This window comes from Typopeltis vanoorti, chromosome 9 (genome assembly GCF_054136105.1).
Source record: "Typopeltis vanoorti isolate ZY-2024b chromosome 9, IOZ_Tvanoo_1.0, whole genome shotgun sequence".
NCBI lineage: Eukaryota > Metazoa > Arthropoda > Arachnida > Uropygi > Thelyphonidae > Typopeltis > Typopeltis vanoorti.
Genome location: NC_143557.1, coordinates 71,623,649 through 72,111,235, shown reverse-complemented (window position 1 = coordinate 72,111,235; position 487,587 = coordinate 71,623,649). Strand labels below are relative to the sequence as shown.

The window sequence follows — 487,587 nt, the reverse complement described above, 5'->3', positions numbered from 1 at the left end:
CCTGCCTCTCCAGCTGAATGAATCAACGTTTTCTTCAGTCTGCTACCAAGTCTCCAATGTTTGGATCTTGTTTTCAAGCATTTTTTTTTTTTTAACAATATTTGTATACTTATGTCTATATTCACCTCTAAAAGCTCTTCTACACTGACTCTTTAAAAATTCCTGACCTATTTTTCTTTTAAATATGGTATTCAATTTGATACTGCTCAAAATTAAATTGTGATCAGCTTTTATTTCATAAATCTTGTGCAGCCATTTTGTTTTACCATATTGAGAATAACAATATTGCTATCAGCAATAACATAGTCAATGAAACTGTTCATATTTCATGTCTTCTCTTTCTATGTGAATATCTGTTTATATTTATAAATTCAAGCAGACAAGAAATTATATTCTTGGTTTATATACAGATTTATATACAGATTTATTTATCAATTTATTGATAAATAAATCTGTAGATTTATTTATTAATAAACTGGTTACTGATTAGAAAAAAAAGAATTTTTTAAAAATTATTTTGTATAGGCAGCACCCCCCACTTAAAGCTTCACAGGCCACCACTGATACAGAGGCTAATGACTTCACATCAATTGCCTTAGTGCCCTGAAAGGAGGTGTGCTTTGCATTATGGGATACCAAGACAACTGATGTCAAGTCACTAGCCTTTATATACAAGTAGCCAATCGTAAAGTTGCACAAACTTTGTTTGCTTTTACTTAGATAAAGGATGAAAAGAGGAATACAATTTCTTGGGATCTTTAATTTATAGTATAACCAAGTGAAAAAATGTCAATATTTATTTTTATGTTGGAGTGTAATGTTAGTAATGACTGGTCCATATTGTGAACAAAAATTCAAAAAGTACTTATAATTTACCATTACCATCTACCATATTCCTGTAATAGCAAGAATCAAAGAAATTCTGTTATAATGGTATGACATGTATACAAAATGCCTACGACTTTCTCAAATTCTTCAAAATGGAAAAGTAAAGAAAGGATTCTGCTAAGAAGACCAAAAGTGGACAGAATTGCAATAGAAATTTACACAATTTGTCTGTGTAAATTTTCCTATATTTTCCTACTGCCTTGGCAATGAGGATGATGATAATAATAAGAGGAGTCAATTTTCCTGTTTGGAATATCAATAAATAATACATGGGTATAAATAAAAAAAAAAAACATTTTACTGTCCACTAAGATTTTACAAATGAGGAACTATTTACAATGGAAATTATTGAATTCAAAATATGTTTTATTTATTTTTTCAAGAATTTTCTTCTTCCTCAGATGCCTCTTTGCTTTGATTCTGTGGTTTCATTACTGGGAAAAGCAGTACTTCCTGAAAATAAAAACAAAGAAATATGCAGAAGTCTTTCCTAGAAATACACATGCCCAAATTAGGAAAAATAAATAAATATATAAATTTAAATCATCACTCCCCATATACACACAGTGTATCCATTAAGTAATGAGACACAGATTCAAAATCATCTCCTTCTAACTCCAAACAATGTTTATATCTATCATACAGGCATTTGAAGACATGGTGGAAATCCTGAATGGGAATCTCCTTCAGTGTCTGGGTCACACTGCATTGGATGTCCTCAATGTCACTGAAGTGCTCCCCCTTTCAAGGCACACTTCATCTCTGGGAAGAGGAAAAAATCTATGGGAACTAAATCTGGCAAATGGAGGGGGAACAGAATGGGGGATGATCACACAGATTAATTTCAAAACTAGAAATTGCTTCACAGGCAGCGCACAGTGCCTGGGCACACTGTCATGCAACAGATACCAATTGTTGTTTTGTAACAGTTTTTTTTTTCTGACACATCGCATGCAGGCATACAGACGTTGCATTATTAATAAATAATACTGACAGTTCACTGTGGTACCCTCAGGAACAAATTTTCAGTGGATAATTCCAGCAGTATCTTAAAAAAACAATGATCATCGTCTTGACCTGTGATTTTTGAAACCTGACTTCCTTCTGCCAGAGAGAAGGCATTCACACCATCCCATGTTCTGGTATTTCATTTCTGGATCAAACTGAAAACACCAACTTTCATCACCAATGACAATTCTTTGCAACAGATCACTATCTTGATCAACTGCATGGATGAAATTTTGACAACATACAGCCCAGTGCTCTCTCTCTGTTTTTGTGTCAATATGTGCAGCACAAACCTCAAACAATCGTCCTCTTGTGCAAATCTCTTTCTAAGATTAATCTGGCTGTTTCCTTACCGACACCAAGCTGTACAGTACAAGTAGCCTAGTGGTTATTCACTTGTCATGGGCCACAATTTTCCTAGCTTTCACCACATTTTCATTTGTCCATACAGAAATGGGCCATCCACAGCATGGTTCATCCTCCAGGGACCCTCCCCCCCCCTCTTTAATTGCTGAAGCCAGCAGAACACCTGCGCATAGCTCAGACAGTCATTGACATAAACTTTTTTGGGTCTTGGTACATTTCTGTAGCAGTTTTTTTTAATTTGTAAGATAGATGTAAGAGAAATTCTGCAGTACATGTCTAGATGGGGGGGGGGGAGAGAACACGTGGTCACTCAAACATTGGAGGTGGTTAGCAAAGATATGAGGAGTATATTGCTAGTTAATGAGCTTAAGAAAAGTATGGATAGGCATTTTATGACTAATTGTTAATATGTGGTCTCCCTGTGATGAATATTAGTTCCTCATGAATGGCAATATCTGGATAATAATCCTTACTAGTTCAAAAGTCTCCTTCCCCTCGACAAATATTATATGCATCCTCCTACTCACACAGTCTTACTTCACTGGTTGCCATATGAAAACTGCTTCATCACCTGACTTGAAAGTTGCACCAGTTACAACACACTCTAGCAGTCAAAACTATAAACATGTTTGTAACTTTCATTCAAAGGGTTGTCTGTAAAAAATCTATCTCATACTTAAATTATATACACACTGTATATGTATATAATTAAATTATCACCATACCCATAACTGCTTCTCTAGATATTTTTCTCTGTTTATAACTGCTTGTTTTGTATAATTACCAAGTTTGTCCTACCACTGAATACTGATCTCACATCTAAGGTAGTGGACCAAAAATCTGCTTGAAAATCTTGGATGTGTATAGAAATTTATGCTCTCTCTCACATAAACTACTCTCAATCACACAAAATGTTAATTATTGACACATGCCTTTCCTATAAATAATTTCACAGGCATCATTACCCATCCACTTTTCTCTTAATTAGAAGTAGTTCTCTAACTGTGGGAGGATGCATATAATATTTGTTGAAAGGAAGGAAGGAGACTTTTGAAGTAGTAAGGATTATTTATCCAGATATTGCCATCCATGAGGAACTAATATTCATCACAGGGAGACCACATATTTACAATCAGTCATAAAATGCCTATCCATACTTTCCTTAAGATCATTAACTAACAATATACTCCTAATATCTTTGCTAACCACCTCAACTGTTTGAGTGACCCGTGTTCTCCCCCCCCCCCCATCCAGGCATGTACTGCAAAATTTCTCTTGAATCTATCTTACAAATCCCTTTAGTAACTTATTTATTTATTTATTTATTGTATGGCTTGCACACATGGTTAAAAGACAATAAGATAAAATACACATGAATATAGATAAGATACGCATATGATAATATGAATAAAAGAAAGTAAAACATCTACATTCAGGCAAATACAAATATAAAATTTATAACAAGCATCAGACAGAAGATTAATCATATTTTAACATTTAGGTTTTTAATCCAGTTGATCGCCTCTGGGGATAGGTCAAAGATATCCTTAAAGTCACCTGGATAAGCCGTCAGCTCACATTCCTGTACTATATGGCGAATGGTTTAGGTCTCGACTCCACAGGGACAGTGAGGATTTGGTATCTTACCCCTTTAGTAACTGATATGTTTCTATCACCTCTTTCTCATCCAGCAACCAACTTTTCACTCCACAAACCAAAATGTACTTTCATTGCAACATTCCAAAGATCCATCACTATCTTGGTCACTTGCTGTGGAATTCTCTCCATTTCCTTATCCTCACAAAAATCAAGAGGCCAAACATGACCACAGCAGTTCAGATGTCCTCACATTGAGGCTTATAAAGAAAGATAACAGGTTCCATACTCATATACTTTAGTGTATTTTCAACATCTGAGTGATCCTTCTTGCTATTTTACTCACTTCTACAATACGTCTCTGAAACTGATTTCCCTGTCCACCATTCAATTCCAAATCCTTAGCCTACATAAATTTCTTGCAGTCCAAGAAATGCATAGCTTGCAATATTTTTAATTCAAAGTGCATACATAAACTTCACTTTGCTACTGAACTAGTAAACAATTATCCTTTATTATTTATTATTCAAACCATAATATCCTTTTTTACTCAAATCATATACAGGATCTCTACATTACTTCCTCAGTTCAGCATCATCAGCAAACAATTGGAAAGCCTATAAACCCAAATCACCCTCTGATATCATTACTATTCAAATTAAAATACAGCAATCTAAGCAGAGGTCCCTGTGGCACTCCCCCTAAACTCATTATCCCCCCCTCAGAACAGGCAAATCAGCCAGAAAAAAGCATCCAAAGTAATACACTGCCACCTTCACAGCCTTAGTTGCTTTGGCTATAAATCTAAAATAATTAACCAAAACCTGGTGTCCAAAACATAAGGATGAACATTAGTGATTACAACCACAAATTTAGATGAATCAGCTTGTGGCAATTTGTATAACTGATGATTGTGAGTAGAAAGCAGGTATACATTCACATTTTCAAATTGTGTGCAAAGGGCAAAAGGCTGCAATAAACAAATTGTATTTAAAAGAAACTCTTTTTTTTTTTGTGAAGGAATAAAGTTGCAAACTTGAATGTCTTGTAATATCCTAAAGACATCATCTAGATCAGTGTTTCTCAACCTGTGGTCCACGACAATGGGACAGGTGGTCTGCAGGCAGAATTAAATTAATTGAATATATATATATTTTTTAATTATCCAAACAAAACAAATTAAAATTGAATAAGTAAGTAAAAATTATTGAAATCAAATGGAGACTTAAAAAAACCAACAAATAGCATTAAAATGCTCAAAGGCAGAAGCAATAAAACTATATTGTTGTTCACTTCACCCTTTTTATTATTCATCATTCTGCCACTAAATTTGTAGCGGCAAATAAATTTACATACATATATATATATATATATATATATATATATATATATATATATATATATATATATATATATATGTAAATGCTTTATTTACATCAGAAATGCAAAGAAAAAGAATAACTGGCTTAAGGGAATCAATGATTTTCTGATGTAGATGGTCATCCATCTGCAACATTACAAATTTTTCCATTTCAGCAATAAGATTGTCACATTTATGGATGACTAAAGTATTAACTAGTGCAATACTTTTCACTTCACTATAAACTTTATTTTTGTTTTTAACAACTGTAACAACAGCAGTGCAAGGTAAGTTTATATATATATATATAAAATAAAATAAAATAAATATAAAGTAAATGGGTAAAAGATAATGGGTGTCGGTTTAATGTGAAGAAATGTTAACTTCTGTATTTTGGGATAAATAGATTAAAAGCTGTCTATCAAATTGATTGCACTTTACTCCAAGAAATACTGTAGATGAAGCTAGAGATTTAGGAGTGGTAGTAGACAGTGTCGTGACGTTGTTCTCTTGATGTTCGAATCCGCCATCTTGTTAAAAGTCACTTTTATAAAATAAAGGAAAACTAATTGTAAATTGATCACTGATCTAAGGGTAGAGAAATTTCTATTATACTGCGCCACTCTATCCTTAGATAAGTCTATATGAAATAGTAGGATCAATTCAAAATTAGTTAGCAGTCTTTTCATTCATTCAGGCCGAAGTATTTATTTTCCCTCTTTGGGATTCCCGCTAGATTCGAATTTTTGTAAACGGTGCAGTAAAAAGAATTTCAGGCAAATACAACAGTTAGGTTAACAAATAAAGCATTTAATATAGGTCATATAACACTTACATAAATTTTACTTCTAATTTTAAACAATAGAAATAAGTCAAACATTAAGTCAAGTCAATTACATTAGCACAATCTTCCAAGTCTTCACATACACCTTCTTAGCTTCTGGGTTATAAAGTTTTTACACTTAAATGAATATAATAGAACATCCAATCTAATTAGTTTTCACACATTTTTCAGTCATGCTATAAGTTCAAAATATTACAGGATCTAATAGCTGAAAATATCTTTCAAACAATTCCTATCTCCAACTCTCAACCATGAAGGGTTTCCACAGTTAAAGTTAATAAATCACTATGATAGACCTTACCGGAAATGGTTCCTAGAACATCTATTTTGTTGTGAGCAAACTTCTGGAATTTACTTATTACACTTAAAGAATAAAAACACATCTACAAAACTTATCCGCAGTTATACTTAAAGCACTGTCAATTACGCTTCAGAATTCTTGACATCAATTACGGCACTTCAACTATCCTTATTACCACTCATAAATTAATTAAAACACTGTGAGGTTCTCTTTAGGGCAAATCGGAAATAAGCTGCAATATTAGATCAGCTGGGTTCATTCAGAATTCTTCCTTGAATGTTCAGCTTTTTACTTTATCCGATTGTAGCTTTAATTTTCCTTCTATTATTACTGCTGATTTCAATTTCAGCTAACTATAAAATTCGTTACGTTCTTGCTCACTTATAAAAATTATCCACTTAACTCCTACCCTTAAGAACCTTTTATTTACTTCTACTTCTTTAGTTTATCACCTTTACTTCCTTTTACTTCCAAGTTTCCGTCCCCACTCTTTACTTTTTCCTTGTATTTTTTTTATTCTCTCTTCAGCCCACGCTCTGTTCCACTCGCGCTCGTTTATTTCACGCGTCTCCATGACAACAGACAAACATAAACATTCTCGTCAATGTTAGACAAGGCTATACTACTACATTGAGTCATTACATACGTTAAGCTTTATACACAAATAGGAATAATTAGAATATTTGCTTTTCAATAAATGCGTAGTTAATATTGCAAATATAAGTTTCTATAATATTGACATAACAATAAATAAAATAGCTTAATAATATTTAATACAGAATCTATTTACCATTAACACATTTCTTTGATTAAATAATTAAATATTTGATATAATTAAGGTAGTTATATGATATCAAATTATAATTTACATTATTTACATTAAATAATATTTACAAACGCAGCCTTTGTGATGGAAAATCATGTTGGATTCTGAATCAAATAACATTTATTCTATTTTCTACATAATTAGAATCCAACAACAGAATAAAGTTTAGAGGGCATATTGTTTCAATAGCCAATAAGATTACTTGGCTATTGAAGAACACATTAACAAGTAGAGATAAGAAAGTTGTTATTCCTCTTTATAAGGCTTTGATATGTCCATATCTGGATTACTGTGCTCAAGTTTGGTCTCTTGGGTTTCTTGGGAATGAGAAAGCAGTGAAGAAGATTCAGAGGCAAGTGACCAAGATGATGAGTGGTTTGTGGAATGTTCCCTACAAAGACAAACTGAGAATGTGTGGATTGTAGAAGTTGGTTGATAGGAGAAAAAGAGGGGACATGATAGAAACATTGAAACAGGACTGATGCAGGGTAAATGTTTCAACACTTGGCTGGAGCGGCCAAAACAAGGAGGCATCCCTGGAAGATGAATAATGGTATGGTTAGTTGTGGTGTGAGGAATAGAATTTTTGCTTGGAGAGTTGTGAATGAGTGGAATGGATCACCAGAGTCAGTAATGAGTGCTATGTCTGTTAATGGGTTCCAGGAAAGGTATGATAGATTGTGTGGATAGTTCGGGTCTCCCACAACGAGTCTTCGGACTCCATGGAGGTGCCCATACAATAATAATAATAATAACGTATTGGTGCCTGAGACTGAGAGTCATGAGATGTTACAAGAAGAACGAGTGTTTGTGTGACAGACAAAAAAAAAGATAATATGAAAGAGCAGTAAGAAAGTTACGAAAGAATGGGTGAATGATCTGTGAAAGTAGTCACGAAAGTAGCATGAATGATGTAACTGATACTTAGTAGCTAATGTGGTATAACAGCAGTGGACACAGTAGTGAATAGTAAGAAAATGAAAATGGAAAAGGCAGTGAAACTGTAGAAGAATGAAAGCAGAATGGTAGAAAAGTTGATATGAAAGATATGAACATGAGTGAGGTTATTAAAAAAGAAATGGAAAAAGTGAGGAATGAATTGAGGCATGTGAGCATGAGATAGTACATTTAGAGAAAAGATTGGTGGTTGGAGGTGTAAGAAGAAGGAGGGGGGGTGTCAATAGTAGAGGAGTCAGAGATGAATGATTTCAGTGGAATGGTGGAACGTACCATAGTACTGAGGTGAAAAATGTGAAAATGGAGCAGGAGAGGAGCAATGATGAGGCTGTAGAGAAGATGAACAAAAGAGTTCAAATGATTTGTGAAGAAATGTAAATGAGATAGAGCAGAATTTGTACTAGGGTTTGATAATAAGGAATATGTATGACAGGATGATAATAAGGTGTCATAAATGTCATGACAGCTAAAATATGCAGGAAGGGAGGAGTTGAGTATGCATGGGAAAATGTGAAGGTTGTTTGTTGCAGATGGTCAGCATCTACATGTGTGTGTGTGTGCATGCATGGTCCTGCTGTCTAATAGAACTCACAGTCCTACTAAACAGCAGAACTGGGAGTATAAACTACAGGATCAGTTATGAGGTAAATGACAAGGGAATGCAAGATAAGATGTGGAGGGATGGTAACAGTGAAAGTGCTCAAATGATGTGGTGAGGAACTGTGGAAAAGGAATGGGTCAATCCACAAATTATTGGTGTCAATGAGACATGATTAAAGTAAGATGATGTATTAATTGGAATAAAACATGATGGCTATAGCATTTTTTTGAAAAGGTAGAAAAAGATAAAATAGGAGGTGGGGTGTCATTGATGATCTCAGAAGAGTTATGTCCCATCCACATGGAACTTGAAGAAAGCAGAAGTGATAATGGCTTTGAGAACATTTGGTGAGAGAATGAAGTAAACAAAAATTTTAAATATTTAGTGGGGTGTTGCTACAGGTCAGGAAATGGAAGGAAGAGTAAATATGAAAGACTGACTTTAGTTGTAGGAGATGGCAAATGAGTCACATCTGCTGAAGATGTAGTCAAAATTGTTCTATGACTTGAGATGTAAAAGGAAAACTTTATCATAAAATATTATTACCAGAATCACATGTAAATTAAGATTAAATTCAAAGACATTTAAATTAAACATAGGTGATTCCAGTAATAATATTTTATGATGTAGTCAAAATGTGCAATGTGTATTTTGTTAGTGATGACAATAGGAAGAGGACATAAGACTGACAATTCACGAAAAGGAAGTCTAACAGATTCATTTTTGAAATTACGGATTCTACAACTGTGTTAAAATAACTCTTTTTATTATCCCGACATTTCGATCTTCATATCAAGATCATCATCTGGAGCATACATAAATATGCAAGACAAGCTGTGTTACATTTCAAACCGTAAGCTAGAGAAACAATGATTTGATCACATGCTACTCACTAGCATGACCTCTAGTGAAAAAAAATAATAAAAAATTACATCAAGCTAGATTTAATTTGATTACATGAATAAACATTCTTGCTTACAGATGGTTTTTCTTCCAGTAACAGTGATGTCCTATTTCTATTATTACAATTATTATTTTTGATTTTAAAAAAAAATTATAAATTACAACATGAATAAACATTCTTTCTTATAGATTTTTCTTTAACAGTGATGTTCTATTTTTTTTTAGTATTAAAGCTGTTATTTTAGATTTAGGATCCTGGATTTTCTACAGTCTTCATAGTTGTTCTTAGAGAGGAAGGATTCGTGGGACGAATATATGCCTTCCATATGTATGGGATTTTTAGACCATCATTATTGTTTAGATTGGGGAGGTTGATAACGATCTCACAAGCTTCCTTAAATTTGCCTTCATACCATGTTTTGGTGCGATGTAGACAACTAGTGCTTTTCCAGTCAATTCTATGTAAGGTGTTCAGGGCATGATCAGAAAGGCCAGCTTCACCATAATTATTATATTTGATGTGTCATTTATGTTCTTTTTGTCTGATTGGAATTGTGCATCCTGTTTCTCCTATGTATGGTATGTTGCAGGTGCAGTAAATACAGTATACTCCAGGGTGGGCTAGCAGAGGGAGTGGGTCTTTGAATGAGTTGAGTAAGCTTTTTAATTTTGCAGGAGATTTAAAGGGGGCTTTGAGGTTGTATTTTTGTAGTACTCTGCTTATTTTGTCTGATGTCCCTTTAATGTAGGGAATGGTTATAGTTTTAGTGTAGTCTGATTTGTCTTTGTTTTTTATTGAGGTCTTGTAGAGAATTTTGTTAATAGTGTTTTGGCTGTATCCATTTCTTTGAAAAGTATTGCTGATCACTTTAAATTCGTTTTTCAGTGCCTGTTCATTGGAGCAGATCTTCAGATCCCTATTTTTTAGGGTATTGATGACACCTAGTTTTTGTGTTGGGTGGTGGTAGGAGTTTATGTGTATATATTGGCCAGTATGTGTCGGTTTCCGGTAAACAGTGAAGGAAAGTCACACGTCTTCCCTCGGGCGATCTTTCCTTCACTGTTTACTGTTTATTGATGACACCTAGTTTTTGTGTTGGGTGGTCGTAGGAGTTTATGTGTATATATTGGCCAGTATGTGCCGGTTTCCGGTAAACAGTGAAGGAAAGTCACACGTCTTCCCTCCACCAATCTTTCTTTCACTGTTTACTGGAAACCGACACATACTGGCCAATATATACACATAAACTCCTACCACCACCACCCAACACAAAAACTAGGTGTCATCGATACCCTAAAAGATAGGGCTCTGAAGATCTGCTCCAACAGATGAACAGGCACTGAAAAACGAATTTAAAGTGATCAGCAATACTTTTCAAAAAAATGGATACAGCCAAAACACTATTAACAAAATTCTCTACAAGACCTCAATAAAAAACAAAGACAAATCAGACTACACTAAAACTATAACCATTCCCTACATTAAAGCGATATCAGACAAAATAAACAGAGTACTACAAAAATATAACTTCAAAGCCACCTTTAAACCTCCTGCAAAATTAAAAAGCTTACTCAACTCATCCAAAGACCCACTCCCTTTACTAGCCCACCTGGAATATACCGTATTTACTGCACCTGCAACATACCATACATAGGAGAAACAGGATGCACAATTCCAATCAGACAAAAAGAACATAAACGACACTTCAAATATAACAATTATGGTGAAGCTGGCCTTTCTGATCATGCCCTGAACACCTCACATAGAATTGGCTGTAAAAGCACTAGTTGTCTACATCACACCAAAACATGGTATGAAACCAAATTTAAGGAAGCTTGTGAGATCGTTATCAACCTCCCCAATCTAAACAATAATGATGGTCTAAAAATCCCATACATATGGAAGGCATATATTCGTCCCACGAATCCTTCCTCTCTAAGAACAACTATAAACCGGACTGTAGAAAATCCAGGATCCTAAATCTAAAATAACAGCTTTGTAGTACTAAAAAAAGGACATCACTGTTAAAGAAAAAATCTATAAGAAAGAATTTCTATTCATGTTGTAATTTATAATTTTTTTTTAAATCAAAAATAAGAATTGTAATAATAGAAATAGGACATCACTGTTACTGGAAGGAAAACCATCTGTAAGCAAGAATGTTTATTCATGTAATCAAATTAAATCTAGCTTGATGTATTTTTTTTTTTTTCACTAGAGGTCATGCCAGTGTTATATCGTCGTTTATTTTTATTTAGGTTTTTCTTCCTTACTTTCTTCACTGATATATTCTATTTAATATACTTCCTTAAGAGTGCCTTACTCAACTCTACCTAGGAATGCTTTCTTTTCGTACACTGGCAAATTTATTTTTTATTGCTGCGCCAGCCAAAGTCCTATAATATGAGCTTATTCAAATTCAGGGAATATTCCTAGGTTAATTGGCATTCATTCTAATATACACTAAATAGATACTGGTACTAATTGCAATCGTGGCCAATAATCTATTACTTAAACACTTTCATTAAGTTCCCTCCAGCTGTGGTTCTAAATTTTTGCAAGTGATAATTTGAATTCTCGAAATCAGGCATGAGTCAGGCATATACAACAAAACATCTTTATTGGAACAAATTACTTTACAACTATAACTGGAATAGGATACTAAGCTTTTCAAAATCTCTTACAAAGTTAGTTATTCAATGCTAATTCAACAAAACGCTCACAGATCAAATTGCTAATTACACATACACTATAAAACATTATAATTAGCTAACTATGTTATTCTAAATCAAACTCTTATTGCACTACATTTTAAGACATTTCACAACCCGTTACTATTCTGGGCATAGATCATTTACAAAATTACAAATTCACATATAATCTCAGTCACATGCAGCTAAAATTTCACTCCTGACATTCCTGTGTTCAGCAGAATTATTCTATCTCAAAATACAAATCCTTATTATAGTCCACTATGAATTGTCCACTTAATATAATTTAACATTAAATTCTGTCTCATTCAAACATATAGTAAAGGTCTTTACGTTACCCACCCACTCTTTTTCCGAAGGTCTGTTAACAGCCACGTGTTATTCGGGTCCTCCTTCGATCGGTTGCTTCTGCAATAGGCTTATGACTACGCTGTCCGTTTTACATTCTTCCAGACTCGAACTTCTCACTGCCTCGATATAGTGTTGTCTCTGCTCCTAGTTGAGTGGGACATCTGCGACTCGCACAATTTCTGCGTGGGCCGAAGATTCGCGTGCTGCTCATCATGGAATCTTGTTGAGCTTACTCAGAATGCCTGTCTGCTATCTGGCATTATGGGACCCTCTCGCTCGTCCCTACTCCATCTGCTAGTAAGGAATCCTCAAGGTGAAGTCACGAACAACCAGGAAAAAGCCTTGCATTATCGCACGCATTGCCTTATATTTCGTCCCTTCTTTTCCACACGACCCTTAGTTTTCATCATTTAAGATGATCCTCAAAGTCCTAGCTGCCGTTAGGTGCTGTATTCTAGGAAATCCCGCTTGCATCATTTTCCTCGTACGTTGTAGCTTGCAGCATTACGGCCAATACGTGCGTATGTGACTTGACCTTTGCACTCGTACTCTTAACTTCTTTGGTAACTTATTAAGTTTAGGACAGCTTAATGGGACAAGATTATACTACTATTTCCTTATTACAAATTCATTAATCCGATAATGCTTCAGTTTAGTTTTCAACTACAAGATTTTTCTAGTGCGATTTACATGTTATTATTACACAACTTCCTATACAACATAAATTAAGAACTGTGTGCTGTTAACCAGGTATTATCTGAGTTAGCCAAATTCTTTTCTTAATGAATAATTTCTTAAAATTCGTCCATTCAGGATCTAACACCAGTGAGTAGCATGTAATCAAATCATTGTTTCTCTAGCTTATGGTTTGAAATGTAATGCAGCTTGTCTTGTATATTTATGTATGCTCCAGATGATGATCTTATTATGAAGATCATAACGTCGGGATAATAAAAAGAGTTATTTTAACATGGTTGTAGAATCCATAATTTCAAAAATGAATGCTGATCACCGTGTAACACTAAAAGAAAAGTCTAACAGATGAGCTTAGATGTTGATGGTAATTCATGATTTGTTTTTAATGGTATTAACAACATGAAATGGACTATTTTATAAAAAAAGACGTTTTATTAACTTGCTTATATTTCGCTGAATTTCAAATCGCAATAGTGAGTAAGTGGAACAATACAATTTTAACAGACAAAAGATCTTAAGTCCTATTTTGGCACCCTCTACTGTTGTAAAAAAAAAAATTTACATTTATGTGGGAGTTGCTCTTAAAATAACAGTCTCCCAAATATTTAGCAAATTAATGAAGCCATATTTGTTCAGATAAGAATTCTTCATAGCCATAACTGACTCAAAAAAATAATCTTTTGGATCTGTACATTAGTTTTCTTCCAAGAAGAAAACTATGTGCTATTTAGAAGTCATTACAGATATCCAAAAGATTATAATTTTTTTTACAACATTAAAGGGCACCAAAATCAGACTTTAGATCTTTTGTCCATTATAACTGTATTGTTTCACTTACTGTCAGAGGCATAGTGAGGCTATGGCCAACATAGGCGCTAAGTTTACACAGGCACAAAAATTGAGATTTTTAAAGTTTTTTTTTTTAGAACAGCACAATTTTCTTTCCTGGCCATAGGCACCAAAATTCCTCATGACGTTTACTGTTGCGTATACATTCTGTGTTGTGCTCTGATGATGCTGATTTGAAATTCAGCGAAATATAAGCAAGTTAATAAAAGATCGTTCATGAGCTATCATATACAAGAGAAATAAACCAAGGGGTCCGACAGGGATGTCCCCTCTCAGCAACTCTTTTTAATATCTACTTAAATGAAATAATAATAAAATGGAGTAAAAATTTACATCAAGGAATTAAACTTTCACCTACAGTTAACTTAAACACTCTCCTCTTTGCAGACGACCAAATAATAATTACAAATTCTGAAGATAACTTACAGAAAGCTATTTTAAATCTAAATGAGATATCCAAAGATTATGGTATGATAATATCAACGAAAAAATCAAAAACTATGACCTTTAAAGGACAAGATCCAGCAAGAACTAAAATAGTATTAGATAACAAGATCTTAGAACAGGTGAATTCATTTAACTACCTAGGATGCATGATCACTTATGAAAATGAAAAAGATATAAACATAAAAATTGCAAAATATTTAAAAATAACAGGAGTAATTAACTCTATATTTAAACCAAACCTAGTTCAAAAACAAACCAGGCTAAAAGTATACAATACATTAGCCCTACCAGTCTTAATGTATGGAAGCGAAATATGGACAATAAAACAAAAAGACAAACAAAGATTAATAACAGCAGAAATGAAGTTTATGAGAATAACTGCAAAGTATACCCTATTTGATCACAAAAGAAATGAAGAAATTATGAAAGAATTAAACCAAGAACCAGTAATTGAAAAAATTAAAAAATATAAACATAGATGGATGGAACACGTTCAAAGAATGAAAACAGAAAGATTACCAAAACAAGCCTTAAAGTACAAGCCATTAGGAAAAAGAAAACCAGGACGTCCTCTTAAACGATTCAATGATGACTTCTAAGGCCAGAACAGGCCTAAATCCTTGATACGTATGATGATGATGATGATGAATAAAAGATCTTTTTATAAAATAGTCTGTTTGGTGTTGTTAATACTGTTAAAAAATAAGGCATGAACGAATAGGAAGTGTTAAAAATGTAAGTAATCTTAATGTTAATAAGGCTGTGGGGACCAGATGATGTAATCACCATATCTATTGCAAAATAAACACATTTCCTTTCTCACCTAACAACCAAATTCATCAAACCACAATGTACTTTCATGGCAACAGTCAACAGGTTCTGGCAGTTCCCTTGACCTGGTTGTTCAACAAGTGTCTGGGAAACAGAAATAGTACCAGAAGCATGAAAAGAAGGAAAACAGAATTCAATGGAGAATTCAACAGTCAACAGCAATCAACTATAACAAAGTCTGTATATCAAGTTTGGTGGTGTTAGAGTGGCTGGTTAGAGATAGAATACAAACAATATATTAGTGTTCGTATTCTATATATTAAATTGATTATAGTGTCAGAGGGCATTTCAGTTAAAGATGCAACTATTCTGCCTCCAGTTGGTGACAGGGATCATGAGGTACTCACTTGGGAAGTGACTAATTTTATGAATGTTCCATTCAGAAAAGGTTACATGCTGAACTACAAAGCAGGAAATTATGACCAACTGAGGAGTATACTGAGTTCAGTGGAATGTTATTGATTGTGAATGGGAAGAATATCAACAGTGCATGGGAAATGTTTAAAAAATGCTTAAATGAAGCAATATCAAATATGTCCTTAGAGTTTAAAGAATAAATAGAGTAGGAGTGAAATGGATATGTAATCTCATCAAACAAGAGATTCACAAGAAAAGGATGATGTGGAAGGAATACCATGCACATAAGGATGATGCTCATTATGAAAATTATAAGCATCAGGCCAGAAGAGTCACAACTGTTGTATGGAAAACCAAGTCTGAGTATGAAAAGAAACCGGCTCTGCAAGCTACAGACTACCCACAAGAATTCTATCGATATGTTGCAAGTAAAAGAAATAATGAATATGAAATAATAACTCTTTTGAATGTAGATGGTGTGAGGGTGACAGATGCAGAAGAGATTATTCAACTAATGAGTGCCCATTTTGCTAAAAGTTATCAACTTGGTGCATGCAACATTGCAATCACTGCTACCTCTTCACTGAATAAAGAAACTCGGGGGTATGAGAAGGAAGAAGTATTAGAGCTGTTGCACAAAGTGAATAATAATTCAGCAATAGGGACTAATGAGATAAGTACCTATTGCTAAAAGCTTTGAGCTAAACTAGCTATTCCTTTGACCAGGCTATATAATTTCAGTTCTCAGAATAGGGATGATTCCACAGGAATGGAAATAATATATGGCAACACCATTGTATACAAGGGTGGTGCAAAGGCCGATGTATCCCACTATTGACAATCAGTATCTCAGTGAAGATTTTGAAAAAATTGGTTAGGGCTCAAATTCAGAAATGGGGTGAGAGTGAATCTCTATTTTGCAATGAACAGCATGCATTTACTAAGGGAAGGTCATGTTTTATCAACTTGCTCACATTCTAGTGAGTACCAATGAACTAGATAAGGGAAATGGATACACCATGACACTTTTAGATTTTGCTAAAGCTTTTGACAGAATACAGCATGGAAAATTCTTGCATAAACTGGAGAATATGGGTTTGATCATAAAATATTAGTGTGGATAAGAAGATGGCTTACTGACAGATATCAAAAAGTGGTATACGAGGGATGTGAATCTGCAAGATTTAAGGTAACCAGTGGTTATGATTATCTTTAGGTGGAAGATGAATTTCATTGCCTGGTGTGAGACCACTGCCCTACATTCAGTTTCATGTTTGGTCTCTAAAACAAGATAGGGTTTCTAGATAGTGTAATAAATAAATAAATAATGCAAAAAAAATAATAAATATATATATATGTGTGTGTGTGTTGTTATTATTATTATTATTATTATTATTATCTGAGACCTACATGCAGTCAAGGACTCATTGAGAGAGAGGCTATAAATCACTCAAACCAACTATCATAGCTTCCCTTAAATTCATTCACACTAGATGCACTCACTATTCCTAAAGGCAAACTATTTCACTCACTCACTGCTCTCTGGGAGAAAAACCTAGCTCTTACCCCTTTCTTTACTGCAAATAAATTTAACTTCCATGGATGCCCCCATGTTCTCTCCTCACCTTCTGTATAACAAAAAATTTCATCAGATGATATCCTATAACACGATTCAAAAGTTTATAGACCCTCTATCATATCACCCCTCTTTTTCCTGTTAACTAGAGTCTGCAGTCCACATACTTGCAATCTGTCCTCATAATCTAAATCCCATAATCTGGATATAATCTTTGTATCTCTTCTTTTCACCCTTTCCACTTCTTTATACCTTGGAACCTGAGAGACCAAATCTGCACACAATAATCCAGATGTGTTCTTATAAAAGCCTTATAAAGAGGCAAAATGACTTCCTTATCCTTACATGTCTTGCAACTTTCGCTATGTGACCTTTGAACGTCCTATCCACCAAAACGACAAGATCCCTTGCTTCCTCAGTTTCTTGTAGCATAACCTCGCTAGTATAATATGCCGTTGGAATTCTAATCATGCCAAAGTGCATAACTTGACACTTAATAAAATTAAACTGACAGTCCTTTTCGTTTGCCCAAATTTCCAGCCTATTCAAATCATTTTGTAAGTGCTGAATATCAGTAGTATCCCTGATTGCCCTCCTATCTTCGCATCATATGCAAACAAATTGCACATCTGATGTTCAACTCAGTCTGATGTCATTAATGCACAGATTGAACAATAACGGCCCACGGACTAAACCCTGAGGTACACCAGTGGTCACCTTAAATCTGGCAGATTCAAGTGGTGTACACCCACTGTACACCACTTTTTGATATCTATCTATCAAACATCCACTGATTCAAGTCAAGAGTTTATATTCCAACCCCATTTTCCAGTTTATTCAACAGCCTTTTGTGTGAGATTATATCAAATGTCTTAGAAAAATCCAACATTATCACAGTGTATCCATTCCTTTATCCAACTGGGGTATAACATTGTTATAAAATATGAGCAAATTGCAAAAATATGACTTTCCTTTAGTAAACCCATATTGCAGGCGCAAAAGTGACATTTAGTCTGTTTGCTTACTTGGAAAAAATGGAGTAAAACCAGGTTTAAAATTACTTGATATCTTTAACATAACTATACCCAAGTTAAAAATACTTTCTAAACCCATGCTACTATTTGAAGAGTATAGCTTGTTTGTCTACCCATTTCTGTATGCGAGTTCTTACCAACTTCTCTAAAATCTTCACTACCACCCCAGAGATACTGATGGGTCGGTAGTTAGACACATCTGTTTTTGCACCACCCTTGTACAATGGAATTATCATACATTCCATCCATTCCTGTGGTATCATTCCTGAGTAGAGACTCCAGTATACAAGAATGTGAAAGGTCTAGCTAATTCAGGGGAATATTCCTTTAGCAAATGGGCTGATATTCCATCTGTCCATAAAGACAAATTCTTATCTAGGTTATGAAACAGTTCTTCGACCTCATTTTCATTAACCTCTAACTCTTCATTCAATGTAGCAGTAGCACTGGGTACCATGTTACATACACCAGGTTGATATATCTTAGCAAAGTGAGCATTCATTAACTGAACAATCTCATTAGCTCCGACACTCTAGTACCATCTGCATTCAATACAGTTATTCTTTCACATTCATTATTTCTTTTGCTTGTGGCATAATGATAAAATTCTTTTGGATTGCCTTTAGCTTGCATGACCAATTTCTTTTCATAGTCCGATTTAGCTTTCTGCATAATACTTAGTACTTTTCTGGCCTGAGATTTATATATTTCATAACTTCTCTCACTGTTATTCTCATGATATTCTTTCCATATCATCTTCTTGTGGATCGCTTGCTTAATAAGGTTGCATATCCATTTCACTCCCAACCTATTTATTGTTTGAACACTAGGAATTCATTCAGACACTGTCTAATTTAAGCGCTTTTTTCAAAGATTCCCATGCATTGCTGATATTTGATCATAATTTCCAGCTTTCTAGTTCAGCACGTAACCGGTTTTAATCGGAGCATTAATACAATTAAATATTTCCCAAGAAAGCACATTATCACTGTCATCAATTGGTGGTAAAATAGCCATATTCTTAACAGAGACCCCCCCCCCCCCTTTCTGATGCTATGAGCAAATCCAACACTCTTTGACCTCGAGTTCCTTCTTTCGCATGCTGCTTGAAAAAGTTGTCTTATAACAATTCAATAAATTTCTCTTCTTTCTTATTATGAGATTTCTCTTCTAACCAATCAATGTTTGGAAAATTAAAGTAATCTATAATGATTTTAATTAACCATGTTTGAAGACATCCCCTGCAACTGAGCCAGGTCTGTAGCAACACTTCACCATATATTTCATTCTGTTAACCTCCACTTCACACCGGATAGACTCAAACTCACTGTTACATGGACAGTTACCATCATTGTTTTCTTGTGTTTCTATCCTAACTGGACTTAAGTCATCTGATATCATTAGTAGTACTTCTCCTCCTCTCCTATCTCTTCTGTCACTCCTAAAAATAGTATACCTATTACACTCGATCCCACTTACCATATCTGATTCTGATAGCCAGGTGTCACTAATGCCAACAATCTTAGGCCACATGGTATTCAATAAAGCAATGAACTCGACCCCTAATGCGCCTGGCATTTGTGTATAGACATAATAAATTACCACCTAATCTATTCTTATAATTAGATATCCAATCTCTTTGGTCTGTTCTAGAATTTTCTTTTTTCCCTACCCAGATACTTAAAGGTCAGAATGCAAAGCATATTTTATCTTCCCACCCCTTTGCCACATACATAACCATGTTTGTAGACATTCATAACTTTATCACATTTGCATACAATAGCTGAACTTACCATACTTGATCCCTTTTTCCCCTTCCTCCCTTGATGATCTAGTTTCCCTGACTCTCTACATTAGGTCTCATACCAAGAAGTAATTTCTCCAGGCTCCTGATGCCAAATGAATTCAAGTTCAGGCCATCCTTCTTATACAAGTATTTTCTGCAATCAAACATATTCCACACATCAAAAAGTCACATCTTCTACACAGAATGTGCATGAAATCATTTGCTATCATCACCCTCTTCTTAACTCAGTACCGTCATATCTCAGTAGTAATCCTACAATTTTTACTCTCTCACATTTCTTTCTCACTTCTTCCAACAGACCTTTCATATCTTCTCTCATACTCTATTTGTCACTACTTAAATTAGTAGCCACTAGAGTCACCATCTATTTTACCTTTCTTTTTTCCTTTTCGATTACATTTGCCATATTTTTAATTTTCGTCCCCGACGAAAATTAAAAATGGTGCCTCTCTTTGCAAGTGCAAATTTTAAGATTGAATCATCATATGTATCACCTCTTTTTTCTTAGATTTTAACTGACTTACCTTGTTGTTATTAATATTATGATTACCAACTTCAGTACTTTCCTGCCTGTTCTTGTTCTGATCGTTTTTCTTATGGTGTCTAAGTTTATTCAAACATTTTTCCACGTTTTCTAATTCTCTGGTTGATTATCCTCAGATAAATTATCATCATCACTGCAGCAGTACTTTTGTTCATCAGGACAAATGCTCTCCTCAGTAGTAAGAACTTGAGCTTTAGATACATATATATATATATATAAAATTAATAAAACCAGAAAAAAAAATCTTACTCCACTACAGTACCAATGTGCTGTAGATTATAATCTTCAGTGGGAGTTGCAATAAAAGTAAGCCAGTAATTAAATATATATTTAACCAAAAAATAACTATTATACAGCTAGTATTTTATGGACTAAAAACACTAGTAGTGTTTTTAGTCCATTTCAAAAGTAAAATATTAAACATAAATATTTAAAGAAACTCAATCTTAATTTAATTATTACAGAGCTTATACATACTCTTATGTTATATGAATCTGTTAATAACATAACGAGTCTGTCAATGCCTAATCCAAGACCTGCTGTAGGTGGAAGACCATATTCCAATGCTGTACAAAAATCTTCATTAATCAGATGTGCTTCATCATCACCAGATGATCTGATCTATGATAAAATTAAGCCAACAACAGATTATTTCTAGCAAAATTTAACATCATAAATATGTTTTGCAAAAATTACAGTGAACTCTCACTAAGTAAACAACACCATTAAAGTGAACTCATATACCAAAATGCTATAAAAGTCCTAGTCAAAGCCACAGAGAACAAATGAATGACACTTTTCATCAATAATACATACAATCTATTCCTTTGATTGTATACATTTGATCCTAAAAAAATATACCATACCTTAATTTTTAAAATTTTTCATTCCATGATATAGAATGAAGAATTGGAAGGAAAGGAGATCAATGCTGCTTGGGAACTATTCAGGAACTGTCTGACAGAAACAGTGTCTGAATTAAAATGGATAAATGAAGGGGTGAAGCATGGAATCAGGAAGAAGATGGCATTATGGAGGCAGCATAAGATGAGTGACAGTAATAGTCGGTTGATGAGGAGTACAAAGAGCAAAGAATAATACTGCAAAAGTGCAGTATTAGCAGCAGATAGCTAATGAGACCAAAAGAAATCCTGGAGAGTTTTTTTTTTTCGATATTTGGCCAATAGAAGAAAGAATGACTATGGAAGGATGACATTTCACTGGTAGAGAGAATGGTAAAATGAGAACCACTGAGGAGAACATAGTAGAGATGTTGAATGAGTAGTTCATAACGGTATTTCATCCTTGTGAAGGTAACATCATCAGAACTTGAGAGCAGTAGGAAGGGAGGAAGAATCACTGAAGTTGAGTGAACTGGAGGTATGTGAGGAAATGATTAAATTTGATATCAACAAAGCCATAAGACTTGATGGTATATCACTGTGTGTCTTGATGGAATGTTCATGGAGTCAACAACAGTTTTAACTTACCTCTTTAACTTGAGTCTAAGATTTTTCCAAGTTCCAAAGGAGTGGAAAGAGGACAAAATTGTTCTGCTTCTTAAAAGGGATGTGATAACATTAAGGCTTTGAATTATAGACCGATCTGTTTGTCTGGAGTTGTGATGAAGGTGTCAGAGATGCTAGTGAGAACCAGGATTAAGAATTGGGTTGATGACAACAACATTCTCTTTGATGGACAGCATGGATTTGCTAAAGGAAGGTTAGGTTTTAGCAATCTATTTATTTACTTGCTATGACAAGGTTACAGATACAATGGATAAAGGAGAGGCATATACAGTGGTATATTTAGATTATCACATGACAAGCTGGTAATTAAACTGGAACACGTGGGGTTAAATAATAGATAAGTGTGGTGAATTGGAGATTGGCTGTCTGATAAGCATCAGCAAGTTGTGTATGGGGATCGATATACACATACACATACACAACTTGCTGTGTGTATGTGTATGGGGATCGATATCCCAGAGGAGGATGGTCACCAGTGGTGTGTGCCTCAGGGATCTGATTTGGGTCCATTTCTGGTTAATTTGTATGTAAATGATATTGGGAAGGACTTGAATGGTGATACACAGTTTGTTTGCATGATGCAAAGTTTGGAAGAACTATTAGGAATATAATGGATGTTGTAGCCTTGCAAAGGGACTTGAATATACTTTCTGAATTGGCAAATGAATGCAGTACCAGTTCAACACTGCAAAGTGTAGGGTTTTAAAATTTGGAAAGCACAGATGGGATGCAGAGTAATGGTGGGAATATATTATTATTATTATTATTACAGGCTACTCCATGGAGTCCTTAGATTCATCGAGGGAGGCCCTAAACATCATGCCAAGCACTATCCAACATTAGCGCAGTATCTATGATACTTTGCTTTGAACTCATTAACAGTCATGGCACCACCACAACAGACTCTGGCAACTTATTCCACTCATTCACCACTCTCAAAGCAAAAATTCTTCCCATAATGCATAGCATTATACATGTCTGTAAGGATATGTGCCTTGTATTATGGGATACTGAAGCAATTAATGTGAAGTCATTAGCCTTTATATACAAGTAGCCCAGCCATGATGTTATTTCATGCAAACTTTATTTGCTTATACTTGAATACAGTATGAAACCAAGAATATAATTTTTTGGCATCTTTAACTTATTGCCAAATGAATGCTATCAACAACAGCAGTATTTCATCTTAGAGGAAAACCAACTGCCATTTTTCATGACTTATTTTTAACAGTATTAACAACACCAAAACAATTTTAACACTTTAACTGCTATGGTCAAGTTAACTCGAGCGTGAAAAAAAAATGACGACCTTGCTACGATCGAGCTAACTCAATTGAAGTTTATTTGACATGGGTTTCTGTATGACATCTAAAGAGAAAAATTTGAACTGGTGCAACTAATCATATTAAGCACCTCCGTAGCGCAATTGGAAGAACGACGGTACATTGCGCCCTTCGATTGGAAAAGGCCTAAGTTCAATTCTAGTTGTAACAGGAGGAATCTTTATATATGGACTTTTTCAATCGAAGGTAAGTTAGCCGATCTTTATACGGAGGTAGGGTTTTTTCTCCTGGAAACTTGGGTTTTTCAGCCTGCAAATCGGCATATTACAGACAGACAAAAAATATTAGTTGTGGTGGAGGACGGTAGATGGCTTGAATTGTGTACTTCAGATGAAGAAGATCCTAGTGATTCTACATAACCCCTTGATTATGCAAATTTTATAAAACACTATTATTGCCATTTTTGTGAGTGAACAAGTGTATATTAGGAATGAATGCTGCTGTCCAGACTTCTTATTTCAGTAAGAATTTTAATTGATTTTATTTATAAATTTTTAGCAAAATTAATTCAGCACATGGGACAATGTCAGTAGAATATAAAATCAGCAGTTAAAGGGTTAACAAAAGATTTTTTATTAACTGCTTATATTTCACTGAATTTCAAATCAGCATCATCATCAGAGCACAACACAACTTGTATACATGACAATGAGTAAGTGAAACAATACAGTTGTAATGGACAAAAGATCTAAAGTCCTATTTTGCTCTGTAATGTTGTAAAAAAATATTTACAGCTACAGGGTGTTCGGGATAAATTTGACAGTTTCGTAAGGAAAAAGAAAATCTTCTTTGTATCTATTAAATTTAATGAATTGACAAAAAAACATTACAGGCAGAGTTAATTACAATACTATCAACAAGATTTACTCAAAATAACCACCATTAGCATCGATCACAGCTTCAATTCTGCTTCGGAACCTCGAACAAGCTGATGCTACAGTCTCCCTGGGAAGGGCCGCAAAAACTGTTTTAATTTTATCCATTAACTGGGCTTTTGTATTACTGGAAGTGCGATTGGTGTCTTTTTCAACTGCGCCCCATACAAAATAATCCATGGGGTTAAGGTCTGTGGAGTTTGGAGGCCAAACATTTGGACTGGTGAAGTCGTAGAAATTTTCAGACAACCATTTTTGACTTTTCCCAGAGGTGTGGCAAGGGGCCGAATCCTGCTGCCATACATATGGCCTACCATTGGCTACCCTTGTTATCCAGGGCTTGACTACAGTTAGCAACTCCACGAACAAAGCCCGAATTCCAATGCCAGGGTTCTTCAACACCTGTTCCTGCAGATTTGCGAGGAATTCTGCTGTACGAACGCAATCAGATCGTCTGCTAGGGATCTTTCTTCTTGCTACATCCTCGTAGTCACCATTGCAAGTCTCTAGTTCATGCCTGATTGTTTTTACTGTATTCAGGGAGCATTGGGCAGCAGTCGTAATATCCTTATTTTGATGGCGGGCACGAATCATCATGATACAAGTTATTCTCTTCCATGATTCAGGTGGGTTCCAGCTATCCATCCTTTCTGACATCTTGTATATGAATGAAGAAGGGTCCAAACTTTTAAATGACGAGAAGTGTGTGTTAATACATGTAACTTACGGAAAAATATAATTAATTATAAATATGTCAAATTTATCCCGAACACCCTGTATGTGGGAGTTACCCTTAAGATCATAGTCTCCCAAGTTTTTGGCAAATTAATGCAATGATATTTGTTCAGATTAGGAGCATTCTTCAAAGCCATGGCTGACTTAAAAAATAATCTTTCAGTCTGTAATGACTTCTAAATAGCACATTCATTTTCTTCCATCTAATCCTGTGTGAAGGGATGTCCAAAGCATGTCTGCCAGTCCTGACTTGCCATCCGGGGCGAATATTCCGGGTGTGCTAGGTGTGCGGTGCTCATCCATGAAATATCAGTATCACCCATATTATATTTTTGCATTTATTCCCATTAAAGACTCCCCCAATTGTTTGCAGACTTCACACGATTCCTAAAATTGAATACAATATACTGTACTAATGCTTCATTGTCCTCTTCAGGAGGGTAATAAAGCATTAGTGCTTCATGAAGAAGGCACTTTTCACCATGTAAACATTGCATCACATTCACGTTAATAGTCCGGGTGTGCTTACGAATTGTATACCTTTGAGCCCTTCGAAAAATATAAAGAGGCCGCAGTGGGTCAAATTCTTAGCTTTCTAATATTTTTAAACTGCTGAGAAGGTGGGGCTCGGTGAGCTAAAATTTTGAGCTCACTCAGCACCTAGCGTATGTGATTGGTTATTGTGTCAACCAACCCAATTGAACGTTGTCACTTGTCATGAGTTCAGCGCTTTTTGTTTCCGATGTATATTACAAACAGTTGTTACGCATGTTTTCTGGAACTGAAAATTTGAAAGTGGATGTCAGGAGAAAAATGCTAATTTTTTTTTTCTTTTGCTTGTGCAGCATAGTGTCTGTTGAGGTTGCAAAGTTTTTTAACGGTATACAGAGATATTTTCATTCTAGTCTTCAGAAACAACAGACAGTAAAAAATATCTATTCCTGAATAAAAATGAATATTCTGTGTATTATAAGACATTGTTGATCTACCACAAAATACCACCATATGAGATTGATAAGACAGAAGAGCCGCTGATACTAAAAAAAAAAAAACTAATGAATTTAGGATTCCAGAAAATGTGGATAATTCCGATAATGATTGGATGTTAATAAAATTCTTGGAAAACGGAGCAAAATATACACAAACCAGAGAAATATGCATAACATGTGCAACAAATTTTAAGAGATGATTTGCTGCTCCATCAAACCATATTTATTCCTGCAATACTCTCTCTCTCTCTTCATAAGTTTTTTTTTTTTAATTATGCCATCATAAATTCACTTATTCATGTTTAGAATTTATAGGATCGTGCTATTTGCACTACCAAGCAACTTATAGGACACACATATCACAAATGATAATATTAATTATTTGCTTACCATTAATGAAAGTGTTTCTACTCACACTTATTCTTTCCTATTCTCACGTGTTATAAATGATGGTTCACATATTTTCATCTTTGAGTAGTTCAAATATACCAACCCAAATATAGCATTCTCCTTCATTGTTGTTTTCTAATAAATCCTAAAACAGATTGTTCCCCCCACTCTTAGCAGAAGTATTTAAAGTTATCCTGCAATTAATTGCATTGGACCAATTAAGATGATCGCTGATGCGCTATGCCCTCTCAAAACTTTCGTACATCGATAAAATGCAATCACACAGTCATGGGTGTCTACGGGGGGGGGGGGCGAACTTCCCCCAGGATCGATTAAAAAATTTCACAAATTATCGTAAAATTGATTGAGATGTGTAATCTTACATCCTCAACCCTGGGAATGCTTTGTCTGTCTTAAAATGTTATTATGGGTTGGCCTGTTTCGGCTCATGGCAGGGTAGCCATAGAGCATGTGTTTTATTGCAGCAATAAAACACTTGTTCCTGTTTTTGGTTCCTCTTTTTCTGATTTGTGAGCAGTGGCCGGTTAGTTTGTCCTCTGTGTCTAGTGAGTTACTGAGTGAAGTTTGAATTGTAAATTTATAGTGCAACAAATTTAAACAGAAAAATACATTTTTAAAAAGTAAGTGTATGTAATTTAATATATTTTACTCGTTAGTTTTATGATTTTTTTGCTTTTAAACTGAAATAATTTAATTTAGGATTAATTAATTAGTTGATTTTTAATAAAATATGCAGTCAATTTTTTTATATATGAAACTGTGCTAAAAACTATTAATTCTGAATATCTTTTTTTCCCCAAGAATTAAAGATCGTTAAAATTGATGCAAAATGAAAATAATGTATTTATAGTTTACATCGACAAATAATTACATAAAAAAAAGCTAAAAGATGTTTATTGTATTGATGTAATTATTTAATTAAATCAATAATTATAAAAATTTATTGGTTATTTGTCTCCTAGCTTTGCCCCCCCCATGGAAAATTTTTTGTGGATGCACACGGTCTCAAATTGACGTGAAATTTGTAGCGCGAGTTGCATAACCCACACAACAGCACACCCAACCAAAATGAGCACGGGACATCACTGCTTGCCATAATAATACTAGCAAATATACTTTTTGTTCTTCCAGGCAGATGTTAACCAATCTTCCTGTTTGCCCATAATAGGCCAAATCACAGTCACAGAAAACTTTATACATTCCAGGGTGTGCTAGAGGGTGAAATTTATCCTTAGGCGAGCAGATCAGAGTTGCAAGTTTAACATGAGGTTTGAATGTGGTGCAAAAGGCCATGTTTCATCAGTACTTTAGCTACCTTTTCTGATGTACCTCTGACATAGGGAATAGAAATGGTAATGTTGTGTTCCTGTGTATTAGGGGGAGGGACGGGTCATGGGACTATGTAGAATTTTATCTATTTTGTAGGAATTGTATCCATTGGCCAAGAATGTATGATGCAGATATTTGAGTTCTGTGGACAGAGCTGTATCATTAGAACAAATGGCTCTGGCTCTGTGTGTAAGTGTTTTTAAAATGCCATACTGTTGGACTGGATGATGATCTGATTGTTTATGTAGGTATCTTCCTGTGTGTGTGTGTGTGTGTGTGTGTGTGTGTGTGTGTGTGTGTGTGTGTGTGTGTGTGTGTGTGTGTGTGTGTGTGTGTGTGTGTGTGTGTATTGGTTTTCTGTAAAATGGAAAAGCATAGTGATCCATCTGAAAGGCAGGTGACTAATGTGTCAAGAAATGGTAGACAGTTATTAGATTCTTTTCCTACTGTGAAGTGGATTTTGGGATGTTGGCTGTTTAGGTAAGTGACAAATGCATCCGAAGTGTCTTGTATGTAGCTGTGGTAAGTACTTTGTTTTCAAAGTGTTCCATGTAAAAGTTTGCTGGGGGGGGACCCATGGCAGTACCATTAATCTGTATGTAGATTTTTCCTCCCCATATAAAGTAACCTACCTACATAGTACATTTTAATAATTCAAAAATTCAGGGGGAAATTTAGACTTCATCAAATCAAGTGTGTCTATAAGTGGTACATGATTAAATAAAGAGGTGACATCAAAACTAACCATTATGTCTGGATTTTTAAGGATATGATTTTTAACTAGTGATTTGAAATGGACTGAATTTTTTACAAAAGTAGAGGAGTTACCAGTAAGGGAGGCAAGCGACTTGGCTAACTGTTGGGCAAGTTCATATGTGGGACTATCTATGCTATCGACCATGGGGCATATTAGATTTCTAGATTTTTGGTAATCCATACATTTTTGGTAATCCTGTTTGCCCATAGTAGGCCAAATCAAAGTCACAGGGAACTTCATACACTCCAGGGTTACTAGAGGGTGAAGTTCCTTGTGACTGTGATTTGGCCTACTATGGGCAAACAGGAAGATTGGTTAACATCTGCCTGGAAGAACACAAAAAATACATTCGCTCTATTATTATGGTAAGTCAGGACTAACAAAACCACGCTTTGGACACCCTTTCACACAGGATTAGATGAAAGAAAACGAATGTGCTATTTGGAAGTCATTACAGACTGAAAGATTATTTTTAAGTCAGCCATGGCTTTGAAGAATTCTCCTAACCTGAACAAATATGGTTGCATTAATTTGCCAAAAATTTGAGAGACTGTGATCTTAAGAGCAACGCCCACATAGCTGTAAGTATTTTTGTTTTGTTTTTTTACAACATTAGAGGGTGCCAAAATAGGACTTTAGATCTTTTGTCCATTACAACTGTAGTTTCACTTACTCGTTGTCACATATACAAGCTGTGTTGTGCTCTGATGATGCTGACTTGAAATTCAGTGAAATATTAGCAGTTAATAAAACATCTTTTGTTAAAATTGTTCTGGTGTTGTTAATATCATTAAAAATAAGTCATGAATAACTGTCAACACCTAAACTTATCTGTTACATCAACTGCCATTCTACTTTTTTTTTTTTGCTTCGTTTTGTCCAAGAGCAGAGTCAGTGAATGGAAACATTTGGATTCAGGTCTTGTCTAAGACATGAAGAACCTTTATAAAGTTTTTTGAACTAAAGTTGAGTTAGCCGGTCTCTTAGCGGTAGCAGTGATTTATTATTATTATCACAGGCATCTCAGAACTACACAGCACGCTGCTAGTCACCTATCTTCTGGATTCTACTCATCCATCAACCATAATCTTATCCATATTGGCAGCTTCAAATCCATCCTCAACTGCTACAATTTGTGTTAACAAAGTTCTATGCAGTATCACTGTGTAGCTATTCCCTTCATCAAACTCAATGTCACTTTACACAAAGATAAGTAAATTTATTAAGGCATGATGTACTCTTTGCAAAGCCATACTACCCCACAGAGTATAATATTCCTATCCACTTTTTAGTGAATTCTGACTTTGAACAACTTCTCCAATACAATATGCACCACTCCTAAGATGCTGATAGGTCTATAAATTGCTACCTCTGTCATGGGCCTCCTTTATGTAATGAAACTATTTCATCCTTCTTTTACTCTCTTGGAACCTTACCAGACCGGAGACATAAACTAGACAGCCTAGTCCATTGAAGTATTGTCTCTTGCATATTCCCAAAATATGCAAGCCAGTATTTATCCTATATAATTCCAGTGGCATATTCATACACCCTCTGTCCAAAAACAAACCAAATTTTTGATAGAAAATAAAACAGAGGCCAATTATAATTATTCAAATCATTTATTTCAATCAAAATACTCTCCCTTAGCTTCGATACAGCATTTGGCACGGTCAATTAATTTGTTATATGAGTTTTTTATATCGGTTTTTGGGATACTATTGAGGGTCATGGTTACTACCACTTGAACATTTTCAATGGTGTTGTATCGCTTTCCTTTCGTCGGCAAATGAAGTCGGGGGAAGAGAAAGAAGTCACAGGGTGCTAAATCAGGTGAATACGGTGAGTGATACAACACACAAACTTGGTTTTTGCTCAAAAACTGTCTCGCAATGTTCGAACAATGAGATGATGCATTATCAAGCAAAAGTGACCAGATGCCTGTATCACGGTATTCATGCCGCATGCGACGAATTCTCGCTATCAATCGATTCAAAACTTCGAGATAAAACTCACCATTGATCGTTTGGACAGGCGGAACAAATTCTTTGTGGATAATGCCCTTGGAATCGTAGAAACAAATCGACATTGTCTTTACTTTTGTTGGAAGTTTATTTTGCACTTGGTTGGACTATAATAAATTTAGTTTAATCCTTTATCCAAGTGTAAGCAAACAAAGTTTGCACCTGAAAATATCTTCAGGACTGAGGTAAGGTGGTACATCTCTTGGCAACTCGTAGCAAAGGTGGACCAACCTCTCATCACTCCTGGTCTCAGTATCTCCCATAATGCAAAGCACATCTCCTTGGGGACATGTATACTGCTATGCATTAAGGAAAGAGTCACTACCCAGACCGGTTTCGACTTTTATTGAGGTCTCATCAGTGGGAGGCAGACCCAGAGTGGTGATACTAAGGCAGAAGCAACGGAGAGGTCATATTTACCTATATGAGTTGCCAACCGGTATACCACCTTATTATTAAATTACTCTGGATTTAGAGAAAGATGTTGGAAGTTTATTTTGCACTTGGTTAGACTATAATAAATTTAGTTTAATCCTTTATCCAAGTGTAAGCAAACAAAGTTTGCACCTGCACTGGTTGGCAACTCGTATAGATAAATATGATCTCTCCATTGCTTCTGCCTTAGTATCACCACTCTGGGTCTGCCTCCCACTGACGAGACCTCAATAAAGGTCGAAACCAGTCTGGGTAGCGACCCTTTCCTTAATGCATAGCAGTATACATATCCGCAAGGAGATGTGCTTTGCATTATGGGAGATACTGAGACCAGGAGTGATGACAGCTTGGTCCACCTTTTCTACGAGTTGCCAAGGGATGTACCACCTTACCTCAGTCCTGAAGATATTTTCAGGTGCAAACTTTGTATGCTTACACTTGGATAAAAGATTAAACTAAATTTATTAATGTCTTTACTTTTGACCTCTCCAAGCGACTTTTTTTCGGATGTCCCTTTTCTGGTGGTCTCCACTCAGCACTTTGTTTCGGGCTCATACTCAAAACACCACATTTCATCACCAGTAACAATCGTTTCAAGGAAGTTTGAGTCCTTATGGGCAGTTTTAATGAGGTCCTTGCAGTCAATTTGACACATTTTTTGGTGATCGGTCAACTTGTGGGGAAACAAATCGCGAATTCAATTTATGAAGGCCCAAACTCTCAGTCAAAATGTTGTGCACAGTTGATTTTGGAATCACCAATTCATCTTCAATCAATCTCACAGACGATTTCAGGTTCTCTTTGATGAAATCATGCACTTTTTGGATGTTAACTTCGCTCAGTCCAGTTTTTGGATGGCCCGTCTTATCGTCATCCTCAAGCATCTCACGACCACTTTGAAATTGCTTAAACCACTCATAAACTTGAGTATGGGATAAGCATTCATGACCCGTATGCTTTTTAAAGCATTTAATGCATTTCGGTAAAACTTTTATACCAAGTTTAACACAAAAGTCCATCGCAGCTCTCTGTTTGAAACTCATTTTCCGAACATTCGTCAACACACACTGTCACTCTTGGCACTATAACTCAGCTTCTAATGAAACAAATGACATAAACAGTTGACACAACATTAATGAAGGTTGCTGCTTTCGACGACAAAAAGATACAAGGGGCGCCACTAGTTTTTTCTATTTTCGAAAAGTTTGGTTTCTTTTTGGACAGAGGGTGTATATCCAAAGCACTTCCGATTTTTTTTTCCCCATCAGCTCCTGTCACTCCCTATCACTGCAGTATTTCACCTGGATGGCTGCAAAATATGATCATAATTATCAGTTACTAAACTACTTGGTCTGCTTCTGTCACCCTATCATTATCATTTATTCAAATTATCTTTCCACAATCCTCTTTCCTTTTATTTGCTGCATTAAAAACATTTTTGGATTTCCTTCGCCTGATTGGATAATTTCCTCTCATAAACTGATTTTGCAATTCCTACAATATCAGTCCCCATTATTGGGTGTAATTTTTACTGCTTGTGAGCAATATACCTTTCTCCTTATAAACCTTCCCCAACATTTTCTATTTTTGCATCCTGCTAGATGCTACTCATCAATTTAATTCCTCCTGATTTAGCTAGCCTTCTTACCCTGGATATACAATCTGATACTGCTTCCTTCAAACTTGTTCACCTCATACATTGCTAACATCTTTTCCTGATTCTTATTACCATGGCACTGCTTCAGCCTACTCCAAATCTTTTCATAATCACCTGCCCTGTAATTCCATATACTTCTTCTTAATTCACAATTTCATGTTTAATACCTTCTCAAGTCAAGACTGCATAATTGCTCTTCCCCATATTTGGAGGCAATGTGGCTGGCTAACTTGGTTATGGACGAATTGTCTAATAGTACCCAGGTTTAGAACTCTCTCAAACACTAAGTCCCCAACATTAGATGCTTTTTAGAGTAATTATCTCTTAGTAGCTATATACATTGCATTTCTTTCTTCTACGAGGATGTGCAGAAAAGTTGTTATAATTACCATGAAGGAATTGAGGTAAAACCACGTAACTTACACATTATTCTACATATTTCCCACAAAGTATTATACACTTGTTACAACACTGCTGCATCATTTGCAATCCTCAGATGAAAAAAAAAAAAAAAACGGTCCTTAGCTGCAGATATGACTTCATCATCTATGATAAATTTTGTTCCTTTCAAGTGTTTCTTTAAATTTGGAAATAGTCAGATGGGGCCAGGTCTGGCAAATAGGATGGGTGAGGCAGACACTGAATCTGTTGGGTTTCTTGAGCTGGTGCATTGTCCTGAAAAATCAACATGCCTCAGTTTCCTGCAGTGTTTTCCTTCAGAGCTGTTAAATAAACTGCTGCTGTAACAGTTTCACCTTTTTTGAGTAACTTGGTAAGGATTACACCATCCATTTCCCAAAAGACAATGGCAAGAACCTTCCCTGCTGACATTTGGGTTCAGAAATTCTTTGGCCATGGAGAACCTTTTGTCTCCACTCCATTGACTGTTGTTTGGTCTCTGGTCCTAGTGATGAAGCCATGTTTCATCACTAGGAGCCAAAAATTTGCACCTGATTTCTCAAAATGACCCCAAATTCCTTGAGATGAAAGTCCATGTTCCCTGATTTTGGTCAGCATTCAAACATTTGGGGACCCACTTCTCCAGATATTGATGGATAATGACCCCAACTCATTCACTGGATATCCCAGGGTCTTTGCAATGTTTCTAGCTGGTATTTGTCTATTCAAGGATCATGGCATACACTGCATCAGTGTTTTCAGATGTGATTGTTGTGGAAGGTCTTCCTGACCTGGGGGACATCTGTTGTCTCAGGATGCCCAGTTTTAAACTTGGTCACCCATCTGGCAACTGTTGGATATACTGGGGCACAGTCCACTAAAATCTCACACAAAGTTTGGTGAATCTCAGTTGCAGGCTTTTCTTGCAGCACAAAAAAACTTGATGACAGCCTGTACCTCTGTATCTTCGAATTTCTTCAAAACCTCTGACTTGTTCTTATATAACCTAAAAGAACAAATTATTACAATTTGATGAAACATGGGAGTTAAAGGGTTTAAGATATGTTCTTTCTTGTGGTTATATCAGCTGCTTTAATATCATTTTTGTTCTAGGTGTTTATCAGAACTTTTCAGTCCCCCCCCCATAATCTATGTTCCTGTAGAGTTGAAGTCCCCCTATAATGATTATTCAGCCTGCACTCATTGTGCTTATTTGTCAATGCATGTAATCTACATCTTCCCTTGCAGTCCTCCCTCTGGTTATAGCACAACCAACAATATATTTTGTCCTGTTTACAATAGTTACAAATGCACTGCCTTTTACAGTTCTATCCTCCTGACCTCTTACTTTTTTCAGCTGCAATACATCTGATATCATTATTGGTATTCCTCTGTCCATCTTATTCTCTCTATAAGCTGTTTCATCCTGCAAAGACAAACTGAGAGGCATGCAACTAACAGTCACAGCAGATAAGATTAACCACCTAATTAGAGCATTAATAATATTTCTATGAAACTAATTATTTAGCTATGAAAGGTCAGTCACTAAGCTTGACAAATTAAGGCAAACGTATAACTGGAAGAATTACTTAATTAATCTAATTAATTTATCTCATCATCATCTGTCAGTTATATATATATGAAAGTAGGAAATGGGAAGTATGGAGGGAACTGAGTTTCTGAGAAGAAAGATCTTCCACTTGAAAAGTCTTATAAATTTTTTCATGTTCATTTACGCCTAGTTCTCTACACAAAAGATATATCATCTAGCCAGACTATGAATTATATTTTAATTCATTTAAATAAAAATACACCTTGTGACAGTTCAACAAAAAAGTCAATACACAAAGTATAAAGTCTGAAGATAAGAGATACTGTTCAGTGTTCAGTTTTTTTTATGTACTTATTTAAATAACAAAGAAACTATTTTTTTAAAATGAATAAAATGGCAGTTATTAGCCACGATTATGGAACTGATTCCTAGTGCAAATTTTTTTTTTAAAAATTCAATTTTACATAAAAACTGTTGACATTGCTTACATTCACTTGTTCTTGAAATCTTTGTCTCTGAATCACAGGATCATTTTCTTCTGTGTATGCATTGGCTATTTCAGTTTTAAAACCGAACAGCTCAAACCTTTCGGTCAAGCCTCTTACTGAACGATGTCTATAATTAATAAAAAAAAAAAATAATAAAATATTAAGATAGATGAAGCAGGAGATAAACTCTTCTAGGCATTACAGAAAAAACCTTTTTAACAATGAGATATATTCAATATCCTCCTTCTTCTTCTTAGTCTACTAATTAGAAAATGTAGATTTCACCTATTTCTTGGTCAACTCCTGCTAGAGATTTCTGTTTAATTCCACAGTGGCAGTTGATCACTGTGGTTTTTCTTGAAGTCCTTCTGCATATATGCATTGCAAAAGGTTTCAAATGAATGCAAAAGAATATGGTTTTACTCATAACCATATTCTTTTGCATTTCAAGAAATCAAGTTGTTCTACACAATAAACCTTTTAGTCATTTGAAAACTTTTGTCAGGGTTACCAATGCTATCTTAATTTTAAAAAATTTCATCTAGAAATTAATTTCATATTAATTTCAGCTAAATTTTATATTGTAAAAGAAACTCATGGCATTTTTTTTTTTTGTTATGGATTTAAAAATACACAACAAATGATAGTACGACACAATCATATAATTCCAGAAGGGCCTTTATACAAGTGCACTGTTGTTTCATCAGAGAATTAAGACAAATAACTTCAAAGAGAATTGAAAATAAGGACAATCAATTCAAGAAACAGGAATGAAATTTGAAATTAAAAGAAATGGAGTAATGTCATGTCAACATAAATGGTATGATGGCCCTTCTAAATCATATGATGATCTCCTACGGCAGGTACTCAGGATCAGGGTAGGAAAGGGACAGCCATGTATAGTATTCAACAGCAAACATGAAGCAGACTGTTGGGTAATTTCAAATAGGCAATGAGGGCCAATTTCAAAATGGGAAACTGAATAGACTTATTTGTGTTCATTGTCCCATAAAGAGATTCCACCCAAGAAGAGGTAGAGGAATTTTGAGAAGGCAGCTGACCTGAAGTAAAGGGAAAAGCACATTCTTGTTGGGCAAAATCCCAGACATACAGAAATGTCTGGGAAAATTAGGAGAGCACAGGCATGAGTCTTTGACTCCATGGATATACTTGAGTGGATTATTATTATTATTTCGCAGGTATCTTCATGGGATCAAAAACTCATCATGGAAGAGCCATCCCAACCATTGTTCAAACAATAAATATCATACTCCTCCTTGCACTCATTCATTGATGAAGCATTCAAAAGACCTCTGGCTACCCATTCCACCAACATTTCCTAACACCCTTGCTAAACCATACTCTTATGGTTTCAAGGGATATCCCTTGAAACCATATTCAAGGGATAACCCCTGGATTTCTCTCTTCCTGTCATGTACTGAAAAAAGTCAGAGTCAATAACATAAAACACTTTTAATAACCCATATGCTTCTATCATGTCTCCTCTTATATACCTATCAACTAGTTTTGAAGTCAAGAGACTTCAGTCTTTTCTCATAAGGAGAATTCCATAAACTTGCCACAATCATGGTCACTCACCTCTGGATCCTCTCCACCACTTCATTCCTGCAGGTGACCAAATCTGCACGCAGTAGTCCAGATGCAACCTTATCAAAGCCTTATAAAGAGGAATAATAACTTCTTTATCTCTGCTTGTCAGTGCGTGTTCTTCACCACCAAGTAATATGATATACTGTTAGCCACCTTTGAAATATGTCTTCTAAACTTCAACTACCTGTTTAAAAATAACTCCCAAATATCTGGCCTTATCGACTTCATGCAGTTCAATTACATCAATACACCTCACACTTAGCCACATTAAACTGGCAGCCATGTTCCTTTGCCTATTGCCAGTCTATTTAAATCATCCTGCAGAATCTTTACATTATCTTCATTGACTATTGCTCTTCCAAGCTTTGCATAATTAGCAAACCACTGAGTATTTCAACTAAAATCATTTCATATATCACTGATGTATCACATACTGATATCTGTCTATCAACCACTCTCTTATCCAAATCACCAGCTTCATATCTATCCTCATATGCTCCAATTTGTGCAATCTCCTGGAAACTGGGGTTTTTCATCCCGCATACAGACAAATCGGTCCTTCAGAACACACGCAATTTACAGTCAAAAATACTAGCTGTGGTGGTTGATGGGCAGTAGATGGCGCTGATGTAGATGATTAGATGAGGTTCGGTGTAGAGGTGGAGATGGAGAGTTGTACAATAGGTGTCCTCCCGCGATGAGTCTTCGGACTCCTTGGAGGTGTCACGAAAATAATAATAAAAATAAAAAAATAATAATTATTATTATTATTATTACGGGCGACTCCAGGGAGTCCTTAGACTCATCGAGGGAGGTCCTAAACATCATGTCCACACAAGTATACGACATTCTCACAGTATCTATCATACCTTGCCTTGAACTCGCTCACCGTCATAGCACCCACAACAGACTCTGGCAGCTTATTCCACTCATTTACCACTCTAAAAGTAAAGAACCCAGCTATAACACCCTTGCTAACCACACTCTTGCCCAGCTTCCATAGGTGTCCCCTAGTTCTCCCACCACCAGTCCTGATCTCAAAAATATCCTCTAAATTAATCCTATAGAAACCCTTTAGCAATTTGAATGTCTCAATCATATCTCCCCTTTTCTGCCTATCAACTAATTTCTGCAACCCACAAATCTTCAACCTGTTCTGGGTTGCAGAAATTAGTTGATAGGCAGAAAAGGGGAGATATGATTGAGACATTCAAATTGCTAAAGGGTTTCTATAGGATTAATTTAGAGGATATTTTTGAGATCAGGACTGGTGGTGGGAGAACTAGGGGGGTTTCATTCCACAGACCTGCTATTATCTTGGTCACTCGCCTCTGGATCCTCTCCACCTCCTTCCCATCAGGGTTATATGTGGAATTCTGTCAAATGCCATTATCCCCAAATTCCTAGTTCATTAATCTGTTCAAAGTGCATAATATAACCTCACACTATGCCACATGAACTAGCAACCATTATCTTTTTCCTATACCAGAATTTATACATTACCTTTATCATGAGAATAAAGATAAGAGTTAGGAAACATGTGGATGCAAGTTTGACAGAAGGAAGGATTTAAATAAGGTGGATGGGGTGCATTTGAAATGAATTTCGTGTCAGGTGTCTCGAGAAAGTGTTGATCAGTGAGAGTTGAGAAACTGGAATGAGTCAGAGTCAGGGAAACTAGAATGTTTGGGAGAGGGCAGGTCAGTATGCATCCAAGCAACCTAGAGGTTAGTAGGTGGGAGAGTTGTCATATGATGCGAAATGTAGCCTCACAAGTTCTTAACGTTAGTGGGCTAAACAACACAAGGTATAAGAGAAACTGTGGGATGAAGTGGGTATTGCAGTTTATTTATACTAATCCCAGAAGTATCTGAAATAAGGGCAAAGAGTTTTTGGTATTGGATAACACAACTTGGCCAAAAGTTAAAAGTATTGGTGAAACTTGGTTGGCCAAGAATAATATGGTCATAGGAATAAAATGCAAGGGATATGGTGTTTTCAGAGAGGACAGACGGAATAGGATGGAGAGGGGATACTAATGATAGGAGGAATTAAAGCCAAAAAATCAAATGTACTGACCTTAAGATCCCTACATCAGAGGGGTAGGGATCTCAAGGTCAGTACATTTGATACTATCTAGTGTGAGATAGAGGCCAACAGGACTAAATATGTAATTAGTTGCTGATATAATCCATGGGGTATAAAGAGAGACCATAGATGACATGCATTTGCAAATTAGCACGATCAGTATAGGTTGAGTAATTATTATGAGGATTTCAACTACAGGGTCAGAGATAGGAGAAGGAATGGACACAGGACACATTTTTCCATTATCTTTTGATAATGGAAAAATTATCAAAAGATAATTTTTTCATTAATAAAATAATTAAAACAGCTGCTGAGAGATAATTACCTGAGGCAGCATGCAATGGAGAGGATACGAGGTTCGAGAGTGCTGGATCTGATCACAGTATCAGAGGACTTAACACTAACCAATCTAGCTATGCTGATTCCACTTGGAGAAAGTGATCATGTAGTTTTGACCTAAGAGACTGCCAGACATTCAGAATTTTCTGTTAAGAAGGGATATGTGTGGAATTACAAAGCAGGTTATTATGACAAGATGAGCCAACTTTCAGCAGTGGGAAGCTACAAGAATTTGGATGAGAGAGAGAGAGAGATGTTGGTGGTGCATAGGAGGTGGTCAAGGGGTGTTTGAAGAAAGCAGTATCTGAATGTTTACCCAGAGTCAGAAGGATAAATCAGGCAGGAGTTAGATGGATGAAAGCTTCATTATGCAGGAGTTGCGCACAAAGAAAAGAAGAGAAGGTTGTGAAGGATTATAAAGAAAAAGGTGATCAGCATGCCCACGAGCAGTATTAGGCAGAAGTAAGAAGAGTTATCTGTATGGTAAGGAAGGCCAAAACTAATTATGAGAGAAAACCTGCTGATAAGGCCAAAAGAAATCCTAAAGAGTTCTTTTGCTAATTGACAAGTAAAAGAAGGAATGATGACTATAGAAGAATAACGCTGATGGTGGTAAGGTAACAAAACCAAACCAAATAATGATTACTGAGTAACCATTTTGAAGGGGTATACCATCTAGGTGGTGCTCCCCATCTAGGTGATGTTGCAATGCCAGATGACACTGATTGATAGGAGAATAGAGGTTGAAGAAATGGAGATGTCTAAAATATTACAGAATCTCAATACAAACAAAGCCATGGGATTAGATGGCATATCGGCCTGTGTACTACAAGAATGTGCAAGGGAATAATCAGTTCCTCTGACCAAGCTGTTTAATTTAAGCCTCAGTACTGGAAAAGTGCCAATGGAGTAGAAAGAGGACAAAATAGTCTCACTGCATAAAGGAGGCTCCAAGACAGAAGTAGTAGCAAATTATAGGCTAATCAGCATCTCAGGAATGATGGTTAAGGTAATGGAGAAATTGGGGAAAGATAGAATTCGGGACTGAGCGGATAGGAATATGATATTCTATAAGGGACAACATGGTTTTATGAAGGGTGGGTCCTGCCTTAGAAATCTGCTTACTTTTTATAATGAAGTGAACAATGGAGTCAGATAAGGGAAATGACACCAAAGGTAAGTTTCTGTGGTTTAGCAGATCTGTGGGTAGTTTTCAGTATTGAGACCACACTATGACATAAATGAAGAGTTTAATAAAAATAAGCAATTAAAACCCAACAAGTTTTCTTACTTGTTCAAGAAATCTGCTTACTTTTTATAATGAAGTGAACAATGGAGTCGGATAAGGGAAATGACACCAAAGGTAAGTTTCTGTGGTTTAGCAGGTCTATGGGTAGTTTTCAGTATTGAGACCACATTATGACATAAATGAAGAGTTTAATAAAAATAAGCAATTAAAACCCAACAAGTTTCATAAGCAGTAAGACTTACATCATCAGGGGTATTGGTAAAGAAAAGTTTTACAAAACAAAAGCCTATTAACAATTAATGACACATATTAGATGTTTTGAAAACATCACAACTGTTATATATAATTGATAAACAAGAATACGAATAGTAAATTTGTTACTGTATGCATGTTGGAACATTGCTATCGCGTTCTGTGATATCACACGCGTTATATCCTAAGTCGATGGCAGTTAAATTTTTGATGAAAGCAGACCATATTTGATGTAAAATTAATCCTTGATTTTTATTGCATTGTATAGGGATCCTAATCATTTGCAAGGCTTCTTTAAATTTTCTTGTGAAATTTAAAGTATATGAAAAAATATGAATGTATATCAGTTATGATCAATATGTGACATTTTTGTTTGTTGCCAAAGTACTGTGAAGAATGCCAGGCCTGATTTATGTTCTCTTCTTTTTTGACATCTTTTATGTGTTCAACTTTCCTGTCTGGCCTACATAATAAATTATTATTATTATTACGTGACACCTCCAGGGAGTCCAAAGACTCATCGAGGGAGGGCACTTATTCTATAACTCTCTACAGCGAACCGCAACTACCATAATCTACATGAACGCCATCTACCGCCCACCACCATCACTAGCATTTTCACAGACAATTACAAACATCCATGCTCACAGTGGGATTCGAACCCGCAGCCTTTCAGCTGGAGAGTAGATATGCTAACCACTCAGCCAATCAGACCAGCATGCCACAATAGCATAAATAAATAAACTTTGCAAAGGCTTTTGACAAGATTCCATGTAGAACTATGTTGCAAGAATTGGAGCACATGAGGATGAATATGAATCTGGTGATTTGGATTAGAGTGTGACTGATGGACAGATATCACAGAGCAGTTTATGGAGGAGATGATTCGAGAGAAGGCAGGTGACTAGTGGTGCACCACAGAGCTCAATACCTGTCCTCTGTTGCTTAATTTGTGCATCAATGATATAGGAAATGATTTGATGAGAAATATTTAGTAGTTTGTTGATGATGCAAAACTGGGAAGAGTAAGAATAGTAAGTGAAGGTGATATAGAAATTCTGCAGGATGACTTAAATAGACTAGCAGTATGAATAAAGGTAAATAGCTGACAGTTTAATATAACAGAGTTTAAGATAATGTGCTTTGGGAAGAGATCACAAGCTGTACTATACTGTGTATACTATATTGATGGAAGATGGAAATTAACTGCAGGAAACTGATGAGGAGGCCAGGGACTTGGGGAACAGAAAATTGAAGTTTAGAAATTTTAGCGGGCAGGCATATTATGAAGGTAACCAAAACAGTACATCAGATTATGTGGTTGTTGAAGAATACACTAACAAGCAGAGAGCGAGAGGTTACTGTTCCCTTATATAAGTTTTAATAAGACCACATCTGGACTATTGTCCACAGATCTGAACTCCTGAATTCCACAGGGATGAAGAAATGATGGAGAGGATCCAGATGAGTGACAAAGATTGCAGCAGGTCTATGGAATGCTCCCTACAAGAACAGAGTGATGATTTGTGGGCTTCAAAAACCAGCTGATAAAGAGGAGATATATTAAAAGCATTTAAGTTATTAAAGGGACTTTTTTCCAGTACATGGCAAGAAGGGAAAGAGAGGTGTAGTGAGAAATGGTGTTAGGACTAGATTTTTTTTGCTTGGAAGGTGGTGAATGAGTGGAATGTTGTCAGAGGTAGTTGTGAGTGCTTTATCAGTGAATGAGTTTAAGAAGTATGATAGGTATTGTGTGAATAAAGGCTAGTATGTGAATAATGGATCTTCCATGGATCTTCTAACTCCATGGAGATACCTGTATAATAATAATAATAATAATAATAATAATAATAATAATAATAATAATAATATAAAGTGTAGACCAGAAATATTATGAGCATTTTACGGAGAGGCAAGTTGGAGTATGAAAAGAAAGTGTGGTATAGGTTAAAGACAATCCAGAATTTTATCACTAATGTTTCAAGTAAAAGAAAGAATGAATGTGGAAGAATAACTTTGCTGAATGTAGATTGTCCCTTGTGTCAGAAGAAGATGTGTTTATTCAAATAATAAGACCTCCCTTCAGTTAAACCTATGCAAAGAACAGCATTGGTTTAACTGAAGGGAGGTCATATCTGAGAAATATGCTCATATTTTATAATAATGCTACAACAAAAGGAAAAGATAGAGTATGATAATGTTGAAATTCGCAAAGGTATCTGATAGGATACCACATGAAAGGCTATTACATAAACTGGAGGATATGAAGTTGGAGTACAAACCATTTACTTGGTGGACAAGCTGACAGATACGTACCAAATATGTATATGGGGGGGGGGGGGGAACCACTGGTCACCTTAAATCTCGAGAAGATTTAAGGTGACCAGTGGTGTACCCAAGAAAACAGTTCCTTGGACTGTGGTTGTTCAAATCTATACATTAATGATATTGGGAAGCTCCTGACATGAGATATTTAACTGTTTGCTGATGATGCAAAGATAGACAGGACAATCAGGGATGCTATTAATATATAGCACTCACAAAATGATCTGAACAGGCTGGAACTGTGGTTAAGTGATTATGACTATCAATGCAATGTTAGTATGTGTAAGTAATGCACTTTGGCATGATGAGATTTCCAGAGTGCATATTATATTGGTAAGATTATGCTTGGTAAAACTGGTGAGGCTATAGATCTCGGAGTTATGGTGTACAGGAAGTTAAATTCAACTGTCACATAGAAAAAAAAATTGCAAATACAATTCAGAGGATAAGTGCAATGCTCAAATGAACACTGCCATGTAAGGAGAAGGAAGTCAAGCCTTTTGGTCTCTTTACAAAGCCTTGATACAATTGCATTTAGACTACTGTGTGTGTGTGTGTGTGTGTGTGTGTGTGTGTGTGTGTGTGTGTGTGTGTGTGTGTGTGTGTGTGTGTGTGTGTGTGTGTGTGCACGCGCACGCGCGCATATCCAATCTCTTGAGTTCTGATACCAAAGCTGTGGAAAAGATGCAAATATGATATCCACATTACGAACGTGGATTGTGACGACAGATTGAGATGTGGACTGCAGACATTGGTAAACAGGAGAAAAAGAGTGATATGGTAGAGGTCTACAAACTTCTGAAAGGATGTTATAGGATAGCAGTCGATGAGTTTTTTTTTTTTTTTTTAATGGAAATTGGGGAGAGGAAAAGGAACATCTCTGGAAGTTAGTTTGTGTGTGGTTAAGGAGGGTGTGAGAGCTAGATTTTTCTCTCAGAGAGAAGCAAGTGAGTGGAACAGTAATAAGTGCATCTAGCGTGAATAAGTTTAAGAGAAGGTATGACAGCTGGTATGGGGAATGTATTATTATTATTATTATTATTATTCAGGCCTCCATGGAGTCAAAAGACTCATCATGGGAGGTCCTTCCAAAGAAACACAAAGTCTATCAAGACTCATCGAGGGGAGGTCCCCCCCCCTAAGAAACACAAAGTCTATCATACCACTCCTTGAACTCATTGACCGTTCTCGCTCTCACCACTCCATCAGGCAAGGCATTCCATGGTTCAACCTCCCTCCATGCAAAGAAACTACTCCTCACCCTCTTGTTCACAGTTTCCTTTCGTAACTTCCAGGGATGGCCTCTTGTCATAACTCCTTCCCGCTGTTCAACCAAGCAAAAGAACTCCCCAGTGTCAACCCTGTAACCACCTCTCAACAGTTTAAAAGTCTCAATCATATCACCTCTCCTTCTTCTATCCATCAAACTCTGCAGTCCACATTCCCTCAGCCGATCCTCATAACTATCATTGTACAGTCCTGAAACCATCTTTGTTATCCGCCTTTGTACCCTTTCCACGGTTAATTTATCCCCTTCAAATCCTGGGGACCAAATACAAGAACAATAGTCCAAGTGTGGTCTGATCAGGATCTTATACAACGAAATGATAACCATTTTATCTCTGCAGGTCAGTGTCCTTCTCATTATTGCAGCAATCCTTTGCGTTACCTTCACTACCTTTGCAATATGTCCCCTAAATTTCAGGTTTCTATCAATCATCAAACCCAGATCTCTTGTCTCTCCTACTTCCTCCAGTTTAACTTCTCCCATAGAGTATGCAGCGTCCCATCGATGAGTCCCAAACCTCAAGACATTACATTTTGCTGCATTAAACTGACATCCCCATTCATTTGCCCATCAATCTAGCTTATTCAAATCCTCTTGCAAGGCTGCTGCATCTGCACTATTACTAATGATCCTTCCCAGCTTTGCATCATCTGCAAACAACCGAACATCCCCTTGCAATCCACTGACAATGTCATTGATATAAAGGTTAAACAATATAGGTCCCAGCACTGAACCCTGTAGGACCCCACTTGTAACCCTCTGCTTCCTTGAAACTGCCCCACCATACACAACTCTCTGATACCTATCGGACAGCCAATCCTGAATCCAGTTGACCAATCTGCATCCAGACCCATGTGCTGCAACTTGAATATCAGCTCGTCATGTGGCACCCTGTCAAATGCCTTTGCTAAGTCTAGGAAAATGGCAGTATATGCCTTTCCCTCATCTAATGCTCTTGTAACTTTATCATAAAAGGCTAGCATATTGCTAAAACAAGAGCACCCCTTCACAAATCCATGCTGACTCTCACTGATAACATTACCCTCATCTGCCCAATGCTGTATATGGTCTCTCACTACTTTCTCCAAGATCTTACTAACTACTGATGACACACAAACTGGTCTATAATTAGACACTTCCAGTCTGCTACTGCCCTTATGCAATGGCACTATCTTACCTTCCTTCCATTCCATGGGCACCTTTCCAGTAGCCAGACTTTCATTGAAAAGCCAGGTCAAAGGCACTGTCAGTTCCTTAGCACATTCTCTCAAACCTCGTGGTGAAATACCATCCAGTCCCACAGCTTTACTAACATCCAGAGTACTCAGTATGTGGAACACACTCTCCTCCTGTACCTCTAAACCTTGAACCTGTCCTATCCCTCTAGCATTAAAACTGACTCCTCCAGGATGAAATACTCCAATAAAGTGGTCATTGAACAATTCTACTATGTCCTCTGCATCAATCACTCATTTTTATCCCACAATATCATTCTTCCATAGTCATTTCTCCTCCTACTGGCCACATATCTAAAAAATTCCCTAGGATTTTCTTTGGATCTTAGGGCTAATCTCCTCTCATATTCCAGTTTCGTCTTCCTTACCATACTAGTCACTCTTTTGGCCTGTGTCTTATACTCTTCATGCATCTTCTCTTCTCCTGTCTCCTTATATCTCTTCCACAGCTTCTTTTTCGCATGCAATTCCTGTTTAATATTATTTGTCATCCACTTTACTCCAAACTGTGTCCTCTTGTTCACTCGCGGTATACAACTTATCATTGCTGCTAACAAATATTCTTTCATAATTTCCCACGCAATAATGATATCCTGGCCTTCCAATTCCTCCCACCATGAAACTTCCCCAAGTTGACGTCTTAGACTATTATAATCACCTGCCTTATAATTCCACATACATTCCCGTCTCTTTGATACTCCTGCATGTCTATTCATTTTCCAAGTCAAAAACCATATAGCCACTGTCTCCAACTGGTGGGAGAGATGTCATCTCAGTTATTATCAACTCTTCTGATGCTATAACCAAATCCAAAACTCTTGAACCTCTTGTTCCTTCTATTACATGTTGCCTAAGACATCTGCCCCTCAAGAATTCTAGAAATCCCATTCCCTTATTGCTACATGCATCTTCCTCTCCCCAGTTTATACTACTGTAGTTAAAATCTCCCATAACAATCATTCTTTTTGCACTTTCCAAACTCAACTGACTAAACATTTCCTGGTCCCCACCCTCTGTACTCCTGGGTCTGTAGCAATACCCCACTAAATATCCTGTCTTGCCCACCTCTACCTCACATCATATGCTTTCAAAATCATTAGTGTCACTGCCTTCCAAAGTCTCCACTCTTAGAGGACATAGGTCGTCACTTATCATAAGCAGTACTCCACCACCACGCTTTCCCTTACTATCCTGCCGAAAAATGCTGTACCCAGCGACTTCTATTCCTGTTATTATATCCTCTTCTGCCAACCACGTCTCAGTAATCCCAATAATGTTTGGCCAGGCTGATGCTATCTGCACCACCAATTCCTCTCCCTTATTCTGGATACTCCTGGCATTAGTATATAGCATATAAATGCCGTTGTTTCTATACCCAGCATTATCCCCTCTAGACTCCACTGAGCTCAGTGTAACCTGATGTCGTCCCCCCTTCTCCCAAGTACCCATTCCCACAAGAGGCCACCCCTGCTACCATCCTCCCTGAGACACACTGACTTTTTCAGAACAGCAATCTCTCCAGATGCCCACGTCTTTCCTCATTCAAATGTATGTGGTCTCTTGCATACAATTCCTCTCTGTCCTCAAACGCTCTCCAAGCATCCACATATTCCGGTCCTCTCTTATCACACATTCTAGCTATTATGTCATTCATGATTGATGAGTCCTTAACTTCCTGAAGGTCTCTGATAATGATAATGATCTTAATTTAGAAATTATAAACCCAATAATGTATAAATTAAATTGCTAAATTCAATCTCCTCTGGGCAATAACAAGCTGCTTTAACTACTTTTTCAAATCAGCATTATTCTTTTCAGTTGATATATAAATAAACTATACTTAATCAACTTTCACAAGTTGATAACCAGAGAGAATACTTCCTAACTCCAAATGAAGAAGAAATGGGTATACATAAAATACTTCTTTTTTTTTTTCTTACAAAAATTCAGCTTGTTCATGTACACATGTACACAAATTCATGTATAAAACATTTTGCTAATAGAACACTAACAATACATATTAGCATGATTTAGAATGTTCCAGGTTTTCCTTAATTTTTGTTATACCATCATTCTTCATGTATTCAACTAATGACTTGGTATGATGTCTTTTTCATACCAAGAAAGTGAGCCTGACATCTTTTTTGAAACAACTTTAGGCTCCATATTGCCAATGGTCTCTCTCTTTCTATATATACACTATTTAAGCTTCGACAGTGAACAGTCATCTCTCAAATGAATATCTGTAGATAATACATATAGGAAGAAAGTATTTTCTTTATTCTTAATCTCTGAAAATATCATATTAGCAAATTCTTATGAAAAGTTCATCCTCAAATATATATATATATATATATATATATATATATTAGGGTTACCAAGTAATTTTATAAACTTGGTTATTTTACTCCTAATCCCAAGTAAGCAAACACTTAAGTTTGTGACTGAACGTAGTTCAAGTCTAAAGGTGGTGCAACACCAGGGCCACTCATTGTAAAGGTGGGTAAAGCTCTGATCACTATCCTTAGTATTTTCCATAATGTAAAGCACATTTCACTAAGAGATGTATACTGCAATACATTATGGGTGGGGGTCACTACCCAGACCGGTTTCAACCTTTTTTGAGGTCTCCTCAGTGACTTGTAGGTAAAGTTGATAAGGCTCTGTATTACTAAAACCTTGGTATTTAGGATCTAGCTACTCACTGAGGCGACCTCAAAAAAAAAAAAAAAAAAAGATTGAAACCCGTCTGGGTAGTGACCCCACCCATTAATGTATTGCAGTATACATCTCTTAGTGAGATGTGCTTTATATTATGGAAAATACTAAGAATAGTGATCGGAGCTTTACCCACCTTTAGACTTGAACTACATTCAGGCGCAAACTTAACTGTTTGCTTACTTGGGATTAGGAGTAAAATAACCAAGTTTATAAAATTACTTGGTAACCCTAATATACATTACCCAAGTTGAAAAAACTTATTTACACACATATATATATATATATATAAATTTTGCTCCTTGCTTTCTCTAAGTTTTCACTCTCTTCTCTACACACTGACTGTTACAAGGTGTACAGAAGTGATACACTTCAAGCATGATGTCACAATTGGCAGACATGTAAGCAACAGTCCTAATACCAAATTGCTTATAAATTCAAAATTATAATAACGGAAAAACTCATGTAAAAATTTTGCCTGTACATCGCAGGCATCTTCAGTACATTTATAAAGCTAATTGAACAATAACTGACAATTCCAAAGGGCACCACCTAAGTAGCTAATCTAAGATAACTAAAAAGGTCAATAAATTTCCTAACTAAAATAAAAAAATAAAAAATAAATAAATAAATATATATATATATATATTTATATATACAATAAAAAGTTAGGAAAGATTAGCTGATTTATAAAGTACTATCTCCCATAAAGGGGATAGACGTAAACCATCAGATCTGTTTAAGTTAGGAGAGTGAAGTAAAGTTTTGCATGTTTCTTTATAAAGTCGTTCCATGAGAAACTGACTTTTGTGAAGGACTCTTGTCTTGTTCCAAAATGAACTCTATGTCTAGTGATGATGGCATGTTCTGCAAGTCCAGACTGTTCAGGTTCAAGGTATTGAATATAAGATTGGTGTTCTTCTAGCCGAATACTGGCAGATTCTCCTGTTTGTCCGAAATAAGATAATCCACAAGAACAAGGAATCTGGTAGACACCTGGATAACTAAGATGTGGAAGCTTGTCCTTTGGAGAAGTGAGAAAGGTGGAGATTTTTCTGAAAGGTCGAAAGGCAACAAAAATATTCAGTGGTTTTAAAACTTTTGCTATACATTCACTAATGCCTTGTACATAAGGGATAGGAATGGACGTTATTTCTTCTGTATTTGAAGAGGAAGATATATTAAAACTACTCAAAGCTCTTTTGATGAGGGAATTCTTATATCCATTAGATAAAAATGAGGAAATAATATATTGCAGTTCTTTTTGTAACAAGTCATCTGAAGAACAAAAGGAGTGGGCCTGATGAACCAGTGTTTTAATAGTAATTGCCTTTTGACTGGGATGGTGATGAGATTCAGCATGGATATAATAGCCTGTATGAGTCTTCTTTCTATAGACTGAGAAATGTAGGTTACCATCTGGTTGGCAAAGAATTAAAAGATCTAAAAAGGCTAACTGCTTATTTGATTCTATTTCTAAGGTGAACTGGATCCTTGGGTGAAGTGCATTTAACTTAAAGAGAAACTGTTGAAGTTCATCAGAAGAATCATTCCAGATAGCAAAAATGTCATCGACATATCTGAACCAATGAGTAGGTCTGGGAGAAATATTGTCAAAAATACGTTGTTCAAAATATTTTATAAAGAAACTGGAGATAGCAGGAGAAAGAGGAATGCCCATTGCTGTTCCTTCAATTTGTTGATACAACTTGTTTTTAAAGGAAAAATAACCAGAATGTATTACAAAATCAAATATTTTTACAATGTCTGAAGGAAATTCTTGTTGTAGTAATTCAATGCTTTCAGATAAAGGAACATTTGTAAATAAAGAAATAATGTCTAAACTGATCATAATATCTGAAACGTCCAAATGAAGATCTGAAATTTTATTTTTGAAATCCAAAGTATTTTTTATAAAAGTATCAGTTCTTCTAGTTGAAGAAGTGAGTAAATTTGATAAAAATTTAAAAATTTTATAAGTGGGACAGCCTACACAATCTACAACTGGCCTCAACGGAATACCTGGTTTATGAACTTTTGGAAGACCATACAATCTAGGTGGACGACCGAAGAAGGTTTTTAAGTTTTTTCTTTTGATCTTCATCCCATGTAGATACATTATCTATAAGAGAATTAAGTCTCTTCAACTGACTCCTGGTAGGATCCGATGCAAGGGGCCTATAACTTGAATAGTTGAGGAGTAATAGAGACATTTTTCTCTCATATTCCTTCCTATCTTGAATAACTACAGCCTTCCCTTTGTCAGCTTTCGTAATAATTAAATTATTATTATTATTCAGAGATTTCAGTGCTTTAAATTCAGAGTAAGATAGATTATGGCGAGGAGGCTTGGCATTAAAAAGAATTTTCGCACATTCAAAACATAACCTGTTGACTGTTTTTTGGGATAAGGATCGAATACCTCTGTCTATGTTATGAAAAAAATCCATCAGGGGTACCTTATTCGGCGCAACGGCAAAATCGTGTCTTTTTGATAAAACAAAATGTTCGCTGTCTGTTAGTGGATGGCCAGAAACATTGATAACTACTTTATCTGTATTGCTAACATTAGTGCTGGATCTAGGGAGGCTCACCAGTGATTCAAACTTGCGCTTTAACTTATCACGAGAATCATTAAAAACCTTTAGGTAAGAATTCGAAGAAATGCGCAAAATAGTGTTAAAAGTTTTAGGCGTTAAAACAGATTCTAGAGTGTTCTTAATGTCCACAATTACTCGGTTTAAGAGGGCTAAAGATTTTTTAGCTTCGTTCAGCTGATAATTTAAAAGAGTCCTACTAGCTTTTAAATAGATCTGATGAACTCTTAAGGACCTAAAAACTTCTTTTATTTTACAGGTAGGAATAACCTGAGCCATCTTACAACGCTTTAGGAATATTATTCTCTTAATGCATTTAGCCTTCTTTACCATATCTAGCACATTATGTTGGAGGCTTAATGGATTGTATATAGTACTCAGAAAGGATTAAAACAGAATTTAATACTTCCTATATTTCATTTCAGTCACTAAGACATCTTCAGGGATTACAAAAAAACTAATGTAACATAAACACAAATACCACACAATACTAAGCCCAACCACGTAGGTGACACTAAAGTCCTATCTAGGTGGAGCGCCCTGTAAGGGTGGTTGTAGGTAACCTGGAATATAAGGTGGGATCTCTGATGATAAGTTTCCCAAATCATAGGAAGCTTAATGCAACTGTAGTTATTAATATTTGATTGATTTCTGAAAGCTGCTGCTGATTCCAAAAAGAGTCTCTCTTTTTTGAATTTGCTGTGGTGGAGCATGGTGGTTTTTTCCCCATGAGATCCTGTGGGTTGTATCCAAGACATGGTCAGCCAGGCCTGACTGACCATAGTCGTGGTTGCAGATGTATGACTTGTGTTCCTCCAGGCAGATGGTTGCTGATCTGCCTGTCTGTCCAAAGTATGCCAGCTTACAGGAACAGGGTACTTTATAAACTCCAGGCACTGAGAGAAGAAGGAGCTGAATTTTTGTCGAACGGATAAGGATAGCAAGTTTGCGGTGGGGCTGAAATGTTGTGTGTGTAGGTTATACTTTTTTTAAAATCTTGGCTATTTTTTCGGATATGCCACGGATGTAGGGTATGGTGATAGCATTTTTAAACTCTTTCTGAAGAGAAATGACTGGGGAATGGGGGAGGAACTGATTATTTTTTTGATACTGTATCACTGTAGTCATTGGAGAGGAAAATGTTGTATATGTGGTCAAGCTTAATCATAAGGCCGGTTCCACTGGAACAAAAATTATGGGCTCTCTTGGTTAGAGTTTTAATAATGCCATATTGTTGAACGGGCTGGTGGTGGGAGAGTTTGTGAAAGTATCTGCATGTGTGTGTGTGGGTTTTCTATATACAGCGAAGGCAAGTGTACCGTTAAGAAGGCGTGTAACTAAGGTGTCTAGGAAGGGTAAACAATTGTTCTTTTCCTTTTCCGTAAACTGGATTCTTGGATGTAGGCTATTGAGGTGACTGAGAAAGGAGTCTAATGTATCTGGGCCATGAGGTCAAATGGAGAACACATCGTCTACATATCTTAGCCAGATAGAAGGTCTGGCGAAGATAGTCACTGAGACATCCCTGAAGATGTCTCAGTGACTGAGATGAAATATAGGAAGTATTAAATTCTGTTTTAATCCTTTCTGAGTGCTGTATACAAGCCATTAAGTCTCCAACATGATGTCTTCACAGCACTTACGCCTCTACATATGGAATTCAGCACATTGTTTGGAAGTAGACTCTCCGTAAAGTATCGAAATATGTTTTAATAAGGAAATACCGTGAGAAGACATATGAATTCAAAATTATAATAACAGAAAAACTCACGTAAAATATTATTTAATAGTAAAATTTTCGCCTATGTATCGCAGGCATCTTCAGTACATTTATAGAGCTAATTGAACAATAACTGACAATTCCAAAGGGTGCCACCTAAATAGCTAATGTAAGATAACTAAAAATGTAAGATAACTGCAATATATTATTTCCTCATTTTTATCTAATGGATATAAGAATTTCTTCATCAAAAGAGCTTTGAGTAGTTTTAATGTCTTCCTCTTCAAATACAGAAGAAATAACGTGCATTCCTACAAGGCATTAGTGAACGTATAGCAAAAGTTTTAAAACCACTGAATATTTTTGTTGCCTTTCGACCTTTCAGAAAAATCTCCACCTTTCTCACTTCTCCAAAGGACAAGCTTCCAGATCTTAGTTATCCAAGTGTCTACCAGATTCCTTGCTCTTGTGGATTATCTTATTTCGGACAAACAGGAAGATCTGCCTGTATTCGGCTAGAAGAACACCAATCTTATATTCAATACCTTGAACCTGAAGTCTGGACTTGCAGAACATGCCATCATCACTAGACATAGTTCATTGGAAACAAGACAAGAGTCCTTCACAAAAGTCAGTTCCTCATGGAACAGCTTTATAAAGAAACATGTGAAACTTTACTTCTCTCTCCTAACTTAAACAGATCCAATGGTTTACGTCTATCCTCTTTATGGGAGATAGTACTTTATAAATCAGCTAATTTTTCCTAACTTTTTATTGTGTATATATATATATATATTTTTTTTTTTTTTAGTTAGGAAATTTATTGACCTTTTTAGTTATCTTACATTAGCTACTTAGGTGGTGACCTTTGGAATTGTTATTGTTCAATTAGCTTTATAAATTTACTAAAGATGCCTGTGATACACAGGAAAAAGTTCATCATCATCATCAAATTCCTGCAATGTAATATGATAGTACTACATGAAAAAAATTACATCATTACTAACTTCCTATCTACAATTTTCCTCCAAATCAGTCTGTTACTTGTCAAGACTCCAACATTATCAGATCTTATATTTCTATCGTCTAAGGCACTTTGTACCGTATCAATCCACCTATATCTTGGTCTTCCTCTGGGTCATTTTGCTGCCAACCTGGCAGAGAACACTTGCTTTGCTAATCTTTCCTTGACCATTCTGTTTAAGTGACCATACCACCTGAGATTAGCTCTGCTAACGCATTCCTGGATGCTCACAATGTCAAGTTCTTTCCTAATATCCTCGTTTTTGATATGATATTGCCATTGATGCCATCTGTTCATGCCTCTAATCTTTCTCAGGACTCTCATATCTGCAGTCTCTAGTCTTTGGTCAAGTGTTTTACTTCTGACCCAGCTCTCAGATCCATAAGTTAAAACTGGTCTGAACACTGTCTTGAATACAGCTAATTTAGTGTTCCGACTAATTTCTCTCTTATTCCATATGAATTTATTCAATTGACTTCCCACCATACCAGCTTTGCTGATTCTGTTGTCTATTTCTATATTTAATTTACCATATTCAGTAAAAATCGTGCCTAAGTAGCTGAAATGTTTTACTTGTTCCACAGGTTCTCCATTCACAACACAGTTGACATTTTCAATGATTCTGCTTATTTTCATTGTCTTTGTCTTTTTATTGCTGACCTTCATACCATATCTATTACAACAACTATTCAATTTAGTCAGAGAATCTTGCAGACTTGTAGCGGATTTATTTAGAAGTATAACATCATCTGTATAAAGCAAAGAGCTTACATTAACATCTCCAATTTTGATATCATGTTTAATACCACTTTCCTTCATAATGTGATCCATATAGATAATGAATAACAGAGGGGATAATGAACATCCTTGTCTCACACCAAATTTAACATTAAACCATCTTCCTGTACTTCCTTCAATTCTAACTGCTGATTTACAACTCAAATAAAGACTAAGTATTGCTTGATACAATGCCCCATTGACACCATATAACTGCAGCATATTGAATAGCTTCTCTCTTGGCACCTTATCATATGCCTTTTCCAAATCGACAAAACTTAAATACAGATCTTTGTTATATTCCCATGCTTTCTCGACTATTTGTCGTAAAGTGAAGATCTGATCCTGACAGCCTCTATTTTGCCTGAATCCAGCTTATTCTTCACCAAGCTTTTCATCCACAATTCTTCTCAACCATTTCTCAAGTATACTTGCATATATCTTGCCAGGAACACTCAGTAGGGAAATACCTCTGTAATTCTCACATTCAGTTTTATTTCCCTTTTTATATATAGGTACTATGAGAGCTCTACTCCAATCATCGGAAATTCATCCCTCTGTCCAGGCTTTCTGAACTATGCAGTGCAGCCACTGTAACACTCTTATACCACCATACTTCAGCATTTCTGGTCGAATATCATCTATATCTGCTGCCTTTCATGGCTTTTTCTACTTCCAGTATGGATATGTATTCCTGACTGCATGCCTGGTCAGTATTTTTTAAAACTGTGCTGTCATCACAGCTTGTTTCATTCAGCAGTTTTTCAAAGTAATTACTCCATACTTCAAGGATATCTTTTTCTCCCGTTTTCATGTCACCTTTATCATCTCTAACTCCTTTTACAGCACTCTTTCCTCCATTCCTAAGCTTCTTCAACAACCTCCAGAATATTTTGCCACCTTCTTGATATTTATTTTCTATATTCTTGCCAAAGTCCTCCCATGACTTTTGTTTAGCTAGTTTTACACAGTGTTTAGCATTCTTGCATTCGTCTCTATATTCTCTAAGAGCACAAGCTGACTTATTTGACAGGAACTTTTGATATGCTTTCTTCTTTTCCTTCACTGCCTCTTTAACTTCCTGTGTCCACCAGGGAGTTCTGATTTTTTTATCCTTGCACACAACCTCACCACATGCCTCTCTGACAGAATCAATCAATGTTTTCTTCAGAGTTTGCCACTGAATCTCCAAGGTTTGATTCCTATTCTCAAACTCTTTCATTTTTCTTCAATAATCTTTGTGTATTTTAGTCTACAGTTCACATCTGAGAGCTGCTCAACTTTTATTCGCTTTAAAACTTTCTTACATGTTATTCTTTTGAATATGAAATTCAATTTTATCCTGCTCAAGACTAAATAGTGATCACTTCCAATTTCAAATCCTCTGTACACTCTGGTGTCCTGCACCAGGGGAAAAACATCACTATCAACAATAACATAGTCAATGAGACCTTTCTTATTCCTAGCCTCTTCTCTCCATGTGAATTTGTGCATATTTTTATGTTGGAACCAGTCCAACATAAAAATGTTGTAATAACCAGTCCATGTCCTGAACAGAAATCCAACAGATATTTGCCATTATTATTAGCTTTGCTCTTTTCTCCAAATTTTCCCAAAATATTTTTGCATGTCTCACAATCATTTCCTACTCTGCTATTTAGATACCCAACAAGGACCAACTTTTCCTTTTTCATTGTGTCAGTTGCTTTTTCTAAAGCCTCAAAAAATTCCTCCACTTCTACCTTAGTAGAACCTTCTGTGGGACCATAGGCACAAATAAGTCTCATTGTCCAGTTCCCCATTATCATATTTGCCCACATTACTCTACTTGAGACTGACTGCCATTCAAGAAGATTAGCCTCGTATTTTGTGTTGAATACTATGGTTACTCCTTCTTTTCCTTGATTGTCATTGCCTGAATATAACATTTTGTATTTATTGCTCAGAAAGATCTCACCAGTTTTGGTCTTTTTTGTTTCAGTCACCCCTATTATGTCGATCTGGTACTTATCTAATTCCTCAGCTAGCTCCATTTCTTTGCCATTCAGGCTTATTATGTTGATAGTACCGATCTTTAACTCTGGTGATGTTGAGTTGGGGTTTGTTTTCAGATTTGTTCCAGTAGCTGACTTTTCGCTGTTCGCCCTGGTTCCCTGGCGAAAACAATGGGGGCCTTGTTTAACTGGGCAACGCCCCAGCCGGCATGAAATTTTGTCATGTTGTACCATCATTTTTTATTTTGGTTTAACCAATAAGAATACAATTTGGTCGGCTAAATCCCAAATTGCCAGTCCATTCTCGTTCGTTCAGTATCCAAGTAGATACCAAACAGGGTGCACCACGAGAAGGTGAGGATTGGACATTAGGTCAGAAGCCCTGGTCGGTTCTCCGCATTCCTTTAAAGGCTATGTGGAGGTCTCCTCTCAGTTATACAGCTTTGAGCAAAAGTTTTACTATTAAATAATATTTTACGTGAGTTTTTCCATTATTATAATTTTTAATTCATATGTCTGCTCACGGTATTTCCTTATTAAAACAAACCAAATTGCTTATAAGCATTGGAATCTATTATATGACATAAAAAATCTTCATTGACAGATAAATACATCAGCCATTTCATTAATGCAATAATAATATATTATTTCTTGTTGTTCAGCACATTCTCACATTTTTTGATGTCAAAGGTTATCTTCTCCATTTATTAATTACAAGTGGCATATCAATATGCCATATTTATTAATACAAGTGGCATGTTGATATGCCACTTGTGAGATGTTTCTTTATATCATGACATTTGATTTGAAAACTTTACATTACAAATGAGTAGAAGAAGACAAATTAAAATAAGTGAAATTTGTTTTAAAATTTTGCTAACATTAATTGATTTAAATGACTGCTTTAATTGATAATATACAATATAAAGTAATCTTCTAAATATATCTGAATGAATCAGATAATTTCTCAAAGTATAACCCAAAACATTATGAAATTACTCAAGTTCTCTGTTCATACTGGTTATTTTAATATAAAAAGGAAAATATACCACCTGTAATATAGCAATGAAAAGTTCTCCTCCCTCTTCATCCAATTTCTGAATGAAACATATAGAGAAAAAACTCAAGACAGTTGTATTCAAACCTCTACTCTGGCTGCACCATGTAAATGATGTGTTCAATTCTCCCTATAGCTCTGACAGATATATACAAATGGTCAACATTATAAAATACATTTCTCTTTAGAAAAAAGAATCAAATAATTGTTCTTCCTTTCCTTGAGGCATTAATAATACATCTTTCAAATGGTTGTTATCTTTTTTTTCTGTTTTTAAAAAATTAACAGCTAACACACTCATGCACCTATCACATTGTCACCTGTATGACAATGCACTAACACAAACAATCAGGGTTTTATTTCCCCCTCCCCTCAATGACAGCATTCCTTGCATAGAACTCAATTACCCATGCTGCACATTTTAAGCTTATGATTACAGCCCCTAAAAATTGCATAAAATGCTGTGTGTCATCCCCTACTTCCCCATTCCCTCTCTTGACATGCAAAATTACAGCAAAACCATTTCTATTCTCTTCATATATCTGAAAAAATATCCAAAAGTGATAAACTGTTAAAGTGTAAAACTAGTTGGCTGAGTAGATAGTATAACTTCATCACTTAGTGATGAAGTTATACTATCCATTAAGCAAGGCAACTACTGCCTTGCTTAATGGAGGCATAAAGTGGCTTGAAAAAAATTCCATGTGTGGTCTCTAGAACAAAGTTTCTTTATTATTTAAAAAATAAAATAAAATACATATAAAAAATTATTTTTACTAAACCTTATCTCACGATGCTAATGTACCATAGCTATACACCTTTACATGTATGGGATTTGCATTAAAAAAAATGTAATCATCATGATATCACGTAAAGGTATATTAGCTATACATCACACTTCCAATTATCCATTCTCCTGAGAACAAACTTCATCCTTCAGTAAGTCAAGGAATATAAGCCTGCATCTATACTTAGCATTCTATGAACAGAGAAAAAGATCTCTTAACATTTATCTTGAAGAGTATTAGAAATATATTCTACATAATAATAAACAGAAATTCTCCACAATCTATCATGGCAAGTTAGGATTGGAAAACTAGTCATACAAGATTAAATGAAAGAAAACTGTAGTAATACATAAAAGCTATTAGAAATATGTTTTTTGGAATTGGTATCAAAATGAAACTCTGAATAGTATATGGCTGCAGTGATTTACCACTGCAGCCATATACTATTCAGAGGAGGCACCCTTATGCAAAGCAGCTATAAACTGCTTTGCATCCAAGCTCTGCAGGCACCTTGATACAATGTTAATTATTTTGTTCATTATATTTTTGAATTATTTCCACAATACTTTATTGTGTATTGTGGCAAATATTTTTTGTGCTCTGAAGATGCTGATTCAAAATTAAATAAATATCCAGCTTAATAAATTACCTATTTATTTTGGTTTTATGGTGTTGTTGTGAGTTAATATTATTAAATAATTTAAATGATCATCATGAAAGTAGAAAAAAGCTTTGGAGTAGCTTTATGAAAGCTTAGAAGTAGAGAAAAATAGTACAAATTAAGGAATCAAAGATCACAAAGGTAACATAAACATTTAAAATAAGGATCTCAATGTCTCGAGTAATTACTTAGAAAATTAATTACTTAGGAGTTAATTACTTAGAAAAGCTATTAAAAGTAGTAAACAGCCAAGGAGAAATACCATCCGAAGCACATCAAGATTTAAGGTTAAAAAATCCAACAGGTTATTTGATACGTGATCAACAGGAGTAGATGATATTCAACTGGAAACACCAAACATGGCAGAATAAAATTTTATGGAGATTACTATAATAAATATAATATAATTTATATAAATATTATATATTTATTTATAAAATTTATTTATGTTTATAATATAACATAATATAATTATAATATAATTTATAATTATACAATAAATATAATAATAATAATAATAATTACGATGCATATTTCGGAAGGTTTGGTTAGAAGGATGAAACGGGTGACTGAAGGGATCTACTCCAATTAGATGACTAGAACAGAGTTCTCATTGTACTAATTCTTATAAAAAAAAAAAGAACCAAACAGAATGTGAGAATCCTAGAGGAATTTTCTTATTCAGTATTTCAAGAAAAATTACGCAAGCATACATGAGAAATGACTGCAAAAATAGTTGAACAAAAACTTCTGGAACACTAGCTTAATTTGGTTTTGGTAATCCAAAATGGGATTGCCAAGACCAGCATTTTATCTTTAAATAAAGAGTTGTTAAAAAAAGATCATGAAAATATAAAGAGGATCTCTGTTTAAGTTTTGTTTATGTTTAATCTTAAAAAGGCATATGTAGGATAGGAGAAAGAAAGAACGGCTTAAAATACTAAACCTGTATGGACTAATGAATCCTTATACATAGTTATTAATTAATTGAAAATCTTGATGTAGGAAGATGGTGGGAACACTCAGGGCCGTGCCATGGGTAGGAGGCACCCTTGTGCAAAACTTTTTTCAGCACCCCCATAAAATAAGTTTCCATGAAAAATTTTTGCGAAAAATTTTACTTTGTTAAAAGTACAAAACAGTTTATACGCATACATAAAAATAAATTTTATTTAACAGTAGTAGAACATTGTAATCACTGAAATTCATTAATAACGAATTTTTAATAATAAAAATTTTTAAAAATGTTTATTCTTTAATATATAAAGAAATATTACATAACAAAGATAATTTGGAGATATGCTTTTAACTATATAACAATTAGTATAAATGTAGATTTATTTTACATATTTATCTCTTGCTTTAGCCGCCACAAAATTTTTAATAATATCTTTAATGTCTAATGAATCCATAATATTATTTTCAATTGATATAATTGATAAATCCTTTAGACGCTCTCCAGACATTGTTGACCACAAATAATTTTTTATTAGTTTCAGTTTTGAAAAACTTCTTTCCCCTGATGCTACAGATATTGGTAATGTTAAATAAATATGCACCACAATCACAGTATTCGGAAACGTGTCGTTTAATTTATTTTCATATATATAAAAAAGAGTCGGCTCCTCAGGATGTTTTAAATTATATATAATTTAAAACATCCTGAGGAGCTGACTCTTTTTTAATAAAACATTGCAAAGTTTTTAATTCCTCAAATAAAGTCATACCATCAATATCGCGATTGCTGGAATCTTGATTGTCGCTCAGTTTTAAATGCAAATCTGTACAATGTTTCATTAAATCTTCATCGCTCCAAGCTTTTAATTTGCTAATGTCTCTTATAACTTTAAAGTCCTTGCTATGTTGTTTTAAGAGTACGAATCTTTCTGTGACTGAAGTTATTGTCGTGTCTAAAATCGCGAAGAAAAAACTTATTTTAAAATTTTGTTTAGGATCATGCGTTGTCTCATCTGATGCTTCGTAACCAAACATTTTTGTTTTTGTTCTTCTGCGAATATCTGAAAAAATAGGATCAATATTAAGATCGTTTGCTACTTCTTTTGCAGTTCTAATAATATTTTCAAAATACTGATCTGTTCGGCGACTATTTAATTCTTGTATAACATAATCAAAATTTTCTGTAATTTTTCCTATATCAAATGTTGGATTCTGCATTATTTTGCATGCAACATTTACGAGACTTAAGATTTCGTACCAAACATGAACAGAGCAAATAAATTTAAACGAATAAATCTTTGAAATTAAGTTGTCTGCCTGAACTCTAGAATCGATATCTTTAGTTTCATCTTCCGTAGTATCAAAAAGAGCCTGGTAAATTTCCTTGATATTATTTTTAAGTGACTTTATTGCTTCTACTTTACTTTCCCACCTAGTAGCAGAAAGTGGATTCAAATTTAAAACATGAATATGTTTTTTTTAATATAGCCCAACGCTTCACAGATATTGAAAAATAATTATATAATTCCTGTATTACCCCCGAAAAATTTACAATTTCACAGGATATCTTAGCTGCATCATTAACTACCAAATTTAATGAATGAGCAGCACACGAAATAAAAAAGCCCTTGAATTTATTTCAAAGATTTTTTTCTGCAGTCCATTATGTTTGCCTCGCATATTAGAACCGTTATCATAAGCTTGGCCGCATAAATCCAAAATGTTAATATTCAATAATTTTAAATAATTTTTTATAAATTGAAATAGTCCTTGCCCAGTGGTATCTTCTACAGATTGAAACCCAAAAAATGTTCATGAATTTCTGCTATATTTGTATCTTTATTTTGATTAACAAATCTAATAATAATAGATAATTGTTCTGTGTGGCTTATATCTGGAGTAGTGTCAAGAATTAATGAATAATATTTCGCCTCTTTAACCATTTCTAAAATTTTTTGTTTTATAGTTTCAGAAATTATACGGATGATTTCATTTTGTATTTTATCACCTAAATAATAAGCAATATTCCTTTTCTGTGATGTTTGGATGAGATGCAAGTGTTCTGCCATTATCGAATCAAATTTTGCGACAGTTTCTACTAACTTTAAAAAATTGCCGTTATCATTTTCAAAAAGTTTTTGTGAAGAACCTCTAAAAGCTGTACACTGTCCTGATAAATATTGTGTTATGTAGAATAACCTTTCTATAACATATTGCCAATATTTTTTATCAGTTTCATATAATTTTTGTTGTGTGCAATCAATGCATTTCTTAATCAATGACATTTTAAGTTTGCTGTATTTTTAACAGTTTTTAATGTGCACAGAACTTGTCTCGTGTGTTTTTAGTATATGACTCAAATGTTGCCAATCGTTACAACTGTATTCATTAGTAAGGTGGGAATTCTGACTACCAAATATTTTACAATAATAACAGAAAACCGAATTTCGCGATTCTGAATAAACTAAATAACTTCGTAAAAGTTTTTCTCCATTTGCTAAAGTTCGATAATAGTATGAGGAAAACTTATGGCCAGATTCATCTTTAGGAAATTCTTTATTAACTACTTGACGCAGGCAATGCTCAACTAAACAATCTGTAACTTTGGTAGTTATATGATTCAGCCAAGTACCTGGATCATTAACATTAAAATTTAAAGTTAAATTTGTAGTTTCGTGTTTCGCTGAATCGGAATCCAATATTTCTTCTTCTGCAACTTCTGTAGACAGTCTCCAGTCAGGCCAGTTTCATTTTCGCATGTAACATTTGTTTCTTCATAGTTATCTTGTGTCCCCTCTTTTTCTGTAGTAGAGCTACATGGAGTACTTGCTTCATCAGAACTTTCTGTTCTTCGTTTTTTATGTGGTCCTGAAGTTAAAAATTTATTCAGCAATCCAGCCAATTTATGTTCCAGTTGTACTCGTTGCAATTGTCTTTTCCTGTTTTGTGCACCAGATAACTTCTTTGGCTTTTTTTCCGACATCTAGGGGTTAACACACTTGGTTAGATTTTAAAATAAGAAGAGCGTTAAAAGTTGTCCACCAAAATAAATAATAATTTCTGAAATTTTCCATTAAACTTATTTTTTAACCTCTTAACTGACTATTATTTTTAAGGTGAATGGCCCAAGACTGACTATTTTTTTTTATTACAGAATTTGATTTTTCAGATGTTTTGAATAATAAATATGCTTACATTTTAGGTATTTTTTGAAAATTAACATGTAGAGATATTAGCCACGGATTGATTTCTCAGTGATATTTATTTAATATTTTTTACATTCTGGTAACTGTTTAATAATTAAGAAATTTCTAGAATATTAAAATTATTTATTAAAGAAATTAGCAAAAGGACCCCAACCCCAATGTCTTCCAACCAGAACAAAAAACATATATATAAATAAATCTCTTATTGAAAATTATTTGTTTTCTAAACGTCTACCCAACATAACATAAAAATCTTTTGTTTTCAAAATAAGATAACTAAAATGAAACAATTTAACTGATTTTCAAACTTAGCAAAAATATAATAGATGTACTTACTTTACGTGAATAATAATCCAAATTCACAAAAAATTTACTAAAGAACAATAAATATATTTTACAAAACAAAAAAGCAACTGCACAGTAACACTGTTACTGTAACGCACAAAATGAAATGATGCAAAAATATGCCAAAAAAGTATCAAGAAAGGGCGAATTGCAGTATGTGTAAACAAAGATCATCTAAAGAGTTTTATAGCTCATAAATAACCTATATTTATTAATTTAATTTGAGCCACGTCAGCCTGACGCGCCTATAGTCTATCCCACATATATACGGGATTTTTAGTTATGGTCCCTCAGCTGATTAATATGTTTATAATTTATAAACTATTATCTTTAAAATTTTATTTGTCTATCAAAAATAAGTACACAATTAAAATCAGAGTCAAATTGTCCAAAGTCACTTAAACACAGAATACACAATACACTCAATATGTTTCACATTCAAATTCTATCCAAATTCAAAGCGGAATTTAAGGAAACGAACATCGAAATATACACCTCTGTTTCAGACTAAATATTTTTGGATAGATCAGTGTTTCTGAAACTTCAGATATCAGTGTACCTCTTCTTTAATTTTCATTATTACCGAGTACCTTTTCAAAATACCCTTATCAAAATAATAATAATAATGAATAAAAATATATTTCATTGTAAATGTCTGCTTTATTTGAATTTAGATATACATTTAAACAAAAAAAAAAAAAAAGATTTATTTTTAATAGAACAAAATTTATAAAGATATACATTTTTACTTAATATAAATAATTTATCATCAATGAGAGGAGTCAAATTGCTTATTTCTATATCTGCTATATTGCTCTCTTTTGTGCGTTTTATAAATCCAGTATTTAATGAATGATCCATACTTAAGAATTTGAAAGCTAAAAAAAATTACCGTATTTACTCAAATATAACTCGCACTTTTTCCCCAAAATTAAAGCTAAAAAATCGTGGTGCGAGATATATGCGGGGATTTTCGGAAGTTAAAGTTTTCAGGAAAAAAAAACTGAAAATGGGTATGACTTACCAAGAAGCTTCTATTCTCCATCACTTCTTCTGTCCTCAAGAGCGGTTTCCTTGTGTGCAATCAAAGTTATCTATCCAAATGGAGTCATCTTCTTTCCCATTATATCAAGCAAAAATTACCAGTAATTTAAGACTTGAGATGCGTAATTAATAATCCTTGACAAATTACTAATAAGAAGTGAAAGATGTGCGTGATTGTAGGCCAGTAGAGAAAGAGCAACTATTAAAGAAGTGCATATGATCGGTGCGGTATTAACAAAAGATCGCGTGATCCAAACAAAACAAGCTGACAATTGAACTGAAATGCTAATTCGTTTAAAATGATTTCCATAATATCTGAAATGCATTCACTATATATTTCTTAGTTTTAACACATTCATGACAGGGTAGTATCAAGCAAAACCATATGTTGCACCTGCCGTATATAGCAGTTTCTGTTGGAGGGAAGATGTGATTCATTAGTGTTTAAATTCCAGTTGTCTGTAATTGCACTATTTGTTGAGAAATATATTACACAGTCTGCAAATAATGTCTGTGAACCTTATCTAGTGACATGATAAAACTAATTGGTTTTGATGTTTCTGCAGTATAATGGCTGTTGGGGGATGGCGTATTGTTTACTACAGGGAGCAAGTTATTGCTCAAATGTGAAATTCAGGGCGATAGAGACTCGCAATTTGAGTAGGAGAATTCATGCATTATATATATATATATATATACATATATAGACTATAAAAGTTTATGAAATTGACATCATATGATACTTTATGGGTTGTTTCCTTAAGTATCTAATAAGTGGGTTCTAAAATGTTTACTTTTAGTATGTATGACTATCATTTTTTTATTAATAAAATATAATAAGCACATATTTAACTGTCAATGGGAAATGGCACCTTTTTTATCGCTGTATTTTTATAAAATATCTTGTTACCGTAATACGGCTGAATGAGTGTCCGCCGTGAGGCAGGCTGCCTCTATGCTGTCGACGGTACTGGGCAAAGCACAGCGTAAGAATGAATTCACGGTCTGTCTTAAACTAACAATTTCAACTAAAAATATAATAAACAATCGAGAATATTTATAAAATTTTCGCTGAGTTGATGCTTACTCTGTGAAATAAAATCTGTGGTAATATTCATAACGTTTCACTTCAAACGATATAATTCAAGAATAAGAAAATTTATATTTTTTTAATTATTTCCCCGTGGTGAAATGGTGCCCCTATCTTCAAGCGCCCTTGTGCAGCGCACAATCTGCACAACTCAGCCCTGGAAACACTGCCTCTACTATTATTTATAAATCTAATATGGACCACATTATTAAGGAAAGTGGTATTACACTGTTATTCAAACAGGAGATTAAATTTACTTCTTTACTGAATGTAAATGATATTATTATTATTAACATCAGATCTCCAAGGAGTCAAAAGACTCATTGTGGGGGTCTTTTGATCATCAAAGGAAAAGATCATCAAACCATCATCTTAAACCCATTCACAGTTCTCGTACACACCACACTCACAGGCAAGGCATAGGTATTCCACTCATTAACCATTCTCCATGAAAAGAACCTGTTCCTTACTCTTCCTCCTCATACAACCAGGGATAGCCTTTTGTTCTATCCTTGTCTTCCTCTACTTAAAAAATCTCCCCCACAATAATCTGGTAAAAACTCCTCACCAACTTATGTGTCTCAATCATACCTCTCTTTCTTCTGTTCAAAAGTCTCTGGAAATTGCATTCCCTCAATCTGTCTTCATATCCAATATCCCACAGACCAGACACCGACTAGTGAATCTTCAAGATTCACTAGTCTGTGTCTAGATCCTCATCCCCTTGAAATGCAAGTATCCTATATGCAGGCTAATCAAGACCTTATAGAAGGGAATCATATCTCTTTGCTTCTACATGTCAAGTTCCTCCTCATCCTTGCCATAATCTGTTGTGATGTTCTCACAATTCCAGTAATGTGATTTCTAAACTTCAAGTTAGTATGGTAGGGAGTCACTGAATAAGTTTGTATAGAATAAGAGAGAAATAAATCAAAACACTAAACTAGCTATATACAATACATTGTCAAACCAATTTTAACTTCTAAGATCTAGGTTAGAACTTATACATGTGATCAAAGACCACATGTATTGGTGACCACAGATATGAGAGTTCTGAGAAAAATTAGGGGAGTGCACAGATGGCATCTTTGGCAGAGCATATTAAAAATGAAGATATTAGAAAGGAACTTGACATTGGGTGGCATTCAGAAATGCATGAGCATAGCTAATCTTCGATGGTATGGTCACTTAAACAAAATGGGAAAGGAAAAGTTAACAAATCAGATGTTTAATGCTAGGATGGGAGAGAATCTAAATTTCTAAATCAACCCATAGGAAGACTGAGATCCAGGTGGATTATTGCAGTTTGATGACTGAAATATAAAATCTGATAAAATTGAAGTCCTAATGGATAAAGGACTAATTCACAGAAAAACTGTCAATTGTATATCTTTACTAAAGATTGTGTTTAAGTAGTTGAAATGTGTAAAATGGCCTGTAGTCTACCTTCTCTATAAGTTCGCCATCAAAAATGCATTACTGATTTTATTGTTTTCCTTTGCTCTGTCATTGTTTTAGTTTTTTTAATGCTGATTTTCATACTAAATTTATCACAGCAATTAATTAATTTGGCTAAATACTTAAAAGTCATATAGCAGATAAATGGCTACATCGAGTAAAGAATTTAAATATCAAATTCTTTAATAAGGTGATTTATACAGATTATAAATAACAGAGAGGATAGCATACCTGATTTAGCATCAAATCATTTTTACTTATATATCCTTCAATTCTTACTCCTGATTTGTACTAAATATAGAGCTTGAAGTATAACATATGTATTGTTATGAATATTTGCCAGCACAGCAGATAGTGTAATCCCTCTCCAACCAACAACAGGCATGGGTTTAAATTCTAATGAGGCAGGGATACTGGTGAATGTGCTTAGATAGTATATGAATTTCATCACCTGATGTAAGACTACCATATCATCCTGTTTACTGAGACATAAAGCAGATTGAAAAGTACAACTACATTCTACATTTGATCTCTATGGTTTTCTTACTAGAGTTACTAAGGTTTTTCGGATTATCTTATACTACCATGACTTTATGTCTGGCCTTAAAGTAAAAATTTGATCTTATATCCAGTTATTTCAGATTTCTGACCACTTTTTCTAATTCAAGCAATAAAATATATATTCATGATTCCATTCCTACAGAATACTTTTTATCATTATCATTATTCAGGCCTCCAAGGAGTCAAAAGACTCATCGAGGGAGGTCCTTCCTAAGACATAAAGTCTGTCAAGACTCACTGAGGGGAGGTCCCCCCCTGAGAAACACAAAGTCTATCATACCACTCTTTAAACTCACTGACCGTTCTCGCTCCCACCACTCCATCAATACTTATCGAATTAACTTCTTCCTGGCCTAAATCACTCAATTTTTCCAAATGATTCAGAGACAATCCAGAATATTCAGAAGACAGATTTTCTTTCTCATTTACAATCCTTGAATCCTTTGTGGTATTCTTTCTTCCTCTAAGCTTTCTTGATATACTTTCATTATAATTTATCTTCTATATTCTTTCTACAATCTTCCTACAACTTTCTGTTTGCTACTTACTATATACACAACTTAGGGTGTTTATTTTTTATTATATGATTTATACACTGGTGTCCAAAACCTAAAGACGAACACTATTTCTGAAGATTACAACTGCAAATTCAGATGAATCAGCTTGTGGCAATTTGCATAACTGACAATTTCGAGTAAAAAGCAGATACATACTCAAAATTTCAAATAACATGCAAAGGTGTCATGTGGTAGTACTCAACAGGATTAAAGGCAAAAGACTGCACTAAACAAACTGTGTTTGAAGGAAGCTCTTTTCATGAAGGAATAAAGATGAAAACTTAAATATCTTGTAATGTTTCTCAAAGATCTCATCATCTAGATCATAGGTGGCCAACAGCGGCCTGTAATGTGATTTTGTGCAGCCCCTGGCAGGATAAAAACTATATTAAATTATATGTATCATCATTTAGCTATTAGTTTTGACTGCAGATTTTCTGATTGATATACCAGTTATATTCATTATTTCTGGTGACGGAAACAATTTATATTCTCAACATGGAATCAAAATTGCTTTAAAAAGATTACTCAATTTATAAAATCTACTGCTTCTCTGTGCGAGTTGTAGTAGTGGGAGTGGTAGATTTCTGTAATGTAATGCATCATTGACAGTCACTTGCTATGCTCTGGTTACAGTGATCAGTTTCAGAGACTCAGTTTCAAGTATTTTATATTGTTTTCCCAGTAGTAAAATGATTTAACAAATATAGTAATTCAATACATATAACTATTGCCTTGAAAAAATGCAAAGTTTATTTTTATTTAAGTTCTGTCTAAAAGTATGCAGCCCGTGACGCTACAACTCATCATATATTGGTCCTCGTATAGAATGAAGTTGGCCATGCCTGATCTAGATGATTTCATGTGGAGAAAAATTATGGAAAAGCTTGAATAAGGCTGCAGAATTACTGATATTGCCAAAGTTTGGAATCTCGCATAGCATTGTATCCAGGTTCTTGGCAGCATTTCAAACCAATATAATGTGTTCCAGACGTTTGCTAAGAAGTCACCCATGCTCTACCATGAAGCATGAAAACAGATTTTTGGTGATAACAGCAAAATGTAATTTTGCTGTTATCACCAAACTATGGTGATTTGGTTATCACCAAACACTATGGCAGTTCAGCTTGCAAGTGGGCTTCCATTCAAGCATAGGTATACAGACATTTGGACCAACTGTGGTACGTCTGCGACATGTATGCCTATATGCACAAAGGCCTTTATCGACAGTCTGCATCCCTTTATCCACAGCTCATCATACAGCATGTTTTCATGAAAAACTGGACAAGACACCAATGAGTTAATGTGCTCTTTACAGATGAGAGTCATTTTAGTCATTCCTCTAATTCTAGACGACACTTGATCTGGAATGAAAATGGTACTGCTTACCATTGCGAGAATGTTCCTGAAAGGGGTAGACATGGCAGTGCTCGGGTCATGGTGTGGGGAGGCATTATACTTAATGGACGCACTGAGCTACAAGTGCTGGAGAAAGGGACTATGATTGGTGAATGATACTGCAACTAAGTTCTTCAACATCATGTTCAACTGTTCCATGGTGCTGTAGGCAAAGAATTTATTTTTATGGATGACAATACCACACCACATCGTACATGAACAGAGAAGATACTTCTGGAGACTGAGAATATTAATCGAATCGAGTGGTCAGCACGCTCCCCAGATTTCAAACCCATAGAACACATTTGGGATGCAACAGGAAGATGCATTGCTGCTTGAAATTCCCCTACAGAAAACAAACAAGGCCTTATCCTTCTGAAGGAGGAGTAGGCCAGTTTGGCTCAAGAATTCCTGAATCACTTGGCAATAAGCATGGCATGATGTTGTGAGAGTTGAGTTTAGGGTAGGCATATTCCATGCTGAAATGTCTCTCTGCATAGTTTTCTGTAAGCACTGTACATTAATTCCTTAACTACATCTTTAAGAAATTTGTAACTTTTTTTAATTTGTATGAAATCGATACCCATTTTTTGTGTAATATAATTTATTAGTATACTGGAAATAAATTTATGTCTGCATTTGGCTGTAGTCATGAAAATATTTTATATAAAAGTCAAAATGTAATTTTTTTTAGCTTTTGGACACCAGTGTGTTAATATAATTAAGAATGGAGATTTACTATAAGCATGGCTTTCCTTATAACCCAAAGAATTTTACTATTATAGATATGCATACTACTTACTCTTTTGCAAGTGGACTCATAATCTGGGGATGATTACACAGAAATGTCGGACTGATAAAGGTTTTTTCTAAGAGGTGTGCTACAAGCTAAAAAATAAATAAATAAAAAATAAGGTGCCAGTCACAAAAAATCCCTTTTCCAATATACAGTAAATCCTAGTTAATTCAAATTTATATAACTTATAATGAAATTTATTCCCTACTAAGTATATGATTTGGTACTATTCAATGAACTTAATGTGAAATAAATAACTTTTAATTCTAATGCAAAATATGCTCCCAAAAATGCTTTTCTAAAATCAATCTGAAGATTACAAGATTATACCTAATTATAAAAAAATAACTTTATAACCTTAATTATTTTCTCTTAGCCAATAAAATACTGGACACTCCAAACAGATTCATTCATCCTTCTTTCACTGGTTTTCCTGACTCTTATGCCTTCCAATCTCTCTTTCTTTTCTCTCCCTCCTCCCTCTCACCTCTCTATCCCATGCTCCCACACTCTCACAACTTTCTGCAATTTCCTCTCTTCCATTGTCTCTCCCATTCTCTCACCTTCCTATCTCCCTTGTTCTCTGATGCCATTCTCTTACAACTATTCTCGAGTGTTCCTCTCATACTAGTTCTAATTTAACAAATGATGTGAAGTCCATTAGCCTCTATATACAAATAGCCCAGTCGTGAAGTTACTTCACGCACAAATTTTGTTTGCTTACCTTTAATTTATAGTATAACCAAGTGAAAAAACTTTCAACAATGTGGGATTTGATTGAGGAATCAATTTCAGTTCCCTGTTTGAACTGGTCATGTTTTAAGTGTAACAAAGAATTCAATTAAATATGCCAAGAAATTATATTCTTGTTTAATCCATTATTCAAGTGTAAGCAAACAAAGTTGGCACATGAAGTATCTCCATGACTAGGTTACTTGTATAATAGAGACTAGTGACTTTACACTAATCGCCTTAATAATGCAAAGAACACAACCCTTTGGGTGTGTACAATGCTATACATTATGGGAAGGGCCACTACCCAGAACAGTTTCAATAGTTTCAACTTCTGTTACTTCTACCTTGGTATCGCTTATGGGATACCAAGGTAGAAGTAACAGAAGTCATATATTTCCAATATACAAGTAGCACAAAGATTTCACATCTTATTACTAAAATACTTTAGATTACAGTTAGTTTTTTGAATTTTAATATGAAGTCACTAGCCTCTATATACAAGTAGTGAAGATAGTTGTGAAGAAGTGCCTAGTCATGAAGATAGTTCATGTGCAAAGTTTACACATAAAGATAAAGGATTAAATAAGAATATAACTTCTTGGCATCTTTAATTTAATGTATAACCAAGTGAAAACATGAACAGTTCCAAAGAATACTCACCAACTTGGTGGTTTACTATCATGCATATTAATACCAGAATTATCAGCAATGGAGGCAAGGGATTCTTATTATTGGCAGATGTAGTGGGACCAAATATTATTCGCATTAGCAAGACCTGGTTGAGAGATGAGATTATCAGCATAGGAACAGAATGTGATGGATTTAGTGTATTTAGGAAGAGCCCTCCCCTCCCATTGAGTCCTTTGGATGATATAATAATAATAAATAGACTGATCTGAATTTTAAAAAAAATTTAATAGGAAACTAGTATTGAAATCTTAATTATGTTGGACTATTTGTAATCTATACAATTCCTGAGAATATATGCTGAAAATTATGATGACTAGCTATTTCATATTCTACTTAGTGATCATTCTTCGGGTGCTCTTGATCATTATAATCTCCAATTGGTTGATAATTGTCTTTCATCGATTTGGTTGTTATCCATTTTAGTTTGTTCCAACCAAGGATAATAATGTGTGACTAGTATAATACAATTAGCAATAAAAATCAAACTTATTTAAACACCTCTCTACAGGCCATGCAAAAATATCATTCAATAATTCTTCCTCAGTTTTTGTCAAACTTTTCACTTGCCTTGAAGAAATTAAATTCTTTCTTATCTTTTCTTCTCATCCTTGTAGTTTCAAAATACATATTTCAGAACAAAATAATAAGAACTTTCAGAGTAATCAAAAGGTGTTAAGAACCACTGATACTATATGTGAGCAAGTTTTAACATGTATGAGTTTATCAGTCTGCAGGTGTTTTTCAGATGCCCATGTGCTGTTATTCATTGGATGTCACATCCGGTTCAAAGTCTGAAACAACCTGATAGCTATAAACATCAAAATAAAAAAAAAAAGTGGAAATCAGAGGGGAAGGGGATAATAATATTTGCACACTTCATTTTCCAAAATTAATCTTTAGTACTTCTTAGAATAAAATAAACTACTAGAAGTGTAAATTAATTTTTGTAAACAAGTGTCAGAATAACCATATTTAACATTACAATTATTAGCTCCCCACAGCAACAAAAATTTGTAATCTGTAATTAAATATTCATATATTTCAATTGCTTCTGATAACTCTGTGCATAAAACAACTATCTAAAATTTCAAATATATAGCTGTACTTAAAGATACAATAAAGAAATAATAAAGAGCCTTTTGGCTCTTTATTTTAGTAATATAGTTGCACTTTTTTAAATGCCAGACTGCAATAAAAAACATGAAAAATTAACAAAGCTGCAAAGACATTTTGGATTGAAAAACAAATCAATATTATTTTGTTTCTTTGTTTTGCGATATTTCTTAAGTATTAAAGGTAAAGTAATTGTTCTACCAGCTGTGTTTTATCTGCATAATTTCTACATGATGAATGATAATAACCATGTAACCATGAAATATTGATGATATTGATGGAAAAAAAAAAAAAAAAAAGCAATTGCTTAGCATATCCAAAAACATTTTAAAGTTAACATTTACTACTGCAAATGTTACTGCAACAAACTCACTCACTATAACAAATCACTAAAAAAAAAAAGTCTTGATGAAAGCTTCATATTATATGCCAAAAGAAATAAATCACTACAGTAAACTATTACACTATAACAAATGCTGGCCAAGTGGTTCCAACTAGACCAGCATTTATATGATTGCTCTCCAACCAAGAGGTCGCAGGTTCAAATCCCACCATGGGCATGGATGTTTTTTAGATGGGAGATGAATATGAAATGAAAGTGACTTATTGGAGACCTGAAGTAAGTTGGTTGAAGTCCTGTGTTTGGTCTCCAGAGCAGGGTTTTCAGATCTGATAAAAAAACAATAAGAAAAATACCAAAAACATATACAATCAATAAAAACAGAATAAAAAAATCCATAACCCGCCCACAGTTCGAATGTACTCTAGGTTCGCAAATAAACCTTTCATGGTTGGGAGATATAAACAAAAAGTTAAAATTAAAACAATTCCTGCAGTCTCAATGAGATTACTATGGTGAGAGTTCGCTGCTGTGAGACAAATATTCATTTCAGAATACCCAAAGCAATATTAGAGAATCTGAAGTCTTCCACTATTATTACTGAACAGGCACCTCCATGGAGTCCGAAGACTCATTGTGGGAGACCCAAACTCTCCACACAATCTATCATACCTCTCTTTGAACTCATTAACAGACAAAGCACTCCAGTGGTGGCCTGTGAAAATTTTAAGTGGGAAAGGGGTGGGGACTGCATATACAAAAGAAGAAAAAATAATTCATTTTTTCCTAATCAGAAACGAATTTATTAACTGGTTACTGATTTCACCCTCACAACGAACACATACCAATAATAATTAAATTTACATATTACAAACATTGCTTTAAAAATATTTCACCCTCACTATGAACACACACCAATAATAAAAGTTTCATACACAGAAATAACGTGTGCAAGCATACAACATATCTGTAGCGACACTGCTCAATGAACAGTGTCAGTTTTGACATTTTGACACTGCGTTAGATCGCAGTGCATTTGTTTCATGTAATGATAATTGAGAAAATATAATTCTTTTCATATTTTCAACAGCGACACTCGTCATAATTCAGCCTTGTATTTATAATAAATAAATAATTATATGTTATTTTAACAGAATAAAATAAGATGTACCAAAAATATTTCATCCTCACCACAACACATACCAATAATAAAAAAATTTCGTATTTCACAGAAATAATGGATGCAAGCATACAATTTATCTGTAGCGACACTGCTCAATGGGCAGTGTCAGATTCACTTGTTACATGCAAACAAATATCGGCAAGTCTAGCCGGAACTGACAGAACATGATAATTCTGACATTGCATTAGATCACAGTGCATTTGTTTTGTAATCTAAAGTGTTAATCGAACAATTCCAATTATTAACTATTCAATCAATGTCAAAACATAAGCTGTAACCTTTAACATATTGTATTGCATTTATATAATGTTGTAAGCATTGTTATTAATTATAAACACAAACAAAATTTAATTTTTTCATTTTTTTCCTTGGGGGCGCTGCAGTGTCGCAGTGCTTATGTATAAGCCGCCACTGAAGCACTCGTACTGACTCTGGCAACCCATTCTACTCATTCACAATTCTCCAAGCAAAAAATGTAGTCCTCACTCCTACTAACCACATCTTTATTCAAATTAATGGGATGACCCCTTATTCTGGCCTCTCTAGTCAAGTGTTTAAACATTTCCCCTGCATCAATCCTATAAAACTCTTTAAGCAACTTAAATGTTTCTATCATATCTCCTCTTTTTCTCTTATCAACCAATTTCTGCAATTCACACACCTTCAATCTATCCTCATAAGGAACATTCCACAGACTACTCACCATCTTGGTCACTTGCCTCTGATTCTTCTCCACTGTATCCTCATCCCTAAGAAACCAGGAGACCAGACCTGAGCACAGTAATCCAGGTGTGGATGTATCGAGGCCTTATAAAGTGGAATAACAACTTCCTTATCTCTACTTGTTAATGTATTCTTCAAGTAATATTCAAGTAATCTTATGGGCTACCTTAGCAACATTAGCAATTATGTTTTCTAAACTTCAACTCTCTGTCTTCTACCACCACCCCTAAATCTCTAGCTTCATGTATTTTCTGGTATACAGTGCCATCAGTGTGATAGACAGCTTGTAATCTATTTATCCCAAAATGCATAACTTTACATTTCTTCACATTAAACTGATATCCATTACCTTTTACCCATACTGACAGCATATTCAAATCTTTCTGCAAGCTGCTGACATTGCCTTGATTAACTATTACTCTACTTAATTTCTCATCATCAGCATACAACTGAATATTTCCTTTCAGGTTATTTCCTATATCATTTATGTACAAATTAAACAGTAGTGGTCCCAGCAGAGAACCTTGTGGCACACCACTAGTCACCTGTTTTCACCTTGATTCTGCCCCTTCACTTTCTGATATCTGTCCAGCAGCCATCCTCTTATCCACATGACCAGTGTCATATCCATCCCCATTTGTTCTAATTCGTGTAATAGAGTTCCATGCGATATTTTATCAAATGCCTTTGCAAAATCCAGCAGAAACATCATGCAGCCATTTCCTTTATCCAACTCAGCTGTCACTCTTAAAGACTTCCATCTGTCTGTCAACACTGAAACCATAGTCTCTCTCTCTCTCTCTCTCACTCACTCTCACACACACACACACACACAAAACAGTTAAATGATCTACATTCAGAAATTTCATTAATGCAAGAACAGTGACAATACATACTAAACTAACATATATAAAAAAAAAAAATATATATATATATATATATATATATATATATATAAATCATGAAAAACATGAACAAAAAAACTTTAAACTGCATATCCAGAGGGTGCTACTATCACACAAAAACTGGATGCAATGTATAGCCTGTGTTGAATGTGTCTAAGAAAAAAATAAGTATTAGTAGTAAGGAAAGATATTATTGTGTTTATTTTGTGACAATACTGGTTAAATTTGTGCTTTTCAAATTGAAGATTTCTTTGTATAATTGTTAGTATTTTGTTATGATTTTACTGTCTCAGTATCGTCTCCTCATATATTGATTACAGTCAACATGGCAGCCACCAGTTTTACTATTACTAGAGTATATTAGAGTACTAGAGTGTTATTAGAATATATAATGTGAGATAGATACTTATAAGACAAGATATTTGGTGGGATGTTGCTAGAGATCAGGAAATATATAGATGGTGATGAGCAGAAAATATTTAGGCAAATTAGTTTGGCAAGTGCAAAGCAAGCCATCATTGAGGGGAATTTCAACTATAGTGATATAAACTGAGCAGAAGAGACATCACGCAGTAATAAGGGAATTGTATTTCTGGACTTCTTCCAGGTAACTGTCTTAGGCAGCATGGGTGGTGGGAACATGAGGATCAAGAGTTTTCGATTTGGTCAAAGTATCAGAGGATCTGATTGTGACTGAGATGACATACTTGCCCCTAAATATGTAGAAAAGCTTATGTGTTCATTTTACATGTTGATTAATTTTGACGGTATATATATATATATATATATTAGAACACAGACTAATAAGAAAATAATTATTTATTGACTTATCACTGATATTTTGCTGATATTCTAACCAGCATCTTCAGAGCACAAAAACAGTTTGTCACAGTGCGCAAGACAACAACAACAACAACAACAATCTGGTGCAACTATGGGAACTAGTTGAAATTATTTAATAAGCAGGATCAGCTGGAATAAAACAAAACAAAAGTGCTGCACAGAAGCTTTTACAAGCCAGAGAGATTTTTCTTAAAATCAACAAAAGCCTTGAAACATACTCCAAACCTGAACAAGTATGGCTGTATAAATTTGCATAAGATTTGGGAAACGGCCATCTTAAGACATAATTAGTACCTGATTTCTCTCTCCGTGTTTTTTTTTTTTTCTACATCAAGGGCACCTGATTAGGACTTTAGTCTTTGTGTTGTAGCTACAATTGTTCAACTAGTCCCATAGTTATACCAGATTGTTTTTGTTGTCTTGCGCACTGTGACAAACTGTTTTTGTGCTCTGGAAATGCTGGTTAGAATACCAGCAAAATATCAGATAAGTCAATTAAAAATTATTTACTTATTAGTCTGTGTTCTAATATCTACCATCAAAATTAATCAACACGTATTTGCCCCCAGTTAGTGAGAGTTACCGTGTAGTCATGACTTGAAGGATGAACAGGCATGTAGAAGTATAAAAGCAGAAGGAAGTTATGTGGAATTATAAGGCAGGCAACTATCATAGACTTGGAAAGCAGCTTGCAGCAGTACAATGGATGAAAGAATTGGAAGGAAGAGGGGTCATTAGTGCATGGGAGATACTTATGAAAAAATTGTTGACAGCAATGACAGATTGTATATTTTGAGTGAAGAAGATAAAGCAATTTTTCAAATGGATCACAAAAAGGAATAAAATGGAAATTGCAGAAGAAAAAAAAGAGATTATGGAAGGCATATATATATATATATAGAGAGAGAGAGAGATGGAGAACAGTTGCATGAGGAATATAAGACTCAGGCAAGGAAATTGACTAGTATTGTAAGGAGAGAAAAATTAGAATATGAGAGGAGACATGCACTGCAACTCAAGGGGAATCCAAAACAGTTTTTTCGCTATGTGGCAAATAGAAGGAAAAATGAGTCTATGGATTATCTTGTTGGGTGGAGATGGAAATTGGGTGACCAAAGTAGATGACATAGTTGAGCTATTTAATGATCAGTTTATTAGAGTGCTCCATTCTGGTACTACAGGCTTTATTCCTAGAAGGATAATGAGTGATGAAGTGTTAGAAGTGAATGAAGAGGATGTATTCTTATTGAATACATCCCTGCCTTATTGACAACTACTAATTGTCAGTAAGGCAGGGTGGACTATATGGAATTTCACCATGTATTTTAAGGGAATGTGCTTTGGAACAGACTGTGCCATTAACTTGGCTGTTTAATGAAAGTCTTGCAATGGGGAAAGTTCCTGGAGAGTGGAAGGAGGGCAAGATAATACCATTGCATAAGGGTGGTAGTAGAATGGAGGTATCAAAATATAGATCTGTTGGTATTTCTTCTGTAGTTGTTAAGATTTTGGAAAAATTAGTAAGAGTTCATATAACAGAATTGGGCAGATGAGGGTAATATTATTTATGCAGGCCAACATAGATGTTAAAAGATGCTCTTATTTTAATAATGTGGTTACCTTTTACAATAGAGTAACAAGAGCAGTGGATGAGGATGAGGCATATACTATCATTTTTGTGCATTTTTCCAAGGCATTTGACAGGATGCCACATGACAAGCTGATTTTTTAATTACATACAATCTAACTTCAGATTAAAAAGAATAAAGGTATTAAATTTGTGTTCAGCGTTTTAATAATTAACACAATTCAACTCAAAAAATTATAACAAATAAATAATTCTAAATAACGAGTATTACCTTATCCAACAATTTTGCACTTGAACAAGGAAGCGAATGTTGAATACCATGCTTCAAACAAAAATTTGACAGAATTTTGTTAGATTCTAGAAAGAAAATTATAATAAATTTGAAATAATTGGAAAGACTGTATAGTAACATATTATGAATAAAGTATATCACTCAACCACTAAGGCTGATTGATAATTCTGAATCCAACACATGGATGGGTTACATGATTAAAATGAATGTTTATGTTTTAGGCCAGGAGTCAGCAACGCAGCGCCCACGAGCATCATGGCACCCCGCAGTGAATTTTTGTGCGCCCTCAGAGAAATTATTGTAAACTGTTTTATTTGTGCCTATTAAGACAAGAGACCACTGATTATAAGTAGTTTGAGTTGTTGACGTCATCTAGTTATCAATGCGATCGCTCTCACTACCCTTCACACCACTTCTAAATGTTGTTAGAACCCTTTGTTTTTCAGTATGTGTGTTTGTTGAATCACTCCAAATATAAAATACTTTGTTTACAAAGATATTTTTAACCCTTTATGATGGATAAAAGCAAAAGGAAAAGAACCTACTATTTTAATGACGATTGGGAGGAAGAGTATTGCTTTATCAATCTTAATGGCAAATGTATTTGTTTATTATGCAATAATAGTGTGGATATGTCTAAAAAAAGTAATATAGAAAGACATTTCAAAACCATTCATGCCAATTTTAATTTTCACTATCCAGTGAAATCCAAAATTAAAAAAAAAAATTTTATCTTTAAAATCATCCATTACTAAACAGCAAAGTTTTTTTACTAAACTGTTGCAACAGTCAAAAGCAGCGGCAGTCGCATCTTTTAAAATTTCACATTTGCTAACTAAGAAGAAAAAAACGTTTACAGATGGAGATTTAATTAAAGAAGCTATGTTAGAAGTTGCAGATTCACTTTTTGAAGATTTCGAAAATAAAACCGAACTAGTTTCGGCTATAAATACATTGCAGTTATCAACAAGAACTGTAACTAGAAGTGAATCAATTGCAGTTTATTTAGAAACTGACGGTGCATGAGCAATGACCGGTAAGGAAAATGGATTTATTGGCTTGTGCAGACAGGACCCTTTATTTCCTAAATTTATTGCATATCATTGTCTTATTCATCAGGAAATGTTATACACTAAAACTGTCAATTTTAAACATGCAATGTCAATTGTAACAAAAATTATTAATTCGATAAAATCAAAAGAACTTAACACAGGTTATTTAAATTACTTTTGAAAGATGAAAATACTGAAAATTATGACCTACTATTACATACTGAAGTGAGGTGGTTGAGCAGAGGTAAAATACTTGAGTGATTTATTATTCTTTTGCCACAAATAAAAGAATTTATTACATCAAGAGGCGATTTTTACAAAGAATTAGAAAATAAAAATTGGTCAATAGATCTTGGATTTCTAACAGATATAATGACAAAGTTTAATGATTTAAATCTACAATTACAAGGGAAAAATTCCCATATTGCTGATATGATTAGTGCAGTCAATGCTTTCAAGTGTAAATTGGAACTATTGAAATTCCATCTGATAAAAAATTCATTGTCACATTTTCCAAATGTAAAACATATCAATGAAAGTTTGAATAATGAAACACTTAGCACTACATTGTATATAAAAATCATAGACACACTATTAGAAGAGTTTTCTTCCCGCTTTCAAGATTTTGCGACTTTAGAACCTGTTGTTAGATTTTTCTTAAATCTGTTTAACGTTACTGAAGATTATATACCTGCTAAAATTTCCAATTACTTTGAGCTAAGTAATACAGAAGACTTGGAAATGGAAATAATTAATTTACAAAACAACATAATTTTAAGAGCACATCATGATGACAAAATGTTCTGGAAGTTAGTAAAGTAAATAGAAATACTTTTCCTATTCTGAGAAAATGCTCAGTAAAAATTTATTCATATTGTGCAACTACATACAACTGCAAGACCCTGTTTTGAAATCAAAACTGTGAGACCCTGTTTTGAAATCAAAATATTGATCTCAACTTACAGACTCACATTTGGATAATGGTTTAAGAGCAGGTACTTCCAACTATATGCTTGATTATAAAAAATTAGCAGATGATGTACAAGGCCAGGTTTCTAATTAAATTCTATTGAATTTATCTTTTTTGTATTCATTTATTATTTTATTTTTTATGGTATTTTATATTCATTCATATAAGACAAAAATATGTTGTAAAAGTGAGTTAAATAAAATGTTAAAATTTGAAATCTCATTTTTTCTTAAAAACAACTAATCATAGAATCTCTAAGCCTGAAATGAGAGAAAAAATGCCTGTGTCATGAGCCCTCTGTAATTGTCAAATTTTATATTGTGCTCTTCAAATTAAAAAGGTTGCCGACCTCTGTTTTAGGTTAATTCCACCTAGGAAAAGTTGTAAACTTATACTTCAGTATCATGGATGGATGGAGACAATTAGATAATCTGGGAACTCTACTCCAGAGACCATAGTAATTCTTCATGTCACTTCAAGTATCTCCAGTATTAACATGCATCATTCCTAAAGTGGATGAGGAAAGTAATGCCACCACAGCATAGTTGAAAGGATGAGAAGACATATGCTCTTCAACTGAAAAAAGACCTGGGTCTTTTTTTTCTCAGAATGATGCAATAATCTTTATATGAGCTTTTCAACTAAAGATAAGTAAGAAGTCTCATATGGTACAGTAAGTGGAATTGTCAGTTCAATGTTGCAAAGTGGAAGTTTTGAAATATGGTAAGCAACCATGGGATGAAAAATAGACAATTGTTGGGGAAACTGAAGGAGTAGAGGAGATGAGAGTTCTGAGTGGTGGATAGGGACCTGAAATTCAGGTGCCACAAGGTGCACAAGTTATGAAGTCATCACACTGGATAATAGCAATGATGTAGAGGATCTTGACATACAGAAATAAAGAGGTCATGATTCAACTGAGGCCTTGATCAGGCCTCACATGGATTACCGTGCACAGATTTGGTCACCTAGTTTTCATAGTGAAAAAGATATGTTAGAAAGGGTCTAGAGAAGATCCCCAAAGGTGGCAACAGATCTTTGGAATGTGGAGTATGAAGGCATTGAAAGAACATAATCTGCGAAGCCTCATGAATAGGAGGAGGAGGAGAAGGAGGGGGGGTATGATTAAGGCATATAAATTGGTCAGGGGTTGTTACAAGGTTAATATGGAAGAAATTTTTCATTCCACTACATTCGACAACACCTTTTCAAGTCTCGTGCACCAAATCCATTCAAACGTAAACCATCCATCTTATATAAATCCTTTCGCCCATCGAACTCACTCCACACCACTCGTCCTGTATAGTTCATGCATAAAGTCATTTGCAATTATGGCCCTCCTTCTATACTCTTCATTGTCATACCGCGGCAACAGACTCACCATCCTAACTCTCTCACTCTTCTCTTTTGCTACCTCAAGTAATTCCTTCACATCCTCACTCATAGCCATTTTGTCTCCTTTCAAATCATTTGTACCTGCTACCACTATCAATTCTTTCACCCGCTGCTTTTACATTCTAATTGACTCGCTTACATCCTTAACGTTCGCACCAGGTTGGTACGATTTTATTAAACTCTCAACTAACACACCTCTTACTAAGGAATCTCCATACAATACTTGCTCTTTCATTTTGTTTACACTCACTATCTTACTCTTATTTTTTCTATCATACTTTTGCCGTTTATCAGTCAGTACGCTTGGTAAACATTTTTGACAACACTCCAGCTGCCGATTTTCCTATGTATCGCTCCACGTAACCGAGCAATCTCACTCATTGCATCAGTCTCATCATTTTTATTCTTCGATAATTCATTCATTCGTTCTGTATGTTTGCCTTCATTCTTACTTTCAACAACACTCTCACAGCTATCTGGTACTACCTTGCAAATATCGTTATTCATACCTCCCATATCACTATTTTCTATATTCTCACTTTCAACAACAATATCACTCTCACGACCTGAAACACTCTTTAAATCCTCACATTCTTTACACTTTCTGCACACATTCACTCCACTATCATTGTTTAACCAGACTCCAACCGCTCTCCTCAATGCATACATTTCGCAACTGGTACACTGAATCAAATCCTTTAAATTAAAATTTTTAGACAAAGATGGCGACCTGAATGCCATCTTTGTTGTATTCCTCTTTATGGGGGCCATGTGCACAGATAATCGTATCTATCAATTTACTATTTAAAATACTCAGAAAACACCCAAAAATCACCCAGACATGTAAAAAAAAAGAAAGTAAACAATAATATATAAATACTATGTAAATTCACCAATTATTACTCAAAATGACACTTATCTCTTCAGGTGCTCTCCATAAACACTACACACCATGTAGCCCTCTAGTGGCTAAAAGCGAATTAAGATACTTATCTCTCAGAAATTCCACAAATTCACTCTCCTTGTTCTCATACACCAGCTCCTTCTTCCATTCTATTGTAAAAATAATCATAATTTAAAATTCTGAATATTTTTACAAATTCTTTATGTTAGTATGTTTATTAGTTTTGGTTTCATAACACGCACTGTCGGCACTTGCGATGTGCCCGTTATTGATGTTATTTTGTCAAAATGAAAGGTAAAGCATTTAAAAATTTATATACTTACTGGATTTGGATAGTTGTGTTACTTTCAGAAATTTTATTGTAGTTTAAAATATTAAGTGTTGTGTTTTATGAAGACATTCTCTTGTCGCTAACAGAGACAACGTGTCAGCCATTATACTTAGCTTCTCGCTTGCCACTCTCATGGAGTGTGCATGTTCGCCAAGGAGTTTGATGGGTGATTGACAGCTGACAGAGAGCGTTCAGTATCGAGGTAATGGGAAACAACAAGAGAGCGTTTGGGAAGAAAAGAGAAAGCAGGCCGGCAGATATTTGGGATCTGAGGAAATTAAGTTTTTTTTATGTGACAGTCGGAGAAAAATTAATAGTCTGAAAAAGGAGTCGTAGAACTGGGAGTTTTTAAAGTGGAAGATTGTCAATAAGTATTGGTAAATAAAAGAAGATATTGCAATTGACGTTCTAAAGGAATGCTCGAGGAAACGCTGATTGGAAAATTTCATCTGTCTTATGGATGCTGGATCTAACTGTTATTTCTACTGGAAAAAGGAGATGAAATTTAGCAACTTAGATGAAGCAGTAGAAGAAACCTTTTTTTGCTGGTACAAAAATTAGCAAAATTGAATTGTATGAAATGAGAGTATTTATACTTTAGTGAACTCAGAATGTCTACACTTCAGAGTCAGGAAGAATAATGTGTACTAAATGAGGGTGATGAGAAAGGAGCCTATGAAAAGAAGAAATCTTATATCTTTGGAAAAGGGCCTTAACAGAGAAACTGGCTATGAACATTTTGTTATAGTGTAAACAAAGTGTTTAGTCTAGTGGTTATGATGAAGTATATGCTAAACAGATCAGTAATAGAACGAGTTAGAAAATGAGTGATCTCTTAAGTGTAAGATTATTTTAAAAGGACTTGGATCCAATTAATTTTGTAATTAGTTATGTAATTTTGTTTGAAGTGCATATATATTGTTTTTGTTTTATTAAATGTCTAATTTTTGTATTTGGTCTTGAGTCAGCGATTTTTTTTGGATTCTGAAAGAAACAGTAAAAAAGTCATTGCACCAATCGGAGTGAACCCTTATGCATATATAAATACACTCGGAAATAGAAATAATTGTTATAGAGAACATCTCATAAAACTGAGGATAGATTTAAAAAATAATAATAATATTATTATCCTATCTAAACACTATATTCCTGTAACTAAAGTCTCCCATTAGGATCACTTTCTTTTTACATGCCCAACTAATTTGCCTAAACATTTCACTATCGGTATTCTCTGCAGTCCCTGGCCTATAACAGCATCCTATCAAATATACTAACCTGTTTATTTCAACTTCACACTGCACAGATTCAAAATCTGTACATGCACTATCAACTTCCACACTTTGCAGACACAATTCCTTTGCAATCATTAACAGCACTCTCTCCTCCTCTTTTCACATTTCTATTCTTCCAGAAAATTATATATCCTTCTATTTCTATTCCCAACATCACATCACATCCTCCTCAGACAACCAAGTTTTACTTATTCCAATTATCTTTGGGCATACTGACTCAATCAATTCAACAAATTCAGCTCTCTTGTTTCCAATACTCTTTACATTTGTGTACAAACATAACAATCCCTGTGTGTTTGAGGCCATTCTACTAGCACCAATATTCTCTCTTCTGGCTGATATACCACACCTCTCTCTCTCTCTCTCTCTCTCTCTCTCTCTCTTCAGTCTGACCACTCCCGTTCCCTGATCCTGACTCTAATTTCCATTCCTACCTGTCTCATCCTCACCTTTATGCATTCCATCATCTTGTGCTGCTGCAACCACATATTCAATCTCACATCCATCTTCCTCCTGTCGTACAATCCATTTATTTGTGCTATCCTACTTTACAAGTAGATTCCGATCAGTTACTACATTAACTTCTTGACTCTGTGTCTTCTCAGAAAACAATAAATTTTCTAAATGCCCAACACCAAACCCATTCAAATGTAATCCATCAGCTTTAAACAATTCCAACTTCCCTTCAAATTCACTCCACAAGTTTACAAATCAAATTCCCTTTGCCTCACACAACTTGGCCATTTTACTATTCATTATCTCTTCTCTCCTTCTCAATTCACTGTTGTCATTTCTGAAGTAACATGCCTAAGACTTTCCCAACAACACCATTCTTTTTTGCCTGCTGTAACAACTTCCTCAAGTCTCTATCAACATTCTTTTTCTCCCCAACTAAGTCATTTGTGCCCACGACTACCACTAATTTTGATGCCCAGTCTTTTCTTTTCTGCAACGCATTAATTAGTTGCTTCATTATTCCACCATGAAAGCATGTTTTGAGCACTTTATTTGTAATCACAAATGATCGAGTCCCCATACAATGATATACGACTATCCTTTGACTCTTTCTTCAAAATACTAACTTCCTCCTTCTCATTATCATCAGCCAATCTCTTCTATAGATGTTTAATATCCTCTTCCAGATGTTTCATTTCACTTTTCATTTTCACTAACTTCTGTCTAAGCTCTTCTGATATGGTCCCAACGCTTGCTCCCATTTCTAATTGCTCTAATCTATCAAGACCCTTTTCACATAGGTTAATGCTTTCCTTCTTGTTTACCCAAACAGTCCACATTTCTTTCATACATTTTTTTCTGGTGCATACATATAACAATTTTTGCAATACATCGACTGTGAAAAATCCAAAACATCTGTGCTGCTGATGATGTATGTTTCTTTATGGACACTATTTTCAGAAGCAATATGAACAAACAAGAAGCAAAACACAATATAAACAATAAAAAATTTCAACAACAACCCTAAAGGACACTTGTATCCAAACTGAAAAAATACAGCACAGTTTGTGATAAAAAGCCACACTATACACTAATTAAAAACACTTTTCTTCAGCACAGCTCAAATCTACCTCAAAATGGCAAAAAAGATAACTGCTGCAGAGGATATAGTTGAGATATTAAATGAGCAGTTCATAAAAGTATTTCATTCTTGTGAATGAAACATCATGCAGAAGGTGAGAGCAATGGAAGGGAAAGAGGAGAGACTGATCTTGAACGAACAAGAGGAATATGAGGAACTGAGCAAACCTTATATTAATTAATACTGTGAGAATTTATGATATATCACCATGTGTTTTGAGGGAATGTGAAAGGTAACTGACATCTACCTTGCCATATATAATATAACAAAATTATTAATAGTGTTGAACCATAGTTAGAGAAGTTTTTTTTTAATTAATAAAAATATTCTGTTTTGTCTAGTCTAGTCTGCAACTACTCACCAACTAGCAAAATCCACTCATATAATCATGCCCTGGATAATATTACACAGAACTGACTAGAAAGACCCTGTTCTTTACATTACTCTAAAACCTGTAAATTAAAGATGCCAAGAAATTATATTCTTGATTTCATCCTTTAAACAAGTGCAAGCAAACAAAGTTTGCCTGTGAAGTCACATCATGACTCGGCTACTTGTATATAGAGGCTAATGGCCTCACATCAATTGCCTTAGTATCCCATAATGCAATACACATCCTTATGGCAATGTATAATGCTATGTGTTATGGGAAGGGATACTACCCAGACTGGTTTTGACCTCTATTGGGGTCTCATCAGTAGGAGCCAGACACAGAAGTGATACCAAGGTTGAAGTAATGCAGAAGACATATTTCCATATGTAAATAGTCAAACGTGTCGCACCATATTACTAAAATACTCTGGATTAGAGATAGATGTTGAAAGTTTTTGCACTTGGTTACACTATAAATTAAAGATGACAAGATGCTTGGATAGTAGCCCTTCCCATAATTCATAGCATTATATATGTCTGAAAGGATAAACTGAAGAATAAATAAGGCAAAAGAAGCATTTTGGAATAATAAATTATTAATGACCTCTGGAATAAATAAACAGACTAAAATAAGAATAATAAAATGCTATGCATGGTCCACATTGAATTATGGATGTGAGATGTGGAAATATACAAAAGCCATAATCAAGGAATTGCAGGCCTTTGAAATGTGGTGCTATAGAAGAACATTGAAGATTTCCTGGAACGAGAAAAAAAACTAATGACAAAGTATTGAAGTTAATGGGAACCAAGAGAGCACTCATGGAAGACCTTGTAAGAGAAAGTGCAAGATGCAGGTCACATATTAAGAAAATCAGCAGGGAAAACATCTCTGCAAATACTGAAGGGAAAATTAGAGGGAAGATCTCCTGGTAGATCAAGAACTTCTTGGGTTGATGATGTAAAGAAATGGATGGGTAATGAGAGCAATTACAAGATCAAAGGAATGGCAGAGGATTAGGCCACTATGGCATACCATGTTTGCTAACCACCAAATTGGAGAAATTATTTAAGAAGAAGTGAAATTTTCTGTGAAATTCTTTTCCCAGGTCATCTCTGTGCAACATCCAGCAATAGTCTGCCATCATATTGACATTCCACCTGCCCAGATACCTTCTTTCCCTCTTCTTCATGTCTTGGCGGAATTGCTCTCTTTGCTGACAGTTCCCAGATTCTCAGGAAAGTGGTATAAATGGGAGTTGAGAAAGTGCTCTTTTAAGCTCATGGAGCTTAAAAGTACTTTCCTTGAATCCTTGAATTTCTGTAGCATGTCTTCCACAATCATTTTATAGTTGGGATCCTTGTGATTTTCTGAAAATTTGGTCACCATCTCTTTAAAGCTTTCCATGCTTCTTTTTCAATAGCTGCCATTTTTTCTTCAAACAATTTATCCTTCATAAATTTCCTGATGTCCTGACCGATAAAAATACCTTTTTTCAATTTTGCTGTAGATAATCCCAGAAATTTTGCAGAGATGTATTCAAAACACTCTCCTTCTTTCAACAAAGCCTTAACAAATTGCTTCATCAATCCCAGTTTTATGTGAAGTAGGGGGTAAAAGGATTTTTTCCCGAGCAACCAAACTTTTGTGTACTACATTTTTTACTTCTGGGTTCTAATGTGACTCTTCCTGGCCATTCCTTCTTGATCCAATGTTGCTCTCGATCTCGGCTGTCCCACTCGCACAAAAAGCACGGGCATTTGGTGTATCCTCTTTGTTAGGTGAATTTTTGCAACCTGTTGAAGCCATTACAAACACCACTTAAAACACAGTTAAACAAATTTTAACAAATGACATCAACACTATTAGATGACACTACGTAAAAACATTAAAAAAAACATAAACACAGTCACACTAACTTAGAAATTATGCCACCTTTCAGAAATATGATAATCTTAGTAGTCAACGACTAAAGTTCAACTAAAGAATCACACAAGAAAATGTAGGTGTCTGTGACAACAGGAAAGTCATTGTTACCTCGGCGAATCAGATTCAAAGTAGCCAGCTGCACTTTATCTGCATTCCTCCCTCCCTTTCCTATCTTAAGAATAAGAAGTTTCATGGAAATTTCTTTATTTACCATAAAAAGGCACTTCAAAAAAAAAAAGCACTTATACAATGAATTAGCTGTAAATAAAGGAGAATGAAAATATCCTTTCTTTTAGTGTTACGTGGTGATCAGCATTCATTTTAGAAATTACGGACTTTACAACTGTGTTATAAATAACTATTTTAATTTCCCGATGTTTTGACCTTCATATGAAGGTCATCATCTGGAGTATATACAAATATACAAGGACAAGCTGAGTTATATTTCACACAGTATGTTAAAGAAACAATGATTTGATCAACAGTTATTCTACTGGCATGACCTCTAGTGAAAATATAAAAAATAAAAATAAAAATACAGATAAAATTAAAAATTAATTAATTATTTAGAAACTACATCAAAGCTAAATTCTATTTAAGATAACATAAGAGAAACATTCTTTCATATAGACAATTTTCTTACAGTAACAATGACGTCCTATTTTTAACATCTGACAACCTTTTCCATCGCAGGCCTGTGTTATTAGTTCCTACCAGAACTACCATCTCTTTTACTTCTGTTTTCTGTTTTTCAATTATGTTTGTGATATCTTTAATATCATTGACATAGAGGTTAAAAAGTGAGGTCCCAGTATCGAACCCTATGGAATACCCATTTGTGACTTTCCTCTTCCTTGATATAGCTCTCCTATATACAACCCTCTGATATCTATCAGACAGTCAATTTACACTTCCTGCAGTTACACACAGAGGAAAAATTATCAGATATATTGAGCAATGAAGTTGTAAAGGGAGCATCTGAAGAACCATAAAAGCCCTGGGAATGATGATATTACCAGGTGTATGTAGAGGCATTGTGGTGAGATGAGGTGATGAATGATGAACTACCCCAGTTGTGTAATACTGCATGGGGGGGGAGCAAAAAGAAGTGCTAAAAGAATGGACAAGATCAATTCTAATACAGATTCACAAAAAACTAATCTGATATCCAACTCCATATGTTGCAACTTAACATCTTCTCACATGGCACCCTATTAAATGTATTTGCAAAACATTTAAAAAATGGCAGTATATGCCTTTTCCTTGTCAACCACTCTTGTCACTTTATTTTGTAAAAGGTTTGAAATAACAGTGCCCATTAACAAATCCATTTATTCCAAATCCCTCTAACATATCCATTTACAAGAAGTAAATAGATGAATTTATCCAGATACATATAATTATCATCTTTAAGCCGACCTAATTGGATGAGTGATTAGTGTACTTATTCTCCAACCAACAGGCTGAGGGTTCGAATTCTACCATGTACATGGATGCTTGTGATTGTCTTTAGGCAGAAAATGAATGTTATCGCCTGGTGTGAAATCACTACCCTATTTATTGGAGGCCTGAAGTGGCTTCCATGTTTGGTCCCTAGAGCAGGGTTTCCAGACTATGTAAAACATAAATAAAAAATACAAAAAATATATAAAATTGATAAGGTAAAAATAGAAAAAAAAATATCCTTATCCCATCCATGGTACAAAATTTACTATAGGTTTGCAAATAAGCTTTTGTGGGTGGGAGCATTCTCAAAAAGTCTTGTAAATAAATAAATTAAGCACAGTACACTAACATTAACTAAGGCTGTAGTAGCTGCAACAGGTGTCCTCATCACAATATGTAATGCAAAAGTTATTAAAATCATCAGTTTTTTTGAAGAATCCTTTTTTTTTTTTTTTTTTTTAAAGTTTCTTAACAATCTAGTTAAAACTAACCAAGATTTCCTAAGTTTTGAGGATCTGGCAACTTTTCATCCAGAGCACATTCTAAAGCCTGAATTAAATCAATTCTTTTAAAAGGGGGAGAAAAATCTATTTCTATTTCTTCTGCTTCTTCTTCTGGGTGCAAAATAATTTTGTAAGAGCCTGTAATGTTCTTCACTAAACCTATATTAAAAATAAAAATATAAAATAAGCAAGAACATCAAATAAATGCAGGTTAATAATTTATCAATTATATTAATGACAAAAATTGCAAGAGTAATATTTAACAAGAATACTTTTAGAAAAATCCTAAATTATAGTGTTAGAATTTGTAATTGGATTATGTGGCATTTGTTCAGAACAATTTCTGAACAAATGCCACATAAAGATAGATAAAGAAAGTCTGCCATGTCCACTTCATGCAGTCTTTTTGCTAAAATTTTCTGCTGCAAATTACCATGTCATGTCACGCCAGCCTGGTTGGCTGAGTGGACAGTGCATCCACTCTCCAACCAAAAGGCTGCGGGTTTGAATTCTGCCATGGGCATGCATGTTTGTGATTGTCCATGGAAATACCAGTGGTGGTCGGCAGTAGATGGCATTAGTGTAGTTGCAGTTAGTTGGTGATTGAATGGTGGAGATGGAGTTGTAGAGCAGGTGCCCTCCCTCGATGAGTCCTTGGACTCCCTGGAGGTGTCAAATAATAATAATAATGTCATGCTTCAAGACTTTCTCCACATCCATATTTGCCCATTATTCTTTCTCATCCATCGCTGTCCATTCCAATCTATCTTGGCATTCCAATCTCCTCCAATAATTAGCATATTGTTCTTTGGTACTGATTTCAAGATTATTTCCAAGTTGCTATAGAATAACTCTATTTCTTCTTCAGTATTTTCTGAAGTATTTGAACAAATCTAAACCATCGTGATGTTAAATGGTCTTGCAGCCAATCTTGCTATTATTATTCTTTCCTTTATTAGTTCTATCCTAATAATGCTTCTCTTCGTCTTTTATTAAAAGGAAATCCAACTCCTGCCTCATGTTTTATACTAGTGCCAGACCAGATAATTCTTCCACCTTTCATTTCTCCCACTCTGTCCAGTGCTTCTCTGCTAATCCAAGAATGCTTCATCAGTATCATTCCATCTTCTTGTAAGCAAGTCTAGCTTTCCAGGAACACCTAAAGTGTGGACATTCCACGTTCCTACTGACAGCATGTCTTGCTAGCTTAAATCTCATTGCACTTCTTTCAGAAGCTAACTTGTTAATCCAACCCTGACTACTCAGCTGGATTTGGCTGAGTACATGGACCTTATTTATCCAGGCAATATTCAGCATGTTGTACTTTTCCTTCGTATTTCCATATTGTACCAGATTTCAGTCATCATCCATCAGTCCAGTATTCTGATTATGAAAAGATCCAAATTTTTTCTCTCTGCTATTCTATAATATGATAGATAACATATCATATTCTCATGTGATATGTTTTCTATTATTTGCCTTTGTTGTTAAGTATGTTTCAGAACTGTAGGTAATAACAGTTACAGATAGCTTAAACAGAGTTTTCTATTTTCTTGATAATATTCTAGATTTTAACAGTTGTAAAATTGAAAAATATCCATTTAGCCTTGTTGATGTCAAAGTTTCTGGAACTGAAAACTACATAAACACTGGAATATAAATAAATAATTTGCTAGAATTAATTATTTACAGCCAACGTTTCACCAGCTTAAGCTAGCATTATCAGAGGCAATTTAACACCACACATTCATTGTAGAAACAAACTAAAATAACCTGGATAACAGTTTTCCTGCAGGTCCTGTAGTTCTTTAAATTTCTGCAGGTCCTATAGTTCTCAGTATTTTCTGACGATGGGCTCTATGGTATTAGTAATTTTTTTTTTCTTTAATAGTCTCTTTACATACATTATTGAACCATTTGTTTTATTTTCTGTTGTTTGTGAACTGAAGGATTACTTCTGTACAAGGAGTAATAATATTTCTGGTTTGAGTCCTTTAGTTTTTTTTTTTGTTTCTCTCAGTTATAGGAGAGATTGAATAATGTAGTTCCTGCATTATCATTTCTACATATTCTATTTTACATCCTCACACCTTATATATCCTCTACAACTTTTTTCTTTTTTTTTACAACTCCTACTGAATAATGCTGCTCATTCATCTCCCATGTACTGTTAACATAATTTTTCCCTTCCCAAATTTTAGGCTATGGCCAGGGCCGGATTAAGACCCATAGAGGCCCTAAGCACTTAAAAGATTTTGGTGCCCCATATATATGTAATTCGAAATATAAACAACAATAAACCATAAAATAATTTTTAATTTTTCAAAATGAAACAAAACTTATTGTAAGGTGAAAAATAATGTTTATTTTTGTATACTTCAACTTTATTTACATTTGAAAAGTTTTCTCCTACTTTTTTTAATTGCAAAGTCTTTGATCAGATCCTCAAAATTAATCTTAATTAACACATCTGTTTCTATACTTAGTTGAGATAAGGTATTCAACCTGCCTTGTTGCATAGTTGTTCTGATGGGATTTTTAATATACTTCAACTGAGAAAATGAACGCTCAGCTGGGCAATTTGTGACCATTAATGTTAAAAATATACGAAAGGCAATGTCTACATTTGGAAAGGCACACTCAATATTGTCTTCTACAATTATTTTATAAAGTTCAGCATGACTGAATCTTGTTTTTACATTTTTTGTTGCACTGAACTTATGGTGCACATATGAGTGAAACTGCTGAAGCTCAGCTGAGAAATTAGTGTTCAAGTCTTCTGGGTAAGCATCAATCAGCTTTTGACAACACTGAGAAGTCACTGAAGTAGCATTATGTGGCATATCACTTAGAAAAGAAAATCTCTCCGATATTTCTTTGTATTTCTCTCCTCTTCTTCTCATCTCAGTTTCAAGTTTGTCAACAATTGTGTAAAAGGTGGTGATACGAAATTTATCTCTGCCATTCAGATATACTCCTGGAGTATCTCCGTCATTGGGTACCTTCTTTCTGGTAGCACTTCCTTTGTAGCTGCTTCATATCTTTCAAATTCATTTCGTGAAGTGCACAATTGGTCAGCTAATGATTCATACAGATCTGCACATGTTTTTATGTTGACATCCTCATTCTGTAGAACTTGGCTTACTCTATGAAAATTTTGCAAAATCTCATCCGAAAAATTCAACATAAAAAAGAATTCTAGCTCTTGCATCTTATTTGCAATATTATCTGCTTCTCTTCTAGTGTCTCCCTTTTGTGACTGGTCTTCGGCTATAGTCTAATGCTTCTAAAATTTGAAGGAAAGATTTCAAAATTGCTGCTGTTGCCATACCATGTGCCTCCCATCTGGTATCAGAGAGGGATTTTATGACATTTTCATTTCCAATACAACCTTTAAGAGTTGTCCACCGGCTGGTTGAGGCTGAAAAAAAGGTATAGAGCAACTGCACTGTAGAGAAGAAATTAATCGCCTCTTGACAGCAGTCAACAGCACTTCGGCCTACCGAATTTAGTGAATGAGCTGCACAGGGCACATATATAGCAAACTTGTTTGTTTCTAAAATTTCTTGCTGCATCCCCTTATAATTCCCAGACATGTTAGCAGCATTGTCATAAGACTGACCCCTACATTTGGAAAAGTTTAGGTGACAAATTTACATAACTACTGCAACACCTGATTTGCCATTTCCTCACCGGTATGGCTTTTCATTTCCAGAAAGGTTAAAAAGCGTTCAATAGGCTGTCCATCTTTTAAGTACCTAAGTACAACACTTAACTGGTCGATATGTGACAGATCTGGTGATGAATCAACTGACAAACTAAAATAACAGAAGATTTTACTTCATCAACAATAAACACGTGGACCTTTTGAGCCATCAGTTGAATGAGTTCCTCACAGGTGACTTTGGGGAGATAAGAAGGATTTCCTTTGCCACAATTTCCATATTTTGCAATGCGACCTGCTGAAAATGGATCAAACTGACTTATGAGCTCAAGCAGCCCTAAAAAGTTCCCATTTTGCAATGATCCAAATCTTTCTTCTGTTCCTCAAAAAGCCAAGCCACGTTCAGCTAACGTACGAATAACAGCTATGACACGCCTCAGGACATGTTCCCAGTAATCACACTCTTCCTGAATTTGTTTTTCCAACTGAACTGTTGTCCCAACCCTACACCTTGTCTGCGAGTTAAGTATGTTAGCATAGAGGCTAAGTGAGTAGTGCTTTTTTTCATGTTGATCAATTACAATAGTATTTCGCCAGTCACTGATCCCTTCTCTTGTAACAAAATGTGAGAAATTTTTAGGAGCAAACAGTTTACAAACAAAACAATAAACTGATCCTGTTGATGGTGAATACAATAACCACTCTCTCTTGTATTCCTCACCATTGGCTTCTGTCCCAACAAAAAAAAAAGAAATTTCTGCGAACAGTATCTTACTTGTTTGCCACTACTGAAATGTCAGTAAGACTTGTCAAATTGCCCATTGTGGTGTTGACAGTCACTGGGTCCACAAGCAGTCCAATAAGCCACATCATCAGTAGAGAAATCAAGCCACAACCCTAGATCTTTTGCTATATTTACTTCATCTTTTGCAGACTGAATCATTTCACCACCATCACCATGGTCCAATATTTCAACCTCAGAATGTTTTGTAAAGCAACTTACATCAACATTTGCAGTAGAGATATCAAGAGAATTTACAGACAAAGTGAGGTCAGCAGTGAGACATGTGCTAGATGAACCTGCTTGTGACACCTTGATGATTCCAACATCATCATATTTTGATTTTGAAGTGATCAAAGTGGTATTTGTGTCCACTTCTGACGGAGATTGGCTCTGATCAGGAATTGGTATATAATGTTGTGCAACTAGTGTGAAGAAATCAGTCAGCTTTGCAGTCTTGGAATCTAATTCCAAAGTCTCCTCTTGTTTCTTTTTTGATAGTTTTCGCTTTTGTGCACCACTTAACTGAACACGTTTCATCTTGGTTCTTGGGATCTGTTAAATACAGAAATAAAAAGGTTATTTTGTTGAATATTAGGTGGCAATCAACACAGTTACACATATCACAGGCAAAATCATATGAGCAATTTAATTTTCGGCTTCCTTACAGCTGAATCTTGTGCTTTCGTGCTTTAATTAACTCTTATTTTACCAGAGTCACACTTCTGCGACAGCTAGGCCTTTTACCGGAGGTGCATTTCTGAGACAACCATGTGATTTGTTTTATATTTGCTTCTGGAGCCTTTTATAAGACATAATTTATTAAAACAAAACCTTAAACAGACAGGAAAATAAAAAATAAAATGGTTACTTTAATTATAAAAAATTACCTCATTTGACGCAATGGTAGTGCCAGAAAGCATCATGAGCGATACGGTGCAAACGAACCGTCGTGCACGTGGTTAGAGTTTTATTAGGCCTTCTACATGTCATTATTTATTGAAACAAAGTAGGTAACAGTAAGAAAAGATAAAAACAATGAAAAACTAATTAAAAGTTAATTTAAATTAAATTCGTCATCTAACTAAAACAGAAATTCTGTGGTGCCCCCCCCTTTCCATGATGCCCTAAGCACGTGCTGCTTATTTTGCTTAATGGTTAATCCAGCCCTGGCTATGGCACTGCTCTATGCTACCTCCTAAGTTTGTCATAACCTTTGTGGTTCCACATATGAAAGTTGTTTGAAAAGTTTGGTAAAAAAAATAAGTTTTGTAGTTCCATATATGAGGGTTGTTTGAAAAGTTTAGTAAAAATATAAGTTAAACACATTTTTTTGGAAAAAATCACCTTTATTCTCCATCGAGGTCTACACATTTGGTCAAGCAAGTTTCCAATTTTTTCATCCAATCTAAAAAGTAGGATTTGTGAAATTGTGCAAAATAGTCATTGACAGCCTTGATGACATCCTCAGTCAAAGAAAATTTTTTCCCACCGAGCCAAATTTTTAAGTTTGGGAAGAAGAAGAAGTCACACGGGGCCAAGTCCAGAGAATACAGTGGATGTGGAACCAATTTGAACATAAATTCCCATTGAGAGGGCTGGTGTGTGGGATGTGCATTGTCTTGATGAAAGAGCACTTTTTTGTGCACCAATCTTGGCTGTTTTTTCTTCAGTTCTTCTTTTAAACGGTCCAACAATGACGCATCATAGACTTCTGTTATTCTTACCCTTTTCTAAATAGTCTATCATGATAATTCCTAAGGAATCCCAAAAACAGTGGCCATCACCTTTGCAGCTGACAAAACGGTCTTCGCTTTTTTTTGGTGCTCTTTCACTGACATTGTTCACTGTTTTGACTTCAGCTTGGACTCAGGTGTGTAGTGGTGGATCCAAGTTTTGTCTACAGTCATGAATTGATGCAAAAAATCCTGCAAATTATGATTAAACATCAGCAAACGCTGCACTCAAATGTCTTTTTGCATGATTTGATTGACAGTCAACAATCGCAGCACACAGCTTTTTCATGCGCAATTTTTCATGAAGGATATTATATACCCATTAAGTTGACGTGCTTACAATCTCAACAATCTCACGCACTTTCACTCAGTGGTCTTCCATAAAGATACCATGGATTTTGTCAATCATTTCCTTTGTGGTGACCTCAGTCAGGCATCTGGAGTGCACTTCATCTTCGATGGACTTATGACCACATTTAAATTCATTTATCCAAAAATAAATAGTCTTTAATGCTGGTGCAGAGTCCCTGTGAATTGCATCCACTAGAGGAGTGAAGAATCATTCAGGTTAAAATTTCAAAAATTTCATTACCAAGTATTCTGGAAACCTATCAATCTCAATCAGTTCACATTGGTAAAAGTAACAAACAATACTTATTAATAAAATAAAAACTTCCCAGTGTAAACATGTATTTTATTAATAGTTATACAATGTTTGTATTTCCTTTATATTTCTATTTTTAGATTACAAAGCCCATAAAAGAAGTATTAAAATCTTAAAGAATTTAAGGATTTGTAAAAAAATTGTGATATGATATGGAGTTTTAAACATTTTTTGCTTCAACTGTCGATTATTCATTATCAAAACTGTCAGATATGGATGACCTACAACAGAAGAGGAAGCTGATATTCACAAACGAAGGAAAGTTCTCTCAGATTTAAGCAAAACAAAATAACAACATTAACAAAAAAAAAAGTGGTTACCATGAAATCTTAGTAATTTAATCCCATTTCATAATGTAGTATAAATGGATGAATTTTTTTATGTCAATTCCATCCATGAGAGGTTAGAAACTGATGCTTTAGGTAGATAAGATAATCCAGGAACTCTCTGCTTTGCTCTACAGACCAAATAGTACTTTTTCAAGTCAATTTAGGCAATGTAAATCATCACTACCTAGACACTCAAAATATCCATATCACAGTGTATATATATATATATATATGTATATGTATATATATATATATATATTTATAAAAAGATTGAATGACTAGAACCGAGAGAAATGAAAACAAAGTTTACTAGTACTAGTTTCAGCTTGTATCAGCCTTCATCAGGTGCACATTAAAAAAGAAGAAATAACCAGTAAAACACATGGAGGAAATAACTGTGAACAACAGGGAAAATTAGTGTACATATATTCAATGTTGAAACGTGAAGTCTGCACATTCAAACTGTTCCCTCGTTGGCTTCATTGTTGGGTGTATGCATGTGTATAGCATCTCGTGAATGCAGTATTTGACCACAGCACAATGACAGTCTGAAAGGTTGTAACTCAGGTTGTTGTTGAGATGTAGGGGGTTGAGAACGATTTCCTTTGATTCTATTATCTTCTTTTCTACTTTATCATGGCAACAGAAAATATTATTAGACTTGTCCCATAGGACTGTATGGCTAGGGTTTTCTTCATTAGAATTAGCCGAGAATAGAACATGACTAGACAAAGTACTGGCATGCGTTCTCTTGTAAGTGACATCTCTCTTGTGCTCCTCAATGCATAACTCAATTGACTTCTCTGTTCGGACAAAGTAAGGTATGTCACAGTTGCACCAGATCTGGTAAACACCATGATATTTAAGATTATGATGTCTAGGTTTTGGATGGCTCACTAGGGAGCGGATTTTAAGAAAAAGAGTAAATAAAGTTCTTATGTTGTATTTTCTAAGAACCTTCGCTAATTTGAAAAGTATCCTCAGTAAAGGCATAAATTTTGTTTTATCTCCTAGATCTATTCCAAAAGAATTATTACTTACTAAGATAGAAAAAGCTACCTCCTTTCTTCCTATCCAAGAGGCAAACCTACTCCGCATTAAATCCATTTTCATCATCAATAACGCCAAACCCCCTACAGACAATATCTCTTCATCGGAATGACAGGCTCTTAAGTTACAAAACAACAAAAAATATAATTATTCTTCCCGCGGATAAAGGCAATGCCACAGTTGTTCTTAACATTGATGAATATCAAATTAAGATGATGGAATTGTTATGGAGTGACACTTACTCAATCCGCGAGAGAAATCCCACTAGTGAACTCCACAACTGGACCAATAATTTACTGAGAACTATCTCTGAACTACCTAGAAACATTCGGCTTTCTCTCCATCTGCTTATTCCACGATTATATAGACTACCTAAAATTCACAAGGTAAATACCCCACTTCGACCTATCATAGAAGGAATTGACTCTCCAACATACAACCTTTCCAAATATCTGGCAAAATCTCTCAAATGTTTTTCGGGTAAGTCATCGTCCTTTATTAAAAACTCCGTGGATTTTTATCATGTATAAAAGATATTATTATTAAGGAAGATGAAATCATGGCAAGCTTTGACATAGTCTCCTTATTCACCAATGTTCCTACAGACGAAGTTCTTGTTCTACTCAAGGATAAATTATCTAAAAAGATCATGGCCTTACTTACTCATTGCATCAACTCAGGATACTTCAAATTTCAGGATACCATCTATAAACAGAATCATGGTCTTGCAATGGATAATCCGTTGTTCCTTGTACTTGCTAACATCCATCTAGAAGATCTGGAAGTTAAAGAAATCTCTTCCTATCCTTTAAAACCAAGAATTTGGTTTTAAAGGATAGGAGAAGAAATTTGGAGAAGATATATTGACGACATTTTCCTGATTTGGAGCCATGGCCGTGAATCTCTCCTGAACTTCCTTGAACATCTAAATAATCAACACCAAAACATAAAATTCGTGGCTGAGTTTGAAGCTAATGGTTCTCTTCCTTTTTTTTTTGGACATCAAACTGACCCGTTCCTCAGAAAAACTTAAAATCTTGATTTACAGAAAACCTACCCACACTAACAGATATCTACATAGTCATTCTCATCATTATCCTCCTCAAAAGTTTGGAATCATTTCTACTCTAGGACATCGTGCTCACTCTCTTCTTGATGGTGGGATAGAACTTAATAAAGAACCGAATTTTCTCAAGTCTACTTTTCAACTAAATGGTTATTCTCAAAAAACTACTGATAAATTCCTATTTAATCCTCCCAGTCGCCATAATGAAGAGACCAATAGTGTACAAGGTAATATTTCTATTCCATACATAAGCTCTGTCTCACCCAAATTAGCCAAGGTTCTTAGAAAATACAACATAAGAACTTTATTTACTCCTCTTCCTAAAATCCACTCCCTAGTGAGCCATCCAAAACCTAGATATCATAATCTTAAATATCCTGATGTTTACCAGATCTGGTGCAACTCTGACATACCTTACTTTGTCCAAACAGAGAAGTCAATTGAGTTACGCATTGAGGAGCACAAGAGAGCATCACTTACAAGAGAACGCGAGCCAGTGCTTTGTCTAGTTATGTTCTATCCTCGGCCAATCCTAATGAAGAAAACTTTAGTCATACAGTCTCCTATGGGACAAGTCTAATAACATTTTCCATTGCCATGATGAAGTAGAAAGGAAGATAATAGAATCAAAGGAAATCGTTCTCAACCCACCCCACCTTATATCTCAACAACAACCTGAGTTACAACCTTTCAGACTGTCATTGTGTTGTGGTCAAATACTGGCGTTCATGAGATGCTATACGCATGCATACACCCAACGAGGGAACAGTTTTGAATGCGCAGACTTTAACATTTCAACATTGAAATATATATACACTAATTTCCGTGTTTACAGTTATTTGCTCCATGTGTTTTACTAGTTATTTCTTCTTTTTTAATGTGAACCAGATGAAGGCTGATACAAGCTGAAACTAGTTGTCAATATGTCAGATATACATTAAACGGAATTGACCTTAAATGCTGAAACAATTTTGATGATATTTCTAATAGCATAGACAACTCAACTTGGAATACCATGATACACAATAGCTACAACAAAGCCTTTCAGTCTAGCAAAGTATCTCAAATCAAAAAATCTGATGAACTCTATAGAAAAAAATACAACTCTAGATCAAGTCTCCCAGATGATAAAGTTATTTTTAACCTTTCAGACTACAGCTTTTCAAAACAAGAATCAGAAATTGTAAAAAAAGGTTTTAACTTTTCTATTGCTCCTAACCAGATCCCAAAAATAGACTTTATATGTAATATTGAGAAAGGTCTTTCTCCACTCTCAGAGACAATAGCAAATGAAATACTATTCAAAAGTACAATCATCCTCTCTACAGCTAAACCACCTAAACAGAATATCACATACCCTCAGAAAAGAAACCAATTTTTAACTTAAAACGAAACAAAGACATTATAGTAACTAAGGCAGACAAAAGTAACTCCACAGTCATCATGAATACCAAAGACTATATTACGAAGATCAGTACTTTACTAGCTGACCAGTCTACATATCAAATATTAGAGAAAGATCCAACCATGAAATACCACAACGAGACCAATCTTCTGATTAGCAATATGAATGGATGGCCTCAGGACTTATAAAGAAAACTAAAATCTTTACATCCAATAACTCCATGCCTTTATGGTGTACCTAAAGTACATAAAGATGAGGTTCCACTCTGCCCGATCGCAGATGGCAGATACTCTCTCGCATACCTACTAGCCAAACACCTTCGCTAACCTGCTAAAAGGGAAGATAAGGAAATCATCATCATACATAAGGAATTCTCAACACTTCGTTGAAAAACTTAAAAACATTAATATATCCAACACAGACATATTGGGAAGTTTGGATGTGGTCTCTTTGTTCACAAACATACCAGTTGAAGAAGTCATTAAGATTATAAAAGATTTCTTTCCATATGATATTGCCCAACTATTCTGACACTGTCTCAAGCCCAACTACTTTAAAGTAAACAACTTAGTATACCAACAACTAGAAGGCTTAGCCATGGGCAGTCCCCTGTCACCACCATGTGCGGACCTGTTCATGAAAAAATTAGAAAATGACATCCTAGCAAAAATAAATCCAAAACCATCAGTCTGGTGGAGATATGTTGACGATGTGTTTATTATCTGGAAAGACAAAGTAGATACCTTACTTGAGTTCCTCCAAAAAATTAACTCCTTCCATTATAAAATTAAATTCACATTAGAACTGGAAAACAATCCCAATTACCCTTTCTAGATGTACTAGTTAAAAAACAAGATAATGGAAATATCAAACTTACAATATATCGTAAACCTACAGATACTGAATGTTATCTCCATTATATATCCAATCATCACTATGCACAGAAACTGAGCATTATACATATGCTTAAAAACAGAGCCAAAAATATCACAGAGGAAAAAGACGTTCTTGCTGAGTTTTCCCTTATATCAAAAACTCTATCACAAAATGGTTATCCTCAAAACATTATCAACAAAATTCTCTATAGAAACAACCTCCAGCAACAACCTCTAACGACTCAGTACGTATCATCCATCGTCATACCCTATGCTGGCTCAATTCTCCACCAAAATAGCAAGAATCATGAAGCCTTTTAACATCCGAGTTGTTTTTAAACCCACCACAACTATAAGACAGTTATTAAGATCACCTAAGTATAGCATCACATTCTACAAATATGCAGGCATTTATAGCAGACCATGTATGTGTGAACTTACCTATATAGGCCAAACTTCAAGAAGCCTAGAAATTCAAAAGAAGGAACATGTCAGGGATGTCAATCATAATATAACAGATACCTCAGGTTAGCTCAAATTTAACCAAGCAATAGATTGGGATAACAGTTTCATGCCATATATCAAAGAGGGTTATAGATGTAGAATCTTCAAAGAAGCTGCAGTAGTCCTACGAACAGGAAATAACCTCAATAGAAACCAGGGAATAATATTAAAAGAGATGTGGAAAAATCTGTTAAAATCATTAAGTTTAGCAGAACTAAATTACGCGAAAAATTATAAAATGCAACTTAATAACAATAACTAAGTCTTCATGCTTTATGCATGTGATGTCACACGTTCTCTCCAATTTGTCTTACTGTTTTAAACCGTTACTACATTCTCTTGTTTTTGCATTTAATACCAACATAACCTTTCTCATCTTGACAAAGCTAGACAGTTACAGCTAGCGAAACTAGTAGACGATTATGTATAAATGTTTTATTAAATCCATGGTCTTAAAAATCCAATAGTATGTTTCAATCTTAAACTTTGTTTTCATTTCTCTCGGATCTAGTCATTCAATCTTTTTATAAAAATGTATAACAACCAAGTAAATCAATCTTCATACATACATACATATACATACATACATACATACATATATATATATATATATATATATATATATACAGGGTGTTCGGGATAAATTTGACACATTTATAATTAATTATATTTTTCCGTAAGTTACATGTATTAACACACACTTCTCTTCATTTAAAAGGTTGGACCCTTCTTCATTCATATACAAGATGTCAGAAAGAATGGATAGCTGGAACCCACCTGAATCATGGAAGAGAATAACTTGTATCATGATGATTCGTGCCGGCCATCAAAATAAGGATATTTCGACTGCTGCCCAATGCTCCCTGAATACAGTAAAAACAATCAGGCATGAACTAGAGACTTGCAATGGTGACTACGAGGATGTAGCAAGAAGAAAGATCCCTAGCAGACGATCTGATTGCGTTCGTACAGCAGAATTCCTCGCAAATCTGCAGGAACAGGTGTTGAAGAACCCTGGCATTGGAATTCGGGCTTTGTCACGTGTAATGAATGTTGCAGCCTCTACTATGAAGCTTGCACTCAATGAAGACCTCCGCTACTACTCATACAAGCGCCGCAAAGGTCAGCTGCTTACAGAAAAGGCCCGTGAAAAACGTTTGATAAACGCGAAGAAACTTCTAAGCAAAGTGAAACATCCTGCGGAACCACAAACAATCTGGTTCTTTTCCGATGAGAAAAACTTTTGCCAGGATCAAAAACACAACATGCAGAATAACAGATGGCTTGCATACAGTACAAAGGACATTCCTCGTGTAATGCAGACTAAATTTCCCCAAACTGTGATGGTTTTCGGATGTGTATCGTCTGAAGGCAATGTGATGCCTCTGCATTTTTTCCAAGAGGGCCTCAGGTTGACTTCAGATGGCTACGTGGAGTTGCTAAACACTGTAGTCAAGCCCTGGATAACAAGGGTAGCCAATGGTAGGCCGTATGTATGGCAGCAGGATTCGGCCCCTTGCCACACCTCTGGGAAAAGTCAAAAATGGTTGTCTGAAAATTTCTACGACTTCACCAGTCCAAATGTTTGGCCTCCAAACTCCCCAGACCTTAACCCCATGGATTATTTTGTATGGGGCGCAGTTGAAAAAGACACCAATCGCACTTCCAGTAATACAAAAGCCCAGTTAATGGATAAAATTAAAACAGTTTTTGCGGCCCTTCCCAGGGAGACTGTAGCATCAGCTTGTTCGAGGTTCCGAAGCAGGATTGAAGCTGTGATCGATGCTAATGGTGGTTATTTTGAGTAAATCTTGTTGATAGTATTGTAATTAACTCTGCCTGTAATGTTTTTTGTCAATTCATTAAATTTAATAGATACAAAGAAGATTTTCTTTTTCCTTACGAAACTGTCAAATTTATCCCGAACACCCTGTATATATATAAACAGTAAAACTTGTCCAAGGCAGAAACTGGCTCAAGTTGAACAAATTATATAGTCCCAGCCAGAAGAATAGGCATTACAGTGTTATTTATTTTGTATAATGCAGAATCTGCCCAATGCGGAAGTGGAAAGCAATGTTTGAAGAATTTATAAAAAATTACTTGTATAAAGCGAAAAATGTTTTAAAAATACACCTATATTTATTAGATTTTGGCACTTGTGTTGCTTTTACTGTTTCGTATGAGAATTAATGTTGGTCAACTTCCGGTAAGTCCAAACATTTCAGTAACCCGAATTTCAACAAAACGGTTTCATTTTTTGCATCATGGCTAAATCATACATGGAGTTGTCAATAAACGAAAAAGTCCAAGTCATTGAAGCTAAAGAAAAGGATAAATGCTTGGTACGGAAAATAACGATGTGGTTTAAGCGTGGCAAAACGCAAGTATACAACACGCTTAAACAAAAGGATAAAATAATGAATGAGTGGCTGCAAGGAAATGGTCGAATGAAGAGGCAGGCAAAGATAACCGGCAACAGGAAATGAATGAGGTAGTGTGGGAGTGGGTCACGAATGCAAGATCAAAAAACCTTCACATATCCAGTCCAATGGTCCAAAGTGAAGCTCTCGCAGTAGCCAAATCTCTCGGGAATGATCAGTTTAAGGCATCTACAGGATGGTTGGATAATTTTAAGAAGAGGCACAATATTGTGTGGAACAAAGTCTGTGGGGAATCTAAAGATGTGGATGAAAGTGTAGTGAGTGAGTGGAAACCAAAACTGCTAGAATTGATTTCACCACATGAACCTAAAAACATTTACAATGTGGACGAAACAGGATTGTTTTTTCGGGCATTAACAACAAAATCACTCGCAGTTCAGGGAGAAAAGTGTACTGGGGAAAAATGTTCAAAGAAAGACTTACAGTGTTATTGTGTGGGAATATGGTGGGAGAAATGGAAAAGCCTCTCATGATTGGAAAAGCAGCAAAACCAAGATATTTCAAGAACCTGAAAATTAATAATTTACCAGTGATTTGGAGAAACAATAAAAAAAGCTTGGATGACTGCAATGACTGCAACTACAATGGAAGAGTGGTTAAACATGTTTGATGCAAAAATGAAGAAGGAAAATAGAAATGTCATCCTTTTTCTTGACAATGCTACCTGCCACCCAAAGGTAACACTCTCAAATGCAAAAATCGCCTGGTTCCCAGAAAATGCAACAAGTGTATTACAGCCCATGAGTATGGGTGTTATTTACACATTCAAATCACACTACAGATGATTTCTGATGCAATCTTTGATTTCGAATGTAGAAGAAGCCAATAGCTCTTACGCATTAGCAAGATCTGTATCAGTTCTGGATGCTGTGAATTGGATTGTGTTGGAAGTGAAGAAAATTAAAGCAGAAACAGTAAAAAAAGTGTTTTGCTAAAGCTGGGTTTGGGGAAAGTGATGTGGCAGATAATATGGAGAAGGTGAGAAAACATTGCTGCAATATCCAATCTCTGCTGAGGAAAAGAACTTTCCTGTGATACAGAGAACTTTGTTCGGAATGATGACCATCTAGCCACACATTACAGCTATGAATCTGCTACAGCTCTACTAGCAGTAAGAAATACACAAAACAAAGATGTGGAGGATGAGGAGAAGGAAGAGGAAGGAGGAGGAGGAGAAGCAGCAGCCGGAGAACAGGTTAAACGAAAATTCGTACACATGAACAGGCCGTTCGTTGCATCAGTGAAGTAATGCAGTTTGCAACTGATTCAAACTCTTCCAGCCTTCTTCAACTATTGTATACATTAAGGACTGCATTCAAAAAGACATGATCACAAAAAAGTGGAAACAGGTTTCTTGGTTGGATCTTTGGAAGAAATCTCAATGAGTTGTACATTGGAAATGTGTAACGTGCAGTGTAAATAGAGCATTAATACAGTGATTTTATTATTATTACTATTATTATTACTATTATTATTATACTTGTAGACCTATGTTTTAATAACATAGGTCTACAAGTATCACCTACTTACAAGAGCCAGAGCTCTTGTAATTTTCACTCATAAACAGGTACGTACCATGTAATATGATTTTAATGGATTTTAAATTTTTTTGCAATTTTGTATAATGCGGAAACTTGGCCAATGTGGAAAATATATTCGGTCCCTTGCGATTCCGCTTTGAACAAGTTTCACTGTGTGTGTGTGTGTGTGTATATATATATATATATATAACCTACTCACGAGATGCCATACACATGCACTCACCCAACAATGTGACCAACGAAGGAACTACTTTGAATACGTTAACTACAACGTTTTCACGTTAAATATGTATAGTGACTTTCCTGATCTATTCACAGTTTTTTATCTTGAATGTTTAAGGTTTTTCTTTTATAAAAACACCTGAAGAAGGCTGCAAAAAGCCGAAACTAGTCGTGCGATACTATTAAACCTTTTTCCTCGGTTTTTGTCATTCAATTCTTTTTAAAAATATGTTTAACAACTGAGTAGATGAACCTCCATGCATTTATAGCCCTCATGATGAGGCCTCCCTTAATAGTAACAAAAGAAACTTCAACAAAACGCTGAAGAAGATAGGACTGAACATCAACAGGTTAGTCTTTTTGAAACGCTGTAAATTCCATGCAATTTCCTAACTTCATATCTTTTAAAGAGAATATCACAACGGAACATGCCAGAAGAATATATCACAAAGCAAAGTTAGACCTTCTTGCTGAAAGAATATTTGACACAAAACATACTCTCGCTTTTTTGTTTGCCAAAAGAAGTACATTATCTCAAATACTTGAAGAATCTCTAGACAATGAAAGTTGGCATCTCTTTAGCATGCATAGTGAATCTCAAGCAGCCCAAATCCAAGATAACAATAAATTAAAACTTATTAGAAAATTTGAAACCTTAAAAAGTACAAAATAATCTGAACTTCTTAAAACCCCACATCAACCTGATAAAGTTGTAATTAATAAATCATCTCACATCCTTTCAGATGCAGAAAAAAGTATCCTCAGCAAAGGTTTAAATTTTATTCCTTCTCCGAAATCTATCCCAAAAGAATCACTCCTCACCAAAATAGAAAAGGCTGCTTCTTTCCTCCTTCCGCAAGATGCAAAACTTTTCCATATTGAATCCATCTTTATCATCAACAATGCAAAACCACCCACAGATAACAATCTCTTCATTGGAACAACAGGCTCTTAAGAGTTTAAAAAATAACAGAAATATAATTATCCTTCCTGCAGATAAAGGCAATGCCACAGTTATGCTTATTCCGAGTTATGCCTTCTCCGAAATCTATCCCAAAAGAATCACTCCTCACCAAAATAGAAAAGGCTGCTTCTTTCCTCCTTCCGCAAGATGCAAAACTTTTCCATATTGAATCCATCTTTATCATCAACAATGCAAAACCACCCACAGATAACAATCTCTTCATTGGAACAACAGGCTCTTAAGAGTTTAAAAAATAACAGAAATATAATTATCCTTCCTGCAGATAAAGGCAATGCCACAGTTATGCTTAACTTTGAAGATTATAAAAATAAGATGCTTGAATTACTACAGAGTGACACTTACTCAATTCTTGAGAGAGATCCCACAGATAACATCTCTTCGTCGGAACAACAGGCTCTTAAGAGTTTAAAAAATAACAGAAATATAATTAGCCTTCCTGCAGATAAAGGCAATGCCACAGTTATGCTTAACTTTGAAGATTATAAAAATAAGATGCTTGAATTACTACAGAGTGACACTTACTCAATTCTTGAGAGAGATCCCACTCGTGAACTTAAAAATCGTACTAACAATTTATTAAAAACAACTTCTGAAATGTCTAGAAACATTCGCCTTTCTCTTCGCTCTCTGCATTCACTTATTCCACGCATATATGGTTCCCAAGATCCACAAGGAAAATACCCCACTTTGTCCCATCGTGGAAGGCATTGATTCACCAACATACAACCTTTCAAACCATCTCGCAAAATACCTCAAATGTTTTTCGGGCAAGTCTTCGTCTTTTATTAATAACTCTACGGATTTTGTATCATACATTATGGATATTACTGTTAAAGAAAATGAAATCATGTCTAGCTTTGACATAGTATCTTTGTTCACAAATGTTCCTACAGATGAAGTCCTGACACTTCTCAAAGACAAGTTATCCAAAAAAATGTTAACCTTATTTACTCATTGTATCAAGTCTGGATACTTTAGATTTCAAGACACCATCTACAAGTAAAATCATAGTCTAGCAATGGGTAATCCTATATCTCCTGTACCTGCCAACATTTATCTGGAAGATTTTGAAGTCAAAGCTATCTCTTCCTATTCCTTAGCACCTAGAATTTGGAAACGATATGTGGACGATATTTTCCTCATTTGGAGAGCCATGGACGTGATTCTCTCCTCGATTTCCTTTAACATCTCAATAGTCAACACCCGAATATCCAATTCACGGCTGAGTTTGAAACTAATGGCTCCCTGCCTTTCTTGGACATGAAACTAACCCGCTTTTCTGAAAAACTTAAAATTTCGATGTACAGAAAAACCTACACACACCAATACATATCTCCATAGTCAGTTCCATCATTTCTCCTCCTCAGAAACTTGGAATTATTTCTACTTTGGCACATAGAGTTCGCTCTCTTCTTGATGACCCCTGATGAACTTCATAAAGAAATCAATTTTCTTACATCTACCTTCAGACTGAATGGTTATTCTCAAAAAATTACTAAAAAATTCCTTGTTAATCCTCCTAGTCGCCATACTTAAGAAATGAATAATGTTAAAGGCAATATATCTATTCCATACATAAACACAGGTTCTCAAAAATTAGCCAAGGTTCTCAAAAAATATAACATTAGAACTTTATTTACTCCGCTTCCTAAGATCTGCTCTCTAGTGAGCCGTCCAAAGCCTAGCCATCAGAATCTAAAATATCCCAGTGTGTATAAGATATGGTGTGACTGCGACATCCCTTACTATGGCCAGACGGATAAGTCTATTGAATTGCGTATGGAGGAGCACAGGAGAGACATCGCTTACAAGAGAACACATGCTAGTGCTTTATCCAGCCATGTCCTTTTTTCAGCCGATTCTGATGATGAAAACCATGGTCACACAATCCATTGGGATAGACCTAACAACATTTTCCATTGCCATGACGAATTGGAGAGAAAAATTGTAGAATCTAGAGAAATCATCTTCAACCCTGTACATTTAAATAATAATTTAAGCTATAACCTCCCAGACTGTCATTCTGTTGAGATCAAATACTGGCGCTCACGAGATGCCATACGCATGCACTCACCCAACAATGTGACCAACGAAGGAACTACTTTGAATACGTTAACTACAATGTTTTCACGTTAAATATGTATAGTGACTTACCTGAGCTATTCACAGTTTTTATCTTCAATGTTTAAGGTTTTTTTCTTTTATAAAAATACCTGAAGAAGGCTGTAAAAAGCCAAAACTAGTCGTGCGATACTATTAAACATTTTTCTTTTTTTCTCGGTTTTTGTCAATCAAATATTTTTAAAAATATGTTTAACAACCGAGTAGATGAACCTCCATGCATATATATATATATATATACACTACTTTTAGTCTGTTAAAACTCACACTGGTTTTAAGTGGTATGAATAAGTTCATAACACTTAAACAAGGATAGGAAATGGACAGACGAGAAGAATCAATTAATCTGTGACTATATACCAGATGTAATATTCATATAATAAATAAAATAAATGGTTACTACATACCACAAATTAACTTTTCTGTTATGTCCATTAAGTCATTATAGTCAGCATAGGCCATGTAGAATTCACATGCAGTAAACTCGGGATTATGAGTAGGATCTCTGCCTTCATTTCTAAACTGCCTACCAATTTCATAAACTCTATCCATCCCTCCTATTACCAACATCTAGAAATAAATACATTGTAAATTTAGTTGTTGTTGTTTTTTTAATCTCCAGCTTTTATATCTAACAAAGAATTTTTTTTTTGAAAGAAGAAAAAAATTCTAGTTCTTAGATGACTTTAATAATGTAAACTTTACATTTAGTACTATCATAATATTCTATACACCTATTAAGAGTACTTATGAGGAATATGATAACGATGAGCTGACCTTGTACATTATGATTATGAACAATTATTCATTATAAAATATTAATTTCTTGTTTTGTATGATATAGTGATCTCTCAATTATTCGACCTTTAAATGAAACAAATAACCAACCCTTTGAATGGTACAGTGTGTGTCAACTAACTTCTAGTACAGCACCATGTAAGTGAACCTTCAGTTATTCAACTCTTCAATTATCTAAATGGCAAATTTCCTTTCCACTGTGGTTGTATAACTGTTGGATCACTGTATATCAGTGTTTCTCAACCTGTGGTCCGCAGGCAGACTTAAATTAAATAAATAAATATATATAATTAAAGTATTCATATTTGGTCATGAATATAAGACTTATTATTGTTTATGTGACCATAGGTTTTTTAATCACTATATATGTTCATATAATAATGCCTATCAGTTTCGCTAGCAACTGTCTAGCTTTCTCAAGGCTTGAACAGTAAACACAAAAAAATTATAAATGCACAAAGTATAAAGAATACAAAACCGTTAGTAACTATAAGGTAGCTAAGTTGAAACATTCGCGTGACAATGTCAGCATGTATTGAGAATCTTTAGTCCGTGTCCTGAACACGCGTTGCATGAGCACGCATTATATGATTGTTGGCATACTGTAGTTCTGTCAAACTGAGTGAACTGATTAAATTGTTCCAAGTTTCATTCAATATGGCACCTTGATTTCTGTTTAGGTTGCTGCCTGTTCGTAGGACTACTGTTGCTTCTTTGAATAATCGGTGTCTGAAATCATTGTCTATGTAGGGCATAGAACTATTTTCCCAGTCTACAGAATGGTAAGAAGTTGAAAAGTGATGCACTAAATGAGAGGTGATTGTCCTGTTATGATTGACATCTCCAACATGTTCTTTCTATCTGATTTTGAGGCTTCTTGAAGTTTGTCCAATGTAGGAGAGGCCACACGTACATGGAATATTATACACACCTGGATATTTGTAAAATGGAACACTATCCTTAGGAGATCTTAACAACTGTCTAATGCTAGTAGTTGGTTTAAATACAACTCTGATGTTATGAGCTTTTAACAATCTCACTATATTGGTGGAAACTGAATCCATAGAGGGGATGACGACCATTGAAACCAACTGGGAGACTGTTTCTTGTTGTCGGTGGTTATCTTTATACAGGAATTTGTTGATAATGTTTAGAGAATATCCATTTTGAGATAGTGTTGTAACAATTTGAGACAGTTCTGTCTGAAACTCATCTTCATCTGAGACAAATTTGCAGACTCTATTTCCCAACATGTGGATGATGCTATGTTTATGTGACCTATGATGGTTTGAAGAATAATGTAGATATCGTCCAGTATCTGTAGGCTTTTTGTAAATGGACAGTTTGAAATTGTTATCTTGTCTCTTTACAGGTATGTCTAAATAACAAACAACTGCACTTCTTAGACATACTGGTAAAGAGACAAGATAACAATTTCAAACTGTCCATTGATGCGCAGTTAATATGCTACATATGATATGCGCATTATAGACAGTTGCTAGCGAAAATGATAGGCATTATTATATGAACATATATAGTAATTAAAAAAAACCTATGATCACATAAACAATAATAAGTCTTATAAATATCATCATCATCATCAAATTCTTGCCACGTTTCCTCAAGGGGTGTACAGGATATGATAGTACTACATGAAAAAAATTACATCGTTACTAACTTCCTATCTACAATTTTCCTCCAAATCAGTCTGTTACTTGTCAAGACTCCAACATTATCAGATCTTATATTTCTATCGTCTAAGGCACTTTGCACAATATCAATCCACCTATATCTTGTTCTTCCTCTGGGTCGTTTTGCTGCCAACCTGGCAGAGAACACTTGTTTTGCTAATCTTTCTTCACCCATTCTGTTCAAGTGACCATACCACCTGAGATTAGCTCTGCTAACGCATTCCTGGATGCTGACAATGTCAAGTTCTTTCCTAATATCCTTGTTTTTAATACGATATTGCCATGGATGCCATCTGTTCACGCCTATAATCTTTCTCAGGACTCTCATATCTGCGGTCTCTAGTCTTTGGTCAAGTGTTTTACTTCTGACCCAGCTCTCAGATCCATAAGTTAAAACTGGTTTGAACACTGTCTTGTATATAGCTAATTTAGTGTTTTCCAACTAATTTCTCTCTTATTCCATATGAATTTATTCAACTGACTTCCTACAATACCAGCTTTGCTGATTCTGTTGTCTATTTCTATATTTAATTTACCATCTTCACTAAAAATCGTGCCTAAGTAGCTGAAATGTTTTACTTGTTCCACAGGTTCCCCGTTCACAACACAGTTAACATTTTCAGTGCTTCTGCCTATTTTCATTGTCTTTGTCTTTTTATTGCTGACCTTCATACCATATCTATTACAACAGTTATTCAATTTAATCAGAGAATCTTGCATACTTGTAGCGGATTTATTTAGAAGAATAACATCATCTGCATAAAGCAAAGAGCTGACATCATTATTATTATTATTATCGTGACACCTCCAAGGAGTCCAAAGACTCATCGCGGGAGGACACCTATAACTGTCTCAACCACTACACCGAACCTCTACTATGAATCATCTCCATCAACGCCATCTACTGCCCACCTCCACCACTACCACAACTAGTATTTTTTGTCTGTAAATTGCGTGTGTTCTGAAGGGCCGATTTGTCTGTATGAGGGATGAAAAACCCAAGTTTATTATTCCGGGAGAAAAACCCTGCTACATCCGTAGGAGATCGGCTAACTCACCTTCGATTGAAATCATCCAGATAAAGATTCCTCCCATCGCAATGAGAATCAAACTTAGGCCTATTCCAATAGAAGGGCGCAATGTACCGTTGTTCTTCCAATTGCGTAACGGAGGTATATTAACATCTCCAATTTTGATATCATGTTTAATACCACTTTCCTTCATAATGTGATCCATATAGATAATGAATAACAGAGGGGATAATGTACATCCTTGTCTCACACCAGATTTAACATTAAACCATCTTCCTGTACTTCCTTCAATTCTAACTGCTGACTTACAACTCAAATAAAGACTAAGTATTGTTTGATAAATGCCCCATTGACACCATATAACTGTAGCGTATTGAAGAGCTTCTCTCTTGGCACCTTGTCATATGCATTTTCCAAATCGACAAAACTTAAATACAGATCTTTGTTATATTCCCATGCTTTCTCGACTATTTGTCGTAAAGTGAAGATCTGATCCTGACAGCCTCTATTTGGCCTGAGTCCAGCTTGTTCTTCACCCAGCTTTTCTTCCACAATTCTTCTCAACCGTTTCTCGAGTATACTTGCATAGATCTTGCCAGGAACACTCAGTAGGGAAATACCTCTGTAATTCTCACATTCAGTTTTATTTCCCTTTTTATATATGGGTACTATGAGAGCTCTACTCCGAGCATCGGGAATTCGTCCCTCTGTCCAGGCTTTCTGAACTATGTAGTGCAGCCACTGTAAGACTTTATACCACTATAATATATATATTTTAATTATCTAAACAAAACAAATTAAAATTGAATAAGCAAGTAATTGTTTATTTCAATAAGCAATTATTGAAATAAAATGGATACTTAAAAAAACCAACAAATAGTGGCAGAATGTTCATTCCATGAATATTCTGCTGCTATCTGTTGGTTTGATGAGTAATAAAAGAGGTGTGAAGTGAACAACAATATGGTTTTATTCCTTCCACCTTTCCTTGCTGTTTTGTCAGATTTGAAGTAAACGTGTTATCCACATTTCAACCAATTGCTTGTTGTTTATTGAGTTTTATTACTGAAGGTTTCCCTCCTTCAATCAAAGCTCAGTATATCTCCAGAAGTGCTAAGTGATACTTGGACAAAGTGTGTAGTGAATTAATCCTGGTATTTATATATTTTTCAGAAACGTTTTTAAATAATGGAAAAGTGGCTTATAACTAGGAACTTTGAAAAGAAAAGCAAATGAAACAGGTGATGCTAACCCTAATTGTGATACACATGTTGTAATGGTGAGTAAATCTGATACTATTAAAGTAGAAGAAACAAGCAGTTCAAAGAAAAAATACAGTAGGAAATATAACAGTTCATATTTGGAATTTGGGTTAACTTGGTGTGGAGATGAAAATAAACAGAAATCTCAATGTGTTTTGTGTTATGAAGTGTTGTCGAACGAGTGCATGAAACCTGCGAAACTCCAACAACATTTAGAAACTAAACACTGTGATGTGAAAAATAAGCCAAATGAATTTTTTCAGCGAAGCTTAGAGACATTAAATAATGGGAATGATATAGTTTTGACCATGGGTTCGATTTATAGCAAGGTACTGGAAGCATCCTATCTCTTAAGTTTGCACACAGCAAAAACAGGGAAACCTCATTCGGATGAGAAAATTGAATACTTCCAGCTATAAAAGATGTAGTTAAAACTATGTTTGGCAACAAGTTACTAAAAGATGTTGTTTTGATTCCTCTTTCAAATGACACTATCAGTCGCAGAATTAATGACAGTGGCAGGTGACATAGAATCTCAGTTAATCGAAAGAGTTAAGAAGAGCCCTTATTATGCGTTATAAATAGACGACTACAAATGTCACAAATTATGAGCAGTTAATATGCTACATAAGATATGCGCATTATAACAACAATCATGACGATTATTAAATCACTTAAGGAATTGAACAATGTAGATACGAATATAAATTAAATTACACTTTAATAAATATTAAAGTTGCCATCTTCAAAGGGAACTTACAAAAAAAGGCACGTGCACGTAGACACTACAACACAGTAACTGAGAATGAAGAGATGAAGCTATTGTTCTCCTAAAAGTCCTGATGGTGCCCTCTAGGCCATACAGCAAATTGGCATCTCTTATCCGCTCCACTAAAGACCAACCACTTCCCCTAGACCTACCTGGTGTATACCAGGTCCCTTGCAGCTATAAACTGTCTTACTTTGGCCAAACAGGCAGGACAGCAAATATCAGAATTTCTGAACATAAGGACTACATCCGTTCTAGTCTTGCAGACCATGCTCTGGATACATGACACAGAATACAGTGGAAGAAAGCTACAGTAATACACCGTAACAAATACAAATTCGAAAGACTATTCATGGAATCAGCCTCAGCCCTAAGAAATCTCCCAATTGGTTGTATGCGACTGTCCCAAATTTGGGAGGCTTACATCAGCAGACATTCAGCCCAACGGCCAAGAACACCTACTTAGCCCGCTAGAGGGCACCATCAAGACTTTTAGGAGAACAATAGCTTCTTCTCTTCATTCTCAGTTACTGTGTTGTAGGGCCTACGTGCACATGCCTTTTTTTGTAAGTTCCTTTTGAAGATGGCAACGTAACGTTGCCGAAATATCGGAAATATTTATTAAAGTGTAATTTAATTTATATTCGTATCTATGTTGTTCAATTCCTTAAGTGATTTAATAATGCATAATCAACGTATAAGCCTGTCTACGAGACTTAAAATCATGACGATATTCTGTTTTGTAGAACTTTGTTATCCCAAACAACTAGAGAAGAAATATTTCACACTCTCAATAATTACATAATACACAAAGTTATCCAGTGGGAAAAATGTATGGGCTTCTGTTTGGATGGAGCTCGAGCCCTTACAGGCAGGTATAGCGGGGTTGTTTCTAAGGTCAAGGAAGTAGTTCTGGATATGAATTGGGTACATTGTTTCATACAGAGGGAAGTGTTATCCTCCAAAAGAATGCCACCAGAATTTAAAACTGTGCTATACAACACTGTAAAGCTAGTTAATATTATTAAGGCTCGACCATTAAATAATAGGTTATTTTCAGTACGCTGCGATAAAATGGGCAGTGAATATATACAACTTTTGCTTCATTCTGAAATTCGCTGGCTTTCCAGGAGCAAAGTACTAACAAGGTTATTTCAATTAAGGCACAAAATTTCATTGTTTGTAAATGAATGTAATTCTGATTTTGCATCACTCCTTGTTGACGAAGCATGGTTATCAACATTATCCTATCTTTCAGACAATTTTTTGAAATTAAATGAGCTAAATCTCTCCCTTCAGGGAAATTCTTAAACTATTCTTGATGCCTATGACAAAATAAAGGCATTTGAGAAAAAACTGGTGTTATGGATTAGTTATGTAAAAGACAGACAATTTGCACCTTTTCTAACATTGGAATCCTTTTTAGTGGAAAATGATATTTTTGTTGATTCTGAGTTTCAGGAAAGAGTTTGTGACCATCTCAAAACTCTGAAACAGAATTTTGAAACATATTTTCCGAATAACTTTTATAAGCAATTTCTGTGGTTTAGCAATCCATTTCAGACTTAGTCACAAGAACGACCTTTCGTTATCGAAAAAAGAACAGTTAATTGAGCTTTCAAGTGACACTGGGCTTAAAATGCAATTCCATGATCTTGGATTCGATTCTGGATCTCACCTTCAGTGAGAAGTGAATTTCCCGAATTATCTGAAGAAGCATTGAAAATCGTCATGCAGTTTCCTACAACCTATCTTTGTGAGAAAGGATTTTCATCGCTCCTTCAAATAAAAACAAAATATAGAAATTATCTTAGTGTGTGTGTGTGTGTGCTGATTTTCGACTGAAGCTGACCACTATTGAGCTAGATATCCAGCAACTCTGCAAGGGCCAAGAAGCTCAACCATCTCATTAAAAGTAAGTAGTAACCTCAAAAAAGGATATTGGATGGATAATGAGACCGGAACAGACCAATATGGTCTATACCCATAATTAATGTTATGATGATGAGTAATATAATTATATCATATTATTTATTTGTTTAATAAAAATTAAAACTTTGTTCCATGGTGATACACTTTTAATCGTTTACTTCCAATTTAATTAATTATGTATTCCATATGTATTCAAAATATGCTTTTAGATTTATTATGTTATAAATGGCACAGTTTTTTCCATATGTTGGCAATCCCCGACATAAGTTTTTAAAAAATTTACATAACTTAGTGATCCATAGAATGGTTTTAGGCATTTTACTGGTCCTTGGGCTTAGAAAGGTTGAGAAACGCTATGTATATAAATACTTTAATAAAAATAATATAGAGACACTATAGAAGATATACTCTTCTGACACAGTCATTCACCCTACAAATATTGCTTTTTATTTTTTAATCCCACACAAAAAATGTGTGCATATATATATATATGATTAGTACTATTAACTCGGGGTTGGGATATGTTCATTTTTCTAAATTAACTGACTTAAAACCCGAGAATTATAACACAATGACATTTATTTGAAAAAACGCAACATGTTTCGTCAAGAACGACTTCATCAGGCGATAAGAACATAGAAAGATATTAAAAGACACGAAATTAACATTGACACACTCTAAAGCTATACAATTATAAAGCCATAATATTCGACTGTAAATTACAGTTATTATGAGCTTGAACTACAGTCCGAGTTAAAGTTCTATTGTTGTACACCTGTGCGTGTGTGGAATCACGCGATCTCCAGTATCTAATAGTAGAGTTGAAAGAGTCAGGCAAATTACAGCTAAGATTGTTATTCATATGAAAAGGGTCCAAGGTGATTTCTTTTGACTCGACAATGCGACGCTCTACTTCATCATGGCAGATGTGTAGGTTTGAAGTTGATGTACAGTTTATTTCATGTTGGTGGCTTTCATTGTTCGTGTTTATTGAAAACAGGAAATGGCTTGACAGAGCAGTTGCTCTGGTTCTTTTATAAGCAATGTCTCGCTGGTGCTCTTTGAGACGTAATAAGATAATATATATAATTTATATATATTATATATATAATTATATAATATAATAACATTAGCAGGATGGAAGTAGCAGAGATGAGAATGCTTAGGTGGATGTGTGGTGTGACCAGAAAGGATCATCTGAGAAATGACTATGTCAGGGGAACAGTGAAAGTTACGAACTTAGGAGCGAAAATACAGGAGGCAAGGTTGAGATGGTTTGGTCATGTGATGAGGAGGGAGGACGAATATGTGGGAAGAAGGGTCATGCAGATGGATGTGCAAGGAAGGCGGAAGCGTGGGCGGCCAAAGAAGAGATGGAGGGAGCTGGTAGAAGAGGACTTGAAGATGAAGAACTTGGATGTGGTGACAGCCCAAGACAGGAAGGTGTGGAGGAGACTCATAACAAACAGTGACCCCACTTAAGTGGGAGAAGCTGCAGAAGAAGAAGAAGAAGATTATATATATAATATATAATATATATATTATATATATATATATATATATATATATATATATATTTATTTATTTATTTATTTATTTATATTATTATAATTCATTTTACTCGGTGGGAAATGTTATTAAAAACTTTTAATGACTGATACTGAGAGATAAAGAGATGACATGGTATATTTGAAAAGATATTATTAGTTTACTAGTTTCGTTGAACTGATCAACATCTTCAGGTATCACAATCAAAGAAATATAAAAAATTACAGAGACTTAAAATTGCATTAACAGAACAAGTACAAAAGACAGTAGTGTGTTTGAAAACAAAATGCGAGCTTGAGTTCTAAATAAATGTAGACTATGCGCTGTCACGAGTGTGCCAATACTGAACAGAGGCAACGTGTGCATCAGGAGATTGAAACTTAGGCTGTTGTTGATATGTGAAGAATCTAGAGAAATTTCTCTAGATTCAACAATCTTTCTCTCGAGCTCATTATAGCACACATGAACTGGACTCAAACTTCTAACATCCATTTATGCTATGATGAGCTTGAGAGAAAGATTGTCGAATCTAGAGAAATTTCTCTAGATTCTTCACATATCAACAACAGCCTAAGTTTCAATCTCTCTCTCTGACGCACACGTTGCCTCTGTTCAGTATTGGCACACTCGTGACAGCGCATAGTCTACGTTTATTTAGAACTCAAGCTCGCATTTTGTTTTCAAACACACTACTGTCTTTTGTACTTGTTCTGTTAATGCAATTTTAAGTCTCCGTAATTTTTTATATATTTCTTTGATTGTGATACCTGAAGATGTTGATCAATTCAACAAAACTAGTAAACTAGTAGTATCTTTTCAAATATACCATATCATCTCTTTATCTCTCGGTATCAGTCATTAAAACTTTTTAATAATATATATATATATATATGTAAATAATTTTTTAACTTGGAGATACTGTATATTAGGGTTACCAAGTAATTTTATAAGCTTGGTTATAAAATATATATCTTCAATATATATATATATATATTGGTTGGATAACTGCGTATGTATGTACATATATATATATAATATATATATATATTATACTGAACATATACATGATTATTGTGAGTGTGAGTCAATTCAGCACTAGATAATTTGTAAATCCTACTCTAGAAACATGAACATGGAACTTTTCCACATTTCAGACCTCCAGCAAGCAAGGTGGTGATGGTCTCACACTTGTCAATGAAATTAATCAAAACGCGTTGAATGTCTTTTGAGGGGTTGATTCCATGCCTGTAGTAGAATTCAAACCATGACCTAGATTTACTGGGCAGAGAATGGACACCACTATTGATTCGATCAAACAAGCTAGAAAAATCTCATATATCCAATTTAAGGTCATTGAGTTTCATTTAGTAATGACATATTTCTTGATATCAGGGCTTTTAAAATAGGAAAGAAGATCACCATCTAGTTCTAAACAACATAAATATTAAAAGCACAAGCAAGTAAAAGTCGGAGGAGGGGGGGGGATTTTCATTTGAACAACAAACAAAATACTTCAAAGACAAAACCCAAACCTTAAAAACCAAAAGAAAGAAAAGATTTACGTAAGTTGCATTAAGGGGGAAGGGATTGCAAAAATGGAACTATTGGGTTCAAAATATTAACAAAGCAGGTTCAGAAAGTTAAAAATAATACGATGTACACCATAACTTCAATAAAATTTTCATGACTATGTTACTAACTCTATGAGATTAGGATTTCCAAAACCACATAATTTTGGAACATTTTGTTACGAAAAGAAAAAAAAATATACACACATAATATATGTGTGTGCATGTGTGTGTGTGTGTATACACATCAGAGGCGTTACATGCCCATTTTGGTTGGGTGTGGTGTCATGGCTTATGCAACCCACGCTACAAAATTCACATCAGTTTGACCCCAGGATCATTTTTATTGATGTATGAAAGTTTTAAGAGTGTATAGCCCATCAGTGCTCATCTTAATTAGTCCAATGCAATTATTATTATGGGCGACTCCAGGGAGTCATTAGACTCATCGAGGGAGGCCTTAAACATCATGTTCACACAACTATACTACATTCTCACAGTATCTATTATATCTCGCCTTGAACTCACTCACTGTCATAGCACCCACAACAGACTCTGGCAGCTTATTCCACTCATTCGCCACTCTAAAAGTAAAGAACCAGCTCTAACACCCTTGCAAACCACACTCTTGCCCAGCTTCCATAGGTGTCCCCTAGTTCTCCCACCATTCATCCTGATCTCAAAAATATCCTCTGAATTAATCCTATAGAAACCCTTTAACAATTTGAATGTCTCAATCATATCTCCCGTTTTCTGCCTCTCAACTAATTTCTGCAATCCACAAATCTTCAACCTGTTCTCATAAGGTTCATTCCATAGACCTGCTATCATCTTGGTCACTCGCCTCTGGATCTTCTCCACCTCTTCCCCATCAAGAAAAAACCTAGGTGACCAAATCTGGGCACAGTAGTCGAGATGAGGTCTCATCAAGGCTCAGTACAGAGGTACAATAACTTGCTTGTCTCTGCTCGTCAAAGTATTTTTCAACAACCAAGTGAGTTGATGAGCTGATTTAGTCACTTTTGCAATGTGTCCCCTAAACTTCATCTCCCTATTCACCAACACTCCCTGGCCTCATCAATCTCCTGGAGTAAAGTTCCACCAAGGTGGTATACTGCTGCTAATCTTTTCATCCCAAAATGCATTCCCTTACATTTTGTCACATTAAATTGACATCCATTCTCCTTAGTCCAGAACTCCAATCTATCCAAGCCGTCCTGCAAGATTTTGACATCTTCTGCACTCACTATTGCTGTATACCCAACCTTGCATCATCAGCGAACAAATGAACTGCTCCTCTTAGATCCTTCCCTAGATCGTTAATGAACAAATTAAACAGCAGTGGTCCAAGAACAGAATCCTGCAGCACACCACTAGTCACAGGCCATGTTTTGGACTCTACTCCTGAATAAACTACTCTCTGATATCTCTCCATCAACCACCCACCTATCCATCTCATCAACCCTATATCCATTCCCATATGTTGCAGTTTACGGATTAGAATTCCATGTGGTATCCTGTCAAATGCCTTAGCCAGGTCCAGCAGTATTACTGTAAACCCATTACCCTTATCCAGTTCAGCCGTCACTGTGTTATAAAACTTGAGCAAGTTACTGAGGCATGATCTACCCTTCACAAAACCATACTGTTCCCTGTACAATATCTCATTTTCATCAATCCATCAAAGTTATCCTACAATTAATTGTAGGATAACTTTGAATATTTTATCAATTAATTGTAACCAAATCTATGCAGAATGGAGGGAACAATGTGCTAAGATACTATATATTAGAAAACAAGAATGAAGGAGAATGCTATATTTGGTTGGTATATTGAGCCAGCAAAGGTTGTTCGATTGGTAGAGTCTCTGCTACTAATGACTCATTCAAAATGTTAAGCAAGTTTGAGTGTGGTTAGTAGTTAGAAGGAGATTAATCGTTCAATGCTGTTGGCACACTCTCCCTTGATGAGTCTTTCGACTCCCTGGAGGTGTCACATAATAATAATAATAATAATAATATGAAGGTCAGCAATAAAAAGACAAAGACAAAGAAAATAGGTAGAATCGTTGAAAATGTCAACTGTGTTTTGAATGGAGAACCTGTGGAACAAGTAAAACATTTCAGCTACTTAGGCACAATTTTTAGTGAAGATGGTAAATTAAATATGGAAATAGACAACAGAATCAACAAAGCTGGTATGGTAGGAAGTCAATTGAATAAATTCATATGGAATAAGGGAGAAATTAGTTGGAACACTAAATTAGCTGTATACAAGACAGTGTTCAAACCAGTTTTTAACTTATGGATCTGAGAGCTGGGTCAGAAGTAAAACACTTGACCAAAGACTAGAGACCGCAGATATGAGAGTCCTGAGAAAGATTCGAGGCATGAACAGATGACAATGGGAATATCATATTAAAAACGAGGATATTAGGAAAGAACTTGATATTGTCAGCATCCAGGAATGCGTTAGCAGAGCTAATCTCAAGTGGTATGGTCACTTGAACAGAATGGGTGAGGAAAGATTAGCAAAACAAGTGTTCTCTGCCAGGTTGGCAGGAAAATGATCCAGAGGAAGACCAAGATATAGGTGGATTGATACGGTACAAAGTGCCTTAGATGATAGAAATATAAGATCTGATAATGTTGGAGTCTTGACAAGTAACAGACTGATTTGGAGGAAAATTGTAGATAGGAAGTTAGTAATGATGTAAATTTTTCATGTAGTACTATCATAGCCTGTGAGGGTACATGTCAGGAATTTGATGATGATGATGATGATAATATTTAATAATACAATTTAATAATACAGGATACCACATGGAACTCTAATCGGTAAACTGGAGCAGATGGGGATGGATATAGGGTTGGTGAGATGGATAGGAGGGTGGTTGATGGAGAGATACCAGAGAGTGGTTTATTCAGGAGTGGAGTCCAAAAGACAGCTTGTGACTAGTGGTGTGCTGCAGGGTTCTGTTCTTGGACCACTAATTTTCAATTTGTTCATTAATGATATAGGAAAGGATCTGAGAGAAAGTGTTCACTTGTTTGGTGATGATGCAAAGTTGGGTAGAGCAATTGTGTGTGCATAGGATGCCAAAATTTTGCAGATGATTTGGATAGCTTGGAGAACTGGGCTAGGGAAAATGGATGTCAATTTAATGTGGCAAAGTGTAAGGTTATGCATTTTGGAGTGAAAAGATTAGCAGCAGTATATCACATTGGTGGAACCGTACTCCAGGAGATTGATGAGGCCAGGGATTTGGGAGTGTTGGTGGATAGAGAGTTGAAGTTTAGGGGGCACATTGCAAAAGTGGCCAAATCAGCTCATCAAATCACTTGGTTGCTGAAAAATACTTTAACAAGCAGAGACAAACAAGTTATTGTTCCTCTATATCGAGCCTTGATAAGACCTCCATCTAGACTACTGTGCCCAGATATGGATGCCAGGGTTTTTCTTGATGGGGAGTAGGTGGAGAGGATCCAGAGACGAGTGACCAAGATGATAGCAGGTCTGTGGAATGAACCTTATGAGAACAGGTTGAAGATTTTGTGGGTTGCAAAAACTGGTTGATAGACGGAAAAGGGGTGATATGATTGAGACATTCAAATTACTGAAGGGTTTCTATAGGATTAATCCAGAAGATATTTTTGGGAATAGGACTGCTGGTGGGAGAACTAGGGCCATACATGGAAACTGAACAAGAATTTGTTAGCAAGAGTGTTAGAGCTAGGTTTTTTACTTGGAGAGTGGTGAATGAGTGGAATAAGCTGCCAGAGTCTGTTGTGGGTGCTATGACCATGAATGAGTTCAAGGCGAGGTATGATAGATGCTATGTGAATGTCGAATAGTTGTTCTTGACGTAATGTTAGGGCCTCTCTCGATAAGTCTGTCGACTCCTTGGAGTTGCCCAAGATAATAATAATAATAATAATAATAATAATAATATTTAAATTACTCAAAGGTGTAAAACTTGGAAGAGGAGGACAAGGTTTACCTCCTTCAACTACAATACCGATTTCCATTGTAAACATGAGCAAAAAAGTTGCTATTAGGCCACTAAGGATTTAAACAAAGTGCTCATAGGTGTATGTATTTTGAACCCGGGCTATTAACGCGAATGTGATGTAATGTTTACATGTCGAAAAGTGAACCATTAGTATATTGTGTTTACTTTTAGGAATCACAATTAGGAAACAAATAGGGAGTCCGGAAACAATTAGGGGCGTCTTTAACGGGGATAAATGCAAAAATGTATCAGTGATATTGCTATTCGGTCGATGAGCACTACACACCTAGTACACCTGTGTTACGTCCTCACTTTCCTTATAATTCTTCTTACTTTCTCTTATATTATTTACTTTGAATCTATATTGTTATTAATTCCTTAATTCAATACTTTCTGTTAGAACCTTAATTATACTTCATTAACTCTTTAATTTATGCATTCTCAACATTTACTTTGGGCCGTTAACAACTTTAAGGATATTGCACGTGGGTAGAAGACAAAGAGATTCCCAATGGACAATGGGAATTCCTTTGTTTCTTTGCTGGTGCTGGTTCTATCTTCAGATTCAGGGAAAATTTCTATTATACTGTGCCACCCTGAATCCTAGATTTCTGAACAATGAATAATCAAAGAACCAGAACTAAGCATAGCACACTATCTTTAATTTTTTAAACAATATGAAGGAGTTCAAACTTCATTTATCTCTAACTTAGTTTGCAGTCATAGCCACCCCTATAAATTACCTCCCACCATGGTTCGATTATTTGTGAGTGGCAATAGAAAGTGAAATCAGGCAAGTCAACTACTGAATCTAAAGAAAACATTTAATCACACTCTAGTCAGATTACGTAGCATGAATAAACTTTGGCACATGCATGCTTCAATATCAATCCCAATGAAAAACATAATTATCTAACCCTTCTTACTCTCTCTTAACGTGTATAAGTATCAGTTCAGTTAAAACATTCTATCAAAGGTAATGAGCTTAAACTCCACAATACTAAAGGGTATTGATTCATTGACATTAAAATGAACCCTAATTTCTTCATTCATGTCTCAGAGTTACACTGCCCTCTTAACTTTATCTCTAAAGTCCTTGCATAAAATTCACAACCTTCTAAACTTAATGTCCAACTAATAATTACAGTCTTTCTTCTTTTACACATTCACTAAACAGACTAAAGTTTCTACTTTACCAATTGCTGGGGAACTATTAGAACATCATACATAACATGATATAACATCTCTTCCAAGTCCATCTTCCGTTCTGTTTGGTCTGCATTATCCCACTGAATGGTCCGGACTGGATATATCTCCGGCGACGAAAGCAGGTGCTCGCCGTTCACTGGTCATCTGGCTCGGCAAAGCTTAGCTGTCTCTGTGGTAATCAGGAAGTCTGCTTCACTGGGCAATTCCTTAACTGGCGATCTCCCAAGGACTCCTTGGCATGCTCCCACGCTCTCTGCTTCGACAATCCTTCCAAGGCAGGGGGACAAACATCGGCAGGCAAAAAGGACGACAAAAAGGCCCTGAGCTGGTGTTGTTTCGCTTTTTAAATCCCGTGCCCAACACTTCCTTACTACGTCATTAAATTTCTCTCTCTTTGCTCACGTCACCTTACATCTCCCAGCACCTAGCACTATAATCTCCCCTGGCATGCTCTTTGGTGGTGGTGGTGGTGGGTGCTCTCCTTCCACTGTGCACGTGTACTTGGCGTACGTGTTTTGCTCCTGGCTATCAGTACTTAATCCGATTAGCCTTCTCCCAGCAATGTACAAGTATTTATACAAAATTTAGCAAAGTTTAAATTAATGTTTCTGGTAATCTACAAGTAACTTTATCCATCTGATATATCAGTATATGCCAAAATGTAAGATGCATGTTAAGTTCTGAAGAAATTATAAATTAATACAGTTTCAGTTTCATTCAGAACTTAACACCTGGAACATTCGCCCCTGACACACACACACACACACACACACACACACACACACACACACACACACACACACACGTGTCCAAAACTTAAGGATGAACACTATTTCTGAAGATTACAACTGCAAATTCAGATGAATCAGCTTGTGGCAATTTGCATGACTGACAATTTTGAGTAGAAAGCATGTACACATTCAAATTTTCAAATAACACACAAAGGTGTCATGGTAGCACTCAACAGAATAAAAGGCAGAAGGCTGCACTAAGCAAATTGTGTTTGAAGGAAGCTCTTTTCGTGAAGGAACAAAGTTGCAAACTAGGATGTCCTGTTGCAGAGACATCATCTAAATGATTTCATGTGGGGAAGAATTATTGGAAAGCTTGATAGCCACAGAATACTGATATTGCCAGAGAGTTTGGAATCTCACATAGCATTGTATCCAGGCTCTGGACAGCATTTCAAACCGATGGAATGTGTTCCAGACATTTCCTAAAAGTCACCCTTGCTCTACGACGAAGCATGAAAACAGATTTTTGGTTATAACAGCAAAATGTAATAGATGCACCATGGCAGGTCAGCTTGCAAGTGGGCTTCCATTCAAGCATAGGTATGCAGATATCTTGACCAACTGTGGCAACACATCTGCGATAAGGAATGCCTATATGCCCAAAGGCCTGTAGTCTGCATCCCTTTATCCACAACTCATTGTAGAGCATGTTTTCAGTGGTGTTCTTTCATAAAACTTGGACAAGATACCAATGAGTTAATGTGCTCTTTACAGATAAGTCATTTTAGTCTTTCCTCTAATTCTAGATGACACTTGATATGGCATGAAAGTGGTACTGCTTGCCATCTGGAAATGTTCTTGAAAGGGATTAGATATGGTGGTGCTGTGGGCATGGTGTGGGAAGGCATTATACTTAATGAATGCAATGAGCTACAACTATGTGGATACTTGTAGATCGAAATACCAAGGATGAATTCTATGATATTCTGGAAGGAATAATTGATAAAATATCAAATAATGATATAATTATGCTTTCTGTACAAGATGGAGCTTGACCTGAGGCTTAGAATAAAGGATTATGATTTGGAGCGCGGAATGTCAGAAGCTTATATAGAGCAAGTGCATTGCAAAAGCTAAGTGATGAACTTAAAAAATGGGAACTTAACTATAAAATGGATGTAATGGCAATTCAGGAAACTAGATGGATTGATAGTGGTGAACATAAACTAGGAGATTATTTGTTATTATATGGTGGAAATATCATGAGACATGAACTAGGAACAGGATTCATGATACAAAGAAGGCTATGGGATTCACTCATAAGTTTTGAAGCCATCAATGAAAGACTCAGTAAAATATGACTGTTAACAAAAAAAGTTCCAAATAACCTTAATGCGCATGCATCCACAGAGGAAACTATCGAGATACCAAGGATGAATTCTATGATACTCTGGAAAGAATAATTGATGAAATATCAAATAATGACATAATTATACTTTCAGGAGACCTCAATGCTTGGAAGAGAAGAAATCTATAGACAAACAATCGGAAATAATAGCCTACATGAAACTTCAAATGATAATAGTATGAGGTTAATAAACTCAGCAATATTCAAGAACCCTGATAATAAGTAGTACAACATTTATGAGAAAAGACATCCATAAGCAAACATGGACATCACCTGATGGAATAACTCACAACCAAATCAATCATATTTTAATAAAAAGAAGATTTAGAAGCAGCATTCAAATTGGTAGAAGTTATAGAGGTACTGACTGTGATTCAAACATCCTAAACTTAATATTGATAATCTGAAAAACAATAACATAAGATTAAATTACTCTAATGAAATAAAAGCAGAGCTTAATAACATTGAAGAAACTCAAAATATTGATACTCTATGGAATGGAATTAAGTGTTGTATAAACAAAGCATATGAAAAAGTTTTAGGATTCCAAAATATTTCATACAATAATAAATGGTTTAATAATAGATGCAAAGAACCCCTGTGGAGATGTTGAATGGCTCTGACAATATATTGCTAACAAGGACTCTACACTGAATTTCCTGTACACACACATTTTAACCAGTCTGTTTCATATGAAATCTGCCATATGAATCTAAAATAAGGATTTATAGAATGCTAATCAGACTGGTTTGTATTATATGGTGCAGAGACATGAAATATGACAAAAGCTGATGAAGATCAATTACAAAGCATCAAAAACAAAATCTTAAGAAAAATATTTGGTTTGATTAAAGATCATATGACAGATGAATGGAGAAGGCAAACAAATAAAGAATTCTATGAACTTTATAAAAAGCCACTAATAATAAACAAAATCAGAGCTACTCGCATCAGATGGTTAGGACATCTGGAAAGAATGGAGGATAACAGGCTAGTGAGGAGAATCTTTTTACATCACCCAAAAAGATGTCCTAGAGGAAGATGGAAGGATAACATTTAAATGGACATGAAAGAGCTGAATCTATGAAACTTGAAGGAGTTGGCTAAGGATAGGAAAAAAGGAGAACTGTGGTGCTTGCAGCTAAGAACCCTAAGGGTTCGTGAAGAAGGAAAAGAGCTACAAGTGCTGGAAAAAGGGACTATGACTGGTGAACAATATTGCAACAAATTTCTTCAATATCATGTTTGATTGTTCTGTGGTGCTGTAAGTGAAGAATTCATTTTTATGGATGACAATGGCACACCACATCATACACAAGCAGTAAAGATACTTCTGGAGACCAAGGATATTAATCAAATTGGGTGGCCAGCACACTCCCCAGATCTCAACCTCATAGAACACGTTTTGGATGCAATAGGGAGACACACTGCTGCTTGAAATTCCCCCTCTAGAAAACAAAAAAAGTAGTAGAGCAAGAGTGTCCTCTTAGCAAACGTCTGCAACACATTCCATTGGTTTGAAACACTGCCCAGAACCTGGATACAAGGCCTTTTCCTTGCTGTGAAGGCAGAGTAGGCCAGTTTGCCTCAAGAACTGAATCACTTGATGCTAAGCATGGTACAACGTTGTGAAAGCCACACTGCAGTTCAGAGACATATTCCATACTGAAATGTCTCTCCACATAGTTTTCTGTAAGCACTATACATTAATTCCCTTACTACGTCCTTAAGAAATTTGCAACTTCCAAAAACATATTGCAATTTATTTTATATAAAATTTAGAACACATTTTTTGTGTAATATAATTTATTAGTATGCTAGCAATAAATTTATGTTCCCATTTGGCTGTAGTCATGAAGATTTTTTTCATATACAGATAAAAATGTAGTTTGTCATTAGCTTTTGGACACCAGTGTATATGTATGCTCACTTCAACATCTGTAGTGATACACTATCTGAATTAGTTCTCAAGTGAGAAGAGTTACCAAGATGACTAAAGATAAAAAAAAAATACTCGTGTAAAACAAGCAGAAAATATTTTATTGACCTTTTATTAAATGCCATTTTCTGACATTGTTTTTTTAAAAAAACGAACTGTCATTATTTAGAAGATTTTGAAAAAATTTTTCATTTTAAAAAAAAGGTTCTATTTGAATATTTTTTATTCCAAAAATAATAGCAAAATAGCAGACTACTGGTTTTTGTCAATTAGAAATCTTATCTGACGCTCTAATAGATAAGCATTAATTTATTAATGCTTATTTATTTTTTTATTTTATCTTTATTTATTTTATCCTTAGCATATACTAGCTAAGTATATGCTAATAGAAAAATCCTTTGATTGGAAAGACACAGGTTCTAATCCTATTTATGTCATAAGGAAACTTTACCTTTATCAATTCAATCAAATGGTGAGTTAGCTGGTCTCATACAGAGGTGCAGAATTTTTTCTCTTGGAAAATCAAGTTTTTTGTCCCTCAGAACAAGCAAACTGGCTCCATGAATGCGCAAATCTACAAACATAAATGCTTGCTCCTGGGGTGGGGGGGGATGCCACAGAGGAGTGGTGCGCTGACTACATTAATTCATCATGACCACTAATCAGGGGACTATTCATCATAAGGGATGGATGCTAAGGAAAAATTAAAAACTAAAAATATATATATATATATATATATAATATATTTCATATCAGTCTTCATGCTATTGAATTTACTCCAATTATGGTTGACCTGGAGCACTTCTAACACACCATGCAAAATTAAAAGGGAATTTTAGAGATTTTGTGGATGCAGCTACAGGCCAGGAAATGCAGAAGCAGATTCTGAAATGTTCAGACAGATGAGACTAGTGAGTGGCAAGAGAGTGATAATAATGGGTGACCAACCACAGAAGCATTGACTGAACAAGGAAATTGAATTCCTTGAACTACTTAGGGACATTTATGTTACCTGAACTAAAAGCTATCTTATGCAGTATGTAGTTCAGGTAACACAAATGGGGCACAAGTGTTAGATTTAATAACATTATCTCACACAGTGATAACAGAAGATGCCACCACAATCCAACCAATCAGAGAGAATGACCATGTGGTTTTGGTGGTGAGTGGCTGAAACAGGTATATGTTTCATGGAACAACAGAGAGAGAGAGAGAAAAGTACGGAATTATAGAGTAAGGGACTATGAAAAATTAAGGAAACAGCTTGGTGATGTGCAATGGCTCGACTAGTTGAAGGAGAGAGAGAAATCAGCAGTGCCTGAGACTTGGTCTGGAATCAGCTACTCATGGCAATGTCAGATTATATTCCTAAGGTTAGGAGGATAAATAAACTAGCATTGAAATGAAAAAAAAAATCATAGAATTATGCAAGAACTTCTCAGAAAGAGGATGTTATGGAGGAGACATAAAGCACCAGGCCAGGAAGGTATGTGTGTAGTGAGGAAAGAAAAACTGGTATGAAAAGAAATTAGCTGAAATAATGGTCAAGAAAGCCCTAGAGAATTCTACAGTTGCTAGTAAAAAAAAATAAAAAATAAAAAAAAAGGGTGAATATAGAAGACTGACTAGTAGCTGGAAATGGAACACAAGTTATCTGCTGAAGATTATAATGGAAACGTTTGCCTAGTATTTCATTGGTGTATTTCACATAGGTGGGTTTAGGTGGGGTGATGAATAATCACAGGAAGGAGGACAAAAGACTGACAGTTCAAGAATGGGAAGGGTGTTTAGAATCATAAGCAAACATGATGTTAATAATGTTGTGAGAATAGATGGGATATCATCATGTATATTACTGGAATGTATGAAAGAGCTGGCAATGCACTTGACTTGGTTGCTCAACAAAAGCCTGGCAACAGAAACAATCCAAGAAGAATGGAAAGAAGGAAAAACAGTGCATATGCATAAGGAAGAATCCCAATCAGTAGTATCAAACTATACAATAGTGCATGCATCAACTGTACTGGAGAACATGTACTGGACATCAAATGTACTGGAGACAGAACTCAAACCTGGATTGATGAGGATGGAAATCTTTCGAAGCAGCAGCATGTGTTTGTTAACTTAGCTACATTTTATAATAGGGTGACTAGTGTAATGGATAAAGGAGATACTTATACAGTGATTTATCTGAATTTTGCTATATCATTTGAGTGAGTATGAATGATAAACGACTGTTGAAATTGAGCAGAGTGGGAGATGAATAGTCATTTGGTAGCTTGGTTACAGGGACAATTGACTGACAGGAGCCAGCAAGTTGTGTATGGAGGTGCAATGTCTGATGATGCTAAATTAGGAAGAGCAATGTTCAGAAGTTCTGATGTGGTGTTGTTACAAGAGGATGAGAATAGGAATGTCAGTTCTATGTTGCTAACTGCAGTTATGAACTTTGGTCAGACAAGATGGCCGGCCTGGCTGACTGAGTGGTTAGTCTATCCGCTCTCCAACCAAAAGGCTGCAGGTTCGAATCCTGCTGTGGGCATGAATGTTTGTAATTGTCTTCGGGAAAAAAAAAACTAGTGCTGGTGGTCGGCAGTAGATGGCATTGGTGTAGTTGTGGTCAGTTGGTGGATTGAGTGGTGGAGATAGAGTTGTAGAGCAGGTGCCCTCCCTAGATGAGTCTTTGGACTCCCTGGAGGTGTCAAATAATTATAATAATAATAAGATGAATGAGGTTTATCATATTGGAGGAGCTTTGCTTTAGGATGGAGAGGCAAGGGATCTGGGGAGGACAATGAACTGAAGTTCAAGGAACACACTGCAAAAATTGTAAGGGTTACCCAGAAACAAAGAACTCAGACGTACAGATAAAGAGAAGATAGTTCTGCTATATAAGTCACTAATTAGACCTCAACTGGATTTCTGTGCACAGATCTGGTCATCTGGCTATACTGATGATAAGGAAACATTGCAGAGAGAAAGATGACAGAGGCAAATAACCAAGACTGTCTCCAGACACTGAAATATTGAGTATAAGGACAGGTTCAGGGAATGTAGTCCTCAGAACTTGGCTGAAGACACGGAGACATATAAGATGGTGAGAGGAGCCTAAACAGATACAGGGGAATTATTTTTTTGCAGATGGTGAATGAGTGGAATGCATTGCTGGAGTGGATGGTGAGTGCTCCAACACTGAATATGCAAGATAAAGTGTGATAGTTATTACAGTGTGCGAGTGTTCAAACCTTTCACGATGAGCCTTTGGGCTCCATGGAGGGTTTGCAAGCAATACTAAAAAATGGAGTTGCAATTATCATTTTTTTTTTCAACAGCTATGTGGACAGAACATATGAAATAAACAAATATACACAAAAGTATAAAAAAACTTGAAATAATACTGTAATCTCTTACAAACTTGTGTATTTCTAATCATATCTCTTCTCCTTCCATTTCTCAACTTTGAAGATCACTTTCTTCTAATGCGTTCTCTTCACATTGCAGTTATCTGATGTAATAACCCTAACTACCTTACACTGCCCTAAACTTTAACTCACTGTCCACCATTACTCCAGCTTGAATGACCATGCAGCAAATTCCTATTAGTACAATACTTTGCCTGCAATGTCTAGTCCAAAATGCAAAGTCTAATCCAAGTTTAGTGTTTTTAATTCATTATAATTTGTTCAATGAACCAAATCTGTTTGAATCAACCTGCAAATATTCTGTAAAGCTATATTATTTATGATCCTTGCAATCTGACATTATCAGTCAGTCAGACTTGAAAAAGTTATCAAGGAAAACCAGTAACCCTTTCAGAAACATTCTCAAAGAGTAACTGGTTTTCTTTGCATTCTCTCTGTTATAGAGAATAAAATGTTATATTAAACTTGCAGTTGTTTCTCACTACAGAAAACATTACTCTAACAATGTTAGTTTATTTTAATGGTCTTAATTGCAACACAGAATGATAAAAAAATAATTAAGATTTAAAATACATTTGGCACTATCCTTACGGTAAGTTGGATCTAGCAGATTATGCCTTGGATACCCCTTCACACAGGATGATCAAATGGAAGAAAACAAAAGTGCTACACAAAACTCATTCTAAGATTGTTTTTGGAATAACAGCAGCTTTAAAACACACTCCAAACCTCAACAGGTATGGCTATAAAACTTTACCAAAAATCTTGGAGACAGTCATTTTAAGATCTAATTAATACTTGTTTTCTCTCTTTTTTCCAATATAGATGGCACCAATTAGAACTTTAGTTCCTTGTGTTGTCCATTACATATATTATACTATCTAAATACGTTTATGTGGAAACAAGCACAAGGGAGTTTAAATGGAACAAGAAGGCAGTCACCCACAAAAAACAATATATATAACAGTATTCAAACCAATATTAATAAACAGTCAATGCTCTAACTTGTAAGGAATAACAAAAACGGTTCATTACAGTGAAAAGAGAGAGAGAGAGAGAGACAGTGAATTTTCTTCAGAATAGCATTGTGTCTATGGGCTTTAGTCAAGACTTATGATGAGCAAGTTGATTATAATGGGTTGCTATAATAAGAATTGGCTGTATCAATATCGACAACTTAGAAATAAAAAAAATATGAACAATTAGATTCCATTAATGAGAGATATGAGAAAAACAATGGATCTGAATAAATGGCATTACTGGCATCAAATTAAAAATAAGCTATCAGAAGATACTCAGCATTATTAATTACTTGTACTGAATATTTGGGTACTGATCACTTAAGAGTCAAAGCTAGATAAATAGGAAGAGACCTAAAAATAGTCTTTAAGGAATATGGAGAACTGACTGGGCCTTCTGACCTAATGTTCTTAACTTTCATGTGGTGCAATCTATTAATATGTATCTACTGGATACTGTATGAAGAAGAAGAAGAATGAACAAGAATGAAGGTGGCAAATATTCTCTGACAGAAACTGCAGGAATCTTATTTGATCAGGCAATGCCCCCACCTGACATATATTATACCATCGTATGTCAGGTGGAGGGCATTGCCTGATCAAATAAGATTCCTGCAGTTTTTGTCAAAGAATTAGGATGAACACAATGTGATCGGAATTAAAGATAAGCATCATCAACATAACAAGTATAAACTGAAAAGAAGTTGAACTGGTAGACAAACTAGAGAGGCACCAGAAAGACATAACTGGTGTTATTGAGATGAAGAATGACTAAAACAAGTGATATCCTACTAAATGGTAAACATAGGATGTTATATTTGGGCAAGAGCAATCATGGAAAGGAAGAAGTAGCTACAGTATTTAACACTAAACACAAAGATAACCTTTCTGATTATCAAGCAATATCAGAGTTATGTGAGAAAATTTCAAAATGGGGAAATAAACAATGAATTTCTTTTTTTTGTTTTTTACTAATAGTCTCACGGAAGATTTCACTAAGGAAGAAGTAGAGAATTTTTTTTCAAGTGATTAGAGAAGGCAGCTGACACAAAGAAAACAGAAATTCTGGTCCTTGTAGGAGATCTAACATACACAGAAATGTTTTAGAAAAATTGGGAGAAAAAGGTAAAGCTAATAATAATAGTAAATATATTGATAAATCCTGCTGGATTTCTGTTCAGGACTAACACTAGTTATCACTAACACATTTCAACATAAAGATGTGTGCAAATTCACATACAGAGAAGACACAAGGAAAAAAAAAATTCTTATTAAGAGAAGAGTATAAATGGGATTTGAAGCAGGAAGTGACCATCATGTAGTTTTAAGTAGGGATAAAATGAATATTGTATTGAAAATAAAAATGTGTAAGAAAGTTTTGAAAATAAAGTCAAGCAAGTTTTAAAGATAAACTGTAGACTCAACTATACAAATGTTGTTCAAGTTAAAAATGAAAGAGTTTGAAAACAAGAGCTAAACCTTAGAGTCTCAGTGGCAAACTGAAGAAAACACTGACTGATTCAGTTAGGAAGGCAGGTGAGGAAATTGTTTGCAAAGACAGAAAAATAAGAACTTCATGGTGAGCACAAGGAGTTAAAGCAACAGTCCTGGGTTGGGGGAGGGGGGAGGAAGAAAGAAAGAAAACATATCTAAAGTTCTTGACAAGGATGTCAGCACCAGCAGACATCCTTGAGAGAAAATACAGTCATGGGATGAATGGTCAGGACATAGAAGATAATATCATATCAATAAAGGTGGAAAAATGTTCTAGCAACAATGGAGGAAACATTATTGTAAAAGGAATCAGAGATAATAAAGGTGATATAAAAACTTAAGATATTCAAGATGTCTGGAGTAATTACTTTGAAAGATTATTAAATTATGTGAAAAAGCAGCTTTCAGGAATATGTACCCAGAGAAAATCTAAGATGGTTCACTTAAACAGAATGGGACAGGAAAACATGTGGAAGTTCTAAAATTAAAACTATATAGACACAGGAATAATGCCAGCCTGGATGGCCAAGTGGATAGCTTTCCAACAGGTTGTGGGTTTGAATCCCACCTGGGGCATGGATTGGTGTAAAAGCCAGCTCTAGATGAGTTTGTAAGTCTTGTCTTTTTTCTTTTAAATAAAATAAAATAAAATAATAGATAAACTAAATATTTATGCCTTTACATTTCAACAGCACAAGTTAGCATTAAAGGCAACTTTGAAGATACACACTCAGAAAAGACTAAAATTCAAATGACTGCTCTCTGTACTGTGGTTCTGTGATTATTGCTAACAAGAATTCAGGGAAACTAGAGTTATTAAAGGAGGGATATGCAGACTTCAGGGAGGCAGTTGAGTGTATGAATGTGTATAATATGCCTGAGCTAGTATGAAGGACAACAAATCAGAATGGGATAGTTAGTATAAGACATCAGGATAGGGGTGGGACTAACGGGCTTCTGCATTTCATGAATACTAATGCCAGGAGTATTAGGAACATGAAGGAAGAATTTTTGGCCTTGGTTGGCTCTTCCTGGCCACAGGTTACTGGCATTAGTGAAACATGGCTGACAGAAGATGATATAGCTAGTGGGATAGAGTGTGAGGGGTATAGTGTGTTCAGGAGAGACAGAGAGAATAAAATGGGGAGAGTAGTGTTATTGATGATAGCTGATGAACTGCAACCATGGAGAATAGAAGTTGAACTGCAGGATAGAGAAAAGAGCACATTTGAGGCTATTTGGTGTGAGATTGAGACTAGCAGAACAAAATATAGAGTTGGGTGCTGCTATAGACCAGGTGATGGAATAGATGGTGGAGATAGTATGCATATGCAAATAGAAGCAATGAGTGGAAGGAAGGTAATTATTATGGGGGATTTCAACTATGGAAACATTGATTGGAAGGAGGAGGAGAGAACACATGGGAGGAAGGAATTGGATTTTATGCAGTTATTAAGGGATAACTATCTGCAACAGCATGTAATAGAAAAAACTAGTGGTTTGAGAGTGCTTGACCTAGTAATTGCATCTGAGAATTTGAATGTAATGAATATGACCACGTTGCCACCAATTGGTTGAGTGATCATAGGGTCTTGACCTGGGAGGTGGCTAAATGTGCGGATTTTTCAATTAAGACAGGTTATATGTGGAATTACCAGGCTGGTAAGTATGACAAGCTTAGGAGATTGCTTGGTTTAGTGCCAGGGCATGTACAACTGCAAGGGCTGGATGTTGATAGTGCATGGGAGGTGGTTAAGGAATGTTTGCAGGAGGTAATGGCTGACTGTATACCTAGAGTCCGAATAGTAAATCAAGTAGGGGTTAAATGGATGAATAACACCATAAAGCTTCAGCAGCAAAAAAAGAAACAACTGTGGAGAGAATTTAAGGAGAAAGGTGACCTGCAGGCACACGAACGGTATAAAGTGCAGGCCAGAGGGGTAACGAGTGTGGTAAGAAAGGCAAAAGCAGATTATGAAAGAAAATTAGCCATGCAAGCTAAAGAGAATACCAAATAGTTTTTTCGATATGTTGCAAGTAAAAGAAAAAATGTATACGGCAGAATGATTTTAAAGAATGCCGAGTCTAGGGAGGTAACAGAATCAGCTGATATAGTGGAATTACTGAGCGAGCACTTTGCAAAATACATCATCCAGGTGGTGATATTGCAGGATTGAGGGAACCAACAGCTTATAAGGGAATTTTGATGAATCAAGTGAAGGGGAATAGTCTATTACAAAACCTTAATATGAATACATCTGTGCGATTGGATGGTATACCAGCTCGTGTTGTACGTGAAGCGGCTAAAGAATTGTCAGTGCCCTTGACCATTTTGTTTAATTTGAGTCTCAGGTCTGGGTTAGTCCCTAGGGGGTGGAAAGAGGGGAAAATAGTTCCACTGCATAAAGGAGGTTCCAAGCTGTTGCAAATTACTGACCGATCAGCATATCAGGAGTCATTGTCAAGGTCTTGGAGAATTTAGTCAAGAGGAAAATACAGGAATGGACAGATGAAAATGGGATACTTTATGGGGGACAGCATGGTCTTGTGAAGGGTAGATATTGCCTCAGCAACTTGCTCACATTTTATAACACAGTGACGGCTGAACTGGATAAGGGTCATGGGTTTACAGCGATACTGCTGGACCTTGCTAAGGCCTTTGACAGGATACCACATGGAATTCTAATCTGTAAACTGCAGCATATGGGGATGGATAGGTGGATGGTTGATGGAGAGATATCAGAGAGTAGTTTATTCAGGAGTAGAGTCCAAAAGACGGCCTGTGACTAGTGGTGTGCCGCAGGGTTCTGTTCTTGGCCCACTGCTGTTTAATTTGTTCATTAACGATATAGGGAAGGATCTAAGAGGAACAGTTCATTTGTTCACTGATGATGCAAAGTTAGGTAGGGCAATAGTAAATGCAGAAGATGTCAAAATATTGCAGGAAGACTTGGATAGATTGGGGTTCTGGGCTAAGGAGAATGGATGTCAATTTAATGTGACAAAATGTAAGGTTATGCATTTTGAGGTGAAAATATTAGCAGCAGTATACCACATTGGTGGAACTGTACTCCAGGAGATTGACGAGGCCACGGATTTGGGAGTGTTGGTGGATAGAGAGTTGAAGTTTAGGGGGGCAGATTGCAAAAGTGGCTAAATCAACTCATCAAATCACTTGGTTACTGAAGAATACTTTGATAAGCAGAGACAAGCAAGTTATTGTTCCTCTGTATCGAGCCTTGATAAGACCCCATCTTGACTACTGTGCCCAGATTTGGGCGCCAGGGTATTTTCTTGATGGGGAGTAGGTGGAGAGGATCCAGAGACGAGTGACCAAGATGATAGCAGGTCTATGGAATGAACTTCATGAGAACAGGTTGAAGATTTGTGGGTTGCAGATATTGGCTGATAGGTGGAAAAGGGGTAATATGATTGAGACTTTCAAATTACTGAAGGGGTCTCTATAAGATTAATTCAGAGGATATTTTTGAGAACAGGACTGGTGGTGGGAGGACTAGGGGGCCATAGTTTGGTTAGCAAGGGTGTTAGAGCTAGGTTTTTTTACTTGGAGAGTGGTGAATGAGTGGAATAAGCTGCCAGAGTCTGTTGTGGGTGCCCATGACTGTGAATGAGTTCAAGGTGAAGTATGATAGATACTGTGTGAATGTTGAATAGTTGTTCTTGACATGATGTTAAGGCCTTCCTCGATGAGTCTAAGGACTCCTTGGAGTTGCCCGTAATAATAATTATAATAATAAAGAAGATAGGGTAGTGCACCAAAATTTCTGTAGGATTAGGCTATCATTTCTATCACATTCACTTGATTCTGTAGCATATTAGCCCCTTCCATGAACAGTCTTTGTGATTTAAAATGGGATCTGTGTAAAACATCAAAACATCAGGTTGTAAACATTTAGTTTATCTAGTAAATTATCTATTTCGTTCCTGTTTTAATTCCAGAAACTTCAACATGAATCACTACAACTATGGCTATTTGAATATGGAATAGGAGAGTTTAGCAAAATAGGTGTTTGATTCCAGGGGAGGGGCCTAGATCCTAGATGGCGAACTTATGGCACGCATGCCAGAGGTGGCACGTCCGAGAATTTTGCTGGCACGTCAACGAATTTCAGGTGATATCCTTTTAAATGCTTATAAATTATTCAACTTTTTTTTTTTAATTGTTACAATACGTACAAGTTAAATTTTGTTTTACATGAGAGAACAGCTATGAAGATGCGCATATGATTGGTGCAGTTTTAACAAAAGATTGCCCACCCAAAGACAAAGGCAACTGAGAATTGTTGGGTTGAAATGCTAATTCTCTTCAACCGAATTCTATAACATCTGAAAAACTGTCACAACAACAACATTCAATATAAATTTCTTAGTTTTAACACATTCATGATGGGGGTGTCGTTTATTGTTCTGACGGAACTTCTCATTACCAGAGGGCTCAATTCGCACAAAATTTCAACCCTTGGTTGAATTTTATGGCTGTTTGTTTGGGTTAGAGCTAGCAGGTGAACTCACACATGCATTATATGGCATGTTTTAATTCATGGTAGAATTTTATTTTAAGTTAGCCTTTATGATCTGTCATAATGACATTGAGAATTTCAAATGCAATAAAACATACGCTTATTTCATATAACTGAAAGATTGGACAGTAGTTTTTAGTTAGATACTGTGTTTCCGGTGCAATATATAGTTTGGCTTGAGTCTATACAGCATAGTGTCTGTGAGAGAGGACATGTGATTCATTAGTTAGCGCTGTTTTTATTCCAGCTGTCTGCAATTGCACTATTTGTTGAGAAATATATTACACAGACTGCAAAAGGCTCTGTATCTTATTCAGGAATACAATAAAACTACTTGTTTTTCTTGCATCTGCAGTAATGACTGTTGGGGAGGGTGTTAACCTTGGGGATCGAGTTATACGCGAGAGCAAGTTATATTCGAGTAAATATGATAAGCGTTTCGTCAACAAGTTGACATCCTTGTGCTGCTTCCCCTGTTCAGCTAACTTGTATGGTGAGTTACAATGCATAAATATTTTCTCACTATGGTTTTTTTTTTTTTTCAAACCAGCATCATTAAAATCAATTTAATAATATAATAATCAATTTTACACTGAATAATATTACAAATTTATATATAACTATTATAAATAAAATAAAATATTATAAATAAATATATATATATATTATAAATTTATAAATAAATTAATTAACTAAGTTAGATTAATTTTCTATTAAATTTTCCCCTATTAAAAACTGTCTGGCATGTCAGCAACTCAATTTGTAAATTTTTGGCACGTGCACATAAAAAGGTTCACCACCACTAACCTAGATCTATGTCTTTTGATGCAGTCAGAAGTGCCCTAAAAGAGAGAAATATAAGATCTGACAACACTGGTGGTGCTTGACTATTATTATGATCAGGAAAAATTCCAGGAAATGTCATGTTTCTAAACAAAATTCTATGCTATGTTGAAAGTTTTTTAACTTGGGTATACTATGTTAAAGATACCAAGCAGTTTTATAAGCTAGGTTTTAATCCTTTTTTACCAAGTGAAGCAAACAGACAAATAAGTCAAGTTTGTGCCTGAACGTAGTTCAAGTCTGCGGCAACTCGTAGCAACTCAGGTGCAAACTTGACTTATTTGTCTCTTTGCTTCACTTGGGAAAAAAGGATTAAAACCTAGCTCATAAAATTGCTTGGTATCTTTAACATAGTATACCCAAGTTAAGAAACTTTCTACATCTTACTCTCATCCGGAGATTTTTATTTAATAAGGTCAAAGCACCTTGTGGCAACTTGTTTAGGTAAAATCTATAAGCTCTGCATCACTTCAACCTTGGCATTTATGGATCTGGCTCCCACTGATGAGATCTCAATAAAGGTCAAAACCGGTCTGGGTAGTGGCCCTTGCCTTTAATGCATAGCATCATACATCTCCGCAAGGGGATGTGCTTTGCATTAGGGCGAAATACTAAGGAAAGTGATCGGATTTTACTCCACCTTTACTACAAGTTGCCTCAGACTCAAACTACATTCAGGAGTAAACTTGACTTATTTGTCTGTTTGCTTCACTTGGGAAAAAAGGATTAAAACCTAGCTTATAAAATTGCTTGGTATCTTTAACATAGTATACCCAAGTTAAAAAACTTGGTAAATTGAAGATTTTTTCAGGCACAAACTTTGTTTGCTTACACTTGGATAAAGGATTAAACTAAATTTATTAAAGTTAAAAAACTTTCTACATCTTACTCTCATCCGGAGATTTTTATTTAATAAGGTCAAAGCACCTTATGGCAACTTGTTTAGGTATAGTTGTATAGTCCTCACCTTGTGTGCCGGGACTGTCCTGTGGGAAGTCCACTGCCTACTGTGAAACAAGGTGTTGTTCAGGGCCATACCACAGATTCCAGCACAGTGTCTTGATACACTTTGCCAAAATCTATAAGCTCTGCATCACTTCAACCTTGGCATTTATGGGTCTGGCTCCCACTGATGAGACCTCAATAAAGGTCAAAACCGGTCTGGTAGTGGCCCTTGCCTTTAATGCGTAGCATCATACAGCGCCGCAAGGGGATGTGCTTTGCATTAGGGGGAAATATTAAGGAATGTGATCGGAGCTTACTCCACCTTTACTACGAGTTGCCTCAGGCTTGAGCTACGTTCAGGCGCAAACTTGACTTATTTGTCTGTTTGCTCACTTGGGAAAAAAGGATTAAAAACCTAGCTTATAAAATTGCTTGGTATCGTTAACAAAATTCTATGTTCATTAAATGTGAAACATTTCTTCCTGACAGGACCACTTTAGTTACTCATAAAAAAAAGTTCTTTCAAATAGTGCCAGCAAAATGGAACTAAACTAAAAAGTATAACTGCAGAAAAAGTTTAATTAAACAAGAATAAGGTCAGTAATTTGTTTCTGGCTTGGATTTTGATTATACATTGTCAAATATAAATTTTCTCTCTTAAAAAACATCACCTTAAGATAAAGTTCTGGTGCAATCCTCAAATACAGATTCATATCCAATTCTTTATGATAGGTAACAAAAGGTTTTGCTATGGCACCTCCAGGAAGAATATTCATCATTGGAGTTTCAACCTAAAAAAAGAAAATATGACTGTTATATATTATCAGTAATGTATCTTGATGATTAAAAATTTTAGTTGATGATTTCTGTTATTATTAGTTGTTGATACCTACCTACCTATCAAGATCCATATAGTTAAGTAATTTTTCTTAGCTTTTGATCAACTTTGTTTTGTTGATCCCTTTGCCTGCCTACCTAGTCTAGCTATAAATACTGTCACAACTTGAACAGCGTATAAACCTTTAATCTATCGGTAAATCATTTAAACATTTCAGTATATAAACCACATGCATAATGTGTATATAGCAGCACTTGGTGTTCAAAATGTCCCCCTTTTGCCTTCATGCACACCTTGAGGTTTGTGACATACACAGCATCCAATAGAAATGCTACCACTGTTGGCTCAAAATCCACCTTCCTGCTAATGATGCTGGGATATCATTATATCATTCATTGTATGCAACTCTCTCAAGCTCTGACTACAATTTGAAGTCCAACAGATTCACATTGGTACTTCCAGATGGCCAATCAGATGGTGATATGTGGTTGGGCACATTTGCCTCCAACCACTGTTGTATAGTCCTCACCTTGTGTGCCGGGACTGTCCTGTGGGAAGTCCACTGCCTACTGTGAAACAAGGTGTTGTTCAGGGCCATACCACAGATTCCAGCACAGTGTCTTGATACACTTTGGCAAAGGTTTTGGCCCCTTTCTCACAGAAATGCAACTTGGATAACCCCTGATACATCATTCCCCCCCACACACACACACACACCAAACTATCACTAATGTAGGGTAATGACTTCTCTGAATCCTGGGTGCTATGGCATGTGCTGTGCAACCACCTGGCACATATACTTGATCATTTAAGCTATCATTCTCTAGCAACATCACTTTCTGCTTTATCACAGGATTACAGTGATGGCATGAATTCATCAAGCTATTTAATCCTAACACAGCATGGTCTACCTGTTTTTTTGCAGTCAGATATATCTTCTGTATTGTTATAACAATCCAATACACAAACATCCTACTGATCCCAAGTGTTTTTAGCATGCTACATTCCAACCTTGTGAAGTGCTATTACAGCTATGCAGTTCTCATGATTTCATACATAGTAACCTGTACAGCTAAACAATTCTCTCTCTCTCTCTCTCTACTGATAAACACGTGAATGTTAGCACAGCACCACTAATGTAACCCGGGCTTGCATAAATCTGTGGGCAGCGGTGGTGTACAAAAGTTGTAACAATATTTATGGCAAGATTGTGTATATCATATAGCAGCATTTATGCAATTTAGTATCTGCAATCTTAATCTTAACTAAACTTTCCTAAGTCACTTTAGTTTGGTTTAAACTGGACAATTTTTAGTATCTAAATTATGCAAATTAACGAAAAAATGATATATGTGTGTGTGTGTGTGTGTGTGTGTGTGTGTGTGTGTGCGCGCGCATGCGTGCGTGATTAAATAAATTTAATGACTAGAAGCCGAGACATACCAAAATAGAAAAAATACTATTTATTATATGCACACACAACTAGTTTCATTTTCTTAGAAAACTTCATCAGGTGCATAACACATAAAGAGAAATACAAAAATATACATTACAAGAGGCAGCTATAAATTAACTAGCAAACATATTGCTGACATTTGAAGGCATTCTGGATGCCATACTATTGTTGGGCACATCCACATGGGCATGATCTCATGTACACCAAAGTTGGATAGCCGAAAAGTGACAATCAAATGGATTATAGTTAAGGTTGGTATTAAGATGGACCGGATTGAGGACAATTTCTGTTGATTCCACAGTTCTCTTCAGTTCGCAGTAGCATCTAAAAATGTTTTCTGATTTGTTCAAGATCACTGGATGAACGACAGACAGATATACAGGTATCCCTCGATTAATGCAGTTAATTAATCCCTCGATGTTACCGCGTATATCAAAATCGCATTAATCAAATCTAATAATCAATGGTAAAAATTACAATTCATTCATGATCGATTACTGTATTAATAATTCGTAGGAGGCTGCGTAGGAAGAATGACATCATCATTTTCACACCACGAGGCTTGCATGTTTTTGCATGTAAATGTAACCCTGAGGAGCTTGCAGTAAAAATTGCAACGTAGGTCGCGGTATATCTGAGAGATACATTCATTACCGATATGTGCTAAAATGCAATAAAACATAAAGAATAAACACTGCAAATATAATACATGATAGTACAAATTAAGTGGATATTGAATCCAACATTATTTCATAGCCGAATATAGAAACTACAAGAGTTTCGTGCCGAATATATAGAAAGTAAAAGTTTCAGCAGATGCAAGCATAAGCAATCTTATGGGCAACTCATAGTAAAGGTGTATATAATAAGCCTTTGGCTCTCCATTTCAGTAATATGTGATGGTTTATTTATTTTCAGTTACAATCTAGAAATTATTGAACAAAGAATAAAAAAAACAACTAAACCATACTATACTGACATCGGAGGTCAGGGTATCTCTCATATACAATTGATTGTCAAATATCACAAACCTTTACATAATGTGTTAAACCAAACTGACAGCAAAAAACATGCGGAAATCACTCGTAACATATGAGTGCACAGCTACTCATGACCTCCAAGCTATACACTGGATATGTGTAAGAATATTTATATAAACATTTTGCATGTATCTGTCAGATCAGCTGCGAGCTCCGCAGGGTTAAAGGCGCGTTAATCAAAACTCTTGCTGCGTATATCAAGGGATTGCCGCAATTAATTTCACCGCATTAATCAAATTCCGCGTTAAGCAAGGGATACCTGTATGTGTGTGTGTGTGTGTGTGTGTGTGTGTGTGTAATATTATATTATACACATACCGGCCACTGAATTAAAAACCTTTATACAGATGCATGTAAACATCGCGTACACAGCATAACCGATGTTTGCATGTTTAAGAATACTGCTGGTCTGTCAGGAACGAGACTGCTGTCATCTGAGAAGGCTTGTACAGACAAACAGAAATTCCTATGTGCAGCAATTGACCAAAGTATTTAATGAAGGCTGTTCCCAACTCATTTCTCACCGAACTATGTGCAGAGAATTAAAGAGAATCAGTATCGGCAGTCACATGGCTATATGGAAACCAATGATTTTTGCAAAGAACTGGAAAGTTTGTCTACAGTGGTGTCAGGCTGTAACTGGATGACCTGAAAAAGGTCATGTAGTCTGACAAGTCACAGTACATCTTGTTCCGTATCAACAGTAGGCAGAGAGTTTGGCAGGAGCTCCATGAAGCAATGAACCCAGTTTTCTTTGTAAACACCACTCAAGGTTCTGAAGGTGGTGTCATAGTGTGGGGTATGTTCTGTTGGTATGCAGCAGGTCTCCTGATATTGCTGGAAGGTCAGATGTCCTCCAAGAAACATCGGAACATAGCTGCCAATCAAGTCCATCCTACAATGATGACTTTTTAATCCAGCAGGTAATGGTTGTTTTATGGACAACAATGCTACTGTCCATCATGCAAGAATTGTTCAGCAGTGATTCAGTAAGCATAATAACTTCTACCATCTTTCCTGTTCACCACAAAGTTCAGATCTGAATCTCATTGAAAATGTACAGGACATGTTAGAAAAATAGATTTGAGAGCAAAACCCTCTTCCATCAAATATGAGCCAGTTAAAGGACTGTCTGGTGAATGCCTGGTATGTTGTAGATGCAATACAACACCTTGTGGAATCTATGCCAAACTACATGTGCTTTGATTCAGGCTAAAGATGGCCTAACATGGTATTAAATAAAAGTTTCAAATTCAGTGGCCAGTATGTGTATTATATTATATTATATTATTATTTTATTAATTATTATTGAATAATTATAGATAATTTTTAAATTATGTTGTAAATTAAAGCATTACTTAATAAATGAAAAATAATTTTCCTACATATAAAGCAAGGTTTGGAGTTGATATTTGTAACAAATTTCAGATGATTTCAGTTATTATAAATTAATTGTTTTTAATGAAAATACTGATTCATACTGAATTCATAATGAATGGCATTACTACAGGAAGGCTACCATAATATCCCCCCCCCCGACACAATGATCAAGTTAATTCAAAGAGTTGCAATGATATAAGCAGTCTATCTGTGGCTGTTTAAATTGGTATGCACTTAAGTAGCTATTTACTCTGTGCTTCAGATGTTATTATGAATTTATAATGTTATAATAATGGATGACACCACTGCAAGAATGCTACTGCACTGATCTCTCCTGAAAAGAATGAGCAACTTAATTCCAAGTGTTGTGAAGAAATTGTAAAAATATAAGAGTGATCAATATGGGTGATTTCAATTATGGTAATATAAACTGAAATAAAGAGAATGAATTGTTTTGAGTTTTTGAGGGACAACTATCTTATCAATCAAGATTCGAGATGCAATACAATAATCAGTTGCAAGAGGAGTACAAAGGGCAATCAAGGAAGGTGACTCATTTAGTAAGGGTGGCAAAAGTGCAGTATGAGCAGAGATTAGCAAATGAGGCTAAAAGAAATCCTACACAGCAGAAGGAAGAATGATTATAGGAGGATGGTGTTGGTCAGTAATAATGGTAGAATGATAACCACAGAGAAGAATATAGTAGAGGTGTTAAATGAGCAATTCATTAGAGTATTCCATCCTTGTGAATGCAACATAATGCAGAACTTGAGTGCAGCAGGAAGGAAGGAAGAACCACTGATGTTGAGTGAGCTGAAGGTATATGAGGAACTGAGTAAACTTAATGTCAATAAAGCCATAGGACTTGAAGGTATGTCAGTGTGTGTGTCTTCAGGAAATGTTCCAGGGAAGCTAATAAAAGCTTTAACTTACTGTCTTTAATGTGAATCTTAAATTTGCCCTTGATACAAAGGAGTGGAAAAAGGGCAAAACTGTTCTGATTCCTAAAGGAATCAGAACAATTTTGTTACTAAATTTACCTAAATCATTAGGTAAATGTATAAGACTAAGGCTTCTAATTACAGACCAATCTGTTTGTCTGGAGTTGTGGTAAATGTGTTAGAGATGCTAGTGAGATCCAGGATTCAGAATTGGGTTGATAAAAACAACATTATCTTTGATGGGTAGCATGGATTTGCTAAAGGAAGGGCATGTTTTAACATGACCTTCCTTTAGCAAATCTTTACTTACTATAACAAGGTGACAAGTGCACTGGATAAAGGGGAGGAATATACAGTGGTATATTTAACTTTTATGAAAGCCGTTGATAGAGTGCCACCTGATAAGTTGGTAATTAAACTGGAACAAATGGGGTTGGATATTAGATTAATGCATTGGATTGGAGGTTGCTGTCTGATAGGTATCAGTGAGTTATGTATGACAGAGCAATATCCCACAGGAGGAAGGTTACCAGTGCTGTGTCCCAGGGATCTGTTTTGGATCCATTACTGTTTAATTTGTATGTAAATGATACTGAGAAGGGCTCGAATGCTGATATACTGTTATTTGGAGATATGCGAAGTTGGGAAGAACTATGAGAAGTACACTGGATATTGTAGCCTTGCAGAGGGACAAATGAATGGGCTACCAGTTCAATGTAGCAAAGTGTAAGGTTTTAAAGTTTGGAAAGCAAAGATGGGATGCAATATATAAGATTAGTGGGATGGTTTAGAAGAGATGAAGGAGACTAAAGATCTGGGGGTGATAGTGAATATATACCAGAAATGCGATGATATTTTGCTAAAATTATGAGGACAATATAGCAGATTATGGCAATGATGCAGAGAATAAAGAACACTGACATATAGGAGTACAATGTTATGATTCCACTGTACAAGGCTTTGATCAGACCATATATGGATTACTCTTCACAGATCTGGTCGCATGGTTTTCAAAAGGATGATGGGGGTGTTGGAGCAGGCTTTAGAGATGATTGACTAAGTCGATTTTGGGTCTTTGGAATATAGAGTATGAAGACAGACTGAGAAAATGCAAAATGCAGAGCCTAATGGATAGAAGGAGGAGGGGAACATGACTGAGATATGTAAGTTGGTAAGGAGTAATTACTAGATTAATGTGCATTCACTCATTGTACTAATTTCCTGATGCATGTCTTCGAGATCATCCCTGGAACCCCATGGGAGCAACCAACTGTATATTTTGTCTCACTGGAGTTGATCTCATGAACAGCAACCACTTCTCTCCTATTCTTTTTTAATTAAATTCCTCTGCTATCATCAGCAGTATCCCCTACTCCCTATTCTGTCTTTTCTATCCTCCCTGAAAATATTAAACCCTTCACATTCTATCCCTGTAACTACACCATTTGCTGTTAACTGTCTCATTAATGCCTACTACTTTTGGTGAGGTTGCACTAACTAATGGAAAAAACTTCTCCTTCTTGTTCCTGATACTTCTGGCATTAGTATATAGAAACTGTAGCATCCCTTTAGGTCCCTGACCACCTTAACGTCCTGAATTGACTATCCTATTCAATATTGTTGCTTGAGAGACTAGATTCCACATTTGCTAGTCATTCTCACACTCACTTCACACACATTCCCCTGCATCCATGTCTTTGTCATCCTAACTGTTTAAGCCATCCCGACTTTGTTGCTTCAGCATCTTGTAGAACAAAGTTCTCTCTAACACTAAAACCATTTAGATACAAAGCTCTTTCTCTAACGCCAAAACCATAGGTGCAGTTTGTTAGCATTATACAAATCCTTCTTTCTGTCAATGTCAAACCCCAACACACCTGACATCAATATTCCTTCTACACAACCTGTACTTATTTGTTTGCTATCAACATCCTCCTCCTCCTCGGTTCGCCTCTATCATAGCATGGCAAGAGACATAATCTTCTCCTTCTCACTCTTCTTTTCACTTTGTTCAACTCCTTCACATTCTCCCTCATGGAATATCTCTTAAGTGAACTCTCTATGAGGAGCACAAAGAGTTCACTTGTTCAATTATGTAAGGCTCCCAAGACTTCCAATTATTCCAAATATCTCTTGCATTCTTCCTTGTGATACAGAAGCTGATTGCAAAAATAATACTCGAAAACAAGACTTGATCTTTCCATTGTTTCAACTATTAATAGCTCATTTACTGTATCTCAATTTGCATTTCTTTTGTATAATTTTTCTATAAACACCCTACAACTTCTGTATGAAACCAGCTAACTCACCTTCAGATATTAAATTAGCTGTAAATGTCTTGACCATGAATTAATATAAGCAATTAGCCTAGTATTAACATAGCATATTAATGAAATAAACTTTTAATTTAGTGGCTTATATGACTCCTAAAAATCATCCTTTAGTCTTTAAATAACTCCAATTTTATAACACTAATTCAAACCAATATAAATTTTCCTTAACAGATAGTTATTTAGATCAAATACTGTACCTACAGGCAAACATATTTGATATGACTGGTGATTTAGTTTATATAAAATATTTCTGACCTCTCTTAACATAGAATAGCTGATTTTAAAGCCAACACTTTAATCTTTGATGGCTTTAAAGGTACATAGAACAATTGGTTTATCAATTAAAAATGGTGGCTGTGTGCTAGAAATTAATATATTAATAAATAATATTAAAATTATTTTTGATGTTTACATAGAATGAGGAAACCGTTAGGATAAGGAAAACTACAACATCCTCTAAAAAGTTTCAATGATGACTTCAAAGGCAAGAACGGACCACTCTATGCTTAAATCCTTGAAAAGCATGATGATGATGATGATGATGATAACAAAGAATGAGAATCTCCCAAACTTTTGGGGGAGAGAGAGAGAGACTTGTTCTGATTCAGGTTTGGCTGATGTAAAAGGACTATGCAACTTTCTTTGAAAAGGTGTCCACATTTAAAATTGCTTCTACGGAGAAGACGAGCTTCATCCCACCAGATACTGTGTTTAGTGTCAACACTATATTGTGCCAGACCGAACTTTTAGGTTTCATGTATTCAATATAATGTTGATGTTCATTAATTATTTTTTTTCACAGAATGGCCTGTCTGTCCAAAGTATGTCAAATTACATTCACAAAGTATCTGGTAAACACCAGCTAATGATAGAAGTGACACTTTGTCTTTTGTAGATGGTAACTGATGAGAAATTTTGTTGATAGGAAAATATGTGGGAATAAGGTGATACTTTTTCAAAAGTCTACCAATAGATTCAGAGACACCAGAAATATAAGGGATTGGTACTCTGCAGTCTGTTGAAGAATCCTTAGGTGTTGGAACATAGGAGTCAATTATATGCTGGATTTGATGAAGGTTGTAACCATTAAATTCTATTCAAGTTTTGATAGTGAGAAGTTCTTGTTGTAAGTTTGAGGAAGAGGAGCATACAATACATACTCTATTAATTAAAGGCTTGATAACACCGATTTTTTGAGAGGTGTGATGAGCAGACTTTTGATGAATGTATCTGCCAGTAAAGGTAGGTTTTCGATAAACACTGCTGACAAATTACAGGAGGCTGTGTGAGTAAGAAGGATGTCCAAGAATGGTAAGTTACCAACATTTTCTTTTTCCATGGTGAACTGAATGTGCAGATGAAGGCTACTGATCCATTATAGGAAAGTGGTAAGTCCATTTTCAGAATGAGGCCAAATAGCAAAACCATCATTGACATAACAAAACCAATGAAAGGGTTGGGATGAATAGTTGAGAACAAGGTATCTTCCAGATGGTTCAAAAAAACTTTCCTCTCCCATTTTGTTTAAGTTCCCATATTACCTGAAATTAGTTCTGCTCACCAATTCATGAATGCTAACAAAGTCAAATTCCCTCCTAATGTCTTCATTTTTAATATAATTCAGCCAAAAATGCCATTTGTGTAATCTCCGAATTTTTCTAAAAACTTCCATATCTGTGGTTCTCTTCTCCAGTTTAAAGACTAGAGAAGAGAACCACAGTATTTTTAATTTATTAGTTTAGTATTTTGACTAATTTCTCTCTTATTCCATATAAACTTCTTCAGTAGATTCCCTACCAGACCAAAGGTGCTTATGCTATTGTCTATTTCCATATTTAATTTGCCATTTTCATTAAAAATGTGCCTAAATAGCTACAATATTTTAGTTGATCTATTGGTTTTCCATTCATGATGTAGCTAATGTTTTCAATATCGCTGCCTATTTCATTGCCATTGTAATTTTATTGCTGGCTTTGTATCATATTTGTTAAGCTAGTTATTTAATTTTGTAAGGAATCCTGCAATCTTTTACTGTATATATTTAAGAGTACAATATCATCTGCATAAAGTAAATGGCTGATATTAACATTTTCAATTTTTATGTCAGACTTGATGTCTTTTTCATTATAATCTAGTTATAAATGATGAAGAGATTGAAGAGAAATGATGAGATTCCATCGTCAGGCTAGTCCCCTGACATGGAGAACATAATCCTACTTGTAAGCTGACAGAAAAAGATAATCAGATTGAATCTATGGGAAACGACCCTGGAATGGAAAAGGGAAAACGAAAATGGAAACGACAAAATATAATACACATAGCAAACTGGAATGTAAGAGGAATAGCATATAAAGAAATAGAATTAGGCCAGTTATTAAATGAAAGAAATTTTAAAATAGCAGTAATCACTGAAACAAAAAAGAAATTAAAAGGAACTATGAGAACTGAAAATTTTAATGTGATATACAGTGGAGTCGACAGAGACCAAAGAGCACAAGCAGGAGTCATGATTTGGATTCATAACTCCCTTTCAAAACAGTTAAAACATTATAAATTATGGAATGAAAGAATAATAGAAGCTAGAATAAAAATAGATAGAGGCTATTTAACAACAATTGGTTTATATGCCCCAGAAGAAGGAAGAGAACAGGATAATATTGATTTTTATAATCAGCTACAAAACATATATAATAAAATAAATAAAAATGATTATGTAATTTTAGCAGGAGACTTAAATGCAAGAATTGGAAACACGAAAATTAATAATAATATAGGAATACATGGAGAACACACTCTAAACAGAAATGGTAAAAAACTGATTGACTTTGTAGTTTATAATAACCTAAAAATAATGAATTCCTTCTATAAACATAAGGACATACATAAATATACTTGGGCAGCAAGAGGATGGAAATCAATATTAGATTATTTTATCTTAAATGAAAAGACATCAAAATTTTCACTAGATGTTAGAGTTCACAGAGGATATGAAATAAGCAGTGACCACTTCCTTGTTAAAATAAAATTAAGATTACCACCTAAATGGCTACAAGTAACAAGAACAGAAAGAAAAATTGAAACATTTGTTTATAAAACTAGACTATTGAATGACACAAATGTACAATGGCTATATGAACAAAGAATTAACCAATATCTAGATAAAATAAAACAAAATGAAGTAATAGAAATAGAATGGCTTCATATAAAAGCGATACTAAATGCAGCAGCAAATGAAAGCTTAGGAAAGACCAAAAAATTCAATAAAAGAAAAAAACTGAAGATCTGGGATGATACAATCAAAGAAATAATTAAAAAGAAAACAGAAGCCTATCACAAAGGGTTAAGCAGTAAAAGATTAGAAGATGAAATAGAATATAAAAGAATAAGAGCCATAGCTAAATGAGAAGTCAGAAAAAGACATAGAGAATCATGGAATAAATTTGTTTCTAATTTAGAACATGATTTATATAAAATAAGACCCAATGTATATAAGATTCTGAAACACCTAAATGCAGATACCAAAGAAAACATAAAATTAAACACTGAATTAAAATTAGAAGAATTTCTAAATTACTACAGAGAACTGTGAACAGACAAATATTTTAAAAGACAACTGGCAAACAATTAATGAAAATGAAAAGGAAATAACTGAAGAAGAATTAGAAATCAGCCTGAAAGAAACAAGAAACGGAAAATCACCTGGAGAAGATAAGCTAGGTTCAGAACTATATAAACACGCAGGAACAAGATTCAAAAAAAGACTCTTGTTATTTTTAAATAAAATTTACTCAACTGGTATCCCCCCAATAGAATGGAAAAAAGCAATTGTGATTCCTATCTTTAAGAAAGGTAATAGAGATGACCCTAAAAACTATAGAGGTATCAGTATACTAAATTCCTGTTACAAAATATATAGCAGAATCTTAAATAACAAACTAATGAAATATTCTGAAAACTTTATTCTAGAGGTACAAAATGGATTTAGAAAAGGACGATCATGTATAGACCCAGCCTTTTGCCTAAAATTAATAGTAGAGAAAAGAAGAGAATATAATTTGGAAACACATAATGCATTTATTGACTTTGAAAAAGCATTTGACAAAATTAAAAGAAACATATTATTTAACATACTAAAAGAAAGACAAATACCAATAATATCCTAAAAGCTATCACAAATATATATGAAAATAATCAAATACAAATAAGATTAAATCATGAGCTATCATATACAAGAGAGATAAATAAACCAAGGGGTCCGACAGGGATGTCCCCTCTCAGCAACTCTTTTTAATATCTACTTAAATGAAATAATAATAAAATGGAGTAAAAATTTACACTAAGGAATTAAACTTTCACCTACAGTTAACTTAAACACTCTCCTCTTTGCAGACGACCAAATAATAATTACAAATTCTGAAGATAACTTACAGAAAGCTATTTTAAATCTAAATGAGATATCCAAAGATTATGGTATGATAATATCAACAGAAAAATCAAAAACTATGGCCTTTAAAGGACAAGATCCAGCAAGAACTAAAATAGTAATAGATAACAAGATCTTAGAACAGGTGAATTCATTTAACTACCTAGGATGTATGATCACATATGAAAATGAAAAATATATAAACGTAAAAATTGCAAAATATTTAAAAATAACAGGTGTAATTAACTCTATATTTAAACCAAACCTAGTTCAAAAACAAACCATGCTAAAAGTATACAATACATTAGCCCTACCGGTCTTAATGTATGGAAGAGAAATCTGGACAATAAAACAAAAAGACAAACAAAGATTAACAGCAGAAATGAAGTTTATGAGAAAAACTGCAAAGTATACCCTATTTGATCACAAAAGAAACGAAGATATTATGAAAGAATTAAACCAAGAACCAGTAATAGAAAAAATTAAAAAATATAAACATAAATGGATGGAACACATTCAAAGAATGAAAACAGAAAGATTACCAAAACAAGCCTTAAAGTACAAGCCATTAGGAAAAAGAAAACCAGGTCGTCCTCTTAAACGATTCAACGATGACTTCTAAGGCCGGAACAGGCCATGCTAGGCCTAAATCCTTGATACGTATGATGATGATGATGATGAAATGATGAAGAGGAGAGATAGTGGCCATCCTTGTTTCACATTTGATTTTATATCAAATGATCTTCCTGTACTTCCTTCTATTCTAACTGGTAACTTACAACTCAAATATAGACTAAGTAATAAACAATATAATGTCTGGTTTATATTGTATAATTGTACTATTTTTTAAAAGCTCTTCTTGTGGCATCTTGTCATATTCCTTTTCCAAATTTACAAAACTTAAATGCAAATCCTTGTTATATTCTCATGAATTTTCAACTGTTTTCTTAAAGTAAAAATCTGATCCTGACATCCTCTGTTTAGCTGAAATCCAATTCCTCTACAATTACCCTTCTACAATTTTTCTTAGTCTCTTCTCAAATATGCTTACATAAATCTTACCTGGAGCACTCAGTAGGGACACTCCTCTGTTATTTTCATTCATTTCTATTCTTTTTATCTCTTTTTATTGATAAATGCTATGAGAGCTCTACTCCATTCATATGAAATTTGACTTTGAGTTATGCAGTGCAGCCACTGTAATATTATTACACCTCCATATTTTCCTCATGGCTGTCACTCCCTGATTTTTTTATTTTAGAGCAGGTCTCTTCATCTGGTATGCCAAGGAGATCCTCCGATATTGCACTTCTTGAAAAGTTAAAAGTTTTGAAGAGGGTAATTGTAATTGGTATTCTCCCAACAGATGTTGCACAAAGTAACTTTTCTGACTTTGTCTTAGTTGATGTTTCAATAAGTATATCTCTTGAATATAGCTTAATGAAGCTTCTTTAGAGACCTTGGTAATCCTGCCAACCCTTCCTAACTTTTCCGAATGAAGAAGGTTGACATTTTTTCAAGAGGACATTCCCCTATTGAATGTATTATCAAGAAAAGTGTTGCAATGATTGCAGTTTCTGATGTTATCTGCTTCTTATTGCAATTTTCTGTAATGTTTCTATGGTTGGGACTTGTTGAAGGTCCCTGATAAACAAGAGGCTGAAGAAGTGTTCATTCTCAGGAGAAATTTGATTCAGTATCAAAACTCCCCATCCAACACAGAACTACACATGAATGCCAACTCTCTGGTAAGCAGTGATTGTGCTCAGGAGTGCAATGCTAGGGCTACCCCAGACACTAGACAGACAGCAAGCCTTGGTTTCTGTCCCTGGATTATAGGGAAGGAGACCCACTGCAACACCCATCTAGCACCTGTGCAGAGATGCCCACTAGCTGAAAGATCCTGGCCAGGCCATCCAGGGCCCATCTTGCTGAAGCAGAGGCCAAAGTGGTGCAAGACTACTAGGATCCCTAGGATCCTGAAAAGCTGCAACCATCACTGGGAGACCCTGTGTCACAAACAGGTGCCTCACATGGAGGGGGGTCATTTTTCTGCGCAAAAAAAAGTACTGTTTTATATGTTAGAAAATTATAATCTTCCACAACTGATATCATTTGCTAGCTAGATGGGATATATAGTACATTTTGGAAACATTACGCAACAAGCTTTAGATATCCATTCCTGAATAAATGCTGGGATAGAGAAGGAAAAATTTCCTACCACTTTTACACTCTTAGTTTTTTTTTTTTCCTATGGTGTTATGCAAAATTTAAAGTATATACACTGAACATTACTTCAGTATATAAGTTAAAAGACAAATTAGAGATGATGCAAATATACCAAACTTAGGTGTTTGTTATCATTAAAGATTTTTTTTTTTTTAGTTTCAAGTTAATGCTGTTTTTCAACAGCATTAACTTAAAACACTATATCAGGGACAAAATAAAATTATGAATTCATTAAGAATGTTTAATTAATAATCATAAGAATATTTAAGATTACTCATTCATAATTTGTATCTTTGTTTACAACTGTATACCTGTAGTACCTCAAGTTTATGGCAAATGCTTTGAATCCAGCAAATTATCAGCACATTTTTTTCCCCTCTTAATACAGGTTGTGCAAATCTTCTTCTTTCACTACGTGTTATTCCTGCTTCCTATACAGGGTCTGCGTGTTACTTAGATGCGACTACTTGTTAGTACCACTCCCAACCAACCTGTCGCCTAGTCTGCTGCCGGGGGGGGTATATTTTTGCCTGTAAAAGCGTATGTTCATGGGGCCGGATTGCCTGCTTGCAGGATGAAAAATGCCAGATAAACTGGCAGAAAAAGCCCTACTGCCCACACCCAAGACCGGCTAACTTGGCTATGCCTGAGGAAGATCCTCAAGTTCCTCACGTCTTCGACGGGAATCGAACCTGGGACACTCCTTCCCCAGGCATATGGTTGCGAAGCACAAAGCCACTAGGCTAACCGCACAGACTAATACAGGTTGTGCAAATATTGTTACAAAAACTAAAAGAAATGCAAAAACACTGTAGCACTACAGTTATTTTGGAAAGGCTGGCAAGAGTGGAGTTCTCTAGAAGACAATGAATACTGTAAATAAATGAAAACATAATTTTCAAGTTTGTTTAAAACATGACTATACATGACAGTAGTTAAATATCTGTGAGATGTAAATAGTACCTCGAAGGAAATAAACTGATGCAACTAATGTAACAAATACATAAATAATAAAAGAATGGTATAATTATTTCTAGACATGTTTTAATTTATTTTCTTTCAAACAAGAGCCAAAATTTACCTCAGTAAAATCAAGCTCATTTAAAAAGTTTCGGATATAATTAATGATCTTTGCCCTGGTAATAAATTTCTGGCGTACTGTGTTGTTTACCATCAAATCAAGGTATCTTTGCCGATATCTTGTCTCCTGTAAATAAAGAAAATTTCTCTAGCAGCATTTTATCAAAAAGATCTAAGCAGTCAAACAAAAAAATAATTAGCATGTTAATATCAGTTCTTTCTTTTCACAGGATTATTATTTTACTTATTATTATAATTATAATAATAATACAATAATAACAATAATAATTATAATTATTATTATTATTATTTAATTCTTATTTCTGTTCCTGTTTAATTTGAAAGTTATACTGAAGTTTCAAGATACTGAAGATATAGAGAGTCCCGGGACAACTTCGTCTCTGAACTTGAAACAGATATTACAGTCCAAATACCCACATAACCACAGTCCAAACTTTTAAAATATTAAATAATTTAAATAGAGATCTAAGAGATAAAGCACATCTTTCACCCATCGATCAGAATAGAATACCTGGCTAAAGGTTATTATAAAAACCTTTGGACTCATAATAAAGATTTTGAAACAATAAACTTCAATAATGAGACACTCTTGGATTCTAGCTCAATAGACAAATTAGAAAATATTCTAAAAAAATCATAAAAACCATAAAACACCATGTGAAGATGAGTTAAATACTGAATTAATCAAATATGCAGGCCCAAACCTCAAAATTTGTTTCCTTAAGCTAATAAATAAAATATGGAATGGTGAACCACCACCAAAAGACAATAGTTATTCCTATACACAAGAAGGGCGATATTAATAACTGTAAAAATTATAGAGGAATTAGTCTCCTAAACTCGATATAAAATCTATAGTAAAATTCTGAAATAGGAACATTCACATATACTTCATAGACTTTCAGAAGACCTTTTACTGGGTAAAACATAAACAATGTTCAATTTTCATAAACAATATGAAAAATGAACATACAACAGAATACAAATATTTAGGCACCTACTTTACTGCAGATGGAATGCAAGATAAAGAAATAAAGATAAGAACAGCCATAGTTAAAGATGCATTCTGGAAAAATAAAGATCTGCTCAGAAGTTCTGTGGGTATCGAGACAAAGAAAAGAATGATAAGAACATTAGTGTGGCCAATTTTCACATATGCAAGTGAGACCTGGATATTCAAGAAGAGAGAGAGTAAGACAACAGATAATGGCCTTTGAAATGTGGTGCTATAGGAGAGCACTGAAAATCTCATGGACAGAACACGTGACAAATACAGATATCCTACAGAGAATGAGAACACAGAGATCTTTATTACAGGAAATGATCCAAAGAAAGATGAGATTGGCAGGACATGTACTGAAAAGTTCAGCAGGACAGAGGATACTAATAGTTCTAGAAGGAAAAATTATGGGAAAAGGATTGAGAGGCAAAAAACGAAGGATATGGCTTGAAGATATAAGATCGTGGACAGGATCACATGGCTACGCAGAAACAAAACGGAAAGCCACCAACAGAGAGAACTGGAAGGACATGGTGCTGCATCCTCTCAATGAGGAAGCTATGTGAAGAAGAAGAAAATTCTGAAAAATAGACTGTCCCAATTCTATGAAGATGACAGGAGAAAAGCAGAATGAATTCAGCAGAGGCTGCTCTTATGAAGATGGATACTTTACCTTAAAATTTTTATTGGAAAAACATAAAGAACAATGTGGAAATCCATATTGCTTTTATTGATTATTCTAAGGCATTTGACAGAGTTAACCACAATAAACTTTTTGAGATATTATAAATGATAGAGTTCCTCATCACCTAATTAAAGCAATCCATGACACATATACAGACAACATGATTGCAGTAAAAGTTAATGGAAGAATCTCTGACTGGGACCTAGAAACAGGGGAGTAAGGCAAGGCTGTAGCCTATCACCCATTCTTTTCACAATCTATATGAATTCTATAGTAAGACAATGAAGACTCGCAGTACCTGGTTATACCCTAATTAACAAACACACTAATATAGACACAATATGTTTGCAGATGATCAGGATATACTTGCAACTTCTGAAACTGATCTACAATACTCTATCCTTCATCTTAATTTAATAGTAAAAAAATTTAAGATGGAAATATCAAAAGAGAAGAAAGAGGCAGAAATGAAAACTACAAATTTCAACAGAGCTTTAAATATTACAAATCAAGTTTTAAACCCTCGAAGGTACAAAAACATACTTGGATTAGAGCTTATAAAACATTAGTGAGACCAGTGCTGACTTATGGGAATGAGGCATGGACGACCAGAAAAGGAGATGCGAGAAGAATAATTGAAGCAATATGAGGAGAACCACAGGATACACCATGTTAGATAATAAAAGAAATAAATAAATCATGGAAGAAATGAATGAACAACCAATAATAGAATGTATCCACAACTGTAGATGGAAATGGAAACAGCACATTGGAAGAATGGACAATAGTAGAATCATGAAACAAATCCTTGAATACAAACCCATGAGGAAGAGATCAGTTGGAAGACAATACAAAAGATGGAAAGAGACCACAACAGGCCCCAAGGTCTAATACAAGATAGGAAGATGACGATGATGACTGAAGATGAAAGGAATTTTCAGTATAACTTTCAGCATAAATAAGCACTAATAAAATTATATACATTTATATATATGTATATAATTATATACATTATATAAATTATATTTAACATAAGTTAAATCAATTTTCTGTTATTTATTAATTATTATTAATACCGCTTCATGAATTTCAGGTTAACCATATTTTATATAAGAAAAGATTTTATTTTTTATATCATCAAATAAGGAAATTACAACATGTCTGAAAGCAAAAGTTAAAAAAGCAAATGTAATCTATGTTTAAAGTAACTGTGGTTTAGATACTTAAGGTCATCAATTTAACAAATGGTTCTCAAAGAATATTACATGTTATTGTAAAATAGAAAAGTGGCAACTAGAAATAACAATCAGCTTCATTCATTCATAATAAACTTACATGCATTTATATTTCTAAACAAACATACCCATCTTTTCGCTTTCATTTGCAAGTAGTTTCGCAAGAAAAGTTGATTTTCTTGTATAATGAAAATTAACTTTTACACACACACACACACATATGTATATTTGAAACAGATTAACACCCCAACTGGCCATGACATCTATAGATGTCCAGCTAAATCTGGATACAATTCCATAACATCTGTTGAATAACATGGATAAGAAGTGCAATTTGGTCTCACAATTTCATCCGTTTGGTTGGTAGAGAGGTTAAATGACTAGAAGCCAAGAGATAAAAATAGAAACACTGTTTCATTTGAAGTAAACCACAAAACTAGTTTTGTCTTCTTAGAAGACATCATTGGGTGCATAACGTGAGAGAAATACCAACAAACATTGCGAGAGAAAATCCATACATTAAAACGCATTAACATTTGAAGGCATTCTGTATATCTCTTCATTGTTTGGCATTCACAAGATCTTGAATGCGTGCACACGCATTCAAGATCTTGTGAATGCCAAAGTTGGATAGCAGAGCAATAACAGCCCGAGATTATAACTGAGGTTGGTGTTGAGATGTACTGGATTGAGGACGATTTCTTTAGATTCTACAATTTTTCTTTCCAGTTCATCATAGCATCGAAAGATATTTTCCGATTTGTCCACATGACTAGGTGAGCGATAGAGTTTTTGTTGTTAGTGTCAGGACATGGTTGGACAGAGAGCTGGCTCTAGTTTTTCCATATGAGATGTTTCTCTCATGTTCTTCTAGACATAACTTGATAGATTTTTCAGTCTGGTCAAAATAAGACATTTTGCAGTTGTAAAAGGTCTTATTTTGAAAAAATGTAGTTGCTGGGATATTTTAAGTTATGTTTTTGTTTGGCCATACTGAGTAAGGAACGGACCTTGAATAGAGGTGTAAAAGTCCAAATGTTAATTTTTTTTGAGAACTTTAGCTAACTTAGGTGAAATGATATATGGTAGGGATATGCAGCCTTTTTCATTATTTTTATATTCAATATGGCGAGGAGGTGGATTGAATAGTTGCTTTCTAACCATTTCACTGAAAGGTTGTAAGAAGAAACTGAAGTTCTTTGTTGATATCCTTTTATTCACAGAGGAGTTAGCAAGCATATTTGCCCAGCATAGAGATAATGCCACGTTTTTGGGCAGATAGTGATGGGAGTGCACATGGAGATACCTATTGGTGTGAGTGGATTTTCTATAAATGGAGATCTTCAATTTTTCAGATATATGAATGAGTTTAATATCTAGGAACAGGAGAGAGAGCCATCAATCTCTAATACTGCAGTAAATTTGATTTTGGGGTGTTGACTATTGAGATGGTCTGGGAAATTCTTTAAGGAATTGGGAATGACTCCAGATTAGAAAAATGTCATCTATATATCTCTTCTACAAAACTAGGTTTCAATGGGAATGAAGAGATAGCTTTTTCCTCAAAAGATTCTAAATATAAATTTGCCAGTGTGGGAATAAAGGACTGCATGGCTAAGCCAAAGTTCTGTTTGTAAAGTGATTTTAAACTGGAAATAACCAAAAGTAATGCAATGGGTTAATCAAGACATTACTTTTTTCAATAATTTATCCTTTAAGAGAGTTAGAACTTCTTCTGTAGGCACATTTATGAAGAAGGAAATGACATAAAAACTAGCAATAATTTCCTCTTTTTGAATGTTTAAGCTTTGACACTTGAAACAAACCTCTAAAATGCTTATTTGGTTCAACCTCCTCTTTCCTCAAAAATTCTGTAGATTTTGTTGCAACTGCAACGTGCCTTATTTTGAACAGAAAAATCCATTGAGTTATGTCTAGAAAAACATGCGAGAGACATCTCATAAGGTAAAAACTAGAGCCAGCTCTCTGTCCAACCATGTCCTCAATTCTGCTGATGCTAACGACAAAAACTCTATCACTCACAAAGTCATGTGGAACAAATCGGAAAAAATCTTTCGATGCTATGTAGAATCTAAAGAAATCATCCTCAATCCAGTACATCTCAACACCAACCTCAATTATAAACTCGGCGAAGTCTTCTAAGAAGATGAAACTGGTTGTGCTGATCTGATCTGCACAACCAGTTTCGTCTTCTTAGAAGACTGATCTGATCTGATCAGATCGATCGCTTGCTCGCTCACTCGCTCACTCACACACACAGTGTATATGTGTGTGTAGTTAAGAAAAGTTGATGTACAAGGTTAAAAGGGAAAAAAAATTCCTTTCCATAAAATTCTAATATGTATTATTGTCAATCCTGCAAATGCATAAAATTTAAAACAAAAATTAAAATCACCTGCCTGGTTTTTTAATCCATAGTATAGATGAGGTATACTATGAAGACAAGGTGACAGAAGTTCTATGGATGTAGGAATAATGCTTAGTTCTCCCTTTTTTGTTCTGCCTGCAGATCAAAATAAAGAATAAAACAACTACTGTACAACACAGGTAAAAGCATGTGCTTTTTTTACATTTTATTATCAATTTGAGAGAGAGAGAGAAAATTCAGTATAAAAGAAAATTAAAACTATAAGTATACAAAAGTATGAGTATAAGTATACCTTATTTTGTATGGAGCATTTTTTTTCATTTATATATTCAAATATTCTGTAGAGAAAAAAAGGTTAACAAATTCAATAAATGAATCATGTATGCACAAAACTATCAGCAGATTGACTACTCTGGTACTTAAATTTCTTCAAAGCACACGCTTCTTAGTTCAATTCCGGGGCAAATCTGAAATTGTGAAAGTTTCTGAAGAGAAATAGAAAACATAGCAGGAAATGTTCTTGCATGAATGGCATCACACAGGAATAAAAAAAAATCTAGCTCTTACACAATCGCTAAGCACTCTTACATAACTTACAGAGGTGACACCCTGTTCTCTCCAATCTAATCAAGTAATGATTTTTTTTTTTTTAACATTTACGGTATAAAACCCCACATGGTATAAGAAACATGAGAGGAAAATATATAATTATTGAATTACTAATATTTCTTTGGATTTCTATATTTCTGGTTAGAAATATTTCTGATCTGGTTAGAAATCCAATCCATATTTCATATGAATATCTAACCAGCATCTTCAGAGCACAAATTACAACTGTAGTAAACACATAGAACTCAATAATACTGCTGTAGAAACAATCATATTATAAATGAAAAAATAAAATGTTTTTACTAACCACACTCTTACAACTTCAACTAACTTCAGCATCTACTCTATAAAACCCCTTTAGTAACTTACATGTTTCAATCATAGTTTCTCTTCTCTGCATAAATGTTTTAATCCATAAACTTTCAGTCTATCCTCATAGGAAGCATTCTACTGATATCACATCCTTTTGGTCACTCACATCTGAATCCTCTTTACCACTTTCACATCCTCCAAGAAATTCAGATAACCAATCAACTCTCTGCACAATAGTCCTATTGTGGTTGTACTGAATCTCACACAAGATGGTGTAAGTTAAATATCGGTTCGTCGTGTGGGCTGCAGCAAGATAATTAAATTTTATATTTAAATATGTGTCAATGATGTCTAAAGTGTAGATTAATTATTACTGTGAGATATTTGGGTGTGGAACACAGTGTTTGGATAAATTTCATATGCATCACCGTATCATATGAGATGATACGGTGATGCAAAATTTGCTTGATTTTTAAAAATGTATTGATTTTGTTAGCACATTGATACAACATGACAGTGAAAGGCAAAGTACTATATAGGCCTGTATGGAAGACAAATAAAGTAAATGGCATAGATTTCTCAAAAACAGTATGGTGCAGTGAATGTAATATGTATGTGTGGGAAAATGTCACGGACATTTACATAGAGAGGCTGAATAAGAGAAAAGAACAAATGTGGATATGTAGGAAATGTGATATTCTAATGGACCATAAGACTTGCCATGGAATTGACAGGTTCTATACTCAGTTTAAATATGAGTATGGAACCTGTCATCATAACTGACAAAGCAGATGAAAATTGTGCGAATGTTCAGAGTGTGTGTGTGTGTGTGTGGAACTAATGGCGAGGAAAAAAGTTCAATTGACGATAAAGTGGGCAATAATGACTGAAAAACAGAGTGCAATTAACGGTAAGGTGGTGAGCGAGGTTGACAACAAACAAGTGTGTGTGTGTGTGACGCAGTAAAATAGTGAGAGTGAATGATAGTGAAAAAACAAAGGATGCAGGATTTGAAAGCTGAGTTCGTGAAGATGAGGCAAGAGATGAGATGGATTCAGAGTGAAATGAAGAGAATTGTAGATATGTATACTCGTAGAAGAGTGAAGAGATGAAAACAAATGATGTTGGTATGAAAAAGGTAACGAAAGACCAATAAGTGGCGTTGTGCGACAAGTCAATTATTAGAGGTGTGGTAAATGAGAAGATGCACAAGGTTTGTTCTCTGAGAGGTAAAATGAATAGAGTGATTGAGATGTTGAATATGAGGAGTAAGCAAGCAAAGGAGTTCATAGTGATAGTAGAGACAAATGACTTGACTGGAAATAAGGAGAATGCAAGACTGGATATCAGGAGGTTGTTGAGAAGGATAAAAGATAATAGTGTAACAGGAAAGGCAGTTGGTGTGTTGCCCAGATATGACAGTGATGAAATGGAGAACAAGAATTATGAATGATATGTTAGCAGAAATGTGTGAAGAGAAAGGAGTGCAAATTTTTTTAATGTGTGGAATGAGTGTGAAGGAAAAATTGAACTGTACAAGAGTGATGGACTGCATCTGAATGATTCACACCAAAAGCCATTCAGATGCAGTCCATCTGAATGGCTTTTGGTGTGAGTCATTTGGAGAGACTGCAGTTGGAAGGGAGAGTAAACGAGTGCAGACAATAAATCTGAGCAAGTAAGAAACAATGTGAAAGAGCAGTAGAGTAAGGAAAGAGAGATTGAAGTGGTGCTTATGAATGAAGAAGTGGGTAGCATGAGTGTATAGAATGAGAAAACAAGTGTGCAAGACAAAAAGGAAATGGAGAGACTCAATGTGAACAGGAGTTAGTGTATCTGGCTGGAGAGCAGATACATTAACCACTCAGCCAATCAGGCTGACTGAGTGAGATAGCGGTGAACAGAATGAAACACTTCATTGGATGTTGCTATAGACCTGGTAATGTGGATGGTAGTGACCAGGAAATGTATAAGCAAATTAGTCAAGCAAATGGGAAAAGGATGATCATTATGAGTGATTTTAATTATAGCAATATAGATTAGGATGATGAGACAGTAACCAGAAGTAAAGAAAATGAGTGTCCTGAGTTTTTGAGGGACAACTTCCTCAGTCGGTATGTAACAGAGGGCATATGAGAATTGAGAATCTTGGATTTGATCATCTCATCAGAGGATGTTATTATAAATTAGGTGTCAAATCTCCCTCCAGTTAGACAGAGTGACCATGAAGTGAATACCTCAGTGGTTGTCAACCACTGAGGACTTCCGACTACCTCCTGAGAAGCTCAGGAGACAGCTTGCAGCTGTAGCATGGAATGAGGATTTGGGTAGAAAAGAGATGAATGCTACTTCGGTGATATTCAAGAACTACCTGGTAGAAGCAATGCTTAATTGCTTCTACCAGATAGTTCCAAATGTATTCCAAAGGTCAGAAGGTTTAATAAAGATGGGTATGAAATGGATGAAGAGATTAAGCATGCAATACAGAGAAAAAAAGGCATTACGGAGGCAACAAAAGAGGAATGGTAATAATCAATTCCACGAGGAATACAAAAAACAGGTAAGAAGGGTAACAGTTTGTAAATGTAGTAAAAGTTCAGTATGATCAGCAGTAGTTAATGAAGCAAAAAAAAAAAAAAAATCCTAAGGAGTTCTTTTGATACATAACCAGCAAAAATAAGAATGATTATGGTAAGATGCACTGATTGAAGAAAATGGTATAAGGAAAACTGCTATGAAGGATATAGTTGAGATATTTGATGATCAGTTCATAAAGGTCTTTCATTCTTGTGAATGTGACATCATTGGAGAGTTTGAGAGCAATGGATGAGGAGGAAAGACTTGAATTATGAAGAGTAAGTCCCACAGCTAATAATAAGCTGTGGGACTTGGTGATATATCTCTGCATATTTTGAAGGAATGTTTCATAAAGGAGGTGATAGAATTCAAGCATCAAATTAAAGGCCAATCTGCGTGTGTCAGGTGTTGCGGTTAAAATGTTGGAAAGACTGGTGAGAATCAGGATCCAGAATTGGTTGACAAGAATGGTATTATCTTTGATGGACAGAAAGGATTTGCTAAAGGGAAGTCATGTGTTAGTAATCTACTTACTTATTAAAATAAGGTAACAGCAGCTTTGGACGTGGGAGATGGATACAATAGTATACTTGGACTTTCCAAAGGCTATTCATAGATTACCGCATGAAAAGTTGATAGTAAACTAGAACGGATGGGGTTGTATATTAGACTAGTGCATTGGATTGGCTGTCTGATAGTTATCAACAAGTTGTGTATGGGTGAGGAGTATCCCAGAAGAAGAACGTCATTAGTGGTGTGCCTCAGGGATCTGTTTTAAGGCCATTGCTGTTTAACCTATATGTTAATGATGTTGGGGAAGATTTGAATGTGGATATACAGTCATTTATAGATGATGCAAAGTTGGAATGAATTATGAAGAGTAAAGGAGATGTTGTGCCCTTACAAAAAGACTTGAATAAACTAAGTGAATGGACAAGAGTGAGAATTACAGTTCAGTGTTGCAAATTTAAGGTTTGAAAATTTGGCAAACAAAGATGGGTTGCAGAATTTACACTTGGTGAGAATATATTGTTGGAGGGAAATAAGAGATCTTGGGATGATGGTGGATAAGGATCTAAAATTTAGAGGACATATTGCCAAAATTATGAGGACAACACAACAAATTCTAGGAATAATGCAGAGGATACTTACTTGTAGAAGTAAGGAGATTCTGGCTCCATTGTGTAAGGCTCTGATTAGGCCACATATGGACTACTGTTCTTTGGTCATCTGGTTTTCAAAAGAATGTAGAGATGTTGGAGAGGGTCCAGAGGCAATTGATCAAAATAGTTTTTGATCTCTGGAATGTTGAATATGAAGAAAAGTTGAGAAGATGCAATTTGTAGAGTCTACTGGATAGGAGAAAGAGGTACGATATGATAGAGATGTACAAATTGATAAGGGGTTATTATAGGATTAATGTTGAAGAGGTTTTTTCATAAAATGGCGGGAGGCTGAGAAAGAACTAGAGGTCATTTCTGGAAGCTATATAAGGAGGATGTGAACAAGGGAGTGAGAAGCAGGATTTCTGCATGGACAGCTGTGAATGATTGGAATACATTGTCTGAGAGTGTGGTGTCTGCAGAGAATCTGAATGTGTTTAAGCCATGGTATGATGAGCTGTACGTATGTATGTATGACGAAAAGGGACCTCCTAGATGAGTCTGTGACTCCATGGGGTCTTAGGATTATAACAATAACTATTACAGAAAAAAAAATTGACAAAATTTCCACAAGACTACACATAAAAATAAAATTCATTATATTAAAACCATAGAGATTCAATGCATTAACCACGCAACTGGCCAAGACGTCTAGGTTATCATGGATACGGAGTGCATATTAAAATTGTAATACCATTGAAATATATGATGGATACAAAGCATATGAGGGTGTATATTTTATCCATATGGCCAGTTAGGTGGTTAAAGGGATTTCCAAAAAAATAAATACTACTACACAAATACAACTTAATACCCTCTTTAATTCCCTTCCCTACAAAATTAAGAAACTTATTCAACTCTTCCAAGGATCACTTTATCTCACCCTTGAGTTAGCAAATTCATGTACACATGTAACTTGCTGTATAAGAAACAGGACTCATGATACCAATCTGCTAAAAAGAACAAAAATTACATCAAAATTTAATAGTTATGGATTTAATAGTTAGAGATTCTAATCAACAACCCTTTCAACAGTGATAATGGCATAAAAATGACAAAGGAGTGTGGATGGCTCACATTTGATTTACATAACATCAGTTTTGAGAGGATAGTGATATTTCTTAATAAAGAATGGGCCATTAGGCCCAATTACATTAGGATTTTGAGTATTTCAGAACTCAAGGCACTAAAGAGTAAATAACTTCAACCTGTATTTCGGCTTGAAATACCTTAACAATAACATTTCTTAGGCTACCATTTTGCGTGTCTACCATACCACTCCTTAAATGCATTGACCGTTCTCGCTCTCACCACTCCATCAGGCAATGCATTCCATAGTACAACCACTCTCCATGCAAAGAAACCACTCCTCAACCTCTTTCTCACAGTTTCCTTACATAACTTCCAGGGATGGCCCATTGTCATGACTCCTTCCCCCTTGCTCAACTAAGCGAAAGAACTCCCCAGTGTTGTCAACCCTGTAACCACCTCTCAACAGTTTAAAAGTCTCAATCATATCACCCCCTCCTTCTTCTATCCACCAAACTCTGCAGTGGACACTCCCTCAGCTGATCCTCATAACTAACATCGTACAGTCCCGACACCATCTTTGTTATCTGCCTTTGTACCCTTTCCACGGTTAATTTATCCCCTTCAAATCCTGGGGACCAAATATGAGAACAATAGTCCAAGTGTGGTCTGATCACGATCTTATACAACGGAATGATAACCATTTTATCTCTGCAGGTCAGTGTCCTTCTCATTATTGCAGCAATCCTTTGCGTTACCTTCAGTACCTTTGCAATATGTCCCCTAAATTTCAGGTTTCTATCAATCATCAAACCCAGATCTCTTGTCTCTCCTACTTCCTCCAGTTTAACTCCTCCCATAGAGTATGCAGCATCCCATCGATGAGTCCCAAACCTCAAGACATTACATTTTGCTGCATTAAACTGACATCCCCATTAATTTGCCCATCTATCTAGCTTATTCAAATCCTCTTGCAGGGTTACCACATCAGCACTATTACTAATAACCCTTCTCAGCTTCGCATCATCCGCAAACAACTGAATATCCCCTTGCAATCCACAGACAATGTCATTGATATAAAGGTTAAACAATATAGGTCCCAGTACTGAGCCCTGTGGAACTCCACTTGTAACCTTCTGCCTCTTTGATATTGCTCCACCATACACACCTCTCTGATACCTATCAGATAGCCAATCCTGAATCCAGTTGACCAATCTGACATCCAGACCCATGTGCTGCAACTTGAATATCAGCTTGTCATGTGGCACCCTGTCAAATGCCTTTGCTAAGTCTAGGAAAATGGCAGTATATGCCTTTCCCTCATCTAATGCTCTTGTAACTTTATCATAAAAGGTTAGCATATTGCTAAAACAAGAGCGCCCCTTCACAAATCCATGCTGACTCTCACTGATAACATTACCCTCATCTGCCCAATGCTGTATATGGTCTCTCACTACTTTCTCCAAGATCTTACTAACTACTGATGACACACAAACTGGCCTATAATTAGACACTTCCAGTCTGCTACCACCCTTATGCAATGGCACTATCTTACCTTCCTTCCATTCCATGGGCACCTTTCCCGCAGCCAGACTTTCATTGAAAAGCCAGGTCAAAGGCACTGTCAGTTCCTTAGCACATTCTCTCAAACCTCGTGGTGAAATACCATCCAGTCCCACAGCTTTACTAACATCCAGAGTACTCAGTATGTGGAACACACTCTCCTCCTGCACCTCTAAACTTCGAACCTGCTCTATTCCTCTAGTATTCAAATTGACTCCTCCAGGATGAAATACTCCAATAAAGTGTTCATTGAACAATTCCACTATGTCCTCTGCATCAGTCATCACTCTATTCCCATTTTTATCCCACAATGTCATTCTTCCACAGTCATTTCTCCTCCTACTGGCCACATAGCTAAAAAATTCCCTCGGATTTTCCTTGGATCGAAGGGCCAATCTTTTCTCATATTCCAGTTTCACCTTCCTTACCATACTAGTCACTCTTCTAGCCTGTGTCTTATATTCTTCATGCATCTTCTCTTCACCTGTCTCCTTATATCTCTTCCATAGCATCTTTTTTGCATGTAGCTCCTGTTTAATATTGTTTGTCATCCACTTTACTCCAAATTGTGTCCTATTCTTCACTCGTGGAATACAGCTTACCATTGCTGCTAACAAATATTCCTTCACAATTTCCCAAGCACTAATGATATCCCGGCCTTCCAATTCCTCCCTCCAAGAAACTTCCCCAAGTTGACATCTAAGACTATTATAATCACCTGCTTTATAATTCCACATACGTTCCAGTCTCTTTGATACTCCTGCATGTCTATTCATTTTCCAAGTCAAAACAATATGGTCACTCTCTCCAACTGGTGAGAGAGATGTCTTCTCAGTTATTATTAGCTCTTCTGATGCTATAATTTGAACGAATTAACTTTAAATCTTCAAGGAAAGAACAAACATATTAATGAAATGTTCGATAAAATAAAAGCCTCCAAAAATAATCTAAAAATTTGGAATTGGCAACTGGAATCTAATAATATGACTCATTTTCCAATTCTCAGAAAAGAAAATCCACCTGAAACGAAAAAATATGCAGAGGAAATACTGAGACCACAAGAAGAATTCAGTTCGCAGTTCAAAAACTTACACGAAAATGGAACTAATTTTGATATTTTCTCATCACCCTTGAATATAGACATTAAAAGGGTTCCCAAAGAATTTCAAATAGAAATAATTGATTTGCAAAGCAACACTGAACTAAGAAATAAGTTTCAAAATGTTAGTCTTATTGACTTTTATAAGAGTTACTTTCCAAATGATAAATTTCCATTGCTGGCTACCCATTGGCAAATAATGAGTTTATTTGGTAGTACTTGTCTATGTGAACAACACTTTTCGAAAATGAAAATAGTAAAAAATGAGAGTCGAACTCACCTTGATGAACAACTAAAAATTGTATTAGAGTCATAATTTCAAACATATCTTCCAATATTGAAAAGCTTGTTGATGGGAAACAGAGCCAAATATCTCATTAATTAAATTTCAGAGTTATTTCTTTTGATTAAAAAAAATTATGTATGTATACCTGTGTATATATTAAAAGTATAATTAATAAAGAGTAAATCAATTTAAAAAAAAACTTTTCATTGTAAATCTATGTCCAAAATAACAAATTCCATCTCATAAATTATTATTTTTTTATTAATATATTAAAGTATTTAATATTGTGTTCATTGTGTTCACTGAAGAACAAAGGTTGCTCATCACTGATATAGAAGAACTATCACCTCTTTATCTGTACATGTCAGCATTATTCACATTATTATTACTATATTATTATCTGACACCTCCAGAGAGTCAGAGACTCATCAAGGGAAGCTGTAAATCACCCAAACCCAAATGTCATACCTTCTCATAAATTCATTTACACTGGATGCACCAACTGCTTTAACAGGCAAATAGTTCCACTCACTCACTGCTCCATGAAAAAAAAATCTAGCACTTGCAGCTTTATTAACCACACATAAAATGAACTTCCATGGATGTCCTTGTCCTCTCCCTATGTCATCAACCTATAACAACTTTTCAAAAGATTATAGACTTCTATCATATCACCCCTCTTTCTCCTATTTACCAGTGTCTGCAGTCCACATATTCTCAATCTGTCCTCATAACTCATATTCCATAATCCCGATATCATCTTTGTTATTCTTCTCTGCATTCTTTCCACAGATACTTTATCCCCTCTGAACACAGGAGATCAAATCTGCACACAGTCATTACAGTGCAGGAGTAGTATCAAGTCACTGTAAAGAGGGAAAATTCCTTCCTTATCCTTACATGTCAATGTTCATTGCAACATTACAATTATCCTCTAAGTTGTATTTGTAATTTTTGCACTTTTGCACAAATTTTTGCATTTTTTGCACAAATGATCTTTGAACTTCAATTTCCTATTCAACATAACCTCAATATTCCTAGCCTCATCAATTGCTTGTAACAAAATTCCACCAATATAACATTCCACTGGAAATATCATCATGCCAAAGTGCATAACCAGGGCTGCCACTGATATGTAAGCTACCTTTGTGCAAAGTTTTTTCCCACCCACTTAATCATTTTTTGTTGGAAAACAGGAAAGTGGTTAAGATTAGATGGGATGTCTAGAATAAGTGCGACTATTTTTATTTACTTACTTAGTGTCCTCTTCCTTCAGAGATGGGTTGAGTCTTCCATGTTTCCACAACAACCTTCAGGAGTTTCTTGCATGGCTGGTGAGCTGTCTATATGTTTGTAATCTGGAGGTGACCTTTATTGATGTTATCCATTTAGTTCTTGGTCTTTTTTCTTTTAATCTTGCATACAGACCAAGGTTGGGTAGCCTTTTTTGATGGCATTCTCTCTCTCTCTCTCTCTCTCTCTCTCTCGACATGTCCGTACCACTGAAGTTGTCTTCTTTTGATCTTTTTTTTTATTAATGAATCTGTATATTTTAGGTCTTGTCTTACAGTTTCGTTTGTTTTCTGTCCATTTTGTTTTAATTATTTATTTTCTGAGACATTTCATCTCAAAAGCCTCCAGTTTTTGTATCTCTGTTTTCTTGAGTGTCCAAGTTTCTGAAGCATATAGCACAGTGGGTATTATAATTGCATTATATAATTTTATTTTTAGTGGTTTGGAGATTTTATTATTTTTCAAGATTTTTCCTAGCTTATTAAATGATGACCATGCAGTCAATATTCCATGATTGGATACCATGACCACTATGTTTAATAGTGGTCATGGTATCTAAGTGCTCTGTTATTACAGTTCCTAAATAGTTCAATTGTTGATTCATTCAAGGAGAAGTTTACTTTTTCTTCATTTTTTCTTATTATCAAGATTTTTGCTTTGTCTGTATTTACGATCATGCTGTATTCTTTAGCTGTATTGTTTAGTTTGGTTATTAGGTTCACCATTTTTTCTTTTGTGTCCGCTATCAATTACAATGTCATCTGCATATTTTATGTTATTAAGGTTATAACTATTTAGGTTGACACCATTTTTTCCTTCAAGGCTTGGTTAACCATATCCTCTAGGTATATGTTAAAAAGGTATGGGGGAATGGGACATCCTTAGGCTACTCCTTTACTGATGTTTATTTTATCTGTTGTTATACTATTTTATTTATTTATTCGTATGGAGTTTCCTCCCTATTTCTCCCCCATCCATCCCAACTGGGGCAAGTTGAGCCCCCTCATGGGGAAGGGTTAAGTATTTATGATTGTAGATCCGTGTGTGTGTGTGTTCACGGGGCTGGTTTGCCTGCTTGCAGGATGAAAAACCCCAGATAAACTGGTGGAAAAAACCCTGCTGTCCATGCCCAAGACTGGCTAACTTGGCTATGGCTGAGAAAGATCCTTAAGCTCCTCGTGTCATCGACAGGAATTGAACCTAGGACACTCCTTCCCCCGGCATATGGTTGTGAAGTGCATAGCCACTAGGCTAACCGCGCAGATGTTATACTACTGAATTTAATTATTGCTTCTGTGAGACTATAATATTTTTCTAAGTCTAGAATATCTTCATCGATTTGTTTCTGTTTTAATATTTTTAATAAAGTTACTTTGTTTATTGAACCAAATGTCTGTTTAAAATCTATAAAACAGTAATAGATATTTTTGTTATGTTCCCAGTATAATTCTGCTAGTCTTTTATTATGAAGATCTGATCCAATGTGGAGCGATTCTTTCTGAAGCCTGCCTGTTCTTCACTAAGAATGATCTCATATGTGCTCTTTATTCTGTTCTGTAATACTCCTGTAAATATTTTGTAAGCATGGCTGAGTAATGTGAATGGTCTGTAATTTTTACAATTTTTCTTATCACCTTTCTTGTAAATTGGTATGATAATTCCAATTCTCCAACTTCTGGTATTTCTGCTGATTTAATGATTTTGTTGAAAAGTGTGGTAAGGAATTTTAAAGTTGTTTGCTTTCCTTCTTTCCAGAGTTCTGACAGAATTTGGTCTATCCCTGGTGCTTTGTCAAATTTCATTTACTTTAGAGCATTCTCCACTTCTGATGGAAGGCTCATTAAGGCGTCATGTCTTAAGTTAGTGTGGAGCTTTGTCATTAGGTAGTTATTGCTTTCATTCTTAAAGGTTTCTTGGTGGTATTCCATCCATATTGCTTTCATCGCATTTGGATTTCCTGTTTCCTCACCCCTGACGGTTGATCACTGTTAGAGGTAGTGGTGAAAAGTTTTTTGTAATTTCTTTAATTGTGTTATGTAATGTTTTTGAGTTATGGTGTTTATATACCTCATTGCATTATTCTGCTTTCTTGTTTAGCCAGTTTTCTTTAGCCTGTCTGCAGTTTATCAATTTCGTTTTTGAGTTGTCTGTATTTCTTCTTGTTTTCTTCTGAGGTATGTCTGTTTATTTTTAGTTTTCTTTTTTCTTCACATTTTTATAAATTTCAGATGTTATCCATTTATTATTGGGTCTCTTATAAATTCCTAAAGTTTTCCTTGCCGAGTTAATATTTCTTTACCTGTTTTCCAAAGGTTTTCAATTTCATCTGTTTGAGTCCTATTTATTTCTTCAATTTTCCTAATGAGTCTAATCTTAGTTGGTTATTTTTTAACATGTCCATGTGGAGTATCAATTCTATTTCTTTTATAGTTGACTTTGAATTTTATTCATATTGTTACAGAGAGGAGTTCATTGTCTGTATCCAGCTTTAGGCTTTTGAGTGTTCTTACGTTTTTGATTGAGGTTTTCCATTTATTTCTAATTAGGATATAATCTATACAATTTCGTATTTTTCTATCTGGTGAGGTCTAGGTGTATTTAAAACTAGGTCTATGGTAAAACATTGTGTTTGAGATGACAAGGTTGTTTTCTTTGCAGAAATTGAGCATAGTTTCTCCCCTTTCATTTTCAATTCCAAATTTCCCCATCACATCTTTTAGCTCTTCTCTGAAAGTTCCGATCTTAGCGTTGAAATCTCCAATTAAGAATAAGATGTCTTTGGAGTTAGTATTATCTATTTCTTTTTGGAGATCATTGTAGAATAGTTCAATATCTTCTTCATTATGACTTGTGTCTGGTGCGTAAATCTGAATAACCTTTATGTATAGTGCTTTTTCTTTGGCTTTTAATCTAATTCCTATTATTCTAGATGAGATAGGCTTAATATCTGTTATACCTGCAGTAAGATTTTGTTTTATTACAATTGCAACTCCTCTATGTAAATTTTTTATTATGTACTATGTACTATTTTTATTACATAGTTTTAATAGCCAGCAATTAAAATAACAACAAATACAGTCATATAAACAAGAATATATTTTACAAAATAGCATAAACAATGGCAATATTTTTTTAAAATAATAAACAATAGTAAATATACCATATACACCTAGATAATTACAAATTTTAGAGAACTGTATTTGGCAAGTAACTCATTAAGCATGATATTGTTTTTTAATTATACAAAATCTAGTATTCAATTGAAATAATTCATTACTGTACATGAGTTATCGTAATAACTGAAACAAATATGTAACTTTAAGGTGAAAACTACTAATTTACAATGAAAATAAAGCTAGTGAATAAGTAGTAGCAAATTAAATATTTTAATGACTTTGACTGCTTATGAAATCTTAACTTTCCTAGCTTTAAGTTAGTAAATTTTTTAATATCGCTTGTGTCAATATAATCCAAAATTTTATGTTTTTCACCCTTTTAAGAAGCTTCTCTCTGCTGAGCCAAATGCAATAGGCAATGATGAATATATCTTTAAAGAGGCTGAAATATTTGGAAATGAATCACATAAATTATTTTGATAAATAAAAATTAAACATCAAGAGGAGTAATGTCATAATGTAAAAACATTTTAAGGATTTTATCTCTTCAAATAGTAACACTCCATCTATATCACTGCAGTGACCATTTTTGAATTATCAGTGAGCTTTAAATGTAAATCATTACAATGTCTCAATATTTCATTTTCATCCCAATCTTTTGGTGCACTTATTTTAGAAATAACACTAAATGTGTCATTATGTTGTTCTAAGAGTTTAAATTGCTTGTTCAAAGACATCTAATATCTAATATTGTAAAAATGAAGTCTGCTTTAAAATTTAATGATGAATCATACTTTTGTCTACAGATTCATAATCAAAGTGCTTTTTATTTTCTTCTCTGACATACAAGGTCCGACACATAAAAAAAAAAGACTGTGTCTGTATCTCTTTTTATTTAATAAATTGAGAAAATCAACTACGATCGTCTTCAAAATAGTTCCCATCTGAGTTGAGACACAGCTGCATATGATGCTGCCAACATTCAAAGCAATTCTGCAGATAATTTTCTGAAAGGCTGTTGAGGATCTCTGTCATTTTTACTTTCACATCTTCTACCTACAAAAAATGAGTTCCTTTATGATCAATCTTCTACCTACAAAAAATGAGCACCGATTTGATCTTTGGGAAGAGGAAGAAGTTGCAAGGGGAAGCCAGGTCTGGTGAATAGGGTGGGTGCTCAAGCACAGTGATGTTGTGATTAGCTAAAAACTGTTTCACCAACAAAGCATTGTGGGCTGGTGCATTCTCTTGGTGCAAAATCCAGCACCGTTTCTCCACAATTCTGGTCGTTTCCTTCTCACACGTTCGTGCAATTTTTGTCAAGACTTCAAGGCAATGCTGCTAATTTACTGTCTGGCCGCTGAGAACCCACTCTGCCATTACAATACCCTGGATATCAAAGAAAATGAAGATTGCCTTGAACTTCGAATGACTCATGCATGTTTTTTTGGTCTTAGAGATGTTGCACTTCTGTTGCATTGATTGTTGCTTGGTTTCCAGATCATATGTAAATATCCAAGTTTCATCACAAGTAATTACCAAATTCAACAAATCTGGTTCATCCTTAATGCATTGCAAAAGGTCCAAACACAGTTCCTTGTTTGTGCAAAAATTGGAACCATTTTTGCACAAACCTTTTTCATGTTCAATTCTTGTGTTAAAATGTGGTGAACACTTTCTCTGTCCAAATGAACTTTCCCAGCGAAAGCTTGAACACCCAACCTTCTGTCCTTTCAAATCACAGCACACACTTTTTTAATGTTGTCACTGGTAACTGCTGTGCATGGGTGGCCTGGGTGATCATCATCTCTCATGCTTTCTCTGCCTTCAAAAAATCGTTTTTGCCATTCAAGAACATGTGAATGAGACATGCACTTTTCACAATAAGCCTTAGTCAATAAGAAAAGTTTCTGGCATGGATTTCTTCAGTTTCAAAAGAAACTTGATGTTCACACTTGCACTCGAACATTTTCTGACCGAGGGTAAGAAAACATTAAGTAACATTTTCTTACCCTCCAAAGGCCTAACTCCAAAGCAATAGAGTTGGGCCTTATCTCATGGTGACAGGTTAAAACATGCTCTATAACCATCTCTTTGTCCCCCCTCCCTCTCACTCTGAGTTCCCAAGCTATAGGGTTAGTCTCATTTCTTTGTGTTGGACCTCGTATATTACCAAGAAAACGAAGACCAAGAAAGTAAAGTTGTTAGTCTGCTGCCTCAATATGATAGGATAGAACTGAGAAGAAGGGCCATGATTGCCAATGAGTCAATGAGAAGATTGTGCAGGAGGAAGGTGTGCAGTTTATTGATATATGGAGTAAATTTGATGAATGAAAGATCTTATATATGCCTGACATACTATGATTATTATTATTATTATTTGACACCTCCAGGGAGTCCTAAGACTCATCGAGAGAGGCCACTTACTCGACAGCTCTCCGTCTCCACCACTCAACCTCATCCACAAACCGCCAATCTACACCAACGCCATCTACTGTCCACCATCACCACTATTATTTTCATAGACAATCGCAAACATCCATGCCCACGGCGTGATTCGAACCCTCAGCCTTTTGGTTGGAGAGCAGATACGCTAACCACTCGGCCATTTGGAGTTAAATGTTTGGAGGAAGTGTTGTTTAGTAAGAGTGTGGTAGTGCGAAACCAGGAAAACTAGAGGTATTAGGGAGGATGAAATCAAGCCTGTGGCTGGCCACCCCTGTGATAAATGAGCATGGGTACAATAATGATTATGCAATGCCAAGCGGGATTTCACAGGTCTCCAATTTTTAAATAACCTGGTAATGACATTACACAAGGGGTAACTATGGGTATGAAGGGACGTTGAAACATGTATACAAATGCAAGAGGTATCAGGAATAAGGCTGAGTTGTTTTTGACATTGGTAAGCTCAACTTGGCCAAAAATTATTAGCATCAGTGAGACTTGGTTAACTGAAAATGATATAGTTACAGGGATAGAATGTAAAGGGCATTGTATTTTCAGGAAGGATAGAAGGACAGGACAGGAGGTGGGGTATTGATGATGATAGCTGCAGAATTACAACCGAAAAATTAGAAATTAAAGAGGATTTTAGATCTGAGGAAGATGGTTCATTTGAGAATCTGGTGTGAGATAGAGGCAAATAAGAAAATACATTGTCGGGTGCTCCTATAGACCAGGAAGTCCACAGGAAGATGTAGATGCTATGGATCGGCAAATCAGAACAATGAGTGTAGGGCAAACAATTATTATAAGAGACTTTAACTATGAGAATTGATTGAAGGGAAGAAAGAGGGCATGGCAAGATGGAAGTGGGATTTATACAGTTGCTAAGGGAATAGTTACATGAAAGCAATATGTTATAGAGGGAACAAGGGGGGGGGGGGGGGTTGAGGGTGTTGGATCTGATAGTAGCATCAGAAGATGCATCAATAACCAAAGTGGACACTCTGCCTCTAATTGGAGAGAGTGACCATACAGTCTTGTTCTGGGAAGTTGCCAAACACGTGGCATTCTCTGTCATAAAGGGGTTTATGCTCATGTACAAGGCTGATGATTATGAGAGATGCATGAGTCGTCTTGGAACAGTGTCATGGCTTGAGAAGATACAAAGAAAGAATGTCAGTAGTGCATAACAAGTGGTCAGAGATTATTATTATTATTATTTCACACCTCCAGGGAGTCCAAGACTCAGTGAGGGAGGGCACGTGCTCTACAACTCTGTCTCCACTGCTCAATTCACCCACTGACCTCAACTACACCAACACCATCTACCACCAACCACCACTACCACCACTAGTATTTCCACAAACAATTATAAATATAAACATCCATGCCCATGGTGGGATCGAAACTCATAGCCTTTTGGCTGGAGAGCAGATAAGCTAAACACTCAGCCAACCAGGCCGGCATTGCATGAGCGTAGCAGCATCAGAATGCATACCCAAGGTCAGGATGATAAACCAAGTTGGGATTAAGTGGATGAGTAGGGATATAAAGCAAGAGCTACAAAAAAAAAGAAAGAAAGAAAATATTGTGGAGGAAATATAAAGAAAAAAGTGATCAGCATACTCATGAGCAGTACAAAGTGCAAACAAGAAGGGTGACTAGTATAGCAAGGCCAAATCAGACTATGAGAGAGAATTAGCCAAATGGGACAAAGTAAACCCAAAAAAGTTTTTTCTTTACGTAGCAAATAAGAGAAAAAATGATTACAGTAGAATGATATTGAAAGTGCTCATGGTGGGAAGGTGGCTAAACCAAATGACATAGTTCAATTGCTGAGTGATCATTTTGCAAAGGTGTATCATCCAGGTGGTGATTTTACAGTTGCTGATGTTACAGAGATGCATTATCAACATTGAGGTAGATAAACAGGAGGTGCTCAGCATATTAAAAAATATGAATGTAAACACAGCAGTGGGACTGGACGGCATATCAGCCCATGTACTACGTGAATGTGCAAGAGAACTGGCATTACCTCTGACGAAATTGTTCGATCCAAGTCTCAGCTCTGGCAGAGTTCCAAGGGAGAGTAAAGAGTGGTAAGATATTACCATTTCATAAAGGTGGCTTCAAGACAGAGGTAGCGAACCACAGACCAATTAATATATCGGAAGTGACTTGTTAAAGTATTGGAAAAGTTAGTGAAAGGTAAAATACAACAGTGCGTAGATAGGGATGCGATACTCTATAGTAGGCAGCATGGCATTGCAAAGGGGAGGTCCTGTCTTAGTAACTTATTCGCATTTTATAATAAAGTGAGAGCAGAATTGGATAAAGGTAATGGCTACACCATGATATTGCTTGACTTTGCCAAGGCATTTGACAGAATACCAAATGGGAAAACTATTTCAAAAACTGAAGGAGATGGGAATGGATATGAGACTAGTAGTATGGATAGGGGGATGGCTGACAGATAGACACCAGATAGTAGTATATGGTGGAGTGGAGTCCATGAGAATGATGGTGACTAGTGGAGTACCTCAGGGTTCAATACTAGGACTTTTTAATTTGTATATCAATGACATAGGCAAAGATTTAAGAGGGGGGGGGGATATTCAGTTGTCTGCTGATGATGCAAAGCTGGGAAGAGCAATAGTTGATAAAGGTGATGTAGATATCCTGCAGGATGATTTAAATAAATTGGCATTGTGGGCAAAGGATAATAATAGTCAATTTAATGTCACAATATGTAAGGTTATGTATTTTGGGTTGAAAAGGTTGCATATGGTGTATCATATTGGGTACTGTATCAATTATGTATCAATTGTAGGAAATTGATGAGGCTAGGAGCTTGGAAATAATGGTGGACAAAGAGTTAAAGTTCAGAGGGCATATTGCAAAAGTTGGTAAAATAGCTCAACGAATTACTTGGATGTTGAAAAACCCACTAACAAGTCAAGACAAGTTATTATCCCTCTTTTTAAGATTATGATTCATCCACATCCACTTGACTACCATACACAGATTTGGTCGCCTGGGTTTCATGGGGACCAGGAGGTGGTCAAAAGATTCAAAGACGAGTGACCAAAATGGTGACAGGCCTGTGGAATACTCTATGAGGATAGTTGAAGGTTTGTGGGTTACAAAGTTTAGTTGATAGGTGGAAAAGAGAGGACATGATAGAAACTTTTAAGATATTAAAGGGATTTTATAAAATTGATGCAAGTGAAATTTTTCAATATATGACAAATAGTCAGAGAACTAGGGGCCATCCATGGAAGTTGTGTAGGAGTGTGATTAGTAGGGATGTGCAGCCAGATTTTTTGTGTGGAGAGTGATGGGTGAGTGGGATGGATTTCCAGAATTGGTTGTGAGTTCCCTGACAGTGAATAGATTCAAGGAGAGGTATGATGGGATTTGTGTGTATGATGGTTGATTTCGATCTCTCACGATGAGTCTCCAGACTCCATGGAGATGCTGTAAATAATAATAATAATAATAAAAGAAAGTTGGTTTGACATCAAAAAGTTCTTCAATTTGAATCACAGTTTTTTGTTTTTCCTGAATCTTCCAAAAATGTATTTAGAAATCCTGACAATTGCGTTTCCAGCTCCTTCCATAATGCATTTCTTTTTTCGTTCTATACACCTGACAGTTTTTTTTTAATTTTCTCTTTGATATCTGGATAAAAATACACAAAAAAGTTTTTAAACAAATGCAAATGTTAAAATGGATTTATCAAAACAAACAAACTTGTCTTTTTTTTTTACTTACCATCAGAGCTCACAACAGCAGAGAGCTCTGATTACAATCAATGCATGTACAGTAATGAAATCTTTCACATTACCGTGAATGTTCCAGTATTTCAATAATTGAATATCATGTTCAGATGACTACAAAGCTTTAACTTAGAGAATCAAGAGAAAGAAAGGGTGTTTTGATTTGTATCTGCATGGAAAAAGACATGGCTCGGCTTGCACTTATTAGATTGAGCTTCCATGAAATACAACAATATGCTCGTCGGAGGATGTCAGAGGCACTGAAAGTTTCAGATTGCAAAATACATACAGTTTCTTTGAATTGATATACTGCACTTGTTTCAGAGGAAATGAAATCTCACATAAGTGAATATATGTGGATGGTGCTGGGAATGGAGAATTGTTTTATAAAACTTAATTTTGCACCTCCCCCCCCTTTTATGACACCTTTGTGCACTGCACAACTTGAACACCTGCTTGCAGCAGGCTTGTGCATAACTTTATGTTTATCAACAGCAAAGTCATAGCAATTATCATTTGCCCACCGTTCCAGGTTACTCAAATTATTCTGTAAACACTGTATATCAGCAGCACCTGATTGCCCTGACTATCTTTGCATCATCAGCAAACAATTGAGCATCTTATATCAAGTCCTTTCCAATCATTAACATATCCCATCTGGCCCTTTGTTGAATTGATATCCAGGTTATGCAACAGCTGATGAACCTCATTTTTATGCACCTCTATCATTTCATCCAGTGTAGTGGTAGCACTGTGCGCCACCTGGTTGACAGATCTTAGCAATATGAGCACTCATTAATTGAATAATCTCATCTACTCCTATCATAAAATTACTGTCCACCTGAACAGTAATTCTGGTGAGGAAGGAATGCATCACCAAATAAAAATAATAGGCATGAAAAGAGTAAACATAATGGGAGACTTTAATTATTCAAATATTAATTAGGTAGCAGTAAAATCTCATGAAAACAATGGAACGAAATTTATTGAGCTGTTGTGAGACAACTTCTCAAGCAGCATGTGACAGAACTCAAGATCAAAGAGTGCTAGATCTGATTATAGTGTCAGAGGGTGTTTCAGTTAAAGATGCAACTATTCTGACTCCAGTTGGTGAGAGATCACAGTACTCACTTGGGAAGTGACTAAGTTTATGAATGTTCCATTCAGAAAAGGTTATATGCTAAACTACAAAGCAGGAAATTATGACCAACTGAAGAGTATACTGAGTTCAGTGTAATGGAATCGGTTGCTGGATGGGAAGAATTTCAACAGTGCATGGGAAGCATTTAAACAATACTTAAATAATGCGATATCAGAATGTGTCCTGAGAGTTCAAAGAATAAATAGGGTAGGAGTCAAATGGATGTGTAATCTTATTAAGCAAGAGATTCATAAGAAAAGAATGATGTGCAAGGAATACCATGTGCATAAGGATGATATCCATTATGAAAATTATAAGCAGAATGTTAGAAATAGTCATAACTGTTGTACACAAAGCAAAGTGTGAGTATGAAAAGAAACTGGCTCTGTGTGCTAAAGACAACTCACAAGAATTCTATCGATATGCTGCAAGTAAAAGAAAGATTGAATATGAAAGAATAACCTCTTCTAAATGCAGATGGCATGAGTGCCCATTTTGTTAAAAGCTATCAAACTGATGTACGTAACACTGAGCTCACTACTACCTCTTCACTGGATGAAGAAACTCAAGTGTATGAGGAGGAGGTATTAGAGCTGTTGCACAAACTGAATAAGAATTCAGCAATAAGGACTGATGAGATATCAGCACATGTGCTAAAAGAGTGTTCAGCTGAACTGGCTATTCCTTTGACCAGGCTGTTTAATATGAGTCTCAGAACACGGAAGATTCTGCAGGAATGGAAAGAATGTATGGTAATTCCATTGCACAGGGATGTTGCAAAGACTGTTGTATCCAACTATCAACCACTCCTAGTTGATAGTTGGATACAACATCTCAGGAGTGATGGTGAAGATTTTGGAAAAATTGGTTAGGGCTCGCATTCAGAAATGGGTTGACTGAATCTCTACTTTGCAATGAGCATCATGGGTTTACTAAGGGAAGGTCATGTTTCAGCAACTTGCTCACATTCTATAACAATGTTACCATTAAACTAGACAAGGGGAATGGATATACCATGATACTTTTGGATTTTGCTAAGGCTTTTGACAGAATACAGCATGGTAGACTGCAGCATTAATTGGAGAAATATAGGTTTGGATTATAGAATATTAGTGTGGGTAAGAGGATGGCTGACTGACAGATATCAAAAAGTGGTATACTGGGAGATATGAGTCTGCAAAATTTAAGGTAACTAGTAGTGTACCACAAGGATCAGTGCTTGGTCCAATGTTATTCAATCTGTAAATTAATGATATTGGGAAGGATTTGTCAAGTGACATACAGCTATTTGCTGATGATGCAAAAATAAGTAGTCTGCACAGTTAGCCGAGTAGCTATGCACTTTGCAACCATATGCTTGGGAAAGGAGTGTCCTGGGTTCAATTCCCGCCATTGACATGAGGAGCTTAAGGATCTTTCTCAGACATAGCCAAGTTAGCCGGTCTTGGGCATGGACTGCAGGGTTTTTCTACCCAGTTTATCTGGGTTTTTCCTCCCGCAAGCAGGCAAACCGGCCCCGTGAACACACAAAACTACAGACATAGGACGCACCGGGAGGCATAGGGCTAGCCACCTTATCCTCAGGACAGGAATGGCTTAGAAGGGCTAAAAATAGCTCTGTAACAGGCCACTAGGCCTAACTGAAGGGAAGAAGAAGAAGCAAAGATAAGTAGGGTAATCAGCAATGCTGCTAATATGCAGTACTTGCAGAATGATCAGAATTGTGGGCATGGGAAAATGGATGTCAGTAAATGTAGTCATTCACTGTGGCATGATTAGATATCCAATGTCATATATATATCGGTAGGATTATGCCAGAAGAAATGATGAGGCTAGGGATCTTGGAGTGTTAGTAGACAGGAAGTTGAAGTTCAGAGGCCATATTGCAAATACAAATAAAAGATAATTGCAATGCTTTAACCAGTGGCACACTCAGGATTTAATCTTATTGAATGGATAAAAATATTTTTAATGCAAATTCAATAAAATTCATTAGGTGATTATAAAAATTTATTTAAAGAATAAAATCCAGTTTTCTCTTCTTTTTACAAAGCCCTTGAATTACTTCAGTCATGTTTACAATAATTTCTCTGTGTGTAGCAAAGCCAGTCCGTTCAATTGTGATTCTGTCATGGTAGATCTTAAATATGGTTTTAAAAGGCATAAGGTAGAAAATGACCTTTCACTGATGCATGTTGTTACAGGAAGCATTGCAAATATTTTTAATAAGTTATAGATGTTAGGATATATCATTTTGTCAGAAGCTTTACGTGCGAATGTTTGTTACAGCCAGTGGCATACACAGAGGGGGGGGGTGGCAGGGGGCCCTGGCACCCCCACAGTGGCTGTGATTCCTGAGAGCTATAGGGTATTCCCACCTTATGTAACTGCTAATTCATAAGTAGTATAGAAATAGAAGACATGACATAACATAAATTTAAAAAAATTAATTTTAATTAGGAAAAGATTTTTGGAAAATTTTCTAGTAATTTTTTTTTCCCTTTGGGGGTGCCAGGGCCCCATGCCACCCCCCCCTCTGGGTATGCCACTGGCTGTAACAAACATTCGCACGTAAAGCTAAGGATGTCATTTTTCCTCTTTACAAAGACTTGATAAGACCTCATTTGGACAACTGTGCACAGGTCTGGTCTCCTGGTTTCTGTTGTTTTTCTGATTTATGGAGAAAGTGCGAAGGAGAGTGTTAAAAATGATATCAAGATTGTGAAATACTGATGATGAAGACATATTGAGAATTTCTAGACTGCAGACACTAGCAAACAGGAGAAAGAGGAATAATATGATTGAGACTTCAAACTTCTGAAAGGGTCATACAGGATTTCAGTTGATGGAATTTTTAAATTTATGGAGGGTGGGAAAAGGACAAGAGGGCATCCTTGAAAGCTGAGAATGAATGCTGTGGAGAAGAGGGTGAGGACTAGATTTTTGTCTCATAGGGTTGTGCGTGATTGGAATGGACTGCCTTTGGATGTTGTGAGTGCAAACAGTGTGAATGAATTCAAGAATAAATGTGATAATTGGTGCGTGTAGTATGTGGTCTCCTTCGAGTACCTGACTCCCTGGAAATCTCGCTTAATAAGAATAATAATAATATTTGATATACGCAATGGCTTATAATTTGACACTATTGACTTGGATTCTGCCATATGCAGTGGAACTATTTTTCCTTCTTTCTGCTCTTCTGGGACTGTTTCTGTTGCACAACCAAGTCAAGGGCACTGGCAGCTCTTTTGCACATTCCCATAATATAAGTAGTGATATGGCATCCATTCTCAAAGCCCTATTAACATCACAGTCACTTAATATTCTAAACACTTCCGATTCTTGAATTTAGTCTCATGTAGAGTGAAGGTCCCCCCCCCCTCACTCTGCATGGAATACACTAACGAAATACCCAGTGATTATTTCCACTATATCTTCAGCAGATGTGACTTGTGTTCCATCTCCAGGATTTTCTCTGGGGTTTTGCTTTACTGCTTCAGCCAATCTCCTTTTATTTGTCAATTTCTCTTTCCTCACTACACTCATCATTTTCATAGCTTGCACATTACACTTCTCATGCTACTGATGGGTACGTAGTGCTTTATGTCTCTTTCATAATGTCCTCTTTCTTAGAAACTCCTGCATAATGATATGATTTTTCCATTTCATCTAACTTTATTTATCTTCCTAACCTTAGAAATATGATCTGACACTGCCACTGATTTTGGACAAAATCCTAGGCACTGCTGATTTTTCTCTCTTCTTCAACCAATCAAGCCACTGCTTCCTTAATTTATCATAGTCCCCTGCTCTGCAATTCCACATGTCTCTTGTTATACCTGCCTGCTTAGCCACTCCCCATATCAAAAGCACATAATCACCCTAGCCAACTGATGGCATCATGATGACATATTATCACTGTATGAGAAGATATTATTAAATCAACTTCGCGTCTCATCTGTCTGAACATTTCAGAATCATCTTCTTCTACATTTCCTGACTTGTAGCAACACCCCACTAAATATCTAAAAGTTGTGCTTAACTCAAACTCGCACCAAATGGTCACAAAGACATTATCATTACTGCTTTCTTCAAGTTCCACACTGAAAAGACACAAGTTATAACTAAATAAGCCCAACTGTGGTGTAGTTAAGAAAAGACTACAAAAAAACCGTGCAAGGAAATGGAGAAGAAGAACAAGATGGATTTGTGCCAAACAGAGGCTGCCAGATCTTGTAGATCTTGAGATAATGCAAAATCTTGTACTATGCTGTGTAAAATGTAGTGCTTAAATAGTGGCAGGCTGGACAATAATATATTGGCAAACTGAATTGCAGCAGCTGCCATTATTCAAACACTGCACAAATAACACTGACAAAATATACTAAAATGTTATGTTCAAAACCAACCTGGGTGACCTTTACATCCAATTACATCTCCCTTCCTAATCTTCCCATTTTCAGTGAAAAATTTCTCTTCTGAAGAATAATATCTAAATTTTAAAAACAGTTCAACAGAATTTCTTATCAGCACTTTATTAATTATATACTATATAAAACAAAGTCAAATCATAATAGGCAACAAGGTGTGTTGTGTGTGTGTGTGTGTGTCTGCATTTATCATAAATATAGACCCAGTCCACCTTCCCTTTCATGTTAGGCTCAATGGCCTGTTATGCAGAAGTAACTGCTGCTTCTTAGAAATCTGCTTATGATAGGGCAGTTAATCTTATCAGTATGCCTGTTTTACAGGATAAGAAACTTGAGTTTCCAGGAGGGGAAACCTTCACCTCTATATGAGATTGACTAACTTCTGAAACGGTCATACAGGATTTCAGTTGATGGAATTTTTTAATTTGTGGAGGGTGGGGAAAGGACAAGAGGGCATCCTTGAAAGCTGAGAATGAATGCTGCTGAGAAGAGGGTGAGGATGTGAAAATGAGTTCTTCACATCCTGGAGAGGATTCAAACCCAGGTCCTTCCAACAGAGGAGCACATTCAATACTAATCGAGGCTCTCATAAATATAAACAATACTGAAAATATAACTTAATTAATCCCAGAAGATTTTGGGGGAATATACTTAAAAATAAGTCAATATTTAAAATCTTTCATGAAATAATCTTATTTAAGGAAATTAACAATATAACCTACATAATAACTAAAAATATTTAATTATTACTACCTATATTTTGCCAAAGTTAAATTGGCTTATATGCCCCTTAAAATCCATCTTCTTTGTTCAGTTAAACATTCCTGATCACTGTCCTTTCATAAAGCATCCATCCAGAGGTATGTCAAAAATCATCCTAAATATATGATATCATAAAGGCAGCAAGACATACTTCTGAAGTGGAGAGAAAATGTCTGTAATAGGGATAGACAACATAATCTGGGCACTAACCACTGCAAGAAGGGAATCCCAAGACCTCCACAGTTTATAGTGGCATAGAAAAATGCCAATTGCACATTGTAAGGAAGACATAACCAAGAATGGACTGCTGAGCATACAGCTACATCCATCCAGGACAGTACACAGAGAGACTTTATCTAGGACTAACTCATGGTAGAGTCTAGAAAAAAGAAAGTAATTCAGAATGAAGAACCTTTGTTCTGGTTTAAGTGGAGACTTTTCAAAAAGAAGAGAGAACAGATCCTATAGTGGATGAGCAACCTGTCAGAGAAAAGAGAACATCAAATGAGAGAGAGAGAGAATGAAAGAACAAGCCATATAAGGAAATCTCAAAGTTCTCACCTTTCACTTTCTTGTCCTTACTTGAAGGTATAAGAGAAAGCATCGTTGAGTCACAATGATGTTTAGGCTTCAAACTTGAAAGAAATCAACTGCTTGGTTCAGGAGTTCCTGCAAGCAGTTTCTAGTATAGGCTATGAGCATTAGATCATCAGCAAATGCTACAGCATTAACAATGGTTGTGTCAAGAGAGAGTATCCAATATAGCTTAAAAGAGAGCAAAGAAAGTCAATGATGATACAATTGAAAAAAACAGGAGATAGATGGTCTCCTTGGCATACATCCCTAAGTGCTGGAATGGGAATTTGTAGAGCAAATCTTTGATACATAGGTGAGGAAAGCAAATGGACATTGTTCAATAGACAGTGCTAGAAATATAGATTGAAAGGAGACACTGTCAAAGGCCTTCTGGAGATCTATAGATGTCATCATGTCATTATCATGCCATAAAGTGAGGTTAAAAGTGGCATCTTTCAGCAGGAGAAAGAAAGAAAGAAAGAGTGAATGATAAAAGCATAAAAGTATGAGAAACTGAGAGAAAAGTATTGAATGGTGATTCAATGATACAAGAAAGTGATGAAATCATATTTCCCGGTTCAAAGATAAAGGATGTTAGTGAAGTTTTAATTTTGAAGAAGAAAGAAGCGAACAAGTTCATTGTTTTGGCAGTCAGAAATGGGCAACAAGAGGAGATATGAAAGAGTTGTTTTGTATTGAGGATGAGCCATGATTGCTAATGAATAAATGAGAAGATTGTGCAGGAGGAATAGTGTGCAGTTTATAAATGCATGGAGTGAATTTGATGGAAGGACCTGTATATGCCTGATGGACTGCACTTGCATGGTTTGGGAGTTAGATGATTTGGAGAAAATGTTGATCAGTCAGAGTTTGAAACTGCAAAATCTGAAAAACTAGAAATATGGGGGGGGGGGCAAGAGAGAGTGTCTACCCCCCATGGGGACAAATGAGTATGAGTGCAGGAATGATTATGAAGAGTTGAGGTGCAGTTTCCCAGGTTTCAAATCTGAATGGGCAGGTAATGACATTATGTAACTGTAACTTTGGGCCCAAGATGATGTTGAAATAAATGTATACAAATACTCCAAGTATCAGAAATAAAGCAGAAACGATTTTGGCATTAGTCAGATCTAACTAGCAAAAATTACTGGCATGAGCGAGACCTTTGTTGATAGAGAATGATGCAATGTTACAGGGATAGAATGTAAAGGATATTGTATTTTCAGAGAAAAGCAGAAGAAATAGGATAGGAGGAGGGGTATTATTAATAATAGCTGAAAAACTTCAAACAAAGAAAATAGAAGTTAAGGATGATCGTAGATCTGATGCAAATTTTCATGTGAAGCTGTTTTATGTGAGATAGAAGCCAATGGGACAAAATATATTGCTGGTTGCAGCTAGAGATCTGTTGGGAGGGGGGAGGGGGGCTCAGAAGAAAATGTGGACAACATGCATCAGCAGATTAGCACAATGAGTGTAGGCCAAACAATTATCATGGGAGACTTCAACTATAGTGATGTTAATAATTGGTGGATTTTTATATTGAGGAGATTCATAGATATTATCTTATATTTAATCCTACCATAGAGAATGATCTCTGTTTCTAATAATTATTTTTTTTTTTATTCTGAGTGTACCTATATGTTATTATATGCCCAAGGGTTCACTCCAATTGGTGCAATGACCTTAACTCTTTCAGAATCCAAATAATCATTGACTCAAGACCAAATACAAAATAAACACATTTAATAAAACTAAAACAATATATATACACTTCAAACAATATTACATAACCATAACTACAAATTAATTGGATCCAAGGCCTTTTTAAAATAAACTTACACTTAAGACTAGACTAAACACTTTGTTTGCACAATCACAAAATGTTCATAGCCAGTTTCTTTCTCTGTCAAGGCCCTTTTTTTGAAGATATATAACTCTATTCTTCATTTTTACAGGATCCTTTCTCATCACTGATGTAACACACATTAATTCTTCCTGACTTAATTCTTTTTCTTTTCTTCAGTAGAAATAATAGTCAGATCCGGCGACCTTAATACAGATGAAACGTCCTAATTAGTTTTCTCGAACATTCCTTTAGAACGTAAATAGTAAATTCTTCTTTTATTCACTAAATGCTTATTGACAGTCTTACTCTTCCAATTAAAAAAAAAACTTACAGTTCTACGATTCCCTTTTCGGAATCTACTATAAATCTTTCAATCAGTGTTTCCTCCAATATTCCTTTTAAAACGATTTATAGCAATATTTCCCTTTTATTTATCCACATACTTATTCCACATAAAAACTTAATAGTTCCACGATTCCTTTTTCGGAATATACTATTAATTTTCCTCCGACTGTCACATAAAAAAACTTAAGTTCCTTCCGAACCTAAATGTCTGCCGGGCTGTGTTCTAAATTCCTTCCGAACGCTCTCTTGTTTACAGGCATTACTCAGATACCGAATGCTTTCCTTGTCAGCTGTCAATCACACATCAAACTTCTCGGCGAGCATGCGCACTCCGTGGCAAGCTAAGTACTGTATAATAGCTGACACTTTGTCTCCGTTAGCGTTAAGAGAATGTCCTCATAAAACACAACTTTTGATAATTTTAATTTACAATAAAATTTGTTTAAAGTAACACAATTATTCAAATCCGGTAAGTACATACATTTTTAACTGCTTTACATATCACTTTTAACAAAACAATTTCCATAACGGGCATTGCAAGTGCCGACAATACGTGTTACGAAAACAAAACTAATAAACATACTAACATAAACAATACGTAAAAATATTCAGAATTTTTATTATGATTATTTTTACATCAGTTTCATCTTTCTCTGAAATTTTTTTTAAAAAAAAATTTTAAATGTTTAACCTATATTTAACAAAACTTTTAATGCTTATTCCTAGATCTTAAAAAATAACGAGATTCCTGCTGATCATTATTTACACTTTCGGAATCACTAGTTTCAGAATCATCTGATGCTAGAGATAATTCTGAATTTTCTTCTTCCAATTTACTATACCTTTCAAATTCCATTTCTATACCTTTCAAATATTTCATTTAAACTACTTGAATCATGCTCTAAATCTACAGAATCATCACTATCAGAATCAAATTCTACATGTGTCTCAGATTGTTTATCCTTACTAACTAAATTAGAGGTATTTTCACATTCCTCTGGCTTACTTAACTCTATATTAACTAACCTATGATATTCTGCTACTATTTCATCCATGTTAGAGTCAGTTTGATTATCATCACTCTTACATTTTACATTATCTGAATTATGTACCCTGATGTTTCTAAAATTTCCTGCATTAGGGTTTATTTTACCAAAATTTAATTTTCTCCTTTGCTGCATATTTGAATTATGAGCTTTAAAACTATTTCCTTTCCTATTATTTGATTGTGAATGAGATGCACAATTAGTACTAGGAAAACAATGCTCATCTTTCAATATTTTATTCATATTGTCTCCTAATGTAACTAAATTTCTACTCCCTAAAAAGTACCTTTTTAACCTATGAGAGTGTACACTTAAAATTTTACTAGGATTTTTGACATTTTGAACCCTAAAATTCACAGGAGAAAATTTGTCTAAAATTCTATATGGACCTAAAGCTTTCCCTCCTAATTTCCCAACTCTTTTTATACTAGATTTATCATCTAACAGTACTAAATCTCCTGGTACAAATGACTTATACTTTCTAAAACGATGTATATACTGCCTAGTTTTCTGAGAACTTAATTCTTTATTCACCTTATGAATAACATGAATTTTAGATTTTTTCTCATCTTGATTAAAATGGTTATTCCTATACGATTCATCAGATTCTAGAGATCAAGATAAGTAATCAGCAACTATATTTCTTTTTCCTGGAATATAAGCCACATCAATATTATATTCCTGCAGTTCCAGTGCCCACCTAATTATACGTTGATTTTTATCCTTCATAGTACTTAGGAATGACAGCGGCTGGTGATCAGATCTTATTTGAATAGGTTGTCCTAACAATAAGTATCTAAATTTTCTCAATGGAAAAATTATTGCTAGTGCTTCCTTCTCTATGGTTGAATAATTCAATTCTGGACCTGATAATTTTCTACTTATAAAAGCTACTGGCTTAAAATCTTCTCCTTCTTTTTGTTCTAGTACAGCAGCAATGCAATCATTTGAAGCATCAGCAGAAAGATAAAATACTTCACCAAACTTAGGATAAATGAGAACTGGAGCTTTAGTCAATGCCAGTTTTAGTTTGTCAAATGCTTCTTGTTGAGCTTCACCCAACTGAATTTAAAACCTTCCCTTGTCAAGCACACTATGGGTCTCAATAGCTGTGAACAATTTGGAATAAATTTCCTATAGAAATTTAACATGCCAATAAATCAGCGAACTTGTCTAATTGTTTTAGGAGGTTTAACTGATAATATGCCTTCTACATTTGACTGAGTTGGCATAATTCCTTTGCTACTGATTTTATGACCTAAATACTCAACTTCTTTTAAGAAAAATTGGCATTTAGAGCACTTTAAAGATAGATTTGCCTCATCTAATCTCTTTAAGACATGCCATAGGATTTTACAATGGCTATCTATATCCCTTGAATAAATTAGAAGATCATCCTAAAAACAGATGACTCCACTTCCCAACATATCTGATAAGACAGAATTCATTAAAGACTATAATGACATAGCAGAATTTCTTGCACCTTGTGGTAATCGACATAGTTGATATTTCTGCCATCTAGTAGTAAATGCGAAGTATTTTCTGTGATCCTTCTTCAAAGGAATCTGAAAGTAGCCAGAATTTAAATCCAGTTTTGTAAAATATTGTGCTCCTTCCAAACATATCAATAATTCCTCAATTTTACACAGAGGGAAATCAATAGGCTTTGTAACCTTATTGATGGCTCTCAAGTCTAAGACAAAATTCAGGCTTCCATTTGGTTTTTCAATTAAGATGAATGGACTGTTCCACTGAGAATTTGACTTCTCAATTATTCCTGCCCTTTCATATTCCTGTAGTAGTTTCTGGCAACGCTCCATATATTTCAGTGGAGTCTGATATTGCCTAATATAAATAGGAGATTGAGTACAAATCTGCACTGAGTGTTCTATTGCATTAGTGCAAGACATTGAAACAATATCCTCTGTGAAAACATCAGAGAAAAATTCAAAGGCAGATTTAAAGAATTTCAGAATTCTATCCCTTTTTTCACTAGTAATTGCTGATTTCATTGAATTCTGCACCAAATTCTCTTTTAATTCCTGAATATTTTCCTTCTCATCTTTCTTTAGAGTCTCAATATTAAACACTTGATCATTATCATCAGTGTCTTGAAAAACTTCAGGAGACTGCTCTAATTTTCCTTTGTCACCTGATTTCCTGCTGTCCAAACGGCATTCTAGTCCACACAAGGACACTGTATTATCAACAAAGTTACATGCAAAACCATGACGTTTCAGAAAATCAATTCCAAATATTACTTGTACATTTGGATTTGAGGATTCTGGAAGAACACCTAATGGATGACAAACTTTCAATGGAAAACAAGGAATTGAAATAAAAACATTTATTTGCTTATCAGCTGAAATTTCTGATTCAAATATTCCCTTTAATTTAATTGGATAGCTTAAAACTGAAATATCATTTGGAATTAGAGATTTAATTTTGTTAAACAAGCTATAAGAAATGAGTGAGATATGTGCACCTGTGTCAAATAAGATTTCACAAGGCACATCTTCAATAAATCCTTGTAGAACTGTCAAAGGATTGCCTCTATTAGCATAAGGAGCCTAATGCTACATCAAACTCGCTTTTAGGGTTGGAGCTGTCTTTAGCTTTACCCATATCCAGTGAGTAGTTTGACATTTCTGTCCTTGCCAGTATGATATTGGAATAATAATTATTCCCAGATTTTTCTTTATTCTCTGATTTCTTATTTTGAAAACAAGATTTATCTCTAACATAAGTCTTTAGCAAAATGACCCGGTTTATTACATCTAAAGCATTTTGGAATATATCTCCTATGAGATGCTTTATTCCTGTCAATGCCATCAGATTTACAAGATAAACATTGATTATCTGTAAGATTCTTGGATATTGTCAAATCAGATATCATTTTAAACAGAAGTTCCTGTCCTTGTACTATTGGTCTCTGTTGTCTTTCTATTTCTTCACTCAGAAATGTTTTCAGTTCCTCTAATTTTCCCAAATCATGTAATTGTACTTTGGAATCAGATTCTGGAACATTTTTTGTTAGATTTACAGAAATTTCCTTAGACTGTTTCTTTTTATTTGCACCTTTTAATTTATGAAACTTTCCTTCTCTCACTTTATCTACAGCCACAGTGCTAGGAGAATGAGTTTCATTATATTGAAAAGAGTTCACCTGTTTATTGTTTGAGGAATGAAATATATCTCTAAGTCTCTCTTCCTTTTCTTTAACAAGTTCAAAACATTGTTCAAGATTTTTAACCTTTTTCTTGTATGCTGTTTCTTTCAAATTATCTTTAAGGCCAAGCCTAAATTGATTAAACAGCAACCACTCTAAAGAGGATTTCTCTTCAGATGAAACATTAAATTCATGAGCAATGCTCCAAAGTTTCTGATAGTATTCTGAAACACACTCCCTACTACCTTGGATGCACTGTTCAATTTTCCAGATGTTAGGCCCTAATTCTCTTACACTTGAAAATTCTGATATTAGCAAACTTTTAAAGGTTGCATAATTGTCAGTGTCTCTCAATAAAGGAGATGTGTTTAAGAATGTTTTGGCTTTGCCCAACAATTTATTCTGAAGTATAATCACAAATGAAAATCTGACCATTTTCCTAAATCTCTAATTTTTTCTGCAAATCTGAAAAATGTTTCTATGCTTTCACTACTATCACCTGAGAAAGAAGGTATTACTAAAGTTGGATTAATTAACCTAAAAAATTCCTCATCTTTAACTCAAGAAACTTCACTACTAAAATTGCTATCTTCTGTAGCCATTTTACTTGAGCCAAGATTTACTTTCTGGATTCTAAAAATAAAGTTAAATCATAACCAATCCTGTCGACTGCGGCATTGTTAATAATTGGTGGATTTTTATATTGAGGAGATTCATAGATATTATCTTATATTTAATCCTACCATAGAGAATGATCTCTGTTTCTAACAATTATTTTTTTTTTATTCCGAGTGTACCTATATGTTATTATATGCACAAGTTCTCACTCCAATTGGTGCAATGACCTTAACTTTTCAGAATCCAAATAATCACTGACTCAAGACCAAATACAAAATAAACACATTTAATAAAACTAAAACAATATATATACACTTCAAACAATATTACATAACTATAACTACAAATTAATTGGATCCAAGGCCTTTTTAAAATAAACTTACACTTAAGACTAGACTAAACACTTTGTTTGCACAATCACAAAATGTTCATAGCCAGTTTCTTTCTCTGTCAAGGCCCTTTTTTTGAAGATATATAACTCTATTCTTCATTTTTACAGGATCCTTTCTCATCACTGATGTAACACACATTAATTCTTCCTGACTTAATTCTTTTTCTTTTCTTCAGTAGAAATAATAGTCAGATCCGGCGACCTTAATACAGATGAAACTTCCTAATCAGTTTTCTCGAACATTCCTTTAGAACGTAAATAGTAAATTCTTCTTTTATTCACTAAATGCTTATTGACAGTCTTACTCTTCCAATTAAAAAAAAAACTTACAGTTCTACGATTCCCTTTTCGGAATCTACTATAAATCTTTCAATCAGTGTTTCCTCCAATATTCCTTTTAAAACGATTTATAGCAATATTTCCCTTTTATTTATCCACATACTTATTCCACATAAAAACTTAATAGTTCCACGATTCCTTTTTCGGAATATACTATTAATTTTCCTCCGACTGTCACATAAAAAAACTTAAGTTCCTTCCGAACCTAAATGTCTGCCGGGCTGTGTTCTAAATTCCTTCCGAACGCTCTCTTGTTTACAGGCATTACTCAGATACCGAATGCTTTCCTTGTCAGCTGTCAATCACACATCAAACTTCTCGGCGAGCATGCGCACTCCGTGGCAAGCTAAGTACTGTATAATAGCTGACACTTTGTCTCCGTTAGCGATAAGAGAATGTCCTCATAAAACACAACTTTTGATAATTTTAATTTACAATAAAATTTGTTTAAAGTAACACAATTATTCAAATCCGGTAAGTACATACATTTTTAACTGCTTTACATATCACTTTTAACAAAACAATTTCCATAACGGGCACATCGCAAGTGCCGACAATGTGTGTTATGAAAACAAAACTAATAAACATACTAACATAAACAATACGTAAAAATATTCTGAATTTTTATTATGATTATTTTTACAGTGATATAGATTGGAAGGAGGAAAAGGTACATGGCAAAATGGAAATAGAATTTATAGTTATTAAGGGATAATTATCTGAAACAAAATGTGATGATGATGATGGGGACCAGTGTTTTGAGAGCACTGGATATGTTGGAGCTTATACTGCTCATCAGCAATATAAGCTCACAATGCAACAGAGAATTATCTGAGAATTGAGGTAGATGAACTGGAGGTACTCAATATATTGAAAAACATCAATGTCAATACAGCAGTTGGCCTGAATGGTATATCAGCTCATGTGCTACGAGAATGTAAAAGAGAACTAGCAATACTTCTGATTAAGTTGTTTAATCTAAGTCTCAGCTCTGGCAAGGTTCCAAAGGAGTGGAAAGAGGGTAAGACAGTTCCATTACATAAAGGTTGCTCCAAGACAAAAGTAGCAAATTACAGACCAATTAATACCTCTGGAGTGGTGGTTAAAATATTGGAAAAGTTGGTTAAAAGTAAAATTCAGGAATGGCTGGATAGGAATATGGTACTGTATAGGGGGCAGCATGGTTCCTCTATAGCAGTGGTCTCAAACTAGTGGCCTGTGGGCTGCATCTGGCCCCCAAAGCAATTTTACACGGCCTGCGAATACATTTCAATTATATTTGTTGTAAATACAGTGCTTATAGTTTTAGAGACATAGAGATATGGACTGAGCTTATGTGTGCATAATCTCAGTCCATTTACAATCAGTAAATTTAGTTCCCCAGCCGACAGTTGGTGGCACTTCAGTATTCTGGTGTTTCCGATGCACAGCTGCGCAGTGCGCAATATAGATGGAGACAAACTAATGTACAGCTTATAAAACCTGTTTATTTGTGCTTGTTGTTAGATCTACATTATATCAATACCTATCGTTTAGAATGGTGAATAACTTTTGAGTGTTGCTTTCATACGAAAATTCATCTCGTTGAATTGAAGTTGTAAATAAAATTATAATAGTGATTTTAAGAGATGCAAGCCATGTCTTTAACAAAGAGTAAAAGAAAAGTGGACAAAGAAGGACGTGTTTTTCAAGATAAATGGGAAATTATGTACTTTTGTGTGTTTTGCACAATAAAATTGTATGTTTTATTTGTGATAAGGGAATATCAGTTCCAAAAGAATACAATTTACGTCGCCATTACGAAACAAATCATGAAGAAAAATTTGAAATATTGGAAGGCAAATTGAGGGAAGAAAAGTTACAGTTTCTGAAATCTGGCTTACAACGACAACAAAATTTTTTTTAATGAAGCAAATAAATCTAGTGAAGCAACAGTTCACGCAAGTTTTGCTCTCGCGCACATCATTGCAAAATGATCAAAACTATTTACTGATGGCGAATTCCTTAAAGATTGTTTGATTAAGTCTGCTGAACTTCTTTGTCCTGACAAACAACAATTATTTAAAAATATTAGTTTGTCAGCCAACATGGTAGCGGAACGTATTAACGAAATCGCTAGTGATTTACGATGTCAGTTAAAAGAAAAAAGTATAGATTTTGCAGCATTCTCAATAGCAGTTGATGAGAGTAATGACATCACAGATATAGCACAACTTGCAGTTTTCGTACAAGGTGTTATTGATGAATTTGAAGTAATTGAGGAATTATTGGAAATAATTCCTATGAAAGGAAAAACTGGTGCACAGGATATTTTTTCTGAAATAAAAACTGTAATAGGTAAATATAAATTAAGTTGGGATAAAATGGTTGGATTTGCAAGTGATGGTGCAGCTGCTATGGCTAGCAAAAAAAATGGAGTAGCAGTAAAATTAAGAAATATAGCGAAAGAAGAAAAATTTCGGAATAAATTTTGCCCTATACATTGCATTATTCATCAAGAAGCACTTTGTGCCAAAAGTTTGCAGATGGATAATGTTATGGAAACAGTAAACTTTATCCATGGATGAGCTCCGAATCATCGAGAATTTGTTGCATTGCATGAAGAAATTGAGTACGGAGAAATGATTTATTGTAACGAGGTGAGGTGGTTAAGTCGAGGAGCTGTATTAAAACGTTTTTTGATTTAATAAATGAAATCAAAAATTTCATGACACAAAAAAATAAAACCATCGACGAGCTACGTAATTATACATGGATAACAGATTTAGCATTTCTTGTTGACTTAGCTGGCCATTTAAATATTCTCACTAAAGAGCTGCAAGGAAAGAATAAACTTATCACTGCCATGTATGCTTGTATTAAAGCTTTTAAAGTTAAATTGCAATTATGGGAAACACAACTGGAATCAAAAAATTTCATACATTTTATACATCTTAAACCCTATTATTTCAAATGAAAAATCTCAAGAATATGCAAGAAAAATAGCATTATTACGACAAGAATTTGAAGAAAGATTTAAAGATTTTAATGATTTGGAGTCCGATTTTACATTATTTTCATTACCATTAAAAACTAACATGAATAACGCACCAGAAAATCTACAAATGGAGCTAATTAATTTACAGTGTGATATAAATCTTATTCAAAGATTTGATGATACAAATTTGATTAACTTTTATTCGTACTTGTCAAAAGATAAATACCCTCAGTTATGAATTTTTGCAATAAGAATAATCGCTCTTTGTTTGGGAGTACATTTATATGTGAACAGTTTTTTTCGCAGTTGAAAATTAATAAGTCTAAGAAAAGAACCCGATTGGCCGATGAGCATCTACAATCTGTGATGAAGATAAGTTCTAGTAATTTTACTCCAAGGCTACAAACTTTATCAGAATCGAAACGCCATCAAGTGTCAAGTTGCAGTAAGAAATAAAGAAGTTTATAATTATTTACATACAAACATATGTATTTTTTCTGTATGTGTTGAAGAAAAATTTAATAAATAAGAGAAAGAGAATAGGTTGTCATTATTTATTCTCAAGTTATAAAGGTTATAAAAAGGGTTTCATAATTATAAAGGGGTGGTATCCATACATTAGTGGTAAGTACGATTCAATATATATATATATATATATATATATATTCACTCTCATTTTGTTAAAAAAAAAAAAAATTCCGGCCAATCAGCTGCTTTCACATCGTGCAATTCGGCCCACATGCAATTTGAGTTTGAGACCACTGGGCTATAGAGTATCACATTCCTACTGAGGGCCTTCTGCTTCAATAATTTATTCACATTTTATAATAAGGTGACAAATTTATAATAAGAACTGAATAAATGAAATACTACCCCATGATACTGTTAGACTTGGCAAAGGCATCTGACAGAATACTGCATGGAAAACTATTACATAAGTTGGAGCAAATGGAAATGGATATGAAGCTGGTGACATGGATAGGTAGGAGGTGGGTGATAGAATCAGAAGGTGGTATATGAGAAAATTAAATCAAGGTGAATGAGGGTGACTAGTAGAGCTCCAGGGTTCTGAAAAACTAGGACAATTAATATGTATGTTAATGATATTTGCAGAAATTTTTTTTTTGGGGGGGGGGGGGGATATTCAGTTGTTTGCTTTATCAACTATTGCCCTTCCCAGTTTTGGGAAGGGCAATAGTTGATAAAAGTGATAGAGATATCCTACATTGATGTGGATGGTGGTTGTGGTATTATAAAATCTGTAATAACATCCTGTAATAGCAAAATCCGTATGTGCCAATTGCTGCTAGATGTTCATCCCTTACACCTAATTTACTATTGAAATCACTCATCAAGATTGAAAAGAATGTATATTGCAATTTACCAGTTGGTCTAGTGTTTCATAGAATGCATTTATTTCGTATTCTGTGTGGTCTGAGGTTGGTGCATAAACTTGTATAATTCTTAATTTATAACGTCCATTTATTTTAAGGTAGAGTTCTACAATTCTGTTTGTGATATATTTTATTCTTGTATTTTATCTTTTATGGAGCAATTAATTAGGAAGCCAATTCATCCCTGGATCTTAGGCTGTTACCATAACATAGAGTAGGTGTCCATTCTTTAGATTGGTACTATTTTCATCAAATCTCTGAATTTCACTCAATCCAATGTCCCATTTTATCTTTTCTGATTCCAATAGTAATTCTTCTAATCTTGTTTGTCCTAATAATGCCCTACAGTTGTAGGGTAAATGCATATAATTTTTGTTGTTCTTAGTCTGCATATAGTATTTCTCAAGTTTCTCATCAAGAGCAGACCTCCCCAAAGAATTTAAGTCTGGTCTGTTATATGGTTGAGAGAGAGAGAGAGAGTCGCATCTGTGCTCTTTATGTGCCCACTGTGGCCTTGGGATCTACAGCCTCTTTTATACTTATTATCCATCATTTCAGAGGTTTTGGTCAAATCCTCTCTTGCTGAACAGGCTTTGTGGAAGGGCAGCCTACTTAGGTAAGGCACCTGGGAGAGAAGGCAGACTTCAACTGCTATGAAGAAAGTTCAGCTAAACAGGAAAGATACATCCCTAGACCTCGAATACTCTAAGAGCATTGAGAGAAAGAGCAAGAAAAAAGAAAACGAGAGAGCAAGAAGGGGAGGGACCAGTCTGCAGATAATATAAGACATGTATATTATGTGATGTAAGGCTTGGTCCAGCATCAGGTACCTCAGGTTCGCCGCTCCCATGCTCACCAGAAATGATCACCTCAGTTATAACTAAGATATGGAGGCTATTCAATGCACTTGAATATTTTAGCTGATGTCATTTAAATAGAATTGGAAATGAAAGAATATCTAAACAGATTATTACAGAAACAATGGAATGGAAAGGACATTGAAAAAGACTTAAATATTATTTTTGGATGCTACAATGAAGTTTAAGGACTCCTGACAGAAAGCCCACTCCAGCTTGTGCAATAGAGGCAGCATAAGATGAGTGGTAATAATCAGTTCCATGATGAGTACAAACAACAGGCAAGGAGGATGACTTGGTTGGTAAGGGTAGCAAAAGTGCAGTATGAGCAGCAGTTGACTAATGAAAAAAATAAAAGAAAATTAGGGAGTTCTTTCGATATGGTAGGACAAACTCTCACCTCTGATGTTACCTGGCGTTTATGAGATCCCATGCTCCTACAAATTGTCCTACTTTGGTCAGACAGGTAGATCTGTTCAGAAACGCATCTCAAAACATCAAGACCACATTCGTCTTTTCAAATCGCAGAAATCTGGTCTCTCCCAACACGGAGTTGAAAATCCAAATCATAGGATCCATTGGGAGAAGTCGAAACTTTTACACAGATCTTTATATAAATATGAACATTTATATAAAGAAAGTGCTGAAGCCCTACTACACAGAGCAAATTTAAACCGCAACGACATTCCTACTATTCCTAAAGTATGGGAAATTGTCATACAAAATTGTGTAAAATAATCTTTATATATATATACATATATATATATATATTTTTTTTTTTTTTTTTTTTTCAGTTATATTTATTATTATTATTATTGTTGTTGTTGTTGTTCCGGGCAACTCCAAGGAGTCGACAGACTCATCGAGGAAGGCCCTAACATCATGTCAAGAACAACTATTCGACATTCACACAGTATCTATCATACCTTGCCTTGAACTCATTCACGGTCGTAGCACCCACAACAGACTCTGGAAGCTTATTCCACTCATTCACCACTCTCCAAGTAAAAACCTAGCTCTAACACCCTTGTCAACCACGCTCTTGCCCAGCTTCCATGCATGGCCCCTAGTCCTCCCACTGCCAGTCATATTTTCAAAAATATCTTCTGGATCAATCTTGTAGAAACCCTTCAGTAATTTGAATGTCTCAATCATATCACCCTCCCTTCGCCTATCGTCCAATCTCTGCAACCCACAAATCTTCAACCTATTCTCATAAGGTTCATTCCACAGACCTTCTATCATCTTGGTCACTCGTCTCTGGATCCTCTCCACTTCCTCCCCATCACGAAGAAACCCTGGTGCCCATAACTGGGCACAGTAGTCCAGATGGGGTCTTATCAAGGCTCGATACAGAGGAACAACAATTTGTTTGTCTCTGCATGTTAAAGTATTTTTCAGAAGCCAAGTGATTTGATGAGCTGATTTAGTCACTTTTGCAATGTGCCCCCTAAACTTCAATTCCCTATCCACCAACACTCCCAAATCCCTGGCCTCATCAATCTCCTGGAGTATGGTTCCACCAATGTGATATACTGCTGCTATTCTTTTCACCCCAAAGTGCATAACCTTACACTTTGCGACATTAAATTGACATCCATTTTTCCTAGTCCAGTCCTCCATTTAATTTACTTCTATAACACGTTACTGCACGCATATTGAGATTCCATTCTAATCATATACCCTAACTGTATGTTATTCCTAGTATTGTTTGAACTACTGTACTGATGATGTCCCAAGATACTTGGGATGAAATATTTACGAATTAAATAGTCATTACTGTGGTTAGTACGTGTGTTTTTAGTCATGAATTCACCACAGGTTTCATTATATAAAAACGTCTTATTCCTTCACAGGGAACTGACAGCACAGAAGACCGACTTACTAGGCAAGCTTCAACTAAAACAGGGTAAGCTACGTGCTAGAATCTCTTTTTTAAAAAAGTGCAGACACGATAATCTCATTCCAACTTTTGCAAAACTGAAAGAAGTCATCAAATCTCCAGGTGCCCATAAAATATATCAGAACGCAAGCTATTCCTTACTACTCAATCAGTTACGAGTTTCTAAGCATGAATTGGCAATAGATAATTTAAAAATTACGGAACTAGAAACAGACTTATCAAATACATTAAATCAAGATCTGCTACAATTGATTATTATTGTCTCAAAGAATTCGGGGAAAAAAGCTTTTGATAAAAGCAATAATAATCTTCATAATAAATACCTTAATCTGTTAAATCGATCAAAAAAGATCACTAACATATTACCAACGGAAAAATGGGTAGTCAATTTATCTAACTGTCCACTAACAACAGACGAATTAAATGTTCTAGCAAGCGGTCATAAATTTGTGATTTCACCTAAATGTTTCCCATATTTAGATTTCATACATAACATAGAGAGAAACATCTGCCATCTTTCCAGTACTGAAGCCAGCAGACTTCGTTTCGAGGTAGCAAAAGTAATCTACGATGCCAAACCTTCGGACTTAAATATCCCACCATCAGAATTGAAAGTTATTATATCCTTAAAACGTAATAAAAACATAATCATTACCAGAGCTGACAAAGGAAATACCACTGTGGTTCTTGATACCAATTCATACGACCGAAAAATAAATTTATTACTCCGAGATCGTAATACTTATGCCAAACTGGATTATGATCCTACAAAACGTCAACTCAGGAAATTAAACAAGTTACTTGATGAAACCTCCTCAGATGAAGAAACAATTAATAAACTCAAGACATACCATGCTAAGCCTCCCAGAATTTATGGCTTACCTAAGCTTCACAAAATTAATGTTCCTCTCAGACCCGTCGTAGATTCTATTAGCAGTCCAACTTACAAGTTATCAGGATTCTTATCTAACCTTCTCCGTCCTCACATAGGCCACTCAGCCTCTTCAATCAAAAATTCCACAGAATTTCATGCAAAAATAAAAGACATTCAACTGTTAAAAAATGACTTGTTAATTAGCTTCGACATTGTCTCCCTCTTCACGAACATTCCCCACAAAGAAACAGTAGAATTATTAACTCAAAAATTTCCTTCTGATATGGCTGAATTATTCAAATTTGTTATTACATCCGGTTACGTCACCTGAAAAGGTCAAATTTACAAGCAAGAAGAAGGAACAGCAATGAGATCTCCTTTATCACCAAACTTAGCAAACCTGTTTCTAGAACACCTTGAAGAAAAAATATTCACTTTTGATACCCAAACCAAAAATTTGGTTACGATATGTCGACGACGTATTTGCAGTCTGGGATCATCCCGAACAGGAATTACAACTGTTTCTAGATAAAATAAACCTTCTTCACCCTCGCATCAACTTTACGCTAGAAAAAGAATCTCCACAGGGTATCATCATTAAATCACTTGTTTCCAGAGCACACAAATTCTGCTCCTCTGAAGATTGTCTAAACTAAGAACTAGAAATAATCAAAAATACAGCCATACTAAATGGATATAATCTTAAAACAACTCAAAAAATCATCAGAATCATCAGAGGACCAGAAGAAGTCCATAGGATTCCCATACCTTACGTCAAAGACATCTCCGAATGTCTTTCAAAAATTATGAGTACAATTTTGCCACTACTTGCAAACCTATCAACCAAATCTATAACTTGTTATCTTCTCCTAAGGATAAACTCTCACCTCTGGTGTTACCTGGTGTTCATGAGATCCCATGCTCCTGCAAATTGTCTTACTTTGGTCAGACAGGTAGCTCTGTTCAGAAACGCATCTCGGAACATCGACCACATTCGTCTTTTCAAACTGCAGAAATCTGGTCTCTCCCAACACGGAGTTGAAAATCCAAACCATAGGATCCAATGGGAGAAGTCGAAACGTTTACACAGTTCTTTATATAAATATGAATGTTTATATAAAGGAAGTGCTGAAGCCCTACTACACAGACCAAATTTAAACCGCAACGACGTTCTTACTATTCCTAAAATATGGGAAATTGTCATACAAAATTGTGTAAAATAATCTTTATATATATATATATATATACAGTGGTATCTCGCAAATCCAAACATCTTTAGTCCAAACCCTCCAATCATCCGAACTGCGGTTTGAAAGAAAAATTTTTTATTTATTCTTATTATTATTTTGTGTACTATTACTTCGCCTCCAAACTGTACTCCATTGTTGCAACCAATGGAGCAGAACATAATACAATCCATTCAATTAAAAATCGTAAAAACCTGCTTTTAAATGTAATTTCCCAAAATTATGACATTAACACATCAATAAAAAATATAAATTTGAAGGATGTAACATTCTCAGTTGCTGCTGCATGGGAAGCCTCGAACCTGAAGCAATTCGAGCATCATGGAAAAAACTGTGGCCTTCTAGAATTTACCAAGATAACAACGGTGATATACAAAAAAGAAAAATTTTTTGAAAGAAAAAAAAGGTTTGAAAGAAAAATTTTTTATTTATTCTTATTATTATTTTGTGTACTATTACTTCGCCTCCAAACTGTACTCCATTGTTGCAACCAATGGAGCAGAACATAATACAATCCATTCAATTAAAAATCGTAAAAACCTGCTTTTAAATGTAATTTCCCAAAATTATGACATTAACACATCAATAAAAAATATAAATTTGAAGGATGTAACATTCTCAGTTGCTGCTGCATGGGAAGCCTCGAACCTGAAGCAATTCGAGCATCATGGAAAAAACTGTGGCCTTCTAGAATTTACCAAGATAACAACGGTGATATACAAAAAAGAGGAAATTCAAAACATGCATAATTTAGTTAAAAATATAAATCCAAATGTTGATATTTCACAAAGAGATGTTAAGGAATGGATTACAGGTAGAACTGAAAAGTGAATTCGAAATCAAATCAGATGCTGAAATTATAAATATGATGCTACAGAATCAATTAGAAGAAGATAATTATGATAAAGAACTTGAAAAAAAGAAGTAAAACATGAAGAGGCAGTTGACAGTTTTAATGTGTATAGCATGGGCTAAGCAGAATGATACTCCATTCCACAAAATTTTATTGCTAATGCAGCTCCGAGAAGAAGCATTCGAAAAACGTTTAGCTTCCGAGAAGCAAAAGAAAATCAGTGACTTTTTTACAGAGAAATAAAAAAAAATTTTTGTGTGTGTTATTTTGTGAAACTTTTTTTTGTGTTGTGTACAAGGAAGTGATATTTTTTATGCAAATTAAGTTATGTACTGAACAATGCAATTTTATTAAATCAGAATCCTCAACAATACAGGTACATACAAACTAAATTTTTTTATTAAAATAAACTTGTATAATTTTTTTAAGTTTCACATTACAGTACACTAGCTTTTTTCTATCAGTTACTTCATTTATTTACAGAATTAAATTGATGTATCATTAGAATCTGATTATTTTTGTCTTAAACGCTAGTTATTGTTGTCTCTTGGGGGGAAATTCGCTAATCCGAACGAGCGCGGTTTTTATTAGTTCGGATTAATGAGATATTACTGTATACAGTAAAACCCCTTTTTTACACTTTTCAGGGGACTGATGGAAAAAAGTGTAAATAGCAGGAAATGTAAAAAATAATTTAAAAAAAGGCTAAAAGATGACTTACTGCTATTATGTGACTCTACATACTACATTACAAAATGTAATAACTGAAAATAAATGAATTTACAATTACTTACATTTATCTATTTTTAAAAGAAATCTTTATTTTTTTTATTTTTTATTTTATTTGACATAGCGACAGAGATTGCTTTGCATTGAGTTCAATGCTTGACCTGTTTTTTACTATTGTGTTCAAAGTGGACACGGAGAGTTCCAAGATCTTTTGTTAAATGCACACGTGTTCCGGCATAGCAATCTACACGTCGCAGAATTGCCATCTTTTCTTCTACCGAAATACATTTTCTGTCTTTTTTTCTCCATGTTACTAACATGGATAATCCACCACAGCAACTTGAAAGCAACTTTCACATGCTAAATTATGTAGCAGAAATTCTGCAATATCAATTCATACTGTGATTGAAAAATCACGGTGTCACTCATCACTACATTATTGCTGCAAGCGTGCAAATCACCACGATGGGGGAAACGAAACTACAGCTGAAAGCAACGCCATCTGGGAACAGAAATGCACAGATTTCCGCAGAAATTGATTCGAAAATCAGTATTGCCACCCGAGAAAAAAACGCAAATCACGGAAATAACGTCCACATCAAGTTGTTAATGGCGGGAAAACAATATATCATAAGAATAGGCCTTAAGAAGGGACCAATGGAAAATGGCGTAAATGGCAGGAAAACACATATTGTGGGAACGTAACAATGGGGTTTTACTGTATATATATATATATATATATATTTTTTTTTTTTTTTTTCAGTTATATTTAATTTACTTCTATAACATGTTACTGCACACATATTGAGATTCCATTATAATCATGCGCCCTAACTGTATGTTATTCCTAGTATTGTTTGAACTACTGTACTGATGATGACCCAAGATACTTGGGATGAAATATTTACGAATTAAATAGTCATTACTGTGGTTAGTACATGTGTTTTTAGTGATGAATTCACCAGATTTCATTATATAAAAATGAAGGATGTTATTTGGTATGGTGACTCTATTATTAATTTTAGAAATTATGGACTTTACGACCATGTTATAAATAACTATTTTAATATCCCAACATTTCGACCTTCATATTAAGGTCATCATCTGGAGTATATACAAATATACAAGGATAAGCTGAGTTACATTTTCCACAGTAAGCTAAAGAAACAATGATTTGATCACTGGTTATTCTACTAGTATGACCATTAGTGAAAAAAAAAAAAAAAAATACAGATAAAATTACAAATTAATTAATTATTTAAAAACTACATCAAAGCTAAATTCTATTTAAGATAACATGAGAGAAACATTTCTTCTTATAGATAGTTTTCTTACAGTAACAATGATGTCCTAATTTAACATTACAATTGTTATATTATAATAGATTTAGGATTCTGGATTATCTACAGTCCTGTTCATAGTTAACTCTTAGAGAGAAAGGTTCTGTGGGTAGAATATGTGCCTCCCATATGCTTGGATTTTCAGACCATCATTATTGTTCAGATTGGGGTGGTTGATAAGAATCTCACAAGCTTCCATAAATTTGCGTTCAAACCATGTTTTGGTGTGATGTAAAAAACTGGTGCTTTCCCAGTCAATTCTATGTAAAGTGTTCAGGGCATGATCAGAAAGGCTAGCTACACCATAGTTATTATATTTAATGTGTTGTTTATGTTCCTTTTGTCTGATAGGAATTGTGCATCCTGTTTCCCCTACATATGGTAGATTACAGGTGCAATAAAAACGTATACTCCAGGGTGGGCCAGCAGAGGGAGTGGGTCTTTGGATGAGCTGAGTAAGCTTTTTAATTTTGCAGGCGGTTTAAAGGTGGCTTTGAGGTTGCATTTCTGTAGCATTCTGTTTATTTTATCTGATGTCCCTTTAATGTAAGGAATGGTTATAGTTTTATTGTAGTCTGGTTTATCTTTGTTTTTTATTGAGGTCTTGTAGAGAATTTTGTTAATAGTGTTTTGGCTGTAACCATTTAAGTATTGCTGATAACTTTATATTCGTCTTTCAGTTTACATTTTGTTCATTTTACATTTTGTACCTGGTTTTGGGTAACAGCCAAGTAACTCAAAACCAGGTAAAAAATGTAAAATCTGAACTTTCAAGTTACTTGAACACAGATATTTCGATTATCCTAGAAAAGATTATGGACAATACGACAAACCGTATCCTTCAAACTAAGAAAGAAAATCTCATATCCAAATTTCATAGACTAAAAGATCGACAAAACCAACGGACATATTCGAATTTCTTCACAGTGAATGTTAACAACCAACCAGAAGCAAGAAACAACAGGAGCCACCAATCACCTGCAGGTAACAATAACATAGTTAACCTATCCAATGACGCCTTAAAGAAAGATGAATTCTCACTACTCAGCAAAGGTCTAAATTTTGCCAAAGCACCCAGATCGATGAACAAACTGGATTTTATTTGTAATATTGAAAGAGGCTTAAGATTCATCCCAAATAACATAGCAGATTAAATATGTTTAGAAACCGCCAATATTTTAAATATAAATCATAAGAAAACAATAACAAGCAACTTAACAAAACACGAATTAAGAGCGGTGAAATCATTAAAATCAAATCCGAACATCGTAATAACTAGAGCCGATAAAGGAAGTGCCACCATTATTCTAAACTCAATCACTTATTTAAAAAAAATGAATCTGCTAGTCTCGGACAATGGCACATACCAACTTGTTAACTACGACCCAACCATAGAATAAAAAAAAAACAGAGAAACTACTTAAATCAATTACAACATAGTCTGAAGATACAGTCAAAAAATTACTTCTGCACTAAGCTTGTTCCCCGAGAATTTATGGTCTACCAAAGATACGCAAACAAAACATACCACTGGCCGATAGTCGAAGGTATAGACAGCCTGAATTATCACCTAGCCAAGAAATTAGTGGCAACACTCAAGGAGTTGATAGGTCATTCACCCCCCCCTCCTATATCAGAAACACACAATCATAAACATAATCAAAGACATTTCATTAGAAAAAAGATGATTTATTAGTCAGTTTTGACGTTTCTGCCCTCTTTACGAATGTCCCAATCAATGACACAATCCTTCTTTTACAGAACAAATTCCCTCCAGATATCACAGCACTCTTTGTGCATGTATTATGTTCTGGTTATTTTGTGTGGCAAAATGCTTTCTACCTACAAAAAAAAAAAAAAAAAAAAAAAAAAAAAAAAAAAAAAAAGGGGGGGGGGGAGGGAATAATGATTCTTTAAGAATCATTATCCCCCCCCCCCATTGCTAACTTTTATATGGAACATTTTGAGCAACATGTAATACAATCCTCTCCTTTAAAACCCAAAGTCTGGCTTAGATACATTGACGATGTTTTCGCGATCTGGTCCCATGGCTGCCAGACACTAGACACTTTCCTTAGCCACCTAAACAAACAACACAAACAAAGACAGTTCACAATTGAGATTGAAAATCAGAACACACTTCCATTTCTAGATACACTTGTCACACATCTTCCTTCTGGCAGTCTTTCCTCACTGTTTACCAGAAGCCGACACATACTGGCCATATACACATAAACTCCTACCACCACCCAACACAAAAACTAGGTGTCATTAATATTTTAAAAAACAGGGTTTTGAAGATCTGCTCCAATGAACAAGGGCTGAAAGACGAATTTAAAGTTATCAGCAATACTTTTTTAAAAAATGGTTACAATGGTTAATATGATGGTTGAAATGTTGGGAAATTAAAATAGTTATTTATAACATGGTTGTAAAGTCCATAATTTCTAAAACGAATGCTGATCACCGTACAACACTAAAAGAAAGTGACTCTATCATAAAACATGCCATTGATGAGTGGATTATAATGCCAAGTTTTTCCAGTGCAAAAACTAAAAATATAACTCAAGCAATTCAAAAACAGAAAAGAATAGTACATGAGATCATAATTGGAGTAGCCACTAATGACTTAACTAGAGATAAGTTCAGTATGAGAGAGGACATGAAAGGGTTGTTGGAAGAGGCAAGAGTGAAGAGTGAGAAAGTGAAAATAGCAAGAATATTACCTCAATATAATAAAAATTAATTAAAACGAAGGGCTGCTGTGATTGCAAATGATTTGATGTGTAGGCTGAGTTGAAGGAATGGATGCGATTTTTGGGGGGGGGGGGGGATGTGTGGAGTAAGTTTGAGGGAAGACTGAATTTGTATAAGAGGGCAGCCTACACTTGAATGCATTTGGCATCAGGAGTCTTGAAAAATTCTTAACTGATATAAGACCTAACACAGAGAGTTAGGGAAACTGAATTCTGATGGGAGGAATTGTGAAAATCTGTGTGTAAGAGCCACAATATTAGGTAACTGAATTAATGATGGGTTGTTATTATTGAGGAAATGATTATGAAGAGCAAATGATTCTATGTTCATCCAGTTCGGACCTATCAAGCATGTGTAAAGATGTTTGCATAAGTAAGGAACTAAATAAGAAGAGAGATCTGCAAGTTGTTGAACTGTGTCATGCAGACCACAAACAAGTGTATGCAAATGAGCATGCAGGTAATTTATTATGTCTCTACACAAATGCTAGGAGTATCAGAAACAAAGGAGTAGAGTTTGTTGCCTTGGGACCTCATGGTGTAGGCATTAGTGAGACTTGGCTATCAGAAGAAGATGTACTAACTGGTATCGAGTGCAGAGTACTGTATTTTTAGGAAGGATAGACAGATAAGAGAGGAGAGGATGTGCTGCTAATGATATCAAATGTCTTGAATTCAGTTAGAGTTGAGACCTATGACTGCAATACTAGTAGCATTTTTTCATGTGGCAGTGAGTTTGAAGCCATCTGGTGTGAAGTGTAGTCTAATAATATTAAAAATACACAGTGGGGTGTTGTTACAGACCTGGTGGATCGGTTGCTGGTGACAAAGAAATGCATCAACAAATAAACATGATGGGTGTGAAAAGCTATGAAATCGCACGAGAAGAATGAAACTGAATTTAATGAGCAGTTGCGAGATAACTTCCTCAAGCAGCATGTAACAGAAGGAACTCAAGGCCAAAGAGTGTTACATCTGATTATAGTGTCAGAGGGGATTTTAGTTAAAGATGTAACTAATCTGCCTCTGGTTGGTGACAGTTATCATGAGCTAATCACAATAACATTCAGAAAAGGTTACATGCTGAACTACAAAGCAGGAAATTATGACCACCTGAAAGACCAAAAGAATTCTATTGTTATGCTGCAAGTAAAAGAAAGAATGAATTTGAAAGAATAATATACTGAATTCAGATGGTATGTGGGTGATTGATGCAGAAGTGATTCTTCAACTAATAAGCAGCCTTTCTGCTGAAAGCTATCAACCTAGTATATGCAACATTGAACTCACCTCTTCACCATATGAGGAAACTCGTGTGGATGAGAAGGAAGTATTACAATTGTTGCACAAACTGAATAAGAATTCTGAAATAGGAACTGACGGGATATCCACATGGATGCTAAAAGAAGGTTCAACTGAATTGGCTATTCCCTTGACCAGGCTATATAATTTGAGTCACAGAACAGGAAAGATTTCACAGGAGTATAAAGAATGCATGGTGATCCCATTGCACAAGGGTGGTGCAAAGACCGATCCAACTATCGACCAATCAGTATCTTAAAAGTGATGGTGAAGATTTTGAAAAAGTTGATTAGCGATTGCATTCAGAAATGGGTCGACAGAGAATCTTTACTTTGCAATGAACAGCATGGATTTACTAAGGGAAGGAAGGTCATGTTTTAGCAACTTGCACACATTCAATAATAATGATGTTACCACTGAGTTAGACAAGGGGACTGGATATACCATGATACTTTTGGATTTTGTTAAGGCTTTTGACAGAATAAAACATGGAATACTGTTGCATAAATTAGAGAATATGGGATCGGATTATAAACTATTGGCATGGACTATCAAGGATGGCTGAATAATAGATATCAAAAAGTGGTATATGGGGGAAGGGGTGAATCTGCAAGATTCAAGGTAACTACTGTGCCTCAAGGATCAGTCCTTGGTCCATTGTTATTCAATCTTAAATTAATGACTTGGAAAGGATTTGATATGTGACATACAGCTATCTGTTGCTAATGCAAAGATAGGTAGGATAATCAGTAGTGCTGCTGATATGCTATACTTGCAGAATGATTTAAATAGGCTGGAATTATGGGCATGTGAAAATGGCTGTCATTTCAATGTTAATAAATGATATGTGCATATCATGCCAAAGTCATGCATTTTGGTGTAATTAGATATTCAATGTCATATTATATTGTTGAGATTATGCTTGAAAAAACTGATGAAGATAGGGATCTTGGGGTTTTTACTAGACAGGAAGTTGAAAGTTCAAGGGTCATACAGCAAAAACTGTAAATACCACTCAGAAAATAATGGTAATGCTGAAACAAATCTTGGTGCGTAAAGATAAGAAAGTTATTTGCCTCTTTACAAGACCTTGATAAGACCTCGAACTACTGCATGCTAGTCTGGTCTCCTAGTTTCTGTGGTGATTCTGATACAGCAGAGATTGTGAAGGAGAGTGTCAAAAATGATATCAGGATTGTGGAATGCAGATTATGAAGACAGATTGAGAATTTGTAAGCTGCAGACACTAGAAAAAAGGAGAAAGAGGGGGTGATATGATTGTGACTTACAAGCTTCTGAAAGGGTTATACAGAATTTCAGTGGATGGATGGTGAGGAAAGGATAGGAGGGCATCCACTGAACAATCTCGGGTCTGGGTTAGTCCCGAGCGGGTGGAAAGAGGGGAAAATAGTTCCACTGCATAAAGGTGGTTCCAAGACTGCTGTAGTAAATTACCGACTGATTAGCATATCAGGAATCATTGTCAAGGTCTTAGAGAAAATAGTCAAGAGGAAAATACAAGATTGGATAGAAGAAAATGGGATACTGTATCGGGGACAGCATGGTTTTGTGAAGGGTAGGTCATGCCTCAGTAACTTGCTCATGTATTATAACACAGTGACGGCTGAACTGGATAAGGGTAATGGGTTTACGGTGATTCTACTGGACCTTGCCAAGGCCTTTGACAGGATTCCACATGGAATTCTAATCAGTAAATTGCAGTATATGGGAATGGACATAGGGTTGGTGAGATGGATAGGAGGGTGGTTGACGGAGAGATATCAGAGAGTGGTTTACTCGGGAGTAGAGTCCACAAGACGGCCTGTGACTAGTGGTGTGCCACAAGGATCTGTTCTTGGACCACTGCTGTTTAATTTGTTCATAAATGATATAGGAAATGATCTGAGAGGAACAGTTCATTTGTTTGCGGATGATGCGAAGTTGGGTAGGGCAATAGTGAATGCAGATGACGTCAAAATTTTGCAGGATGATTTGGATAGATTGGAGGTCTGGGCTAAGGAGAATGGATGTCAGTTTAATGTGGCAAAATGTAAGGTTATGCATTTTGGGGTGAAAAGATTGGCGGCAGTTTACTGCATTGGTGGAACCGTGCTCCAGGAAATTGATGAGGCACGAGATTTAGGAGTGTTGGTAGATAAGGAATTGAAATTTAGGGGACACATTGCAAAAGTGACCAAAACAGCTCATCAAATCACTTGGTTGCTGAAGAATACGATGACAAGCAGAGACAAGCAGGTTATTGTTCCTCTGTATCGAGCCTTGATAAGACCCCATCTAGACTACTGTGCTCAGATTTGGTCACCTAGGTTTCTTCTTGATGGGGAGGAGGTGGAGAGGATCCAGAGGCGAGTGACCAAGATGATAGCAGGTCTGTGGAATGAACCGTATGAGAACAGGTTGAGGATTTGTGGGTTGCAAAAATTGGTTGATAGGCGGAGGAGGGGAGATATGATTGAGACATTCAAATTACTGAAGGGTTTCTATAAAATTAATTCAGAAGATATTTTTGAGAACAGGGCTGGTTGTGGGAGGACTAGGGGACATCCATGGAAACTGGGCAAAAGTGTGGTTAGTAAAGGTGTTAGAGCTGGGTTCTTTACTTTTAGAGTAGTGAATGAGTGGAATGCGCTCCCTGAGTCTGTGGTGGATGCTGTGACAGTGAATGAGTTTAAGGCGAGGTATGATAGATACTGTATGAATGTCAAATAGTTGTGATGAATATGATTTGGGGCCTCCCTCGATGAGTCCAATGACTCCCTGGAGTTGCCCATAATAATAATAATAATAATAATAATAATCTAGCCCTCACCTCTGTCTTGACAGAGGTGAGGGCTAGATTGTTCTCTCATAGAATAGTGCTTGATCGGAAGGGAAGCCATACTATTTGCATACTTATCAAGGGAAGCCATACTATTTGTGCCAGCTGTCATACCTGTTCTTGAATTCAAGCTACTTGCACACACAACATCCAACAGCAGTCCATGTATGACAGCTGGTGCAAACAGTATGGCTTCCTTTGATAAGTTCCTGGCTCCCTGGAGGGCTCGCTTAATAATAATAATAAGCTGAGAGATAGACAATCTACTAATCAATTATTATGTCTATTGCTGTTATGTTTGCATGTGTATTTATGACAAAATCCAATCTTTTAACATAGTGTTCAGTCTCATATATTTATAAAAATTACTGAATTTTAATTCTGACAGAAACCACTGATCTGGACTGCATCATGAGTAACGTTCTGAATCAAGTAAAAAAAGAAATCAGTGAAATCAAGTAAAAAAAGAAATCAGTGAAATCAAGGCAACAAAACCATTTGAAAATTTGACTTAAACTTAGAACCTCTTAGGAAATTTGCAGTTACATTTATTTTTACTTACTTATGTCTCTATTTTTTAATATTTAGTTTGCATAATGCAGTCTACTCTACAGCAAATAAACTGTTAATAGTATAACAGTTATAAATGTCTAATAAACTGTTATAATAAATTTGTTAACCATAACAAATAAAAAGTCCTCATAGGGAGAAAGCTATAGCATACTCACTGCAGGTCTCACAATCTTGTATAGTTGGATATGAATGTCAAGAAAGGCAATTCCACTTCATGTGGAATTTCCTTTCTGGAAATCCTTAGTGACCATAGCACACATGTGAATGCTTAATTATAGCAGATTATACACATGAGTAAATTCCTGTGGTACTTATTTATGAATGCTAAAGTGAGAGTTCAGAGTATAAGTTAATAATAAAATTTGTATTCAAGTTTATTCTAGATGAATAAATTTAAAACATGGTCACTTTTATAAAAAAAATATTTAAAAAAACTTTAAGAAAGATAAAATAGGTACTCTTAACAAATGTGATACAAAAAAAAAAAAAAAAAGGTCAGCGTTATTACAAATTTCTGAACTATTTGTAGGCATCCCATTTTCTAAAATTAAAAATCATTATTCAAATATACTGTGATTACCTTGCATCAGCCATAACTTGAATTTTTGTTCCTTCTCCTAAAATATCATAAAATATAAGTTTACGTCCTGACTCTCTTTTTGTGAATATTCGACCAGCAACAGTAATCATCTCATTCTCCAGAATTTTTCCTCTTTCAATATGATGAAATTTTTGAAAAAAATTTTTTAGAGATACAGATACATCATATTTGTAAGGATATGGATTTGCTCTTTTAATCTTAAGTTGGGCAATTTCTTGAGATCTAATTTGAAAATAGTGCTGAAACAACAACAAAAAAATACAGATCATGATTTAAATAGGAATAATGTTTTATTGGAATAATCTTTTAATAGTAGCAATATGAAATGAAATAAAAGTACAGTGCATGTTAACAGGGGCGTGCCAGCCATATGTGCAATGTGTGCGACATACACAAGCACCAGGATAGTAAAGGTGCCAAAGATTTGGTATGATATTTTAAATAAAGTGAATTTTGCTAGCAAAATACTGCAGTCTATGAATCTCCAACTTACTTTAGATGCATTGAATGATCTAAATCAATTTTTAAATGATTATAGGTCTGATGAAACTTTCAAAGAAATTGTAGAAAGCTAAAATTAATTGCAGCAAAATTTGACGCAGAATCTCTATTTTGTAGTAGCAGACCACTAAGCAACGTAAAAAGACACAATTTGATTACGAACATGAAAATGAAAATATAGTAGAACCTGAAATTTCATTTGAAGTAAATTTTTTTTTTTGCATAATAGATCAAACATTAGAATCTTTGCAGGAAAGATTTACCTTATTAAAAGAACATATGAATTCATTTCAGTTTTTGTATTTGTTAAGTACTTCACAAAATAAAGAATATTTATTATCTTGTAAAAAGTTACGACAAAAATTAACACATGAGAATCATTCAGACATTCACATAGACGATTGATGTGAAGAAATTTTACACTGTCAACCATTTATTTCTAATTTTAAAAACGATATATATCAGATAATTCAGTATATTTATTCAAACAACATAATCACAGTTTATCCAAAGTTTACAACTGCTCTTCGGAATCTTTTGTCATTATCGGTATCTGTAGCATCTGCGGAATGGTCCTTTTCTAAACTTAAAATTATTAAAAACTACTTGCGATCCACAATGGTACAAGACAGACTTTCAAATCTTGCCATTATATCAATAGAGTCAGATATTTTGGATCAACTTGATATACATGATATTATTCAAGAATTTCCATTATTGAAAACTAGAAAAGTTCAATCCACTAAGTGATTGTTCTTTCTGTTTAAATAATTATTTACCTATTTCTTACTCAATAATGTTTAATATGTTCCTATTTTATATACTTGTAAGTTTATCTGTTTTTTATTTATACCTTTACAAAGCACAAATGAAAAAGTGATTTTCTTGCCAATAAAATGTAGTTCATTTAATTTTGTACCAAAAAATATTTAATATTTTTGTTTTTATAAAACTAAGTTTATCTGTTAATTTACGTTAAACTATATAAGGTGCAATTCGCAAATGATTTCCTTGCCAAATAACATAAATTACTTTATTTTTTTCTAAATTATTTTTGTTGTTTTTTTATGGGAGGGTATAGGGGTACTAACTAAAGTTTTGCACACAGGCACTGGACACTACTGTCACGCCCCCTGCATGTTAATAATATCAGGGATCAGGAATCCAGCAGCTAAAACAAGGATCTCATTTTATAGACTGAAAAAAAAAAAAAATATATATATATATTCTGCACCCCCCCCACAACATATATATATATATGTTGTAGGGGGGGGGGGTGCAGAGTAAGCAGACATGGACATTTATTCATTCCACCATGATATGGAATGAATTGTCTTCCTTCTTAAATGGTTCAATGGTTCAGTTGCCATTTAGTAATGCCCAAATGTAGTAGGCAAGCTTACTACATTTGGGCATTACAAAGTCTGCTTTAGATTTCTTGGTGATTTTTGGCAGTTGTTAGAGGAATATCACTGAGTGACAGGCTGGAATTTTTAACTTGGAAAATTAAGTGTGTCCTGCATTTTTTTTTTTTTTTTAACCTTGGGCTGCTTTGTCACATTTGTTGGAAAACCAAGGCTTGAATAAAGGTAGAGAATCATGGAAGAAATGAGAATAAAGGTTCATATTCCAGCAATTATAACTTCATTTATTTCAATCAGGAATTTTTTAATAAAGCTTTATTAACTTTTAACAATATTACATGTTGAAATTTATTTATTTATAATATTTATTTATTAATAAGGTCAAAGCATCTTGTGGCAATTTGTTTAGGTAAAATTTATAAGCTTTGCATTACTTCACCTTGGCATCTCTGGGTCTGGCTCCCACTGACGAGACCTCAATAAAGGTCGAAACTGGTCTGGGTAGTGGCCCTTTCCTTTAATGCATAGCATCATACATCTCTGCAAGGTGATGCGCTTTGCATTAAGGGAGATACTAAGGGAAAGTGATCAGAGCTTACTCCACCCTTACCATGAGTTGCCTCAGACCTGAACTATGTTTAGGCGCAAACTTGACTTACTTGGGAAAAAGAATTAAAACCAAGTTTATAAAATTACTTGGTATCTTTAAAATATTACAAGTTCTTCCACATTAAAAGTATAAAATAATAAAGAACAGTAACAGAAGGTAGTGAAGTTAAAATCTCACTGAGCTCAACATAATATCATATGTTATATATTTAGTTTAATCCTTTATCCAAGTGTAAGCAAACAAAGTTTGCACCTGAAGTATCTTCAGGACTAGGGCAACTCATGGCAAAGGTAGACTGATTTCTCATCACTTGCTTTAGTATCCCATAATGCAAAGCACATCTCCTTGTCTTCAGGACTGGAGCAACTCGTGGTAAATGTGGACTGACTTCTCATCACTTGCCTTAATATCCCATAATACAAAGCACATCTCCTTGCAGACATGTATAATGCTATGCATTATGGGAAGGTTACTACCCAGACCGGTTTTGACCTTTATTGAGGTCTCTTCAGTGGGAGCCAGACCCAGAGGTGATACCAAGGTTTACACAATGCAGAAGTCATATTTTCATATACCAGTTGCCAAAAGGAGTCACATCTTATTATTAAATCACTCTGGATTCGAGAAAGATGTTGGAAGTTTTTTTTCCCACTTGGTTAGACTATAAATTATATATTTAGTTTAATCCTTTATCCAAGTGTAAGCAAACAAAGTTTGCACCTTAAGTATCTTCAGGACTGGGGCAAAGGTGGACAAAGCTTCACATCACTTGCCTTAGTATCCCATGATGCAAAGCACATCTCTTTGCAGACATGTATAATGCTATGCATTATGGGAAGGGTCACTACCCAGACCATTTTCAACCTTTATTGAGGTGGGAGCCAGAGGCGATACCAAGTTTGAAGCAATGCAGATGTCATATTTCCATATAGCAGATGCCAAAAGGTGTCACACAGTCCACCTTTGCCACGAGTTGCCCCAGTCCTGAAGATACTTCAGGACTGGTGCAAACTTTGTTTGCTTACACTTCCAACATCTTTCTCTAATCCAGAGTAATTTAATAATAAGGTGTGGCAACTGGTATATGGAAATATGACTTCTGCATTGCTTCAACCTTGGTATCACCTCGTCCGGCTCCTACTGAAGAGACCTCAATAAAGGTCAAAACTGGTCTGGGTAGTGACCCTTCCCATAATGCATAGCATTATACATGTCTGTAAGGATATGTGCTTTGCATTATGGGATACTAAGGCAAGTGATGAGAAGCCAGTCCACCTTTGCCACAAGTTGCCCCAGTCCTGAAGATACTTCAGGCGCAAACTTTGTTTGCTTACACTTGGATAAAGGATTAAACTAAATATATAATTTATAGTCTATCCAAGTGAAAAAAGTTCCAATAATACTATATGACCACGGTGGCCAAACTGCGGCTCGTGAGCCGCATGTGGCTCTTCGTAAGTTTTATTGCAGCTCAACTAACAAATAAAAAATATTTATAATTTTTCTTAATTTTCTATTGTTTTTAATTTAATTTTTTGATTAACCATATTGTTGTTCGTCAATGTAGTTATATTTATATTACCTTGTCAGAAAATTTAAAAAGATACATTAAAAGATACAAAAGAATCAACTGACATTACAGACCAACCACAATTAGCAATTTTTATTCGTTTCGTTCTTGAGGATGGAGTGACATAAGAATGATTAGATTTAATAGCATTAAAAGATAGTACTCGTGGCATTGATATTAAGGAAGCTTTTGATGTTCCTCTTAAAAATGTTCCGAAAAAGTAAATTTGTGGCTCTTAACAATTAACAAAAAGTAAATTTGTGGCTCTTAACAATTTCTGGTAGGTAACTATAGCTCTTGCTGAAAAAACTCTTGCCACCCCTGCTATATGATATGCACATGTACAGACTCACCACAACTGTACAGATGTACTTGCTGTACATCTGTACAGCAAGTTACACAGGTTAGGATGTTTGAACATGTACTAACCTCTCTTGAGACAACAAATATGGTAACATAAATTCAGTCAGAACTCTCCCATGAACTCAAGCATCTTTGTATCCTTCATTTCTTTAATCTGTTATTATGACATATCAAAATAGTAGAGGCATTAAAACGTGTGAACTGTTTTTTTTTAACTCCACACATGAAAGGTCACAAGACTTATAATCATAATAGTGCCATACATGGGCAAGTGATTGAGGAGAAAGAAGTTATGTATTAACAAGTTTTTTTGAAAAGTTGAAGTTGGGAGGGGGGGGGGACTACTTATTGGGTAAAACAGTAGGGAGAAGCATGTTCCAAAGAACAGAGATAGGCAAAATGAAAGAAGATGATGAAACATTTTAACATTGGTTTGATGAGTTTGGAGTTAGACTATGTGTGGATGTTGACTGGTGGCGGCTGTATCATGTATTAGGTATACCTGTTGGAGAGAGTGATCATGAGGTATTGGTTTGGAAGGTGTCAAACAACAAAAAGTTGTTATCAAGTTGTTGCAAATTACCACGTCATGCCACCATGTCCAGCCTGGTTGGCCGAGTTGTCAGCATATCCGTTCTCCAGCCAAAAGGCTTCGGGTTCGAATCCCGCTGTGGCATGGATGTTCGTGATTGTCTGTGTAAATACCAGTGGTGGTGATGGACGGTGATGGCATTGGCGTAGATGATGATGGTAGTTGCGGCACATTGTAGCTGGTGAATTGAGTGGTGGAGACAGAATTGTAGAGTAGGTGCCCTCCCTCGATGAGTCCCTTGGACTCCCTGGAGGTGTCATGTAATAATAATAATAATAATAATATTTAGGCACACTTTTTAATGAAAAGAAATTAAATATGGAAAATGATAACAGAAGAAATTTAGCCAATATGGTCAGGAGCCAATTGTGAATAAATTTATATATACCGTATTTACTCGAATATAACTTGTACTTTTTTCCCAAAAATTAAAGTTAAAAAATCGTGGTGCAAGATATATGCAGGGATTTTTAGAAACTAAAGTTTTTCGGGGGGGGATCGACATTTATAATTAAATCCTCAGTATTCATTATAATTTATAATTACTCGCATTATTTATAAAATGAATGCATTTAAATTTTATTTATCAATATTATTTACCCGATCAGCCGCTCACCTTCATCACACCATATATTTGAATCTTTAGCAACAATGCTTCTGTAATTAAATTAAAACAAACAGTGTCAAAAATTCCCATCCAGGGCATTAAAGATGCCAGTTTTTAAAAATAACTCTTGGCAATTATTTCTGGTGAAATCATGTCCCAAGCTCTCAAAATCCAGTTGCACAACAGATCTCTGCCGGAGTCAGGATGTAGCCTCCGGCTGCCATCCACTCCATCTAGAACCTAAACCTCACCTCATTCAGTGCTCCATCCCTACACAATCCAAGATCAAGTAGAAGTGAATGCTCTCACTCCCACATTTCCTCTACGGTTGCTTCCATCTCTATGCATATGATTGGTGTGGTATTAACAAAAGATCACGCAACTCAATGACAAAAACAAGCCGACGACTGTTGAATTGAAATGGTGATTTTCTTCAACAGAATTTCAAAATATATGAAACTGCAATAACAACATCATTATCTATTTCTTAAAGTTTTAAACTTTTTTTGTGTGCGAAGTATATGCGAAATTTTTAACTTCTTTTTTCATAAAGTAAAATCAGGGATACAGATATACGTGAGGGCAAGTTACATATGAGTAAATACGGTAATAAGAGGAGAGGATTTTTTTTTTTTTTTTAGTGTGAATCCCAACTGCATAAAGTTGTAAATGTATAGTTTACTAGCACTGGATCAGGCAACTATAGATAATCCAGAAACTTCAGGCTTCCAGTAATCAGGACAGTGGTCTCACATTGAGTAATGAATTTCATCTACCACCTAAAGATATTCACAAACATCTATACCCATGATAGGATTTGAACCTACAGCCTGTTAGTTGGTGAATGGGTATGCTATCCACACAAGATTACTATTCATAGTAGTTTTAACATATGGATTGGAAAGTTGGGTTAGAAATAAAAGTTAGTCAGACTGCCCATAGATGTGGTTCTGTGGAAAATTATGGGAGTGAACAAATAGCACCAATGGCGGGATCATATGAGAAATGAAAATATCAGAAAGAAACTCAACCTCATTGGCATTCAAAAATGTCTGATCAAACTAATTTAAGATGGTATGTTTGCTTTAACATACTATCTTAAGTTAGCTCACTCACAGAATGGGACAGGAAAGGCTAGCAAAACTGCATGCTAGGTTAGTATGGAAAAGACCCAGAGGAAGACCATGATCTAGATGGACTGATGTAGTTAGTAGTGTCTCATCATCAACCCATGGGGCCGATGTCCTATGGTGTCTGATGCATTTCTGACTTTTTATTCAGTGAAATTAAATGAACAGCCCTCATTATATTTAACGTCCGCATGGTTAACCTTGGTTATGCGCTTCGCAACCATATGCCTAGGGAAGGAGTATCCTAGGTTCAATTCCCGTCGATGACGTGAGGAGGTTAAGGATCTTCCTCAGCCATAGCCAAGTTAGCCAGTCTTGGGCATGGACAGCAGGGTTTTTTTCCCCAGTTTATCTTGGTTTTTCATCCCGCAAGCAGGCAAACTGGCCCCGTGAACACACACGGATACAGTCAGGAATACTTAAGACAATTCCTCCAGTCATAGGTCTGAATTGTCAGCTATGCCGGTCCCAAGCCCGGATAAAAATGGGGGGGGGGGGATTGAGGTGGTGCCATACCTCCCTGTAAAAGGGGCTCATGGCCGTTGAATCACTATACAAAATGAAATGAATGAATTATATTTTTAAAAAAAATAGAATAAATAAATTAATTAATTAAAATTTTTACAAAAATTAATAAGAATAATAGCTACATCAGACAACCAGAATTTCCTTATTTATGACAGCTGGTTATTGCACCCTTAAGTCTGACACTTTATATCACTGTAATCATTTACTGGTATGACCTATGATATTTAGCCTAGAGTTCAACATATATATATATTTTTTTTAAAACATAGATTTAATGACTTAAAAAACCGAGCTAACTTATAAAGATTTTAATGAGAATAATACAACTAATTTCGGCTTATAACAGGCATTTCTCAGGTATTCATAAAGGAAAAGAATAGTAATAAACATTGAAGTATCTAAAACAACTGGAAATTAAGGTAAAAATTGCCGCACATAATTGATACACGTTGTATTTTTTCAAGTCGTTCTAACAGGCGTGCCATTGTTTATTGCAAGTGTGCATGCAGGTTCACGTGAACGCCAATATTGAATAACTGCAGCATGGCTATCTGGGATGTTATAACTCAAATTGTTGTTTAAGTGGACAGGGTTCAACAGGATTTTTTTCCAATATATATATATATATATATTGAAAAAAAAAAAAACTAGGATCTGTTGTTAATTTTCTTCTTTGTGGAAATCATTATCAGCTGTAGTAAGGTACTCTAGGCAATCTGAAGATGTGTGTTATCAGTTCTATGGAAGGTCTCCAATGCATGGTCAGAAGGCTGGGTTTTCCATGATCAATTAAGCAGATATGGTTTTGTATTTAATTTTTTTTTTCTGATATCAACTGTGCACCTTGTTTTGTCAGTGTATGGCAACTTACACATATATTTACCATATTATTGGTAAATTACCATTATGGATTATTAACCATATCCACTTAATCCATTATGGATTAAGCAGATATGGTTTTTTATTATTTCTTTTTTTTTTCTGATATCAACTGTGCACCCCATTTTACCAGTGTATGGCAACTAACACGTATATTTAATCTAGTATATTCTTGGATGTGAGTTGGGGTGTTTAGATGTGCTGAATAAATTTTTAAGTTTTGTCAAGGCCTTATACAATGGCATCATAACCTCTTTATTTCTGCATGTCAAGGTCCTCTGCGTCATTGCCATTATCCGGCATGACATCTTCACAACTTGTGCAATGTGGCCCCTGAATTTCAGGTCCTTGTCCACCATCATGCCTAGATCTCTCATCTTCTCTACTTTCTTCAAAGTTTTCCCACCTAGTGTATACATTGCATTGTTACTCACCAAATCTCAAAATTATTTATCATTACACTCTGAAATGATAAATAAAAATAACAGTAAGATATTATTATTATTATTATTAAACAAGACCTCATGGAGTCAAAGACTCATCTAGGAGGTCCTTTTATTTTACACACACATCTCATCATACCGTGTCTTAAACACATTCAAACCACTTGCAGACACCACGCTCTCAGGCAAGGCATTCCAATCACTCACAACTCTGCACAAAAAAAACCTGCCTCTCACTCCCCTACTCACACCCTCCTTATACAGTTTCCAGGGATGACCTCTGGTTCTCCCCTGTTCTCCCACTATTCTCTGTAGAACTTCTCCACCATTGATCCTATAACAACCCCTTACCAACTTGTAGGTCTCTATCATATCTCCCCTCTTCCTTCTCTCCACGAGACTCTGCAAATTACATCTTTTCAATCTTTCCTCATACTCAACATTCCAGAGGTCAGAAACTACCTTAGTCAGTCGCCTTTGGACCCTTTCCAACATCTCTTCATCCTTCTGAAAACCCGGTGACCAAATCTGGGCACAATAGTCCAAGTGTGGCCTAATCAAAGCCTTATACATTGGAACAAGTATCTCCCTACTTCTACATGTCAGTGTCCTCCGCATCATTCCCAGAAGTCTTTGTGTTGTCTTCACAATTTTGGCGATGTGTCCCCTAAATTTTAGATCCTTATCCACTATCACCCCCAGATCTCTTATTTCCTCTACTTCCAACAATATATTCTCACCAAGCATAAATTCTGCATCCCATCTTTGTTTTCCAAATTTTAAAACTTTACATTTTGCAACATTGAACTCACATCCCCATTTGCTTGCCCAATCACTCAATTTATTCAAGTCTTCTTGCAAGGCCACAACATCTTCACTACTCTTTATGGTTTGTCCCAACTTTGCATCATCTGCAAACAACTGAATATCTCCATCCAAATCTTCACCAATATCATTAATATATAAGTTAAATAGTAATGTCCCTAAAACAGACCCCTGAGGCACTCCACTAGTGACTTTCCTTTTCCTGGATATTGCACCCCCATACACAACTTGTTGATACCTATCAGATAGCCAGTCTCCAATCCAATGCACTAATCTAATATCCAACCCCATCTGCTCTAGTTTGACTGTCAACTTATCATGAGGTACTCTATCAAAAGCCTTTGCGAAATCCAAGTATATTACTGTGTATCCTTCTCCTCTGTCCAAAATATAAAATATAAATACAAGATATAAAATCAGGCACTAAATATTGCACAATTGCACACTGTCTTCACTTTTATTCATCAGCTATATGGATCACATTATGAAAGAAACTGGCATTAAACCTGATATCAAAATCAGGTATATCAAATTTGCTGCACACTGTATGCAGATGATATGATAATTCTAAACAAATAATGTGCAAGTCTTCAAAATTCTTTAACTAAACAGAATAACTATTATAACAAACTTGGCATGAAAATCAACAATAAAAAACCAAGGCTATGAAAATATGCAGGACTATGAAAAACATTAACTGCATTCTCACACGAGTAATAACTTAAAACAAGTGAAATATTTCTGCTATTTAAGTACATTTTTAGTGAAGATGGCAAATTAATTATAGAAATAGACAATAGAATAAGCCAAGCTGGTGCTGGTAGTGTAGGGAGCAAATTGAATAAATTTATATGAAGTAAGAGAAAAATTAGTCAATACTTGAAACTAGCAGTGCAGTATATACAGGATGTTCAAACTAATTTTAACTTGTGGATTTGAGAGCTGGGTGGGGGAGGGGGGAATAAAAATAAAAATAAAAAATAAAATAAAATGCACATTTGATTAAAGGCTAGAGATTACAAATGCAAAAGTTCTGAGAAAAATTAGGGAAATGAACAGATGACATCAATGATAGAATCATATTAAAAATTAAGATATCAAGAAAGAAATTAACACTGTTAGCATTTTGGAATGTATAAGCTAATCTGAGTAGTATGACCACTTAAACAGTGGGGGGGGAAAAAGATTAGCAAGACAGGTACAAGTACAGTGATACCCCAAGTTACGCGGTAGATGGGACCAACGAAAAGCGCATAAGTCGAATTCGCGTAACTCCGGGTATAATTTTGCATGTAATTTATATATACAAACATACAATTGGGACCAAAGGTTTACAAACCTATATTTTTTAAGAAATATAATCATAATTATAGTTTTCCGTACATAAAAAAAATAAGGTTATTTCGATGTCGATGGTTTCATAAAATCTAATAGATTCATCTGACGGCATAATGTCTTTTTCTTGTCACACAAAATTTCTTCATAGCAAGCCAGTGATCTTTTTATTCCTTGCCTTGTGGCTACAATTCGTTCCTCGTTAGAATCTATGTCCTCCAAAATCTATAAACCTTTCTTAATTAAGCTGAGACCTTCTGTTAATTTTGCAATTGTCATGTGCTTTTCTGATAAAACTGGATCTGAGGTTTCGGTCTCTTCAGTAGCGAAGAGTCTCCGATATCGGAGACTCTTCGCTACTGTAAGGATTATCGGAGATACCCAAGTATCTCTGATAATCCTTACAGCATCTAAAACATTAAACTGTTTCCAAAACTCTTTAACAGACAGTTGCTCAGAATGATAAACACATGTAAACACAAGAAAGATATTTAATTAACCAAATATTTCGGTCTGGAAATCGCAGACCATCTTCAGTGGTATTACAAGAACAGTTTTAAAAAATACAAGCTAGAATACAACAATAGATCGTTAAAAACAGAACACGCCGCGTGATGTTATATCACTAAGTATAAAACGGAACATTTTGAAGTAGCCACATGATTGAAAAAAAAAAATTAATGAGTAATCTTGATTACACTTATGTCACAAGTATCCTTAAAACAGCAGACAGTTGCTCATTTTGTCTCATAGCTTCATTCAGACTTGCAAACGAACTCCATGTGTAGTATGCTTTGAATATTTTTCTTTTCTTGATAGCTGTAAAAGAATCGGACGTGCTTCTTTTGGGTGACATTATTATTTTTTATGTGATAAAATTTTTATCAAGAACATAACATTAAACAATCGCAAGGTTTGTAGACTATAAAAATCATGTATGAATGGAGACCGCGCGAAACATGTCAGTGCTTGTTCACAGCATGTGCGACACTGGTGAATGCGGCCAGCACCAGAAAGATACGACTAGTGGCGAGGCGTGACGGGAATACGTACATATAAGAAACCACATAACTCTGGATTCACGTAAGTCGGGGTAGCATAAGTCAGGGTATGACTGTGTATGATGACAGGAAAAAGACCAAAAGGAAGATCAAGAACCAGGTGGTTTGATGCAATCAGAAGTGTCTTAGGAGACTGAAATATAAGATCTCACAATGCTGGAGATAAACTGATAGATAAACTAATTTGAAGGAAACTATGAATAAGAAGTTAGTAATAATGAGGGTTTTTTTTATTAATATTTTCTTTAGTGGTAAATAAAAAACATTTATTTCGGTGAAAGTTTTTATAGAAAAATTTAAAAAATAATACAAAACTCATAAATAGAAGCAAGTATACATGATGTAAATAAAAAAAGTATTTTAAACTTATTCGTCTTCTTGAATGTCGAAATCAATATGTCCATCAAACCCATCTATATTCTCTTCAATATTAGGATCACCTACTAAATTCTTATAAAATTGTTTAGCATCCATTGGAATTAAATTCAATAAAAATTTCAAGTCTTCCAATTTCTTTTCTGGTATAAGCTTACCATCTGGGGGGGGGGTTTGCTTAAGGGTCAAAGCTGTATAACTGAGAGAAGACCTCCACATAGCCTTTAAAGGAATGCGGAGAACCGACCAGAGCTTCTGACCTAATGTCCAATCCTCACCTTCTCGTGGTGCACCCTATTGGGTATCTACCTGGATACTAAACGAACGAGGATGGGCTGGCAATTTGGGATTTAGCCAACCAAACTGTATTCTTATTGGTTAAACCAAAATACAAAATGATGCTATAACATGACAAAATTTCATGCCGGCTGAGGCGTCGCACGGTTAAACAAGGGCCCCCCCCATTGTTTTCACCAGGGAACCAGGGCGAACAGCGAAAAGTCAGCTACTGGGACAAATCTGAAAGCACACCCCAACTCAACATCACCAGAGTTAAAGATTGGTACTATCAACATAAGAAGCCTGAATGGCAAAGAAATGGAGCTAGCTGTGGAATTAGATAAGTACCAGATTGACATAATAAGGGTGACTGAAACAAAAAAAAACAAAAACTGGTGAGATCTTTCTGAGCAATAAATACATAATGTTATATTCAGGCCATGAGAATCAAGGAAAAGAAGGAGTAGTCATAGTATTCAACAAAAAATATGAGGCTAATCTTCTTGAATGGCAGGCAGTCTCATGTAGAGTGATGTGGGCAAATATCAGAATGGGGAACTGGACAATGAGACTTATTTGTGCCTATAGTCCCACAGAAGGTTCTACTAAGGTAGAAGTGGAGGAATTTTTTGAGGCTTTAGAAAAAGCAACTGACACAATGAAAAAGGAAAAGTTGGTCCCTGTTGGGGATCTAAATAGCAGAGTAGGAAATGATTGTCAGACATACAAAAATATTTTGGGAATATTTGGAGAAAAGAGCAAAGCCAATAATAATGGCAAATATCTGTTGGATTTCTGCTCAGAACATGGACTGGTTATTACTAACACCATGTTCCAACATAAAAATGTGCACAAATTCACATGGAGATAAGAGGCAAGGAATAAGAAAAGTCTCATTGACTGTTGTTCTTGATAGTGATGTTTTCTCTCTGGTGCAGGACACCAGAGTGTACAGAGGATTTGAAATTGGAAGTGATCACTATTTAGTCTTGACAGGATAAAATTGAATTTCATATTGAAAAGAATAACATCAAAGAAAGTTTTAAAGCGAATAAAATTTGAGCATCTCTCAGATGTGAACTGTAGACTAAAATACACAAAGATTATTGAAGGTTCATTATTGGAGATTCAGTGGCAAGCCTTGAAGAAAACCCTACTTGATTCAGCGAGAGAGGCATGTGGTGAAGTTGTCTGCAAGGATAGAAAAATTAGAACTCCATGGTGGACACAGGAACGTAAAGAGGCAGTGAAGGAAAAGAAGAAAGCATATCAAAAGTTCCTGGCAAATAAGTCAGTTTGTGCTCTTAGAGAATACAGAGACAAATGTAAGAAAGCTAAACACTATGTAAAACTAGCTAAACAAAAGTCATGAGAGGACTTTGGCAAGAACATAGAAAATAAATATCAAGAAGGTAGCAAAATATTCTGGAGGTAGTTGAAGAAGCTTAGGAATGGAGGAAAGAGTGCTGTAAAAGGAGTTAGAGATGAAAAAGGTGACATGAAAACAGGAGAAAAATATATCCTAGAAGTATGAAGTAATTACTTTGAAAAACTGCTAAATGAAACAGGCAGTGAGGACAGCACAGTGATAAAAAACACTGACCAGGCATGCAGTCAGAAATACATATCCATACTTGAAGTAGAAAAAGCCATCAAAGGCTTTAAATGTGGAAAGGCAGCAGGAGTCGATGATATTCGACCAGAAATGCTGAAGTATGGTTGAATAAAAGTCTTACAGTGGCTGCACTGCATAGTTCAGAATGCCTGGACAGAGGGACGAATTCCCAATCATTGGAGTAGAGCTCTCACAGTACCCATATATAAAAAGGGAAATAAAACTGAATGTGAGAATTACAGAGGTATTTCTCTACTAAGTGTTCCTGGAAAGACATATGCAAGTATACTTGAGAAACAGTTGAGAAGAATTGTGGAAGAAAAGCTTGGTGAAGAACAAGCTGGATTTAGGCTAAACAGAAGTTGTCAGAATCAAATCTTCACTTTACGACAAATAGTCGAGAAGGCATGGGAATATAACAAAGATCTGTATTTAAGTTTTGTCGATTTGGAAAAGGCATATGACAAGGTGCCAAGAGAGAAGCTATTCAATACGCTACAGTCATATGGTGTTAATTGGGCATTATATCAAGCAATACTTAGTCTTTATTTGAGTTGCAAGTCAGCAATTAGAATTGAAGGAAGTACAGGAAAATGGTTTAATGTTAAATCTGGTGTTGGACAAGGATGTACATTATCCCCTCTGTTATTCATTATCTATATGGATCACATTATGAAGGAAAGTGGTATTAAACATGAAATCAAAATTGGAGATGTTAATGTCAGCTCTTTGCTTTACACAGACGATGTTATACTTCTAAATAAATTCGCTACAAGTCTGCAAGATTCTCTGACTAAATTGAATAACTGTTGTCATAGTTATGGTATGAAGGTCAGCATTAAAAAGACAAAAACAATGAAAATAGGCAGAATCATTGAAAATGTCAACTGTGTTGTGAATGGAAAACCTGTGGAATAAGTAAAACATTTCAGCTACTTAGGCACGATTTTTAGTGAAGATGGTAAATTAAACATAGAAATAGACAACAGAATCAACAAAGCTGGTATGATAGGAAGTCAATTGAATAAATTCATATGGAATAAGAGAGAAATTAGTCAAAACACGAAATTAGCTGTATACAAGACAGTGTTCAAACCAATTTTAACTTATGGATCTGAGAGCTGGATCAGAAGTAAAACACTTGACCAAAGATTAGAGACAGCAGATATGAGAGTCCTGAGAAAGATTAGGGGCATGAACAGATGGTATCAATGGCAATATCATATTAAAAACAAGAATATTGGGAAAGAACTTGACATCGTCAGCATCCAGAAATGCATTAGCAGAGCTAATCTCAGGTGGTACGGTCACTTACACAGAATGGGCAAAGAAAGATTAACAAAACAAGTGTTCTCTGCCAGGTTGGCAGGAAAACGACCCATAGGAAGACCAAGATATGGGTGAATTGATATGGTACAAAGTGCCTTAGACAATAGAAATATAAGATCTGATAATGTTTGAGTCTTGACAAGTAACAGACTGATTTGGAGGAAAATTGTAGATAGGAAGTTAGTAATGATGTAAATTTTTCATGTAGTACTATCATATCCTGTACACCCCTGGAGGGTACATGGCAGGAATATGATGATGATGCTTACCATCTGGCCATAGATTATGAAGTAACTTACTAAAATTCTTTTTTGTTTCTGATGGTCTCCCACATTTCTTCTCCAGATTTATTTCTTAAGCTTCATCTCCAAAACTACTTTTGACAAAAATTCTATAAGGTCTTTCTTTTTGAATTTCAGTTTCTTTTGAAACCAATTTATTTTGTTGTTAAATATATCTGTCTTTCTGTTGACAATAGACTGTTCTAAACTAGCTATACTTAAAAAATTTTCTTTTCCATCCTATGAACAATAAGAGGGTTCTTTCTTCTGCAGGATTTCATTACATTGATATAGTCTTCTGGGGTATACAATCTTTGTTGTAATTTTAGGGCACAATCAATGGTACCAAAAATCAGTGTCATTTGGAAGAAAGCTGTGTCCAGATGTCAAAAAACATAACGTAATCTTTTCAAGTGAAGGATGAACACCAAGAACTGCTCTCAATATCAGAACAATTTTAATGTACCTATTCTGCCCTCCACAGCTATCTGACCATAATATCAAGTGCTTACAATAGTTTATGTCTTCAGTAATATGTTTAAATAAACATGAACCAACTTCTTGAGCTCCTCGGCTGGCCTCACCTTCTAACCATACATAACAATGACTCTTCTCTTATTCTTTTTTGCTATGTGTATTTTCAAATTATATAGCCAAAGCTGGTGCTTGTAGAACATTACATTAGTTGGTATGAGCTAGAGAGGAAGGGTTTTCTCTAAATCAAAACATAAAACTTCAAGATTTTCATCTTCTGCTGCTCTTTTTCTATCTGTTTTTAATAAATTTCTTGCTTCTTCAGCTGAATGCAAATGACACTCTTTTTGCATTTTATATTATTTTGTTCCTCATTGGTTTCAAAACCTCAAGTTTATCGCATGTATCCTTTTTCAACGGCTTTCTTTTTAGATTAAAATGAGTAAAAAATCTGTTTTTATAATTTGAAAATGACACTGGAGATTTCATCTCTTGCTTGTATAAATCACACATAATGGACAATGTGGCATCTGACCATAAATTATATGGCATTTGTTTGTTCTCGTGCATAATGTGATTTGTATTTTGGAAATACGTTGAGCATTGTGAGAATTTACACTGTAAAATTTTTCATACTCCTCTTTTGCTTTCTCTACACCAACTTTATGGAGACATCCACATTTGCATAAAAACTGCCAAAACACTTTTTTTCAATTTAACTTTCCCTCTTTGAGTGAAGTAAGTTTTATTTTGAACATTTTTCAATCTTCTAATATTTCGATTTTGTGAAGGAAACTTTCTTTCCCTACCTTTTTTTGGACGACTTTGAGACCCAACTGGTTCCTCCTATTCTATTTCAACATTATCGTAATTAAAATCATTTTCTAAGTATTCTACCTCAGTTGAAATAATTTCTTCATTCCTTGCTTTAACTTCTTCATTGGATTCAGTGCTCTTATCAAACATTTTTGGATGTTCTTTAATTTTTAACAAATTTGATCTGATCTTTATCTGATCCAAATTTGTGAAATTTTCAGAAAGTTCATACATATCAGTTTTCATCAGCATTAGATTTGTAAATGTTGGGGCTGCCTCAACTTTCGGACATTCTTTCTATAAAAGAAAGAAAATAATAAAACATGCTTGTAGTTCAGGTAACAAACCTCTAAAACTTGTTGAGTACCTATTAGAGTGCTTGTACACACTGCATTGTACTTAAGGGTCAAAGCTATATAACTGAGAGGAGACCTCCACATAGCCTTTAAAGGAATACGGAGAACCGACCAGGAATTCTGATTTAATGTCCAATCCTCACCTTCTCGTGGTGCACCCTATTGGGTATCTACTGGATATACTAAACGAACGAGGATGGGCTGGCAATTTGGAATTTAGCCAACCAAATTGTATTCTTATTGGTTAAACCAAAATACAAAATGATGCTATAACATGACAAAATTTCATGCTGGCTGAGGCGTCGCCCGGTTAAACAAGGTCCCCATTGTTTTCGCCAGGGAACCAGGGTGAACAGCGAAAAGTCAGCTACTGGAACAAATCTGAAAGCACACCCCAACTCAACATCACCAGAGTTAAAGATTGGTACTATCAACATAAGAAGCCTGAATGGCAAAGAAATGGAGCTAGCAGAGGAATTAGATAAGTACCAGATCAACATAATAGGGGTGACTGAAACAAAAAAAAACAAAACTGGTGAGATCTTTCTGAGCAATAAATACAAAATGTTATATTCAGGCCATGAAAATCAAGGAAAAGAAGAAGTAGTCATAATATTCAACACAAAATACGAGGCTAATCTTCTTGAATGGCAGGCAGTCGCATAGGCAAATATGAGAATGGGGAACTGGACAATGAGACTTATTTGTGCCTATGGTCCCACAGAAAAAATTCCTCCACTTCTACTAATGTAGAAGTGGAGGAATTTTTTGAGGCTTTAGAGAAGGCAACTGACACAATGAAAAAGGAAAAGTTGGTCCTTGATGGGGATCTAAATAGTAGAGTAAGAAATTGATTGTAAGACATACAAAAATATTTTCAGAAAATTTGGAGAAAAGAGCAAAACTAATCATAATGGCAAATACCTGTTGGATTTCTGCTCAGAACATGGACTGGTTATTACTAACACCATGTTCCAACATAAAAACGTGCACAAATTCATGGAGAGAAGAGGCAAGGAATAAGAAAAGTTTCATTGAGTATATTATTGTTGATAGTGATGTTTTCTCTCTGGTGCAGGACACTAGACTGTACAGAGGATTTGAAATTGGAAGTGATCATCATTTAGTCTTGAGCAGGATAAAATTGAATTTCATATTGAAAAGAATAACATGTAAGCAAGTTTTAAAGTAAATAGAAGTTGAGCAGCTCCCAGATGTGAACTATAGACTAAAATACGCAAACATTATTCAAGAAAAAATGAGAGTTTCGGAAAAGGAAACAAACCTTGGAGATTCAGTGGCAAGCCCTGAAAAAACACTGATTGATTCAGCCAGAGAGGAATGTGGTGAGGTTGTCTGCAAGGACAGAAAAATCAGAACTCCCTGGTGGACACAGGAAGTTAAAGAGACAGTGAAGGAAAAGAAGAAAGCATATCAAAAGTTCCTGGCAAATAAGTCAGCTTGTGCTCTTAGAGAATACAGAGACAAATGTAAGAAAACTAAACACTGTGTAAAACTGGCTAAACAAAAGTCATGGGAGGACTTTAAGAGCATAGAAAATAAATAAGAAGGTGGCAAGATATTCTGGAGGTTGTTGAAGCTCAGAAATGGAGGAAAGAGTGCTGTAAAAGGAATTAGAGATGATAAAGGTGGCATGAAAACAGGAGAAAAAGATATCCTTGAAGTATGGAGTAATTACTTCAAAAAATTGCTAAATGAAACAAGCAGTGATGACAGCACAGTGGTAAAAAAACTGACCAGGCTAGCAATTAGGAATACGTATCCATACTTGTTGAAGTAAGAAAAAGCCATCAGATGACTGAAATGTGGAAATGCTGCAGGAGTAGATGATATTCGACCAGAAATGCTCAAGTGTGGAGGTATAGAAGTCTTACAGTGGTTGCACTGCATAGTTCAGAAGGCCTACACAGAGGGATGATTTCCAGATGATTAGAGTAAAGCTCTCATAGTACCCATATATAAAAAGAGAAATAAAACTAAAGGAGAATTACAGAGACATTTCCCTACTGAGTGTTCTTGTTAAGATATATGCAAGTATACTTGAGAAATGGTTGAGAAGGATTGTGGAAGAAAAGCTTGGTGAAAAACAAGCTGGATTCAGGCCAGATAAAGGCAGTTAGGACCAGATTTTCACTTTAAGATCTGTATTTAAGTTTTGTAGATCTGGAAAAGGCATATGACAAGGTGCCAAGAGAGAAGCTATTCAATACGCTACAATTATATGGTGTTAATGGGGCATTATATCAAAAAATACTTAGTCTTTATTTGAGTTGTAAGTCAGCAGTTAGAATTGAGGGACGTACAGATAGGTGGTTTAATGTTAAATTTGGTGTCAGACAAAGATGTACATTATCCCCCTCTGTTATTCATTATCTATATGGATCACATTACGAAGGAAAGTGGTATTAAACATAATATCAAAATTGGAGATGTTAATGTCAGCTCTTTGCTTTATGCGGATGATGTTATACCTCTAAATATATCCGCTACAAGTCTGCAAGATTCCCTGACTTAACTGAATAACTGTTGTAATAGATATGGTATGAAGGTCAGCAATAACAAGACAAAGACAATGAAAATAGACAGAAGCATTGAAAATATCAACTGCATTGTGGATAGAGAACCTATAGAACAAGTAAAACATTTCAGTTACTTAGGCACAATTTTTAGTGTGATGGTAAATTAAATATGGAAATAGACAACAGAATCAACAAAGCTGGTATGGTAGTAAGTCAACTGAATAAATTTATATGAAATAAGAGAGAAATTAGCCAAAACACTAAATTAGTTGTATATATATACAAGACAATGTTCAAACCAATTTTAAGTTATGGATCTGAGAGCTGGGTCAGAAGTATAACACCTGAACAAAGACTAGAGACTGCAGATATGAGAGTCCTGAAAAAGATTAGGGGCATGAACAGATGGCATCAATGGCAATATCATATTAAAAACGAGGATATTAGGAAATAACTTCACATTGTTAGCATCCAGGAATGCATTAGCAGAGCTAATCTCAGCTGGTATGGTCACTTAAACAGAATGGGAGGGGAAAGATTAACAAACAAGTGTTCTCTGCCAGGTTGGCAGGAAAAAGACCCAGAGGAAGACCAAGATATAGGTGGATTGATATGGTAAAAAGAGCCTTAGAAGACAGAAATAGAAAACCTGATAATGTTGGAGTCTTGACAGGTAACACACTGATTTGGAGAAAAATTGTAGATAGAAATTAGTAATGATGTAAGTGCTTCATATAGTATTATCATAATATCCTGTACACCCTTGAGGGTCATGTCAGGAATATGATGATGATGATGATGATGAAAAAAAGTAAAATATAATATAGCATAAAAAGGTTCAGAACGTACTTGAAAAACTATCTCTTTGGCACACTTTAATATTAAAGCAGTTCTTTGTATCATTTTAAAACTATTAAAAGTCCAATTTTGTAAAAGAAATAACAATAATATAACACCACAGGCACTAATAACAGCTTCTTACTATAACCATAACCTCAAACACGACTATCAAGTAAAACACATGCAGTACTTATTTACATCAGGAAGGACGATATTTCATGACAGTTGGTCATATTATGCGAAATTCATATACCACAATTCCATCAACTTTTATATTGATGTCACTTGGTCATGTTTTGTAAAATTTTCTTAAGAACTTATTCCGTTTGGCGTTTAGTTCTTTGAAACAAAACTGTGAAAATATAGACTCCCGCTCGGTCTCGATTATTTTATAGGTAGGTTGCATCATTATATGTCAGATAGCAAACTGATCTCCAAAACATCAATTTGGCACTTGGTCAAGTTATGCATAACAGGACAATTAATGGAGTGAGAAGATGGCATTAATGGCAGAATCATATGAAAAATGAAGATATTAAAAGATAAAAATGATAAGTTGATATTTTAAGTTGTTGGTTTGGATGTCAAGCTAGTGAATTGGATTGGGGATTGGCTGTCTGATAGGCATCAGAGAGTTGTGTATGAGGAAGTGGTATCAAAGAAGCAGAAAGTTACAAATGGAGTTCCACAAGGATCAGTACTGGAACCTGTATTGCTTAACCTTTATATCAATGACACTGTCAATGGATTGCAGGAGGATATTCAGCTATTTGCAGATGATGTGAAGCTGGGAAAAGTTATTAGTAATAGTGCAGATGTGGTAGCTCTCCAAGAGGATCTGAATAAACTGGACAGATGGGCAAATGAATGGGGGAAAAGATCAGTTTAATCTAACTAAATAAAAAGTCATGAAATTTGGGATACATTGTAGGAGGCTTAACTCTGACACTGCTGGTCCCAAGCCTGGATGAGAAAGGAGGAGGATTGTACTTGTGGCTAGCAACCATAATATGAAAAAAACATATTGCTACAGAAACCTCAACCATTGTTGGAAAACTGACACAAAACCAAGAGGGAGAAGTACTGGGGAAAATGAAGCAAGCCAGTGAAAGCCCCATTGGGGAAGCTGACAGGCAGAAAACTCCAAGAAAAAACCTCTTTAGTCCAAAACGTTTAGCTAAAATTGGATGCTGGAATATTAGAACTTTGTATGAAAGTGGAAAAGCTAACTTACTAACCAGAGAAATGAACAGATACAAAATAGAAATACTAGGTCTAAACGAGACAACATGGAATGGTAGCAGAGAAATCCAACTAACAACAAACAAATACATTTTATATTCTGGAAACCAGAATGAAGATGACACACACATAGCAAAGGTGTAGCTTTCATGCTAACAACAGATGCTTGAAGAGCACTAATTGAATGGAAACCAGTTTCTGAAAGAATCATCAAAGCTATATTTAAAACTAAATACAGAAATATGACTATAACAAACAAATATGGACCAACAAACAATGCAAAAATAGAAGAGAAAGAAGACTTCTATGACATGCTGCAAAAAGAAGTGGATGAAGTAAACAGTAAAGATATGCTTTTAATTATAGGTGACATGAATACAAAAGTGGGAGATAGTAACATGGGATATGAACGAATAATGGGAAAAGAAGGTTTAGGAAAATGTAACGAAAATAGGGAAATCCTAAAAGACTTTTGCACTTTCAATGATATGATGATCATAGGAGGAACCTTATTTAAACATAAAGACTTATTTATCCATAAACAGACTTGGGTATCACCTGATAAGAAATCAAAAAAACAAATAGACCATATTTAATAAACAGATCTTGGAGAACCTCTTTGATCGATGTAAGAGTTTGGAAAGGTGCAGATGCCTTTACAGACCACTTATTATTGATTGCAAAAATAAAAATGAAATAAAAATATTTAAAGGCAAGAACCAAAGAATTAAATACAATATATCCAAACTGGTAGAACAACATAAGGAAATAGACATTGAAGAGATCTGGGAAAAATTAAAGAAGATATTTAATAGTACTGCCAAAGAAGTTCTGGGAAGAGTAGGAATCACAAACAATGGATCTCTGAAGAAACCATCAAATTATGTGAAGAAAGGAAAGCTTTATGGAATACAATGATGCAAAGTACAGAAGAAAACAAAAAAAATAGGATAAATGAAAGATACAGGCTTAAAAATGGACAGGTAAAAAAAAGATAGAAGGAAAGATAGAAGATATTTCCTAGAGGAAATGTGTAAAGAGGCTGAAGAAGCAGCAAGTAAATTTGACCCAAAGAGGTTGTTTGAGATAACAAGAAAGTTAGTTGGGAAGAGTTTTAAAAGAGAAGGGCCTGTAAGAAATAAACAAGGAAAGTTACAAATAAAGCAGACATAGAAAGAAAAAAAAGATGGGTAGAACATTTCCAAAAAATTTTAAATGGAGAAAAGAAAACCTAGAACAAGAAATACCAGAAACACCAGAAGAAGAAATACTTAAATACAGGAACTATAACTAAACTAGAAATAACTCAGGCAGTAAAGAAAAGAAAAAACAATAAAGCAGCTGGAAGTGACAATATACAGGCTGAACTACTTAAAGCAGATATAAACACTACTGTTGAAATGATACACCTGCTACTTAATCAAATATGGGAAAAGGAGGAATGGCCAGAAGACTGGAATACAGGACTCCTGGTGAAACTGCCAAAAAAAGGGAGATATAACACTTTGTAAAAATTGGAGAGGGATTTCACTAGAAAATGTCAGCAAAGTATTTACTAGAATTGTGCTAGAAAGACTGAAACAAGAAATTGAAACTAAACTGAGGAAAGAACAGGCTGGGTTCAGGCCAAACAGATCTTGTATTAATCAGATAATAACATTAAGAATAACTGTTGAACAGTCAATAGAGTAGCAAAGTAGCCTATATTTGGGATTCATTGATTTTGTATGCATTTGATAACATACATAGAAAGACTATATGGAAGTTAATGAAGCACTACTGGATTCCTCAGAAAATCATAAATATAACAAAGACAACTCATGAAAAATACAAAATACAAATAATAAATAATGGCAAACTATCAGAACCATTTGCAACAAACACAGGAGTAAGACAAGGATGCATACTCTCCCCGACCATCTTTCTGATTGTTATTGATTGGGTGATGAGGAAAACATCTGAAAAAAAAATTGGCATTCAATGGGGAGGTCAAATAAAATCAGTGACCTGGATTTTGCAGACGATATATGCCTTTTGGCACAAAAACATCCACACCTCCAAAAGAAAATAGATAATTTAAACCAGGAAGCAAATAAATGTGGATTGAAAATAAATCGTAACAAGACTAAAGTAATGAAGATAAACCCCAAACAAGAATTAGTCCTTGAAATACTAGGGAAAACACCGGAACAGGCAGATAACTTTATCTACCTGGGATCAGTGATCAGCACACAAGGAGGAACCAAACAGGATATACAAAATAGAATCCAGAAAGCACAGATTGCATTCAGTATGATGAAGAAAATTTGGGGGATCCAAAGAAATAAAATTAAAAACCAAAATTAGGCTCTTCAACACTAATGTTAAACCCATTTTGCTATACGGAGCTGAGACATGGTCACTAACAAGGAAAACATAAATACAATACAGGTCTACATAAACAAATGCTTGAGGAAGATACTAGGAATATACTGACCAAATAAAATAACAAACATGGAACTTTGGGAGAGAACAGGTCAAACCAGCATCAGGAAATCACTAAAAGAAAATGGAACTGGATAGGTCACACAATCAGGAACCCAGATAAAGAAATAGCAAAAATTGCACTAGAATGGCATTCCCAAGGCAAGAGGAAAAGAGGTAGACCAGGGATAGCATGGAGAAGAGAACTAGAAACAGAGGCAAGATGGCTGGGACGTTCCTGGAAAGAGATAAAAAAGAAGCATCGAATAGAGTCAGATGGAAGTCAATGGTTGAGGCCCTATGCTCCGCAGGGAACGAAGAGGATAAGTAAGGTAAGGTAGGAGGCTGCATATTTCTGTTAGAGGAACTGTATTATAAGAAGTGGGGTGGGGGAGGTAAGGGATCTTAGTGTGATGACTGATAGAAACCTGAAATTAGGGAACATATTGCAAAAGTGGGGAAGGTAACTCAGAGGATTGCTGCAATATTGAGGAGGATGCTGACTAGCAGAGATAAAAGAGTTGTCATTCCATTGTATAAAGCCCTGATCAGACCACACCTGGACTATTGTGCTCATAATAATAATATAAATATTATTATTTATAATAATAATAAAAAAACTAATCTTGGAAAGAGTGCAGAGACAGATAACAAAGATGATATCAGGACTGTGCAATGTTACCGATGAGGATAGACTGAAAGAATGTGGATTGCAAAGTTTGATAGACAGAAGAAAAAGAGGTGATATGATTGAGACATTTAAGCTGTTGAGAGATAGTTACAGGGTTGACACCATGAAGTTCTTTCATTTGGTGTAACAGGGTGAAGGAGCAAGGACAAAATGCCATCCCTGGAAGTTGCAAAAATAGTGATAATAATAATAATATTAGGAAGAAACTTGATACTGTTAACATTAAAGAATGTGATAAGGTGGTAATATGGTTACTTAAACTGAATTGTTTAGTATACAAAATAAAAAAAAAAAAAAACTGAATATGAGAATTAGAAGGAATTTCCTCTAATTATCATATTCAGTTTTTCTTTCTTTTTTTATAGATTGGTGCTATAAGAATTCTTCCAATCATCTGTAATTTGACATGATTATTGTATTATTTCAAGTCTCTTACTGAATTTGTTCAAAACATATTAGAAACATCTGGAAGTAATGAAACAGAATCTCATTTAAATAATGTATCAGCCTTGCCGGGTACTTCTAGCACTACCAATTTATGTTTTATGTGAATCCCCACAAATGTCTCCCAGCTTATAGTACATTTTGCATTAGTACTGAGGGATTATCATATTCAGTTTTTCTTTCTTTTTTTATAGATTGGTGCTATAAGAATTCTTCCAATCATCTGTAATTTGACATGATTATTGTATTATTTCAAGTCTCTTACTGAATTTGTTCAAAACATATTAGAAACATCTGGAGGTAATGAAACAGAATCTCATTTAAATAATGTATCAGCCTTGCCAGGTACTTCTAGCACTACCAATTTATGTTTTATGTGAATCCCCACAAATGTCTCCCAGCTTATAGTACATTTTGCATTAGTACTGAGGGAGACTAAAATTTAATCTGGAAACCCTGCCTTAAAGATCAAATAGGGAACTTTTTTAAGCCTCCAATAAGCATATTTTTTTTGGTCTCACACCAAGTAATGAAATTTATCTTTCACAGCCTGTTGATTAGAAAACTAACCAGGCCAGCAATATGAACACACACACAAATTTCAAACTATAAAAAAAAAAAAAAAAAACAGACTAAAAGTTCATTATTTGATTAGCTTTGTTGCCACTTAATTTTACATTTTTTTAACAATGTGTAATTAAATAAAAAAGTTGTCTTTTTATTCACAAAACAAAACTATTGTTAGTTGATCAGATGACTGTTACTAATATTAATGATTCTGGACCATCACCATTTTGCAATTATGAATTAAAGATATTTTTCTGTGGATTCCAATATACCTTCTATAAACAGGCTAAATTTCAAGTTTCTGAAAGAATTCTAGAATCAATATCACAACTATTAACAATATCACAAAGTGCTGTAGAAATTTCAGAGCCAGACACATTAGGAAGATTAGATGCAGGATATAAGGCATTTATTATTAGGTGGATTTTTTTTTTTGACATAGATTTTATTTTTAAAAAAAATAAGTAAAATAAAAAAAACCTAGAAAAGGGAAGTTAAATATAGGGAACAAAATCTAATTGAAATGAAATACAAAATATAAAATTAGATTACTTATACTTAAAGAAATACAAATCTGAGCATAAAATGAAAGCACAGAAAACAATCCTTTGAGATTTAAAATAATCAAGAAATTATAAAAATCAAGTAGATATTAAATCCAGCATTATTTCATTTTAGTAATCAAGAAATACTTACATTGGCATCTACAATTTCTTCTTGATTATCTTCTTTTAAGATGCGGCATTTCTGGCTATTTCCTTTTTGATCAGACTTAAACTGAGATTCCTGATTTCTGGTTTATATAAGAAAAATATGTTCTAAAATAAATAAAAGAAATTTTCCACTGTTATCAATAATAATAATAATAATAAAAATAATACCTACACAACAATTCTCTTAATAGAAGTGGTATCAAAACCATGTATAGTCAAATTAGTATATTATTATTACGGGCAACTCCAAGGAGTCCTTAGACTCATCAAGGGAGGCCCTAAACATCATGTCCAGAACAACTGTTCAGCATGAACACTGTACCTATCATACTTTGCTTTGAAATCACTCACAGCCATGGCACCCACAACAGACATTGGCAGCTTATTCCACTCATTCACCACTAGCCAAGCAAAATATCTAGTTCTAACACCCGTGCTAACCACACTCTTGCCCAGTTTCCATGGATGGTCCCTAGTTCTCTCACCATCAGACCTATTCTGAAAAATTTGCTGCCAGTGTAAGCTGAATAAATCTTGTAAAAACCCTTCAGTAATTTAAATGTCTCAATCATATCACCCCTTTTCCACCTATCAACCAATTTCTGCAACCCACAGATCTTCAACCTGTTCTCATAAGGTTCATTCCATAGACCAGCTATCTCGCCTCTGGATCCTCTCTACCTCCTCCCCATCAAAAAGAAACCCTGGGGCCCAGATCTGGGCACAGTAGTCAAGATGGGGGGTCTTATCAAGGCTCGATAAAGAGGAACAATAACTTGCTTGTCTCTGCTCCTCAAAGTATTCTTCAGTAACCAAGTGATCTGATGAGTTGATTTAGTCACTTTTGCAATGTGCCCCCTAAACTTCAACTCCCTATCCACCAAAACTCCCAAATCCCTGGCCTCATCAATCTCCTGGAGTACAGTTCCACCAATGTGGTATACTGCTGCTATTCTTTTCACCCCAAAATGCATAACCTTACACTTTGCCACATTAAACTGACATCTATTCTCCTTAGCCCAGTCTTCCAATCTATCCAAATCATCCTGCAAAATTTTGACATCATAAGGATTCACTATTGCTCTACCCAACTTTGCATCATCGGCAAACAAATGAACAGTTCCTCTCAGATCCTTCCCTATATCGTTAATGAACAAATTAAACAGTAGTGGTTGAAGAACAGAACACTGCGGCACAACACTAGTCACAGGCCTTCTTTTGGACTCTACTGCTGAATAAACTACTCTCTGATATCTCTCCATCAACCATCCTCTTATCCATCTCACCAATCCTATATCCATCCCCACATGCCACAGTTTACTGATTAGAATTCCATGTGGTATCTTGTCAAAGGCCTTAGCCAGGTCCAGCAGTATCACTGTAAACCCATTACCCTTATCCAGTTCAGCTGTCACTGTGTTATAAAATGTGAGCAAGTTACTGAGGCATGATCTACCCTTCACAAAACCATGCTGTCCCCATACAATATCCCATTATCATCTATCCATTCCTGACTATTTCCTCCAAAACCTTGACAATGACTCCTTATATGCTGATCGGTCAGTAATTTGCAACATCAATCTTGGAGCCTCCTTTACGCAATAGAATTATTTTCCCCTCTTTGCACACTCTCGGGACTAACCCAGACCTCAGACTCAAATTAAACAAAATGGTCAAAGGCACTGACAATTCTTTTGCCGCTTCACCTAAGTCCAAAGCCGGTATACCATCCAATTACACAGATGTATTCACATTAAGGTTTTGTAATATACTATTCACCTCAATTCCTATATAAGCTATTGGTTCTTTCATTCCTGCAATATCACCACCTGGATGATATACTCTTGCAAAGTGCTCGCTCAGAAATTCCACTATTTCAACTGATTCAGTTACCTCCCTACCATCGGCATTCCTTAAAATCATTCTGCAGTATACATTTTTTCTTTTACTTGCAGCATATTGAAAAAACTGTTTGGTATTCTCTTTAGCTTGCGTTGCTAATTCCCTTTCATAATCTGCTTTTGCTTTCCTTACCACACTAGTTACCCTTCTGGCCTGTGCTTTATACTTTTCGTGTGCCTGCAGGTCACCTTTCTCCTTAAATTCCCTACACAATTGTTTCTTTCTTTGCAGGTCAAGCTTAATGGTGTTATTCATCCATTTAACCCCTACTTGATTTACTATCCAGACTCTAGGTATGCAGTCAGTCATTACCTCCTGCAAACGCTCCTTAACCACTTCCCATGCACTATCAACATCCAGCCTTTGAAGTTTTGCATGCTATGGCACCGAACCAAACTTACCAGCCTGGTAATTGCACATATACCCTTTCTTAATTGAAAATTCCACACATTTAGCCACCTCCCTGGTCAAGACCCTATGATCACTCTCACCAATTGGTGGCGACGTGGTCGTATTCATTACAGTCAAATTCTCAGATGCAATTACTAGGTCAAGCACTCTCGAAACCCTAGTGTTTTCCATTACATGCTGTAGCAGATAGTTATCCCTTAATAACTGCATAAAATCCAATTCCTTCCTCCCATGTGTTCTCTCCTCGTTCCAATCAATGTTTCCATAGTTGAAATCTCCCATAATAATTACCCATCCTCCACTCATTGAGTCTATTTGCCTATGCATACTATCTCCATCATTCATTCCATCACCTGATCTAGCAGCACCCAACTGTATATTTTGTTCTGCTAGCCTTGATTTCACACCAAATAGCCTCAAATGTGCTCTTTTCACTATCCTGCGGTTCAATTTCTATTCTCCTTGGCTGCAGTTCATCAGCTGTCATCAATAACACTCCTCCCCCCCATTCTTTTCTCTCTGTCCCTCCTGAACACACTATACATTTCACATTCTATCCCATAAGCTATATCATTCTCTGTCAGCCATGTCTCACTAATGCCAATAACCCTACGGCCAGGAAGAGCCAACCAAGGCAAAAAATTCCTCCTTCTTGTTCCTAATACTCCTGCCATTAGTATACATAAAGTGCAGAAGTCCATTAGTCCCACCCTTATCTTGATGTCTTCTACTAACTATCCCATTCTGGTTTGTTGTCCTATGTACTAGCTCAGGCATATTATACACATTCTTACACTCAACTGCCTCACTGATGTCTGCATATCCACTTCCCACCTTCCCTAATAGCTCTAGTTTCCCTGATTCCGCACATCCACTTTCACTTCATTCAGCAACACTTTTTCCAGTCTCCGCACACCAAATCCATTCAGATGCAAAACTTGTATAAGTCTTTTCGCCCATCAAATTCACTCCACACCACTCCTCCTGAATAGCCTGCACATAGAGTCATTCGCAATTAATGTTCTCATAAGATCTCAAAAGTACTATATTAAAAAATATGGCTATATTTATAATATTGATTTATAAACTATAGACCTAATCCATTAGGTCTAGCTACTCACTGATGAAGCCTCAAAAAAGGCTGAAACCGGTCTGGGTAGTGACCTCCCTCCATAATGTAATAACAGCATACATTTCCTAGGAAATGTGTTTTTACATTATGGAAAATACCTAAGAATAGCGATCTGAACTTTCCCCACCTTTGCAACGAGTCGCCCGGTATTGTACTACGTACTAGGATCACTTGCATTGGCTAACGCTAGTGTCGCCGATACTTTATAGTTTACTATATTCGGCAAGAAACTCTCTGATTCCAATCTTTGAGTTTCTTATTCGGTTTTAAAACCATGTGGGATTTAATATCCCCTTAATTTAAGTATTAAACTAGTGTTTTGAATGTAACTTTATGCATCTAATTGCTTAAACTTAAAAAAAAAATTACATTAATCAAGCAATTTAAACTACTTTGTTTAAATACCAACCTTTTAACTGTTGTTTCTTTGTAAGGGACATCAACTATCACATCCTGAATGTGTCGACACTGTATAGATGCAACTGAATACCACTTGAAAGAGTACCTAAAGGATACTATGAATGTCCTACCAAATAAGCTGTTTAAAGTAGCCATCAAACTGAAATATTGAGTACTGAATCTAGTGACTCATTTGTCTGAAATAAAAATAAATTTAAAAATATTACTATTGGTAAATAATTGGCACACACCAACTTTAAAAGTAGCAAGATACAGTAAAATGAAAACAAAATAGCTATTTGAAATATGTGTTTATAATGCAAAAAAAAAAAAAAATAAGCACTATTATAAAATGAGATCTCTGTCACTGGTTTTCCCAGATCTCATCTCACAGCAAAGAAAAATCAGACTAAAAATAGTTTTGAGCCCAAAAACTGAATACACCCTCCTGTCATGCTCTCTTCAGTGTTTAATTTTTTTTAACTTTTTTTCATACTGATATATATATATATCTTTTTTTCAACAGTTGGAGATTGTAATCCTTGGGGAACACTTCATGAGAAAGCCTGTTCCAGAGAATACCAGATAGATGGAATGAAAGAGGAATACAAAAGAGCACAATTAGCAGATTATTAACAGGAGTGTAAATGGATATTGTGCAGCTACTACCCATGTTATTATAGGCCAGCAGAAAAGGGAGGAATGAGAAATGACAGTTCAGTGGATAAGTTTATACATAATTCCTATCCTATCCTAATTTACACTCATGCATAGACCTACACTTTTTACCGTGTAGGCATTCGGAATCGAAATCCTACGGAAGAGGTTGGTTACTCCTTATTCCTGGAGGTATCCTATGACTGTAGCCTGTGTGTTCACGGGGCTGGTGTGCCTGCTTGTGTGATGAAAAACCCCAGATAAACTGGGGGGTGGAGGACACCCTGCTGCCCAAGACCGGCTAACTTGGCTATGGCTGAGGAAGATCCTTGAGCTCCTCACGTCATTGATCTAGGACACTCCTTCCCCAGGCACATGGTTGCGAAGCGCATAGCCACTAGGCTAAGTGTGCAGACTTATACATAATTACCTACAGAAAAAACAAAAAGAAACAAACCACTTGTTAGATAAACACACATTATACTCAAGAAGCTTAAATTAAAATCAATCTTTGGAGAAAGAGAGGGTGTTCAAGTGGAAAAAGAGGTTGCAGACTGTTGTCCAATCTTTTTAATATTTATACAGAATATATTATGAGAATGGCCAACTTGGACAAAGACCCAGCAGGAATTAAGATTAGTGGAAGAAAAATAAATAATTTAAGATATGCAGATGATGCAATCCTTATAGCAGAAACTAAAGATCTGGAAAAGTTGATTGTGTTGGTTAAGGAAAGGGCAGAAAAGCTAGGCTTGACTTAAACATTAGCAAAACAAAAGTGATGGCTTCTGGTAATTTGGATGAATTTAAATACAAAAATCAGGGAGATAACATAGAGGTGGTTGAAAGTTATGATTTACTGGGGCACAGAATAGGAAATGATGGTCAATTTGATGATGAAATTAAAAGAAAGTCATGGGCAGGGGGGGGGGGAGTTATGAACAATAGAGATGTTAGTAAGGTCACAAAAGTTAGAAATGTCAAAGCAATGATATTTCCAGCAGTGATGTATGGATGTGAAAGCTGGATTATTAAAAAGAAAGACAGAAAGCAAACTGATTCATTTGAATTATGGGCATGGAGAAGACAATTAAGAATTCCATGGGCTGCAAGAATGGCTAATAAAAATGTTTTAGAGAGTATAAAGACAGAATGCTCCTTGGAAGCAATGATTGCTAAACAGAAGTTAATGTACTTTGACATAGTATGCAAGAAGATGAATCATTGGAAAAGACAGTTATGTTTGGGAAGATTGAGAGCATGAGAAGGAGAGGAAGACTGTAAAAGAGTTGGATGGATAACATAAAGGAACTTACCAACTTGAAGTTATAATTGTTGAAAGAAAATATAACAAGCTGAGTGAGATAGAGAGCCTTTATTCACAAGATCAGCAAGAGTCTGAAACGATGGCATGGCACATAACAACAACAACTCATGATGCCAAAGCACTGTGAGAGTGAGAACATTTTGTGGGTGAGCTCATAAAAATATATATATGTAAGCTTAAAAGTAATATGATCCCTCTATGTTAATCTTCAAATTGTTTTCCAATCTCCAAAGCACTTCAATGCAAAGGAATAAGATATTTAGTTTTCTGGCTAGACAGTGTGTATATATGAAAATAGTGCACCTTAAAGAAAGTACATCATAAACTTCAAAATTAACATAGGTTAAATAAGGCAATAATATTAAATAAATAATAAAAAAAAGAGTGAGCAATATGCATTAATCCTGGAATGTGCAGTTAAATTGTGTCTGTATAAAATAGTTAGGATATGAATGTATTCTCTCAAAGACGGTACAAGAACAGAACTATAGATTAACAACATATATCAAGTAAATCCTAATGATGGCTAGCCTGGCTGGCCAAGTGGTTTAGTGATTTGAATCCCACCACACATAGATGTTTTGTAGATGATTTCAGGTAATAGATGAACTGCACTGCCCAGTGTGGGACCATCATCCTGCTTACTGAAGGCTTGAAGTGGACTGAAAAAATACCATGTTTGGTCTCTAAGCAGGATCATCATGATCATCCTGTCTAGGAGTAAGCTTTCAACTTCAATAAAGGTCGAAACTAGTCTAGGTAGTGGCCCTTCCCTTAATGCATAACATTATACATATCCGGAAGGAGATGTGTTTTGCATTATGGGAGATACTGAGATAGGAGTGTTGGTATCTTGCTCCACCTTTGCAAGGAGTTGCCCGGTGTTGTACCACTTTACCCCAGTCCTGAAGATACTTTCAGGCGCAAACTTTGTTTGCACACACTTGGATAAAGGATTAAACTAAATTTATTATAACCAAGTTAGTTCAAGTAGTTAACCTGTTCAACAATTCTATTTTTAATACATATTTTCTTTGAAAAAAAAGCTCTAGAGTAGGGTTTCCAGGTTATCTCATTCTCAGCCCAACCAAAGTACAAATATGAGTACTAATGTACTACTAATACTAATGTGCAATTAATATAAAAAAAAATCCGAAATAAGATTTCTATATTATCAGATAGTAGCATATCAGTTTATGACAAATTTCTTACAAATATGGTATATTTAACATTAGAGTATTATCCTCTTTTTTTTTTTTTTAAAAAAAAGGCATTATAATGCATTATAAATCTTGACATAAATTTACAATCTAACTCATATCACTGCGTTTTTTCTTTTCTGTGTTAAACTCTTTTTACTTTACTTAATCCTCCCTCTTCTAACTTTTTACGGTGTTGAGGTTATTCTTAGACTTTGCAACCATATTGAGGATAAGCTGGTCGGCCCTATGCCTTCTAATGTGTCCTATGTCTGTAGATGCATGTTTCATGGGGCCAGTTTGCCTGTTCTGGGGGATGAAACATCTGAGTTTCTTGGTAAAAAATCCCCATATCTCTGTATGATACCAGCTAACTAACTCACTTTTTGTCGAAAGAGACCAGATAAAGAGGGGTTCCTCGCATTGCTGACGGGAATTAAACCCAGGTCTTTCCGACCAAAGGGCTTTGTCTATACCGAGTGAGCTACAGAGGCTTCTATTAGACTCAATGGCCTAATATCACATAAATTTAATCAATATTGTGATGGGCCAGTTAATCCTAAATCCTAACTACAGTCTGTGTGATGGTCCTGCAGGAGTGTAAAAAAAAAAAAAAAAAAAAAAGGAATTTTTTCCCCTGTGCTCTCATGCAAAGACAGCAAAAAAACACTGCATATCTATGTATGCATGCAGAATATGAGGACAAATTAAGTTGATAAGGGATTGTTACTGGGTTAACATGGAATAAATTTTTCATAGAATGGAAGAGGGGGGGGAATAAAACAAGGTGGGGGTCATCCCTGGAAACTTGGTTGGAATTAAAACTGAAAGGAGGGAATTGGCTGAAAAAACCAAGGCAACTAAAGCCTGTTGTTTGTATATTCTCCAGCTAGTCTGTTAGAGAAAGTCCTTTCCATAGATGACCAGCTAATTACTTACGCATAGCTAACTTGCCTTAAACTGAAATGCATTTATAAATAATTCTCAACAAGACTGAAATCCAAGCCCTTCCAAATGAAGGATGCTGTGTTTTTCACCCAACTGCAATATGCAGGTGTGGTTACATAAAATAACAGTGGTAGTTCTTTAACCTTATGAACATGAAGCATTTATAATCTATATATGAACCCCATACTATAGGCTTTATAACCCTATAGGTTATTAAGCATATAGTTGATTCATTACATTTGAAGCTGTAAAATAAAGGAAAGTTAACCAGCTTAATGAAAAGTGGAGGAAGAATATTAACTAGTTAAGCAGAATGACATTCTGCTTAACTATAAATTAAAGATGCCAAGAAATTATATTCTTGGTTTAATCCTTTATCCAAGTATAAGAAAACAAAGTTTCCACTAGAAGTAATTTCAGGACCGAGCAACTCGTATATAGAAGCCAATGACTTCACATCACTTGCCTTAGTATCCAGTAATGCAAAGCACATATCCTTACAGACATGTATAAAGCTAGCATTATATAATATATAATGCATAGCATTATACATTAACCACACACTACAATATGCAGGTGTGGTTACATAAAATAACAGTGGTAGTTCTTCAACCTTATGAACATGAAACATTTATAATCTATATATGAACCCTATACTATAGGTTTTATAGCATTATATAATGCATAGCATTATACATGTATGTATAATTATTATACATAATGTATAATGTAGCATTATGCATTATGTATAATGCATAGCATTATACACGTATGTATAATGTATAATGCGTAGCATTATACATGTCTGTAAGGTTGTACGAGTTGCTTCTATGTACATTAGCTTCTATATATGAGTTGCTTTATATACATAAGCTTCTATATATGAGTTGCTTTATATACATTAGCTTCTATATACGACTTCACATCACTTGCCCATAATGCAAAGCACATATCCTTACAGACATATATAATGCATAGCATTATACATGTCTGTAAGGATATGTGCTTTGCATTATGGGATATTAAGGCAAGTGATGTGAAGTCATTAGCTTCTATATACAAGTTGCCCAGTTCTGAAATTACTCCATAAATTTAGTTTATTCCTTTATCCAAGTGTAAGCAAACAAAGTTTGCACCTGAAGTATCTTCAGGACTTAGGCAACTCATGGTAAAAGTGTACTACGTTCTCATCACTTTTAGTCCACCTTTACCACGAGTTGCCTCAGTCCTGAAGATACTTCAGGTGCAAACTTTGTTTGCTTACACCTAGATAAAGGATTAAACTAAATTTATTATAGTCTAACTAAGTGGAAAAAAACTTCCTGAAATTACATCAGATGCAAACTTGTTTGCTTACACTTGGATAAAGGATTAAATCAAGAATATAATTTCTTGCCATCTTTAATTCATAGTATAACCAAGTGGAAAAACTTCCAAACATTCAGCTTAACTAACTAACAAAAGCTGCTTTATTTGCTTTTGTTACAGCATTTTTTAAGGTCTCACTATCTGTTAGTATTGTTAATTTATAAATTTCTTTAAAATAAGAGATACTAGCAATATCATGTTGAAATTTATGATAAAATATACAACATTAATAAAAAGGAAATTAATTAATATTTGTTTTGTGCATATGTACTCCTGTAAATACTGCAAACGGTTGCAGAATATTATTAGCTGAATGGAAAAAAAAAATTAACATGGTAAGATAAACAATGCAGATACATTCTTTTCATTCAAGATCCTTGATATTACACTGATGGTATTGGAATGCAGGAAAGTGATGAGGCTAGGGAAATGGGAGTGATGGTGGACAGAGAGCTGAAGTTCTGGGGGCCATATGGCAAAAGTCAGTAAAACAGCTGAAAAGATCACTTGGAGGAGAACACACTGACAAGTGGGATTAAAGAAATAATTATCAGTCTTTATAAGGTTATGAATATCACTACATCTCGACTACTTGCACAGATTTGATCCCCCAGGTTTCTTGAGGATGAAGAGGTGGTGGGGAGGATCCAGAGACAAGCAACCAAGCTCACAACAGGTCTATGGAATGCTCCCTATGAGGATAAACTGAAGTTGTGTGTGGGAGGGCATGATAGAAATAAAGGGATTTTATGACTGACACAAATTTTTCAGTACACAAGAAGGGAGAAAGAGAAGTAGGGGGGTCACTTCTGGAAGTCTGTGTGCTCCCTATGAGGATAGACTGAAGTTGTGTGTGGGAGGGCATAATAGAAATAAAGGGATTTTATGACTGACACAAATTTTTCAGTACACAAGAAGGGAGAAAGAGAAGTGGGGGGGGGGTCACTTCTGGAAGTTTGTGTAAGAGATAGTTAGTATAAAGGTGCACACACTCTGGTTACTACCTGGCGAATGGTGAATGACTTGAATGAGAGGCAGTCGTGTGCAATAAATCTTCTGACCCCATGGAGTTACTCATATATAAATAAAAATAGGAAATGAGCCTTGCTCACTCTCAGGGCATTATTGTTGAGCATGTTATTTCAAAATCAAGAAAAATAAGCAGCTAAAATACAAGCAAGCCAAATCAACACCAAACATGCATGCAATACGTTTAGTGTTGATTTCAGAAACATGTTTTGACGGCTGTTTTATTTATTTATTATTATTTGACACCTCCAGGGAGTCCAAAGCCTCATCGAGTGAGAGTGGGCCAACAGCATCAAACGATTAGTCCCCTTCCAACTACTAACGGTGCTCAAACTTACTTAACTGAGCCATTAGTAGCAGAGGCTCTACCAATCGACCAACCTTTACCGGCTTTAATGGTTTATACGACTTATAATGATTATTTAGTTAAAATATTAAATTAATTTTGTTAAAAACTATGATAATTTAATAATTGAAAAGTTTATTTAATAACTACAAAAACTATTACACACTGTTCTGTTCCTTAACTCAGCTATTATTATTTAACAGTTTTGACGGTTTAATATAAATTTTTCTCACTTTATTTTTCAAAAAAATGAGTTCAAACTTGGCCTACAATCTCCTCGCGATTAAAGGGGAAACCATTGATATTTCGGGATTGTAGGTCCAACGATACAAAATTTTATATAATGAAGAATTGAACAGACTTTCAGTCAAAAAAAATAATCGACAACAGAATTTTACTAACACACATAACGCAAGATTCAGCATAATACATGAATCCACCGACAGATAGTGGATATGACGCAACCTATTATGAAAAGAAAAAATAATAAATAAATAAAACAAAATAACATAAAAGGTTTGTTGCGGTTTGCGTTATAAAAAATAATAATAATAAAGAAATCCTCTGATGCCTTTTATTCTTAAATAGGGCAGGCAGAGCTCAGCTCTAACTTTCTGAAAGCCAGTAAGCAGCCGATATCCATCCTTCGTTTACTGATAGTGAGTCCAAACTAGTCGACGGGGTTAGCCGTAGTGGCTATACGCTTCGCAACCATATGCCTGGGAAAGGAGTGTCTTGACTCGATTCCCGTCGCTGACATGGGAAGCTTAGGATCTTTCTCAGACATAGCAAAGTTAGCCGGTATTGGGCGTGAACCACAGGGTTTTTCTCCCCAATTTATCTGGAGGTTTTTCCTCCCGCATTGAGAACATAACATCACCCAGCCTGGCTGGCCGAGTGGTTAGCATGTCCGCTCTCCAGTCTAAGAGGCTGCGGGTTCGAATACCGCCGTGGGCATGGATGTTTGCGACTGTCTGTAGAAATACTAGTGGTGGGTGTCCGCGGTTGATGGCGTTGGTGTAGTTGGTGGATTGAGTGGAGACAGAGTTGTAGAGCAGGTGCCCCTCCTCGATGAGGCTTTGGACTCCCTGGAGGTGACAAATAATAATAATAATAAAAACGCTTCTACAGACAGGATACACCGCGAAACATAGGGCCAACGACCTTATCTTTGTATAACGATTGCAGTTAAAAGGAATAGGAATCCTCGACACTGTACAGGTAAAACAGGGAAAGATTAAGAAAAAAAGAAAGAGTCCAAACTATTAATAAATCAGAGCTTTTCAGGAGAGAAGGTTCTTCAGCTAATGCCTTTTATTCCCTTAGAGAGAATAGGCAAAACATTTTAACCCTATCTAGCTCTTGAAGATTGAGTGGGCAGGTCAATCCCCATTGGGTAGCCAATCAGAGATAGCAGGTCCATGACTATTACTAATTATAATCGGTTGCTTTTGTTAGCTAGTTAAGCAACCAATGAAGAGACGGGCAAACAAGTGTTGCTATCTCCTGGAACCTAACCCTAAAAAGATGTTACTGTCTGAAATAATGTGGATCCTACTGTCGATTTTCTATCAAAAAAAAAAAAAATCAGCTATCGATTTTCTAGAGTTTACAAAAAGAAAAAGTCGAGTTTCCAGTAAAAAAAAAAAAATCATACCAAAGATCGGCTAGCTCGGAAACCATAGAAGAAATTCTAAGAAAAGGTTCCTCCAGTCGGTAACTAGACTTAAATTTAAGTCTATCTTCGGGAGACCTAGCGCAGAGGATGCAGGCACCACTTCCACTGACCTACACAGGCCCTCGGAATTCTTCAATATTTGTTAAGTAAATTGACTGAACAGTTTTCTATTCAATCAATTTACATGACAAACAACTTGTCTTATTAAACGGAAAACAGGTGATTATGCAATGATAATAATAATTTAAATTATAGTAAAAATTAGCTCTGGAAGGAAAGAGTGGATCAGGTATTCTGGATTTGGGTCGGAGCTTCAGAGGATTTGACTGTGATTGACATGTGTTTCTTGCCTCTTGTTGAAACATGTTGAATTATGTTGAAACATGATCAATTAGTATAGATTTGTGGGTCTGTAGAGAGAGATATACGAAAATCTTAACGAAAATGGAATTATCTCGAATTAAAAGATATGGACTTATAATAGTTTTAGAAACTGGATTGAAGCAGTCCCATGAGTGGAAGAATTTGAAGGTAAACAAGTCAGTAATATACAGGGTGTCCCAAAATTCACGCAAGATTTAAATTTAGCGCCATTTGTGCGGTAACGTGTTGCCAACGAGAAAAAAAAGACCTCGTGACAGCTGACAGTTCAGGGTTATTAAAAATGGAGCGCTACACGAAAGAACAACGCATTTTCATTGTTGAGCAATATTTTAAAAATAATGAAGGTTTGGCAGCTACAGTTCGCAATTTTCATACAAAATATGGTCGGAATAGTGATTTAACTTCATCAACTGTGAAAAGATTAATTAAAAAATTCAAGGAAACTGGATCGATTAGTGATCTTATACACTCTGGCCATCCTTCAACAAGTCGTTCAACAGAAAACATCGAAGCAGTTCGTGAGAGTGTTGCTGAGAGTCCAGGAACATCAATTTGGCACTGTGGTCTTGAATTGGGCATTTCGAGAAGCTCTCTACAGCGTATTCTCACGAAAGATTTGCATCTTTATGCTGACAAAGTTCAATTGACTCAAGAACTGAAGCCTACTGACCACACGCAGCGAAGAGAGTTTGATGAATGGATTATGAAACAACAACAAATGGATGCTTATTTTTCGGCTTCATTAATCGACAAAATTGTCGCATTTGGGGAGTTCATAAAATCCACGAGTGATTGTTGAGAAACAAATGCATCCAAAACGTGTCACTGTTTGGTGCAGATTTTAGGCTGGAGGCATCATCGGTCCATTCTTCATCTTCGAAAATGCGGCTAGTAAGGCAATAACAGTTAATGGTGTCCGCTATCGCGACATGATAAGCCAGTTTTTTGTGCCTAAATTGCAAGATATGGATGTGGATGACATGTGGTTTCAACAAGACGGTGCCACATGCCATCCAGCCCGAGAAACAATTCAATTACTGCATGAGTCATTTCCTGGTCGTGTAATTTCCCGTTTAGGTGATCAGAATTGGCCGGTAGATCATGTGACTTAACGCCGTTGGACTTTGGGGGGGGGGGTTGAAGTCTAAGGTTTATGCCAACAAGCCCACGACCACCCACGCCTTGAAGGAGGAAATTGAGCGCTGTATCAACTAAATTCAGCCATATTTATGCAAAACGGTCATGGAAAATTTCGACAAAAGAGTGCGTATGTGCCAGCAAAGCCGTGGAGGCCATTTACCCGATATGCTGTTCCATACATAACCCTATACTGTATACTTTATGAATCAATTAGAAATTACAATTTTTAATTAAAAACCTGTGTTTTCTATCAAAATTACTTCTTGCGTGAATTTTGGGACACCCAGTATATAGAATCTGGTTATAGATTATTTGTTAACATCAAATAGATTTGCCAGCTTGGTTGGCTGAGTGGTTGAGGTACAAGCTCTCCAAACAATAGGCTGCAGGTTCGAATCCCACCCTAAGCATAGTGGGATTCGAATGTTTTGTAATTGGATGTTTGTGATCACATTTAGACCACTGAGTCCAGATGTGGCTTGAAAAAGTTTCATGTTTGGTCTCTAGGGAAGGGTATCTGGACTACGAAATACGAAAAAATATAAAATTTATTTTAAAAAATAGAAAAAATCCTTAGCCCACCCTTTGGTACAAAATGTACTATATGGTTGCACATTGTCCGTCATGGGTGGAAGCAACATAAAAAATATACTAAACGTGAGAAAAGAAAACAAAGAAATTTGCGGTAAAAATCAGGAACAATCTTACCAAATTGACAATATCACACCTGTGCTATGTGATGTATTGAGAGATTTAAAATTTTACAAAATTCTGAAAGATTTTGCTGAATAAAAAGAAAGATTTCTTTATAATTACTTTATTTTTTGCAAATGTGTAATCACTCAATATATATTTTTTAAATGTTTAATATTATTTAGCAGAATATATTCCCAATATCTATTTATCTTAAATTTGAGCCTCACCAAAACGATCCCAATTGGTCCTACATCGTTTATGGAGTGATTAAGTAATTGGAAGACTAAGAAAATCAAATAGCAATTGCAGATGAAAACAAAGTTATCAGAAGTATTAAAGTGAGAAGGAAATCAGTTGCATAAGGAACTTCAAACAATGAGGGTGGGGCAATATAGATAAGGAAGGATAAAATATTATATATGAGAGAGTCGACCAGCACTACAGTCCAAGAATAATCACAAGACATTCTTTCATTATGTGGCTGGCACAAAGAGGTATGATTGTGAATGAATGATATTTCAAGATCAGTGGCGGCCCGTACATAAGCAACCCTGCAGCACCCCAAGGAAAAAATGAAAAAATTAATTAAATTTTGTTTGTGTTTATAAATAATAACAATGCATACAACATATAAATGCAGTACAACATGTTAAAGGTTATAGCTTATGTTTTGACATTGATTGAATAGTTAATAATTGGAATTGTTCAATTAACCCTTTAGATTACGAAACAGATGCACTGCGATCTAACGCCGATATTCGTTTGGCTTGTCATTGCACGTTACGTCATTCAGACACTGCCCATACGGCAGTGTATTTTTAGTATCCTTACGGGCGTTATTTCTGTGAGATACGAAACGTTTATTATTGGTGCGTGTGCACGGTGAACTATTTTTTGTAAATCTTATTTTATTTTGTTAAAATAACATATAATTATCTATTTATTATAGATACAAGGCTGAATTATGACGAGTGTCACTGTTGAAAATATAAAAAGAATTATATTTTTTCAATTATCGTTACACGAAATAAATGCACTGTGATCTAATGCCGATATTCGTTGCTGTTGATGCGAAACTTTTATTATTGGTGTTTGTTCGTGATGATGATGAAATATTTTAAGATGAAAACAAAGTTATCAAAAGTATTAAAGTGAGAAGTGGAAATTAGTTGCATAAGGAACTTCAAACAACGAGGGTGGGGAAATATAGATAAGGAAGGATAAATTATATATGAGAGAGTCGACCAGCACTATAGTCCAAGAATAATCACAAGACATTCTTTCATTATGTGGCTGGCACAAAGAGGTAAATTATTTATTAATAAATTCGTTACTGATTAGGAAAAAAATGTTTTTTGTTTTTTGTTTTTGTATGTGCAGCACCCCACTTGAAATTTTCACCGGCCACCACTTCAAGATAGAACAAGTGGTAGAATGATCAATGGAGATGACGCTGTGGAGGTGATAAATAAATAAATACTATCTTTGGATATTTCATTCTGAGCAAGTTTTGTATCTAGGGAGAAAGAGAAACATGAAAGATTAGAAGTGAAATAGGTGTATTTATAATACTAAATATTATCTATGTAAGCAAGTTGGTGAGAATAAATGAGAATTTGTGACATGTTTTAAAGTGCATGCTAAGAAAATAACAGTATGATTAATTGTATGATTGTATACTGAAAGATTTGTAACTTGGGGGGGGGGGTTCCATAAGGTGTGGGAAGATAGTAGGATAGTGCATTGCATAAGATAAGATAATAAATGGTCAGATATACTATACTACTGCATTACATAAAAAGTTTTCTCAACTCATGTTGAATTTTTATTAAAGCTTGCTTACCATCTTTTTATAGCATAAAAAATTTTATAGCATAAAAATTTTATAATAATGAAGAATTAAGTATATCATATGTAAAAAAATTTCTAATGCCTTTTATTTCTCAAAAGGGAATAGCGGATGGTTATTAAGTGCTAACTTTTTTTGAAGAACAGTAGCCAGTCAACTTTATCCCTTAACCATCATTGATAGCTCTCCCAAGAATGAATGATCCAAATGCATCTAGGAAGAAGTGTATATACAGCAGAAAAGTGTTGCCATCGCGTGGTCATTAACTCTAACATTGTATGTTATTGTCTGAAATAATGTTCATCATATTGTCGACTTTTCTGAGATATAGGACTAAAATTTCGAGTTAGTCGATTTCTGGCATGGGCGAACGGGTTTTTTCTCCCAGAAAATGGGTTTTTCGTCTCGTGAACACTAGAAAATCGACCGTAGAACCCATATTATTTCAGACCATAACACATCCTGTTAGGATTAGGTTCCAGGAGTTGGCAGCACATCCCGCCTGTTGACTCTTCTTATAACTAGTGATAAGCTAGACAGAGTTAAAAGGCCTAGTCTACTCCCCCCAATAAAGGAATAAAAGGTATTAGCTTTTTATTATTTTATTTTTATCATGTTAATATTTAATTTTAGTTAATTAATAAATTAATTTACTTATCTTAATTAATTTAATAATGAATTAAAATTAATTAAAAATTTTTAAATTAGTTTAATAAATTTATTTAATATTTAATTTTAATATTTTTATTTATTATTATTATTTTCCTTCTAACTGTATATATAATAGCCAGTATTTTTTATTATATATCTGCTGAGATTATTTCGAAATTTTCACTTGATTTTGATTGAGAATAGCTTTATGAGGATATCTTCAGAATCTGTAATTACAAACTGTTCATTGGTAAATAGGAGTGTATTGAATTCACATTGAAGGATAGTTTAAAACTTGATTGTTTTTTTCTTTTGTCTAATTCCTTGGTTTATTTCTCTCCAATATGATAATACGAGTACAGTTGAGTCCTGATTTATTTGATTGTCTTCATATATGTGTATAGTAGTTCTTAGAATGCTATTTAGTATTTGTCGTTTTTGTAATATATTAAATAAAAGGCTTCGTTTTGCTTTATCAAATGCTTCTTTGAAAATCAATTAACGTGATCTGTGTTTCAAGATTGTACTCTCTTCTTTTTTTCTATTATTAATTTTAGACAAAAAGCTGAATATATATTACTATTACTATTATTACAGGCAACTCCAGGGAGTCATTAGACTCATCGACGGAGGCCCCAAATCATATTCATCACAACTATTCGACATTCATACAGTATCTATCATACCTCGCCTTAAACTCATTCACTGTCACAGCATCCACCACAGACTCAGGGAGCGCATTCCACTCGTTCACTACTCTAAAAGTAAAGAACCCAGCACTAACACCTTTACTAACCACACTTTTGCCCAGTTTCCATGGATGTCCCCTAGTCCTCCCACAACCAGCCCTGTTCTCAAAAATATCTTCTGAATTAATTTTATAGAAACCCTTCAGTAATTTGAATGTCTCAATCATATCTCCCCTCCTCCGCCTATCAACCAATTTTTGTAATCCACAAATCCTCAACCTGTTCTCATACGGTTCATTCCACAGACCTGCTATCATCTTGGTCACTCGCCTCTGGATCCTCTCCACCTCCTCTCCATCAAGAAGAAACCTAGGTGACCAAATCTGAGCACAGTAGTCGAGATGGGATCTTATCAAGGCTCGATACAGAGGAACAATAACCTGCTTGTCTCTGCTTGTCAACGTATTCTTCAGCAACCAAGTGATTTGATGAGCTGTTTTGGTCACTTTTGCAATGTGTCCCCTAAATTTCAATTCCTTATCTACCAACACTCCTAAATCTCGTGCCTCATCAATTTCCTGGAGCACGGTTCCACCAATGCAGTAAACTGCCGCCAATCTTTTCACCCCAAAATGCATAACCTTACATTTTGCCACATTAAATTGACATCTATTCTCCTTAGCCCAGACCTCCAATCTATGCAAACCATCCTGCAAAATTTTGACGTCATCTGCATTCACTATTGCCCAACCCAACTTCGCATCATCCGCAAACAAATGAACTGTTCCTCTCAGATCCTTTCCTATATCATTTATGAACAAATTAAACAGCAGTGGTCCAAGAACATATCCTTGTGGCACACCACTAGTCACAGGCCGTCTTGTGGACTCTACTCCTGAGTAAACCACTCTCTGATATCTCTTCGTCAACCACCCTCCTATCCATCTCACCAACCCTATGTCCATTCCCATATGCTGCAATTTACTGATTAGAATTCCATGTGGTATCCTGTCAAAGGCCTTAGCAAGGTCCAGTAGAATCACTGTAAATCCATTACCCTTATCCACTTCAGCCGTCACTGTGTTTTAATAATCAGCAAGTTACTGAGGCATGACCTACCCTTCACAAAACCATGCTGCCCCCGATACAGTATCCCATTTTCTTCTATCCAATCTTGTATTTTCCTCTTGATTATTTTCTCTAAAGACGTTGATAATGATTCCTGTTATGCTGATTGGCCGGTAATTTTCAACAGCAGCCTTGGAACCACCTTTGTGCAGTGGAACTATTTTCCCATCTTTCCACCCCCTTGGGACTGACCCAGTCCTGAGGCTCAAATTAAACCAAATGGTCAAGGGCACTGACAATTCTTTGGCCGCTTCACGTACGACACGAGCTGGTATACCATCCAATCCCACAGATGTATTGACATTGAGGTTCTGTAATAGACTAGTTACCTCTACTTCATTCATCACAATTCCAGTATAAGCTGTTGGTTCTTCCATTCCTTCAATGTCACCACCTGGATGATATACTCTTGCAAAGTGCTCGCTCAGTAATTCCACAATATCGACTGATTCGGTTACCTCCCTACCCTCAGCATTTTTTAAGATCATTCTACCATGAGCATTTTTCCTTTTACTTGCAACATATTGAAAAAAACTGTTTGGAATTCTCTTTAGCCTGCGTGGCCAATTTCCTTTCGTAATCTGCTTCTGCTTTTCTTACCACCCTTGTTAACATCCTGGCCTGAACTTTATATTGTTCCTGCACCTGATGGTCACCCTTCTCCTTAAATTCCCTCCACAAATTGTTTCTTTTTTTGCAGCTCAAGCTTAATAGTGTTATTCATACATTTAACCCCTACTTGATTTATTATTCGGACTCTTGGTATACAGTCAACCATTGCCTCCTGCAAACAGTTCTTAACCACCTCCCATGCACTATCAACATCCAGCCCTTGCAGTTTTACATGCCATGGCATTGAGCCAAGCACGCACCTAAGCTTGTCATATTTACCAGCCCGGTAATTCCACATGTACCCTGTCTTAATTGTAAATTTGACTCCTTTAGCCACCTCCCAAGTCATGACCTTATGGTATGTATTTTCCAATACATGTTGCCGTAGGTAGTTGTCCCTTAATAACCGCATAAAATCCAATTCCTTCCTCCCATGTGCCCTCTCCTCTTTCCAGTCAATGTTACCATAATTGAAATCACCCATAATAATTACCCTCCTTCCACTTATTTCTTCTATTTGCTTATGCATACCATCCACTCCATCACCCGGTCTATAGCAGCACCCAATTGTATATTTTGTTCTGCTAGATTCTATCTCACACCAAACAGCCTCAAATGTGCTTTTTTCCCCACCCTGCAGTTCAACTTCTATACTCCTTGGCTGAAGCTCATCAGCTATCATCAATAACACTCCTCCCCTTTTTATTCACCCTGTCACTTCTGAACACGCTACCCGTCGCATTCAATCCCACTAGCTTTATCATCTTCTGTCAGCCATGTTTCACTAATACCAACAACCTGTGGCCTGGAAGTGCCAACCATTGCCAAAAACTCTTCCTTCTTGTTCCTAATACTCCTGGCATTAGTGTACATGAATCGCAGAAGCCCATTTGTCCCATCCCTACTTTGATGCCTTATACTAACTGTCCCATTCTGATTTGTTGTCCGTAGTACTCGCTCGGGCATAATATACTCATTCATACACTTAACTGCCCCCCTAAAGTCTGCATATCTACTCCCCCCTCTTAATAAATGTAGTTTCCCTGAGTCTGTACATCCACTTCCACATCATTCATCAACACTCTTTCAAGCCTCCGTACACCAACTCCATTCAAATGTAACCCATCCATCTTATATAAGTCCTTTCGCCCATCGAACTCATTCCACACATCCACAAATTCCACACCACTCTCCATGCATAACCCACGCATAAAGTCATTGGCAATTATGGCCCTCCTTCTAAACACTTCGCTGTCATACAGCGGTAAGATACTCGCCATCCTAACTCTCTCACTCTTCTCTTTTGCTACCTCAAACAACTCCCTCACATCCTCTATCATTTTCATTTTGTCCTCTTTCAAATCACTCGTTCCTGCCACGATTATCATCTCTTTCACCCTCTGTTTTTGCAGTCGAATAGATTCGCTGACGTCCTTTATGTTCGCACCCGGCTGGTAAGACTTCGTTAAACTCTCAATTATTACGCCTCTTAATAGCGAATCCCCATACAGTACTCGCTCCTTCATTTTATTGACGTTTACGAACATTCTATTATTTGCCGTCACAGACTTCCACCGGTTTATGGTATATACATGATATATACATGAATATCCGGTATATACATGAATATCCTTTTCAAAACCATTATTTTAGATACGTATTATGTATACCTCTATTCTACAGGTATGTATTCTACATTCGCTTCGTTAGAGCGACAATACACTCAATACATCGAAGTAGCCATGCATATAAAGGATTCAATTAGGAAACCAAAGCAAACTCAGGTAGAAACTTTCAGTGATGCTACTGCAGAAAGAACTGTAATGGAATATGAATAGAACTAGGGAAAGTAAATAAATACGCTGACGCATTTTATTCCTGAAAGGAAGGAAGCGAGACCGTTCGTTTAGTCCTACTTAAGTTTTGAAGACTAGAAAACAGCCAAACCACCAGACTTTTTTTCAGCCGAACGGTCCGGAACACGTTCCGTTAAACTTTTAGGACTTTAATGGTCCCTAAACACATATTTTATAAGTATTTCAAAACTAGGACTGCCTTCATTTTAAATTCTCAGTTATGGTCGTTGAAAACGTAAAATAAAGGGTTATCTTTGGTTCATCCAATCTAGTGCTACCATCATGTGTTGTTGCCACTGAACCTTGAAGTTTTCGATTAGAATCGATAGTCAGCCGGAAGTTACGGTAGTTACTGGAAGCAAAACTTCGATGTGAACAAGCATACAAGTAGACTTGCACTTTTACAACGTGGGTGAGTGAGGTTAACGTGTTTCATGGAAGTTTCACCAGTTTTAAGCGATGAATTGTAAAATAACACAATTTTTCTCTTCCGCACCCGCAACTAAAAACTTAAAGCTGGAGAACAGTACGTGTAGTGATAGTGATGGGGAAAAACACACCCGATGGACAGTGATCAAAATCTGGAGGGATAAAACGCATGGCTGCTGGAGTTGCTACAACGACGACCACGACGTGTAAAGACGTACAAGAAGATCTGCCGGACTGTTGGATTCTAGACCGAAAAGCTGATTTTGCAACAAAAATGAATGGCTGTTGGTGGAGAATAAACACATTGGCTGTAAAACATGTAAGGAAGTCGCAAGTTTGGGAATAGAAAGGAATAAGCAAGGTATGAATATTTCAAAGCCATAGGCAAATATTCAAATTTCTCATTACGGTAGGAATAAAAAAGAGCAAATGACTTCACCACGCAAAAAAATTCAGGATCATAAGAACAGTTCAGCTCACATTGCTGCCTCTAAAATTATAGAATCTGCAAAAGAACGAAAACTGGAGGTAGCTTATTCAAAAGCATTTGAACATGAGAAAGAAGTAACTTGTAGAATCTTCAGAACAGCATATAAAGTTGCAAAGAAAACCCAGGCTTTCACTGACTTTGAATCAGAAATTGACCTCCAAGAATTGAATGGCAGTGACATGGGTCAAACTCTGCATTCTACAAATGCTTGTATCAATATAACAGATAATAATGAATAAATAAATAAATCAGCTAACACCTTTTATTCCCTTATAGGGAGTAGACGAGGCCTTTATACCTAATCTAGCTTTTGGAGACTGAGTGGGCAATTCAATTTCCACTGGTAGCCAATCAGAGATAGCTGGCCCATGTCTATCACTATTCATCGCTATTCTCAAAAAAGGTTTCAACTATGCCATAACTCCTCAACAGATACCTAAAGTAGAATTTATCTGCAGTTTAGACAAAGCAATCTCATTATTATCACTACACATAGCAGATGATCTCACACTAAAAAGTTGCATAATACTCTCCTCTCCTAGAGCCACAAAACAAAACTTCACCTCTCCAGATAGAAGAACTATTCATAATCTAAAAAAGGAATAAAGACATCATAATACTTAAGGAAGATAAAGGCAACAGTACTGTAATACTGAACACCAAGGACTACGAGGATAAAGTAAACAATCTATCGGACTGGTCTGTTTACCGTATTTTAACGAAATATCCTACATTAAAAAACTACCATGATACAAACGAATTACTACGCAATATGTCCAACTGGCCAACAGATCTGATTAAAAAACTAAAATCCATGCACCCTTTAACTCCAAGACTCTATGATGTCCCAAAAGTGCACAAAGATGGTATTCCTTTATGCCCTATTGTTGGATAGAATCAACTCACCTACCTACTTATTGTCCAAACATCTCTCCAAACTCTAACAACAACATATCCTTAACTCAGAGAGTTACATCAGAAACTCACAACATTTTGTGGAAAAATTAAAATATTACCATATCAAAAAATGATCTTCTAGCTAGTCTAGATGTCACCTATCTTTTTACAAACGTTCCCGTGGTGGAGGTCATCAGCATCCTAGGTACCTTGTTCCCACAAGATATAACGTCACTGTATGATCATTGCCTAAATTCAAACTATTTTTCTTGGAAGAATACAACCTTCTTGTGCTGACCTATGTATGGAAGACCTCGAAAATAAAATCCTATCTCAAATAATTCCTAAACCAACAATTTGGTGGAGATATGTGGATGACATCGTTATAGTATGGAACCACAATAAGGATGACCTACTCGACTTCCTCAATAAGATCAACTCCTTTCATCATTCTGTTAAATTTACTCTGGAATTTGAAAGAGGCAAACAACTGCCTTTCTTAGACATCTTAATTAAAAAGCAAATTAATGGCCATATAAACCTATCAGTTTACAGGAAACCTACGAATACAGGTCGCTATCTACATATCAGCTCCTCTCACCATATTTCTCACAAACTCAGAGTAGTACACATGTTAAAGAAAAGAGCTATCCACATCACAACAGATAACAAGGATCTTCAAGACGAGTTAATATTGATATCTAATAATCTGTACTTGAACGACTACCCACGAAGACTCGTCAACAAAATCATTTTCTCTGAACCACCACAAAGAGAGCTAGAGGCTACTCAATATATATCAAAACTATCGCAATTCCGTATGTGAGTGGCATCTCCAAAAAACTTGCTAGTCTCCTCGAACCACACAAAATAAGAATGACATTCAAACCCAGAGAAACAATTCGTAAACTACAAAGATCTCCAAAAGAATAACCATCCTTTCTATAAATATGCTGGAGTTTACAATATTCCATGTTCATTTGGTTCAAATTACATCGGGCAGACATCAAGAAGCCTCGAAATTAGACAGAAGGAGCACATTGGTTATGTCAAAAACAACAGACAAGACATATCAGGCCTGTCATCTCATTTTTCTATAACTAACCATGTCATTGAGTGGGATAAAAGCTGTTCCCCTTACATAGAAGACTACCACTCCCGAATGCTTAAAGAAGCAGCTACAGTCGCTCGCTCTGTTGATAACCTTAACAGGAACCATGGTTTAATACTCCCAGAGATATGGAAAACCCTAATTAGATCTCTTAACACACAGGAAATGAACTTCAATGCAAACTACAGAGCGTCCCTTAGCAACAACTAGTTAATCATGTACACGCGATACGTGTATCACTCACGTTCAATGCTATTTTAGTTTGTAACTATAATCGTTACAATTTTACAGTTATTCATATTTGTGTAATGTTTTTTAACTTAAGTGCTTGTACCCTGAAGATGCCAACAACTAAAGTTTGGTGAAACTAGTAGGTTTAATAAACATTTGTTAGTTAACACTTGATCTATTGTCCAAATAATTACTCTAGTTAGATGATCAAGAAAATAAACATTCATTAAGGATATGTTACTGTCTGATAATAATGTGGGTACCACGGTCAATTTCCTTGAGTTTACGGGACGAAAAACCCGAGTTCCCAGGAGGAAAACCCGCTTGCCCGTGCCGGAGATAACAAATCATATTGGAACTACAATGAAAAAAATCCTTTTTTAAAAAAATATAGTCAAACTATGAGATTTCCCTCTTGATTGACGAAAGCACGACTATTAGCCAGTTGTCATCATTAATAGTATATGTACACACAATGCTACCTGTGAGGATATATTTTCTAACTCTACAATGTCAATACAAATATTGTGTGGTTAGAAAATATATCCGCACAAAATAGTTTCCATAGCTTGATGAATACCCTTAATGAATTGGAATTTCATGATGATTATTTGAAGAAAAATCTTGTTGCCATGGGTATGAAAAAAGGAGTAGTGGCTTTGATTAAGGAACATTATCCTCACGTTTTAGTTTGGCATTGTGCCAACCATAGACTCGAGCTCTCTGTGATATTGTAAAAAAAAAAAGACTTCCCAGAACAAATCAGCCACTTGAAGTCATTTCTTGACATTTACTGTCTCTATCACCAGTAACCTAAAAATGTCAGAGAACTAGGCAAAGTAGCTGAAGATCTTGACAAGGAAATCTTCAAAATTGGAACAATTTTAAGTACAAGTTGGGTGGCTACTAGTTTCAGAAATGTTTCCACGGTGTGGAAAGATTATGAAACACTTGTGGCTCATTTTAAAAGCAGCAAAACAAGACGAAAATAGAGACAAGTCTGAAAGAGTAATGTATGAAGGCCTTTTGAAGAAAATAACAAATGTTGATTTTTGTTCTTTTTTTGTTGTAAGAGCTTAATGTTGAACTGCAAGCAAGGAATATTACACTCTACAAAGCTCATAGCAGTATATCAAGGCAGATTCGGCTGTTTGAAGACAGGAAAGTCAATGGCAGGCCTTTTTATCGTCAAGCTATACAAGCAGTTGAAAATCTGAACTATAAATAAGTGAGTTTGGAGATAAGTGTAACCAGTCGATCAACAAATGAATCGTTCTCTTGATCCTGCAAAATTTTATGACTGCTTGAAACAACGAATGGAAAATTGCTTCTATCTGCAGAAGAGATGCAAATTCCAGAATGGACAAAAGTATTGTATCCAGAATGTTGGCCAGACGGTGCTGAAAGGAATGTTACTTTCGGTGAGACTGAAGTGGAGAGTTTGTGTAAGAAGCTAAGAATTCCAGAATGACAGGTTGTTGAGGTGTTTGTGAATTTCTAACAGAGAAGAAAATGCCTGCTGCACTATTGCAGTTAATAAACACTATCAACAGCATCCCCATTTCTACTGCTGAATGTGAGTGTGGCTTCTTCCCCATAGGAACCTGATTATGACACCAACAAGTGCTTCTCTACAAATGAAGACAGTGAGTACACTGACGTTCATCAAGCTGGTTAGACCTCTTCTGCGTGTTTTTTCAATCCTTACCATACGTCAATTCCTGGTTCCTGAAAGGCAAGCATCTAGCAAGACACGAAGAGTAAGGAACGAACTCGTGAAGATGGCAACGCCAGTGTGATGAGCCCTATTGTGAAAATTAAGGTATTTTTTACTTTTTTTTCGCCGCTGCTTTAATGTAGCTCAGTAGAAGTGGCGTTTTCACTTGACCGCACGAAGAAAGGATTTGGTGATTCAAATCTAGTCGCGACTAGAGGAAATTTTTCTAAGCCTTTTTTCGACCGGTTCCCGAGTTAGTCGATCTCTGGCACGGGCTAGCGGGTTTTTTCTCCTGCAAACTCAAGAAAATCGACAGTTGAAACCACACTCTTTTCAGACATTAAAAATATTGTGTTAGGGACCACGAGATGTCGGCACTAGTTTGCCGCCAACTCGTGGCGTACTGATGAATCAGTGATAGCCTTGGGCCAGCTATCTCTCTGATTGGCTACCAGTGGAGATTGAACTGCCCACTCAGTCTCCAAAAGGCAGATAGGGTAAACGACCCTGCTTACTCCCTATACCGGAACAAATAGGCATTAGCTGCTTTTTTTTTCTTTAATGTTTTATTTCCATTTGATATATATATATATAATATCCAGTTGTCAAAACTAAAAGAATGAGAGCTTCAAAGGCCTGGTATGTTTCGATTTTCTTGTGTTATGAGATGGTAGAGTTCCGGTAAACTTATATTTAGAAAAAAAGTCCTGCAAACCACCATCTGTTATCACCTACAGTTGTGCCAAAGTATCATTGATTTTCATAGGTATGTGGAGACTATGGAAGACGACTGTCACAATATTGTAGTCGTTAATGCTATATATATATATATATATATATATACATACTAGGGGACTCCACCCCCTGACGCCTACACTTTATATTACTACGGCTTATTCAGCTTATTTTATAGTATAGAGTAGATATATAGTCTCTTCATTCTCTTTAAAATGATGAGTGCTTTCTGCTTGCTTTGCTCCTTGTGATTATCTGAGTAATTAACCACAGACTTAATTATCTGAGGTTCTTTAAATAATGTAATTTTGTGACAGCTTAAAAAAAGCACTTTATTCAATTTTATATCTATAAACTTGCTTAATTCCCTATACGGAAATAAAATTTGGTAGTTGTTTATTATTGTTGTTGTTGCACAAGCACCTCCATGGAGTCCTAAGACTCATTGTGGGAGACCCAAACTATCAACACATCTGGTGTGCCTCTGGATTTTCTCCACTTTCACTTCATTTTCAAGAAACCCAAAATTTCACAAACCAATCACAATCTTAGTTACTTGCCACTGGATCTTCTCCACTTTCACTTCCTCATTCCCAAGAAACCAAGTGACCAGAGCTGAGCAAGTCCTTATAAAAAGGAATCTTATTTCTCTCTGCATGCTTATGCTTTTCAATAACCAAGTAATGTAGTGAGCGAACCAGGCTAATTTAGTAATATGTCCTCTAAGGGTCAACTCTCTATCTGCTACCACCTCCAGATCTCTGGCTTCAATTTTCCTGGAGTACAGGTCCCTCAATGTGCTACACAACTTGTAACCATTTTATTCCAAAATGCATAACTTCACACTTTTTCATATAAAATGGACATTTTGTTTTTCCCATTCTGTCAGCTTATGTAAATCGTATTGCAAGCACTCTACATTACCTTAACTATTACCGTACTCAACTTTTCATCATCAGCAAACAACTGGATGTCTCTTCGATTTATTTCCTATATCATTTATGTACAAATTAAACGGCGGTGATCCAAGTGCAAAGCTCTGCAGTACAATACTCGTTACATGTAATTTCTGCCTTCTCCTTGATTCTGCTTCTCCATATACCACCTTTTGTTATCTGTCCATCATCCAGCCAGTGCGTTTTTAGTTTTTTTCAACACCAGTACTCACTATATCGGAATACATTTTCCATGTGCAGCTATAATTGCTTATTATTCGGAATAAACTCTTGAATAAGAATATTCTACTATTATTACATGTTGATAATAATTTAAAACTAGGTCTAAAATGACTATTTGCTTGAAGAAATGGGATAAAGGAAAATTAAAAATTATAAGTCTTAAAATAGTTTGGAGTATTTCACTAAATTAATTATATTTCTATTACCAGTGCATGTTTTGTCAAACAATAGATACTGGTACACATTCTTTTCTAGTAGAAAGTTGTCAACTGAAATGACACAACCATAAAGTCATATCTCTGTTAACAAAGACATGCCATACAGTTGATAACCGTCCCAAAAAAAGCAGTTACATGACACCTCCAAGGAGTGTGAGGACTCGTGACAGCACTCCATTCCACCTCACCATTTTCCCTACTTAATCCTCCTACCACACATGGATTCTGCCATTGAAGTTCCACAGCCGACCTTGTAGCTTGCATCACCTGCCACTGGACATGTACTATAGAAAGGTTTGGAGAAACTTTTCAGGTTCACTTGTCAGCTGCCTCTCTTGAGTGTTGTCATGTATAATTAGTGATGGTATTAGGCCTGCTATCACTGATTGGCTACTGGTGGAGATTGAACTGCCCTTCAGTCTCCAAAACTTAGGGCTAAAACAACCTCGCCTACTCCCTATAGGGAAATAAAAGGCATTGGCTGAATTTTTTTAAAAAAAGTTTTCTTGTCAGGAAAATATAGCATGAATTATAAGAACTAATTTGTCCTACTCAGAAACAAATATAAATGTAGCGATTAATAATTCTTCTAAACGTCTTACCACGACAGCTCTGTGTGCCCATAAAATGAAACATCACAAGAGCAAGGAATCTGCCAGGGGTGAATGCTGGTCTTGAAATTCATGCTTGCTCTTGTTATGATTGAAGTCTGATTAGCGGAATAATGAATTACTGCCCATTTAAAACTATATATTTAGAAATTTATGTACATTTAATCATACAAATACATTTATTTTACAAATGATATTCTATCTTTTTCAATTTAGCTACTTGAATACAAATTCTACCCTATGGTTCTTCTTTATGAACTGGTCAATAACGTCGTCATAAAAAGTTAGTTGTAACTTAATTTATCCAAGCAACATGCACACTTGTAAAGGCTGGCTGAAGCTCACTGGCTAGAGCTACTTTGACTGCGTATGGCCTGTGTTTATGACCACGTGAAGGGAGCGGAAATGACTATGCGCGTGCATAAAATCATGGCGCTGCAGCGAGGATCTGAAAGTTCCTACAACCGAGCAAGCCACGGTAGCTTTGACTAGACAAGCAAACATCGGCCTTTGATACACAACGCAAAGCTCAATTATTGCTGTGCAAGCTTAAGACGTCTTCTGTCTACAAAAATAATAGCCTAAATGGAATGTTTATAAATGCATGCATTTATTAACAAATAAATATTACTTCTTTCTCAATTAATGAACTTGCACAGCAAGCATAGCAAGCTTGGAGAATTTGCTTCTGGAATCTGTTATACGGAGATAGCAAAAAGGTTGACTATTGGATTACATAAGAACACCACTGACTGGCAAACCCATACTGCAGGAAATGAGACATTTACAGCAGTCTCAAAGAGTACTTCTGAAAAACTGTGCATATTAGTAATTAGAATATTAGTATATTAGTAATTAGAATTTCTATTAGAGAATAGAAATTCTAATTACTCTAATCTTGAGAACAGGTTAGAAAATTCTATTATTTTCTATTCCTTACGACAAAGGTTTATCATAGAAATTATCCAAATTGCAAACATGTATGTCTTCTTCCATCAGGTTCACAAGTTATCAATTTTACACTACAGGATATTTTTTCCTTTCCTATCCAGTATATCAGTTTCCTTGTTATTATACTTGTTAGTATTATGAAGACTGGTAGTGCAGCAGCATGTTAGGAAGAGCATGGTGACTACATTTTCGCTTCCTTCAGTTGAACAAACCAGGTCTTGACTTCTACCCACACAAAATCCTATACAAAAGTCGTGTTTTAAGAGAAAAATTGTATCAAGTAAGCAGTGAACTTCTGATTCATAAGACTAATTTAAATAAGTGATCTTGCTAAGTACAACTTGCCACTGTGATTAAGTGTATGAGAGAGAGAGAGAGAGAGAGACCGGATTCTCCTTACAATTTCCGCATTTATGACATGAGCTATTTCGTTTTTGAATTATTTTTTTAAATCAGTCACATGCGATGACAACTTTTACAAAACGTTACTAAGAATTCTGTACTTATAATAAAAATTTACGATTTTTTAAATCTTATCTGCTATTTACATCTCATTTTGCGTTTAGAAAACTTGTTAAGACAAACGAATGCCAGTTGAATATTTTGGATTTCTGGAATGCTCTGAACTCATTGACCCATGTAAAATTACAAGCCATGAAAAAATAGTTATTTACCACATGAGTCTCAAAGAAGCTATTACTGAATAGCTTTATCACAAATCCAATATGCCATGGTCTATGAAACTATGTTGTTGCAAAAATAATAGAGATGAGCATGCCTATGTACTCTCAATAGTAACAACCATGTTGGTAGATCAGCAGAAACTCTAAAGCTATGCCAAGGCATAGGAATGTGTTAGCATTAGAGTGGCTGCTAAGGGCGCTTGGTGTCAGAAACTCCTCTGGTAGAATATTTCTATCAATTATTGAAATTTGTCATTCTAGAAAAAAAGGCACATGGCTACGAATATGTCAAGAGCACTAAAAGCCTAGCTATGCAGCTGGTTTTATGTTTGGTTATGTAAGCGGTGCATGTTACATAATTGATTTCTGGCTAGGAGAAACGTCTTTTTTTTTTATGTAATTTTTAAATTCGACCTTAGGTCCAAGTAAGTAAGGTTTTTATAGAATATTCTCGCTAGCCATGAATCAACAAATAGCTTTCAGAAATGAACTCGTTTTCTAATGAAGCCAAAGAATGAAGATCAGCCTACTCCTTTTATGGAATGAAAGAGACTAGATATTTCAACAAAAACAAATGTATAACTAGTATTATCTAATTATTGCAAACAGGAATACATATCGATACTTTAAGTAGAAAAAGCCAAAAAAAACTTGAAATGTGGAAATGCAGCTGAAGTAGATGATATTCAACCAGAATTACTTAAATATGGAGTTATAAGAGTTTTGCAGTTGCTACATTCAGAGGGCCTGGTCAGAAAGTCAAATTCCCGATAACTGAAGAAGAGTTCTCATAGTTCCCATCTATAAAAAAAGGAAATAAATCTGAATGCAAGAATTACAGAGGAAATTCTCTAAGTGTTCTAGGTAAGATTTATGGAAGCATACTGGAAAATAGGTTGAGAAAAACTGTGGAAGAGAAACTACGAGAACAACAATCTGGATCGAGTCTAAATAGAGGTCAAGATCAGATTTTTACTTTACAACAAATAGTTGGGAAATAATGGGAATATGACAGGGATCTGTACTTAAATTTGATAGATCTAGAAAAGCACATGACAAGGTGTGTAGAGAAAAGCTTTCTGAAAACTACCATATTCCATTTATCCCATTATATGGGATAAATGCAACATTATATAGATCAATACATAATCTAAAAATTAAAGATGCCAAGAAATTATATCACTGGTTTAGTCCTTTGTCCAAGCATGAGCAGATGAAGTTTGTGTGTGAAGTATCTTCATGACTGGGCTATTTATATATGGGCTAACAACTTCACATTAATTGTCTCAGTATCTCATAATACAAAGTACACATTCTTCAGGGTGTGTATAATACTATGCATTATGGGAAAGGCCACTGCCCACTGGTTTTGATCTTTATTGAGGTCTCATCAGTGGGAGCCAGCCCAGAAGGAATATGAAGGTTGAAGTAATGCAGAAGTCAAATTTAATACACAGTCTATATTTAAGTTGTAAATCAGCAGTTAGAATTGAAAATACAGGAAGATGGATTGGTGTAAAATTAGGGGTAAGACAAGGATGCACAGTCTCCATTCTTATCTATATGGATCGCATTATGAAAGAAAGTTGCATTAAACCTGATATTAGAATCAAAGATATCAAACTTAGCTCTTTGCTTTATGCAGATGATGTACTCCTAAATACATCCTGTGCAAGTCTCTACGATTCCCTAACTAAATTGCATAACAATTGTAACAAACTCAGCAATAAAAAGACTAAAACTATGAAAATAGGCAGTAACATGGAAAAATTCACATGCATTCTCATGGAGAACTTATAAAACATAAAATATTTCAGCTATTTAGACAGTTTCCTTTGGTCTTTTCTTTTCAGTAGTCTTTTCTCCCACAATGACAAATCGGCTTGGGAGAGGATTGGCAGTAGCCCATCTAACTAGAGCTGTGGAATGCCATCATTGATATTATCACTCTTGCTGTCCAAAATGACAGGTGACCTGCCTCTGTTACAGACTACACTGCTCTGCCCCCAGAATATGTCTGAGTGACCAAGTAAGCTCTATAATCTGCTGTTTCTTTTTCAGATGTTGTTGGGAAGCTGCTCCTTTGTAGTACCATCACACCCAGTCAGAATCCCTTTTAGTCTGGTTCCTCAGTATTGACCTGTCCAGTTTGGGAGGCCCTGCTGGTAGAATAACTACTACCAGCACAGCTCAATACATTCTCAAAACACGCAAGCCCCTTCACCACATCAAAGTGAGGATCCAAGTGAAGTAAATATATTTTAAATTTTCTTATGCTAGCAACTCAGTAGCAACTGAGTGTTTACTTTGAAATTATAGAAACAGTAGCAACTTAGAAATCAATTATGAACCTAAATTTTAAGAAAGAAGTTCAATTTAACTGAGATTATCTTAAAGAATTAAAAGCATACCATGAAAGGGGGAAAATCCCAGAAAACGTTAAAACTTTAGAAAAAGCTACAGACCTTTAACAGAATGTATATAAATTACCATTTTCCTGAAAAATACTCAATTTGACAATTCTAATTTTTCAGATATGCATCACCCATAATTACTTGGATGTGAAGTGTCCATTGAAGTCAATATAACCTTTGGATATTATATAACCAATATGGATATGAAGCATATATTTTATTCATGTAGTTGGTTGAGTGGTTAAGGAAGAAGTAAACTAAAATTTCTTCACAAATGTTTATTTCTGTATTATTTCTCCTATTTTAATTTGTTATGCATCTATTGTCAAATGCTATGGATTCATTTTATATAATTACACAATTATTAACTTATCTGTTATAAAACAAAACATTTATTTCAAAGATATACGAACGATATTTTATTGTTCAGTTTTTTAGATATTATGAATTACTAAATTTTTTTATATAACAAATAATTATTATAAAGTCAGGAAAAAATTAGCACATATAGCATTTTTCCTAATCATTTTTATATAAAAACATGAAAAGTTTTTCAAAAACATTCGAATGTCAAATAAAGTGATTCCATTACTCAATCTTACATATAAAACTACTAAAAGACTATCCAGTTAAAACTGTCTGTGATGTTTTTTTTTTATAATGAATGTTACCATACCAAAATAATGAATCACAAATATCATGATTATTTTTGCTATCAAAATATTTTAGTTGAATATTTATTTCAAATAATACACTAATAAATAAAGTAATGTCAAGGAACTTTAGTTTACTCTTTTTACAATATTTGAATGTTTTGACATGTAGTTTCTGCTGTTAGCTCTTCTCTTCTGTTTAACAAATACATTCAGGCCATCTTTTTAAGAGCTTTTTTTTTTCTTTCATAGAATAAAATCTCTGTTATAAATAGCTTAAGAAATAGCCAAGTATGAGCAAGAAAAATTCTGGGAGACAATTTTCTTAAAGGCCTCAATTTTCAAGAATTCTGAACGATTTTCTCATCTTCCTGCTCTTGTGGTTTATTGGGATCCTCAGGTTTCATGTGTGGAAAGAAAAGCACCTCCTTAAAGATAAAATATTTGTTATTTGAGACATTTCTTGATGACTAAATCCATAAAGTATAATAATTATAGTACACTTAATTAAAATTATAGTAAATTAATAAATGAAAAATTACTCAAATATCTTAAATTAAAAAACTCAAACTCCCCTTACACTTCTGGTGGCAAAGATAGAGCCTCTAGATCTACCTTTGCCTCCCTGTACTCTATGAAAAATCTCCTTCACATTAATCTGGTAACAACCCCCTGACCATCTTATATGTTTCGATCATATCCACTCTTGCTATTCACAAAGCTCTGTAAGTTGCATTCCATTAATCTCTCCTCATATCTGACATTCCATAGACCTGACAATGACTTAGCAAACCTGTGGAACCTTTCCAATACATCCTCATCCCTTTGAAAAGTAGATGACCAAATCTGTGCATAGCAGTGTAGGATATCTGTATTAAAATTCAGATATCACACAAGTTAAAAATATAAAAATTAATTAAAATTGAGAGATTTGTAATATGATATTTGTAAAGTTAAACATTTGTATATTTTTGTATGTCACGAGCAAGATGCTCTGCAATGTTATTCTATCCATGGCTTATCCAAACTGCCTTGCTTAGTTATAAATGTATTTAAATTAGATATTAAAGCACGATTATGGTTTTATATGAGATGTCTAAAAGTCTTGTGATGTTGGTGCCATTTGTATGTGAACAAACACTGTTTATGAAATGTTGTCAATAACAAGATAAGCAAAAGTTACTGATGTAATTCACATTGCATGAAAGTAATTAAGTGAATTCACCTCATTGCATAAAAGACTGATAAATGAAGAACTGTTTATATAAATTCTGATTGTTTTGTTTTTAAGTTATAATTAAGTAAACTTTTCTGCACTGTGAAGAAAGAACTTCATTGTTTCAAGTCCAATAATGGTGGCTCACAATGGTGGATTTCAATGGAAGTTTCCCAGTTGTATTTCTGAGCATGTATGGAAATGAAAAGAATGTTATCGAATGTTGCTAGTTATGTATGGAGCCAAAAAGTGAACACAGCAGAAGTAAAGCTGTGGAGTTTCTGTGTCTTCAATATATGAAGACTGGACAGAAATTAGAAGAAAAGTTAGACCGAGAGAAAGGATATTCTTGTATAAAGAAATAAGAAGTTGTTAGGAGTCATAATAATCCACATAGGAATTTATTTCAGTTAAGGCTGAAAAGAACTTTACTGATTTCCAGTTCACACAGAATGGGCCCAGTAAAGTTTGTTTTACTTAGGATTCTCAGTCTGATAGGTGATTTCTAACTGTTGCCATGTTTTAGTTATTTCTTCAGATGCTTTGGTATAGACGGCAAAAGTGTTCTGAAGTTTAAAACTGTTAAGGTTTTAAGAAGAATGTTGTGACTTTCACAGAGAAAGTTAATTCATTCTAAAGTGATGATATGGTTTTTAGTAGTTTTAATGGAGCTTGATGTTATTTCATATAGAAAATAAAGTTACAGAAGTCTTGGATAAAGACAAGATATGTTTTCTTCGGTGTTCTATGATTGAAGATGCAAGAATTTTCTTGTCCGATGTTCCTATCGCAACAGAGAGCACTTTTGTTTTTTGTGTTAGTCTTTCTCCTGTGGGAATTCATGGAAGAATAAAAATTCTGTAGGAAGCAAGAGAGTAAAGTTCCAGGAGTTTTGTCCATATAGGAAAATAATTGGCTTATGTAATTGAAGGAAGGCTGTGTAGTATGAGTGTTTTCCACATTGTTGAAGTTGTAGTTTGAAGAATAGATTGGCACTTGCATAGATAAGTTGAGTTGATTTGATGTTGTACATATTTATGTTATTTGTAAATTAATTTTTATTTTGGTTAAAAAGTCTAACGATTTAAGAAGTTGTTTTACATATGAGATATCCTCAGATATGAACCTGTATGCAAATAATGCCTTAAAAACAATACATTACACTCACCAATCACTCTCCATGCAAAAAACCTGCTTCTCACTCCTCCTCCCCTCTTTATGAATGCCTTATGCATTCATAGAGAGGGGAAGGGAGAGCTATGAAAGCATTCAAGGATTGAATTACTTGAGCTACTTAGAGATAGCTAAGAACTCCAATCTATCCAAGTCTTCCTGCAATATTTTGACATCTTCTGCATTCACTATTGCCCTACCTAACTTTGCATCATCAGCGAATAAATGAACTGTTCCTCTTACATCCTTCCCTAGATCATTCCTAGAACAAATTAAACAGCAGTGGTCCTAGAACTGCTGGACCTTAGCCAGGTCCAGCAGTATCACTGTAAACCCATTACCCTTATTCAGTTCAGCCATCACTGTGTTATAAAACTGGGGGGGTGGGGGGGGGGGGGGGTGGGGGGGGGGGGGGGTGGGGGGGGGGGGGGGTGGGGGGGGGGGGGGGTGGGGGGGGGGGGGGGTGGGGGGGGGGGGGGGTGGGGGGGGGGGGGGGTGGGGGGGGGGGGGGGTGGGGGGGGGGGGGGGTGGGGGGGGGGGGGGGTGGGGGGGGGGGGGGGTGGGGGGGGGGGGGGGTGGGGGGGGGGGGGGGTGGGGGGGGGGGGGGGTGGGGGGGGGGGGGGGTGGGGGGGGGGGGGGGTGGGGGGGGGGGGGGGTGGGGGGGGGGGGGGGTGGGGGGGGGGGGGGGTGGGGGGGGGGGGGGGTGGGGGGGGGGGGGGGTGGGGGGGGGGGGGGGTGGGGGGGGGGGGGGGTGGGGGGGGGGGGGGGTGGGGGGGGGGGGGGGTGGGGGGGGGGGGGGGTGGGGGGGGGGGGGGGTGGGGGGGGGGGGGGGTGGGGGGGGGGGGGGGTGGGGGGGGGGGGGGGTGGGGGGGGGGGGTCAAACTATAATGAACAAAAGATCTAAAGTCATAATTTGGCACCCTTTGGAAAAGGCCATGTTTTATTAGTACTTTGACTATCTTTTTTTTTTGATGTACCTCTGACATAGAGAATAGGAATAGTGATGGTTTGTTCTTGTGTATATATATTTGTGCATATATATATATATATATATATATATACACACACACATTTATATATGTATATATGGTGGGATGGTCCAAATATACTGAATAAGGACTCGTGGACCAACAGGGCCATAATGGGCAATCATCTTGATTGTAAGGGAAGTGGCACTCCCATGGTCCGCTAGCTGGATCTATCCATTTCTTCTTCTACTTTGAGGAAGATCCACTCACTTTAATCTTTCCTATAAGGCCTTATCAGCCAACTTTTCTTATTTTATGATCCTTATGCTATTAGAGTACTCGAGGGCCATGGGTTCCATTTCTGGCCTTATAACCATGTCCCCTCTATAAACCTTTACTATAATTCTACTCTATTCTACTATAATCTACTCTTTCACCTTCAATATACCCTATTCCTCCTATGGGTTTAAATTTGGAAGAAGGCTAGTTCAGAAGCCTTAAAGTAGCAGACCTACCACTGAACTATCCATCGTCAGGCTAGTCACCTGACATGGAGAACATAATTCTACTTTTCAGCTGACAGAAAAAGGTAATCAGAATGAATCTATGGAAAACGACCCTAGAATGGAAAAGATTAAATGAAAATGGAAACGACAAAATATAATACATATAGCAAACTGGAATGTAAGAGGAATAGCATATAAAGATATAGAATTAGACCAAATATTAAATTAAAGAAATTTTAAAATATCAGTAATCACTGGGGAAAAAAAAAAAGAAATTAAAAGGAACCATGAGAACCGAAAATTTTAATGTGATATACAGTGGAGTTGACAGAGACCAGAGAGCACAAGCAGGAGTCATGATTTGGATTCATAACTCCCTTTCAAAACAGTTAAAACATTATAAATTATGGAATGAAAGAATAATAGAAGCTAGAATAAAAAAAGATAGAGGTTATTTAACAATAATTGGTTTATATGCCCCAGAAGAAGGAAGAGAACAGGATAATAATGAATTTTATAATCAGCTACAAAATATATATTAGCCGATCTGGTTGGCCAAGTGGTTAACGTATCTGCTCTCCAGCCAAAAAGCTGCGGGTTCGAAACCCGCTGTGGGCATGGATGTGATTGTCTGTGAAAGTGTCAGTGGTAGATGGCGTTGGTGTTAGATGATGAAGGTTGGTGGAGTAGTGAGATAAAAAGTTGTAGAGTGGATACCCTCCCTCGATGAGTCTTTGGACTCCCTGGAGGTGTGATGTAATAATAATAATAATAATATAATAAAATAAATAAAAATGATTATGTAATTTAGCAGGAGACATAAATGCAAGAATTAGAAACAAGAAAATTAACACTAATATAAGGAATATATGGAGAACATACTCTAAACAGGAATGGTAAAACATTGATTGACTTTGTAGCTTATAATAACCTAAAAATAATGAACTCTTTCTATAAACATAAAGACATATAAATATACTTGGGCAGCAAGAGGATGGAAATCAATATTAGATTATTTTATCTTAAATGAAAAGACATCAAAGTTTTCGTTAGATGTTAGTGTTCACAGAAGATATGAAATAAGTAGTGACCACTTCCTCGTTAAAATAAAATTAAGATTACCACCTAAATGGTTACAAGTAACAAGAACAGAAAGAAAATTTAAAACTTTTGTTTATAAAACTAGACTATTAAATGACACAAATATACAATGGCTATATGAACAAAGAATTAACCAGTATCTAGATAAAAAAAAATGAAGAAATAGAAATAAAACGGTTTAATATAAAAACGATACTAAATGCAGCAGCAAATGAAAACTTAGGAAAGACAAAAAAATTCAATAAAAGGAAAAAACTGAATATATGGGATGATACAATCAAAGAAATAATCAAAATGAAAAAAAAAAAAAAGAAGCCTATCATAAATGGTTAAGCAGTAAAAGATTAGAAGATGAAATAGAATATCAAAGAATAAGAGCCACAGCTAAAAGAGAAGTCAGAAAAAGACAGAGAATCGTGGAACAAATTTGTTTTTAATTTAGAACATGATTTATATAAAATAAGACCCAGTGTATATAAGATTCTGAAACATTTAAATGCAGATCCTAAAGAAAACATAAAATTAAACGCCAAATTAAAATTAGAAGAATTTCTGAATTTCTACACACACAACTGTGGAAAGATAAATATTTTAAAACAGACAACTGGCAAACATTTAATGAAAATGAAAAGGAAATAACTAAAGAAGAATTAGAAATCAGCCTGAAAGAAACAAGAAATGGAAAATCAGCTAGAGAAGATAAACTAGGTTCAGAACTATATAAATATGCAGGAACAAGATTCAAAGAAACACTCCTATTATTTTTAAATAGAATTTATTCAACTGGTAACCCCCCCCCCCAATAGAATGGAAAAAAGTAATTGTGATTCATATCTTTAAAAAAGTAGTAGAGATGACCCTAAAAACTATAGAGGAATAAGTATACTAAATTCCTGTTACAAAATATAGCAGAATTTTGAATAGCAAACTAATGAAATACTCCGAAAACTTTATGTTAGAAGTACAGAATGGATTTAGAAAAGGACAATCATGTATAAATCTGGCCTTTTGCATAAAATTAATAATAGAGAAAAGAAGAGAATACAATTTAGAAACACATATTGTATTTATTGACTTTGAAATAGCATTTGACAAAGTTAAAAGAAGCATTTTATTTAAAATATTAAAAGAAAGACAAATTCCAAATAATATCCTAAAAGCTATCATAAGTACAGGGTGTTCGGGATAAATTTGACATATTTATAATTAATTATATTTTTCCGTAAGTTACATGTATTAACACACACTTCTCTTCATTTAAAAGTTTGGACCCTTCTTCATTCATATACAAGATGTCAGAAAGGATGGATAGCTGGAACCCACCTGAATCATGGAAGAGAATAACTTGTATCATGATGATTCGTGCCCGCCATCAAAATAAGGATATTACGACTGCTGCCCAATGCTCCCTGAATACAGTAAAAACAATCAGGCATGAACTAGAGACTTGCAATGGTGACTACGAGGATGTAGCAAGAAGAAAGATCCCTAGCAGATGATCTGATTGCGTTCGTACAGCAGAATTCCTCGCAAATCTGCAGGAACAGGTGTTGAAGAACCCTGGCATTGGAATTCGGGCTTTGTTCGTGGAGTTGCTAACTGTAGTCAAGCCCTGGATAACAAGGGTAGCCAATGGTAGGCCGTATGTATGGCAGCAGGATTCGGCCCCTTGCCACACCTCTGGGAAAAGTCAAAAATGGTTGTCTGAAAATTTCTACGACTTCACCAGTCCAAATGTTTGGCCTCCAAACTCCCCAGACCTTAACCCCATGGATTATTTTGTATGGGGTGCAGTTGAAAAAGACACCAATCGCACTTCCAGTAATACAAAAGCCCAGTTAATGGATAAAATTAAAACAGTTTTTGCGGCCCTTCCCAGGGAGACTGTAGCATCAGCTTGTTCGAGGTTCCGAAGCAGAATTGAAGCTGTGATCGATGCTAATGGTGGTTATTTTGAGTAAATCTTGTTGATAGTATTGTAATTAACTCTGCCTGTAATGTTTTTTTGTCAATTCATTAAATTTAATAGATACAAAGAAGATTTTCTTTTTCCTTACGAAACTGTCAAATTTATCCCGAACACCCTGTATATATGAAAATAATCAAATACAAATAAGATTAAATCATGAGATATCATATATAAGAGAGATAAACCAAGGGGTCCGACAGGGATATCCCCTCTCAGCAACACTTTTTAATATTTACCTAAATGAAATAATAATAAAAATTTCCATCAGGGTATTAAACTTTCTCCTACTGTGAACTTAAACATTCTCCTTTTTGCTGACGACCAAATAATAATTACAAATTCTGAAGATAACTTACAGAAAGCTATTTTAGATCTAAATGAGATAGCCAAAGATTATGGTATGATAACAACAGAAAAATCAGAAAGTATGGCCTTTAAAGGACAAGATCCAGTAAGAACTAAAATAGTAATAGATAACAAGATCTTAGAACAGGTGAATTCATTTAACTACCTAGGATGTATGATCACATATGAAAATGAAAAAGATATAAACCTAAAAATTGCAAAATATTTAAAAATAACAGGTGTAATTAACTCTATATTTAAACCAAACCTAGTTCAAAAACAAACCAGAATAAAAATATACAATACATTAGCATTACCAATCTTATTGTATGGAAGTGAAATCTGGACAATAAAACAAAAAGACAAACAAAGATTAATAACAGCAGAAATGAAGTTTATGAGAAAAACTGCAAATTATACTCTATTTGATCACAAAAGAAACGAAGAAATTATGAAAGAATTAAACCAAGAACCAGTAATAGAAAAAATTAAAAAATATAAACATAAATGAATGGAACACATCCAAAGAATGAAAATAGAAAGATTACCAAAACAAGCCTTAAAGTAAAGCCATTAGGAAAAAGAAAACCAGGACATCCTCTTAAAAGAATCGCTGATGACTTCTAAGGCCAGAACAGGCCAGGCTAGGCCTAAATCCTTGAATACGTATGATTATGAGTGTTCTTGTGTGTTAGAGGAGGGAAAAGTAATGGAGTATATAGCATTTTATCTATTTTTGCAAGAATTATAGCCATTGGCCAATAATGATTCTCCATGGAGATAATATGGTGCAAAGCACAAATAGTTCAGTAAGTTGAAAATGAAATTGGCCATGAACATGTTAGCATTCCTCAAATGATGCTGTGACAGCAACATTATTCCTACCTTTCTCAGATGTAAAGAAAAATTAAATTTGGCAAAGGGACATCTTATTTACTGATGAACAAGTTTTAGAAAAACACATTGCTACTACTCGCATAGCGCCTAATAAGTTAAACATCTCTATAACTGCTCTACATGAAGAACTATTTAATGTTTTAAACTTTTAACTGTGGCCTGTCTTACATCACATCTCCAAAGTTTTGGAGAAGAAAAGGAAGTTAAAAACAGGCACTTGAAGAAATTTGAAATTCATCATCATCAAATTCCTGCCATGTACCCTCAAGGGATGTACAGGATATGATAGTACTACGTGAAAAACTTACATCATTACTAACTTCCTATCTACAATTTTCCTCCAAATCAGTCTGTTACTTGTCAAGACTCCAACATTATCAGATCTTATATTTCTATTGTCTAAGGCACTTTGTACCATATCAATTCACCCATATCTTGGTCTTCCTATGGGTCGTTTTCCTGCCAACCTGGCAGAGAACACTTGTTTTGCTAATCTTTCTTTGCCCATTCTGTGTAAGTGACCATACCACCTGAGATTAGCTCTGCTAACACATTCTTGGATGCTGACGATGTCAAGTTCTTTCCCAATATTCTTGTTTTTAATATGATATTGCCATTGATGCCATCTGTTCATGCCCCTAATCTTTCTCAAGACTCTCATATCTGCTGTCTCTAATCTTTGGTCAAGTGTTTTACTTCTGATCCAGCTCTCAGATCCATAAGTTAAAATTGGTTTGAACACTGTCTTGTATACAGCTAATTTAGTGTTTTGACTAATTTCTCTCTTATTCCATAAAAATTTATCCAATTGACTTCTTTTATTCAACTGACAAATAACTGCTGGTTTCAAATCCATTGAAATATAAGACAGTTAATAAAAATCTTTTTTTATAAAAATAGTTTGTTTGATGTTATACCATTAAAATAAGTACTGAATTTTGATGGTGCTGATGAATGACCAAACTGGCTAGCGTGCTTCTTTAAACCACGCTATTCAGAATAGCTTTGTTGCTTCTAAAAAGTATTCTAAATTTATAAATGCTTTAAATAAATAAATAACTGCTTCATTTATGTAATTTATGCACATATATGATTGTTTAAAAATGTTATTAAACTATAACATGCATCTACAATTGAGGGGGGGGGGGGGGCAAAAAGGCACTATATGACAATGGCCCGGAATCTAAAATGTTGTATGACTGGGGTAGCATGCTTGCATCTAGCAATATATATAGTCTAATTTGAATTGTAAATCACCAGTTAGAATTGAAAGAGGTAAGAATATGGTCTGATGTTAAATCAGGGGTGAGACAAACGTACACTTGATCTCTACCGTTATTCATTATCTATATGGATCATGTTATGAATGAAAGTGGCATTAAACCTAATATCAAAACTGGAGATTTTAAACTCAGGTCTTTACTTAATGCAGTTATGGTTATTAGTATTATCACACCCTCCTAGACTCATCATGGGTAGTTCATTCAAATAACAATATATTTATAATATTAAACCTTAAAATTCTTAACACTTCCTGCATTAGCAACATATTCTGGTAATGTGTTCCAATCACCTACAATTCTCCACATAAAAAATCTACTCCTCACACCCTCGAATGATAGTCTCTGGTTCTTTATAATCCCTTCTGTATTAATGTAATAAAATCCTCCATCTCTATCATATTACCTCTTTTCCCCTGTAATTTACATTCCTTTACCCCCTCCCTCTCTCTTTCTTCATAGCCACACAGCATTCTCTGGATCTCCTCCAATGTTTCAACATCGCAATGAAAACTAGGTGACCAAATCGAAGCAGAGCTTTATACAGTGGCATAACCACCTCCTAATTCCTAATTGTCAATGTTCTTTTTTAGCATAAAGATAATACAATGTACAGTCTTTGCAACACTTACAATATGATACTCCTAAATTATAAATTGAATAACTGCTGTCATAAATTTGGCATGATAATCAGCAATAAAAAAGGCAAAAACCACAAAGATTGGCAGAAAAACTGAAAATGTCAACTGCTGCCTAAATGTGAACCTACAGAACAAAATATTTCAGCCATTTAGGCAGAATGTTTAGTGAAGATGACAAATTAAATATGGAAACATATTAAAAAACTAAAATGTTTTAATTTTTTTGATAACACACAATTATACTTCAAACTAAATTAAATTAACATAGCTATTTATCTTAAAAATTACAACTTGTGAATTTCTAACTTAGTGTATTAATTACAAGTGTTGTCAGTGTTTTAAATGCTACTTGAAATAAATAGATGGAATATCAAGTTCATGTGGGAGTTGTGCTCAACAATCGTCGTCATCATCCATCCTCTAGCAAGAGGGTTGCAGCAGATGAGCAGCTCTTCTCCAAGTTGCAGCTCAACAATAAACAATAATATTGATCATTTCTTTGTGCTCCCTCTCCCTCCAGAAAGGGTTACTTGCCCATACAGGGAACACTCCCCACTCCTCCTCCTGTTAAAAAAAAACTACTGATTTACAGTAACTTTCAAATCTATCAATGAAACCTGCTTTTCCTACACGACACATCAAGCACACCCAGTGCATGTGCGTGCGTGTGTGTGTGTGTGTGTCACATTGTGACAACATTGTTACACAATATTGTCACATTGTGTAACAATGTGGGTTACAACTCACAATGTTGTAACTCACAATGTTGTGAGTTGCAGTTGTAATTTTTGATCAAACAATATTCTATTAGAATAGATCCACTGTAGGCTTTTGCATGAAACACATGCATAAGTCTGCAGTGAAAAGAAATTAAATCCCAAACTCCTCCTCCTTCAAAGACTATGTAAACATTTGGTTTTCAGAGATAGTGAATTTTATTTCTAAATAATCAGCATTCATATATAACTGACCCCTCAGTACTTCAATTACAGAATATCACTCACTTTTTAAGTTATTCCAACATAAATTGCAATATATATATATATATATATATATATACACACACTAACTAAACTCATTAACTTTTTCTGAAAAGAAATACTATTTTTTGGGAAACTTACCTTAATGTTGTTAGAATCTGTCAGCAGCATAACAAACCTATCAATTCCCATTCCAAAACCTCCAGTAGGTGGCAATCCATATTCTAGAGCTGTGCAAAAATTTTCATCTATCTGCTGAGCTTCCTCATCTCCAGCTGCTTTATCCTGAAATATTCCATGTGAATCCAAATCCATATACAGATATGTTGATAACAAGACATTTTTATTTATTTTATTTTGCATTTGATTTTTTTTTTTTAAATTTTACATTTACTTTACACTTATTTACATTTTTATTTAGTGTATCCAGAAAGGAAAGTGGTTTTAAAATTAATTGCTTGATATTTTGTCAAAACATTATATATCTTTAAAATTTCACATTCGTAAGTTTGGATTTTTTTTCTTTTTGCAGCAATTAGAAAAGTTTCATTTCACTTTCTGTTCAGAAAGTGGATCGCATCCAATGAATTTATTTGCCAGAAGCTTACACACTTCCATTTGATATCTAGAATTTGCATTTTAAATATCAATATTTAGTGGATTTTTGAATAATCTCATGCTTTGTTGGAGTGCACTGACTTCATAAAAACTTCTTTTTTTTTTTTCCAGTAAATAAGTGCATAATTTTGGAACAAATTCAAATTTATATTTTCATCAAGCCACCATTCCATCAAAAGGATTCAAAAGGAGGACTCCCTGAAGGATTCAAAATGAATTAAGTTGTTATTTTGTAACTCTTATTTTAACAACAGCACTTAACTTTAAAATCCAGTCATGACTAAAGAATACTAATAGACTTCTTAATTCCACTTCAAAAAGTCAAAAAACTTTGACTTTTTGTGTTAATATACAATACAGTGCACATTTAACAACATTTTATCAGAATTCTGCTAGTCCAATTTCTGGCTACTCAGATTTCAGGTGCAGTTGGTTATAGGAGTGCATTTGTTGAAACTAAAAATTTCATTATTGTATATTTTTAATTCTCTGTGCATTTTATTATACTATGCAATGGTGCTAATTTTAAAAATTCTTCAGAATGATTACAATTTTCATTAAGTGTCCTAAAAAACATTAGATGGTATCAGCTAAACTGGTGCATTCATCAACTACAACACTTCATAATGGTTTCTAATTTGTTGCTGACTAAATTACTTACCTGTTTTAGCAAGTTTGTTATCGTCTGATGCCAGAGCAAAAACTATTTGAAATTTATTAGGTATTTGTTCCATTCCAAAAGCTGAAGCACACTCAATCAATGGCACAACACTGTTTTATTCTCCTTCAAAAAATGCAGGCTTGCTTTTGCTATCTAGAAGGCATGATCAAAGATAGAGCTGCTCTTGTAATTTTGATAAAAGTACTAACAAAATGGATTGTTTACTCAGCTGATTTTTAAGCTTCTTTACTATACCTCCAAAACCAGAATGGCTTTAGAGCCATTCTGGTTTTGGAGGTATACAAAGAAAACTTTATTTTTTTATGTAATGAAAGATGGGGAGCTATAAACCAAAAAAAAAAAAAAAAAAATCTGTAAGCACTCCAAACAATGGTTTCCCCCTTTCTATAAAATAAACATAATTGCAATTTCTCATCATTCTTGAAATTAGTGCTTTTTTACTTTCAATTTTTCTTTTTTCTTTATTAATTTATATTTAACCCAGTGTTAGTAAGGTGGGGTGTCACAGACCCCAAAGATTTTAAATTGACTAACTTTTTAACAACGCGTGGCAGTGAGTCATGCCTCAGTATAGCTTCCCTTCCTGTGATCTGCTACTCGATGCCATAGACAACAGGCTATTGCACACAAACAAGTTTAGTGTGCAGAAGTATAAAGTGCGCTGGGGTCCACCAGACTCCACCTTACCAAAAGTGTGACTATATTTACTTCCGAAACGTAAGTTGTTTTCATGTATATTCTACTAAAATATTATCGTTATTGCTGTGTCTTCTATATTTTTACATACCAACTATACGCAAATATGTTTTCGTAAATATTTAGAGAGTATTTTGAGAATAACATCTTTTTTTTTTTTTTTATCAGATAAGTTACGAGCAGGAAGAACAGAGGTTATGTCAACTTATAGATGACGATTGATTATCAAGGAGCCATGAGTCTGATACAGAACAAGACTGTGAGGAAGAATCCACTAATATTGATTAAAAAGATATGAATTTCTATAATACACTACATTATTTGGGTGGGTCTGTGAGACCCCACCTTACCACTTTTTTTTACAGTTTCCCACCTCACCAGCACTGGGTTAAGGGTTAAATGTTATGAAAAAAAAAATTTAACTCGTGATCATACACACCACAAATTGTACTATATTAATTAACAGTATATATTTAATTGGTAGTTATCTAACATCCAGGCTGAATAAAAATGCCATTGTGATCTCTCGTCAGTGCTTCATTTTGTGAAATATCAAGGTAAGACTTTGATTCAGATGCAATTTAATTTCTATTGCTTCGTTTAGCCTACACTTGGTATTGTTGGCAGTCCTTTGCGGCTGCAGGATATCCTACAAAATTTCTGCTGGCAGGTCTTTAGACCTATGGGATTTCTATTAGAGCTCATACGCAGTTAAAACGATATGAGCGTACCTGACCTAGACGTATTCACTGATTTGCTCGATAAAGAGCCAGCTCTTGTACTTATTGATAAACTTCAAAAGAAGTTGAAGCTGACATGGCTTGCTAGCATGATCGACCCCGACATCATTATAGAGTCACTCGATAAAGGGCTAGCACTCACTTTTATTAAAAAGCTTCTCAAAAAGTTTGAACAGGATTGGCCCCGGCTACTTAAACTTATATTCTTTACCTGAAGTCGACATTGAGGAAAATGAAGACTCTCCTCAAATGGAGGAAAAACTCAATCTAGTTGTCTCTACCTCTAATCCTTCTGATCAAGGAGAGATCCACGCTTGTAAGAAGAGAAAAACTCTCATTGCTGAGCCAACAAATGACGTTGGTATGAACGAGGATGTTCCCATTTCAGATCCTTCTGCCTCCCCCAATGAAAAGGTGCCACCGATTTATCCTAAGGGAAAAGCAGAGATGGACAACACTAAGAACCATCATGGCTAACTTACAAATAAGTTATAGATCTGCTAAAAATGTAGACGAGGGCATAAAAATTCAGCCCGCCACGGTGGCTGATTATAGAAATCTTACAAAGGAGCTGGATGCAAGAGGAACAATATCACACATTTTCACTTGACTCCGAAAAAAAATCTGAAAGTGGTCCTACGAGGAATCTCTGAGGATATTGACACAGATGAAATAGTTATTGACCTCAACTTACAGGATCTACCTCCCATAAAGGTCACTAGAATGTTTAGATCAAATAAGACACCTATGCCTTTAGTCTTAGTAGAAATTCATAATATTTACAAAGACATATACAATCTAAAATCAATCTGTGGACTCAAAATCACCCCAGAACCATTTAGAAAGAAAGCATCTCCTGGACAGTGCCACAGATGCCAAAAATTTGGCCATGCCCAGAAGCTATGCAAAGCTCAGTTCAGATGCGGTGAGAATCACCCCACAAACACCTGTGCCAAGCCAAAATCCACCCTGGCTAAGTGTGCTAATTGTGGGGGTCCTCACCCTGCTAATTATAGAGGGTGTATACATCACCCCCAAAACAGATGGAATGATCCAAATAATCAATCTACCTTGTCATCTAGTGCGAGAGTTCCTGAAGCCCAGGCTCCTCAGTCCTCCAAGAGTGAGAACATGACAACAGGCGCTTGCCATCATTAACTGAGCCCCTTAAGTAATCTTCAACATCAAGCAAGAACATATGCTGATGTGGCCTGCTCCAAACAGATAGTACATACCCAGAACCTCACTAATCCACATTCAAATCTATCAGCTATTATCACCTCTTCTCTTGCAAACATTCTGCAGGATTTCAGCAACTCGAATCCATCACTAAGTGTTACAAAAAGATTCTTACAGCAAACCCAATCCATATTATCTGCACTCTCTGATGCATAGGAAAAAAATCGCCCCAGATTCGCTTAGGATTATCACTTGGAATGCCAACGGTATCAAAAATAAACTGTTAGAAATCCAGGAATTCAATAATAGATACAACCCAGATATATTTCTAATCAATGAAACTCACCTGAGGCCAGAGGGTATCAGATTTGCAGAAACAACAGACTTGGGTATAGAGGTGGAAGTACAGCCATCCTTATCAAAAACTATATCAACCATCATTCAATAACCAACCCTACAACCACCAACCTCGAAATCACAGGAATTAATGTCCTCACAAACTCAATTGGAAACCTTAAAATTTTTTCTGCTTACAACCCTCCATTAAAGACATTATTGACCTCAGATCTGGATGCCATCCTTGGAATAAAAGGACCGGTCATCATCGCTGGAGACTTCAATGAAAAATATCCTGCTTGGAACAGTAAATCTACCAATAAAAATGGTCGCATCCTTTCCAGCTACACAGGATCAAACTATGTTGTTGTGGCTGGACCTACCGAACCAACTCATCTCAGTACGTCTGGCACTGCTGACATCCTGATATAGCTATCCCGCAAGACATTAAACTACAGTACAGTACAGACTTAAATCACTAAAAGAGCTGTCGTTGGATCACAACCCAATCCTACTGCAATTGGGAGAACAAGAATGCCTGTCTCCTCCCTCTCATTCAGGCATATCATGGGAGAGATTGTCTAAAGCACTTAGAGATCAAATTGGACCTGTCCCTCACATATGCATACCAGAAGATGTGGAATCTGCAGTGACTAGCCTCACCCAACAGATTAAGTCTGCTACAACGGTTGAAACCTTCCACAAATCTGTTCCCAAGCCTGGTCGTTTGCCTGAGGATATTATGGACCTGATCAGAGAGAAGAACAGAGCTAGGAAGAGATTTCATAACACTTGCGCTCCTCTGGACAAAACAGTGCTCAATAGATTGAATGGAGCAGTAAGAGATGCACTGAAAACTCATACAAACCAAGTTTGGGATAAAAAGCTAGCCTCTATCTCACCTATTGATCATCTGGGGGTTACTGAGAAACATCAAAAATAAAAACCTCCCCCCCCCTCCCAATAATCTCAAACCAGGGCCTAGTCTACACAGATGCAGATAAGGCAGAAGCCATACTAAAGAATCTAGATGAGTAGTGCAAACCTTCATATAACAACTTAGATTTCAATCACTTGTACAAAATCCACAGACAGGTCAGGCATGCATTAAATCTCCCAGATACCAGTTCTGACCATATTGCACCCACATCACCTGTTGAATTATATGATATTATTAAAAAACTTAAGAACAATAAAGCTCCTGGACCAGATGGCATCTCAAACAGGGTGATCAAGCTGCTGCCTCAAAAAGCTGTAGTGCACCTGACCAGTATAATAAATGCAATTTTAAGATTTCACTATTTTCTTTCCACCTGGAAACTGGCTGATGTAATTCCTATACATAAGCCAGGCAAAGACCCACACCTACCGCAAAATTATCGTCCAATCAGTCTCATCTCCAATCTGGGTAAGGTTGCAGAGAAGGTCATCCTCTCACGACTCCAAACCTCAGTAAATGACCTAAACATCCTCCCTAAAGAACAGTTTGGTTTTCGGCAACACCATAGTATTACCCAGCAAATCCACAGAGTTGTCGAATACATCACCACCAGCTACAACTGGCGCCGGTGTACAGGAGCTGTTTTCCTAGACCTATCCAAAGCATTTGACAAAATCTGGCATTTTGGACTCCTGCACAAACTTATCTAAGCCGGTACCTCACTAAAAATGGTTCATCTAATCCATTCATATCTTCAGAATAGATCAATGCAAGTTAAAATCAACGGTTCTACATCGTCCCAGTGCCATATCTTTGCTGGAGTGCCGCAGGGATGTCTACTGGCTCCATTGCTGATGTCTTCCATTTTGGCCCTGTATGCAGACAATACAGCAATACTAACCAGATCTCTCAGACCCCATTTCATTGCCAGAAAGCTTCAAGAAAACCTTCTAAAGCTGGAGAGTTGGTTCTCCAAATGTAGATTGGAAGTCAACCCCCAGAAAAGCTCAGCCGTTCTTTTCTCAAAAAGGCCAATGTCTCCTGCAGGAGATGTGTTACTATTCAATACTAAAATTCCCTGGCAGACAGAAACAAATTACCTGGGTGTAATTCTCGACAAAAAGTTATCTTTCAACTAACACATCAAGTCTATGTGAGCAAAGGCATCTAAAGCCACAGCTCAAATTGAAAAAGGCACAGAATCAAATTGCAGCTATACCAGATGACAATTCGTCTCATAATCACCTATGCCTCTCCAGCCTGGAGCCACACCTCCAATACTAATATTATCAAGATACGAGTGCAGAACAAGTGCTTGAGAATGATTCTGAATGCCCCGTGGTATGTTAGAAACAATCAACTTCATAGAGATATAAATATTCCCTATACTTTCTCTTTTCTACAATCCTTAGCATCCAAGTTTTTCCTAAAGACATCCACACACACCCCAACGATTTGGTTCAGCAAGCTGCAGCATACGAGGCAATGGACATATTCAAATATAGAAGACCAAAAGCTATATTAGCCTCCTATAGCAATGCATAATCTCCATGCCCATTCAGAGCGAGCAAACTGCTCATAAATTTTACCCTCACTGTAACCACAACAGATAGTGGGGAATATGAAAAGCATCTTGCTTCACCCCTAAAGACATAAATGTCAATTGTCTAACATCCAAATGGCTACTTTCCTACACAGATGCATACCTACACAAAAACAAACATTACCAAGTGTTTTCAATATTTTTGAAATATTAATCTGAAATAAAAATATAATATGTACTTCATTTAATAGTACAACAGAGGTGAATTATAATACCACTATAACAAAATACAGAAAAGTCCTAGTCTAAGTAGAACCAATGCTATAGCAAATTGAATTTCCTAGCAAATGACATCATAATCAGGAAACAAAAGAAAATCATTTGATGGAAATAACAGAGAACTAAATTGAAAGAAGTGTTTTATTTCTTAACTAAAAGCTAAGAAATAAAATCATAGAAAATAAAACAAAGGAAATAGCAGGAAACTGTAAACTGAGGACAGATAGAAATACAGTAACCGGCTCACTAGACAGGTTTTAATGAAATTTGGTATTTGGGATATTTACCCTCAATTCATCATACCATCTGAATTTTGATTTCATTTGGACCATTTTTAATACCAAAATTATTCAAATTCATAAAACTAATAACTCATTTACTCTCCACCACACACATACACGCTCAGAGAGGAAAAAGAAAAATGGAAACAAACAAACAAAAAAAAAAGGACTGTTACCCTATATACAAGGTGTATTCTAAAAATCATCATCATGCATATCAAGGATTTAGGCCTAGTGTGGCCTGTTCCAGCCTAGAAGTCATCATCGATTCTTTTAAGAGGATGTCCTATTTCCCCCCCCCCCTAATGGCTTGTACTTTAAGGCTTGTTTTGGTAATCTTTCTATTTTCATTCTTTGAACGTGTTCCATCCATTTATGTTTATATTTTTTAATTTTTTCTATTACTGGTTCTTGGTTTAATTCTTTCATAATTTCTTCATTTCTTTTGTGATCAAATACAATATACTTTGCAGTTTTTCTCATAAACTTAATTTCTGCTGTTATTAATCTTTGTTTGTCTTTTTGTTTTATTGTCCAGATTTCACTTCCATACAATAAGACTGGTAGGGCTAATTTATTGTATATTTTTAGTCTGGTTGTTTTTGAACTAGGTTTGGTTTAAATATAGAGTTAATTACACCTGGGGTGCTTAAGGGTCAAAGCTGTATAACTGAGAGGAGACCTCCACATAGCCTTTAAAGGAATGCGGAGAACCGACCAGGGCTTCTGACCTAATGTCCAATCCTCACCTTCTCGTGGTGCACCCTGTTGGGTATCTACTTTGATACTGAACGAACGAGGATGGGCTGGCAATTTGGGATTTAGCCGACCAAATTGTATTCTTATTGGTTAAACCAAAATAAAAAATGATGGTACAACATGACAAAATTTCATGCCGGCTGGGGCGTCGCCCGGTTAAACAAGGCCCCCGTTGTTTTCGCCAGGGAACCAGGGCAAACAGCGAAAAGTCAGCTACTGGAACAAATCTGAAAACAAACCCCAACTCAACATCACCAGAGTTAAAGATCGGTACTATCAACGTAAGAAGCCTGAATGGCAAAGAAATGGAGCTAGCTGAGGAATTAGATAAGTACCAGATCGACATAATAGGGGTGACTGAAACAAAAAAGACCAAAACTGGTGAGCTCTTTCTGAGCAATAAATACAAAATGTTATATTCAGGCAATGACAATCAAGGAAAAGAAGGAGTAGCCATAGTATTCAACACAAAATACGAGGCTAATCTTCTTGAATGGCAGTCAGTCTCAAGTAGAGTAATGTGGGCAAATATGAGAATGGGGAACTGGACAATGAGACTTATTTGTGCCTATGGTCCCACAGAAGGTTCTACTAAGGTAGAAGTGGAGGAATTTTTTGAGGCTTTAGAAAAAGCAACTGACACAATGAAAAAGGAAAAGTTGGTCCTTGTTGGGGATCTAAATAGTAGAGTAGGAAACGATTGTGAGACATACAAAAATATTTTGGGAAAATTTGGAGAAAAGAGCAAAGCTAATAATAATGGCAAATATCTGTTGGATTTCTGCTCAGGACATGGACTGGTTATTACTAACACCATGTTCCAACATAAAAATGTGCACAAATTCACATGGAGAGAAGAGGCTAGGAATAAGAAAAGTCTCATTGACTATGTTATTGTTGATAGTGATGTTTTCTCCCTGGTGCAGGACACCAGAGTGTACAGAGGATTTGAAATTGGAAGTGATCACTATTTAGTCTTGAGCAGGATAAAATTGAATTTCATATTGAAAAGAATAACATGTAAGAAAGTTTTAAAGCGAATAAAAGTTGAGCAGCTCTCAGATGTGAACTGTAGACTAAAATACAGAAATATTATTGAAAAGAAAATGAAAGAGTTTGAGAACAGGAATCAAACCTTGGAGATTCAGTGGCAAACTCTGAAGGAAGCATTGATTGATTCTGCCAGAGAGGCATGTGGTGAGGTTGTGTGCAAGGATAAAAAAATCAGAACTCCCTGGTGGACACAGGAAGTTAAAGAGGCAGTGAAGGAAAAGAAGAAAGCATATCAAAAGTTCCTGGCAAATAAGTCAGCTTTTACTCTTACAGAATACAGAGACAAATGTAAGAAAGCTAAACAGTGTGTAAAACTAGCTAAACAAAAGTCATGGGAGGACTTTGGCAAGAATATAGAAAATAAATATCAAGAAGGTGGCAAAATATTCTGGAGGTTGTTGAAGAAGCTTAGGAATGGAGGAAAGAGTGCTGTAAAAGGAATTAGAGATGATAAAGGTGAAATGAAAACAGGAGAAAAAGATATCCTTGAAGTATGGAGTAATTACTTTGAAAAACTGCTAAATGAAACAAGCAGTGATGACAGCACAGTGATAAAAAACACTGACCAGGCATGCAGTCAGGAATACATATCCATACTTGAAGTAGAAAAAGCCGTCAAAGGCTTGAAATGTGGAAAGGCAGCAGGAGTAGATGATATTCGACCAGAAATGCTGAAGTATGGTGGTATAAGAGTCTTACAGTGGCTGCACTGCATAGTTCAGAAAGCCTGGACAGAGGGACGAATTCCCGATGATTGGAGTAGAGCTCTCATAGTACCCATATATAAAAAGGGAAATAAAACTGAATGTGAGAATTACAGAGGTATTTCCCTGCTGAGTGTTCCTGGCAAGATCTATGCAAGTATACCTGAGAAACGGTTGAGAAGAATTGTGGAAGAAAAGCTTGGTGAAGAACAAGCTGGATTCAGGCCAAATAGAGGCTGTCAGGATCAGATCTTCACTTTACGACAAATAGTCGAGAAAGCATGGGAATATAACAAAGATCTGTATTTAAGTTTTGTCGATTTGGAAAAGGCATATGACAAGCTGCCAAGAGAGAAGCTATTCAATACGCTGCAGTTATATGGTGTCAATGGGGCATTATATCAAGCAATACGTAGTCTTTATTTGAGTTGTGAGTCAGCAGTTAGAATTGAAGGAAGTACAGGAAGATGGTTTAATGTTAAATCTGGTGTGAGACAAGGATGTACATTATCCCCTCTGTTATTCATTATCTATATGGATCACATTATGAAGGAATGTGGTATTAAACCTGATATCAAAATTGGAGATGTTAATGTCAGCTCTTTGCTTTATGCGGATGATGTTATACTTCTAAATAAATCTGCTACAAATCTGCAAGATTCTCTGACTAAATTGAATAGCTGTTGTAATAGATATGGTATGAAGGTCAGCAATAAAAAGACAAAGACAATGAAAATAGGCAGAATCATTGAAAATGTCAACTGTGTTGTGAATGGAGAACCTGTGGAACAAGTAAAACATTTCAGCTACTTAGGCACAATTTTTACTGAAGATGGTAAACTAAATATAGAAATAGACAACAGAATCAGCAAAGCTGGTATCGTGGGAAGTCAATTGAATAAATTCATATGGAATAAGAAAGAAATTAGTCGGAACACTAAATTAGCTGTATACAAGACTGTGTTCAAACCAGTTTTAACTTATGGATCTGAGAGCTGGGTCAGAAGTAAAACACTTGACCAAAGACTAGAGACCACAGATATGAGAGTCCTGAGAAAGATTAGAGGCGTGAATAGATGGCATCAATGGCAATATCATATTAAAAACGAGGATATTAGGAAAGAACTTGACATTGTCAGCATCCAGGAATGCGTTAGCAGAGCTAATCTCAGATGGTATGGTCACTTAAATAGAATGGGAGAGGAAAGATTAGCAAAACAAGTGTTCTCTGCCAAGTTGGCAGGAAAACGACCCAGAGGAAGGCCAAGATATAGGTGGATTGATACAGTACAAAGTGCCTTAGACGATAGAAATATAAGATCTGATAATGTTGGAGTCTTGACAAGTAACAGACTGATTTGCAGGAAAATTGTAGATAGGAAGTTAGTAATGATGTAGTTTTTTCATGTAGTACTGTCATATCCTGTACACCCCTTGAGGGTACATGGCAGGAATTTGATGATGATGATGATGATGATTAATTACACCTGTTATTTTTAAATATTTTGCAATTTTTAGGTTTATATCTTTTTCATATGTGATCCTAGGTAGTTAAATGAATTCACTTGTTCTAAGATCTTGTTATCTATTACTATTTTAGTTCTTACTGGATCTTGTCCTTTAAACGCCACAGTTTTTGATTTTTCTGTTGATGTTATCATACCATAATCTTTGGCTATCTCATTTAGATCTAAAATAGCTTTCTGTAAGTTATCTTCAGAATTTGTAATTATTATTTGGTCATTGGCAAAAAGGAGAATGTTTAAGTTCACAGTGGGAGAAAGTTTAATACCTTGATGGAAATTTTTATTCCATTTTATTATTATTTCATTTAGGTAAATATTAAAAAGAGTTGCTGAGAGGAGACATCCCTGTCGGAACCCTTGGTTTATCTCTCTTATATATGATATCTCATGATTTAATCTTATTTGTATTTGATTATTTTCATATATACTTATGATAGCTTTTAGGATATTATTTGGTATTTGTCTTTCTTTTAATATGTTAAATAAAATGCTGCTTTTAACTTTGTGAAATGCTTTTTCAAAGTCAATAAATGCAATATGTGTTTCTAAATTGTATTCTCTTCTTTTCTCTATTATTAATTTTAGGCAAAAGGTTGGGTCTATATATGATCATCCTTTTCTAAATCTATTCTGTACTTCTAACATAAAGTTTTTGGAGTATTTCATTAGTCTGCTATTCAAAATTCTGCTATGTATTTTGTAACAGGATCTTTTGTAATAGCCTCTGCATATTGCATCGTCTCAACCTTTCTTCATATTCAACATTCCAGAGATCAGAAACTATTTTGGTCAATCATCTCTGGACCCTCTCCAACATCTCTTCATCCTTTTGAAAACCAGGTGACTGCACAGTAGTCCCATATATGGCCTAATCAGAACTTTATACAATTGAACCAAAATCTCCTTACTTTTACAAGGAAGTGTCCTCCTCATCACTGCCTTCGTTATGTAGTACTTACAATTTTGGTAATATGTCCTCTCAATTTTAGATCCTTATCCACCAACATCCCAAGATCTATTTCCTCCACTTCCAACAATATATCCTCACCAAGAGCAAATTCTACACCCCCATCTTTGTTTTCCAACCTTACATTTTGAAGTTTTGAACTGGCATTCCCAACTCCCATGCCATTCACTCAGTCTCTACGAGTCTTCTATAAGAGCACAACATCTGCTCTACTCCTCATAGTTCGTTCCAACTTTGTATTATCTAAAAGCAACTGAATATCCCCATTCAAATCTTCCCCATTATCATTAACATACAGGTTAAACAGCAGCAGCCATAAAATCCCTGAAAGTCACTAGTGACTCACCTCTTCTGAGATATTGCTCCCTCATATACAACTTGTTGATACCTATTAGATAGCCAATCTAATGCACTAGTCTAATATCCAACCCCATTCGCTCTAGTTTGACTATCAACTTATCACGTGGTAATCTATAAAAAGCTTTTGCAAAGTCTAAGTATACCACTGTGTATCCAACTCAAAAATTGGTTAAGTGCCATGACGTAAGTGGCAGTGCTTTGTATTTATATGTATTAGGCCTACAGGCCAGTCCATCCTTATCAAGAGGAGTGCTAACCTTCTCTCTTTTCATACAATGCAACTCATACAAACAGCTGTGATACATACAGTTCATCATACTGTGCCTTAAACAATCAAATTTTCATTTTTATTCTAATTTTTATAATTTCATACTCTTCTAGTTATTTGCTTGTGTGTGTGTGTGTGTGTACTTTACGTATGGTTCCTGCCAATTCTACATGTTCTCTTGTCAATGTGGTTTCCTACCATTTTCTGTTTCCAGTGAATTCTTTTGTTCTATATCTCATGATTTTTGTATTTTTCGCAATATTCTTTATGGTTTTTTTTTTTTTTTTGCAATTTCTTTTGTGATTTACTTTGATTTCTTTTATTCTATTTCTGGTGATTTCCTTTGTTCTGTTTCCCGCAATTTTCTTTGTTAGATTTTCTTTATTATGTTTTTCACAATTTCTTCTGTGTTATTACCCTAAGATCTCATTTCTTGGAATTTTTTTTTCTTATAATAGTTTTTGTTCTATTTCTGTTTCCCATTTCTTTTGTTTCATTTCTTGCAATTTCTTTTGTTTCACAGGAAGAAAGCGAGAGTTAGTATTTTTACCCTAAATTCACTATAGTGAAGCTGCGTTATAACAAACTATGTCTAGTCCCTAGGGGTTTGCTATAGCAATCCTCTACTGTATAAATAAAATTTATATTTATTGGCTGACTGCAAAAACTTTTGCAAGCTGGAGACATCCTGCAAGTGACTAGTTGGACAGGACTGGTGTAGATAATCCTTATTAAAATATAAACTAGGGTTAAATTTTAGTCCAGACTTCAAACTTCATCATAATGGTCCATAAACATCACTGTTGATATTTCAGTTTGTTAATGCCAATTAGGAGAACACCTCCACTGGTCTTGTATTATTCTTATTAGTGGCTATCAGGTTAACTTGTATATATTTTTATTGTTGTGCATTATGTATTTGTTGATATATAGTCTTATTCAAATGACAGGCAAGTCAAGGTCAATATTTATGAGTAATGCTATTTATTTTTACTCTTCAATTTCATATCCTATGTTAATCTTCATAAACACTTCTGATATATACATATTCATAATGTTGTACCATCATTTTTTATTTTGTCTTAACAAGTAACAGACTGATTTGGAGGAAAATTGTAGATAAGAAGTTAGTAATGATGTAATTTTTTTCATGTAGTACTATCATATCCTGTACACCCCTTGAGGGTACATGGCAAGGAATTTGATGATGATGACATATTCATAAAAAATAATAATAATAATAAATAATAAAAATAATAATAAAATAAAGAAATACAAAACTTTCATCTTCCCCCCCTTTGTTTTTTCATCCTCCTTTCATGAACTTGGGCCAGATGGCCTGTTTTGGTCCATATCATGCATTTCATCATCAGTCTACTTCTGTAATTGATTATCTTTCTGGGTATTATTTCATATATCATTTGATAGATGATATTTCTATTTATTTCTGTTTTTTTTTTTTAATTGGTGGGTTTAGATTTTTCAATATATCTTCACTTTCTCATGTTGATGTTAAGTGGAGAAACTTCACATCTAGAGAAAACAATTAACTAAATTTATTTCACCAATCATATAATTATGCCAAGATTTCACCTTGGTTAACAAGGCATCTTCATGAGTATGAAGAACTACACATGTCCATGCAGGCACACCAACATGAAGGCAAACATACAGTGTGAAAGGTGGGATCATGCAATCCTAACTGGCACACCCTCTATAGCAGTGATAGAATCTTGCTGAGGATCTCCTAGATTTTTGGTAATGTGGGATAGCTAGTGCTAAATTTGCTAAGATTTTGAGAATGTAATGATGCGACAGATTCTAGAGACAGTCTCTCGGATTTATGAGCTTCTACATAAAAGGGAAGCCCCCATCTCACCCCACCACCACCACAACTGAATCTGTATTAATGGCTTGGTCTGCTACTCCAGAATGGCTATGATGCAAATAATGGACACAGTTTCTATGTTCCTTCAGACATACGTTTTACTGTTCTTCCAGTTTATCCAAAGTAAGTTAGTTTGCAAAACACAAAAGACACCGAGATGATCTAGATCAGTGTTTCCTAAACTTTCAGTACCCATGTGCCTGTTTTAAGATTTTAGTAACACTGACTTCTAGGGCAGAGACAATTTGGGAGAAGTTAGTAATATTTCAAATAAATATGAATGAATTACAAACATGTGAAACTTTTTTTTTTAAATTATTAAATACTTTTTAGTTATATGATCCAATATACATAAAATAGAAACAAAAATTATGAAATCTAAATTTTCAATTATAAAAAAGTTTAATGAGATGAATGAAATTTAGTGAAAAGTTCTGACTGTGTGGGTTGAACTATTTAAATTTAAACTTTTAAATAGATCAGGCCATCAACCAGATGCAGCAATAATGGAGGCAAGTTGATACTTGCCAAGGAACACATTTTGTTTAAAATGTGTTCCTTGTTTTGTCCTCATATTGTCGCTGAGTTTTCTCAGCGACAAAATGAGGACAAAAATATAAAAGTTAAAAAAATAGTAAACAAATGTTTTTAAAAAATGGCACAATACCTTTCACGAACCCCTGGAATCATTGTGAAAGGATCTTTTGATAGTGGAAAATGGTAGCTAATTTTTGTTATGGCTTGAATGCACCAAATATTTTTTTGAGATGCCTTGGATGTACGGAATAGTAATTTTTTTTTTTTTTTTTTGTGTATGTTTTGTAGAGGCTAATGTGGTTGGAGGAGATAGTTCTAGCTGTGTTTGCCAAGGTTTTTTTTTAACACCATGCTGCTGAGAGGGATGGTGATGTGATAGATGATGAATGTATCTTCCAGCAAAATAGAGGGAGACCCATATGGTCTCCTGTCTCGCTAATCTTTTCAGGGAACTTTTAAAATATAGTCCTAAACTCTGTCTCTCTCAAACCCACAATGTAGCTACACTACAACAATGTGTTCTCCATTTGGCCACATGGCTGAGATACGTTGCAAATGTTTACCTCATGAGGTTCTGTGTCACCACTGAAAAGTAAAACAACTGCCATTTCTTTTCTTGATGCTTTTGTCATCTGACTACCCAATGGTTCCGTAGTCTTTTGTGTCTACAGAAAATCTACTCAAACTGGAAATTACATCCATCATCCCACTACCAGCAGTCTGTTATCAAAACCTTAGGAAACAGAGCCATAACCATCTGCTCTGATTGCATCAAAATCTCCAGTGATTTCAATCGCATCTTGATGGTTTTCCCCTTCACTAAATTAACTATTTACTCCCCCACCCCAAATATGGTATAATAATCGAATCTGATAATGTCAGTATAAAAATCCACTAATCATTTGCATTTCACCTATTATCACCCTTTATTATATCAAAAAAAATCTGTCATGTTACCACAATTTATCAATGCCTACAAATATTCATCTTCGGTCACTGCTTTAAACCAAGAAATTAACCTGAAAGAGATCATCTGTTATTGATAGTATCAACAACAAATAATAGACTACACTATACACTCAGCCCAAAATACCTTCTTCTCAAAATTACATAGTGTTAATATTCACACACATCCATAAGATTTATAAAGCTTTATTATAAAACGTATCTTCAAATATGAGAATTATAAAATTGTCTTCACCACCAGTAACAAATTACAAAATTTACTAAAACACAGAACCACACTAGCTCAGTGTTACTATGCCATAATGTTATTCATAAGTTTAACTGCCAATCAGGATGCAATACATATTTTGCTGGATTACTATGTGTCTCAAAAATAAATATGCTTCACCCTAGAATTCAATTTACCTTTGAGGAGAAAAATAATCAACTAGCCTTTTTATATATATTAATTCTTCGTCAGCTGGATGGATGGATGATAGTAGACAATTTTCAGTTTTTAGATAAGAAACACATACTGATCATTATATCTATGATAATTTTCATCATCATCCTAATCAAAATTTTGGAACCATTAAGACCTTATTACGAGAATACAATCTTCGGCATCCCTGAGTTGCCTTAGCTTGCACTACTTAAAAGACATGAACGCTGCCCAAGATTCCATATATTCATCTTTTATTTGCCTTTGAAATAATGTTGGAGCTAGTATTGACTATGTAATTTTACATCACCAAAATGAAACCTTTTGGCTGCTCTTTCTTTAGTAATTACTTTTACTCACTGACTGAGAGGCCACTTACGAAAAATACATTTCTCTGACATTTTGATTTCCTTAGTAATGAACGAGAGTTTTTGCTCTCTTAAGACCTGCTATCAGCTAATGCCTTTTTATTCCTGTATAGGAAGTAGGCAAGGCTGTTTTTAGCCCTATCTAACTTTTGGAGATTGAGTGGGCAGTTCAATCTCCTGCAGAGTCTGTGTAGCCTCAGTGGAAGTGGTGTTTGTACTCCTCAGCACTAAACCGCCCGAAGAAAGACTTCAAGTTCAAACCTAGTTGCCAACTATCGGAACTTTTACTAAGCTTTTTTCTATTTTTTATTTGTATCATTTGTACCATAAAGTCATGCTTGACAGAAATTACATATACATTATGATTGTAAAAAAGTCATATAGTGCTGTCTAGTTCTACAAAGCCTCCACTATTTTTCAGAGAGAAGTAGAGTAAAAATAAAAAGTTAGTTACTGAAACCGCATCAACCTAAACAAAGTTGTATATGTACACCATCGATTAGAGAACATCAATGGTTAAAAGGTACAGAGGCTAGAGAAATATCATATTGGCATAATTGGTGTTACTAAGATTAATAAGACCAAACCAGCTGAAATTGTAATTTATAAGATGATTTATTATAGTACTAGGGAAAGGAGAGAGCAACTATGTTATTCAATACTGAAGTTTAAGATAAACTTTTTGAATAGCATTACTTCAAGTGATGATATCAGTTACTTTCAAATGGGAAAATGAACAATGTGATTTATTTGTTCTTAGATCCCCCCCACTCCAAAAAAAAAGACCACTACAAGGGAATAAATACAGATATTTTTCAAGCTGCTAGAAAGCATAGCTGACAAAAACTTAGAGACAACAGCAGAGTGCCTGATAAATTTTTGCATAGAACACAACTAGTGCCATTCCTAATACCATATTCCAATATAAAAATGTTCATAAATTTACATGGAGAGAACATATACAAAACAGGAAATATTATTATTATGATTATCAGAGACCTCCAGGAAGTCAAGTGCTTATACAGGGAGGCCAAAATTCATCCATACCAGATATCATACCTTTTCTTAAACTCATTTACACTAAATTCACTACTTCAACAGGCAAATTGTTCAACTCACTCACTACTCTATGAGAGAAAAATGTAGCTCTCATCCCTTTCTTAACTGCACACAAACTTAATCATCTTTATCCTACTAACACTAAACTGACAGTCATTATGATATGCCCACTGTTCCAGGCCATTCAAATAATTTTGTAAGTGCTATTAGTAGCATCTCTGATTGCCCTGCCTATCACAGTAAACAATTGGACATCTCCTATCAGGTCCTTCCCAACATTCATTAATGTATAGAATGAACTTTCACATATGCTCCCTTAACTTCTCCCCACTTTCCATATAATGAAAAATTTCATCAGTTGATAACCTATAACACCTTTTCCAAAGTTTATAGATCTCTTCCATATCATTAGTGTCTGCAGTCTACATACTCTCAATCTGTCCTCATAATCTACATTCAATAATCCTGATATCATTTTTATTCTCTTCTCTGCACTCTTTCCACAGCTTCTTTATCCCCTCCAAACCCAGGATAAGAAATTTGCACATGGTAGTTCAGGTGCAGTTGTATCAAAGTCTTGTAAAGAGGCAAAATTACCTCTTTATTCTTACATGTTAATGTTCATTTCAACATTGCAATTATCCTCTGCATTATATTTGCAATGTGATTATTGAACTTCAGTTTCCTATCAACCATAACTCCCAAGTTCACTAGCCTCATCAACTTCTTATATCATAATCCCACTCAAATTAATATGCTGTTGGAAATCTTATCATACCAAAGTGCATATACCAACTAACACTAAACTGACAGTCATTACGATATGCCCACTGTTCCAGGCCATTCAAATAATTCTCTAAGTACTATACATTGGTAGCATCTCTGATTGCCCTGCCTATAACAGTCTCAATTGAACATCTCCTATCAGGTCATTCCCAACATCATTAATGTATAGAATGAACGACAGTGATCCAAGGACTTATACCCAAGGAATGCCAATGGGTGTGAATCTGCCAGATTTTTAGGTCACCTAAAAATCTGGCAGATTCACACCCATTGTATACCACTTTCAGATATCTATTCATTAGCCAATACCCTCTTATCCAAGTCAAAGTTTATATTCCAATCCCATATTCTCCAGTTAAGGAAAAGCCTCTCATGTGATATCCTATCAAATGCCTTAGCAAAGTCTGACAATGTCATGGTGTATCTATTTCCTTTATCCAATAGCCAAAGCATTATTATAAAATATGAGCAAAATGCTTAAACACGACCTTCATAAGAATGATCTTTCCTGAACCAGAGACTCAAGTCACACAAACATGGTAAGGACCAAACCAATTTGTCTGAACTTTCCTTCAGCATATTTGCTGATATCCCATCTGTCTTATTGCTGAATTCTTATCCAGATTATACAACAACAACTCTTGAATCTCATTCTCATGTACCTCTTTCACTTCATCAGTGTACTGATAACATAATGCACCAAGTTACATATACCTGGTTGATAAATCTTTGTGAAGTGAACTAATTATCTGAATAATCTCAGCTGCTTCTGACACAAAGGTACCACTGCATTCACTAAAGTTATTCTTCCACATTCACTATTTCTTTTGCTTACATCATAGCAATAATATTCTCTTGGGTTGCCTTTAACTTACACAGCCAATTCCTTTTCATACTCCAACTTAGCTTTCCATACAATACTCATAACTTTACTGCTCTGCACTTTATATATTTCATAACTACTCTCACTCTTATTCTTATAATATTCCTTCCAAATCATCATCTTTTTATGGATCTCTTACATAATAAGGTTGCACATCCATGTCATGCTCACCCTATTTGTTCTTCAAACTCAAAGGCACATTCAGATACTCCCTCGTTTAAGCCCCTTTCCAAAGTTTCCTATGCATTACTAATATTCTTCCATGCAGTAGCTGATCCCATTGGACTAAAGATAGCATTCTCCTGAGTTTGTCATAATTTCCAACTTTGTAGTTCAGCATATATTTTGAAATTGGAACATCCATGTAGTTAGTTACTTCCCAGAATAGTACAGAATAATCAGTGTCGCCAACAGGTGGAAAAGATTCATATTCTTAACTGAGACCCTTTTTGGTGCTATGATCAAATCTAACACTTTTTGACCTCTAGTTCCTTCTTTTACATGCCGCTTGAGAAAGTTGTCTCGCAACAGCTCAATAAATTCTCCCTCATTCTTATCATGCGATTTCTCTTCTATACAATTAATGTTTTGATAATTTAAGTCATGATTACTCACTTAGCACCTATCTGGGGGTAATTTGGTGATGCATTCCAGTGACCCCAGCAGCTGAACCACCAGATTTAGGAACAACCTGCCATATATTTTATCCTGTTAGCCTCAAACTCACTGCTACATGGAACATTATTACATAGTAATAATGTTCTTCTGTCTTTCCTAAAAATACTATACCATTTACACTTGATTGCAGTTACTATATCCTATCATATAGCAACTGGAATCCAATTACTATATCCCTCCAATTATGTTAGTGATGACATTGCTGACAACGGATTGGTTCCAGGAACAATGGTGGTGGTCACTTCCTTTAAAACAGGAAGTGACCACCACCTATTCTTGAGAATGATAAAATGAGACTGAAGTTTTGAAAAGAATCAAAGTCAAACACCTGTTAGTTATAAAGTTGGGTATAGAAATATTATTGAATCAAAAAATGAAGGATATTAAAAAGAGACTCAGTAGAAAAATATGAAAAAATATATAAATAAATAAATACATGACTCAGCCAGGAAAGCATGTGGTGAAAGAACCTTTAAAGACAGAAAATAACTCCATGATAGAAACATAAAAGTAAAGAGATAGTTCATTTTGAAAAGAAGAAATCATATGTTCCCAGCTAATAAGTCTACAGCATATATTCTTGAGAAAGATAACAAAAAAATGTTGGAAAACTATGCACATAAGTATCTAAAAAAAAAAAAAAACAGGTGTCGAATGTCAGGAAAAAGAGAGGAACACCAAAATATAAAATCTGAAGATGAAATACACTGCTTGGAAAGAAGTCAACAGACACCATACTGTGAGGAAAAAGCAGCCATGGTGCCTACCTTAATAAAAAGTAGGACCTCCTCCCACTGTGACTGCAGCAATCCTACGGTGCATACCTTCCCCAATGCTCCAGTTCACCACACAGATGTTCAATAGGGATGAGATAACAGCTCTGTGGAGGCCAGTCAGGTGTTGTGACATTCATGTCCACAAACCATGCAGTTACAGCAGCAGCCTTATGACACAGTGCTGAAAGAGATAGTGGTCAATTCTGTAGAAATGCCACAGTAGGAAGAAAACTAAGAAGCACTGCATTGTCCAGAATGTTCAGATCTCTTAACGTTCAATATTTGTGGCACCACAAACAGAGGTCTCAGGAAAAGCAGAACCATACCATTACACCGTCACCGCCAACTTTCACAGTTGGGGTTACGCATGCTGTTAAGAGATGTTCACTGGGCATCTGTCATACCTGTCTATCTGCTTGGTAGAAGGTGTAGCAGATAGTTTCCACATCCCACTGTACACACTCTCTGCACCAGTGAAGATGATGCTACATATTGGTTTGGGTAATGTGAGGCTTGCATATTGTGGTCCTACCATGGAAACCCATGTCGTGAGAAGCAGATCAGAATATTTTTATGCAGATTCGTGTTCCAGTCGATGCCCAGAATTCTGTATTCAACATGTCAGCTGACATATGGCAGTTTTTACATATTATCCTTTGTAGCATTCTACTGTCAAGTTCAGTGGGTGTGGTAGGTGTGGTAGGCATCCACTGTGGTAGCACATGTAGTTGACTCCCTGTGCTTCCATCTTCCATCTCTTGACAATTTGCTAAACAGATAGGCCTGCAACATGGCATCCTATCGCAATGCCTCTTTCAAACTCCATCAGTTCCCTTCTCGCAACCATTTCACCCAGACACAGTTGAACTGACTTGGGAGCATCGTTACACCATGCACCTTGTCCATTGGTGTGTCCACTGACTTTTCTCCAAGCAGTGTACTTGAGACCTGAAAGTAACTGATATATTTGGAAGATCATTCTGATTGTGAAATCTTAATTGGATTAGAATGATATAATATCTGTTGTATCATACCCAGAAGAACATAAGACAATGACAAAAATAGCCTTCTGGATATGATACAACAGATATTATTTCAATGATTACCTGTAATTCTTTATAGCATAAAGTAAGCAATTATTTCATAGCAACTTTACAGTAATAAAGATTCATTGAAACTACCCAAATAATTATAACTGAACAAAAAAGTTTCATCTTTCTATGGATCAGTTCCTGCAATAAAGATTTCTGTTATTTTTATGGCTAATATAGCCTACTTTTGTTTAGGAGTGCCCTGTTTTTATATACAATGTCATTGGCTCTTTACTCAAATCTTAGGGCATTACTAATGTGTTATAAAACTAATATATGAAGAATAATATAGGAGGAAAATTTGGACATACTTTCTTTGGATGTTGTTTGCTGTCTCCTTATCCAGCAATATGTATTCATATGTGCTGTTAAGCTGTTAAGGAAGGGGGTTGGGAAAGTGGGGGAAAGTAATGTGGGGCAATTGTTAGAAAAAACCTGGGTTATTTTTTTATGTATATAATATTATTATTATTAAGGGTGGGTAGAGAGCATTTGGGGGGGAGTGAGAGAGGGACCTGAAGGTAGAAATTATTCTTTGGGAAGAGGAGGGATTGATGGGAAAAAGTCAGGGGTGGGAGTAATGGGGTGTGAGCCGTTTCAACAGAGCATCGTCTTCGGAACTCTTGGAGGGAAGTGGAGGCTATGTCATGTCAGCTAGGTGTTTCTGTCTTTGGTTTGATTGTGTTGTTTCCGATTGGTCGGAGTCATGACCTAATTTTTATGTGATGGAGCTTCCAACTCTCAGAGATTATGTAGGGGCGGTGAATGTTTACTGAGTTTTCATCACATTTTATGGCTATTGTTTCCGATATTCTAACTATTGTTTCATTGTCTTGTATGTCTAATATTATGGCTTTGTCGATTTGAAAGGTATGTTTCTGTTCAAGGGCGTAGACTGCTATTTCAGTTTTTCCTGTTCTTTGTATTCTGTTTTTTTTTTTGTTGTTGCGTTTTTTATTGTTTAAATGTTCTCAAATAGGGATGTTACAGTCACGGAAATGTTCTTGTAGTCTTGCCCATAAAGACCTAATAGTAGAACCTGTGTAGGTGATATCAGAATCTTTTTTTGCAAGGTAATTTGTAAACTACATTGTGGTATTCTAATATTTCTTTGTGTGTGTGAGATTTTGTAGGTAAGTGTTGCCAATTTTTGGTTTGTGGTGAACACCAGCTTATAGTCATGTGTTTGAAAATGTATCTGTAGGCTTTGTACGTGTTCTGGATGTATAGCAGTTTGATAATTTTTTGTGATGGAAAGTTTGTTTTGGTTGTTGGGTTGTTTTGCCTGGTTTTTGCTGTTTTGTTAGCGTAATTTATTATTGTGTTGGGCAATTCCGATTTTGAAAAATTTTTGTTAACTACTTTATTTCTGTGTTGAGATAATTACGGTTAGTTGAAAGCTTGTAAGCATTTATGAATTGTGTTAGGATGATGGATTTTTTAATCGAATAAAGATGGAATGAGTTAAAATGAAGGTAGTTTCCAATATATGTGGGTTTGTGGAATATTTTCATGGCTATTCTGTTGTCTGTTCTGACTAATGTCAGGTTTAGAAAATTGATGGATTTGTCCTGTTTGGTTTCCATGGTGAATTTTAGTCTGTTTGCTGTAATCATTAAGGGATGCTTGTAAGGATGCTTATAAGGTGGTGATGCAGGAGGGGGGGGGGGGCTGAGTAGGAGTGACTACACATACCCCACATATTGTTTATGAATATTTCTAGTTCAAATCTACTTTCTTTTGAGACGCTCATAAACTTGGTCTTTTTTTGATTTACATGTCAGCCAAAATATTTACCTTCTTCAATTACTACGTGCAGTAATTTGTTTCTGTTGTCTGCAATTAGAATGGTATCATCAGCATATCTAAGATTGTTGTATTTCATACCATTGATACTGATTCTTATATTTTGTTTTTCAATCTTTTTCATCACTGCCTCACTGTAAATATTAAATAGATTTGGTGAAAGATGCAGCCCTGCCTAACTCCTCTTTTTATTCACTTTATAAGTCTCAGATTTAAACAGCTGCATTTTTTGTCTGGAGTAAATCATTTTTATAAGTTTACGTACATGATCTTCTAAATCTAATTTTTCCAGGACATTAAACAATTGATTGTGTTTTACTTGATCCAAGGCTTTCTGAAAGTCTATGAAGCATATATGCAAAGTGCTCAAACTCTGATTCTTTTTAAAAACTTTGTTACATATTTTTCTTTTAAATATGATATTCAAATTTTACTCTGATCAACACTAAATGGCAATCACTCCTATTTTAAATCTGTATACACTTGCATCCTGAATTACTGTGAAGATATCACTATCAACAACAACAACTTAATGAGACTTTCTTATTTCTCATGTCTTCTCTCCATGTGAATTTGTGCACATCTTTATTTTAGAATATGGCATTGCGATAACTGGTCTATGTCCTCAACAGAAATCTGGAAGGCACTTACCATTATTAAAAGCTTTGCAGTTTTTTCCAATTTTTAAATTATTCAAAAAATTTCTCCACTTCTTCCTTAGAAAACCTTCTGTAGAACTACAGGCATATATAAATTCATCCAATTCCCAACTGTGATATTTTCCAATATCACACTGCTTGATGCTGCCTGCTATTCAAACTTATCTTTTATGGGTGGGAATCACCCATGAAAGATAAATATATATATATATATATATATATATATAGTTGTAATTAGGATTGACACTCGGGATGTATACATTTATAAGATTAAAATTTAACTGAACAGAACCCAAGAAAGTATAACAAAACATAAGACGTATAAAAATAACAAGGTAAAAAACATGGACTTTCTAGCTTAATAAAAAGAAACAGAATAGTAACAGTCATATTTGAATAGGTGACCCCGTGCTACTGTTGGCATGAGTAGAATGTGTGTGACAGCTAATTTTAGAGTGCCAGTATTGGATTACTGCGCTATGTGAATCAGGCAAATTGTAGCTTAGATTGTTGTTCAAGTGTGAAGGGTCCAGAACTATTTCTTTTGATTCTATAATACATCTTTCAAATTCATACTTACATATAAATTGGTTGTGCGGTCCCAATCAACTTGGTGTTGCCATTCTTTGAGGTTAGAGTTTGCGGAGAAGAGCAAATGACTGGAAAGGGCGCTCACTCGTGTTCTACTGTAGGAGATGTCATGTCTATGTTCCTCAAGACGAAGTGAAACAGATTTATCTGTCTGACCAAAATAAGGTCGACCACAGTCGCACATAACTTTATAAACACCAGGAAAATGCAGTTGGTTGTGTTTTAGTGTTGGTCGACTCAGGATAAAATATATAAACAAACTAGCGGGTTAGCTATGGGCAGCCCTCTATCCCCAGTCTTAGCTAATATTTTCTTAAAAGATTTTGAAGAGAGAGCTATTTCTATAGCTACTTTAAAACCTAAACTGTGGTTACGCTACATTGATGACATCTTCCTTATCTGGGAATATGGTTTGGAGGAACTTCAAAACTTCCTAAACCATTTAAATAATCAATATCAGAACATTAAATTCACTTCAGAACTAGAGATTAACGACGTTCTCCCCTTCTTAGATATAAAATCAGTAGATCACCTGACTGTCTTAAATTTTCAATTTTTCGGAAATCCACCCACACTGATAGATATTTGCATGGCTCTTCTCATCACTTCATTCCTCAGAAACTGGGCATCATCTCCACTCTTGCCCATCGAGCAAGATGTCTCACTTCCACAGAAGAAGACCTACAAACAGAGCTTAACTTCCTGAAAAACACCTTCCTAAATAATGGATATTCATCTTGTAACATCACTAAACGTTTGGACCACGCCAACAACCTCGACAAGAAGATGAATCCAACGCTATCACTCATATACAGTTACCATTTATCAGCTCTCTTACCCCAAAACTATCTAGGATTATGAAGAAATTCAATATAAAGACCGACTATACTACTCTGCCAAAACTTCATTCTTTTCTGAGTCGACCAAAACCAAAACACAACCAACTGCATTTTCCTAGTGTTTATAAAGTTATGTGCAACTGTAGTTGACCTTATTTTGTCCAGACAGATAAATCTGTTTCACTTCATCTTGAAGAACATAGACGTGACATCTCCTACAGTAGAACACGAGCGAGCGCCCTTTCCAGTCATGTGCTCTTCTCCGCAAACTCTAACCTCAAAGAACAGCAACACCAAGTTGATTGGGACCACACAACCAATTTATATATATGTAAGGATGAATTTGAAAGACGTATTATAGAATCAAAAGAAACAGTTCTGGACCCTTCACACTTGAACAACAATCTAAGCTACAATTTGCCTGATTCATACAGCGCAGTAATCCAATACTGGAGCTCTAAAATTAGCTGTCACACACATTCTACTCATGCCAACAGTAGCACGGGGGTCACCTATTCATATATGACTGTTACTATTCTGTTTCTTTTTATTAAGCTAGAAAGTCCATGTTTTTTAAATTGTAATTTTTATAAGTCTTATGTTATTTCTTACTCACCTGAAGAAGTCGAAATACCGATGAAACTAGTTGTGATTGATTAAAGGTTTTTGTTATACTTTCTCGAGTTCTAGTCAGTTAAATTTTAATCTTAGAAATATATATATATATATATATATATAAATAACAGGGATCTGTATTCAGTTTTGTAAATATGAAAATGGCATTGATAAGGTGCCAAGATTAAAGTTTAGTACTGTGAAATACTATAGCTGACCCCCTTCCTTTCTCAAATCATTATTGCCTCAATATAACATCTTGTAATTGTTATTTAGGAGAATCTCACCCATTTTCATCATCTTTTTTTGTTATCATCGATTTCATTGCTATGTCACTTCTCTAATTCTTTTCCTATACGTGTGGATAGGCTTATGTGTTCGTCAGACATTTTTGTAATAGATTTCACGGTTTGATATGAACACAGATGATTAAGAAAATAACTATCAATTAACTTAAAAGCTAATATTTCGCTGGTATTATATCCAGCATCTTCAGAGCACAGCACACAACATAAAGTTTGTTACAAATGCAAAACGACCACAATCCAGTGTAACAGTGGGGCTAGTAATAGTAATTGCAGCGTGCAACACAAGACTAAAGTCCTAATATGGTGCCATCTAGGTTTAAAAAACAAAATAAAAAAAAATTCAAAGTTTTGAAATAATAGTCCAAATGATAATCTTAGAAAGTTTGAAAAAATGAAATAAAATAAAAGTAATAAATATTACTTTGGTCTTAAGATGACTGTCTCCCAAATCTTTGGTAGATTTATACAGCCATACTTGTTAAGGTTTGGAGTATGTTTTAAGGCTTCTGTTGATTCCAGAAACAACCTCTCTGACTTGTAGAGGCTTCTGTGCATTACTTTTGTTTCTTTCCAATTGATCCTGTGTGCAGGGGTATCCAAAGCATGGTCTGCCAAACCCGACTTGCCATAGCGAAAGTGTCACCATTAGGTCTGAACTATTTAAGGTGTGGTTTTCTAAAATACTTTTTAGGTGGGTAGAATTTTTAACAAAAGATGAAGAATTGTTTGTGTAAGTAGTTAGTAATTTGGCTAAATGTTTAGCTAGTTTATATGTAGGACTGTTTATACTATCTACAATAGGACGCAAAAGTGTATCTTGTTTGTGTATTTTAGGAGCATCATATATTCTGGGTGTTTTAACATGCAAGGGTTTGAGTTTTTTGACAATTTCTTTTGACCAGGAAGTGACTTTGTTCAATGACTTGCACACCTTATTCTTTTGTGAGTTGGTGGGATCTCGATTTATGATTTGATATGTAGACCGGTCTTGGAGCAGTGTATGCATTTTGCTTTCATATTCTGTTGTATCCATTACTACAGTGGCGTTACCTTTGTCTGATTTTGTTATTGTAATGTGGTTATTAATGCGTAGTTCTTTTAGAGCTATTATTTCTTTATGTGGAATATTGTTTTTGGGAGGCTTAGAATGGATAAGGATATTGGCCACGTCTAACCTAATATTATTGGCTATAGCTGGAGGCAAGTGGTAAATCCCGTGTTCAACGGAAGCCATTATTTTGGTTTTAGGCCCAATTTTAGGAGTAACGGCAAAATTGTGTCCAAGACTTAATGCACTCATGGCCTCTTTGGATACGGTTGTCGATGATAGGTTCACAACACCGCCATCTTGATGAAATTGTGGCCACTGCGTAGCATTGCGTTGTTGGAGGATTTCAAATTTTTTCCAGTGTTGGTTTTTAACCTATTATATCGGTTGTGAACCTATCATCGACAACCTTATCCAAAGAGGCCACGAGTGCATTAAGTCTTGGACATAATTTTGCTGTTACTCCTAAAATTGTGCCTAAAACCAAAATAATGGCTTCCGTTGAACGCAGGATTTACCACTTGCCTCCAGCTATAGCCAATAATATTAGGTTAGACGTGGCCAATATCCTTATCCATTCTAAGCCTCCCAAAAATAATATCCCACATAAAGAAATAATAGCTCTAAAAGAACTATGCAATAATAACCACATTATAATAAAAAAATCAGACAAAGGTAACGCCACTGTAGTAATGGATACAACAGAATATGAAAGCAAAATACATACACTGCTCCAAGACCGGTCTACATATCAAATCATAAATCGAGATCCCACCAACTCACAAAAGAATAAGGTGTGCAAGTCATTGAACAAAGTCACTTCCTGGCCAAAAGAAATTGTCAAAAAACTCAAACCCTTGCACGTTAAAACACCCAGAATATATGGTGCTCCTAAAATACACAAACAAGATACACCTTTGTGTCCTATTGTAGATAGTATAAACAGTCCTACATATAAACTAGCTAAACATTTAGCCAAATTACTAACCACTTACACAAACAATTCTTCATCTTTTGTTAAAAATTCTACCCACCTAAAAAGTATTTTAGAAAACCACACCTTAAATAGTTCAGACCTAATGGTGAGTTTTGATATCAACTCATTATTCACTAATGTGCCATTGATTGAAACACTCTTAACTTACTAAATTCACAATTTCCCCCAGATATATTTCAGCTATTTAAATTCACAGTACAGGCAGGTTATTTTACTTGGAAAGGGAAAATATACAAACAATTAGATGGGATAGCTATGGGTTCGCTCCTTTCTCTCCCCCCCCCCTTAGCCAATTTCTACATAGAACATCTGGAAAAATTAGCTATCAACACAGCCACTCACAAACCTAGTCTCTGGCTATGCTATGTTGATGATGTGTTTGCTATTTGGCCACATGGCCCAGACACATTGAATACATTTTTAGTGCATCTAAATAGCCAGCACCCTAAAATCCACTTTACAATGGAACTAGAAGCCAATGACTGCCTGCCCTTCCTGGTCACACTGATCACACGTCTTCCAGAAGGTTCCTTACATTTTCGGTTTATAGAAAAACCACACATACAGGGAGATACTTACACAAACAATCACACCATCACCCTTCTCAACATTATGGTATCTTAAAAACACTAACCCATAGAGCTAGAGCAATCTGTTCCAATGACATTGCTCTCACTGCTGAACTTTCTCACCTTCACACACCTTCTTAACCAACGGTAATAATCCCCATAAAATAGATAACACACTAAATGCTACCCAGAAATCTACCACAGAAGACTACAACAAAACTATCACCATCCCATACATTAAAGGCACATCTGAAAAGATATCTAGGGTGCTTAACAAACACCAACTACGCACAATCTTTAAACCTTATGTAAAATTAGCAACTCTTATCTGTTCACCTAAGGACAAATGCACTCCTTTATCACATCCAGGAGTCTATGAAGTGCCCTGTTCTTGCAATCAAGCCTACTACAGACAGACAGGAAGAACTGTGAACATCCACCTCAGTGAACACAAAAAATATATCCGACACTCTCGCTATGGCAAGTCGGGTCTGGCAGACCATGCATTGGATACCCCTGCAGACAGGATCAATTGGAAAGAAACAAAAGTAATGCACAGAAGCTTCTACAAGTCAGAGAGGTTGTTCCTGGAATCAACAGAAGCCTTAAAACATACTCCAAACCTTAACAAGTATGGCTGTATAAATCTACCAAAGATTTGGGAGACAGTCATCTTAAGACCAAAGTAATATTTATAACTTTTATTTTATTTCATTTTTTCAAACTTTCTAAGACTATCATTTGGACTATTATTTCAAAACTTTGAATTTTTTTTTATTTTGTTTTTTAAACCTAGATGGCACCATATTAGGACTTTAGTCTTGTGTTGCACGCTGCAATTACTATTACTAGCCCCACTGTTATACCGGATTGTGGTCGTTTTGCATTTGTAACAAACTTTGTGTTGTGTGCTCTGAAGATACCGGATATAATACCAGCGAAATATTAGCTTTTAAGTTAATCAATAGTTATTTTCTTAATCATCTGTGTTCATATCAAACCATGAAATCTATTACAAAAATTCTTCTCCTAGTTCCATTTCTTTTCAGTTGATCACCCATCTGCCTGATCCTTTATTCTCTTCAAAATTTTATCATCATTTCAAAAATCAGAAATACAAACTAGTCTGTAATTTTATGTGTCTGCCTTCTGCTTCACTGTTATGTGCTTTCAAGAGCAAAACTCTCACTAAATAATGAAGTCAAGAGCTTTTGATTCATTAGCCCATGCTTTTTAAAAGACAGTGAAATTATCTCCAATACTACATCTTAAGTTATAATCTGCATGATTCAATATTTTTCATACCTCAAATTCAGTCCCTTCTCATCTCCCAACTTTCTCTCATCTTTAGAAATATGTAGTAATACTTTAGAAATACCTTAGAAAAGGTAGTATCCTGCCAGCCTGGTTGGCCCAGTGGATAGCGCTCTTATTCAGCACATTTCAGGTTTGAATCTCATAGCAGGCATAGATGCCTGTGTGAAAGTGGGAGGAATGAGTTGGTAAGAGATGGATTATTAATCAATCTAATTGCATTCCTCTGTATTAAGTCGAGAATTTTGAGGGAGCTCTTAGGGGGCTCCCACTCCAACTGTGAGATCAGTATTCAATAACTGATCGAATTTGTAATTTCTATAAGGTTAACTATTCAGATGTGAAGTAACATCTTCAGCAAAAGAGAAATCCTAGTTTTTTCAGAAGCTGAGGAGGAAATGGTTGTGACGTGTTTATGTGACGAGAGGCATGATATCAGGGTGATTCCAAGAAGAGAAATCTCATCTTGTCTGGAGATTTGAGTGTTGTCAAAGGAATACTGGGAGAAAATTGTTCTTTTTTTGTGAGAAATAAGACAGAACTGGTTTTGCTAGTGCTGAAATTGATGAGGTTATCTGAACCCCATTGGAGGATGACTTGGAGATTAGAATTGAGAGAAGTGGTGGTTGATACTCTATAGGTTGAGGTGATTTGTGTAGAAAAAGATTTATCAAATGAAAGGAAGGAATTCAATGTGCTGTCTCTGCAAAACTGTGTATTGGAATGGAGGTCAACTGAAGTAGATCAGTGATATATAGAAGGAAGAGGGATGGTGAGAGAACTGGATCTTGTGGATCCCAACATTAAATGAATGGTGAGAGGATAAGGAACCATCCACCCTCACATATAGTCTGCATTCAGATAGAAAGCTGGCAATTCAACTGCAGAAGTCTTGGAACAGACCAAATGATGTAGGTTTGTTTAATAAACCCCTGTGCCAGACCCAGTCAAAAGCTCTGAAGATATCAAGTGCAACACTTGAGATTCATCAAACTTCTCAATGGCATTTGTGGGTGATATATATGCATAGTTCTCCTGTTGATCAGCAGCAAAGGAATCCATACTGGTGGTCATTTATTAGCTAGGTGCCTTGAGGCAGTGTAAGAGTTAGGAATTGATGGTTGTTGTGGAATAGATACCGGTGGAGTAAGAGAGTATGTACAGACAGCTTGGGACAGGAGTCAGTTCTGGTGCAGAAACCCTCAGGACAATTGGAGGAATGCCATCAGGGACAGAAGACTTTTTTTGTGTCTAATTTGGGCTATATTTTTCTCATCTATTTCTGGAAAAAGTATATAGAGAGGATTGCATATTGGGCATCCATCTGGAATGGTTGGGAGGCATTTACCATGGTCAATGATGCGTGTATTGGAGGCAAAGTGTGAAACCAAGGGATAGGCTTTTTCTGTGGGTGATGCAATAAAGCCATCTGGATATGATAGGGTTGGGAATAGTGTTGGGCAAAAGTTACAACCAACTGCTTTGGCAAGAGACCAAAGGGCTTGGCTGCTGTTTGGACAGGCTGCAAGTTTCCTGCTATTTCTTCTTTCAAACTTTGTTTTCGAAGCATTGATAGTTTTCTCGCAATTATTTTGGGCTTGAGTATATGCACTAAAGGAGGACGGAGTTCTTGATGTAAGTCAGTTTGTGATATGCTTGATTTTTTATCTGTACAGCCTTGGCATAGCTTTTGTGCCAAGGCTGTACAGAATAATAGAGGAAGAAAATTTGCACATACATTTTTTTTGGATGTTGTTGGTTGTCTTTTTTCTGCGATGTGCATACTTCTGTTGTTAGGGTGTTAAAAGGGAAGGGGAGTTTTGGAAAAAGTGGGGGGGTAGGTAATGTGGGAGAATTAATTTGAAACAATCCAGGTTTTTTTATATAATATATACATATATTATTATTATTTTTAAGGCTGCTTTTTTTTGGAGGTGGGAAGAGATGAAAGGGAGGCTAAAAATAGAAATTTTTTATTTTGAGAAGGGGGAGGGTTTATGGGAAGAAAAGAGGCTGGGGAGAGAGTTAACAGGGTGCGAGCCATTTCGACCATGTGTCATCCTTGGAACTTATGGGGGAAAGTGGATGGTATGTCACGTCGGCTTGGTATTTCTGCCTTGGAGTGCTGGTTATCTCCTATTGGTCAGTCGGTGGATGTTGATCGAGTTTTCATCACATTTTATGGCTATCGTTTCCGATATTCTAAACATTGTTTCGTTGTCACATCTATCTATTATTATGGCCTTGACGATTTGCAGGATGTGTTTCTATTCAAGGGCATGAACAGCTATTTTTGTTTTTCCTGTACTTTGTATTCTATTTTTCTTTTTGATGTTTTTTATTGTTTAAATGTTCTCTAATAGGGATGTTACAGTCACAGAAGTGTTATTGTAGTCTTGCCCATAGAGACCCGATAGTAGAACCTCTGTAGGTGATATCACAGTCTTTTTAGCAAGGAAATTTGTAGACTATGTTATGATGTTCTAACATTTCTTTGTGTGTATGTGAGAAAGAGAGATTTAGTGGGTTTTTTAGAAGTGTTGCCAATTTTTGGTTTGTGGTGAATAGCAGATTATAGTCAGTATGTTTGAAAATGTATTTGTAGGCTTTGTAAGTGTTCTGGATGTGTGGCAGTTTGATAACTTTTTGTGTTAGGAAATTTGTTTTGGTTGTTGGGTTGTTTTGACGGGTTTTTGCTGTCCTGTTTGCATAATTTATTAGTTGTGTAGGATAGTTGTGATTTTTAAAAATCTGTGTTAATTTCTCTATTTCTGTATTGAGATAATTACGGTTAGTTGAAAACTTGTAAGCATTTATAAATTATGATAGGATGACAGATTTTTTACCTGAATATGGATGGTATGAATTGCAATGGAGGTAGTTTCCGATATGTGTGTGTTTGTGGTATATTTTCATGGCTATTTTGTTGTTTGTTCTGATTGATGCTAGGTTATAGTGTTAGTATTATAAGACAACAAGCCGACATGACATAGTATCCACTTCTCCCATGAGTTCTGAGGATGACACAGTCAAAACGGCTCGCACCCCGTTAACCCTCTCCCCAGCCCCTTTTCCCATAAACCCTCCTCCTTCCTCAAAATAAACAATTTCTATTTTCAGCCCCTTGTTTCATCTCTTCCCCCCTCCAAAAAAGTGCCCTTAAAAAAAATAATAATGTATATATTATATAAAAAACCCGGATTCTTTCAAATTAATTCTCCCACATTACCTCACCCCCCCCTCCCACTTTTTCCAAAACCCCTTCCCTTTTAACACCCTAACAATAAAAGTATGCACATCGCAGAAAGAAGACAGCCAACAACATCCCAGTTATCCTAAAAAAGGTATGTGCGAATTTTTTTCCTCTATTATTCTGCATATATTTGTCTCTAAAATACATCTATAATGCCCTAAAAATTCTTGAGTAAAAAAGCCAATGATATTTAAAAAAGGAGGCACTCCTAAACGAAAGCAGGAAAAATAATAAATTACTACATACATTTAATGAAGCAGCAATTATATAATAAGAAGATATCAAAAACAAAAATAAAATGTATGACAATATCACAAGAACCACAAAGATGCAAATTAGAATTGGAAGGTACCATTTATTGAACAAATAACAACTATTTAGGTATACAACTGAACTGGGAAGGAAGGCCACATCTAGAAGTCAGAGAACAAGTTGCAAAAGCTGCAAGAATATCAGGATGCTAAAAGATACCATTAAAGAAGAAGTAGTCTTGGTCACAACAGATATTACATCTAATGCATGAAGAAGAAGAAGATGATCACTTTCCTAGTTTGTACATCATACTCTCCTTGTAACTTCTCACTATCTTTCCTTCCTTTCTTCCAATATCTCTTCCATAGTCAATTTTACTCCTACAACTGCTGCTTGCTTCACTTTAATTCTATTTATTCTTCCAACTTTAGAAATACATTCCCTCTCTACGAATCTGTCCTGCTTTTATGCTATTCACAACATATTCCTAGAAACGTGCTGTCCAAAATAAGACTGACTGACTGACTTTGATAATATTTCTTAACGAGCTCCCAAAGACTAATAATTTTGTTTTCTCCTCCTCCCCCCCTAAACACCAAGGATGATGGTATTTCCAAAGCCTATATTCTAAGACTGTTATACAATCCCATCTTGTAGTTCTATGTATATCCCTCTCTATCTCAGACTTCCAAATGACAGCTCATCTTCCAAGTAAGGATGCGATTGCTCTTTCCTAATGGGTAGAATTGGCATAATTCACTTGCAAGTTCTCTGATGCTGTTATCAATCCCCCAAATTCTTATTCCATCTATGTTCCTTCCATTATATACAATCAGAATATATAAATTCATTCTCATTGTTCTCATCCTTAGCAGATACTTCCTTCCTTCCTCTTTATATTATAATTGAAATCCCATAACCCTTCTGTGATAATTTGCTTAAACATTTTCTCATTATCCTCGGTACAATTCTAGGGTAACATTTTTCTGAAATAGGCTGTATCCCTCTGTTTCTGTTCCAGCTTCTTCATCAGTCAACCATACTTGGTTAATTCCAGCGACTTTTGTACCAATTAATGAACAGTCTTCTAAGGCCATAAATTCATTCTCCTATTTCTAACATTTCTTTATGAACAAGCAGTGTATAACCAGAGCAGCTATTGTTATTACTAGGAAATTCCATGGAGTAAGTAAACTCTTCAAGAGAAGCCCTAAACATTATGCCAAGCACTATCCAATATTCTCACAATGTGTATCACACTTTGTTTCAACTCATTCCCAGTAATGGCACCTACAATAGATTAGCAACCCATTCCACTCATTCACTGCTCTCCAAGCAAAAAATGTAGTCTCCTCACACCCTTGCAAACCACACTGTTGCTTAGTTTCCAAGGATGACTAGTTTTTCCACCACCAGACCTGTCTGAAAAATTTCCACTGTAAATCCAATTCTTTGTATCCAATCCTCAGTCCTGTAAAAACTGTTTGGTAATTCGTATATCTCAATCATATAATCCCTTTTCTGCCTATCAACCAATTTCTGTATCCCACAAATGTTTAACCTATCCTCATGAGGTGCATTCCATGGACTTGCTGCTATCTTAAGAGGTCATCACATTCCTCTGGTTCCTCTCCATCCTCATCCCCAAGAAACCCAGATCTGAACACAGTAGTCAAGATGGCGCTGAAAATGGTATCCATTTTTGTATTATATTTGCTTATGCTATGAATTCTGGGATGCTACTCTTATCCATTCTGGTGATGACTACACTGTTACCTTTGTGTAGCTTCTTTGAAGGCACTGAGTTGGCAGGATGATAAATTTCTTTTTGGAGGAGAAGTTTTAGAAAGAATGTTGGCAATGTGAAGTCTGATTTTGGTAGCTCTTTCTGGAGCCAAGTTAGGGTTCTGTATTCGATGATGAACATAAGGTTAGTATTTCTTTCGGTACAATAGCAAATTTGTGACTGGAACTTATGGTGGTGCTGATGGCATCTTCAATAAGCATTTTTGGCATCTGGATAACTACAGTATGAAGAGGGTGAAACTGGGGGCTCAAATTTAAAAGTCAAAAGATTGTTGTACTTTTTTATGTTTTTTTTTTATTATTATTAAGAATTCTTTATGGGCAGAGGCTTCAGAAATGTCAAAGAGAATGGGTACAAAGTTCAGTATTGAGAATAGATGACAGCTCAGAGTGCATCAAGCTGATGGCATTAGTAGCAGTAATCTTACACTAACACTTTTTAAAGAAACGTTTTTCCTCCTGATGGCACAGATCTCTTTTCCTTTGCCATCCATTCTGGATATTTTTTTATTGGAAGAACAAAATCTACAAACAGATAGAGGGTACCTCTATGGGTCCCTGTCCCCTCGTTACTGCTCCTCACCAATTTTTTTTTCGAAGATTTTGAAAAACAAGCTCTTGACCCAACCCCCTCTAAAACCTATCTTGCTAAGATATGTTGATGTGTTCTCAAGTATGTTTGTATAAATTTTACCTGGAACCCAAAATGCCTTAGTTATTCTCACATTGTTTTATTTTCCTTTTTATACATGATAACTCTGTTCACATCATTTGGAATTTGACCTTCTGATTGAGTTTTCCAAATTATGCAATGCAACCACTGCAAAACTTTTATACCTCCATATTTGAGCATTTCGGGTCATTTATCATCTACTCCTGCTGCCTTCACACATGTTCAGTTTCAGATATCAATTCTACCCCAAGAACTGATATGTACTTCTATTTGCATTCGTGCTTAATCTACCAAGTTCTGTCATTGTTAGTTTCATTTAACAAACAGTCTTTCAAAGTAATTACTCCAGATATCTAGAATATGTTTAATTTCAGTTTTCATATCACCTTTATCATATCTGACTCTTTTTACTATATTCGTTACTCAATGGAGAATGAAAGAAAGAGTGAATGGAAAAAGCATAAAAGTGCAAGAAACTGGGAGAAAAACAGATAGCATTCTTTTTTTTTGGTGGTGGTGGGGGGGGTTGATAATAAAAAGTATACGCAATGTGTAACAATATACAACAAGTAGTGGCTGCTGTACATGTGTTACTCAGATAAGTCATTATTTTTTAGCTGATATTGGCAATATTGTTAAATATAATTGGTGATATTTTGTTTATTTTTGAATATGTTGCTTAGTATTGACTATCATTACCTGATATGCTTTCAAAAACGTTCTACATTATGGCACCAATGCGTATGAAAAAAAATGGAGACCAAGACATCGATGTTGACTGATATTAACATGTGGGATTTAGTGCAATGTAGCATGTGTTTAATGTGTTCATCATTGCTGAGAGTGAATAGTTTGTGGTATGATAGCAAGAATGGAGAGAATATTTGTGAGTGTAAGAAGTGTGTCATGTCAGGAGCAAAAGAATCAAGTAACTGATATTATGGATATAAAGCATGATTGTGGAAGTGTTGTGAAGAATGTAGCAGAAACAGTGAATAAAAGTGCATGCAATAATGAGAATTTGAAGGAAGTGGTTGAAAGTAATAATGTGGATGATGAGATGCCATCTTGGAAAGAATTTGCACATGTGGATTCCTTTACAGGATAAAAACGTGAGCTCGAGCAACCGGACAAACAATTGGCGTGTAGTACAGAAGTGAATAAGTTAAAATTGGAGTTTGTTCCAGTACTGGACTTTTGGCTGTACACCTTAGTTACAGCAGGTTACTCTGATGTATATCTGAAGAACGGCAGGCATTTGACAAGGCACACCCCAGCCAGCATAATGTTTCTTCCTGCAGTATCATCTGTCTTTTGATTTAAGCTACAATTTGTTGGATAAATCCCAAATTTCCAGCCTATCCTTGCTCATTCGGTATCCAGACAGATGCCTACTAATGAGACACACTGTAAGAAAGTGAGGACTGAATTGGACCTTAAGGTCTGAAGGCCAAGTCAGTTTTCTGCCTTCCTTTAAAAGCTATGTAGAAGTCTCCTCCCAATTATCTAGCTTTGGCTCTTAAGCGACTGCATGAACAAATATCATGCTATCACTGTAAAAAATCTACCTAGAGTGGCAATGGTCATACAATCAACAATCAACTTTCTATTAATGAGAATTATATTCGAAATGATAATACCTATTTACATTTCCAATATAATTATTTTATCAAAAAAATATTTAGCTGAAAATTATAAATAAACATTTCAATACAGTCAACAAGTACAGAATTCCAATTTAGAGAAACTTAAGCCTATAGAAGTTATAAAGAATTTTAAAAAAATATTTTTTCCCATCATATTAAAATGACTTCTCAATGCTTCCACTGAGAATTCATGAAGATTAATAAATAATTAAATATTCAAATAAAATTTAACTTTTAGCTTACTTTAGCCTGTTGTTCAAATCTCTGTCGCTGAATAAGAGGATCATTTAATTCAGTGTATGCATTCACTACTTCTGTTTTCATAATAAACAGTTCAAATCTTTCTGTCAGACCTTTAATTGAGCGATGCCTGTTAAAATTTAGGGGATTATTTACTAATTTTATAATAAGGAACTCAAGAGAATTTATAAAACTAATGCTCATAAACTGCCTTTTAAAATATCCTTGGTGTAATGAAAGAGTGAAATATGAAATTTTTAAATGATGCCTATTGACACTTATTTTTAATTTAAAATTTCTGACAGGATCCCATCCATTATATATAATTAAATATACAGCCAGCCCTCACTTATAGAGGTCTGCCTTTACAGAAATGCAATCACTATAACAAAGAACTAAAAAGCTCCAGCCAAGGGCCCAGAGTTTCAATGATATACTAAAGAAATCAACTACAGCAAATATTGCACAATGAAAAATTATATATTTGGTACCTACAAGTTTGCTATAATGAGAGTTGGCTGTAACTTTACAAAAATGCAAGCATTTCCAGATTTTTACATCAATTACATACCATTTTGATAATGGACTCATTGACTCAGGGTGGTCACAAAGGAATGTAGGATTTATAAATTTTTCTTCTAAAAAGTGAGACACCAGCTGAAAGAAAGGTTAGAGAGAACATATAATAAATTACTGTTTACTATTGAAAAGAACAACTGATCAAATATTTTTTTGCAATGTGAATGAAATAAAAATTCTCTATTATAATACAGTAACTATTAATACTATGCTTTAGTTAATACCATAGTTAATACCTTTAGTACATTAATACCATATAATACAGCAGATCATACAATACCTAAACTCACTACAAACGATGAGAAATAGCTGGACTTTATGCATGCTTTCCTGGCATGAGCTGCAAAATTTCTCTGGCATCTATACTCTAAGATTCCCAAACTAAATTGTGTTTATCATTATTATAATTGTATGATCCTTTGCAGGTCATAAAATGCCCAAATAGTTATCATACTACTCTTGAAAACATTCATGGATGATGCATTGACCATGTCCACTGAAAGCTTATTTCATTCACATTTCATACATGCCATGAATAGAACAGATATTTTGCATTCGTCATGACTACACTTTTACTCAGATATTAGTGACCTTGAGTTTTCTGCACCTGACATGAGCTCAATGGTGATAGGCTCATAACATTGATAGTGATAATACCAATGAAGATAAGAAAAACAATTTGACATATAAAATTTCTAAGTTTATAACAAATTATTAAATAATCAATGCAGGAATTACATAATATTAAGGGAAGTCTAGAAAAAACTCAGACATCATCTTCCCAATATGTATCCTCATGGGGGTGATCAGAGTATTATGACAGCACATGATTAACATATTACATTATTATTAATCTCCTATCAACAAGTTTCCTCTGCATTAGTCTATTTACTTGTCAGCACTCCAATATTGTCACATCTAACATTTCATTCTTCTAAGAAACTTTTGACTGAATCAATCCATCTAGACCATGGTCTTCCTCTGAGTCTTTTTCCTACCATTTTGGCATAAAACATCTGTTTTGCTAATCTTTCCTCTCCCATTCTATTTAAGAAATGACCATACCACCTTAGATTAGCCCAGTCCATCCATTCTTGAATGTAAACAATGTCAAGTTCCTTCCTAATGTCTTCATTTTTAATACGATACTGCCATTGATACCATCTTTTCAGGCCCCTAATTTTTCTAAGAACTCTCATATCTGTGGTCTCTAATCTTTGATCAAAGTGCTTTATTTCTAACCCAATTCTCAAATCCATAACTTAAAACTGGTTTGAACACCGTCTTGTATACTGCTAGTTTAGTGTTTTGGCTAATTTTTCTCTTATTCCATATAAATTTATTCAACTGGTTCCTGACCATACCGGTTTTGCTTATTCTGTTATCTGTTTACAAATTAAACTTGCAATCGTCACTAAAAACTTTGGCTAAATAGCTGAAATATTTTAATTGTTCTAAACTCTCCATTCAAAATGCAACTGAAGTTTTCTATGTTACTGCCTATTTTCATAGTTTTAGTCTATTAATTGCTGATTTTCATGCCAAATTTGTTACAGAGAATCCAAGAGACTTTCACTGGATGCATTTAGGAGTACATCATCTGCATTAAGCAAAGAGTTTGATATCTCCAATTTAAATCAGGTTTAATGCCACTTTCTTTTATAATGTGATCCATATAGATGATAAATAAGAGTGGAGATAATGTGCATCCTTGTCTTATGCATCTCATTTTACATCACACAATCTTCCTGTTGAAAGTTTATTTTTCACTTGGTCAGACTATAATAAATTTAGTTTAATCCTTTATTCAAGTGTGTGTGTGCAAACAAAGTTTGCACCTGAAAGTATCTTCAGGACTGGCGTAACGTGGTACAACTCTGGGCAACTCCTTGCAAAGGTGGAGCAAGCTACCAACATTCCTATCTCAGTATCTCCCATAATGCAAAACACATCTCCTTGCGGATATGTATAATGTTATGCATTAAGGGAAGGGCCACTACCCAGACTAATTTCGACCTTTATTGAGGTCTCTTCAGTGGAAGCCAGGCCCAAGTGGAGATATTGAGGTCTCTTCAGTGGGAGCCAGGCCCAAGTGGAGATACCAAGGCAGAAGCATTAGCAAGGTTATCTCCTCCTATAGGAGCTGCCAAACGGTGTGCCACCTTTTTATTAAATTACTCTGGATTTAGAGAAAGATGTTGAAAGTTTATTTTTCACTTGGTCAGACTATAATAAATTTAGTTTAATCCTTTATCCAAGTGTGTACAAACAAAGTATGCGCCTGAAAGTATCTTCAGGACTGGGGTAAAGTGGTACAACACCGGGCAACTCCTTGCAAAGGTGGAGCAAGCTACCAACACTCCTATCTCGGTATCTCCCATAATGCAAAACACATCTCCTTGCGGATATGTATAATGTTCTGCATTAAGGGAAGGGCCACTACCCAGACTAATTTCGACCTTTATTGAGGTCTCTTCAGTGGGAGCCAGGTCCCACTGAAGAGACCTCAATAACTTTGTTTGCAACTTGGATAAACGATTAAACTAAATTTATTATAGTCTGACCAAGTGAAAAATAAACTTTCAACATCTTTCTCTAAATCCAGAGTAATTTAATAAAAAGGTGGCGCACCATTTGGCAGCTCCTATAGGAGGAGATAACCTTGCTAATGCTTTTGCCTTGGTATCTCCACTTGGGCCTGGCTCCCACTGACGAGACCTCAATAAAGGTCAAAACTAGCCTGGGTAGTGGCCCTTCCCTTAATGCATAACATTATACATATCTGCAAGGAGATGTGTTTTGCATTATGGGAGATACTGAGATAGGAGTGTTGGTAGCTTGCTCTACCTTTGCAAGGAGTTGCCCGGTGTTGTACCACTTTACCCCAGTCCTGAAGATACTTTCAGGCGCAAACTTTGTTTGCACACACTTGGATAAAGGATTAAACTAAATTTATTACAATCTTCCTGTATTTCCTTTAATTCTAACCACTGACATACAACTTAAATATAGTGTACTATGTATTGCCTTGTATAATGTTCTTTTTATCCCCAATATAACCATAGTGTTTTGAAAAGCTTTTCCCTGGGCACCTTTGTCATATGCCTTTACGAGATCCACAAAACTTAAGTACAGATCCTTGTCATACTCGCATGATTTCTCAACTATTTATCATAAAGTGAAAATCTGATCCTGACAGACTAATTTAGCCTGAATGCAGCTTGTTCTTCTCTCAGTTTCTCTTCCACAATTTTTTTCCACCTATTTTCAAGTATGCTTGCAAAAATCTTACCCAGAACACTTAGTACAGAAATTGCTCTGTGATTCTCACATTCAGTTTTATTTCTTTTTTTTTATAGAGGGTACTATGAGAGCTCTACTACTCCAGTCTACTCCAATCATCTGGCATTCAACCTTCTGCAGTGAATGATGCAGTGTAGCCAGTGCAAAACATTTATACCTCCATATTTGAGCATTTCTGGTTGAATATCATCTACTCCAGCTGCCTTTCCACATTTCAAGTTTTTAACAGCTTTTTCTACCTCATGGAAAAACTTGGACAGGATCAGTTAAAATAAGCAAAAAAATAAGAGATGGGAAAGTGTAAAAATAATCATAATTTAAAATTCTGAATATTTTTACATATTGGTTATGTTAGAATGTTTATTAGTTTTAGTTTCATAACACGCATTGTCGGCACTTGCGATGTGCCCGTTATTGAAATTGTTTTGTCAAAAATGATATGCAAAGTTTTAAAAAATATGTACTTACTGGATTTAATATTTGTATTACTTACAAGAATTTTATTGTAATTTAATTTAAAATTATCAAAAGTTGTGTTTTATGAAGACATTCTCTTGTCGCTAATGGAGACAACGTGCCAGCCATTACCCCTAGTTTCTCGCTTGCCATTTTAAAGGAGTGCACATGCTCGCCGAGAAGTTTGATGCGTGATTGACAGCTGACAAGGAAAGCGTTCGGTATCTGAGCAATGGATACAAAGAAGAGAGCGTTCGGGAAGGAATTTAGAACACAGGCGGGCAGATATTTAGGTTCGGAGGAACTTAAGTTTTTTATGTGACAGTCGGAAGAAAATTAATAGTATATTCCGAAAAAGAAATCGTGGAACTATTAAGTTTTAATGTGGAATAAGTATGTGGATAAATAAAAGAAAATATTGCTATATGCATTTTAAAAGGAATATTGGAGCAAATGCTAACTGGAAGATTTATAGGAGATTCCGAAAAGGGAATCTTAGAACTGTAATTTTTTTTTTAATTGGAAAAGTTAAGACTGTCAATAAGCATTTAGTGAATAAAAGAAGAATTTGCTATTTACGTTCTAAAGGAATATTCAAGAAAACTCTAATTAGGAAGTTTCATCTGTATTAAGGACACTGGATCTGACTATTACTTCTACCAAAGAAAAGAGACAGAATTAAGTTCGGAAGAATTAATGTGTGTTACATAAGTGATGAAAAAGGATCCTGTGAAAATGAAGAATAGAGTCATATATCTTCGGAAAAGGACCTTGACAGAGAGAGAAACTGGCTAAGAACATTTTGTCATTTTGAAAACAAAGTGTTTAGTCTTATGTGCAAGTTTATTTTAAAAAGGCCTTGGATACAATTAAATTTGTAATATTAGTTATGTAAAGTTGTTTTAAGTGTATATATATATATATATTGTTTTTGTTTTATTAAATGTGTTTATTTTGTATTTTGGTCTTGAGTCGGTGATTATTTGGATTCTGAAAGAAAGAGTTAAGATCACTGCACCAATTGGAGTGAACTCTTGTGAATATGATTATATATAGGTACACTCGGAATTAAAAAAATAATTGTTAGAAACAGAGATAATCTCTAAGGTAGAATTAATATTAAGATAATATCTATGAATATCATCTATATAAAAATCCACCAAATATTAACAATGGCACAGTCGACGACAGGATTGGTTATGAACTTAACTATTTTAGAATCCAGAAAGTAAATCTTTACTCAAATAAAATGGCTACAGGAGATAGTAATTCTAATGGTGAAGTTTCTTTAGTTAAAGATGAGGAATTTTTTAGGTTAATTCATCCATCTTTAGTAATACCTTCTTTCTCAGGTGATAATAGTGAAAGTGTAGAAACATTTTTCAGATATGCAGAAAAAATTAGAGATTTGGGAAAATGATCAGATTTTCATTTGTTGATTATACTTCGTAATAAATTATTGGGCAAAGCCAAAACATTCTTAAACACATCTCCTTTACTGAGAGACACTGACAGTTATGCATCATTTAAAAGTCTGCTAATATCAGAATTTTCAAGTGTAAGAGAATTAGGGCCTAACATTTGGAAAATTCATCAGTGCATTCAAGGTAGTAATGAGTCTGTTTCAGAATACTATCATAGACTTTGAAACATTAAATTCATGAGCATTGCTCATGAATTTAATGTTTCATCTGAACAGAGATCCTCTTTGGAATGGTTGCTGTTTAATCAATTTAGGCTTGGCCTTAATGATAATTTGAGAGAAACAGCATACAAGAAAAAGGTTAAAAATCTTGAACAGTGTTTTGAAATTGTTATGGATAGGGAAGAGAGACTTGGAGATATATTTCATTCTGAAAATAATAAGCAGGTAAATTCTTTTCAGTATAATCAAACTCATTCTCCTAGCATAGTGGCTGCAGATAAAGTGAGAGAAGGAAAGTTTCATAAATTAAAAGGTGCTAATAAAAAGAAACAGTCTAAGGAAACTTCTGTGAATTTCAACAAAAAAGATCCAGAATCTGAATCCAGGGTATAATCTCATGACTTGGGAAAATTAGAGGAACTGAAAACATTTCTTAGTGAAGAAACAGAAAGACAACAGAGACCAGTAGTAAAAGGACAGGAACTTCTCTTTAAGATAATATCGGATTTAACAATATCCAATAATCTTACAGATAATCAATCTTTCTCTTGTAAATCTAATGGTATTGACAGGAATAAGGCATCTCATAGGAGATATGTTCCAAAATGCTTTCGATGTAATAAACCGGGTAATTTTGGTAAAAACTGTTATTAGAGATAAATCTTGTTTTCAACTTAAGAAATCAGAGAATAAAGAAAAATCTGGAAATAATTATTATTCCAATATTATATAATGGCAAGAACAGAAATGTCAAACTACTCATTGGACATGGGTAAGACGCAGCTCTAACCTTAAAAGAGAGTCTGATGTATCATTAGTTCCATATGCTAATAGAGGTAATCCTTTGACAGTTTTACAAGGATTTATTGAAGATGTGCCTTGTGAAATCTTACTTGACACAGGTGCACATATCTCACTCATTTCTTATAGTTTGTTTAACAAAATTAAATTTCTATTTCCAAATGACATTTCAGTTTTAAGCTATCCAATTAAATTAAAGGGAATATTTGAATCAGAAATTTCAGCAGATAAGCAAATCAATGTTTTTATTTCAATTCCTTGTTTTCCACTGAAAGTTTGTCATTCATTAATAGTTCTTCCAGAATCCTCAAATCCACAAATGTACAAGTAATATTTGGAATTGATTTTCTGAAATGTCATAGTTTTGCATTTAATTTTGTTGATAATACATTGTCCTTGTGTGGACTAGAATACTGTTTGGACAGGACATCAGGTGACAATGGAAAATTTGAGCAGTCTCCTGAAGTTTTTCAAGACACTGATGATAATGATTAACTGTTTAATATCGAGACTCTAAAGAAAGATGAGAGGGAAAATATTCAGGAATTAAAAGAGAATTTGGTGCAGAATTCAATGAAATCAGCAATTACTAGTGAAGAAAGTGATAGAATTCTGAAATTCTTTAAATCTGCCTTTGAATTTTTCTCTGGTGTTTTCACAGAAGATATTGTTTCAATATCTTGCACTAATGCAGTAGAACACTCAGTGCAGATTTGTACTCAATCTCCTATTTATATTAGGTAATATCAGACTCCACTGAAATATATGGAGCGTTGCCAGAAACTACTACAGGAATATGAAAGGGCAGGAATAATTGAGAAGTCAAATTCTCAGTGGAACAGTCCATTCATCTTAATTGTAAAAACCAAATGGAAGCCTTAGGTTTGTCTTAGACTTGAGAGCCATCAATAAGGTTACAAAGCCTATTGATTTCCCTCTGTGTAAAATTCAGGAATTATTGATATGTTTGGAAGGAGCACAATATTTTACAAAACTGGATTTAAATTCTGGCTACTTTCAGACTCCTTTGAAGAAGGAAGACAGAAAATACTTCGCATTTACTACTAGATGGCAGAAATATCAACTATGTCGATTACCACAAGTTGCAAGAAATTCTGCTATGTCATTCCAGTCATTATTGAATTCTGTCTTATCAGATATGTTGGGAAGTAGAGTCATCTGTTTTCAGGATGACCTTCTAATTTATTCAAGGGATATAGATAGCCATTGTAAAATCCTATGGAATGTCTTAAAGAGATTAGATGAGGCAAATCTATCTTTAAAGTGCTCTAAATGCCAATTTTTTTAAAAAGAAGTTGAGTATTTAGGTCATAAAATCAGTAGCAAAGGAATTATGCCAATTCAGTCAAATGAAGAAGACATATTATCAGCTAAACCTCCTAAAACAGTTAGACAAGTTCGCAGATTTATTGGCATGTTAAATTTCTATAGGAAATTTATTCCAAATTGTTCACAGCTATTGAGACCCATAGTGTGCTTGACAAAGAAAGGTGTTAAATTCAATTGGGGTGAAGCTCAACAAGAAGCATTTGACAAACTAATACTGGCATTGACTAAAGCTCCAGTTCTCATTTATCCTAAGTTTGGTGAAGTATTTTATCTTTCTGCTGATGCTTCAAATGATTGCATTGCTGCTGTACTAGAACAAAAAGAAGGAGAAGATTTTAAGCCAGTAGCTTTTATAAGTAGAAAATTATCAGGTCCAGAATTGAATTATTCAACCATAGAGAAGGAAGCACTAGCAATAATTTTTCCATTGAGAAAATTTAGATACTTATTGTTAGGACAACCTATTCAAATAAGATCTGATCACCAGCCTCTGTCATTCCTAAGTACTATGAAGGATAAAAATCAACGTATAATTAGGTGGGCACTGGAACTGCAGGAATATAATATTGATGTGGCTTATATTCTAAGAAAAAGAAATATAGTTGCTGATTACTTATCTAGATCTCTAGAATTTGATGATGATGAATCGTCTAGGATTACCCTTTTAATCAAGATGAGGAAAAATCTAAAATTCATGTTATTCATAAGGTGAATAAAGAATTAAGTTCTCAGAAAACTACGCAGTATATACATCGTTTTAGAAAGTATAAGTCATTTGCACCAGGAGATTTAGTATTGTTAGATGATAGTATAAAAAGAGTTGGAAAATTAGGAAGGAAAGCTTTAGGTCCATATAGAATTTTAGATAATTTTTCTCCTGTGAATTTTAGGATTCAAGATGTCTAAAATTTTAAGTGTACACTCTGATAGGTTAAAAAGGTACTTTTTAGAGAGTAGAAATTTAGTTACATTAGGAGACAATATGAATAAAATATTGAAAGATGAGAATTGTTTTCCTAGTACTAATTGTGCATCTCATTCACAATCAAATAGTAGAAAAGGGAATAGTTTTAAAGCTCATAATTCAAATATGCAGCAAAGGAGAAAATTAAATTTTGGAAAAATAAACCATAATGCAGGAAAGTTTAAAAATCCCAAGATAAATAATTCAGATAATGTACAATGTAAGAGTGATGATAATCAAACTGACTCTAACATGGATGAAATTATAGCAGAATATCATAGGTTAGTTAATTTGGAGTTAAATAAGCCAGAGGAATGTGAAAATACTTCTAATTTAGTTAATAAGGATAAAGAATCTCAACCTGTAGAATTTCATTCTGATAATGATGATTCTGTAGATTTAAGGCATAATTCAAATAGTTTAAATGAAATATTTGAAAGGTATAGATATGAAATTTGTAAGTATAGTAAATTAGAAGATGTAAATTATGAATCATCTCTAGCATCAGATGATTCTGAAACTAGTGATTCCGATTGTGTAAATAATGATGAGCAAGAATCACATTATTTTTTAAGATCAAGGAATAAGCATTAAAAGTTTTGTTAAATATAGGTTAAATATTTAAAATTTTTTTTTAAAAAAATTTTCAGAGAAAGATGAAACTGATGTAAAAATAATCATAATTTAAATTTCTGAATATTTTTACGTATTGGTTATGTTAGAATGTTTATTAGTTTTAGTTTCATAACACGAACTGTCGGCACATGCGATGTGCCCGTTATTGAAATTGTTTTGTCAAAAATGATATGTAAAGCTTTTAAAAAATATTTACTTACTAGATTCAATATTTGTATTACTTACAAGAATTTTATTGTAATTTAATTTAAAATTATCAAAAGTTGTGTTTTATGAAGACATTCTCTTGTCGCTAACGGAGACAACATGTCAGCCACTACACCTAGTTTCTCGCTTGCCATTTTGAAGGAGTGCACATGCTCGCCGAGAAGTTTGATGTGTGACTGACAGCTGACAAGGAAAGCGTTCGGTATCTGAGCAACAGGTATAAAGAAGAGAGCGTTCGGGAAGGAATTTAGAACACAGGCAGGCAGATATTTAGGTTCGGAGGAACTTAAGTTTTTTATGTGACAGTCGGAAGAAAATTAATAGTATATTCCGAAAAAGGAATCGTGGAACTATTAAGTTTTAATGTGGAATAAGTATGTAGATAAATAAAAGAAAATATTGCTATATGCATTTTAAAAGGAATATTGGAGGAAATGCTAACTGGAAGATTTATAGTAGATTCCGAAAAGGGAATCGTAGAACTGTAATTTTTTTTTTAATTGGAAGAGTTAAGACTGTCAATAAGCATTTAGTGAATAAAAGAAGAATTTGCTATTTACGTTCTAAAGGAATATTCAAGAAAACTCTGATTAGGAAGTTTCATCTGTATTAAGGACACCGGATCTGACTATTATTTCTACTGAAGAAAAGAGACAGAATTAAGTTCGGAAGAATTAATGTGTGTTACATAAGTGATGAAAAAGGATCCTGTGAAAATGAAGAATAAGAGTCATATATCTTCGGAAAAGGGCCTTGACAGAGAGAGAGAGAGAAACTGGCTATGAACATTTTGTCATTTTGAAAACAAAGTGTTTAGTCTTAAGTGTAAGTTTATTTTAAAAAGGCCTTGGATCCAATTAAATTTGTAGTTAGTTATGTAAAGTTGTTTGAAGTGTATATATATTGTTTTTGTTTTATTAAATGTGTTTATTTTGTATTTTAATCTTGAGTCAGTGATTATTTGGATTCTGAAAGAAAGAGTTAAGATCATTGCACTAATTGGAGTGAACCCTTGTGCATATGATAATATATAGGTACACTCGGAATTAAAAAAATAATTGTTAGAAACAGAGATCATCTCTAAGGTAGGATTAATATTAAGATAATATCTATGAATATTCTCTATATAAAAATCTACCAATTATTTCCACATTTCGAGTTTTTAAGTTATTAACAGCTTTTTCTACCTCATGGAAAAACTTCGATAGGATCAGTTAAAATAAGCAAGAAATAAGAGAGGGGAGAACATGGAAGTTAGCAAGGTGTCAACAAAGTGAAGTAGAATGTAAGAAAAAAGTAACATGGTATGGTGATTCACTCATTAAATTTGTACTTGATGACTACTCAGCTTCAAGTACTAGTCACTACTTCAAGCTTTTCAGAATAAAAATTAAGGATGTGACAAATGCAATCAAGAAACAGAAAAGAGAATGTAGCTCATAGGAACAAATGATTTAAACAGTCATAAATACAATATAAGCGAGACATAAAAGGACTGCTAGAAGAAGTGAGAAAGAAGAAGAGTGAGATATTCCATGCAAAATCATTAAATGAAAAACTACATCATTTTTGATTTTGATGAAAGAGTTATTCTGTCACCCTATAATTCAGATGGAAGATTTTTTTTTTTTCAGATTCTTCCTGGCATCATGTCAATTATGGCAGCCATTTTAACAGATCCAGATAAATTTCACAATTGTGAAGGATTTTAATGGCAGCTATTTCCAGATTGTCACATTTTTCATTTTGTGTATTTTTTTTTTATTTGTTTAAAAAAGTAAATTTTTTTTTTTTTTTTAAGAAAATGGCAACCACCATTTTAGAAAAAAAAAAACTTTAGACATTCTGAATGCTCATCTGCCTCCTCCACCTGGCAGGTCCTAGGTTGAATCTGCTCTGATTTTTTTGTATTTTATTTATACATGTAGTGGAATAAGTATTTCCCAAATCACCTTGATTAAAGTATTTCTTCTATGATAAAAAAAAAAAAATGTTTGCAAAAAAAATAAAAACAATTGATTTTAAAGCCAAAAAAGAAAAAAAATTTAAGTTTTATGAGATGCTCTTTATAGGTAGCTATAATGAATAAGTGCTCCCACTGTGTTCGTTTTCACCTATATCTAGACAGCCATTTTGAAAATGAAGAAAACTGCATTTTTTTTTTTTTTTACAACTTCTCAGTGTATTTAGTGCATCCAACGATCAAAACAATTTTTTAGTAACATGGGTGGTATACTATGTGACAATGGGAAATGAAAAAGTAAGAAATAAATGAATGAATGCTTAAAAAGAAAAAATATATAATATTTATGTACATGTGCAAAAGGTATTGAATGTCTAATTGGAGAAACACAAAATTAATCCATAATTTAATTTGTTTCACAATTTACTTCATTTCATTTTCAAGAGGGAGCAAAATTTTGATAACTAAAGTAATAAAATTTCATCACTTCTGAGTACATAGGAAATTTTTCAGAAAACTACACCTTTGTGATGCAAGATGAAGTACAGCCATTTCACTGGTAAATGCACAAGAAACACTGCATCCATTTACAGTATATTTAAAAGAAAATGACTGTTTAAAATCTGAAACAGTTTATGTTATCAGTGACTATCTGAAATATAACAGAGCAGTTCATGTACTACAGGGTTAAAAAAAATACAGTATGAGCTATGAAAACCCAGCTAACCACAAAGATGATTTTTGTTCATTGCAAAGTTGACAACTTTATTTTTATTACATCACATTAAAACTGGTTAAAAAAAGTACTTCAAACTGTTATGCACCTGTTCTTTGCAAACCGTAGCAATATTAAATTATGTTGCCTGCAAAGCTAAATTACTGGCATAAAAATAAAAAAGTATATTTTTTAATATTTTATTCTACTTTTACATTAATGCTGGAGACATCTAATTTGCTTATTTTACACCATTTGGGAGGTCTTAAAAATTATATCTTAATAAGCAGAAATGTGCAACAAAAAAAAAACTGCAGTTTTCTTCAGTTTCAAAAGTCTGCCTTAGCAAAGCAATGAAAACAACAGAATAGGACCAATTTTGCTTTATAGCTATAAATTTTTATTTGGTGCACACAACAAAAAAAAAAAAAAAAAAAATTAGGAATACTTCAAAGTAAGTTATTTTTAATTGCTACTTTGAGGCAATTTTTTCATAGAAGAAGTTATGACAGTCTCATTGTACAAGAGTGGTGCATAAACTGACATGTCTAGCTACCAATTTATCTCCAGAGTAGTGATGAAGATTTTAGAGATGTTGATACAAACTCACATACAGAAATGGGTTGACAGACAAGCTATACTTAGCAAATAACAGTGTTATTTTTTATAATCTTTATATATTATATTCCCTCTTTTTTTTATATATATATAGTATATTAACTATTTAGTCTACCGGCTGTGCCTTTGTTAATAATTATACTATATACTTATGAGGTGATTTATTATATAAATCTCTTTTACTAACAATTATTTTTATTTTGACTCCGAGTGTCCCTATATGTTATTGTATTGCACAAAAGTTCACTCCAATTGGTGCAATGACTTTAACTCTCTCTTTCAGAATCCAACTAATCATTGACTCAAAACCAAGTACAAAATAAACACATTTAATAAAACTAAAACAATATATATACACTTCTAGCAATAATACATAACTATAACTACAGATTATATGGATCCAAGGCCTTATTTAAAAATATAAACTTACTCTTAAGACTAAACACTTTTTCTTTCACAATCACAAAAAATGTTCATAGTCTTTTTTCTCTTTCTTAAGGCTCTTTTTCAGAAGTTACACGGCTCTGTACTTCAATTTCAGGATCCTTTTCATCAATCAATATAACACACATAAAAGTCTTCTTGACTAAATTTTGTTTCCCTTTAGTAGCAAACTCATCAGATCAGGCATCCTTAATACCTATAAATCTTCTTAATCAACATATTTTCTAAACGTTGAAAATTTATTTATCACTAGGTTAGACTATAATAGATTTAGTTTAATCCTTTATCCCAGTGAGAGCAAACAAAGTTTGCGCCTGAAAATATCTTCAGGACTAAATATAGTGTTGTACTATCTTATCCAGTAAGTAGTGCAACAGATAAAGGATTAAACTAAATCTATTATAGTCTAACCTAGTGATAAATAAATTTTCAACATCTTTCTCTAAATCCAGAGTAATTTTTAAAAAAGGTGATAAACCTTTTGGCAACTCCCATAGGCACAGATGACTTGCTACTGCTTCTGCCTGGCATCTCCAGCTCTGGGCCTGGCTCCCACTGAAGAGACCTCAATAAAGGTCGAAACTAGTCTGGGTAGATGGCCAATCCCTTTAATGCATAACAGTATACATATCCACATAGGAAATGTGTTTTGCATTATGGGAGATACTGGGTTAGAAGTGCCTGGTAGCTTGCTCCACCTTTGCCACGAGTTGCCTTGGTGTTGCACTACTTACTGGATAAGATAGTACAACACTATATTTAGTCCTGAAGATATTTTCAGGCGCAAACTTTGTTTGCTCTCACTGGGATAAAGGATTAAACTAAATCTATTATATTTTCTAAACATTCACTTTCAGGCATCCTTAATACTTATAGATTTTCCTTATCAATATTTTCTCTAAGAAAAACATTCACTTTAGAATGTAAGCAACAAGTTCTTCTTTCATTCACAATACTAAATGACAGTCTTAACTTTTTCCACTTTAAAAAAACTTAGTTTCAAGATTTCCTTTTATTCATTACTTATTCCTCCTTGAAACCTATTATTTCCACTATTCCTTTTTTCGGAATACACTATAAAATTTCTTCCGACTGCCACACACAAAAAAATCAAGTTCCTTCTAATTTGAATATTTACCGGCCAGTGTTCTAAAAACTTCCGAACGCTATCTTGTTTACAACCGTTACTTGGATACGCAATGCTTTCCTTGTCAGCTGTCAATCACACATCAAATCCTCTCCGGGAGCATGCGCACTCCACAAAAGTTAGAAACTATGCACTGCAATAAAATGGCTGACTCGCTGTATCCATTAGTGCTAAGAGAAAGTCTTTCACAAAACACAAAATTCAACATTTTTAAACCACAACAAACTTTCTTATAAGTAACACAAATATTCAGTTTAGTAAGTACATCAAATTTTTTTTACTTCTTTACATGTTACTTCTAATATAACATTTTCATAACGAGCACATCACAAGTGCAGACACTGCGTGTATGAAAACAAAACTAACAAGCATAATTAATACGTAAAAATATTCAGAAATTTTAATATGATTATTTTTACAACAGCATGGATTAACTAAACACAGGTCATGTCTGAGCAAAATGTTCATATTTTATAATATAATGTTATGGTTGAGTTGGATAAAGGGAACAAATATGCTATTATACTGTTGAACTGTGCTAAAGCATTTGGCAAGATACCATGTGAAAGGCTGTTGCACAAATTAGAAGATATAGGACATGAATATAAACTACTAACATGAGTGGCTGATGGACAAGTATCAGAAAGTATTGTAATGGGAGTGTGGGCCTACGAGATTTAAGGTGACCAACAGTGTTTTCGCGTGATCAATCCTTAAACTTAGAATTATTCACTCAGGAATCATATTGCAAAGGACCCAACAGGAGATGATCAACTGTTTACTGAGATGCAAAGATAAGTAGGGTAATCCAGGATGCTACTGATATACCCACTTACACAATGACTTTAATAACCTTCCGTCTGTGTACACATATTTCAACGTTAACTGTTAAAATATTTGCAACAAAAAAAACTGCAGGGGTGTAATTACACCCCATGCATTTTCAGTGCAAAATGTAAAGAAAAAACTTCAGCTGCATAAGTATTTGTGAAATTTTATTGATTTTTAAGAAGATAGGTATAAAAAAATTAAAAAATTTTATTTAAAATATAAAAATTAAAAAGTTTTGTATAAATAAAAAAAATTAATTTAAGATGCGTCAGAATTGCTGTGAATAATTTATTCATCATCATGAATTTCGGTGTTCATGCATTTATCCCAAATATTTTTGGGATAAATGCATGAACATTTTACACACTGTTTTTTGACAAATGTAGCAGCTCAAGCTGGTCTTGATGTCACTAGACAGAGGACACAGGTAGCAACTGTGTTGTGACCTCTTACTTGTCTTGTTGGTGCTGGGTTTGGTGGTTGGCTGAAGCCAAAGTGCAGGCACATTGTAACCAATTTGTTGCATTGCAATTTTCATGCTGGTTTTTAATGCTTGTAGATTTGATAACACTGCCTTTTTACAAGATTATCAACAAGCTGATGGGATACATCCTTTAGAAAATCCTTCTGTTCTGAAGATTTTTTTCTCCATATACAACTGTGGGTTTGATAGTTTATGTAAATTCAAGGCAGCAACTTCTGCCACATCAATCATATTAAAAAAAAATCACTGGCCGGCATATAGTCTTTCGCTTGCATTTATATGTTTTCACAAGTTTATCTAGAGTGTTCACACCACCTTTTCTAGCGTTATAATCCAGGATTATATTCAGCCTCGATGTTTCTTGATCAATACCAGCATCGTTGTGTAACATAGATATTTTTGGGACAGCTTACCAGCATAAGAAAACTGTTGAAAAGAACCTTGTAGAATCTACATCTCTTTTTGCTATTTCTCTTTTCAGGGTGAATTCAGCTGGAAAATCTGGTTTATAATGTTCTTGATTGTTCCAAGAATTGTGGTCTTTTTTGTCAATAGCTGATCAGCCAGGGTGCAACTCGTAAAGTAATTGTCCATTGTAATGGTTCTACCTTTGTTGATATAAGGCTGAGCCAAGAGATGCACCAAGGACAAAGTGTAGTTAGTGCTACTGGTTCGTTGGGCTGTCTTACTACGTATATTTTCCCTTTCAGTGGAAACGATTTTTTTTTGAATCGCATACCCAGAAAATTTTAATTCCATATTTTCCTGTCTTTGAAGGAGTATATTGTCAGATATTGCACCAACCTCAAGTTGGTACCAATTGCTCATCAATAGTCAAATCTCCCAATGGTTTATAAGATTATTTTAGACAATCTAGAAACATATTCCAAATGTCTCTGAAGGCTGCCAATTTATTATCTTTCAACCGCTCTTTTCTAGTACAATGATTGTCAAATTGCAAAAATCACAAAAGCTGCTGCATTCTTTCAAGTGACATAACAGCTCTGTAGAATCGACAGCTGTCTTTCTCCCAGAGCTCATCCAGCCGTTCATCCCAATTCTTCTGCATTCCAACATATATTAGAATGTCAATAATAGTATCAATTTCATCAGTGTCATACCAAATACGAGGTCGTTTGTACTGCTGTGGATTTCTGGATACATCGTAATGATTTCTGGCTTTTCTATTAGTTTCACACACACAATCACATTTATAATCACTGTTTCAGGAATTTGTTTGAAACAGTCCGTTGCAGAGCATAGATTTTGTGTTAGTATTGCTCCGGCAATTCCTTCTCTTTCTCGAAATACCTGAAAGTCAGGATTAAACTAAATTATTATTTATGTACATCAGGAGGAAAATTGTCCATCTTCTGTTCATTTTGGAATTTCCATTCGGATACACAACAACATTTTCCGGGATATTCTCAACAGAAGAACCAGCAGCTGAAGCATCCACAGTAGCCATAGATTCCGCATTTGCTTCTTCTTCTCTTAGTTCTTCATCTAATTGTAGTATATATTCTTCAGCAACATCGTCAAAAGCTGAGAAATCTATCGATTTCTCAGCTTTTGAAATTAGAAAAATATCGTTTTCTAATTCCACATCTGAATCATCCTCATCGCTTGACATATTTGATAAAGCAACTGACAACACTTCCTCTAAAAGATATCTCAACTCGAAACTGGTACGACATCTTTTCTTCCTGTCATAATTATCTAAAATATCCACAGAAAAAAAATATTCTATAAAAACTACAACAAAAAAAAACATATCGCAAAACAAACTTAGAAACATAGTAGCAATAAATAGTAGTAAAATAAGCAGTAATGAAGAAAAACAACAATAAACACAGCAGATAATAGTTCGTAATTCACAAGACAATATCAAATATGAAAACCGTAAAATTATAAGCTAAAAATGAAAGAAAATAAATAAAATCACACTCTGAACATATGTTATTATAATAATTAGCATCATCTTTACAATTAAAAAAACACTAGAATTTACAACACTTACGACTAATTCAATAAAAAACATATCTTACTTTTTTGAAACCTAAGCAAAGACTAAACTGAAACTGCATCAAATCAGTTTAGAGATAATGAAATTACGCTACAGTGTACACCAGTAAGTTGAACAAAGAATAACTAAAAAATGAAGAAAAATATACATGCTCATACAAGAATCATACATAGTTCCAAAGTGAATATAGTAGCAAAGCAAAAAAATATATATTTCAGGCAACAGGAATGTAAATACAAAATAAACTATGGAAAAATACTAATGCAGCTGCTTACAAAAACCAGTTTTTGTATGGAGAATATTGGGGTGCATGTGCACTCCTGTACACGGTTAAGCACTCGGGTGCCTTTGAAGCCTTACTACTACTACATTCAAATTCACCTATTTCAATAAAAAATTTTTTCAAATTCTGTGTGAAGCATATCACAGATAGCATTCCTAAGAAAACTGGAAATTTTCCATTCGGCAACTTTTTATTTATGTTTTTATTAGCCTGGGGTGTGTTTGCACCCCTGAACACAGAGAGAAGGATAAACTGGAACTGCATGAAAAATGATAATAGTTACCAATTCAAAGAAATGATTGTTGTGGCAGGTACAAATGATTTGAAAGGAGATAAAATGGAAATGATAGAAGACTTGAATGAATTGTTTGAGGTAGCAAAAGAAAAGAGTGAGAGAGTTAGAATGATTAGTCTTTTGCCACGGTATGACAGTGAAATGTTTAAAAGGAGGGCCATAATTGCGAATGACTTTATGCGTGGGTTATGTATGACGAGTGGTGTGGAATTTGTGGATGTGTGGAGTGAGTTCGATGAGCGAAAGGATCTATATAAGATGGATGGCTTGCATTTAAATGGTTACGGTGTAAGGAGACTTGAGAAAGTGTTGCTGAATGTAGTGGATGTGCAAATTCAGGGAAACTAGATTTATTAAGGGGGGGGTAGATATACAGTCCTTAGGGAGGCAGTTGAATGTATGAACGAATATAATATGCCCAAGCGAATAAGGACAACGAATCAGAGTGGGATAGTTAACATAAGGCATCAAGGTAGGGTTGGGGCTAATGGGGGTCTTAAATTCATGTACACTAATGCTAGGAGTATTAGGAACAAGAAGGAAGAGTTTTTGGACATGGTTGGTACTTCCAGACCACAGGTTATTGGTATTAGTGAATCATGGCTGACTGTAGATGATATAGCTAGTGGGATTGAATGTGATGGGTATAGTGTGTTCAGGAATGATCAGGAGAATAAAATGGGGGGGAGGAGTATTGTTGATGATAGCTGATGAGCTACAGCCTAGGAGAATAGAAGTTGAATTGCAGGATAGAGAAAAGAGTACATTTGAGGACATTTGGTGTGAGATTGTGGCTAGCAGAACTAAATATACAATTGGGTGCTGCTATAGACCAGGTGATGGAAAAGATGGTGGTGACAGTATGCACAAGCAAATAGAAGAAATGAGTGGAAGGAGGGTAATTATTATGGGAGCTTTCAACTATGGTCGCATTGATTGGAGTGAGGAGAGGACACACGGGAAGAAGGAATTGGATTTTATGCGGTTATTAAAGGATAACTATCTGCGACAGCATGTAATGGAAAATACTAGGGGTCAGAGAGTGCTTGACCTAGTAATTACATCTGAGGATTTGGCTGTAACAAATATGACCACACTGCCACCAATTGGTGAGAGTGATCATAGGGTCTTGACTTGGGAGGTTTCTAAAGGTGTGGAATTTTCAATTAAGACAGGGTACATGTGGAATTATCGGGCTGGAAAGTATGACAAGCTTAGGAGTTTGATTGGTTCAGTGCCATGGCATGTACAACTGCAAGGACTAGAAGTTGATAGTGCATGGGAGGCAGTTAAGAAGTGCTTGCATGAAGCAATGGCTGACTGTATACCTAGAGTCCGAATAATAAATCAAGTAGGGGTTAAATGGATGAATAACACCATTAAGCTTGAGCTGCAAAAAAAGAAACAACTATGGAGGGAATTTAAGGAGAAAGGTGACCGGCAGCCACATGAACGGTATAAAGCGCAGGCCAGAAAGGTAACGAGTGTGGTAAGAAAAGCAAAAAAGCATTACGAAAGAACACTGGCCATGCAGGCTAAAGAGAATCCTAAACAGTTTTTTAGATATGTAGCAAGTAAAAGGAAAAATGTACATGGCAGAATGATTTTAAAGAATGCCGATGGTAGGGAGGTAACTGAATCAGTTGATATAGTTGAGTTACTGAGTGAGCACTTTGCAAGAATATATCATCCAGGTGGTGACATTGCAGAAACGAATAAACCAGTAGATTATACGGGAATTGTGGTGAATGAAGTGGAGGTGAGTAGTCTATTGCATAACCTCAATGTCAATACATCTGTGGGATTGGATGGTATACCAGCTCGTGTATTACGAGAAGCAGCTAAAGAATTGTCAGTACCCTTGACCATTTTGTTTAATTTGAGTCTCGGGTCTGGGTTAGTCCCGAGCGGGTGGAAGGAGGGGAAAATAGTTCCACTGCATAAAGGTGGTTCCAAGACTGCTGTTGTAAATTACCGACCGATTAGCATATCAGGAATCATTGTCAAGGTCTTAGAGAAATTAGTCAAGAAAAGAATACAGGATTGGATAGATGAAAATGAGATATTGTATGGGGGACAACATGGTTTTGTGAAGGGTAGATCATGCCTCAGTAACTTGCTCACGTTCTATAACACAGTGACGGCTGAACTGGATAGGGGTAATGGGTTTACAGTGATACTACTAGACCTTGCTAAGGCCTTTGACAGGATACCAAATGGAACCCTAATCAGTAAACTGGAGCAGATGGGGATGGATATAGGGTTGGTGAGATGGATAGGAGGGTGGTTGAAGGAGAGATACCAGAGACCGGATTATGTAGGAGTGGAGTCTAAAAGACGGGTTGTGACTAGTGGTGTGCCGCAGGGCTATGTTCTTGGACCACAGTTTTTCAATTTGTTCATCAATGATATAGGAAAGGATTTGAGAGGAAGTGTTCACTTGTTTGCTGATGATGCAAAGTTGGGTAGAGCAATTGTGAGTGCACAGGATGTCAAAATATTACAGGATGATTTGAATAGTTTGGAGGACTGGACTAGGAAAAATGGATGTCAGTTTAATGTGGCAAAGTGTAAGGTTATGCACTTTGGGGTGAAAAGAATAGCAGCAGTATATCACATTGGTGGAACCGTACTCCAGGAGATTGATGAGGCTAGGGATTTGGGAGTGTTGGTGGATAGGGAGTTGAAGTTTAGGGGGCACATTGCAAAAGTGACTAAATCAGCTCATCAAATCACCTGGCTTCTGAAAAATACTTTAACATGAAGAGACGAACAAGTTGTTGTTCCTCTGTATCGAGCCTTGATAAGACCCCATCTGGATTACTGTGCCCAGTTATGGGCACCAGGGTTTCTTCGTGATGGGGAGGAAGTGGAGAGGATCCAGAGACAAGTGACCAAGATGATAGAAGGTCTGTGGAATGAACCTTATGAGAATAGGTTGAAGATTTGTGGGTTGCAGAGATTGGACGATAGGCGAAGGAGGGGGGGGGGGTGATATGATTGAGACATTCAAATTACTTAAGGGTTTCTACAAGATAGATCCAGAAGATATTTTTGAAAATATGACTGGTTGTGGGAGGACTAGGGGCCATGCATGGAAGCTGGGCAAGAGCGTGGTTGACAAGGGTGTTAGAGCTATGTTTTTTACTTGGAGAGTGGTGAATGAGTGGAATAAGCTTCCAGAGCCTGTTGTGGGTGCTACGACCGTGAATGAGTTCAAGGCAAGGTATGATAGATACTGTGTCAATGTCGAATAGTTGCTCTTGACATGATGTTAGGGCCTCCCTCGATGAGTCTGTCGACTCCTTGGAGTTGCCCGGAACATTAATAATAATTGTTAGTAAATATGTAAGTTATACACTTTGGTGTGATGTGATTTCCAATGGTATATTATACTGGTCAGATTATGTTTGGAGAGTCTGATAAGGCTAGGGATCTGAGTTATGGTGAGTAAGAAGCTAAAGTCCAAAGGTTGCAAATACAACTTTTTGTATTTGCAACCTATTTCAGCATTGCATAACTGCAATGCTGAAATAAACATTGACACATAAGAATAAGGAGATCAGTTTGCCTCTTTAGGCCTTGATATGACAGCAACATGGACTATGCACAGGGTTGCGAGGGGGAATGAGGAAGCTGCAGAGTGAATGCAAGAAAGAGTTTTGAAGATATTTCAGGAGTGTGGAATGCAGATTAGAAGACAGATTGAGAGTAAGTGGACAGTGGTAAGCAGAGAAAGTGTAGGGGTAACATGACAGAGACCAACAAATTTCAAAAGGTGTTATAGGATACCGGTTGATGAAATTTTTAATTATATGGAAGGTGGGAAGCCATGACAATTGAGTTGTGTGTAGCTAAGAAAGGCATGAGAGCTAGATTTTTGTCTCAACAGTTTGTCTTTTAAAGCAGTGATTGCATCCAGTGCAAATGAGTTTAAAAAGGTATGACAACTATTGTGAGCAATGCGTGGCCTCACTCGTTAAGTGAGGCCATGAGTCTCTGTAAATAGCACAAGATGAGTGAGGCCTGGATAACTCTGTTAATAACAGGTATATTTTTTAAAGAAATTATGACACAGACTAATATGTTAACTAAAATAAATTTAATTAATACTTCCAATATTTTGGCAAAGTCAAACTGCCATCATAAGGGAGCAACATGCACGTAGGCATTTCACTAAGTAATGAAGATGAAACATGTCAACCCTGGATACATGGAACAGCGATAGCTTTGGTGTAGTCACTGTTCTGGAAAGAGGGAGAAGAGTAGGCCTGAAGTCCTGAATAGTTTCCCTTAGTGGGCTAAACTGAACATCCTTGGTTGTTGGCTGAAATGCAGAGGATGAGAACTTACAAAATTTCGGACAGTTTCATGCAATCAAATTTGTTGAGGTTAGGGTAGCTTCTTAAGGCAGAAGCAGATTCAAAGAAAAGTCTTTTGTATTTATATCTGCTACAATGGAGAAGAGTGGATTTCTTCCAGCATATTCTATGGCAGATGTCCAAAGCCTGGTTAGCAAATGCTGAGTAGCTGTAGTGATGGAAACGGATATAGGCCTTATGTACAGCAATTCTGATGTTGACTGTCCTGCCTGTTTGGCCACAGTAGGATAGTTTACAATTACAAGGTACCTTGTAAACACCTGATAGGTCTAGAGACTGTGGCAGAGTGGATAAGGGTGGCTAAAGTGGTTGATGTGCCTTGGATATATGAAATAGTGATAGCTCTGGTGTAGTCTCTGTTCTGGTGAGGGGGGGGGGGGTTAAGATGTGTGAGTTTGAGGCTTTAATATTTTTTGGATATGATAGCCATTGGCTATGAAGATTTTGTGAAGATGGTCAAGTTCAGTGGAGAGGGCACTGTTATCTGAACTAATTAATTTAGCCCTATTATATAAAGTTTTAATAATTCCATACTATTGGGAGGGATGGTGGTGCGAATGTTTGTGAATGTATCTACTAATGTGTGTGGGTTTTCTTAAATAGAAAATGCCAGGGGATCCATCAGGCTGGTGTGTAATTAAAGTGTCTAGGAAGGGAGGACGGTTATCATTTTCTTTTTCTAATGTTAACTGGATCCTGAGATATTGTTTAGCCGTGTTAAAAACTTTGTTGAGGATATCCAGACCATATGGCCAAATGGAGAACACATCATCAGCAAAGTGTAGTGAAACAGGGGGTTTATATGGAACAGAGATTACAGCTTTCTCTTCAAATGTTTCAATGAAGAAATTAGCTATGGCCGGGGGGGGGAGCAGAGAGTCAATAAGAATACAGGAACCAAACTGTATTCTTATTGGCTTAAACCAATATACAAAATGATGGTGCAACATGACAAAATTTCATTCCGGCTAGGGGGTCGCCCGGTTAAACAAGGCCCCCGTTGTTTTCACCAGGGAACCAGGGCGAACAGCGAAAAGTCAGCTACTGGAACAAATCTGAAAGCATATCTCCCAACTCAACATCACCAGAGATAAAGATTGGTACTATCAACATAAGAAGCCTGAATGTCAAAGAAATGGAGCTAGCTGAAGAATTAGATAAGTACCAGATCGACATAATAGGGGTGACTGAAATAAAAAAGACAAAAACTGGTGAGATCTTTCTGAGCAATAAAAACAAAATGTTATATTCAGGCAATGACAATCAAGGAAAAGAAGGAGTAGCCATAGTATTCAACACAAAATACAGGGCTCTGGCAGGCAGTGCCAAATAGAGTGATTTGGGCAAATATCAGAATGGGGAAACAGACAATGAGACTTATTTGTGCCTATGGTCTCATAGAAGACTCTACTAAGGTAGAAGTGGAGGAATTTTTTGAGGCTTGAGAGAAAGCTACTGACACAATGAAAAAGGAAAAGTTGGTCCTTGTTGGGGATCTAAATAGCAGAGTAGGAAGTGACTGTCAGACATACAAAAATGTTTTGGGAAAATTTGGAGAAAAGAGCAAAACTAATAATAATGGCAAATATCTGTTGGATTTCTGCTCAGGACATGGATTGGTTATTACTAACACCATGTTCCAACATAAAAATGTGTACAAATTCACATGGAGAGAAGAGGGAAGGAATAAGAAAAGTCTCATTGACTATGTTATTGTTAATAGTGATGTTTTCTCCTTGGTGCAGGACACCAGAGTGTACAGAGGATTTGAAATTGGAAGTGATCACTATTTAGTCTTGCGCAGGATAAAATTGAATTTCATATTGAAAAGAATGACATGTAAGAAAGTTTTAAAGCGAATAAAAGTTGATCAGCTCTCAGATGTGAACTGTAGACTAAAATACACAAAGATTATTGAAGAAAAAATGAGAGTTTGAGAACAAGAACCAAACATTGGAGAGAGGCATGTGGTGAGGTTGTCTGCAAGGATAGAAAAATCAGAACTCCCTGGTGGACACAGGAAGTTGAAGAGGCAGTGAAGGAAAAGAAGAAAGCATATCAAAAGTTCCTGGCAAATAAGTCAGCTTGTGCTCTTAGAGAATACAGAGACAAATGTAAGAAAGCTAAATACTGTGAAAAACTAGCTAAAGAAAAGTCATGGGAGGACTTTGGCAAGAACCTAGAAAATAAATATCAAGGTGGTAAGATATTCTGGAGGTTGTTGAAAAAGCTTAAAAATGGAGGAAAGAATGCTGTAAAAGGAGTTAGAGATGATGAAAGTGACATGAAAATGGCAGAAAAAGATATCCTTGACATATGGAGTAATTACTTCGAAAAATTGCTAAATGAAACAAGCCGTGATAGCAAAGTGATAAAAAACACTCAACAGGCATACAGTCAGGAATACATATCCATACTTGAAGTAGAAAATGCCATCAAAGGCTTGAAATGTGGAAAGACAACAGGAGTAGATGATATTCGATCAGAAATGCTGAAGTATGGTGGTATAAAAGTCGTACAGGGGCTGCACTGCATAGTTCAGAAGGCCTGGACAGAGGGACGAATTCCTGATGATTGCAGTAGAGCTCTAATAGTACCCATATATAAAAAGGGAAATAAAATAATACAGAGGAATTTCCCTACTGAGTGTTCTGGGCAAGATTTATGCCAGTATACTTGAGAAACGGTTGAAAAGAATTGTGGAAGAAAAGCTTGGTGAAGAACAAGCTGGATTCAGGCTAAATAGAGGCTGTCAGGATCAGATCTTCACTTTACGACAAATAGTAAGAAAGCGTGGGAATATAACAGAGATCTGTATTTAAGTTTTGTTTATTTTGGAAAGGCATATGACAAGGTGCCAAGAGAGGAAGCTATTCAATACGCTACAGTTATATGGTGTCAGTGGGGCATTATATCAAGCAATACTTAGTCTTTATTTGAGTTGCAAGTCAGCAATTAGAATTGAAGGAAGTACAGAAAGTTGGTATAATGTTAAATCTGGTGTGAGACAAGGATGTACATTATCCCTTCTGTTATTCATTATCTATATGGATCATATTATGAAGAGAAGTGGTATTAAACATGATATCAGAATTGGAGATGTTAACGTCAGCTCTTTGCTTTATGCGGACGATATTATACTTCTAAATAAATCCGTTACAAGTTTGCAAGATTCCCTGACTAAATTGAATAACTGTTGTAATAGATATGGTACGAAGGTCAGCAATAAAAAGACAAAGACAATGAAAATAGGTAGAATTGTTGAAAATGTCAACTGTGTTTTGAATGGGGAACCTGTGGAACAAGTGAAACATTTCAGCTAACTTAGGCACAATTTTTAGTGAAGATGGTAAATTAAATATGGAAATAGACAATAGAATCAACAAAAACTGGTATTGTAGGAAGGCAACTGAATAAATTCATATGGAATAAGAGAGAAATCAGTCGGAACACTAAATTAGCTGTATACAAGACAGTGTTCAAACCAGTTTTAACTTATGGATCTGAGAGCTGTGTCAGAAGTAAAACACTTGACCAAAGACTAGAGACCGCAGATATGAGAGTCCTGAGAAAGATTCGAGGCGTGAACAGATGGCATCAATGGCAATATCATATTAAAAATGAGGATATTAGGAAAGAACTTGACATTGTCAGCATCCAGGAATGCGTTAGCAGAGCTAATCTCAGGTGGTATGGTCATTTAAATAGAATGGGCGAGTAAAGATTAGCAAAACAAGTGTTCTCTGCCAGGCTGGCAGGAAAACGACCCAGAGGAAGACCAAGATATAGGTGGATTGATATAGTACAAAGTGCCTTAAATGATAGAAATATAAGATCTGATAATGCTGGGATCTTGACAAGTAACAGACTGATTTGGAGGAAAATTGTAGATAGAACGTTAGTAATGAGGTAAATTTTTCATGAAGTACTATCATATCCTGTACACCTCTTGAGGGTACATGGCAGGAATTTGATGATGATGATAATATAATATTCGATCACTTCTGGTCAAATAGTTATTACAGCTGCCTTTCAACATTTCAGGTTTTAGATGGCTATTTTATCTCATTTATTAATTGTTTTTTATTTATATTCATTTTACTATTTTATTTATAATACTTATGTGTAAATTTAAAACAGAATATATTTTATTCTGTTTTATAAAAATATTGTACTAAAAATATTGTATTAATATAAGAAAGAAATTTAATACTTAAATGATTATATATTGCCAGCCTGGTTGGCCAAGAGGTTCTGTTCTCCAGCCAAATGGCTGTGGGTTCAAATCCTGCCATGGGCATGGGTGTTTGTGATTGCCTGTGGAAATATTAGTGGTGGTGGCAGGCAGTAGATAGTGTTGGTGTAGTTGCAGTTAGTTGTAGTTGGTGGATTGAGTGGTGGAGAAAGAGAGATTAGAGTATGTGTCCTCTCTCGATGAGTCTTTGGACTCCCTGGAGGTGTCACGTAATAATAATACATCAACCAGTTGCAATAATGTTCTTTAGATGAAAAGAAAAGAAGTGAGTTTGATTCCTGTGAATCCAACATATAAGGACATAATATATGATATTAGAAGACAATTTTATCCACTTGCTGGTTTGGCTATTATTAACATCGGTGCCAAAACAATTACTTGACCAGCTGGCCTTTTAAGTTTGTTTTTTTCTTGCAACTTTTTTTTTGACCCTACTGTAAAGTAAATAAGTACAATAATCTAAGAAAGTATAGATTAAGCTGGCGGTGGCTTCACTTCACAGTGCAGAAAAGATTAAATCGACAGATTCTAGAAACTAGAATCAGTCTATTACAGTAACTGCAAACTGATTGCTATAAATATATCTATAAATGAATGAATTACTGAAAATTTTGTGATGATCCACAAAGTATTTGTAATTTTACAGCAAATATTTATCACCTAATCAGAAATCATTGTGAAATTCAATGTAGCAAAAAATTTGTAATTTTATCATAGTTGGTTTTATTAATCAAGATAAAGGTAAGGTTAGTAGTATCAAGGGCCAAAAAACCTGAAGAGCATAATTTTATTGACAGCTTAACCAATTGTTTCTCAAGTGAATGAAGAAATTAATAAGGATAAGCACTTATTTACATTTTTAACATTTTTTTTTACAGATGTCAATGACACTAGCTTTATTTTGAATTATTTTACTGTTTAACAACATAGCTCAAGGCTGAAGTAGTCAAAAGTTACTATGCTTTCCTAACTTATTCTCTTTGTTGAGCTAAAAGGATTAATCACCATCTAGACAGCAAAGCATCATTACATTGCAACTAAGTGTAGTTCTACTGAAAACAAGAAGTAGCGTTAAAATGAATCTAGTGTAAAAGTTTTTTTGTTTCCTTCATTGTCATTAGAATGAAGGATTATATAAACAGAGCCTGATATTTGGATTGATTCCTGTACCCTCAGTTCTTATGTTAAATGAAATTTCAAAATACCTGATGTAATAACTTACTGAATTCTTTCAGTCGATATCAAGTAACAGAGTAACATACAAAATTACATACAATCATATATTTTTCATAGAAATAGTTTCAATTTCTGGAGAATATATATGATAGAAAAAATATATTACAAAAACCAATTTTTATTTCTGTAGAAAAAATATAAATGTCATTTCCTTACCTTATCTATTAGTCGTGCAGTTGTGCGTGGAGGAGGACACTCGACACCATGTTTAATGCAAAGGTCTGACAAAAATTTATTTGACTCTGAAAAAAAAGAAGAAAAACAAAATTCATACATATATGTATAAATGTATGAATTTCGACTGTATATGTGTATGTATATATATACACACACATATACAGTCGAACTTGGTTAACAAGCACCATGGGACCGACAAAATTTCTTTGTTATATTACTCACTATATCAGTGATGAATTAAATCTACATCCTATTTTTTTGTAATTCATAATAATTCACTAAAAATTAGATTCAAAAAGAAGTATTAGAGAGAAAAAAATAATATAATTACATACCTAGATATTATTTGTATGAATATGCTTGTATAAACTACAATACATTTAATAACACAGTTGATTTCTCCATAATTAAAAACAATACTAATTAACAATAAACACAATTTCAATTAGTATTTTTAGAAACCAACATGATGTTATGTCATATTTTTAAATTGATCCAACTGTTACATACAAAATCGTCGCATCCAAGTTGTTTAGCAAATTTTTCCTCTTGAGCCTTCAAGACCTATCTATTCTAGGACCATCTATTGAAAATCCAGCTCTTCTTTCTGTAGTGAGTCATTCATGCAATGCTTCATCAACATTTGTAAGCTGACCCATTCTAAATTTTTTTCTTTCGGTTACGTTGTTTTCCAGTGCCAATCATCTTTATTCTTCCACAATGTAGATACTCTTGAAGAGGAGAAAGAAAACTTTTTACACACTTCAACATTTTTCTCACCATGTTCTAACTCACAAATAATTTTGCCTTTTTCATAAACCAAGAGATACTTTCTTTCAGTAGATGTTTCTAACAGAAGGGCTCATTTTTTAACTGATTTTACAGTCATAGCAGTAGTGTTTGTGTAAACTGAGGAAGGAAGGACAGAGGTTAGACACTGGAGAGGTAGTTAGTGAGAGGATGGGTCAAGATTAGGTTATATACTGACCCATAAAAAATTAAAAAATAAGGGTGAGGGTCAAAGGAATGAAAGGTGGGTAAAATTGTTCCACTTCACAAAGTGAAAGGGGGGGAATAAGACTAACTACAAATTACAGGCCAATCTGTGTGAAGGTATTAGAGAAGTTGGTGAGAACTAGGATTCAGAAGTGTGTTCATAATAGCAGTATTCTTTATGATGGTCAGCATGGATCTGTTGGGGGGGGGGGGATCATGTTCCAGCAATCTGCTTACATATTATAAAAACAGGTGACAAATTCACTTGATAAAAGAGATACATATACAGTGGGGTACTTAGATTTTTCAAAGGCCTTTGATAGACTGCCACATGACAAGCTAGTAGTTAAATGAAACAGATGGGATTAGATAACAAACTAGTAAATTGGATAGTTGATTGGCTTTTGTACAGGTATCACTACATTGTATATGGAGGAGTGGTATCCCAAAACAGGAAGGTCGCTAGTGGAGTGCTAGAGGGATCTGTTTTGGGAACATTATTGTTTAACTTGCATGTTAATGACACTGGGACTGATTTAAATAGAGATGTGCAGCTGTTTGCCGATGATGCAAAGTTGGGAAGGGCTATGAGAAGTAGAGCAAATTTTGTGGCCTTGTAGGAGGATCTCAGTAGACTATGTGAGTGGGCAAATGATTAGAGCTATCAATTTAATGTTGCAAAGTGCAAGGTCTTGAAATTTGGTAAAATTTTAAGAAAATTTTACCTTTCACTTTGTGAAAGGCAAAATTAGACAAGATTGGGATACAGAATATTCAATTAATGGAGAAATTTTGAAGGAAGTGGGGGGGGGGGGGTAAGATGAGAAATCTGAGAGTAATGGTGGACAGAGACTTTAAGTTTAGAGGTCACATTGCTAAAATTGTAAGAACATCCCATTGGCTTTCATCAAGCCACATATGGACTACTGTACATAGATTTGGTCATCTGCTTTTCAGGAGGATGTACTGGAGAAGGTCCAGAGAAGGTTTATTAAATTAGTATCAGGTCTATGGAATGTCAGATATGAAGAGAGAGATTGAAAAATGCAACTTGCATTGAGAGGGAGGATATGATTGAGACACATAAGTTGGTGAGAGGCTGTTACCAGATTAACCCTTTATTTGACAGTGTTGCTCTCAGGTAACACGACTTTACAGTTGTTCCATTCCCATGCCAATAAAGGTTTCCACCCAATTGTTGTCATTGTTGCTTCCAGGCAACATTCATCTTCATGGATGCACAGTGAGACATTTTTTGATTTATGTTTTTGCCAACAGATGGTGCCACTCTGTTCATAATGATGAGGAGCAGAAAACAGAAGAGAAACATCACCATTTTTTCTTTTGCAATGTAGCAAGTGCATCAGAGTTAGTGTTATTGTGTTTTCTTGATTTATAAACAGCTCAGTATCATTTTTCAAGTGTTGCATTTTTTGCTATGAGAGGGAGATGAGTGGCAAAATTATGTTTTCTGCTCATGTTGCTTCCATTTAACATTGCAATTACAGTTACTGTCTGGGAGATTGCCTACTACTGCAGTTATAAGCAAAGAACAAAGGCATGTTACCTTTTAATGCTGTTTCTTTTTTTATGGAAAAAGAAAATGCTGAGCAACTGCCTTGCCACCACCAAATCCAAATATTTTGGAGGGAGATTATTCAGAGATTGATAGTGATAATGATCCAGACGATATACCAACATCAACTTTTCAGAGAGGAGTATTTCAGTAACTGTGCCTAACAACAACAACAAGACAGTGATTCTGATGAATCAAATGCTGGAATTGTACAGGAACTTGAAGACAGTCTTATGCCATCCACATCTACCAACAATGAATGTACTGGCCAGACAAATGGTAGGTCTAGAAGATGAAACCACACACACATTTGGATGGCTAAAGAAAGACCTTGATTTTATCAAGTGTAATGTGACACCAGAAATGCCTGCAGAATATGAGGACTTAACACCATAGCAATATTTCAAAAGACTTTTTGATTTAGATGTAATACAGCTTATTACTGATCAAACAAATCTGTATTCTGTAAATCAACATCTGTTGATACCAACACTTAGTAGCCTAGTCATGAAGTTACTTCAAGAGCATACTTTGTTTATATTTACTTGGATAAAGAATGAAACCAAGAATATAATTTTTTGACATCTTCAAAACCAAGTGAAAAAACTTTCAACAACTGTCTCTAATCCAGAGTATTTTAGTAATAAGGTGTGACACCTTTTGACTACTTGTATGTGGAAATATGACTTCTGCATTACTTCAACTTTGGTATCACTTCTGGGTCTGGCTCCCACTGATGAGAACTCAATAAAGGTCAAAACCAGTCTGGGTAGTGGCCCTTCCTATAATACACATCCATAAGAATATGTATGTTGCAAGAATCATTTGCTAAGGCAAATGATTCTTGTAGAAAGGCTTATACGTTGATTAAACATGATTATTAAATACTTAAGGAATTGACAACGTATACTAGAATAAAATTAAATCAAACTTTAATATATACTTTCCAATATTTCGGCAATGTCACGCTGCCATCTTCATGGGAACGTAGATAAAGACACGTGCACGCAAGTACTACACAACAGCAAATGAGAAACAAAGCGGGGAAGCTACCGTTTTCCTAAAGTCCTGATGGTGCCCCCTAACAGGCTATATTAGGTGTTCTTGGCCTTTGGGCTGAAGTTCTCCTGATGTATATTTCCCAAATTTGAGACAGTCTCATGCATCCAAATTTGTTGAGGTTTGACATGTTCCTAAGTGCTGAGGCTGATTCCATGAATAGTCTTTCATATTTGAACTTGCTGCGGTGTATTACTGTGGCTTTCTTCCACTTTATTCTGTGGCGAGTATCCAGAGCATGGTCTGCAAGCCCGGAGTGACTGTACTTGTGAAATCGGATGTAGTCCTTGTGTTCTGAGATTCTGATATTTGCTGTCCTGCCTGTTTGGCCAAAATAGGACAATTTACAGCTGCAAGGGACCTGGTATACACCAAGTAGGTCTAGGGGAAGTGGTTGGCCTTTAGTGGAGCGGATAAGGGATGCCAATTTTCTATATGGTCTGTAACAAGAGGTCAAGTCATGTTTAGGATTTTGTTGATTTTTTTCCGAGACACCTCCAATGTAGAGAATGGTGATGGATTTAGAGTAATCTTTTTTGTGAAGGGGGAAGGGGGTATTTTTTGGATTTCTTTGGGGGGGGGGGGGGTAGCCATTGGCTCAGTAAGTGTTAAGGATGTGATTTACTTCAGTGGGGGCTTTGTCATTTGAACAGAATAGTTTATCCCTGTTGAATAACATCTTAATAACTCCATATTGTTGTGAAGGGGGGGGGGGGGGGATTGTTAGTGAATGTATCTGCCTGTATAAGTGGGTTTTCTATACACTGAGAAAACCAAGGTTCCATCAGGTTGGCAGGTGAGTAGTGTGTCTAGGAAGGGGAGACTATTGTTTTCCTCTTTTTCCAGGGAGAACTTGATTCTAGGGTGTTGGTTGTTTAAGTGTGTTAAGAAGGAAAGGAGTGTATCCGAGCCATGTGGCCAAATAGCAAACACATCATCAACGTAGCGAAGCCATATGGTAGGTTTTTGTGGTGCAGAGTTTAAGGCTTTCTCTTCAAAAGTCTCCATAAAGAAGTTGGCCAAGGGCGGGGAAAAGTGGTGAACCCATGGCTGTCCCTTCTATCTATTTGTAGAATTTTTCCTGCCAAACAAAATAGCCCGAGTTCATTGTGAACTGAAATAGGGCTGAGATATCGGGAGGAAATTTCGCTTGGATTAGCTCTAAGATTTCTTTGAAGGGGGGACATTTGTGAATAAGGAGGAAGAGACGTCAAAACTGACCATTATGTTATTATGTTGGAGTGTAAGGTTTTCTACATTGGCTTTGAAGTGGGCTGAGTTTTTTATGTGTGATGGTGTGTTGCCAGTATAGTGTGAGCACTTTGGCTAAATATTTAGCTAGTTTGTATGTAGGGGAATCGATGCCATCCATCATGGGACGTAATGGCACATTTTCTTTATGTATTTTTGGGAGCCCATATATACAGGAGAGGGTCTAGAGTTATATAGTTTTAGTTTGTTAGTAATCTCCACAGGCTAAGCAGTGACCTTCTTAAGGAGCCAATGGAGTTTTCTAATTTGTGAGTTGGTGGGATTGTATTCAATGGGGAGGTAAATGGCCCGATCTAATAGTAAAGCATTAAGCTTACCTGTGTAGTCAGTATGACTGAGTACCACAGTAGCATTCCTGTGTATGCCCTTTGCAGCTGGGCAGTGTTGCTTCAGAGCAACATTGCAAAATTCATAATTACTAAAAAATATAATAAATTAATTTTTAAGTCACTTTTCTTACCAAAGTTTTCTTAAAGTTTATGAGAAAAACTGCAAAGTATACCCTATTTGATCACAAAAGAAATGAAGAAATTATGAAAGAATTAAACAAAAACCAGTAATAGAAAAAATTTAAAAATATAAACATAAATGGATGGAACATGTTCAAAGAATGAAAACAGAAAGATTACCAAAACAAGCCTTAAAGTAGAAGCCATTAGGAAAAAGAAAACCAGGACATCTTCTTAAACGATTCAACGATGACTTCTAAGGCTGGAACAGGCCACGCTAGGCCTAAATCCTTGATAGTTCTTACCAACTGGTTCATGTTGTATCTAATTATTAAAAAAAAATTTTTTTTTCTGTTGTAACTTCCCAATTGCCAAACAAAGAGTTAATGTAGAGAAGATATTTCATAGAGTAGAGGGAGGCAAGGGTAGAATCAAAGGCCGTCCATGGAAGCTGTGTAAAGGAGGGGAGTGAGAAGCAGGTTCTTTGCATGGAGAGTGATTGGTGAGTGGAATGCATTGCCTGAAATGTGGTGAGTGCAGAAACTGTGAATGGTTTCCAGGTATGGCTTGATGATTTTTTTATATGAGGGAGTATAGACCAGAAAAATGAGTTTTGTTAGGAAAAGTAGGTTTGCCAAACTGCAGATGGAAATTGAAGTCAGTGAGGTTGAAACTAAGGCTGCATTTACTTGTGAAGAAACTTTACCTCAATTACATACAAAAAAACTTTCCCTTTTTTCTGTATGTAATCTCTTTTTATTTGCATTACTTTTTATGGTCACTGTTTAAAGAAAGACAGAAGGACATGGAATATGTAAGAATAGATACTTTATTATGCCACATACATCTGAGAATTTCACTCCCAAATTCTTTACAAATTATGTTTTTGGAAATGTCCCCTGCCCCCAAACATACAACTAACTTATGCCTTCCACAGGCAATACATACCTGTCAAAATAAGTCATAGTAACATTATTTGCTAGCCAACACGGAAACTTCCTAAAGAATCAACAAGTTCAATCCAGTATACTATATAGCAGTTAAAGCTGTGCCCTCAAAAATAAACATTGGACTACTTCATGATATCCAGTGTAACTTGGAGACATTACCCATACTGGATGCTGGAAGAAATGGAGAAAAAATAAACTAGAACTTTGCTCTGGAGTAAATCCAAACATGGTTTTTGGTCACTTCAACCCTCCAATAAGCAATGTAGTTGAATAATAACAGGTGATAAATTCACCTAAGGCCTAATCTGCATTACAATAACACACGTTCGACCTTTCCTCTGAAAGGTAGATTACAACCCCTCAGAATGTTGATTCATTTTTAAACAGCTTCCTCCATCTTGATGGTCTAATGGTCTAACTGGCTCTGGGATACATTCAGTTGCTAATTGGCCTACCAACATCAAAGAATAGCCAGAAGATATTTGGATGCAGCAGATCAACAAGCTACAGTGAAGCTCGACAGACTTAGACTGGAGTGTCTGTATATCAGTTCTGTCAGTATTTTAGATTTCCAATATTTAGCTAGTTATGCACTGTAAATCATGCATTCTATCACAGTTATCTCAAGAACAGCAACTGCAGTGACATTTAAGTTGCTCTTCTCTATAACATTATGTGCAAAGGAACCTGCTCAAAGGGGGTCTTTTACTATTAATTGAAATGCCTAAAAAAGGTTTGAATATCTCTGTTTCACCTATTCCAAAATTTCTTGATCCAGTTCATAATACTCCTTCATTTCAGACTATAATGCTCTTCTCTATAACATTATGTGCAAAGGAACCTGCTCAGAGGGGGTTATTATTAATTGAAATGCCTAAAAAAAGGTTTGAATACCCCCTGTTTCACCTATTCCAAAATTGCTTGATCCAATTCATAATACTGCTTCATTTCAGACTATAATTTTCCTTCATTTAATTTTATGTTGAGCACTCTTTTCTACAGTGCTATCTTCTTTTCTGTTTTCCTGAAAAGACCACCATTTTCCTTATGGATCCAAAGTAATTGCATCATATAAAAGGGCTAGTTTTTATAAATTTTTACTTTGAGCTTCAGTTTATCTTATATAACTCTAGATGCTGCTTTTCATTTCACCGAGACTGCCCTCAAACTTTCAATTATGTCACTTACTTTCGTATTCGTTTGAAACCTTTCACTATGCCATGCTTTAATTATACCTAATATGCACTGTTTTATTTTCCTTTCTTAATGCCCAATAACAGTCAAACTGATTACTGAAATCTCTGAAATGGCAGCGAGTCCCCCCCCCCCAACACACACAGAAAGATTAGGCAGGGCTAATGAATTCTCAAGATCTACATTTTAGTCTCCTACTAAAGTGAAACAACTAGTAAAGAAAATTGTTTTGTTTTGTTTTTTCATCATGAGACTAAAACATAGATAATGTAGTTATGTACAAATGTAATTATACCAGTGGTAGCCAGAATATAAAACCTTAAAAAATTATAAAAAATAAGCAGGTTATTGGCTATTTATTCTCTTTTAATACAACATCTTACTGGATAATTTAGTTATTATTCTATATACTTCTTCATTTTAGACTGATATGTGTACAAATATCTACCACATGAAGTTTTCATTCATCTTTTATACAAGTTACTATTTGATTTTCTGCCGCTGATTTCTCTGTCTCTTTAATAATCCTAATGAAGATTTCAAATTATTACATAGTTTTTTTCCTAATCTGTTTAACTATTTTCAAATGTATAATTTTGAAATAGAAATAATTAATGTAAATAAATGGCAACTGCTATTATCTACTTTTATAAAATAAAAGTGCAAAGATTTCTGTCATGCTGTAAAAGTCATATTGACCATGTTATTGTTGATAGTGATGTTTCCTCACTGTACACTCTAGTGTACAGAGGATTTGAAATTGGAAGTGATCATCATTTAGTCTTGAGTAGGATAAAATTGAATTTCATATTGAAAAGAAGAACTTCTAAGAAAGTTTTAAAGTGAATAAAAGTTGAGCAGCTCTCAGATGTGAACTGTAGACTAAAATACATAAATATTATTAAAAAAGAAAAAAAAAAAAAAAGAAAGACTTCGAGAACAGGAACCAAACCTTGGAGATTCAGTGGCAAATCCTGAAGAAAACATGACTGATTCGGCCAAAGAGGCATATGGTGAGGTTGTCTGCAAGGATAGAAAAATCAGAACCCCATGGTGGATACAGGAAGTCAAAGAGACAATGAAGAAAAAGAAGAAAGCATATCAAAAGTTCCTCACAAATAAGTCAGCTTGTGCTCTTAGATAATAAAGAGACAAATGTAAGATAGCTAAACACTGTGTAAAACAAAAGTCATGGGAAGACTTCGGTAAGAACATACAAAATAAATATCAAGAAGGCGGCAAGATATTCTAGATGTTGTTGAAAAATCTCAGAAATGGAGGAAAGAGTGCTGTAAAAGAAACTAGAGATGATAAAGGTGACATGAAAATTGGAGAAAAAAGATATCCTTAATATAGGAATAATTACTTCAAAAAACTGCTAAACGAAAAAATCAGTGACAGCACAGCAGGAAAAAACACTGACCAGGCATGCAAACAGGAATATGTATCCAAGACCAAAACTGGTGAGATCTTTCTGAGTAATAAATACAAAATGTTATATTCAGGCAATGACAATCAAGGAAAAGAAGGAGTAGCCATAGTATTCAACACAAAATACGAGGCTAATCTTCTTGAATGGCAGTCAGTCTCAAGTAGAGGTAATGTGGGCGAATATGAGAATGGGGAACTGGACAATGAGACTTATTTGTGCCTATGGTCCCACAGAAGGTTCTACTAAGGTAGAAGTGGAGGAATTTTTTGACGCTTTAGAAAAAGCAACTGACACACTGAAAAAGGAAAAGTTGGTCCTTGTTGGTGATCTAAATAGCAGAGTAGGAAATGATTGTGAGACATACAAAAATATTTTGGGAAAATTTGGTGAAAAGAGCAAATCTAATAATAATGGCAAATAGCTGTTGGATTTCTGCTCAGGACATGGACTGGTTATTACTAACACCATGTTCCAACATAAAAATGTGCACAAATTCACATGGAGAGAAGAGGCTAGGAATAAGAAAAGTCTCATTGACTATGTTATTGTTGATACTGATGTTTTCTCCCTGGTGCAGGACACCAGCGTGTACAGAGGATTTGAAATTGAAAGTGATCACTATTTAGTCTTGAGCAGGATAAAATTGAATTTCATATTGAAAAGAATAACATGTAAGAAAGTTTTAAAGCAAATAAAAGTTGAGCAGCTCTCAGATGTGAACTGTAGACTAAAATACAGAAAGATTATTGAAAAGAAAATGAAAGAGTTTGAGAACAAGAATCAAGCCTTGGAGATTCAGTGGCAAACTCTGAAGAAAACACTGATTGATTCTGCCAGAGAGGCATGTGGTGAGGTTGTGTGCAAGGATAAAAAAATCAGAACTCCCTGGTGGACACAGGAAGTTAAAGAAGCAGTGAAGGAAAAGAAGAAAGCATATCAAAAGTTCCTGGAAATAAGTCAGCTTTTACTCTTACAGAATACAGAGACAAATGTAAGAAAGCTAAACAGTGTGTAAAACTAGCTAAACAAAAGTCATGGGAGGATTTTGGCAAGAATATAGAAAATAAATATCAAGAAAGTGGCAAAATATTCTGGAGGTTGTTGAAGAAGCTTAGGAATGGAGGAAAGAGTGCCGTAAAAGAAGTTAGAGATGATAAAGGTGACATGAAAACAGGAGAAAAAGATATCCTTGAAGTATGGAGTAATTACTTTGAAAAACTGCTAAATGAAACAAGCAGTGATGACAGCACAGCGAAAAAAAACACTGACCAGGCATGCAGTCAGGAATACATATCCATACTTGAAGTAGAAAAAGCCATCAAAGGCTTGAAATGTGGAAAGGCAGCAGGAGTAGATGATATTCGACCAGAAATGCTGAAGTATGGTAGTATAAAAGTCTTACAGTGGCTGCACTGCATAGTTCAGATAGCCTGGACAGAGGGACGAATTCCCGATGATTGGAGTAGAGCTCTCATAGTACCCATATATAAAAAGGGAAATAAAACTGAATGTGAGAATTACAGAGGTATTTCCCTACTGAGTGTTCCTGGCAAGATCTGTGCAAGTATACTTGAAAAACGGTTGAGAAGAATTGTGGAAGAAAAGCTTGGTGAAGAACAATTTGGATTCAGGCCAAATAGAGGTTGTCAGGATCAGATCTTCACTTTACGATAAATAGTCGAGAAAGCCTGGGAATATAACAAAGATCTGTATTTAAGTTTTGTCGATTTGGAAAAGGCATATGACAAGGTGCCAAGAGAGAAGCTATTCAATATGCTGCAGTTATATGGTGTCAATGGGGCATTATATCAAGCAATACTTAGTCTTTATTTGAGTTGTAAGTCAGCAGTTAGAATTGAAGGAAGTACAGGAAGATGGTTTAATGTTAAATCTGGTGTGAGACAAGATGTACATTATCCCCTCTGTTATTCGTTATCTATATGGATCACATTATGAAGGAAAGTGGTATTAAACCTGATATCAAAATTGGAAATGTTAATGTCAGCTCTTTGCTTTATGCGGATGATGTTATACTTCTAAATAAATCCGCTACAAGTCTGCAAGATTCTCTGACTAAATTGAATAGCTGTTGTAATAGATATGGTATGAAGGTCAGCAATAAAAAGACAAAGACAATGAAAATAGGCAGAATCATTGAAAATGTCAACTGTGTTGTGAATGGAGAACCTGTGGAACAAGTAAAACATTTCAGCTAATTAGGCACGATTTTTAGTGAAGATGGTAAATTAAATATGGAAATAGACAACAGAATCAACAAAGCTGGTATGGTAGGAAGTCAAATGAATAAATTCATATGGAGTAAGAGAGAAATTAGTCGGAACACTAAATTAGCTGTATACAAGACAGTGTTCAAACCAGTTTTAACTTATGGATCTGAGAGCTGGGTCAGAAGTAAAACACTTGACCAAAGACTAGAAACCGCAGATATGAGAGTCCTGAGAAAGATTCGAGGCATGAACAGATGGCATCAATGGCAATATCATATTAAAAATGAGGATATTAGGAAAGAACTTGACATTGTCAGCATCCAGGAATGCGTTAGCAGAGCTAATCTCAGGTGGTATGGTCATTTAAATAGAATGGGAGAGGAAAGATTAGCAAAACAAGTGTTCTCTGCCAGGTTAGCAGGAAAACGACCCAGAGGAAGACCAAGATATAGGTGGATTGATACGGTACAAAGTGCCTTAGACGATAGAAATATAAGATCTGATAATGTTGGAGTCTTGACAAGTGACAGACTGATTTGGAGGAAAATTGTAGATAGGAAGTTAGTAATGATGTAATTTTTTCATGTAGTACTGTCACATCCTGTACACCCCTTGAGGGTACATGGCAGGAATTTGATGATGATGACTTTTTGAAGTAGGAAAAAGCCATCAGATGACTGAAATGTGAAAAGGCAGCTGGAGTAGATGATATTCGACCAGAAATGCTCGAGTGTGGAGGTATAGAAGTCTTACAGTGGCTGCACTGCATAATTCAGAAGGCCTACACAGAGGGACGATTTCCAGATGATTGGAGTAAGCTCTCATAGTACCCATATATAAAAAGGGGAATAAAACTGAAGGAGAATTACAGAGACATTTCCCTATTGAGTGTTTCTGGTAAGATTTATACAAGTATACTTGAGAAACAGTTGAGAAGGATTGTTGAAGGGGAAGCTTGGTGAAGAATATGCTGGATTCAGGCCAAATAGAGGTCTCAGGATCAGATTTTCACTTTACGACAAATAGTTGAGAAATCATGGGAATATAACAAAGATCTGCATTTAAGCTTTGTAGATCTGGAAAAGGCATATGACAAGGTGCCAAGAGAAAAGCTATTTAAAAATGTTACAGTTGTATGGTGTCAATGGGACATTATATCAAGCAATACTTAGTCTTTATCTGAGTTGTAAATCAGTAGTTAGAATTGAAGTACAGAAAGATGGTTTAATGTTAAATCTAGTGTCAGATGTACATTATCCCCCTCCCCTCTGTTATTCATTATCTATGTTGTTGTTGTGGTTATAGCCTTTCGGCTGTTTAGGGACAGCTATATACAGCACATCTATGGAAAGGCCTACGAGCAAGGTGGTTTCCCGTTGCCTTCCGTGCCGTACTATATCCTATGACTCTACCCTGTGTGTGTTCACTGGTCCAGTTTGCTTGCTTGCAGGATGAAAAAATCCAGATAAACTGGTGGAAAAAACCATGCTTAACACTCCTTCCCCAGGCATGTGGTTGCTAAGTGCAAAGCCACTAGGCTAACCATGTGGTCATTGTCTATATGGATCACATGATGAAGGAAAGTGGTTTTAAACTGATATTAAAATTGGAGATGTTAATCTCAGCTCTTTACTTTATGCAGATGACGTTATACTTCTAAATAAATCTGCTATAAGTCAGCAAGATTCTCTGACTAAATTGAATAACTCTTATAATAGATATGGTATGAAAGTCAGCAATAACAAGACAATGAAAACAGACAGAAGCATTGAAATATCAACTGCATTGTGAATGGAGAACCCATAGAACAAGTAAAACACTTAAACTACTTAGGACATGATTATTAGTGAAGATGTAAATTAAATATGGAAATAGAACAGAATCAACAAAATGGTATGGTAGGAGGTCAACTGAATAACTTTATATGGAATAAAAGAGAAATTAGTCAGAACACTAAATTAGCTATATACAAGACAGTGTTCAAATGAATTTTAACTTATGGATCTGAGAGCTGGGTTAGAAATAAAACACTTGACTAGAGACTAGAGACAGACCACAGATATTAGAGTGCTGAGAAAGATTAAGAGAGTGAACAGATGGCATCAATAGTAATATCATATTAAAAATGTGGATACCAGGAAATAACTTGACATTGTTAGTATCCAGGAATGTGTTAGCAGAGCTAAACTCAGGTGGTATGGTCACTTAAACAGAATGGGAGAGGAAAGATTACTAAAACAAGTGTTCTCTGCCAGGTTGGCAGGAAAAAGACCCAGAGGAAGACCAAGTTATAGGTGGATTAATACAGTTAAAAATGCCTTAAAATAGAAATATAAGATCTGATAATGTTGGGGTTGACAGGTAACAGATTGATTTGGGGGAAAATTAGATAGGAAGTTAGCAACGATGTAAATTTTTCATGAAGTACTATCATATCCTGTACACCCTTTGAAGGTACATGTCAGGAATATGATGATGAAGTGCAAAGATCAACACAATTAAAAAAAATAAAATCACATACTTTGCATTTAAAATTTTAAAATGCTAAGTACAGTTTCTGGGAAAATTCCCATGTTACTCCTCTTAAACACTATTAATATAATTATGGCTATTATAGCCTGTTTTTGTTTAGGAGTGTCCCTTATTTTAATACATTGGCTAACATTACTCAAAAAAGGGGGTATATATATATATATATATATATTTTTTTTTTTAGGGCATTATGAGTGAGTAATAGAAGGCAATATGGCAGAATAAAAGAGGTGGAAAAAATTTCGTACATACCTTGTTTTTGGTTCTATGATGCCTTCCAATTCCAAGATCTTGCTGAAAGTTGTTATAAACGGAGGGGGGGGATGCGTTTTGACGCGGGAAAAACTAGGACACGGGTTTACCCTGTCCCAGTTTCCACATAAGGATATTCTTCCCCTTCGTTCACCCCCCCTCCCCGCACAAAAAATGCGGCCCTAAACAAAATAATATATATATTTATATATATATTATTAATAGTAACCCAGGTTTCCAATCTTATTTCCCGAATCAAAATGCACCCCCATGTTTCTCCCCCTTCCTCTCTTAACTCCCCCGTTTATAAACAACCTTTAGCAAGATCTTGGAATAAACGTTGGGGGGAAGGCCCCCCCCCTCCCCCGTTCATAGAACCAAAAACAAGGTATGTACAAAATTTTTTCCACCTCTTTTATTCTGCCATATTGCTATATTCTATACTCACCCATAATGCCCTAAAAATATATATATATACCCCTTTTTTGAGTAATGTTAGCCAATGTATTAAAATAAGGGACACTCCTAAACAAAAACAGGCTATAATAGCTGTAATTATATTAATTTTAAAATGCTGTTTAAAAGAAATGCCATAGATTAATCCCAAGCATTTGCACATGCTTTCTCTCTCTCTCTCTCTTGCTGAATAATTTTGTCCAGCAAGACAGTCATCTGTATGCAAGAGTGGCATTTTAATGCCTCTTGCAAGTCATTCATTAAAAGAAAATGTGTTTCTCATTAATTTAATTAGTGAGAAACATTAATTAAATTAATAAGACTTTATGGATTATAAACATTATTATTATGATTATTACTTAAGCATCTTCCATGGAGTACAAAGACTCATAGCAGATAGTCCACACTAACCATTATTAGTACACCTATCATACTTCTCTTTGAACTCATTCACTGAGACAACTCTACTAATCCATTCTTCACAACTTAAGCAAAAATTCCAACATACATGCTAACACACACTCACACAATTTCCAGAGGTCATACCTTGTTCTCTCTCTCTCTCTGTCATGTACTAAAAAATTTCTTCTAGATCTATCTTATAAAATCTGCTTAATAACTTACATATTTCTTTCATATCTCCTCTTTTCTAGACTTTGCAACCCCAAAACTTCAATCTATCCTAATATGGAGCATACCACAGACCTATGTTCACCCCCCCCCTCTGGATCCTCACCACTTCCTCATTCCCAAAATAATACTCTTCTTATCTGCTTATCAGTGTAATTTGTCAAGAACCAAGTAATCCAGTGAGTTCTGACCATTTTTTACAATATGCCCTCTGAACTTCAACTCCCTGTTTGCTATCGTCATTCCCAAATCTCTACTCGTCAATTTTATGAAGTGCAGCTCCATCACTACAGTACACAGATTAAAATCTTTTCATCCCAAAACGCGTAACATTAGATTTGGCAGCATTACTTGGAAATATTATACTTTTCCCAAACTGTGAATCTATTTCAATTATCCTTCAAGATATCTACATCACCTTTAGTAATAATTGCCCTTCCTAGTTTAGAAATTCAAATCATTCTGGTATCATTAATGAACCAATTAAATAGCATCAATCCAACATAGTACTGTGAAATACTACTGTCACATGCCTTTGGTTTTATTCTATTCCACTAAATATTATTTTTTGATGTCTATCCATTAGCTACTCTCTTATCCAAGTGACTAACTTCTTATTCAATCTCATATGCTCCAATTTACATAATAGTGTTCTGTGTAGTAATATCATGATGTAGCGAACTCAACAGGCATTTGTCATACTATAGAAAGTTAATAATGTAAGGCAAGAACTGTGCTGCTACTGCTCTCACAGATTCCTATCTACCCATTCCTGAATTGTGCCTTTCATACAAATTTTCTTCTCCAATACCTTAATTAGCATTCCTGAGATACTAAACATACCGAAACTAAACTACAAGGACAATAACATGTTTCACTCTCTACTAACACCTTCATCAGGAAGATGAACATACTAGAGAATAAACAAAAAAAAAAATCTGAGCACTTCTAAACAGCAATTGTTTCTGAAATGTATCACATTAATAATAATGTGAGTCACATGTGTCACATGATGACATGTCAAGCATAATAATGGACATTTTAGTTCCTTGTTAGCAGAGCTTGGGGTGCTTAAGGAACAAAGCTGTATAACTGAGAGGAGAGGAGACCACCACATAGCCTAATAGGAATGCAGAGAAGCAACCAGAGCTTCTGACCTAATGTCCAATCTCACCTTCTTGTGGTGCACCCTGTTAAGTATCTACATGGATACGGAGCAAATGAGGATGGGCTGGCAATTTGGGATTTAGGTGACCAAATTGTATTCTTATTGGCTTAAACCATAATACAAAATAACGGTACAACATGACAGAATTTCATGCCGGCTGGGGCATCACCTGGTTAAATAAGGCTCCTGTTGTTTTTGCCAGGAAACCAGGGTGAACAGCAAAAAGTCAGCTACTGGAACAAATCCTAAAACATACCCCAACTCAATATCACCAGAGTTCAAGATCAATACTGTCAACATAAGAAGTCTGAATGAAAGAAAGGGAGCTAGCTGTGGAATTGGATAAGTACCAGATCAACATAATAGGGGTGGCTGAGACAAAAACTGGTGAGATCTTTCTGAGCAATAAATACAAAATGTTATATTCAGGCAATGACAATCAAGGAAAAGATGGAGTAGCCATAGTATTCAACACTAAATACAAGGCTAATCTTCTTGAATAAGCAGGCAATATCAAGTAGAGTGATGTGAGCAAATACGAGAATGGGGAAACTGGACAATGAGACTTATTTGTGCCTATGGTCCCACAGAAGGTTCTACTAAGGTAGAAGCAGAGGCATTTTTTGATGTTTTAGAAAAAGCAACTGCCACAAAACTGACACAATGAAAAATTGGTCCTTGTTGGGGGATCTAAATAGCAGAGTAGGAAATGATTGTCAGATATACAAAAATGTTTTGGGAAAATTTGGAGAAAAGAGCAAAGCTAATAATAATGGTAAATACCTGTTGGATTTATGTTCAGGACATGGACTGGTTATTACTAACACCATGTTCCAACATAAAAATGTGCACAAATTGACATGGAGAGAAGAGGCAAGGAATAAGAAAAGTCTCATTGACTATGTTATTGTTGATAGTGATGTTTTCTCACTGGTGCAGGACACTAGAGTGTACAGAGGATTTGAAATTGGAAGTGATCATCATTTAGTCTTGAGCAGGATAAAATTGAATTTCATATTGAAAAGAAGAACATGTAAGAAAGTTTTAAAGCAAATAAAGTTGAGCAGCTCTCAGATGTGAACTGTAAACTAAAGCACACAAACATTATTCAAGAAAAAACGAAAGAGTTTGGGAACAGGAACCAAACCTTGGAGATTCAGTGACAAGCCCTTGAGAAAACATTACTTCAATCTTAGTACCACCTCTGGATCTGGCTCCCACTGATGAGACCTCAATAAAGGTCGAAACCGGTCTAGGTAGTGACTCTCCCCCCACTCTTCTCATAATGCATAGCATTATACATGTCCACAAAGATATGTGCTTTGCATTATGGGATACTAAGGCAAGTGATGTGAAGTCATTAGCTTCTATATACGAGTAGCCTCAGTCCTGAAAATACTTCAGGTGCAAACTTTGTTTGCTTATACTTGGATAAAGGATTAAACCAAGTATATATTTATTGGTATCTTTAATTTATAGTATAACCAAATGGAAAAACTTCCAACAACTGTTTCTCCAGAGACTGTTTTCACTGAAGCTTGTTGGTTTTCATACAGTTCTCTAATTAAGAGAATTAGATGCTCGGGCATTGCCATTGCTCTTATCACATTCCACAGTCTGTTATGATCAATAGAATCAAAAGCTTTTTTATATGCAACAAAACAGATGAATACTTTTGTTTGATATTCTCTTGTTCCTTCCATAATCCATCTCATGTTCAGTATCTGGTATCTAGTTCCAGCCTTTTAAAGCAATTATGTAATTCTCATAGTTTGGGACTTGACTTTTTTTTTTTTTTGGAACTGGTATGATTACTGATGTTTTCCAGTCTCTAGGCCAGTTTATTTTCTTAAAAATCTGTTGACAAATTTCAATCAATATATTAATTACTTCATCCCCAAATGCTATCCATAATTCCTCTGATACTCCATAAGCTCTAGGAGCTTTTCCTGTGGCAGCTGTGTCATTCCCCCATATTCCTTCACTTTTTATAGATTCCTCAACAAATTCTCTCCATTCAAGTTCTCCTTCAATATTAATATTTTTCGTACAAATCCTCTACATATTCTTTCCACTTTTTTCACTTCTTCCATCAACTTTTCCCAAGAAGTAGATTTAATTAAGATAAATCTGCATAACTTAATAAGCTTAATATTTATTACCACTGTTATTTCTAATCAATATGTAGTCTATATAGATCATAAATAACAATGGAGAGTGTTGCAGAGATTAAGAATCTAAACTAATAACTGGAAGGAGAGACCTCTGTACAGCCTATAAAGAAAGTTGAAAAATGAACTATTGAACTAATGTCCAATCCTCCCATGATATTTACTTAAACCACACATGCTTTGTAAATGAAAGCAAATCTTTACAACTTCCATTATGTTTTTAACTTATTTAAGGGAATTCAATTCTGTATAATTATTATGAGTAAACAATATAGCAGCCACTGGAGATATCACAGATAGCAAGCAAATTGAGCTGTATCTCAGAGTTTGAATGGTCCCTTTTTCTGTCCATTAACAATAACACCATGATGCTTAACCAATGTAGTACCCCTCATTACCACACGTTCCCAAATTCTCTTTTCTCATCTTTTTTCTTTTATATTCCAGCTTTGTCATCATTCCTTGAAATTCCCAATATTAGTCCAAAAAGAGGCTTGCAATTTCAATATCACTCACACACACACACACACACAACAGGCAAGGCCGACATATGCTATATGTCGGCTGGGATCAAGAGCAAAGTAATCTGTTGATATTCTTCTTCTTCTTAAAGAACTGAAGACTGTGTCTTTAGGAAATATTTCATGGAGAAAGGCTATTCCATAGAGCTGAAATATATGGAATGAAAGATGGCTGGGAACAGTGACGGCCCATAAGAATTTGTAGTGGTGGGACTGTAGTAATAAGAGTATTAAAAAAAAAAAAAAATCAATATGGATTGAAAATTTTTGTGTCCTGAGAAGTGTTTAAATTTTGGTCATTCATAAAAAACATGTAATTCTGTATTTAGTTGCTCTTTATCTAAAGTTGGATATGCATCCACAGTTTCTTGTAGTTCAGTAATTGGGAACTGATTTGCATTATTTTGAAAAATACAAGGAGAGAACAATTTTGCTGCAGACAAGTGTTTTGTGAAGCAAAATTGCTCTTTTGCTTGGCATGCAATATAATTGTACACTTCTTTCGCTGATGTATCATTATCCTGTTTCGAAAATCTTGCCCTTTTTGCCGAAGGAAAATACTCTTGCTGATTGATTGAAGGAAGGTTATTTCTTTTTTCTTCAAAATAATCCCAGTAAACTCCTAGGTGTAAGATGCCCCAACATCATGATCCTTCAGGCTTTAAATTCGAGTTTTACCTGCAGTTCCAGGCATGAAAATTTTATATTTTACAAATATTTAATAGAATTCTTTTCTTCATTCATTTCTACAAAGATATATATTAAATGCTAGTAAATGCACAATATTTACCTATAATAACGACAACAACATTCATTTGTGTTGTTTGTGCATGTGTAGTAGCAACATATCTTGGGCTGCAATGCTACCACCCCAAACTGTATGTAAATCACGCATTATCCCCACTACATTATCCCCAGATAGTGGTTTAGTGTGATCTGCACTGAATGTAGCTCCAGCATTGAGTATACTAGCCAGTACTGATACTAGCCCTAGCCCACACAGCACATTGACTATTCCAAAATACAACTATTGACACATATATATAAAAAGGGAAATAAAACTGAATGTGAGAATTACAGAGATATTTCCCTACTGAGTGTTCCTGGCAAGATCTATGCAAGTATACTTGAGAAATGGTTGACAAGAATTGTGGTAAAAAAGCTGGGTGAAGAACAAGTTAGATTCAGGCCAAATAGAGGCTGTCAGGATCAGATCTTCACTTAACAACAAATAGTCGAGAAAGCATTGGAATATAACAAAGATCTGTATTTAAGTTTTGTCGATTTGGAAAAGGCATATGACAAGGTGCCAAGAGAGAAGCTATTCAATATGCTACAGTTATATGGTGTCAATGGGGCATTATATCAAGCATTACTTAGTCTTTATTTGAGTTGCAAGTTAGCAGTTAGAATTGAAGGAAGTACAGGAAGATGGTTTAATGTTAAATATGGTGTGAGACAAGGATGTACATTATCCCCTCTGTTATTCATTATCTATATGGATCACATTATGAAGGAAAGTGGTATTAAACATGATATCAAAATTGGAGATAATGTCAGCTCTTTGCTTTATGCGGATGATGTTATACTTCTAAATAAATCTGCTACAAGTCTGCAAGATTCTCTGACTAAATTGAATAACTGTTGTAATAGATATGGTGTGAAGGTCAGCAATAAAAAGACAAAGACAATGAAAATAGGCAGAATCATTGAAAATGTTAACTGTGTTGTGAATGGAGACCCTGTGGAACAAGTAAAACATTTCAGCTACTTAGGCACGATTTTTAGTGAAGATGGTAAATTAAATATAGAAATAGACAACAGAATCAGCAAAGCTGGTATTGTAGGAAGCCAATTGAATAAATTCATATGAGAGAAATTAGTCGGAACACTAAATTAGCTGTATACAAGACAGTGTTCAAACCAGTTTTAACTTATGGATCTGAGAGCTGGGTCAGAAGTAAAACACTTGACCAAAGACTAGAGACCACAGATATGAGAGTCCTGAGAAAGATTATAGGCGTGAACAGATAGCATCAATGGCAATATCATATTAAAAACGAGGATATTAGGAAAGAACTTGACATTGTCAGCATCCAGGAACCCTTTAGAAGAGGTGGTATGGTCACTTAAACAGAATGGGCGAAGAAAGATTAGCAAAACAGTGTTCTCTGCAAAACAACCCAGAGGAAGACCAAGATAATAGGTGGATTGATACGGTACAAAGTGCCTTAGACGATAGAAATATAAGATCTGATAATGTTGGAGTCTTGACAAGTAACAGACTGATTTGGAGGAAAATTGTAGATAGGAAGTTAGTAACGATGTAATTTTTTTCATGTAGTACTATCATATCCTGTACATTCCTTGAGGATACATGGCAGGAATTTGATGATGATGAACTATTGATACAAAATTAATTATCTAAAATACTATCGAGCAGTACTGTGTTGCAAACAAGAAAATAACAGTTTTTTTAGATAAATATATAAAAATTTAAGAACGGTGATAATAAAACAGGAACTTTCATTTTATACTGGAGAGGCTGCAGCCCTTATGGACGAGCCGCCACTGGCTAGGAATATATGGTTATGTTCAGTGAATGTCAGTAGTTCAGTTGTAAGACCGTTCATCAACAGCTGTTGCTCATGTAGCTGTAAGATTAACAAAAATGGGGAACATAATGAATGCTAAAACCTGACTGTCCACAAGACAGCAGCTGAAGACAGTCCATGAGAAAGGAGCTGTCAATCAACAGAACTTCTTTCTGAACAGCATCAAGAATCCTTAGAGACACAACCCAAATGTGAAAGCAGTGGCGCAAGGATAGGCAAATTTAAGATTTGTACAGAAAAAGTAATTGAACACATGAAAAGTAACATCTTGAGCAAAAGAGGATGCCAAGTTTTCTGGAAGCTAAGGATGCTATAGAAGTGATGTGATGATGCCAGAATATGCTAGAAGTAAAAGTCAATAGGAGAAGAGTGATCTGGTCTAGGCTGTTTATTATCAAAAAGGAGAAAAACTAAAGTCTTTTTTGGAAAAACAAAACAAAACTCTGTTTGGAAGCATTGAAGGTGACTAGGATGGTGTAGAGATCAATGTTCAGGGCATTTATTGAAGATTATCTTGAAGCTTGTCACTAGAAATTTCAATTTCTCTTATGTAAAAGTATGGCTTCTACTAGAACAGTTTATATACATATAAACACAGCATATATGCATATACAATTCACAAAACATTAATACCTGGAGTTCCTAGTTGTTGTGGATTGGGAAGCTTCTCACCTAAAGCCTGCTCAAGATCTGGTAACATTCGTACCCTTTGGAAAGGTGGAGTAAAATCTATTTTCACACCTTCTCCTTCAGGTCCATCAGGATGAAACACGATCTTATAGGAACCTGTGATACTTTTTACCATACCTAATAATAAATACAAATATTTTATACAACTGTTTTCAAAGTAAAAACAGGTGATTATCAAGACAAATCTTACAGGATCACCAGTGGAGAGTTACCTTACATCAAAGATGCATATATATATATATATATATATATATATATATACACAGTGATCTGTTTATGATATATTAATAAATTGATAGCATAAATAAAGAAATTTTTCACAACTATTTTACATAAAATGTTGCAGAAAAGAAATTTTTTCATAAAATGTTTGCATTTGTGTTTTTTTGAAGAATAAAAGCATATATACAAACATTTTATGGAAACTACTTTATAGTGACTCTTGATAACTCAATGGTAAGTAAAACCATTTGTGACACTTGCAACTGTGATATTCCATACTTCGCTGGTTCATTTTAAGACAACTTACTGCCCAAGTCCTTGACAGTAGTGACTACTTTTCTCTAGGTGTTTAAATGCTTCTATCTTTACAATTCTGTAACATCGATGATGTAAAATAAAATGTTAAATTTGTTTTAACTTATGTGCTCAGTGCTCTTAATTCTAAAAAGTGCAACTAACTGTAGGCTACATGCAGCTGCTTTACCTTTTTACATGCAGTTATGTAGCATTCGAACATAAGATACATACACATTGTACTATATTAAGTTGCCCATAGGGTATTTAATGTGTAGGAAACATTTTCAAGAACAAGCAAACTGAAATATTTCTGGAAAAAAAAAAATGAATTAAGCATTACAAATTTGTCAGCAAATTTGAAATGTGACTCATCTTCAATATGCTAAAAAAGTGTTATATGCAATTAACCAATTTGTAACACAAATATAATCTGTATTTTAACAAAAATTTCATTAAAAAATAATAATTTCATAGTACACTGATCAACAAAATTAACAGAACAAAATGTTTTTCATGAATATTATATTTTATTCAACAGTGTCACCAAAGTTGAATATTTGATATTAGAGGCATTCTGATATTACGGGCATATATTGTTCATTTTCATAACAACTTGCTACAACAGGTATTCAATTTAGTGGAAGGGTCCTGAAATTAGACGACAGAAATATAAGATCTGATAATGTTGAAGTCTTGATGAGTAACAGACTGATTTGGAGGAAAATTGTAGATAGAAAGTTAGTAATGATGTAATTTTTTTTCATGTAGTACTATCATATCCTATACACTTCTTGAGGGTACATGCAGGAATTTGATGATGATGATGATGATCTAAATTTGCTAAATAAAGATCAAGAATAAATTTAGTTTAATCCTTTATCCAAGCGCGTGCAAACAAAGTTTGCGCCTGAAAGTATCTTCAGGACTGGGGTAAAGTGGTACAACACCCGCACAACTCCTTGCAAAGGTGGAGCAAGCTACCAACACTCCAATCTCAGTATCTCCCATAATGCAAAACACATCTCCTTGCGGATATGTATATGTATAATGCTATGCATTAAGGGAAGGGTCACTACCCAGACTAGTTTCGACATTTACTGAGGTCTCTTCATTGGGAGCCAGGCCTAAGAAGATACCAGGCAGAAGCATTAGCAAGGTCATCTCCTCCTATAGGAGCTGCCAAACGGTGTGCCACTTTTTTATTAAATTACTATGGATTTAGAGAAAGATGTTGAAAGTTTATTTTTCACTTGGTCAGATTATAATAAATTTAGTTTAATCCTTTATCCAAGTGGTTGCAAACAAAGTTTGCGCCTGAAAGTATCTTCAGGACTGGGGTAAAGTGGTACAACACCGGGCAACTCCTTGCAAAGGTGGAGCAAGCTACCAACTCTCCTATCTCAGTATCTCCCATAATGCAAAACACATCTCCTTGCGGATATGTATATGTATAATGTTATGCATTAAGGGAAGGGCCACTACCCAGACTAGTTTCGACATTTATTGAGGTCTCTTCAGTGGGAGCCAGGCCCAAGTGGAGATACCAGGCAGAAGCATTAGCAAGGTCATCTCCTCCTTAATGCATAACATTATACATATACATATCCGCAAGGAGATGTGTTTTGCATTATGGGAGATACTGAGATAGGAGTGTTGGTAGCCTGCTCCACCTTTGCAAGGAGTTGCCCAGTGTTGTACCACTTTACCCCAGTCCTGAAGATACTTTCAGGCGCAAACTTTGTTTGCAACCACTTGGATAAAGGATTAAACTAAATTTATTATAGTCTGACCAAGTGAAAAATAAACTTTCAACATCTTTCTCTAAATCCAGAGCAATTTAATAAAAAGGTGGCACACCGTTTGGCAGCTCCGATAGGAGGAAATGACCTTGCTAATGCTTCTGCCTGGTATCTCCACTTGGGCCTGGCTCCCACTGAAGAGACCTCAATAAAGGTCGAAACTAGTCTGGGTAGTGGCCCTTCCCTTAATGCATAACATTATACATATATATATCTGCAAGGAGATGTGTTTTGCATCATGGGAGATACTGAAATAGGAGTGTGGTAGCTTGCACCACCTTTGCAAGGAGTTGTCCGGTGTTGTACCACTTTACCCCAGTCCTGAAGATACTTTCAGGTGCAAACTTTGTTTGCACGCACTTGGATAAAGGATTAAACTAAATTTATTATAGTCTGACCAAGTGAAAAATAAACTTTCAAATATCAAGAAGGTGGCAAGATATTCTGGAGGTTGTTGAAGAAGCTTAGAAATGGAGTGCTGTAAAAGGAATTAGAGATGACAAAGGTGATATGAAAACTGGAGAAAAATATATCCTTGAAGTATGGAGTTATTACTTCGAAAAATTGCTAAATGAAACTAGCAGTGACGACAGCACAGTGATAAAAAACACTGACCAGGCATGCAATCAGGAATACATATCCATGCATCAAGTAGAAAAAGCCATCAAAGGTCTGAAATGTGGAAAGGCAGCTGGAATAGATGATATCAGACCAGAAATGCTCAAGTATGGAGGTATAAATTTTTTCAGTGGCTACACTGCCTTGTTCAGAGGGCCTGGAGAGAAGGACGAATTCCAGATGATTGGAGTAGAGCTCTCATAGTACCCATATATAAAAAGGAAAATAAAAGTGATTGTGAGAATTACAGAGGTATTTCTCTACTGAGTATTCCTGGTAAGATTTATGCCAGTATACTTGAGAAACAGTTGAGAAGGATTGTGGAAGAGAAGCTTGGTGAGCTGGATTCAGGCCAAATAGAGGATGTCGGAATCAAATATTCACTTTACGACAAATAGTTGAAAAGTCATGGGAATATAACAAAGATCTGTATTTAAGTTTTGTAGATCTGGAAAAAGAATATGACAAGGTGCCAAGAGAGAAGCTATTCATAACTGTTGTGACAGATATGGTATGAAGATCAGCAATAACAAGACAAAGATAATGAAAATAGGCAGAAGCATTGAAAATATCAGCTCCATTGTGAATGGAGAACCTATAGAACAAGTAAAACATTTCAGCTACTTAGGCACAATTTTTAGTGAAGATGATAAATTAAATATGGAAATAGATAACAGAATCAACAAAGCTGGTATGGTAGGAAGTCAACTGAATAAATTTATATGGAATAAGAGAGAAATTAGTCAAAACACTAAATTAGCTGTATTTCAAACCAATTTTAACTTATGGATCTAAGAGCTGGGTCAGAAGTAAAACACTTGACCAAAGATTAGAGACAGCAGATATGAGAGTCCTGAGAAAGATTAGGGGCATGAACAGATGGTATCAATGGCAATATCATATTAAAAACAAGAATATTGGGAAAGAACTTGACATCGTCAGCATCCAAGAATGTGTTAGCAGAGCTAATCTCAGGTGGTATGGTCACTTACACAGAATGGGCAAAGAAAGATTAGCAAAACAAGTGTTCTCTGCCAGGTTGGCAGGAAAAAGACCCAGAGGAAGAACAAGATATAAGTGGATTGATAAGGTAAAAAGTGCCTTAGAAGACAGATATATAAATATAAGATCTGACAATGTTATAGCTTTGACAGGTAACAGATTGATTTGGCAGAAAATTGTAGGTAGGAAGTTAGTAATGATGTAAATTTTTCATGTAGTAGTAGTATCATATCCTGTACACCCTTTGAGGGTAAATGTCAAGAATTTGATGATGATGAAAAGGTTTGCACCATGAGTATTATTTAGTTTCATTCCAATATATTTATTTACTTTAAAAGGGTACTAGTTTCCCTAAACTTTAAAATAAATCTCATATACTACATTCACTTATCTCAGTCTCATAAATAAGACAAGAGAATTAATAAAAACATAAATAAAATAATAATTAATACAAGAAATATACAGGTAAATATAATTATTTACAAAATGTGTTTACAAAGTTTTCATAAGAGATACACTAGCTCTACACACACACACACATAAATTAAAGTTCAGAGAAAAAAAAGGTTTCTAACAACAAAAGAAAAAAAATTGTTTGCTAATCCTTTCTAGAAATTAACAAATTTGACTCTCCATTACATTTCAATATTATCAATTCCAAAATGGGAACCATGTCACTCAGTCTCAATAATAACATTCTTTTCATATCATTCTTTTTCCTTAAACAGAAAGAAAGAAATATTCTTGTCCTAACTCAGTAGATTTCAGTGTAAACATCTTATCAAAAAATTTACCCAGAATTATCCATTAGGAGAAAACTTAGAATAAGCACTGTTGGCTTGACAGTTCTATAAAAAATCCTTTCATACTGGTGAAATAAATTCCTTTCTCTATCTGAATATATATATATATCCCTTCTTGTTTGGGTGTTCTACTATTATGAAGAGCACATCTTACAAGAAAATACAACTTTCTCCCTTAACATAAACAAAATGTTTTGTTTTCACTCTACTGAATGCAGAAAATTCAGAATGAAGAAACAAACAACAGACTAAATTACTAAAGGAAATCACTTTTCTAAACAGTGTTGCTGTTTATCTTTTAAAAACAAAGAGCCCCTCTTCTAGATTTTATCTTCTAGTGGTTGGTTGCTCACCATTTCGAAAGAAAGCACTTCCACATAAATCTATTGTCCTCTATTTCCATTCCTTTAACTTTTTACCCTCCTCCAAGGAACCCACATTCTCATTCCCAATCTCACAACGAAACTGAAACAACTTCAACAACTGTTGTTACTAGTTTGCATGCATACATCCCTTCAAACTGTCATTAAACTCAATAATGCTCTCTTTTAAAATATTGAGATAGGAGTGATGTTAGCTTGGTTCACCTTTGCTCTGAGTTGCCTGGTGTTGCACTATCTTTCCTCAGTCCTGAAGATATTTTCAGGCGCAAACGTTGTTTGCTCACACCTGGATAAAGAATTAAACTAAATTTATTATAGTCTAACTAAGTGCAAAATAAACTTTCAACATATTTCTCTAAATCCAGAGTAATTTAATAATAAGGTGCCACACCTTTTGGCAACTCCTATAGGTAAAGATGACCTCTCCACTGCTTCCACCTTGGTATCTCTACCTCTGGGCCTGGCTCCCACTGACGAGACCTCAATAAAGGTCAAAACCAGTCTGGATAGTGACCTTCCCTTAATGCATACCATTATACATATTCGCAAGGAGATATGTTTTGCATTATGGGAGATACTGAGGTTACCTTGGTCCACCTTTGCTCTGAGTTGTCTGGTGTTGCACTACCTTTCCTCAGTCCTGAAGATATTTTCAGGTGCAAACTTTATTTGCTCACACTTGGATAAAGGATTAAACTAAATTTATTATAGTGCTCTCTTTGTATGCTTAAGATGATACAACATGTAAATAAATATTCAGATAAGAAAAATAGTTTTATACACATTTTCAGTCTAATAAAGTAAAAGAATGATAATTTCTTGATATATATCATCATCATCATGCATATCAATGATTTAGGCCTAGCATGGCGTGTTCCACCCTTAGAAGTCATCGTTGAATCGTTTAAGAGGACGTCCTGGTTTTCTTTTTCCTAATGGCCTGTACTTTAAGGTTTGTTTTGGTAATCTTTCTATTTTCATTCTTTGAACGTGTTCCATCCATTTATGTTTATATTTTTTAATTTTTTCTATTACTGGTTCTTGGTTTAATTCTTTCATAATTTCTTCATTTCTTTTGTGATCAAATAGGGTATACTTCGCAGTTTTTCTCATAAACTTCATTTCTGCTGTTGTTAATCTTTGTTTGTCTTTTTTGTTTTATTGTCCAGATTTCGCTTCCATACATTAAGACTGGTAGGGCTAATGTATTGTATACTTTTAGTCTGGTTTGTTTTTGAACTAGGTTTGGTTTAAATATAGAGTTAATTACACCTGTTATTTTGAATATTTTGCAATTTTTACATTTATATCTTTTTAATTTTCATATGTAATCATACATCCTAGGTAGTTAAATGAATTCACCTGTTCTAAGATCTTGTTATCTATTACTATTTTAGTTCTTGCAAAAAGGCCACAGTTTTTGATTTTTCTGTTGATATTATCATACCATAATCTTTGGATATCTCATTTAGAACTAAAATAGCTTTCTGTAGGTTATCTTCAGAATTTGTAATTATTATTTGGTCATCAGCAAAGAGGAGAGTGTTTAAGTTTACTGTAGGAGAAAGTTTAATTCCTTCATGTAAATTTTTATTCTATTTTATTATTATTTCATTTAAGTAGATATTAAAAAGAGTAGCTGAGAGGGGACATTCCTGTCGGACCCCTTGGTTTATCTCTCTCGTATATGATAGCTCGTGATTTAATCTTATTTGTATTTGATTATTTTCATATACAGGGTGTTCGGGATAAATTTGACATATTTATAATTAATTATATTTTTCCGTAAGTTACATGTATTAACACACACTTCTCTTCATTTAAAAGTTTGGACCCTTCTTCATTCATATACAAGATGTCAGAAAGGATGGATAGCTGGAACCCACCTGAATCATGGAAGAGAATAACTTGTATCATGATGATTCGTGCCCGCCATCAAAATAAGGATATTACGACTGCTGCCCAATGCTCCCTGAATACAGTAAAAACAATCAGGCATGAACTAGAGACTTGCAATGGTGACTACGAGGATGTAGCAAGAAGAAAGATCCCTAGCAGACGATCTGATTGCGTTCGTACAGCAGAATTCCTCGCAAATCTGCAGGAACAGGTGTTGAAGAACCCTGGCATTGGAATTCGGGCTTTGTTCGTGGAGTTGCTAACTGTAGTCAAGCCCTGGATAACAAGGGTAGCCAATGGTAGGCCGTATGTATGGCAGCAGGATTCGGCCCCTTGCCACACCTCTGGGAAAAGTCAAAAATGGTTGTCTGAAAATTTCTACGACTTCACCAGTCCAAATGTTTGGCCTCCAAACTCCCCAGACCTTAACCCCATGGATTATTTTGTATGGGGCGCAGTTGAAAAAGACACCAATCGCACTTCCAGTAATACAAAAGCCCAGTTAATGGATAAAATTAAAACAGTTTTTGCGGCCCTTCCCAGGGAGACTGTAGCATCAGCTTGTTCGAGGTTCCGAAGCAGAATTGAAGCTGTGATCGATGCTAATGGTGGTTATTTTGAGTAAATCTTGTTGATAGTATGGTAATTAACTCTGCCTGTAATGTTTTTTTGTCAATTCATTAAATTTAATAGATACAAAGAAGATTTTCTTTTTCCTTACGTGAAAAAGAAAACTATTCGAAACTGTCAAATTTATCCCGAACACCCTGTATACTTGTGATAGCTTTTAGGATATTATTTGGTTGGTATTTGTCTTTCTTTTAATATGTTAAATAATATGTTTCTTTTAACTTTGTCAAATGCTTTTTCAAAGTTCAATAAATGCAATATGTGTTTCTAAATTGTATTCCCTTCTTTTCTCTATTATTAATTTTAGGCAAAAGGCCGGGTCTATACATGATCGTCCTTTTCTAAATCCATTCTGTACTTCTAAAATAAAGTTTTCGGAATATTTCATTAGTTTGCTATTTAAGATTCGATTCTGCTATATATTTTGTAACAGGAATTTAGTATACTGATACCTCTATAGTTTTTAGGGTAATCTCTATTACCTTTTTTTTTAAAGATAGGAATCACAACTGCTTTTTTTTCCATTCTATTGGGGGGATACCAGTTGAATAAATTCTATTTAAAAATAATAAGAGTCTTTCTTTGAATACATTGGCCAAAATTAAGCGTAGTTCTGAAAGCTGTCAACTCTGTGCATTTTCCCAATCAGCATTACAAAATACTGCTGAAGTTCGTTAACTTATAGCATAAAGTTAGAAACTGTTTTAATAAGAACTTCAAAAATTTTATACATGATTTATTAACATAATTTTTAGTCTCTTTGTGGAGAGAGAGAGAGAGAGAAGTGAATTTAATTATAATGATAATTGAAATTTTATGACAAATATAAAAAAACTTACACTGCTGTAAAAGGGAGTGGAGAAAATAAATTAATAGATTTAATTATATCTCTTTCCAATTTTTTTTAATAATCTGCTTGATGTACTAAGTCAACTAATTTGCTAAAACAAATTAGGGTATATCTAAATTAATGTTAAAAGATGTTAAATAATGTCAATACTCCACAAAACTCCTTTAGTAACTTGTATGATATCATATTCTTTCTTTTCTTTCTATCAAACAAAATTTTGTAACCTACAACCTCTAGTTTATCTTTACAGGGAATATTCCACAGACCAGTACTATGTTGGTCACTTCAAAATCCTTCACTATTAAAATATTTAAGGAATTTACAACATATACTGGAATATTAATTAAAAGAAACTTTAATAAATACCTCCTATATTTCGACAATATCGCATTGCCATCTTCATGGGAACATACAACTATGACATATGCACACAGGCACTACAAAAAAAGCAAATGAAGCAGAAGAGAGAAAACTATATAAAGAAAACTTTAGGACTCCATAAAAAATTAATGTTGTTCATAGAGTCCTAAAGATGGCCCCTAGCAGGCTATATTGGGTTGTCTTGGCTGTTGGGGTGAAGTTCTCAAGATGGAAGCTTCCCAAATTTGGGGGGGGGGGGGGGGGCAGTCATATGCACCCAAATTTGTTGAGGTTTGGAAAGTTTTTTAGAGCTGAGGCTGATTCCATGAACAATCTTTAATATTTAAATTTGCTGAGGTGTATTAATGTGGCTTTCCTCCAAAGTATTCTGTGACGGGTATCCAGAGCATGGTCTGTAAGCCCAGAGTGGCTGTACTGGTGAAACTGGATTAGTCTTTGTGTTCCGAAATCCTGACATTTGCTGTCCTGTCTGTTTGGCCAAAGTAGGACAGTTTACAACTGCAAGGGATTTGGTATACCCCAGGTAGGTCTAGGGGAAGTGGTTGGTCTTTGGTGGAGCAGATAAGGGATGCAATTTTTCATATGGTTTGTAACAAAAGTCAGGTCATATTTTTTTAAGATTTTGGTTAACTTTTCAGAGGTGCCCCGGATATAGGGAATGGTGATGGATTTAGTGTAATCTTTGTTATGAAGGGGAGCAGGGGGTTGTGGTTAACTGGTTTTAATATTTTTTGGATTTTTTTGGAGTTTTCCCAGTGCATACAATCCAGATGCATCCATATTAAAGAGAAATGAAAAAGAGGAATAGAAATTTATTTGTAATTCTCACATTCAGTTTTATTTCCGTTTTTATACACGGGAACTATGACACCTGTATGCCATTCATCTCAAATTCAGAAATATGCAGTATATATGTACTGCAAAATTTTTATACCTCCATATTTGAGCATTTCTGGTCAAATTTCATCTACTCTAGAGATCTGCCTTTCCACATTTCAGGCTTTTGATAGTTTTTTCTACCTCAAGTATTGATATATGCTCCTGACCACATTCCTCTTGAATATTTTCTAATGCAGTTCTATCACTGTGTGTGTGTTTCATTTAACAGTCTTTCAAAGTAATTACTTCAGACAGCTAGAATATCCTTATCATTTTTCTTGTACTGTTTCCTCCATTTCTAAGCTTCATCATCAACAGCATCCAAAACATTTTGCCATCTTCCTGATATTTCTCTTCCATATTCTTACCAAAGTCTTCTCATGGCATTGTTAGCTATTTTTATACACAGATTAACATGCCTCCATAGATGAATCAAATGGTGTTTTCTTTAGTTTGCCATTGATACTCCAAGATTTGGTTCTTGTTTGCGAGCTTTTTCATTTTTACTTGAATGTGTTTCCAATTGGGTCTACAAGTTTATCTGTAAGAGCTCAACTTTAATTCTTTTTAAAACTTTTTTATATATTATTCTTTTCAATGTAAAATTGTTTTTATCCTACTTAAAATTAAGTAATGATCACTTCTAATTTCAAATTCTCTATATACTCTTGTATTCTGAACCAGCATAAATATATTGCTATCAATGATAAAATAATCAATTAAGCTTTTCTTATTACTTGTGTCTTCTCTTCATGTGAACTTGTGATCATCTTTACAGTGGAACATGGTGTCAGTAGTTTGATTTGATTTTTTTTATGGTGTTAAAACATCAAAGGTCATACTGTGCCAGGACACAGGTTACAGCAGTGCATATGGTAAATGGTTAGTAGGACAATCATAAACATCCATGCCCTTGGCAGGATTCGAACCTGCAGCCTCTTAGCTGGACAGCAGATACACTACCACTCGGCCAACCAGGCTGGCATATGTCAATAGTGACCAGGGCTTGACAAATATGCTCAGCTCGCACATGAAGAACAGATTTTACTAGCGAGCAAGTGGCTGCAGTTCGAACAAAACAGAATATTTTTTATTTAATAAAAATAACTTTTTAAACTAAATATTTTAACTTTAAAAAGACACAGATACAGCATCACTAATCAGTGGTGCTACATCTGTGGAACTCCTACTGACTTTTTTAGACATCATCATCAGATTCCTGATATATACCCTCAAGAGAATGTAAAGGATTATGATAGTACTATATGAAAAACTTCCATCCTTACTAACTTCCTATCTACGATTTTCCTACAAATTAATCTATTACCTGTTAAGACTCCAACATTATCAGATCTTACATTTCGATCTTCTAACGCATTTTTTTTACTGTAACAATCCACCTATATCTTGGTCATCCTCTGGATCTTTTTCCTGCCAACCTGGCAGAGAACACTTGTTTTGATAATCTTTCCTTTCCCATTCTGTTTAAGTGACCATACCACCTGAGATTAGCTCTGCTAACAATGTCAAGTTATTTCCTAATATCCTCAATTTTTAATATCATATTGCCATTGATGCCATCTGTTCACTCCCCTAATCTTTCTCAGGACTCTCATATCTGTGATCTCTAGTCTCTGGTAAAGCGTTTTATTTCTAAATCAGCTCTCAGCTCCATAGGTTAAAATTGGTTTGAACACTGTCTTGTATATACAGTTAATTTAGTGTTTTGACTAATTTTTCCCTTATTCTATATAAAGTTCTTCAGTTGACTTCCTACCATACCAGCTTTGTCGATTCTGTTGTCTATTTCCATATTTAATTTACCATCTTCACTAAAAATTGTGCCTAGGTAGCTGAAATGTTTTACTTATTCTACAGGTTCTCCATTCACAATGCTGTTGATATTTTCAATACGTCTGCCTATTTTCATTGTCTTTGTCTTGTTATTGCTGACCTTCATACCAAACCTATTATAACAGTTATTCAATTAGTCTGGGAATCTTGCAGACTTCTACTGGATTTATTTAAAAGTATAACATCGTCTGCATAAAGTAAAGAGATCTCCAATTTTGATATCAGGTTTAACACCACTTTCCTTCATAATGTGATCCATATAGATAATAAATAACAGAGGGGATAATGTACATCGTTGTCTGACACCAGATTTAACATTAAACCATTTTCCTGTACTTCCGTCAATTCTAACTGTTGACTTACAACTCAAATAAAAACTAAGTATTGCTTGATATAATGTCCCATTAACACCATATAATTGTAGCATTTTTGAATAGCTTTTCTCTTGGCACCTTGACATATGCCTTTTCCAGATATACAAAACTGAAATACAGATCTTTGTTATATTCCCATGATTTCTCAACTATTTGTTGTAAAGTGAAAACCTGGTCCTAACGCCTCTATTTGGCCTGAATCCAGCTTGTTTTTCACCAAGCTTCCCTTTTCACAATCATTCTGAACTGTTTCTCAAGTATATTTGGATAAATCTTACCAGGAACACTCAGTAGGGAAATATCTCTGTAATTCTCACATTCAGTTGTATTTCCCTTTTTTATATAAGGGTACTATGAGAGCTACTCTAATTATCTGGAATTTGTCCCTCTAAGTAGGCCTTCTGAACTATGCAGTGCAACCACTGTAAGACTTCCTCCATACTTGAGCATTTCTAGTTGAAGATCATCTATTCCCGTTTTCTATCCACATTTCAGGCTTTTGATGGCTTTTTCAACTTCAAGTATGGATTCCTGATTGCATGTCTGTTGAGTGTTTTTTACTACTGAGCTGTCACTGAATGTTTCGTTTAACAATTTTTCAAAATAATTACTCCATACATCAAGGATATCTTTTTCTTCAGTTTTCATGTCACCTTTATCATCTCTTAATTCCTTTTACAGCACTCTTTCCTCCATTTTTGAGCTTCTTGAACAACCTCCAGAATATCTTGCCAGCTTCTTCTTATTTATTTTCTATGTTCTTACCAAAGTCTTCCCATGACTTTTGTTTAGCTAGTTTTACACAGTGTTTAGCTATTTTATATTTGTCTCTGTATTCTCTAAGACTATAAGCTGACTTATTTGCCAAGAACTTTTGATATGCTTTCTTCTTTTCTTTCACTGCCTCTTTAACTATCCATGGAGTTCTGATTTTTCTATCCTGCAAACAACCTCACCACATGCCTCTCTGGCTGAATCAATCAATGTTTTCTTTGGGACTTGCCACTGAATCTCCAGGGTTTGATTCCAGTTCCCAAACTCTTTTCATTTTTTCTTGAATAATGTTTGTGTATTTTAGTTTATAGTTCACATCTGAGAGCTGCTCAACTTTTATTTGCTTTAAAACTTTCTTAAATGTTCTTCTTTTCAGTATGAAATTCAATTTTATCCTGCTCAAGACTAAATGGTGAGCACTTCTAATTTCAAATCCTCTGTACACCCTAGTGTTCTGCACCAGTGAGAAAACATCAGCATCACAACAATAACACAGTCAATGAGACTTTTCTTATTCATTTCCTCTTTTCTCCATGTGAATTTGTGCACATTTTTTGTTGGAACATTGTGTTAGTAATAACCATGTCCTGAGCAAAAAATCCAACATTGAGACATATCATTAAAAAATTGGGGGTCTTGGAGGAGTATATTTTTTACATAGCAATTAGGATTTTTGCATAATTTGTCAAGACCTGGTAATGACTACTCCATATTGTGAACAGAATTCCAGCAGGTGCTCATCATTATTATATTATATATTAGCTTTACTATTTTTTTCCAAATTTTCCCAAACTTTTCTATATGCCTGGTGGGATTCATTTCCTACTATGCTGTTTAGATCTCCAACTGACATAACAGCTGACATAAAGAAAATGGAAAAGTTCTTTTCCATTTTCTTTATGTCAGCTGCTTTCTCTAATGACTGAAAAAATTCCTCCATTTCTTCTTTAGAACCTTCTGTGGGACCATAAGTTCAATTGAGAGTTATCGTCAATTTCACTATTTTGAAGTTTGCCCATAACTCTACTTGTAATTGCCATCGAATCAAGAAATTTATCTTCATGTTTGGTGTCGAATGCTATTGCTACTCCTTTTCCTTGATTATTATTTCCCAAAATATAGCATCATATACTTATAATTTAATATAATCTCACCTATTTTAGTTTTCTTCATCTTAGTAATGCCTATTATGTCCACATGATACTATTCCAGTTCTTCTGCAAGTTTGATTTCTTTTCTATGAACTGGAATAGAACCACATGGACATAATTGGCATTACTGAGACAAAGAAGCTTAAGTTATCCTATATTGGAGTACTGACAAGCAATAGACTAATTTTGAGGGAAATTGCTGATAAGAGATTAGTAGTAATATAAACTTAATGGCATAGCACTGTCATAGTGTTCTGCACACACCCATAGAGAATACATAATCAAGAAATTGATGACAACAATATACCAATTAGAAATATATATACTGCAAAAGCTATAAAAAAAGAATCCCTATATGCCAATAACATGGATGATGGAAATCTACAAAGTATAGTGGTGGATGACTGAGTGAGAAGAGCAGCAAGACAATATCTAACAGATAGATAAACAAAATAATATTTAGCGACAAGTCCTTGGATGCTTTTGAAAATGAATATTAAAAAAGCAGTTGTGAAGCACAATATTCATTTGTCTTGTTTAAATAAGATACTTTATTTTTATAAATATTTATTATAATAATTTATATGGCATCCAACTGTATTCCTGGGACTGGATTCTATTAGGACTGGTTGGAGTAATCAAATAGGAAGAATGAGATTATGTGCTTGCTCTCAGTAACCAACCTGAATGTAACAAAAGGAATGCCAAAATCCAGTAATTACACATAATTATATTGCACTGACAATTACAGAAACTCTTAGTTTAAAATTATTTAATAACTGAAATAATGATTTATTATTATTCAGATTACTTAATAGTATGATAAACAAGTATGGAAACAATGTGAAAAAAATCTAAAGTGCATTTTACAATAGCATTCTTGTAGAGTATTTTATTCATTATCACAACACCATTTTCAGCTGTAGCTTCCTATGATTAAAAAAACCACAAGCAAGCACTGAATAAGTAAATGAAACTAATTCTAGAATTATGTTAACATTAAACATGTGTGCAATGAATAAACAAGAGAATGATCACATATAATTTTATAAGGCATGCTTTAAGGATATCAAAGAAAAATTATAGCCAACCTCTCACTAGCTAACTCCTAGAGACCACACGAATACTTGGTTATAGGAATTTCTTCTAGCATAGCACTTACTTATGGTTCATTCGTCAAATTTTCAGTGCTTTGTTATAGTGAGTGCCAACTTTTTCATTGCTACAGTGATAATCAACTTTACATGTCTTATGTCAATTCTAAACATTAGCTGGTAAGCTTATAATAGCAAACAAATTAATCCGAACACTCGCATTTTAAAGAAAATTTTAATTTCACAAGAAAATAAGTACAAAAATTAAACTCCAAATTTAACTAATAATTTATATGTGCTCCTCTATTCCTAATAAGTTCATTAATTTGCTTAAGCAAAGTCTCTACTATCCCAACAGATTTAACAGGCCTTTGAGGTCCACAACCTTCCAAGCATGCTTGGATTTCGTAACCGAAATACGAGGTTAGAATGGTCACTCCTATGCCTCAAGGTATTCTTGGCTGTATCCCTGTGTGTTCAAGGGGCCGGTTTGCCTGCTTGCAGGATGAAAAACACCAGATAAACTGGCAGAAAAAACCCTACTGCCCGTGCCCAAGACCGGCTAACTTGGCTATGGCTGAGGAAGATCCTTCAGCTCCTCACGTCTCCGACGGGAATCGAACCTAGGACACTCCTTCCCCAGGCATATGGTTGCGAAGCGCAAAGCCACTAGGCTAACTGCGCGAACTAGGCAAAGTCTCTACCAATGTAAAATAAAACACATTTTTCTTATTTCTGCATCTCGAAACCATACTTTTATAATGGATTGTATTAAGTTGTCCTTAGTATCACAATTTAATTTTCCAAGTCTATTTTTCACTATGGCCCACAAATTTTCTATTGGGTTAATGTCAGGAGAGTTATTTGACCACTGAAGCAATTGGACGCTGTGATTTTTGAGGAACTCTCACTTTTTTTGAAGTGTGGCATGGAGCGAGATCCTGTTGGAAGATGAGTTCTTTATCTTCCTGCATCTGTGGGACCACTCTTTTCTCCAATATTTTTACGTATTGGTCACTTTTCATCATACCATCAACAGGCAGAAGTAATCCTGGGCCATCATGTGCAAAACTCCAGAACATATGTTTAACTGGTTGTTTAGAAGCTTGTTGAAGATGAGCAGAAGTAGCCTTCTCAGCTTCTGATTTGTGAACATAGGGTACTCGCTCTCTCCTTGAACAAAGAAATGGCTCTCATCTGAGAATATGACCTTCTTCCACTTCTCAACAGTCCAATCTTTTGTACATTTTTGTCCCCTAGCACATAATTTTCGTCAACAGTTGCTTGTTTTTTGGTCTGTAGGCAGTCCTCCCTGCTTCCAACAATCTTTGATGGACTGTCATGGCAGAAACATCCCACTAGCTGTCAAGTCTCTATTTAAGTCTACAGCAGAATCGAATTCCTTTTGCTTTTCCTAACTAGTAAAGATCTTGAGTAAGTGTAGTTTTCCTTTTCTGTCAGGAGAAAAGGTACTCATCCCCCTAAACCCTCTTGAAAATTGTGATGACAGTACCCAAACCAACACCACAATCACTGGAAATTTGTCTCCGAGTCATGGATGTGTAATGAGAAAGAGTACGGGAAAACCTCGCTTAACGTGAATCTGATATGAGCAATAATCAGTTAGCGTGATTGAATGAAAAGATACTATTTCCCGTTTTAAGCAAGTGATTAATCGGTTAACGCGATTTTTTTTACGTTACAAGAAATTTTACGTTATGCGAAATTTTTTGTCGCCAATCTGCAGTGAATGGAAAAGCTGGAAGTCATTAAGAGACAGGAAAGTGGTGCTAGTAATACAATGATTGTGCGAGACCTAGGATACAGCAAGTCTAGAGTTTGGACTATATTAAATAAGAGCAAAGAACAAGGAACGTTGCTATTGCTTCTTTAAGCATGCAGATCACCTGAAATAGAAGCCATTTAATGATAGAGATGGAGCGTCTTCTATCATTCTGGATTGAGAATTATAACCAAAAAAGAATACCTCTAAGTACAGGGAATATTCGGGCAAAAGCTCTTGATATTTTTACCTCGTTGAAAGAAACTAAATTTCAAGAAGAATGTAAAAGCTTTACTGCAAGTCTAGGATAATTTGACCATTTTAAAAATCGAGCTGGACTGAATAACATAAGAATAACTGGGGAATCTGCTAGTGCTTATAAGGATTCTGTGGCCAAGTTTCCTGAAGAATTGCAAAGGATAATTCAGGAGGGTAATTATGATGATCGGCAAATATTCAACATCAAAGAAACTGGTCTCTTTTGGATACAAAGTATCTAAAGATCGTCTTACGCTTTTATTAGGAGGCATGCAGAAGGAGACTTTAAACTCAAGTCTATGTTATTTTTTATTGTGCACAAAATCTAAGATCTAACATTACTGAAGAAATCAGCACAATTAACATTATTGAAGAAATCAACACAATTAGAAAAAAACTTGAACTGGATAATGAAGATGTGAGAAACTTGCTCTCACTCACATTGTGAGTGAGAGTTTTCAATCACATTTTCAAAAACTTTTCAATCTTTTCAATTTTCAAAATTTTCTCAATGTGATTGAAAATTTTCAAAATTTTCAATCACATTGAGCATGCTAAGAAAATTTTGTTTGATGCTGATCCTCATGTGGAACAAAGCTTCGAAGTCTGCCAAAATCTTGATAAAGCAATCACCAGATATCACAAATTGCATTACAAGTTGAAAAAGTCGAGCACGATTCAAAAATCTTTACTTAATTTTTTTGTAAAAAAGTAGCTCACTAAAATGTCTAGACATTAAATAAAAATTTAAGCAACTGATTTTTTATTAACTTTGATGATTTTATCCTCTAATATAGCTAATACTGTAATTTGTTTTTCCAAATTTATGCTAACTGATGGATGAATTATAATGATTCCTACTGTTCCTTGTATTCGCTTAGCGCGCATTAATTGATGGATTAATTAATCGCGTTAAGCGAGGTTTTCCTGTACATATTTTTGAACACTTTTTTGGAGATGTATCCATTTTACGGCTACACAAAATGAAAAAAAAAAAAAACCACTACAAATGTCAACTTGTTTACACTATTAATAACCACCATAGACAGTTAAAACACACAGCACTCAACTAAAATAGTGAACTAAAACCAAAACCAAAAATAGTAAACCAAAATCAATCAAAACAAAAATTATCGTGAACTGAAACAAAAACCAAAAACTTCACAAAAATTCAGCTTGTTCAGATTAATTTGTTCACTACTCTAAGTCAATTACTAAAAATACAAAATTAGAATTTACAATCATATTATTTCATGTAGACATCAGGAACAGTTAAGTAAATAAGCCAATTTAAAATTTTTTCTACAAACCTGAAATAAGTGTTTCTGTTATGACCATCAAATCATTGTAGTCAGCATAAGCCATATAAAATTCACATGTAGTAAATTCAGGGTTATGAGTGAGATCAATACCTTCATTTCTAAACAGTCGACCTATTTCATAAACTCTATCTATACCTCCAACTACTAACATCTAGAAAAATAAAAAACAGCAGTTATCATTGGAAGCAAAAATAATAATGATATATATATATATATATATATAAAATAAACCACACAGATTACCTTTATGTCTTAATAAAATGTTGTTTTTTAATTTGTTTAAATTCCACATTTTTTTAAATTTTGTGACAGTCTGAAATTTATTTAAATTGGCATCTTAAATATCTCTAACTGCAAGAAAGATTTAACATGATCATCATTACTTTAAAAGAGAGAAAATAGAGAAGAAGGTATTATCATCATCAAATTCCTGCCATGTACCCTCAAGGGGTGTACATTTATGTAAAATTCAAATTTTAAGGAGAATTATGAAAAAAGAAAGAATTGTGAAATACTTTAACCTGTTGATAATAATAATAACTATTGTCCTAATTATAAATTTGCAAGGCCTCTATGAACAAAGTAGGTGGGGATGGCCTGAGAAAGAAAGACATATTTGAATCCTATATCATAGTAAGAATTTTATAGATAATTGTTTCAAGTAGAGCTAAATCAATTAGCCATTCAAAGGCAAAGGCAGCATGATTTTTCCCCTTCTGGAAATTGTTTCTTCAGTTCTCCAACAAAAACAAACAAGTTAGCCTAGTTTGAGAACTAGCTCCATTAACAATGAATTTGATATTAAGAGAATTAGCTAGTCAGCTCTATTCCCACACTTCATGTATGCAATTGAATGTGTAAGTGGAATAGTAAGCCTCAGCTATCAGGTAAAAAACTAAATAAATAAGTGAAAACTAAATATAAATAAATAGAAGATAACAAAGTTCCATCAGTCATAGACAGAATATGAAACTGAGGTTTTCTCATTCCAACTAACAACTTAATAAGGGAAAGTATTCAACTACACAGGCTTCTATTTATGAACATAATAAAATGCCAATAATAGCCCAGCAAAATATTAAAAATAAAAGGTAAAAAAATTAGCCTACAAATAAATACCAATTCTATAATTAAAACAGAATGGGGGGGGGCAAATAACGCAGTGTGTGTGCACCAATTTCTGTTTAACTTCCAAGCATAAAGTTGATAACTTGAAACAATTAATACATTATAATGAAACAAAATATTCTGATAATTTAATAGCTTATAGGAGTTATCTAAATGGGACAATGTAGAAAGTACATCTCAGCTTCTCCATATAAAATGAATATCTCACCTTATGATACAATTCTGGAGCAACTCGCAAATACAAATTCATGTTGAGTTCATTGTGATACGTAATAAATGGCTTTGCTGTTGCACCTCCAGCAATCATGTTCATTATTGGAGTTTCCACCTAAAAGACAATTTCAATAATTTAATATAATAAGATGGCTAACAAAGCTTTCCTTGCCTGTGATTACATCACAATCAAAATAAGAATACAATAACATCATGTATTTTATGAAGACACAAACATTTATCTTTTTTTCTAAAATAGAGAATTTCAATACACAATAGTTTCATCTTCTCTTCCCTCTGTTAGGCTCAATGGCCTATCACAACTAAGTAACTTGACTGAATCCTGCCACTTTCATATAAGACCAGCCAATTCACCTTTTGTTGAAAAGCTGACTCCTTATAAAGGGTGAAGGTTCAAATCCCATTCTAGATGAGATGCAAACCCAGGACTTTTGAACCAAAGGATTGCTTATTAATGGAACTATGAAGGGTCTTTTGCAGATGAAAACATGAAATCAAAATAATAAGTTTCCCCAAGTCAAAATCCATTTTCCTTTTGCATATTAGGTCAAATGGTTGCCATTGCCACAGCCAAGTAACTAACCTTGTTCTTTATAAACCTAATTATTGGTAAGGATAGGGGAATACTCTTTACACAGGCTATATCTGTCAACATACATGTTCTTTGGTCAGTTTGCCAGTTTTGCTAGGGAGGGAGAGAGAGAGAGAGAGGAGAAACCTTTCCATCTATATATGTGATTCATTAACTTCAGCTGAAAAATCATTAAAAATGTTCTTCATATCTGAGATAAGAATCAGTCTTTTCACCAAAAAAGAGCTAAGTTGCTCCTTCTGTTATAGATGCACTAAAAAAAATTCCAATTTTGCTTAATTAATTTTCTGCTTGAGATGAAACCAAAATTTCATCATCAAATTCCTGACATGTATCCTCAAGGGTGTACACGATATTATGATAGTACTATATGAAGAACTTACATCATTACTAACTTCCCATCAACAATTTTCCACCAAATTAATCTATTATCTGTCAGGACTCCAACATTATCAGATCTTATATTTCATCTTCTATGGCATTTTTTACTGTATCAATCCACCTATATCTTGGTCTTCTTCGGGTACTATATGATAGTACTATATGAAGAACTTACATCATTACTAACTTCCAATCAACAATTTTCCAATCTATTATCTGTCAAGACTCCAACATTATGAGATCTTATATTTCGTCTTCTGTGGCATTTTTTACTGTATCAATCCAACGATATCTTGGTCTTCTTCAGGGATCTCTGGGCAGAGAACTTGTTCTGCTAATCTTTCCTCTCCCATTCTGTTTAAGTGATACTACCACTTGAGATCAGATCTGTTAACACATTCCTGGATGCTAATAATGTCAAGTTCTTTCCTAATATAATCATTTTTAAAATGATACTGACACTGATGCCATCTGTTCACACCCTAATCTTTCTCATGGCGCTCGTATTTGTGGTCTTTAGTCTTTGTTCAAGTGTTTTATTTCTAACCCACCTGTCAAATCCATAAGTTAAAATTTGTTTGAACTGTCTCATATACAGTAATCACAAATGAACAAAATAAACAGGAAGATTTACCATAAATGCTCCTATCAAAAATCACATCATCTTATTTTTGCTCCAAAAATAAACATATAAAAATCAAGACTCCCAACCACATCTGTAACCTTAATTAACCCAATTAATAAAGGTAATGAGGCAGTTAAAGTATAAAAAATTATATAAACCCCTACCTGCAGCTTCTTAGGCTGATGACCCTACCCCAAAATTATAACAAAAAGAGGAAGTAATGATGCTTGAAAAAATACATAAAGTATGAAATCATAACAAAAAAAAATACATAAGTAAACAAAATCCTAATAAAAGTATTTCCCTAATGCATTCATCAAAATTATCTCCTGAAAACTTCATTCCAAATCTAGCATAAATCATCAAAAATAACACCCATATTCGTAATCCCACCCAATCTAACACTTATTAAATCACCACCTAACCCAAATCCTCCTACTGTTAAGGAAAATACAAAATTAAAATTTACTATTCTTTTCAGGCAACATAATAAAACATAAAAACAAATTTCAATTAAATTTACTTTTAAAGTAACTAGTCTCAATACTAACAAAACCATTCCCAACATTAAACAATTTTTACATGAACATAATTCCGACCAAACCCAAGACCCAAATAAACTAACAAACCTAACCCCAGCCTACCTGCACAGATCATAGCAGGAATAAAAAGTATAATAACCGAACCTTCTATAATCCCCTCAGCCATAGACACAATAAATGCTATTATTACACCAAACATAACTATCTCAAGTCTCAATAATATTAAAATTACATTTCCTCCATCTCAAAAAAGCAATAATCCCCTCAATAAAAACAACAATTGAATTCCAAAGATATAATTCGGTGATTACACCACATTTTTTTATTATTCAGTTATATTAAAAATGTTACAGATAAGCTAGCCAAATTAATGAACAAACACAACATAAAAGTAGCCAAGAAATGTTTGAAACGAGACAAGAAATGTTTGTCCTATGTAGCAAATCCCGCAAGAGCAATAGATTTTGTAGACTCCATTTTTTAAGAGGATGATGAGGTGGTTTTGGTGGATGTAGGAATCTTGAGATTTTTTCCATAGGAAGGAAGGCTACTTTTATGTTATGTTTGTTCATTAATTTGGCTAGCTTATCTGTAACATTTTTGATATAAGGAAGAAAGATTGCGTTTTTGTAATCCTGTTTTATTGTGTTGTTAGCTGGAGGCATTTTAAGGATTCTCTTGATGGTTTTTGTTTCATATCCATTCTGTTGGAGGATTTGTGTTAAGTATTTTAGTTCTTCATTACATCTTTCTTGTGTGCAGGAGATATTGTATGGTCTGTCTCGAAGAGTTTTAATTAAAATGCAATCTCGCTTCCTTATATCAAAAATGTTACAGATAAGCTAGCCAAATTAATGAACAAACACAACATAAAAGTAGCCTTCCTTCCTATGGAAAAAATCTCAAGATTCCTACATCCACCAAAACCACCTCATCATCCTCTTAAAAAACCAGGAGTCTACAAAATCTATTGCTCTTGTGGGATTTGCTACATAGGATAGACAGGAAGATCTGGAGAAATATGCATGGCTGAACAACAAAAAGACGTACAATACAAAAGAGAACAAAAAACAGGTCTTGCTTTCCATACCACTTCCACTGCACACGATGTACTCTGGCAAAAAACGACAATGTCATACACAGAAAACAACAGTTATATAAGAAAATTTAAAGAAGCTGCTAATATGCTAAAAAACCCAACCCAATGCAATAAAAATCAAGGTTTAATTCTCCATCAAGTGTGGTCAGCTCTAATAAAAAATCTACCTCAATCTGAGTTCGGACTGTATGAACGAGAACAAGAACACGTGACATCATCCAGTATTGTTCAACGTCAATAACGTTATATATCTGCATTCTGTTATTTGAGTTTTATGAATAGCCAGACGATTATGATTTGTATTTATTAATTCTCTTGTTTAAACTTTAAGTTATACTATTTACCCCCTGAAGATGTAAATCCTATGATTTATGAAACTTGTCGGGAACTATTATTTCAGTGTTTTATATAACTGAATAATAAAAAAATGTGGTGTAATCACCGAAATATATCTTTGGAACCAATTAGCCACAGAAGTCTACGCCTGCAACAATTGAATTTCCTCATCTTATCATTTACTTTAGCTTATTTAAAAGTGTGGGTTTTGTAAACCTAAGAAAATTAAGTAAATTTCAGAAAATATTCTGCTCAAACCTACAAAACTAGCATTTTACTATAAACTACTTTCTGAATCACAAATGAACAACTGTTTCAATATTTATTATAAAATAAATATTGAAACAGTTGTTTCAATATTCATAATCATTACTTTAATTTTCACCATTATTGCTGCCAGAAACTGGTCTATTTTTTTTTTTTTTAAATTATTAAAACCTCGTGAATTACCTATATTCTTTTTCTAATTTTCTTAGGGGGAATACTTGTATTATTTATATTAACAAGAACTTCCTCAAATGAGAAAAAATTAGCTTGCCTCCAGCAATTATTATCTTCTTTCACTACGCATTATTCCCGCTTCCTATGCAGGGTCCACATGTTACTTAGATGTGACTACTTGTTAGTACCGCTCCCAACCAACCTGTCGCCTAGTCTGCTGCTGGGGGGGATATATTTTTGGCTGTAGTTGCGTATGTTCACAGGGCCAGTTTGCCTGCTTGCAAGATGAAAAACGCCAGATAAACTGGTGGAAAAAATCCTACTGCCCGTGCCCAAGACCGGCTAACTTGGCTATGGCTGAGGAAGATCCTCAAATTCTTCAAGTCTTCGACAGGAATCGAACTTGGGACACTCCTTCCCCAGTCATATGGTTGTGAAGCACAAAGCTACTAGGCTAACTGCACAGATGCCTCCAGCAATTATTATACTAATCCCAATTACCATCCTTTGATTCCTACCATCATAACCCTCTCTACACGAGGATTATTGATGGTATTGACTTATACTAATCCTTCAAACAATTTCAGAAATGTTCCTGGCTATCCATTAATCTGCTGATATTACAACAGCTTTTCAAGCGATATCTCGTAACACCCATGATGTAAATCAGCGTTTCCCAGATTTTTCCTACGACGGAACACTTCGCAAATCCTGAAATTTTCACGGAACACGTTGGTTATTTTGCAGTGTATTAATAATTAATTATGGCATAATCATAAAGAGTATTAGTACACTTATGTGTACGGTGTGGCATGTTGACAAATATAAAATTACATTTAAATCAGTTATCAATCACTGGACTAATGAAATCTTGTAGCATATCATAGCTTCCTCAGGACAACATCACTAAATTAATTTGTGCTGATTTTCATTGACATATCCCATTCCGATCACCAAAAATTTATATCATTATAAGTACTTACGAGTGAATGCAGACTTTTTCTCCTGTGTGTTAGTAGTTTTTCCCTCCTTTTGTACATCCTGGAGGTGGATGAATCACTGCCTGTTGACAGTGATTCATGAATCTTTGTAGGCTGGAGGTGGATGAATCACTATCTGTTGCATCACAAACACCTTCAATAAGAGATTTCTTAACACCAAAATTAAACAAAGTCCCATGTCTCTTATTCATATTAAAATTTAAATCTGTAGGCCTATTACTTTTAAAAAATCACGGCACTATAGTTTCAAAACAAGCACTTTCACTCTACAATACGAACTTGCGAAGAAAGTATTCAGTATTACTAGATTTGAGAACCTGATTCAGACTACCTTGATCTTCAATTTCAGTGGAAAAATTTTCTTTATACTTCCTTGCTGATTGGTCACTAGCATTTGCAACACAGCTGTTATTTCATTCAGTTTTGAGAACAGAGGAAACATCGTCCATTGTTGTAATCGGCTTGCAGGCAATTTTTATGACCGGTCATAAACAGCAGTATTCCCTTTCTCAAATTACTTCCATGCTTAAAAATACACGGCTTCGTCACTGACTAGGCCTACAGATGTAAATTTTAATATCAATAAGAGACAAGGGACTTGGTTTAATTTTGGTGTTAAGAAATCTCTTATTGAGCGTGTTTATGATGCAACAGATAGTGAATTCATCCACCTCCAGCCTACAAAGCAATCTCCAGGATGTACAAAAGGAGGGAAAAACTACCAACACACAGAAGAAAAAGTCTGCATTCACTCGTAAGTACTTATAATAATATAAATTTTTGGTGATCGGAATGGGATATGTCAATGAAAATCAGCACAAATTAATTTAATGATGTTGGCCTGAGGAAGCTACAATATGCTACAAAATTTCATTAGTCCAGTGATTGATAACTGATTTAAATGTAATTTTATATTTGTCCAGTGTTCTAAGGAGCACAATTTGGGAAACCTCATGTAAATAATGGGTTCCTAATCCGAGTTTTCCAAGCAAATGAGGTCAGAATAATATTTATCGCATTATACATCCACATAGCACAAAGTATGAGGGTAGTCTGAAAAGTTCTTGGCCTAACAATGAAAAAACGAATTTATAATTTCAAAATTATTTTTATTTTTCAACATAATCTCCCTTAAGACTAATGCATTTATTCCAGCGATGCTCTAGCACCATTATCCCATCTCTGTAGTGGTTCTCAGTAAGATCTGCAAAATACCCCTCTACAGCTGCAATCGCCTCTTGATTCAAAGGGAAAAGCTGACCACTGGGGAAGAGTTTTAGTTTTGGGAAGAGCTAGAAATCAGAGGGAACCAAATCTGGGAAATAGGGTGGATGTTCCAACAATTCATAGTGCAGATCCCTTAATTTTCCCATTGCCAAAACACCTTTGTGGTGCAGCATTGTCCTGATAAAAGATGATTTTTTTCTTCTGCAAACTAGGTCTTTTCTTAGGGATTTTTTCGTCTAGTCAAAAGATCAGAATGATATTCCCCGGTTATTGTTTTAAACTTTTATTATTATTATTTGACACCTCCAGGGGGTCAAAATACTCATCAAGGGGGAGGTCACCTGTTTTACAACTGTTTCCACCACTCATTCCCTAATTATCCACCAATTGACCACAACTACCTCAACGCTATCTACTGCCAACCACCATCACTAGTTTTCCCACAGACAATCACAAACATCCATGGCAGGATTCGAACCCACAGCCTTTTGGCTGGAGAGCAGATATGCTAACAACTCGGCCAGCCAGGCTTTTCAAGATAATTAATAAACAAAATACCTTTAGCATCCCAAAACATCAATGCCATGACCTTTCCTGCTGATGGAATCAACTTTGTCTTCTTTGGCGATGAACAACTAGTTTCTGTCCACTGTTTTGACTGCTGTTTGAATTCTGTATTCTTGTTGAGAGGCTTATACGCTGGTTAAACATGATAACTAATATTTAAGGAATTGACAGCGTATACTAGAAATATAGATTAAATAAACTTTAATTTATACTTTCCGATATTTCGGCGAACGTCACGTTGCCATCTTCTTGGAAACTTACTACTAAGACATGTGCACACAAGTACTAATAACAGCAAATGAGACTAAAGCTAGGAAGCTAGCATTTTCCTAAAGTCCTGATGGTGTCCCCTGGCGGGCTATATTGGTAGTTCTTGGCCTTTGGGCTGAAGTTCTTCTGATAAACATTTCCCAAATTTGGGGCAGTATCATGCATCCAAATTTGTTGAGGTTTGGCATGTTCCTAAGGGCCGAGGCTGATTCCATGAATAGTCTTTCATACTTGAACTTGCTGCGGTGTATTACTGTGGCTTTCTTCCATCTTATTCTGTGGCGAGTATCCAGAGCGTGGTCTGCAAGCCCAGAGTGGCTGTACTGGTGAAATTGGATGTAATCCTTGTGTTCTGAGATTCTGATATTTGCTGTCCTGCCTGTTTGGCCAAAGTAGGACAGTTTACAGCTGCAAGGGACCTGGTATACACCAGGTAAGTCTAGGGGGCCTACACTCCTGTGGAGATTACCAACAGACTAAAACCCTATAACTCTAGACCCCCCCGCATATATGGGCTCCCAAAAATACACAAAGAAAATGTGCCATTACGTCCCATAGTGGATGGCATTGATTCCCCCACTTCCAAACTAGCCAAGCATTTAGCCAAAGTGCTCTCACACTATACTGGCAATACACCATCACACATAAAAAACTCAGCCCACTTCAAAGCCAGTATAGAAAACCTTACACTCCAACATAATGACATAATGGTCAGTTTTGATGTCTCCTCCCTATTCACGAATGTCCCCCTCAAAGAAACCTTAGAGCTAATCCAAGCTAAATTTCCTCCCGATATCTCAGCCCTATTTCAGTTTACAATGAACTCAGGCTATTTCGTTTGGCAGGAAAAATTCTACAAACAGATAGAGGGGACAGCCATGGGTTCACCACTTTCCCCACCCTTGGCCAACTTCTTCATGGAGACGTTTGAAGAGAAAGCCTTAAACTCAGCCCCACAAAAACTACCATATGGCTTCGCTACGTTGATGATGTCTTCGCTATTTGGCCACATGGCCCGGATTCACTCCTCTCCTTCCTAACACACTTAAACAACCAACACCCTAGAATCAAATTCACCCTGGAAAAAGAGGAAAACAATAACCTCCCCTTCCTAGACACACTAGTCACCCGCCAACCTGATGGAACCTTGGTTTTCTCAGTTTATAGAAAACCCACCCATACAGGCAGATACATTCACCAACAATTCCCCCCCCCCCTCACAACAATATGGAGTTATTAAAACATTATTCAACAGGGCAAAAATAATCTGTTCTAATGATCAAGCCCTAACCACTGAACTAAATCACATCCGTGACACTTTCTCAGCCAACGGCTACCCCCTCCAAAAAATACTTAACCCAGTTATCCACAACCCACCACCACCTCCCCTTCACAATAAAGATTACTCTAAATCCATCACCATTCACTACATCTGAGGCACCTCGGAAAAAATCAATAAAATCCTAAAAAAACATGACTTGACCAGTTGTTACAGACCACATAGAAAACTGGCATCCCTTATCCGCTCCACCAAAGACCAACCACTCCCCCTAGACCTACCTGGTGTATACCAGGTCCCTTGCAGCTGTAAACTGTCCTACTTTTGCCAAACAGGCAGGATAGCAAATATAAGAATCTCAGAACACAAGGATTACATCCAATTTCACCAGTACAGCCACTCTGGGCTTGCAGACCACGCTCTGGATACTCGCCACAGAATAAGATGGAAGAAAGCCACAGTAATACACCGCAGCAAGTTCAAGTATGAAAAACTATTCATGGAATCAGCCTCGGCCCTTAGGAACATGCCAAACCTCAACAAATTTGGATGCATGATACTGCCCCAAATTTGGGAAACGTTTATCAGAAGAACTTCAGCCCAAAGGCCAAGAACTACCAATATAGCCCGCCAGGGGGCACCATCAGGACATTAGGAAAACGCTAGCTTCCTAGCTTTAGTTTCATTTGCTGTTATTAGTACTTGTGTGCACGTGTCTTAGTAGTAAGTTCCCAAGAAGATGGCAACGTGACGTTCGCCGAAATATCGGAAAGTATAAATTAAAGTTTATTTAATCTATATTTCTAGTATACGCTGTCAATTCCTTAAATATTAGTTATCATGTTTGAATTCTGGTGTGTAATGGTTAATGCAAGTCTCATCCATAGTAATAAATCAATACACAAAATAAGTTTTATTCTTGTTAAAATGCTCCAAGCACTGTTCAGAGATTTTCATGCGAGTGCATGTTTGATCTGCTATGAGCAAGTGCAGCACCCATCTTGCACAAAGCTTTTTCATGTGCAATTCTTCATGCAAATATATCTTACACATTCTGTTGAAATGCCTAGTCTCAGCAATTTCATGCATTTTGACTTGCCAGTCATCCGATACTATATTGTGCACTTGATCAATGATTTCTAGTGTTTACACTTTTTGGAGTTCTTCACATGGATCATCTTCAAGGCTGGTACAGCCACGTTTAAACTCGACAGCCAATTTCTTAATTGTCAAAAATGAAGGAGAAGAGTGCCCATAAACTTTTATGTACTTCGAATGAATTTCTATTGGCATTAAACCTTCTTTTACAAAGAATTTTATAACCGCACGATACTCAATTTTATCCACTTCAAGGGATACAAACAACACTTTTGCTTTAGACAGCTGTATAAAACAAACTACTTGATAGAATGACTTGCAATTTCACATGGATGCTTATGATAGATGTACCGACTTAGAAAAAAAAAATCTTGCCGATAGTGTTGCCATCTATGGTCAAGGCAACTTTTCAGACCACCCTCGTATACAAATATTACAAATCTTTTATGAATAAAGAAACATGAATATTGAGAGTCATCCTTCTTCTCTCAATAATTACTACTTTTTTAAGCTATGTCTTACCATGAGAGGACAGATATCCTACTGAGGAGCTACAGTAATTACAAACCTCCTATTTACTATCCCAATGCTAGGACCAGATTTAGTCAACTGAATTTGAGGAGGACATGGATGATAATCCAACACTATCAAGTTTCTTCACATTTCATTTCTTCCTCCCATTTATTTTAATAGTCCTATCAGTTATACATATTATATTCCTCCACTCAAATGGCTCATCTAATCCCATTACCATCAACAGAAAAAAAAATTATAAAATTCCATTCTCTCCATTTTTCTCAATCAAAGACCTCATTACTTTTATTTTTATCCCAACATTAATTCTTATAGCCACCCTTATTTACCCACATACCTTAATAGATCCAGAAAATTTTATTCCTGCCAACTCTTTAGTTACACCAACACATATCCAACCTGAATAATATATTTTATTCTCATACTCTATTATACAAGCAATTTGCAATAAGCTAGGGAAGTTTCAACTCTAATAGCATCCATTATTATTTTATTTTTATTATCCTTAATAAATTCAACAAAATGAAGTAAGCTTTTAATTGGCAGGTACTTTCTTACCTGTCAATAAAATCATTTTTTGATTTTTCATTACAATTGTGTTTATCTTAACTTGAATTGGAACCTGCCCAGTAAGTCCCTTTCATTATAATTGGCAAAATCTCTACATTTTTATACTTCTCATTTTTCTTTATCTTCATTCCAATTGAAACTTTGTTGTCACCGCTAATAATTAAACTTTGATTATCATTATTTGTTTTGAAAACAAAAATTTGGTTTACCTGATAATCTTTTATTACCTGATACCAATACTTAAAATAATACTACCAAACAAATAAATTTTGTAGAATCGCAGGCTACAATATAGATATAAAATAAAAAAATATATAATTCAGCACAACAGGCAACAATCTTAATCAAATCAAAATTATAAGCTATACTGATAATGAGGGAAGCTCGTTATAAAACTAAAATCCTAATAGGTAAAAAAAGCTGACCCATGCAAAAAAATATCACCCCAGTGATTATTCTTAACAAAAGAATATTAGCATACATCCATAACAATCAAAGTAAAACCTTTTCTTCTGTACTCCACATTAAATCCAGAAACTAACTCAGATTGACCCTCAGCAAAATCAAAAAGGGCCTGATTAGTCTCAGGTAGACAAATAACCCATCAAGGCAAAAATGTAATAAAAGAATAACGAAACCACCCATTTAAGTTTATACTCCCCCCCCCCCCCAATACAACTCCAATAACCAATAAAATTATACTTATCTCATAGAAAACTCTTTGAGCAACAGAGGGATAACACCTCAATAAAGAATACTTTGAATTAGAAACTCAACCTTCCATTATAATTGAAAAAACTAAATCTTGATAAACACAAAAATAATAAAACCCCATACTCAATTGAAACTGTTCTATCACCATAAGGATAAATCACTCATAAAGACAGCCAAAATTATCCCAAAAACTGAGCTAAAATAGTAAACACCGAATTATCCTCACTAATTGGCATGTCTTTAAAAATCAGTGAGCAGGCTTAACTCTATTAATTCAAAGAGCCGTATCTCTGATAAGCAAGCAAATAAAAATTTTGACAAGTTCTTAAACCCTAACTTACCAAGGCTTATATTTTTTTTCATACTTAATAAAGCATTACTCAGTTCCCAATCACCCAACCTTATTATGTCCTTTCAAATCTGTATATATCCTAACCCTTTATGCTCTAATATGATCAAAAAAGATACTCTTACTAAAACTAATGCAATTAAAATCAAATATAATAACATCTCTACCTTTAAAAAGATTTTCTGAATCTTAGACCGAATGTACATAACTCTGGCATTAACCTTTATGCTTAACCAAAATATTTCAATAAGTTGGTCCTTTCGTACTAAGCCTAAATTAAATTCAGCACAGATAGAATCCGGGTCGCACCGATTTGAGCTTAAATCATGTAAATATTCAAAAGTCAAATAGATGCTCTCATTTAGCATCTAGACCAAACGGATAATTTAATTCAACATCAAGGTCATAATCTAAGTCATTAATAAGACCTCTCCGAATTAATAATGCTGTTATACCTGTGGTAGCTTCTCATCATCATCATCATCATCATCAAATTCCTGCCATGTACCCTCAAGGGGTGTACAGGATATGACAGTACTACATGAAAAAATTACATCATTACTAACTTCCTATTTACAATTTTCCTCCAAATCAGTCTATTACTTGTCAAGACTCCAACATTATCAGATCTTATATTTCTATCGTCTAAGGCACTTTGTACCGTATCAATCCACCTATATCTTGGTCTTCCTCTGGGTCGTTTTCCTGCCAACCTGGCAGAGAACACTTGTTTTGCTAATCTTTCCTCTCCCATTCTATTTAAGTGACCATACCATCTGAGATTAGCTCTGCTAACGCATTCCTGGATGCTGACAATGTCAAGTTCTTTCCTAATATCCTCATTTTTAATATGATATTGCCATTGATGCCATCTGTTCACGCCTCTAATCTTTCTCAGGACTCTCATATCTGCGGTCTCTAGTCTTTGGTCAAGTGTTTTACTTCTGACCCAGCTCTCAGATCCATAAGTTAAAATTGGTTTGAACACAGTCTTGTATACAGCTAATTTAGTGTTCCGACTAATTTCTTTCTTATTCCATATGAATTTATTCAATTGACTTCCCACGATACCAGCTTTGCTGATTCTGTTGTCTATTTCTATATTTAGTTTACCATCTTCAGTAAAAATTGTGCCTAAGTAGCTGAAATGTTTTACTTGTTCCACAGGTTCTCCATTCACAACACAGTTGACATTTTCAATGATTCTGCCTATTTTCATTGTCTTTGTCTTTTTATTGCTGACCTTCATACCATATCTATTACAACAGCTATTCAATTTAGTCAGAGAATCTTGCAGACTTGTAGCGGATTTATTTAGAAGTATAACATCATCCGCATAAAGCAAAGAGCTGACATTATCTCCAATTTTGATATCAGGTTTAATACCACATTCCTTCATAATGTGATCCATATAGATAATGAATAACAGAGGGGATAATGTACATCCTTGTCTCACACCAGATTTAACATTAAACCATCTTCCTGTACTTCCTTCAATTCTAACTGCTGACTTACAACTCAAATAAAGACTAAGTATTGCTTGATATAATGCCCCATTGACACCATATAACTGCAGCGTATTGAATAGATTCTCTCTTGGCACCTTGTCATATGCCTTTTCCAAATCGACAAAACTTAAATACAGATCTTTGTTATATTCCCATGCTTTCTCGACTATTTGTCGTAAAGTGAAGATCTGATCCTGACAGCCTCTATTTGGCCTGAATCCAGCTTGTTCTTCACCAAGCTTTTCTTCCACAATTCTTCTCAACCGTTTCTCAAGTATACTTGCATAGATCTTGCCAGGAACACTCAGTAGGGAAATACCTCTGTAATTCTCACATTCAGTTTTATTTCCCTTTTTATATATGGGTACTATGAGAGCTCTACTCCAATCATCGGGAATTCGTCCCTCTGTCCAGGCTTTCTGAACTATGCAGTGCAACCACTGTAAGACTCTTATACCACCATACTTCAGCATTTCTGGTCGAATATCATCTACTCCTGCTGCCTTTCCACAATTCAAGCCTTTGATGGCTTTTTCTACTTCAAGTATAGATATGTATTCCTGACTGCATGCCTGGTCAGTGTTTTTTATCACTGTGCTGTCATCACTGCTTGTTTCATTTAACAGTTTTTCAAAGTAATTACTCCATACTTCAAGGATATCTTTTTCTCCTGTTTTCATTTCACCTTTATCATCTCTAATTCCTTTTACAGCACTCTTTCCTCCATTCCTAAGCTTCTTCAACAACCTCCAGAATATTTTGCCACCTTCTTGATATTTATTTTCTATATTCTTGCCAAAGTCCTCCCATGACTTTTGTTTAGCTAGTTTTACACACTGTTTAGCTTTCTTACATTTGTCTCTGTATTCTGTAAGAGTAAAAGCTGACTTATTTGCCAGGAACTTTTGATATGCTTTCTTCTTTTCCTTCACTGCCTCTTTAACTTCCTGTGTCCACCAGGGAGTTCTGATTTTTTTATCTTTGCACACAACCTCACCACATGCCTCTCTGGCAGAATCAATCAATGTTTCCTTCAGAGTTTGCCACTGAATCTCCAAGGTTTGATTCCTGTTCTCAAACTCTTTCATTTTCTTTTCAATAATATTTCTGTATTTTAGTCTACAGTTTACATCTGAGAGCTGCTCAACTTTTATTCGCTTTAAAACTTTCTTACATGTTATTCTTTTCAATATGAAATTCAATTTTATCCTGCTCAAGACTAAATAGTGATCACTTCCAATTTCAAATCCTCTGTACACTCTGGTGTCCTGCACCAGGGAGAAAACATCACTATCAACAATAACATAGTCAATGAGACTTTTCTTATTCCTAGCCTCTTCTCTCCATGTGAATTTGTGCACATTTTTATGTTGGAACATGGTGTTAGTAATAACCAGTCCATGTCCTGAGCAGAAATCCAACAGATATTTGCCATTATTATTAGCTTTGCTCTTTTCTCCAAATTTTCCCAAAATATTTTTGTATGTCTCCCAATCATTTCCTACTCTACTATTTAGATCCCCAACAAGGACCAACTTTTCCTTTTTCATTGTGTCAGTTGCTTTTTCTAAAGCCTCAAAAAATTCCTCCACTTCTACCTTAGTAGAACCTTCTGTGGGACCATAGGCACAAATAAGTCTCATTGTCCAGTTCCCCATTCTCATATTTGCCCACATTACTCTACTTGAGACTGACTGCCATTCAAGAAGATTAGCCTCGTATTTTGTATTGAATACTATGGCTACTCCTTCTTTTCCTTGATTGTTATTGCCTGAATATAACATTTTGTATTTATTGCTCAGAAAGATCTCACCAGTTTTGGTCTTTTTTGTTTCAGTCACCCCTATTATGTCGATCTGGTACTTATCTAATTCCTCAGCTAGCTCCATTTCTTTGCCATTCAGGCTTCTTACGTTGATAGTACCGATCTTTAACTCTGGTGATGTTGAGTTGGGGTTTGTTTTCAGATTTGTTCCAGTAGCTGACTTTTCGCTGTTCGCCCTGGTTCCCTGGCGAAAACAACGGGGGCCTTGTTTAACCGGGCGACGCCCCAGCCGGCATGAAATTTTGTCATGTTGTACCATCATTTTTTATTTTGGTTTAACCAATAAGAATACAATTTGGTCGGCTAAATCCCAAATTGCCAGCCCATCCTCGTTCGTTCAGTATCAAAGTAGATACCCAACAGGGTGCACCACGAGAAGGTGAGGATTGGACATTAGGTCAGAAGCCCTGGTCGGTTCTCCGCATTCCTTTAAAGGCTATGTGGAGGTCTCCTCTCAGTTATACAGCTTTGACCCTTAAGCACCCCGTGGTAGCTTCTACAAATTTAAAATAAAAGGTCACACCCTTAAATTAGTTAATTCACAAAAACAACAGACCATGTCCTTACCATCCCAGTAAAAGTCACTTTTTGCACCATTAAGAATAAAATTTTAGATATAAAAAAATAACTAAAGCTCAACAAGGTCTTATGCCATTCTCACTGCATTTTTACAGCAATCTAAATTTCAGAAATACTAGGGTTAAAAAAGATTTTATTCACCAAACCTTTCATTCCAGTCTACAATCAATTTATGCTACCTTTGCACAGTCAAAATACTGTGGTGCTTTAAAAATCAGTGAGCAGGCCTAATTCTATTAATTCAAAGAGCCATGTCTTTGATAACAGGTAAATAAAAATTTTGACAAGTTCTTAAACCCTAACTCACCAAATCTTTTTTTTTTTTCATACTTAATAAAGCATTACTTAAGTTCTCAAACCTACTCATTTTCACATAATATATAGTTTATAAACAGTCCTCTCTATGCTTACTTGTTACAATAACTCATAAAATATTGATTGTCCATTATTACACAAATCATCACTTCTAATCCACTACCTAAAAACCAAAATTCAATTATAAATAAATATATTGCTCAACCAATATATTTTGCAAAAAAAAAAAAAAAAATTTTCACATAACTAAGTTACTAAACTCAGAACCAGATATCTAACTCATCATATAACACTTCACGTCAAGCAAAATTTTTAATGGTTTTAATACCACAAAAAATAAATAACTTCACTAGGTGCGAATCCCCTGGGTGCGCTGATATCCTGGCAGAGCTGCTGAAAGCCTTTGATTGGCAATAATAACAACTATTTAGGGGAATCCATTCAGGACATCTATAAAACAATATAATTACCTTAAGTTTTTACAACATCTATCTACATATCAATTCCAAAAAAAAAAAATAATGCACAAAATTGCAAGGATTATGGAACTGTGAGCGTAATATCCCATGAATCTAAAATTATTTTAACCATTGTTAACAAACAAATTGAAAGAGCCTTAATCAGTGAATTAAGTGAACAATAGAAAGGCTTCAGAAGAGCCTTTGACTGGGTAAAACATAATAAACTGTTCAATATATCAGATAAATTAGACACAGAAGATCATGTACTTAAGATTATAAAAATGATTTACACCAAACAGGAAATGCAGTTTTAACTCTGAGGCTTCTGTAGTAGTGAAAACAAAAAGGAGTTAGACAAGGTTGTATCTTTTCACCAAATCTATTAAATATCTATAGTGAGACAGTGATGAAAAAGATTGAAAAACAAAAAATAGGAATTAGAATCAATGGTATAAAATACAACAATCTTAGATATGCTGATGATAACATACTAATAGCAGAAAACCAAAATCAATTAATCAAATTACTGCAGCTATTAATTGAAAAAGGTAAAGAATTTGGATTAGATATAAATGCAAAAAAGACCAAATTAATGAAAATCTCAAAAGAAAACAGATCCGAGCCAGATATATTCATAAACAATATGAAAATTGAACATACAACAGAATACAAATATTTAAGTACCTACTTTACTGCAGATGGAAAGCAAGATAAAGAAATAAAAATAAGAACAGCCACAGCTAAAGATGACTTCTGAAAAAATAAAGATCTGCTCAGAAGTTTTGTGGGTATCGAGACAAAGAAAAGAATGATAAGAACATTAGTGTGGCCAGTTTAAAATATGGAAGTGAGATCTGGATATTCAAGAAGAGAGTAAGATAAGAGATAACGGCCTTTGAAATGTGGCGCTATACAAGAGCTCTGAAAATCTCATGGACAGAACATGTGACAAATACAGATGTCCTACAGAGAATGAGACACAGAGATCTTTATTACAGGAAATGATCCAGAGAAAGATGAGATGGACATGTACTGAGAGGTTCAGCAGGACAGAGGATACTGTTAAAAATTTTATTTTATGTGATTTATACTTACTTAGTTGTTTGCTTTGTTTGTTTACTTGATAATGTCCTTTCTTATTCAAAACCTTATTCAATTAAAATCCTACCAGCTGCTCTATTGATACGTCTTTGCTTTCTCTATATTTTACTTCTATTCTATCTTTCTATCGCTATTTTATTTCTTCAGATATCGGGCCTAATATACTTATATCTAGGATTGTTTCCTCTTCGGATACTGGCAAATTTATTTTATCTGCGTCAGGCCAGTAACCTATAGTAGAAAAGATCCTTACTCAGGGAGACAATATTAGATTCTGAGGTGTTCTTACACAATGATCTACTTTAACACTGCCATATAGATTAAGATTATTGTAGTCGTGACCTAAATCTATCATTATATGCACTTCCTAATTCCTTCCCACCAAAATAGGTTCTATTTTTATAAGTGGTAGTTTGGAATCGTAATCAGGCATGACTCAGGTTTAGATAAATATGACATGTTTATTGGAATATCTAAACACAGAATACACAAAATTTTCATACACTCAATTTGACTCAATACTAAATAAAAACTCAAGTTAAGAGGTTAACATATTTTAAATTAAATCAAAGCTTATGAAACATCGTAAAACACTATAATTGAAAATTGGGATAGATTGCAAATGATATGAAGTTAAACTAAATTTTCTTTCTGAAATGCTATTCATAAGAAAAAACAAGCAAACATTCTTATGTTACTCAGCTACTATAATTCCACAATTCTTATCTCGTTAAGTTAATTCTATCACAAACAACACAAGAGATCTCTTCCAAACAATTCTTCTTACTCTCAAAGGAGGTTAACTTTCTAATTAGACTGTCTACAAAGTTCTTTAGAAAATGTTCTTAATTTAAATACACATATAATCTTCTCTCTTCTAAGGAATTTTATACACAAAATAGAGTAATTTTACTTTACCGACCTTTTCCTGCTTCTTTCAGCATCACATGTATGTCTGGTTACTTCTTGTCTATTGGCTGTCCTTACACTAACTAGGGGCTACGCTATCTTCATAATTTCTGCCGAAAACGGACTCGAATCTCTGTGTTTCAAGAAACATTTCGATGGGACTTTTCAGCGACGGCTTGATTCTGCTAGAACTGGAAATTTTACCTTCAGCTCTGCGTAGAATCCTACTCCATTCTCAAGAAAGCTCGCTGTCCGACATCTTATCTTAGCACAGACTTCATCCACCCCCCTTTACGCGAACTATCCGCTAACTTCCGAACCACCAAGCAGGAAAACGATACAACAAGAGAGCCCCCATACGGCGCTCGTCCCCTTATATTCTTCGTTAGAGTGCCCCCTTTTTTTGGAGTCCCTTTTGCACACGACCTATATCTTTTCACCCCTTGGGTTCATCCCTTGCCTTCCCGACACTGTTATGCTCTTGGATTCACAGAATATGCGTCGATATACGTTCCGCATAAGCTACTGCCTCCGGCGTTACGCTGGACACATGTACTTGTATACTTTCTAAGAATTATTACTTAGTAACTATCTGGTGACTCACAGTTAATCTATACAGCTTAAGTGAGGTTAAATTAATATTAACAAAATTCTTCCTTTAAGATATTCTCTAATTTAATTCTAGTAGTATAATCACAACAGATTAAAATACATGGAACATAAGATAAAAATTGCAATTTTATACATAAAGTGAAGAAGTTTCACTTTTGATTTCAGCTGATGTGCAGGTATTTCTCTTTGTTAGTAAGCTTAGTATGTTAGATTCTGAATGAATGATTTCTTTGCAAGATTCCTTCATTCAGAATCTAACAAAGGCTCCCCCTTTTTTTATAAAAAAGCTTTTCTAATTATTTTATAAAAACTCTTTTTGCTTCTCCCTCAATCCTCTGGGGATGAACCTTCCATTCTTTCTGGGCCTTGGGTCATATCTAGATTGGACAAACTTTTTTCTTCTGTCACTGGCTGTGCTTCCTTCTCTTATCTCTGTAGAACTTAACATGTATCCTATATTTCTCTGTGCCTTATCCTTATGATTACATTTGACTACACTGCTATCTTGTAATGTATTGGACCTAATTCCATTTTCATTTGAATTATTCACAAATCTTGCACAATCTGTGAGTATGTGTGCAGCCTTCATAGCAAGAGGTAAGTCCCAAACTAATAACTCACTTATTACCCTTCTAAGCTTGAAAAAGAAAACATAAGAAGTGGGCATAAATAAACTGCTGCTTAGATTGTACATTTACTTCGTGTCTTCTGTTCCACCTTGAATAGTTAAAGGAACCTCTAGATCTTTCAAATCTCTCAATTAAATTCACAGCGATTGTTCCCTGACTACCTTCCCCTAATTTCCCTTCCTCTACGCTTTGATCATCTACTACTTTGATGTTTGTTATGAGGTAAGTCTCAGTCTGGCTGTTGTCTTCGGATGTTGAAATTAACGAAGAATCAGTCTGGTTATCTATACATTCTTCATTATCTCTCTTAGACTGTACACTTGGTATGATGTTAGTTTCATTTTGAAATGAAAACTGACAAATCTGAAATGCCACCAACAGAGAGATCTGGAAGGACATGGTGCTGCACTCTCTCACTGAGGAAGCTACATGAAGAAGCAGCAGCCCTGAGGCTTTTTGAGAAAACATTTATTATTTATTGCAAAACCCTGATACAAAAGATAATCATTTATAATCCTATTTTGCCGATCTGGTTGGCTGAGTGGTTAGTGTATCTGCTCTCCAGGCAAGAGGCTGCGGGTTCGAATCCCACATGGGTAGGGATGTTTGTGATTGTCTTTCACCTTCATACATTCATTCACTATAGATACACTCTCCCAATATGGATTGGGTCACCATGGGAGTAGTAGACCCAAAACCTCCCTCAATGGGAGAGGGAGTAAGTTCATCATAGAGTTCTTTTTCTTCTGAGATGATGTTTGTGGCTCTATTTTTGAACATACCGTATTTTCCGGTGTATAAAACACACTTTTTTTACCTTAAAAATTCATCTTAAAAATGGATTGCGTCTTATATAATGAAGGTAAAGATTGTTTCCTCTTTTCAAAGTCATATGTTTGTCATATAATGAAGAATATAATTGTTAGTCATATAATGAAGGTAAAGATTGTTTCCTCTTTTCAAAGTCGCACTCCCTTTTATGTTCCAAGATCTTTGTAGGCGGTTAATGGTGCAATCAAATTGATGCGTGACCTTTACGTGACTTCTAGCGCATCACTGGCTAAGAACGGGGAGTCCCTATTCAAGTTTCATAATATCTTATCCGAGTAATCAGTTACCGATGTTTATCAGTATTGAGTTGACGTGTTGAGATATTTTGTGTTAGGTTTTAGGTTTTTTCCAGAAAATTGTATAAAATTTCTTGGGTGCGTCTTATACACCGGAAAATACGGTATGTATTATGCTGAGCTTCTGGGAAATATGGCGAGTAGATTTGAAATGAAGGTAGTGTCCAGTTTATGTTGGTTTGTGGTAGACTGTTAGTTTGATATGTCCATCTACTAGTTTCTTGATTAGGGTATCCAAAAATGGTAGTTGATTATCTTTTTCCAGTTCCAAAGTTGAATTGTATTGTTTGATGGGGGAAAAAAAAAAAGAACATATAGGAGATGTTAATAACAACAGAACAGACAACTCAGATCTAGCCAATCATTTTGCAATTACAAACCATACCATTGATTGGGATAGCAGCTCCATGCCTTATCTAGAAGAAGACACTTCCATTGCAGAAATTTCAAGGAAGCCGTTCTGTTAAGATTTTCTCCAGAATGGAGAAAATCTTAACAGAAACCAGGGAATGATAATAGCAGACATATGGAAAACCTTAATAAGATCGCTCAGTCTGTCAAAATTTAATTTCGCTCAAACTACAAAGCGTGCTCTTACAACAGTGACTAACACAACACGCTCCATGCATGTAATGTTACATGTTCTGTTTTAATTTTTAATTTATACGATAGTGTTACTCCATTTTCTCTGTACTAACCACTTTCAGTTTTTCTCTTACCATTATAAGCCCTGAAGAAGCCAAACAGCCCTGTTGGCAAAACTTGTTGGCATTAGATGTTTATAAATCATGGTCAATTAAAGATCAATATATATATTTCATTTCAATTTCTGATAATATCTTTAAGAATCATCTTATGATGGTGGTATACAAACATTTAAGAAGTGTTAAAATTAATGTGGAGTATCAATTTAAAGGACAAGTTCCTCTGGTAAGATTGAATGCATGCTGCCAATATTATTAAGTTTCATGTTCATCATTTACTATCCTAGCTTTACCTTTTTTAATAACAGGGTATCTAATCCCAATTTCTTATAAAAATTTTATAAAAAAATTTATAAGATAGATTATGATATATGATATGCAATACAGCTTAAGAACGAAACTCACATGTTATACTTGATGCACAATGCCTACTGTAATTTCATCATTAGATTCTCTTAATATTTTGTAATTTTGTAAGTGTAGTTTGTTCTGATATTGGACATTCTCTTAATATTTTGTTTATGGACATTCCTACAAAATTAATAATGGAAAAAATTAATAATGTAAGTTTTTTCTGTTATTAATTTTGTATCGATATGTCTACTCACGGCAGACATATCGATACAAAATTAATAACCTCTTTTAAAACTTATGGACATTCCTGAAAACACTCACCACAGAGTGTGAGAAAAATCTGTAGATATTGGAAAATAATATAGATACTGGATATTATAGAGAAGTCTAAATTTCTAATTTATTAAGAATTAATACAATTCATTTCTTGATAACTTTATTAAATTACTATTAAATTATATACATAAAGCATTATGACTTTATATTTACCTCTAAAAATCCTAGCTGATCCAAAAATTTTCTAATATAATTAATTACTTTTGCTCTTATGATGAACTTTTGCCTAACAGTGTCATTCAAAATTAAATCAAGATATCGCTGCCGAAACCTTGTTTCCTGGAACAACAAAATAAGCAGCAGTTTAACATATATAACACAACAAAAAATGTCATTAATTACTTTTGTAAAAATAATTTGCTATTGGAAGTCATTTCAATTAATGCAGTTCTAAGACTGGTTCAGTGCCATTCAACAAAAAACTATATTTTAGTTCAGCGGGTGCACCCAGATGATGTTTCAGAAACAGCTATTTTTGACACAATCATCAGACTTTTATACCAGTACTATCACCATTTAATGAGAATACTTTTATGGTGTATCAACAGGTAACAGCAGTGTAATCTATAGTGGGCAGCTACAAACAGCATCTGTTCCCCATGTTAGGAGCAGTTGAAAGAACAATTGTTAACTATATAAATAAAACATGATCGAAATCCAGTGCAATATGGAAGTACAAAGAAAAAGTACAATATGCTGACTCAAATGTCACCTGGATAAACAAGATACCCAACTGAGAAATTGGAGTTGAACTGACAAGTCAGCTACCAAAAGAAGTACAATAAGATTAAAACTCAGCAAGAGATACACGATCAGTAGGACCAGGAATGTCTACTTTACGACTAGTGGATTGCTAGATGTGCTTTTCAAGGAGCTGGAACAATACCAATGTGACATCCTTGGATTAGCAAAGATGCACTGGACAGAGTTGGGAGAGATGAGAGTAGAAGAATCATCTGGAGTGGAAATAGTATAAAACATGAGGCAGAAGTTGGATTTCTTCTCAATAAAAAAGGAAAAGAAGTATTATTAAGATATAAACCAGTAAATAAAAGAATAATAATAATGGCAAAATTTGTAGCAAGACCATTTAACATCACAGTGGTCCAAGTCTATTCACTCACTGTAGAAAGTACTGAAAAAGAAATAGAGTTATTCTATAGCAACTTGGAAATAATCTTGAAATCAATAAGCAAGAAAGATACACTAATCACTGGAGGAGATTAGAATAAGACTGGCAAAGACAATGAAGGATGGTAAAGAATAATGGGCAAATATAAATATGGAAAAAGCAATGAAAGATGAGAAAGAATGCTAACGTTTGCCTTAAAGCATGACATGGTAATTTGCAAATACAAATTCCAGCTAAAAGACTGCAGGAAGCAGACATGGCTGCCACCTGGAAGAACAAAGAACATGAAGACACGATGCTCATAAGCAAGAGATTGGCACATCAGTTCAGCAGCATCAAACATTTTAAGGAACAGACATAGAATCAGATCATAGCTTAGTGATTGCCAATATCAAGTTAAAACTCAAGTGACAAGTGAAGGCAGAGTTTCTTAGAGAGACATATGGACACTGAGCAAAGGAAATCACAGGGAAAGTGTATAGGAAGGTGCGAGAAAGAACTGAAATCCATTACAGTAAAGGAACTGGAGGAAAGAAACAACAAAGTAGGTGTCTGCAATCAAGAGAGTAGTGAATAAACAGTCCCACAAACAGAGAGGCCAAAGAGATGGATCTCACAAAAGACATTAAAGATAATTTAAGGGGGGGGGGGGGGTGGCATTTAAAGATTAGGAAATAGATCTTTGTGGAAATGGAAGACCAGTGTAGAGCAAAATACAATGAAGTGAAGAAGGCAGTTAGCACAGATAAATCAAAATGGTTAGAAGTACAGTGTGATGATATTAATAAATATTATGGTGAATATAAAACAAGAGAACTATACAAGATGATCAAAAGCATTAACAAGAAATGAAATCCAAAGCAGAAAACCATAAAAGATAAAAAAGGTGAAATCTTGAAGAAATAAGAGAGAGAGATGGACAAGATTACCCAGAGTAATAATAAGAGACATAGGGATATGTTGAATAACAGAAGTTAGTTAATGAATTGAGAGAAATATCACCACCAAGCACAGAGGAAGAAACAGATATACTGAAGGATGCAGTTGTTAAGGCAGCATCTGAAGAACCATAAAAGTCCTGGGAATAATGAGATCACTGGAGAGATGCTGAAACATGGTGGTGAGGTAATCAGAGACTACACCGGTTGTGTAACATTGCACGGGACAAAGGAAAAACACTAAATGAATGGACAATATCAATTTAATACTCATTACAAAAATGAAAGTGAAATGGATTGCAAAAACAAAGAACAACTGCTCTGTCGAGTCATGTGGGGAAAAGTACTTATGATAATGTTGTTTTCGACCACTGAATATTAACAAGGAAACATATAAAAATGGGTTTTTAATTGATCGGAGATTTGTACAGAGATGTCGCCCTAGTCTCGCCGATTTGACTGTTGGCTTCATCTGGGCACACAAAAAAGCAACAAAACAGCTTAAAACAGAACAGAAACAAGTTAAAGTATCAGATTAAATCATAACCGAATGCTAAATATCATCAAAATTCAAATGAAATGGTACACCAAAAGCATGGAGTGTGTATGTTAGCAGTCATTGTTATACAGGTGCATTCTATAATAGGCTTCAAAGTTGAACTCCGATGTCTTGAGTGATTTGATGAGTGTTTTCCATATGTCACCAAGAATCATCCCTTGGTTTCTGTTAAGGCTGCCTCTTGAACAATCAGCACTGCAGCTTCTTTGATGTTGCAAGTATGAAAATCTTCTAAGTATGGCATAGTACTTTTTTAAATAACGAAACCTGTGGTGCGTTCATAATTAGAAGAAACACACGTATAAACCACAGTGAAAATTATTTAATTGTAAATATTTCATCCTAATTATAGTACTTTTATCCCATTCAATGTTATGATTGGTATTAGAAAAATGGAGAGCTAAACCAGAATTGTCTTCTCTGTTGTTGTTAAAGTCCCAGATGTGTTCTTTTAGTCTTATCTCTAAACTTCTAGCTAGAAGTTTGGCCTATGTAATTTAAACTCAAGAACAAGGAATGTTGTAAACTCCAGGATGTTTATAGAAAGCAATCTTGTCCTTGGGTGACCGTAATAAGTTGTGAGCTGTCTTTATTGGTTTTGAAGGCCACTCAGATCTCGTGAAGTCTTAGCAGTTTTGCATTTTCTGTGAAACTGAAAGCAAAAGGAATGGAAAGAGAAGACCTGTAGTGAGGTTCTTGGGTTTGCTGTTGGGAGGAGTTGGAGAAAAGAATCTTTCTTATCAACATTTCAGGATATCATCTGTTAAAGTTTTGAAGATGAGATCTAATTCATCTGTTAAAACTTTGTCATCTCTTATGATGCAAACTTCCCTGTTTTTCAGCATATGTATAGTACTCAACTTTTGTGAAATATGGTGCGATGAAGAAAAATGAAGGTAACGGCCATCGTGGATTGGCTTGCGGTAAACCTTAAGAACAATATTGCCATCCATTTGTTTTGCGATGAATGTGTCTAGAAACGGTAATTTTCTTTCCTTTTTGAGTTCTAAGGTAAACTTGATTTTTTTGTGAAATGAGTTTATTGAAGTTAAATAATCAAATAGTTCTCCTTTGCTATGTTTCCATATGATGAAAATGTCATCGACGTATCTCTACCATACTGATGGTTTTGGATCTATATGTGAAAAGATATCTTTTTCAAGCTTTTCCATAAATAAGTCCACACATGGCGGAGATAGAGGACTATCCATTGCACGACCTGATAGTTTATTGAGGTAATGTCTATAAAGCTGAGCAATATCTTGAGGAAATAGATTGTCTATGATGGTTATGACTTCATTCACTGGGACATTGGTAAACAAAGACACTACATCTAGGGCAGCAAGAATGTCTGTTCCTCATATTGTGATATTTCTTAGCTTTTCAATGAAATGTTGTGTATTTCTGATATATGTGTCTGTATTACGATTATGTGCTTTCAGAAGACGAGCTAGATGTTTTGATAGTAAGTAAGTAGGAGAATTTATCCCATCTGCTATTGGACGAAGAGGTATCCCGGTTTTGCGAACTCTTGGTGAACCATATAATCGTGGAGTTAACGGATGTAATGACTTCAATTTCTTTTTAGGATCTGTTGGCCAATTGTCCATATTACATATAAGGTTGTTTGTTTCTATGTGGTTCGTCCAAGTGGTGGGGTCTGAGTCTAATTCACAATAAGTGGATGTATCTGAGAGCGACACAGAGATCTTTGATATATAATCTCCAATATTTAAAATGACGGTAAAGTTTCCCTTGTCTGCCTTGAGGATAATTATATCTTCATTTTTCTTTAAATTAGTTAGTGCTGTTTTTTCTGAAGGGGTGATGTTCTTGTTCGGTGGTCGTGAAGATGAGAGGATGATTGCAGTCTTCAATCTCAAATCATTAGCAACCGGTTCAGGTAAAGAATGAAGTGCCTTCTCCACGCTGCACATAATGTCTACTTTCGGAATAAACTCTGGAGTTTGACCTATGTAATTTAAACTTGCAGTTTAAATTACATAGGTCAAACTTCTAGAATGTTAGAGATAAGACAAAAAGAACACATCAGGAACGTTAACAACAACAGAGGAGACAATTCTAGTTTAGCTCTCCATTTTTCTAATACCAATCACAACATTGAATGAGATAAAGGTACTATGCCATACTTAGAAGATTTTCATACCCACAACATCAAAGAAGCTGTAGTAGTGATCCATTCAAGACTCAGCCTTAACAGAATCCAAGGGATGATACTTGGAAAATACTCATGAGATCACTCAACACATCAGAGTTCAACTTTGCAGCCAATTATAGAACGCACCTGTATAACAATGACTGTTAACATATACGCTCCATACGTTTGGTGTAATGTTTCATTTGAATTGTGATAATATTTAGCATTCGTTATGTTTTAACCTGATACTTTAGCTTGTTTATGTTCTGTTTTAAGATGTTTTATTGCTTTTTTGTGTGCCCAGATGAAGCCAACAGTCAAGTTGGCAACACTAGTAGATGACATCTCTGTACAAATCTCCGACCAAATAAAAACTCAGGTTCATATGTTTCCTTGTTAATATTCAGTGGTCGAAAATAACATTATCATGAACAGACTTGATGGGGAAGTCAAACGTAAGGTACGTAGATTAGAACAGCTTAAATGCAAGAAAGCTAAACTTCTGAATCAACACACTTTTAAAAAGATGTAGAAACAACAACATTATTACGGAGTTTTTAATCATTAGAGAACAGTTTCACTCTAGAAGAGCTAAAGAGATATATTTAAAAATGTCTTTAACGTTAATTATGCAAAAGGATACAATACACCAGATTTTCCCTGAGCCAGGTGGATTCGGCATGTTTTCATTTACACGACAGTATTTGCAAGAATAGACAAATCAAAAAATTCAAAGCTTTATTTGAAAAAAGCTGTAATTCAAGACCAAACCTTCCAGATAACAAAGTTGTTTTCAACCTCTCGCAACTTAACACCTACAGAAGTCAGCATCCTTAAAAAAGATTTTAACTCTGCAGTTGCTCCAGAGTTTATTCTGAAAGTAGACATTATGTGCAGTGTGAAGAAGGCACTTCATTCTTTACCTGAACCAGCTGCTAATGATTTGAGATTGAAGACTGCAATCATCCTCTCATCTTCATGACCACCAAACAAGAACATCACCCCTTCAGGAAAAAATAGCACTAACTAATTTAAAGAAAAACGAAGATATAATTATTCTCAAGGCGGACAAAGGAAACTCTACCGTCATTTTAAATACCAGAGATTATAAATCAAAGATCTCGGTGTTGCTCTCAGACACATCCACTTATTGTGAATTAGACTCAGACCTCACTTGGATGAACCACATATAAACAAACAAACAACCTTATATGCAATATGGACAATTGGCCAACAGATCTTAAAAAGAAACTGAAATCATTACATCCGTTAACTCCACGATTATATGGTTCACGGAAAGCTCACAAAACCAGGATACTTCTTCGTCCAATAGCGAATGGGATAAATTCCCCTACTTACTTACTACCTATCGTCTTCTGAAAGCACATAATCGTAATACAGACACATATATCAGAAATACACAACATTTCATTGAAAAGCTAAGAAATATCACAATATCAAGAATAGACATTCTTGCTACCCTAGATGTAGTGCCTTTGTTTACCAATGTCCAGTGAATGAATTAATAACCATCATAGACAATCTATTTCCTCAAGATATTGTTCAACTTTATAGACATTGCCTGAATTCAAATTACTGCAAATGGAATGGGAAGATATATAAACAACTATCAGGTCTTGCGATGGATAATCCTCTATCTCCTCTATGTGCAGACTTATTCATGGAAAAACCGTGAAAAAGATTTCTTGTCTCATATGGATCCAAAACCATCATTATGGTGGAGATACGCTGATGATATTTTCATCATATGGAAACATAGTGAAGCAGAACTATTTGATTTCTTAACTTCAATAAACTCATTTCATCAAAAAATCAAGTTTACCTTAGAACTCGAAAGGGAAAGAAAATTACCGTTTCTAGACGCTTTCATTGCAAAACAAACGGATGGCAATATTGTTCTTAAGGTTTACCGCAAGCCGATCCACAATGGCCGTTACCTGCATTTTTCTTCATCGCACCATATTTCACAAAAGTTGAGTACTATACATATGCTGAAAAACAGGGAAGTTTGCATCATAAGAGATGACAAAGTTTTAACAGATGAATTAGATCTCATCTTCAAAACTTTAACAGACAAATATCCTGAAATGTTGATAAAAAAAGATTGTTTTCTCCAACCCCTCCCAATAACAAACCAAAGAAACTCACTACAGGTCTTTATTTCCATTTCTTTTGCTGGCACAGTTTCACAGAAAACTGCACAACTGCAAAGACCTCACAAGATCAGAATGGCCTTCAAACCAATAAAGACAGTTCACAACTTATTACGGTCACCAAAGGACAAGATTGCTTTCTATAAACATCCTGGAGTTTGCAACATTCCTTGCTCTTGCGGTTTAAATTACATAGGTCAAACTACTAGAAGTTTAGAGAATAAGACAAAAAGAATTAGAGAATAAGACAAAAGAACACATTAGGGGTGTTAACAACAACAAAGAAGATAATTCTGGTTTAGCTCTCCATTTTTCTAATACCAGTCACAACATGGAATGGGATAAAAGTACTATGCTGTACTTAGAAGATTTTCATACTTGCAACATCAAAGAAGTTGTAGTATTGATCTGTTCAAGAGGCAGCCTTAACAGAAATCATGGGATGATACTTGGTGATATGGAAAACATTTATAAGATCAATCAACACATCGGAGTGCAACTATGCAGCCAATTATAGAATGCACCTGTATAACAATGACTGCTAACAAACATGATCCATGCATTTGGTGTAATGTTTCATTCGAATTTTGAGAATATTTAGCATTCAGTTATATTTTAACTTGATACTTTAGCTTGTTTCTGTTCTGTTTTAAGCTGTTTTGTTGCTTTTTTGTGTGCCCAGACGAAGCCAACAGTCAATTAGGCAAAACTAGTAGGTGACATGTCTGTGCAAATCTCTGTACAATTAAAAACCCAGTTTTATATGCTTCCTTGTCGAAAAGTACTTATGATATTAACAGAAAGAATAAAGAAAATAATGCAAAAAAATTTGGAAGATGAACAAAGCAGGATTTAGAAGAGGAAAGTACTGTGTAACAAATATTAATGTTAAGATAATTGTAGAGAAAGCTCTGCATAAAAATAAAAATGTTTATATCTGCTTTATTGACTTTCAGAAAGCATTCAACAGTACATCAGAAAGTGGCATAAGCCGTGTTCAAATCTCATGGAGTGGGCAGGAACTTGGTGTATCTATTGCAGAATAGGAAGATAATTTCGGACAACAAGAGGTGCAAGACAAGGAGACCCAATATCCGTGAGCATCTTTGTCTTGATTTTGGAAAGAACAATGGATATTATAAGGAGAATTTTAATTCAAGGTACAAAAATTATTTACAATGTCCAGATGACGGTTATTATTGAAGATGAAGAGGAACTAGAAAAACAGTCTTAAGTTAAGTGAAGAAGGAAAGCGAAATGGATTGATAATGACCATTGAAAAAAATTGAAACAATCATATTCAGAAAGAAGAGAATGAAAAAGCAAATGAAGATCAATGGACAAAAATCAACAGACAATGTGAACTGGAAGAGGTTAGGGTGCAACATGATTTAGACTGTAAAAAAAAAAGAGATAAGATCTTGGATAACCAAAGTGAAAGTAAACCTACAGGTAAGGAACAAGATATAAAAAAAAGTAAATCAGTGTGCCTTCCTATAAAACTGAGAATGCTGAAAAACATGCATATTCACAAGCACTCTCTATGGATGAAAGACGAATACTGGTTTTCAAAAGAGAATGTTATAGAAAGATTCTACAAATTAAATGGGTGCAAAATGTAACAAATGAAGAACAAACAGAACCTAATGTAAAAAACAGTTTGAAGGAAACTAAAGCTTTTTGGACACATCTGCAAACTGGATAATAATATAAAGATCAAAACCTTGACACTTGGTACAATGGATGGTATAAATAGATGAGGACAGCCAAGGTAATAGTGGGAAGATGATGTGAAGGAGTGGTGCAGAAAGAGTTTGCAGGATTTGAATCAGTTGGCAGTGGACAGAGAGAAACGGCAGTACAATCACCATTTGATAGAACTTACTGAATACCATAAGTCTGTCAATATGATAACATTAAAACCAAAAATGTAAACAGTTATAACAGCTAATGTTAATGTGATGACAATTTGGTTACATGTACGTCACAGTATGGTAATTTTCAGTCTTAGATTTCAAGACTTTTGACTGAAAAACATCCATCATGTCTCCATGTTCCCATAAGAATACAACTAGTCAAATATCTGTTCTCAAACACTATTAAAAAAAAAAAAAACAATGACAGTGAATTGAGTTTTGCTTCAAACATAAGTCAAATAATGTTGCAGCAAGTTTACTTTACTTGATTTCTCACTTCAGAAATAAAAACTATCATGCATTATAAAGTTGTTGTTGTTGTTTTTTTCTAGAACGACATTTTCAGAAGAAAAAGTGTGCATGGTCCAAGCAAAAATGCAGTATTCTTAATATTCATTATTGGTATTTGAAAAGTAATGTGAGATTTATGAAGTTTAGAGTTAACTGTAAAACTGGTAAATACCTAAAGTTTACTGATTGTATCTGAAGTGCCTATGATGAACACAAGAAAAAATAGACTATCACCATGCAAAAATCATTTGGATTTCTAAATGATCTCTCATTGCTTCTATACAGAAAACAATAAAAAAAAAACAGTACATGATAACCATAAAATTGATGATTATAGCACACACAGACACACCCTGAAGCTTTTTCAAATCATCCTACACAAGAATGTAAAAATACCAAAAGTCATCAATGATAATATGAAACTTCAACCTTTTACACAACTCTAACAAGGTATTTAAACACAAATCACATACTAAAAATTCTAGAGTTTGGTTTCAACAAACTTCTTTATGTTCAAACACCATATATATATATATATATATATATATATATACAGGGTGTTCGGGATAAATTTGACATATTTATAATTAATTATATTTTTCCGTAAGTTACATGTATTAACACACACTTCTCTTCATTTTGTATTCATATACAAGATGTCAGAAAGGATGGATAGCTGGAACCCACCTGAATCATGGAAGAGAATAACTTGTATCATGATGATTCGTGCCCGCCATCAAAATAAGGATATTACGACTGCTGCCCAATGCTCCCTGAATACAGTAAAAACAATCAGGCATGAACTAGAGACTTGCAATGGTGACTACGAGGATGTAGCAAGAAGAAAGATCCCTAGCAGACGATCTGATTGCGTTCGTACAGCAGAATTCCTCGCAAATCTGCAGGAACAGGTGTTGAAGAACCCTGGCATTGGAATTCGGGCTTTGTTCGTGGAGTTGCTAACTGTAGTCAAGCCCTGGATAACAAGGGTAGCCAATGGTAGGCCGTATGTATGGCAGCAGGATTCGGCCCCTTGCCACACCTCTGGGAAAAGTCAAAAATGGTTGTCTGAAAATTTCTACGACTTCACCAGTCCAAATGTTTGGCCTCCAAACTCCCCAGACTTTAACCCCATGGATTATTTTGTATGGGGCGCAGTTGAAAAAGACACCAATCGCACTTCCAGTAATACAAAAGCCCAGTTAATGGATAAAATTAAAACAGTTTTTGCGGCCCTTCCCAGGGAGACTGTAGCATCAGCTTGTTCGAGGTTCCGAAGCAGAATTGAAGCTGTGATCGATGCTAATGGTGGTTATTTTGAGTAAATCTTGTTGATAGTATTGTAATTAACTCTGCCTGTAATGTTTTTTTGTCAATTCATTAAATTTAATAGATACAAAGAAGATTTTCTTTTTCCTTACGAAACTGTCAAATTTATCCCGAACACCCTGTATATATATATATATATATATATATATATATATATATATCAACATGAATTCAGCTTGGTAATATCATTTCAGCTCACCAAATACTTCTGACCCATCTTGAAGCCATTTCTCACATCTGACAATTTGACATTACTACTGTGAAATTCATAGTTAGTTAATATACTTATTAATAATTATTAATTACTAATTATATGAAGAGCCAAAAGCTTCAATTCGGCAACATGAAATTATTTGCTCCACCCTTGCTATGAGTTGCCTCAGTGTTGCATTACCAGAAGGACTATGTGTTGCACTATCCAGGTATTTGCTTACGCTTGGACTTGCCGAACTTTATATAGTTTCTATATTCGGCATGAAACTCTTTGAATTTCTTATTCGGCTATGAAACAATATGGGACGTAATATCCCTTAACTTAAATAATTTCACGTTGCCGAATTGAAATCTTTGGCTCTTCATATAATTAGTAATTTATTAGGACACCTTCTTGGCAATTCTTATAGTAGGGTACGTAAGTTCTGTTCGCTACAAACTTGGTATTATCTAGGTCTACCTACTCACTTACTGATGAGACCTCAATAAAGGTTGAAACCGGTCTGGGTAGTGACCTTCTCTCATAATGTAGGACAGTAATCCAGCTCCTAGGAGCTGGGTTTCATATTATGGTAAATACCAAGAACAGTGATCGGAGCTTGCTCCACCCTTGATATGAGTTGCCTCAGTGTTGCACTACCAAAGGGACTATATGTTGCACTCTCCAGGTATTTGCTTACACTTGGACTTGCCAAACTTTATATAGTTTCTATATTCGGCATGAAACTCTTTGAGTTTCTTATTCAGCTATGAAACAATATGGGATGTAATATCCCTTAACTTCAATACTTATTATTATTATTATTACATCCTCCATGGAGTCGACAGACTCGTTGTGGGAAATTCATTCAACTGACAACACATTTATCATATATAATCTTAAAGTCCTTAACACTCCTTGCATTAACAACACATTCTGGTAATGCATTCCATTCACTAACAATTCTCCATGTAAAAAATCTACTCCTCACACCCTTCTTCACCACACTTTTACATAACTTCCAGGAATGATCTCTGGTTCTCCCCCTCACTTTAGAAGGTTCTCACCTTCTACTCTTTTTATGATCCCCCCCTCCCTCTGGATTAATCTGATAAAATTCTCTCACTAACTTAAGCATCTCTATCATATCACCTCTCTTCCTCCTATCCACCAAACTCTGCAATCCACATCTCTTCAACCTCTCTTCATAGCCAGCATTCCAAAGTCTCGATATTGTCTTAGTAACTCGCCTCTGGACCATCTCCAATATCTCCACATCACACTGAAAACCAGGTAACCAGATCTGAGCACAATAGTCCAAGTGTGGACTGACTAGTGCCTTATACAGTGGTACAACCACTTCCTTATCCTTGCATGTTTGAGTACGTCTTATCACAGCAGTAGCACTGCGATGTGCAACCTTTGCAACCCTACAATATGCCCTCTAAACTTCAGTCTACTATCAACCATCACTTCCAAATCTCTAATCAAATCCACTTCCTGCAGTATGGCACCATCGATATAGTACACAGCCTTATATTTCTGCACTCCAAAATGCGACACCTTGCACTTATTGATATTAAAACTACAACCCCACTCTTTTGTCCAAGTAAAAAGTCTATTCAAATCTTCCTGAAGGGATTCAGCATCGGCAGTGCTACTTATAATGCTTTCCAACTTTGCATCATCAGCAAATAACTGAAGATCTTCAATCAGTCCACATTATATATCATTTAAAAACAAGTAAAACAGCAGGGCCCCAAGAACAGAATCCTGGGGCATGCCACTGGTCACCCTTCTTTTTTGAGATACTGCTCCATCATACACAACCTGATGGTATCGTTCACAGAGCCATCTAATGATGTCTATTCCCATCCTCTGCAGCTTGTACACTTATCATGTGATAATTTATCAAATGCTTTTGCAACGTCTAAGAATATCACCGTATATGATTCTCCCTTATCTAACACACTCGTCATCTTATCATAAAATGTAAGTAAATTATTGAAACAGGATGAAACAGGACCTACTCTTTACAAATCCATGCTGACCTTCATAAAGAATGCCATGTCCATCAACCCAATTCTGTATTCGCCTTACCATTCTTTCCAACACCTTGACCACAACTGCAGTTATACACTGGCCTATAGTTGGAGACTTATCTTAGAACCATGCTTGTGGAGTGGCACTATTTTGTCCTCCTTCCACTCCTTAGGAATCTTAGCCACTGCAAAACTTTCATTAAATAACCAGGTCAAGGCCAATTAACTCTAATAATGGATAATGATGTAGCTGCATGATCACTGTAACCATTTAATTTCACTCACTCACTGTTAAAATTCAAAATATTCCAAAGAAACCACCAAATTACCTTCTTCCAGTTGTATTGTCTATTCTACATAAAAAAATCAGTCCAATTAACCAATATAATAATAATACACTGCAAAATTCCAGGACCAAAAGAATGAGATTAATATTCTTGTGTAATGTACTGCAAAATTCCAGGACCAAAAGAATGAGATTAATATTCTTGTGTAATGTTTCCACAAAAGAATTCACCACTCAACATGACTGATGATATGCTATGTAGGATACAGTACAGGTAACTAATGGAAATCCCAACCACCACTATCCTGATTCAGCAACTTAAAGAGATTTGGTATTCTCATTCATGAAGGAGATCCAGACACAAACAAAAGAAACTTCCATAACAGCAAAACAGATTCTCTATCTATGAATGCAAAAGTAAATTGGAGCAATACTGAGGTGCATCATCAGAGATGCATTTGATTCCATAATCAACACAGGGCTCCAATGCAAATTACATGATAACCACATATCAATGCAAATTAGAAAAAGTGCAATAAACATAAGAAGGCACTAACAGCTTATCCTTCATATGGAATACATCCAAAAAGAATTTAAATAATTCTAATTGACATAATCCCACACATCACACAAAAAAAAAAAAAATTCCACCATCAAAACCAGACTCAACTCTCACAAGAAGCAAATAATATAACCCAGCCTATTTTTTGAATACCTCGTCTGAAGATGCTGCAGGGTGCTTCTTCTGCTCTCATCAAGAAATGCATATACAATAACATTGTAGGCAAATACAACTTAGCAACTGTTACTTAATTAACAAAAAAAAATAAGAGGTGTAAGATTACATTTGTTGGATATCATTAATATTTTTAGTGAAGAAATTAAAATCACTGGAATCTAAAAGTAACCCTTGCATGCATCACTAACAGAATGAAGTTGTAAAGTAGGTGCCCTCTCTCGATGAGTCTTTGGACTCCCTGGAGGTGTCACGTAATAATAATAATGTTTTAGTAATTCTTCACCAGCAATTTTTAACTCAATTTGGATTTCATCTTCTGGAGCTTTACCATTTTTCATTTGGTATATACCTTCAGTGTGGCAACAATTCAATGTGTGCATGAGTATCTCAGTCACTGTGCATCCCGCATAGCTTAGAGTAAACATTGGTAGGAAGTCAACTGAATAAAGTTATATGGAATAAGAGAGGAATCAGTAAAACACTTCTCTTCTTTCTCAGCCATTTTTGATTCACTGCTGAATGAAGACTTTCCCCATAATCTTCCAACTTTCCCAATCTTCTGCTTCTGCCATCCATCCATCCATCTCTTTCCAGCCAGTTTTTCTATTTCATTTGCTCATCTTGTTTTTGAGTGTCTTTGTCTTCTCTTTCCAGTTGGTATCCATTCTGCTACTTTTCTGGTCCATCTATTGTCTGTTCCTCAAGCTAGATGTCCTGCCCATCTCCATTTAGATGCTTTTACAAGTTCTATTGCATCCAAGACTTTTGTATGTGATCTGATCCACTCCTTCCTCTTTTTGTCAATTAGTGTTATTCCTAGGATGATTCTCTCCATTCTTCATTCCATCATCAGTATTTGTTTTTCCATTTGTTTAGTTGTGCCCAGGTTTCTAAGCCATACGCAAGAAATTTTAATATGCACTGATTGAATATGCATTGGTAGGTTTTGTGTTGATTCTGAAATTAATACAATATCATCTGTGTATCATAAATTGGTTAATTTTTCATTTTATTGTCATGCCTTTGGAGCTCCAGTTAATTTTTTGAATCATCTCCTGAAATGCTGCTGTAAAAATTTTAGGGGATATAGAATCTCCCTGTCTTATCCCCTCTTGTATAGGGATGTTGTTGCTTTCTTGTTGTCTTATAATTACTGTTCTATTTTTTGTATATTTCTTTTAACAGTTCCACATATTCACTTGGTATGGATTAATTTTCTAGAGTTTCTATTATTGCAGAAGTTTTGATGTTGTCAAAGGCTTTTTCATAATCTATAAATGCTAAGCAGAGAGGTTTTTGATATTCTTCTGTTTTTTTCATGATTTGCCTCAGTACATGTTGATTGTACTATATCTTTTTCGGAATCCAGCCTGCTCTACTCGTTGTTTTAAATCCAGATTAGGTATCATTCTGTTAGTTATTGTATTTTATACAGAACTGATAAAAAACTAACTGGTCTGTAATTTTTGGCTTCGTCTTTACCTCCTGTTTTATAAATTAATACTAATATTGCATTATTGAAGACTGTAGGTATTTTTCCTTTATCAATAAGTTGATAAGGTTTGTTAGATGTTAGCTGGCCTGGTTGGCCAAGTGTTTAGCACATATCCGCACTCCAATCAAAACGCTGTAGGTTTGAATCCTGCCGTGAGCATGGATGTTCGTGATTGTCTTTGAAAATACCAGTGGTGGTGGTGGTGGGCAGTAGATGGCGTTGGTGTAGATGATGAGGTTCGCTAGACATGGTGAATTTGAGTAGTGAAGACAGAGTTGTAAAGTAGGTGCCCTCTCTCAATGAGTCTTTGGAATCCCTGAAGGCATCACATAATAATAATAATAATAATAATAATAATAATAATAATAATGTTTTAGTAATTCTTCACCAGCAATTTTTAACTCAATTTGGATTTCATCTTCTGGAGCTTTACCATTTTTCATTTGGTATATACCTTCATGTACTTCTTTATAGGTTATTGGTAGTTCAAAATTATCATCAGTAGTGGAGTTACTTCTATTATTCTGTATGGTTTTATCTGATTCATCTTTATAAAGTTTTGTAAAATTCTTCCAATCTTTTGATAATTCCTTTTGGATTTCTTGTTAATGTATTATTCTTTTCTTTTATTGTTACTAAGAGTTTGTTTCCAATCATCAGGCTTCTTAGAATTTTCATATTTTTTGTTATTTTCTATTATTTGTTTGATTTGCTAGTGTTATAAGCTCTGATTTCATATCTTATTCTTTTCCTTATAGTTTGCATGATTCCAAGTATTCTATTTTTGAAGTCAAGTTTTTATCTTGTTTCATATCTCTTCTCTTTTTCCATCATGTTTATGGTTTCCTGTGAAAGTTTGTTTTCTTTATTCTTTGTTGATGTACTCTTAAAAGTATTTGTAGATGTTACTATGATATCAGTTATTGCTTGATTTAGTTAATCAACATCCTCTTCAAAAATGTTCATTTTATCTCATTTTTTATTTAGTGTGTTTCTATATTCTTTTTGTGTTTCAATTATTGTCTTATGGTCAAGTTTTTTGATTGTATTTACTAATTTCTTGCTTTCTGATTTGATGGTCAGCATAACTTTAGCTCTTACTAGTCTATGATCACTTCCTGTTCTGAACTGATACATCATGTATTATATATTTCCTGTTACAGAGGATATAGTCTATTTCAGTGATGGCAAACTTATGACATGCATATCAGCACTGACACACTTGAGGATTTCAGGTGACACACCTTGGATGTTGAAAGATATTGGTATTCTGATGAAAAAACTGCAGTAAATTGTCTAAGATTGCTCTCGGTTAAGGCGAAGGTAGGTTTCAGTTCATTGAAAGAATTATATTTTATAGTTAGCCTATTTCTATTTTATTTTGTAGTTAGCTTATTTCTATTTTATTTTGTAACCAGCCTATAAACAACGAGCGTTTTAAGTTTATGTTTTCTTTCTTAATCATTATAATTTCTGCATAGTCATATGATATTATAAAAACTTATAAAACTTATCAATATTATATGATACAAACTTATAAAAATTATTATCAATATTATACGATACAAACTTATAAATACATGCTTTATATATTATAAACTTAAAGTTTTCATTTGACGTCTGTGTGAAATTCGTTCATGCATGCATTCCAAGTCTCTCGACTGAGTAACACAAGTTCTAAACATATTTAAAACCACTTTAACAGAAAATATAATTCGCAGCATTAAATATTGAATTTATCTGAGTAAATAATGAAAACATTTTTATAGTTGCAATAAATTCAGTAGATTTTGTTAAATAATGCAAATAGTAACAACTTACGATGACATCGCAACAAAACCTACTAAATAGCTGCTATTTTGTAGCATGATAGAGAGTAAAATGTAACAAGGTTGCTACAAACGTACAGGTAATAAATCTGGCAATCCTGATGAAAGAAGTAGTGGTAGTCTTGCATGGTCTGCCACTTAAGTAATTTGAGTTGCTGGTGTATAATTCATTTCCAGTAATTGTTAGTTCTTATTAATTATTACTGCTTAATTATCGCTGTATATAATTGTACTCTGCTCTTTTTTAATTTGTGAACCCTTTGACAATGGCAGCTAGCACAAATAAAAAACTAAAATTATCACAAAAAGGAAGTGGAAGAAATTTCCAAGATGCCTGGACTGAACAATATGGCGTTATTGATAGAGGCAATAAAGTTCTCTGTAAATTGTGTGGTGAGCTATCTGTGAGTAGAACTTGGAATGTAAGAAGACATTTTGAAACTAAGCACAAATGGCTCCTAGAAAAAACTTTTGAAGAATGCAAAGAATACATATCGCAACATCTAAAACTGGCAGAATCACAATCAGGGACTTTAGTTAAATTTGTTTCAGGACCTTCAAATTTAGTAGCCGCAAGTTACAATATTTCACATACTATTGTTGAACATGGGAAACCACTTAGTGATAGTGATTATATTAAAGAAGCTTTCGTAAAGTGTGTATCATTTTTATTTGAGGACTTTCATAATAAGGAAACTATTGTAAAGTGCATGAAAGAGTTACCATTAAGTAGGAATACTATTAAAGACAGAGTTATATCAATGAATGCTAGTATAGAAAATCAAATACAACAAGACTTGAAGTCATGCCATTGTTTTTCCATTTGTCTCGATGAAACTACAGATATTACGTCATCAGCTCGATTGGCTATTATTGCAAGGTATGTTCACGGTGAATCTATGCACGAGGAATTGATAAAGTTAGAAAATTTACCTAAAAACATGACAGGTAAAGACATATGTGACTGTGTTGTTAAAGTGTTCCATGAGAAACAGATAGATTTATCGAAAATATTTTCGATTACAATTGATGGTGTGCCTAATATGGTTGGCCGTAATGTCAGTTTTATCAAACAATTTACAGAATATGTTGGTCATCCCCTGGTTTGTTTCCATTGTATTATACATCAGTAGACACTGTGTGCAAAATCAGACTTAAAAGATTTGGATGATGTGATGAGAAATGTGACAAAGGTAACTAATTTTATTACTGCCAGGGCTTTAAACAAACGAGAATTTAATTCACTTTTAAGCGAAGTTGAGTCAGTGTACAATGATCTATTAATGTACAATAATATTCGATGGTTGAGTTGTGGCCAAGTACTTGAACAGTTTGCTGAATGTTTAAATGAAATTAAATTATATTTAAATACAAAGGGCATGGAGCACGAATTTTCTCAGTTGAACGATTCTGCTTGGCTCAGTAAGTTGATGTTTTTCACAGATTTTTCATTGCACCTGAATGAACTTAATATACAATTGCAAAGTTTCGGAAAATCTGTCGATGTTATGATTGGTACAATCAAGAGCTTTGAGAATTAACTCAAAATATTTCAATGTGATTTAGAAAGTAACAATTTTAAGTATTTCCCAAGAGGAGTGAAAATTTTTTTTAACAAAACCAGCCCCAAAAATCGTGAACAACATATCAGCCAATCTATCGAAGTTCTAAAGCCAGTAACTGAGCAGTTTTCTTCTAGATTTGAGCAATTTCGAATGTTGGACCAAACAATCCAATTCATAAAGTATCCTGATGAAACAGAATTCATGGATCTTAAATTAGATGGCTTTGAGTGGTTGGATTTCAAAGATCTAGAAATGCAACTAGCCGACTTTCAGTGTAATCTTATCTGGAAAAGGAAGTTTATTGCTCTTAGAAATGAATAAGAAGAACTTGAGCGGGAACGTCTGCATGATACCACATGTAAAAATTCAGACTGTGAAATTCTAAGCGTGTGGAATAGCCTTTCCAAAAACTTTCATGCTCTTAAAATCTTTGCTCAAGCTCTTTAACAATTTTCTCTTCTACATACTCTTGTGAAACTCTATTTTCTGCCTTAAATAATATCAAATCGAAAGGAAGAAATAGATTGAGCAATGATTTGAGCACTGCCTGTGTAGCATTAAAATGTACACACTATAGCTCTTCTATAAAGCAACTTCCTACCAGTACTCAGCAACAGAAAAGTCATTAAATGTAATGTAAGTTTGTAATTTCACTTTATTAAATTAATTGTATAATATGAATTCATAGATTTTATATCAATGTCCGATTAAATAAATAGTCTAATATGATATAAGTCATCATCTATGATTGTGTAGTTAACTTTATAATGCACGTATGCAAGTGGCACATCAACAACGTCAATATTTAAAAAAAAAAAAAAGACGTTTGACACACCTGGGTAAAAAGGTTTGCCGTCACTGGTCCATTTCATTTTTGACTTCTCCATGTACATTTCTTTTTGGGTGTTTTTTAAAGAATGTGCTCATGACATAGAGTCTGTTGTCAAAACACTAAACTAGCTATATGAGAGAGTTTTCAAATGTATTTTAACTTTTGGATCCAAGAGCTAGGTTAAGAATAAAAATTTGATCAAAGACTAGAGACCACAGGTATGAGAGTTCTGAGAAAGTTTAGCGGAGTGAACAGATGAGAGAATCATATTAAAAACAAGGATATTAGGAAAGAACTTAACATACATTGCTAGCATTGAAGAATGTGTGAGCAAAACTAATCTCAGGTGGTGTAGTCATTAAAACAGAATGGGAGAGAAAAGGTTAACAAAATAAGATAGCAAGAATAAAGATCCAAGGGAAGCATTACCAAGCATTATATGTGAATAAACATTATGCAATTAAATATTATGGTCATATTTGATTTGCTCACATTTCTCATGCATAGATATTGCTGCTATTATTGAACTTGTGCACCAATGGAGAGTTTATGTTTCAGTAAAGAATTACTGTGAGTAGACATATTATCATATTTGCCGGCGTATAAGAAGCACTTGTTTTCTTTGAAAATAGGTCTGAAAAACAAGGTGCGTCTTATGTGCCAATACTCAGTTTTTTATTACTTTCATTTCTGGAAATTTTCTCTGTTCCGAGTTATGCGATTTCTCTCTTGCTGTGTGTGAGAGCATTCCAGTTATGTAGAGTTCAGTGAATGCACATGCGCTGTCATCAACGATCACAGCTGTTTCTTTCTTTTAGGGTTACACGGTGATCAGCACTCATATTTGTAGATTTAGGGACTCAAAAACACACGTGTTGAACAGATTATTTTATTAATTACAAATAAAATAAAACTTGACGTTTCGACCTCTATATCGAGGTCATCATCGGAAGAATATAACTGTATGCAGAACCAAGCTACATGCTCATGCTTTCTATACCAGTAAACTAAATCTACGTAGTTAATAAATCTTTTTTCTATAAATAAATTATAAATAGATAAATGCAACTACAATAAACTGTTAGAGTCCTCATGTATTAATATTCTGGATAGTTTAAACGTTTAAGTTTAAATTCTGGATAGTTACAAAATGATTTCAAGAAATCATTTTGTAACTATCCAGAATATTAATACATGAGGACTCTAACAGTTTATTGTGGTTGCATTTATCTATTTATAATTTATTTATTTATATATATATTTTTTTTTTTTTATATGTATATGTATATATATATATATATACAGGGTGTTCGGGATAAATTTGACAGTTTCGTAAGGAAAAAGAAAATCTTCTTTGTATCTATTAAATTTAATGAATTGACAAAAAAACATTACAGGCAGAGTTAATTACGATACTATCAACAAGATTTACTCAAAATAACCACCATTAGCATCGATCACAGCTTCAATTCTGCTTCGGAACCTCGAACAAGCTGATGCTACAGTCTCCCTGGGAAGGGCCGCAAAAACTGTTTTAATTTTATCCATTAACTGGGCTTTTGTATTACTGGAAGTGCGATTGGTGTCTTTTTCAACTGCGCCCCATACAAAATAATCCATGGGGTTAAAGTCTGGGGAGTTTGGAGGCCAAACATTTGGACTGGTGAAGTCGTAGAAATTTTCAGACAACCATTTTTGACTTTTCCCAGAGGTGTGGCAAGGGGCCGAATCCTGCTGCCATACATACGGCCTACCATTGGCTACCCTTGTTATCCAGGGCTTGACTACAGTTAGCAACTCCACGAACAAAGCCCGAATTCCAATGCCAGGGTTCTTCAACACCTGTTCCTGCAGATTTGCGAGGAATTCTGCTGTACGAACGCAATCAGATCGTCTGCTAGGGATCTTTCTTCTTGCTACATCCTCGTAGTCACCATTGCAAGTCTCTAGTTCATGCCTGATTGTTTTTACTGTATTCAGGGAGCATTGGGCAGCAGTCGTAATATCCTTATTTTGATGGCGGGCACGAATCATCATGATACAAGTTATTCTCTTCCATGATTCAGGTGGGTTCCAGCTATCCATCCTTTCTGACATCTTGTATATGAATGAAGAAGGGTCCAAACTTTTAAATGAAGAGAAGTGTGTGTTAATACATGTAACTTACGGAAAAATATAATTAATTATAAATATGTCAAATTTATCCCGAACACCCTGTATATATATATATATATTTTTTTTTTTTTTTCTATCACTAGAGGTCAGGCTAGAAAAAAGATTTATTAACTACGTAGATTTAGTTTACTGGTATAGAAAGCATGAGCATGTAGCTTGGTTCTGCATACAGTTGTATTCTTCCGATGATGACCTCGATATAGAGGTCGAAACGTCAAGTTTTATTTTATTTGTAATTAATAAAATAATCTGTTCAACACGTGTGTTTTTGAGTCCCTAAATCTACAAATATGACAGCTGTGTTCCTGTTTGTTTAAACTTTCCAATTGTTGCAAACGGTGATAAATTTCTGCCGCTAAATTTTCTCTAAATTTCTTGGCAAATTATGGCTGAAAAATCGGCATTGCTACAATATTGCATACAAGCTATGTGTAATTGCGTATGCTAAAGAACATAGAAACAGGGCTGTAGAGATGCATTTCGGGCCACCCTCAACTGAGAAAATGATAAGAACTTGGCAGAATCAGGAAGAGGATCTAAAAAAAGCAACTCACAGTAAACATAACCTACAAAGTGGAACTGCAAAATGGACAGAACTTGAGGCAGAACTGAATACTTGAATTTTAGACCAAAAAAAAGTGGGACCTTCAGTGTCTACAAAAATTATTATTCATTGAGCGAAAGTGCTAGCCACTAACAGAGGGATCGCCAACTTTAATGGATCAGCATCATGGTGTTCAAGATTCATGAACTTCATATTTATATTTGAAATACTGTAAATTCATTATAATATTCAGTGATAAAAGTTTTTTCTCTAAAAAATGCATACAAAAAAAAAAGGGGGGGGAGTGCGTCTAATAGGCAGCTGCATCTTATATGCCTGCAAATATGGTACTTACTATTACAATAACGGAATTAACTCATGTAAATTATTCTTTATTCATAGAATATTTGCTGAGTATCACAGGCATCATCAGTACAAGTACAAAGGCTAATTAAACAATAACTGTTATATTCACAAAGCGCCACTGGCTAAGGTTAAATTTCTTAAATTTATTTATTTTAATTTTTTTTTTTTTTAATATATATAAATATATATGTGTGTATACAATTACAAGTTAGGAAAGATTTGCTGATTTACAGAGTACTATCTCCCACAAGGGGGAAAGACATAGACCAATGGATCTGTTTAGGTTAGGGGAGTGAAGTAATGTTTCACGTGTTTCTTTGTAAAGCTGTTCCATTAGGAATCGACTTTTGTGAATGACTTTTGTCTTGTTCCACTGAACTCTATGTCTGGTGTTGATGGCATGCTCTGGTCCAGACTATTCAAGTTCAAGCTACTGGATATACGGCTTGTGTTCTTCTAACCGGATCAGAGCAGATCTTCCTGTTTGTCCGAAATATGATAACCCACACGAGCAGGGAATCTGGTATCTACCATGCCATGATAGAGGCAAACTGAAGAAGAGGGCATTGATAGCCAATGAGTCTCTATATATAGATTGTGCAGAAGGAATGATGTAGAATTTGTGGGTCTGTGTTTGACAGAAAGAAGGATTTGTACAATGCTGATAGACTGCATCTAAATGGTTTTGGTGTAAGGTGCCTAGAGAGAGCTTTGTTCACCGAGCATGCTGAAGGGCAAATTCAGGGAAACGAAACTTAAGCAATTAGGGTGGAAGCAAGTATCTAGTCTCTCAAGCAAAAATATTGAATAGGATAGTCAATTCAGCCTAAAGTGATGTTGCAGTTTCTATATACTAATGCCAGAAGTATCAGGAACAAAGAGAGGAGTTTTCAGCATTGGTTAGTGCAACCTCGTCAAAAGTTATGGACAGGCATTAGTGAGACTTGGCCAACAGCAGATGATGTAATTACAGGAATAGAATGTGGAGGGTTTATTTTCACATAAGAAACAGAAAATGGAGGGGGAGGTACTGATGATAGCAGATGAATTGCAGCCAAAAAGAATAGGAGATAGGCAGGAGAGTGGCTGTTCATTTGAAGAAATCTGGTGTGAGATTAATGCTAAAAAGACAAAATATACACTTGGTTGTTGCAATAGGAGAGGGAGTTTCACAGATGATTTGGAAGAGATGTATTGCCAAATTAGTACAATGATCACAGGTAGAGTGATTCTTATGGGGAGACTTCAACTAGGGAGGTACAGACTGGAAGGAAGAAAGCGCACATGATTACTTCAGGTAGAATGTGATGGAGGAGACTAGGGTTGGGAGAGTATTGGACCTGGTCGCAGGATCAGAAGAGTTATCCATAACCCAGGTGACCAAACTGCCTCCGACTGGTGAAGGTGACCATGCAGTCTTGACTTGGGAGATTGTAAAACATGAGGAATATTCTGTCAAGAAGGGATACACGTGGAACTACAAAGCAGGCGATTATGATATGCTTAGGAAAAAACTTAAATCTGTGTCATGGCATAAAACACTGCAGGGTAAGGATGTTAGTAGTACATGGGATATAGTTAAGGGTCATCTAGAGGAAGCAATATTAAATTGTATACCTAAGGTAAGGACGGTTAATCAGATAGGTGTTAGATGGATGAGTAATATCATTATGCACAAGCTGCAGAAGAAGTGGGGGGGGGGGGGGGGTATATAAAGAGAAAGGTGACCAGCATGGCAAAATCAGATTATGAGAAGAATCTAGCCAAGCAGGCAAAAAGAAATCCTAAAGAGTTCTTTTGTTACTTGGCAAGTGAGATGAAGAATGATTATGGAAGATTAACCTTAATGAGTGATGATAGTCACAAAGAGACAGAAGCAGATAAAATAGTTGAGCTGCCACTTTGGAAGGGCATATAATCCTAGTAAGGTTACTGCTTTAACATACGTGACAGACAGTGATGTGGGAACAGAGGTAGATGAATTGGAGGTTCTTAGGATATTGCGGAATCTCAATGTAAATACAGTTGTGGGATTAGATGGGATATCAGCTAGGTTTCTGGGAGAATGTGCAAGGGAACTGGTAATGCCTTTGACTAAGACCTTTAATTTAAGTCTCAGCTCTGGTGAAGTTCCAAGGAAGTAGTAAGAGGGCAAAATAACTCCCTTGTATAAGAGAGATTCTAAAACTCCAGTAGCAAATTACAGACCAATCAATATCTCAGGAATGGTGGTTAAAAGTACTAGAAAAGTTGGTCAAAAAGAGAATTCGAGAATGGGTAGATTCAACATTATTTCAAAGTCGAATGTTTGTAGAAACTATGAAAGTTTCGTAAGTTGACCTGAGAGCTTACGAAAATACAATCCTCAGCATCCCCAAGTTGCCTTAGCTACTTAAATCAAGTAGTGCAAGCTAAGGCAACTTGGGGATGCCAAGGATTGTATTCTTGTAAGCTCTCAGGTCAACTTACGAAACTTTCATAGCTTCTACAAAAATTCAGCTTTGAAATAATGTTGGATCTAGTACCCACTTTGCCGATGTAATAATTTTACATCGCCTAAATGAAGCCGTGTGGCTCTTTCTTTTAGTAATAGACAATTCATAACTTTAAATTGCATGCCGTTCTGAGTAGTTCTCGGTATCTCAAATTGACCGTTGCAGTACATTGGGTTCAAGTAACCCTTATTTTACTTAATAATGGCCTCAAAGCACAAAAGTAGTGATGCTGGCAATTCAGAGATGCCAAAGAAAAGCCAGAAAGTTCTGTATTTCATAAAATAATAAATAAATGACAATAAAATAAATATGCCGAAGTTGCTAAGATTCCATTCACATTCAGATAACTTTTATTACAGTAAGTTGTTATAACTGTTCTATTTTATTATTAGTTATTGTTGTTAATCTCTTACTAAGCCTAATATAAATTAAACTTTATCATAGGTAAGTATAGGGAAAAAACAATGTATACATAGGGTTTGGTACTATCTGCAGTCTCGGGTATTAGCTGGGTGTCTTGAAACGTATACCTCGTGGATAAGGGGGAGATTACTGTATAATTTTAGATTTTTTTTAATAAATTAGATCTTTAAATTGGTAATTAAAAATTGTGACACACAAAAAATGCTTTAATCGTCACTGCGATTAGATGGGATATCAGGTGCGAGACACTACCCTGCATGAAGTGACTGAAAAGAGTTATATGTTTAGTATCTAGAGCAGGGTTTTCAGATTATTTAACCCTTAGTCCATCTATGGTACTAATGTATAATAGATTGTTTACAACCTTTTGTGGATGGATTTGCATAAAAAAAAAGAAGAAAATTAAATTAAACCATTAAAAATAAATGCATAATTTAAAAAAACAACTGAGTAAAATCAATGAAGATTTCATATTTTGCACTAACCTTATCTTTTAAGCCAAAATGGAGATGAGGTAGCATATGAAGGCAAGGAGAAAGCAACTTAACAGAAGTTGGCACAATACTCAATTCACCTTTCTTTGTCTTTCCTAAAAAACAAAGATCAAAATCTAAAAATGATATTTCTTCCGAATAAAAACAAATTTATAATGGAGAAGTGTCAACCTTCTTTTCAAACATGCCAATTAACATACATAAAATGTTTAAAAAAATTAATCTAAATAATGTAATGTTAAAATGTTATTTAAATGAAATTTAAAACTTGTATAGAAACCCTTCTGTTCATTTTAAATCATTTTAGTATTTCCAGGAGAAAGAGACAACAATATATCCAATATAACAAAACAATTATTACTTCTAATGTGTTGCTAAAGTAAAATGGCTTTCAGGCAAATTATACAAAATATACTGATACTGCATCAGGCTGCCATATATTAAGTCAAATATATTCACTATGCATACTTAAAAGGGCATTCCTTAGGACTATGAGTTCTGCATTCTGAAAAGGCCAATTTGATTTTGTTATGTCAGCTATGCTTCATTATTTCACTCTCCTAAAAATACCAATACAAATAATTTGCTCGTTTTTTTTTTTTCCATCTTACAATAGTGTTAAATTGAAAAGTTTTCCTTTTCAAAATTCGTGGTGTAGTCAATGTTCATTATGAAAACACTATTAAAAAGCCATTAAAAATCCTGGTGTAAGTCCTCTAGATACTATTTTAAAGGAAATTCATTAAAGAGTCCATGCGGTAAGTCCAGTGGCTGTGCGCTACGCAACCATATGCCTGGAGAAGGAGTGTCCTAGGTTCGATTTCTGCTGGTGACGTGAGGAGCTGAAGGATCTTCCTCAACCATAGCCAAGTTAGCCAGGCTTGGGTGTGGACAGTAAGGTCCTCCCACCCCCCCAGTTTATCCTGGGGTTTTCATCCTGCAAAGCAGGCAAACTGGCCTTGAGAACTCAACACTACAGGACGTCGTATTCACCGGGGCATAGGATTGAATACTTTATCCTGTGAACGGTTTGAGGGCCGATGATTAATAAACCCTTGACACCGCAAGGTAAAAGAGGATATAAAGAAGATGAGATGAGATGAGATTCATTAAAGTAGGACACATATAATGACTCTGATGCAAATGCCAGGTTCCTTTTTTTTTTTGCTTTTTTTAAATTTTAAATTGTTCTTTGTCTTAAATAAATATATATATATTTATTTATATAAATAAATATTTATATAAATACTAGTGGCTTTGCGCTTCGCAACCATATGCCTGGGGAAGGAATGTCCTGGGCTCGATTCTCGTCAGAGATGTGAGGCGCTTAAGGATCTTCCTCACCCATAGCCAAGTTAGCCAGTCTTGGGCATGGACAGCAGGGTTTTTTCCTCCAGTTTATCTGGGGTTTTTCATCCTGCAAAGCAGGCAAACCAGCCTTGAGAACTCAACACTACAGACAAAGGATACACTGGGGCGTAGGGCTGACCACCTCACCTTGTAAAGGCTGAGGTCTATTGATTAGAAAAAACCCTCGACACCAAAAGGTAAAAGAGGGATAAAGGAAAATGAGAAATAAGATATAAATTTATTTAAGACAAATATATCTTTGTCTTAAATAAATATATATAGCGAGCTTGTAGCTCGCTAAGAACTAGCTAAGGAGCTTGTATCTCTTAGCTCGCTCTCCTTTTTTGCCTCCTGTTTTGGCTCGCCTTTTCTCCAGTCGTCGTCAAAGCCTTTCCCTATAGTCATCAGGCCATGTTCCCGTGATCGTCGGCAAGTCTCCCACATTTGCAGGCTGTGTTCCTGATGTCGGCCATTTCCGAGTATCCAGCTGTATTCCTATAACCGGCCGTTCTCCAGGCTGTAGAGGGTCAATAGTGTCCGATCTATGAACTTCCTATGTCGGCAGTATCTCGATGAGGCAGGTTCTATGCAAAATCTACTGCAAGCGAAAGTCCTAGCAGCAAGAAGAAATTTTCCAGGAAAGAAATGGTAAAATCCTGAGGTGGTTTGCTGTAAACGTTTTGGGACGGTTCACACTTGGTTATGTCAGTAAGCAACAGCTTTTGTATCTTTGTTAAAGTGTGTATTGGAATTGTGTGTGTGTGTGTTGCTTAAGAGTTTGTAAAACAGGCAGTTTCTAAATCAAAAGTGTTGTGAGAGAATAATATGTTTATTTACGTGTTTGGATATTAAATGTATGTTTAATTGTAAGACGGGGAATAGTGTTAATAAGGAGTGTATGTAGCTAGACAAGATCTAAGTTGCTACATTTAAGGGATGAGTTTGTTACTTATGATCGCAGTGCACAAATTTTTGTATAGCAATGTCACAGGAAACTTCCTTATAAATTAACTTAGTGTTAAGTGCACTGTGAGCATCACTGCATGATTTTTACAATCTTCTGTCTGTTTAATGGTTATGTGGTTTAACTTCTCAGTAACTTGTGTTCTTTGTAATCATTGTTTTAGAAAAAAAATAAATGTCGTGTTTTTGTAATTATCCGGTTTGTTTTCCTTAGCCAATGCACTATCTCTAAAAAAGAGAAATTTGCGAACCTGTGGGATTAACAAATAGTCAGAACTTGCATTTTAGAGAATTAGTATATATGTTTTGTTATTATTTCCTGTTTTTTCCACCCCATCTTTCTAACAATATCCAATCAATTAGGTGGCACAGTTGAAATAAAAAATAAATTTCCTAATTTGACTTTGTGCGTGAGTGGAAGACTGCATACATTAGACTAACTAAAATCAATAAGTTTGTCTAATAGCGGGGGGGGGGGGGACAGAAATAAGTCGCGAAAGGATTAACTTTGAGAGGCTTATGTTTAAGGTAGAGATATCCTAAATATAGTGAGTTTGAATTGAATGAATAAAGTAAAGTAAGGTAAAGTTAAGATAAAATAAATGAATTAAGTTATAAACTAAAATAAAATAAGTAAAAATAAGAATAACAATTTTACAGTAGTAAAAGAAACTGTTTTTCGCTGGTAATGAATTTATGATTTGTGCATCTTGTAATAAAACTTCCTAAGGTAAGAATATTTATACTCCAGTGAAACAGTGAGGATGAATGCTACAATTTATGCTAAATAAGGAAGCACTGAATAGTCCCAGGGAAGTTAATAAGAAGTTTTATCATTTGAAAATAAAAGCCTAATGAAGAACTGACTCTAATGAACATTTATTGCTTGTAGGAATTCATTGTGGAAAACAAAATAACTGATTTATGTGAAACAAACTTTTAACAGAATGAATCAGAGAGAGAGAATGAATTTATTCTCTAAGATAAAGGAGATCTCTAAAATATATTTTTATTCTAGAAGGCGTTGGATCCAAATAGTTTTATAGTTATTACTTTTATTTTATTTATAATATACATAATTTTTAGTTTTCATTTAATAAATGTATAATTTTTTTATTTAGTCTTGAGTCAATGATTTTCCAGATTCTAAAAGAAATAGTTCAAAGTCATTGCACCAATTGGAATTGAACCCTTGTGTAATTAATAACCACTCAGAGTATAAAACCCAATTTACAGAGATAAAAAAAAACAATAAAATAAACATATATATATATATATATATACATATATATATATATATATATATATAATCTTATATACATATATTGTTTGTCTTCAGGTCATTCTAAATGCAGTGGCAGAGATGGGCTGTTCTGATTCGTGGCCCATCTAAGGCTAGGTGATGTTAGTGTCGTGCATCTGTTTAATTACATGTTGTTCTGGCTAGTTTGCCTATTTAACACAATGAAAAGCCCAAAATGCAGTAGCAGACCAGGATTGGTTATCCAAAGTATAAAAATTAGCAATTCATACTTTCCAAGCAATTTTGCAGTAGTGACTTCTGATATACAGCCAGGAAATAAAATGAATTAAAGGTTTACAGTTAGCATAAGTGATCATGAGAGAATTTGAAAAAATGTAGCAAATTCATAAAATGTTAGATTTCAGAGTAAAACTAATATCAGATGAGTTTTATTTAAACAGTTGATATTAACACAACCTCACAACTTATACCATCTGCATTGTACAATCCAACTCTGTACTATCTCATCTACCTATTTCCATATAGTATTTTTGTTTATTAATAGTGAGTTCTTTGGAGTGTGCCTATTTGTGGAAAGAAAAAACTTACTTCCCTGGAGAAAATACACTACTACCCCCATATGATTGACTAATTCACTGTTAATTAAAAAAGCTCATGTAAATATTCCTTTTTATTGTAAACGGCTTTCCCCTTTGGAAAGACGTTTTCCCATTGCTCTCCCAATTGCACTATGAAGAAGATTTCCATTTCCACTTTTATCATTTCCAAATAAACATATAAATTTTTATGTTAGTTTTAAATCATACTGGTATTTTTAGGAGAAAGAGATGACAACATATTTAATATAACAATTAAAGCACATTTAATTATTACTTCCAATACTGTGCCATAATCAAATTGGCATCTTCAGGAAACTACACAATTTCTGAAAATTCACATAAAAGGATGAATAAAATTTGATAAAAAGCCATATATTTCAATCTGAAAATTATAGATCATCATCAGTATCATTAGGTAACAGAATATAAGGTAGAACTAAAACAATGAAACAAATTTAAAAACAGTGAAAGCCATGTGATGTTATACGTAAAACAATGCAAAGCAAAAAATGAAAACATAGAATTATTAGCTATTACTGAATTGTATTATTAATTATTAAATAAAAAAGGGAAAAATATGGGAAAGTCTTATTCTAATCACACATAATTAAAGGTGTTTTTTTTTTAAATGATTAATAATACAATTCAATAATAGTTAATACTACGTTTCTTTATTTTTTGCTTTGCACTGTTTTACGTATAACATCACATGGCTGTCACTGTTCTAATTCTACCTTGTATTTGTTATCTAATTCCACCAATGATCTGTAATTTTCAGATAGAAATGTACAGCTTTTTATGTTATAATCTTGTGTTATAATGTGAATTTTTTGGAATATTATGGCACAAGTATCCTTAAAACAGGAAACTATACAAGATAAACTGAAACTTGCACCAGACCACCAATATATCAAGTCAACACTCACTTCCAAAAGATTGAAGAAACAAATATACAAGAAAGATATCGTGATTGACAGTCTGCTAATTCAACACATACACAGATTTTTCCCACATAGTATAATGGATTGTACAATAATTATGGTATCATGGGATGCAAATTGGTTCTGAATATAAAGGACAAATGAAAAGGGCTACTAGTTAAACATAACAAAGTGTAAGTCTTTCAAGTTTTGGAAACCCAATGAATGCAGAGTAAAAGATTGGTGAGGATATCTTAGAGGAGGTGGATAAGATGAGGATCTGGGATTTGTTGGTGGATAAGAATCTGAAATTTTGGGGACATTTTGCTAAAATTGTAAGGACAGGACAGCACAGCACATTAATGGGAATGATGCAGAGAACACTGATATGTAGGAGTAAGGATATCATGATTCCACCGTATAAGGCTTTGATCAGACTGCATATGGATTACTATGTGCAGATTTGATCACAATGTTTTCAAAAGGATGAAGCAATGGTTTCAAAGACAATTGACTAAGGTAGTTTCTGGTCTTTGGAATGTAGAGTACGAAGGCAAATTGAGGGAATGCAAATTGCAGAATCTAGCAGATATAGAAGAATAAGAGGGGACACGATTGAGACATATAAATTGGTAAGGGAGCTATTACCAGATTAATATGGATCAGATTTTCAATGAATGGGTGAAGACGAGAAAAACAAGAGGGCATCCCTGGAAGCTGTATAAAGAGGGTGTGAGCAAAACGATTTTTGCTTGGAGAGTTGTGGATGGTTAAAATGCATTGCCTGGAAGTATGGTGAGTGTGGAGACAGTGAATGCATTCAAGTCAGAGTATGATGAACTCTGTGTGTGCGTGCATGATGGAAGCCCTCATGCGATGAATCATCGTCGCCATGAAGGGCTAATAATAAAGCAGCCTGTACATATTAATAGAAAATAATTAATTTTAGAATAATATTACAGTATATGGATTGCTAATTTTTGCAACAATGATAATTCAAAATGTTTTCCTACAAAATTACTATATGCCTGTCCCAATAACCTTTAATTTATTATATCTAACTTAAATCTGTTAGATAGTATACCTTAAATAATTTAGATGCTATATAAAAAAAAAAAAATATTTATATAGAAATTGTGGTTAATAAAGATCCAACATTATTTCAAAGTTGAATGGTTGTAGAAACTAAGAAAGTTTCGTAAATTTGACCTGAGAGCTTACGAGAATACAATCATCTGCATCAGAGTTGCCTTAGCTTGCACTACTTAAATGAACACAACCACCACCCAAGCATCCATATATTTGCCTCTTATTAGTGCATTTCATAAAGGTTTCACTGGCCTGACAGCTGTTTCAAACTGGTTGGTTTTCTTCCAAGACTAGGCAGAAACCTTAAGATGGCAAAAATTCTCATTCAATGCTAAAGAAATCCAATGTCAGAGAAATGCATTTTTCATAAGTGAATTCTCGGTCGGTGCATAAAATTAATAAAAGAAGAGCCATAAGGCTTCATTTCAGCGAAGTAAATTATATAGAAATAGTGGATATTAAAGATCCAACATTATATCAAAGTAAAATGTCTGTAGAAACTATGAAAGTTTCATAAATTTGACCTGAAATAAAAGATATCCACATTAGACCTCATTGGACATTTAAGAAGAATGTTGAGACTTTCGTATAGAAGGTTAATCATTCTAAAGTGATGATATAGTTTTTAGTAGTGTATTCAGTGGAGTTTGCTGTTGCTTTCATATAGAAAGTGAAATTATAGAAGTGTCTTCGATGAAGCCAGCATATGTTTTCTTCAGTGTTCCATGATTTGAAGGTGCAAAAAGAGTTTTCACTTATGTTGCTGTCATATAGAAAGCACTTTTGTTTTATGTTAGTCTTTTTCCTATGTAAACTTAATAAAGAATACAAGTACTGCAGGAGGCAAGAGACTAAGATTCCAGAAGTTTTGTTCATATAAGATAATAACTGTTGGTTTATGTGACTGAGAGGAAGTTGTGCAAATTTAAGTGTTTTTCTTGTTGTGATTTGAAGTATACATTAGCACTTGTATAGTTAAGTAGTTTCATATACAACATCATTTGATGTTGTATAAATTTGTGTTTTTTGTAAATTAAAGATTTTTATTTTGTTAAAAAAGAATGTAAAGATTCAATCAATCTCTTAATGGGTTTAATAATTCACATTTAATTTAAGAGGTTAAGTTACACATGAGATATCCCAGGATACACACCTGTGTGCAAGGTTAATTGGGAGATTAGTTTCAGTGTTTTCTTTTTAAGAGTTTTAACCACTCTAAGTGTGGAGAAAATAAATAAAAATATACACTCTTCCACTCGCACATGCACACACACATACAATTGGCATTTTCTGATTCAACAGTACAGAAAACATTCTGTCTTGTCTGGGAGTATAAAGGAAAGATTATCTATCACATTTAAGCTAAGGTAAAAATTTGTATGGTAAAAATTCAGACAAAAGACATGCATAAATAAAATATACTGTCCTTTGTAAAAACAGTGCAAAACAAAAAAAAAAAAAAATTAAAAAAAAAAAAAAGGTGAGTTCCACAATTAATTCTGTTAACTATATTGACACAACCCAATCAGGTAGCCAAAATGTGGTCACATTTTGGATACTGCTATGAAGCTACTAATCAACCTTCATTTTAGAAATTATGGACTTTACAACCGCGTTAAAAATAACTCTTTTAATATCCTGACGTTTCGATCTTCATATTAAGATTCATTGGTTATGATGATGATCATCATCAGTGTATTTGTATATACTCCAATATACTAAATACACAAGCAAAGTTACATTACATACAGTGAGTAAAGAAAATGAATTTGATCACAGGTTATTCTACTGGCATGACCTCTAGTGGAAAAAAAAAATTAATTAATTAGAAATTACATCAAGCTAAATTCTATTTATGATAACATGAATAAACATTCTTTCTTACAGGCAGTTTTCTTTTAGTAACAATGATGTCCTATTTTTAGCATTACAATTGTTATTTTTGATTTAGGAACTTGGATTTTCCACAGTCCTGTTTATAGTTGCTCTTAGAGGAGAGTTTATAGTTGCAAATAACAATTGTAATGCTAAAAATAGGAAATCATTGTTACTAAAAGAAAACTATCTGTAAAAAAGAATGTTTATTCATGTTATCATAAATAGAATTTAGCTTGATGTAATTTCTAAATAATTACTTAATTTTTTTTTCACTAGAAGTCATGCCAGTAAAATAACCTGTGATCAAATTCATTGTTTCTTTACTCACTGTATGTAATGTAATTCAGCTTGTGCATTTGTATATACTCCAGATGATGATCTTAATATGAAGATCGAAACATCAGGATATTAAAAGTTATTTTTAACATGGTTGTAAAGTCCATAATTTCTAAAATAAATGCTGATCACCGTGCAACACTAAAAGAGAGGACTACTAATCAACCATTTTAAAACACGCAAATCTATTTTTTCCTCAAATATACCTTCATGTTCTTAGTTGATAAGATCAGTCAGAAGTTGGTGATCTGATCTTATTTGGGATAAGATAGTCATTTCTATGTTTAAAGAATTGTATGTATCCATAGAAACCAAGAGGCCATAAGGGAAAAAACAAACCAAGATCTGTTTACTATAATTTATCCCTGCTCAAGTTTCTTTTCAAAGCAATTATATGTTACTATATATTTATATATAGTAAAATCATTTATTGCCATTCTATTTAGCCTTTAACACTATAATAAGCTTGACAAAATAATAACTAGCCAAATGCACATAAGTAGTGAAGATCAAATTGAATGAAATTGCTTCAAAATACCTAAATTCATATATTATATAAAAGACAACGAACCTGGATGTCCTATACAGCCAATAATATCACCTCTTCTAATTTTTCCATTAATCTTTAAATATTCCTCTTCTGGAGAATAATACCTAATTTAAAATACATTTTTGATAACTTACATTCAAATAAATTCTGTAATTAATAAGAGATAAAGAATTTTAAAAAATATTCTATATTTATAGATATATATTTATATATCTAAAAATGACTTATTAAGTGCTAATAAAATTTAAAAAAAAAAAAAGAATGGAAATTAAGATTTACCAATAACTAACATTTGTGGTGACAGTGTTTGCATTTTGCTTAATATTTTCATAAAACACTCAATATGATCATATTGTTGAAGCATTATAGGAAACTCAGCCACAATAAGAAACCAAAAAATCCTACCTGAAGTCCAATATGTTCCATATTTAAAATAAATTGAAGCTGAAACTCACTTTTCTGTAGACCTTTCACAATAATAATGGGTTCTTAAAACTTTACCAAAAGAGTAAGATCCATCAGGTCTTGAAAACTACTTAAAAAACTAAACATCCTATGAAAAATATTCCTCCTAATAGCTATAAACTTAGAAGAAACTAACTGATTATCACTCTCTCTCTCTTTTTCTCATATTACCTCCTATCACTCTATCAATATGCTGTTTACCTACTTCTCACTCATATTTTCATGAAAATTCTGCAGAAAGCCATCATCATTCTTCCACTTTCTTCAAGAACATGAGTGCTGCTAATCAACATCAATTTATCCAGCTAAGTGGATATTGATGATGATTAGTAGCTGCTAACTTATTCATTTACTCTTTCATTCCATCTGTTTTTGTTCTTTGGAACTGCCTCCCTCAAAGAGCACAACCTTCAGCTGTTCAAGAAACACATCAACAGATTTATCCTTTTCTCCTGTTTACACACATTGACATACTACAAATTCTGTACATTTTTGTATAGGTTTGATATATATATATATATATATATATATATATGCAAACTCTGAAACAAGCACTATGCTCTCCAAAAGTCTAAGCAGAAATCTACAGCATTCCATGCAACTTGCAAGGAATGTTATTATTTAATAATATTTATTAAATAATAACATATATAAATATAAAGAAATATTTGAAATATTTAATAATATTTAAAATATTTCTTTGTCACTGTCTGAAAAGCAAACAATCAGGACATTGTTCTCTTTTCAGACAGTGACAAAGAAATATTTTAAATGATACAGGAAAACTTTACCATGCTTTACCATTGAATTTAAGAAGGAAAATCCCTCCCACCTATGTATCAGACTAGCTAACTCATCTTTAGTTGAAAAGTCTAGACTCAAACCCAAAACCAGATTTTTTCCAATGAAAGAGAAAAATGAAAGATAATTTCTGAAGTGTACAAAAATTATGTCACTGTTTTGTCCAAGACAGATCACCTATGGAGATAAACACCTGTATGTTATCCAAAAAATTTAAACAATGTCTCTCAAGATCCCTAGGCAGATTTTCATTTGTTTTGATATGTTTCCAATAAATCTATTCCTCCTTCCAATAAACCCAATAATAAAAATAATTTTAGTCCTTCCTGTTAAGGTTCAAAATTATCCTATAGGGTTCTACATTATGTGCAATTTAGTTCCATGTTTTCATGATGTGAACATAAAGTGACCTAACCATGCTAGGTTAGGTCACTTTATTAATAATGCTTTAAAAATTATCATATTAAATGCTTAAACATAATACAATCCATTAATAAACAGCAAGTATTACCAACTTCAACTTATTAATAGACTGTATTGCAGATTGTATTTTTACCAACAGGCCATGTAAGAGTCAAAGCTAAATAATTGGAAGGAAGCACACCCTCCTGTTAATGAATGTGGAGAACTGACTGGGGGCTTCTGACAAGTTCAACATTCATGCTGTGCACATTGGTAGTTATCCATCTGTGTACTAAACAAACAAGGATGAGCTGGTAATCTGAGACTTGGCCAACCAAATTGTATTCTGCTTTGGCTTAAGCCAAAACAAACCCTACTATTTTTGTCAATGAACCAGGACAATCGGTGAAAAGTCTGCTACTGGAACATACTCAACATCAGCTAAACTAAAGATAAGCCCCCATCAACATAAGTATCCACATAGAATAAGTCAAACTGACAGAAGAACAAGAGAAGTATGAGGTTGACATACTGGAGTTACCAAGACAAAGAAGACAAATGATAAATAACTCTATGAATGTAATAAAGGGGATGCTTAAGGGTCAAAGCTGTATAACTGAGAGGAGACCTCCACATAGCCTTTAAAGGAATGCGGAGAAATGACCAGGGCTTCTGACCTAATGTCCAATCCTCACCTTCTCGTGGTGCGCCCTGTTGGGTATCTACCTGGATACTGAATGAATGAGGATGGGCTAACAATTTGGGATTTAGCCAACCAAAGTGTATTCTTATTGGCTTAAACCAATATAGAAAATGAGGACAACATGACAAAATTTCATGCCAGCTGGGGCATCACCTGGTTAAACAAGGCCCCCGTTGTTTTCGCCAGGGGAACCAGGGCGAACAGTGAAAAGTCAGCTACTGGAACAAATCTGAAAGCACACCCCAACTTAATATCACCAGAGTTAAAGATTGGTACTATCAACATAAGAAGTCTGCAAAGAAATGGAACTAGCTGAAGAATTAGATAAGTATCAGATTGACGTAATAGGGGTGACTGAAACAAAAAAAGATAAAAACTGGTGAGATCTTTCTGAGCAATAAATACAAAATGTTATATTCAGGAAATGACAATCAAGGAAAAGGAGTCGCCATAGTATTCAACAAAAAATATGAGGCTAACCTTCTTGAATGGCAGGCAGTCTCAAGTAGAGTGATGTGGGCAAATATCAGAATGAGGAATTGCACAATGAGACTTATTTGTGCTATGGTCCCACAGAAGGGTCTACAAAGATACAAGTGGAGGAATTTTTTGATGTTTTAGAAAAAGCAACTGACACAATGAAAAAGGAAAAGTTGGTCCTTGTTGGGGATCTAAATAGCAGAGTAGGAAATGATTGTCAGACATACAAAAATATTTGGGGAAAATTTGGAGAAATGAGCAAAGCTAATAATAATGGCAAATACCTGTTGGATTTCTGCTCAGGACATGGACTGGCTATTACTAACATCATGTTCCAAGATAAAAATGTGTACAAATTGACATGGAGAGAAGAGGCAAGGAATAAGAAAAGTCTCATTGACTATGTTATTGTTGATAGTGATTTGTTTTCTCCCTGGTGCAGGACACTAGAGCGTACAGAGGATTTGAAATTGGAAGCGATCACTATTTAGTCGTGAGCAGGATAAAATTGAATTTTATTGAAAAGAATAACATGTAAGAAAGTTTTAAAGTGAATAAAAGTTGAGCAGCTCTCAGATGTGAACTGTAGACTAAAATACACAAAGATTATTCAAGAAAAAAAGAAAGAGTTTGAGAATGGGAACCAAACCTTGGAGATTCAGTTGCAAGCATTGAAGAAAACCCTGATTGATTCAGCCAGAGAGGCATGTGGTGAGGTTGTCCGCAAGGATAGAAAAATCAGAACTCCATGGTGGACACAGGAAGTTAAAGAGGCAATGAAGGAAAAGAAGAAAGCATATCAAAAGTTCCTGGCAAATAAGTCAGCTTTTGCTCTTAGAGAATACAAACACAAATGTAAGAAAGCGAAACACTGTGTAAAACTAGCTAAACAAAAGTCATGGGAGGACTTTGGCAAGAACATAGAAAATAAATATCAAGAAGGTGGTAAGATATTCTGGAGGTTGTTAAAGATGCTTAGAAATGGAGGAAAAAGTGCTGCAAAAGGAGTTAGAGATGATAAAGGTGACATGAAAACAGGAGAAAAAGATATCCTTGAAGTATGGAATAATTACTTTGAAAAACTGCTAAAAGAAACAAGCAATGATAATAACACAGTGGTAAAAAACACTGACCATGCATGCAGTCAGGAATACATATCCATACTTGAAGTAGAAAAAGCCATCAAAGGCTTGAAATGTGGAAACGCTGCAGGAGTAGACGATATTCGACCAGAAATGCTGAAGTATGGAGGTATAAGAGTCTTACAGTGGATGCACTGCATAGTTCAGAAAGACTGGACAGAGGTAAGAATTCCCGATGATTGGAGTAGAGCTCTAATAGTACTCATATATAAAAAGGGAAATAAAACTGAATGTAAGAATTACAGAGGTATTTTCCTGATGAGTGTTCCTGGCAAGATCTATGCAAGTATACTTGAGAAACAGTTGAGAAGAACTGTGGAAGAAAAGCTTGGTGAAGAACAAGCTGGATTCAGGCCAAATAGAGGCTGTCAGGATCAGATCTTCACTTTACGACAAATAGTTGAGAAAGCATGGGAATATAATAAAGATCTGTATTTAAGTTTTGTCGATTTGGAAAAGGCATATGACAAGGTGCCAAGAAAGAAGCTATTCAATACGCTACAGTTATATGGTGTCAATGGATCATTATAGCAAGCAATACTTAGTCTTTATTTGAGTTGTAAGTCAGCAGTTAGAATTGAAGGAATTACAGAAAGATGGCTTAATGTTAAATCTGGTGTGAGATAAGGATGTACATTATCTATATGGATCACATTATGAAGGAAAGTGGTATTAAACATGATATCAGAATTGGAGATGTTAATGTCAGCTCTTTGCTTTATGCGGATGATGTTATACTTCTAAATAAATCCGCTACAAGTTTGCAAGATTCCCTGACCAAATTGAATAACTGTTGTAATAGATATGGTATGAAGGTCAGTATTAAAAAGACAAAGACAATGAAAATAGGTAGAATTGTTGAAAATGTTAACTGTGTTGTGAACGGGGAACCTGTGGAACAAGTAAAACATTTCAGCTACTTAGGCATGATTTTTACTGAAGATGGTAAAATTAAATATGGAAATAGACAACAGAATAATCAACACTGGTATGGTAGGAAGTCAATTGAATAAATTCATATGGAATAAGAGAGAAATTAGTTAGTGTTCTGACTAATTTCTCTATACTTGTATAGCTGTATACAAGCAGTGTTCGAACCAGTTTTAACTTATGGATCTGAGAGTTGGGTCAGAAGTAAAACACTTACCAAAGACTAGAGACCACAGATATGAGAGTCCTGAGAAAGATTAGAGGCATGAACAGATGGCATCAATGGCAATATCATATTAAAAACGAGTATATTAGGAAAGAACTTGACATTGTCAGCATCCAGGAATGTATTTGCAGAGCTAATCTCAGGTGGTATGGTCACTTAAACAGAATGGGCAAGGAAAGATTAGCAAAACAAGTGTTCTCTGCCAGGTTGGCAGGAAAACAACCCAGAGGAAGACCAACATATAGGTGGATTGATATGGTACAAAGTGCCTTAGACGATAGAAATATAAGATCTGATAATGTTGGAGTCTTGACAAATATCAGACTGATTTGGAGGAAAATTATAGATGGGAAGTTAGTAACGATGTAAATTTTTCATGTAATACTATCATATCCTGTACACCCCTTGAGGTACATGTCAGGAGTTTGATGATGATTATGATGTAATTAGACAATGTGCCCATAATCCCACAAGGTTCTACTATGAAAGAAGTGGAATTTTTGAAGTCATTACGGGGTGTTTAAGGATCAAAGCTGTATAACTGAGAGGAGACCTCCACATAGCCTTTAAAGGAATGCAGAGAACCAACCAGGGTTTCTGACCTAATGTCCAATCCTTGCCTTCTCATGATGAGCCCAATACTGAACAAATGAGGATGGGCTGACAATTTGGAATTTAGCCCACCGAATTGTATTTTTATTGGCTTAAACCAAAATATAAAATGATGGTACAACATGACAGAATTTCATGCCAGATGGGGCATCTTCAGGTTAAACAACCCCCCCCCCCCATTGTTTTTGCCAGGGAACCAGGGCGAACAGTGAAAACAGCTACTGGAACAAATCCTGAAACACACTCAAACTCATCACCAGAGTTAAAGATCGGTACTATCAACATAAGAAGCTTGAATGGCAAAGAAATGGAGCGAGCTGAGAAAATGGATAGGTACCAGATCAACATAATAGGAATGACTGAAACAAAAAAGACAAAAACTGGTGAGATCTTTCTGAGCAATAAATACAAAATGTCATATTCAGGCAATGACAATCAAGGAAAAGAAGGAGTAGCCATAGTATTCAACACTAAATACGAGGCTAATCTTCTTGAATGGTAGGCAGTCTCAAGTAGAGTGGTGTGGGCAAATATCAGAATGGAGAACTGAAGAATGAGACTTATTTGTGCCTATGGTCCCACAAAAGGTTCTACTAAGGTAGAGGTGGAGGAATTTTTTGAGGCTTTAGAGAAGGCAATTGACACAATGAAAAAGGAAAAGTTGGTCCTTTTTGAGGATATAAAGAGCAGAGTAGGAAATGATTGTCAGACATACAAAAATATTTTGGGAAAATTTGGGAAAAGAGCAAAGCTAATAATAATAATGGCAAATACCTGTTGAATTTCTGCTCAGGACATGGACTGGTTATTACTAACACAATGTTCCAACATAAAAATGTGTACGAATTGACATAGAAAGAAGAGGCAAGGATTAAGAGAAGTCTATGAATAAGAAAAGCAAAACACTATGACAGTTTCCAAATCAATTTTAGCTTATGAAACTGAGAGCTTGGTTAGAAATAAAAAGTTCATCAAAAGACTAGAGAACACAGATATGAGATTCTGAGAAAAATTAGGGAAGCGAACAGATGGTATCAATGACAGCTTAATTAAAAATGAAGATATTAAGAAAGAACTTGACATTATAGCATTCAAGAATGTGTGTGCACACGCAAAGCTAATTTAAGGTGGCATGTAGGTGAATAAAGATTAGTAAAACAAGTGTTTGATGCCAAATCGCAAAAAAACACCAAGATCTAGGTGGTGTGTTGAAGTTACAAGTGCCTCAAAAAAAATTGAAATATAACATCTGACAATATTGCAATCCTAACAAATATTAAATCAATTTGGAAGAAAGCTAATAATAATAATAATAAATTATTATTATTATTATGAAGAGTGACCTCCAAGGAGTCAGGAACTCATTGAAGAAGGCCATACTATTCACCAATAATACAAATGTAATCATATAGTATTAGTAGGTATTATTTCTTGGAAAATTCCTATGTTACTCCTCTAAAAATAAACTATTATTTTAATGGCTAATATAGCCTACTTTTGTTTAGGAGCGCCCCTTTTTTTACAATGTTAAATGTTGTTGGCTCTTTGCCCAAAATTCTAGGGCATTACTGAAGTGTTATAAAACTAATATATGAAGAATAAAAATAGGATAAAATTTGGACATACCTTTTTTTGAATGTTGTTTTCTGTCTCCTTATTCCGGCGATGTGCCTTTGCCTTCATATGCTGTTAAGCTGTTACAGGAAAGGGTTTTTTTTTTTTTTTTTTTTTTTTTTTTTTCCAGGGGGAGGAGTAATGTGGTGGAATTATTTGAAAAAACCGGGTTTTTAATATATGTATTATGTTATTATTATTAAGGGTGGATAGAGAGTGTTTTGTGAGGGGGTGAGAGAAGGATCTGAAGATAGAAATTATTTTTTGGGGGAAGAGGAGGGATTTAAGGGACAAAATCAGGGGTGGGAGTGACAGGGTGCGAGCTGTTTTGTCAACTGTCGTCTTCGGAACTCATGGGAGAAGTGGATGCTATGTCATGTCATCTTGTTCATCAGTTGATATAGCATCCACTTCCCCCACGAGTTTCAAAGATGACAGTTGTCGAAACGGCTCAAACCCCCTCACTCCCACCCCTGATTTTGTCCCTTAAATCCCTCCTCTTCCCCCCCCCTCCAAAAAAAATAATTTCTATCTTCAGATCCTTCTCTCACCCCCTCCCCCTCCCAAAACACTCTCAACCCACCCTTAATAATAATAATATTATACATATATTAAAAACTCGGGTTTTTACAAATAATTCCACCACATGCCATTAAAATAATAGTATATAGTATTAGTATTGTGTACATCTCATAAAAGGATGCATCACGAATTTGATGAATTTTTACCAAATTGAAAAATTCTAAAAATCAGGGAGAAATATATAATAATTAGGAGAGCAGAAAATGAGTGAAAAATTGGAAGTTTCCCAATTATTATATAAGTTATGAAGTAAGCATATACTACAAAGCATTTTATATACACAACATAAGCAATAATTTCAAGATGCTTAAAACTTTCACATCTTCGCTGAACAGAGTATATGCCATTTGCTCCAATTCCAAGGTTCTTCACCAAGAACTGAGCACTATCCAATTCATCATACTAAAGAAAGGCTTCACCTCAAGGAAGTTTAATGCATCCTGGACATTTACAAGCCTAACCATAAGAACTCTGAACCTGCATGGTGAGTCCCTATTCCAGGCAGGCATCTCAGAGGCAACTGTAAAGATTCTGAAAAGATACAGTTTAGTTCTTACATTCTTCCCTATTGACAAAATCTCCTCTTGGTTACCATCCATGAAAGATAAATAGCCCCATCCCCCACTCTCAGTACTTTGAACAAACATGAAATTCGGTCAAAAAACAACAAGACCCAATCACATATCAACAACAATAAATGTGAACAATTTGGCCTTGCATGAAGTGGACACTGACTACAATATTCTTTGTTCCAATACTTGCTTTTTACATCAGTGACAGTTGGGTTTGAGCAGTTATTTAAAGAGTACTAAAGCAATTCTATACTGCTCAAATTTAAATTGGAATAAATGTCTATCCACTGCCAAGATTTGGGAGAGTCTTGTCCTCATAAACGACAAACAATAATGTACTTCTCTTCTTTCCCCCCACTTTTAATATAACATAAAAAGGGTTTCTTCTAGAGCCTGGGTTTCTTCTAGATAGGGAGGAGATGGAGAGGATCCAGTGGCAAGTGACCAAGGTGATAACAGGTCTATGGAATGAACCTTATGAGAACAGCTTGAAGATTTGTGGGCTGCAGAAATTGGTTGATAGGTGGAAAAGGGGGGGGGGATATGATTGAGACATTCAAATTACTTAAGGGTTTCTATAAGATTAATTCAGAGGATATTTTTGAGAACAGGACTGGTGGTAAGAGGACTAGGGGCCATCCATGGAAGCTGGGCAAGAGTGTCGTTAGTAAGGGTGTTAGAGCTAGGTTTTTTACTTTTAGAGTGGTAAATGAGTGGAATAAGCTGCCAGAGTCTGTTGTGGGTACTATGACTGTGAATGAGTTTAAGGGAAAGTATGATAGATACTGTGTGAATGTCAAATAGTTGTGATGGACATGATGTTCAGGGTCTCCCTCGATGAGTCTAAGGACTCTTTGGAGTTGCCCGTAATAATAATAATATATAATGCAATGTCATTCAATCATTTTATTTATCTAAATTTTATTAATTTACTGTATTTCAAAATTATTTTAATTTTAGCTTTAATTGCAACCTCATTTTATTTTGTAACCACCTGTATTGGTGGCACTCTAGCATGTGGCTTAGCTCTGTAAAATAGAATTAGCATTCTTTGTTCTAGCTTCACTTTGTGATTGTGCTAATGCACTTAAGATGTCCTGTTAATTTCTTGCAGAAATATTTGCAATAATAAAAATTATTAATCCTTATTCTTATAAATACATGTGTCTAATAATCATCACCAAATCACCACACAAGAGCCATTAAAACCCATTCAATATAAAAAGAAATACCTGGGAAAGTGGTATGAGTAGTAGAAGGTTTTGTGAAACCGTCACAAATATGCTTAATATTTCGGTCCCCAAGAAATATTTAGAAAAGAAATTGGACTTTTTTTTTTTTTTTGATACTTTTAAAAATCCTTTAAGAAAAAAATTTAGTCCAGAACACACAATTTCAATTTTTTGATCCTAAATAAGTTATACAAAAAAATTAAGGATACTCACATTGCATTAGCCATAACTTGGAGTTTCACTCCTTCTCCCCTCAAATCATAAAAGATAAGCTTAGTTCCTGACTCTCTTTTGGCATGAACTCGACCAGCAACGCTATGTGTTTCTGAATCCAAGATCTGTCCAACTGGTAAATCATTAAATTTTTCAATAAATTCAACCAATGATATTGAAACATGAAATTTATGAGGATATGGATGGTCATTTGCAGCCTTAAGCTGTGCAACAGCTTGTGTTCGTAACTTGAAATATTCCTAGATCATACAAAGTTAAAAGATCACATCAGAATTTTGTATAATTTGGAACAGACATATAGCTTGATCGTTTTATAAATCAGAAATGAAATAATTGATTTCTTTTCTTATAATTATTAAAAGTACATGTTACATAACTCATGTTATTTACAGAAAAAACAATTAAAAAATAGCAATCCCACGGTATTTCATGCAGATCTTGAAATCCTACAAATTTGAATAATCTGCAATACAACCAGCATTTAAGATGAAAAGTTCTTTTTGCTGACTACAGTATGATATACGATTCATAAAATTCAAATGCATTTAACTCCTAATTGTCTGTGAGTTTCTGGAATATACTACTGGTAGATTAAATTCTTTAATCTCTAAGAAATTTTAGAAAAGAAACTGAACTTTTTTTTTTTTTTACATTTTAAAAATCCTTAAAAATAAATCTGCTAATGCCTTTTATTTCCCCAACAGGCAGTAGGCAAGGCTTGTTTTAGCCCTATCTAACTTTTGAAAACTGAGGGGACATTTTAATCTCCAACAGTAGGCCAATCAGAGATAGCTGGCCAAAGACTATCACTAATTTTATACACATACCAACCACTGAATTAGAAACCTTTATGCAGATGTTATGTAAACATCATTTATGAAGTATATATGCAAAATACTTGTCACATACGTCACCATGTATTTTAAGCAACTATTTAGGAAAATGCTGTTAGTCAGTAATAGTCAACAGTGTTGATCACAATAGGGAAAAAAAATGATCTTTTGGAGTTCGATAAAGGGCTTATTGTAGGTGCCCATCTGGCTGGAGCCAAACAGCAGAGCTGACTGGTTTCACAAAAGGTGAGATATCCTGGGTGTTTAATTAGTGGAAAAATATTCCATATTGCTTGTCTAAGAGGTGTAACTGTGACCCTAAGAATGTGATCCAGTCAGGAATAAGACTGCCATCATCTGAAAAGGCTTGTATGGACAAACAGAACTTTCTGTGTGCAGCAATTGACCTGTTAAATTGTAATATCTATTGTTAAATCGTTAGTTGTTTCTTATTATACATTAGTTTACTGTTTCTTGAATCTATCCTTTTTGCTTACTTAAAACCTTATACAATCAAAATCCTACCGGCTGCTCTATTGTTATGTCACTGTTCTCGCTATATTATATCTTGTTCTACCTCTATAATAACCTTCCTTCTAATCTACTGTCGTGCCCCTAAAATATTAATTCAGATTTATTTCCTCTTTGGATATTGGCAAAATTTATATTTTGCTGCGCCAGCCAATATCCTATAACAGAAGACTCTTGTTCAGGGAAATAATTCAAAATTCAAAAGGATACACACAATATTTTATCTCACACTAGTGCTGTGCAGATTCAGTTAGCAGTCGTAGACCGAATCTCGCTTAAGCAATTATATCTAAATTCCTTCCCGCCAAAAAGGTTCTATTTTATAAGTGGTGGTTTGAATTCGTAATCAGGCATAAACTCAGGTATAAGGTACAAAACATGTTTATTAGAAAACATAAAACATTTACAGTTATGTAAGTTAAAATACTCAATGGATCAAAATTCACTCTAAGTTAAGGATTATACTAGATCACAATGAATCTGAGTAAGTTAAATCCTTCAATTATGAAAGGATAAGATTAGGTTTAAGCATAATACTACTACTATATAATTCCTTTCACGAGTTATTCACAGAACATGCATTGAACACTTTCATTAATACTCTATCAATAATTATCTTAATTCTAAATTTCATTTAAGCAAGCCTAGCCATTCACAAATTACTGCCTATTAACAACTCTTCTTTGTTCCACAAGGGCTTAATTAATTCAGTCAAATTCTCACTAAAAGTTCTCTACTAGTGTCCTTTAGTTACAATGCACACAAATTTCTTATTCTTCTAAACAAATTTTAACATAGAACAAAAACTCTTACATTACTGGATCTTTTCAGATTTCATGCTGCCATCTCATATAGGTCTGGATTACCTTACTGCATATTCTTCGGCTGTCTTTACGCCTGGCGATGTACTACGCTTTTTCTTCTAATCATTTCCAACTGTTGCGTGCTGTCTACCGCTCTGCAGGAAACTTTCTCCAATGGGACATTCTGCTAAGGCTCAATTCCACATAGTCCGTCGTATCGCGATCAGCTCCGCTTGAAAATCTTCAAGCAATCTCAAGAAAAGAACCTGCCGTCCGTCATTACCGTAGTCGACCCATCACTCTCTCATAAATCCTCCGACCAACTCCCCATAAAACTCGAATCCGGCACCCAAAGATCAAAAGGTCAAAAAGCCCTCTAAAATGGTGTGCTTCATCTTTTATTCGCCCTATTCAGGTGCCCTCTATTCGATGTGGTTTTCACTCACGAACCGCATCGTTCATGCCCCTTGGGTGATCCTACACTCTCCCTAACCTGTCAGGTTACATTATTCTAGGTAGCCACTCTGACGTCATTTTTCCGCGTAGGTATAGCCTCCATCACTATGCTAGACTCGTACAGATTATACGCGATTATTCCAGATTACTACTTATAATTTTTCTCAGAATTTCGCAATGTACTAGACAGCTTACATGGGAATTACAAATAACCTAACAATAACTCTCATTATATGGCACACATGGACTACACATTATTACAAAACATAAAACAATACTTCATAATTATTAGCTGATGTGCAGATATCTCCTTAATTAGTAGTAGTTATCATGTTAAATTCTGAATAAAGAATTTACTTGTAAAGCTCTCCATTCAGGATCTAACAGACCGAAACATGCAATGAAGGTTGTTCCCGACCCATACTCCACTGAACTATACAAGAAATTGAAGAGGAGTGGTACTGGCAATCACATGCCTATATGGAAATCAACGATTTCTGCAAAGAATCGAAAGTTCATCTACAGTGAGGTCAGGAACACCATGACTGGACATTGGAAGACTGGGGAAAAAAAGTCATGTAGTCCAATGAGTCATGGTGCCTTATTCTATGCTGAAAGTGCACCATGATCTTATTCTTATGTTATGTTTACATAACATAAGAATAAGTTACATAACTCAAGGCTCTGATAGTGGCATCACAGTGTGAGGCATGTTCTGTTGATATAGAATGGGCCTCCTGATATTGCTGGAAGGTTGGATGTCATCCAAGGAATATCTGAACATTGCTGCTGACCAAGTTCATCCTGTAATGTTGACATTTTATCCAGCATTGTTGTTTCATGAACAACAATGCTACTGTCCATCACACAAGAATGATTCAGCATTGGTTCAGTGAACATGACAGTGACTTCCACCATCTTCCATGGCCACCACAAGTCTGAATCTAAACTCACTGAGAATGTATGGGACAGGTTAGTAAAACATATCAGGGAGCCTCTTCCATCAAATCTGAGCCAGTTGGACTTTTTTTTCTGTCTGGGGTACACCTGGCATGTTGTAGACATAAATGCAGTCTAAAACCTTGTGGAATCTATGCCAAACTGCATCTGTAATTCAGGCTAAAGGAGGTCCAACACAGTATTAAATAAAAGAGTTTCTAATTCAGTGGCCAATATGTGTATGTGGCATCCAGTGAAGAGAGGCAGCTAACAAATGCCACCATATTGGGGTCCCTAATCATAACACTATTTATTGTCCAAAACAGTGTAGTTCTAGGATCAATTTTCTTGAGTTTACAGGATGAAAAACCCAGTTTCTGGGAGAAAAAAATCCACTTGCCCATGCCAGAGATTGACAATCTTGGGAACGATCAAAAAAAAGGCTTAGAAAAACATTCTTCTTTTTCTAAATTCCTCAACGACTAGAACTGAACTTAGATCATCTTCCTTCAGGCAGCCCAGATGTGGACGCACACACACCACTTCCACTGAGCTACACAGGCGTGACATAGCTTAAAAAAAAATTAAAAAATAGTATACAACACAAAAAAAATCCTTTAAGATCTTTTAATCCTTTAAAAATCCTCTAAGGAAAAAATTTAGTAAATAGCACAAAAATTCAAAGGTACATACTCTGCCAAGTTATGCCTGGAGATGAGTGGTAAGGTGGTGTGTGTGTTGTGTGCACGTGCGTGCATGCATTGAGGGGGGGGGGGTTAGGCCACATCATGGCATGGAGACTGGTTTTTTTCTGTATGGATGTCATGTCCAAGAGTATATTTTCTCACTGCACATCCCTACTGTGTCCTTCCATGTAATCATGATTAAACTTATAGAGACTTGACAAAAATAAATACCCTCCAACTAATTACAAAAAAAAAGGGTACATCACAACCAATCATAACATACAAGCCAATACAGAATCTCCTCACTAAAAACTCACTTTCACAGTTACTTTAATAACATTCATGGCATTAACACAAACATAAATGCCATTCACCATCACTTGCAGCCTTCCAGACCAGACATCTTACTCCTGACAGAAATCCAGATTGCAGCTACATCTACTACTACTGCCCACCTCCAATGCCTATACTACACACTTCCCAATTCCTTTCACCAGAAATACTCTTGATATCTTTTCTACCAGTTCTCCTTCCAGATACACCACAGAAGTCACCTCTCCTCTTGGCAACTCAGACCAAAATCTTGTATAGGTTTTTTCCTCTCACAAAACACCCTTCTTCAAATCACTCCAAAACACGCATCCTCTGGCACTACAAAAGCACCAATTAGGATGACCTCCAGAATTCATACACTTCCTTTCCTAGGTCTGACTACTGTTTCTGCTCATCCGACCCTGACACCTTCTCCTAACGAGTCACAGAAATTATCTCCTCACTGGTATGAAGGACTTCATCCCCTATTCAATCCATCAAAAGCCTCATCTGCTTTCCAAGCCCTGGTTCAACAGAAAGTGCATCGAAGCATTCAAAGAAGAAAAAATTCGGCCTACTTCAGGTGGCTTGCATCAAGAACTCCAGCTTCATATTCCACTGATACCAAAGCATGCAACGTACGCAAAACAGTCATCAGCAGCTTCAAATCAGACTTTATAAAGGCCAGCATCAGAAAATTTGGAGGATGTGCCTTTTGGCCCTTGCTAAGGCCACTGAAACAATTTCTGCTCACCTGCACATCCACCTCTCTCATCCTGATAGCAGCACTATTACTTGACAAAGCTGACCTCTTGGCTTCTCTCCTTTCCTCAAATTTGTGCATAGATGATCAAAAGAAACTGCCTCCTACTAAGCACTGGACTCCAAGTGCTGTATGTCTCCTGTAGTTTTTTGACAAAAAGACATCAGAAAACTACTAAATAATTTGGACATTAAAAAGTCTTCTGGTCCTGATGGCATCTTTCCAATTGTTCCAAAACATTACACTGGAGCGTAATGTTTTGGAACGATTGTAGAGATGATGCAGGACATCATCACTACAATCTATTATACATAGCTAGTACTTATCCCATCTTATGAAAGCAATCTCATATCCAGTTATCCCCCCCCCCAAAAAAAGGGGAAATAGAAGCCTACCGTTAAATTAGTGACCAACTGCCATCTCCAAAATAATGGTCACCAATAGCCAACTTCTCATTACTTAGAGGCCCACCAATTAATCAGTAACCACCAGTATGTATTCCACCATTCAAGATCAGCAACTAACTTAAAATTATATTCTTATGATATAATAAGATATCATGATAACATCATGATAATATTATGATACTCAAAATGACAAGAAATTATATTCTTGGTTTCATCCTTTATCCAAGTGTAAGCAAACAAAATTTGTGCATGAAGTAACTTCATAACAGGATAACTCGTATACAGAGGCTAACGACTTCACATCAATTGAAATGGCTTCCTCAGCATTCAAAAAACTAGGCACTCTCTTCATTCAACATGCCATGTTACACCTGCTCAACTCTTAACTATATACAAATCCTAGAAGTATGTATCTGCTCCATAAAACATTCTCAGCATGTGCTATTACTATGTATAAGATAATCTTGATATGTTGCCTTTTAAGATTTTTAAAAACAATTAAAGGATACACAAAAATGGACCATATAAGAAATGAAGACTTCAGAAAAAACTAGATATTTATAACATAAATGAAAAGATCAAGGAATATAGAGAGAAATGGAAAGAACATCTATTTTAGGATAGACTGTAGATAAACACAGACCAAAGGGAAAGAGAGAAAGAAGAAGACCAGCAACAAGATGGAAAGACCAATGAAGCCAGAACAGGCAAATGCCTAATCCTTGAAGAGAAGAAGAATAAGGTTGCCTGTCATCTGCTTGCTTGCTTGCTTTTCTAAGTAAATGTTTTTTTTCCACTATTTTATCAGGTTTATTTTTATTGTGAACATTTCTAATGATGTAAGGTTATTTTTATCATTGGTATTGGCTTTTTTTTCATGGTTTATTTCTGTTTTTGAAATTCAATATTTTTGAAACTTGCCACACAATGGTTTGGCTTCTGCTTAATGCACATTGATCGCCAGAGTGACATCACATCCAGTGAAACCATCAATGCATAGCTTACTAGTCATGGTTTTGCTTGCTTCTCTGTTATTGGAAAGCAGGTTAGCATTGTATACTTTTACCAAGCTCGATAACAACAACTCTGAATGTGAATTGCAGATCCAAACACGCAAACAGAAAAATAATCAAAAAAGTTTAAAGATTTTAATAAAAAAAAAAAATTACAGAGATTAAGATGAGAAGAGATAATAAAATAAGTAAAGGTGGAATGATGGAGAATCAGTTATATAAATTTATAAAGAACAATACAAAACTGGCAATATGCAAGAAAGGGTTAAATTAGGATTGGAGGGATAAGTAATGACAGCAAATCACAAATACAAGTCTTGAGAAAAATGAGGTGAGTGAACATATGCTACCAATGGTGGATCCATCTTAAAAAAAAAAACGCTATCAGAAATAGATATCATCAACATTCAAGAAAGTAAGGAAAATGAAAAATTAGCATAACAGGTTTGAAGCAAAAATAGCAGGGAAAAAACCTAGATGGAAAACAACATGAACCAATGAAATTAGGAACTTCAGAAGACAAAAAAATACTAATCAAGTCACATAAATAACAAATAGACCAATTTGGAAGAAAATTATTGATAAGAAACTAATAATGAAACATTTTGTTGGATTATCCCAATTTCTCATCACTAGAAAATTATGACATTAGATATACCCTTAAAATGAGGCATTTGACATTCATTTCTTTAAACTATGTTTCCTGCTAGCTAAGCAAAAAAAAAAAAAAGTGCAACATAAAAAGCTTACTAATAAAATACAGCAGTTGACTTAATGATTGGAAGCATTTATTCTTTACTGGTATATGTATTAAGTACAACCAATCCGTTCCATTAACATCTTTAAAGCTATTGCTTTCTTTTATTTTTTAATTTTATTATTTTAATATTTTAATTTAATTTTATTTTATTTTAATATTTTAATTATTATTATTACGTGACACCTCTAGGGAGTCCAAAGACTCATCGAGGGAGGGTACCTACTCTACAACTCTCTGTCTCCCACTCAGTTCACCAACACCATCTGCCGCCTACCACCACTGCCAGGATTTCCACAGACAATCACAAACATCCATGCCCACAGCAGGATTTGAACCTGCAGCCTTTTGGCTGGAGAGTGGATACGCTAACCACTTGGCCAACCAGGCCGGTGAATGCAAGAAATAATTTTTTTATTATTTTTAATAAGAAGAACTGAAAATAAGAATTTATAAGTATGTAAGTCTTATCCATATAAAGTGAACCTACTATTTAACATATCAGGACAACTTACATTTGGATCAATAGTCTCCTCCTTGTTTTTCTCCTCTTTGTTTTCTAGTTTCTGTTGCTCTTGTTCTATGAGTCTTTGCTTTTCCTTTTCAGCTTTCTCTCTAGATTTTTGTTCAGTCTTTAGCCGCCTTTTCAACTCACTAAAAAAAATAATTTCAAATTTTGCTAAATACTACGATGTCACTTCACTTTAATATATAAAAAGCATAATTTAATCATACTGAATACTAACAAAAATATTAATGAAAATAGATAGAAAATAAACAGTGCACTTACAAAATAGAAATCAACCATAGTTATTGTAGCATATTATAGAGAAGAGGAACATTTTGCATTTCTAAGTGTACTCAGTTTTAATATAGATATTTGTGCACAAATATCTATATTAATAAAGCTGTATCTATATTATATCTATATTGTGGGATAGTAGTTAGTTTTTACAGATATAAGAAGTAACACAGCTGAAAAATGCTAGTGTATAGCAATACTCATTAAAATACACTGGATGTTTAAAATTCTTAAATAATGTTTTAGGATTCTGTAAAAGTAAAATTTTGAATAACTATGATTAGATTTGAAATTCTGTATTAGAGAACAGTATGAAATCCTTGTGGCAACACTGACAGCCAGTCGGTCTGCATGCATACATACATACATACAATCAATAAAGCAATCAAGTAGTCGTCAATCCTAGAACACTTAACTAGAACAAAAAATGTGATAGCAAAAAGGTGACTTGCATTTTTTCGTATGTGTATTTTAGTTGAAATCCTAGCCTTGAAATTGCATTGGGTGATTTTTTTTTTTTGTTTCTCTGTTTGTGTTGTTTTCTAATGCCTCGAAAGCATTTAAATAAATGTTACAGTAGTCATCAAACTTAAACTATTCTTACATGTTTGATGGAAACAGAAACTTTACCATCACCATAAGCCTTCGTTTTATCTTTTAGCCATTCAAATCAGACTTTCAGGCCTATTACTGCTTATTAGTTTATAAATACATTTTTATTTCATTCAGATAGCTTATCAGAAACAAGCTCACATGGGAATCTCACAAAGCATGGAGATGTCACATACTGAGAGGGCCTGTGTAGCTCAGTGGATGTGGCGTTTGCACACCACCGTGCTTGGCCGCACGAAGGAAGTCTTGGTTTCGAGTCTAGTCGGCGACTAGAGGAAATTTTTCTAAGCCTTTTTTTTGGTTGATAGGCGGAGGAGGGGAGATATGATTGAGACATTCAAATTACTGAAGGGTTTCTATAAAATTAATTCAGAGAACAGGGCTGGTTTTGGGAGGACTAGGGGACATCCATGAAAACTGGGCAAAAGTGTAGTTAGTAAAGGTGTTAGAGCTGGGTTCTTTACTTTTAGAGTAGTGAATGAGTGGAATGCGCTCCCTGAGTCTGTGGTGGATGCTGTGACAGTGAATGAGTTTAAGGCGAGGTATGATAGATACTGTATGAATGTCAAATAGTTGTGATGAATATGATTTGGGGCCTCCCTCGATGAGTCCAATGACTCCCTGGAGTTGCCCGTAATAATAGTAATAGTAATAATAGTAATAATAATAGTATGGTAGCATCACCATCCTATGCGAGCAGAATATAAGGCAAATTTATGCATGAAAAAATAATATAAAATATTATTATATGACATCTCTAAGGAGTCCATATGGTACAGGCAGGTAGATTGGTGACCATCCACTTAGAGGAACACAAATCACATATGCAATCATGACTATGGTCAATTCTCGCCTGGCAGACCATGTACTGGATACAGACCACAGAATATCCTGGAAGAAAACCACCATGCTCCACCATAGCAAATTTAAGAAGGAAAGACTGTTTTTAGAATCTGCAGCAGCACTCAGAAATCAAATGAATTTAAATAAATACAGATGCATAAAACTTCCCATAATTTGGGAAACAATAATTGTCAGAGGTCCCACTTTACATCCTAGGCCATCTACAAATGCCTATAGAAGGTGCACCACCTAGATAGGACTTCAGAGTCGCCCACGAATCTGCAGCAGCACTCAGAAATCAACTGAATTTAAATAAATACGGATGCATAAAACTTCCCAAAATTTGGGAAACAATAATTGTCAGAGGTCCCACTTTACATCTTAGGCCATCTACAAATACCTATAGAAGGTGCACCACCTAGATAGGACTTCAGAGTCGCCCACGTTTCATTTAGTATTGTGTTGTCTTTGTGTGTGTGTATTACAAGAATTATTTGTAATCCCTGAAAATATCCTTTCCTAGTGCTGTATATATTCCATTAAACCTCCAACTTGATGACCTTTAAAGAGTCTAAGAACTCAATGTGGGAGGGCACTCCACTCTACATGACCTCCACAATCACTATCCACCATCTGCTCACAACACTACCTACCATCCATTAAGAGTACTTTTGTCTGTAAATTGTATGTTCAGTGGCCACCTACAAATTTGCTCTTAAATCCTGTTCACATAAGATGACATAGGTTTCATCATCAGAAACAAGCTTACATAGGAACCACACAAAGGAGATGTCACACAGCTTGGTGGCTTCACGATCCTATATGAGCATAAAATAGGCAAAGTTATGCTTGAAAAAATAAATAAATAATATATAATATATATTATTATGTGACACCGCTAAAGAGTTCAAGAATATAATGTGGAAGGACGCTCAACACAACCTCCATCAACATGCACAATCACCATCTACCATCTGCTCACAAAACTAGCTACCACCATTAAGAGTATTTTTTGTCTGTAAATTATGTGTTTAGTGGCCAATTTGCTCTTATACAGAGTGAAAAACCCAAGTTTCCAGGAGGAGGAAAACATGTTATCTCCATATGAGATAAGCTAACTCATCTTCAACTGAAATAAAGTCCACAAAGATTATTATTATGTGACACCTCCAGAGTGTCCAAAGACTCATCGAGGGAGAGTGTGCGAACAGCATTGAACGCTTGACCCCTTTTCAACTACTAACGGCGCTCAAAGTTCCTCTTTTTGCGAGCCATTAGTAGCAGAGGCTCTACCAATCAACCAACCTTTCCTCTTGTCACAATTAAAATTAAAATCGGGTATTTTTTAATCTAAGAGAACAATGCCCCATTGTTTTTTACAACTGTGCTATGAGGCATCAACCATTTAAGTTTAGACAGTTTGTGTACTATCTTAAATTAAAATAAACAGAAAAATTGACAGTAACTAATGAATGTATAACACTAATATTCTGCATTTGAAACCGACCTACTGCATCAAGTGAAGTCATGATACAATGGACAAAATGTGTAGAATGTGAAAAAAAAAAAAAAAAATTCTTATTTTTAAATACTTGAAATAAAAATAATAAACCCACAAGTTTGAATTCAGATTTTCTAATATAACTTTTCAGTGATAATTCTGAGAGTGTACTATCAGTGCTCTGGAGTTAGAAATGTTATCCGTTTTATTATCATTTTAGTAGTAATTCAGTCTTGTAAATGTGAAAAGATATATATTTTTAAACTATGATTTTTTACTGAGTAAATAATCTCTTTTTTCTTTCTTTTTTTTTTTTTTTTTCAGAAGTGCTAATTTTTTCTTTGCCATATTGAAGTTTGGCATCATCCATTTTATGTAATGCAGACAAGAAATGGTATTTGAATATCCCCTATTTTTTTTTCTTTTTTTAAGGAGGAGGGGGGGGAGACATTGGGTCAGCAAGATTAATCAGGGAGAAATCGGGAATATATGGATACTCTACAAGAGATAGAACGAAAGATGAAAGTAACCAAAACAGAAATTATTATATATGGATATTGTTAAAGGAACCTCTTTTTTTTTTCTTTTTTTTGTTGTTGTTGTTTTTTTTTCCTGTCAAACTTTTATTATCGTCTAATTTTAAATTTTAAAAAACGTAGCAAAAGAGAAAAAGAAGTAAAGATTTTTAGCAGAGGTTTACCAAATTGACAATTTAGCCTACTGGAAAATAGTTGAAATAACTTATCGCTTCTAGAGGACCACGTGGTAATTTAACCAAACCATAATAACCAAACCTTGCTTTTAGCCATCAGGAAAATTATATTACAACAAAAATATGCGCCCCTCAGGAAAGGCAAACATAACTTTAAACACTCACTTTTTACTAATTTTTTCTTCACTATTCTCCATCCTTATTGTATTATACAAACAGTTGACAAACACAAAAACAAGCAGAATAGTTCAACAAAGTGATGAAATTGCCGGCTGTGTGGCGTTTACTTCCCGCTTTGCAACACAACAAACTAGCCCAAGTAGCAAAGAGTTATTATTATACTTAATACCGTTAAATAGGAATTTATTGTTATTTTTTTAAAAGTTCCTCGAATCACACTGCCTGAGATTTCGTTAATTTGGCCCAAAGAATATTCTTCTCAATTTCTCACTGTATTAAAATTGAAACGCAACGTACAAAAAACAAGGCCATAAACAACATCAGCAAATTGTCGTGTAAACTTGGGTGTAAACATTTATGGATAACTATAGAAATATCCAGGGTCGCCGCCAGATTAGATCGCGCCCTGATGCAAACAATTAAATAACGCCCCTGATGGATTATAAGAGACAAAAGTATAACAAAATCTCTAACTGCTATTTTGTTTACATAATACTACGATTAGTTGCTAGATCAAACAATCTTTCTTGGGTCATTGCTGTTCGCAAATAATTTTTAATCAGTTTAAGCTTGGAAAAACTTCTTTCTGCACTTGGTACGTAAACAAGGCGTAGCGACGGCGCCTACCGCAATATGGCTGAACGTGCCCTTGTTAAGTCGAGACCACCTCTATGCTACACCCTGTCGACGGTACTGGAAATATCATAACCATACAGCGAAATCCAACAGTGCAGAGGGACACAAGAAGGCTCTAAAGCGTATAAAATATTCTGAAAGTCTCGAAGGGCTACTGCAAGCCTGTTGTCAGGAGTCCCAAAAATAATGGGCAATGTGACCAAAAGAAAATTATACTTGGCAAGTATCATTTTGAATTATACTTGTGCGTGCATGCGCGCGCGCGCGCGCGCGCGTGTGTGTGTGTGTGTGTGTGTGTGTGTCAGTCCAATGGATAAGGAAGTTCAAAGTAAAAGAAAAATCGCTGGTTTGACCAAACTTAAAATATATGTCAAGGCTACTTCAAGATTCAGTGGAATAATGCTACTAAAAATGTCTGATGTTTGAATATTGGGCATTTTCATTGGACATTGGAAAGAAATACAAAGAAAAAAGTGATCAACATACCCAGGAGCAGTACAAAGCGCGAGCATTGTACTGCTCGCGCTTTGTACTGTTTGACTAGTATGGTAAGGACAAATCAGGTTATGAGAGAGAGAGAGAGAATTAGCCAAACAGGACAAAGTAAACCCAAAAGGGTTTTTTCCTTATGTAGAAAGCAAGATGGAAAATGCCTATGATAAAATGACTTAAAACAGTGCTCATGGTAGGAAGGGGTTGAACTAAAATAAATAGTTGAGTTGCTGAGTGATCATTTTGAAAAGATGTATCATCCAAGTCGTGATTTTACAGTTGCTGATATTACAGAGATTTATATCAGTGCCGTAAAACGAGGGAGTGGCGAAAGAGGCGCCCGCCACGGGCGCAACTGGGTTTGGGGCGCAAAATGTAAAAAATAAAAATAAATAAATAGATATAAAAGTCAGCTATTTTATATTGTATTTTTAAATTTCGGCATTACGCGCTTTAGACACACAAATTCTGCAACACACTGCAACTCATTTTGATGGGGGTTAATAGTAAGTATTTAACATTGCATTTAGTAAAATTTAACTAGTTACATTCAAATTTTTTAAAGTTTTTGTTATTTATTAGTTAAGGGTTGCAAGTTAGACACTTGCCACGGGCGTTTCATACCCTTGTTACTGTACTGATATCAACATTCAGGTAGATTAACAGCAGGTATTCAGCATATTGGAAAAATATGAACGTGAACACAGCAGCGGGAATGGATGCCACATAAGATATTAACTTTGGAGATACCGTTAAAATAATAATAATAATTTATTTTTTAATTTTTTTTATTGTTCTTTCAAATATTTACATATGCACAATGATCATCTATTCAGTATATTATTTTACAAGGTTCAGCACTTTGTGCTACATATAATGAGATTTAAATAGTAATGATGATAACAGTTTTTTTATATATAACAATCATAATAATAATTTACAATTACAGTATATTGTTCAGAGTTACATAAGTTGTATAATATTACATGTTGTGGTTTACTATTTTTTTTTTTCAAATTTGAAAAGGTGTGATTATACAACAGTATTTACACATATGCAATCTGAATATTATGTGTCCTTATTTTCACAAACATTCGGTGTAAACTCATGATTTACTTTTAAAATAATTTTTTTTTTTATTTTTTACATTGCATACATTTGTTACAGTTATTATATACATTACATCATTACATACATTTGTTACAATTATTATATACATTACATTCATTTGTTTACATATGATACATTACTTACATTTGTTTACATGTGATATTTACAGTACGTACATTGGTTTTCTTGTGATACGTACATTACATGCATTTGGTTACATATGATACGTCTTGGATGAGAACTAATTTTTTTTTCCCTTTCATCCTTGAAGCTTAAATGTAAGCTTATCTGAGGATGACACCAGTTTTTTATTTTCATTTTATTTTTATTTGTATTTTTTTTTGCTGTGTTAGGATGCTACGGAATCTATGATTGAGAAATTCGCGCACTCACACGCACACGCGCGCGCACAAACCCCCCCCCCCCACACACACACACACAATAAATTGGAATGTACTGATGCGTCGCTGAACTGGAAGCCTGAGCGAATATATTGTGTTTCATTAAGTTTGTATGGTATTTTGGGTGCGTGTTTCTTGTTCGTAGTATGTCCTTAGAGCTCTTTTCAGGCTGTTGTAGTTTGTAAGGTTTCTGTATTCAAAAGGTAATTTGTTTATCATGTCTGGGATGTAGAAGTTTCGCGTGGCCTTTCCGTAGTGATTATTGTATTTATATGTGATATAATTAGTAGTCTGAGGTCTTGTTATACGGTATGTATTTCTAACTGTCCTGTAGTTGGCATCGAAATAATGTTTTAGCAAGGCTGCATAGTGACATAAATGTTTTGCTGTCAGTATTTTGTGTTCTGCCATTGCAATGTATATAAGGTCGTTATTTTCTCTTTGTTACCAAAAGATCAGTTTTGTCATTTTGTACTGTAGCGACATTAATCTATTTAATTTGTAGGGTGCACAGAAAGCATACGTTGTTATAGCGTATCTTAGTATATTTTGGCATAGTGCTTTGTATATTAGTGTTTTTAGGCGTATGGGAACTATGTCTTTTAATCTGTAGAGTTTGCCACTTATTGTTCGGAGTTTGTTGTGTAGATGTTTTATATGGCTATTCCAGTTCATATCTGCATCGAGGTAAATTCCAAGGTATCGTATTGTTTCAACCTGAGTGATTGTAGTGGTTTTGCTGTTCTGTGTGTTTTTTGTGTTGGAAAGTGGATGTTGGATGGTTATATATTTGTTATCAACTGGTCGAGTCAGTGGATTTCTGAATATCATTAATTTTGTCTTTTCTGAGTTTAGGTGTATGGAGTTTTTCGTGAGCCAGTCTATGATCAGATTTATGTCATGTTGCATATTTGTTTGGGCTATGCTTGGGTTATTATGAATGGATATTATTGCTGTATCGTCTGCGTATTGGAATATCTTACCTTTGAGTGGTAACTGATTAATATCGTGCGTGTAAATGTTGAATAGAGTTGGGGAGAGTACAGCTCCCTGTGGCACTCCACAGGTTACTGGTAGCTCTCTGCTTCGGTTTGATCCGATACGTGTGATATGCTTTCTATTTTGGAGGTAGTTTGTAAACCACCTGTGAAGAGGCCCGTCTATTCCAACATGCCTCAGCTTTTCTAACAAGGTTTGATGTGTGAGTGTATCGAATGCTTTGGTTAGATCTATGAAGACTACCATGGCTATTTTGTTTTTGTCTAAGGCGGTATTAATTACGTCTGTAAAGTCTTCCAAGAGAGATGTTGTTCCCTTATTTTTCTGAAAATCATATTGTGTTTTGGGGATAATATTAAAGATCTCAGTGAGTTTCTTCAGTATGATCCGCTCCATAATTTGATTGATAATTGGTAATGTTGCTATGGGTCTGTAGTTGCTGATTAAATTTCTTTTTCCTTGTTTGTATATGGGTGTAATTATGGCGGTCTTTAGCATACTTGGTATCAGTCCTGTTTTAAATATTTTATTTATTAGTTTTAGTAGGATAGGACTTAATCTAGTTGCATGTGGCTTTATATCTTTAGGTCTGATACCATCTATTCCTGGGCCTTTGTTTGGTTTGATTTGATGTATTGCTGAGAGAAGTTCTGCTTCTTTTATGGTTGGGAACCATGATGTCTGTTTTGATCGCGGTCCAAGTGGAGGGTCTCGTTTTGTGATTGGGGGAATATTTCTGTGAAGTTCTTGGTTGGAGTCTGCATAGTATTGGTTAAAGTCATTTGCTAGTTATTGGATAGGTTTTGCGTCTTTCACGAAGCTGTGTTATATGGTTTCGGAGGCAGTGGTGTTGGGAACAGAATCTAGCATCTCATTAATCAGATGCCAGGTTTGTTTCATGTTGTTTTGTGCGGAGGTTAGTTTGTCTCTGTAGTAGCTTCTTTTTGCATTTCTGATTTGTGTTGTAAGGCGATTCCTTGTTATCTTATATTCAGTTTTTAAAGTTGTGTTATTTGGATATCGCTTTAATTCTTTCCATAAAGCGTCCTTTCTGTGTATTTCTAGGATTAAGTTTTGTGTTATCCAAGGATTTTGTGTTGTTTTTGATCGAATTCGGACTTTCTTTGTAGCTTTCTTATATATTTCCTCCAGTGTGAGTTTAATGTTGTTGTATAAGATATCTGCTGAATCTGATGCCAGGTGTTCCCAGTCTGTTTTTCTTATTTCGTGGTTGACTATTTCTTCGTCTATTATTGTTTTCTGTCGTTTTTCTTCTGTGGTACATTGCATGGGTATTGTCTTATTGTGCAGGTTTAGAGCGGTGAAGTAATGGTCTGCTACTTTGCACTTTATGACTGATGCAGTGTAATTATTTGGTGATGCTCGGACGTTTATATGGTCTAGACAGGAGGCAGTGATAATATTTCCGAATATTTCTTCTCTAGTACATGATGTTATTGTTGGTATTAGATTGAGCATGGATAGTGTGTCTAGGTATTGTACAGTGTTGTTCTGGTTTTCATTTGCAATATTTATGTTTATGTCGCCAATTATCATTAGGTGTTCGGTTGAGCATATTTCTTGGCTTGAAAGCCAGCAATTGAGTTTGTGTAAGAATTTTATCATGTTTAGGTTTGGTGGCCTGTAAATAGCATTTAGTATTATGGGATGCTGTGTATTCGTGGTATTAATGATTTCGAGGCAGAGGGTTTCAGCATGCTCAAACTGATAGGCCATTTCTTTTGCTATTAATTTTTGTTTCATAAATATTAGTATTCCACCCCCTCTTCTTGTTTGGCGGCATGATCTATGTTGTTGGAAGCCTGGAATTTGAAAAGCAGTCGCTTCGTCATTAGTTATGGATACTTCTGTAAGAATCAATATATATCAATAATATCAGTGTAATTCCTCAGATAAGCCTGTAATAATAACCAATGTTTTCGGATGCTTCTGATGTTAATATGCAAGATTGAGAGACCTCTCAATTGTACTGTGTTTTGTTTCCATGCATCAAGAGATTCGAAAGTACAATTACTGATGTATTCTGGTGTAATTACATCTATCTGATGATTCACATTCATTTTTGTTGTGTTGAGATCTTCTTATTGAACTAAGTTAGAGTCTTTTGTTTCACTCTGGCAACCTGTCTATATCTTCCGAGCTTTTTATTTGTATAGACTTTAAAGTCTGTGACTTTCTCAAGAATATTTTGCCGTCTATGATCCATAAAAATTGATACTTTTTTTCTGTTTTTTTCTTTCTTGCTTGGTACAAAAGATTCTGATTGAAAGGTGTTAAATATTCAGATAGAAAGATTGGCGTATTGTCTTGTGATGCATTTAAATCCTTGACTACTGGTTTTTTCAGTCTGCTGGCTTTTATGAGATTGTCTCTTGTAGCCTTGCTTGTCAGACGAACTATGACTGGTGCCGGTCGTGCCGAACCTTATTTTCTGTTCTTCCTGGGAAACCGATTTATGGTCTGAATATCATTATGCTGTAAGGGGATGTCAATTGCATGGCCTAACTTTAGAACTATGTCTCTGAGATTTTCTGTGGATTCGGTTTCTGGAAGACCGTTTATGACAAGGTCTTCTTTATGTTGTTGTTGGTTTAAAACTTCGTATTGTTCAGGGAATTAAATTCTTGACGGAGTTCCGATGTGTCTTTTATCAATTTGTGCTGCCTCTCAGTTAATGCGTTAATGCTGTTTTTTTTTTTTAAATAATAATAATAATAATAAGCCCATGTACTAGGTGAATGTGCAATAGAATTGGCATTGCCTCTAACGAAGTTGTTCAATCCTAGTCTAAGCTCTGGCAGAGATCAAAGGGAGCAGAAAGAGGGAAAGATAATACCATTTCATAAAGGTAGCTCCAAGACAAAGGTAGCAAACAGACCAATTAACATATCAGAAATGGTTGTTAGAGTATTGGAAAAGTTGGTGATAGGTAAAATACAACAGTCGGTGGACAAGGAAGCGATACTCCATAGTGGGCAGCATGGCTTTGTAAAGGGAATGGATTCACATTTTATAATAATGTGACAGCAGAATTGAATAAAGGTAATGCCTACACGATGATGATCCCAAGCTCGGATACAACTGGGGTACTGGGGAAAAAATAGTCATCTACCCTGTAAAAATCTCACCAGAAGCACTTTCTGGGCAATGCCTACAAAGTCACTAGGGTCGAAAATGACTGATAGAGAAAAATCACTACCACTATACGATGATACTGCTCGACTTTGTCAAGGCATTTGACAGAATTCCACTTGGAAAATTATTACAAAAACTGAAGAGATTGGAAATGGATATCAGGCTACTAACATAGATAGGGGATGGCCGACGGAATCTAGGAGAATGATGGTGACTAGTGGAATACTTCAGAGTTCGGTACTAGGGCCACTACTCTTTAACCAACCAACTGGCTAAGACGTATATAAACGTCCATGTTACCATGGATGCGAAGTGCATATTAAAATACCATTGATATTACATTGAAATATATGATGCATATGAAGTGCAGAGCAGTGATGTATTTTATCCATATTGACAGCGACGTGGTTAATATTTTATATATCAGTGACATAGGGAAGGATTTAAGAGGGAATATTCAGCTGTTTGTTGATCATGCAAAACTGGGGAGAGTCCTGTAGGATGATTTAAATAAATTGAAATTGTGAGTAAAGGATAATGATTGTCAATCTACCTCCTTTGCCAACCTGGAATCAACCTTGAACACAGACCTGAACATCCTGGAAGAGTACTTCAAGCAGTGGCACTTGAAGCCAAATCCAACAAAAACTGTATCCACAGTATCTCACCTGAACAATGCTGAGGAGAATCGACACCTCAACTTTCTTTCTGTGGAAAAATGGTACAACACGAGCCTTACCTGAAATACCTTGGAGTCAGGGCTGGATTAAGACCCATAGAGACCCTAAGCACTTAAAAGATTTTGGTGTCCCATATATATGTAATTCAACATATAAACAATAAACCATAAAATAAATTTTTATTTTTCAAAATGAAACAAAACTTATAGTAAGATGGAAAATAATGTTTCTTTTTGTATACATCAACTTTATTTAGATTTCAAAAGTTTTCTCCTACTTTTTTTAATTGCAAAGTCTTTGATCAGATCCTCAAAATTAATCTTAATTAACACATCTGCTTCTATACTTAGTTGAGATGATGCATTCAACCTGCCTTATTTCATAGTTGTTCTAATAAGATTTTTAATATACTTCAACTCAGAAAATGAACGCTCAGCTGAGCAATTTGTGACTATTAATGTTAAAAATATACGAAAGGCAATGTCTACATTTGGAAAGGCACACTCAATATTGTCTTCTACAATTATTTTATAAAGTTCAGCATGACTTAATCTTGTTTTTACATTTTTTGTTGCACTGAACTTATGGCGCACATATGAGTGAAACTGCTGAAGCTCAGCTGAGAAATTAGTGTTCAAGTCCTCTGGGTAAGCATCAATCAGCTTTTGACAACACTGAGAATACCTTTCAATTTCAGTAGATGATGAAGTCACTGAAGTAGCCTTATGTGGAACATCACTTAGAAAAGAAAATCCCTCCGATATTTCTTTGTATTTCTCTCCTCTTCTTCTCATCTCAGTTTCAAGTTTGTCAACAATTGTGTAAAAGTTAGTGATACGAAATTTATCTCTGCCATTCAGATATACTTCTGGAGCATCTCCGTCATTGGGTACCTTTCTGATACGTTTGCGAGTTTGAGCTGCCTTGTAATCAACCAGGTATAGAGCAACCGCACTGTAGAGAAGAAATTAACTGCCTCTTGACAGCAGTCAACAGCACTTCGGCTTACCGAATTTAGTGAATGAGCTGCACAGGGCACATATATAGCAAACTTGTTTGTTTCTAAAAATTTTTTGCTGCATCCCCTTATAACGCCCAGACATGTTAGCAGCATCGTCATACGACTGACCCCTACATTTTGAAAAGTTTAGCTGACAAACTTTACATAAGTACTGCAACACCTGATTTGCCGTTTCCTTACCGGTATGGCTTTTCATTTCCAGCAAGGTTAAAAAGCGTTCATCTTTTAAGTTCCTAAGTATAACACTTAACTGGTCGATATGTTACAGATCTGGTGTTGAATCAACTGACAAACTAAAATAACAGAAGATTTTACTTCATCAACAATAAGCACATGGACCTTTTGAGCCATCAGTTGAATGAATTCCTCACAGGTGGCTTTGGACAGATGAGGATTTCCTTTGCCACAATTTCTATATTTCGCAATGTGACCTGCTAAAAATGGATCAAACTGACTTATGAGCTCAAGCAGCCCTAAAATGTTCCCATCTTGCAATGATCCAAATCTTTCTTCTGTTCCTCGAAAAGCCAAGCCACGTTCAGCTAACGTACGAATTACAGCTATGACACGCCTCAGGACATGTTCCCAATAATCACACTCTTCCTGAATTTGTTTTTCCAACTGCTGTCCCAACCCTACACCTTGTCTGCGAGTTAAGTATGTTAGCATAGTCTCGGTGAGTAGTGCTTTTTTCATGTTGATCAATTACAATAGTATTTCGCCAGTCACTAAACCCTTCTCTTGTAACAAAGTGTGAGAAATTTTTAGGAGCAAACAGTTTACAAACAAAACAATAAACTTATCCCGTTGATGGTGAATACAATAACCACTCTCTCTTGTATTCCTCACCATTGGCTTTTGTCCCAACAAAAGTTTCTGCGAACAGTATCTTACTGGTTTGCCACTACTGAAATGTCCGTAAGACTTGTCAAATTGCCCATTGTGGTGTTGACAGCCACTGGGTCCACAAGCAGTTTAATAAGCCACGTCATTCATCAGAAGAGAAATTAAGCCACAACCCTGGATCTTTTGCTATATTTACTTCATCTTTTGCAGATTGAATAATTTCACCACCATCACCATG

At 35.1% G+C, this 487,587-nt stretch overlaps 2 protein-coding genes and 1 non-coding gene across 8 annotated transcripts; all 3 read right to left on the bottom strand.

The window, feature by feature from the left end:
* Positions 1–1,168: 1,168 nt before the first annotated feature.
* Positions 1,169–255,709, bottom strand: LOC150103147 (lysine--tRNA ligase-like). Of its 6 annotated transcripts, none has more exons than XM_090397422.1 (15): positions 255,626–255,709; positions 248,191–248,377; positions 244,320–244,416; positions 217,483–217,742; positions 188,143–188,225; positions 163,350–163,453; positions 157,990–158,115; positions 142,940–143,059; positions 110,511–110,673; positions 90,705–90,875; positions 78,904–78,989; positions 70,519–70,604; positions 35,378–35,504; positions 21,332–21,475; positions 1,169–1,341 (listed from the first exon to the last, which is right to left on the bottom strand). In XM_090397422.1, exons 2-15 carry the CDS (start codon positions 248,334–248,336, stop codon positions 1,267–1,269), a joined length of 1,788 nt encoding a protein of 595 aa, XP_090253548.1. In that variant the 5' UTR covers positions 248,337–248,377; positions 255,626–255,709; the 3' UTR covers positions 1,169–1,266. The 6 variants fall into 6 exon arrangements, with proteins under 6 accessions (XP_090253548.1, XP_090253549.1, XP_090253547.1 ...); XM_090397423.1 differs by lacking the exon at positions 255,626–255,709 and adding an exon at positions 255,457–255,475; XM_090397421.1 differs by lacking the exon at positions 255,626–255,709 and adding an exon at positions 255,288–255,471.
* Positions 255,710–278,169: 22,460 nt separating this feature from the next.
* Positions 278,170–478,115, bottom strand: LOC150103145 (lysine--tRNA ligase-like). The gene is made up of 14 exons (XM_090398349.1): positions 477,994–478,115; positions 473,874–474,012; positions 465,838–466,097; positions 455,885–455,967; positions 446,906–447,009; positions 421,093–421,218; positions 398,829–398,948; positions 397,481–397,643; positions 379,063–379,236; positions 356,908–356,993; positions 328,703–328,788; positions 328,135–328,261; positions 289,273–289,416; positions 278,170–278,483 (listed from the first exon to the last, which is right to left on the bottom strand). The coding sequence occupies exons 1-14, from the start codon at positions 478,023–478,025 to the stop codon at positions 278,397–278,399; spliced, it is 1,731 nt and encodes a 576-aa protein (XP_090254475.1). The 5' UTR covers positions 478,026–478,115; the 3' UTR covers positions 278,170–278,396.
* On the bottom strand, positions 301,955–302,073 carry LOC150103146 (U6atac minor spliceosomal RNA). The gene has a single exon (XR_016548893.1). It is a non-coding gene; the product is annotated as a U6atac minor spliceosomal RNA (small nuclear RNA).
* Positions 478,116–487,587: the final 9,472 nt, after the last annotated feature.

Bases quoted from the DNA above. Each gene is read 5' to 3' on its own strand.
- LOC150103147 (XM_090397422.1), bottom strand. From the start codon at position 248,336: ATGGCTACTTTAAACAGCTTATTTGGTAGGACATTCATAGTATCCTTT. The intron at 188,226-217,482 runs GTAATCACAGTA...TTTAAAATTTAG, and splicing joins CAAGTTATGGCTGATGCAAG to ATATTATTCTTCAGAAGAGA. The intron at 158,116-163,349 runs GCAGGTGATTTT...CTTTATTTACAG, and splicing joins ACTATGGATTAAAAAACCAG to GAGACAAGATATCGGCAAAG.
- LOC150103145 (XM_090398349.1), bottom strand. From the start codon at position 478,025: ATGGAGAATAGTGAAGAAAAAATTAGTAAAAA. The intron at 328,262-328,702 runs GTATGTAATTGA...AAATTTTAACAG, and splicing joins ATGAGTCCATTATCAAAATG to GCATCGCTCAATTAAAGGTC. The intron at 278,484-289,272 runs GTAAGTTTCCCA...TTTATCTTTAAG, and splicing joins CAGATTCTAACAACATTAAG to GAGGTGCTTTTCTTTCCACA.